This window comes from Pelophylax lessonae (genome assembly GCF_965119305.1).
Source record: "Pelophylax lessonae genome assembly, chromosome: 9".
Classification (NCBI taxonomy): Eukaryota; Metazoa; Chordata; class Amphibia; order Anura; family Ranidae; genus Pelophylax; species Pelophylax lessonae.
The window spans coordinates 147984610-148552395 of record NC_138776.1 but is presented as its reverse complement, the minus strand read 5'-3'; the positions used below and the strand labels follow the sequence as shown (position 1 = coordinate 148552395).

Below are 567786 nucleotides of genomic sequence, written 5' to 3'. Positions count from 1 at the left end.
CTTCCCCTTGTCCTTAACGTCCTTTCAAGATCTAGTTTGTCGGACTCCATTAGAGATCTTACCATTTAAAACAGCCTTTTTAGTAGCAATCACTTCAGCTAAAAGAGTTTCTGAGATCAGTTCTCTTGGTCATAAAGAACCTTTTCTCACGTTCTTCCCGGACCGAGTAGTCCTAATTCCGATGCTCAATTCCAATCCGAAGGTATCATCGGTTTTTCATGAGAACCAGGAGATTGTACTTCCTACCTTTCGTTCTTCAGAGGATAATGAACCTCATCCCTTGGATGTAGGGAAAACTCTTATGGAATATCTCCAGTCAACGTCTTCTTTCAGACAATCGGATAATCTCTTCGTCCTTTTCTCAGGCAAGAATAGAGGGAAACGGGCCTCGTCAAGGTCCATTGCGGCCTGGATTGTGTCTGCCATTCAGCGAGCTTACTGTGTAGAGGGTTTGGCTCCTCCGGAGGTGGTGACAGCCCACTCGACGAGAAGCATCTCAACGTCCTGGGCGGCTTCACATCATGTTGCACCAGAAGTAGTCTGCAGAGCAGCTTCCTGGTCTTCTGTAAATACGTTTATGACACATTATTGTGTGGAGCCAGCCTCCTTATCTTCAGTTAATTTTGGCTTGACTGTTTTGTCTGCTAATAATTTGAAGTAAAATTTGATTTGAAACATTCCCACCCGTGTGGTTTGGGCTAGTTATTTCCCACACGTAGGCTGCCATGGAGACTGCCAGGAAAACGGAAAATTCCTATCATACTTACCGTAATTTTCCTTTCCTGGTGGTCTCCATGGCAGCCGGAGTTCCCACCCTCTGGTCTTGGATTCAGCTAAGATATGGAACACTGGCTGTGCCTGCAAGCTGAAATTTATAGAGGGGGGTCCTATACCATTGGAGAGGAGGCGGGGTTAACCCACACGTAGGCTGCCATGGAGACCACCAGGAAAGGAAAATTACGGTAAGTATGATAGGAATTTTCCGTTTTACAGACATTTTTTTGTAAAATGTGAAAGATGATGTTACACCAAGTAAATCAATACCTAACAAGTCACGCTTTAAAATTGCAGACTCTCGTGGAATGATGACAAACTATGGTTCTTAAAAATCTCCATTGGCGACCCTTTAAATGCCTTCTATCCAGGTTACACGTTTAGAGTTACAGAGGAAGTCTAGTACTGTATATACTCGAGTATAAGCTGACTTTTTTAGCACGTTGTTTTTTATGCTGAAAAAGCCCCCCCTCGGCTTAAACTCGAGTCAGGATCCCCACTTACCTTTCTCCGGTGCAGTACGCATGCGCCGCCGCTCGGGAAAGCCCGTACACGTTCGGCTATTCCCGGGCAGACGCCGCATTCGTGGTGACGCTATGGTGGTGCCATTTTTAAATGTAAGGTGCCTCACCGAAAAGGTAAGTGAGACTCCTCCGCAGCCCCTGCATCTCCTCAGGAGAGGCAGTGCTGCAGGCATGGTACAGGAGATTCTCCTGTACTATGCCCGCAGCACTGCATCTCCTGTACTATGCCCGCAGCCCTGCATCTCCTGTACCATCTCCTGTTCCATGCCTGTACCATCTCCTGTTCCATGCCATTACCATCTCCTGTACCATGCCTGTACCATCTCCTGTACCATGCCTGTACCATCTCCTGTACTATGCCTGCACCATCTCCTGTACCATGCCCTCAGCCCTTCATCTCCTGTACCATGTCCGCAGCCCCTGCACCATGCCCGCAGCCCCTGTTTGGGGTCTCGTGGTGGTCCAGTCAGGTCCAGTAGCTTCTGCATTTCCCACCCTAGGCTTATACTTGAGTCAATACGTTTTCCCAGTTTTTTGTGGTAAAATTTGGTGCCTCGGCTTATATTTAGGTTGGCTTATACTCAAGTATATACGGTTCTAGAATTATTGCTCTCGCTCTAACGTTCACGGTGATACCTCACCTGTAGTGATAATACCAGTTACATATGCGTACACAAGTTATGTAAGCATTTGCTTCGGCGTGCGAGCACGGTGGGACTTTTTATTTATTTTTTTATCTTTTTTATAAAACTGTGCCTTGAATTTATTTATTTTTTTTATCACTTTTATTCCTGTTACAAGGAATGTAAACATCCCTTGTAATATTAATAAGTATGAAAGGTCCGCTTTAAGGAGAGATCTGGGGTCAAAAAGTCCCCATATCTCTCCTTTACCTTTAAAAACAAAAGATCAAAAACAAAAATTGTTTACTTCCAGCCTGAACCGGAATTGACGTCATGACGTTGTTCCGGTCCTCCAAGGCCCTAGAGGTGATCAAAGCGGATCTACTCTTTGACTGCCTGTGTGACCAGCCAGCGGTACCGTCGGATCGTTTTTCAGGCGAATGTAAAGCAGAAAAGGCTCATGAGCCGCTCGGAACGCTTTCATTAAAAATCCAGCCACCGGCTGTAAACAACATTACTGGCAAAGGAACCTAGGGGAAAGCAGGTTTACATAAGAGAGTGGGAGAGAGACCTGCAGCATGAGTTCACAGAGACCCAACTTGACCACCTGTATCGTTCCACCCTCTCCTGTTCAGTGGACAGGAAGATGCAAGAAAATAGTTTAGGATTACACCCATTAGCTAGCCAGAATTTATCCGGCTTTGCCAGATGCTTGTTGCAGGGACTGTTGGCACCGCGGCACATTTCTACATATTTGGTGGGAAAACGCCCCAAGCTGCAACCCTACTGGCAGGATATTAGGAACCAAATAAAAGTTATCTCAGATATTGAGCTACCTAAAACTCCCTTAGAGCATTTGATTCATGTACCCTCCATCCCCCTCAGACATTACCTCAAGTCAGTCCTGCCTCATCTTTTGAATGTAGCAAGGCGACTGATACCAGCTTATTGGAAGACCACCCAAGTTCCTAACCGAACGGACTGGATTTGCCTTGTAAAACCCCCATTAGACTTACCAGGAATGGTATTTCCATGAATCTTCCAGGACAGCTACTTGGAGAGATGATTGGCTCCACCTTCTACAGGAAACACAAATCAGACATAATTTAAAAGGCCCTCCCTTTCCTCTGACCCTCAGTTGTTATGAAGATCAAGTAAACCTCCACCAATGTGTACCAGGCAGAGGAATAACAGAACCACTCTCAAATCACCACCACCAAGGTAAATCGGGAGACCAGTGCATAAAAGAATAGGTTGGGAATCTAGACGCTGTCCTGGAAGATTCATGGAAATGTAGTTACCGGTAAATCTAACTGGGAGTTTCCTCCTTCATCTTCCAGGACAGCTACTTGGAGAGGATAAGCAAGACTCTATACCTTAGGGAGGGACGACAACCTGTAAAACTTTCCTTCCAAAGGAGAGTTCCTGGCTGGAGAGCATCTGGACTCTGTAATGCTTGATAAATGCATGAGAGGAGGAACAGACAGCAGCCTTGGATAATTCTTCCCACGATGCTCCTGCTCTTTCTGCCCATGATGTGGCTAAAGATGTTGTAGAATGAGCCCAAACCCTGGTAGGAGGGGCCTGATCTGAAGACCTGTAAGCCTCGCAAATAGCTTCTCTGATCCATCTGGAGAATCAGCCCTCTGGAGGCCTTGGTCCCATTTTTGGGGCCACTAAAGGAAACAATAGCTTAGATGATTTCCTAAAACTACTAGAAGACATCTTCTCATATCCAAAAAGCTAAACCTCTCCTCCCTTGAATTTCTGGGGGAGGAAAAAAAACTAGGAAGGATTACCTCCTGAGATCTGTGAAAACCGGAAGAGACCTTGGATAAGCACAAAGGGTCAAGTCTAATCACCACCCTATCATCTAAAATTCCAGGGAAAGGATGTTTACAAGAAAGGGATTCTAAATTCGAAATCCTTGTCCCCGAAGTGATAGCTAAAAGAAAGGTAGTCTTTAAAGAAACCAATCTTAATGAAGCTGCATCCAATGGTTCAAAAGGAGCTCTGGTAAAAGCATTCACAACTAAAGACAGGTCCCAAGGGGGAATCTACTTAATCAATCTGGGAGTTTGTCTAGCTCTTGCTAAGTATAATCTCTTAATCAATGGCCCCTAGCTAGCCTGATCTCCAAGAAAATCGACAGGGCGGCTACCTGTACTAACAGAAAGGTATTTTTGTACTCCCTCCTGTAAAAATTCCAGTTTGCAAAGGAATGGAAAAGGAATCAAACCCGGCTTGCCAGGAGACAAAAGTCTTCCACACCTTACTGTAAGTTTTTCTGGTGACCAATTTATGGCTGTCCAGAATTGTAGAAATAAATGTTTCTGAACACCCCTTTAGTTGTAAAAGGCCTGCTCAGTCTCTAAGCTGCCAAACGGTAAATACTGTAGGAGGGTTTGGATGGAAAACGGCCCTTGACGGAGATCCGGCAGGGACCAGGGGGACTGTTGAAAGTTTTTTCAGAGCAGAAAACCAACTCCTCCTGGGCCACCAAGGAGCAATTCGGATTGCCTCTGCGTGTTCCTGGGCAATATTCCAGACCACCAGAGGTAACAAACGGAAGGGTGGGAAGGCATATGCCAGACTGGATTTCCATGGGTAAGGCAGCACATCTGTCCCTAAAGCTTCTGCCTCCCTTTCTAGTGAAAAGAAAGCCGGAAAGTTCCTGTTTAGACTGAATGCAAAGAGATCCACCACGGGAATACCCCATTTTAGAGAGATCTCTTGAAAGATCTCTTGGTTCAGCTCCCAGTTGCTGCAACTGATACTCACTCAGCTCAAATAGTCCGCTAGAGTATTTGCTATGCCACTGATATGAACCACCCTGATGGAGACAACATTGTTCTCGGCCCAGTCTAGAATCTGCTGACATAGGGATAGAAGACTGTGTGAGCGGGTACCCCCCTGCTTGTTGAGGTATGCCATGACCGTGGCATTGCCCGAAAAGACCAAAACCCCCCTTTCTTGGATCCTTGTCTCTAGCGCAACTAAAGCCTTTCTCACTGCAAGAAGCTCCCTGAAATTAGATGACTGGGCTGCCTCCTCTGGGAGCCAGGCCCCCTGAGCCTGCCAGTCCTCTGAGTGAGCTCCCCAACCCCACAAACTGTTGTCCGTGGTAACCTTTATAGGGAAGCGCTGCGCCCAAGGTCTTCCTCTCTGCAGATGTTCCAGCTGCTTCCACCAGGACAGACTGAGAGAATCTCTGCCCGGAAGATGAATGAGTTGACTCAAAGAGCTCTTCCTGCGATCCCAATGAGAGAGAAGAAAAACTTGAAGAGGCCTGAAATGTAAATGGGCCCATGGCACCCCTGGGATTTCTGCGGTCATTAAGCCTAATAACTGCATTATCTGGCGGAAGGAGGCTTGTGGGAGCAACCTGAAATTCTGCACAGAGAGAGAATGAGCTTTGAGATCTTCTCTACTGGAAGAAAGATCTTTTGGCTTACTGTGTGTCAGGAACGTGCTGGCCACAGTATTGTTACTTGCCAAAGGTGGACGCAATTGCGCATGTGCGATCTCGCAAGTGCCCAACTTTTTAGATGTGCTAATGTGTGCATACGCACAAATATTTAGGAATGCGCAAACACGCACGCCAATAGACGTTGGCGCCAAAACACCATATATAAGTGCAGCAGTTGCACTAAGGCTTTGCTGTCTTAACTACAGCTGTACCTGAGTTCCTGAAATCTGATCCTGCTTCTTCTGTGTTTGATCCGGCTTGCCTTTGACTCCTCTTGCATCTCTCCCACGTTGACCTTGGCCTGTATCTGGACTTTCCTTTTGTCTTTGCCCACCTGCCTGCATCTACGTTGCTGATCTCTGCCTGAACCCTGGATACTCTCTGCCTTCTGTCTTTGCCTGCTATTGATCGTCTGTCACCGACCCAGCTTGTCTGACCACGCTTCCTGTGTCTCTTGCTCTGAATGCACCTGCCTGCTGCCAGCTGCCATCTGTCTGGAGTCTGTCAGTTCTGCCTACCTGCCATTACCTTCTGGTCCACCCTGGTGACACACCCGCCATTTGGAAGACGATCCTGGCACCCTTACACCACCACGCTCTCGTGGCCCCTGTCACAACATCGGTGGTCCCGGAGTCGGGTTTGTACGAGAGGCCTTCCCGCTGTACAACAGGCTCAGCCATCAGGTACATGACACTGTGTCTATCAAGTAACCTAAAAAGAAAAGAGTTTGGGAAGGAACAAGTCAAGATTTTTACCAATTGATCTTCCAGTCCAATCTCTGGAAGGTCTGCAAAACCAACTCTAGATCTCTTAGAAGGTCCTTTTTCTGCAATTGAGATCTTTTGAATTCAAAAATAGGCCATGACCTCGACCATAATATTTGTGAAAATTCTCGGGGCAGCCGAGAGGCCAAAAGGAAGAGCCCTGAACTGCCAATGGCGTGGCCCATTCTCCGTGAGGACTGCAAATCTCAGAAATTTCTGGTGATTCTCACAAAAAAAAATATGGGAGTAGAAACCCTGAAATTTTTGATTCTCCGGAACAGGAAAAATATTTTACTCCATTTCCTAAAGGGAGATCAGATCTAACATGGCCTGTTTGCTTTCCTGATCCCTGGGCAGACAGGTGGGAAAAAATCTCCGGGGAGGGGGCTGTCTGAATTCCAACCTGTAACCCTCTCTTTCCCGCAGCTTTCCCACCATTTCTCCACAACTAAGCTTACCCTGGTCAGATGCGCTCCAGAAACAGGCACACTGGGATGTGGAAGTCGCCTACAAAGCAAAAAAAGGCAAGTAATCCACAATAGAAAAAAAAGGAACCCCTTTTTTAGGCAAAAAAACAGAAATACAGCAGACATAGCCACAACTAGTCTGACCATATAAACAAAAAATGGGGGTCCGCCAACCACAGTTACCAGACCTAAAGAAAAAAACAAACGTTTTGATGTGGTGGAGGGTCTGGAAACACATAACAACTGAGGTTCAGAGGAAAGAGAGGGCCCTTTAAATTGTGTCTGATTTGTGTTTCCTGTAGAGGGTGGAGCCAATCATCTCTCCAAGTAGCTGTCCTGGAAGATGATGGGGGGAATAATATTATGGCCGTGGAGGAATGGATGGCGACATGTAAGGTCAGACATGACTAGATTTAAAGTGTTTGGGCTACTTGGATTCATTACATCTCTACTTCCCTGCTGAGTTCCCAATCAACCATGTCCACTCCAACCCCTACCCCGGGATAGCCAGGTTTATCATATGCCCATGGTCTGCCCCTCCACTACCTTACCAGTGTGGGGTTCAGAGACATTAGGTCTTCCCTTAAAAAGAATGTCATGCAGGTTCTAGTGACCGTTCCATGTTTCCTATGCCTAATTTTTACCTATTTTTTGTTTTAGACAGTTCAGTCCTGATCCTTTGTATGAGATCCTATTTGACGATCTGACACCGTGTTACGTTTGAGTGGTTTCTATGTTACCCTTTTGATCTACCCCCCTCCCTATATCCCTTTCCATGTCCTTCCCTCTTCCCCTCTTTTTTTCTACTTCGATTCAGTATGTTCTGTTTGGCCTTATCTGTTTCAGTTCCTCTAATGGGCCAAGAGCTGTCATCTGCCCTGGAAAGTGATGGTTTTGACCGGGGTAGTTTATAGTTGTTATATTTCATCTGCTGTCATACTGAATATGTTGATCCTCCTGCCCTGCCTTTCCAAATGCAGAACAGAAGCTGGGTCCTAGTCATATACTGCTGGCAGTAGTTCTTGCTCACTGTAATTGTGACCTATATGGACATACCGTGTTCACCTGTTTCTTATATCTTCTTTTCAGTATTGGGGTAGTTACTCAAAAAATTTAACTAGTTACTAGTTCTGTAAATTGTAATGAGATTACTTTACTAGTTACTGCATTTGAAAAGTAACTTCACTACTTATTACTTTCCTCTTTCTTAATTGACCGTGTAGAAGAAGATACATGACAGTCTTTCTGCATAGAGTTTATTGTATAAACACAGGCTTTAGGAAACATGAGAACAAAACCTGAAAAAACAGAATAAAACATAAAGTGCAACAAAAAGTCATAAACTTCATCCCTCTCTATTCTTCGAAATAACGATTGTATCGCACGGCTTGGGTAACGCAGGAAAGCGCGTTCCTATAGCCTAGTAAAGTAGTGTAGTTACCTCCTATAGCCTAGTAAAGTAGTGTAGTTACCAATATTAGTATTGTAACTAGTTACGTTACTTCGTTACCAAAAAAAGTAATGTAGTTACTGTAATCCGTTACTTTGTAACTCGTTACCCCCAACACTGCTTCTTTTATACACTTTTGTATGTTATTTGTTTAGAAAAATATAAATAAAGATTATATAAAAAAATAAAAAAATAATACAGGTGTTATGGCTGATATCCTCTAGCCATAATCCCGGGAAAATCACTTGCAAAGCACAACACACAGCTTTTTCTTCAGAGCAGAAACAGGTAGAACCTTGTGAAAATCGTTGCAATGTACATAGATCACCCAGAGGGGATTGTTTTTTTTTTTTCAACAAAAGTGAAGTTACTCTTTAAGCCAGTTTCTATGCCAGGGCCCACAGTGAAAAGTCTAATCAGAGATGCCGAATTACAGGTGCCCAGTAAAGCCCCTTTGATACCAGTGGACCTAATAGATCTGGCTATCCAAATTTTAGGCAGACCAGATCGGACCAACCATTGTTGTCTATGGAGTAGCATCGCCGGCATCTGATCCGGTCTGCTAAAAGCAGATGGATTGGAAAACGTTCACCATTCGTTCAGTGGATTGGTTCGGATGGAAACAAACAGGCATTCCGTTTCCATCCGACCGCCACATAGAGAACAGCGGGCTGTGTCAGAGCGGACCTGCTGGCTCAGCGGGCATCAGCGGAGAGAACCCCCGCTGAGTAGGCGGATCTCCTTGACCTATTCCGCTCAGTCTGAAAGGGGTCTAATCATCTCTACTTTTCAATCTCTCCTGTGTTCCTGTTATCTGTGGCTCTAGGTCAATATCTGGAAACACTCAGGCTGGGTTCACATATACTATGCAAATTGGATTCGTTTTACATCGCATCCAATTTGCATAACATGTGAGTGTGACCGGCTTTCAATGGAGCCAGTTCACATGTCCGGGACGGCTGCACCACCGGTCAAGCAAGCTGTGCTCTCATCTGATCTTGTTGCCCCTACAGGTAATGACGGTCAAATCTCACTTTTAGTCATATATATATATACGGTATATTCTCCTATTAAGATTGGCGAATCCAATTTTTGATCTCTTGCGCTTTGAACAGTTTCTTCACGCTATCCACAGTTGCTCAATTTTACATGTAAAATGATAAAAACCACATAGTGTCTTACCCTAAAGTAAACTTTGTGGTCATTTATATATTCTACTTACATAAAAAAAGGTGCACCGTACCATTAAAATTATACTATATGTGTCATCTTCACCAGATGTTCCTTCACCTGGTCCCTCATAGGGATCAATCATAAAGATAATGTCCTCAGGTAGAAATCATCACTCAATTTTAGTGGCCTTGCGCTCTTTTCCAGAAAATTGGTTTAGTCCCTTTAAATTCTGCTCTCACTCTCACCTCCTCTCATTTCATGTGCAGAAAAAGAAAATGTACACAGTGCCTTATCCTTGATTTATAGATTATACTTCTACAGACTACTACTCACAATCAACATGAATCATGTGCATTATTGTTACCTAATCCGAGGTGTCCAACTAGGGTTTACATAGTTAGTCTGGCTGAAAAAAGTCCATCTAGTTCAACCAATAGAGGAAAAAAAATACATATATATATATATATATATATATATATATATGTGTGTATATATATATTGTGACAGGAAGTCAGGTAAATCTGTGGGTGTTGTCACAGACGGGTTTAGACAATTCACCAATTACTATCAGGTGTCGGCAGCAGAGGTAGCCAGAAAGGTTTAAGGACGTTGGAAAGCTTCAGCTATTCAGAATGAGGCAATTAAGGCCTCTATAAGTTATCCAGAGGATGACTACTGATTGCTGCATCCTGAGGCTTTGTGCGTTAAGGAGAGCAGTGAGCTGAGAGACTTCTGGGGGTGAGGTGGTGTTGACTTTTTCTGTGTGAAAAGAAAACAAATAGACTATTGGTTTTCTACTGTATGACCAGCAGTGTCTGCCCAGCAGTAGGTTGGGACAGACACCATAGGTAGGTTCCTGTGTTGTGAAGGTAGACGCCCCAAGTGGCCAGGGTTTATTTTATGTTTGTTTGATTTATGCAGTTTGGATGCTTGCACTTGTTTCCAGCAAATTGGAAGAATAAACCATAGACCGTTGTTTTCAACCACTCCTCGGCTGTCTCTCTGTGTAATGAACCCACCCAAGGGGTCACCCACACCTGCTACTGAGCCAACCCCTTACACATGGTGGTGTGCCGTGGGCAGTTAAAGTAAACCCAAAATCAACAGCAGGCAAATGCAAATCAACAGCAGACAAATGCGGGGTTTTCAGCAGAGCCCTGCAGCTCAACAACAGGCTCACCAAGAGAGCATTGCAGGCCTGGAACAGAGACACCAGCAGCAAATGGAGGCCATCGTGAAATAGCTTCAGAGACAGCAGACCGAGGCTGGGAGTCAGGCCAGTAACATACCGACTTTTCGGGTAAGCCATTTATTGCCAAAGATGACTGCAGATGATGACCCTGAGATGTTTCTGACCACGTTTGAAAGAACAGCGGAGAAAGAGCGTTGGCCTAAAGAACAGTGGGCTGGACTAGTGGCCCCCCTATTATCTGGAGAAGCCCAATATGCATATTTTGATTTGGAGCTTGCAGATGCAAAAAATTATGATTGATAAAAAGAGGAAATATTGGCACATTTTGGGGTAACCTTGGATGTCCGTGCTCAGTGGGTCCACAATTGGAGTTATCAGCTGAGGAAGCCACCTCGGCTGCAGATGTATGACCTCATCCGTTTGGCTAAGAAATGGCTGCAGCCAGAAATTCTGTCCGGACCAAAAATTTTCATGGACAAATTTCTTAGGTCTCTTTCTAACACCCTGCAGAAATGGGTGAGCCATGGTGGTCCGGAAACCGCAGACAAACTAGTAGACGTGGTCGAAAGGTACCTAACAACAGAGAATTTTACCTCTTTCCCCAGAGACGCACAGGCTTTTCACCCCAAGACCTGACCCTCCCCACCTATGGGTAAGACTGCATCAAGGGATGGGGGTGGAGAGAGGGACCAAAGAGCAACTAGAGGTATTATCGGGACTACTGTTAATGTTTGGTGAGAGCGGCCTGGAAGACCCATCCCACAGGAGAGGACCAGAAGGTTGATTTGTTACCGTTGCCGGGAAGAGGGACATGTAGCAGCGGTTTGCCCAGCGGGTGATGAACCCATGCAGTGTGACATTCTGACAGAGAGACGACAGTCCCTTTTTGCAACCACATGCACTGCAGTAAAGGGGAATGAGAAACCTTTGTATAGAATGTGCTTAGATGGTAAAGATGTTGTGGTATTGTTGGATTCAGGTTGCCTGGTCGCCTTAGTGAAAAGTGATCTAGTGGTGGGAAAAACCTTACATCCTAGGAAAATGGCTGTAGTTTGTGTACATGGGGACACTCGAGAATATTCGATGACTACGGTTTCCTTTGAAACCTCCCTCTGTAACTTGTTTCACCAAGTGGGTTTAGTTCCCAAACTGCCACATGACGCCATTATGGGAAGGGATTCCCAAAGTTCTGGGAACTCTGGGATTGCCCAGATTCCCCAGTAGGTGGTTCTTCTGAGCCTGAAATATCTACTCCAGAATCCTCTAACTGGGAGGATTCTCCTGACTTTCCGTTCTCAGTCTTAGCAGGGGAAACACCAGTCCCTAGGGAGGAGCCTGCTACCTCAGAAGAGGAACAGCGGCCGATAGGGTTTGATGACCTCGAGGTGCACCGAGAAAATTTTATCACTAAACAATTGAGGGACCCCACATTGCTAAGAGCCCGGGAGAATGTAGTGAAGATAATAGGGAGTTAGTTAACCCTGACGAGAGAATTGCCCTCCCTTACTTCATTATTGAAAGGGACCTGTTATATTGAGTGTCACAGAGGATAGAGGACACCCTTGAGCAACTGGTAGTGCCTAAACCGTACCGCAAGATGGTTTTGGAACTGGCCCATGGGCACATTCTTGGGGGACATTTGGGAGCAGGAAAAACCCGGGAGAGAATCACCCAGAGGTTTTATTGGCCTGGGATCACTAAGGAAGTGGAATTGTACTGCTCTTCCTGTCCAGTGTGTCAGATTACTGCACCCACGCCACATTTCCGCAGTCCGTTGGTACCCCTGCCCATTGTCGAGGTCCCTTTTGAGAGGATCGCCATGGACTTGGTTGGCCCCTTACTGAAGTCCACTAGAGGGCACCAGCACATCTTGGTAATAATGGACTATGCCACCCGTTACCCAGAAGCGATTCCTCTCCGAAATACCTCTGCTAAAACCATTGCCAAGGAGTTATTTCAGGTTTTCAGCCGTGTGGGTCTTCATAAGGAAGTCCTAACTGACCAAGGGTTATTGACATATTCCTCTCTCGGGGTCGGCCAGGGAAAATACAGCATTTGTAACTCCAGACGGATCTTTCCAATATCGGAGGATGCCTTTTGGGTTACAGAATGTTCCCGCACATTTCAACGCACCATGGATAAGACCCTTCGGCCTCATCTAGCCTATGCTGCTGCATACCTCGATGATGTGGTCATCCACAGTGAGGATTGGGACTCACACTTACCTAAAGTTCAGGCTGTGTTGGATTCCATCTGGAAAGCCGGGTTTACAGCCAATCCAAAAAAATGTACCATTGGGCTAGAAGAGGCGAAGTATTTTGGGTATACCATTGGAAACGGTCTAATCAAGCCCCAAATAAACAAAGTTGAGGCTATTCAGGATTGGCCACGTCCCACCAACAAGAAACAGGTTCGTGCATTTTTGGGGATCGCAGGTTATTATCGCCGTTTTATTCCCCATTTTGCCTCACAGGCTGCTTCCCTGACCAATTTGACCAAAGGGAAGGAGTCTGTCATGATCCAATGGACTCCCGAAGCAGAGACAGCTTTTCAGGCTTTAAAACAGGCCTTATGTAGTCAGCCAGTTTTAAATGCGCCTGATTTTTCACGGGACTTTGTGGTTAAGACAGATGCGTCAAATGTGGGAGCTGTACTGTCCCAGATTATCAAGGGGGAAGAACACCCTGTTATGTACCTCAGCCGAAAGTTGAAGGCCCATGAGTAGAATTATGCCACCATTGAGAGAGTGTTTGGCAGGGAAATGGGCTTTGGATTCTCTCCGATACCACCTCCTGGGTAGACAGTTTGAACTGGTGACGGATCATGCCCCATTGAAGTGGATGTTACAGAACAAGGAGACCAATAGGAGAATAAATAGGTGGTTCCTGCCCCTTCCGGAATTTAGTTTTGTGGTAATGCATCGCCCCGGTGTTAAAATGGGGAATGCAGATGGTTTGTCCCAAGTGTAAGTGTCACGGAACCATGAACCAGACGTACAACAACAGATAAGTGAAAATAAGAAGGCTTTATTGAAAATCAAGCTGTAAAGCAAAAGTCCAAACGGATGGCGAAACCGAGGCAGAGTCCTTGCAAAGCCAGAGGTCAGGAACCAGGAGGGTAGTCAGACGAAGCCGGAATCAGGAACCAGCAGGGTAGTCAGACAAAGCCAGGATCAGGAACCAGCAGGGTAGTCAGACGAAGCCAGGATCAGGAACCAGCAGGGTAGTCAGACGAAGCCAGGATCAGGAACCAGCAGGGTAGTCAGACGAAGCCAGGATCAGGAACCAGCAGGGTAGTCAGACGAAGCCAGGATCAGGGACCAGAAGCAGCAGCAGTCTTAGAAGCATGTGAACACAGGAGGACCAAGCAAGGAACTGAAGCCACAGACCTCCTATATATATGAGCTAGGCATCCAGCTCCTCCCAGTGGGAAGGAGGAGCCGCAGGGTGGGAGGCTACAAGGAACCCAGAAACCAAGATGGCCGCCAGCACATGTCAAACGAAGGAGAACAGCAAGAAGGTAAGACCATGACAGTACCTCCCCCTCAAGGGCCCCTCCTCCGCGGAGTAAAGAACGGTTTCTGAGGGAAGCGTGCGTGGAAGGCTCGGAGCAAGGCAGGAGCATGGACATCTGCGGAGGGAACCCAGGAACGCTCCTCTGGACCATAACCACGCCAATGAACCAAAAACTGCACCCGGCTGCGGACCAGGCGTGAGTCCAGGATATTGCTCACCTCATACTCCTCACGATTGCCCACTTGGACCGGACGGGGCCGAGGAACCAAGGAAGTGAAACGATTACACACCAGTGGCTTCAACAGGGAGACATGAAACACGTTGGAGATCCGCATGCCAGGAGGAAGCGCAAGGGCATAGGCTACCGGGTTCACCCTGCGAAGCACTCGGAAGGGACCAACAAAGCGAGGCGCCAGCTTGGGAGTGGGCACTCGAAGGTTGAGGTTGCGGGTGGACAACCATACACGGTCTCCGGCCTGGTAGGAAGGAGCAGGCGCTCGTCTGCGATCAGCCTGGAGTCTCTGGCGCTGCGCAGAGACCTCAAGGGACTTCTGGATCTGTACCCAAGAAGCACGTAGGACGGAAAGGTGATCCTCCACAGCCGGAATATCCTGGGGAGAGAATACCTCCGGTAACACGGCAGGTTGGAACCCATAATTGGCCATGAAGGGAGACGTCCCAGAGGAAGAGTTCACCGCCGTGTTCCTGGCAAACTCAGCCCAAGGCAGGAGGTCAACCCAATTGTCTTGGTGATCGGAGACATAGCAACGAAGGAATTGCTCCAAGGCCTGATTGGATCGTTCTGCGGCCCCATTGGACTGAGGGTGGTAGGCCGAGGAGAAGGAGAGATGAATCCCCAACTGGGAGCAAAAGGCGCGCCAGAACCTGGACACAAACTGACTCCCCCGATCCGACACAATCTCCTTGGGCAGACCGTGCAACCGGAAGACCTCCCTGGCAAAAATCGTGGCCAACTCCTGTGCAGAGGGTAACTTCTTGAGAGGAATACAGTGGCACATTTTGGAAAATCGATCCACAATCATGAGAATGACCGTATGGCCTCGGGATGCAGGGAGGTCCACAATGAAATCCATCCCCAGGTGTGACCATGGGCGCTCCCCGGTGGCTATGGGTTGCAGATGGCCCAACGGAAGGTGCCGAGGGGACTTACTCTGGGCACAAACGGAGCATGCCGCTACATATGCGGCGATGTCGGAACGTAGGGAAGGCCACCAGAACAGACGTGAAACAGCCCAGGACAGCTGATTCTTTCCAGGATGCCCCCCGGTCTTGGAGTTATGGTAGGTTCGCAACAACCGAGTGCGCAACTCCTCAGGCACAAAACATCTGCCGTTGGGTCTCCCAGAGGGAGCACCAGATTGAGCCGCCAAAATCTGCTCACCCAGGGGAGAGGTCAGGCTGGTGCGAATGGCGGCCAGGATCTGATTCGGAGGTATGACCGAAGTCGGAATCGACTCCTCCCTGGACAGGTCGGAGTACTGCCGTGATAAGGCATCCGCCCTGATGTTCTTGGAACCGGGTAGGTAGGAGACCACGTAATTAAAACGTGACAAGAACAGAGCCCATCTGGCCTGACGTGGTGTCAATCTCTTGGCCTCAGAAAGGTAGGTCAGATTCTTGTGGTCCGTCAGGATGAGGACCGGAACCACCGAACCCTCGAGCAAGTGCCTCCATTCTTTAAGGGCCTGCACGATGGCCAATAACTCCCTGTCACCAATCTGATAGTTGCACTCCGCGGAAGACAGTTTCCGGGAGTAAAACCCACAAGGAAGCAGAGGACCCTCTGGTGTTCTACGCTGAGACAGAAGGGCGCCTACTCCCGTCTCAGACGCGTCCACCTCGAGGACAAAGGGCAACCCAGGGTTGGGATGCGACAGAATCGGAGCCGACACAAAGGCGGACTTTAGAGCCTCAAAAGCTCGGATGGCCTCGAGCGGCCAGACCTGGGAATTACTGCCCTTCCTGGTCAGATCCGTGAGAGGCTTGGCTAGCATGGAAAAGTCCCTGATGAACTTCCGATAATAATTGGCGAAGCCCAAAAAGCACTGCAGGGAGCGAAGACCACTGGGCTGGGGCCACTGTAAGACAGCCGAAACCTTCTCAGGATCCATGGAGAACCCCTCAGCGGAAATGATGTAACCTAAGAAGGTTACCTGGGATCGGTGAAATTCGCATTTCTCAAGCTTACCGAACAGCTTGTTCTCTCGTAACCGTTGCAACACTCGTCTGACATCCAGAATGTGGGTCTCCATGGATTCAGAATATACCAAGATGTCATCCAAATAGACCACCACACACTGCTGCAACAGGTCACGGAAAACATCATTAATGAATTCCTGAAAGACTGCGGGCGCATTGCACAACCCAAAGGGCATAACCAAGGATTCATAATGACCGGTCCTGGTGTTAAACGCGGTCTTCCACTCATCGCCCGCCTTGATCCTTACGAGGTTATATGCCGCCCTCAGGTCGAGTTTGGTAAAGACCGTGGCCCCTTTAAGGCGATCGAACAGCTCGGAAATCAAGGGTATCGGGTAAGCGTTCTTGATCGTGATGCGATTGAGACCCCTGTAATCGATGCAAGGCCTCAACTCACCGCCCTTCTTTTTCACAAAGAAAAATCCAGCCCCTGCCGGGGACGAGGATTTGCGAATGTGTCCGCGTGAAAGCGCCTCCTTCACGTACTCCTCCATGGCCTCATTCTCCGCTACCGACAGTGGATAGACCTTGCCACGAGGAGGAACGGCACCAGGTTGTAACTCGATGGCACAATCGTATGGGCGGTGCGGAGGTAGGGCAACCGCGCGCACCTTATCGAATACATCCCGGTACTCCTCGTATTCAGGAGGCAACAGAGAGTCCGAGGAAGTACACAGCAACTTGACAGGCCCATGGATGCAACTAGCCCCACACTGCGGTGACCACGAGAGGATCTCGGCCGATCTCCAATCGAAAGTCGGATTATGCTTCTGGAGCCAGGGGTACCCCAAGACCACCGAGTAGTGTGGAGACGAAATAACCTGGAAGCAGACCGACTCTCTGTGAACGGCACCAATGGCTATCCCCACTGGAAGGGTCTCATGAGTCACGTGTGGCGGCAGAAGGGGTCTGCCGTCTATCGCCTCAAGAGCCAGTGGAGAACCTCGGGCCTGCAGAGGAATGGAATTGGCGGCAGCGAACACACTATCAATGAACAAACCACCAGCACCAGAGTCCACCAACGCCTGGGTCATCACTGAGCCCCCGACCCAGGAGAGGACAACAGTGATCAGTGGTTTGTCAACACGGGAAACCGGGGACAAGGAGACTCCACCCAAGATCTGCCCCCGACAGGATCTCAGGTGCGAGCGTTTCCCGGACGGTTCGGACATGCCAACCGAAAATGCCCACCGAGACCACAGTACATGCATCGGCCCTCGCGTCTTCGGAGTAACCTCTCCCCCTCGGACAGGCGAGCAAAGCCCAGCTGCATGGGTTCACCCCCAGCCAAGTCATCCCCAGGAGGCGTGGGAGGAGAGGGAGGCACGGGTGGGACAGCAAAGGTAGGCGCCAATCTGTTAGGAGGCCTCCGCAGACTCTCCTTAAAGGAAGGTCTCTCCCTGAGTCTGGTGTCAATCAAAATCAAGAAAGAAATAAGAGACTCGAGCTCCACTGGTAGGTCCTTAGCTGCAACCTCATCCTTCAAGGCATCCGAGAGACCATGAGAGAAAGCAGCGACCAGAGCCTCATTATTCCAGCCCACCTCTGCTGCCAGGGTACGAAACTCAATGGCGTATTCAGCTACGGATCGTGAACCCTGTCTGATGGACATAAGGAGCTTCGCAGCAGAGGCAGCACGAGCCGGCACATCGAATACCCTCCGAAGAGAAGCAACAAAACCGGAAAACTCGGCAACCACCGGGCTGGCCCAGGCCAACAAGGGCTGGCCCAGGCCAAGGCCTTGTCCGAGAGCAGCGAAATTAAGAAGCCCACCTTTGATCTCTCAGTAGGAAAGGCATGTGGCAGCATCTCGAAATAAATGCCCACCTGGTTAAGGAAACCTCGGTACTGAGTTGGCTCTCCCCCAAAGCGCTGTGGAAGGGGGGCAGAACCGGTCATACCCCGAAACACCGCAGGCGCAACAACAGGTGTCGGGGTAGACTCTGGCGCAACAACCGGAGCGGCAGTAGGAGCGGGCCCAGGAGCGACAACCGACCCATCGGCAACGGGAGCGAAATGAGCCGTGCGTTCAAGCAGGGTTTGCAACGCCACGGCGAACCGACCCAACAGGTGATCCTGCTGATCAAGTCTGGCAACCAGCGTGGGTAGCGAGGATGGCCCTGTACCGTCAGAATTCATGGCTTGGTCCTAATGTCACGGAACCATGAACCAGACGTACAACAACAGATAAGTGAAAATAAGAAGGCTTTATTGAAAATCAAGCTGTAAAGCAAAAGTCCAAACGGATGGCGAAACCGAGGCAGAGTCCTTGCGAAGCCAGAGGTCAGGAACCAGGAGGGTAGTCAGACGAAGCCGGAATCAGGAACCAGCAGGGTAGTCAGACGAAGCCAGGATCAGGAACCAGCAGGGTAGTCAGACGAAGCCAGGATCAGGAACCAGCAGGGTAGTCAGACGAAGCCAGGATCAGGGACCAGAAGCAGCAGCAGTCTTAGAAGCATGTGAACACAGGAGGACCAAGCAAGGAACTGAAGCCACAGACCTCCTATATATATATATGAGCTAGGCATCCAGCTCCTCCCAGTGGGAAGGAGGAGCCGCAGGGTGGGAGGCTACAAGGAACCCAGAAACCAAGATGGCCGCCAGCACATGTCAAACGAAGGAGAACAGCAACAAGGTAAGACCATGACAGTAAGCGTGCCTGGCAACCTGTGTCCCAACCCTGACAGGAAGTCAGGTAAATCTGTGGGTGTTGTCACAGACGGGAGATACATTTCTGCCTTGTTTAGACAATTCACCAATTACTATCAGGTGTCGGCTGCCGAGGTAGCCAGAAAGGTTTAAGGACGTTGGAAAGCTTCAGCTATTCAGAATGAGGCAATTAAGGCCTCTATAAGTTATCCAGAGGATGACTACTGATTGCTGCATCCTGAGGCTTTGTGCGTTAAGGAGAGCAGTGAGCTGAGAGACTTCTGAAGGTGAGGTGGTGTTGACTTTTTCTGTGTGAAAAAAAAACAAATAGACTATTGGTTTTCTGCTGTATGACCAGCAGTGTCTGCCCAGCAGTAGGTTGGGGCAGACACCATAGGTAGGTTACGCCCCAAGTGGCCAGGGTTTATTTTATGCTTGTTTGATTTATGCTGTTTGGATGCTTGCACTTGTTTCCAGCAAATTGGAAGAATAAACCATAGACTGTTGTTTTCAACCACTCCTCGGCTGTCTCTCTGTGTAACGAACCCACCCAAGGGGTCACCCACACCCGCTACCGAGCCAACCCCTTACAATATATACATACATACACACACATACATACAATCCTATATATACACAATCCTATACCCACAGTTGATCAAGAGGAAGGCAAAAATAAAAACAACAATAAAACGTGATCCCTGCTCAAGTAGGGGAAAGAAATCCTTCCTAATCTCAAGAGGCAATCGGATATTCCCTGGATCAACTTTACCTATAAATATTAGTACCCAGTTAAATTATGTATATCTAGGAAAGAGTCTAGGCCTTTCTTAAAATAATCTACCGAGCTGGCTACAACCACCTCTTGAGGGAGTCTTTTTTTTGTTCAATACATTTTTATTGAGATATGCAGAGTATAACAACAATACAACAGTGTATATTCAGTAGGAAAACAACTCAAGAAGTGCTTGAGGGAGTCTATTCCACATTTTCACAGCTCTTACTGTGAATAAGCCTTTCCGTATTTGGGGATGAAATCCCTTCTCCTGCAGATGTAAAGTGTGCCTTGTCCTCTGTGATGACCTTAAAGTGAATAACTCAACACTGAGTTCACCAAGTTAAGACCCCCTAGTTGTCCCCTCACCTCTATAGGCAAATCTACAGCCACCAATAATCAGCAGAAGTAATTCTCTCCTTCAGATGTTTCCCAGTCCTCTTTCCCACTCAGCCACATGCAAAGAAGTAAGAAAAGTGCAATAGCTCTTTATCCCTTTAAAAACTTTTATTCAGCACACCACCAAATAAAAATTCACATTAGCATCTGTAAACCATTGTCTTTCAACATATGCAAAAAATCGCCATCTTACAGCATACACTCCTGTATACACTCCCCTTGAATAGTTCTCCCAGCGTCATTGTTTTCTGTCTTCTACAAAAAACCTGGTTGATCCTGCTGCTCTCTATCTTCACCTTCTGTTCATGTCAAACTATGTGTTTCGTCATCGATCACATGACTTCCTCAGCAGGAACTCTTTCCTGTCATGAGAACTCTCAGTGGAAGTCACGTGATCGGAGATGAAACGTGTAGTTGGACATGAACAAAAGGTGGAGATAGAGAGCAGCAGGATCAACCATGTTTTTTGCAGAATACAGAAAAAAATGTCATAGTGACTAAGTATGAACACCATGTAATACACCACTTAATGATAGTTTTTTACGATGTGGCTTTAGTGACACTATAAGGAACCCATACTTATCACTGCAGGGAGCCCTTCTTTACCAGACCACCGTACATTCCCAACAGGGATGAGCTCAGGTGTGTCTGGATCCTAGTTCTATCCCACTTAAAATATCTCCCCAGGAAGCTGTCACTGCAGCCGCCAAGGTATTCCCTGCAGCCACATGTATACATGCCCCTTGCAGTGTGGGGGATGCCTCGGCCACTTGTGATTGGAGGTTCACAGTGACAGCTTCCTGGGGGGATAACACAGGCAGGTTAGGACCTGCATTCAAACATGCCCAAGCTCATCCACAATTTCCAACCTGAACTGACTGTCATGTTCACGCTCCCCATGTATTGGCTGTGTAAACTCATCTTTCTGAAAATATAATATTTGCCCTGTGTATTCGGCACGATTACGGTACACACTAGCATGCTATTAGGTCATATTACAATATGCTCTATGGTATCCTTCTCCTATATACTCTGTACTAATGTGGCACCTTGACACGCCTGTGGGGCATACATTTCATTACTCACCACGGGCTCATGTCCTTAGTCCATATGCATGCTCTATGCTCCTTCTCAGCAAGCACTTCTTTCCTTGTCTCTTAACCACCACGTTATCTTTCCCTAGACACGGTTTGAATATGGCACTATAATCATCTTCTTTGCTATGTGGTTTCTTGTGCTTGTCTATGCCTTATACAAACTATTTTGGATCCGCACTCTATTTGATTTGGATTTTTACTTACATTAAGCTCTTTTGGGCTATATACATCTATATGATACATAAAGATATGCAATGTGCATTTCAGCACTCTCCATATCACTATTTATATTGGAGACATCATTAAGACAAGCCTTTATACCATGTCTAGCTTACCCTTATACAAGGAAATGTTATTTCCTGCCTTTTTCATATTAGTGGGGATTTCATAATGGTCTTTACATCTTGCCTGTACCCACACATTTGCATGATACCATTTCATCTCTTCTTGGTATATTCACATCACTTTATCTTTCAACTCCTTCACTCGGATGGCTCTTGTCCCCTTTCGGACAACTTACCCCCATTTCAATTCCCCTTAACGGTTTATATACAATCACATGTATTTCCTTTCAGGATAATATCCACGTCTGACAAACGTCCTACTCACACACTTTATCTACCTCTTGCCACGAACAAAGCGTACTTATATGAGGTATGCCAAGAAAAACCTTCCTTTTACCCAACCATTGTGCCCCTTTCACACAATATGTCTTTGAAAAGTTTTTTTTATATATACATCTCCTTGCTTTACTATTCTAGTGATCTTTGAATCATTTGAGTGACCTCAACCACTCATGGAAAATTTGGACCAATGATGAGTCATTGTGGTGCCCACATTTTGGTCGGCTTCCGCCCACTTTGTTCTACTCTCTTCTTTTCCAATGAGTAATGTTCTCCTCGATACCAGACATCCTTCTCTCGGTTGACACCGATTTTAACTGACAGTCCAGTTGCCCCTACTAAGAAAACTGTCTTGGGTAGGTATTGACCTCTAAAGATGAAAAATACTAATTGATTTTCATATATATTTTTCACAATGAACTGTTTGGTCTATGTTCTGTACAGTCTATGAATTTTGAAATACTAATATACAATTTATGCCCATATATAGGTAAATATTGTGTATTGAACTTTGGGTGACCCCTGATGAAGGGTTTCTAAACCCGAAACGCGTAGGGTCTGTTCCGGTTCTTCCTACCAATGTTACCCAAGGGTCTTCTGTACGGATACTGGTCTGTCTACACTTGCAAGTCTTTTAAAATTGTCGTGTCCAGTTCATTCTAGACATACATGTTTGTGTAATTAATTTTTCTTGTTTTGTTTTCAATAAATTTGATTTTATACGCATACCAATCGTATTCTTATTCAGTGTGTGAGTGGCATTTAAAATCCCACACCAATGGGGGTACTCTTCCTTTTTCTGAAAATATAAGAACTTTCCAGCATTAGTTCCATCAGCAGTGTTCTCACATCACTGGGCTGCTGATCGCTAGCTACCAAACTGAGCCTAATTTCACACGCTGTTAATCTTCATTCAACATATCAACAAGAAACGACTTAGTTGTAGAACTTTTACTTAATGTATTGTCTACTGACTTAACAGAACACAGTTTGGATCTTTAAAAATCACAGTCCATATAGATGGTAGTAAGGGCCTCATATTTAGTGATATCTTTATGAATGGAAATAATTATATCGTTATATCTTTTGGATGAAAATTATGATATGGTGGTATCTTTTTGAATTAACTTTCTAAACAAAGGGCCAGTGTATTGTCCTTCAGTTTTTAAGGGTGCCAGACTGTGGCCAGTGGACGTAGAAAATGATAATTCATTTTTATAATTCATTTTTTATTTATTTATTAATATTTTTAATTGCTTTATTAATATTTTTGTATGTATATTATTCTCATGTGGAATGTTTTAACATTCTGGCCGTCAGGGGTTGCCCAGTTAGTGTAATGCTAAACATAAGTTGGTATAATGAACCCTCCAGAGAGCATTGTTTTTTAGTGAAGTGTGGGATAGATGACTCCCACTGCGATCTTTCTATCTGCTGGGTGTGGGCTTGATATCTCACGCATATATAGTAATGAAGTTTAGGGTTTAATTTCCTAAGTATGGGTTCTTTTACTTTTTCCAAACTGGCTGAGATTGAGATGGACTGCCTGAGGCTCAGACTGGGGGCGTGGTTATTGTGGCTTTCAGTATTCAATGCGGTGAATCAGCACATCACCCAAGCCCCAGGACGTTGTCAGATTGTGACGAAATGCGTAGGGATCTGTGATTGCGCAAGAACGAGCGTTTATGTACAGCTGGCCGGCTATTTGTTCCTACATGTGGTTTATGCTATTTTCACTGTAAGTGCAACCTTTTATATTACTATTAAAGTTACGTACAATATTACACCATGGTGATTTTTTATATTTTTCGGGGAATGGCAATGAGTGTGACATCCTGAGTTTTGATTTGACTTCTGAGAAGGTCTACATCTGTGATTGCAAACTGCTTGCTTATAGTGGAGGATATAATACACTTCGGGTAATATTATCACAGGACAGAGCCTGACCTATCACTTTTGGATTTTCATATATATATTTTTTTATTTTCACTTTTTTGCACTGGTGTATTTATTTGGATGGACTTTATTTTTAGAACATCCTTTTTTGATTTTATGCGAGGTTCATGGATGTATTCAATGTATACTAGCACAACTCTAAAACTCTAAAGCTAAATTGATGAGTTGTTTAGTTCCACTTAAACACATGACTTTCTTCTTCCCACACAGAAGCTCACAAAAGTGTACAATTGCAGTTTAAATAAAAGCTACTTTTACAGGCATTTAAGCTTTTATTTCAGCTTGAAGAAGCTTGTACTCTTTTGTGGTCTTTTGCGTGTTTTTATCAAGCTTCTTGGAGCATAAGCGGTTTTTTTTTTTCACAAATCCTCCTCTGCTTATTTTTCCTTTTTTTGTGTGTTTTCAATCTTTTTTTGCGATTTTTGTTCACTTAGGCATCTTTTCTCCTTGAAAGCTCCTCTCCAAAACGCGAGTTTCGTGGGCGTTTTTTTTCTGCCTGTAAACTCCTGAAAAAGCCATAGTGTGCATGGACATATTAACTAACATGGAAGGGAGTTTCCAGGAAGAATACATAAGAGGTTTAAAAAGCCTGTTGAAGCAGTTTCTTTGAGCCTCTTGGGATGCAGTGTGCATGAGCCCCAATAGTTTGTACTAAGCCTAACTGAAATGTAAAGCACTAATAATTGGTTACGTACAGTATGCCTAAACACCCACAACTGGTCAAACAAATACAGTAATGAATTAGTGCATGCTAAGAATGTAATAAGTAATAACGCCCATTAAGGCGGGCGAAACGCGTCGACGCACTTCCGGGCAGCGGAACATCAACACTACGTCATTTACTGTAACCACTGTGGAACGCACGCCGGCAGTGTACACGGAAGCGGAGGAACACAGAGTGTATTTGCTTTATCCATGCCGATTATTAACCTACGTTTGTGAGTAATATTTTTTGCTTAATATTCAATAAACACCTTACAGGCTTCACTATGGTCGCCTCCTTCCTTTTCATTTGAGATACATACAGGGGAGAGAAAGGCAAGGCATTACGAAGGAAGCCCATATTAAGAGGTCCCAATCCAACCATCCGGCTAAGGAAAGCTATGCTTGCTTAAGGCTCTCTGATATCCTAATTGTGGTGAGTGCATCCCCATAGGGGGACCCTTCTTGAAGAGCACCTGGGCACTTATATGTACATGAGCACCTTTCCAGCACTTTAGTTTCTTTTGGAAGAAACCTTCCTTTGGACTGTATTTATTTTGCACTTTGCATATGGTTGCACAAAGGACATTTGATATATCATATTTTTGCACTTGAAATTATTGATTCTTGTATTGTTGATCACCAATGCACTTTATATTTATTTAAGTATTTTAATATTTTGATCACAAATCATGTAGTTATAATATATAGATATTTTTTTGCACCTTATTTACACTTCATATACCTGTTAGCGCCGCCTTATTTAATCTTTTAATCTTTCTGGTATTTTACCTAGTGAGCAGCAGCTTCAGGTTTTATTCCTAATTTTTATCACTAATTTTACCCCTCACTTATTTATTCATCACAGCGCGGGTATTAATTTATTGGTTTTACAAATATCTAAAACAGAAGAATGTATATGGTAGATGTGAAAGTGTCACATTATGAAGAGTATATTCCACAGTCACTAGTAAGAAAAACAACATAACCACGAATGAGGTATTACAAGGAATCCTAAACTCTCATAAAGTTGCCTAGCAAAAGCTAACATGCCAAAATTCAGGCTTAGACGTATGAATGTCTAACGTCCATAAGTGGCTAATGGTCATTTTGCAAAAGTTTATTGATGCCAAGAATGTTTGATAATGAATATAATCAATATTTGTACACATGAATCGTATATTCCTTTATTTGGCTTTCTCTTTAAAGCTGTTCAATATGTTATTTATTTTTTCATTGTAATAATGTTCTGATTTAGGCGGTGTAAACCACTGAATGCCATATTTGGCTTTTACTAAGAAAAAAAAAGGTTTTCTCAACATTGATTTCTAAAAGGGTATATTAAAAAAAAAAAAAAAAACAGCCTTGTGCATTAGTCCAGGTGTTAGGATAATTGATGAAAATGACCATTTTTCAAACAAATGGCAATGTGTAATGGGAAATAGGATCAATACTACATAAGGATCATCTAATAGCTTACTCTGTTGTGTAAATTGCATTTGTTACATCACCATCAATATTAAGGCTAATACCTAGACTCCATTTAGACTTTGTATTTCTTGGCAGTTTGGCAGTGATTATAAAATAGAAATGAGAGGAAAATGGGTAATTCCCGATTATTGTTATTATTCAAATGTAATAACCCAATATATTATCCTAAACAAGATCAATATTAGTATTAACAGCTTCTATAGCAAGCCTCATTATATGAAATGTTACTGTTGAAGTTAGGGTAACTTTATATCAGTTATTCTCAAAAGCGCTAACACATAATGTATTCATAATGATCTCCATAACTTTTTTTTTTAATATCTAAAGCCATTAAAGATTATGTATCATTAAATTCCATTCCGTGCTTATTGTTGTTTTAATAGATGCATTCATTATTTGCGTATTAGCTTATCTAAAATAGTTATGGCCAACATAAATTTACAGGTATTTTCTTTTTCATATTGTATCTTCTAAGTTTTTTTTTTTCCATTTGCTTTTTGCTCCATGTGATTGTATCATTTGAAGTTAAATATTTTCATAGAAACCCCAAGGCAGTATCCTTACAACTTCATTATTCTTGATAATATTATATTATACAGCAAGTACAGGCTTTCCTCTACCAAACAGTCAATACAGGATGGCACAGAAACAACTGCGGGAAAATTCAGGCTTGATGATGAGCGAATCAGTTCAAAATAAGCATGCAAAACTGCAATTCTTCATCTACTCTCCAGTGTTAATTTCGTCAACTAAAACCGACTAAAACGTTTTCGTCGACTAACACAATTCAGATGACTAAAATACGACTAAAACTAAAATGGCATTTTAGTCTTAAGACTAAAATATGACTAAAACTAAAATGGCATTTTAGTCAAAAGACTATAACTAAAACTAAATCGAAATTTGCTGCCAAAAATTAACACTGGTGCATGCTCAAAGCATAAATAATAACATATTCGATTTTTCACTCCAGGACCAGCAGTAGTATATAATGAGTTTGGAAATTGTAGAGAAATGCTTAAATAATGCATTTCAAATTACAATTGAACTACACCCATTTGATTATAGATGACTAAAATGAGTTTTAGTCGACTAAAATGTAGGGCGTTTTAGTCGACTAAAATATACTGGAGTTTTAGTAGACTAAATACGACTAAAACGAAAACACTTGCAGAAGACTAAAATAGGACTAAAACTAAAATGCCATTTTAGTCCTAAGACTAAGACTAAAACTAAATTGAAATTTGCTGCCAAAATTAACACTGCTACTCTCCATAAAATCATATATTTCATAAGTGTCAGTTGCCTATATTTCTAAAATGTGTGAATATCTGTAGATCAGACAGATCATGTAAATGTGAAAATTCAGTAGAATTAAAAACACATTAAGCTGTGGTTAGATTTGGGACCTCCCTCTCTACAGATTTCAGATTTAGTTTCAGCTGCATACAAATTTTTTATTCAACCATCTGACTCTTATACATCCCCATTTTTATAAAAATGTGAAAGAGAGTTGGGACTACTTTATCCCCAGTACAAAGAGAGAAAATAATGTATTTTGCCCATAACTCTTCTATAGCCTGTATATCAAGAACTAGGGCAGGGATCTTTAAACTACGGCCCTCCAGCTGTTGCGGAACTACACGTCCCATGAGGCCTTGTAAAACTCTGACATGCAGAGACATGACTAGGTATGATGGGAATTGTATTTCCTGAACAACTGGAGGGCCATAGTTTGAAGACCCCTGAACTAGGGTATAAGATTTTGACCCAATGGTTTGTACGGAACTGCATAAGATATTCCCTCAAGCATCTGAAATTTGCTGGCACTGTAGAGAACATGAGGGTATGCTTCTACATACATTTTAAACCTGTGGTATATTCAGGGGCTTTTGGTCTCAGCTAAGAAAGATGATCAAACAATTGACAGATTTTAATATGGGAGACGATCCAGCTGGTTACCTTCTCCACCATTTCTCCCTTTCTAGACATAGATATAAAAAAATCAATAGTGACTCAAAATACAGCTAAGGTGTGCATCCCTACTCAATGAAAACAAGAGTTCCCCCTATACCTTCTATGTGATTCTCTAGGGTTATTGATATTATCCATACAGAAAATATTTTGGTTCAAGCAAACCTGGTTCTATTGGACAATGCTCTCTTATTCTTGGGATTGCAAAACGATTTTGGAAAGAATAAACTCTAGGTCTAGTTTTCTTCTCCCTAGTCCTGTTTTATGGCAGCACAGGGTGATCAACAAGAATCCTTGTCTTAAAGGGCATAAAGTCAATACCTGCTGCTTAAAGTTTCATTAAACTCAAAATCTTTAAAAATGTATTTTACATGTGGGGTTTACGCGGCAAACAGGTGGCAGTGTATCCTGCCAACTACTCCAACTTTTAGACCCACAGGGGTTCTTGGGCTATGCCAGGCGTGGGCGGGCTTAGCTCACCCTTCACACAGGGGTACCTTTTATCCTTTCCTGGGACTAGGTGGAAACTGTGATCATGTGAACAATCTAACAGTAAGGCAGTTCCTCGACTTACAGCAGAGCCTTCACATTGTGTACCGTAAAAATACATACAGTTCCTCCGTGAAGTGTTTTATGCTGGCTATACACTAGCCAAAAAATCGTTCAAAAATCTGTCATTTGGTCCGATTGTTCGTTTTTTGTCCAGTTAATGGGCACGAATAGAAAATCGTTTTGAACTTTTCAGAGACGAAAAATTGAAGGAACAGTTTGGAAAATTCTGCTGAACGAATGATAAATTGAAAGGTTAATGTGTTTCTCGGCCGAACTGTTTGCAGTAGGCATACTGTATGTGAGAAACTAAACAAAAAACGTCCATTAAACGATTTATTGTTCGAAATTCGGTCATTACATGGTGGCACGATCGTCTGCTCTCATGGCCGATTATTCGTTTTTCGAAAATGTGTTTGAACGATTTTTCGACTAGTGTATGGCCAGCTTTACTCCACGTCATGACACACTGTAACTGATGTATGTTGCATTAGGAGGGACGTGCTGAGCCTACGTCCACTCCACCAGTTCAGCGTACATCTGCTTCCTTACTCCCAGTAACAGAATGGGGCCCTGCTATGCACATAGCGGGGACCACATGCGCACACTTGTTAACTCTTCAAGACCAGGCCATGGTTCTCCATAACGTGGGTACAGATCTGGTTGCTATTGGGTACCAACCGTTAGGGATGGAGCCAGAACATCAACTCCCTTGCTACCAAAGGACCTGTTACCTTAACAGGTACCACACCTCATGACTGGTTGCCAGGTGTCTTGAACTTGTATTTGGTTACTCTTAGCAACTACACTTTGAATAACTTCAGACCAGGCTTAGAACGGTTAATGTAGTTTTACTGAAAATGATGCGGCATACAGTTCAATATGAACAACATCTTTCCCCTGTCTCTAACTAAAGTGGTATGGCTTCCCAGGCATACCTGTGAGATGAGAGTCTATTATGGCATTTTCCATGGCTTGGCTGTCCCTTGAAAGTCCCGGTGTCTTCGATCCATGCACAGACAGCTAGGAAGATCCAATCATAGCAGAACGATCCCCAGAAGAACCAACCATTGGCAGCTCTTGGACCTCAGTCTTTTCCCTTTTTATGTCTCAGGTAGGCTGGCCAGAACAGAATTTCTACAACCCCTTCCCCCAGCCTGGGTCAGCCGCTAGCTTACTAAAAGCAAACACACTTCAACCTCCCTACATACATAATGGTTTAAGAATTATCACACTTGGTTTGTGTATAGAAATAAAAACCTGGTTTATCCTTCTATTCTCTGGTGCTACCTCCCTGCCTGTGTCCACTACTAAAGACTGAGATCCTATGAATCAACCCTTGCCACCTTCATTGTGAATGCCATATTGCAGCCTTCACAATTTCCACTCGTCTACACGCATTTGGCGTGTGGAAATTAATGGAGGGCAAGTCTGGAGCAACGGCGGACTGGCTGGGCTGACAGTTTCCTGGCTGATCGCTTCTGGCAGAAGCGGTGTGGCCATCAGAGTGGCCCAGGGAGGGGTTCCCTGCCCCCTCAAGCCACTTTAAAGTCTTGTAAGAAAGACCCCACAGCTTATGCCAGAAGCCTTCTGGCATAAGGGCAGAAGCGATCAGCCAGGAAACTGTCAGAAGGATCTGGCGTCTGGATCACAAAAAGTGGGGATCTTTGGCTGATACACAGCTTCTATATGAATGCCCGGCCACTGTCAAACGAAGTCCCGCCTCCTAGACTGGCATTGGACCAGTGTGCTGTCTTTTAGAGTAGCCGGTCTAGGAGGCGGGACTTTGTTTGACAGCGGCTGGCTATTCATATAGAAAATGTGTAACAGCGGGAGATCCCCGCTCTGTGTGTTCTGGCCGCTAGATCCTCCAGACAGTTTCCTCCCGATCCTCCCGATTCCTCCCAGCTGTACTGATGGGCAATAATAGGCTGCATTGATGGGCACTGATATGCTGCACTTATGGGCACTGATATGCTGCACTGATGTGCAATGTTATGCTGTACTGATGGGCACTGATATACTGCATTTATGGGCACTGATATGCAATGAAAGGCTGCATTGATGGGCACTGACAGGCTGCACTGATGGGCAATGATATGCTGCACTGATGGTCAATGTTAGGCTGCAATGATGGGCAAAGTTAGGCTGCATTGATGGGCAGTAATAGGCTGCATTGATGGGCAATGATAGGCTGCTCCGATAGGCAATGATAGGCTGCACTGATGGTCAATGATATACTGCACTGATGGGCAATGATATGCTGCACTGATGGGCAATGATAGGCTGCACCGATAGGCACTGATATGCTGCAACTATGGGCACTGATAGGCTGCACTGATGGGAAATGATAGACTGCACTGATGGGCAATGATAAGCTGCACTAATGAGCAATGATAGGCTGCATTGATGGGCACTGATGAGGCTGCACTGAATGGCCACTGATAGGCTGAACTGATGGGCACCGATAGGCTGCACCGATGGACACTGATAAGGCTGGGCTGATGCCCACTGTTAGGGTGCACTGATGGCCACTGATAGGCTGCACTGATGGCCACTGATGAGGCAGCACTGATGGCCACTGATGAGGTCGAACTGATAAACTGCACTGATAAGGCATCACTGATATGCTGCACTGATGGGCAATAATTGGCTGCACTAATGGACAATGATAGACTGCACTGGTGGCCATTGATGAGGCAACACTGATGGCCACTGATGAGGAGGCACTGAAAAGCTGCACTGATGGGGCTGCACTGATAAGGCATCACTGATATGCTGCACTGATATGCTGCACTGGTGGTTAATAATCGGCTGCACTGATGGGCACTAATTGGCTGCCCTGGTAGCCACTTATGAGGCTGCACTGATGGCCACTGATAAGGTTGCATACCTCCCAACTTTTGAACTTCGCAATGAGGGACATTGAAAGAGAAACAAAATTGTGGGTGTGGCCAATTGCTTAGCAGTGGGAGGGGCTTAAGGGATAGGGTAAACAAAACCCAGACTTCCTAGTACTTATAAAATATGCTTTGATTGCTCAGCCTACCTTAAAGAAGAACTTCATTAAAATAGTCAGAGACTGCATAGCAACCAGCAACTGTTGAGGCAATGAAGATTTTGGTGAGAAGTATATAATGTACAGTATTGTGTATATAGTGCAGGAGAGTGAAATGTACAAAATGCAGGAGACAGGAGTATGTAATGTACAAAATACAGAATTATGTAATGTACAGAATGCAGGAGACAGGAGTATGTAATGTACAGAATGCAGGGGTCGGACTCTGCGCCATCCACCCCCCCAGCTCTATACACCCCCCCCCCCCCAATCCACCCCAAATGCCCCCAGCAGCTCTATCCACCTCAAATGCCCACCCTAGCTCCATCCACCCCAAATGCCCACCCTAGCACTATCTATCCCAAACACCCATCCACCAAACCTCCAAACACTCCAAATGCCCACCACAGCTCCATCCACCCCCCCCATCCAGCTCCATTCACCCCATATGCTCACTCCAGCTCCATCCACCCCAAATGCCCCCAGATCCATCCAACCCAAATGCCCCCTTTTGGGGGACGCAAACAGAAAAATGTAATAGGCATTACTTTGCGGCAAAAAACGCGTGACTTTGAGGTCACAAAAGTGTGAAAGGGGCCTTCAGTAATCAAGGTAGAGTATGCCCCCTTCAATGCAGAATGACCAGCATGTCGTGCCCCCCTTCAATGCAGAGAGACCAGCGTGCCCCCTTTCAATGCAGAATGGCCAGCGTGCCCCCTTCAATGCAGAATGACCAGTGTGCCCCCTTTCAATGCAGAATAACCAGAATGATCCCTTTCAATGCAGAATGACCAGTGTGCCCCCTTTCAATGCAGAATGGCCAGCGTGCCCCCTTCAATGCAGAATGACCTGTGTGCCCCCTTTCAGTGCAGAGAGACCAGTGTGCCCCTTTCAATGCACAGTGACCAGCGTGCCCCCTTCAATGCAGAGTAACCAGCGTGACCCCTTTAATGCAGAATAACCAGCATGACCCCTTTAATACAGAATAACCAGTGTGACCCCTTTCAATGCAGAATGACCAGCGTGACCCCTTTCAATGCAGAATAACCAGCGTGACCCCTTTCAATGCAGAATAACCAGTGTGACCCCTTTCAATGCAGAATGACCAGCCTAAACCCTTTAATGCAGAATGGCCAGCGTGACCCCTTTAATGGAGAATAACCAGCGTGACCCCTTTAATGCAGAATGGCCATTAAGGTTACACACACATATACTGTATACACAGACACAGTCACACACACAACACATATATACACAGTCACACACACATATATACACAGTCACACACACAACATATATATACACAGTCACACACACATATATACACAGTCACACACACATATATACACAGTCACACACACAACACATATATACACAGTCACACACACATATATACACAGTCACACACACATATATACACAGTCACACACACACACAACACATATATACACAGACACACACACAACACATATATACACAGACACACACACAACACATATATACACAGACACACACACATATATACACAGTCACACACAACACATATATACACAGTCACACACACATATATACACAGTCACACACACACACAACACATATATACACTGTCACACACACACACAACACATATATACACAGTCTCACACACATATATACACAGTCACACACACAACACATATATACACAGACACACACACACACATATACACACACACACACACGTATACACAGTCACACACACACACACACATGTATACATAGTCACACACACACACACACACACATGTATACACAGTCACACACACACACACACACATTTATACACAGTCACACACACACACACACACATGTATACACAGTCATGCACACACATGTATACACAGTCACACACACACACACACATGTATACACAGTCACACACACATGTATACACAGTCACACACACACACGTATACACAGTCACACACACACACACACACACATGTATACACAGTCACACACACACGTATACACAGTCACACACACACACACGTATACACAGTCACACACATGTATACACAGTCACACACACACACACACACACACATGTATACACAGTCACACACACAAACACGTATACACAGTCACGCACACACATGTATACACAGTCATTCCCACACATGTATACAGTCACACACACACACACGTATACACAGTCACACACACACGTATACACAGTCACACACACATGTATACACAGTCACACACACACATGTATACACAGTCACACACACACATGTATACACAGCCACACACACACATGTATACACAGTCACACACATGTATGCACAGTCACACACACATGTATACACAGTCACACACACACACACACACACACACACATGTATACACAGTCACACACACACACACACACATGTATACACAGTCACACACACACACACACGTATACACAGTCACACACACACACATGTATACACAGTCACACACATGTATACACAGTCACACACACACACACATGTATACACAGTCACACACATGTATACACAGTCACACACACACATGTATACACAGTCACACACACACATGTATACACAGCCACACACACACATGTATACACAGTCACACACATGTATGCACAGTCACACACACATGTATACACAGTCACACACACACACACACACACATGTATACACAGTCACACACACACACACATGTATACACAGTCTCACACACACACACACACGTATACACAGTCACACACACACACATGTATACACAGTCACACACATGTATACACAGTCACACACACACACACATGTATACACAGTCACACACATGTATACACAGTCACACACACACATGTATACACAGTCACACACACACATGTATACACAGTCACACATTTACCTGAGGAGGTCACACAGGGCTGGAGCCAGGACACCTCTGGGAAAGCTCAATAACATTCTGACATGCTGTGCAGCCTCAGCAGGCATCTCTTCTCGCCGGCTGCTTGTAAAACCTGAAAGCCCCTATGAAAGCTTGAAAATAAATTAGCAGCCCTCTTACCAGAGGAGAGATGCAGGGCTGCAGGAAGTGGGAGTCGGTGAGTGAAGCCTAAGTTGGGGGTGGAGCTGGGCGGGGGGCGGAGCTGATCCTGAGTCGGCTTACACACATTAGCAGTTTCTCTCCACTATGAGCACCTGCACAGCACGTCATTAGTTGCTAGGACACCAGCGGTCCTAGCAACTAATGACTGAAAGGAAAAGAAAAGTGGATGGAGGTTGGGGAGAGGAGCAGAGGGCACAGCCATGCTGGAATCTTCAGTGGGCACAGTCAGTGTGAGAGAAGATATCTGTTCTGAGCATATCCCCATTGAGTGGAGCCCACTGCTGTTCCGGGACTTCAGCCCACATCAGCGGGACTGCGGGACTTACTTGAAATATCAGGACAGTCCCGCGGAATCCGGGACAATTGGGAGGTATGAGGTCGTGTTTAGGCGGGGCAACTGGTGGCGAGTAACTCTTAAGGCCTGGTTAGTGGCTCAAGACTTGAAATTTTGAGCTCTATCCTATTGGAAGTAAACACAAACAAGCTGTTCACTTTCTCCTTTGTCCCGTTTAGGGCAGCCCACTTAACTATATAGTCATACTGGTAGTCATATACAGTAAATAGTGCTAATTGATCCCTCCCTCCCTCCTCCTGCATGCTGATGTGTTCCTAGCCACTAGGGGGGCGGAACTAATAGGCACTGTGATTCTTCCCTCCCTCCTCCTTAATGCAGACATGTTCCTAGCCACTAGTGGGGGCAGAACTAACAGAGACTGCTAGAGGCTCCACCAACTGATCTTTCCCTGCAGATGGGAGCCAGCAGGGAAAGATCATGTAACCTCTTCACAGCATAGCTGTAATGAGGTATTTAGCAGCTTTTGCCCTGGGCACATTAGCCACGATAAAGACATAAGGAGAGCCCCACCTACCTACCAGCCCTAGAATCCTGCACTCTCAATTTGCAGCATGAGCTAGACCAGGGCTTCACAAACTTTTTTGGGCCGAGACCCACTTCTGAATCCAGTTTTTTTTTTTCGGGACCCACTTGCTTGTTATTGAATATTGTAAAGTGTTACAGAATTTGTTGGCACTATATAAATGCAAATAATAACAATGCATACTTTAAAGGGAGGGGGATATTAAATTAAAAATATTAATTTACTTCTTTTCAATTTATTATTGAAAACACTTGCCAGATGTTCTAAGTGAGTATTCAGAAACCTGTGGCATATAAGCGGAGTTGTAAGTAATCAGCCCCCTCATAGACAGTATAAGGCAGGCAGAGGACAGAAATCAACAACCCCAGGACAGTGATCAGCAGGCTATATGACACTCACCCTCCTTCCTCTCCCAGCGGTCCACAGTGAAGGTGAAGCCCCTGTTTTCCCTCTCCAGGGCCCAGCACGTCACCCAGAGTCTCCATGATGAGGAGCTCTATGCTGGTCTTGGTGTCCTGGCTCTTCTCCTTCACATCCTCTACTGGGGTCACAGAAGCCGCCATGAACTCCTGACACCACCGGGCCACCGGGCTGAGAGAATCTCGCCACCAGTCTAGCCACCACTGCTGCCACCAGCAGGACCGAGGAGCTGGCTCTGCACCCCATGAACATATCCTACATAACAGCCCGCATACGTACTCACTGATGCAAGTATCCTCCTCGTGGGAAATGCAGACCAGCCTCCGTAAACTGCGTGGGCGGGGTCCTGAATACATCGCGATTTGACTGCTTTGGCTCTCTGTAATTTGTGAGGGCTCGCACAGCTCAATTTAAGCGGGCCCGCTATCAGTGATTTCTGGCTCAGCTCGACCGACTCAAGCGCAGCTCGCGACCCACCAGTGGGTCGCGACCCACAGTTTGGGAACTCCTGAGCTAGACAATACAGCTGTCCATGGCCCAAGCACCAGGCACATAGGCACAGCTCAGGGTGGGGCCTACCTTCCTGACAGAACACACAAAGGCTTGATAGCAGAGCTCTACCAGTCGAGGACAATGTGGGCTATGTGGGACTTTAAGCGAGACACCGGCAGGTATGCCCAGCGTCTCCATCCCTGTATTGGAAAAAAAATTTTTAAAAGGATTAAAAGAGGTGCATGGAAGCCAGCCAGCCCCCAGTCTGAGGTACTCACCCTCCAGTCTGCCACCAACCAAGTAGACCTGTCTCGATATAAATAAAGAACAGGGGTTTAGTTGACACACATTTGCAAACGCATGTGTAAGCTGCAGAGCCACGACACGGCACCCTGTTTTATCTGCAGTCCCTAACACTTTTTTAAATTTGAGTGTCTCCACTCTGGGAGCACATGGCTGCTAATGGGTGGATAGGAGGCAGGTGGGAGGGAGCAGCCCAAACTTCCCCCAACCCACCTCCATCCATGACTGGTCTAGTATCTCAATGCTCTAATAGCAATGTTCTTAAGATGGTACAAACTGAAAACGACCAGCTGAGAAGCATACACCTCCAATCCCTTGGCGGATGCAGTGTAAAACACAGATTGGGACTTTATATGAGGCAATTTGCCTGTATAGCTCAGTGCCTCCATCCCTAATTTCATAATTGTCTCATGTAAAGTCCCAAATATTTTATGAAATTAGGGATGGAGGCACTGAGCTATAACTGCCACCCACCACAGGGTGCCAGCCAGCCACCCACAGACAGGGTGCCAGACAGCCAGCCACCCACCCACCACAGGGTGCCAGCCAGCCAGCCATCCACCACAGGGTGCCAGTCAGTCAGCCACCCACCCACCCACCACAGGGTGCCAGCCAGCCAGCCAGCCATCCACCACAGGGTGCCAGCCAGCCAGCCATCCACCACAGGGTGCCAGCAAGCCAGACACCCACCACAGGGTGCCAGCAAGCCAGCCATTAAGCATTAAACAAAAATTAACATGTTCAGTACCAGATTTGTGTCAAAAATTGTCTTTAATTTTCAAAACTTTATATGTACAAAATATCAGCCGATACCGATACGTTTTGACCAAAATATCGGTATTGGCCCTGAAAAAACCATATCGGTCTATCCCTAATATATATATATATATATATATTTATATATATATATATATATCTATACATATATACATTTTTTTAATTCCCCCACCAGGATCCTGTACATGTATAGACCACACTAGGGCACCTATACCTTGCTGATTGTGTGCATTTCAAAGTCTTTTGCTTATGTTTATCACTAGTGATATGAGATTTGTAGCCTCTTGGGGGCAGTCGGGTGGCCCTATGAAGCAGCTCTAAATTCCTTTTCCAGGTGCACAATACGAGAATGCTGCTCTTACGGTGGGTCGGCTTCTAGTCACTTATGGATTCAACATGTAATGCCTAGTCTTGTCTTGTCTTCCAGTTCCCCTGAGATGGGTTCCCAGCAGTTGGTATTTCTGTCCGGTCTGGGTCTGTTGTTTTGTTCTTTTTGTCTAACTGGAACCTTGTATTTCCCTGCCCAGTTTCCTTTAGTGCACCTGCACTCAAGGTCTCTAGCTGGGGTCCTTCATTTCCTTTTGTGTCCCTCCCCCCCCATTCCCATGTTCCCTTTTTTAGCCTCAAACCTCTCGCCTTTTTTCCCTATTCTTCTTCACACCTCTTCGCTCCCTCCCACTTCCTCTATTTCCCCCCCCCTTCTCTCTCCTTCCCTGCCTCTCCGCCCATTCTTCATATGTAAGTGTAGCACAATTCCCAGCCGTTTTGCTCTAAATGGGTCCCCCTGGGTTACCGCTAGCAACAACAGCACATTTAAGCATGTTCTCCAAGTGTGAGCACTGAGAGGATGAACAGTCCAGTATCTTTGGGTTTTTTGTATTTATTTGGTAACTTGGATGGGAGAAGGGATGAGTGGGATACTCTTGGAACTAAACTAGGCACATTTGGCGGAGACACTTGAATATCACTGTTTCTGACTTGACGCTGGCTGAATGCCTATCAACGCTGACTTGATGCTGGTTAACGCTGGCCAGATGCCTGTTAATGCTGAATTGACTTGGGACTGCTTTCTGACTAAAAAAGTCCTCTTCAAGCTCCCCTAAGCACTCCTGCTGAGGTAGCCACTTGAATACACTGCTGCACTGCTGAACACTCCAGGGACCGCACCGGTGCCCCCTTTTCTCTCTCTAATCTTCAGGACTTATATACTGGCACCCCTTTTTCTAAGCCACACTACTGGCTAGCTGGCTCACGGATCCCTCTGACCTTCCGGAGTGGTCTCCTCTCTCAGGCAGACCCCTGGGCAGTTTCAAGTACTCACAACACTGTTTTTCCAGGAAACTTCTGCCCAGCAGCTCCACTCGGTCCACAGCATTCTGGATCCTTCCTGCAGCCCAGTCTAGCCTCGGGTCCTCTAGGCTGACCGCCCAGGACACCCTCGCTTGTTTTGTTTTGACAGGTGGAAAGACAGCCGTTAGCCTCCTCCTGGGACTCTGCTTCCTGCCAAAGACCCCCTGTCACATGCTCCCCTCAGTCTTATATCCGATCCCAGGGTGCATTGCGGCAAACTCTGCCCACTGAGAGAGCTATAAGCCCTGGTGAGCTGTTGGCCAGGTTTCCTCCGCTGTCCAATAAGAGCCCTCATTGGATACAGTGGGGAGACTCCCCAGACTCAACAGACCACACCTAGAAAGACATGACAGCCTCACTAACTGAATCAGGCCCCCCTGATAAGCAGACAGGGCCACTATATACTTTTCCTAGCACCTACCTAGGAGGGTGCTACATCAGCAACCATGTTACCGGGGGAGCAGCTCACCCACAGAAATGTCCTTTTTAATGGATACATTTTGCGCTGTGAGTGTTTCATGCCAGAGCTTTTTCCCCTTTATGCTTTATTCTTTTTTTTTTTTTCATTTCTTTTACCCTCTCCCCTTCCCTCCCCTACCAACTGGGGTCCTGCCTATTGCTCCTACTCCGAGAGCTGTTTAGGTTTCTTTATGATTCTCAGGTGCTTGATTCTCCCTCATTAACATGATGGCACAACCTCTGATATTTTATTCGCAAAACATCCAGGGCTTCATTTTCCCTGTAAAAAGAGAACCAAGATTTTCACTACCTCAAATCCTGACAAGTGGATGTGGTTTGTTTGCAGAAGAGTTAGTTTTCTGCTTCATCTGCTCCAGCGTTCTCAAATTGGAACCACCCCTCCTTATACACTGCATCTGCTCCAGAAAAACATAGGGGGGTACTGATTGCTTATCGGCAAAACATTCTGTTTGCATGCTCTCTGGTGATTGCAGATACAACCATTTGGTACTTACTTTCACGGGGTAAGCTTTTTGACTTAGAGGTCACCTTAGTTACTGGTACTTTTATTTTTTCCCACCTTTTAAAAGTGGTTTCACAACACAGCAAGGGAACACAGCTTCCTATGGGGGTATTAAATATAGCCCAGGACTCCTCCTTAGATCGTAAGAATACTCTGGGATTAACCATTTCACATAATATCTTGCTGTAATCTCAAATGTGCTCCATCCTTCAGGACACCTGGCGGAATCCGCATCACAGATCCATAGATCTGTGATGTAGAGGTTTTTGCAGAATTGACCTCATACTTCTACCGTTACAGCTTTTATCTCTGGTGCATACCAATAAAATACTGGCTACTTCGTTTTTGGCTGTCCTGTAGAATATCCCACCCTGTTTGTTTATTCTTTCATTGGCATTTGAATAAGTTGCTCACTACTTATTTTCTCCAACTTCAAGAACACAATTGTGAGCTCACAGTGGTGACTTCACCTCTGATCTCCTTAAGATCCTCTCTGTTTGCTGACTTCTTAGCCTGTACACAAAGCCCATCCCCTTTTTGACTTACAAAGCTGACACATTTTTCCATGATCTTACCTTTCCCTCCCTTCCCTCCTTTCCACCTAGCCCAAAAATTTGATATCACTGAACTGGACGTTGGCACAACCATTAAAGCGCTTTAGCCCCCCAAAACCCGGGGGCCCAGATGGTTTTGCTGCCCTTTATTACAAAAAGTGTTCCTGTCTTCTATTCCCCCAATCTTACCTGCTTTTTTATTGCCCTTAAATGGGACACACTTCTCTCCTCAGTATCCCTTCAAATTCAAATTGCTATAAAAACCTCAACATTTTGGGCCAATTTATCCTTTAAATATTGAAATTATTCTCTTAATTCTGGCCATAGAACCACTAGCTATGGAAATCAGAGATGGTAACCCTAACATAAAAGGAATCCTGAATGCTGGGCTCCACTATAAGCTTAATCACTTTGCTGATGATGCTCTCCTGGTCCTCACCAACCCCCTTACAATGCTTCGAGATCTTTAGCAGGTCCTTGCTCAATTTGTGGATACCTTGGGCCTCTGAGTAAAGCCATCTAAGTCCAGAGCCCTCAACATTTCACTTGCGCCGAAAATAGTTATACATATCCAATCCTATTTTCTGTATCACTGAGCACCCCCATATTAGATTACATGGAAGTTAAGCTTACCTCCAACTATGCATCCCTGTATGCATTTCGAACAGGTGTTTTTGGTGCGCTTTTTGAAAGTGCACCAAAAGTCCTGCATGCTGCATCTTTGGTGCATTTTCAGAAAATACACCAAAAACACCCAATCTAATACAAACCCGATTCCAAAAAAGTTGAGACACTGTACAAATTGTAAATAAAAACAGAATGCAATGATGTGGAAGTTTCAAATTTCAATATTTTATTCAGAATACAACATAGATGACATATCAAATGTTTAAACTGAGAAAATGTATAATTTTAAGGGAAAAATAAAATGATTTTAAATTTCATGGCATCTTTTTATAACAGTCTGCAAACGTCTGGGGACTGAGGAGACAAGTTGCTGAAGTTTAGGAATAGGAATTGTGTCCCATTCTTGTCTAATACAGGCTTCTAGTTGCTCAACTGTCTTAGGTCTTCTTTATCACATCTTCCTCTTTATGATGCGCCAAATGTTTTCTATGGGTAAAAGATCTGGACTGCAGGCTGGCCATTTCTGTACCCGGATCATTCTTCTACTCAGCCATGATGTTATAATTGATGCAGTATGTGGTCTGGCATTGTCATGTTGGAAAATGCAAGGTCTTCCCTGAAAGAGATGACGTCTGGATGGGAGCATATGTTGTTCTAGAACTTGGATATACCTTTCAGCATTGATGGTGCCTTTCCAGATGTGTAAGCTGCCCATGCCACACGCACTCATGCAACCCCATACCATCAAAGATGCAGGCTTCTGAACTGAGCGCTGAGAACAACTTGGGTTGTCCTTGTCCTCTTTAGTCCGGATGACATGGCGTCCCAGTTTTCCAAAAAGAACTTCAAATTTTGATTCGCCTGACCACAGAACAGTTTTCCACTTTGCCACAGTCCATTTTTAATGAGCCTTGGACCAGAGAAAACAGCTGCGCTTCTGGATCATGTTTAGATTTGGCTTCTTTTTTGGCCTATAGAGTTTTAGCTGGCAACACCGAATGGCACGGTGGATTGTGTTCACCGACAATGTTTTCTGGAAGTATTCCTGAGCCCATGTTGTAATTTCCATTACAGTAGCATTCCTGTATGTGATGCAGTGCCGTCTAAGGGCTCGAAGATCACGGGCATCCAGTATGGTTTTCCAGCCTTAACCCTTACGCACAGAGATTGTTCCAGATTCTCTGAATCTTTGGATGATATTATGCACTGTAGATGATGATAACTTCAAACTCTTTGCAATTTTTCTCTGAGAAACTCCTTTCTGATATTGCTCCACTATTTTTCGCCGCATCATTGGGGGAATTGGTGATCCTCTGCCCATCTTGACTTCTGAGAGACACTGCCACTCTGAGAGGCTCTTTTTATACCCAATCACGTTGCCAATTGACCCAATAAGTTGCAAAATGGTCCTCCAGCTTTTCATTATATGTACATTTAACTTTGCTGGCCTTTTATTGCTACCTGTCCCAACTTTTTTGGCATGTGTAGCTCTCATGAAATCCGAAATGAGCCAATATTTGGCATGACATTTCAAAATGTCTCACTTTCAACATTTGATATGTCATCTATATTATATTGTGAATAAAATACTGTATACGTTTATGAGATTTGTAAATTAGTCCATTCCTTTTTTACTCACAATTTGTACAGTGTCCCAACTTTTTTGGAATCGGGTTTGTAGAATTATATGGGAAAACACGGGTAACCAAAAAGAAAACTGCTGATACTGACTGTACTGCACCCACGCTGTGGGGAAACTGTAGGAGGGCAATGTGAATAGGACCTATCTATGGAACAATTACATCCAGAAGTAATATTAAAACCATACAAATGGGGGACAATATGCCTTAGTAAATAAATACCATCTGAATCATTTGTAGTCAGTGGTAATAAGATACTACCTTTAACAGTATCTGTGACAATTCGATTTTCCCCAAAGCTTTGGTAGTCATTGTATCCTCCCCAAAGCATTAATAGTTTGTTTATTCTCCCCATCACCTCCAAAACATCTAAAACTATTACTCCCAAACCATTAGTGGTCGGTTTATTGTTATCCCCAGTTTCTTTGTAAGCAGGTGCTTCCAAGGGGTTTACTCTATTGTGTGTTTTCCATTTTTTTTTAATGTTTTGACTTGAGTGTGGTTCTGATTACCCTGCTTGCATTCTCTGTATACCTGTATATTGCAATGTACGTTAAATGCACTAATTAGTTATGTTACCCTACTGAGCTGGTCAGGTTTTCCAGGGCTTTTTGGGAAGTACCTCTCTCTGCTGGGGCAAACCTATAAATACACTAGAAAGAAACTTCCTCCATAAGAGGTCAATTGTTCCATGTATGGGAAAGGAGAGTTTGTTTTACTATGCAATTGTTCCTGTGCCTTATGATCATTTTTTGGCAGCAATCTGGTGGGGATTCCAGTGTATGGACATATGGACTCTATTCTTGAGGACATTCTTCACATTCTAAAAGGTTTGTCTACCTCAATGGACAGGGGCATCAGAAGACACTGGGGAAGCACTTTGTACTAGGAAAAGATGTACTGTATATGAAGAATTGCCTGTAATATTCTGTTATCCTTAAATAACTTTCAGTAAAAGAACGTTGTTCTTATATATTTATGCCTGGTCTGAAGGTTCTTTAGGACAACCGTAAAGGGGTGCATGAATGCATTGTGTATCACAGAACATGGTTTACACCAGGGGACAAGATACTAAATAGAAGTACAGAGGTCTAATCTGCAGTGGAGTGATCCAGAGAAAGCTATATTGCTGTTGCCAATGACTACAGTACTAGTGTCTATGTGCATAGGCGGTCAACAGGTCAGGAAGCCGAGGTGACTTAGCATAACGGTGACAGAACGGGAAGGCATTATATATATAAAAAACCCCCCAAGTGATGAGAGGTACCAATACCAGGAGGACCTGAACTTTAAGGATTTCCAATTAGTCCTTTGAGGGCAGAGAATTTACCTGGCCTTGCTACCATAAGAGCTTAAACCTTGAGGCTTAAAGTGGTTGTGGGCAGCTTTATGTAATTTGTGGTTTGATAGATTAGCATTGTTTAAAATGGATATTCTTTCTCGGTTTTTGTGTACATTATTTTTCAAACATTACTTATAGAACTTCCGAAAAAGTTTTTTCCAAGTGCTTTAGTCTGTTCTATTGAGATATATTTGGGCAAGTTCTAAACCATATTTAAGATCTGATGTGTTTACTAGGAAAAAACAAAATAGGGGCTTGGGTTTACTAAATTTAGTCTTGTATTTAAGGCCCCGTTCACACCTGAACAATTTTTTGCTTGAAGATTTAGCTTTAAAACGCTCAACAAGCCAAATCCCATTCATTTCTATGGCCCCTGTTCACATTTGAGTGTTCTGTCACCTAAAGCAAAATGCCTGTCACTCAAAAAAGTATATGAGCTTCTTTTTGGCAGACTGCAAGTGTTTTTGGCCCCATAGACTTCCATAGAAAGAACTGATTTGAGCTTTTTACAAGCATTTTCTGTTCAAATAGCAGCTCTACACTCCTAATTTCCTCTCCCTCTTCTCCCTCTAGTGCTTTTTATTGGCTAAACAAAAATGCCTGAAGCTGTAAAATGCTTGTAATACACTTTTTTAATGTTTTAAAAATGCTTGTAAAAAATCTGCAAAAATGCTTTAAAAAAATGCCCGAAAAACGCTAGCAAATTGTTACGCCCATGTATGAATGGAGACTTACGTAAGTCCTCCTAACAGGACTCTTATATTTCATTTTTTTTTTCACATAAACAATGGGTCCAGATTGAATCTTTATTAACCCTTATTCCGTTTACTTCTTTGCCACGAATATCACTTTCAGTACACCCAGTTAAGGCATCTCTACTGTTCTTTGTTCCACCTTTTTTGAAAGCATGGGACTATTTATGCAAATCGGCAGAAATATCATTTTATGTGGGTCTGACTAATTTTGGGCCATTGCAATTTTCCACCAAGACTGTTTGGATATGGCTTTCTAAGGTGGATTCTTACATACATTTTGCCAATTATGGATGCTCTTTCTAGGGATAACATAAAACCATTATCAACATTGGTTGAGGACAGGGATTGTCCACAGGGACATTGGCTATCTTATTTCAAGGTTAGAGCTTTTTATAAGACTCTCTCAAAGATAGGTTCTCTGCATAGAACCCTTACTCCATTCAAGCAGTTATGTAGAAGAATGCAAAGGCCAAAACGTCCTATCTCAACAATTTATGCAATTGTATTATCTGATGTATCCTTAAATTTACCAAACTACATAGTAGAATATATATAATAGTACTAATATATAGTAGATTGGAAAAAGAATTACCGTGTACAATTTCTCAGAATGAGGCTATTAAAGCATTTATTCTAGCTCAAAAAGATGTCCATAGCGAGTAGGATGCAAGATAAGAAAACTTAAGTTGTTCTCTAGGTGGTATCAATAACCAGTAAGGTTACATAAGATATTCCCTCAGCAATATGATATATGCTGGAGTTTCCAATATCATACATGCACTGTAACATCTATGGTGGTCCTGCCCAAAGATTGTATCATTGTGATAAGTCATATTTGACATATATGACCACTTAGTTGGGTTACAAATAGCCTGAGAGCTCCAAAGGCATTGCTGTCTATTATCCCTGGTTCTATGAAGAATGCTAAGGAGGGCCTCCTAAGTTTTTTTCTTGATAGCTGCAAGAGCAATCATAGCATAACACTGGAAGTCATCTTTCCCATCTACATTGAGGGAGTGGGTGGATGAAATGCAATGTCTACAGAGACATTGAGTTATCAGCCACCCTACATGATAATTATGCCAAATTGTTAGTAGTGTGGGCTCCCTGGAAATTATTTTGTTCTTCTACTACATTTAGAGAGCTGTGTTGAGTGTGGAATTTAAAGAGTTCAGGGGATGTCATGGTGGGACTGGGGGGGCTTCTCTTTGTACAGAGGAACCATTTTTTTTCTTGTTTCTTTCATTTTTTGCATTTTCTTTTATTCCTCAGGGAAGTAACAGTTAGAGGGTTTCCCTTGTTGGATGATGGATGAGTATAAGTGTATAGCTTAAAGTGATACTAAACTCTTTTTTTTTTTTTTTTTTTTTTATTGTTTAAAAAATAACAAATATGTCATACTTACCTGCTCTGTGTAATAGTTTTGCATAGAGCAGCCCTGATCCTCCTCCTTCTTGTGTCCCTCGTAGGAGCTCCTGGCCCCTCCTTCCTGCCGAGTGCCCCCAGAGCAAGCAGCTTGCAATGGGGGCACCCGAGCCGAGCTGAGCAGCTGCTCTGTGTTTCCATTCAGACATGGAGGCACCACCACGCCCCCTCTCTTTCTTCATTGGCTCACTGAATTTGATCGATAGCAGAGGGAGCCAATGGTGCCCCCTGTGTGTCTTAGCCAATCAGGAGGGAGAGTTCCAGACAAACAAGTCTCTCGTGCACATTGCTGGGTTGAGATGGGGCTCAGGTAAGTATTAGGGGGCTGAGGGGGGGTGCTGCACACAGAATTTTTTTTTCCATCTTAGGTTCCATTCACACTTGTGCGACTTGTCCTGCGACTTGGGACTGCAAAGTCGCATTACAGGTCATAATCCATGACTTCCAATGAGTATCGTTCATATCAGTGTGACTTTAAGTTGCAGCAATTTCAAAGTAGTCCCTGCACTACTTTGGTCCGACTTTGATGTGACTCGAGGTCCATAGACCTCAAGATAACACTGGCATTGCTTCAAGACACGTTAATGTCGTGTCAAAGTCAAGCCAAAGTTGCATGAATTTCAGTTCCTACAAGTGTGAAAGGGGCTTTAATGCATAGACTGCATTAAGATAAAATTTCTGCCATTAGAACCACTTTAAAGTGTTACTAAACCCAGGAGCATGCCTTCACTGTATCTGTTCTCCCACAGTACACAGAACATGGAAATGCAATTATTTTGGTAACTATAAACTGCTAAATACCTTTTCTCTTCAGCAGTATATAGCAGTCTTGTGACTTCTATCAGTGTCTGGCCAAGCACTGGTAAAGCTTGTAGGAGGAGTTTTCATTCTCATCTGACTGTCCTAGGAGGTTGCATGAACCCTGACCCTCTGTCTGGAGGCCCCTGCTGATTGGCCCTGTGCTAATCACATACACCCTCCCCCAAAAAACTCTCTAGCAATACACACCAAACTGAGCATGTGCAGAGTGCCTCCTAGGGCCCTGTGCTATCAGTGGGTGGATTGGGGACAGTAAAAGAAGGGGAGGATCAGAGAAGACAGGATCAAACAGCCTTTTTACACAATACAGGGGATTAACGCCTTAGGTTCCACCGTGAGTATAACAAGCATGCTTTACTGCAATTATACAGACTGATTTTACTGTTGTAGGTTAAGTAAAACTTTAAGGATGGTAAAAGTGATAACTAATATTGAATAAATATATTGTACAGGGGATGAATTGTAATTTTGTGAAGCACTACGGGGAGAGATTGTATAAAATATTTGTCTTTTCTTGTTGTTCTTAAAATGTAATAAAAATTAGAAAGTTCACAGAGTATTATTCCTCTTGTATGTAGTGGTAAAAACATCACCCCAGGTGACAGCATTGTAAAATGCTACAGAGAAAAATGTCGTACCTCCCCTAGTGCTTCCGTTTATCTTCTGTCTCATCATAGTAGCTATTACACCAGTGTCAATACTATGTGCCTTCCATAACCATAAGGTGACATGTTTATGATCTAATACCTTCTATACCCTCTGATTCCCTGACCTGGAACAACGATTCAGCAACCAAGGACAGAGTGAAGTGAAGAATCCTCCTTGGCCTGCTTCTTCAGGGTCAATGGCTGACATAATATTGAAGGGTTAGCAGGATAGCCAGGCAATTATTATTATATGAAGAGTATGTTTCCTTTAAAGCTGAACTACAGGCACGTAGATACAAGATAATGCAGCTCATTAACACATTGTTAAATGTTAAATGGCACTAGTGTAAGTGCCTGAATTGATATTGGCACCTGGCAATGCCCTCTATAGCCACACTCAGACTAGAGGGGTCTGGGACACAAGAAACTTCCCCATTGGAAAATGTCTCTGCTACTCCTGTTCTGGTAGCAGCTCAAATTTTTTTCTCACTTTTAGTCCCAGTGAAATTGGTTAATAGGACAAAAAGAGAAAGTAAATTTCCCCAGCAAGAAATATGCACCTTGGCTGTTTCTTGTCCAGCCCTCTTAGCTAACTATTCACTGTCGAGAGGGAGATTACACATTCTCTAATCATGTGGCAAGAACCACGAGAAGCCTACTATAATGTTTTAATGTTTCGTTTTCAGTGATCAGATTGATTGAATTCCTGTATAACAATATATTGGTGTTTTAAACATTTGCTTTCTATATAGCATTTGTAATGATATACAGGATGTATAATGCATACCTCGCAACAGACCCGGATATGCCGGGACCGTCCCGGGAGTTCAAGTAAATCTGGGCTTAATCCCGCAGCAGAGCCCAGTGTTCTGGCACTTGACTCCACCTGTCAGTGTGTGCCGCGCGGCAGCTGTCAAAGCTGAGACTGACACGCTCAGTCCCCAGCCAGCACAGTCCCCCCGCCTCCCCTGCCCACTCTACAGCCTGCAGAATGAAAGATGAGGGAGGCAAGGTCCGATCCACCTCCTCCCCATGTCCCCCAGTGTCCGCCCACAACCCCCCGGCATGCAGCCAATCCTATGCCTGTGAAGGGATTGAGTGGGCGGGAATTTTTAAACAGTGTCACTGCTTGAGCCTCTGGCGGCCAGCCAGCCTTGGGTGAGTGAACACAATCTTTTTTGAACTCACCCCTCTCTCTCTCTTCCTTCCTTCCATATAACACAGTGATCCTTCTTGCCTTCCATGTACTATAGTGATCCTTCCTTCCTGCCTTCCATGTGCCATAGTGATCCTTCCTGCCTTTCACTGGCTATAGTGACCCTTCATTCCTGCCTTCCATGTGCTATGTTGATCCTTTCTTTCTGCCTTCCATGTACCATACTGATCCTGCCTTCCATGTGCCATAGTGATCCTTCCTTCCTGCCTTCCATGTGCCATAGTGATCCTTCCTTCCTGCCTTTCATGTGCCATAGTGATTCTTCCTGCCTTCTATGTGCCATAGTAATTCTTCCTGCCTTCAATGTGCCATAGTGATCCTTCCTGCCTTCCATGTGCCATAGTGATCTTTCCTGTCATCCATGTGCCATAGTGATCCTTCCTGCCTTCCATATAACTTGGCAATCCTTCCTGCCTTCCATGTACTGTAGTGATCATTCCCGCCTTCCATGTTTCATAGTGATCCTTTCTGCTTTCCATGTGCCATAGTGATCCTTCATGCCTTCCATATAACTTGGCAATCCTTCCTGCCTTCCATGTTTCATAGTGATCCTTCCTGCTTTCCATGTGCCATAGTGATCCTTCCTGCCTTCCATGTGTCATATTGATCCTTCCTGCCTTCTGTCTGCCATAGTGATCCTTCCTTCCTTTCTTCCATGTACCATAGTGAACCTTCCTGCCTTCCATGTACCATAGTAATCCTTCCTGCCTTCCATGTACCATAGTGATCCTGCCTTCCATGTACCATAGTGAACCTTCCTGCCTTCCATGTACCATAGTGAACCTTCCTGCCTTTCATGTACCATAGTAATCCTTCCTGCCTTCCATGTACCATAGTGATCCTTCTTGTCTTCCATTTGTCATAGTGATCCTTCCTGTCTTCTCTTTGTCATAGTGATCCTTCCTGCCATCCATGTGCCATGGTGATCCTTCCTGCCTTTCATCTACCATAGTGATCCTGCCTTCTATGTACCATAGTGATACTTCCTTTCTTTCTTTCATGTACAATAGCGATCCTTTCTTCCTGCCGTCCATGTACGATAGTGATCCTTCCTGCCTCATAGGTGCCATAAGGATCCTTCCTACTTTCCATGTGCCATTGTGATCCTTTTTGTCTTCCATGTGCCTTAGTGATCCTTCCTGCCTTCTATGTGCCATATTGATCCTTCCTGCTTTCCATGTTCCATAGTGATTCTTCCCACCTTCCATGTGCCATAGTGATCTTTCCTGTCTTCCATGTGCCCTAGTGATCCTTCCTGCCTTCCATGTGTCATAGTGATCCTTCCTGCCTTCCTTGTGCCATAGTGATCTTTCCTGCCATCAATATGCCATAGTGATCCTTCCTGCCTTCCATATACCATAGTGATCCTTCCTGCCTTTCATGTGTCATAGTGATCCTTCCTGCCTTTCATGTGCCATAGTGATCCTTCCTTCCATGTGACAGTGATCCTTCCCTCTCTCCAACCTCTCTCCCTCAGGGTTTGCTCACACTGGAACACAGTGCAGGAAAGGTGTGTTCTGTGTGCATTTCCCACATGGCATGCAACCATGCTGGCCTGGTGAGACACACGCGGGTGCCATTAATTTGTTTGTGGCCACCAAACCGCATTGTACTGCTGTACTATGCGGTTTGGTGTGGTACAATTTGAAAAAGTAGTGCTTTGCAGAGCGCTCCTATTAACTTCTATGAATGACAGTCGTGGGCAGTAGTCCCCACCAATGCATCAGGGGATATACTGTAACTCCTGCCACAAAGCAAAGCATCACGGCTGCAGAAAATGTACACCCCTGCTGCTGCCTCTGCAGCTAAAGGGAGAGCACTTGAAGAGGTGGTAAAACCCTGTGGTTGAGCCACAGTTTTAACCTCCCCCCCCCCACACACACACACACACACACACTCAATAATATAAATGAGCCCTAATTGTTATGTTGCATATTTCTGACATTTGAGATAAGATTTCCTTATGATGTGCATTTGTTCAAGCAATGCTGCACTGTATACAGCAACAAGGCTCAGGTTCTGTTTAATCAACCCGGTTTAAGCCACTCCCACTCTTAGGCGCAACTTGACTATGACCATCATTTATTACTATGTGCATGCAGCACATGCATTACTGCAGTACTTATTCTTTAGCTCCATCCCAGGGTTCCTCAGGCCCCTAATAATCCTCTATTTTAGGCTCTCTGTCTATTTTTAGTATATACAAAGCTAAATGTATTAGAAGTTTTTTTTAATAATTGTGTTGAGGCTTATATGTCTCCCTGAGACTCCAGCTTGTGGCACAGCAATCAAAGCATATTTTATAGGTATCAGGAAGCCCAGGTTTTGTTTAACTACGGCCTTCTCATGTTTTGGCCACTTGCGCGCCACAGGTGACAAAATCCCTGAATTGTACCTCATGCTCAAGTTCAAAAGTTGAAAAGTATGATATTGGAACATACATGTTCGCTGATTACATACCCAGGCTCCGCTTCCTGCCTTGCTGTTCTTCTTCACAATGATTCTGCTGCTTTGCTTTTTCCCACAGTGCAGTTCTGTGCGCCATTGAAAACAGTGCAATCCCTGTGAGACTGTTATTTTATCTAGTGCTGGTCCTAAACCGATCAAAGTTTGGCTAAATCCTGCTTAATCAGCTGAAATTCGAATCGTGGGTGTCCCTATTGGCACAAACCAGCTTGACAAAAGTTAATTTTAAAATTGAAGGTACTGGTGAAATTTTGGCTATTTGGGTGTAAGTCCTGCAGCTGTCTAAATACAATAGCCAGCATTGTAAATAGAGGAACTGATAGATTTCTGTGGTTCAGCTCAGGTATGGAAGCAAGGGCTTTAGAGAGAAGTTTGGGGTGTGTAAAAAAATAAAGCTTCATACACTTTATGCTGCAGCTCTCCCACGTCGGCTCTAAGCCTGAGAACTGAGCTGTCAGATTGGAGTGAAGAGCTGTAGCTGTCAGTCACCGCTCTCCACTCGCTGAACTGCTAGACAGGTGGGGGGTAGGGGATGGGCACAACTGGCTCTGGCTCTCACCTGTGCGCCATGAAAGCCATTACGAAAGAGAACCATGTCTGTCAGCAAAACCCTTATGTGTTAGGTGGAGGGGAATAAGAGCAGCAGTTACACATTCGCTCTCCTCGCTGTGATGCAGAAAGCGACATGTGTGATGTCACTTCTGGGTGAGGCTCACAGTGTTCCCGGCTAGCATAGATCCCCGTGACTAAGCTCCAAGGGGAACAGTGAAACGCGATGGGGGCGTGTCCTGGTCAGAGTCTAGGCTGAGGTTGCCATTCATGCATCGAGTTTGGAGACAGTGTGGATGTGCGGCTCCAGGGAGTCCTTTCTTTACTCCCCCGCTAGCATAGCCAGGAAGGGATGTATTGCAATGTGATCTGCATTGCAATACATTCAGTGGAGCCCAGAGGAGACACGCAGGGTCTTTTAGACATACAGATCAATATTGAATGTATACATCTGTACGACCTTAAACGCATACGTCAGGGGCAATATACAGAAAGTGATATCTGCGCTGTGTGAAATATTTCCAGTAAGGCTGCTTACACCAAAAAGCAGTATAATGTCTTCAGTGAATATATACAAAATAAAGTGAAGCGCCTCAAAAAGCATAAAAAGCATAAAAAGCAAAAAAACATAAAGCACAAATGAATAATGCAACTACTAGATATCAAGGCAACTCGGGTACCCTTATGGCAGCGTGTAGACTCCACCCAATGCGTTTCATGCAACAGCATATCTGCTGGAAAATTCAACCATATTTGTGTAGGCAAAAAACAAACCTAGCTTGTGTAATCTAAACTATTTACAGTATGTATACCACAGACAGATAACAACGAAAAGGAATCTATAAATTAAAAAAATAACTGATCTCAAACTATGCTGTATTTTGTCCAGCTATGTCACCATATACTTACAGTATACAGAGGGAAAAACTGACCTGGGGGGTTAAATTGTACTGGGGGAGAGACTGATCTTGTTTGATTTAACCATGCCTCTGAAACCCCTCCCACCATTAATGCAATTTGGGAACACCCACTTTTCACTGCAGTGCATTATGAATTCCGCATTACTCTTATACTCAGGGAGGCTGAAGATTAAACTGTTTATTTCCCAAGTATAGTGGCAGTAACAGTCACTCTTTCTGGCTTAATGAACAGTCTAGGGGTTGCCTTTTTTTATATTTAATGCTGAACAAACTTGGATAGGGCACGGGGATACTCCATTAGCGCTGCACAATAACGAAAGGACCTGTTGCTACTCCTTAGAACAGTACCTTTAGTAATGGCCCAGAAAATGGGCTACACTGAGACACCATCAGAAATATCCCAGGCCAGGCAAGCTCTAGTACTGATGCACAAGGGATAGCAGCAGCAACAGTCACCAGGATCCTGCACTCAGGTTTGTACAATGTCCCTGGATACTTGGATGCTTCCTTCCAATATCAGCCAGAATTTTCTCCAGTGAATTCTCCAGACCAGCTCCTCAGTAAATTCCCTTATTTAGTTCCAGTGATTTTCAGCAAACAAGCACATGTAGAACTTTAGCTAAACTGTCTATAAGGGCACCAGCCCTTTCGGCTGGGAACATCCTTCTTTGGACAAGAACAGGAAGCTCCAGACCCCCCAGACTATTTATGCACTCCCCAAGCCACCACCTGGGCACTCTCCCCCAGGGATTGGCTGAGACAACATAAACACTCATGTTGCTGATTTGCCTTTCCTGCCCACTACATTCTAGAATTCTCTAGAAAGCAGAGGGAAACAATCACACCTGCAATCAAGGGAGCCCAAAACAGCCCAAAGCATTTACAAGCTGCTCCACTATTTACATAGGAACCAAAAACTCCATTTACCTAACCATCCTAACAACCTGTCTGGGAGGGTGCTACAGTACGGACATCACCAAATCTCACACCAGATCTCCTAGACTAGCAATCAGAGGCAGCAGTGTCTTAGATCTCACTCCTAATCACCCTCATGTATCTGACATTAAACTTCTATTTTTCAGAAACTATTCAAGACAAATTGTGATATTTTAGGGGTATTGTTTAGGCACAATTAACATTTCTAAATGTTTCCTATAACATAGTAACTCTTCACTTCAGGTCCACTTTATGATTTGCCTGGCAAAAATGTAGAAATAAGTGTAGGACTCTACCTGCTGACTGGAAATCAGAAATATTAATGCAGCACCGCTCTCATCCCAAAAGACATGGTGGTACCTCCAGAGGCCCAGTGCTAGGTCCATGGCTAAAGTGGGAGACCAAGATAGAATAATGGGCTTCAGTCACTTTAGAAGATTTGTTGAACAACACACAAGGAGGCTAAGGTTATTCAGAACTCAGAATACTTTAACAATCCCAAAGAGAAATGATTAAGATAGTTACATTCAACAAAGACAACACAAGATCACAATAAAAAATGGAACAAGACACAATGGAACAGTAAAATTAGTAACAGCAATTAGTAGTACCAAATAAAACTAAATTAAAACTACATAGTTCTTTATAAACCATCCATACTAATAACATACAATGTAGAATAAATAACACAGATTGAAAAAAAGAGAAATTTAAACTACCAAAATGCAAATATTAGACCACTTTCTCTAGCATTACACAAATAATAACAGAATGCCAACATACTATAAAACTACATAAAAATCTGGATCATAAACCAGATTATTTCCTCACATCCAGCACTCACAGAGAACCGTTATTTAAATTGATGTCCAAATTAGGGATCCCAGCTACTATAGTAGAACACTTACAGGCTTCCTACATGTCTAACTTCACAGTGTCCTTTAAGCCAGCCGGTAACATTGAAAGTAGTATCCTAGCTGGTCCACAGACTTCTTTTCTGTTTCCTAGGCTTCAGTGTGTCCTTTTTTGGGTCTCCATCTTGGCACAGCTTCCCCATCTCCAACTTCAGCACATCGGAGATTCCGCACAGACTATAGCCCCCACAGGCCTCAGCCTCAGAGAGATCACAAGGCCTGCCCAAATATGTATATTCTCCCCCAGCAAGCACCAGTGGTCTTAAACCTCCTACTGGTCCGGCTGTGGGAAATATAAATAGTCAGAACTCAATCTTATTATAAATCTTATACTCTTGTTAGTGGTGTCAGTGACACCTACTGGCAGGAGTGAGAAATCACAACCCAATTGAGCTTAAAGAAAGACCAAGTGAAAAAACTATACAATCAGTCTGGGCTAACTACCATCCACCCAAAAACTACATTTAGACAATAGCCCCTGTTTATGCTACATGAAAAATATACATATGCAATAATTAATACATATTTTTGCATTTTTTGATGAGTAAATATATATTGTAAAAATCTCTATACATTCCCTTTTATTGTGTATCACAGGTTTTCAACACACAAAATAAAATAAAATATGGAAAATAATATATAACAATACAATCAATGCACAGCTAATATAACAGTTGCATTATGTAGTGTAAATGGCTGCAAACACATTGTAAATGGTAATTACTGGAATATTAAAGCAACTGTTGGAACTAAAACTCTGAGTTATATTGATCATTTAAAATACAGTGGTGGCCTTCCAAAAACAACTTGTAAGGTATGGTAGATTAAACAACAGATATAAGCTAGACATGTTGAATGAAGTGAAACATGAAAAACTGCCGTAAAATTAAAGCAGATGTATTTGCAGTTTGAAAATCAATAATAAATGTGCTGAGCGGATGAAAATCAATTGGGACCGATCTGTCTATAGAAAAATGGGAGAATCAGCTGTGTTCAACTCAGCAGAAAATATTTAGTATGATTGTTGTAGAAATGAATGAGAAATTGTCATGCAGATCTCCTTATTGCAATATTCAATGCCAGGTGAGTGAGTATAAGACTATGAGTAAGTCATTAGGAAGTCAAGGTGGATAAACACATATTTCGATAACAATGCCTACTATGAGATGTTTCCAAATTGTGTATAGATTATTTCCAATGCCTCATTTTTCTATCCCTTTCCTATATCCTGTATGCATTAAACCATAGTATGAAAAATATGTATTCTAGATAACTGGAGAGAGTGGATGGCTCTAGGTCTGGGTCAGTGATCTGGTCAAAGTGCTAAAAAAAAGGCTAAACCATACTGTAATATATATTACAAATATTATACATTTGCATGTACATAGGACTCTTATGTTCATCCTTCTGAACTGGCATATTGTGTAACTATGGAAAATATTAGCCTAGCTAACATGAATAATTGTCTGCTTGGAGACTCCACAGTTGTAACGGCTCTGCAAATATACATTCTACACAATAGGAAGTATTTAGCTTTTCTATAAAGAATTGTAGACACATGAAATGCTGTGATAATACTAATTTCACACTCAGGGCCGGGACAAGGGGTGGGCAGGAGGGACGGTTGCCCTGGGGGCCATGGTTTATTGCAGGGATGGGGGCGCCTTGACCCTAGCCTTAAGGGAAGGGGGGTGCAGTTTGGCATCTTTGCCCTGGGAGCTGGATGACCTTGTCTCGGCACTGTTCACACTTGTCACTCTCTGAAAAGCAATCCGTGGTGGATCGCTTGAGGTCTCTTTCGCATGGGTGGCTGGGAGGCGATAAAAACAAGCTGTGGTCTTACTGCCCCACTAAAGCCTACAATACAGGCGGTGGGGGTTGTTCACATGCTGCAACTGAGATGCTTTGCGTTGCTGCAATTTTGAAGTGGAGTTCCAGCTGCTTCTGTGTTTATTAAAATTCAGCAGCTACAAAAAGTGTAGCTGCTAACTTTTAATAAATACACACTCACCTGTCTCACGATCCAGTGATGCGGCCGCCCGAAGCCTTGGTTCTCTCCCTCAGCTCCTCCCCGGCGCTGGCATCACTAGTGTGGGTACCCAGCTGTGACAGCTTGCGGCTTCACAGCCGGGTGCGTACTGCGCATGCGGGAATCGCTCTGTGCATCCTGAATGGCCGGGCAATCTTCTGGGACTGGTGACGTGTCCCAGATGATTGCAGGGAGGGAGAAGGAGAGGAGAACTTCCGCTCAAGCTGCCTAGGCAGCCCGAGCGGAAGTGGGAGCGGGTACCTGTCAAAACTAGTGTAGCACCCTTGTCCTAAATAGGTTGGTAATAAATTTAGCTGTGCTAGGTGGAAACTAGCCTGGCTAATTTGTAGTCTTTGTGATTATTGGATTTTCCTCCTAAACCTGTTTTAGCTGTGGTTTCTCCCTTTTGTCAATAGGTGGCACTGTTACCTTTGGCTTTAGTGTGATGAATTACAGTAATGGCTGCAATACACGATAAGAAAATCGGCCGAAAATTTCCGTTCAGCGAGCGATCAGCCGATATTCTACTCGTTAATTCCCAGGCATCAATAAGCGATATCGATATTGTGAACGAAAAATACTGTTTGAAAAATCCAAAAAATTCTGTTGTCTCGTTTGCGTATGAACGATATTCTATACGTTGGTGTTGAGGTCGTTCAGTTTAAATCTGTATAACCTCATCACACATGAGGACCGAGGAACACTGTTTCGATGGTCGGCGGGCAACGGTCGGGCGATATTCGGACCGTGTATGTTGGCAACGTTTTCAACCAACAAATACTTTTTCAAAAGTTGGTGGTTGAATGATCGGGCGATATTCTAATCGTGTATTCACACCATAAGTCTAGGTTATGAATATGTATGCTTCTCTCGGCCAATAACATTGGTCGCTGAGCATGCTGGGAGAAGGTGTTTATTTGGAGGAGGTTGGGTGATCTTTGTCCTTTTCCACCCAGACGGTGTGTGAGGAACAGCTCCTGCTGGGTAGGCCTGAAGTCTGAGGCCTAGCCATGTGCTCAGGGCTCTGGAAAGGATGGAGACCTGAGATGAAGTACCAGAGGTGACTCTGCCATGAACCCGGGAATCCTGGAGAGCCTGAGAAAGCATCAAGATGGAATCATTCAGAGAGTTCCTGCACCTTCCATGAGTTGAATATTGTTGCTTTAGGAGACAGCTTATGCTACAAAGTACAAATTGCAGGTTCCAGCTTAAAGGTTCTTTTTCTGTACTGCTGTCCTTTTCTACATTTTGTCTAAGGAGTCTGCCAATCTGCTCTATTTGACTAAGGGTGTCGTGTGCCCCACCTCTCTCTCCCACCTATTTCCTGTTGTGAGAAATAAACTTCTCTTTGTTCCAGCATAAAAGTGACTGGCGTCCATCTTTCTATCTTGTACACCAATCACCATGCCTAGTAACCTGCACCCTGAGGAGGAATGTCAGCCCTCCCTGTCTCGGGGGGGGTCACCACCAGGCCTCTGGAGGTTGGGGGGGGGGGGGGCGCTACACTAGGTACCCGCTCCCAGGGCCGGTGCTTCCACTAGGCAAACTAGGCAGCCACCTAGGGCGCATTGCAACCTAGGGGCGCAGCCATGAGTCGGCACTCTCTGTCCATCGTGAATGATCCTTGTGAGCTGAGGGGAGGGGGCAGCAGTGGGGGAGGAAGAATGGACAGAGGAAGATGCCAGGTGTCTGGGGCAGTGGCTGAACTACCAGGCCCTGGCTTTCCACCACTGTTGGGGGGGGGGGGGGGCAAGAGGCAGGAAGGGAGCCCACCAGAGTGCTGCCTGCATGATGATCCTCTTTGGCTGGAGCTGAGTGGTGTAAACCCTGGGCAGGAAGTGACTCTCTGCACTGAGCTGGTGGGCAGCTGTTCATTTCCCTGGGTCAGTATTAAGCAGGGAGCGGAGGAGAGCTGAACCTGACCCTAAGCTTGGCACTGGAGGGCGGCACCTTTACTGGAGCAGAAACAACGAGGCACCTGAATGGTCTGAGGAGGTTGGGGATTAGGGACGTGCAGAGTTCTCTGACTGCTGCTTCCCCCTTCACCAGTAGCCGGTTGGAGCTGTGGTGAGCACTGTGGTCCAGAAGAGGAGCATCCTAGGAGAAGGAATCAGCAGGATCACGGTGAAGGTGGGCAGACTGTGGGCCACTCTCTTCATACCGCCCAGTGAGTGTCCCCAGAACAGGGGATCAGGGTCCCTGGGTGTGACATGGAGGTTCCCTGGTGTGAAAGGGAATCAGGGTCACCAGGTGTGCCATGGGGGATAGGGGTCACCGGGTGTAACTGGGTTTCGGGGTCACCAGGTGTGCCATGAGGAATTGGGGTCCCTGGGTGTGCCATGGGGGACTGAGGTCCCCAGGTGTGCAATGGAGGAACATCAGGGTCCCCAGGTGTGACATGGAAAAACATCAGGGTCTCTAGGTATGACATGGAGGAACATCAGGTGCCCCTGGTGTGACATGGAGGATCATCGGGGTCCCTTGGTGTGGCATAGAGGGACATTAGGGTCCCCAGGTGTGACATGGAGTAATATGGGGGTCACTGGGTATGACATAGGGGAGTTTTTAACCCCTTCCCTTTTTATTTTATTTGTTGGGGGGCGGGGGAGGGGGGGGGGCGCAAGTAGCTGGTCTTGCCTAGGGAGTAAAATAGTCTAGCACCGGCCCTGCCCGCTCCCCCTCAAAAAAATGACATGCCAAATGTGGCATGTCAGGGGGTCAAGAGTCCTTAAACTTCCACTTTTGGGTGGAACTCTGCTTTAGCATGGCATGTCAAGTTGACAGACGGCATTGCCTTGGCCATTGAAGTCAATGGGGCCGCATAGCAACCAAATGCTTGGCCCATGATTGTGGTGCAAAAAAAAAAAAAAGGCACTCAGTAGGGGGCAGTATCTGACTCTGAGCTATCTCACATACAAGCCTCTGTAATGTCATGGGGAGCCAGATGTACCTCTCCTGCACAAGTCCTGAAGGTAAATGAACATTTACAAGTAAATGCAAAGAAGGCACACCTCTCATTTTAAAACGGCTGTGCTTCAAAAATATTAAAGAAAAACTAAACTCTGAAAATAAAAAATGGCCAGGAAGTGGCTTTTTTTTTTTTTTGGCAGAGCAGACGTGCAAAGTTGTGCAAAGACATGAGACGTGCAAAGTCTCCTCTGCCAAGAAAACGTCTTCCTCTGAACTGTGGACATTTTTTTTCTATGTACACTGTACATCGCACGTACGCTCCTGGCTCATTCTTCTGTAATATGCATTGAGTTACAGCAACTGCTGACCAATGGCCAAAGAGGAAGATAGAGGACTTGTAAGAAGCGGTGCAGGAGATGGGAACAACGAGGGACAAAGCAGTGATTGGACAGAGCTGGGGAGAAGGGCGTGTATTGCAGGTGGTTGTGAATGGTTATTGTGAGTCAGATGTTACCTGCGGTTAGAGAGAGATGATTGATCCTATAGGCAGTTTGTTTCCAGGACGGATCATCTGAAAAAGGATATATCACCAGCACACAAAGAGCTTTATTTAACCACTTAAGCCCCGGAAGATTTTACCCCCTTCCTGACCAGGGCCTATTTTGCGATTCGGCACTGTGTGACTTTAACGGACAATTGCACGGTGGTGCGACACTGTACCCCAAATGAAATTGACGTCCTTTTTTCCCCACAAACAGAGCTTTCTTTTGGTGGTATTTGATCACCTGTGCGATTTTTACTTTTTGCCCTATAAACAAAAAAAGAGCGAAAATTTTGATAAAATAACAATATTTTTCACATTTTTTTATATAAAATTCCCCCCAAAATAAAATGTAAAAATCTACATTTTTTAACATTTTAGGCCAATTTGTTTTCTGCTACCTATGTTTGGTGAAAAAAAAATCGCAATAAGCGTATTTTGATTGGTTTGCTTAAAAGTTATTGCGTTTACTAACTAAGGGAAAGATTTTTGTCATTTTTATTGTTTTTTTTTTTAACGAGCAATGGCGGCGATCTGCGATTTTTTTTTTTTGCGGGACTGCGACATTGCGGCGGACAGATCGGACCCTTGACTGACATTTTTGACATTTTTGGGGGTACCAGTGACATTACTACAGTAATCAGTGCTATACATATGCACTGTTACTGTAATAATGACACTGGCAGGGAAGGGGTTAACTTTATTAGAGATGCAGGGGTTAAATGTGTCCCTAGGGGCGTGCTTCTAACTGTAAAGGGGCGTGGCTTTTGATGTAACCACAGAGACATACGATCCTACATAGCAGGATCGTATGATCTCTGCAGTTACACCAGGGAGAATGACAGGCGGCTTTGTTTACATTAGCCGCCTGCCCTTCTCCCTCTCTAGTGGTAGATCGCGAGTGACCGGCGGACATCGGTGCCGCCGGTCACTCGCGCTGCAATGTCCGTGAACGAGAGGGGGCGGGAGCGCGCCTCCGGCGGCGCACGCTCGCCTCTGGAGGTGCACGCTCGCCCCCTAGAGGCTCGCAGGCGAGCAACGTAATACTATGTCACTTTGCCTGTGCGGGGCTGACTGCCGCCGTAAATAGTCATGCGGCGGTCGGCAAGTGGTTAATAAAACTGCCCTTATTGACATTAGAATGGCATGTCACAAACAAAGGCGCAATGTTTCAGAGCCACACAGGTTCTCCTAATCAGGAAACGTGACATGAAAATAGTCTGTTGTGCAATGGAGATATACGTACAGTACACTCACCGGCCACTTTATTAGGTACACCTGTTCAATTGCTTGGTAACACATTATGCTAATCAGCCAATCACATGGCAGCAAAATGTGGTGAAGACGACTTGCTGAAGTTCAAACAGAACATCAGAATGGGGAAGAAAGGGCATTTAAGTGACTTTGAACGTGGTATGGTTGTTGGTGGCAGACTGGCTGGTTGGAGGATTTTAAAAACTGCTGATCTACTGGGATTTTCACGCACAACCATCTCTAGGGTTGACAGAGAATGGCCCAAAAAATATCCAGTGAGCGGGAGTTGTGTGGATGAAAAGGTCAGAGGAGAATGGGCAGACTGGTTCAAGATGATAGAAAGGCAACAGCAACTCCAATAACCACTTGTTTCAACCATGGTATGCAGAATACCATCTCTGAATGCACAACATTATGAACCTTGAAGCGGATGGGCTACAGCAGCAGAAGACCACAGCGGGTGCCACTCCTGTCATCTAAGAACAGGGAACTGAGGCTAAAATTTGCACAGGCTCACCAAAATTGGACAATAGTAGATTGGAAAAACGTTGCCTGATCTGATGGGTCTCGATTTCAGCTGCGACATTCAGATGGTAGGTTCGGAATTTGGCGTAAGCAACATGAAAGCATGGATCCATCCTGCCTTGTATCAATGATTCAGGCTGGTAGTGGTAATGGTTTGGGAGATATTTTTATGATATACTTTTGGGCCCCTTAGTACCAATTGAGCATTGTTTAAACACCATGCCTACCTGAGTATTGGTGCTGACCATGTCCATCCCTTTATGACTACAGTGCACCCAGCAGGATAATGCACCATGTCACAAAGCTCAAAACATCTCAAATTGGTTTCTTGAACATGACAATGGCCTCCACAGTCACCAGATCTCAATCCAATAGAGCACCTTTGGGATGTGGTGGAATGGGAGATTCGCATCATGGATGTGTAGCTGACAAATCTGCAGCAACTGTATGATGCTATCATGTCATTATGGACTAAAATCTCTGAGGAATGTTTCCAACACCTTGTTGAATCCATGCCACGAAGAATTAAGGCAGTTCTGAAGGCAAAAGGTGGTCCAACCCAGTGTAGCACCCTTTTTCGGTAGTTGCTAGGCACATTATAAAGGAGGCCCTGTCTGCTTATCAGAGGGGTCTAATTGTTCAGATAGGCTGTCATGTGTTCCCAGGTGTGTCTGTTGACCTTGGGGAGTCTCCCCACTGTGTCCAATGAGGGCTCTTATTGGACAGTGGAGGAAACCTGACCAATAGCACACCAGGGCTTGTATCTATCCCAGAGGGCAGAATCTGCCGCAATGCATCCTGGGAGGGGGTATAATTCTGAGGGGAGCATGTGACAAGGTGTCTTTGGCAGGAAGCAGAGTCCCAGAAGGAGGGTGACGGCTGTTTCTCCTCCTGTCAGCGATAGTGATGGTGTCCTCGGCAGTCGGCTTGAAGGACAGAAGGTTGAGCTGAGCTGCAGAGAAGGATCCAGAGTGCTGTGGACCGTGTGGAGCTTCTGGGAATGAGTTTTCAGAAAAGCAGTGTCGTGAGTACTGGAAACTACCCAAGGGTCTGCCTAGGAGAGGGGGCCACTCCATGAGGTCTGAGGGATCCAGAGCCAGCTAACCAGTAGAGAAGGCTTAGAAAGGGGGTGCCAGTGTCTGAGCCTTGAAGATAAGTGTAAGAAAGGGGGTGCCGGTGCGGGCCCTGAACTGTTACAGCAGATCAACAAGTAGCTACCTCAGCCAGGAGGGCTAAAGGGAGCAGTACAGAGGACTTTGTGCCACAAAGGAGTGTCAGAAGTCACCTCAGAGTTAACCAACAGCAAGTCAGCGTTAACCAGCGCCAACGCGGCATCCAGCTAGCTTCAAGTCAGCATCAATAAGCATTTTTCCACTCATCCCTTCTCCCAGCCAAGTTCTCAATAAACCTAAAAAACCCAAAGATGCTGGACTGTTTCTTGTCTCAGTACTCGCGTGCAGCAGCAAACGCATACGTAAGTCGCACGCATATAAAAACGTTTTTCAAACCACACATGTGAGGTATCGCCGCAATCGTAAGAGCAAGCGCAATAGTTTTAGCACAAGATCTCCTCTGTAACTCTAAAACAATAAACCTGTAAAAAAATGTAAACGCCGCCTATGGAGATTTTTAAGTACCCTAGTTTGTCGCCATTCCACGAGCGTGCACAAATTTACTCCTCGTGGAGACAGAATGGTGGTCTGCTGTAGACACGGCAGATCGCTGTTCTGTCAGTAATGAACACAAGGATCCTGTGTTCCTCTTATTAAAGAACACAGGTCCCTGTGTTCATTCAGCAAGCCCACTCCCACACAGTTAGAAAGCACCCCCTAGGGACACATTTTAACCTTTGATCACCCCTGGTGTTAACCCCTTCCCTGCCATTGTCATTAGTACAGTAACAGTGCATGTTTTTAGCACTGATTACTGTAGGAATGTCACTGGTCCCCCCAAAAGTGTCAAAAATGTCAGTTAGGTGTCCGATCTGTCTGCCGCAATGTCGCAGTCCCGCAAAAAAAATCACTCATCACCGTCATTACTAGTAAAAAAAAAAAATAAATAAATAAAAATGATATAAATCTTTCCCCTAGTTTGTAGACATGATAACTTTTGTGCAAACCAATCAAATTACACTTATTGGGGTTTTTTTTTTTTTTTTTTTTTTTTACCAAAAATATGTAGCAGAATACAAATTGGCCTAAAAGGATGAAAATATTTGATTTCTAAATTTTTTTTGTTGGGAATGTTTTAGAGCCGGTTCACATTAGCGCGACACGACTCCTTACTACTTCGGGGGCGACTTGTGCATTACATTGCACCACGACATCGGAGCGACTTGCAGGGACTTCACATAATAGAAGTCTATGCAAGTCGCTCCGAGGTCGCTCCGAAATAGTACAGGACCCTTTTTCTAAGTCGGAGCGACTTGTGTCGCTCCTATTAGAAGGGGTCCTGTAGCTGTCAATGGACCGCGAGGGAGCGCGACTTGTCAGGGTGACAAGTCGCCTGACAAGTCGCACTAATGTGAACCGACTCTTATAGCAGAAAGTAAACTTTTTTTTTTATTTCAGAATAGTCTCTATTTTTAATTAATCGCAAAGGTGATCAAATACGCAAATAAGAAAGCTCTATCTTTGGGAAAAAAAGGCTCAGTTTTATTAGGGTGCAACATTGCATGACTGCGCAATTGCCAGTTAAAGTAACGCAGTGCCATATCGCAAAAAATTGCCTTGTCATTAATGGGGTGAATCCTGCCGGTTCAGAATTAGTTAAAGCATGACATGTTAGGTATCTATTTACTCGGCGAAACATTATATTTCATGTAACACAAAAGAATTGGGGTACATATTGTGTTTTTTTTTTTTTTTAATCATTAAAGTGTATTTTTTTCAAAAACATTATGTTTGAAAGACTGCTGCGTAAATACAGTGGGACATAAAATATTGCAACGACCGCCATTTTATTCTGCTAAATGAAATATATAGACTGGGGATTATAAGTAATTTTCTAGACACAAATACTGATTTTAACCTGTAAGCAACAAGTGTCAGAAAATGGCTTAGTCAGCAAGTGCTTAACCAATCATTTTTTGTTGTTGCTGTACAATTCTCCTGTACAGGGGGCGTGGCAGGAGGTGTGTCCTATGCCTTCATACTTTTGCTATTAGGTGTCTCTCATTCCTATCAGGAGAAGTTGGGAGACTTTTGAATTGTGTACATTTCATGTGATATTTGGAACACTCAGTAAAACAGCCGCCTATGTTTTCAGCACAGAGTGGGAATTCTATTTCCTATCTTTATTATGCTCTGTGTGGTGTAAAGCTCAGATCACTCAGTTTGTAGTCGTAGTGCGCACGCTGACGTGAATCATTTTGACCTCGCACGGCTCCCATACTCTACGTTCGGACGTGCTTCCTCAGCTGCGCATGCGCAGTGCTGGTGGCCGAACTAGTAGACATGGCGGCGTTCAGGGCCAGCTTGTTGGCTGCTATGGCCCGCAGCGCTTCCCGGGTACCCATCGCCGGGCGGAGGGTCGGACCTGGCTGGTTGGTGCCCTATGCCAGTGTGAGAGCAGGTGGGTGGAAATGTGAAGTGTGGACTGTCTGAGACCGGGGGAGTCTGGAGACCTTCATCTTGGTAGGAGTCACCTTCACCGTGTACATGACAGCCTATGGATCGCTGGATAGTCACCCCCACAGGAATCTCCGGGATATACAGGAGATAGATGGAAGGACTATATTACATGGGAGGTTTTGGTGCCATGCACATGGCATGTGTGTATTTTCTGCAGCTTCTTGCTGGAAGATCTGTAGAAAAGACTCATCATAGTACTTGCATTGCACTCATTCACATGGGCAGAACAAAATGCAGAGCATGTGCCAGCGTGCGTAGTCTGGGGCCACTTTCTCCTCCAGGTTCTGGCAGAGCCTCCTGATGATGCCCATGTACCAGCGTGCACTGTCTCGTTCTGGCAGAGTCCCCTGATGATGCCCATTTACCAGCGTGCACTGTCTCATTCTGGTTCTTGCAGAGCCTCCTGATGATGCCCATGTACCAGCGTGCGCTGTCTCATCCTGGTTCTTGCAGAGCCCCCTGATGATGCCCATGTACCAGCGTGCGCTGTCTCATTCTGGTTCTTGCAGAGCCTCCTGATGATGCCCATGTACCAGCGTGCGCTGTCTCATCCTGGTTCTTGCAGAGCCCCCTGATGATGCCCATGTACCAGCGTGCGCTGTCTCATCCTGGTTCTTGCAGAGCCCCCTGATGATGCCCATGTACCAGCGTGCGCTGTCTCATCCTGGTTCTTGCAGAGCCCCCTGATGATGCCCATGCGTCAGCAGTGACCGCTGTCTCTTCCTGGTTCTTGCAGAGCCCCCTGAAGATGCCCATGTGCCAGCGTGCATCATCAGGGGCCGCTGTCTCTAGCTGGTTCTTGAAGAGCCCCTTGATGATGCCCATGTGCCAGCGTGCATCATCAGGGGCTGCTGTCTCTAGCTTGTTCTTGCAGAGCCCCCTGATGATGCCCATGCGCCAGCGTGCATCATCAGGGGCCGCTGTCTCTAGCTTGTTCTTGCAGAGCCTCCTGATGATGCCCGTGTGCTGTCTCTTCCTGATTCTTGCAGAGCCCCCTGATGATGCCCATGCACCAGCGTGCATCATCAGGGGCTGCTGTCTCTAGCTGGTTGTTGAAGAGCCCCTTGATGATGCCCATGCACCAGTGTGCATCATCAGGGGCTGCTGTCTCTAGCTTGTTCTTGCAGAGCCTCCTGATGATGCCTGTGCGCTGTCTCTTCCTGATTCTTGCAGAGCCCCCTGATGATGCTCATGCGCTAGCCTGTGTCATCAGGGGTTGCTGTCTCTTCCTGGTTCTTGCGGAGCCTGCTGACGATGCCCATGCGCCAGCCTGCGTCATTGTCTCTTCCTGATTCTTGCAGAGCCCCCTGATGATGCACGCTGGCGCTATCTCTTCCTGGTTCTTGCAGCCACCCCTCAGTTGTGGTGTGGCGCATGAGCATCATAAAGGGGGCGCTGAAAGAACCAGAAAGAGGCAGTGGCCTCTGATGACATAAGTGGATGGTGGCACAGGACCGGGAGTATGGCGGCAGATTTGCAGTTTCCAGTTGAAAGCAAATGCAGTTATTTTCATATTAAAGTAGAACTATGGGCAATCTGTTTTCCTATTTTGAATAGAACAAGGGATGGTTATAACCCCCATCAGAATTTTTTTTCTCGCTTTGTCTTATTGCGGAGGTTTCCCTTCCCTCCCTGTTATGGATATAGCGGTGCAGATACCAATGCTTCCGAAACCGATACTTTAAAGTGAGATTTGCATCAATACAATGAATGGGCGCAAATCGCACTGCAAAGAATCGCATGTGATTTTCCCCAGCTGCACCTGTGTGTGTGTGTGTGTATAGAAATGGAAAAGGGCCATCTAGTGGACAATTTAAAAAATGCTAACTCCCAGTACATATCTGGCCACATGCAAAATAATCTATATAGGTGTCCGCTGATGATAGCAATTCACAGCCACTGAAGGAGATATTGAGGTGGCCTGCCTCCAAGCTGACATAACTTCTGCCCTATACCTACGGAGTCCTGGAATCTCTCCTCTAGCACCACTGATTTGCTATAATCAGCGGGACGGAACGCCTATGTAGATTATTTTGCATGTGGCCAGATATGTAGTTCTAACAATTTTTAAACTGCCCACTAGATGGCGCTTTTCTCTTTCTATACACACAGGAGCAGTGTAGCAAATTGCATGCAATCCTGAAAGAAATCGCACTTAATTCCTGTTCAAGCCGCATGCGGTTCTTTGTAGTGTGATTTGCGCCAATTTTTTTTTTTTGCATTGACGAAAATCGCAAAGTATCGGTATTCGATATCGGCGCATACTTGACCGAAAGTGTTGGTACTTGTACTCGCGGCTAAACTAGTATCGGTGCAACCCTACTTGCTGTCCCGTAGCCAGACAGGAAATTCCTTGAGGGCCACCAGAACTAGTAAACCCTTTGGAAGATTTCCCTTCTATTACTTTTCTGGGGACAACCCAAATTTTGTGATTTTTCTTTTTTTTTTTTTTTCCAGTGATAATGGTAAACAGGACCCCCCCCCCCCCCCCCCCGTGCCTAAGCATTTACCTGGCTCCTGCTACTGATCCAGCCTTGCCCCCCTCCCTTCTGCTTTCACAGGAGAAGCTGAGGGCAGTGAAGCCATGGGCTCCTGCTGCTGTCATTCAAACCCAAGTGAGGAGGGAGCGGGACATGGCTAATCACCGCTGTGTGCGTCTATAGACAGTCAAGTGTGAGCATGCATGGGTACCAACTTAGCAAGCAACTTGCTACAGGAGGCACCCAAAGGACGGAGGAGTGGGCATTGATAACTGGGGACTGCCAGAAGAGAAGGTAAGTGACCTTTCTGTGCAATATTATTGCACAGAGCAGGTAAGTATAACTTAAAAAAAAAAAAAAAGTATCACGTTAAATACTAAACAGATGCCACATTGCTACAACCTCCCTAATTTCCACAGCTCCAGGTTCCTTGGTGCTAAGGCAAAGCAGCCTCTGATAGACTCCAGTGTTATGTAATCCACAGGAAAAAATCAGCACTCTGGTATATCAGCACAAATGAATATCCTTTATTTAAAAATAGGGGTACAGCTGATAAACACCCCAATGCATTTCAGCCATCTAGCCTTAACCATTCCCCCATTTTTTATTAAAGGATATCAATTTGTGCTGATACTGTATATCCGATCAGAGTGCCAGCTTTTTCTTGTGGATTACACTTTAAGTACACTACTCTTCACTGTGCAAAGTGTAGACCCCAAAATCATTCAGTTACTAGAAGTGGTTACGACGGCATCAAAATGCTGCCATGATTTTGGTTGGGCTTGCCTTTTTTGTGATCAGATAGGCAGCATCTCTGTGAAAACACGAATACCTTTTGTTAATACTGGTTCTGCTTTTTCGTTCAGCTCATGATATCCCCCATCATCTCATGCCTGGACCCTATCCCAAAACAGCAGAAGAAAGGGCGGCTGCAGCTAAGAAATATAATTTGCCATTGGAGGACTACAAACCATACCCAGATGACGGAATGGGGTGAGCTTTAAAGTTGTGCGTTAAAGTCTTTATTGCTCAGAGAACATGTCCTGGTTTTAGCTAAGCTATTCCGGTCTCATGGTATTAACATCAAACGTGTGGGCATGGATACAGAGCCTAAATGACAGCCCAGTTCCTCCCTCCTCCTCCATGCCCAGTAACTAAAAAATAACACAGTGGGTGGGATGTCACATCTTGATTGATGGATGATTTTTTTTTTTTTCTTGGGAGGGTACATGTGATCAGCACAGGGCCAATCAGCACTGCCCAGACATGTTCAGACAGAGAATTAAGGGTCTTGATGCCTGATAGGACAATTGTAGTAGAAATGAAAACTCTACCTACAAACTACAGGCACTCACTCATACAAGTCACAGGATTGCTCTATTTGCTATATACAGCTGATGAGAAAAGGTATTTATCAGATTATATTTACTAAAATAATTGCATGTCCATGTTCTGTGTACTGTAGGAGACCAGATATAGTGAATACAGGATCTGGGTTTAGTAACACTTTTAAGGCTGGGTTCACACTGGATTGCGGAGCGGCTCGCAGCAGGAGGTCCGGTGCTTCCCATTCGCCATTTCAGGTCCCAATTCATCCAAACATTCGGACCTGAAAACAGACCAGAAGACGCACATGAATTTCCTGCAAACCGCTCCGCAGCTGTTCTGGAGGCTGGTCACAGTCTTCTGACATGCGAATTGGATCCGGAAACCGCATCCAATTCGCACCAGTGTGAACCCAGCCTAAAGCTGATTGGAAGGAAGGGACACGCCCTCATTCACACAGCACACAGGAACAGAGCTGAAGCTGTCAATCAGCTGGAGGTCCCTCTTCTGTCACCTTTTTTCTCTTGGTGTCAAGAAAACTTGTCAGAAGTGATTCAAACTGATAGCAGAGGAACGAAGCAGCAGACAGAAATGACATTTAGTGCACTTAATTGAGACACACTGTAGAGAGAGAGATGCTTTGTTCAAATTTCATGTTTGAGGTTTACAACAATTTTAAGGACAACACCTCTCAAATCACCTCCAAGGATACCTGACTACACACTGTTCTAGTGCTGTCACACATACACTGGATCTTCTTTTTTTATTGACAGCCTATACTATTGGTTTGTTTAGTCCCTCCTCAGCGTTCAATTGTACCCATAGCTAATATTTCCTTCTTTTTTTGGGTAGAATGGGTAAAAGTTGGAACATGTCAGGTTTTAGTGCTATCTATGTTCCATCTTTTCTGTATGTCCTAGTGACCATTGTCACCAAAACAGAAAGAGATGGTAAGCCAAACTTTTGGTGACACAGAAGAGGAGGTAGGGGGTATATCTTTCAATGGTGACACCTGTGGATTTCCTCTAAATTCTCTTGTTGAGCAGGAAGGGAAAATCTCCAACAGGGCAATTAAGTATGTGTAAAGCCAAAAGTTTTTCTAGGGCTTGTTCACACTATGAATATATAATAAGTGCAGCGCTAAAATGATATATACATACAATGAAGTATACATGTAGAGATGAAAAACATTTTTAAATGTTATATAACTGACAAGAGTGTATGGAAAAATCAATAAGAGAGTCCATAATTCCCAAAATAAGTGGAGAAGACTGGAAACCATGTATGAAGCCATAGTGCCCTGATTCCAATTATCATAAGTGAGATAGAACCCAACACCAGGGTTAGGGAATCTTCCATCAGGCTGTTTCATCACACATCTGGATATAATAGAAGCAACTGCAGGTAACGCATTGAGCATGTAGAGTGGTTACAGGCAGGAACAAACGACCTGACGCATTCCGTCATATGTGACCTATTCATTTATTGGTTTCCAGTCTTCTCCACTTATTTTGGGAATTATGGACTATTTTTTTTTCCCATACTCTTGTCAGTTATACAGAAGACATTTATAACTGTTTTTCATCTCTACATGTACACTTCATTGTGTGTGTGTATATATATCATTTTAGCGCTGCACTTTTATTATATATACGTGCACAATTTTTTTATGTCATTTGTAGTGCTGGCAGCTTGCGTCCAATTGTGTATATATAGCGCAGTGTTTTTTCACTTATCTATTCTTGTTCACACTATGTCTGCATAGATCCTCGCAGGCTCAACACAAAAGCACATAGAAAACAATTGATTTTTATGTGCCCTGTGCACATCATAAGGTGCAGCGAATAGGTTTGAAGGAAGTGACACTTCAGTAAAGTTAATTCCTTGGCACCAGCTTCTGCCAGTCTTTTAAGGGGTTCTGAAAGTTGATGGGTGGAGTTATGATCATATGACCACTGTAATTTGCTGTTGCAGCACTCGCATGATAAGGAGCTCTGCTCGCCGGCTCCTGATCATAAACCATGACCAAGATGTCGATGACAGAACAGTGGAGTTGGCTGACACACATAGGTGTACAGTCGGTCTTCAGGCCCACCTGCAATGCTGGCAGATATGTGCATTTCCCCAGCGGGAAGAAAAGGTTAATCATCAAGTAAAACATTGTTGTAACAATACACAGTGTACACCAATGCTCATGTGTTTTATTGTATGGGCTAGTGTGAACAAACCCTTGGTTTTAGATTGGAGAAGGGTTAAAACCCTCTATCAGGATTTCCCCCAGTCGTCTTCCAGGACAGCCCTTGAGAGATAGAGCTTCTCCCACCAGACAGGACGCACATTGCCATTAGCACTTTAAAGGGCGGTCCCTAGGCACCTCCGTCAGTTGTTTGTGTTTCCTCATTCTGGAAGAGACATGTTGCTGAGTTCCCCTCACCTTATTTCCTTGGAGCAACTTTTGGCCTCAGGTTCCCTTCCGCAGGTGTATGGAGTTTCCCGTCTCCCCGATGCCTGGCCAGGGAGAGGACAGTAATGGATGAGCATCGGCGGAATCGACAGTGGGGAACGCCTAGGCATCCTCGCTGCAACACGCCGAAAACTGGAAGACGCCGGGTGTAATTTATGGCGGATGTGAGGTCATCACTGCACGCCGGAGGTTGTGGTTCTGGCCTCCAGGTGCAGAGAGCAAGGGGAGGGCTTAAACAGTTTCTTAAAGGCGCGACAGCACCGGCTTAAGGCGCCAGCGAACCCGGGAGCAGAGGGACATCATAAGGAACTCAATGCTGGCAGGCCTTATGGTGGTGGAGAAACCAAGCCAATCTACGGGAGGGATTGCTGTTGGCTTTTCCAATCTCCCGCATACTGACTACAGATGTCAGCAACCGGGAATGGGGGGCCCATCTGGAGGGACAATGGGCGCAAGGAATCTGGACTCCGAGAGACCCAGCTCTTCCAACTGTAAGGAACTCAAGGCTGTAGCGAGAGGAATCTCAGCATTTCAAGATCAATTCAGGGGCCAGCATGTGCAAGTCAAATCGGACAGATCTGTAGCATACCTAAACAAGCAAGGAAGGACCAGGAGCCCTATCCTGATGAATATAGCACAGAAAATCTTTTCCTGGGCAGAAGAGATTTGGAATCCCTCTCTGCAATACATCTCAAAGGGATACAAAACAACGTAGCCGACTTTCTGAGCAGGCAGATAATCTCACAAGGGGATTGGTCTCTAGATCCAGTAGTTTCTACAGAGATGGCATCCAAATGGGGCCTTCCAGAGATCAACATGATTGCCAACAAGTCAAACACTACAGAGAGTTTTCTTGGTAAATCCAAGGGATCTTCCATTGGCAGTTGATGCGCTACAGACTGCATGAACTTTCAGTCTATGTTGCACTTTCCCGCCCCTATACTTCTGTCCTGAATTTTGACAGGACTTTTGGAATGAACATACATCTCTAATCCCGATTGTCCCATTTTAGCCTAAAAGGGCATGGTTTTCACTTCTACTATCTTTATCAGATCGACAACCCTGGATGTTACCCTCCAGTCGGAACCTACTATCTCAGGGCCCAATACTCCATACCAGGCCACCCATGCTAAACTTGGCAGCTTGGTATCTGAGTCAGAGATCCTAAAGTATTAAGGGTCTCTCAGAGTGATAAACTTTTGTTACAGAGCCATAAACCAGTTACGAGAGCTATTTACCAAAAAGTCTGGAGAAAGTTTATTCTTTGGTTGACAGTCAGGCAAAGAAGAGTCTGACTCTCCGATTCTAGAGTTTCTACAGGAAGGTATTGATAAGGCCCTGTCCTTAAGCACAATTAAGGTACAGATTGCAGCCCTATCCGTTTACTTACAGCATTCCCTACAGCAGGACTTCCTCATAAACAGATTCTGTAAAGCAGTTTCAAGATTGTCATAGGATTCCAACATGGAACTTGTCTATTGTATTAAAAGCAGTCATTAGAGAACCTTTTGAGCCGTTATCAGAGGCCTCCTTAAGGCTTATTACCCTCAAGACTGTTTTTCTCATTGCAATGACATCTGCTTGCAGGGTCAGCGAACTACAAGCTTTATCAATCCGAGAACCCTTCCTACAGATATTAGAGTATAGGGTTATTCTCAAGAACGATCAAGCATTTATTCCCAAGGTCGCCTCTACCTTTCATTGGAGTCAGGATATAGTACTACCCTCTTTCTGCAATATACCATCTAATAGCAAAGAGGAGAAGCTACATTTGTTAGATGTCAGAAGGTGTCTTTAGCTTATTTGGAGGCCACAAAGAACTTTACATCATCAGAGGCCCTATTTATCCTCTTCTCAGGAAAGAGTAAAGTGAGGCAAGCCTCAAAAAGGACTGTAGCTAGGTGGATAAAGATGGCCTTCTCAGAGGGATACAAGACTAAACTTAGACCCTTCCCAGGGCCTGAATGCACATTCCACCATAGCATTAGCCACATCTTGGGTAGAGGGAGTCGGTGCTACCCAGGAACAAATATGTAAAGCTGCTACGTGGTCAAGTATGTCAACGTTCATTCAACACTATTGATTTGGGTAGACAGGATCAAGCGTTTGGGAGGAAAGTCCTCCAAGCAGTGGTCCCTTTTTTCCGATCTTTCTGAGATACTGAATTTTCAATAGTTGTAAGCCATAATCAACGAAGAAAAAAAAAAAATAGCTTGCTGTGTGTGTGTGTGTGTGTGTGTGTGTGTGTGTGTGTGTGTGTGTGTGTAATATGAGTTTCACTTCTTGAATTGTATTACTCAAAGAAATTAACTTTTTGGTAATCTAATTTTTTTTAGATGCGCCTGTAAGTGGTTGAGGGATTGCTCTTACAAAAGTGCCTGCCACCTTTTCATGTGTGGGAAAATCGACAGATTCTTTAGGAGAAGTGGGCAGTTACTGTTGGGTTCTACACTTTGCTCTCTGTGCCTACATGCAAGAGGCCTCTGAATGGATGCATCACAAACACAACACTGTTCAATTGTGACAAGATTGTTAAAAAAGAAACTTTATGGAATATTTTTTTTTTTCATTTGAAGTGTGATAATTTTAGGCTATAACCTAATGTTCTAATGTTGATAATATAGTTTTGTGTGTGTTGTATCCTGTCACACACATTTGATGCTTTTATAATTTGGCAAAATGTCAAATGCATCCTTGTAAGGAGTATTCTTTTTGTATTTTTCAGTTATGGAGATTATCCAATGCTTCCTGAAAAGTCACAGGAAGAAAGAGATCCATGGTATACGTGGGACCATTCTGATTTTAGGAGAAATTGTGGAGAAACGGTAAGAAGTTGGTTATTAGATTTGATAAAGAAACATATTTTTTTCACAATGCCATAACGGCAAAAAAAGAAAAACTGTTCTATTGCAGCAGTTCGAGGCTAAGGAGACTTCCAACCTAGGCTAACTCATGCTGCTGTGTTAAAGGTTGATCCTCCTGCCCACAGATTTCTGCTATCACTATTTTGTCAGTATGTCTGGAAGTCACTCTAAAAAAACAGTATTAAAATTTGGGAGGATGGAGTAGACCAGCCAGAGATGGATGGTAATAGAACTGCCTGGGGACCTCAGGACACTTGAGCAGCTCTTAGGATATGTGCCGGTACCTGTTTTTTATGTACCTGGCAATCTGATTGGAGACCTGATCGGTTTGCAGTATAAGATAGGTGTGACATTTACACTACCGTTGAAAAGTTTGGGGTCACCCAGACAATTTCATTTTTTCCATGAAAACGCACACTTTTTTTTTTCATCAAATGCGTTACATAATGAATAGAAAATATAGTCAAGACATTGACGAGGTTAGAAATAATGATTTTTATTTGAAATAATAATTTTGTCCTTCAAACTTTTACTTTCATCAAAGAATTCTCAATTTGCAGCAATAACACCCTTGCAGACCTTTGGCATTCCAGCTGTCAAATTGTTGGGGTAATCTGAAGAAATTTCACCCCACACTTCCTAAAGCACCTCCCACAAGTTGAATTGGCTTGATGGGCATTTCTTACAGAGCAATATAGTGTTACAAAGAGTGAACCCATCATTCATCAGTTGGTTTTCCTGCACGTATCACCTTGGGAACACTTTTCTCTGGATAAAAAATACTTTATTTCAAATGTTTGATTCATTTGATTTTACACATATGGACATTTTGTTATTGTTCTCTTTTCATATTAGCGCACTTTTGTAACTTATTTCATATGTTACATATTCTTTTCCAATATAGTGTTACAGTAACACTATGGGGAAGGTGAAAAGGATTTTGTTTTCTTTTTCTTTACACACACTATGGTTCTAAGCAACCTTTTTTTCTGAATGAAAAGTACTCATTCAGTGTTTTTTTTTAGCTAATCACATGGTACAGATGGTACTGGGATTGGCCCTGTTTGTATCATGTGGTGCAGTTTCATTTTATTTTTTTTTAAATTTGTGTAGTGTTCTATATCTGTTTTATATATGCACAATTATTTGTTTCTCAAACTTTTTAATAACCAAGTATTCCCAGCAGACCCTGCCTGCGTTAAATGTCTCACGTAGCTATCTAGTTAGAGATGAGTCATTGCTCTGACTAATTCACTTGTGTTTTTGTGCATTTTAGTATTACCTATTAAAGAGGAAGTAAACCCTCCTCTGACACTTTTACCTATAGGTAAGCCTATGATAAGGCTTACCTATAGGTACTGTAAATATCTCCTAAACATGTACCGTTTAGGAGATATTTACCTTACATGCAGCCAGTGACGTCACTGGCGCATGCGCTCTGAAGGAACGGCCGCTGGTGCCATTTCTTCAGAGACCCGTGCCGTGACTGTCGGCTCCCGCGCGCGTGCGCGGGAGTGACGTCACCGCGGCTCCGGCCAATCAGATGGCCGGATGCCACGATCCCGGAAGATGGGCGACTGGACATGTCGCCCGTCATACAGGTAAGCGGGCTGCACGGCGGGGGCTCGTTCTAAGGTAAGTATTGCATAATGAGCTAGTATGCGATGCATACTAGCTCATTATGTGTGTCCCTTACAGGTTGCCAAAGAAAAAAAAAAAAAAAAGTTGTACGGGTTTACAACCTCTTTAAGTCTCTAAACAGGCTTTATATTAAAAAGCAAATTGAGAGCCTGAAAAATCAGTGTAACTGTGCCCAAATTTCTACCTGTTAGGTAAAAAAGAGAATGCAAACTATAAATAAGCCTTAAATATTATTTTTACCCGACCTAGAGACAAAGCACAAGATTGCTTTGAGGGTGGTTCCTTTTTTTAAAGTTTGTTTACCAGTTGAGGGCACTGGGCATGCTACACAGTGCCAAAAAAAGTCATCAAAGTACACAGGTTGAAAATGAAGTTGGGAATTGAGTACATACAGCAGCTGTCAAAAAAAGAACCGGCTGATTCAGGGCCAGTTCACACCAGAGCTCGGTGCAGGAAACCTGCATTCCTTGCACGTATCCTGCACCTCGTTCAAAACTCATTGAAATTGTGATCTGCAGCGGGTGTCAAGTTATTGTTACGCATTTGCCCGAACCTCCTCACATAGTACAGAAGTACCATGCGATTATGTTGCAGTAATTTCCAAAAGTAGTGCAAGTAGTTAAAAATGAATAGGCTGAAATCACACTGCACAGAACTGCATGTGAATCGCACAGGAATGCATAGTGTGCTCCTGTGGTGAACCAGCTCTATGTTTATCAACTCAATTTAAGCGGAGTTCCACCCAGTGAACGTTTTTTTTAATAAAAATACCCCCGGGACAGTCAGGGCTAGTGCATTCCACAATGGCTAGCCTCTGATCTGTCCCGGGTCTCACTTACCTGAAAGAAGAAATACTTACCTTTTGAAAATGTATTCTCCAGCGCTGCCATCTCAGGTGTGGGCAGCTTGAAGCCAGCGCGATCCTCTTCTGTGTCCTCTTCCGTCTTCTTCGGTCCCACGATGCACTGCACCGGCCCCGCCGTCACTTCCGGTGCCGCAGCGTCATCCCTGCACAGCTTCTGGGCATGCCCAGAAGCTGTTTTGCAAGGTATGACGGCGCCTGCACCTGAACTGACGTCGGGGTCGGTGCAGGCGCATTGATTCCTGGGAGCGATGACGTTCAGCTCCCAGGAATCATTGCATGCCAGGAAGTGACGAATCGCCGTGGCCGCCGAGGGGAGGAAGAGGAAGTAAGGCAAGTATATTTCTCTTAAACGAGGTAAGTAAAAAAAAAAAAAAAAAAAATTTGCGATTATCCATATGTTTTTCAGGTGACCCGGAGCGAGAAGATGGAGGCAAGTATAATTTTAGGGTGGAACTCCACTTTAAGACCTAAAATATAACGATACTTAGTAGCATTGTTACTTTGTATCTACTCTCTCCTTTGTGTCGATCAAAAGAGACAAACTTTGATCTGTAGTTGTCAGTTAAAGCAAAAAACAAATATGCAGTCCAGCGTTGTGCACAGGTAAGACAGGGTCACCCTGTATCTATGACCGTTAGTATAAAAGGGGCTGTGTTTGGAATGTATGCAAAACTTGGTGATACAATTTAACCACTTGGAGCTCTGTCTCAGGTTAATAACTAGGTGTTACATCATGCCACTTCTGCCCTTTCTCTTAGAAGGTACTCAGGCTCTTCTCCCACCCTTTCGCCACAAGGATTTGTTGCAGGATGGTCAATACCTGGGCTATCACCTATTTATCCCATACACTCACCCTGTCTTCCACATTCTACTCTGTGATTTCCATACAGTAGAATACCCTCATTTGTATCTGTTACAGAAACCAGGCGAAAGGGAGCCAATTCTAAACTGCAGACGATCATTCGCTCTGCCATAGGCCCACACATCCCTTAGGGTGAAGATGCGTCCCTTTCACCCAGAGCAGGATTCTGTTTTAACATCAGTCTACGCATCTGATTCTAGCTCCATTTTAGGCACCTAATGAGTGACCTACTTGACAAAAGCAGAATTTTCTGCATCTTTATCACTATTTCTTGGACAGATTATGGTCTTAACAGAGGCATCTTTGTCCAGGGCTCAGAAAAGCCTAGGATTTCTTTCTGCTCCCGTTTCCCAACCAGAGTCACTCTGATGTGCCAGTCTTAGAGGACACTAAATCAGAAGGGAATGAAGACGCTATTGAGGCAGTGTTGGAGGAAACTGTGGAAAATTTCTCTCCCTTGTATTGCCGCCACTTTGAAGAGGGAGCTTCATGCAACGTGCTTACTAACATTAAACATATTGTTGCCTCTGTTGGCAAAAGCCTTGACATTGTACAACTGGACTCTGCTACCTCTCACCATGCTTCTTTGGGCACAAAGAGACAAAAAATACTTCCAAAACATTCCAATGAACAGATAGAATGTGCAGGCTATGATGATTGGGTCACTCCCTAAAAAGGATTTTCACTCTCCCCAAAAATCTTTGCTGAAATCGGTCCAGTGGAAAAAGAGTTTGCAAGAAGTGGGTTATTCCTGTGGTCAGTCCTGCTGTCTGCACCCTAAACAAACATTTTACTGTACCTATTGAAGATGTTCCTTCTTTTAAAGACTCTGCTGATGGAGTCTTTTGGATGCCCTTAAGTAACTGAAATCTTCACATTCTAACACAGCAGTGCCTTAAACTGTGACGTAGCAGAGCTCCAGGCTCTGGAAGGATCCCAACGATATTGTCGGGATCCACCTGGCTGCTTAATTGCCTGGCTTCACCTCTGTGTCTGGCTAAGAGTCAGGGCCAGCTACACCCGTCCACTCCCAAGCTCAACACTCTAGTACAGGGGTGCATACCCTTTTGACCTTCCTGGGCCACATTGGAAAAAGAGGAATTGTCTTGGGCCACACAGAAAAAATTGTAACAATAAGGATAGCTGATAAGTCGTTCTTCCTGCAGCACCCAGCGGATAGGTGTGGCCACCAGGCCATTCACTAGGACAGCTCACTGGACAGCCGCACCAATTCGGGGCTCTCAGCACAGCAAGTGATAACCTTTGGTGATTTCTGCTGGACACAGACAAAGTGCACCCAGAAATAACTACTGCAGGTAATGGCGGGCCATGTAGAGAGTCACGAATAGGTGCAGCTGCGAGCGAACTGCCATTATAGTGAATGGTGCTGGCAAGTGCGCCCACCCGCTGAGTCCCAAGAGCAACTGCTTCTACAATTTCGCACCAGCCCTAATCGCCTGTGTGAATGTAGCATATGCATGTGCTGTTAGGGGGAGGGGGGAGCAATTGAAATAATGCAACACCCCCCTAGATGTAGCTATGCAGCTTTTACTTACCTGGCACCCCTGTTTTCCCTGCTTCCAGTGCTGTTGCAAACATGGCAACCCCAGCGTTCTTCTGGATGTGCATTTGCCTGGCTTGTCAATGTAGGCTGCTGCGACTACTATTTTTGCATGGCACCCGCAGCGTTGCTACATACAGGCATGGGCTGGACTTGTCTCTGTCGGCCACTGTGGCTGCTATGCTTGCGCAGCACCCCCAGTGTCTCCCCAGACAGGCCTGGGCCGCATGCTAAGCTCTCTGGGACTGCGGGTTGCACACCCCTGCTCTAGTGAGTGCTGGAGGAGCAGAGAGCAGTGACTGACAGTCACTACCCTTCGCTCCTAGCAGACCAAGAACTGAGTGATCAGCGGTTATGTGAACACTCAATTCTCTGCCTTCGAGTCAATGTGGGGTAGCTGTAAATTCTGCATAATACTGATGCTGCTGCAGAGGTGAGTATGTTTATTTTTTTTAATAAACCCATACTACTCCTTTTTAAATTCTTGGTAAACTGATGTAAAACTTTCTACTGCTAATACACTGGTATATAATTTTGTGTATTTTTTTTTTTTTTTTATAGCTGCACTGGGACTTTGATAAGTACCTCCGGCATCGAGTTGATACTTCACCAACCCCTGAACCATTTGATTGGATGCTTAAAGTGTTCCTTGGGTTCTTCGCCTTTATGGCACTTATGTTCTACCTTGGAGAAAAGTTTCCATCTTATGCTCCAGTTGTAAGTTTTGCAAATTTTTTACATTGTTCAATCTGCTGTTTGGAGATATTGTATTCGGTGATTTGATGTATGCAGGGTAAACCAAAACTATTGGAGCCACCCAATATTTAAAATGAAAAGCTGCTAGTCTGTAAATGCCTTCAGACCCATGCAGTCCATGCCTGCTGCCGCCACCAAATCCCTGGAACATTCTGGCAAAGGTCCAGCAATTCTAATCTTTTGTTCTACATTTGCAAAAAAATATACTAGTGTAAAGAAAACCTACATTGAGGCTTTTGAAATTTTATAAAATGCATAGTTACTACAATACAATTATTTTTATAATGGTTATCCTTTAAGATACCAGTAATCAAGAGATGACCTGTTTAGCTCAGATGATTATTTTATGTATGGCCAGCTATGGTCAGTGGTAATTGGTGAATGCTGTTGTTTCCCGCCAATAAGTTAGTGCTGACCTCTGCTCCCCTCCACTTGGCATAAATGTTTAATGTTAGCAAAGTTGCTGTCCTCTAAAGTCTATGGACAGCTTAAAGCCAGGTTAAAATCTCTGCAATGCTATATAGTATACAAATGAAGGGGCTTCTTTAATGTAACACACATTACCATGCAACATGACATGTGACGCTGCACCAAACCAGAAAGGTGTGAGTGGGGGTTTTAGTGTTTTCTACCACAACAGTAATGCTAGTGGGTATTTGCCAACTCAAAGGATTTCTGTTTTTCCGGGACTTCAGCTTTATTCTCATATCGTAGTTTTCTTTTCACTGATTTTAGATCAAAACATTGTGTGATATTTTAGGTTGACTTTAAAGCAGAGCTAAACTCTCTCAGTTGGGTTTCTCCATACGTTCTGCGATTGTCCCACAATTTGTAACCTATTGGTCAGCGGTATTTTTGGAGATTTAATCTTAGGTTGCAGCTGTCCTTGCCTTTTATCACTAGAGCTAGCCTTTTTAGATATTCATGGCAATGCCCAATTGTCATGAAATGGGCCTCACGACTGGCTGACGGGCTGGGTAATCTAGATCCAGTTGTTGCCTCACTCTGGCCAGCGAGCGCGTGCAGACCTCAGCTCCGCGCTAGGTCGGCCGTGACATAGCCCCACCAGATGGGGCCTGGCCTGCGAGATAAATGCCTCGCGAGGTCGCATATGACCAGGTCTCGGCCCGAGTCGCAGTGGCTGACAGCCCCCCATTTCGATCACAGAGGTGGATCTGTTGGCGTTTCGGCTCAACAGAAAGGTGCAGAGGTTTGTGGTTCGGCCACGGGATCCTCTGGCAGATGCCACAGATGCACTGGTGGCCCTGTGGGGTCATTATTGTCTGATTTACGCCTTCCCACCTCTCAAGCTTCTACACAGGATTGAGGCAGAATGGATTTCGGTCATCTTAGTGGCTCCCGACTGGCCTCGCCGGGCTTGGTATGCCTACCTGGTGCCGCTGGTCGCCAACGTTCCTTGGAAGCTTCCTTTTGAGGAGAATCTGCTGTACCAAGGACCTATCTTGCTTTATAGTTGCTGTCTTTGACGGCTTGGGTGTTGAACGCCAGGAGCTGAAGGATAGAGGTTTATCTGAATCGGTGATTCCTATGCTGTTAAAAGCTAGGAAATCTACTTCTAGGAAGATCTACCATTGTACTTGGAAGACGTACAGTGTGTGGTGTGAGTCTCTTGAGGTTCATCCTCACTCCTTCTCGGTGGCTCGGATCTTGACTTTCCTTCAATGGGGGTTTGAACAGAAATTGGCCTTGAGGGTGTCGGGAAATGGCGGCGTTATCCTGTCATTTACCTTACCTGGTGATTCAGAGATAAGGTGGTTCTTCGCCCCTCTGTCGTTCCTCTCAAAGGTTGTCTCTGATTTTTATTTGAATGAAGTAGGGCTGGGCGATATGGCTGAAAACTGTATCACGATATCAGTGTTTCATATCGGTCGATATCGATAATTATTGATATTTTTTATTACCCATTTAAAATAAAGACCCTAGGGTGAGAATGCGGGCATGGTGCAGGAGAATGCAGGGTACTGGCATGGTGCAGGAGAATGCAGGGCACTGGCATGGTGCAGGAGAATGCAGGGCACTGGCATGGTGCAGGAGAATGCAGGGCACTGGCATGGTGCAGGAGAATGCAGGGTACTGGCATGGTACAAGAGGATCCGGGGTTGTGGGCATACTACAGGAGATGCAGTGCTGTGGGCATGGTACAGGTAGACCATGCCCGCAGCACTGCATCCCTTGTAGTGTGCCCGCAGCCCTTCATAATGGCAGGTAGTGAAGCTGTTTCACTTACCTGTTCCAGAGGTGCCTTCATTTTAAAAATGGTGCCGCCCGGCGCCGACACGTCATTGCGCACGCGCCGCCACCGCTCGTATAATTTCGGCTATTTCCGGCCTCTCCCGAGCGGCGGCGGCGCATGCGCGATGACATGTATGCGACGGACGGCGCCATTTTTAAAGCTTAAACCCGTCGGAGCAGACTTTTCGTTTTATCGTTCAATTTTGTTTATTGCTATCGATGACGAGACTATCGCGATACATATCGGTATCGTTTTATCGCCCAGCCCTAGAATGAAGACATTGTGTTGCCTTTCCTGTGTCCCAGGCCTAAACATCTGAAGGAAATGGCCTTGCGTACTTTGGATGTGATCCGGGCAATTAGGGTGTACCTGGCAGCTATGGAGTCTTTCAGGAAGTCAGACTCACTATTTGTACTCACAGATGGGCCTTGGAAAGGGTTGTCCGCTTCCTCTGCGACCATTTCTAGATGGATCAGACACGGTGATTCAGGCCTATTCCATCAAGGGTCAGGTTCCTCCTTTCCCTCCTCCTTTCCCTGTTAAGGCACGCTCTGCTCCGGCGCTTAGTACCTCCTGGGCCTTCCATCAGGCATCAGTGATGCAGGTTTGCAAGGCAGCCACCTGGTCGTCGGTGCACACTTTCACAAAGTTTTATAAAGTGGATGTGTTGGCATCTGCGGATGCTTCTTTTGGCAAGATTTTGCAGGCTGCTGTTTAGAGGACCTGATCCTCTTTGAGGGTGTATTGTTTTTTTCTGTTGGGCTCCAGTTGTTTTGGTTGAGCTCCTGGTGCCCGATTGGCTACTGTTTATCCTTGGGAATTTGTATGCTGTTCCCACCCCTCATGTTGAAAACTGCTTTGGAATGTCCCAATGGTTATGAAGATCAGGAGCTGTGAACGAAAGAGAAAATGGGATTTTTGTCTTAGTGTACAATCCATTTCTCTGATGTTCACTGATGGACACAGCACCCTCTTTGAAGTTGTAATTTTTCTGACACTAATAACTAAACTGAGTACCTATAGCAGGGAGTATACCCCCTGGGACTGCCCATAGGTGTAGCCAGATTCTTTTTCTGCCTAGTGCTTTCCTCCTGTAGGGGGCAGTATGACCCAATGGTTATGAAATGAAGATCAGGTACTGTGTCCGTCAATGAACATCAGATAATGGATTTTTCGGGAAGCCAAAAATCCAATTTTTTTTCAAAGATGGATTGGAGATTGTTTTTTTATTATTATTATTTCAGGTACTTGTATAGCGATGTCAATTTACGCAGCGCTTTACTATTACATTGTACATTCAGCATCAGTCCCTGCCCTCAAGGAGCTTACAATCTAATGTCCCTAACTCACATACATGCACAGTAGGGCCAATTTTTTTTTTATACAGGATCCAATTAACCTACCAGCATGTCTTTGGAGTGTGGGAGGAAACCGGAGTACCCGGAGGAAACCTAGCAGGCACAGGGAGAACATGCAAACTCCAAGCAGGTAGTGTCGTGGTTGGGATTCGAACCAGCGACCCGCTTGCTGCTAGGTGACAGTGCTAACCACTACACCACTTTTAGTATTAAAAATTACCTAAATGGCGTATATAGATTCAATTTAGGTCCCCTTTAAAGAGCAAAGCTTCAATTTATCCTTTTTTTTTAATTATTATTTATTTTTTTGCATGTAGACCTAAAACTATTGATTTCAGGTCAGATAGGATAAGTGTAGACGGGATTGTGGTAAACTTGCTGCTGCCTGAACTACACTGCATATGAGCACCACAAACCAGAAACGATATTTATTTCATTTTTAATATTCAAAGCAAACTTGCCCATCCTTTCATGTCTGCATGCTTTTTTTGGCTGACAAATCACATTGAAAGACACTCCCCTGCATCTCTGCCCATTGCAATCTTGATTAAGGGCAGATGATTGATGTAGCATTTACTTCCTGGAATCCATCTGCACTTAGCTAAGGCAATCATGCAAAAGAGTGTGCTTGGCTGAGAACCCTCCCTTCCCGAAAGACATTTGCCAAAACCAGGAAGTAACTGCAGAAATGTAAAAACGACGTTTAAATCAAGTAAATATGAAAAACGTTCTATTTACTAATGCTAGCGGCAAAAGGAATAAAAATGATTGAGATAGTGAAGATTCACTTTTAACCACTTGTTGAGTTGTTGAAGCCAGCAGCTCTAAGGCTAGATTGATACTTATATTGTAAACTCGTGTTTTTTTTTATTTTAATGTTTTCACACTACTTGCATTGGGCAGCCCATTCATTTAAATGGGCTGCCCTACATGTGACAAACACTCATGTACCTTTTTTTAGATGTTGAGCTTCACTTGTTTTGTTTTCTTTAACTGCGCATTTGTCGCGTGTCTACTTGCTGCGTTTGGAGTGTCATTAACAATGAATGGCATTGCAAGTGCAATGTGCATTCTGGAACGCATGCTTTTGTGCACGTTTTCCAGAATGCTCAGGTGTGAAATCGGCCTCAGAGTAGCTAAGAGCCACTATGCCCTAGGCTTCATTTTTCTAATTCTTTCTAAAACGGTAATAAACCCTTAAAAACAAAACCAAAAAAGAAAAACAAGCCGAGCCCCCGGGTGGGTAATTCCTTATTGTGCGAGGATGCACTGCTATTTTTAAACATGTTGCCTGTAGATAGGCAACTATAGGCTGTCATTGGAGAACCATGGTGGCTACCATTGCTAAGCTCTTTTCTTGAAAATGCTAGCTGTCATCCTGAACCCTTTGTCTTAGTATTGTTAATCATTGCGCTGGAAAAAGAAAACATGCTGAAATGGCTTTCTGACACTTGTTCTAGATCTGTAGAAAAGCTGAGTGGGTCAGCATACAGTCACATGTTAAGGCGGAAGGCCGCAGTGTCGGCTCCCTCATTGCTTAGAACTGGTTTACATTAAAAGTCTTCTAACTTAAACTGTTATGTAAAATGGTATCTTATCATTTCTCATTTTAAAAACTAAACTGATTGTCATTTTGTCCCATTTTAGGCTCCCAAACAATATCCATACAACAACCTGTACTTGGAGTATGGTGGAGATCCTTCTAAAGCACCTCCTGAAGCCAAAAATTATGGATTCAAATAGATTGGTGGAATCTAATTTCTGCTGTATGCCTGATCTTATTAATACAATAAAGTGGCACTCTAACAAGTATTTATTAAATATATATGAATGTCTGTATTCTTATGGCATTGGGGAATGTGCGGCATAGTAAAACATGAAAAGACAACAGTTCAGTCAGTCAAGTCAGTATACAAGAGATGACTGTAATGGGTTGTGCATGGACTTCATCATTTTAGAGGATTTACTCACCTGCTTGGTATTATCAGGAGGTTATTTGAAGTGTGCGTGTGTGTATGTGTATATGTATGTATGTGTGTATGTATGTGTGTATGTATGTATGTATATGTATATATATATATATATATATATATATATATATATATATATGTGTGTATGTGTATATATATATATGTGTGTGTGTGTGTGTGTATGTGTGTATATATATATATATATATATGTGTGTGTGTATGTGTGTGTATATATATATATATATATATATATATATATATATATATATATATATATATATATATATATGTGTGTGTGTGTGTGTATGGTCAAAATGTAAAATCATATATTTCCACGAATGTATATTTCAAATATTTCTAGCCTACTCCTATTAATCAGAACGATCTTGAAATTTGTAAATTTACTTTGACTTCTTTGAAATCTGTGACATGAGTAGGAACTGCTGTGTCACACATTTTACAGAGCTTGCATTCTGAACTACAGAGGTGCTGAGAAGAGAAGTTTCAGGAGGCGGAGTTAAGGGAATCACTGCTTGTAAGACCGCAAGGCATCGTGGGATATTTAGTCCTTAGAAAGTAAATAGGGAAAAAGCTGCAAAGCATGCATGGATTTGTGAAAAATTATAGCCAGCAGACAGGCAGCACTCACAACATGAAATGGGATTTCTGGATTGGATTGACAAATACTGATTGTATTGCGATGCTGCTGATCTAAATCAGTGGTCTCCAAACTGTGGCCCAAGGGCCAGACGTGGCCCTTTGCTAACCTTTACCTGGCCATTGGGGCACTAATCCTCCTAATGATATGGGGTACTATTCTTCCCACTGACACCAAAATTAGGGCACTATTTCTTCCACTGACACCAACGATAGGCTACTTATTCTCCTACTAAAGGGTACTACACCTTTTTCTCCTCCCACTGACCACCAACCCTGAGGCCATATTTATTCTTACTGATGCTGGGCATGGGACATTTTCTACCCCAGTTGGCCACAGTCAGGCCCTCCTAAAGTCAAGGACAGTAAACTGACCCTTTTAAAAAGTTGTGAGATCCCAGTTATAATTGATAGTGCATATTGTGACCATAGATATGTATCAAGAAACACCTCAAAATCGAACTGTGTGGGTTGTACCTTGGAAGAATATACATCTATGATGAAAAATGCACAAAAAACTTAAATTATTTCTGGGGTGGTATAATAGGATATACCTTGGGGAATATAGGAGGTAGTTGAGTTTTAGTAAGCATAGCTAGTAAGTGTTCGTGTTCTCTCCCTCCTCAAAGTACTGTTGTTTTAAGAAGAAACGTTTATTCTTAGCCAAAGTGTAATGCCTATTGTTGTGAGAGGGATTGTGATGTTATCTGAGCTATTGGCAATATAGTTAGCTTCTGTCCTTTGTACCTCTGTTAATAGAAAGTTTTCCCAGGACTTTGAGTTTTGATCTAAATAATATATTTCATAAACTGCCCTCTAAGCTATGCCTTGGATGCATTCCACAGTACTTCCAGCTCAGCCGTACCCACATTGTGCTCAGAAAATGCAGTCAACGAGTCCACGATTGGGTCAGGGGTCTAGGAATATTGATAGCCAAAAAGGATGAAGCTTCTAAGATGACTTTCTAGTATTGTCAGGGACCAAAAATTATTTTCCAAAATGGGGAGTGGTTCGAGATGCTCCTAGCCTCATGGTTCAGGGAATGATGCTAGGTTATCATGACTGAGAAACTCAGATCAATCCTGGAGAGCCCTCTGTGGGAGGCAGGGTAGCAAGTACTTGCATACATAAATTAGGACATTCTATTGTACACACAACCTGAAGACTGAGCTCTTGGAGTAATCGTGCAAAAGTAGTAGGGCATTTAGTCAAAGAGGGCATAGTAGTAGTAGGGCCCACTGTCCTTGACAATGTGTAAAAAAAAAAAAAATGTTATTCTCCTACCGCTAAGAGCAGCGGGTCAGGGAAAGGAGACATATAATTTGCCAGGGTCCTCAGGATTTTAGCCGACAATGGTGTAGGAATATACATACCCGCTATAATACATTTAAACCCATAAAGCGAACATAATAAGACAAAACTTCCATCGGGATCAATAGGCACGTTTGTAGGGGAGAATGGAGTCCCTTTCCAGTATAAGGACACTGGCTGCTCTGGAGTATGATGAAAAATGAGTAATGAGTGAAATTGGTGACCAAATAGACGTAGGAAGAATTGGGTTGTGTTTCCAAAGGTAAAGTGTGTTTAGTGCAGGCATAGAACAGAAGAGTCCTGGCGTTTGACAGTTTTGAGGACTGCCAATCGTTTAACTGGATTACTCATTCCTCTAACATACAGTGGGGATCGAAAGTTTGGGCACCCCAGGTAAAAATTTGTATTAATGTGCATGAAGAAGCCAAGGCAAGATGGAAAAATCTCCAAAAAGCATCAAATTACAGATTAGACATTCTTATAATATGTCACCAAAAGTTAGATTTTATTTCCATCATTGACACTTTCAAAATTACAGAAAACAAAAAATGGTGTCTGCCAAAGTTTGGGCACCCTGCAGAATTTATAGCATGCACTGCCCCCTTTGCAAGGCTGAGACCTGCCAGTGTCATGGATTGTTCTCAATCATCCTCTGGGAAGATCAGGTGACCAATCTCAAAGGTTTTAAATGCCCAGACTCCTCTGACCTTGTCCCAACAATCAGCACCATGGGATCTTCTAAGCAGTTGTATAGAACACTGAAAATAGTTGACGCTCACAAAGCTGGAGAAGGCTATAAGAAGATAGCAAAGCGTTTTCAGATGTCAATATCCTCTGTTTGGAATGTAATTAAGAAATGGCAGTCATCAGGAACAGTGGAAGTTAAAGCAAGATCTGGAAGACCAAGAAAAATATCAGACAGAACAGCTCGCAGGATTGTGAGAAAAAAAATTCAAAACCCACGTTTGACTGCACGATTACTCCAGAAAGATCTGGCAGATGCTGGAGTTGTGGTACACTATTCCACTATAAAGAGATACTTGTACAAATATGGTCTTCATGGTAGAGTCATCAGAAGAAAACCTCTTCTATGTCCTCACCACAAAAATCAGCGTTTGAACTTTGCAAATGAACATATAGACATGCCTGATGCATTTTGGAAACAAGTTCTGTGCACCAATGAGGTTAAAATTGAACTTTTTGGCAGGAATGAGCAAAGGTACGTTTGGAGAAGAAGAGGCACAGAATTTAATGAAAAGAACCTCCGTCCAACTGTTAAGCATGGGGGTGGATCAATCATGCTTTGGGGTTGTATTGCAGCCAGTGGCACAGGGAACATTTCACGAGTAGTAGGAAAAATGGATTCAATAAAATTTCAGCAAATTTTGGAAGATTAACTTGATGCCATCTGTGAAAAAGCTGAAGTTAAAGAGAGGATGGCTTCTACAAATGGATAATGATCCTAAACACACCTCGAAATCCACAGGGGATTACATTGAGGCGTAAACTGAAGGTTTTGCCATGGCCTTCACAATCTCCTGACCTCAACATAATTGAAAATCTATGGATAGACCTTAAAAGAGCAGTGCGTGACAGACAGCCCAGAAATCTCAAAGAACTGGAAGACTTGTAAGGAAGAATGGGCAAAGATACCTCAAACAAGAATTGAAAGACTCTTGGCTTTCTAAAAAAAGCATTTAAAAGCTGTGATACATGCCAAAGCGGGCAGTACAAGATATTAACTCTGCAGGGTGCCCAAACTTTTGCAGACACCATTTTTTTTTTTGTTTTCTGTTATTTTGAAATTGTAAATGATGGAAATAAAATCTAACTTTTTTGACATATTATAAGAATGTCTAATCTGTAATTTGATGCCTTGTGGAGATTTTTCCATCTTTCCTTGGCTTCTTTATGCACATTAATACAAATTTTTACCCGGGGTGCCCATCTTTCGATTCCCACTGTATCTCTAATTTTTCTCATCATTTATCCTTTGATGGGTATATTCAGCCCTTATATGTACAGAGCTTTGGTTCACATAGTGTAGCATACAGATCAAATTTATCAGGGGACTGTCCTGGATGTTTTGCGTGTGTCTAACAACCAGCCATATATGTGTACAGACCATAAAGTCATATAAAGAGAACCACTTTGAGCCAACCAGGCTCCCAAACTTAAAGGTGGGCAACTTTGCAGTCCACATAAGACCATGTGGGGGGTGGGCAACAGTGGACGATCACACAGATGAATTATAGAGCTTCTCTGCAACAGTAAAGTCGGGAGCAACCAGAAGAAGTCTTCAGCAGTAGCAATAGTAGACCTCTGCCTATGACAAAAAAAACAAAAAAAAAACCTGGGCATTTGAAGAATATAGTGGACATGCATGAGGATGAAGACACACCTCTCAAGTAGGTGCTGGCTGGCGGTCCACTGCATCTCTTAGGGATGTTTACTTTCTATCCAGCCACTGCACTGCCAGTGTAGGCTTTTCAAAAAAATGCACCTCGCCTTTAGCCTCGACCCGTAGCCGGGCTGGGTAGATCATGCTATATATTAACTCCAGAGATCGCAGGTGTCTTTTCACATCATTTAAACTGCGCTCTCAGTTTCTGCAGCTCGGCTAAGAAATCAAGGAAACTGAGATGTTGGCATTATCATTAGCCAATGCCCTGGACATGGTGCGGGATTTGGAGAGGTATGGCATCCCGGTCCTTGTAGTTAAGGAGTTTAAATACACTGAACAAAATTCTAAACGCAACACTTTTGTTTTTGCACCCATTTTTTAAGAGCTGAACTTAAAGATCTAAGACCGTTTCTATGTACACAAAAGGCCTATTTCTCTAAAATATTCACAAATCTGTTTTAGTGAGCACTTCTCCTTTTCCGAGATAATCCATCCACCTAACAGGTGTGGCATATCAAGATGCTGATTAGACAGCATGATTATTGCACAGGTGTGCCTTAGGCTGGCCACAATAAAAGGCCACTCTAAAATGTGCAGTTTTACTGTATTGGGGGGGATCTGAAAACCAGTTAGTATCTGGTGTGACCTCACGCAGTGCAACACCTTTTCTTCCCATAGAGTTGATCAGGTTGTTGATTGTGGCCTGTGGATTGTTGGTCCATTCCTCTTTAATGGCTGTATGAAGATCTCGTCACGGTATCTCTGTGCACTCAAAATGCCATCAATAAAATGCACCTGTGTTCGTTGTCCAAACCATATACTAGACACAATGTCAAAAAAGTGTAGGAGGATGCACCTGGTGGAGTAAACTGTATAAGACACTAGTGCACAATAGGCGTACCAGCTTCAGATGACGCCCTATGGGAGGGGCGAAACGCATCAAGCGAGGTACTAGCTAATGGCGTAAGATCCGGCCGGTGGAACACACTCTGCATTAACCATTGTGCAGTAGAGGCTCGTTTTGTTTTTCAATGTAAGTGGATATTATTTCTCATATAAAGTGTATTAAGTACTTCTCCATGGAGAGTCTTTCCCTTTTATGTGCCACTGTGGATATGAGAGACAGAGGCATAATGATCCGACAAGGCCATGTAATAATTATAGCTCATACCAGCATTGGAGTGTATTATCCAGGATAAAGCTCTTAGTAAAGTTGTTTCGGTGAGTGGGGACACAAAGGGAGCACGGATTACACAGCGAGTGAGCACTACTTATTGGAGCACTACAATAGAACTTTATGAACTAATTATATTTATATGGACATTCATTTACATACATGAATTGTTGCAGCACTTGGTTCCTTTTTCGTTGCACTTCATGAACTGGTTATATTTATATAGACATTTATTTACAGTTATGAATTTTTGAAGCACGTGGTCACTTTTTCGTTGCACTTTATGCACCATGATATAAGTGTATAGAGTCAGATATTATATAATGGAAGGTCTACAAAGCAGCGCTGACACCCACAATTTTTCCTTCTCCTAGAGTAACTGCCTGTCTCCTGGAATCTCCTCCATGCTTTTGAGACTGTTGGTAGACACAGCAAACCTTCTGGCAATGGCACGTATTGATGTGCCATCCTGGAGGAGTTGGACTGCCTGTACAACCTCTATAGAGTCCAGGTATCGCCTCATGCTACCAGTAGTGACACTAACCCTAGCCAAATGCAAAACTAGTGAAAAACAGTCAGAAAAGACGAGTAGAGAAAAAAAATGTGGTAAAGCGTGGTAAAACCATTCCCATCTTTGGTGGTCATCTCATTGTTGCACATCTAGTGTACCTCTTAATTTCATTAACATCAAAGCAGCTGAAACTGAATAACAACCCCCTCTGCTACTTAACTGAGCAGATTAATATCCCAGAAGTTTAATTGACTTGATGCTATACTCTGATTAAAAAGCGTTCCTGTAAGTTTTTTTTTTGAGTGGTGTAGATTGCTATGAGACTGAAGACTTTGACCACTAGCTGTAGACCCGGGTTTCATGTCTTTCCTAGTGTTTCTGCTTTAGTTCAATTTCCATAGAACATTTTAGACAAACAACAAAGATGGAATGGTGCTTATGATGCAGGGATGAAAAAGAGCCTGATGGTTTAGCCTGAGTTCACGCTGCCGCATGGAGTGGCTCACAGCAGGGGGCCGGTGCATCCCTTTTTCACTGTTTCAGGTCCGATTTCAGTCCAAATTTTTGGCTGCATTCAGACTTGAAATGGAACAGAAGACGCACAGGACTCCTGTGAAGTTTGCATGGGAGTCGCTCTAGAGATATGTGAACCTGCGCCATAAAGAGCCGGTCAGAATCTTCTGACATGCGACTTGGATGTGGGAAAACACGCATCCAATTTGCAATAGTGTGCACCCAACCTAAAACTTTTAGGGAAGGAAGAATTAAATCTGATTCGTGTTACAAGTAAAGTGGCTCCATTTCTTGGTAATTGATGCACCAGGCTTCATGATTACATCATAAGTCAGGGAAATAGTATATTTGTAAGCATAATACATCAGCCAATGATTCACTGAGCTGCTGTAAGCAGTATAGTCCTCAAACTGATCCCACACATAACTGGAATTCTGCCTACAGCTAATGTTACTAAGGGAAGGACTATACCGGAGTTTATATGTAAAGTGCATTGTCCACACATTGCAAACACCAGAACAGGGTCTCTCCATGAGATTTAGACAAAGAAAAAGGAGTTCAAAATAGAAATGAACACACCTAATAAATAGTCAAAATATTTATGAAGAGGGGCATAAAGACTGAAACAAGAATGCACAAAAAGGACCCTTTCATGTGGGGGTTCTGTTTGTCAGTTTTTCCTCTGGTCCTTGACGGAGGAAAAACTGACCCCCGTGTATTTCTAAGGGCAAGCGAATAATCACCCATTGACATCTGCTTTTTGCTAACATCCATTTTTTGAAACGGAAAACGACCTATTTTTCTTCTGTTTAAAAAAACAGAAGTAAACCCAAATGAATGTCAACGGACAATCTGTCTGTTTTTAGGAGCCAGCGCCCACTGGCGTCCTAACAACCGATGACTCATCAGCTGTCAGCGGCTCACCCACGCTGTTTTCACAATTTTAGTGCCAGCAATGTTTTTTTTTTTTAACATTCGCCTGTCAGCGGGGAACCCCTCTGATAACTCATCGGTTGGTTCTTAAAGCGGAGTTCCAGCCATTTACTCACCTGTCCAACGGTCCAGCGATGCGGCCGCCCGAAGCCTCGATCCTCTCCCTCGGCGCCGGCATCACTGCTGTGGGCACCCGGCGGTTACAGTTTGCGGCTTCACAGCCGGGTACCCACTGCGCATGCGCGAGTCGCGCTGCGCGCCGTGATTGGCCGGCAATCTTCTGGGACCTCTGACGATTGCAGGGAGGGAGGGGGAGAGGAGAACTTCCGCTCAGGGCGCCGCGGCGCTCCGAGCGGAAGTGGGAGCGGGTACCTGTCAAAACTAGGTACCCGCTCCCCCCCCCCAAAAAATGGCATGCCAAATGTGGCATGTCGGGGGGGTCAGGACTCCCTAAAGCGGAAGTTCCACTTTTGGGTGGAACTCCGCTTTAAGGATGTAGAAGCTGGCTTGACAGCCCACTCCTTAGCAACCAGCTATTCAAATAGAATTCGGATCAGTGGATCAGTTTTTGACTGATTCAAACTCTAGTCATTCAAAAAATTAGAAATGGATGTACAAACTGGATCTAAAAACTTAAGTCCAGATTTGTTTTTCATGCAATTTTCTAACCAAAAAATGTGACGGAATGCCCTTCTAAAAGGGGATTTTTAGTCCCTAATTTACATCCTCTCCCTGTAGTCAAAAGGAAAGTGTGAGAAGAGCCTCTCATTTGACTGAACAGCAGTGTCCTGTGGTGATAACTTTAGTTTGTAAGTTATGACCTGATAGGTATTGGACAATAAAGTAGCACTAAAGTCTGCACTCAAAACAAAACTGCGAGCAGGCAGGCAATTTTTTGCAGACAAGAATTCAAAGTACTTTCTTACAGGCAGTGGAAACGCAAGATGTACCGTTCCGAACCGTACCGTACTGAACTGAACTGTACCGTACCACTCAGTGGAAACGAGGCATAAAAGTGAACACAGATTCACCCAGTTGAGGTCAAAGCTAATAGGTGAACGGCCTCTTCTTTAGTCACCCCACTGTGTCTTCTCTGACATGCTCTTCAGGCAAGCTTGGCCATGCAGTGCACTGTAATAAACAACAACTGAAACACTGGTTTTGAGCAGTTTTATGGCTTTAGGCACACTGGCTGCCTTTTATGTAGTAAATTAATTGGTACAAATAGGAGGAGCATTAATATTGTTTCATGTTAAAAGCAGCAATGTTTTCAGTTCCTAAGACTTTGCTCATCAATACTTTTTAAATACTTCAGTAGATTTATATTTATATGCCAACCATGCCTCTTTTCACTACATCATCATTTCTGCTTTATAAAACCAAAGTATTTAGCAAAGATTAATTTGCTTCTTCAAGGCTGCAGGAAAGAATATGCAAAACTTTTTAGAAAGCTCCACAAATGGTAAATGGAAATGTGTGCTAATGCTGCCAGTATTTTAGAGGTTCTGGACAAGGTTTAAATTTTAAACGAGGTCTTTGCTGGGTTTACATAGGTGGTTGACCTTTGTTTTAACCGCCCACCTACAATGTGGCATAGCTGCTTTTTGGGTCTGTTTCGCACCTGTGATACTTTACTTCGCAGTACGTTCATTTTAACTCTTGAGTTTGGCAAGTGGTCTTACTTGCCAAACTCTCCCATTGAATCAATGGGACTGTGCCACAACAAAGCACTAAACACTTGCCAATGTAAAATCCACCTTGACAATAGTTAATGCCACCTCCTGAATGCCTGTTTCTTTTTTTTTTTTAATCACCTTCTTAACACCTGAAAACCACTTCTGAAGAAGTGATTCACTGTGGATCGCTTTGCAGAGGGGCAGTAGAGGCTACTGTTCTTGTGAAAGAGAACTTGGTGTGTATGAAACAGAAAGGATGGCACACTTGCCTGATTAAACATCTTTAGGTCTGAAATATGACAAGGTGTTGACTTACACCTGTTGTGTTTGTACAATTTATCCTAAAAATAAAATCTCCATTACTAAAAATGGCTGCACAAACCCGCTTCCCTTCGCTTAAAGCTGGATACACACTATACGATTTTCTGAAGACTTTTTCCTTCAGATTTACCTTTTCTATGTAGTGCAAGGGCCTGCCAGATTGCATACAAATTGAAAGTGTTTAGGTTTGACCTCCTATTATATGGTTTTGGTAAGTCTAAAGGAAAAAGTCTTCAGAAAATCTTATAGTGTGTATGGCCCATTAGTGTGCATTGCAGCCTGGGCAAAGCTGAGCTGCTGTGGAGTAATAACTGGGAGATAATATCCGCTTTGCTTAGCAGCAACAGTCCTTTCTTTAAGGTCTTGTTTTACACTAACCGCAAGGAATGTCACATTTCTGAAAATCGATCCATGGTTGGTTCGCTTTGTAGAGGTCTTTGACAGGTGATGAGAAGGTGATATGTTGCCTCCTCACCACCTGTTTTAAACCCCCCCCCCCCTGGTTGCAGCATGGTCCTTCGCACTCTGAGTCATATTTGGCAGGCGACAGTGTTTCCTGAATGCAACAAACTCGCTCATCCATGTCTTTATGGACCTTGCTTTGTGCACTTTTGCGCAGTCATGCTGGAACAGGAAGGGGCCATCCCAAACTGTTCCCACAAAGTTGGGAGCATGACATTTTCCAAATTGTCTTGATATGTTAACGCCCTAGGAGTTCCCTTTACTGGAACTAAAGCCTCGTACACAGGCGTCGAAAATTGGCAGGAAATTTCGTCCGACGACCGATCTGCCGATTTTCGGCTTCTTAGTATGCTGCTTCTGACAACCAACTCCGACTTTTCGGCCGAAAAAAATCTGGTGTGCAGACTATAACATTTTTGTTGGCCGTCAACACAACGGCCGGTTTTCGTGCAGTCAGTACAGATTTCAAGTCAAACATTCCCATACACACACTCCTAAACCTTGTGGTCCGCCTTCCCAGAAGAGTTGAAGCTGTTATAGCTGTAAAGAGTGGGACAACTCAATATTGAACCCTACGGACTAAAGCCCCGTACACACGTACCGATCGTCGGCCGAACGATCGGCCGTCTTTTGTCCGAGGGCTGTCTTGTCTGTTGAAAAGTGCAAAAGACTGCACACGAATTTTGTCGGCCAACAACAGCCGACTGCAGAAGTGATGTCATGTGATGGTTAACTTTCCTTGTCTTTTTTCTTTTCTGAGCATGCCCAGTCTTGCAAATCTGCTGTCTGTCGGCCGAAATCTGTACTGACTGGCGAACAATCGGCCGTTCTGGTGTTGGCCAACAAAAATTTTAATGCTTGCATTAAAGAAGATTCTGTTCGGCCGAAAATGCGCTGTCGGCTGTCGGAAGCATCATACTAACAAGCCTACAATCGGTCGATCGGTCGTCGGCCGAATCTTTACGGCCGACAATCGGTACGTGTGTACGGGGCATAAGACTGGGGTGCCATTATAGTTCATGTGAGTGTAAAGGCAGGTGTCCCAATATGTTTGACAATATAGTGTATGTAAATGCTTTATTAGCCTATCTTTAGATGATTCTGATACTGGGGAGACATCCATAAGCACATTTCACTTGGACATTTGTTCCATTTGAGGATTTTGTAGACCGATCTGTGAATAAATGTGATGTACAGCCGCTCTGAATGAAGAAAAAGGAACATAAACCTGCAGCAAGAGGAACACAGTGATTCAGGTAAGCGGGGCGGGGGAGCAGAACAGCACCATGTTTTATGTTACACCCTAAATCTGGGTGTATCAAATAATGTCAGAGCAGTGGAATTAACCTTTGATAGATATTAATGAAATATGTCTGTGCTCAAATCAAAATATTTTACATATAAATTACACATAGGGCGTGATCACATGCTATCACTAAATTATGAATTAACCCTTAAATATTACTTGCAAGCTTTTGCACTAAAACGGAATTACGGGTTTGTATTTATTTCAATACTAAAAAAATGAAAATACCAGTGTCACAGCCACCAATAAGACTGGTGCAACCCACTCTATTTGAATACAGGATATATCCCATAATGTAAACCTTATAAAGTGCTAATGTGCATTAAAAACTTAATTCATAATTATTGTACATCTCTCGTGTCAATGTCACCTTATTGGCATAAATGGACAAAGCCAAATTGTGACGTCATTGTGCATGCTGCAGTTGGGCGGCGATGCTGCTTTTAATGCTTTGATGTGTGACAGTTTGTGAGTACTGCAAATTTTGAACCCCATCTATTTCAAAGGTGACTGTTAACATAGTGCAACGTCTGATGCTCCAAAAGCCACATCAGTTACTTATCGCAGAACATAATGCATTGGTTGCATAGACTGGAATGGGAATGGCTGAAATGTGTAAATCAAGCATCCTGGTGTGCTTTTTTAAACACCCAAACACCCAAAGCGTGAACACCCATGTACTCATGCAAATGCTCTGATACCTGAAACCAATACCTTTGCGATGCAATTTGGGCCCATACAAAATGAATGGGCTCAAATCGCACTGCAAGAAATGACATGCGATCTGAACAGGAATGAACATTCCTCTCTGAATCGTATGTGGTTTTCTGCACCGCTCCTGTGTAAATCCAAGCTGGAATCACTATGACAAGCTTGGGTTCATACCTGAAACTGATACCTTTGCAATGCAATTTGAGCCCATACAAAATGAATGGGCTCAAATTGCACTGCAAGGAATCGCATGTGATCAGAACAGGAATGAACATTCCTCTGAATCGTATGTGGTTTCCCGCACCGCTCCTGTGTAAACCCAAGCTGGAATCACAATGACAAGCTTGGGTTCATACAGGAGTGATGCGGGAAACGGCATGTGATTCATTGCAGTGCGATTTGAGCCCATTCGTTTTGTATGGGCTTAAATCACACCGCAACAATATCAGTACTCGGTATCAGTGAGTACTTGACCAAACGTACTCATAGTCCCTGGTGAAAAACTGGTATCGGTGCATAGATGTGAATGCAGCTCGTTATTTCTAGGGTTGGAATGAAGTGAAATACCTTATTCTGAGTTTCAGTGGTGTAACCAGGGCTGTCTTTAATGCAGGGAAAAAAGGGGCAATTGCCCAGGGCCCAGTCACTGTTGTGGGGCCCAAAGCAGCTGACCATTGAGCCCCTTGTCATGGAGCGTTTCTGTCTGGTGGCGGTGGGAGCAGGGAGAAGATGAGCAGTGAGGGCTGTTAGGACCAAGAGCCTGGGATGGAGAATACCTTCAGCTCCTCCCAGACCCCCCCCCCCCAGAAAGGCAAGCAGCAGCGGGTGCAGCATCCCTGGATCCTCCCAGAGCCTGGACTCCTCCAATCTCCTCTCCTAGCTCCGACAGCAACAGCAGCCCAGAGGACAAGGACGGGCAGGAGGTACAGGCAGCCAGGGACCACTACTCGGGACAGTCAGCTTAACACAACAAAATGGATCCGCTAGAAGGAGCAGAGCTCCCCTATTGTCACCCAGAAGGAAAATAGGCCCTGCCCACTTCTAGCCATCATGAAAATTCTGCTGGCATGCAAGGTACCGGGCATCACTCTCACCTACCCACAGACAGGGACTAGGACGGGGGGCAGAGGAGGAACTGCAGACAGGGCTAAGGGTCTCTCTCACCCCCTCTCTCTCTCTTACCCCCCCCCTCTCACTTGTCCTCTCTCTCTCACCCCCTCTCTCTCTCTTACCCCCCCTCTCACTTGTCCTCTCTCTCTCACCCCCTCTCTCTCTCTCACCCCCTCTCTCTCTCTTACCCCCCCCCTCTCACTTGTCCTCTCTCTCTCACCCCCTCTCTGTCTCACTCACCCCCCCTCTATCTCAGTACTCTCTCTCAACCCCCCTCTATCTCATTCTCTCATCCCTCTCTCTCTCTCTCATTCCCCCTCTCTCTAACCTTAGACCATTCAGAGTAAGAATCTTTACCCACTATTCTCTGAATTCTATCTTTTATCCAGTTTTCTATCCATTTACAAACTGATCTTTCCAAGTCCATAGACTTTACCTTACACAATAACTGTGTGTGGGGAACTGCGTCAAACACTTTTGCAAAATCTAAGTATACTACGTCCACAGCCACCCCTCTGTCCAAGGTTTTATTTACCTCCTCATGGAAGATAACTTGCTTTATTTATTTTACCTACAAGTAAGCTTATAATAAAGTTTACCTGTAGGTAAAATGAATATTTCCTAAACATGCACCGTTTAAGAGATATTTGAAGTCTCTGCAGTCGGTGACATCACCGCCGCATGCGCTCTGAAGGAACAGCCTATCCGTTCTGTTCCTTCAGAGCTATGTACTGCGGCAGAAACTCCTGTGTCTATGCATGCGAGTGATGTCAGTCAAGAGGCCCCAGTGCGCGAACCCGGAAGGAAGACCGGGTATAGATGGAAGCCTCTGCAGTGCTGACAGCGCACCACTGGAGGGCTTAGTTTTTTTTTTTATAATGTGCTAGTAAGTGATGCATATGCATACTAGCACATTATAACATTACTTTGTAGGAGAATTCTTTTTTTTTTAACCACTTGCCGACCGCCAGCAGTACAAATACTGTGGCAAGTCAACTTTGTCCCGTAAAACAACGTAACTGTACGTCGTTTCGTGGGACCACTAGTGGGGGCACACACGTGCCAATTGGCTACCGGGGGAGCCAATCAGCGAGTCCGGCAGCCGCGATGTCCGCCAGGCACCCGCGATTGCCCCCCGTGGAGACAGAATGGTAGTCTGCCATTGTAAACACAGCAGACCGCTGTTCTGTCAGTAATGAACACAGGGATTCTGTGTTCCTCCTGTTTAGGAACACAGGTCTCTGTATTTATTCAGCAAGCCCATCCTCCACACAGGTAGACAGCACCCCCTAGGGTCACATTTAACCATTTGATCGCCCCTAGTGTTAACCCCTTCCCTGCCAGTGTCATTAGTACAGTTACAGTACATATTGGGATTTTTTTTACCAAAAATATGTGTCAGAATACAAATTGGCCTAAAATAATGAAAATTTTGATTTCTTAATATTTTTTATTGGGAATGTTTTATAGCAGAAAGTAAAAAGTATTGTTATTCTTTCAGAATTGTCGCTTTTTTTGTTTATAGTGCAAAAAATAAAAATCGCAGAGGTGATCGAGTACCACCAAAAGAAAGCTCTATTTGTGGGAAAAATAAGGACACTTTTATTTGGGTACAGCGTCGCATGACCATGCAATTGTCAGTTAAAATAACACAGTGCCGTATCGCAAAAACTGGCCTGGTCATTAAGGGGGTAAAACCTTCCAGTCCAGAAGTGGTTAAAGAAGAGTTTGCTACCTCTTTAAAGGATATTTTCACCTTTGGTAACATGTTACATGTTCCACCCATTTTTAGGTTGGAATATGTATAATGTTCCCACTCCTGCAGTGTCTCTCCGATCCGCTGCCACTAGTTGACAGAAAGCCAGGAATCTTCTCTCCCTGCACGCTGTCATTTACAAAAACAAGTAGCTGTGTGGGGCTCTGCCCACCTGGCGGCATCATTCATTCACAGAGTTCTGGGAATGGGAAACTACAACTACTGAGCCTTTGCGGATGCCGACTTGTAGTTCTCAATTAACTACTATGGCGCTGTTGAGCACTGTGGTAGTTCATTCTGTCTTCCTAAATAAAATAAAATAATAGTAAAGCGCTTTCAGCTAAACACTCTAAAGAGGGACCATATAGTGTATTATTGTGATTCGGTTGTCAGTGTAGAGTATTTGTTTAGTGTGAATGTAGTGTGACTATTCATTTTTCCTCTAGTGTCAGTTTAATGTGAATCTAGTGATAGTTCAGTGTGAGTGTAGTGACCATTAATTTTTTCTTTACTGTCAGTTAATTTTTTTCAGGGCAGGTTTACTGCAGTACATTTCAGTGCATTAGTGTACATTTAACAAAGTATATTTCAATGCGTTAATGCAGGTTTAACGCAGTACATTTCAGTGCGTTACTGCACATTTAACACAGTACATATCAGTGCGTTACTGCACGTTTAACGCAGTATATTTCAGTGTGTGTCAAGGAATTCCTGTGAGATGTTTGGCTAACAGAAAAGCGCATGGGGGCACAAATCTCTGCAGAATGCGCATGTGTACAGGAATGTGCGCATGTGAACAGGCGTGCACACGATGTATGTTGGTGCCTAACGGACTATTTAAGGATGCCTTTGTCTGTGCTCTAATGCTGGCTGGTCTTCAGCTGTTTCCTGTGTTCTGTGTACTTCCAGTGTACTTGTCAGGGTTACCTGATCCGAGGCGGAGGTGCTGAGAGGGCTCCCCTTGCAGCTCAGTGCGGCACACCCCTGGAGATGGTACAAAGGGTGTGGCGCCCCAAGTGGCACGGGTTACCAGCTGCAAGCAGGTAGGTAGAACCAGGAGCAATCCGAGAGCGAACTGGAACAGGTTGGAAACACAGCAGGGCATGAGTCTTCAAAGGCTCTGAAGCAGCTGGGCTACCTTGTGCCAAGGAATAGTCTCTAGTAGCGGAAACCGTGGTACAAGCCGAGTTCATGCACAGGAGAACACCAGAATAGCCGAGGTCTTGAAGTTGATGTTTTTTCATCCGATCCGTTTTTTTTGACGGATGAAAAATAGTGCATTCATCCGTTCCAAAAAACGGACATTGACAGAAGCGGATGAAAACAGATGTTAACGAATGATCATCCGTTGTCATCCGTTTTTTCATTGAGATGCATTGATGTCCGTTTTTCATCTGTCAACAGATGGATGAAAAACGGATAAACAGACCGTATGTGTGAAAGGGGCCTTACTCCTGACCTTGTTTTCGAATCTTGATTGTTTTGTCACTAGTTCCTGACCTGGCTCATTCCTGACCCGGCTCATTCCTTACTTTGGCTCTGCTCCTGATTCAGTACCTCGCTGCCCACCTATTGATTACCCTGGCTAATCCTGTGACCACGCTCCATTCTTTGATCCTGGCTTCCCAACTGCCCTGCATCCAGTGTGCTTTCCAAATGGGCATTCAGTGCTGCCAGAGGTTTTGTTAAAAATAATAGAGCGCGTCTGTCCACAGACTCAGTGGACCGGCTGACATTTATCAAAATTAATCAATCCTGAATTAGCAGCAGCTGTTAAGCCCCTGATCCCGAGGTCACTGATTGTTTTTGGGAAGTGGAATCTCTGCAAGACTTCTAGGTTGCCTAGCTTTGTGGATGTTGATTTCACCTGGAAGAAATATTTTGGTGTAGGTTTCATGGGCACAATTAACACCCAAAGACCAATTTTTTTCACACCTGTTTGACAGGTGCATATCATTTCAATTTTTGATAGCAATGCCAATTCTTGCTTTCGTCAAGTGTACCTCTACAGGGTTACGGTGTGAAGGCATCACCAACACCCGAAGCACAATTTTTCTGCACCTGTTTTTTCTATCCAAAGTCTGCAAAAGAGACCCCAGAATTTATCCAAAAAGATCTCTAATCTTTTTCTCAGTCCACTACATTGTGGCCTCATCATACAAACTGGCTCCCCAAACCAGTATTTCCAAAATAAAGAAAGCTGGCAGGGTAAATGTTATTTTTTTTTGGCTTTATAAATGTCATTATTGTTGCAGCAGGTTCTATACACAGTACACATATACAGATATGCCACTTTTTAGGCAGACTAAGTGGACCCTCCCAGGCACTATATTGAAAGGAATTTTTCATCACGGGTATAATGCTTTTCAGGCAAAAAACAAAATAAATAAATGCACATTTTTTTACCTGCAAAAAGATGTGCATTTATTTATTTTTTAAATTTGAACTTCTTCTTTACCCACTTCAGCTCCAGATGGTTTTACCCCCTTAATGACTAGGCCATTTTTTGTGATATGGCACTGCGTTGCTTTAGCTGACAATTGCACACCGGTGCAGTTGTCGTGCAATGCTGTACCCAAATAAAATTGATGTCCTTTTTTTCCCACAAATAGAGCTTTCTTTTGGTGGTGTTTAATCACCTCTGTGGTTTCTATTTTTTTCGCTATAAACGAAAAAAGAACCACAATTTTGGAAAAAAAAAAAAAAACAATATTTTTTACTTTCTGCTATAATACATTCCCAATAAGAAAATTAAAAAAAAATATAATTGTTTCATCAATTTAGGCCAATACGTATTTTTAATAAAAAAATCCTAATAAGTGTATATTAATTGGTTTGTGCAAAAGTTATAGCGTCTACAAACTATGGGATGCATTTATGGACTTTTAATTCTTTTACCAGTGTTTTTTACTAGTTTTTACTAGTAATGGTGGCGATCAACGATTTTTAGCGGGACTGTGACTTTGCGGCGGCCAAATCTAACACTAAGTGACACTTTTTGGGGGACCAGTGACACCAATACAGTGATCAGTGCTAAAAAAAAAAATGCACTGCTACTGTATAAATGATACTGGCAGGGAAGGGGTTAACAATGGGGGTGATGAAGGGGTTAAAAACGCTCCTAGGGAGTGATTTCTAACTGTAGGGGGAGTGGATGCACTAGATGCAGGGGTCTTCAAACTATGGCCCTCCAGTTGTTCAGGAACTACAATTCCCATCATGCCTAGTCATGTCTGTAAATGTCAGAGTTTTACAATGCTTCATGGGATGTGTAGTTCTGCAACAGCTGGAGGGCCGTAGTTTGAGGATCCCTGCTAGAGGAAAAGAGAGATCTGTCTTTCAGCTTAGCTGAAAGACAGATCTCTCTCTTCCTCTGTGACAGAACGGTGGTGTGTCTTGTTTACATAAGAACGATTGGCGGGTTCTGGGGCCATCGCGGCCCCTGGACCCGCCGATTGGCTCCCGCTGTGTCCAATCACAGTGGGAGCGGTGCGTGTGCACCCCCGATTATTTGTGCACAAAATCACATGCATGTAAGTTTTGTGCAGCCCGGCTGGCCTGCGGTCCAGTGGTCGGTCCGGAACTGGTTAAAGTAGAACAAAAGGCAAACTTTTTTTTTTTTAGTTTTGGATATATTGGACAGAGAATAGAACCCCTTTTAGTATTTATTGCTGTCTGTGCCCCTGTTAGGGAGATTATCCCTCTCTATTTGTCCTGTTTACCATTATTATCAATAGTGAAAGTAAAAGAAAATCCCATATTTTGAGTTGTCACTAAAACAGTAATAGAGTCGAAATCTTCCAATGGGGACACTAGTTCTGGTGACACCCCAGGATTCCCTCACTTTGCAGGGATTTTCTCTGATTTCCTGTTGTGACTAGGGGACATGAAGTGAAGAGAAATCTCCCCAGTGGGACACAGATGGCAAAAAAAAAAAACTGACAGAGGTTATAACTCTCCCCTATTCTATCCAAAATGAAGAAACATGTTTTGCCTTTTCCATGTTACACTTTAAGTAGTTGCATAAGACAATAAAACATAAACCAGTGTAGACGACCCCCACTATAAAATATATCCTTCTTTTATAAGGGGGGGGGGGGACACAGACAGAGGGGAATCAGTGGCAGGAGTCAGTCCATGCATGTAGTGATCCCCTGAGATTAATGAGACATGGCTCCCAGGTGTCAGCACTCCGGCGGCCAGCAGATGGCAGCACCGGCAGCTCCTCCTCCCACTCCATTGGCCTTGACCCGCCAGCCCCGGCACACTGCACAGGCTGGGCTGCGGCTGGGAAGCTCCAACGCGTTTTCCTCGGTACGTCCCGCTCCGGCCGCCGTATACACAGCAACCCGGACTACGCGATCCCCGAGACTGGTAAATGGGAGCGGCGGGGCTCGGGGAATGGTGGGAGTGACGGGAGGGAGGCTTCACCTGTCTGCTCAGGAGTTCTCTGACTGACCTGTGACGTAGCTGTGGCCTGTCAGTGTAATGGGGGAGAGGAGTGTACGGGGGAGGGGGTGTACACAGTGTACGGGGGGGACTGACACATTGTTCTCCTTACATGGGAGGCTTGGAGCTTTCCCTGCAACACTCTTCCCATAGGCTGAGCCTGGGGACATGTGGGGGCTGTGTGTACAGCAACTCCACTCTCACTTCTCAATCATATATCACTCATACTCTACTACTACCACCGCCGGTGTACAGGTACTGTGCTATTACCACCCGGTGTACAGGTAGTCTACTACTACTACTACTACTACTACCGCCGGTGTACAGGTACTGTGCTATTACCTCCCGGTGTACAGGTACCCGACTACTTCTACCACTACTGCCCGGTGTACAGGTACCCCACTACTTCTACCGCCCGGTGTACAGGTACCCGACTACTACTACCACCTGGTGTACAGGTACCCGACTACTACTACCACCTGGTGTACAGGTACCCCACTACTTCTACCGCCCGGTGTACAGGTACCCGACTACTACTACCACCTGGTGTACAGGTACCCGACTACTTCTACCACTACTGCCTGGTGTACAGGTACCCCACTACTTCTACCGCCCGGTGTACAGGTACCCCACTACTACTACCACCTGGTGTACAGGTACCCGACTACTACTACCACCTGGTGTACAGGTACCCCACTACTACTACCACCCGGTGTACAGGTACTCTACTAGTACTACTACTACCACTACTACTACCGCCCGGTGTTCAGGTACTCTACTATTACCGCCCGTTGTACAGGTACCCGACTACTACTACCACTACTACTACCGCCCGGTGTACAGGTACTCTACTAGTACTACTACTACTACCGCCCGGTGTTCAGGTACCCGACTACTACTACCGCCCGGTGTACAGGTACCTGACTACTACTACCACTACTACTACTACCGCCCGGTGTTCAGGTACCCGACTACTACTACCACTACTACTACCGCCCGGTGTACAGGTACCCGACTACTACTACTACTACCGCCCGGTGTACAGGTACCCGATTACTACTACCGCCCGGTGTACAGGTACCCGACTACTACTACCACCCGGTGTACAGGTACCCGACTACTACTACCACTACTACTACCGCCGGTGTACAGGAATTCTGCTACTACCGCTGTTGTACAGGTACTCTACTACTTCTACTGCCCAGTGTACAGGTACTCTACTACTACTGCCCGGTGTACAGGTACCCGACTACTACTACCACTACCGCCGGTGTACAGGTAGGTACTCTGCTACTACTTCTACCGCCCGGTGTACAGGTACTCTACTACTACCGCCCGGTGTACAGGTACTCTACTACTACCGCCCGGTGTACAGGTACTCTACTACTACCGCCCGGTGTACAGGTACTCTACTACTACCGCCCGGTTTACAGGTACTCTACTACTATGCCCGGTTTACAGGTACTCTACTACTACCGCCCGGTGTACAGGTACTCTACTACTACTACTACCGCCCGGTTTACAGGTACCCGACTACTACTACTACCGCCCGGTGTACAGGTACCCGACTACTACTACTACCGCTCGGTGTACAGGTACCCGACTACTACTACTACCGCTCGGTGTACAGGTACCCGACTACTACTACTACCGCTCGGTGTACAGGTACCCGATTACTACTACTACCGCCCGGTGTACAGGTACCTGACTACTACTACTACCGCCCGGTGTACAGGTACCCGATTACTACTACCGCCCTGTGTACAGGTACCCGACTACTACTACTACCGCCCGGTGTACAGGTACCCGACTACTACTACCACTACTACTACCGCCTGTGTACAGGAATTCTGCTACTACCGCTGGTGTACAGGTACTCTACTACTTCTACTGCCCGGTGTACAGGTACTCTACTACTACTACTACTGCCCGGTGTACAGGTACCCGACTACTACTACCACTACCGCCGGTGTACAGGTAGGTACTCTGCTACTACTTCTACCGCCCGGTGTACAGGTACTCTACTACTAGCGCCCGGTGTACAGGTACTCTACTACTACTGCCCGGTGTACAGGTACTCTACTACTACTACCGCCCGGTGTACAGGTACTCTACTACTACTACCGCCCGGTGTACAGGTACTCTACTATTGCCGCCCGGTGTACAGGTACTCTACTATTGCCGCCCGGTGTACAGGTACTCTACTATTGCCGCCCGGTGTACAGGTACTCTACTATTGCCGCCCGGTGTACAGGTACTCTACTACTACCGCCCAGTGTACAGATACTCTACTACTACCGCCCGGTGTACAGGTACTCTACTACTTCAACCGCCCGGTGTACAGGTACTCTGCTACTACTTCTACCGCCGGTGTACAGGTACTCTACTACTACCGCCCAGTGTACAGGTACTCTACTACTACCGCCTGGTGTACAGGTACTCTACTACTACCGCCCGGTGTACAGGTACCCCACTACTACTACTGCCCGGTGTACAGGTACTCTACTTCTACCGCCCGGTGTACAGGTACTCTACTTCTACCGCCCGCTGTATAGGTACTCTACTTCTACCGCCCGGTGTACAGGTACACTACTACTACTACCGCCCGGTGTACAGGTACTCTGCTACTACTACCGCCCGGTGTACAGGTACTCTGCTACTACTACGACCGCCCGGTGTACAGGTACTCTGCTACTACTACGACCGCCCGGTGCACAGGTACTCTACTTCTACTTCTACCGCCCGGTGCACAGGTACTCTACTTCTACCGCCCGGTGTATAGGTACTCTACTTCTACCGCCCGGTGTACAGGTACTCTACTACCGCCCGGTGTACAGGTACCCCCACTACTACTACCGCCCGGTGTACAGGTACTCTGCTACTACTACGACCGCCCGGTGTACAGGTACTCTACTACCGCCCGGTGTACAGGTACCCCCACTACTACTACCGCCCGGTGTACAGGTACTCTGCTACTACTACGACCGCCCGGTGTACAGGTACTCTGCTACTACTTCTACCGCCGGTGTACAGGTACTCTACTTCTACTTCTCCCGCCCGGTGCACAGGTACTCTACTTCTACCGCCCGGTGTACAGGTACACTACTACTTCTACCGCCCGGTGTACAGGTACACTACTACTTCTACCGCCCGGTGTACAGGTACTCTACTTCTACTTCTACCGCCCGGTGTACAGGTACTCTACTACTACTACTACTACTACCGCCCGGTGTACAGGTACCCCACTACTACTATCGCCCGGTGTACAGGTACTCTGCTACTACTATGACTGCCCGGTGTACAGGTACTCTGCTACTACTTCTACCGCCGGTGTACAGGTACTCTACTTCTACCGCCCGGTGTACAGGTACTCTACTTCTACCGCCCGGTGTACAGGTACTCTACTTCTACTACCGCCCGGTGTACAGGTACCTAGCGCTGAAACAACTAATCGATTAATCGATTATGAAAATAGTTGTCAACTATTTTTGCAATCGATTAATCGGTCAGCCAGTTAGTTGTTCTGCATACAAAATGCATTATTTGTTTACATATCAGAAAATACAGCGCAACGCACATACAGCTCAATACACCGTCCATACATGTATGTAGATGGCAGAGAACTTGTGGATGTGTGAGGAGCAATGCCTCATGGGAAATGTAGTCCCGGCAAGAGAAGGAACCAAGTGAAGGCAGAGGTTTTTTTTACCTTGCTATAGGGACACATTGTACAGTACTATATTTTGCTGCTTCCTTTTGGGGCACTTTAAGGGCAGGAGGGGCCAGAAGTTCCGTAGGGGGGCAGAGGCCGATAGACTAAAGGTTATATAAGGCATTACAATTACATTTTAAAGTAAAAGTTTACCAGTATTGTGCGTTATATTTAAAATTATTATATCCATAATAAAGTCTCAGCTTTTAGTACTACTTTAATATAACATCGTTATTTCCCCCCCTCCACCCTTCATATAGCTTCATGTCTGACTCCCAGTTAAAATATCCTGCATATCCGACTTCTGGGCATTTTATTTTTATATACATACACATCATGATACAAGATAAACTTTCACTGTTTCACAGTAGAAATTATAATTATGTTACAATAGCGATATCTGCGGTTAGGGCTATTTTTTTTTTTTTTAACCCCCATCATGACAGGTGATAAAATAAAAAAAAAAAAAAAAGCATGCCGCTGCTCCTAAATGTCTTCTGCATCTATATTTGTACAAAACTTATTTGTATATTCGTTGAATGGACGAGTGTTGTTTGAAAATTCCACTTGCATTTAACATTCAATTTTAAAATGAATATAACTTCTGAGCAAAACCACATACACTATATGAAGATTCGTTTGATCGAGAAATTTTCCATTCTGCTCCTTCATATTTTCCTGTCACTGTGGTTGACAACGAACACCAACTAGACCCCACTAATGGTTAGAAAATCGGATGAATGTTTTTAAAAACTTTCTAAAAAAATGTAGTTTGTGTATGACCAGCATAAGTGACAGCAGGCGCAGGGAGCTTGTATCCAGCTACCTGCCTATTAATAAGGGAGTCTATCATAAATATTATTTACCAATCCGGCCTGAAAATTTGCAAAACAGTGTTTTAGGTCTTTTAAAAATATTGATCTCTGAGTTTGATATGTACCACATTTAAACCTGCAATAATACATATATCTGTCTCAGAGTGGATTAAATATCCAACTATATAGCTGGATATTTATATTTACCACTACATATAGATATTCAAGAATATTGACCACTTTACCACCGGAGGATTTTGCTGTCTTACGTCCAGGCCACTTTTTGAGATTCGGCACTGTGCGACTTTAACTGACAATTGCGCGGTCATGCGACACCATACCCAAACGAAATTTACGTCCTTTTTTTCCCCACAAACAGAGCTTTCTTTTGGTGGTATTTGATCACCTGTGCGATTTTTTTTTTTTTTTTTTTTTTTTTTTTTTTTTTTTTTTTTTTTTTTTTTTTGCTTTATAAACAAAAAAAAGAGCGTACATTTTGAAAAAATAACATTTTTCACATTTTTTTTATATGAAATCCCCCCCCCCCCAAAAAAAATGTAAAAATCAAATTTTTTTTAAATTTTTGGCCAATTTGTTTTCTGCTACCTATGTTTGGTAAAAAAAATCACAATAAGCGTATTTTGATTGGTTTGCGCAAAAGTTATTGCATTTACTAACTAAGGGAAAGATTTGTCATTTTTGTGTTGTTTGGTTTTTTTTTTTTTTTTTTTTTGAGTAATGGCGGCGATCTGCTATTTATTTTTATTTTTTTCTGGACTGCGACATTGCGGCGGACAGATCGGACCCTTGACTGACATTTTTGACACTTTTGGGGGTACCAGTGACATTACTACAGTAATCAATGCAATAAATATGCACTGTTACTGTAAAAATGACACTGGCAGGGAAGGGGTTAATTTTTATTGGAGAGGGAGGGGTTAATGTATGCCTGGTGCTTACTGACGTGTGTGGGGGGAGGTGATTGAGTGACACAGGCACAGATCGCAGGTTCAGCTATGCTGAATTCTGCAATCTGACCCTGCCTGTCACTTAGGAGATCCGCCCGCTTTGTTTACACAAGCGGGCGGATCTCCAGACTCGATTCCCAGTGATCACCGCCGCTCCTCCCCTGGCCCGACTCCCGCTGTGACTGAAAACAGCGGGAGCGTGCCTCCAGCGGCGCCCGCGCGCCGCCCATGAGGGGAGGAGTCCAGCGATGTAGGTCTACGTCGCTGGATGGGAACGAGCCACTTTGCCGCAGTCTGTTGGTGTATAATTTAGTTAACCACTTGGACTGGTCGGCAAGTGGTTAACTAAATTATACACCAACCTTCTTTTTTTTTTTTTTTTTTTTTTTTTTTTTCAGGGGTTTTTATCCGATTAGTCCATTAATCGAAACAATAATCGGCCAACGAATCGATTATGAAAATAATCATTAGTTGCAGCCCTACTGTCTATAAAATTCTGGCACCTTCCCTAGGAATTTAAAAATCAGTAAATATACCAAGTCTGACAGGGAAAAAGGGAACAATGGGAAAAGAAGGTGAAATCCCAGCAGATGAGTAAAATGGGGATTTTAAATGTGCCCAGAAACCTCAACAAAAACTTTTTTTTTTTTTTGTTGTTGTTAAAAGCAAACACTTAAGTCGAGCACGTCACAAGTGTTACACATTAGATTACCACATCATACAGTTGGATTTATTGACTTGTTTCGCTCACAAAGCGAGCTTCTTCAGTATCTGGATGTGTTTTGAATGTCTTGAATGACTGTAGATGACTGTAGATGGCTGTCAGATATGGGCAAGAAGAGAAGATATGGAATCCCCCATAAACAGACAAAAGGATTAGTCCATCTAATACAAATGAGGGGTATAGTAACCCCCCCCCCCCCCCAAACCAAAAGTCTGATTTAAATAATACAGGGACCAAAAGTTCAAATCCTGAGTAGAGACATGCCAGAGTGTAGTAGTCCAAGGGAAGCGCCACTTTTTTGTTGATGTTTCTGGGCACATTTAAAATCCCCCCCCCATATTTTCCTCATCTGCTGGGATTTCCCCTTCTTTTCCCATTGTTCCCTTTTTCCCACATTCCCTGTCAGACTTGGTATATTTACGGAGCCTTCTACCATCTGATAAGATATAACAGTGAAATCTCCTTTCCGCAGAGTAACAAGCAAACAAGTCCTTCCCACCCCTTTCCTGTGATTTCTGTTCCGTCATATTAGGACTGGGTGAGCCCACTCTGAAACTAAGTAAGGACATGGGTATGGGGAACTCCTGATAAGACCTATACTCAAGAAGTAAACTTGACTGCACAAGGAATATCTATTATCCAAATGGTCAGAGCTAGAGCAGACTGAACATAATGAATAAGGCTCCATGTACACTGGACGTTGTTAAAAGTCCCTTTGCTGGAATTTTTAGGACGTTTGAAACGTCCGTTCAGTCGCGTTTGTACCCGCGTTTAGCGGGCGTTTAGCAGCGTTTGCGGGCGTTTGCGTTTAGAAGCGTTCCTAGAGGTCAAAAAAATTATTCCCCTTTAAAATGGAAAAACGCGAACGCTAAACGCGGGTCATCGCGTTCAGACGCGTTTAGACGCGTTCGGACGCGTTTGTGCGTTTGAAACGCCGGGAAACACACGTTCGAACGCAAATAATTGCGTTCTAAAAACAGTCCCTGAACGCAACTGCCTGCAAATGACTGTAAACGACCCTGTGTACATGGACAGATAAGATAAAATGTAGATGGGTTCAGGGGCTTCTGAAAAAAACGCCCAACTGCTCCTAAGCGGCCATTTCCAGCGTCCCGTGTACATGGAGCCTAAAAGATGAAGAATCCAGGATAAGCCTGGGAGATGTGCCTCCCCCAATAAAAAGCAGCAGGAGGATACAGACAGCTGTATTGAAAAAACCTTTGTGCCCACCTGAAGCATAAGTCAGCACCTTCCCCAGGTCGCCCAGTGACCATGTACACAACCACGCCAAGCAGAAGGTGAGCTTCTCACCTTCTCTAGCCAGAGCCGCCTAGGAAAGAACTGGAGCTAATGTACATGTGTGCCCCTAACCAGGAAACACATGAGCTGGCAAGGTGGCAGCCAACCCATAACCCAATATTTGCAGATGAGGAATTTATAAGGAACACCTGAGCCAAAACAGTGTAAGCTATAGACATTGCCTTGGCACAGTCAAGACACCCTACCTCATTTGGTGGCTTTACTGACAGGGGGGTCTTGCAGCTCAGCTGTGAGTGTGTATGGCAGCTTTTATTAAACTTTGTTTGCTTTTACAAAATGTAATGACACAGAAAATGATAAAACCAAGTACATAGCACATCCAAAACCATTGCACAGGAAGAGCATGGTAAGAAGTAGTATATGAGGTATCTTACAAAACGTTGGTAACACCAACAAAGAAACTGATTACCATACAGGTCAGTATAATCCGAAATTATTTGAATAGCTGAGGAGACATTGGATAATTAGGTAATAGATCTTCCTATCCATCACCCCCCTTCCTATTTTTTTTCCTTGTCTGTGCTGGCCAGCAAAACTTCTTCATTCCTTCCATCTGCCATTCTTCTTGCAGTGATACTGCACAGAGGGATAGCTTCTGAGTACCCAGATAAGTAGTCACATACAACCACTATATATATATATATGTATTACCTTTGCTGCTTTTTTTTTTTTCTAAAAGAGCCACAATATCCATAGCAACTTTTTCAGATGCCCTGACAACCATGAAGATAGGTTTAAAGTAGGGATGCACCGAAATGAAATTCTTGGCCGAAGCCGAATAATAATGAAATGTTTGGCCGAAGGCCGAATACTGAACGCGGTGTTTCGCATTTTTTCCATTTATTTTGCCAATTTTTTGTCCTCTCTCTTGTCCTCTCGTGTCTCTCTCTCTCTCTTGTCCTCTCGTGTCTCTCTCTCTCTCTTGTCCTCTCGTGTCTCTCTCTCTCTCTTGTCCTCTCGTGTCTCTCTCTCTCTCTTGTCCTCTCATGTCTCTCTCTCTCTCTTGTCCTCTCATGTCTCTCTCCCTAAATGTTACTGTAGGGAATGGGATTCAGTGCACACTGCAGCCTTGTACCATAGGGTTAATGTTAGTGACACTGTAGGGATTGGGAAGGATGCTGGGAATGGAAATCAGGAAGCATGCAGGCAGCCATGTAAATTTTAATTGCAGATACAGGGCACTGGGCAGGTCAGGGTTAATATGGTAGCATCAATTACTCAGTGACAGTCAGTCAGTGTCAGTGTGGACTCGATCAGATTATACCGTGACAGACAGTCTCTCATAGTGGTGGTAGTAGGAGGCTGGAGGTGGACTAGTAGGAGCCTGGAAAGGAGCACAGCCGCATACATACATTACTCACTCGTGCACTGCAGCCCGCCCCACACATTCAGTGAGTCTTACTCTCCTCCCTAGTTTTTTCAATGGCGCATTCAGGAAGCCAATCACGCCGTGAGTAGCGGCACAGCGGAACCAATCAGGTGTGCAGGCACGCGTGATTGGTTCGCTGTGCAGCTAATCATGGCATGATTGGCTTCCTGAATGTGCCATTGAAAAAACTAGGGAGGAGAGTAAGACTCACTGAATGTGTGGGGCGGGCTGCAGTGCATGAGTGAGTAATGTATGTATGCTCACCGCTGAAGTGTCCCGGCTTCCCCTGCCTAACACGGAAGTCTGTGAGTCCTCCTGTCCTCCTCCGAGTCCCTTCCCCCTGTAAATATCGTGACCTCGGCGATATGAATATCGCCTATGGCCACAGAACGATAGTCTATATCATATCGACTATCGTTCAGCCCTATTGTTCGGCACAAAATTATTCGGCCTTTTGACTTATTCGGCCGAACACCGAAAGTGCTATTTTTTCTATTTTCGGCCGAATAATGTTCGGCCGCCGAATATTCGGTGCATCCCTAGTTTAAAGCAGAACTTTATTCATAACTTAATAAAAAATGTTCTTCAGCAAGGAACATAATTCCCACATTAATAATTATGCTACCAAATTTAGTGTGTGCTGTAAATTTCTTCAAGCATTACTCCCGTCTCTTATTGCCTGAGGCTGCCATCTTGCTGAAGCCCAGAGCCCCTGAACAGCAGTAAATCATAAAGCGGAACTAATCGTATTGATTTAACAACTTCAAAAAACAGGTTACTAGAATTGCTAACTGTCACATTTTGCTTGCATCCTTAACCAAACTGTCAAACCATCAAATGGCTGGAGTCATAACTGATCACATGTGCAGCACCATGGCAGTTGCAGGTCAAACAGAAGCAGCTTCCTTGGCTGAAAAGGCTTGGAGGGTTTAATTCCCCCTTTAAGGTGGTCAGCAGATCGGCTTCTACAAACTTGGCAGTGCCTACAAATGGAGAGCAACTGAACATGTGCAGAGAAGGGTGAGGAAATGTATTCTTACTGGATTTTAAACAGTGCAGGCACTTCTTTTTAATGTTTCACATAGCTATACCGGCAAAAGGGGTCAACCTGAAGTGATCTAGCAGGACTTTAGTGAAAAAATAAAGTTCCACTTTAAGTGGTGCACTGTCCCTTGTCAAATGGGTGCAGCCATTTGGTAGCTGTCACAAGTGTCCCAGAATTGAATATCTTCATATACCCCACTGTAAAGAAATCGGTGAAATATTTGGAATAGTGCTTTATCGCTACCCATATGAACTGCTATAGGATTCTGATTAGCAGATTTACTCACAATACTTTCTTGGCACCATCCGTTGCTAAACTTTTTAATACGTTCTGAGTCCTTGTATTCCGTTCCCCTTTTCCAGGTCAGTGAGCCAGGCTTCTTGCCCATTTAAAGTTTTGAGATGGTGTTGCCCCAGGACCTCTAATCATTCACTTTATTGGATAAAGCTCAGTTGTGGAGAGCCAAATATCCTAAGAGATACTAAAGGGGAATCCGTTTCTAGATGGTTCAGTTTTGTTTTTGTGCCCCATTTCCCGGCCCTGACGACTAATTTGCACTTCGGAAATGGCACCGTCCTCTCTAAGCACCTTTGAGCCAAGGTCGTATGCTCGCCACCTTGCATGCCTCTGACCCTGCACTGCACGTCATGATGCCGAGAGTCCACTCACAGCTCTGGAGCTTGGGAACAGAGCAGGAGCCAGCTGGCACTAGGGACAAGAAAAGTAATACACCTTATCCATGCACCCATAAACAAGAAAAGCATTTGACCCCCACAGTAGGAGCCCCCACTGCAAGGCTACAGTTTCTCAATACCGGAATTCAGCCACAAAGCGGTGTTTCAGTTGGGGAAAATAAGTCAGCAGCTACAAATACTGTAGCTGCTGACTTTTAATATTTAGACACTTATCTGTCCAGGGAGCCTGCAATGTCAGCACCCCAGCCGATTTTTGGATTGGCTGCCGGGTGCTGCCACAGCCATTCTTTCTAAGGGAATCCGGCAATGAAGCCTTTTCAGCTTCATAGCCGGTTTCCTACTGCGCATGCGTGAAGTGCGCTGTGCATTTTAATTGGCTCGGCGGCAGGGGACGGAATTTCCGAGGGACTGTGCCGCAACGCTGTCTCCCGGAAGTGGGGAAGGATACCTGTCAAAAACAGGTACCCGTTCCCCTACCCCCCCCCGAAAGGTGTCAAATGTGCCCCCGGAGGGGGGGGGGGAGATGAGCGGGAGTTCCATTTTTGGGTGTTTATGGCTGAAGCAACTTGGTGTGTTTATGGCTGAAATCACAAAATGTAATCAGCGGCAGATAGGGGGAAATGTGGGATTGGCTCCTGTAAGTGAAGACTAATTACAGGGAGTCCTGAGGTTAGATGAGTTTGATCTGGTGGAATATAATTATAAGTGGGTGATGTCCAGTTTCTGCACAACAGGTCAGCTAGATTAATCTGGGATGAAAGCCCCCTAGGGGGAGTGATATGTTCAAGAACAGTGGAAGAGGAAAAGAACAAAGCGAGTAAAGGGAGAAAGGGGGGGAGAGATGAGGGGGGTTGCCAGGGGAAAGGGGTGGTGGGGTGGGGGGGAGCAGATCTGATACCTATGAGCGATCAGTGCTGGAGAAAAGGCGATTTAGGGGAGAAGTAGGGAGTCAAAGGTGTGTGTTTTTTTTTTTTTTTTTTTTTGTAACACTTACTGGGGACTATGCTATTTTACACAAATGCGTTCGCTGTTGGAGTTTAAAATATGGTGTCGGTGTAAGTAAGCTCATGAGTTAAGATAGGATCATTTTTCTGATGACAAGGGAAATGTTTGGCTAATAACTGTTCTGGGCAAAGTCTCCTCTTTGCCTTTTCTTTGCCTTTTCTATCAGTTGGCACATACCTGCTTTGCGTAATGATAAATTCTGCCCTGGTCATATCTGAATGGTGTTACCTAGTAAATAAATTCAGGGATTAAACTTTTCAGTCAAGTAGGTGCAGCTTTTGGCCATGCACATTTTCCAGGCTTTCCTTACTCTCTCTGTTGAAAAAGCCAATTGTGTACAGAGCTCATTAGCTCACTCTGACATTTACACACCGCTAAGCAAGGCAGAGTAATTCATCCCATTCAGGACAGACAGATCTATACAAGGGGTCAGTCGGAGACCTTGGGGTTGATTTACTAAACCTAGAGAGTGCAAAATCTGGTGCAGCTCTGCATAGAAAACCAATGGGAGTCTCGTTTCTTTTTTCTATTTGTCAAAGCTTAATTGAACAAGCTGAAGTTAACCCTCGTTCACATTGAACGCGGCTTTGAAATCTTTCAACTTCATCTGAACTCGCATGATTTCAAAGCCGTCTTTCAGTCGGACTTCAGGGGCGACTTGAAATACATCTGTGCGGGTTCATGCACCCATATCTATTGAAGTCGCTCCCGAAGTCGCCAAAAGTAGTGCAGGAACTACTTTTGGAATTCGGCGCCGCAAAGCCAGCGTCGCTTTGATTGGGATGCTCCCATTGCCGGCAATAGGCTGCGATTTTGACCTGTCAAATTGCGCCAATGTGAACTGGGGCTTAAAAGCTGATTGGCTACCATGCACAGCTGTACCAGATTTTGCACTTCAGTTTTAGTAAATCCACCCCAATGTCTGAAAGAGAGTAGATGCTGCTTAGTTTTCTCTTTAGGAAAAGCCATAGTGCTCTGGATATTCTATGAATGGGTAATACATTCCATTGTTTGTGTATTCAATTAATATATTTTATACAATTTCTGTGTTTTGAGCCTTTTGATTACTCTTTGATATACCTTATTGTACATGTCCTGTGCTACACTGGTAATGATCTTAGTCTGTTTTCTGGTTGTTGGTGCCAGTTTCTCAATGGGTTATACATCTACCTGTTCAATTTTATGCAGGCATTAACCACTTACCGCACTACGTCGGCGAACTTTGCGGTGTTATACCGGGGTGATGCCTCTAGCTAAAAAACCATACCCCGTGAAAATTCCATACCCACGTCACTTCCTGTCATAAACGTAATGGAACAGCTGAGCAGCTTAGCAGTGCGCATGCTCACAGCTCCGGATACGTCATTGAACAGCTGAGGAGCTTAGCATTGCTCATGCTCGGAGAGTAGGGAATTTTCACGGTAGTGTGTTGTAACGTTACACCGCCTCAGCTGTTGCCGTGGTTACATTAAAACATCTCGGCTGCAACATGAATCATCTCCGCTCCTAGCCCTGTCACTTCCCTGATCTAGGCTACTAAATGTAAAAGCGGCGGGTGTATGAAATCTAAATCATGGACATCTCGGCTCCGTGATTTATATGTTCATACACCCGCCGCTGCTTTTACATTTAGTAGCCAAGATCAGGAAAGTGACAGGGCTAGGAGCGGAGATGATTCATGTTGCAGCCGAGATGTTTTAATGTAACCGCCGCAACAGCTGATGCGGTGTAACGTTACAACACACTACCGTGAAAATTCCCTACTCTCCGAGCATGCGCACGAATAAGCTCCTCAGCTGTTCAATGACTTAGGTGCACCGGAAGTGACGAGGGTAGGGAATTTTCACGGGTATGGTTTTTTTCACGGAACATTGGCGGTTGTCTTTCCGTCGGTAATGACCGATGCAGCTCGGGAGCCAGTCGATCGTTACCCGGGTGAGCGGGAGTGGACGTCCCACGTCCCCGGGAGACCTGAGCAACCAGCCGACTCGTCCGCCGGCTGGATGGAGTCCCGATCTAACCCGGAAGCGGCTTTGATCGGGTCTCTGATGAAGTAACCCGAAGGCGGCGTCCATGACGTCACGTCCGAGTTACTCTGCTGCAAAAGGCGGCAGATTTAAAAAACGAGTTTATTAAAAAAGGACGTTTTCGGCGTTTTGAATACATGGAAGTGTAGTGGAGGGGTTTGGGGTCTTTTAGACCCTCGATCCCTCCATAAAGAGTACCTGTCACTGCATATTGCTGTCACAAGGGATGTTTACATTGCTTGTGACAGCAATAAAAGTGATCAGATTTTTTTTTTTTTTTTTTAAAACTTGTGATAAAGTTAAAAAAAATAAAATAAATAGAAAAAAAAAAATAAATTTTAGCCGCCCCCGTTAGCTTGCGCACGAAAGAAAACGTATATGGAAGTGGAGCCGCAAATTAAATCACTGTTCAAACCACACATGTGAGGTATCGCCGTGATCGCCAGAGTGTGGGCAATAATTAAAAAAAAAAGAGCTACACTCCAACTCTAAACTGGTAACCATTAAAAAATTTTAAATCGTCGCCTATTGAGATTTCTATTGACCGTAGTTTGTCGCCATTCCACGGGTGTGCGCAGTTTTAAACCATAACATGTTGGGTATCTATTTACTCGGCGTGACATCATCTTTCACAATATACAAAAAAAATGTGCTAACTTTACTGTTTAGTTTTTTTAAATGCAGTGAAATGTGATTTTTCGTAATTTTTTCCCAAAAAATGGCGTTTTAAAGACTGCTACGCAAATACCGCGTGACAAAAAATATTGCAATGACCGACATTTTATTCTCCAGAGTCTTTGCTAAAAAATATATATAATGTTTGGGGATTCTAAGTAGTTTTCTAGCAAAAAATACTTATTTTAACTTTGTAAACAAAAAGTGTCCGAAATAGGGCTGGGGCTTTAGTGGTTAAGGCTGAACTCTAGGCAACCCCCTCCTACTAATTGCTGATTCATTAAAAAAAATCCTAATATAAAGTGGTACTAAAGGCTCAAGGTTTTTTACCTTCATGCATTATATGGACCTCCTCTGTGCGGCAGCCCCCCCCCCCCCATACTTACCTGAGCCCTATCTCAATCCAGCGTTGTTCACTCGCCTCTCCCAGGACTCTCCTTTCTCATTGGCTGAGACCGCAGTGGGATCCACTGTCAATCACAGGCATTGAGAGAGAGAGAGAGGGGTCGACGCTGAGCCGCGGGCTCTGTGTGTAAATGGATACGCAGAGCCGCAGCTCGGGAACCCTCATTGCAAGCTTCTTTCTCTCAGCAGAAGGGGAGGGGCTAAGAGAGCTGTGGAGGTTCGGGCTTCTCTGTGCAAAACTACTACTCAGAGCAGGTACGTATGACCGGTTTGTTATTAAAAAAAGAAAAAAGCCTTTAATATCACTTTAAATAGCCAAAAATGATAACCTTGATGGTCATGTAATGTGCCAGGTCTTAAGTATTCAATCGTCTTCACTGCAGAAGGAAGGGTCCTTCTTGGGGGCGTCCATGTTACTGCCTTGGTGATGTCGACACTTCTTGGCTGTCCAGTGGTTGGGTGGTCTCGAGCTGCACATCATGATGCATAGATTGGGGTACTGAATTCAGTGTTTATTTTTTTTGTCTGTTTCTCAGTAATGGATATTTCAGGAGTGCAACCCAGAAGTATCTCTGAGAAAACAATCCTATTGAGGCATCTCTGGCTATGGCACTTTGACATGGCCCGGGCCTACAACCTGTGAAACGGAGGGATCCTGCCTGTTTTCAAACACTACTCCTTTTTGTCTGTGTATGGTATTATGATCCAGGTGTCGTCTTTCTTGGAGTTAATAAATCTCTTCATTGTGGCCAATAGTCCTTTATGACCTGACACTTTGCTCCCCGTCTGTGGCTTTACAACCTCATTTAATGTCATCCTTCCTAGGCAGGCTTGCAGGTGTTATTTCTTTAAAAGTCAGTCAACAGCAAAGCCCAAACACTTCCATCTCTGACTCAGTCAAGTGACAACATTTTACTAAATCACAATTTTCCACAAAGTAAAAAAAAGTGATAAGCCACAAACTACTTGTCAGTTCTCAGATGTGGCTTCCAGTAGAAAAGCCTTTCTGAGTGCAGTATGTTTCTCAAATCTGTCATTACGTTAGATAAACAAATCTTCAGAGGGTTAGACTTTAATTTATTTATACCAGCCAAAAAAGTACATTTCCTGCAGTAAGATTGTTTTTGCCTTTAGGTCAGCGCATGACAAGTGTGATTTATTTGAACAATTCCCATCTTTGATGCCCGTGGCTTATTGATTCCCTGTGAGTACTGTGTCCCTGTCCCAGGTATGAATGGTATCTGTCGTCTAAAATGTAGATTTTCAGGAGACGCTGAAAGCAAATGCCAAGTTCAATCTGTTCTTTCCTGGCAGTCAAATAGGGATGGCAGTGACAGATGTATATAAAGTGACATGTTTCCACTTACCTTTTGATACATTGGAGGAAAGGCAATAGGAAAATGTGTTTAGAATTGTAAAACAAGTGTACAGCAGTAAAACGCAATTTAGTTTCCAGCTGAACAGACACAGCTAAATGTTTTTTTTTTTTTTATGAGCATCCAATGCATATCTGAGACTGAAGGCGGTACAAGACACAGAAGACACCAACTTCTGTGTGTACATGGGTGTAGTTACTGACAAGGAACTTTTTGTCCTTCCTTTTATCAGCCAATCCTACTTTGTTCTTGTCCTCAGCCTACAATTTTGTAATTTTTAATAGAAGTCATGATCCAAGAATAACCAGATGCATTTCTAAGGTGAGTATGCCCTTCACACCACACTTTCCTGAAATATGCAAAAGCATTGCACAGAGCACACGAGTATAATATGTCAGGTGTGTGTGTTTTTTTTTTTTTTTGAGGCGAATGATTAGGGGTTGGGTGAACCGTTGCAGAAATGGTTAAGGTTTTGAGATTGAGTTCAGCCTTTAGCTTAACCACTTGCGGACCAAGCTTTTTCTGGCAATTTTTGTTTACAAGTTTAAATCAGTAATTTTTGCTATAACATAGCTTAGAACACACAAACCTTAGGGCCCTTTCACACGGGCGCTCCGTATGTCCGCAAATCATCCTATTTTTTTGCGGATGATTTGCGGACATAATGTAAGTCTATGGCATTGCGGATGTCAGCGGAATACCATCCGCTGACATCCGATTTTCTTCCTTTCAGTTCTGTTCCGTTTTTTTTGGAACGGAACAGAACCCTATTTTTCCTCCGTTCAAAAAACGGAAAGGAAGCAAAATCGGATGTCAGCGGTGTCATCCGCTGACATCCGCAATGCCATAAACTTACATTATGCCCGTATATCATCTGCAAACGGATTGGATGATATGCGGACATACGGAGCGGATGACACAAGTGTCATCCGCTCCGTGAAAAAAAAAAAAAGTCCCGCAGCTGAGCAAAAAACCGGAGCGGCCGTGGAAAGAGGCCTTATACTTTTTTTTTTTTTTTGCAGAGAACCTAGGGGGAAAAAAATAGTGATTGTTGCACTTTTTTATGTCACATGGTTAGGCATGTGACGGGTCAGATTTCCATGCTGTGATTAATTGAGGTTTTACCACGGTATACGGTATTATCAGGGTATTAAAAAAATGCAGTGGCTGTGAAATCCATCCTGCTTTTGCACCATGCGATTTACCTGCAGTTACTGCACTAGCAAGCTTTTTGCGTTGTTATATACGTGGGCCCAGCATTTAAAAACACAGTTTGCATGTGCAGGAACTGCAGGTAAGTCGCATGGTGCAAAAGCAGGATGGAGTTCACGGCCTCTGCATTTTTTTTTTAATTCCGCATGCACCTTTTTTCAACCAAAAATGCAGGCATAGCAGCCCATTCAAATCAGTGGGCTGCTATGCCTGTGCAAATGTGGGTCGCCAACCCGCATACATGTGAACCAGGCCTGGCCAAGTTATTTAAATCTCCAGGGTCTCTGCTGGAAAAAAAAAAAGAATATTTATGTACTTTTCTAGCAAAAGAAAATATGCATAATTTTACATATTTATTGTGAGAAAAGTCAGAACCGGGCGGGTCTTGAGGCGGATATAGAATGTATGAGAAGATGATACAATGTATTGGTGTTGATATATTCAGTAATAATAGGAATACAATGAGTAGTGACATCATGAATGGTAGAAGGAATACAATGTATTACTATCTGTGTCCAGTGCCTCTCCCCAGTGCCAGTTGTTGACGTTGGTGGCGTCCGCCCTCTGCTGCATAATCCAGTGCGGGTCTCCCTCTCCCCACTTGGCCATGTCTGTGCCGGTCCCGGTGTGTCCCCTCCGCAGAGCCCCGCCATCACTTTATCTGCCGTAGAAGTTACTAGAAGAGCCTGGAAAGCCGGTGTTGTAAAATCTTCCTGGACCCATGAAAATCCTGGACCTCGTCACTTCCAGGGCGGCTGTGTCATGAAACAGCTGGTGCGAGTCACCAGTGCGCATGGGCAGAAGACCTTCTTGAGGGTCAAGGAAACTTTTAATACGGAGCAGACAGCTGACTGAGAGGAGGTGGGGCTGAGGCGGGACAGAGTTGCCGGTGTTCTGACAGATTGCTATACCCTGTCAGAATGCTATATCCTCATCACTTCCGGTGTGGCCGCATCATCCCACAGCTGGTGCTGCATCATTGCGCATGCCCAGAAGATGCTCTCGATCCATCGGAGAGCTAACTGAGAGGAGGCGGGGTGGAGCGCTGAATGAAAGCAGTACATCCCTGAGCACAGCTCGTGCCGCGTCATTGCGCATGCCCAGAAAATGCTCTCGATCTATCGGAGAGCTTACTGATCGGAGAGTTCACCGAGAGGAGGTGGGGCAGAGCGCTGACTGAAAGCAATACATCCCTGTGCATCATATACAGTTACACCACTGACTGAAAGCAATACATCCCTGTGCATCATATACAGTTACACCACTGACTGAAAGCAATACATCCCTGTGTATCATATACAGTTACACCACTGACTGAAAGCAATACATCCCTGTGCATATACTATTCTACCAATGGAAGGCTGTTCTGATTAAAAAAAAAAAAGAATACACACACACACTTTTTTTTTTTTAATCAGGAAAACATCCCTCTATTGGTATAACAGTATATGCACAGGGATGCATTGCTTTGTCCGCGCTCCGCCCCACCTCCTCTCAGTGAGCTCTCCGATCAGTATGCTTTCTGATGGATCAAGAGCAGCTTCTGGGCATGCGCTGTGGAATGACACGGCTGCACTGGAAGTGATGAAGGTATAGCAATCTGTCAGAACACCCGCCATGTCATCGGGTCCTTAAAGGGGGCGGGGAGGATGGGAGAGCTGAGAGGAGGCTGGACAGGGGGCTAGGAAAATTGTAAGAGCGTAGAGCTGACTGAGAGGAGGTGGGACGGAGGTGCGGCCGTGACAGTAATGCAGTGTATGGAGCGAAAAATAAGGTATTTTAAACTGCCCACAATAACAATACTGTGCTCATGCATTACGGCGATTTATAGCATTATCGAAAACCGGGCACATCTCTACACATGGTATTTGTGCAGCGGTTTTTCAAACAGTTTTTATTTGGACTTTGCACTTTGAATTAAAAAAACAAAACCCAGTATATAACCCAATTTTTTTTGTAAAATGTGAAAGATGATGTTACACCGAATAGATGCCTAACATGTCATGCTTTAAGTTTTAAAATGCTTACAGGTTACCTGTTTAAAGTTACAGAGGAGGTCTATCACTAGAATTATTGCTCTCGCTCTAATGTTCGCGGTGATGCCTCACATGTTGTACGAAAACCATTTACATATGTGTGTGTGACTTAAGTATGCTTTTATTTCTGCTTTTTCATTTTTTTTTTTTTCTTTTAACTTTTTGGTTTTTTACACGGTCTCCTTTTTTTTTTTTTTTTTATCACTTTTATTCCTATTACAAGGAATGATAACATCCCTTGTAATAGAATTTAAGGCATAGAATTAAGGAATAATAGGACAAGGCCATAGAAGGTCCTTAGCCCATTAGCAGAGCCGGTATCTGCCCCTTTGTGCAAGGAGGAACAGGATGATCACTGCCAGAGGCCTACAAAATGACCTTCAGCAGACCATTGGTGTAAATGTCTCTGACTAAACAATCAGAAGCAGACTTCATGGGAGTGGCCTGAGGGCCCAACGTCCTCTAGTGGGCCCATTGCTCACTGCCTGGCACCATGGAGCTCAATTGGCATTTGCCATTGAACACCAGAATTGGTAGGTGCGCCGTTGGATGAGAGCAGGTTTACCCTGAGCACATGTGACAGACGTGAAAGGGTGTGGAAGAGCCACAGAGAACATTAAGCTGCCTGTTACATTGTTCAGCATGACCAGTTTGGTGGTGGGTCAGTGATGATCTGGGGAGGCATATCCATTGAGGGCCGCACAGACCTCCTATAGGCTGGACAATGGCACCCTGACTGCCATTGGGTATCGGGTTGAACTCCTTGGACCCATTGTCAGACCCTACGCTGGTGCAGTGGGTCCTGGGCTCCTCCTGGTGCAGGAAAATGCTCCGCCTCATGTGGTGACGGTATGCAGCCAGTTCCTGGAGGATGAAAGGATTGACACCATTGAAATGGCCCTCGTGCTCGCCTGACCTAAATCCAATATAAAACCTCTGGGACATTATGTTCCAGTCCATCCAATGCCGCCAGAGTGTGCTTCCCAGTCTGTTCAGGAGCTCAGTGACGCGCAGGTCCAGATCTGGGAGGAAATTCCCCCAATACACCATCCGTCCTCTCATTAGGAGCATGCCCTGACATTGTCAAGCATACATACAAGCAGGTGGGAGACATACAAACGGAGTACCATTTGGAGTTGCTGCAACGAACTTTCAGAAAAATGGACTAGCCTGCTGCATAATTTTTGCACTTTGATTTTCGCGGTGTCTTTGAATTCAGCCCTCTGTAGGTTGATCATTTTAATTTCCCATCAAACAATTCGGTATGCTTTCGTTCCTAACACATTACTAGTCCATATCAGTATAGATATCCACCATATTTTTCTCCAGGTCTGATGTGTTCCTTTAACCTTTTTGAGGTGTGTGTGTGTGTGTGTGTGTGTGTGTATGTATGTATGTATGTATGTATGTATGTATATTTATTAGTATCTCACAAAAGTGAGTACACCCCTCACATTTTGTACATTGTAGCAAAGTGTCATTTCTTCTGTGTTGTCACATAAAAAGATATAATAAAATATTTACAAAAATGTGAGGGGTGTACTCACTTTTGTGAAATACTGTATATGTATGTATGACCCTCCCGTACTCTATCCAAAATGGGGGTGGAACATTTTTTTTTTTTTTTACTTTTATGTTTAACCCTTTTTACTGCGATGAAGTGCCTGCAAAAGGTTAAATCAGTAACCCTGAAGTCCAGTTGTTTTTCAAAGAATGGAAACTCATGCTCACTGTAAAGTTAATGCCCTTGCACCCAACTACTTACAGCTGCATGATTCTGGATAAAATGAGAATCGCAATTTGTTTTGCTTAGAATAAAGATCCCGATTCTCGGTGTAACATCATCTTTTATAATCTCCAAAAAAAATTGGGCTAACTTTACTGTTTTCTAGTTGTTTGTGTTTTTTTTTTTTTTTTTTTTTTATCATTTATAAAGTGTATTTTTTCCCAAAAAAATTGTGTTTCGAAAGACCACTTCATGAATACAGTGTGACATAAAATATTGCAACAATTGCCATTTTACTCTCTAGGTTCTCTGTTAAAAAAGTATATAGAACGTTTGTCGGTTCTAAGTATTTTTCTAGCAAAAAAATCTGATTTTATCTTTATAAGCAACAAGTGTCAGAAAAAGGCTTAGTCTTAAGTGATTAAACTGACCTCATTTACACACCGAAGTTCAAGCCTTTGATCTAAAAGAACAAAATAATACCGGTTCATTGTAAAACATGTTTATAGTTATCTCTCAGCTCTGAGCAATGCTGATTAAACATTTGCTGAAGGCTCTGCACTATATGGGCCGTGGAAATCTCAAATTAGGATCATGATGGGGGGTTGAATCAAGATCGCGATTTTATTAACGATTAATCATGCAGCTCTACAAGTACCTGGAATAAATCCTAAAAATCCTTGATTTAAGCATTTACAATTGTTCTTATTGAAGTCTAGATAGCCAAATTTGCCTCAAAAGTCGCTCAACTAGCTTTTGGCTCTTCAGGCATCTAACGCTCAAATATGAACAGCGATTTTTAATTTTATTTATTTTTTTTTTTAATTTGGCTGCCTGGCAGAAGTGGCAGTTAGAGGGCTTTTATAACCTTTATCCCAAAAAAAGGGGGGGGGGGGACACTATTGCTGTGATTGCCTAAAAAGTGTTTAGTAGGAAATCCACTATAATTTTGTGAAATTATCACTCAAGGTGTGTGTGTATATATATATATATATGTGTGTGTGTGTGTGTGTGTGTGTATATATATATATATATATATATATATATATATATATATATATATATATATATATATATATATATATATATATATATATATATATATATATGTGTGTGTGTGTGTATATATATATATATATATATATATATATATATATATATATATATATATATATATATATATATATATATATATATATATATATATATATATATATGTCTGAATTTTGCCTAAATTCGGACCTAAAATGGAGCCAAAGACACACAGGACCTGTTTCCATTGCAGACTGCTGCCATCCTGGAGATGAGTAAATAGACTCCATTGAGAGCCGGTCACATTCTCCTGTCATGCGAATTGGAATGCGGGTAATGTTTAGGAGATATTTAGAGTGCATACTGCCGATGACGTCATCGGCGCATGTGCTCTGAAGGAACGGCCACCCGTGCCGTTCCTCCAGAGTCCTATGCCGTGAACGGCGGCTCCCGCGCGGGAGTGATGTAATTGCGCCTCCGCGCAATCAGATAACCGGAGGACGCGAACCTGGAAGCAGGACTGCCGGACATGTCGGCCTTCCTGTCGCTGAGGGGGGCGGCATGACGGGGGCTTTGTTTTAAGGTAAGTACTTCATAATTAGCTAGTATGCGATGCATACTAGCTCATTATGCCTTTCTCTTTACAGGGCTTTTTTTTCCTCGATTTTTTTGGAGTGACTTTACTTCCTCTTTAAAGCGGAGTTCCAGCCTTTACACTCACCTGTCCCACGGTCCAGCGATGCATCCGCCCAAAGCCTCGATCCTCTTCCCTCTGGTCCCGGCGGCGCGGGCATTACTGGTGTGGGCACCCGGCTGTGACAGTTCACGGCTTCACAGCCGGGTATGCACTGTGCATGCGCGAGTTGCGCTGCGCATCGTGATTGGCCGGCAATCTTTTGGGACCTCTGACATGTCACAGAAGATCGCAGGAAGGGAGGGGGGAGAGGAGAACTTCCGTTCAGGGTGCCGCGGCGCTCCGAGTGGGAGCGGGTACCTGTCAAAACTAGGTACCTTCTACCCCCCCCAAAAAAAAATGACATGCCAAATGTGGCATGTCAGGGGGTTATTACTACCTAAAACAGAAGTTCCACTTTTGGGTGGAACTCCGCTTTAAGATTACATAAGAATTGCTTCAAGTCCAGTCAAATTCGCGTCACTGTCAGGTCGTATAAGTGTAAAAGGGGCCTTCTGGAAATGTAATTTATTGTCTCCGAAGACTCAGGTCTGCACATATCCCCATCTTCTGTTTGACAGTTGTGATGTCTATCCCCCACCATTCCCCTTACCCCATGTATAAAGTAGAGTCAATGCTTTATTTAGGTTGGAGAGTATAAAAGTATCTTTCATCTCTTGTTTGAGGTGATTGTAGCCATATTAGTGCACTTGGGCCAGAAACAATTGCGTATGTGTCCGTGATACTTTTTTTATTTGCACCAAATATCATTTTTTCAGGACATGCTTTTATGGTATGTCCCCTACTGCAGTACTGCTGGGTCCTTCAAAGGGGCATACCCCAAAAGCTTGTCCTCAAAAGTTTTGTTGGTGCAAATATAGGATCATGGACATATTCTCAGTTTTTTGTCTCAGAATACAAAGTAAAAGCTAAAATCAGTAGTAGCGGTAATTATTGGATTGATTACAGTACACAGTTCAGCCAAGGTCTGAGGGTATTTCCCAGTGTAGTCACCAATCCCATTCTGTGCCCCTGGCCAAAGGTCAGACCATGCCCAATTATAAATCCAGCTCTTATCCTTTTGATATTTTTCTTTGTATAGTCTAACTGCCATATCTGCTGTCCCTGTTAAATGGCATTTAACTGAAAAGCGCACACTGTGATCTCTGCAAGCAGCCTAATGATAATACAACTGACAGTCAAATGTATTCTGTTATCAATAGAAAAGTGATTTTGCTTTTATACTACATGATGTATTTTAGAAAAGCGGACTGTAAATTTTGAGAATCAGACCAACTAAATCAGATACAAAACATTTGTATTCACAAAGGCAAAGTACAGGCATCCATAGCAACTAATCTGAGTTTACATATTGGTAATAATAAAAGGTTACAGCGCGGGTTTGTATGTTCTTGTATTCTTACAGCTTCACTGTTTGTTCTCCATGTCTTGTGCTTGGGATCTGCATACGTTGCGCTGGACAGCTTTGTGTTATAGCTATTTGCATATTTTATGCATTCATGAACACTCAGCATCATCTTGTTGCCAGAGATTCTAAACTGCTCAGTGTCCATTAGAACTTCTTATATAAGCTGCTGGGTTTGGCTTTACATCATTCCGAGACATATGGGTGGTGGCTTTGTATTTTTTTAATGCGCTACATAGTTTTTGTTGCTGTTCGCATGCGATGAGTCATCTAACAAGCCTTGATTTGTGTTTTCCTCGTCCTTTAATCGTACAGGAAAGGAAAGACCCAGCAATATCTGCAGGCTTGAACACAGAATGACACTGACACTGGCTACGCGTGTTATTTTCGTGTGGATGAAGTGTCAGATTCTGTGCTGAGCCTTTCAGAAAATTCTTTGGAGGGTCTTGACCTTGAAGTAAGGTTTCATAAAGGAAACCACTTCTTCAGCTGAAGTTCTGGCATGTCAGGGCACCCCCCACCATTATGCTTGCATTACCATGGGCCATTGAGGTGCGTGCATTAAACTGTGGAAGAAGGCTTCCAGAGCCCCAACTTTGCATATGATTTATGTCTGAATTTTAGGTGCCAAGACAAGAGTTGGGAAAAGAGGAACATGCATGCACTTTCCCTGTTATCAGCGTCTCATGTTGGCTTGCTTTTTTTAAGTGTGCACTGAAATATTTGACACTGGTAAAATATAGAAGTTTCTATTTTAATGCATTCTAATAACTCTTCAAGGAATATATCCACTTCAGCTCAGGAAGATTTGACTGCCTTCATGACCAGGCCATATTTTGCTATTTAGTACTGCATTGCTTCAACTGGTATTTGCGGCGCAGTCGTGCAGTGCTGTACCTAAACAAACAAAATTTTATATATTTTTTTTTCACACAAATCGAGCTTTCTTTTGGTATTAATTGATCACCAACTGGGTTTTTTTTATTTTATGCGATATAAACAAAAAAATTGAAAAACACACTTTTTACTTTTTGCTATAAGACATATCCATAAAAGTAAAAAAAAAAAATGTTTTCATAATTTTTTGGCCAAAATGTACGCTACATAAAAAAAAAAAAAATCCCTATAAGTTTGTGCGAAAGTTACAGCGTCTACAAACTATGGTGTGTATATTCTGGAATTTTCTTTCTTTCTTCTTTTTTTTTTTATACTACTATTGGAGGTGATCAGCGACTTCTAATGGGAATGTGGTGGACAATCTGACACTAACTGACTCTGGGGGCGGGCGGTGTAACTAACTGGCACTGACATCGCCAGCGACATGAATACCACGATCAGTGATAATACCATACACTGTCACTGTACTAATGACACTGGCTTGGTAGGGGTTAGCTTCTAGGGCGATCAAGGGGTGTGCCTAACTATGCGTAACGTGCTGCTTCTTCTAACAGTTTTTTTTTGGGGTTTCTTATCCCTGCTTTGCAAGGATAAGAACCAGAGATTGTTCCCTCTGTATAGAGCCCTATGTTGATTGTCAACACAGGGCTCTGGGCTGTGATTGGACACAGCCAATGAGCAGGTCCTGGCAATGAATCATTGGCCGGGACTTGCCAAGACTCCTGATGTGTACAATCATCGTGGGTGTCGGCGGGGAGGGGGGTGAGCATGAACATGCCCTAAACCTGGAAGCAGGCAGCGACATACCATTATGTAATTTTTGCCTGCAGGGGCCGCCCGTCCGCAGTACATTTTGTTGGCATATGGTGGTCTTTTGTGCTGTGACTTGTGGACAACCAGCCTGTCGAGTTTTCCCTGGATTAGTCCTGCTAGCTGTAGCTGGCAATACCAATAGTGTTCTACCATCGGGTAAGGCTCCTTGCCAGCAGAACACAATAACACTGTAGGACGGATTATCTCATTACACTAACTGTTGATGGGGAAATCTAGCAATTTTCTTTCTCTCAACCCATGGTTGATGGAAAGACAATTGCATAATGTGGGCCTGCCTTATGTATGTTCATTTTCAGGATTTTGTGGTTCATTTTCATGGTTAAATTAAAGCTGAACTCCAGGCAAAACATATATTGTCTGAATGCTAGTATCGTGTTTAGAGTGGAATTCCAGGTGCAACCTAAATAATCTTAGAACTTTCCCCTCCCCCTTCTAACACCTATTCTGACTATCTGGTCAAAGAAAGACCTGTTTACTTATACTAAACAAAATTATAAATGCATTTTTGCCCCCATTTTTCGTGAGCTGAACTCCAAGATCTAAGAAAACCGGGATCCATCCGTGAAGAGATAACCTATCCAAAGTGTCATACGCAATTGAATGTCAGCATTTGCCCACTCAAGTCGGTTAAGACGACGAACTGCAGTCAGGTCGAAACCCAGATGAGGATGACGAGCATGCAGATGAGCTTCCCTGAGATGGTTTCTGATAGTTTGTGCAAAAATTCTTTGGTTGTGCAAAGCGTTTGTTGCAGTAGCTGTCCGGGTGGCTGGTCTCATACGATCTTGGAGGTGAAGATGCTGGATGTGGAGGTCCTGGGCTGGTGTGGTTACATGAGGCTGGTTGGATGTACTGCCAAATTCTCTGAAACGCCTTTGGAGATGGCTTATGGTAGAGAAATGAACATTCATTTCACAGGCAACAGCTCTGATGGACATTCCTGCAGTCAGCATGCCAATTGCATGCTCCCTCAAAACTTGTGATATCTGTGGCATTGTGCTGTGTGATAAAACTGTACATTTTAGAGTTGCTTTTTATTGCGACCAGCCTACGGCACACCTGTGCAATAATCATGCTGTCCAATCAGCATCTTGATATGCCACACCTGTGAGGTGGATGGATTATCTTGGCAAAGGAGAAGTGCTCACTAACACAGATTTAGACAGATTTGTGAACGATATTTGAGAGAAATAGGCCTTTTTATGTACATAGAAAAAGTCTTAGATCTTTGAGTTCAGCTCATGAAAAATGTAGGCAAAAACAAAAGTGTTACGTTTTATAATTTTGTTCAAGTTAATTTCAGGCTGCTTCGGTCTGGTCACATGATCTCCCGTGTTAGCCAGGAGTGGCTACAAGGAGAGGAAAGAGTACTCCCAACAGGTGGTAATGCCTGGGAGCGTGACATCACCAGTAGGCTTTAATGGCCCATCCATTATTGCCACTCTCCCTTCCCTTTAGCTGTGCTGGCTGACAAAGGGAAGCTGGATCATGTGACCGGACTGGAGAGGCCTGAAATTTGGTAAGTATACAGATCAATCTTGGCAGCTTCTTCTACTTGTAGCCTTCTGATCTTCACTGAAAAGTAGGTTTTTGTGAGGTAAACAGTTAGCTCTTGAGGATCCAATTAGTGAAATAGTACATCATGTTTGGAAAGTTTGCTGTACCTGCAAGAATTAAAGTTTTAATACTTCCCACCGGGAGGACGTCCATAGACGTCCTTGGGTTTCAGTGGTTATACCAGGATAATGCCTACACCTGTACCCAGATACAGAGAGGGGAAAGCCAGCCCTAAGTGAAGTGAAAGAGCCAATGACTGTCCAGAAGCAAGAGAATGTTGCTCATAGTTACAAGTGAAGTGCAGAGAAAAATGGTAAATGTAGAAACTGGCAAGTCATGACAAAAGGGTTATCAACGATTACATAATTGCATAGTTTGTGACATTGAAAAAAGACATCAGTCCATCCAGTTCAACCTATAATGTGTGTGAATGTTTGCTGTGGTCTTTAAGGTGACTGTCTAATAGTTTTTTGAAACTATTGATGATCCCCGCTGATACTACTGCTTGTGGACTAGAATTCCACATCCTTACTGCTCTGACAGTAAAGAACCCCTTACATATTTTAAGGTAAACTGTTTTCCCTCTAGTTTTAGTGAGTGACCACGTGTCTTATTGTATTCCCTTTCTCTGAAAAGTTTGTTCCTTTTGCAATGGTCATCCCCAGTACAGTATTTGTACATGGATATCATATCCCCCCTCAAGCGTCTCTTCTCCAGAGAGAATAAGTACAATGCTTGTAGTCTTTCCTCATAGCTGATGTCCTCCATTCTTCTAATTATTTTTGTTGCCCTTCTCTGGACTCTCTCCAGTTCCAACACATCCTTTCTGAGGACCGGTGCCCAGAACTGGACGGAATACTCCAGATGTGGCCGGACCAGAGTCTTGTAGAGTGGGAGTATAATCTCTTTATTTCTTGAGCCAATCCCCTTTTTTATACATGCCAGTATTTTGTTGGCTTTTCTTGCAGCGGCTTGGCATTGCATGCCACTGCCAAGCCTGTTGTACACTAGTACCCCAAGGTCCTTTTCCATCTTAGATTCACCCAGAGGTTCCGGAACCCCCCTAGTGAGTAGCTTGCTTTCGTGTTTGAGGCCCAAGTGCATTACCTTACATTTTTCAACATTAAACCTCATCTGCCATGTAGTTGCCCTCCCCATTAAATTGTTCAGATCTGCTTGTAATGTTTCCACATCCTGCTTCGAAGATATTGGCATAACCACAATATGTATGATAAAGCCAATCACACATTAGCAGCGCTTCTAAATAAACATACATTAATACAATCTTATAAGATATATATCTCTGTAATAAAGTCCACTGAAAAATAAAATAGAGTCTTTAAAATCAATCTCAGTGGCCGTGATGAAACAGAAGGAGAGATCAGTGTGGTCAAAAGCCAATCAAATCAATCACCCCCCTCAAGTATTGCACTCACCACAAGCATAAATGTTTGGGGTCAAAGAAGCTCACTAAGCCTCCCTGGATAATCTCCACAGCTTCAATCGATCCTCACATCACCTCTCCTCAAGGATGGATCACAGGAGTGCAGACCAGCCAGCATAGCAGGAGAAAAGGGACAGACTAGTGAAGCCCGTTTGAACTTGTTTATTAAATAAAGATCCCCCCCCCCCCAAACAATATGCACTCACAATGATTCAAAAAACAATAAGCAGTTCGTGTAAAAACATCACAGCCGATATGTAGGCTGTTTTTAGTTTAGCTCCCTTTGTTTAGTATGCTCTTGAAGCACTCCTATTTTTCCTCCGTGTTCTTTGTTCCCAGGGTTCTATCCCATTTGATATTTTCTAGCAAAGAGCGCCGTTTTGGGAAATTGGCTCTTTTGAAATTCCGGGTCCTTATATTACCCTTGTGTTTCCTATTACTATGGTTAATACTGAAACTTATTGACCTATGGTCACTGTTTTCCTAAGTTGCCCCGTATTTCTATATCCGTGAGCAGGTCTGTATTGTTGGTAATCAGTAGGTCTGGTACCGCATTGTTTCTTGTCGGAGCGTTCACCATCTGACCCATGAAATTGTCCTGCAAAACATTTAGGAACTGCCGAGCCTTGGCTGAATGCGCGGTTCCTTCTGCCCCGTCTATATCTGGATAATTAAAGTCCCCCATTATAATGACATTTCCTATCCTTGCTGCCAATCCAATCTGTGAAAGTAGGTCCGCCTCCCCCTCCTCCCTCTGGTTGGGGGGCCTATAGCATACGCCCAATATTACTTTCTCCATAGTGCCTTCCCTGCGAAGTGTTACCCATAGGGATTCTACCTCGTACATAGCTCCATTATTAATATCATCCCTCATATTTACCTGTTCACTGTTCTTAATATACAGACATACCCCTCCCCCTTTTTTAACCTTATCTATCTCTGCGATAAAGGTAATACCCCTGAATGGTCGCCAGCCAATCATGAGAGCTGTCGAACCAAGTCTCTGTAATCCCCACAAAGTCTAAGTCCTCCTCAGACATCAGCAGCTCCAGCTCTCCCATCTTGTTGGGCAGGCTTCTAGCATTGGTATACAAACCTCGTAATTTTGTCCGGTTGCATACTATATCCTCATTCAATGTTGTTTTTCGGCTGCTCTTGTGATTTTTTTTTTTTTTTTTTCCCCGTACCCACCTTGGATTTAGGAACTCTGAACACACTACCGCTAATGTCCCCATTTGTGCCTGCTGAACCTTTCTCCCTGCTGGCTAATTCTACAACTGTTTCCTCCCACCACCCCCCCCCCCCATCAACTGGTTTAAAAGCCCCTGTAACTTGTTGGCCATCTTCTCACCCAGTACGCTTGCACCCTCCCCATTTGGTGCAATCCGTCCCTACTAAAGAGCCAGTAGCTGACTGAGAAGTCGGCCCAGTTCTCCAGGAACCCAAAACCCTCCTTACTACACCAGCTCCTCAGCCACTTGTTAACTTCCCTAATCTCCCGATGCCTCTCTGGTGTGGCTCGAGGTACAGGTAGTATTTCTGAAAATACTACCTTGGAGGTCCTACTCCTCAACTTAGCGCCTAAGTCCCTGAAATAGTTTTTTAGGACTCTCCATCTCCCTCTGCCTATGTCATTGGTACCCATGTGTACCATGACAGCTGGGTCTTCCCCAGCCCCATCCAGTAATCTGTCCTCCCGATCCTTGATGTGCCGAACCCGAGCGCCTGGTAAACAGACAGTTCAGCACATACAGTCTTTGTGACAGATTGCCCTGTCTGTCCTTCTAATAGAGTCCCCTACCACCAGAACCTGTCTTTCCTTTCCATTACTCCCGTCGTCACTATAGGAGTTCTTCCCCTGGCAGCTAGGAGCATCGCTCTGCTCCAGCAATGCTGGTCCCTGACAGGTTTCCCCAACATCACGCAACAGGGCATATTTATTGGGGTGCTCCAGCCCAGGACCGGCCTCCTTGGGCAATGGTATTGATAGAGACCTGGTTGCTTTTGGTAAATGTCAAGATATTTGCCTGCAGTGTGTCAGATAACAGGCGAGTTGGTGTTTTCTGAAGTTGTGGGGTGTGCATGTATTCTGTCTGCAGTTGCTTCCCTACTTAAATGTGAGTTAGAAAAGCAAATGATCATAATTTCTGACAAAAGGAAAAATGGAACCGATTTACTGAGCTCCAATGATCAGTTACCTTGGGAGAAAACAAAGGGGCTTATGATCCTGTGTATTCTATCTGTGATGACGGAGGGGGCTGACAGTTATTGTAAACTTGATGATTGCTCTTTAGAAAAGGGGGAGATTCCACGTGAAACTGTTCCATGTATAGTGTGGTAGGCCCTTCAGTGTAGTACAAGATATTTGGGGGTATTTGTGGTTTTGGGTGTACAGTGCATTGAAAAACTATTCACACCCCTTGAAATTTTCCACGTTTTTGTACTATTACAACTAAAAACATGTATTTTTGATTTGGATTTTATGTGATAGACCAACACAAAGTGGCACATAACTGTGAAGTGGAAGGAAAATGATAAATGGTTTTCAAAAGTTTTTACAAATAATTGTGTGAAAAGTTTGGAGTGAAGTGAAATTTTTGCCCATTTTTCTTTGTAAAATTGCTCAAACGCTGTCAGATTGGATGGAGAGTGACTGTGAACAGCAAATTTCAAGTAAATAAACATAGGAAATGCCACGCAATATAAAGTGCTTAATAAAACTAATATGTGGAAATATGATGTAAATATGTGCAAAATCTATGCGTTAAATAAATACCATAGATATAAATATATAAATTGCATCCGATATTAATGTGATATTGTGATAAATCTAAAGTGCATTCAATATATTTAAACATACAATGAAAAAGGTGACTTCAATATTTTAGTGCTCAGTGTAATTAATGTTCTTACTGTGATAATAAATATTGTACAAAAGTAAATACTAAATAATTAATCAGCAATAAAGTGCATATCGTGCCCCAATATTATATTAAGTAAATAAACCTATGCTGTTTACAACTAAATGCCAAAAAAAATATCAAAATTCAATAATAGTGCAAAAAGTTATTTTTCCAGTGCTAAATATTGCACTTCCCATTAAAATCTGGGGAATAGTTGATTAGAGTGTGTGTCCGATATTGATCTAGAGTAACCTCCACCGAAACACCCTGTGAGTCTTGGTTCTCGCCTCCACTCGTGCGACTCAGCGGCTAAGCTGGGTCATAAAGCGCAGTTTGCCCTGTTTAGGGTCGTCTTTCACGAAACCGTTGGTCTGCTGGTCTCCTCGGGGGCTATTTCTCCTTAGTGGGTGTCCCTCTTATTCTCATAGGTTGTTACATGTAAAAGATTTGGGGGGACTCCAATAGTGCTTATAACTTTCAGATAAAATTTTATTAAATAAACAGAACAATAAATGTTCTCACATTTTGTAGGTGCTTAAAGTGCACCAATCATAAAGGCATCTTCAATAGCAATAATAAAGTGATGGTGATCTGGTGGGAATGGGGATCCTCTTAAAGCTGCTTCCTTTCTAGCTGGAATTGGCTGTGCTACCGTCTGGGCCCCTCCCCTACGTGCTCGACACCGAGTCACCATGTCTTCAAAGGGGGATATAGTACGGTTACTATATCCCCCTTTGAAGACATGGTGACCCTGTGTCGAGCGTGTAGGGGAGGGGCCCGGACGGTTTTGCAGCCAAATCCAGCTAGAATGGAAGCAGCTTGAAGAGGATCCCCATTCCCACCAGATCGCAATCACTTTTTTAATGCTATTGAAGATGCCTTTATGATTGTTAAAGTGCACCAAAGGGCTTGATCCCTTGCACCAGGTCGCAATTGCGTCTAGAAATTGCATCCTGTTGCCTGGGCTTTAGTCAGCCCATTCACTGTTAGCACCAATCACTGGCAATCTCCAGTCAAGTCCCTCCTCCTTCTACCCTATTGTCCGGCTCCTTGTGGTCTTTTTCTTTTTTTGCCCCTACTCTCACAGGCAAGGCCCATCCATATATTCCTAACACTGGTTGGATGGACCGCGGGATTCTCGTATGATTGACAGCTGCCGAGGCCAATCACAGGCAAGGCATCAGGTGGCTGAGCTACCCGTGTCTCTCGCTTTTAGCTAGGCAGGCTGTTGCTGGCTTGGAAGGCCATGGGGGGCTCAGAGCCCTGTCTGCCGGTGGTGGCAGCGTTCGTGTCTTCCTGGGCCTGTTATGTGGTGCTGTGTGAGAGACTCCATCCCAGGTAGAGGTGTCAGCTCCATTCAGTGCTCCCCTAATCTACACTCACCTGACCCCCTTCTCCCCCAGGCTCCTCAATGTTGTCAGGGTGAGGAGAGAGACCTGTTCTGGACAGCTGTCAGAGCTCCTCTCCATCCTCCTCCATGCTACTGTAGTTCCTGCTGGCCCCACCGTGTGTAAATGTCCCTCCTGGGAGCCTGGCCTTTAGCTGGTCTCTCCCGCGCTGATACTGGCTACAGCTAGAGTTGCCACCTCATCCCTATAAACTTAAACACACAGGTTCTGTGGCTTATTTATTATAATTGTCTGGTGTATTTTTAATGTGTTTGGGTTTAAAGGGACTAGTTGGCACCCCTAGCTATGGCGGGATTTTGTCAGCTAGTCCTGGCCAATGATTCATGGTTGAGACCTGATTGGCTGTAGCCAATCATAGCACAGAATCATGTGTTTACAAACGCACAGGGCTCTGTACACAGGACAGCGATCTTTTGTAAGTAAGAAGAAAAAAAGGCTCCTAATCTTTTTTAGCTGGGACCTAGATTCACAGCAAGTTTGTCAAGCCCTGCTCTAAAAGGTTTTCTTCTGAAATTGTCCTGCATTTGGCTCCATCTATCTTCCCATCAATTCTGGCCAGCTTCCCTATCCCTGCTGAAGAAAAGCATCCCCACATGATGCTGCCACCACCGTGTTTCACGGTGGGGATGGTGTGTTCAGGGTTATGTGCAGTGTTCGTTTTCAGTCTTTCTGCTTCTTCCACATGTTTGCAGTGTCCCCCATATGGCTTCTCGCAAACTGCAAATGGGACTTCTTATGGCTTTCTTTCAACAATGGCTTTCTTGCCATTCTTCCATAAATGCCAGATTTTTGGAGTGCACGACTAATAATTGTCCTGTGGACTGATTCTACCACCTGACGTGTGGATCTCTGCAGCTCCACCAGAGTTACCATGGGCCTCTTGGCTGCTTCTCTGATTTAATGCTCTCCTTGCCCAGCCTGTCAGTTTAGGTGGACAGACATGTCTTGGTAGGTTTTGCAGTTGTGCCATACGCTTGCCATTTTTGGATGATTGATTGAACAGTGCTCTGTTAGATGTTCAAAACTTGGAATATTTATATTTTTTATAACCTAACCCTGCTTTAAACTTCTCAGCAACTTTATCCCTGACCTGTCTTCCTTGGCCTTCGTGATGCTGTTTGTTTACTAAGCTTCTCTAACAAACCTCTGAGGGCTTCACAGAACAGCTGTACTTATACAGTGATTAAATTACACACAGACTATTTATGAATTGGGTAACTTCTGAAGGCAATTGGTTGCACTAGATTTTAGTTAGGGGTATCAGAGTAAAGGGGGCTGAAAACAAATGCATGCCACACTTTTCAGAACTTTTTTCGGAAAACATTTATAATTTTCCTTCTACTTCACAATTATGTGCCACTTTATGTCAGTCTATCACATAAAAATCCCAATAAAAATACATTTTAGGTCTTTTGTTTGTAAGGTGACAAAATGTGGGACATTTCAAAGGGTATGAATACTTTTTCAAGGCACTGTATGTGGTTGAACGACCCCAAACACAGGCACGTTCTCTCAGGTTAAGGGGTGCTGTATCCTTATAGACTTGAACGGGTTGCCTGCATGCAGCACCTGCTGGCTAGGGATGCAGGAAAATCAATGGCTGTTGATGGTATATAGGCCTCAGCACCCATGTGAGACGCCTTCTGAGGTATATAAAAAAAAAAAAGTAGCTTGCAGGCGTAGTATTTTCCTATATAGTGGAAAACTGGACATGCTGTTCTAAGCTCTGTAAGTCCTGTTACAGTAGTTAGGACCTCCATGTAACACCCAAACTCAGCAGCCTAAAAAGTTTGAGCAATGTTCGTAGCCTATTATTATGTCCCCTTTGGCATGACTGTCAATGATTGGAAAATAGGAGGGAGGCAAATAGGAAATCAAGCTGTGGGTGAGAGGGGGAGATAGGAGTGTATCCAAAAGGTAAATCATGGTTGCAGGGGTAAAAGAAGGAATAAAGAAGTGGGTAGGCAATAATCAGAAAACCGTAACAATATTTTGTTAAAAAAAAAAGGGGGCGGGGTTTATGGGTTGGCACTCCCAGTATGCAGAAATGTTGAAAGGTACATTTTAGAGGTGTGAATGTGTCACCAGTATACCTATGTAATAGATCACTTTGTGCTTTGAAGACTGTGGTCATCAGGGTGAGAGAATTGCAAACAAAAGAATGTGAAAAATGTGCTATGTTATCCTGTACGTTTTTAGTTGTGCGCAATTTTTAAAGCGTAACTCCACTTTTGTTGAGGAAAAAAACATTCCCCTCTGGGTGATCTCTGTACATTGCAGGGATTTTAACGAACTTTGTTGCAGATTGCTTCCTTGTTATTCTGAAGAAATCATTGTTTGTTCCTCTGTGCTGAGTGGGTCTAATGGGAGTGGTTTCATAATTATCTATCAGCTGTGGCAGCTGCAGAACTCTAATAGGGAAATCTGCTGGGTCTGCATCCCTTTAGACATGTTCCTATTGGGAGTATCTCACCAAAAAATGTCAATTTTGTTGCAGGGGATGCCAGAAATCTGACTTGTATTTTATGCAGACTTCTGGGAAAATTGGTGAGCCAATCCCACAAGCAGGAAATGTTTCTGGGGTGTGGTCAGTATACATTCTATGTACAGAATACCTCCAGGTAGCCATATTGCATTTTCAGAAAATTACAACAGCTGCAGATTAAAAAGGAAAGGTCATTTTTAATAACATTCAATTAGATTTGATTTGTGTCGCAGTTGTATACGCTATATATTATTTTTTCTTTCTTTTTTTTTTTTTCTCCACGAAAGTGGAGTTACCCTTTAAACATACTCAAAACTGTTTTGAGGAAAGCAAAGTAACAATATTGTCAACTCAGTTTCCTTGAATCATGGCCAAATTAAAATGATTTCTTGCTCTGAAATGAGCGATGTGATCTGGAAAACCTTTGAAATATATTCTTAGAAGACTGCTTGTAGTGCGGTATAGTGCCAGCATCCCTTTTCAAATGGATAACTTGGCAGTTCTTTCAAATTCCTAGCCATAGGGCAATCTAGTGGCTCTACATATCTAGGTTACAGGCTTATTAATTGCTAGGCCAGACAAGCGTCTGTGTCCCTGAAGCTTTGCTGTGTCGTTAGGGTCTGTCACTGTAGACATGTTAAAAGAAAATAGATCTTTAGGGTACAGTATGCTATGAAATATAATTGGAATGATCATTTCTTGCATCTTGATTTTGATTACATCGTCTATCTTCTTTTTAGTATGTTACCTTGTCAGGTCTCAAACACAAAAAAGGGTTTGTGTTTCAATGGGCACTGTAAATAATTTTTCTCTTACGTCCTCCGACAGTCGCCGCCTCTTCATATTCGTCACATATGGGGTATTAGACTTTGCTCCGAAGGAGTAGCTAGGCAACAGAATATGTTAACATTAAAGCTTTTAACATATCCCACCCTCAAGGGGTGGTCCCCTCAGTCAATACCCTCCTACTTCCTGCAACCATATCTCAGTTTTAATGTCTAGCTTGTCAGGAGTGGCTGGCTTTTCCTGTGCTGGGGCTTTCTGCCCCAGACTCTTTCTTCTTTTTGAAATTTTGTTTGAGTTTTCTCTCTACCTTTACTTAGCTGTTATTTTTGTCAGCGTTAGTTAGTTCTTCTGATGAAGAGGATCATGCGGGCTGGGTCTCGGGCTGATTCCCCTGGTCGCAGGTCGTGGGTCAGTGGCTTCCCAGCCTGCCATCGAGCGTTCAGCCAGGTAACGCTCCTGGCACAGTGAACGACCCATCCCTGTTCGGTGCAGGGATGATTGGTGAGGTGGCTACCTCACTGGACGCCGTGCGGTTTCTTAACCCCCATTTTGTGCGTCTTGAATTGCGACTCTCCCTGCCTCATGTGCAGCGGCTTGTTCGCCTGTGCGGGTCCCCCACGCCATTAAGAGGTAAGTGTATCTATGTGGGGACCTGTCTGTCTGGGGGGGTGTCAGTCTGGGACTGTGTAACCTGCCTCTATTCACACTGCTTGTCTCCCTGTCTCTCGGCTGCATGCTGTGGGCTGCAAGGGGGGGGGGAGCTGTGTGACACTGTGTGTGTCAGTCTGGTCAGTGTGAAAAGCTGTGTGCTGTGTGTGTCAGTCTGGTCAGTGTGAAAAGCTGTGTGCTGTGGGGCATGTTTTTTTTTTTTTTTTGGCATGTTTGGGCATTTACAGCGATCGCTGCGGCGATCTGACATGTGTTCTTATACATGGATGACATGTGTGCATTACTACACTGTGGAGCGGCGGTTTCGGCGCCAAACGGCGCCATTTTGCCTACACTCGCTCCGGCCGCATGTTTTACATGCATGGCGGCCATTTTCTTGTAGCCTCCATAGGCTTTCATAGAGCGCCCTGGCAGCATCACTTCCTCTTTCCAGGAACACCGATCGAGGCAGCAGCAGCGGCGAGGGTCTCCTCAGGTTTTATCCTTCTGTTCTTGCTATCCATTGCCTGTGTTCAGTTTGCATATTCCCTGTGGGGGTCTCATTGTGCTTGAGTGTGGTGCGGTGGGCTGCGCTTGCCGCGCTTGCTTAAAGGGGCAGTTAACCCTTTATTGTCTGGTATTACAGGGGCAATGGATTCTCAGGAGGGCAAATTTCCTACCGCCTTGGTGGAAAGCCAGGGGACCGCTGTTTCCCCCCCAGGGGGGGATTTAGCCACTATTGTGGCTGGCCTTGCTGCTCAGGTGCGGATGCTGGTGGCTGCTCAATCTACTAAAAGACCCAGAATTGCTCTTTCCTCTGATTCTGAGGGTGAAGGTGATGGGGTTGTTATGGCGGGGGCCTCCTTATCGGGGTCCCGCTCCTCCCTAGATCTAGTGGGGTCCGAAGTGGAGGCTGAAGTTGAGGGGGTTGATAATTCTCCCCCTGGCTCGCCTGAAGAGCTTGCAATCATGGATGAATTGATTGCTTCCATAAAGCAAACATTGCGATTGCAGGATGAAGTGTGTCCCCCCGCTGCCTTGGCGGCTTATGGGACGCAGAGAAAACGCAGGACACCGCAGGTTTTTCCCTGCAATGATGATTTTCAGCGCGCTGTTAAGGAACAATGGCGCAATCTGCGCAAACCTTTTGCTGTACCAAGTAGGTTCAAGCTGCGTTATCCTTTCTCGCCTTCCACTGATGAAAGGTGGTGTGTACCTCCCCCAGTGGATCACGCAAATGCGGTTTTGAACAAGGCCACTGCGATTCCTGCAGAGGATTCCCCTGTGTTCCGTGATGCCACGGATAGGAGATTGGAGTCTCTTGCCCGTCATATTTATTCTGTTACGGGTTCTATGCTTAAAAGCTCTGTTTGCTTCTCTCATGGCGGCCCAGGCGATCGCAAGTTGGACGCAGATGCTTAGGCGCGTCCTAGTGGCCGACTCGGCCTCGCCGGCGACCCTGGATATGGTGGATCAAATCCACCAGGGTGTCGTGTATCTGTGTGATGCGGACCTGGACCTGGTTCCATTGGCTGCACGTGTGCACAGCTTGGCGGTGTTGTCTCGCCGCCTGGTTTGGTTAAAATGTTGGTCGGTGGACCAATCTTCGCGTAAGACCTTAGCCAATCTGCCTTATGATGGGTCTCGCCTTTTTGGGGAGTCTTTGGATGTGTTGATTAAGGGGATCACCGGGGGTAAGAGCACTCTCTTGCCCCATTTCCCCAAGGCTAAGGGGGCTTCTGGGAAGAAGCATGCTAATTTTCGGCCCCCTCAGGGGTCCTTTCGTGCCTTTCGGCCGCACTACAAGGGCAAGCCGTTCAAAGGTCGAGGCTCTCAGAAGAAGCCCTGGTCTGGGAAACAGAAGTCCGGCCAATCCGGATCTGCAGCCCATAACAGTTCGGCCTGAAGGGGCGCCCTCACCCAGTTTTGGGGTGGGGGGACGCTTGCTCGGTTTTCTTCAACCCTGGTTGGCCCGTGTGCGGGACAGGTGGGTTCAGGAGATCGTTCGATCTGGTTACAAGATCGAGTTTCTCTCTCGGCCGGAGAGCAGATTTTTTCCCTCTAATCTTCAACTGTCTCCAGAGCGTTTGCGGGACCTGCACCTGGCGGTGCGGGACCTGAGGGCTCAGGGAGTGGTGGTTCCGGTGCCTCATCAGGACAGATTTCGGGGGTTTTATTCCAATCTGTTCACCGTGCCCAGAAAGGAGGGCAAGGTTCGTCCAATTCTGGACTTGAAGGCTCTGAACCGCTCTGTGCGGGTTCGCAAGTTCCGCATGGAATCCCTGCGGTCGGTGGTGGCTGCCCTGGTTCCGGGGGAATTCATGGCCTCCATCGATTTGAAGGATGCGTATCTTCACATCCCCATTTTCGAGGGTCACCAGAGGTTCCTTCGATTTGCCATTGCGGAGGATCACTACCAGTTCGTGGCGTTGCCTTTTGGTCTCGCCTCGGCTCCGCGGGTCTTCACCAAGGTGCTTGCACCGGTTCTGGCATTATTGAGGGCCCAGGGCATTTCTGTCCTGGGGTATCTGGACGACATTCTGGTTCGGTCTGCGACCAGCCAGGGTCTGGAGAAGGACCTGTCTGTCACGATGCAAACTCTGCAGGAGTTTGGTTGGACGATAAATTTTCCAAAGTCGACACTGAGTCCGTCGGTTCGTCTTCCCTACCTGGGAATGATTCTGGACTCGGTGCAGGCGAAGGTCTTCCTGCCGGAAGACAAACTCAGAACTCTTCAGGAGGAAGTCAGGTCCCTCAGGGACGTTCCGCACTCGTCTCTGCGGACGTGCATGAGATGTCTGGGATTGATGGTCTCGGCTTTCGAGGCGATTCCCTTCGCCCAGTTTCACACGCGGGGTCTCCAAGCGGAGATCCTGTCCAGGTGGGACGGGCGACCTCAATCTCTGGATCTTCAAATCTCGCTGAGTCATCGCACCAGAAGAAACCTTCTGTGGTGGCTCCAGTCCCCGATGGTGTCCGGGGGCAAGTCGTTTCGTCCTGTCTCGTGGACGGTGATCACCACGGATGCCAGCCTGTCGGGCTGGGGTGGTGTTCTGGGCGTTCTATCCGCCCAGGGAACTTGGTCGGAGGGGGAGTCTTCCCTTCCGATCAACATTCTGGAATTGCGTGCGATAAAGCTCTGTCTTCATCGCTGGACGGACCGGCTGCAGGGCTGCCCGGTTCGGGTGCAGACGGACAATGCCACGGCGGTGGCCTACATCAACCACCAAGGGGGCACCAGGAGTGCCCGAGCGGCTCGAGAAGTGGCCGACATTCTCTCTTGGGCCGAGACTCATGTCCCGGCGATAACGGCGGTTCACATTCCGGGAGTGGAGAATTGGCAGGCGGACTATCTGAGTCGCCAGACCCTGGATCAGGGGGAATGGTCTCTCCACCCGGCTGTCTTCCAGATGTTGTGCGCGAAGTGGGGTCTTCCAGATGTGGACCTGTTCGCGTCTCGTCTCAACAACAAGGTGAAAAGGTTTGTGGCAAGGACGCGCGACCCTCGGGCAGACGCGTCGGACGCGTTAGTGGCCCCGTGGCATCAGTACAGGCTGATGTACGCGTTTCCACCGATTCAGTTGCTGTCCAGGTTCCTTCGCAGGTTACACTCGGAACGCAGCACGGTGATTCTTGTGGCACCGGACTGGCCTCGCCGGTCCTGGTACGCAGACCTCGTGAATCTGGCGGTCGACGCTCCGTGGCGTCTGCCTCTTCGAGACGATCTACTGTCTCAAGGACCAATATACCATCCTGCTTTACAGTCGCTGGCTTTGACGGCCTGGCTGTTGAGACCGAGGTCCTGAAGGAGAGGGGTCTCTCTCCAGAGGTCGTTCATACTTTGATCAACGCGAGGAAGTCTTCCTCGGGGAAGGTTTATTACCGTACTTGGAAGGCCTATTTTGCCTGGTGTGATTCCAGGGGGTTTTCACCCCGCACGTACTCGGTTTCCCGTGTGCTGTCTTTTCTTCAAACGGGTGTCCATCAGCGTTTGGCGCTGGCTACGATAAAGGGTCAGGTGTCTGCACTGGCCGTTCTGTTTCAACGTCCCGTGGCTTCCAACTCCTTGGTTGGCACTTTTGTTCAGGGTGTGCGGCATCTGGTTCCTCCTAGGAGGGATCCTTTGCCCCCTTGGGACTTGAATCTCGTTCTGTCTGTGTTGCAACGTGCTCCTTTTGAACAGATCAGGGAGATCTCGTTGTCTATGTTGTCCAAAAAGGTCGCCTTTTTGGTGGCGATCACTTCGGCTCGCAGAGTGTCGGAGATGGCAGCTTTGTCCTGCAAGTCTCCGTACCTGGTTGTTCATTTGGATAAGGTGGTCTTACGATCTAATCCTTCTTTTCTCCCGAAACGAGTTTCGGAATTCCATCTTAATGAGGATATTGTCTTTGTGCGCGAAGCCTAAACATCCAAAGGAGGTGAGATTGCATTCTCTGGATGTTGTTCGGGCGATAAGGGTTTACCTTAAATCGACTGAGTCTTTTCGAAAGACGGACTCCTTGTTTGTTCTTCCAGAGGGTCCTCGGAAGGGCATGGTGGCTTCGGCCTCTACCATCGCAAAATAGATCAGGCAGACCATTGAACAGGCCTATGCTTTGCAGGGGAAGGTTCCCCCTGTGCCTGTGAAGGCGCACTCTACTAGATCTTTGAGTACGTCTTGGGCCTGTCGTCATGGGGCTTCTGTAGCCCAGGTGTGTAAGGCGGCGACCTGGTCGACCGTACACACGTTCACAAGATTCTACAAAGTAGATGTTCAGGCATCGGCGGATGCTTCCTTTGGCCGCAAGGTTCTTAGTGCGGCAGTTCCCTAGGGTCCCTTGTTAGGGACCTCTGGCTGTTGGGATAAGTTTTTTATCCCCTGGTTATTTGTCTTTTCCTGGGTTGTTGCTCCTGTTGAGCACTTGTTTTTTTCTATTGCCCAGCTGGTTTCCTTCCTTTGGTAAGGTTCCTTTCTTTGATGCGGGGACTGTGTTGCCTTTCGGCGCGGATGCGTTTCCCACCCCTCATGTTTGCACTGCTTTGGGACGTCCCCATATGTGACGAATATGAAGAGGCGGCGACTGTTGGAGGACGTAAGAGAAAACGGAATTTTTGTAAAATCTTACCTGTAAAATTCCTTTCTCTGAGTCCTCCGACAGTCGCCGCCCCCGCCCCTCTTTTGGGGTTTGGTTGTATACTCTACTGCTATTCCACTAAAACTGAGATATGGTTGCAGGAAGTAGGAGGGTATTGACTGAGGGGACCACCCCTTGAGGGTGGGATATGTTAAAAGCTTTAATGTTAACATATTCTGTTGCCTAGCTACTCCTTCGGAGCAAAGTCTAATACCCCATATGTGATGAATATGAAGAGGCGGCGACTGTCGGAGGACTCAGAGAAAGGAATTTTACAGGTAAGATTTTACAAAAATTCAGTTTTTCCAATTCCACACTGTTTTGCTTACTCGGGGCTGGAAAGTCAATTTATCTGATATATTTTGGGACAATATGGCTTGCAGACCCCATCAAGTTGTGCTTCCTCCTTGATTAACCACTTTAAGACCGGGCCTATTTTTGACACTTGGTGTTTACAAGCTAAAATCATTTTTTTTTTTTGCTAGAACACTACTTTGAACCCCCAAACATTATATATATTTTTTTAAGAGACCCTAAAGAATAAAATGGAGATCGTTGCAATATTTTTTATGACGCCCGTATTTGCGCAGCGGTCTTCCAAATGCAATTTTTAGGGGAAAAATTCCCTTTTTTAAATTAAAAGATAAGAAAACAGTAAAGTTAGCCCAGCATGTCATGCTTCAAAATTGCGCACGCTTGTGGAATGGCGACAAACTTTGGTACTTAAAAATCCCATAGGCAACATTTAAAAAGTGTCTACAGGTTACCAGCTTAGAGTTACAGAGGAGGTCTCGGGCTCAAATTATTGCTCTCGCTCTAACGATCGCAGCGATACCTCACATGTGTGCTTTGAACACAGTTTACATATGTGGGCGGTACTTCCGTATGCGTTCGCTTCTGTGTGCGAGCTAAAGGGGACAGGGTTAATTTTTTTTTTTTTTTTTTTTGTCCTATTTATTTTATTTTTTATTTTTACACCATGTAAACATCCATGGTAATTGAAATAGGCATGACTGCTCCTCTTTATTGTGAGATCTGGGGTCAAAAAGACCTCAGACCTCACAACTACACTAAAAAAAAAAAATAAAAAGTTGAAAAAAATCATCCCTGTAAACCTTTTGCTAGGCAACGATGTTTGCCGTAGCTTCGGTCCTCCAAGAACATAGTCGACTGAGGGCCATCTTGCCCTCACTCGACTTCCTGTCTCAGAGGAACCGGGACCGGATTGTTTTTCCTGCTGCCGGCGGGTTCAGTAAGCAGCGTAAATGGCCGGGATGTGGCGGGGGGGGGGGGGGCACCTCTTCCGCTGCACCGTAAGGGTGATCCTGCAACGAATCCACCACTGGGACCACCCTTATGTGAAAGCCGATCGCCTGCCATTTTTAAAAATATTGGGGTTATGACAGCTATCTGCTGCCATAACCCCGGTATTTAGCATCAAAGTATCAGCTTAAATCGGCGGGCGGTCGGTAAGTAGTTAATCAATGCTAGAGGTGTTTAAAAGCTGTTTCACCTTCTGCCTCCTTAGCAATAAAAAACATTGTTGCCCAAGGCAAGCATGCATGTTTATAAAGTTTTATGCAAAGAATGAATCAGCGCTAATGGAAAAATCTCAAAGGCTCTAGGAGAGCTAACCTTGCATCATGCCATAAAAATCCTGAATAAAACGTATAGATAAAATATAAACAATAAAACTTTGACTTGTGTTAACACTGGTGGGCCTGGGACATATCAGACCAAAATACTCCCTTCAACAATTGGAGTGAAATTATATAAAATCAGCCAAACTATCGCATCATGTAGTCAAAATTGCAAAATCAAGTGTATATCTGTCTTCAATCTAAAACCGATATTCATAAAAACGACCAAACTCTCACAATATGTGATCAAAGTCGCAATTAAAACCTGTGTATGTCTGCCTTCAATCCAAAAGCCAAATGATCGCTGAACGCATCCAACAAGCAGATGTTATCATAAGGTGATGAATAAATTATGTATGAGTGATAAGTCCACGTGTGCATAAACTAATATATAAAATCATACAATATTACGATAATTAGATATCCATAAAAAACAAAAATTCAATAATTCATATATAAAAGTGCAGATAGGTGTTAAAAATCAGTGATCGTGAAATTGTTATCTTCTCTCTCAATGGGAATAAATATATTAATTATGAATACATAAATAGATGATGAATAAATATATATATATATATATATGATGTCCTTGTGCAAATAGTTGAAGTGACTGTTAGTGATCAAATAAAGTTTATAGTGCTTAAATAAATAAAGTGACAATGGGTGATTTCTCTTTAAGATAATTTGGTGAAGTTCTAGTGATGTGATCCGAAGTGAGCAGAAATCTTCACGATCTACGGTCTCTGCTAAAATCTATCTAGCTATATATATATATATATATATATATATATATATATATATATATATATATATATATATATATATATATATATATAATATAATATAATATAGCCATTTTTCCGAGAATATGAATAACACAAAAACTTTTCTTTCACTCATGTTTAGTATTTGGCTGAAGCTATTTATTATCAATCATCTGTGCTTATTCTTTTTAAATAATAATGACAACAGAAACTAACCTAAACAAAAGTTTACATACCCTGGTGATTTTCTAGCAAAAATACGGATTTTAACTTGTAAGCAACAAGTGTCAGAAAAAAGGCCTGGTCTTTCAGAGGTTATACTGCCCTCACTTCCAGACAGAGGTTCATTCCTTTGATCTAAAAGAACTAAATGATACATTGTAAAACATTGTGTTTACAGTTATCTCCCAGCCATGGAAATGTTGATAAACATTTGCCGGAGACTTCTTTTTTTTTTTTTTTTTTTAGACAGCTGTGAGTGAGCAGAGAACAGCTCTGCTTTGTATGAATTGAGGAAATGTCGTTTTAAGATCATTGGGGGGTTGAATCCAGATCTCTCTCTCTCTCTCTCTCTCTCTCTCTCTCTCTCTGTCTCTCTGTCTCTCTGTCTCTCTGTCTGTCTCTCTGTCTCTCTGTCTCTCTCTGTCTCTCTCTCTCTGTCTCTCTGTCTCTGTCTCTCTGTCTCTGTCTCTCTCTCTCTGTCTCTCTCTCTCTGTCTCTCTCTCTCTCTGTCTCTCTCTCTCTGTCTCTCTCTCTCTCTCTCTCTTCACATTTTTTGTGAGAAATTAAATGCAGAGAAAAAGTGCATTTATTATTTTTTCTGCAGATCAGGGGTGCAATGCAAGGCTCCTGCAGACTCTCAGTATAGCTGTCTGTCAGTACCTTCCATACTATATTTGCTCAAGAGCAGGAAGATCCATGAACTAAAAGAGCGCTCACCAGTGCCCTCGCAGTTTATTGAGCACTAGAAACTGTCTGCTGCAAAGGAAGACAATACTTGTAGTCCATTTATTAACAGATTGCTTTGAATGAATGAATGACATGATGGAGTGGGTGGAGCCCCACATGACCGTGTTATTATTAAATTGTGACAGTGGGTGCGGGGAAAAGAACCGTACCTGCTGTCACGTTGGAGACACGAGCATGCTAAATATGGGTTTAACGTCTAACATGCTCCCAATGGTAAACTTATCCTTTTCGAGTGCTCGGACAGTAGATGCTGGCTCTATACTGTTATCTATAGTTTAACATTATATACAGTACCGTGCAAAAGTATTAGGCAGGTGTGAAAAAATGCTGTGGCATAAGAATGCTTTAAAAAAATATATATTTTTGTTTATTTTTAATCAATTTATAAAATGCAAAGTGAGCGGACAGAAGAAAAATAGAAATCAAATCCACATTTGGTGTGACTAACCTTTGGCTTCAAACCAGCATCAAGTCTTACACTTGCACACATTGTACGTTTGCACAAAGTCAGGAAATTTGTAGGCTTAGGCTGGCCATACACTATACAATTTTCTTGTTCAACTTTCCTTTAGATTTACCAAAACCATGTAATATAGGGTCAAACCTAAACACTTTCAATTTGTATGCAGTCAGGCAGGCCCTTGCACTACATAGTTTAAGGTAAATCTAAAGGAAATTGAATAAGAAAATTGTATAGTGTATGGCCAGCCTTAGAGTCAGATTTATAATTAACCATTTATATCAAGCAGGTGCCAATGATCATCAACTTCATATGTAGGCTGAAACGGTCATTATCTGAAAGAGAAACAGCTGGAGACTTAGTAGGAGAGCTTGGCTGTTCCTCACCCAGTTCTAAGGTGAGGTTGTGGAAGACCGTTTTATGTCACAGGTCATACACCATGGCAAGATTGAGCACAGCAACAAGACACATGGTAGTTATACTGCATCAGTAGGGTTTCTCCCAGGCAAAGATTTCAATGCAGACTGAGGTTTCAAGATAAGCTTTTCAAGCTCTTTTGAAGAAGCACAAAGAAACGGGCAACTCTGAGGACCGTAGACACAGCGGTCGACCAAGAAAACTTAAAGCATTAAACTCAAAAGCAAACCTTTTATTATATTGCAGTTTACCAATTCTTAGATGTGATGGCTGCATTCATTTTCTTTTTTAGGCTTTCTTTCTGCTGTTTTTCATTTGGTAATCCAGCCAGCAAATCTGTTTTTCACAGCAGAATTTATCAGTTTACATGAATAAGGCAAACCACTTAGCACTGACCGGGGTGATTACATTAATCTGCTTTTATTTATTCATGTAAAACTTTTATTCTAAAAGGGGAAAAAAACTGCTGTAACTGATTATAAAATGTGAGTTGGAGTTTGGCTTCAATTTGTTAGTGGTTCTAAATCTGATATACATTGATATACATTGAACACTACCCCCCCACTGACGATGCTGTTGTGCCTCTGGTTTTCATTCCTCCACAGCGATGTCTCACTAATGGCACTTTTCCAAGTACCGGCTCGGCTCCACTCGGCACTGCTTGGCTCAGTTTGCTTTTCCACTGCGTGGTAAGAGTCGGCACGTTTCAGCACTGTATAGGCTCTACTCGGCTCGGTTTGCTTTTCCACTAAAGTAGTAAGTGGGTGGGATTACAACGATTCTCTGACCAATCAGTGGCTAGTAGTGACAAAAAATCAACGCTGCATGCAAAGGATTGTGGGATATGGTATAGGTACAGCCCGCTTGGAACCCCAACCGAGGTGGTACTATTTAAGCGAGCCATACCATGTAGTGGAAAAGCGCCACTGTACCAAACCGAACCGTTCTAACACGTACCATGCGGTATCATGCAGTGGAAAAGCGCCAAACTGAGCCAAGCCGAGCCGTACCATGCAGTGGAAAAGCGCCTTAATACAGGAGGTGTTTTACCGGCCAGATCACCAGGTGAAAAAGAAGAAAAAAGAGATGAAGCCACCACAACTAATGATTGTTAACCTGCAAAATAATATATTTTGGGTTTATTACCGCTTTAATACAGCAAATGAAAGAAACCTCATTTTTGCTTCTTTGGACATCAGAAGATGTCCAGCAGTGCCACCAGCACAGAACGGACGGAAACCAGTTGGACCCAGGTACACTCATCTACTGTCCAGAGAAGTCTGGCCAGAAGAGTTTTTATGAAAGAATTTTGGCCAAAAAGCCATACCTCCAACATGGAAACAAGGCTAAGCAACTGAACTATGCATGAAAATATAGGAACTGGGATGCAGAAAAATGGCAGAAGGTGCTCTGGACCGATGAGTCAAAATTTGAAATATTTGGCTATAGCAGGAGACAATTTGTTCATTGAAGGGCTGGAGAGTGCTACAATAATGAGTATCTGCCGGCAACAGGGGAGCATGGTGGAGGTTCTTTGCAAGTTTGGGATTGAATTTCTGCAAATGAAGTTGGAGATTTGGTCAGGATCAATGGTGTCCTCAATGCTGAGAAATATAGGCAGATGCTTATACATCATGCCATTCCATTAGGGACGCGTGTGATTGGCCCCAAATGTATAATGTGGCAGGGCAATAACCCCAAACATATAGTCATATCCATTAAGAACTACACTGATCAACCATAACATTATAACCACCCTCCTAATATTGAGTATGGCCCCCTTTTGCTAAAACAGCCCTGAGCCATTGAGGCACGGACACCAAAGTAGCATCCACATGAATGGCAGGACCCAAGGTTTCCCAGCAGAACATTGCCCAAAGCATCACACTGCCTCTGCCAACTTGCCTTCTTATGCTGCATCCTGGTAACATCTATTTCCCAGATAAGTGATGCACACGCACCCAGCCATCCACATGATGTAAAAGAAAGCGTGATTCATCAGACCATGTATCCTTCTTCCATTGCTCCATAGTCCAGTTCTAATAATCATGTGACAATTGTTGGAGCTTTGGCTGTGGACATGGGTCATTATGGGCTTTACAGCTCCATACACAGCAAACTACAATGCCCATTTTTTTCTGCTTTCACCACATGCACTTCATGGACAACATGTTCACTTGATGTCTGATATATCCCACCAATTTTCAGATGCTGTTGTAACACGATATTCCCTTTACCTGTCATTGGTCATAATGTTATGGCTGATTGGTGTATCTTCAGTGTAAAAAGAACAAGAAGTCCTGGTAGTGATTGTTTGGCCCCCACATAGCCTTGATCTCAACATCAAGTCAAAGCCAAAGGGTGGTCACACTAAATTTTGATTTCTCTTTGAACTTTTGCACAGTACGGTTTGTCAAGGTTTCCCAAAATGCAAAGCTCATTTCGGAGCAGGAAATCATTTTGATTTTGATGTAATTTGGGGAAACTGAATTCACATTGTTTAGTTTATTCAGAACATAGTGTGTTCAAAGTAACTCCACCAAAAAAAGTACTCTACTACATAGCAGTTATATGGAATTGAAGAGACCCACAGACGATGGAATCGAAACTGGAGATTCGTCATGTCCATGACGTCTAACTCAATAAGGACACACTATGTGCTGTGCCATATACCCCTCTTGGACTTAATGACAACCATCAAGCTTGTATAAAATCGGAAGTTTTATTGAAGAATGACAAAACAAAAATGAGTGTATATGTATAAAATCACTGTATAAATCCTACAATATACTGAATGGGAACAGCATAACAGCACAACCACATTGGTATATATAGAATAATCAGTAAAAAAAAACAATTGGCTGGTGGAGCCAATACAGAGAGTAGTCACTTGGGGAGTAGGTGGCACCTGACATGTTTCGAACTATTGAGATTATATGTCCTTCAGAGGTGACACCGAATGACCACAAACTCTCAATGACCACAAACTCTCAATACAAGTATATCTATTGATAGAAAACATTTTTAAGAAAGATAGTATCACATATGTAACAATATCATATACAGTGGGTACGGAAAGTATTCAGACCCCCTTAAATTTTTCACTCTTTGTTATATTGCAGCCATTTGCTAAAATCATTTAAGTTCATTCTTCTTCCTCATGAATGTACACATAGCACCCCATACTGACAGAAAAACACAGAATTGTTGACATTGTTGCAGATTTATTAAAAAAGAAAAACTGAAATTTCTCTAGCGCTCATTGACAGACGTAGTCCTCGGTGATACACCACCTTCGGGTTATGTTGCCTCCACAGGAGCAGGACTAGACAGGAAATTAAAAAGCTCTGGCCACACCCCAGGGGCAGTCCCAGAGGGTATATCCTCTCTCTCTCTGCCTCAGCAAATCAGTTATTTTCTGTCTAGTTAGGAGTAAGGACCTAGATACCTTGCTGGGATCTTAGGTCCTGGCAAGAATTTTTTCTTAAAGGATTTTTTAGACAGCTTTTTTTCTCCAGTGTTCCTGTGAGATCTTCAAGCAAGAAAGCTGAACTGGGCGACGGGCTGGATGTTGAGATCCGGTGGTCACCCCAGTTCAGCCTACGAGCGCGTGCAGGCCATAGCTCCGCGCTGGGTCGGCCGCGACAAAGTCCCATTAAAGGACTGTCCACGCGTGTTAAACGTCTCGCTGAAACGCCAAAGACCATGAGTCACGGCGTCCGTATCGGTCGACAGCCCTCCCGCCCCGGTGGAGAGGGGTACTGTCAGGAGTTGGTGCCCGCCTGGTTCCGGTATGGTGAGTAGTATGTTCCCCCTTTCCCCCTGACGGGTTTTGTGGTGAACGCGGGCCCCTCTCTGTATGGTAAGATAGAGTCCCTTTCTATCCTACAACATGACACAGATCCTCCTACTTTGAGTGTGATTTTATGTGTGCAAAAAGCCAGGAGGCTTGGTTTGGGAGCTAACAATCTAATTGTATACATGTTTTAAAGATGTAATCTGTGGCATTCTGGGAATCTTATGGGTTAAGAATAAGCTACCTACCAGTCAGAAGCCACGGACATGTAGACTGCCTTCCTAATCAGATCTCCAGCTATTAGCAGGCCTCCCGAACGGCCATGCGGTCCGCCAGGGCCGGTACCGCCAACCACGCCATATCCCCATGCAGAGAGAGTGTTGTGTGCCCTGCAGCACACCGCTATTCAGTACGGGCCGCCGCCATTTTTTTTGCTGGATCGCACGAGCCGCCATTTTGGCGTAGCCTCCTGTCTCCAGCATGGGGGCGGCCATGTTTGAGGTGATCCAAACACCTCGTGGAGCTTGGGGGAGGCGCCGGAAGGCGTACAGAGGGGCGGAGCCGCCTCCTTTTTTCCTGGGCAGCCAGCCAAAAGACTTCCTGTTTGTCAAGACAGCGCTGTAACCTGTTGCAGTTAAACTCTGAGCATCAAGTGGTGAGCCTGGGGGTCTATCTCTCTCTCTCTCTCGATCGATAGGGATCCCTAGCAGGTAACACTAAGGGGCTTTTGTGGCGCTGGGGGTCGAAAAAAAAAAAAAAAAAAAAGTTTTATTTTTGAATTATATTATCCAGGAAGTAACTGGAATTATCATGGACCCTGCCACACATATTCCCCCACCTGTTTCCCTCGAGGGGGCCACGGGACCCGCCGGTGCACAGAGTATAGAGTCATTTACAGCAATTTTGGAGTCTATGGTGGCTCGGGTGGAGGCGGCCTGTCAGGGGCGGGGGTCAAGGAAGCGACCCCCGCCTACCCCTATACCATATGACACCTCTGACTCAGATTCAGAGGTGGTCACGGCAATTGCAGGTTCCTCTGCAAGGGCTGTTATCCCAGGTAAAGCCCCCTCAGACAGTGAGGAGGACGCCTCTTCTCCTGCTATTATTCAGGAAGAAGCATTGGTGGACGCACTAGTTGTGGCAGTGCAGGAAACCTTAAAACTTGAGGCTTTACCGGCAGAGGCAACTGAAACAGAGAGGCCTTTTGGGACTAATAAGCCCATCAAGACGATGAAGGCTTTTCCTGTACCTAAATGTTTCGGTAATCAGATTAAAGGAGAATGGGAGCATTCTAAACGTACCTTTACTATTTCCAAGCGTATTGCTAGACGCTATCCGTTTGAGGAATCCATCATTAAGAAATGGACGGTACCACCAGTCGTGGATCCGCCTATTTCCAGGCTGAATAAAGCCACGGTTATTCCAGTGGAGGACACTTCGTCCTTTAAGGATCCGGTGGATCGAAAGATGGAAGCAGAGTCCCGCACCATCTTCTCTCTGATAGGGTCAGCTTTTAGACCAGTAATTGTTATTGGTCTAGTTTCCCAGACACTTACGGAATGGGCGAAAATGGTACGCCAAGAACTTAGGGGAAAAGATATTCCCCAGGAGACATCTGATTTGATGGAACAGATTATACAAGGGCTACAGTTTATCTGTGACGCAGCCTTGGACACTACTCCCTTATTAGGGCATGCATCTAAGACAGCGGTGATCCTCAGACGTGTGCTGTGGTTAAAATGCTGGTCAGCTGACCTAGGTTCCAAAAAGACCTTGACAAATCTCCCCTTTCAGGGGAATCGTCTATTTGGGGCCAACCTAGATGAAATCATTAAGGATGCCACTGGGGGCAAGAGCACTTTTTTGCCACAGGCTGCTAAAGCTAAGGGACCTCGCAACAAGCGAGGACCTTTCTTTACCGCCCATAAAGGGCGCCCGGCTGGTACTAGCGGGAAAGGCAAGACTCCTCCAGGAGGGTTCAAGAAGGGGACCAACCCAGCCAAACCCGAAGCAAAGGAGTACACAGCCTGAAGGTGCGCCCCCACCCGGTTTCAGGGTGGGGGGATGTTTTCACCGGTATTCAGGACATTAGATCGAGCATCAACCACTACTACCGGTGCGATTCTTCCCTTCCAACATTTAAGTACTACAGGAAGCGGTAGTTACCGTTCCCTGAATAGATCTTTTCCTTTACCTTTTCCCAAGATTAGTCCCGATACCTCACAGGAATTGGATCTGGTTGACCAGATAGGCCAAGTAGCCTCTAGTCGGGTGACTTCGGTCCCTGAGGTTCAACCAGAAAAGATCACCTTTCCTGATAACTATCAGGTATCTGATAAATGTGTGGGAACAGAAAACGACCAGACTTTCTCGGATGGTCGGGGCCAGATACCTCTAGGGACGCCTGGTTCAGATTCAATCAGCGCCAGTGGTCCTAGAAATTCTAGGCTGGCCTCCTCAAGCCGGCCTGGCCGACTTGGACATGTTAGTCGTACACGTTCCGTGGGAACTTCGTCTCAGGGAGTGTCTGTGGTCTCAAGGACCAATTTACCATCATGCTTTACAGTCGCTGGGTTTAATGGCCTGGCTATTGAGACCCAAGTACTGAAGGACAGAGGTTTGTCAGCTTCAGTCATTCCTACCCTTATTAAAGCAAGGAAAGCGACTTCCAGCAAAGTCTATTATCACACATGGAAAACTTATATATATTATGGTGCGAATCTTTAGGATTTCCTCCATGTACCTATTTGGTGTCTCGAATATTGGCCTTTTTGCAACAAGGGGTTGAGCAGAAGCTAGCCTTGAGCACCATCAAGGGTCAAGTTTCAGCATTAGCAATCTTCTTTCAGAAGCCTTTAGCTACCAAATCCTTGGTGCGGAATTTCATCCAGGGGGTGCGGCACCTGGCTCCTCCAGTCCGCGCGCCCTTACCGCCCTGGGATCTTAATTTGGTTTTGTCGGTTCTACAGAAACCTCCCTTTGAAAACATCAGGGAGATTCCCTTGCTTACTTTATCCCAGAAGGTGGCCTTCTTGGTGGCTATTACTTCTGCTCGCAGGGTGTCAGAACTGGCTGCATTATCATGCCAGTCACCATACCTAGTGATTCATAGGGATAAGGTAGTACTTCATCCTAAGCCATCTTTTCTTCCCAAGGTGGTTTCAGATTTTCATCTGAATGAAGATATTGTACTACCTTCCTTGTGTCCTCAGCCCAAGCATCATCGGGAATATGCGTTGCATTCCTTAGATGTGGTTCGGGCAATCAGGGTATACCTGAAAGCTACGGAATCATTCCGTAAGACGGATTCACTTTTTGTGATCACGGATGGCCCCAGAAAGGGTTTGCCTGCATCTGCCGCGACCATTGCCAAATGGATTAGACAAACGGTGGTACAGGCTTATTCTATTAAGGGTCAGAGTCCTCCGTTCCCTGTTAGGGCGCACTCCACTCGAGCGCTCAGTACTTCCTGGGCCTTTCGCCATCAGGCGTCAGTGGTCCAGGTATGTAAGGCGGCCACCTGGTCGTCGGTACATACCTTTACAAAATTCTATAAAATTGATGTGACGGCATCGGCGGATGCCTCATTTGGCCGCAAGGTTTTGCAGGCCGCAATTTGAGGAGACCGGTGGTCTACCTCGAGGGTTTTTTCTGTTTGAAAAAAAAAAAAAATAATAATTTTATTCTCTTTTTTTGTTGAGTCTCATCATTAAGGATGAGCATTGTAAACTTCTAGTTGGCACCGGTTGGGCCTTCTAGATTGGGATTTGATTTCCATTTTCCCACCCCTCAGTTGTGATACTGCTCTGGGACGTCCCGAAGGTGGTGTATCACCGAGGACTACGTCTGTCAATGAGCGCTAGAGAAAAATGGATTTTTGTAAAATCTTACCGTAAAATCCTTTTCTCTTAGCTCATTGACAGACGTAGTCCCCGCCCCTCTGTTTTTTGAGTTGGGTTAAAATCTCTAAAGACTGCTTTTTCACATAACTGATTTGCTGAGGCAGAGAGAGAGGGGATATACCCTCTGGGACTGCCCCTGGGGTGTGGCCAGAGCTTTTTAATTTCCTGTCTAGTCCTGCTCCTGTGGAGGCAACATAACCCGAAGGTGGTGTATCACCGAGGACTACGTCTGTCAATGAGCTAAGAGAAAAGGATTTTACGGTAAGATTTTACAAAAATCCATTTATCACATGGTCCTAAGTATTCAGACCCTTTGCTGTGACACTCATATATTTAACTCAGGTGCTTTCCATTTCTTCTGATCATCCTTGAGATGGTTCTACACCTTCATTTGAGTCCAGCTTTGTTTGATTATACTGATTGGACTTGATTAGGAAAGCCACACACCTGTCTATATAAGACCTTCCAGATCACAATGCATGTCAGAGCAAATGAGTATCATGAGGTCAAAGGAACTGCCTGAAGAGCTCAGAGACAGAATTGTGGCAAGGCACAGATCTGGCCAAGGTTACAAAAAGATTTCTGCTGCACTTAAGGTTCCTAAGAGCACATTGGCCTCCATAATCCTCAAATGGAAGACGTTTGGGACGACCAGAACCCTTCCTAGAGCTGGCTGTCCGGCCAAACTGAGCTATCGGGGGAGAAGAGCCTTGGTGAGAGAGGTAAAGTAGAACCCAAAGATCACTGTGGCTTAGCTCCAGAGATGCAGTCAGGAGATGGGAGAAAGTTGTAAAAGTCAACCATCACTGCAGCCCTCCACCAGTCGGGGCTTTATGGCAGAGTGGCCAGACGGAAGCCTCTCCTCAGTGTAAGACACATGAAAGCCTGCATGGAGTTTGCTAAAAAACACCCGAAGGACTCCAAGATGGTGAGAAATAAGATTCTCTGGTCTGATGAGACCAAAATAGAACTTTTTGGCCTTAATTCTAAGCGGTATGTGTGGAGAAAACCAGGCACTGCTCATTACCTGTCCAATACAGTCCCAACAGTGAAGCATGGTGGTGGCAGCATCATGCTGTGGGGGTGTTTTTCAGCTGCAGGGACAAGACGACTGGTTGCAATCGAGGGAAAGATGAATGCGGCCAAGTACAGGGATATCCTGGACAAAAACCTTCTCCAGAGTGCTCTGGACCTCAGACTGGGCAGAAGGTTTACCTTCCAACAAGACAATGACCCTAAGCACACAGCTAAAATAACGAAGGACTGGCTTCACAACAACTCCGTGACTGTTCTTGAATGGCCCAGCCAGAGCCCTGACTTAAACCCAATTGAGCATCTCTGGAGAGACCTAAAAATGGCTGTCCACCAACGTTTACCATCCAACCTGACAGAACTGGAGAGGATCTGCAAGGAGGAATGGCAGAGGATTCCCAAATCCAGGTGTGAAAGACTTGTTGCATCTTTCCCAAAAAGACTCCTGGCTGTATTAGATCAAAAGGGGGCTTCTACTAAATACTGAGCAAAGGGTCTGAATACTTAGGACCATGTGATATTTCAGTTTTTCTTTTTTAATAAATCTGCAACAATGTCAACAATTATGTGTTTGTCTGTCAGTATGGGGTGCTATGTGTACATTCATGAGGAAGAAGAATGAACTTAAATGATTTTAGCAAATGGCTGCAATATAACAAAGAGTGAAAAATTTAAGGGGGTCTGAATACTTTCCGTACCCACTGTACATTTACAATAATATATATACTGTGCTATATATAACAAAAATTAGCACAGCACTTACATGCAGATAGGACTTTAAATAAGTTTCCCCACATAAAAGGTGCACAGAAATGCAAAGAACCCTGGAATTTTCTGACCAGTGTGTTATATAGGTGTATACAAGACACTCCAAGACAGGTGCAAATGTTGGCAGAGAGGCCTTCCCATCAGCTCAGAGTCGCAAGGATTCTGGACAGATATAAAATATCCAATTGTCCAAAATGCCCACTGTAACATCTAAAAGTAAAAAAAACAAAAAAAATAACTCCTCTCCTGTTCATTTTTTATTTATTTATTTTTTTTTTCCATTGTATTTTTGTTACGTTTTTACAAAAACTAAGGCTTCATGCACATTAGCTTAGAAAAAAAACCTAGCAGCAGCTTTAAGCATGTGGTGTATTTATTTATACTGCCTCTAAAGGCAAATAGTGTTATCCTATGTGACCATGCATGCTATTTTAGTCTAGAGGTGTTTTTTTACGCTTCAGCATTAAGGAGCAGAAAAAAAACTCTGGTTTGCCTTTTTGGGAGCAGTTTGCTGGCAGAAAATAAAAAAAATAATAAAAGTTCCTAAATGCTCCTAAACTCTAAGCACCGATGCCCAGCATTTTTTTTCTTCTTTTATTAGCGGGCGTCCATAACCAGTGCATAGCTGGCTACCGGCTGCTGCGTCCTTTACAACAGCTGAATGTAAACAAAGAATTCGGGCAAATAAAACTTGAGAAAAAAATCAGCGCCGGAAACCCCCCCCCCCCCAAGCCATACCAGACCCTTACCCCAGCATGCAGCCTTGCAGACCAGGAAAGGGTGGGGAACGAGCGAGCGTCCCCCTGAACCATACTAGGCCACATGCCCTCAATATGGGGCAGTACTTTGGAGGTAATGGGGCTCCCCCCTTTAAGCACCTTGTCCCCATGTTGAGAAGGACAAGGGCCTCTTCCCCACAACCCTGACCCATTGGTTGTGGGGGAGGGGGGGTGACTTAAGAGAATCTGGATGCCCACTTTAACAAGGAAGCCCTCAGATTCCCCCCCCCCATGTGAATGAGTAGGGGTAATACCCCTACTCAATTCACTGTAAAAGTGAGTAAAAACACAGAGCCAGTTTTTGACAAGTATTTTATTATATAAATGGAAAAAAAAATTGTCCCTCAGTGTAGATCCAACGTCAATCACGATGAACACCGGCCGCCGACCTGAAAAAAATATACCAAGGCGCAGGGTCACCCGAAATCACCGGGTGACCTCCCATCCCTTGTGACATCATCCACCCCCCCCGCATGCCCCCATTGTTAAAGGGGGCTTCCAGATTATAAGACCCCTGCCCGCAGACCCCCTCAACCACTGGCCAGGGTTGTGGGGAACAGGCCATTTCCCCCCTGCCCCAAAGCACCCCCACATGTTGGGCATGTGGCCTGGTATGGTTGGGGGATCGCTTGTCCCCCCCCCCCCTTTCCTCTGCTGCATGCTTTGAATAAGGGTCTGGTATGGATTTTGGGGGGGACCCCATGCTGGGTCCTTTTATGATATTTAAATGGAATTCCTTTTTAAAATCCGTTACTGACCCAAAAGGATGCATTTATCGAATTTACATATATTCTCATCCAAAAATCAATCTGCGTATGGCCAGCATAAAACGGTTAGTAGCAGCAGCATGCTTTTTTAATCCCCTGTCATCAGGGTTAAAAAAAATCGTAAGTGATCCCTTTTATAGTACAAAAACAACAGATAATCACTACTATAAGGTAGAGCTGCACGATTAATCGTTAAATTACGATCTCGATTCAACCTCCCCTCACGATCTTAATCGGGCGTATGATTCATGTAAGTGCAGAGCAGTTCTGTGCTCACAACATTGCGCAGTGCTGAGAGATAGAAATATTGTATCATTTCGCACTTTTAGATCAAAGGGATGTGCCTGCAGCACCCCCCATTCCAAGATGGGGAGGTGATCTGCCTGGAGTGGTGCCCGCCCGGTTCCGAAGGTGTGGTGAGTAGAGTCCCTCCTCTCCTGGGAAATTTCGGGGTGGACGCGGGCCCCTCCCCGGGTTGGTCAGTCCCTCCTGTGCCCTTCCTACCCTAATGGCACCCCCTCTTCCCTAGTGGGTTCACCTGTGCTAGCTACCCCCCACTCAATCCCCCTAGCCTCCCTGGCTGAGGTGGCTGTACTGATGGGTGTGGGAGCTGTGGCTGGAGGGTGGGAGCATGCTGCGGGCACTCCATTTGCTGGTACTATGTGCCATATTGCCCTGGAAGGGGGTCCCTAGCTAGCCCCCCTTGCTGGATGAGATACCTGATGGCTCCCTAGGCACCAGTGAGCCACGCGCCCACCGCATAGCACTGCCATTTTCCCATAGCTGACTGCATGGGAACTCGGCAGCCATGTTTTTGCAGTTTCCCATTGAAGTCTATGGGCGGCCATTTTCTTGTAGCCTATAGGAACAGTGTTCGGCGGTGGGCCTCTTGCGGTGGTACAGCCGTTTTCCTCTTCCTCACTGACCTCCGTGGAGCAAGCAGTTTGGCGCTTTCTCTCTCCCTACTAAAGCAGTCGTGGCGAGTCCCTGGGGCTGTATACATTTTCTCCTCCTGCTATAGCAATGCTGCCTGGTGCACTGGGACCTGTAGTTCCATTGGTACAGCAGTGGTTGATTTTTACAGCGTTTTCCCAGTTTTATGTGCAAACGCTACTGGTGGTCCCCAGGTTACTATGGAGTCCCCAGAGCAAGTGTCACCACCTAAACCAACCTGAGACTGTGGGACCCTTTGAATCTCAGTCCGCTCTGGCGGCCATGACAGCGGTCCTACAGTCACTGGTGTCAAAAGTGGATATGGCCATTCAGCAGAGACATGGTAAATGGTGCCCTCCGCCTTCACCTGCTTCTTCTGCATCCTCAGTTTCTGAGGCTGATTTGGCTGCTGCGGACACGAGTTGCCCCACAGGGTCTGCGTCTACGCACTTCAGGTGCTTAGACAGCGAGGAGGAGTCCTCTTCCACTACATCTGCACAAGAAAAAGTGTTTGTGGAGGCAAAAATATCGGTGCTGGAAACATTAGAAATGGAAGACACAGCTAATGCTGCGTCGACCTTGTCGGTGCAATTTGGTACCCGCAGACCTTTCAAGGCGACTAAGATGTTCCCCTTTCCCGCCTATTTCAATGAAGTTGTCGCTAGTCAGTGGGGTTCCCTGAAACATATGGTTGGGATACCTAAGCGTTTTGCTAAGAGGTATCCCTTTGAGGAGTCCCTCTTAAAAAAACTGACAATCCCACCGGTGGTGGATTCTCAGGTTTCCAGGCTAAATTGGGTCACTCTGCTACCAGTGGAGGATGTTCAGTCTTTTTAAAGACCCTGTAGACAGGAAGGCTGAGTCTTTGGTTCGCTATGTTTTTACTGTGGCAGGTTACATTTTGAGGCCGTTGTTCGCCATTACCTTGGTCTCTCAGACCTTAACAGAATAGGCATAACTTCTGCACCAGAATTTGGAAGGGCGTCAACATCCCCCTAAGCTGGCTGAATTGGCTGATACAGGGGTTGCAGAATATCTGTGATTCCTCCCTGAACGTGGCCCTGTTAGCCTGCAGGGTGTCTGTGACTGCGGTGACCCTTCGTCGCATGATTTGGCTGAAATGCTGGTCTGCAGACCAGGCTTCCAAAAAGGTGCTGACGGATCTTCCCTTCGTGAGGGATCGTTTGTTCGGAGCTTTGATGGAAGGGATCATAAAAGGTCTCACACGAGGTAAGAGCAGAGAGCCTCGCTGAAAACGTGGTCCTGTCTTCTCAGTCCACAAGTGGCCCTTTCGCCCCGTGGGGGTGCAGGATAAGGGTTCAAAACCCTCCCGTGCCTTCTTGGGATGTTCCAAGAGACCCTGGGTTGGTAAGTCAAAAGGTTCTGCTGGCCCTAAAGCCAAGTTCTCCTCTGCCTGAAAGGGGGCCCTCACCCGTACATGGGGTGGGGAGATGTCCTGCGCTTCTTTCCGGACCCGTGGACCTCTTTCATGCAAGACAAATGGGTCCACGAGTTAATCTGGTCCGGTTGCAAGATCAAGTTTTGGTCCTTGCCCCCGGCAAGGTTCTTTCCTTCCAACCTGCATCTGTTCTCAGATCAGTCGAAGGGCCTTTTTCGGGGCAGTACAGGGTTTGCTCTCACAAGGGGTCATTGTACCAGTTCCAGAGTCTGAATGTTTTCAGGGGTTTTACTCAAACCTTTTTACCTGTTCCCTGGAAGGAGGGCAAGGCCGTCCAATCTTAGACCTCCAGGCCTTGAACCGCTTTTGTGCGGGTTCAGAAATTCAGAATGGAGTCCATTCGTACCGTAGTGGCTTCCCTTTATCAAGAGGATTTTCTAGCCTCTATCGATATCAAGGATGCTTAACCTTCATATCCCAATCTATGTCGGACATAAGCATTTTCTTAGGTTTGCCGTGGGCAAGGACCACTATTAATTTTTGGCATTACCCTTTGGTTTGCAGCATTTGATTTGGCTCCTGTTGTCAAACCGCTGGTCATCCCTCAAGACTTGCATGCAAGTGCTGGGTTTGATGGACTCCACCTTTCAAGGTGGTTCTATTTGCTCAGTTTCACACTAGACCTCTGCAAAGGGAGATTCTGGCCAAATGGGACAAGAATCCTTTGTCCCTGGACAATCTGATACGGTTGAACCGGAGTACAAGGAGGGCCTTGCTGTGTTCGCTCCTGTCCCTGGCGCTTCAGCAGGGGAAATATTTTCTTCACATGTACTGGACGGTGATCTACATGGATGCCAGCTTGTCCAGATAGGGAAATTCGGGCGATCAGGCTTTGCCTGTCACAGTGGACAGATCGTCTACAGGGGTGTCCGGTAGGGATTCAATCGGACAACGCAACAGCTGTGGCATATGTCAATCATCAAGGGGGCACTAAGAGTGCCCTTGCGGCCAAAGAAGTGGCCAGCATTCTAAGGTGGGCAGAACAATATGTTCCAGCCCTCTCTGCTGTCAACAGGCACTGTGTCTGGGCGAATGGTCCCTTCAGCAGGAAGTGTTTCAACAACTCTGTCTCTGGTGGGGGACCCCCGATGTGGACCTATTGGCCTCTCTTCTCAACCGGAAGGTTCTGAGGTTTGTTGCAAGGTCTTGGAATCCTCTGGCAGACGCCGCAGGCACTCTGTTGGCCCCTTGGGGTCGTAATTGTCTAATTTATGCCTTTTCTCCACTGCAACTTCTGCCGAGACTTTTGTGCAGAATCCAGGCAGAAGGGATTCCAGTGGTCCAGGATTCTGGTGGCCCCGGACTGGTAGCCGATGCCGCTTGGTGGCTTCCTCTCAGAGAAGATCTTCTCTCTCAAGGACCAATCTTCCATCCTGCTTTACGGTCCCTGGTTTAACGGCCTGGCTATTGAAAGCCAGGTATTGAAGAATAGGGGGTTGTCCGATTCGGTGATTCCTACTCTGCTAAAAGCTAGGAAATCTACTTCTCGGAAGATTTACCATTGAGTTTGGAAGTCGTATATTACTTGGTGTGAGTCTCAGGGGTTTCCCCCATTTCTTTTTGGTATCACTTCTGCTGGAGTTTCGACAAAGGGGTGTGGATCAGCATTTGGCCTTGGGCACCATAAGGGCCAGATTTAAGCCTTGGTGATTTTCTTCCAAAGACCGTTGGCCATGAATTCCTTGGTTCTTACCTTCGCGCAGGGAGTTTGCCATCTGGCCACTCTGGTACGGTCCCTGGTGCCTCCGTGGAATCTTAATCTGGTACTGTCAGTTATTCACAAACAGCCTTTTTGAGAATATTCGTGAAATTCCTCTGCTTGTCACAGAAAGTGGCTTTCTTGGTGGCTATCACTTCTGCATGCAGGGTCTTGGAGCTGGCTGCGTTGTCCTATCGGCCACCTTACCTGGTGGTTCCCAGGGACAAAGTGGTGCTTCGTTCCTGTCAGTCGTTCCTTAATAAGGTCGTTTTGGGGTTCCACATAAATGAAGACATTGTGTAACCTTCATTTTGTCCTAAGCCAAAGCATCCAAAAGAAGTTGCTTTGCATTCTTTGGATGTAGTCCGGGCCATCAGAGTATGCTTGATGGCGACTCAGCCTATTCGAAAATCGGATTCTTTGTTTTTTCTTACAGATTGTTTTCGTAAAGGGCAGGCTGCATCTGCTGCGACCATTTCCAGATGGATCAGGCAAACGGTGGTGCAAGCTGATTCAATTAATGGTCAGGTTCCTCCTTTCCCTGTTAAGGTACATTCCACGAGGGCGCTTAGTGCCTCCTGGGCCTTCCGTCATCAGGCATCAGTGGTCCAGTTTTGCAAATCGGCCACCTGGGCATCTGTACACGCGTTCTGCAAGTTGTATATGTTCGCATCTGCAGATGCTGCCTTTGGCCACAGAATTTTGCAGGCCGCTGTGACAGAGGCTTCTGCCTCTTTAGGGCTTTTTTTTTGTCTGGTAGGTGAGCTCCAGTTGTTTTTGGTTGAGCTCCTGGTTTACCTGGTTGGCTAAGTTTAGCCCCTTTTTGGGAATTTTGTTTATTGCTGTTTTTTCCCACCCCTCATGCTGATACTGCTTTGGGACATCCCATCTGTCAAAGAAGATATGAAGTTGTTTCCGTCAATGAACGAAAGAGAACTGGATTTTTGTCTTACCGTAAAATCCTTTTCTCTGATGTTCATTAACGGACACAGCACCCACCCCTCTGTGGTGTTGGGTTATGTATTTTTCGAACACTGCTTGTTAGAAAACGGAGATCCTAGAGCAGGAAGTGGGAGTATACCACCTGGGACCGCCCTATAGGCATAGTTAGGCTTTGTTTACCCTCTTCCGCCTAGTGTCCTACTCCTAAGAAGAGCAGCATAACCCACCTGTCAAAGAAGATATGAAGCTGTGTCCGTCAATGAACATCAGAGAAAAGGATTTTACGGTAAGACAAAAACCCAGTTTTTACGCATTTTTCAAAGACTTGTGGCAATAAAATACCTCAGGGTGTTTGCTCTCTCCAAAATGTTGTCATCTTGTAGGCGTTTCCACTGCACTGGTGCTCCAGGGCCTCCAAAAATGTAATGATGTGGAAATCAGATGTGTAATTTATGTACCTAGAACGCCTGAAGGTACTTCTTTAAATTTTGGGCCCTCTATATGGCTAGGCTGTGAAGAAAAAGTCCAACACCTTATATCACCATACTCTGGAGTAGTAGCAGGATATGTTTTGGAGTGTAAGGCTATTTTCTTACTGATCCAACAAGTCGGACGACTTCCGATCCAACTTTGCCCTACGACTCCCAAGCATCTTCAAGGAATGTGATCCGACTTTGAGATTAATGCAACTTGTCATTGACCATTTAAAACAGGGGCCTTCAAACTATGGCCCTCCAGATGTTCAGGAACTATAATTCCCATCATGCCTAGTCATGTCTGTGAATGTCAGAGTTTTACAATGCCTCATGGGATGTGTAGTTTTTGCAACAGCTGGAGGGCCGTAGTTTGAGGATCCCTGATTTAAAACAATTCCTTTGCTTTTGGTATGGAGGAAACCTCACGCCAAATTTTTATATATATATATATATATATATATATATATATATATATATATATATATTAGGACACCTCCCAGATATGGATTTTGAGGGAAAATCCCACCAAAATTCATTCCAGACCCTTATCTGAAGTGAGCGTGCCCCCCCCTCCTAAACCATACCAGGACATGCCCTCAGCATGGGGGTTGGTCTCCATGTTGATGGGGACAAGGGACTCTTCCTCACAACCCTGGGCTGTGGTTGTGGGGGTCTGTGGGCAGGGGGCTTATTGAAATCTGGAAGCCCCCCTTTAACAAGGGGGCCCCCAGATCCTTGCCCCCCCATGTCAATGAGTATGGGGGTACATTGTACCATTACCCATTCACCCAAAAAAAGAAGTGTAGTGTTCCAAAAAACAGACGATTTTTGACAAGTCCTCTTTTAAAAATTAAGAATGTCCCCCTTCGTAGCTCCCAAGGTGTCTTCTTCCTCCAGTCTTCTATCTTCGCTGATGACTTCTTTTTTTTTTTTTTTCTTTTTCCTCCTGTTGTAGCCAACCCGCTCAATATGAAAAAAAGGATCCTGCTGACGCTGACTCCTGTGGTTATGTCAGCTATGGTGTCTGCCAGTTCTTATATAGTTATGGGGCATAGTCATCCGGTGACGTCAGCCGGAAACCCCACCCCGTGACATCACTGCCCAGGCGGAGGAAGAAGAAAATAAGTCATCGGTGGAGGGAGAAGACACCTTGGAGTCACGACGGGGAGGGGGGGGGGAGCATTCTTCATTCTTATTAATGGACTTAACCGTCCTTGTTTTTTTGTAAGACTACACTTCCAATTGGTGAAAGGTCTGGACTGCAGGCAGGCCAGTTAAGCAACCGGACTCTTCTACTACAAATCTTTGCTGTTGTCATACATGCAGTATTTGGTTTAGCATTGTCCAGCTAAAACATGCAAGGCCCTTCCTGAAAAAGACATTGTCTGGATGGGAGCAAATGCTGATCTAAAACCTGGATATATCTTTCAGCATTAATGCTGCCTTTGCCGATGTGCAACCTGCCCATTCTATATGCAAACTATTAACATTTCTATTTGTGAAAGCATTCTAAATTTACAGAAATTTACATCTGCCTAAAGACTGTTTTACAGTACTGTATTTATAAAGTATTAGCTGGAGTGCATCTCTGGTTAGTGTATTTAAATCTGCTAGTACATCAAACACCCCCCCCCCCCCCCAGACTGACAATGCTGCTGTCCAAATGTGCCTGCTGTACTTGTTATCCAGAGTGGTGTCTTTCTTATACATGAGGTGTGTTACCGGCAGGATTCCCTGGTGACAACAGGGGAAAAAAAGCTTAAAGAAATCTTATGCAGCCATCACATCTAATGATTGGTAAGCTGCAATATATTACATTTTTGGGTTTATAACCACTTTAACTTTGGTTTCTCTTTGTAAACTAGGCTGCACTGCAATCCCCACACTATCCCATGTGGTCACAGGCAGCTGTCCCCTTCTCCTCAGATCACTGCTGTTCTCAGAGGAAAAAATGTCTCTCTTCTGAGAATAGATATACTTGGCTTCATAAACAGGCCCACAGAGGAGATGTTTTTTCCTCTGGGAACTCCCAAGAACTAAGTCGAGGTAAATTACCTCAGTTTCTCATATACACGGACACCTCAGTGTTTCGATCAGAAATCGAAAGACGCAAAGTAAAAAAGTAATAATTTTAATAAAATGTTCCTCTGTTTTAACCTCTTATTAACCATTAATATGTAAACTGTTTGTTTTGTCAGTTAATATTTTTACGCATTTCAAAAAGCGCAACATTTGAAAAAAAATACAATTTAATTTATAAATAACCTTTAATGCTTTGTACCGGAACCATCATTTTAGTAACCTTTTCAACAGGACAAATTACAGAATAAAATATACATATCTGCAGTAACACTATTTTTGTAAACTGCAATGATAATTTGATAATTTTTTTTTTTTTTTAAACCAGCTGAATGAACAAGAAGAAATGATCTGACTTGAATATGTGGATGGGGGAATCCTTTCCACTGTAGTATTGTATTCTGACAAAAGGGAACCCTCCCCTCCATCAGAATACAATGGTCAGTGTTACCAGCTATAGCTGGCGGCGCTGACCATTTGAGACATGCAAAGTTTCTTCGTCTAAAAATTTTTCTTCTACAAAATACTTCTTCTAACAATTATTTTTATTTTTCATTAAAATTCGAATGAGTAATTTGCCCTGGCAATTTTTTTTTCCTTTTGTTGCTCCCCTTTCCCTTATCCTTTCCTGCCTATGTTCCTTGCTTTGCCAGTTTGCTTCAAGCTCATGCCCCGTTCACACATCGTAATTTGGAAATGTTGGCGGAATTCCAAATCGCGCAGCAATTGTTAAAGGTAAAACACGCATTTGGGTGCCATTAACTCATTCTAAATGGCGACACCCCATTGCACTGAGATTTTTGCAGTGATTGTCATGCGACAAAATCGCTCGGCAACACGCACCTTTAAAAAACATGTGAAGCTTGTTGCCCGAAAAGGAGCAGGAGTTTGTCTTTGAGGACAAATGCACATAGGGCAGCCCATTTAAGGGAATGAACTGACCTATGTAACATGAAGAATCACATAGGAATTGAATTTTGAAGCTCATGATTGTGAACGCTCGATTGTGAATGCTGCCTCATTTAGCGCTTGTTTCACTGCACATTGCACCTAATGTTAAAACACAGTACATGGATTATTATATATTACACTTTACCTAGTATCGAAGCTCTAATTATGAGTACATATGTTAATTCAGTGATAAGCACAAGTTACACCTTACCTTTTTTGCCTAATGTAATTCTTCAACTTGTTTCTATATTACAGAAAATGAAGCTGAAAGAAATTGAACGGTCGGCAGTTCAGGCATGGAGCCCAGCAAACCAGCACCCAGTTTACTTGGCGACAGGTAGAATTTAGCATTTTCCCAAGCTATTTCAGCTTTGTGACAGCATTGTACTATGGCTTTGTTCACCTCTTTACAGAAAATACTTGTATGCAAGACTTTTTTGTGTTCTAAAGGAATTATTTTATATTCTCATGTTTTGTGCAAAATTTCCCTTTTAGCCACACTGTACCCAAATAAATTGTATGTTCTTTTTTCCCTCACAAATCGAGCTTTCTTTTGGTGGTATTTGATCACCTCTGCTTTTTTTTTTTTTTTTTTTTGCGCTATAAACCAAGACAATTTTTGAAAAAAAAAATCTTTTTAACTTTCTGCTATAAGACCTATCCAGTATAAAAATGTAAAAAATCTAATTTCTCTATCGCTCATTGACAGACGTAGTCTTCTTGATTCTCAAGAGCTGGGTTATGTTGTCTCCGCAGGAGTAGGACTAGGCAGAAAGACAAAACGTTCTGGCTCCACCTTAGGGGCAGTCCCTGAGGCTATATCCTCCCTCTGTGCTACAGGGAATCAGTTTTTTTCTGTCTAGTCAGGAGTAAGGACCCAAGTTCCTTGCTGGGATCTTTTGGTCCTGGCAAGACTTTTTTTCTTTAAGAAAAAGACATTTTTTAGGTAGTTTTCTCCAGTGTTTTTTCCTGTGAGATCTTCAAGCAAAAAATGCCGGACTGGGCGACACTTGTGGTCACCCCAGCCGGCCTAAGAGCGCGCACAGACCATGGCATTGCGCTTGGTCGGCCGCGACATATTCAAGTAAGTATGCGGGGCCGGGCGACGGGCTGGATGTTGAGATCCAGTGGTCACCCCGGTTTCTGCCTACGAGCGCGTGCAGACCAGAGCTCCGCGCTGGGTCGGCCGTGACGGAGTCCCAGTGAAGGGACTGACTTTGCGAGTTAAAAGTCTCGCTTGGACGCCAGGTACCAGAGAGTCGAGGCGTCCGGAGTGGTCCACAAACCCCCACCCCGGTGGAGAGGGTATTGTGAAGAGAGGGTGCCTGTCGGTTCGGTATGGTGAGTAAACGTTCCCTTTTTTCCTCGTTATGAGGCAGTATGTATTATGGGCCCCTCCATATATGGTCAGTATATATCTGATACTTACAAGTCCCCCTTGTAATACAGCATGTGTTTGTGGGAAGTGGACTTGGTTTAAGAGCTAACACTCTACCCAGCAGACTGTAACATTACAGCAGACATAGGAGGTATAATCCTACCTTATGTGTAGTGTATCTTCTGTAGATCCATATATCGCCTCTTAGCAGAGATGCAGGTGGATGTGCTGGGAAAACGATTTCGGCGGTCCGCCGCCATTTTGCCGTAGACCGAATGCATGTATGTCCTCAGGTCACGCCGGCCGCCATGTTTTTGGAGTCTTATGTCTCTTCTATGGGGGCGGCCATGTTTTGTGAGCCCAGCTACCTCGTGGAGAGCTGGGAACGCCGGACGGCGTACACAGGGGGCGGAGCCACGCCTTCTACCCGGGAAAAAGCAAACAGCTCCTTCCAGTCTGTGTAAGACAGACGCTGACTGCAGTTGGTTGGAAACTGCACTGCATCGGTTGGTGAGCCTTGGGGGTCCCTCTCTCTCTCTGTGGGATCGAGAAGCAGGTACTCTGAGGGGCGCTATTGCGATAGGGGGAGACACACAAAAAAAAAAAAAAAAAAGTTTTTTGTTTTGCTGGCAAAGGTGTCCTGTATTAACATGGACCCTGCCACTCATGTATCTCCTCCGGATCCCCTCGAGGGGTCTGCGGGATCCTCCAGCACCCCATTGACAATTGAATCATTGTCAGCTATTATGGAAACTTTTGTGTCCCGGGTGGAAGTGGCTTGTCAGGGACAGGGCGCAAGAAAGCGACCCCCGCCTAACCCCTTATTATCTGAAACCTCGGATTCAGACTCTGAGCCTATTTCTGCAGTTGCAGGTACTTCATCTGGGATTGGTGTCTCGGGTCCTGTCTCTTCAGACAGTGAGGAGGATGTTTCGGCATCCGCCATAGCCCGAGAGGAAGCGTTGGTAAACGCACTCATTGTATCTGTTCAAGAGACCTTAAGGTTACAGGGTATTCCATCGGAAATAGCTGAAACTGAAATCCCTTTTGGGACTAAAAAACGCATCAAAGTGGCGAAGGTTTTTCCATTGCCCAAATGTTTTGGCAATCCAATCGAAGAAGAATGGCGTCTGCCAAAACGCACTTTTACTATTTCTAAATGCATTGACAGGCGTTATCCGTTTGAGGAAACCCTTATTAAGAAATGGACAGAACCACCTGTGGTGGATTCACCAATTGCTAGATTGAATAAAGCCACGGTTATTCCTTTAGAAGACGCTCCGTCTTTTAAAGATCCAGTGGATCGCAAGATAGAAGCTATGTCTCGCACCATGTTTTCCTTGATTGGATCAGCTTTCAGACCTATAATAGCTATTGGTCTGGTTTCGCAGGCTGTAACTGAATGGACCAAGTGGTTACGCCGGGACTTAGAAGAGGTGCCTCAGGCGGTATCAGATTTGTTGGAACAAATGATACAGGGGTTACAGTTTGTGTGTGATGCGGCGTTAGACGCCACTCCATTATTGGCGCGAGCATCAGTCTCAGCAGTGGTTCTCAGGCGTACACTGTGGCTAAAAGGTTGGTTAGCCGACCAAGGTTCCAAAAAAGCATTGGCTAATATCCCCTTTTCAGGAGAGCGTCTATTTGGAGCCAACTTAGATGAGATCATTAAAGATCTCACGGGTGGAAAGAGCACCTTTTTACCGCAAATTTTTAAGGTAGAGGAACTCGTCAAAGACGAGGGCCTTCTTTTTCTGCTCACAAGAGGTTTTTTCGTCCCGTGGGTGAAAAAACTAAGTCCTCCAAAGCTCCTGCAGGAGGCGTCAGGGGTCGTTGGTCGGGCAAGCAAAAGCCCGCCCCCTCCAGACCTGAAGGGGTGGGGGGACGTCTTCGCCGGTTCCCGGATCCATGGCTTTCCAGAATCCCGGACAAATGGGTTTGCGAAGTCATAAGGTCAGGGTACAAGATCGAGTTTCGATCTCTCCCACCGGCGCGATTCTTCCCTTCCAATATCCGACTATCCTCAGATCGTTTAGAAGATCTGCGGAGAGCAGTCACAGATTTACTACAACAAGGAGTGGTAGTCCACGTTCCTTGGACAGAACGGTTTCAAGGGTTTTATTCAAACCTGTTTACAATACCCAGGAAAGAGGGCAAAGTGCGTCCAATTCTGGACTTAAGAGCACTCAATTCTTTCGTCAACATAAGAAGATTCAGAATGGAGTCCATTCGCACGGTAGCAGCCTTCCTGCATCCAGGGGATGTCCTAGCGTCCATAGACATCAAGGACGCCTATCTTCACATTCCCATTTTCACAGGACATCAGCGGTTTCTACGCTTTTCCGTAGAGGAGAACCACTATCAGTTTGTGGCGTTACCTTTCGGTCTCGCCACGGCTCCGCGGGTCTTCACAAAGGTGTTGGCCCCAATGTTGGCACTTCTGCGCCAAAGAGGTATATCGATCCTTGGTTACCTAGACGATCTTCTGCTTCATGCAGAGTCTCCTCAGACCTTGCTACAAAACATAGAAATTACTATGATTTCTTTACAGGAATTCGGGTGGCTGGTGAACCAGCAAAAGTCATTTCTGGTTCCCACCCAGAGGCTCGAATATCTGGGTCTAATTCTAGACACAGTCAGGACAAGAGTTTTTCTTCCGGTAGGGAAACTCCGAAAGATTCAATCAGCAGTCCAGTTGTTACTGTCCAACAGCTGGTCTTCCCTTCGGACTTGCATGAGGGTTCTGGGGTTGATGGTGGCTTCGTTCGAAGCAGTCCCATTTGCCCAGTCCCATACCCGAATTCTTCAGCAAGAGATTCTTCTCAGATGGAATCGGAATCCGGAATCCCTGGACAATCAGATCCGATTGAGCAAACAGACCAGAGAGTCTCTGGTCTGGTGGCTTCGGTCTCCGATGCTCAGCCAGGGAAAGTCATTTCTGCCAATATATTGGACGATAGTGACCACGGATGCCAGTCTATCCGGATGGGGAGGAATTCTCGGTCAGTTATCTGTCCAGGGACTTTGGTCCCCGGAAGAATCCAGGTTACCGATAAATGTATTGGAACTGAGAGCGATCAGACTTTGTCTGATTCACTGGACCGAGCAGCTCCAGGGCAGCCCGGTTCGGATCCAGTCGGACAATGCCACGGCCGTGGCTTATGTCAATCACCAGGGGGGCACCAAGAGTGTCCGAGCGGCCAAAGAAGTGGCTTGCATTCTTCGCTGGGCGGAACGATTTGTTCCAGCAATCTCTGCGGTGTTCATTCCGGGGGTGGAGAATTGGCAGGCAGATTATCTCAGCCGTCAGACCCTGGATCAGGGGGAATGGTCCCTCCATCCAGACGTTTTCCACCAGTTGTGCCTACGGTGGGGCACCCCGGATGTGGATCTGTTGGCATCACGATTCAACAGGAAAGTTCAGAGATTCGTGGCTCGCTCCCGCGATCCTCTAGCAGAAACCGCAGACGCACTGATCGCCCCGTGGGGGCAATACCAGCTAATATATGCCTTCCCTCCTCTCGCGTTACTGCCAAGACTTCTTCGCAGGATAGAGGAGGAAGGAATCCCAGTAATCCTGGTAGCGCCGGACTGGCCTCGTCGAGCTTGGTACGCCGACATGGTCAGACTGGTGGCGGACGTCCCGTGGAGACTTCCTCTCAGGGAGGATCTACTGTCTCAGGGACCGATCTTCCATCCTGCTTTACGATCGCTGGCTTTAACGGCCTGGCTATTGAGACCCAGGTGCTGAAGGACAAAGGTTTGTCAGCTTCAGTTATTCCTACTCTAGTTGAAGCAAGGAAAGCGACTTCCAGAAAGATTTATCATCGTACATGGAAGTCCTACATTGCATGGTGTGAACCTTTGGGGTTCCGTCCTCGGTCTTATTCGATTAGTCGAATATTGGCTTTTCTGCAACAAGGGGTTGAGCAGAAACTGGCCTTGAGTACTATCAAGGGTCAGGTCTCAGCATTAGCCATCTTCTTTCAGAAGCCTTTGGCTACTCATTCCTTGGTGCGGAACTTCATCCAGGGGGTGCGACATCTGGCTCCGCCAGTGCACGCGCCGTTACCCCCCTGGGATCTTAATTTAGTGTTGTCGGTTCTTCAGAAACCTCCCTTTGAAGATATTAGGGAGATTCCTCTACCCACGTTGTCCCAGAAGGTGGCCTTCTTGGTGGCTATTACTTCTGCACGCAGGGTGTCAGAACTGGCCGCATGATCTTGTCGTTCACCATATCTGGTGGTTCATAGAGATAAGGTGGTTCTTCGTCCGAATCCATCCTTCCTACCAAAAGTGGTTTCAGAATTTCATCTGAATGAAGAAATTGTATTACCTTCCCTGTGTCCTAAGCCCAGTCATCCTCGGGAGTTTGCTTTACACTCCTTGGATGTGGTCCGGGCGATCAGGGTATACTTGAAAACGACAGACTCGTTTCGCAAGACGGATTCACTTTTTGTGATCCCAGATGGACCCAAAAAGGGGTTGCCTGCATCTGCCGCGACCATTTCCAGATGGATCAGACAGACGGTAGTACAGGCTTATTCTATTAAGGGTCGGGAGCCCCCGTTCCCTGTTAAGGCGCACTCCACTCGGGCTTAGTGCGTCATGGGCCTTTCGCCATCAGGGGTCAGTGGTCCAGGTGTGCAAGGCGGCTACCTGGTCGTCGGTGCATACCTTTACTAAACATTATAAAGTTGATGTAATGGCATCGTCTGATGCCTCGTTTGGCCGCAAGGTTTTGCAGGCCGCAATTTGAGGAGACCAGTGGTCTACCTCGAGGGTTTTTTCCGTTGGAAAATTTTTCTTTAGTCTCATTCTTTGTTTATAATGAGCCTTTAAAACTTCTAGTTTGGCACCGGTTGGGCCTTCTAGATTGGATTTGATTTTGTCAATCCCACCCCTCATTTGTGGCACTGCTTCTGGATGTCCCAGCTCTTGAGAATCAAGAAGACTACGTCTGTCAATGAGCGATAGAGAAAAATGGATTTTTGTAAGATCTTACCGTAAAATCCTTTTCTCTTAAGCTCATTGACAGACGTAGTACCCGCCCCTCTATCATTGAGTTGGGTTGGGTTAAATTCTCTGTACTGCTTTAAAACAGAACTGATTCCCTGTAGCACAGAGAGGGAGGATATACCCTCAGGGACTGCCCCTAAGGTGGAGCCAGAACGTTTTGTCTTTCTGCCTAGTCCTACTCCTGCGGAGACAACATAACCCAGCTCTTGAGAATCAAGAAGACTACGTCTGTCAATGAGCTTAAGAGAAAAGGATTTTACGGTAAGATCTTACAAAAATCCATTTTTCTTCATCAACTTAGGCTAATATGTATTCTGCTACATTTTTTTGGTTAAGAAAATCCCAATAATGTATATTGATTGGTTTGCGCAAACGTTGTAGCATCTGCAAACAATGAAACTATGGGATATATGTATGGAATTTTCATTTATCCTATAGCGGGACTGCAATATTGCGGCAAACAAACCAGACAGTAACTAACCCTTTCTGCCATATTTACATAGGCAAACTGCCGTTCTGCCTCTGTACCGAATGATTGGCAGGTGCAGTCGGACATCGAGTCCGCGGTACCCACTAATTGTGTATAATCCCAGCGGAAACAAGCCGCCATGGCGCACATTTGCGCTCGCTACCCGGAAATGCAGGATCATGTAATTATATGTCATCCTGTGCACAGCGCCTGACCTGTAGCAGTATATCTGCTATAGGGTGGTCGGCAAGTGGTTTTGGAATCCTGATGCACTAGGGCAGCGTATCTAGTGCACCTGCTGTGCTTTGCATTCCCAAAAAAGGGTCAGGTTGGGTTTTTGCTGCAATTTGATGTGTTGACAGCTCACTCTAATTGAATAGGCTACTTTAACATAGCATGTGTGCTTTATCCACCACATAAGTCTTAACCTGGCTTTAGGTGTCTAGGGGGCTGTTGAGGCCCATTTACAGCTTGTGATTATATTGTGAGGAGGCTTCCCAAGAAAACTGGTATTGATTTGAAAACCAAATGCAAGTATTTATAGGCATTGTCAAAGGAAACTTGCATTTCAACACTGTTTCCTTTAGAAGTACTTTAGGATAGGTTAGGAACATTAACTTTAGGGCCAATATAAAGTATTAAAATTTAGTTTTTTAACAGTTTGTGCAGGCATTACAAGCAGTACGTGAGAAGCTGGGTCATTACTTGTCTGGAATTCTGCTTTAAATTGTTTGCGCAATGTGTATGTATTTTCATGTGACAACACTGAAAAAAAGACGATTTGCTACAGTGTAAAGTAGTGAGTGTACAGGTTGTAAATTTTTCTGTCCCCACAAAATAACTCAACACACAGCCATTAATGTCTAAACTGCTGGAAACAAAATTGAATACACCACTAAGTAAAAATGTCCAAATTGGGCCCAAAGTATCAATATTTTGTGTGGCCACCATTATTTTCCATCACTGCCTTAACCCTCTTGGGCATGGAGTTCACCAGAGCGTCACAGGTTGCCACTGGAGTCCTCTTCCACTCCTCCATAATGACATCACGGAGCTGGTGGATGTTAGAGACCTTGCTCTCCTCCACCTTCTGTTTGAGGATACTCAATAGGGTTTAGGTTTGGAGACATGCTTGGCCATTCCATCACCTTTATCTTCACTTTCTTTAGCAAGGCAGTGGTCCTCTTGGAGGTATGTATGGGGTCGTTGTCATGTTGGAATACTGGGTTGCAACCAAGTCTCTGAAGGGAGAGGGGATCATGCTCTGCTTCAGTATGTCACAGTACATGTTGGCATTCATGGTTCCCTCAATGAACTGTAGTTCCCTTGTGCTGGCAGCACTTATGCAGCCCCTGACCGTGACACTCCCACCACCATGCTTGACCACAGGCAAGACACACTTATCTTTGTACTCCTCACCTGGTTACCGCCACACATGCTGGAAAACAACATTTTAACAGCGGGTACTTGCATTTGTGGTAGAAGACCAGAAGAGGAAATTCTTTACATCAATTTGAAGAAGCTAAATAAGGTGGTGAGGTACAGGAAATTTTAGACTGAGAGCATCTACGCTGTTCATCATCTTTCCAAGAGCTGCTTCACGACAACTCTAGTTTTCAAGAATACCTATCTATATGTTCTGATTCATAATCGAAGACTCAAAAGACGCACATACTTTTAATTTTCAGGCCCTCCCTTTGGGGTTAGCCTCAGCGCTGAGGATTTTATTTACCAAAATGATGGCAGTTCTAAAGAACCAGGGAGTAAGTATTCTCCCTTACTTGGACAATTTTGTATGCAGAGGAGGTGAATAGAAACCTGAAAATGACTCAACTCAGATTGCTACCTTTGATTTCAGACTGGGATTCTTTCACTCCAGGGAAAGAATCCCTAGTATGGTGGACTAAAGAACAACACTTGAGACAAGAGTCCGCTATGGGGTTACCTAGTCTGAGCAAAAATGGCTACAGATGTCAGCACCCGGGAGTGGGAGAAACTCCTGGGGACTCACCATTCTCTACGCTTTCGAACATGAGACGACTGACGAACCACCAATAATCCTTCCCATCAGGAGGGACTTTTTTCCACAATTCTCCACCCTCCACTCCAGGAACTATACCTGGCAGCACAGGCCCTTTTCAGTACCGGAAAAGTGACCCAGGTGGTGGTGGTGAAGCCATCCAGATCACTTTTACAAGTCAGCTGATCTCTAGCTAAAAAAAAGTAAAATGGTACCAAGATCAAGACTGCACATATGACCTTGTAAGAACCACATTGCTGAAGGAGGGACAATGTTGAGACAGGCTGCTGTTTCCTATTAACCACTTACTGTCTGGAGGAAAGGAAGAACCCAGGAACCACCCTTTGGAGGGAAAAGTGACCCTTCTCGGTACCATAAAAGTGAACCATGATTTTTAATAACTACTTGCTAATAGGACATTTTTAAAAGTACAGATTTCTGAAAAGAGCAAGTAAAAATTGAAGCATCAGTTTTTAAACTGGAATTTTAGTTATTAAAAATCCTGCCTGTTCACCCGTTTTTATTTTTTTAAGGAAAAAAATACCTGCTTTGTCTGATTTGCATTACCGTTGCTTACATCCCTGTCCAGTGAGCTGCACATGTGCAGGGGGTGAACATGGAGGCTTCCTCCCACATAAAGACTCCGGGAGAGACCCGCACCAGCGGGACACAGGTAGGCAGGCGGGAGCTGCCCTATTCATGGTGTATATTTGGTGGTTGGTTATAGGCTGAGAATCTGAGGTGGTGGGTCCCAAGCGGACCAGGGCACCTGTAGACTGGTTATTGGAGTGCACAAGGTGATGTGGGCTGAGTACGTATTTCTTGGGATGAGCTTCCCCACTGTGTACCTTTTTGACTTTTTCAAACTAAGGACACAACAAAGGAAGGAAAGCCTGGCCCTATAAGTCCTCTGGGTGTGGCTCCAAGCTGTCTTCTAACTATTCTAAACTGCTTTGGTGCCCAAGACCTTTTGGGTGCCATTTAAATCCTGCTAGGCATTCAGGAGGCCAACTCTCTAGACCCAATCAAATGTACCTGGATTTGCAGCAAAAGAAATTCAAAATATTCCCTGCTTACTAAGTAATGTCAGATGCTATCCTAAAGGAATGGTCAGAACCTGAGAAAAGGCATGGTGACATGCCACCAAAAAGTTGCCCAGGGATCCCGAAAAAGCTCCTGCCTTACCACTCCCCTTGGAAGAATTGGTAAACCAAAAGGTTCTACTTCTCGTACCAGAGTGAGAAAAGGGATCTGGCTCTATTATCAAGTGCTCATTATGAGAAGACCTTCAGTGAAGTATCCGTTAATCCAGATTCTCAAGCCCCTAAAGTAATAATCAAGTACTGAAAGTTTTACATGAAGTCCATATACTCAGGAACATACCACAAAAGGATGTCTTCATGATCATCATGGACCTCAAGGATTCCCATATATATTCCTATGCCTAAAATCTCACAAAAGTTCCTACGGTTAGTAGGAAGGGATAAAAACGTATCACTTTCAGAGCATAGCCTTACCCTTTGGTCTCTTGTCAGCTCTGAGAATCTTTATGAAGATTCTAGCGGAAGCTCTTGCTACGCTAAGACTATAGGCCATATTGAGAATTCTGTGCCTATGACCACCTAATTATGGCTCCTTCAAAAAAAGGTACTGCAGGAAGATTTGTCAAAAGCCCAGCCCAAGTCTGGGATATGGATATTAAACTTACTAAAGTCAAAACTGGCTCCCTCTCAGATTGTCCACTTCCTGGGGTATTATCTGCATTCCCTAGAACAAAAGATATTTCTCTCAGAGGAAAAGATTTTGAAAATCGTTCAAAAAGTGGCTCACCTCCAGAACAATCAGTCAGTCTCTGTAAGAGAGTTCATGACTGTCTTTGTTCTAATTAATTCCATAATCCCAGCCGTTCAGTGGCCCAGGTTTCACCAAAGGCTGCTTCAGTTCTTTTCTTCTTTAGGGTTACATTGGGGGGGGTGGTTGAGAAGAAAGTGCCAACAAGGATAAAACAGACACTATGGTGGTAGAGAGACCGGGCACACTTACAGGAGGGATTAATGCTGGAATTATCCGATCCTGCTAAGATTAACCATGGTTGCAAGCAGATGGGGCTGGGAAGCCCATCTAGAGTTCCACGGAAGAGACAGAAGCTTTAACCAGATGTTGAACCTGGAATGCAAGATGTCCATTTTCCATTCAGGCTGATATGGTGATCTATGCTGCTCTCTTGCTATATATGCTTAGTACTTTACTACTTTAATGATCGCGGCATAGCCCATGATTTTTATTTTAAGTGTCCCTGCCAATAACAACATTTAACATTAATACAGGTTTAATCTTGACCCCTTATATATAGGTCCAATCTCTGCCCGCTACTGAGCATTGCAGTGGCCTGTGCAATGACCTTCCGTATGTAGGCAGTGACTGTTCTTTTGATCCCTGGTGATATAATGGATGTTACTTTCTGGTTTTAATTGTCAGCTGCTGTATGAGTTGCTTGTTGACTCTAAACACTGTGAGTGTAATCTAACAATTTGAAGTGCTCTATGTGACACAGTGTGAGCTTTGCATGCATTTACTTATTATATATTGTACTTGTTTCTAGTGTGGTGCTGTTAAGCATATCCTTCACCACTGAGAAAAGAAATTCATTTCTGGAATGTATTGGGTGTTTTCCGTTTGATTGGTCAACAAGAGACTGCCATATCATCGACAGATACTGTGAAATACAATCCCATGCTGATTCAAGTTATTCTGGTGTGAAACTATATTACATTCGCAGTTCTTCTCATAATTCGATATGGATTGTTTCAATAAAGTGTGTACAGATTTTTTAAATGTGAAAAAAATCTTTAGATATTGTCACTTTGTTTACTGTGGCCTATAAAGTCCACTGGGGGTTCATTTTGTAGCTACAGTGGGTACGGAAAGTATTCAGACCCCCTTAAATTTTTCACTCTTTGTTATATTGCAGCCATTTGCTAAAATCATTTAGGTTCATTCTTCTTCCTCATGAATGTACACATAGCACCCCATACTGACAGAAAAACACAGAATTGTTGACATTGTTGCAGATTTATTAAAAAAGAAAAACTGAAATATCACATGGTCCTAAGTATTCAGATCCTTGGCTGTGACACTCATATATTAAACTCAGGTGCTTTCCATTTCTTCTGATCATCCTTGAGATGGTTCTACACCTTCATTTGAGTCCAGCTGTGTTTGATTATACTGATTGGACTTGATTAGGAAAGCCACACACCTGTCTATATAAGACCTTCCAGATCACAATGCATGTCAGAGCAAATGAGAATCATGAGGTCAAAGGAACTGCCTGAAGAGCTCAGAGACAGAATTGTGGCAAGGCACAGATCTGGCCAAGGTTACAAAAAGATTTCTGCTGCACTTAAGGTTCCTAAGAGCACAGTGGCCTCCATAATCCTCAAATGGAAGACGTTTGGGATGACCAGAACCCTTCCTAGAGCTGGCCGTCCGGCCAAACTGACTAATCGGGGGAGAAGAGCCTTGGTGAGAGAGGTAAAGAAGAACCCAAAGATCACTGTGGCTGAACTCCAGAGATGCAGTCAGGAGATGGGAGAAAGTTGTAGAACGTCAACCATCACTGCAGCCCTCCACCAGTCGGGGCTTTATGGCAGAGTGGCCCGACGGAAGCCTCTCCTCAGTGTAAGACACATGAAAGCCCGCATGGAGTTTGCTAAAAAAACACCTGAAGGACTCCAAGATGGTGAGAAATAAGATTCTCTGGTCTGATGAGACCAAAATAGAACTTTTTGGCCTTAATTCTAAGCGGTATGTGTGGAGAAAACCAGGCACTGCTCATCACCTGTCTAATACAGTCCCAACAAGGAAGCATGGTGGTGGCAGCATCATGCTGTGGGGGTGTTTTTCAGCTGCAGGGACAGGACGACTGGTTGCAATCGAGGGAAAGATGAATGCGGCCAAGTACAGGGATATCCTGGACAAAAACCTTCTCCAGAGTGCTCTGGACCTCAGACTGGGCCGAAGGTGTACCTTCCAACAAGACAATGACCCTAAGCACACAGCTAAAATAACGAAGGAGTGGCTTCACAACAACTCCGTGACTGTTCTTGAATGGCCCAGCCAGAGCCCTGACTTAAACCCAATTGAGCATCTCTGGAGAGACCTAAAAATGGCTGTCCACCAACGTTTACCATCCAACCTGACAGAACTGGAGAGGATCTGCAAGGAGGAATGGCAGAGGATCCCCAAATCCAGGTGTGAAAGACTTGTTGCATCTTTCCCAAAAAGTCTCCTGGCTGTATTAGATCAAAAGGGGGCTTCTACTAAATACTGAGCAAAGGGTCTGAATACTTAGGACCATGTGATATTTCAGTTTTTCTTTTTTAATAAATCTGCAACAATGTCAACAATTCTGTGTTTTTCTGTCAGTATGGGGTGCTATGTGTACATTCATGAGGAAGAAGAATGAACTTAAATGATTTTAGCAAATGGCTGCAATATAACAAAGAGTGAAAAATTTAAGGGGGTCTGAATACTTTCCGTACCCACTGTATATATTCAGGCTGATAGATGCCTTCCCTCTGATGAAGATTCTCCCTCAACTGGGGTGTCAGAGGTAAAAAGGGTTCTGGTTTTCCTTATAACACTGACTTGGTAAACAGACATACTCAAACTCCTGGAAGACTAACCTTGGCCTTTTCCAAATAGGCCAGACCTACTGGCACAAGGGCCTCCTATTCCATCCTGCTTTAATAGCATGACTGTTAAAACCCAGGTCCTGAAGAATAAGGGGTATCTCTGACTTGGTTTTCTCCACCTTATTCAGAACGAGAAAATATACCATCTGTAAGATCATCTTGGGATCTCAACCTTGCGTTCTCTGTACTTCAGAAACCGATTTTGAGTTAATTGGGAGACCTCCGATGTAAGGTTGCCTTTTTGGTGGAGATTATGACTGTTAGGTATATTTCTAAGTTGGCATCCCTTTCTTGCAAATAACCATTTTTTTGTATTGCACAGGGACAAGATGGTCTTGAGACCAAGACCTTCTTGTACCCAAGATGAAATCTCTTAAACCACCACGAGGATATTGTTCTCCCTTTAATCTGTCATGTTTTCAACAAGTTATGTTAATTTCCCCCCACTGCTTGGATGTTGTCATGGCTGACAAGGGTATATTTGGCAGCCATGGGTTCTGTTCCCTAAACTGTTACTTTTTATCCTACCTACAGGCATCCTGCCTCCTGCTCCCGCATTACCATGTGGATCAGACAGCATATTTCCATGGCCTATGCCCTTTTAATGGGTTCCTCTTTCCCTATCAGAGCTCATTCCACCAGATCTGTTGGTGTCTCTTGGGCTTTCCAGCATCAAACATCTGTATCTCAGTTTTGTAAGGCTGCCACCTAGTCCTCTATTCACACTCTCTACACGTTTTTTACTAGGTGAATGTTCAGGCTTCGGCTGATTGGAGCGTCAGCTGCAAGATGCTATAAGCTGTCATTTGATTGTTTTCGGGTTCTTTAACCCTTGTTTTTTTTGCAGACCAGTTGGTAATTCTCTTTGTCTATCTCGTTGGCCACCCCTCAGTTTGTTGCTTTGGGATGTCCCTTAGTCTATGAATACAACCCCTTCGTCCTGTACTGTACGATTTTAAGATGAGAATTTTAACTTGGCTGAAAAATTCCTTATTTTTGAGTACAGTACAGGACAAAGGCCCCTTTCCCTTTGTCGTCTGTGGTAAAAAAAAATTGGTTGGTGCTATGAGCTTGCACTAGGGGCTGCCCTAGCAAGTTTTTCCAGTGTCCAACCTTCTGAAAATAGCCTGCATTTAACTAATTCAAGCCTCGTGTTCTGTACTGTATTTCAAAATAAGGAATTTGCCGGTAAGCCAAAAATTCTATTTATTTTCTTGATGGCTAGGGAGGAAAGAAGTTATTTTCATGTCCCTGCAACTTGATATAGAGGGTTGTGCTGTGGTAACAGTGAGGGTGAAGACTAGGTGGTTAGGGAGTAATAGATGAACCACTGAGGACAGAGGTGGGTGTATTTTGCATATTTAGATCAGAGTTGCTGGCAACACCCTGATTATAGTATAGTACAGCCCTTAAAATTTCCACTCGCTAAATGCGAGTTATTGGAAATTAAGGGCGAGTGTTGAGCCGCATCAGAGGGGAGAGGTGAACGCTGCTGGTAGCTGGCAGTGCTGGGTGTACTGACAGGTTCTGCTCCACTCACTTCCTTGCATCCTGCTCACTTTCTCCACAGCACATAAAATGTAACACGTACCCGCCCATTGATCGGACAGGCTCCGCTAAATCCTAGCCCCCGATCCTAGACTTCACAGCAGGCTTTTCTATGGTGGGCGTAGCCTTCCCTTGCCCCACCTGTCCAGCCGTTGACACAGTTGGAGCTGGCAATTGGGGAGGTGTGCTAGAAATGTGCTGGAAGGGGCAGGCGGAGGAGCATTGCTATGGGTGGTAGGCTCTGAACTTTATCAGTCAAGAACCAGGCTTCCTGCATGCCATTTTCGACCAGTCCTGGGACCACTGCTGTGAACCAGTGCTAGGTTTATGGGAATGTGTCTTGGCAACCTCCTAAATTGTAAAGAAGAGTATTGGGTGAGGAGTCTGTGGGATGCTGTCTGTAATTTTGTTAATGCTATATTTATTATAGCATTCAAATATTTACTTAAGACAGTAATGATGTGTACAGTGCCTATAGTAGTAAATACATATTTTATCCTTATTTCATTACAGTCAGATCAATGAAATATGATTGCTGAATGCTGGTATTGGTTATTTATTTATTTTTTTTTCTTATTCAGTGTAATTATTACACTGAATAAGGCAAATAGAAATAACCAAAACCAGCAATCTGCAACCCTATTTTATTGATCTGACTGTAATAAATAAAATATGATAATTAAAAGGGCGTGTTTAGGGGTGGCATTAGGGGCAGGGTAGAGGTTGGGTGGGGCAACTGGTGGCGAGTAACTCCTAAGGCCTGGCTAGTAGCTGAGGACTTGAAATTTTGAGCCCTCGTATAGTATGTCCGCACAGACTTTGCAGTCTAATTAACAGGGCCGTCCTGGAATAGGTAAAGGGGGTTTTCTCTTGAAATGTGAATTTTAGTGTTTAGAATTTTTTATGTTTAATAACTCTATTTAGTAAATGGTCAACTACAACATATTTATTGTATCAGTGTTTTTTCTTCCTAGGTACATCTGCGCAGCAGCTAGATGCTTCATTCAACACCAATGCGGCTCTAGAGATCTTTGAGGTTGACTTTGGAGATCCTTTTCCGGACCTGAAACGAAAAGGTGTCTACCTAGCATCCAGCAGGTATGAGCTATAACTTCTAGAAGGTTTTTCCTGGTGAAAGCTTTCTCTATTAGATTAAGGCTGGGTTCACACTGCTGCACGGAGAGGCTCCCAGCTGGGGTCCTGTGCGGCTCCCAGCTGGGGTCCTGTGCGGCTCCCAGCTGGGGTCCTGTGCGGCTCCCAGCTGGGGTCCTGTGCGGCTCCCAGCAGGGGTCCTGTGCGGCTCCCAGCAGGGGTCCTGTGCGGCTCCCAGCAGGGGTCCAGTGCGTCCCTGTTCACCGTTTCAAGTCCGATTTCAGTCCAAATTTTTGGCTGAATTCAGACCTGAAACGGACCAGAAGATGCACAGGACTCCTGTGCAATTCCCACCGGAGCCACTTCGGAGATATGTGAACCAGCTCCATAGAGAGACGGTCACAATCTCCTGAGATGCGAATTGGATGGGGGGAAACCTGCTTCCAATTCCCAATAGTATGAATCCAGCCTAAAGGTTTTTTTGGATGTTTTGTAATAGCGAACAGCTATCTTACAATTGAAGCTATAAGTTATGCTTTATTGATTTACTAAAACTGGAGAGTGCAAAGTCTTGTGCAGCTCTGCCCTGAAACCACTCCGCTTCTAGTGTTTTTTTTTTTTTTTTTCCAAGGCTTTTTTTTTTATTCAAAGCTTAATTGAACAAGCTGAAGTTAGAAGCTGATTGGCTATCATGCACAGCTGCACCAGATTTTGCACTCTCCAGTTTTAGTAAATCAACCCTATGTGTTATGAACCCTTGGGAATTTTCTTGGTTGCTGTATAGATAGTCCTGTTAAAATAATAAATACACCCAACAGACATTGGTGACTTTTTCAACATATATACACAAGTCAAACATTAGATCTTCGTTTAAAGTGCCTACAGATAAAGGTGATATAGTGTTAATTAAAAACACAAGGAAAATCTGCTTTCAATAGTTTTAACAAAATGATCAATTGCTGTACTATGGAAAAGAAGTATACCCTTGGCCTCATAAGCTGGTATTTCCCCCACTTAGCAGAAATTACTTATTGTAAGTGTTTTGTGTAATTATTTGATCACTCGGCACGCAGTGTTAGAGCCTGGCTGATGACAGATGCAGCATCGGTGAGTATGATTCTGCAAAAAAAAAGTGTATGTAAATCTGACAAGCCAGCTTTCAGACAGAAGTGATCTGGTGATTGTCCAGCCACTGGATTGCTTCCACACACCCTGGTAAGGGGATCCCCCCGCCATATTTTCTGGGATCCACACACCCATGACAGACCGGAATCAGCATGGTGGGTGCCGCTGTGTAGAGGAGAGGTTGACCAGCTCCCTCCGTTCACTGGTTCTCTTTATTTTACTGACATGGAAGTACTTGTAAAACCTCATGTCTGGGCCCCTGCATCACTTTAATGCTGGTTGACAAAGAAACAAATGCAGTGCAATTTGCACTGCATTTGTTTAATTGTAGGGCTTTTTAGACTCCTGATGTTTTGTTAAAGGGAACCTGTTGCATAAAGAAACCCTCACATAGGGGACTTCTTTCCGGTATGTGATAGGGGGGTAAAAAAAGGTTGGTAGAAAAAATGTAATGTATCAACAACAGCAAAAAAAATTTAATCCCCATCCCAGACACACACACAGAAGCTTAAATGTATGCGTTGGAGGACTCTACGTACAAATACAGTAATTACACTCTAAAGGCTACATTTCACCGTGCACGCCGGAGTGATAGCCTTTCCTACTTACCTAGGTGGATGCAGCATCGATGCGATGTTGCATCTGTCCCCTGCCGTCTCTAAGACTGGTAGCGGAGTTCTCCCCACCGGCTCGCTCTCTGCCCCCCGCACATGTTGGAGCGCTGGGCTGTGGAGGCGGCTGCTCGCTCAGAGGCTGAGCCATGTGCTGGTCCAGGCTCCTGGGTGGATCTCGACCATATAGTCACTATCTTTCCCCAGCCTGGAAGGGCTCTGGCCCCTGCTCCCCACTCACCACTAGTACTTGTAAATTCAGAAGTCCCTCCTAAACCCTGCCCTCTGTATGTCGCACACTCCTCAATCCTGCATTCTGTACACAGCGCACGCCTGAATTATGCAATCTGTATGTACAGTAGTGCACTTCTGAACTTTGCACTCTGTACATAGCATATCCCTGAACTCTTCACTCTGTTCATAGGGCACCCCTAATAAAAAGCAGTGGTATCCGTGCTGTGAAAGAATAATTGTGTAGGCTGCTAGCACTTAAAGGTAGTATATCAGTGCTTCTGTTAAATGTGCAAAATAAAAGTGCAGAGCCTCAAAATCATATACAGAATCACATACAGCATTGAAGTCCAGTCCCCGAGGGAGGAGAATTTGGTGCTCATCTCATGCTGCTGTTTCGATTCCGGGTCAACAGCGCGTTTTAGATGTGAGTGATTTGATCCATTGTCCTACATCTACATGTGCTGTCTATATGCTTTTTACATTAAAAGTACTACACTATTGGAATCTTCTCTTGGCTCCTGGTGAGCTTTATTTATTCAATGTTGGAGATTTTAAAGGAGAAGTCTTGGGAATCCCTATATTCCAATGATCCGTGTCTGAGCAACATGCTGATTGAGGCAGTTATGGTGCTGTAGTGGCAGTCACTCATTTAGGTGGGTTTGCAACTCCGTTCATGGGTGATGGGAGATCACTGAAGCATTCTTGAGAAGATTTTTGTCACTAATATAGGTGACACCAGTTTGCACTTTATTTTTACTTTGGACTTTTTTTCTTCTCTCTTTATTTTTGGACTTCAGTGCTATATAAATGTGATTCTGTATATGATTCAGCATGTCACGACCGACGCGTTTCATCACAAATGACGTCGTTCTGGGGCACGGGCAGCGTGCTGACTAACCACATTTTATATTAGAGCATTAACCACGCCTCGGTCTGAGCCGCGGGACCTCTAAACTAAAGCGCCATCTTGAATCAGGGAAATCCCTGTCCCCTAAAGGGCGAGCTATAGGACGTATTACGTCCTCTAGTCATTGTATGTCCCCTAGGGGTATTTAAATAAAGAGACCCATTAGTATCCACTTGGTGGTGGACTTTATTAATTCACTTATTTCTCTATCGTCCATCTTCATGAGCTGTGTGGGTTATGCTGCCACCAGCAGGAGTAGTCTAGGCAGTACGTTAGTACAAAGTTTTTACATATACACGCCCACCGGGCTGTCCCTCCAGACATAACCCTGCTGGGACTCCGGTCTCAGTTTTTTGTATTCTTTTCAGAATATTTTCTTTTATTTCTCTTTACTCACTTGCTAGCTAGTGTTCAGGGAAGAATTTCCTGGTGATCTACAAGCAACGATGCTGGCTGGGGCTTCGCACTGGATAATCTAGATCCTTATGCTCCCCGAAGCCTGGCCTACGAGCGTGAGCAGGTTATAGTCCCGCACTAGGCCTAGCCACTATGGTGCCCCTTTTCCGGATGGGGACAAGCCTGCGAGATGATGCCTCGCCGGAACACGTCGACCTGGAAAGCCCTGAGTTGCAGCTTACCCCTCGGCTGGCAGCACCCCCACTTCGGGTGGGAGGCAGTCTGCCCGGAGCAGAGCCCACCCGGTCCATGGTATGGTAAGTAAATGTGGCCTCCTTGCCCCTGCTGACCTTGGGGGATGTGGGCCCTCTCCTGGGGATAATGGGATTTGTGCCTCCTGAAAGATCCCCCCGGCCCGCCTGGTGCCCGGTCTGTGTGTCTTATCCCCCTGCCTTTCCCTGTTCCTGCGGGGGGCTATGTGGCTGGAGCGCCTGGCACCCTGGAGGGGGGGTGGCATGGTACCTTGGGCTTGCTGGTTCCTGTTGTCGATCCTGAAGCCTTCATAGTGTTGGTCCCTGGCCGCATGTCTCGCCGTGGGCGCCACCATCTTAAGCATGGGCATTGTTATTTTTTTTCCCCCTAGACTTGTGCTGCACTGAGCAGCCTGACCTTTCATTCAGGCGAGATCACTTCCTGTGCTCTGTTCCCTGCTCCTGGCCGAGGTAATTTCCTATCTTTCTGCATGCTGCTGGAAGGATCAGGAGGACGTTTTCTTTGAGGTGGTATAGTACTGGGGTCCCTGCGTACATATCCCTGCACGCTCTGCTGTTAGTTTATTTTAAAGGGGATCTCTGCAGACCGCTGTGATTGTTGGTGGGAACCGCGATCGGCGCTCCGTTTTTTGCAACTTGCAATATGGAGTCCCAAACTGTGAATTGACCCTCACTCTGTGAGACTCCCGGACAGTCCGGATCGCAGTCGCTGGCCGCAATTTCAGCAGCTCTGGAAAGCCTAGCAAAAAAAGTTGATTTAGTCATGAAAATGGTTGATAGCCAAAAATGGCCGCTGCTTTGTCCGTCTATGGAGGTGTCCTCTGATTTAGAGAATGATGAGGTTGCCCCGAATGCTCCCCTTCCTGAGGGGTCGCTGTCCTCGCAATTCAATGGTGAAGAGAACCTGTTCTCTTTTTAAATGGCCCCTGTTCACATCTGAGCGTTTTGCAAAACGCCTGTAGCTGAAAAAAGTACATGAGCTTCTTTTTGGGCAGATTACCAGCGTTTTTGATAGATGTCAATGCCTGCCTCCAAAAACGCCTGAAAAAAAATGCCTGAAAATCGCGGTAAAAATTGCGGTAAAATCGCTGTAAAAAAACGCTACGCTCAAGTGTGAATGCAGCCTAAGTCACGACAATAGAAAATCACAGTCTGCTTAAACTAATAACACACAAAGAATGAAATGTTGCCATGTTTTTATTGAACACACCATGTAAACATTCACAGTGCAGGTGGAAAAAGTATGTGAACACCTAGACTAATGACCTCTCCAAGAGCTAATTGGAGTGAGATGTCAGCCAACTGGAGTCCAATCAATGAGATGAGATGGGAGCTGTTGGTTATAGCTGCCCTGCCCTATAAAAAACACACGCCAGTTCTGGGTTTGCTTTTCACAAGAAGCATTGCCTGATGTGAATGATGCCTCGCACAAAGGAGCTCTCAGAAGACCTACGATTAAGAATTGTTGACTTTGCATAAAGCTGGAAAGGGTTATAAAAGTATCTCCAAAAGCCTTGCTGTTCATCAGTCCACGGTAAGACAAATTGTCTATAAATGGAGAATGTTCAGCACTGCTGCTACTCTCCCTAGGAGTGGCCGTCCTGTAAAGATGACTGCAAGAGCACAGTGCAGACTGCTCAATGAGGTGAAGAAGAATCCTAGAGTGTCAGCTAAAGACTTACAAAAGTCACTGGCAAATGCTAGCATCCCTGTTAGCGAATCTACAATAAACAGTAAAACCCTAAACAAGAATGGATTTCATGGGAGGATACGACAGAGGAAGCCACTGCTGTCCAAACAAAACATTGCTGCACGTTTACAGTTTGCACAAGAGCACCTGGATGTTCCACAGCAGTACTGGAAAAATATTCCGTGGACAGATGAAACCAAAGTTGAGTTGTTTGGAAGAAACACACAACACTGTGTGGCGAAAAAGAGGCACAGCACACCAACATCAAAACCTCATCCCAACTGTGAAGTATGGTGGTGGGGGCATCATGGTTTGGGGCTGCTTTGCTGCGTCAGGGTCTGGACAGATTGCTATCATCGAAGGAAAAATTAATTCCCAAGTTTATCAAGACATTTTGCAGGAGAACTTAAGGCCATCTGTCTACCAGCTGAAGCTCAAAAGAAGATTGGTGTTGCAACAGGACAATGACCCAAAGCATAGAAGTAAATCAATAACAGAATGGCTTAAACAGAAGTAAATACGCCTTCTGAAATGGCCCAGTCAGAGTCCTGACCTCAACCTGATTGAGATGCTGTGGCATGACCTCAAGAAAGCGATTCACACCAGACATCCCAAGAATATTGCTGAACTGAAACAGTTCTGTAAAGAGGAATGGTCAAGAATTACTCCTGACCGTTGTGCACGTCTGATCTGCAACTACAGGAAACATTTGGTTGAAGTTATTGCTGCCAAAGGAGGTTCAACCAGGTATTAAATCCAAGGGTTCACATACTTCTTCCACCTGCACTGTGAATGTTTACATGGTGTGTTCAATAAAAACATGGCAACATTTCATTCTTTGTGTGTTATTAGTTTACTTTAAGCAGACTGTGATTGTCTATTGTTGTGACTTAGCTGATGATGATCAGATAACATTTTATGACCAATTTGTGCAGAAATCCATATCATTCCAAAGGGTTCACATACTTTTTCTTGCAGCTGTGTGTGTGTGTATATATATATATATATATATATATATATATATATATATATGTATGTATATATATAATTATTTATCACATAATACAGCCCAGCAGATTTCCTCATTAGTGCCCTGCAGGTGCCACAGCTGAAAGATAATTATGAAACCACTCCCCTTAGACTCACTCAGCACAGAGGAACAAACGGGGATTTCTTCAGAATAACAAAAGGTAGGAATTTGCATCAAAGTTTGTTAAAATCCCTGCAATGTACATAGGTCACCCAGAGGGGAATTTCCAAAAACCTTTATCTTGGTCTCATCACCCCAGAATACAGAGTCCCAGTAGTCTTCTTTTTCAGCATGCTCCCTGGCAAATTCTAAGGAAGCTTTTTTTTTTTTTGCATGTATATAAAGATAAACCTATGCGCTACCAAATAGAGAAAAGGAGACGGAAATGAGGAGGAAGCAGAAGGTCAATGGAGCACCAGAAATCTGCAGCTAATTGCATACTGAAGAGCTGCATTGGTTCACCCTTCATAGGGCACTCTAGCAATTTTGGTTATTCCCCTTCTTTCTCCCCTTTTTAACACTTATCATTTCATGTGATGAGGACCACTTTTGGCACTACTTATTGATTTAAGGGGAAAATAACCCAAAAAGCTAAACATAAGAGCCGTTAACCTTTAAAGAAAAAACACCCTCGGATCTTAACCTTTCTTCAACAGGGCGTTGATCAAAGTTGACCTTGAGTACCATCAAGGGCCAGGTGTCTGCCTTGGCAATCTTCTTTCAGCGACCCCATGCCATGCACTCTTTAGTTTGTACCTTCATTCAGGGGGTTTGACATGGGGCTCCACCTGTACGGTCTGTTTTACTGCCATGGGATTCCAATTTAGTACTTTCAGTTCTCCAGAAACCCCCATTTGAGAATATTCGGGAGATTCCCTTGCCTACCTTATCCCAGAAGGTGACATTCTTGGTGGCTATTACCTCGTTCTACAGGGTGTCGGAATTGGCAGAATTATCCCGTTGCTGTCTTTATTTAGTGGTCCATAGGGATAAAGTGGTTCTTCATCCCTGTCCATCATTCCTGCCCAAAGTTGTCTCTGACTTCCATTTGAATGAGGACATTGTGTTGCCTTCCTTGTGTCCCAAGCTGGCTCATCCCAAGGAGTTTGCCTTGCATACCTTGGATGTGGTTTTTGCAATTTGGGTGTATCTGGCAGCTACTGGGTCTTTTCAGGAGTCAGACTTGCTTTTTGTGGTTACGTATGGACCAAGAAAAGGGCTGGTCACTTCTTCATCTACAATCTCCAGATGGATCAGACGATGACTCAGACCTATTCCATTAAAGGTCAGGTTCCACCTTTCCCTGTCACGGCACATTCTACTTGGGCGCTGAGTGCTTTTCGGGCCTTTCGTCACCAGGCTTTAATATTGCAAGTTTGCAAGGCAGGGCTTGGTCTTCCGTGCATACCCTTACAAAATGATATAAAGTAGGTACTTTGGCATCTGTGGATGCTTCTTTTGACTGCAAAGTTTTGCAAGCTGCTGTTTAAAAGGGTCTGTTCCCTCTTGAGGGGTGTTTTTTCTTTAAAGGTTAAAGGCTCTTATGTTTAGCCTTTTGGGTTATTTTCCCCACCCCTCCTTTTCCTTTTGGCACTGCTTTTGGACATCCCACTAGTTATGATTTATGGAGCACTGTGTCCGTCGATGAACGAAAGAGAAAATGTGACTTTTGTACCTACCGTAAAATCCATTTCTCGGAGTTCGATGGACACAGCACCCATCCCTCTATGGAGTTCTGATACTTCTAATTCTGCTTCCTACTAAACTGATTACCTAGAGCAGAGAGGGAGGTTATATACAGCTGTGCTCATAAGTTTACGTACCCTTGCAGAATTTATGATTTCTTGTCCATTTTTCCAAGAATATGAACACAAAAACTTTTCTTTGTCTCATGGTTAGTGTTTGGCTGAAGCCATTAAATTTAATCAACTGAGTTTACTCTTTTTTAAATCATAATGACAACAGAAACTATCTAAATTACCCTGATCAAAAGTTTTCATACCCTGGTGATTTTGGCCTGATAACATGCACACAAGTTGACACAAAGGGGTTTAAATGGCTAATAAAGGTAACCATCCTCACCTGTGATCTGTTTGCTTGTAATTAGTGTGTGTGTGTGTGTGTATAAAAGGTCAATGAGTTTCTGGACTCCTGACAGACCCTTGTATCTTTCATCCAGTGCTGCACTGACCTTTCTGGATTCGGAGCCATGGGGAAAGCAAAAGAATTGTCAAATGATCTGCAGGAAAAGGTAGTTCAACTGTATAAAACAGGAAAGGGATATAAAAAGATATCCAAGGAATTGAGAATGCCAATCAGCAATGTTCAAACTCTAATCAAGAAGTGGAAAATGAGGGGTTCTGTTGAAACCAAAACACGGTCTGATAGACCAACGAAAATTTCAGCCACAACTGCCAGGAAAATTGTTCAGAATGCAAATAAACACCCACAAATCACTTCAGGTGAAATATAGGACTCTCTGAAAACATGTGGTGTGGCTGTTTCATGATGCACAATAAGGAGGCACTTGAAAGATGGGCTGCATGGTCGAGTCGCCAGAAGAAAGCCATTACTACGCAAATGCCACAAAGTATCCCGCTTACAATACGCCAAACAGCACAGAGACCAGCCTCAAACCTTCTGGCACAAAGTAATTTGGAGTGATGAGACCAAAATTTAGCTTTATGGCCACAACCATTAACTCTACAATTGGAGATAAGTCAACAAGGCCTATGATGAAAGAAACACTATTCCTACTGTGAAACACGGAGGTGGATCGCTGATGTTTTGGGGATGTGTGAGCTACAAAGGCACAGGAAATTTGGTCAGAATTGATGGCAAGACGAATGCAGTATGTTATCAAAAAATACTGGAGGAAAATTTGCATTCATCAGCCCGGAAGCTGCACATGGGACGTACTTGGACATTCCAACATTACAATGATCCTAAACACAAGGCCAAGTCGACCTGTCATTGGCTACAGCAGAATAAAGTGAAGGTTTGGGAGTGGCCATCTTAGTCTCCTGACAATATCATTGAGCTACTCTAGGGAGATCTCAAACGTGCAGTTCATGTTAGACAGCCCAAGAATTTACAGGAACTGGAGGCTTTTTGCCAGGAAGAATGGGCAGCTTTCCCACCTGAGAAGATATTGAGCCTCATCCACAAATACCACAAAATACTCCAAGCTGTCATTGATGTTAAAGGGGGCAATACATGGTATTAAGAACTGGGGTATGTAAACTTTTGATCAGGGTCATTTGGGTAGTTTCTGTTGTCATTACGATTTATTAAGAGTAAGCACAGTTGATTGATAATAAATGTGTCATGGACTTGCAATAGTGTTTGGTAGCCATTTACAATGGTGTCTGACTCTGGATTTAGGCAGTTGATGTCCGTAGCTTAGCCAAGGTACACACTGAAGACTGAAAAGTATTATCGAACCAAAATGCTAGGAAAGATTCACCAAAAGGTAGTTGAGAAAGTAAAGACTATGCTGCAACCAGAGAATGCTGGCAACTCACTCTCATTCACAACTGACTGCTGGTCAGGACAAACAATCACTGAGTCTTGCATGCCACTTCATTGACAGCGGATGGACAAAAAGACAATTGGCGTTGTATACAAAAGTGATGCAAGGATCCCACACTGGGGAGTACATTAGAGAAATGTTTCTAGGCATGCTTGAAGACTGGGGAATAAACAAATACAGAGTGATGTTTGTGCGTCGAGACAGAGGAGCAAACGTGAAAGGAATGAGGCTTTCTGAAGTGTCAGACCTCAGTTGCATGGCACACACCCTGCAACTTGTGGTAAATGATGGTCTGTTCAAGCCTGAGAGCTTTGATTGATATAATTGGCATGCTGAAGAGGTGTGCAGGCTATTTCCACCATTCAGTCCCTGCCAAGCAGCGCCTAAGGTGCATTCAAGAAGACCTTGGCCTACCCAAAAACCACTTGATTCAGGCTGTTCCAACACGATGGAACTCAACACTTAACATGCTGCAAAGAATGCTGGAACAGAAGCGACCTCTTACCATCTATTCAGGGGAATATGGAGGATATTTTTGTCCTACTGCTGATCAGTGGGACATTGTTGCCAGTGTCATTGAAATAAAACTTTAAATGTACAGAATATCGGCTATTGGCCTGAAGGGTGTTCGAAAAATCTATGTTGGCCCAGAAAAAACGATATTGGTCGATCCCTACTAATGTGCTTCTTCTTGAGCCACTCCTTTTGTTGCCTTGGCGGTATGTTTTGGGTCATTGTCATGATGGAAGACCTATCCACAAACCATCTTCAGCGTTGTGGCACTAAGAAGAACTAAGAGAGGTAAGAAGGTCCTCATCAAAGATTTTCCAATACATCCCTGCCCATTGGCCCCTAAATGTGGCAAATTCGGCCTGTACCTTTAGCAGAGAAACCGACTTAAAGCATAGTGTTTTCACCTCTGTGCTTGACTGTAGGGATGGTGTTCTTAGGATCATAATCAGCATTTTTCTTCCTCCAAACACAGGGAGTCGCGTTAATTCCAGGGAGCTCAATTTTTGTTGGTGTGTAGGGAATCAAATACTTATTTTACTCACTAAACTGCAACTCCCTTTTTAAGATTTGTATCGTGGGTTTTTTTCTGGATTTTTGCTTGATATTCTGTCTCTATCATTATAAAACACCTATGATGACCATTATAGACCCTTAATTTCTTTGTAAGTGGGCAAGCTTACAAAATCTGCAGAGGATCAAATCCTTTTTTTCCCATTGTATATCACCTAAGGCTGGTCACTTCAGTAAGGGTTTACAGCCATTTTCAGGGCTGCTGTTAGTCGCAAGGCCCATACAGCCTACCTGATAAAGCCCCCGAAAATAGCAAAACAATATTTTCACAAAAAATACACCAAAATCACTATTCGCAGATGCAAACCTAATACATTTCCTGCTAAATCGAAAATGGTACTGAATAATAAAGTTCTGTGTGAGAATGTGGGCCTTAGGCTAACTCACATGGGCGCTGTGGCCTGCACAGTGTGAATCAGCAGTTTATGTGGCTGGAGCATGTGCAAGCAGCCTCTGTTACCGTATGTGCAAGCACCCTCTGTTACCGTATGATTATGCAGCAGCTGTATGAACCCAAAAGTAAAAGGTGTGTCAGTGCAGGTTTTAAGCTCCAAACACAAGACAGTGTGCATTTGGAGCCAGTGACCCACAAATTTAGGACCTGCGACTGTTTGTCAAGCAATTTTCTCCCCATAGAGTAGCAGGCGGCCCCAGCTGGATGAACAAATCACTGATTCACATAGCACCTGTGTGTCCTTGAGGCTCATTTACTTGTGAGGTTGAGTGGTAAATCCCACAGTTGAGCTGCACCTTTCAGCCCCCCCCCCCCCCCCAACCATTTTCCCTTTCACCTGCAGAGGCAGGGCCTGGGTGTGTGAACATGCCACGGCTACAAAGTTTTTGCCCGTCAAAGTGAATGGCGCTGCTCTGCAAGTTTTTTTTTTTTTTTTAAACAGCCCTGTTGGGGGTTTTGGTAAAATGTCATCAGGGGCCTAAACAGACCCCTAATATCTCACTTTTGAGACAAAGAGGATGCAGATTCCTCAGTCCCTTTTCTCTACAGGCTCAACTGCACTGCAGAGGAATGAGCAAAAAGCGTTCTGTACAGAGGCTTCCTGTTCACTCATAAACTGAAGACTAGTAAAACACTATTTACTAGGCTTGAGTTATGAATAAGCATAGGAGTGATCAGTACTGATTGCTGATGGTTTTCATTCAGGACAGGAAGGGGCAAATAAACATGCTCTCCACCCTGAACCCGATCTTCCTGTGCCCTGTAAAAGCTGGCAGCGCTGTGGAGAAGTTGGGGGGGGGGGGGGGGGGGGGAAGAGAGGCACACAGGGATCTTTTTCAGCGATGGGGCAGTACAACTGCTTGTGCCCAGGACCCCCCTTCTGAACTAATCAAGCCAACTGTATTGCCTTTCGGTGGCCCTGACCACTTTACACAGTCATAGTTGCTGTTCAAGTATGTGAACCCTGATAATAAAGCCTTGTTGGACCTCCTTTGATGACAATACCTCATCCAAACTCTAAATGTATTAGATCATCGGACCTTTGCAGCAAATAAAAGGGTAAGTTGGATACTTTTTGTATGCAAAGCTCCCTCAGCCCGTGTATTTAGGATGCCTTTGTTGAAAGTTTTGTTTCAGATCACCTCACAGTACCTCCGCTAGATAGAGATCAGTACTCTGACTTTGCCATCCTTACATGGAATTTGTTGGTCCACACAGATGTTAATATATTCCATAGTTTTGTATCATTATTATGTTGCATGACCTTATTTATGAGTTTTAGAACACAAACATTCTGATATTTTGAAGTAGAATTTCCCAATAAAACTTGAAATTTGTGAGTGATTGCAAGCTGGTGCTATGTACAGTTTTGATTTTCTAAACAGGGCTGTGCACATTTATTAAAATGTTTAAAAACCCTGTAGTGTAGTGTAACATTAACATAAAGAGAAGCAGTATCTACAACTTTGTAAAATTCAAAACCAAACTAAATGTTTTTCTCCTTCTCATTTTCTTTTAGTCAGCCGTCATTAAACAATGTAATATTAATTCTGAGGTTATCAACCACCTAGTAATTAGGATTTATTATATTATTCAGTTTGAAGACACCCCATTAGCCTTTTAATGTAGCTTTGTGCTTGTGAAATTGGTTTTGCTTTGATTTCAGACTCCTATCATTAAATGTTTCAGGTTTCATAAAATAGTCTGGGGCAGTTTTGAAGGGACCTCACCTGGCTCTTCTGGAGTTATTGTAGGTGGTGGAGACAATGGAGAGATAACGCTATATAGCGCTTCACAGATTTTGACATCTGGAAAAGAACCAATCATTGGAAAGAGTGGCAAGCACACGGGTCCTGTTCGTGCACTGGACCTAAATCCATTTCAGGTATTACTGTTGATAACTTTGTTACAACACAAATCTATTATTAAAATGTTTAATGTAAATTTAACTGCTCTCCTTTTTTCATCTTCTTGTAACCATTTTGAGGCTGAACGCCAATTTAAAAAAAATAAAAAAACAAAATTTTTCTCTATGTATTTGTATCAAAAGACAATTTTTTAATGTAACTAGCATATATACTGCTCAAAAAAATTAAAGGAAGACTTTGAAAACAGATCAGATCTCAATGGGGAAAAATATCATACTGGATATCTATACTGATATGGACTGGGTAATGTGTTAGGAACGAAAGGATGCCACATGGCTTGATGGAAATAAAAATGATCAACCTACAGTGGGCTGAATTCAGAGACACCCCAACAATCAAAGTGAAAAAATGATGCAACAGACTAGTCCATTTTGATGAAATTTCATTGTGGCAATTTAAAATGGTACTCGGTAGTTTGTATGGCCCCCATGCGTTTTTATGCATGCCTGACAACATAGGGGCATGCTCCTTATGAGACAAAAGATGGTGTCCTGGGGTATTTCCTCCCAGATCTGGACCAGGGCATCACTGAGCTCCTGAACAGACTGAGTTAAGACATGGAGGCGTTGGATAGACTGAAACGTAATGTCCCAGAGGTGTTCTATTGGATTTAGGTCAGGCGAGAGTGGGGGGGGGGCATTCAATGGTATCAATTCCTTCATCCTCCAAAAACTGGCCACATACTCTTACCACATGAGCCGGGCATTGTTGTGCACCAAGAGGGACCCAGGACCCACTGCGCCAGCGTAAGGTCTTACAGTGGGTCCAAGGATTTCGCCCCGATACCCAATTACAGTCAGGGTGCCATTATCTAGCCTGTAGAGGTCTGTGCATCCCTCCATGGATATGTCTTCCCAGACCATCAATGACCCACCACCAAAGTTCTGGGCAGTGAGCACAGGCCCCACTAGAAGACGTTGGGCCCTCAGGCCACCCTTGTGAAGTCTGTTTCTGATGGTTTGATCAGAGGCATTCACACCAGTGGCCTGCTGGAGGTCATTTTGTATTTCTGACATTACACATCCTGTTCCTCCTTGCTCAAAGGAGCAGATACCTGTCCAACGAATGGGTTAAGGACCTTCTACGGCCCTGTCCAGCTCTCCTAGAGTAACTGCCTGTCTCCTGGAATCTTCTCCATGCTCTTGAGACTGTGCTGGGAGACACCGCAAACCTTCTGGCAGTGGCACATATTGATGTGCCATCCTGGAGGAGTTGGACTGCCTGTGCAACCTCTATAGGGTCCAGGTATCGCCCCATGCTACTAGTAGTGACACTGACCTTAGCTAAATGCAAAACTAGTGAAAAACAGTCAGAAAAGAGGAGTAGTAAACAAAAGTGGTCTCCACCTGTAAAGCTATCCTTTTTTGGGGGTCTTCTCAATGTTACATATCTAGCGCACTTGTTAATTTCATTAACAAAGCAGCTGAAACTGATTAACAACCCCCTCTGCTACTTACAAGGTGGAGAGCATGACATCGCTGCCCTGCGCCTCCACCTTGTCCAATTGGAGAATGCATTGCTTTTAATTCAGATTCATTCTCTGATTATTGCCTATGCCAATATGCCAAGCTGCTGACCTCCTGTGTTCACAATGCAGGAGAGCAGCTGCTTGGAACAGGACCTGGAAGCTAAGTGGAGATCATTGGAGTCTGCTTCAATGATTTCCAGCTTCCAGTATCATTGGCCAGGTATGGTGTTTATACACAATAGCATACAATTATTGCCGCACATCGTATTCAACTCTGGTGTGAGGTAAATGAATCGCAGGCTTCAGCTCAGATCCCTACCCATAGGTCCATGGCCCTGTGCTTCATCAACATTGGGCTTAATCTGCAGGCTTGCAGAAGTGGCAATCAGTTATGGTATTTATGGTGTATACTTGAAGTGCACTGAATGGAAATGTTGGTGTTGAATCTGAAAATTCAGGGTGCACTTGGCTAAAACCAAAAATTACAGTTTAAAAAAAAAATGTTTTTATATATAATTGTATTATATTTGACTCTTTAATTCATATCATGAATTAAAATGAATATGAATTTGTCGGCCATTATCGGCACCTTTTAGCACTAGAAAAGCTTAAGCAAAATGCATCCCTTTAAATTCTATGTATGTCTTCACACTGGTCTACTGCGCTTCCTTTGTGTTAAAAATCTTGCTTGCTGCATTTTTGGTCAGTTAAAAAAAAAATGCATTGAAAACGCAGCAAGAACGCATCAATAACAGACCTTTGTTACGTTTCTTGATGCAGTTTTTGAGTTAAATGACATATGTAGTTTCCCATTGAATACAGCGGCGGCCATGTTTTTGGAGCCTAATGGGGTGCTGATTTGGCAGTGAGCCTCTAGTGTTAACTCCTGAACTTCCTCTTTTTCTCTCCGATCATCATACGGCGTGCAGCATTGGTGCTCTGCTCGGTGGTGGTGAGTCCCTGTTGGTGCAAAACAGCTCTCCCTCTTTCTGCTATAGCAGCATCTGGGTGGGACCTGTGGTGGCGCTTGTACAGGAGTGGGGGTTATTTTAGAGGGGTTTTCCCTTCTGCTGGTGTGGTCCCCAGGTTAACCCATGCAGTCCCTGGCGCATGTTTCACCACTTGATCCCCTCTGAGTCCACGTTGTCTGCAATGACGGCAGTCCTGGAGTCACTAGCAAAACAGTATGGGCAAAAAGTGTCCCCTGCCTTCACCTGCATCCTCTGTCTCCCCAAATTCCGAGGTGGATTTGGCCGCGTATGCAAGTCCCCCTACTGGGTCTGCGTCCACGCACCCTGAGTGCTCGGATAGTGACGATGACTCCTCTTCCACTACAGCCACGCATCAAAATGCGCTAGCGAAAGCACTGATTGTATCCATGCGAGAAACTATAAAACTGGAGGACGCAGCTGCTGTGTCTGGGAAGCCGATGCATTTCGGTACCTGCAGATCCTCAAAGGCGACAAAGGTCTGCCCTTTTCCCACCTATTTTGACAAAATTGTTGCTGGTCAGTGGGGTTTCCCTTAACGCACTGTCGGGGTGCCTAAGCGTTGTGCTAGAAGGTATCCTTTTGAAGAGTTCCTGTTAAAAATGCTAACAGTACCTCCTGTGGTGGACTCTCAGGTGTCCAGGTTAAATAAAGCCACCCTTCTCCCGGTGGTGGACTCTCCAGCTTTTAAAGACCCTTTTGACAGGAGACCTGAAATTCTGGTCTGACGCCTACGTTTACCATAACTTTGGTATCCCAGTCCTTAGCGGAACGGGCAAAACTTTTGCGCCAGGATCTGGAAGGGGAACAGACCCCCCCTTAACCTTGTAGAGCTGGCGGACCAGTTGGTCCAGGGGTTGCAGTTATCTGTGATGCCTCTCTGGATGTGGCTCCCTTAAGCCCCGTACACACGTACCGATTGTCGGGCGTAAATATTCGGCCGGCGACAGATCGGCCGATTGTAGGCTTGTTAGTATGATGCTTCCGACAGCCGACAGCGCATTTTCGGCCGAACAGAATCTGTCGTGCAGGCATTAAAATTTTTGTTGGCCAACACCAGAACGGCCGATTGTTCGCCAGTCAGTACAGATTTCGGCCGACAGACAGCAGATTAGTAAGACTGGGCATGCTCAGAAAAGAAAAAAGACAAGGAAAGTTAACCATCACATGACATCACTTCTGCAGTCGGCTGTTGTTGGCCGACAAAATTAGTGTGCAGTCTTTTGCAGTTTTCAACAGACACGACAGCCCTGGACAAAAGACGGCCGATCGGTCGGCCGACGATCAGTACGTGTGTACGGGGCTTTAGTCTGCAGGGTATCTGTGACAGCAGTGATCCTTCGGCGCATGATATTGCTCAAATACTAGTCTGCGGACCAGGCTTCCAAGAAGGTCCTGTCTGATCTTCACTTTGTAGGAGATCGCCTTTTTGGGTCTTCCATGGATGAGATCATTAAGGGTCTTACAGGGGAAAGAGTACTCTTCTCCCGCAGGCTACCAGGAGCAAGGAGTCTCGTTGCAAACGTGGCCCTTTCTTCTCAGCTCACAAGCGACCCTTTCTTTCCTCCTCAGGATCTCAGGACAAGGGATCAAAATCCAGTCGAACCCCCTCAGGAGATTCCAAGAGGCCCTGGTCTGGTAAGCCGAGATCAGGTCCTTCCAGAGCCGCAGACAAGCCCTCTTCTGCCTTAAGAGGCGCCTTCACCCGTGTCTGGGATGGGGGGGGGGGGGCGTCTTCGCTTCTTTCTGGACCCATGGACCTCCATAATTCAAGATTGTGGGTCCACAAGCTGATGGGGTACCTGGATGATCTTCTGCGAGCAGAGTCTTCAACTGCCTTGAAGGACAACATAGACATTACTGTTCGAACCTTACATGAGTTTGGATGGAAACTGAACTTCCAAAAATCTGATCTGGTTCTGTCCACCAAGCTGGATTATCTGGGCCTGACCCTGGACTCTGCCTCAGCCCTGGTGTTTCTTCAGAGGGAAAAACTCCAGAAATTGCAGGATGCGATAAGGATCCTGTTGTCCAACAGGTGGTCATCTCTCAGGGCTTGTGTGCAAGTGCTGGGCCTGATGGTCTCCACCTTGGAGGTGATTCCGTTTGCACAGAGACCTCTGCAAAGAGAGATTCTTGCCAAGTGGGACAAGAATCCACAGTCTCTAGACAATGTGATCCTGTTGAACCGGGGTATGAGAGGGTCCCTGATCTGGTGGCTTCGCTCACCGGCTCTTCGACAGGGAAAATCCTTTCTTCCCCTGTACTGGACGGTGGTCACCACGGAAGCCAGCTTGTCCGGGTGGGGAGGCATCTTGGGCATGGATTGTGCTCAGCGGGTTTGAACACTGGAGGAGTCCAGACTGCCTATCAATATCCTGGAAATTTGGGCAATCAGGCTTTGTCTGACCCATTTGACCGTCTGCAGGGGCACCCGGTAAGGATTCTTTTGGACAATGCCAATGCCACGGCCGTGGCATATGTCAGTCACCAAGGGGGCACAAAAAGGGTCCTAGCGGCTCAGGAAGTGGCCGGCATTCTAAGGTGGGCAGAACGCTTTGTCCCAGCCCTCTCTAGTGTGCATTTTCCAGGGGTGGCAAATTGGCAGGCAGACTACCTCAGTTGGTAGGCGTTGGACCGGAGGTGTTTCATCAGCTGTGTCTCTGGTGGGGAACTCCCGAAGTGGACCTGTTGGCCTCTTGTCTCAATAGGAAGGTACAGAGTTACATGGCAAGGTCTTTGGATCCTCTAGCCGATGCCACAGACGCTCTGGTGGCCCCTTGGGCCCAGTATCGTCTGATATATGCATTTCCCCCTCTAAAACTTGAGCCGAGACTTCTACGAAAAATCGAGGCAGAAGACATTTTGGTCATCCTAGTGGCCCCACACTGGCCTCGCCAGTCTTGGTACTCAGATCTAGTACGGCTGGTTGCCGATGTCCCTTGGAGACTCCCTCTCAGAGAAGATCTATTGGCTCAAGAGCCGATCTTGCATCCTGCTTTACAGTCGCTGGCTTTAAAGGCTTAGCTATTGAAAACCAGGTGCTGAAGGATAGAAGGGTGTCGGAATCGTGATTCCCACACTGCTTAAAGCTAGAAAATCTACTTCCAGGAAGATTTATCATTGGGTCTGGAGGGCGTACATTGCATGGTGTGAGTCTCAGGGGGTTTCTCCCAATTCCTTTTGAGTGACTCGAATTTTGGAGTTTCTCCAAAGGGGTGTGGATCAGCTTTTGGCTTTGGGTACCATCAAGGCCTAGTTGTCGGCCTTGTCGATTTTCTTTCAACACCCATTAAGTGGGCATTCTTTGGTTCACACCTTTTGTCCAGGGGGTCCGCCTCTTGGCTCCCCTGGTGCGGTCTCTTTTGCCTCCATGGGAACTCAATTTGGTGCTGTCGGTCCTTCAGAAACCATCTTTTCGAAAACATTTGCGAGATTCCTCTGCTTACTTTGTCCCAGAAGGTAGCCTTCTTGGTGGCTATTACTTCTTCATGCAGGGTGTTGAATTTGGCTTTAATGTCTTGTCATTCAAATTATTTGGTGGTTCACAGAGACAAAGTGGTGCTTTGTCCCTGCCAGTCGTTCCTTCCTAAGGTCATCTCTGGTTTCCACTTAAATGAAGACATTGTGTTGCCTTCCTTATGGCCTAAGCATCCTAAGGAGATTGCCCTGCATTCTCTGGATGTGGTTGGGGCAATCAGGGTTTTTACCTGGCGGTGACGGAGTAGTTTCGGAAATCAGACTCGCTATTTGTCCTTATGGATGGACCTCGTAAAGGGCTGGCCGAGTCCATTTCCTGATGGATCAGGCAGACAGTGATGCAGGCCTATTCCATTAAGGGTCAGGATCCTCCTTTCCTTGTTAAGGCGCATTCTATGAGGGCGCTTAGTGCCTCTTGGGTTTTTCGCCATCAGGCGTTAGTGACGCATGTTTGCAAGGCGGCCACCTTGTTGTCTGTGCACACTTTCACAAAAATTTTACAAAGTGGATGTGTTGGCTTCTGCAGGTGCTGCTTTTGGCCGCAAGGTTTTGCAGGCTGCTGTTTGAGAGGACTAGTCCTCTTTTGAGGATGTATTTTTTTCAGGTGAGCTCTAGTTGTTCCTGGTTGAGACCCTGGTTACCACGTTAGCTAAGTTTAACCTTTGGGAATAAGGTTTATTCCTGCTGTGTTTTTCCCACCCCTCATGTTGTCACTGCTTTGGGATGTCCCATCGGTCAAGAAGATCTGGAGCGGTGTCCGTCAATGAACGAAAGAGAAATTTTTTTGTTTTACTGTAAAATCCTTTTTTCTGATGTTCATTGACAGACACAGCACCCACCCCTCATTTGAATTGGATTATATTTCTTCTAACACTGCTTTCAACAAAACTGAGTGCCTATAGCAGGAAGTGGGAGTATATTCCCTGGGACTGCACCATAGGCATGGTAAAGATTTTTCTTCCCTAGTGTCCTACTCCTGTAGGGGGCAGTATAACCCATCGGTCAAGAAGATCTGGTGCTGTGTCCGTCAATGAACGTCGGAGAAAAGGATTTTACTGTAAGACAAAAATCCAGTTTTTGGGCCAATATGTTTCGGTGCATCTCTAGTGTATACACAGTTACATTAGTCCAAACTGAACTAATGTAATTATGTATATTGTGCTGAAGCCTAAGAAGTATTCTTTAAAATGTTGGTATGCTGGCTTCTCACAATCCTATGCACAGCAAGCCCCAAAATTGAAAGAGAGAGGTTTGTTTTTTGTGTTTTATTGAAGGTTCTTTCATTACAGCAATCATCTGGTGTAAGTATAATGAAACTGAGAACACAATCTGATGTCTGTGGGGGCCTTGTTGTTGAAGACACTTGTAACGACAACTTACAGCTTCTTACCGCCCCCCCCCAAATTACATGTTTCTATATAAATATTAACCACATATGCAGTTTTTCTTTCAGACAAATCATCCAAGTACTTACAATAACCTTTTGCTGTGAATTTTAAAGCAAATTACATTTTCTTTGCATTTAAAGGATAACCAAAATTCAACTTGAGATCAAAATGTAATAAATTGCAGCTGACCAATCCTTGGAAGGGTTGTCTGCTTTAGTTACTTTGACCACCGTGGCTGCCTCCATAAATACAGTGGAGGAGTGAACATAGCCACCCAGGGACAGGAAGGTGTTCTCTGTGATTACTAGGTGAAAAAAATAGAAAAGATGCAGCCACCACATCGAAGCGCTCGAATGCTGCACTATGTATTATGTTTTTAGGTTTACATGCTTTTAAGTATTTGAAGTGTTTGGTTTCTATTGCTAATTCTACACTGATGCTTTGTTTATTACATTTTGTTAGATAATTGTCTGGACATTATTTAGTTCCACCTATTCCATATAATTGTGACTACCAAGAGAGAATTGTTTATATTGTTTAGCTACAATAAATATAAATAAATCACAATTTATCTTAATATCTTAATGTAAGCAGTTCTGCTCATGTTTTTGTAACTATCCTTATATTTATCTTTTCCAGAGTAATCTCTTGGCTTCTGGTGCCAATGATTCGGAGGTTTTTATATGGGACCTCAATAATTTCAGTGTGCCAATGACGCCAGGAGCAAAATCCCAGGTAAACAGCTGATGAGCATGTAGGGGACAAAATCTCAACCACTTGCTGACCAGTCCCTGTAGTTTCACTGCAGCAGGTTGGCTCTATTGCGCGGAATGACGTACGTGAACGTCACTTCGTTCAGCAGTCAGTGGGGGTGCACACGTGCAGATTGGTCAGAGGGGTAGTCAATCAGCAGGTACGGCAGACGGGATGTCCGCCGGCCACCCATGATCGCTTCCCATTGAGACAGAAAAGTAGTCTGCCTATGTAAACATGGGAGACGGCCGTTCTGTCACAGATGAACGCAGGGATCCTGTGTGCCTGCTATTCCCTAGGGACACAACCTATTGATCGCCCCTGGTGTTAACCCCTTCCCTGCCAGTGTAATTAGTACAGTATCAGTGCATATTTTTAGCACTGTTTACTGTAGTAATGTCACTGGTCCCCTTTAAAAGTGTCAGGTTTCCAATCTGTCTGCCGCAATGTCGCAGTCCCGATAAAAATAGCTGATTACCGCCATTACTAGTAAAAAAAAAAAAGAAATAAAAATTCCATAAATCTATCCCCTAGTTTGTAGTTGTGAGAACATTTGCGCAAACCAATCAATATACCCTTATTGGGATTTTTTTTTTACCAAAAATATGTGGCAGAAAACATATGGCCTAAAATGTTAAAAAAAATTGATGTTTTAATTATTTTTATTGGCTGTGTTTTATAACAGAAAGTAAAAAAATAAAAAGAAAGCTCTATTTGTGAGAAAAAAAGGACATCAATTTTATTTGGGTGCAGCGTCGCAAGCCACGCAACTGTCAGTTAAAGTAATGCAGTGCTGTATTGCAAAAAATGGCCCGGTCATTAAGGGGGGGAAATCTGCTGGTCCACAAGTGGCTAAATAAAGAGAATATAGGTTCTTCCGGGTAAGCAGCTAATAAGATGAGATCAAATAGGGGTAAAAAATCAGAGGTGAACAGAGACCTAGATGACAGAATATAGAAGCTTAGAAAGATATTTCTCTTTCGTTCATCGACTGACACAGCGCTTCATAAAGCATAACTAGTGGATTATATTGCCTCCTCCGGGAGTAGGACTAGGCAGAACAAAAAACACCTGGCTATGCCCATGGGCCGTCCTAAGCTGGTATATAACCCCCTCCTCTGCTCTAGGTAATCATTTTTTTATCTGTCTAGTCTGGAGTAAGGAACTAGGCTCCTGGCTAAGATCTCTGGTCCTAGCAATTTTCTCCTTCCTTACATCTTTTTTTGTTTTTTTTTCTCTCGGAAGATCTACAATTAACTGCCGGGCTGGGCGACGGGCTGGATAATCTAGATCCAGTGGTCTCCCCAGCCAGCGAGTGCATGCAGACCGCAGCTACGCACTAGGTCAGTCGCAACATAGCCTCACGGACAGAGGCTGGCCCTCGAGTTAAATGTCTCGCACGGTCGCTTTCGACCGGGCTTGGGTCTGAGTCGCAGTGGTCCCTTGGCCGTCAGCTTCCCTACTTCAGTGGCGAGGAGTTCTTTCTGGAGCATTGCCCGCGCCATGGAAGGGTAAGTACAGTCCCCCCTCTCCCCTCTTGGTGGTTTTCTTTGAGGTGGACGTGGGTAACCTCCAGAGACGGTCGGACCTGCCTGCAGGTTCCCTCCTCCCATCCTTAAATCCCTCAGTGAGCTGGGTTTCCCCCCACTACCATTCCCCCCTGTCTGGACCTAAAGTCTGGTGGGGGTCCCAGGGCAGAGAATGCAGCAGAGACCCCTAGGGTCTCCCCCGCTTTCCCCACTCTGTAAGGGTCCTGGGATAGTGTGTGTCTCGCCCTGGTAGTCTGGAGGGGTCCCAGTGTAGGAGACCCCCAGATGCATGCCCTGCTGTTTGCATGTTGGTGTAGTGCACGGGGGTCCCTGTGTAGAGACCGGTGAAAAGTGCACAACAGAGTCTCCCCTAAACGTTGTGTGTCCTACCTTCAGGGAGGGTCCCCTTGCAGAAGGTGCAGTGTTGCAGAGGGTGGAAGCATGCTTCAATGTTTGTAGCTGATAGCAGGGGCCATTTTCCCTTAGTCTGCCTTGTCTCCGGTTGGCGGCCATGTTTGTGTAGCCGGATGATGGCACGGGGGCCATTTTCCCTTAGTCTGGGAGATGCTGGAGACAACTGAAGCCTCGTGGGGATGCCCAAGCTACTTCTAGTCCTCTTCCTCCTTAGTTCCTCTTCCTGTGCCTGGGACATATGAATAGGGATAGCGTCCATGATGATGCTGGGTTTGAATTCTCAGTGCTCCTCCGGTCGGTAGGGTGAGTCTTTGGGGGTCCCTGTTATCTCTTTCTCTCTCCCTCTCTCTGCTGCTAGGTACCCTGAGCCTTGAGGGGATCCTTTTAGTGGTGCCAAAAGATTGTTATTGTACTGCAAGGTCTTCCTTTCCTTTATGGAGGTTCAGGGTCACATCTCCCCCACAGACCCCCTCATGGAGGTGGCAGGTTCCTCGGAACCCCAGCTTCCCATGTTTGTACTGATGGCGGTCCTGCAGTCCTTAGTGTCTTGGGTGGAAGTGGCGTGTGAGCAAAGGCTCAGGATTAAGTGTCCCTCGCCTTCCCCTGCTCGGTCTGTATCATCCGATTCTGAGCCTGATCCTGCCATAGACGCGGCCTGTCCAGGGGGATTTTATATCACACCCCCCTGATCCATCCGATAGTGGGGATGATTCTTCCATGGTCGGAGCAGCGAATGAAAAAGCGCTGGTAGACGCACTTATCACTGCAGTGCGCGAGACTTTAAAATGGAGGATGCGGCTGATGTAGCCACAAACATGGCTGTGTCATTTGGTATGCACAAGTCGCATCGTACTCCAAAAATGTTTCCTTCCTTATGTACCTTATTTTGACAGGTTTTCCTGTAAGGAATAGGAACAACCAAAATTATCCTTTGTGGTCCCCAAACCTTTTGCTGTACGTTACATTTTTGAGGAGTCACTTCTAAAAAAAAGTAGGCTAGTCCACCAGTGGTGGGCCCTCCTGTTTTTAGGTTGGATAAAGCAACCATGATTCCAGCAGAGGAATCCCCACCTTTAAGGACCCGGCTGACAAAGCAGAGACTGTGGCACGTAGCATTTTTCTATGGCTGGTTCGGCATTGTGGCCAGTCTGTGCCTCAGCCCTGGTGTCTCAGACCCCAACTGAATGGGCCTAGCTTTTGCACCAGGGCCTTGGGGGAGAGCAGCTCCCCACTGCTTATGTTGATTTAGCAGACGAGTTTGTCCATGAGCTGCAGTTTATTTGTGATGAAGCTTTGGATACAGCTCCTGTGCTGTCCAAATTTTCTGTTTCAGTGGAGGTGATTAGGCGCGTGCTGTGGCTTAAGAATTGGTCTGCAGACCAAGCTGCTAAGAAAGCTCTCATTGATCTTCCCTTTCAAGGCGATCGCTTGTTTGGGGATACCCTGGATGACATCAATAAGGGTATCACAGGAGGGAAGAGTACCTTCCTGCCACAGTCAAGGAAAGGGAAGGAGCCTCGCCTCAGACGGGGGTTCCTTCTTCTCAGACCATAGAAAAGTGTTTTGTGCTTCTTGGGTGGAGAATAAGGGAAATAGATCTTTTAAATTAAATTTTCCCTGGGAGGTTCCAAGCAACCTTGGTCTGGTAAGCCTAGAGCTAGCTTCCCTGGACCAGCGGACAAGACTCCTTCAGCATGAAGGTCTAGGTCCATTATTGGGGTGGGGGACATTTTCGCTGGTTTCCAGTCCCGTGGACTTCTTTGGTGAGCGTCAAGGAGATCTGTGAAATGTTTCTTTTGGGGGTACCCAGAAAGAGGACAAAGCTTTTCCTTTCCAGGTTTTTTAGGTCTGGAGTCTCCTTGTGCAGATTTAATTACTGCAAAGGTTCAGGTGATGTCTGAACTACCAAAGGTCCTCCTTATCCCTATCCAGGGAATTGATTTACTTAGGTCTGATTCTATTTCTGACCAGGGTGGTCCTTCCTCTGCACAAACTTCAGGGAGCACAGGTCGTTATTCACAGGATACTGTCACACGGATAGATAGTTCTCTCTCCCCTTTTGCATACAGGTTCTGAGTCTGTTGGTAGCCACCTTCAAGACAGTTCTGTTTGCATATTCTTATATGCAGTTACTTTAGCAGGTTCGGCTCCACAGAAGGATACCGAAGTTCATGATGAGGTAACGGGGTCCTCTGACAGAAATCACAGGAGTACAAGGGCCACAGTAAGGCCAGTATCATCCTTGGCTGAGGCTTCTTCCGCAGTTCCTGTGAGGAATCAAGAGCGATGATCTTCCAATGATCCTGGTAGCTGTAAACGTCCCTTGGGGGCTTCCTCTCAGAGAAGACCAGTTGTCCCAAGGGCTGATCTACCATCCTGCTTTACAGTCACTGGTTTTAATGGCTTCGCTATTGAAAGCCAGGTACTGAGCAATAGAGGTCTGTCTGGATTAGTTATCCCTACTATGGTGAAGGCGAGGAAGTCGTCTTCCAGCAAGATATACCATTGTACATGGAAAGCGTGCAACTTTTGGTGTGAGTCGATTTGCGCTCTTTCTCAATCCTTTTCTGTGGCTCGGATCTTAACCTTTCTTCAACAGGGCATTGATCAGAAGTTGGCCTTGGGTACCATCAAGGGCCAGGTGTCTGCCTTGACAATCTTCTTTCAGCGACCCCTAGCCATGCTCTCTTTAGTTTGTACCTTTATTCAGGGGGTTCGACATGGGGCTCCACCTGTACGGTCTCTTTTGTCGCCATGGGATTTAAATTTAGAACTTTTGGTTCTCCAGAAACCTTAATTTGAGAATATTCGGGAGATTCCCTTGCCTACATTATCCCAGAAGGTGACATTCTTGGTGGCTATTACCTTGGCCCGCAGTTTATCGGAATTGGTGGCATTATCCTGTCGCAGTTCCTATTTAGTGGTCCATAGGAATAAAGTGTTTCTTCGTCCCTGTCTATAATTCCTGCTCAAAGTTGTCTCTGACTTCGATTTGAATGAGGACATTGTGTTGCCTTCCTTGTGTCCCAAGCTGGCTCTTCCCAAGGAAAATGCCTTGCATACCTTGGATGTGGTTTGTGCAATTCACGTGTATCTAGTCTTTTCGGAGGTCAGACTCACTTTTTGTGGCTAGGTACAGACCTTGAAAAGTGCTGGCTGTTTCTTTGGCTACCATCTCCAGATGGATCAGACGGTGACTCAGGCCTATTCCAGGTTCCACCTTTCCCTGTCACGGCACATTCTATTTAGGCGCTGAGTGCTTCTTGGGCCTTCCGTCATCAGACTTCAATTTCGCAGGTTTTCAAGGCGGCCACTTGGTCATCTGTGCATACCTTCACAAAATTCTATAAGGTAGACACTTTGGCATCTGCGGATGCTTCTTTTGACCGCAAAGTTTCGCAGGCTGCTGTTTAGGAGGGGCTGTTCCCTCTTGAGGGGTATTTTTTCTTTAAACCTATATTTCTCAGACGGGGCTTCTGTGAGCCGGTTAAGGCTTCTGCGTCCTTGTTAAGGGCTCTTATGTTTAGTCTTGGGTTATTTTCCCCACCCCTCATTTTCCTTTTGCCACTGCTTATGCACATTCCACTAGTTATGATTTATAGAGTGCTGTGTTCGTTGATGAACAAAAGCGAAAATGGGATTTTTGTACTTACTGTAAAATACATTTCTCTGGGTTCATCGACGAACACAGCACCCACCCCTCTATGTAGTTTTGATACTTCTAATACTGCTTGCTAGTAAACTGTTTACCTAGAGCAGAGAGGGGGGGTTATATACCAGCCGAGGACTGCCCATGGGTGTAGCCAGGTGTTTTTTGTTCTGCCTAGTCCTACTCCTGGAGGAGGCAATATAACCCACTATTTATGATTTATGGAGCGTTGTGTCCGTCGATGAACTCAGAGAAATGGATTTTACTGTAAGTACAGAAATCCCATTTTTCTAAAACACAGATTCTCAACAAGTGCTGCAAGTACCCTGCATCACACAACCATTACGTTTTAGCATTTTGAGCATGACAAATTTTTCTTTTGAAACTTGGAACAGAAAATAGGGATGCCATGTATACACTATTAAAGTATAACTAAAGGCAAAACTTTTTTTAGTAGTTTTAGATTGATTGGAGAGGGATTAGGACACTTGGCAGTTTTTATTGCTGTCTGTGCCTCTCTCTCCTTTTTGTCTGGTTTACAATTATCATTGAGAGTGAAAGTAAAAGAAAATCCAAATTTTGGGTTTTCCCCAGAAAAGTAATAGAGGGGAAATCTTCCAATGGGGGACACTAGTTCTGGTGACTTGGGGGTCCTCAAGGAACGCCCTCAATTTGCAGGGATTTCCTCTCACTTCCTGTTTGACTATGGACAGGAAGTGATGGGAAATTTCCCCATTGGTACACAGATGATGATAAAAAAAATCTGACCTTTCCATACTCTATCCAAAATGGGGAAAACAAATATTTGCCTATAACTGTACTTTAAAGAGTTCTGGTAATAAGTGTTCACATATGGGATAACCAGATCCACACTAAGGGGGTACTTTAAAAAAAAAAAAAAAAAACATACTTAAGGGGTACATTCTCCCAGCTGAACACGTTTCTGTATACTGTATGAAGCTGAAGCTACATAAAGTTTATATAGCAGGCTCAGCGGGCGCATGTTAGTGAAGGAAATAGTTTGTTTGGGTCAGCTTGGCCCAAACAAACTATTTAAAGTAAAGGCCCGTACACACGTACCGATCGTCGGCATACAAACGTCGGTGGACGAAGGATCTGCCGATTGTACGCGTGTTAGTATGGTGCCTCCGACAGATGTCTGCGCACAATCCGCGGACAAAAGTCTTTCTTGCAAACATGAAAATTTTTGTATGCCGACACCAGAACGGACGATTGTTCGCCTGTCAGTACACAATTCGGCCGACAGACCGCAGATTTGCAAGACTGGGCATGCTCAGAAAATAGAAAACACAGGGAAAGTTAACCATTACATGACATCACTTCTGCAGTCGGCGGACAAAATTCTTGTGCTGTCCTTGTGCTGTCTTTGCACTTTTCAGCAGACACCGACATCCCGGGGAGAAAAGAGGAACATTTGTATGCCGACCATCGGTACGTGTGTACGGGGCTTAAAAGTAAACCTGGACATCAGCTTTTAAATTATCTTTCAGACCCCATTCCAGGCAACTTCTATAGGTACCTGCATTATTAGTGTTGGTTTAGACTAATGTTGGCTGGGTTTTTACCCACAATGTTTTTATGCAAAGTGGGGTGATTTTTTGTTCCAGCATTGGCAGCACTCTTCATATCATAACATTGTCTGTGTAGCCTGGATGGCAGTCTGCATGTGGGATAGTTTATTTTTGTTACAACACATATTGTGAATAAGGTATTACTTATACTTTCAGCCTGTTGAAGATATTAGTGCTGTATCTTGGAATCAACAAGTTCAGCACATCTTATCCTCTTCACATCCCAGTGGTAAAGCCGTGGTGTGGGATCTCCGCAAGAATGAGCCTGTAATTAAAGTCAGCGACCACAGCAACAGAGTGAGTACATGATGTGCACAATTTCAACAACAGCTGTAGCCCATGAATGAGTGCAGTTTTAAAGAGTTAAATAGTGCCCAGAGGCATTATCCCTAGAGATATATGAGCTTTACAATCATACTGCTAAAGTTGACCATAAATGGATCAAAGTTCAGCCGGTTCAGCAGGGTCTGGCTGTATTTTGATTTATGTAAGGGCAGGCTGATTATATCTGAGTCAATCCGTCGATTACCGTGGGTATAACCAGCCTGTCATATTTTTGACATGCGATTACTGCCAGAGGCTATAGCCGCTGCAGTAATCATTGTGTTGTGCCAGCCGGTAACGGGGGAATTAAGTGATTTTCTTTCCTTCCACCACAGGTGGAAGGAAAGAAAATCAAATCATCTATTGCCTGCATAAGTCTTTGAACCATGACACATTTTTTTCTCTGATGTGAGAATATTTAGTTTTTCAAGCTGTGGCTACATTTGCAGATCCCTCCAAGAGTAGGGACACCATAAAATACGTTAAAAGTTGCTAGCACAGAGGCTTTTGTCCCCAGTCTCTTAGTTTTAGTTAGAATATATATATATATATATATATATATATATATATATATATATATATATATATATATATTGTGCTCCCACATTTGTGCAAGTTGTACATATTTTAAGTATATTTTAATGCTTCTTGTGTCCCTCTGTTACTCTGAAGTTTAGCCCAGTACACACGTACCGATTGTCGGCCGTAAATATTCGGCTGACGACCGATCGGCCGATTGTAGGCTTGTTAGTATGATGCTTCCGACAGCCGACAGCGCATTTTCAGCCGAACAGAATCTGTCGTGCAGGCATTAAAATTTTTGTTGGCCAACACCAGAACGGCCGATTGTTCGCCAGTCAGTACAGATTTCGGCCGACAGACAGCAGATTTGCAAGACTGGGCATGCTCAGAAAAGAAAAAAGACAAGGAAAGTTAACCATCACATGACATCCTGCAGTCGGCTGTTGTTGGCCGACAAAATTTGTGTGCAGTCTTTTGCAGTTTTCAACAGACAGGACAGCCCTGGACAAAAGATGGCCGATCGTTCGGCCGACGATCGGTACGTGTGTACGGGGCTTTACACTGACATGATTTTGTTTCCTTCATTGTTTTTGTTTTCAGATGCACTGCTCAGGTATGTTGTGGCACCCTGAGATTGCTACACAGCTTGTTCTGTCTTCTGAAGATGACCGTCTCCCAGTGATTCAATTGTGGGATCTACGATTTGCAAGTTCTCCACTGAAAATGCTGGAAAATCATACAAGGTAGAGATTTAAGGTGAACCACAAGGGTGTGACATCTTTTTAGCTCAATAAATTGTTTAATTAGGTGCAGGCTTTGGGTATGCTGGACATGCTCAAAACAACTTAACCACTCTCCAGCCGATTGAGAAGTCACCACTTTCTGCCCACTGAAGACCTTGAACTGAGCGATCGTCAGTCTGTGATTTCTTGGTTCTCGGTCTTGTAAAAAACAGTGAATCAGTGTTTATTAACAGTGAATATAGAAAGTACAAAGTAACATAATGTTACTTTTGTATCATTTTGTTCATCCATCTGCAGATCAAAAGAATGAACTTTAATGTGCAGGGGTTGTTGGTTAAAGGATAAGTTGACATTTGTTTAAAAAATAAATGCATGGTTTTTTTTTTTTTGCAGAAAAGCACATTTAATATTTTATTTTTTAGGAGCCTGTCAGGCTCTAGCAGACTCTTAGCAAAGCTGTCTGCCTGTACCTTGTATGGGAAGGCAGTTTTCTGAGAGCAGAATGATTAAATGGACTATGAGACTGCTCCCCAGCGCCCTCGCAGCTCATTGAAAACGACAAGCCGTCAGCTGCAAAGGTTGATGGTGCTTGTAGGCATTCATTCACAATAAACTCTGCATGAATGACGCTTCCTTGTGGGTGGAATCCTGCATGGCCATGCTGTTTTCAAATAGTGAGAGTGGGTGCGGAAAGAAGATACCTAGCCCGCTGTCCCAGAGAGAGGGTTAGCAGAGGGGGAGCTACAGATGCTGGAACATGTTACCACCCTAAGAGCACATATAACCTGTTCCAAAGTGAACTTCTCCTTTTTTTTTTTTTTTTAATGTTCCTCTGTTTAAGCCCTTGTTAACTCTTAGTTTACTCCAATCAGCCGCAATTTACTTTTTATTCTCCTAATCCATTTAATTTAATTTTTTTCCAGAGATTTTTTTTTGTTTGTTTGTATTTTTTTCATCATTAATATTTAATGTGTTTTTCTCTAGCGCTCATCGACAGACGTAGTCCTCGGTGATACACCACCTTCGGGTTATGTTACCTCCGCAGGAGCAGGACTAGACAGGAAATTAAAAAGCTCTGGCCACACCCTAGGGGCAGTCCCAGAGGGTATATCCTCTCTCTCTCTGCCTCAGCAAATCAGTTATTTTCTGTCTAGTTAGGAGTAAGGACCTAGATACCTTGCTGGGATCTTAGGTCCTGGCAAGAATTTTTTTCTAAAAGGATTTTTGGACAGCTTTTTTTCTCCAGTGTTCCTGTGAGATCTTCAAGCAAGAAAGCTGAACTGGGCGACGGGCTGGATGTTGAGATCCGGTGGTCACCCCAGTTCAGCCTACCTAAGGTGGTTTCAGATTTTCATCTGAATGAAGATATTGTACTACCTTCCTTGTGTCCTCAGCCCAAGCATCATCGGGAACATGCGTTGCATTCCTTGGATGTGGTTCGGGCAATCAGGGTATACCTGAAAGCTACGGAATCATTCCGTAAGACGGATTCACTTTTTGTGATCACGGATGGCCCCAGAAAGGGTTTGCCTGCATCTGCCGCGACCATTGCCAAATGGATTAGACTAACGGTGGTACAGGCTTATTCTATTAAGGGTCAGAGTCCTCCGTTCCCTGTTAGGGCGCACTCCACTCGAGCGCTCAGCACTTCCTGGGCCTTTCGCCATCAGGCGTCAGTGGTCCAGGTATGTAAGGCGGCCACTTGGTCGTCGGTACATACCTTTACTAAATTCTAGAGGAGACCGGTGGTCTACCTCGAGGGTTTTTTTCTGTTTGAAAATTTTTTTGTTGAGTCTCATCATTAAGGATGAGCATTGTAAACTTCTAGTTGGCACCGGTTGGGCCTTCTAGATTGGGATTTGATTTCCATTTTCCCACCCCTCAGTTGTGATACTGCTCTGGGACGTCCCGAAGGTGGTGTATCACCGAGGACTACGTCTGTCGATGAGCGCTAGAGAAAAATGGATTTTTGTAAAATCTTACCGTAAAATCCTTTTCTCTTAGCTCATCGACAGACGTAGTCCCCGCCCCTCTGTTTGGAGTTGGGTTGGGTTAAATTCTCTAAGCACTGCTTTTTCACATAACTGATTTGCTGAGGCAGAGAGAGAGAGGATATACCCTCTGGGACTGCCCCTAGGGTGTGGCCAGAGCTTTTTAATTTCCTGTCTAGTCCTGCTCCTGCGGAGGTAACATAACCCGAAGGTGGTGTATCACCGAGGACTACGTCTGTCGATGAGCTAAGAGAAAAGGATTTTACGGTAAGATTTTACAAAAATCCATTTTTTTTTTTTTTTGCTTTTTTTTTTTATACATTTAACATTCTATACACACACCAGGAGTGAAGAATATGTTTGACAGGGAGGACCAATGACATATATCCACTCACCCTGCGCTCAGAGCATATTAAGAAGGCAACTTGGGCTAGAAAATCTGACACAAAGTCTAAGCAGCTGCTATAAAACAACAGATATGCAAAAAAGGTGTTATAGAATATTTAAAACCATAAAAATATGTCTAAAACACTAGCAGCGCTAAATATAGGACTAAAGATTACTTTCACCCACTGTCTGGTGAGTTTTAAGAATAGGGGGGAGCACCGGTTGATGGTGGAAGTCTGGTGGATAAGCCAAGATCCCTCACTCCCTTACCTTTCTGATGGACTTTATGTGACACACGTTGTTTCAGACTGGATTGTATATATACATTTCTTGAAGGACTCTTGCTGAAGTATCTTTAGTCCTATATTTAGCGCTGCTAGTGTTTTAGACCTATTTTTATGGTTTTAAATATTCTATAACACCTTTTTTGCATTTAACATTCTATGTACACATTTACCATTTAAAAAAGGAAACGAAAAAACAAACAAAAAAGAAAAAAAGTATTTTCTTTTGTAAATAACATTGTAATGTTTTGATGCTTTGTACCAGAATACAAATTTAAGTCCCTTTCAACCTCCTGGGTTACTAATTGTTTTCTTGGTGACAGTGGTCACAGCTGCCTTGAGATCATTAACAAGATTCTCCCGTGTAGTTCTGGGCTGATTTCTCACTGTTCTTGTGATCATTGAAATTAAACGAAGTGAGATCTTGCATGAAGTCCCAGACCGAGGGAGAGTGACAGTTATTTTTTGTTTTTTCTATATGCGATTAATCGTATCAACTGTTTTACCCTCTCACTAAGCTGCCTGGCGGTGGTCTTGTAGCCCATTCCAGCCTTATGTAGGTCTACAATTTTTTGTCCCTGACATCCTTGGACAGCTCTTTGGTCTTGGCCACGGTGGAGAGATTGGAATCTGATTGATTACTTCTGTGGACAGGTGTCTATACAAGTAACAAGCTGAGATTAGGAGCACTCCCTTTTAGGGTCCTTTCACACGAGCTTTCCGCCCAGCGGACTCCAATTTGCTCAGCGGGGGATCGACCGACTGACCCCCGCTGAGCAGGCAGATGACAGGTCCGTCTCCGCTCACTGTGCTGAGATGAACCTGTCGGAGCCCTGCTCTACTCTACGGGCAATCGGATGAAAAAGTGACCGTCTGTCCATTTTCATCCATTCCAATCCTCTAGACGGGTGGAATATAGGGTTACCATCCGTCTGGATTTCACTGACCGGACCAGATCGGATAACAGCGGGTGTCAGTGGACATGTCAGTGCTGACATCCGCTGCTCCATAGAGGTGCATGGAGCGTCTGATCAGGTCCGCCTCAAAAACTGACAGGCGAACCGGATCGGAAAGCCTGTGTGAAAGGGGCCTATAGCCAGTGCTCCTAATCTCAGCTCATTACCTGTAAAAGACACCTGGGAGCCAGAAATCTTGCTGATTGATAGGGGATCAAATACTTATTTCACTTATTAAAATGCAAATAAATTTATAACTTTTTTGAAATGCGTTTTTCTGGATATTTTTGTTATTCTGTCGCTCACTATTAAAAAAAAAAAAATTAAAATTATAGACTGATTATTTCTTTGTCAGTGGGAAAACGTACAAAATTATCAGGGAATCAAATACTTTTTTAGTTTACTGTAAAGTGGAAAAGATTGCCACTACTCCCAAGCAGCCTAGGTGAATAAATGATAAAGAGCGACCTCAGCCTACGTATCTTCCAAAACAACACATCCTAATGCATTTCTAAGCGCTGGCAGGTGGGGCATCAGGATGGTGTGGTTTGGTGGAGACATGTACAGCCGTGACCAAAATTTTTGAGAATGACACAATATTAATTTCTCTATCGTTCATTGACGGATGCAATCTTTTTTGTTCTACATAACAGTAGGGTTATACTGTCCCCTACAGGAGTAGGACACTAGGCAGAAAAAAAGTTCTGGGGGTTATACCCTCTCTCCCTGCTATAGGATGTCCAGTTTTAATCTGCCTAGTCAGGAGTGAGGACCTAGTTCCTTGCTGGGATCTCTGGCCCTGGCAAAAGTTTTCTTTCTAGCTAGTTTCACCTGATTTCTTTCCTGTGAGATCTACAAGCAACTATGCCGGATCAGGGAGACGGGCTGGATATATATCCAGTGGTCACCCCAGGCAGCCAGCGAGCACGATCCGCGCTAGGTCGGCTGCGACATAGTTCCACCGGACGGGGGACTGGCCCTGCGAGTTAAACGCCTCTCCAGGACGCATACCACAGGGTCTAGGCCCGAGTCGCAGCGTTCCTATTGGCCGATAGCCCCCCCACTTCGGCGGAGAGGGGTTCTGTCAGGAGATGGTGCCCGCCTGTTCCAGGTTTGGTAAGTAAACTGTTCCCCCCTCTCCCTCTGTCGGATTTTGGGGTGAACGCGGGCCCCTCCTTGGGACGGTTGGACCCTCACTCTCCCGGGTTCCCCTCTGTCCTGTCACGCAACCCCCCCTTCCTCCCCCACCTGTCCCCCCTCTGTGTCCCCCTCCACCTGTCCCCTCTCCTCTCTACTGGGGCTATGGGGCGATTGGAGCTACTTCTGGGGGCTGGGACCAGGCACAGGACGACGGTGGGGCGGAGGGGTGGGGGGGCGGTGCGCCACCGGCGACTGGACAATTGATTGTGTGTGTGTGTGTGTGGGGGGGGGAGGTTTACCTGTCACTCCAGTGCCCCTTTTCCTGTCGATCCCGTCCAGGAGGTCCCCACGAGGGCCCCTAGAAGCTCTGTAGGCCACGTAGGTCTGCCATTTTCTTGTAGCCCATGTGCTGAGGAAGATTGGCGGCTATCTTGGTACACCTTAATGGCTATTTTGCAGGGGATCCCCATTGAATTCAATAGCGGCCATGTTCTTGGAGTCCCTAGAGGCGTTTTTTAGTATATGCAAATTGCCATCATAAAGGCAGCAGACTTTGTGAAAATTTAATATTTGTGTCATTCTCAAAAAATATTTTTGGCCACGGCTGTAGGTTGAGGCTGCTGTCTATCGTTTATTCACCTGGTCTGGTCAGGAGTAGTCTTGATCCTTTCCTCTTTACATTTATTAACCCCTTGGATTAGTATTCGGACAAGCCTGTTCTTGGATATAGGGATATGCTTTCACCTCTACTTTGAGCGATGCCAAAAGCAATCAAACAGATCACAGTAAAGGAGAAGTATAGCCAGTTATTTCAGATAGATCTACTACTCCTGGGGAATCACAGGAGTGCAGTTTGCTCTGCACTCCTGTGGCCGTTTTTCCATTTTCACTCAGCACTCCTGTGACCCATTTTCCATTTTCATTTGTCTGGTCCAGGTTCTTGAAAGATTCTGAATTTAAAGTTGGGATCCATTCAGAAGCTCACCTGGCCACTCCCACCCCCTCCACAGCCCAGCGTTCCACTGACTGAGTGGGGGGGGGGGGGGGGCAGAGCAGAGAGCTGGTGACTCTCTGCTCAGAGCACAGGGGAGAAATGAGCAGTCAAATCAATTTTTAGTGCAGAACTTTCAGGGGAGAGATGCAGCATTGGATTGATGCTGCATCCAACTAGGGGAGTATAAATCTTTATTTCTCTTACGTCCTCTGACAGTCGCCGCCCACTCATACAGTCTGCACTTCTGGGTATTGGTCCTATCCACAGGAGTAAGCTAGGCATAAGATTTTGTTAGAAAACATTCACAAAACCTTTGTATAGACACACCTACAGGGGGCTGTCCCTCTGGTCCAATACCCCCAGCTAGCAGCATTCCCAAATCAGTTTGTCTTTGCCTAGCATAGGAAGGCTGGCTTTTCCTGGGCTGGGGCTGCAATCTCAGTCTTTTTACTTATTATTTTTTCTCTCTGAGAAAGTGATTTTTCTTTACAATGATAGCTTTTTATTTGTTCCTGCGCTTAGTCGGCTTCGGAAGACTACAGCATTTGCGGAGCTGGGAATCGCACTGGCTATCCTAGGGCCTTATGTAATCCCAGCCTGCCATCAGGCATTAGCAGGCTATGCGTACGCCCAGGCCTCGCAAACGACCATGTCCCTGTCCTCAGGGACAAGCCTGCAAAGTGGCTACTTCGCTGGGATGTCTCAACTGCGGTACGCCGCGTGTTGCTAGCGTCCTTTTCGGCTGACGGCATCACCACCCAGAGTGGGAGGCTTCCTGTCACAGAGCGGTACCCAGGTTTCGCTGGACCGGTGAGTACCATGCTACCCCTCTGTCTATGGCATTGTCTGTCGGGGTGTGTATGTGGGCCCTCTGTTTATGGAGATGGCAGTGCACATGGATCTGTAATATCCCCCTCAGGTCTGTCATTGCGGTCCCTGTGTGTTCCTTCCTGGTCCCTGCGGGGGCGCTGTGGCGGTTCTACCACTGTGTGGGGGGTTGCGGGGGTCCCTGATGTCCGCTGGTCACTCGCGATCGTCGGGTGGAGAAGGAGAAAGGCAGGCGGCTAATGTAAACAAAGCCGCCGGTCATTCTTCCCTGTGTAAAAGCACAGATCATACGGTCCTGCTATGTAGGACCGTTGATCTGTGCTGTTACACACACAGCCGCATCCAATGACAGTTGGAATCACGCCCCTAGGGACACACTTAACCCCTCCCTCTCCAATAAAGTTAACCCCTTCCCTGCCAGTGTCATTTTGACAGTAACAGTGCATATTTATAGCACTGATTACTGTAGTAATGTCACTGGTACCCCCTAAAGTGTCAAAAATGTCAGTCAAGGGTCCAATCTGTCCGCCGCTATGTCGCAGTCCCGCAAAAAAAAACGCAGATCGCCGCCATTACTCGTTAAAAAAAAAAAACAATAAAAATGACATAAATCTTTCCCTTAGTTAGTAAACGCAATAACTTTTGCGCAAACCAATCAAAATACGCTTTTTGTGTTTTTTTTTTTTTTTTACCAAACACATGTAGCATTTGTCTGGTCCAGGTTCTTGAAAGATTCTGAATTTAAAGTTGGGATCCATTCAGAAGCTCACCTGGCCACTCCCACCCCCTCCACAGCCCAGCGTTCCACTGACTGAGTGGGTGGGGGGGGGGCAGAGCAGAGAGCTGGTGACTCTCTGCTCAGAGCACAGGGGAGAAATGAGCAGTCAAATCAATTTTTAGTGCAGAACTTTCAGGGGAGAGATGCAGCATTGGATTGATGCTGCATCCAACTAGGGGAGTATAAATCTTTATTTCTCTTACGTCCTCTGACAGTCGCCGCCCACTCATACAGTCTGCACTTCTGGGTATTGGTCCTATCCACAGGAGTAAGCTAGGCATAAGATTTTGTTAGAAAACATTCACAAAACCTTTGTATAGACACACCTACAGGGGGCTGTCCCTCTGGTCCAATACCCCCAGCTAGCAGCATTCCCAAATCAGTTTGTCTTTGCCTAGCATAGGAAGGCTGGCTTTTCCTGGGCTGGGGCTGCAATCTCAGTCTTTTTACTTCTTATTATTTTTTCTCTCTGAGAAAGTGATTTTTCTTTACAATGATAGCTTTTTATTTGTTCCTGCGCTTAGTCGGCTTCGGAAGACTACAGCATTTGCGGAGCTGGGAATCGCACTGGCTATCCTAGGGCCTTATGTAATCCCAGCCTGCCATCAGGCATTAGCAGGCTATGCGTACGCCCAGGCCTCGCAAACGACCATGTCCCTGTCCTCAGGGACAAGCCTGCAAAGTGGCTACTTCGCTGGGATGTCTCAACTGCGGTACGCCGCGTGTTGCTAGCGTCCTTTTCGGCTGACGGCACCACCACCCAGAGTGGGAGGCTTCCTGTCACAGAGCGGTACCCAGGTTTCGCTGGACCGGTGAGTACCATGCTACCCCTCTGTCTATGGCATTGTCTGTCGGGGTGTGTATGTGGGCCCTCTGTTTATGGAGATGGCAGTGCACATGGATCTGTAATATCCCCCTCAGGTCTGTCATTGCGGTCCCTGTGTGTTCCTTCCTGGTCCCTGCGGGGGCGCTGTGGCGGTTCTACCACTGTGTGGGGGGTTGCGGGGGTCCCTGATGTCCGCTGGTCACTCGCGATCGTCGGGTGGAGAAGGAGAAAGGCAGGCGGCTAATGTAAACAAAGCCGCCGGTCATTCTTCCCTGTGTAAAAGCACAGATCATACGGTCCTGCTATGTAGGACCGTTGATCTGTGCTGTTACACACACAGCCGCATCCAATGACAGTTGGAATCACGCCCCTAGGGACACACTTAACCCCTCCCTCTCCAATAAAGTTAACCCCTTCCCTGCCAGTGTCATTTTGACAGTAACAGTGCATATTTATAGCACTGATTACTGTAGTAATGTCACTGGTACCCCCTAAAGTGTCAAAAATGTCAGTCAAGGGTCCAATCTGTCCGCCGCTATGTCGCAGTCCCGCAAAAAAAAACGCAGATCGCCGCCATTACTCGTTAAAAAAAAAAAACAATAAAAATGACATAAATCTTTCCCTTAGTTAGTAAACGCAATAACTTTTGCGCAAACCAATCAAAATACGCTTTTTGTGTTTTTTTTTTTTTTTACCAAACACATGTAGCAGAAAACAAATTGGCCTAAAATGTTAAAAAATTTTGATTTTTACATTTTTTGGGGGGAATTTCATATAAAAAAATGTGAAAAATATTGTTATTTTTGCAAAATTGTCGCTCTTTTTTTGTTTGTAGCGCATGATCAAAAAATCGCACAGTTGATCAAATACCACCAAAAGAAAGCTCTGTTTGTGGGGAAAAAAAGAACGTCAATTTAGTTTAGGTACAGCGTCGCACGTCCGCGCAATTGTCCGTTAAAGTTACGCAGTGCCGAATCGCAAAATAGGCCCTGGTCAGGAAGGGGGTAAAATCTTCCGGGGCTTAAGTGGTTAAAGGGCCAGCGCCATTTAAATTCTGAAGTGCTATGATGGAGTCCCAGGATAGCAAATTCCCCCCTGCTCTGGTGGAGGGTTCAGGTACCCCTGACTCCTCTGCTATAGTCTCACTTACTGCTGCGCTTGCGACTTCAGCGTCCAAAGTGGATTTGTTAATGTCTGACAGGGCTTCTAGGAAAAGGCCCAGGCTTTCTCTGATTCAGAGCCAGATATGGTTGCCACGGACAGTGTACCCCCTGAGGGGTCTCAATCCTCTCGGTCGGATGTGGAGGAGGAGGATTCCACCTCCGGTTCAGCAAGAGAACGCGCTGCAATGTCTGCGCTTATTAGCTCTGTGAAAGACACGCTAAATTTAGATGATGAGCCCCACCTGTCAGGTAAGCGGTCTTTCTTTGGGACCCGCAAAGCCCAGAAGTCGGGTCAGGTTTTCCCTGCCCCGCTGAGTTTCACAAGACCGTGAATGACCAATGGCGCAATTTAAAGCGCAATTTTGTGGTGCCCAAGCGATTTCAGTACCGTTATCCCTTTGCGGCTCCGGTGGATTCGCGCTGGACTGTGGCTCCTTAGGTGGACCACTTTGTCCAGGTTAAATAAAGCCACTTTAATGCCCGCGGAGGATTCTCCGGTGTTTAAAGACCCGGCGGATAGGCGGGTGGAAACTCTTACACGCCCACATCTACATGGTAGCGGGTTCCTTATTGAAACCCGTGTTCGCTTCCGTAATGGTCTCTCAGGCTGTTGTGGAGTGGGCCAAGGTGCTTAAACGCACCCTTATTGCTGACTCTGCCCCTCCTGCTACTCTGGAGATGGTGGATCAAATTATTCAGGCTGTTTTATACCTGTGTGACGTGGCCTTGGATAAGGCCCCTTTAGTCTCACACCTGTCTCCAAGAAGACGGCATCTTTTTGGAGACTCTCTGGATGAACTGGTGAAGGGGGTCACTGGGGGTAAGAGCACTCTGCTGCCCCAGGTGTCCAGGGGGAGATCCTTCCGCGGTAAGCGGGGCCCTTCATTAAACCTAACCAGGGGTCCTTTCGTGCCTTCAAGGCACAAGACAAGGGTAAGTCCTTCCAAGGCCTCTGGTGGCCAGAAGAAGCCTTGGGCGGGCAAGTCTAAAGCCGCCCACACGGGCACGGCGGCCCAGTCCGCCTCAACCTGAAGGGGCGCCCTCACCCATTTCAGGATTCAGGACAGGTGGGTTCAAGAACTCATTCGGTCAGGGTACAAGATCGAGTTTCGAACACGCCCAGCAGACAGATTCTTTCCCTCAAATCTTCATTTGACCCCAGATAGTTTCCGAGATCACCATCGGGCGGTTCAGGATCTCCTCACCCAGGGGGTGGTTGTCCCGGTGCCACATTGGGACAGGTTTCGGGGTTTTTACTCAAATCTGTTAACAGTGCCCAGAAAAGAGGGCAAGGTGCGTCCGATTCTGGACTTAAAGTTTCTGAACCGCTTTGTGTGGGTCCAGAAATTCCGGATTGAGTCCCTCCGGTCAGTGGTGGCATCCCTGAGTCCAGGGGATTTCCTGGCTTACATCGACCTCAAGGATGTGTATCTACACATCCCTATATACGAGGGTCATCAGAGGTACCTCCGATTCGCAATTGCGAAGGAGCACTATCAGTTTGTGGCGTTGCCTTTCGGCCTCGCTTCGGCTCCAAGGGTTTTTACCAAAGTGTTGGCTCATGTTCTAGCCTTGTTGCGGGTACAGGGGATTGCCATCCTGGGGTACCTGGACGATCTCCTTTTAGGGTCGAGTTCCAGTGCAACTCTGTTTCGCGTTCTGTCAACCACGGTTCAGACGTTCCAGGAGTTTGGGTGGACCACCAATTTTCAGAAGTCGACATTGTCCCCTTCTGTTCGTCTCCCTTACCTGGGGATGATTCATTCCTCCCCCTCCCCCCCCCCCCCCCCCCCAGGCGAAGGTCTTTCTTCTGGAGGAAAAACTCCGGACTCTGCAGGACGAGGTCAAGTCCCTCAGGGACAACAAGTTCTCTTCGGTCCGGACCTGCATGCGGTCCCTGGGCTTGATGGTGTCGGCTTTCGAGGCAGTACCATTTGCACAATTCCACACACGATCTTTGCAAGCGGAGATTCTGACCAGGTGGGACAGACATTCTCGCTCCTTGGAAAGGAGGATCTCTTTGAGCCCCCAAGTCAGATCGGATCTTCTGTGGTGGCTCCAGTCTACGGCTCTGAAGGAAAGAAAATCCTTTCGACCGTTGCAATGGACTGTGGTAACCACGGACGCCAGCCTGTCGGGCTGGGGTGGCGTTCTGGGCAATTTGTCTGCCCAGGGCACTTGGTCGGAGGGGGGAGTCCTCCCTTCCGATAAATGTCTTGGAACTGCGAGCAATCAGGCTCTGTTTGCTCCGTTGGTCAGATTGTCTTCAGGGCCGCCCTGTGCGTGTGCAGACGGACAACGCAACTGCGGTGGCTTACATCATTTACCAAGGGGGCACCAGGAGTGGCCGAGATTCTGTCTTGGGCAGAGACGCAGGTCCCGGCGATTTCGGCAGTTCACATTCAAGGTGTGGAGAACTGGCAGGCGGACTATCTGAGTCGCCAGACCCTGGACCAGGGGGAATGGTCCCTACACCCGGAGGTGTTTCAGATGCTGTGTGCGTGGTGGGGATCCCCGGATGTGGATCTGTTTGCATCTCGGCTAAACCACAAGGTGGGAAGGTTCGTGGCAAGAACACTCGACCCTCTGGCAGACGCATCGGACGCGTTGGTAGTCCCTTGGAATCGGTATCGCCTGATTTATGCCTTTCCCCTGATCCAGTTGTTGTCCAGGTTCCTTCGCAGGTTGGTCTCGTAACCGAGGTTGGTGATTCTAGTGGCCCCAGACTGACCGCGCCGGTCTTGGTACGCGGACATCATGCAACTGGTCTTCGAGCCTCCCTGGCGGCTCCCACTACGAGAAGATCTTCTGTCTCAGGGTTCTATCTTCCATCCTGCTTTACAGTCGGTGGCTTTGACGGCGTGGCTGTTGAAAGCCAGGTCTTGAGAGACAGGGGTCTCTCGTCGGCGGTCATTCCTACCTTATTCAAGGCTAGAAAGGCCTTTTCCGGTAAGATTTATTATTGTACCTGGAAGGCTTATTTCGCCTGGTGTGAATCCCAGGGGTTCCATCCCCACTCCTTTTCGGTGGCGAGGGTGTTTGCTTTCCTGCAATCTGGTGTGGAGCAGCGTCTGGTGCTGACCACTATTAAGGGCCAGTCATCTGCGCTGGCCATTCTTTTTCAACTCCCTCTGGCGTCAAATTCCTTGATCCGCACTTTCATTCAAGGGGTGCGTCATCTGGCTCCCCCTAGGGGGGCACCCTTGCCTCCTTGGGACCTGAATTTGGTTTTGTCCGTTTTGCAACGTCCTCCCTTTGAGAACATCCAAAAGATTCCTCTGCCGGTGCTGTCACGGAAAGTTGCCTTTCTGGTGGCGATCACATCTGCTTGCAGAGTGTCTGAGTTGGCCGCCCTATCGTGCCGCTCCCCCTATCTGGTTATTTATAGGGACAAAGTGGTCTTGCGACCTCATCAGTCCTTTCTTCCGAAAGTGGTTTCAACAAGGACATTGTCTTGCCTTCGCTGTGTGCGAAGCCTAACCATCCTAAGGAGTTTGCCTTGCATTCCTTGGATGCGGTGAGTGCGATCAGGGTTTACCTGTCTACTGAATCCTTCAGAAAGTCGGATTCTCTTTTTGTCCTTCCTGAGGGACCTCGGAAGGGTACGGCTGCGTCTGCGGCAACCATTTCCAAATGGATCAGACAGACGATTGTACAGGCCTATTCACTTAGGGATCAGGTTCCACCTTTCCCTGTCACGGCGCACTCTACCAGAGCGGTTAGTGCATCTTTGGCCTTCCGCCATCAGGCGTCGGTGTCCCAGGTGTGCAAAGCGGCGACCTGGTCGTCCGTGCATACCTTTACAAAATTTTACAGACTTGATGTTCTGGCATCGGCAGATGCCTCTTTTGGCCGCAAAGTTCTGAGTGCGGCAGTGCCTTAGGGGAGACATGGCGGTTTTTAGCCTGTCTCCTGTTGGGGTTTTTTCGCCCTTGGTTATTTTGCTTTCCTGGGTTTGTTCACTCCTGTTGAGCTTTCCTGTTACCCAGTGTTTACCTTTCTGGTTCAGAAAAGGTCCATTTCTCTGACCTGTGTCCTGCGTTGCCTTTTTGACGGTTACGTTTCCCACCCCTCACATTCACACTGCTTTGGGACGTCCCAGAAGTGCAGACTGTATGAGTGGGCGGTGACTGTCAGAGGACGTAAGCGAAAATATAATTTTTTGTAAGAACTTACCGTAAAATTATTTTCTCTGAGTCTTCTGACAGTCGCCGCCCCCCACCCCTCTTTTGGGGTTCATGGATCTCTATACTGCTTGCTACCAAACTGATTTGGGAATGCTGCTAGCTGGGGGTATTGGACCAGAGGGACAGCCCCCTGTCGGTGTGTCTATACAAAGGTTTTGTGAATGTTTTCTAACAAAATCTACTGCCTAGCTTACTCCTGTGGATAAGACCAATACCCAGAAGTGCAGACTGTATGAGTGGGCGGCGACTGTCAGAGGACTCAGAGAAAATAATTTTACGGTAAGTTCTTACAAAAAAATCTATTTTTCTCTATCATTCATTGACAGACGCAGCTCCATATCTTCTTGACCATTGGGTTATGCTTCCTCCTACAGGAGTAGGACACTAGGCAGGAAAAAGCTTTACCACGCCTATGGGGCAGTCCCTGCAGGCATACACCCATTCACTCTGCTATAGCTCTGTTTGTTTCTGCCTAGTTTAGGTGTAGGACCTATATTCTGGCTGGGACTTTGGTCTTAGCTTGTCTTTTTTATTTTAAAGGGAACCTTTGTTAAAAATTTAATTTTTTAGCTAGTTATGTTCCTGAGAGAACTGCAATCAACAGCCGGTCTGGGCTTTGGGCTGGATATGCTATCGATATGCTAGATCCTTAAGTCTCCTAGCCCGGCCAGCGAGTGTGTGCAGGTTATAGCCCAGCGCTAGGCATCGCCACGAAAGAGCCCCAATGGATCAGGGCTGGCCCGCGAGTGAAACACCTCGCCGGGACGCACACAACCTGGTTTGTACCTCCCAGCGTACCTCCTTGGCCATCAGCACCCCCACCTCGAGTGTAGAGGTAGTCTGTCCGGAGTAGTGCCCACCCAATGTCGTTGGTATGATGAGTTATGTCCCCCCCCATAGCTCTTGCGTTCTCGGGGTGGATGTGGGCCCCTCCTTGGGATGGTTGGACCCCGGGTTCCCTTCCATTCCCCCAGCCCCTTTAACAGTCACGGTGGTCTTTTGGCCCCAGCCTACCTCCACGCGGTTGCTGCTGACCAGGCTGTCCGAATTGCACACAGGACTCTTTGAGCAAGTTGCTGTCCCCCTGTGGATTAGTGACTGGGGCAAGGAGGTTTTTTTCAGCTCCCTGCGGCAGTTAAAGGCTAGAGGGGGAGCAGATGTTTCTTCATCCACGGGTCTGCGCCTCACATGGCTGGATCGGGCTGAAAATTGAGGCCGCGGCTTGTGGCCTACTCACGGCTGTCCGGATACCATGTCATGCTCTCCGGATCACCTCACGCGGCTGGATCTGGCCAAAGATTGGAGCAAAAGCTTACGTCCAACTCGCGGCTGACGGAGCTGGCTGTCTGAGTGACTGACCAAGCTGTCCAGGCGACTGACCAGGCTGTCCAAGCTGTCTGAACTGCTGATCAAGCTGACGGCGGACCTGCAACTGGATCGGGCCCCAAATTTAGGCCGCAGCTTTGGGGCCTACTCGAGGCTGGCTGACCGAGCTGCTGACCAGGCGGTTTGAGCTGCTGACTGGGGTGATAGAGCAGTAGATGGGCATCCGCCCCCCCTCCTCAAAGGGGGTGGACATATGGACTGCCTGGCGCCCCCCTTGAATCTGGGGATGCCATGGGGTCATTGTTGTGTGGGGGTACTCTGCCTGTATGTCTGCGTCATGGCTGGCCCTCTCTTCCCCTTTATAAGGGGCTATATCCTCTTATGTCATTTATGGTCTTTAGCCAGTGTCTGCTTGCCGGACTGCGGTCGGCGACCTCCCCTGCTTGTTATGCTCTCAGGGTGAGCTTAGCATATAGCGACTCTATTGGTCTGTTTCCATGCACTTCGGGTGCTCTCCAGTAAGGATGATTCCTTTTTTACTGCACATGCAAGGGCGCTGGTAGAGACACTGATTGTATTGGTGCAGAAAATGTTTACATGGGGGTTGTCGGTCCCCTCGGGGACCATAGATCCCCTAAAGGCGGCAAAGGTACTCCCTTTTCCCGCCTACTGTGACAAAATTGTTGCGCGTCAGTGGCGTTGTTCTAAACGCAATAATGGTAACCACACATGGTGTGGCTAAAAAGCTGGTCTGCGGTTAAGGCTTCTAAAAAGATCTCCCCTTTTATGGTGGGGGCCGCCTATTTGGATCTTTGTTGGAATCCGCTATGGGCAAGTCACTGCGTAATAGACGGGGCCCTTATTTTTCAGCACACAGCGGCCCCTTTGTGCTTTCGGCATGCAGGAACAAGGGGTGATTGTGATGGTTCCCTCTCGGGAACGCTTTCATGGATTCTATTCAAACCGGTTTACTGTACCCTGAAAAGAAGGCAAAGTACATCCAATTCTGGACCTCAAGGCTCTGAACCGCTTTGTGCGGGTACAGAAGTTTCGAATGGAATCCATTCAAACGGTAGTTGCGTCTCTACACCAAAGAGACCTTTTGGCTTCTATAGATATCAAGGATGCATATCTACTCATCCCTATCTACACTGGACACCAGCGTTTTCCCAACTTAACTGTAGGAGAGGAGCATTATCAATTTGTAGCGTTACCCTTTGGTCTTGCCTCCACCTCCAGGGTTTTTACCAAGATGCTGGCTCCGGTGTTGGCATTACTTCACCAACGGGAGATTTCGGTACTGGGATACCTGGACAGTCTCCTATTGAGGGCCGACTCTCATTCAGCCCTGTTGGGTAACTTGACAATCACTGTACGGACTCTGCATGAGTTCAGTTGGAACATTCATTTAAAAAAATCTGCCCTGATACCTTCATTAAGACTGGATTATCTGGGCCTGACTCTGGATTCCCCTTTAGCGAGGGTCTTTCTTCCTCTGGACAAGCTGTACAGGTTGCTGGGGGCGATCCGTTTGCTATTGGCTAACAATCTGTCCTCTCTGCGGACTTGCATGCGGGCCTTGGGTCTGATGGTGTCAACCTTCAAGGCAGTTCCATTTGCTCAGTTCCACACGAGACCCTTACAAAGGGAGATTCTCGTCAAATGGAACAAAGATCCAAAGTCCTAGGGCGTTTTGATTCGGTTGAGTCACAACACAGAGGGCTCTACTGTGGTGGCTTTACTTGTTAGCACTACGCCAGGGCAAGTCCTTCCTTCCATTGTATTGGATGGTGGTAACCACAGACGCCAGCCTGTCAGGCTGGGAAAGTTCTGCGCCCAGGGGTCCTGGACAGTAGAAGAGTCCAAAGTCCATAAATATTTTGGAGCTCAAAGCGATAAAGCTTTGCCTGAGCCACTGTCCGGATTCAATCGGACAATGCCACTGCCGTGGCTTACATCAATCAAGGGGGCACCAAGAGTGTCTTGGCGGCCTGGGAGGTGGCTGAGATCCTGGATTGGGCTGAAAAGTTTGTTCCAGACCTCTCTGCTGTGCACATCCCAGGTGTGGAGAACTGGCAGGCATCAGGTGTTCGATCAGGGGGAGTGGTCCCTACACTCGGAGGTGTTTCATCCCCTGTGTGTCCGGTGGGGGACACCCGACGTCGACCTGTTTGCTTCTTGACTCAACAAGAAGGTTCAGAGGTTCATAGCCAGGTCTCGGGATTCTCTGGCCGATGCCACAGACCTACTGGTATTCCCTGTGCTAAAACTTCTGCTGAGGCTTCTTTGCATGATAGTAGTGGAAGGGGTTCCAGTCATTCTGGTGGCCCCAGACTAGCCTTTGCCGGTCTTGGTACGCAGACCTGATAAGGTTGGTCGCCGATGCTCCCCGGAGACTTCCTCTCAGGGAAGATCTGCTGTCTCAAGGACCGATCTTCCATCCTGCTTTACAGTCATTGGCTTTGACGGCGTGGCTGATGAAAGCTAGGTATTGAGGGAAAACCTGTGGCTGATGAAAGCTAGGTATTGAGGGATATAGGTCTTTCTGATTCAGTGATTCCTACACTACTGAAGGCCAGGAAGTCTACTCCCAGGAAGATCTATCATCGTATATGTAACTCGTACATTTCATGGTGTGAATCATTGAAGGTGCACCCTTGCATGTTTTTGTTGGCTAGGGTTTTGACTTCTCTTCAAAAAGGTGTTGAACAGCGGTTGGCTTTGGGCACTATCAAAGGCCAAGTGTTGGCTCTGGCTGTGTTTGTCCAACGCCCTTTAGCTACGCATGCCCTAACTCGCACTTTTATTCAGAGGGTTTGCCGTATGGCTCCCCCGAGGCGATCCCCGCTACCTCCGTGGGATCTGAATTTGGTATTCTCTTATTATTATATTATTATCCCTTTGAGAACATTAGGTAGATTCCTCTGCTTACTTTGTCTCAGAAGGTTGCATTTTGCTTGCTTTTACTTCTGCCCCCAGAGTATCTGAATTGGCGGCGTTGTCCTGCCGCTCACCTTATATGGTGGTCCACAGAGATAAAGTGGTTGTCCGACCTAATCAGTCGTTTCTTCCCAAGGTGGTTTCTGATTTTCTTTTAAATGAGGACATTGTGCTGCCTTCACTTTGTCCTAAGCCCAAGCATTCCAAGGAAATGGCATTACATTCTTTGGTTGTGGTGCGGACAATTGGAGTTAACCTGGCGGCTACTGAGTCGTTCAGAAAATAAGATGCTCTTTGTCCTTCCCAAAGGATCTCGTAGAGGATTGGCTGTGTCTGCCGCTACTATATCCAGATGGATCAGACAGACTGTAGTTCAGGCTTATTCGCTGAAGGGTCAGGTTCCTTCTTTCCCTGTGTAGGCACACTCTCCTAGGGTGCTGAGTGCTTCCTGGGCTTTTCGCTATCAGGCGTCAGTGATGCAAGTTTGCAAGGCGGCAACTTGGTCCTCAGTGCACACGTTCACCAAATTCTACAAAGTAGATGTGTTGCCATCTTCGGATGCCTCTTTTGGCCGCAAGGTTTTGCAGGCTGCTGTCTTAAAGAGAAAACTTTTTCTCTTTTGAGGGTGTATTTTTTTTTCTGGGTGAGCTCCAGTTGTTCTTGGTTGAGCTCCATGTTACCTGGTTGGCTAAGTTTAGCCTTGGGGAATTACATTATTTTTTGCGTTGTTTTACCCACTCCTCATGCAAATACTGCTTTGGGACATCCCAATGGTCAAGAAGATATGAAGCTGCGTCTGTCAATGAACAATAGAGAAAACTATATTTTTGACTTTCTGTAAAATCCTTTTCTCTGAAGTTCATTGACAGATGCCACACCCGCCCCCTCTAACTATGAGTGGGATGGGGTTTTTTCCTTCTAAACTCTGCTTGCAACAAAATTGAGGGCTATAGCAGAGTGATTGGGTGTATGCCTGCAGGGACTGCCCCATAGGGCGTGGTAAAGCTTGTTCCTGCCTAGTGTCCTACTCCTGTAGGGGGGCAGCATAACCCAATGGTCAGGATGATATGGAGCTGCGTCTGTCAATGAACTTCAGAGAAAAGGATTTTACGGTAAGTCATACTTCTCTTTTAAGCAGGGTAAAGTATACTTCTATCAGTACAAGAAACACTGAAATAATTATTGCAGCAGGGCAGAGCTGGGAAAACCAGCAACCATAGCTTCCTCAAGACTTGAGTGCACGATTTAATGTGATTCTACCTGAACTACCAGTATGGAGCGGGCTTAGCGTTTATGCTTTACAATTTTATACAATTTTTTTAAAGAGTTGTTTAAATTAAATTAATGTTATTCCTGTGTCCAGGGGCATTCTGTCGATATCGTGGAGCAAAGATGACCCAGAATTACTTCTTAGTAGTTCTAAAGATAATCGTATACTATGTTGGAATCCAAGCACAAGTGAGGTATTTCCCTGCTTTCCAATTTAATGTGCCATATTCTTTATTCTCTGTTATGTTATATGCCTTTATAAACGCAATTTGATCCCAACATGCAATTATAGGTGTTTTAAAAACCCATGTGGTCCCTCCCCAACCTGGCCTAAAGATCACACCACACATTACAAACTAACTGTATAATATCTTTTAGATCCATCAACGTTATGGAGTGCAAGGGCCTGCCTGACTGGATATTAATTGATATTGAATGCTATAGTTAGGTTGTTGTATTATATAGTTTGGTAAATATAAAAAAGATTGTGCAAAAGGTTGTATGGTAAATTGTAACAATATATACATTTATTGGTTGAACAAGATGGACTTGTGTCTTTTTTCAGCCAGACTATATATGTAAAATGTATGGGGAGCTTAAAATGGAACTGATCTGCTGAATGAATGGTCTCCTGTCTCTTTTCCGCAACGCCATTTTGAATACCTTTGTGCACCTGTGGGTATCTGGGACCTGGCAGAGGCAGGCAGTTGATTTCCTTACATTTACACAAATGCTGCCACCTTCTGGCAGATTGCCACTATACTGTATATGTGCATGTGTATATGTGAAGAAATCCAAATTGCATGCGCATATGCGCTGCACAGTTTCAGCTTAGTGACATACGGTCTCCTGGGATAACAATGATCTAGCAGTTTCAGGAGAACACTGCCTAGCCTAGATCGGGAACCAAAAAAGACCTGAAAAATAAAAATTTTATTAATGTTTCTCAAACTATTTGTGTAGCAGGGTTTTGTTTTTTTGTGGAGCTGCCCAATATATGGAGATAATGGAAACATGCTGTCATTTCTTTAAACTATTATAGCTGCAACTTTCCATTGTTTGAGGTGCATGTAAACCCTAACAACGACATTTTGTTTGCTCCCATTTGGCTTTTTAAAATGTTTTGTTATACTGGATAAGTGCAAAAAATACACCGAACCTGCCAAAAATCTTGTGAGCAGTCAGCAAAAAGTGTTGCTCCTCTGTTTTCACGTAATTTAATTATTTTTTATGTATTTACCTAATTTCTCTTTAAATTTCAGGTAGTTTACGAGCTGCCCGTGAAAAACCAATGGTGCTTTGATGTGGAGTGGTGCCCACGGAATCCATCAGTGTTTTCTGCAGCTTCATTTGATGGTTGGGTCAGCGTGTATTCTGTTATGGGTGGAAGCTTGGAAGCTCAGCACAAGAGCCAAGCTGACAGGGTATGTCTTGTCATTAACAATAAAACGGTGATAGACGTGTTCTTCTAAATGAAAATAATTCAAGCTGTAGTGCTTTTGAGCTGGATTGAGCAAGGCTGGAGAAAATCCAAGAGCCACTGAAGGGTTGTCTATATGTATTGCCTAACTGTAAAGTTGTTAAATGTCTCAATACAAATTATAAAACCAAATCACTGCAGCTCTTAAGGTGAGGCAAAAGGACTTTACCTTCATGAACTGAAAGATTAAACTTAACTGTCAACCTGGGATGCAAACCGTAACTTGCCAAATAGTTTAACCTCAGAGATACAAAGGTCATTGTATGCTTATTATAATACACCCAGGTAATTTCCATCTAGCGTCATGCATAGCACTTCCAACTTTTATTAAAGCAGTAGTAAACTGCTCTGTTTTTCTTTTTTGGAACCTGCAAGGTAAAGCCTCAATGTGCTCCTATGCATCTCATACTAGCACATTATGTGAAACTTGCCTTAGAATGAAGCCTTCCAACAGCGAGCTGTCACTGCTGATGAGGCTTTCATCTTCACCCCGTCTTCCTTCCGGGTTCACGGGCCCTGGCTGTGTAAGTGGCCGGAGACGCAATGACGTCACTCCCGTGCATGCGCGCAGGTGTTACCGTTTATGGCACAGGACTCTGAAAGAAAGGCCCGGGTGGCCGTTCCTTCGGCTGCATGTACATTAAATATCTCCTAAACGGTGCATGTTTAGGAGATCTTTACAGTACCTTTAGGTAAACCTTATTAAAGGCTTACCTATAGGTACACCTTATGCATGAGAGTTTACTCCCACTTTAAAAGTACCATCAAATTGTAAAATTCTCGTCTTCATGTAAGATTTACTAGCACTTTTGATAAAAAGTTAAAGTGGTTGTTAACCCGCTACAGATTAGCCATACAATACCCTCTGTAAAATAACATTGTGTCCCAGTGTCGGTGTTATATAAAAAGATGCCGATTTCTACCTTATGTCAGAGCATCCCCTGGCGCTCACTTGACTCAGCTCTCTCCTTTTCCCAGCTGACAGCTATAGTGGGAGGGGCTGAGAACTCCCGCTGATGTCAGCTGGGGAGGCGAGGGAGCCGAGCGGTCACGTGAGTGCCGGGAGACACTCTGATATAAGGTAGATCCTCATCTTTTCCCATATTGCCTTTCAGGACAGCACCTGGAGAAAGCGCAGCTCCACCCAATATTCCCAGGAAACACTGCAGCCTTTAAAATCCCTCCTCTTCCACCATGCCTGTTACTGTTTCCTCTCCCATGATGGAAGCGCTGCAGGGAACCAGTTATGGAGATTGCGCTCTCTCCAGGTGGAGAAGGGTTAGGTTTACCTCCTAGAATTCTGCATTTTTTTGATCATCTCAGGACCCCCCTAGCTGTACTGGAGGTGGGTGTTCTGGAGCCTCTGGTTCTTCCAGCTCAGGGAAGCATAGCTTCGCCAGGATGTGTAGCCTGTGTGCCCAGGAGCCACGGGTTATGGGCTGGTAGGTTGTCCTGGGCAGGGAACCGTGTCTTGCGGCAGTCCCTGTATGTCAGTCCCAGGTTCCGGCCAGCGAGTGACGTTGTTCTGGTAGGTGGGACTTCTGGCGGGGGAGTAGCGGCATTAGTTCCGGCTGCTGAAATGCAAGGGTCAGTGGACTGGTCATTGCTTCTGGTCCGCAGCGTGGGGACGCCGGGGAAGCATCAATTTAAAGCGCATGCGTTTCCTTTACATGCTGCTGCGCACTCTACATGAAACGGAGGAGAGGGCTGCAGCATCGGCGGAAGCAGGCGCTGCAAGCACTGGCCAGTCCAAGGTAAGAGGGGTACAGTGGTGCCTCTTCTGTACTATTGGCCTTACTTGTGTTTTTTTCCTGTACTTCCTCCAGTGAGAGCCTGCTCTGTAAGTGTTGTGATAAACTGTCCTCAGCCTTACAGTTTGAGCTAGGATTCTGTCTTTTGGTGTTGGCTGGTTTAACGCACAGGGGGCTTTGCTTTTTCTCTGTGGGTCAGTATCTGTTCACTTTGGGTGTTATTTAGTCCCAGCTGTTAGGTAATTGGTGGCCTTTCTTTTTTATGTTTGGTTCCAGGTAAAGCCACAGTTAAATCTAAAGGCTCAGGATGAGGAGATGGAGGGAGCTCTGGATAGTGGATTTTAGCCAGAGTCGATGTCCGCAATAGATTGGGTACAGAACGGGCAAGCAGGTGTCTCAGCATCACTAGGGCAGCAAGTCCAAAAGGGAAGCAAACTCTGGTACAAAGAAAACAAACAGAAGGCGCCTCTAAGTGCAGAAAACAAGACTTTTATTGCCGAAGGATAAAAATGCACTTACTAGCATTAAAAAAAAAACAGGCTCATCATAGGATGTGGCAAGGAATCACAGGTGGTCCCAGGGGTGGTCTAATGTGCAGCTTGATGGTGGAGATCCCAACCGACCAGCAGAGGGGGGCTGCAGGAGAAAGAACCAGTAAGGACGGCCGTGCTGCTTGGACTAGCGTGGAACACAAATGACAGGAACTGTCAAAAGGGCAGTACGCGTTTCAGAGCGTCGATTGGCTCCTTCTTCATGCTGATAATTCAGACACGTGGCCATGTCTTTATATACCCACTGGGGGCGAGGTCAGATTCGAGACTATGGGCGGGAAACTGGGATAACCGCAGCCCGTAATGTAGATTTATACATAAAAGGCATAGGTAAAAGGCGATAAATACAGATACTAAACAATACTAAATAAAATTTATGTGTGAAAAAATACATATTGAGGGGAATGGTACAGTGAAATGGAAATATTGAAAATTTGAAAGAACGTCAGGTAAGTGGCACAAAAGAATGAAGGGGATCAGTGGAACTACGGATGCCAGTAAGGCACATACGGAACAATGGGGAGGGGGGAAATCCATCAAGCTGCTCATTGGACCACGCCTAGGACCACCTGTCACTGGATTCCTTGCCACATCCTAGTATGAGCCTGGTTTATTTTAATGCTAGCAAATCTAAAGGCTCTCCCTCAGTTTCAAGGAAGTGTCCTCCTTGCAGAAATCCCCTGAGAAATTAATGGCCGAAACCTCTGTGCAAAACCTGCATAGCAGACCTTGTAAAAGCGGAATCTTCACAGCAATGTAAAGATTTGTTTTCATCCGTGAAAGAGGTAATGGATACATTAAGCTCAGTCTGTTCCTTGTTAGGCAAAGTCCCAGCAACACAGACAGATTCTCAGCAAAGTACTTTCTCTGTCGCTCATTGACAGACGTAGTCCTCGTTGATTAATAACAACTCGGGTTATACTGCCCTCTACAGGAGTAGGACTAGACAGGAAAGAAAACGTTCTGGCCACACCCTAGGGGCAGTCCCAGAGGGTATATCCTCCCACTTCCTGCTACAGCAAATCCGTTTTTTTCTGTCCAGTTAGGAGTAAGGACCTAGATGCCTTGCTAGGATCTTCGGTCCTGGCAGGAATTTTTTCTTAGATTTTTTTTAGACAGCTCTTTTCTCCAGTTTCCTGTGAGATCTTCAAGCAAGTAAGCTGGAACTGGGCGACGGGCTGGATGTTGAGATCCAGTGGTCACCCCAGTTCAGCCTACGAGCGTGTTCAGGCCATAGCTCCGCGCTGGGTCGGCCGCGACATAGTCCCACTGGACAGGGACTGACCCTGCGAGTTAAACGTCTCGCCTGGACGCCAATGACCAACAGAGTCACGGCATCCATATTGGTCGACAGCCCCCCCACCCCGGTGGAGAGGGGTTCTGTCAGGAGTTGGCGCCCGCCTGGTTCCGGTATGGTGAGTAGTATGTTCCCCCTCTCCCCCTGTCGGGTTTGTGGTGGACGCGGGCCCCTCTCTGGGATGGTGGGATGGATCTCCCCTCTATCCTATAATAAGTCACAGATCCCCCAATTTGAGTGTGATTTTTGTGAAAAATAACCAGGAGGCTTGGTTTGGGAGCGGACGATCTAAAGTCATTGTAAGACTGTAAGGATGACTGAAGTCAGTGGCAGCACTAAAAGGGCGTTACTATTGAGGTAAAAAGTATCCTACCTGTCAGAGGTACACAGGCTGATGCCTATGCCTGAGTACTGCAGTCCAGATCGCCATTCCTCCAGCTTCCACGGGCTGCACAGCACTGTTTTGTGGCATCTCCCGACGACCCACGGACCGCATGCGGCCCGCCAGGGTCCTGTACCGCCGGCCAGGCTTATCACCATTCAGGGTGAAGTTTGTGGGGCCGATGTACTCCCGCAGGCCACTAGGCCGAATACAGACATCCCGCAGGCCGCTGCTAGCCGCCGCTATCCTAACAGGCCGCCGCCATTGTCTTGCAGATCGCACGAGGCCGCCATATTGGCGTAGCCTCGTGTCTCCAGCATAGGAGCGGCCATGTTTGAGGTGACCAAACATCTCGTGGAGCCAGGGGGAGGCACCGGAAGGCGTGTTAAGGGGCGGAGCCGCCTCCTTTACCCAGGAAAAAGGGCCAAAGACTTCCTGTCTGTAACAGGACAGCACTGAGCAGGTTGATAGAAAACTTCTGTGCATCAGGGATGAGCCTTGGGGTCTCTCTCTCTCTCTCTCTGTGGGGTCCAAAAAGGCAGGTAACACTGAGGGGCGCTGTTGCGCTGGGGGATTACAAAAAAAAAAAGTTTTTTACTTTGTCATTTTTTTTTTTTTCCGCTGGCAAATGTCTTGTATAATCATTGACCCTGCCGCATATGTATCCCCACCTGATCCCCTCAAGGTGGCCGCAGGACCCTCCAGTACCCCACTTGTTTTTAATGCATTATCGGCAGTTTTGGAGTCTTTGGTATCCCGGGTGGAGGTGGCCTGTCAGGACGGGGGTCAAGAAGCGACCCCCGCCTACCCCTATTTTTCATCTGATACTTCAGATACGGATTCGGAGCTGGTCAATGCAGCTGCAGGTCCCTCTTATGGGGCTGTTGTCTCATGTAATGTCTCCTCATCAGTGAGGAGAACGTTTCTGCCTCCGCCATAGCACAAGAGTGGTGGATGCACTAGTTGTGTCCGTCTGGGAAACCTTTAGTCTTGAGGTTACACCGGCAGAGGTAGCTGAGACTGAAATTCCTTTTTGGTACTTGTTAGCCTACCAAAAGAGCGAAGGATTTTCCTTTACCCAAATGGGGTCGTTTTAAACGAACCCCTGCTATTTCCAAACGCATGGCTAGGCGCTATCCGTTTGAGGAATCCCTCTTCAAAGGATAGACGTACCACCAGTAGTGGACTCACCAATTTCCAAATAAAGCCACCGTTATCCCGTTGGAGGACGCTGCGTCCTTTAGGGATCCGGTGGATCGAAAAAGTGGAAGCGGAATCCCGCGTAATTTTTTCCCTGATAGGGTCAACCCTTAGGCCAGTGGTTGCCATTTAGTTTGGTTTCAATAATGGGTTGGCTAAACTCCCCTTTCAAGGGGATCGCTTGTTTGGTTGAGATTATAAAGGATCTCACTGGGGGCAAGAGCACTGTCTCGCCACAGACTGCTAGGATAAAGTACCTCGTAACTAACGAGGACCTTCCTTTTCTGCTCATAAAGAGTTTGTTCGTTCCGCGAGGGCGGGCGATAAGGCGAAACCCTCCAAAGCCCCTTCAGAGGGTTTTCAAAGGGCGCTGGTCGGCTAAACAAAAAGTCCGGCTCAGCCAAGCCTGAAGAATACAGCCTGATGCGCCCCTACCCATCTCTGGGGTGGGAGGATGTCTTCACCGGTTTCCGGATCCATGGCTTGCCAGAACCCCGGACTAAGGGGTTCGCGAGGTCATACGGTCAGGATACAGGATCGAGTTTCGATCACTTCCACCGGTGCGATTCTTCCCTTCTAACATTGAACGGTTTCAGGGGTTCTATTCGAACCTGTTCACAATGCCCAGGAAAGAGGGCAAGGTGCGTCCAATTTCTGGACTTGGGGAAAAATGGAGTCCATCCGAACAGTGGTGGCCTCCCTGCATCAGGGGGATTTCCTGGCGTCCATAGACATTTAGGATGCCTATCTTTATATCCCCATCATCGCAGGACATCAGCGTTTTCTTCGCTTTCCCAAAGATCATCCCTGGTTCCCACCAGGAGACTGAACTATCTGGGCCTAATGTTGGATACATCCTGGGCAAGAGGGTTTCTCCTTGCGGAGAAACTCCAGAAGGTTCAGTCAACGATTCGGATGTTGCTGTCCGTCTATTGGCTGGGACTGATGGTGGCCTTCTTAGAGGCAGTACCGTATACCCAGTCTCATACCCGAATTCTCCTGAGGGAGATTCTTTTCTATGGAATCAGAATTCTGATTCCCTGGACAATCGGATCCGGTTGAGCGAGCGGACCAGGGAGTCTCCGATGCTCAACCAGGGGAAGTCATTCCTTCCGATAGTATCCAGGTTACCAATAAGGGTATCGGAACTGAGAGCGATCAGATTTTGTCTGATTTACTGGACCGAGCAGCTCTAGAGCAGCCCGATTCGGATCCAATCGCACAATGCCACGGTCGTGACTTATGTCAAGAAAGGGGCACTTAGAGTGTCCTGGTGGCCATCGAAACGACTAGCAGCTTTCGTTGGACGGAACGGTTTGTTCCGGATCTCCCCGCAGTGTTCACTCCGGGGGTGGGAAATCGGCAGGCAGATTATTTCAGCCGTCAGATTCTGGATCAAGGGGTATGGCCTCTTCATCCAGAGGTATTTCACTAGCTGTCCCTTCATTGGGGCACCCCGGATGTGGATCTGTTGGCACCTTTGCTCAACAGGAAGGTGCGGAGGTTTGTAGCTCGCACCCGCGATCCTCTAGCGGACGCAGCAGAAACGCTGATCGCCCCGTGGGGGCAGTATCAGCTACGGCATGCCTTCCATCCTCTCAAGTTTCTGCGGGAACTTCTTCGCAGGATAGAGGTGGAGGGAATTCCAGTTATTCTGGAAATTCCGGACTGATCTCGTCGAGCCTGGTACGCCGACTTGGTGAGGCTAGTCGCGGACGCTCCTTGGAGACTTCCTCTCAGGGAGGATTTGCGGTCTCGGGGACCGATCTTCCATCTTGCTTTACAATCGCTCGCTTAATGGCCTGGCCATTGAGACTCGGGTACTGAAGGACAAGGGAGTGTCAGCTTCAATTATTCCTACCTCTAGTTAAAGCAAGGAAAGCGACTTCCAGCGCATGGAAGTCTTATATTGCGTGGTGTGAATCTCTTGGATTTCCCCCACATACCTATTTGGTGACCCGAATCTTGGTCTTTCTGCAACAAGGGGTTGAGCAGAAACTGTCCTTGAGCACTATCAAGGGTCAGGTTTCAGCGTTAGCAATCTTCTTTCAGAAACCTTTGGCTAATCATTCAATCAGGGGTTGGATGGGGTTCAGACAATCAGGGTACACTTGACTACTACGAACTTGTTTCGTAAGACGGACTCGCTTTTTGTGATCACGGATAGCCCTAGAAGGGGGTTGCCTGTGTCTGCCGCGACCATCTCTAGATGGACCAGTCAGACGGTGGTACAGGCTTATTCTATTAAGGGTCGGAATCCTCCGTTCCCTGTTAAGGCGCACTCTATTCGGGCGCCTAGTGTTTCCTGGGTCTTCCGCCACCAGGCGTCAGCGATCCAGGTTTTCAAGGCGATGACTTGATCGTCGGTTCATACCTTTACATCATTTTATAAAGTTGATGTGATGGCATCGTCAGATGCCTCTTTTGGCCGCAAGGTTCTGCAGGCCGCAATCTGAGGAGACTGTTGGTCTACCTCAAGGGTTTGTTGGGTTTTTCACTTAGGTCTCATCTTGGCATCCACCTCAAAGTTGGCAGAGGCCAGTGACTCGGATGGAAAAAGGGGAAAGTACACTTCATTCCCTCAGGGATACGGATGAGAAGTAAGAAAATATCAGTAGAACATCCAGATACAAGTTGTCTTTTAGAGGAAGTAGATGATTTGCTCAAAGCAAGCTATACTACTCGAGATCCAGGAAGAGAAGGTTCAACTCTCCGTACATGACAGAATGTATCAGGGACTGGATGAATCCACACACAGGGTATTCCCGGTTCATAAGGTTCTATCGGAAACCCTTAGGAGAAGGTTCCCTTTTGGTATCCACTATTTAAAATACTATATAAATTATTATTAAGAATCATCCACCATTTAAAATCATATTTAAATATTATTAATAATTCATTAACAATTTAACAGATATTGCGCCTAATATATTTTCTTCACTTTTCACATAGCCTGCTATGGATTAACGGCTGCATCTGTTTTATGTATTTAAAAAAAAAAAAAAATGTTTACAATTTTTTTGTACACAAGTGTCCTGGGCGCTGGGTCTTTTATTGATTACTACAGGCTTGTCCTATTGTCTGTTTTGAGATGGAATGTGGATTGTGCCTCTCCCATTGTTAAATGTTAATGACCTCACATTGTTCTGTCCACATGGCCAGCTAATTAGTTCAGTGTAATTCTGTTTCTATATACAAATTCATCTGCATATGATAAAGTAATCATTCAACCCCTGACCTGTATGTTGTAATTTGGTCAGGAGGGGGATGTGCTCATGTGTGTATAAATTGAGTGTGTGTCTGTTCAATAAACAGTCTGTTTTTACCCCTTCATGAAGTCTCGACTTATGTTTAGGGGAATATGCTACAAGGGATTGCTATGCTCTTCATACTCCCTTGGATATCACTAAGCTCTTGTAAGAGCTTGTTCCTGTTCTTGCGGCACCCTCTGGGGAAAGAGAGGTTCACCCACTGGAACCTGGAGCCTTGTCGTAGGTCCAGGGTGGGTAGAAGACGGCGAGACCCCAACCAAGCTGCGGCGGTTCGTGGAGCATCTAGGAGCATCTGTCAATGGAGGTACCCAGTCGGGGTGCCGGTTGATCCTTTACATTGGGTGATCCGTTACAGGGCCTATCTTGATCTTTTCCTCTAAACAAACGGCTGACCATGGATGAAAGTGTGTGGGGGTGGGGGGCCCATCCAGACGAACGTACTGTTCAAGGTTTGTGGTCCAAGATAGAGGCCAGGAAGTCATCCAACTGGCGAGAGTTGAAGGCCATCTTTTTGGGCCTCTTGTCTTTTCAGCAAGCTGTCAAAGATCAACGTGTTCAGGTCCTGTCGGACAACATGACCGTATTGGCTTATGTGTCAAAACAAAGGGGTCCCAAAATCTCCTGGCAGATCTCCTAAGCAGAAAAAGATAGAAGCAGAATGGAGCCTAAACCAGGAAGTCTTCCTGATGGTTGCGGGAGCCTGGGGCCATTCTCAGGTCGATCTATTTGCAAACCAGCAAAATGCAAATGAGCCAATATTCTTCTCTCTTCACAGAGAGGATCAGGCCTGGGGTCTAGATGCTCTTGCTCATTCGTAGGACTTCCCCTTGTGCTACGCGTTCCCCCCTCTTCCAGCTGATACCTCTAGTCCTCAGGAAGTTCAAGAAAGAATGCACAGATTTGATCTTGATCGCTGCCTTTTGGCCAAAGACAGCATGGTTTGAAACACTTCTAAATCTAGCCACGAAACCTCCCTGGAATCTTCCGCTCAGGGGGGCTCTACTAACGCAGGGAACCCTTAAATCACCCGGTGTCGGATCTTCTACAAATGACAGCTTGGTTTCTGAGGAAGACCGCTTAAAGACCAGGCGTCTTTTAGAGAAGCTTATTAGCACCCTTCTTTCTAGTCGAAAAAAAGGTGACCAGAGCTATCTACATGAAGGTGTGGAAGAAATACAATTCCTGGTGTTCTTTCAAGGGACTTCAAGTTAAGTAAAGTTTTAGTTTTAGAATTCCTCCATGAAGGAATGAAGAAGGGGCTGGCAGCCAGCACCCTAAAAACCCAAGTGGAGGCTCTTTCAGTTTTTTTTTTTTGAGAAAACATCGCCAGAAGCTTAATTAGGTTTTTTCAGGGCTTTAGCGTGAAATAGGCCAGTAGCCCTTAAAGTTTTTCCCAAATGGGATTTGTCTCTTGTGTTACAAAGATTCACCAAAACTCTGTTTGAACCTTTAGAGGAAGCATCTCTGAAGAATTTAGTTCTTAAGACAATTTTTCTGGTAGCGATCACATTGGCCTTGTCAGTTGCAGATCCCTTTGGTTATTTTTCCAGACCGAGTAAAACAGATCCAGCCTTTCTTCCTAAGATTTCTACATCTTTTCATCATACTCAGGAAATAGTTCTACCTACTTTTTCTTCAGCTCCAGCTAACGCGAAGGAGGAGGCCTTCCGTACTTTAGATGTTTAATACAATATCTATCCTTAACCAAAGAATTAAGGAAATTTAAATGCTCTCGTCATAATCTTTTTGGCATCCCGCAAAGGAAAAAAGGCCCCCAAGAGTACTTTAGGAAGGTGGCCTAAATGGGCAATCAAATAAGCCTACATAGCCCAGGGGGAAGAACCTCCTGAGGGTATTGCTGCCCACTCTACAAGGTCAGCTGGTGCCCGTGCTTCATCTGAACATATCTGCAAGGCAGCTATCTGGTCCAGCTTTTCTTCGGCACTATAGGCTAGACTTCCTGTCCGCTGCAGATAAGGCCTTTGGTAGGAAGGTGCTGCAGGCAGGTTCCGTCCTAGGGTAAGTTTCTCGGTTATCCTCTCCAGATGCTGTCCTGAAAGGCGATTTGGGAAAACCTTACTTGGACTTACCAGTGACAGTATTTCTAAGAGCCTTTCAGAGCCTTTCAGGACAGCAGCTGCTCCCCTGGGTTTTTTTTTCCTAAAATATGACTTTGTGGTCTGTTATGGTTGTTTTCCAGTATGTCGGAGACTACTCTATAACTGAAGGCATGGTGGAAAAGGAGGGATTTTAAAGGCTGCAGGTGCTGTCCTGAAAGGCTCTTGGAAAAACCATCACTGGTAAGTCTAAGGTTTTATTTTTATATTTGACACTGGGACACACAATGTTTTCCGTTTCATTCATTGATGGACACAGCTCCTTAGGATCTAGCCGCGCATTAAACTCCTTGCGAGGTTGAATACGACCTGGTCTTGGCCCGCGTCGCCAAGTTCGTCCTGGCCGACAGCCCCCCATTTCGGTGGCGCAAGGTTCTGTCCGGAGCAGTGCCTGCCTGGTTCTTAGTATGGTGAGTAGCTTCTCCCCCCCCCCCCCCAAGGGTTTTGGGGTGAATGCAGGCCCCTCCCTGGGACAGTCTGACCCCCGGGTTTCCCTCCTTGCGATTAGGCCTCCCCCCTGTGCCTTGGTGGTCCCTGTGGGTCATCTAGTTCCCCATCCATCCCCCTCCTCCCCTCTTAACATGGGGAAGTTTGGCGGTCTGGGCTGCTTCTGGGGCTGGGCGCTGTACTGGCAATGGGGTGTGGGTTTGCACTGTCGGTGACTGAGCGATTGGCTGGGAGGGGGAGGGGGGGGACTGTACTTGGTGGGGGCTCCTGCCCGGTTTCCCTCTTTGCTTTTTGTGCCTTGCCTGGGCCCCAGGCATCCCTCCTGGGAGCCTTGTGGAGCCGCCATTTTGTTGTAGCCTATATTCTGTATAGGGCGGCAGCCATGTTTGTGTAGTCCAGTGGCCATTTTGCAGAGGAGCCTTCTGGGGGGCAATTTCGGCTGTGGGAGCCCCTCCTTATACCCTGGTGCTGACTCCTGGGTCTCTTTCCTTCCTGGATGCCTGGTGCTGCCGGTGACTATCTGGTGGGGTGGCGAGTCTGGTGAGGTCCTCCCTCTTTGTTGCAGGATGGGGGGTGCTCTCTTGCTGGCGACTGGGTGGTGCTACCAGCACGGTGGGGGTGTCCCTGAGCAGTGTGTTTTTTTTTAAACATTTTTGTGGGGTGCCCTTTTTCTTCATGGAGTCTTTGGAGCACATTTCCCCATCTGACCCCCTCTCAGAGCCTGCGGGGCTCTCAAGGTCACAACTATCCATTGATGCACTGACAACGGTCCTGGAGTCCTTTGTGACCCGGGTGGGGGTGGCTTTTGGGCGGCAGGCTAGTAAAAAGCACCCCTGCCTTCCCCTGCCTCCTCAGTCTCCTCAGATCCTGAATCTGATTTAACCGCCACGGATGGGGCCCGCCCTTAGGGGTCTGCGGACATGCAAATCTGATTTCTCTGATAGTGAGGATGATTCCTCTTCTCCTGTAGCCACGCATGAAAAGGCGTTGGTGGACGCACTGATTGTGTCTGTGTGTGAGACTTCAAAAATAGAGGAAGCAGTTGAAGCTGCAGCGGAGGCACTGGTTCTCTTTGGCACTCACAAGCTGTCTAGAGCGGCGAAGGTGTTTCCCTTCCTCTCCTGTTTTGACAGATTTGTCGCAAAAGAGTGGGAACGTCAGAAACGTCATTTTGTGATCCCCAAGCGATTTACAATTAGGGTACCCCTTTGAAGAGTCCCTCATTAAAAAGTGGACTGTTCCACTAGGGGGGGATCGGCCAGTTTCCAGGTTGAATAAGGCAACCATGATTCCGGTGGAATAATTGACGGCATTTAAAGATCCAGCTGACAGAAAAGTGGAGGCTGTGGCCCGCAATATGTTCACTGTGGCTGTCTCTGCATTTAGGCCGATCTTCACCATTGCTCCGGTGTCACAAACTCTGACCGAGTGGGCTAAGCTTTTACACTAATCTGGAAGGTGAGCAGCTCCCCCCTGCCTTTGTGGAGCTGGCAGACCAGTTGGTCCTGGTTCTGCAGTTTATCTGTGGTGCCTCTTTGGATGCTGCTCCCCTGATTTCTAGGCTGTCTGTTTCGGCAGTAGTCCTCCGGCGTATTTAGTGGCTCAAGTGTTGGTCTGCGGATCAAACCTCTAGAAAAGCCTGAACTGATCTTCCTTTTCAGAGAGAGCTACCCTGGATTACAGAATTAAGAGTCTCACAGGTGGGAAAAGTATTATTCTTCCACAGGCTGGTAAGGGTAAGGAACCTCGTCCTAGACATGGCCCGTCCTCGGCTCACATGAAGTTTTTTCGTCCCCCAGGGTCGGCCAAGGGTTCAAAGCCTTTCAAGGCCTTTTCGGGAGGATCCAAGCGACCTTGGTCTGTCAAGCTCAGAGTGTGATTCTCAAGTCCCGCTTACAAGGCTCCTTCTGCATGACGGTGCGCCCTCACCTGTGCCTGGGGTGAGGGGACGCTTTCGCTGGTTTCTGGGCCCATGGACCTCCTTGATGCAAGACAAGTGGGTCCACAAAGGGATACGGTCCGGCTACATGACCGTGTTTCATTCTTACCCTCCAAGAAGGTTCTTTCCTTCCAATGTGCAGCTGTCTCCGGACCAATTGCAAGCTCTCTTTGGGGGCAGTGCAAGACCTGTTACTTTTGGGGGGTGATTGTTCCGGGTCCAACCTTGGAACGTTTTCAGGGGTTTTATTCTAACCTGTTCACGGTCCCGAAGAAAGAAGGCAAGGTTCATCCAATTCTAGATCTCAAGGCCCTGAACTGCTTTGTGTGGGTACAGAAGTTCAGAATGGAGTCTATTCGCACGGTGGTGGCATCCCTGCATCAGGGGGATTTCCTTGACATCAAGGACGCCTACTTACATATTCTAATATATGTCTGTCACCAGCCCTTCCTCTGCTTTGCCGTGGGAGAGGAGCATTATTAGTTTGTGGCGTTACCTTTTGGTCTCACCTCCGCTCCGCGGGTCTTCACAAAAGTGTTGGCCCCCGGTGCTGGCGTTGTTACGTCAGCGAGGGATCGCAGTGCTGGGCTACTTGGATGACCTCCTGCAAGCAGAGTCCCCTACTGCTCTGGTGGACAATGTGGAAATCACTATTGAACTCTGAAGGAGTTTGGCTGGCTTCTGGGTCCACAGAGTGATTCTGTCTGGTTACAAGATAGTTTCGTTCTTTCCCTCTGGAAAGGTTCTTCCCTTCCAATGTATGCCTGTCCCCAGACTGATTGCAAGCTCTATTTGGGGTGGTGCAGGACCTGTTGCTATAGGGAGTGACCCTCCCGGTTCTGGTCTTGCAACGGTTTCAAGGCTTTTATTCAAACCACTTTACGGTCCCGAAAAAAAAGAAGGGCAAGTTCTGTCCAATTCTGGACTTCAAGGCTCTGAACTGCTTTATGTGGGTACAGAAATTCAGAAAGTAGTCCATTCGCACGGTGGTGGCATCCCTACATCAGGGGAATTTTCTAGCCTCTGTCAACATCAAGAATGTTTACTTGCACATTCCAATATGCGCTCCACCTCAGCGTTTACTCCGCTTTGCTGTGGGAGTAGAATACTATCCTTTCGTGGTGTTACCCTTTGGTGTCGCCTCGGCTCGGCTCCTTGGGTCTTCACAAAAGTGTTGGCCCCGGTGCTGGTGTTGCTACTTCAGCAGGGGGTTGCAGTACTGGGCTACCTGGACAACCTCCTCTTGCGAGCGAGTCCTCTTCTGCCTTGGACAACATGGAGATCACTTTACAGACCCTGAAGGAGTTTGATTCGCATCTAAATCACCAGAAGTCTGCTCTGGTTCCTTCCAGGAAGCTGGACTATCTGGGTCTGACTCTGCCTTAGCCAGAGCGTTCCTTCCTCTGAATAAACGCCAGAAATGGCATGCTGCGATTCATCGCCTACTGAACAGCAGGTGGTCGTCTCTCAGGACTTGCATTCGGGTGCTGGGCCTGATGGTTTCTACCTTAGAGGCGGTTCTATTTGCTAAGTTCCATGCGAGGTCCCTGCAAATGGAGATCCTGGCCAAATAGGACAAGTGTCCGAAGTCTCTGGACAATCCGATCCGGCTGAGCCGGGAAGCAAAAGGGTCTTTGGTCTGGTGGCTTCGCTCTCCAGCTCTTCAGCAGGGCAAATCCTTTCTCCCCTTGTATTGGACAGTGGTCACCATGGATGCCAGTCTGTCCGGGTGGGGAGGTTTCCTGGTCCGTAGCTCCGCTCAGGGTGTTAGGACACTGGAAGAGTCAAGTCTACCGATCAATGTTCTGGAACTCAGAGTGACTGTGCCTTAATCACTGGACAAATCGCCTTCAGGAGTGTCCTGTGTGAATCCAATCGAACAGCGCCACGGCTGTGGCTTATGTCGATCACTAGGGTGGAGCAAAAAGTGTGTAGGCAGCTCAGAAGGTAGCCAGCATTCTCTGGTGGGCAGAACACTTTGTTCTGGCCCTTTCTGCCGTACACATTTCAGGGATGGAAAATTGTCAGGCGGCATATCTCAGTCGGCAGGACTTGGATCAATGGGAGTGGTCCCATTCAGATGTGTTTCATCAGCTGTGTCCCTGGTGGGGCACCCCCTGGGTTTGGATCTGCTGGCATCTCGGCGCAACAGGAAGGTGCAAAGGTTTGTGGCATGGTCACGGGATCCGCTAGGGAACGCCACAGACACGCTGGCGGCCCCGCAGGACCAGTATTGTCTGATTTCACACCTTCCTTCCTCTCAAGCTTCTGCCGAGATTCTTGTGCAGGATCGAGGCAGAAGGTATTCCGGTAATTCTAGTTGCCCCGGACTGGCCTCGCTGGTCTTGGTACGCCGACCTAGTGCAGCTGGTCGCTGACGTCCCTTGGAGTCTGCTTCTCAGGAAGGATCAGTTATCCCAGGGACCGATCTTCCATCCTGCTTTACAGTCGCTGGCTTTGACGGCTTGTTTGTTAAAAGCCAGGTGCTGAAGGATAGAGGTTTGTCTGGGTCGGTGATTCTAACACTGTTAAAAGCTAGGAAGTTTACCTCTAGGAAGATCTACAATTGTACATGGAAAGCGCATATTTTGTGGTGTTCACCCTCGCTCTTTCTCGGTGGCTCTGGTCTTGACCTTTCTTCAATGGGGGGTTGAGCAGAAATTTGCTTTGAGTACCATCAATGGCCAGGTTTCGGCCTTGGCGTTTTTCTTTCAACGACCCTTGGCCCTGCACTCCTGGTGCGTACCTTTTTTTATTTAGGGGGTTCAACGTTTGGCTCCACCAGTGCGGTCTCCACTACCACCTTGGGAATCCTAACTTGGTGCTTTCAGTCCTCCAGAAACCTCCCTTTGAGAATATTGGGGAGATTCCCATGCTTGCATTGTCCCAGAAGGTGGCTTTTTTGGTGGCTATCACCTCTGCGCGCAGGGTATCGGAATTGGCGGCGTCTTGCCGCACCCATACTTGGTACTTCGTTCTTTGTCCCTGTTCATTATTGCTTCCAAAAGTTGTCTCTGATTTCCATTTGAATGAGGACATTGTGTGGCCTTCCCTGTGTCCCAGGCCGAAACATCCCAAGGAAATTGCTTTGCATGCCCTAGATGTGGTTCGGGCACTTCGGTGTACCTGGCAGCTACAGAGTTTTTTTTTTAGGAAGTCAGACTTAGTATTTGTACTCACGGATGGGCTTCGAAAAGGACTATCTGCTTTGTCTGCGACCATTTCTAGATGGATTAAACAGAGACAGGCCTATTCGGTTAAAGGTCAGGTTCCTCCTGTTCGTGTGACGGCGCACTCTACACAGGCCCTCAGTGCTTCTTGGGCCTTCCTTCATCAGGCATCTGTGACGCAGGTGTGCAAGGTGGCTACCTAGTCATCGGCACAAACTTTTATAAAGTTTTTTAAAGTAGATTTGTGGGCATCTGCAGATGTCTCTTTTGACCGCAAAGTTTTGCAGGCTGCTGTTTAGAGGGTCTGTTCCCTCTTTGGGGGGGGAGTTATTTTCAGGTAGGCTCCAGTTGTTTTTGGTTGAGCTCCTGTTACCTGGTTGGCTAGGGTTTAGCCTTGAAGAAGTTTATGCAGTAACCACCCCTCATGTTTTGACACTGCTTTGGGATGTCCCACTGGTCAAGATTGCTGATGGAGCTGTGTCCGTCAATGAATGAAAGAGAAAATGGGATTTTTGACTTACCGTAAAATCCATTACTCTAATGTTCATTGACGGACACAGCACCCCCCTCTATGGAGTTGTGATACTTCTGACACTGCTTTTAACAAAACTGAGTACCTATAGCAGCGAGGGGGAGTATACCTCCTGGGACTGCCCATAGGCATAGTCCAGCCTTTTTTTCTGCCTAGTGTCCTACACCTATAGGGGGCAGTATAACCTACTGGTCAAGATTCTCAGGATCTGTGTCTGTCAATGAACATCAGAGAAATGGATTAGTTGGTAAGTCAAAAATCTCATCATTTTACAGAGGGGATTGTATGGTTGTGATCACAGCAGGAGGGGAGGGCTGGGGAGTGGACAGAGCTGACAGGCAGGGAGGGGTAGGGGGAGAGTAGAGAGGTGAGCTGTGAATGATGGGCACGTAAACTGACCACAATGTTAGGGCTCAGCAGCCACGATAAACCTGCATAGCCAGACAGGATCAGCCAGGTAATTTAGGTGATAGAAGGGGCCAAATTACGCAGCACAAACACTGTGCAATTATTCATGCTTTAAGAGAAACGGAAGCTATTTTATTTATTTTTTTCTTTCAGGGTAACAAATCCTTCAAATATACTAGGATGCTAGTGAAATGACATGGGTATTTTTACAGGTATATACTGGCCTCAAATTCCTCAGGGTCATACTATTTCACAAGTTACCAATACTACCTCCGGGTGATGGTCATGTTTGATCTTTGAACTCACAAGGATGAAATCCTGTCCCCTAAGGACTTATAGATTGATTGATCAGCCATAACTTTACGACCACCAACCTAATTTTGAGTAGGACCCTCTTTTGTTGCCAAAATTGCCCTTATCCTTTGAGGTATGGATGCTACTAGACCTCAGAAGGTATGCTGTGATGTCTGGCACCAAACCATCAGTAGCTGATCCTTTAGGATATGCATACTGTGGCTCTCCATATGTTGCAGACCTAGAAGTCCAATGAGGCTTAGCAAGACTTTGAGCGCCACAAGCATAACACCCAGGGGCAGAGGCATGATGGGACTTGTAGTTTTGCAACAGCTGGAGGGCCACGGTTTGCATGTCCCTGCTTTAGGTCCTAGATGGGTCCTCCATAGTTCAGACTTTTTCCAGCACATCTCACAGATGTTCAACTGGATTGAGTTCTGAAAATTTTGGAGGCCAAGTCAACACCTTAAACTCGTTGTTCCTCAAACCATTTTTGAACTATTTTTGCAATGTATCAGGATGGATTATCCTGCTGAAAGAAGCCGCTGCCATCAGGGAATACCTTTTACATTAAGGGGTGTGCTTGGTCATAAACAATGTTTAAGTAGGTGTGATGAATCGAGCAACATTCACACGAAGGGAAGGACCCAAGGTTTCCCAGCAGAACATTGCCCAAAGCATCATACTGTGTTCACTGGCTTGCCTTCTTCCTATAGCACACCCTGGTGTCATCTCTTTCCCTGGTAAGCAAAGCACATGCATCAAACCAGGGCACTTTTTGATTGCTCCATGGTCCAGTTCTGCCATTGTAGGCACTTTTGGCTGTGGACATGACCGTCTGGGACTATGCGTTGCCATACACCACAAACTGCAGTGCCCATTTTTTCTGCTTTCAACGTATCAAGTTTAGGGACTACATGTTTACTTGCTGCCCAATATATCCCACCAACTTTAAGATGCCATTGTAACAAGATTAGTGTTATTCACTTAACCTGTCAGTGGTCATAGTTATGGCTGATCAGTGTGTGTGCTTGTCTATGGTAGTTTTTGTATGTATGGATATTTATGTGTATGCATATATACAAGGGTTCTTCAAAACGCTTCTGCACTTATTTTTAACTCTATTAAATATAAAATAGTGCAGAAACTTTTTGAAGACTCCCCGTGTGTGTGTTTGTATATTATATATATTTTTTTTGCATACTTTTTTTTAGTTTGTTCTAAAGACCAGCCTGCATAAATTAGGTAAAAATTATTAAAACATGTAAATTCTGCAGTGTAATTACATGGCACAATTGGACCCTAAAGTCCTTACAATTACAAATGGACGGTAGTGCACAATCACCTAATGTTTGGGAAAATTGCTCTGATCTTATTTAAAGTGGTAGTAAACTCAGAATCTTTCAAATCCGCTGATAGACAGGTTTTTTATAACAAGAGACCCTAGAGGTCTCTTCGATGATACATGTCTGTCAGCGGGTAATGTAATCTGAACCGCACATGTGCAGCTTAGATCACATTTATGGCCCCCTCTGCATGCTGCAGCGATGTGACTCCCACGCGCCCAGAGATGCAAAATCTGGAATGAAGACTGGGTGAAAATGGAAGCACCGGGGAGAGCCCTGACGGTGCATTGCTAGAGGTTTGTAGCTAATGTATAATGTGGTGCATACTAGTACCCTATGGCTTATACCTGCAGGTAGGGCACATTATTTATTACTACCGCTTTAAGAAAATGTGTGAAATTCTGAATAGGAATAGTTTTTAATAAAATACAGTGACTAGCGAAAGTATTCGGCCCCATTGAACTTTGCAACCTTTTGCCACATTTCAGGCTTCAAACATAAAGATATAAAACTAATTTTTTGTGAAGAATCAACAACAAAAGGGACACAATCATGAAGTGGAACAAAATTTATTGGATATTTCAAACTTTAACAAATAAACTGAAAAATTGGGCGTGCAAAATTTTTCAGCCCCTTTACTTTCAGTGCAGCAAACTCTCTCCAGAAGTTCAGTGAGGTTCTCTGAATGATCCAATGTTTACCTAAATGACTAATGATGATAAATAGAATCCACCTGTGTGTAATCAAGTCTCCGTATAAATGCACCTGCACTGTTATAGTCTCAGAGGTCCGTTTAAAGTGCAGAGAGCATCATGAAGAACAAGGAACACACCAGGCAGGTCCGAGATACTGTTGTGGAGAAGTTTAAAGCCGGATTTGAATACAAAAAGATTTCTCAAGCTTTAAACATCCAAAGGAGCACTGTGCAAGCGATAATATTGAAATGAAAGGAGTATCAGACCACTGCAAATCTACGAAGACCTGGCCGTCCCTCTAAGGTGGGAGACTCTGTTCATAGGACAACAATCAGTCGTATACTGCAAAAATCTGGCCTTTATGGAAGAGTGGCAAGAAGAAAGCCATTTCTTATAGATATCCATAAAAAGTGTTGTTTAAAGTTTGCCACAAGCCACATGGGAGACATACCAAACATGTGGAAGAAGGTGCTCTGGTCAGATGAAACCAAAATCGAACTTTTTGGCAACAATGCAAAACGTTATGTTTGGCATAAAAGCAACACAGCTCATCTCCCTGAACACACCATCCCCACTGTCAAACATGGGGGTGGCAGCATCATGGTTTGGGCCTGCTTTTCTTCAGCAGGGACAGGGAAGATGGTTAAAATTGATGGGAAGATGGATGGAGCCAAATACAGGAACATTCTGGAAGAAAGCCTGATGGAGTCTGCAAAAGACCTGAGACTGGGACGGAGATTTGTCTTCCAACAAGACAATGATCCAAAACATAAAGCAAAATCTACAATGGATTGGTTCACAAATAAACATATCCAGGTGTTAGAATGGCCAAGTCCATATCCAGACCTGAATCCAATGGAGAATCTGTGGGAAGAACTGAAAACTGCTGTTCACAAACGCTCTCCATCCAACCTCACTGAGCTCGAGCTGTTTTGCAAGGAGGAATGGGCAAAAATTTCAGTCTCTCGATGTGCAAAACTGATAGAGACATACCCCAAGCGACTTACAGCTGTAATCGCAGCAAAAGGTGGCGCTACAAAGTATCAACTTTAGGGGGATGAATAATTTTGTACGCCCAATTTTTCAGTTTTTTATTTGTTAAAAAAGTTTGAAATATCAAATAAATTTCGTTCCACTTCATGATTGTGTCCCACTTGTTGATTGTTCACAAAAAAATACAGTTTTATATCTTTGTTTGAAGCCTGAAATGTGGCAAAAGGTTGCAAAGTTCAAGGGGGCCGAATACTTTTGCAAGGCACTGTATCTTTGTCATTTTTTTAGAACTTTAAGGGGTTATAGATAGTTTGTATTGAAAGTATTGTTGCTGTATTAAGCATTTGTAGTTCTTTCTTTTATGATGTACAACTTGTGTGTGACTTGTGTTTCAGATTTCGTCCTCCTTTAACAATTTAGATCCTTTTGGGACAGGGCAACCTCTACCTCCTCTACAAGTGCCACAGCAGTCCACACAGACCACCATTATTCCACCTCTAAAGAAGCCACCCCGCTGGATCAGAAGGCCTGTTGGAGCATCCTTTGCGGTAAGCCATCGGCATTACACAGCTTGAGGAAAGAAAGGCCTGTTATTTGGCTTTAGTATCAGTACTATATTTCCAGCAGGAGAATTTAGTGATAGAAATCTATTCTTCTGTTGCTGCTTTCTGATAAAATCGAACCTTTGTCTTCAAATGGTTTGTAATTCTCAATAATGACCATGCATTTCCCTTATTTTTCTGTATTGCTCATAATTATTTATTGGGTTTTTCATGAAACAAAATAAAAATATCAAATGTGTGAAGAAACAGGACAATGTAGGAGGATGTAGAAATATGTACAGAGGTGCACATAAGCCACACATGTTGGCAGATTTATGGTCATTAGGTCTAAATCTTGTACTACTTCAGCACATGTGGAAGGCTTATTCCACATTTGGGTGCTGTGACTTTAAAAGATATATTGAATACAGCTCCAACTTCGATCACGGTGCCCGCCATCGCAGCTGGTGATCCCCGTTGCCTTGCAGCTATCTGACAGCCATCCTCAGTCTGGCTTGGTCTGTACTGAATCTGTGTTCTGCTGGACTGGACATTCTGCAGTGGAGCCTGGAAGTGACCCTTAGGCAATGGACTCGGCATGAAAGTTTTAGTTTAGTTAACTCTGGTTTAGTTAACTTTGCAGGTTCAGAGTTGCTGGTATTGCCTCTTATGTTTGCTCTGTCTTTGAAGACTCCTTTACTGACTACACTATTCTAGCCGGGCAGTGGGAGTTCTTATTTTTTATTGGTTGCTACCAGCAGTCCTGGTTTCAATGATACTTGAGGCCTTCTCTTTGTCCTTGAGCCCGTACATTGCTTACTGCACTGCGGTTGTAACCTATCTGATTTTAGGCAAGTGGGGGACAGTCCCACTGTTTTGGCTACCCCAGTATGCTCTTCACTAAGAGGATGGGGACTGCTTGCAGTGCTCCCCCCATAGCAGCAATGTCTGTACCCTGGAAACCTACTAACCCTTGGTATTGAAGTCTTCCTTCTCATATGAGGCTCCATCAGATGTGGTTGTATCCTCTGCCCTCTCAGCTGAGGTTTTTATTACGGTCATGCAGAACTTCATGACCCAAATTACTTTTTCTGACTAAGAACACAAGCGCAATACTGCACTGTCTCCAGTAGATTTTATGTCTGATTTACCTGCAGCCTTGATAGCTTCATAGCCATTGGGTGCTGAGACTGATTCAGCAGCTCTATAGCAGGTTAAAGCCTCATTTTGGTTCTCCTTCCCCCAGAGTTTGACGTCCGGTCTGGGTCCCCTTCCCTGTCGGAGCTCATCGTGGGTGATCGGAGTGGCCACAGACAGCGATCCTCCTTGCCTCCTATACCGGGCAGCGTGACCCTTTTTCCACCCTTCCCTGTCCAGGATTGAGGCATTCAGTTATCATCTCCTCACAGCCCGAGCAAGGCACAACTGTCCACACTGCTGCATTGTTCTTGGCTGGTTTTATGCCTTCACACACACATTGAATGGTCACCAAGCTGTGAGTTTTTAACCCCTTATTTTGACTTCACCATTGCAGATCCAGCCGGGGTCATTGTACAAGGTGTTCTGCTGTTATATACATACATACATGGAACTGATTTTGAATAAAACTTTTCAATGTTCTATTTACTACATTGGCATCATTCATGACTATTATTGCTGCCATCATTAATCATCATCGGTGGGTTCATATAGCGCTTGTATGTGGTTAACCCTTGTGTGACTGATTAGGGAGCACGCATGCTCCAAATTGAGATGAATACATTGTAAAATATCAGTTAATGTAATTTGGTCTAAATCAGTTATAAATATATTTGGACACAACATGTATACTTAAAAGTTGACAGACAACCTTTATTGCCAATAATATGTAATGTACTTTACAATGTTCCTGACATATATTTCAGCTTCCTGCATTTTTTCCATCTGGCCTTTTAGATATGAAAGGCAGAGTGATTTAACACCTGTTGAGATTTGTCATCCATGTGATGAAATGAAAAGTATGCCGTTTGCATAAAATAGTTAATTTGCATTTAATATTAATGGTCCAAATAATGTCAGGCAAAACGGTTTGCCCTCATGCATCACTTCATCAAATCTGGCCCTCTTTGAAAAGTTTAGACACCCCTGCCCTAGGTGTTTGTTGTTTCTGTACTTCCATAGTATGGATTTTTGTTCAGATGTTGTCCTATCCCACTGTGGATCCAGCCTTAACAAGGTGACTACCATACCTGCTAAGGATGTTCCAGGCCTTTAAGGGACCTAACCAATAAATCGCTGAAGGCCATTTGTACAGCTATGTTCTCTTTGTGGGTTCTGCCTCACACCTGATTTTAGCTTTAATTTTTCTCTGCCGGTCTCATTGTCAAAATCCCTTACAAGGGACATGACTTCTGCTGCCATTGACCCTCAGATCAATGAATATGTGGAAAACATGTTTGTAGCATTGAACTTTAGCTGCTGTGGCCTGTCAGAAGCCAACTTAATTTTTCTCAGTGCATACATGCAGGGCTCTTTGGCTAAAGTGTTGGACTCTTGTGTAAGAAGCATTTGACCCAAGTGGCCTTTGAGGGACGTCACTTTGGACCGGCTGTGAATGTTATCATTGGTGATGCTACTGGGAGGTAAAGCACTCCTCTTTCCCAGCAGAAGTCTTCTAAGGAGCGGACTGCTAAGTCCTCTCAATCTATCCCTGCTAAGAAGCATTTTTTTAAATTTCTGCTAACCCTAAGTTTCAACATTGTGGTCCCCAAGGGTTGCTCCCTATCCAACCTCAATGTCTGGTGTACCAAGACTCCTCCTTACCTTGAAGATGTACCCCTGCTTTCCAGAGGAGTGGACATCTGTTAAACTTTGTGGCCACCTGAATGCCCTGTATCCCTGATGCCTGGGTGCACGAGATGGTGTTTTTTTTTTTTTTTTTTTTGTATAATCTTTGTTTATTTACAAGCCAAGTGATCCAGAGCGCATATTCTTCATTTCTCAAAAGGAGAAAACATTTTCAAAACATATACACTCTATAAATCAACGAAATAGTACAAAGAGGTGTATGAAATTGTGAAGCATAATATGGAACAATTATATAGTAAAGTAACAACAATGGGATAGATACACAAAAGATGAGGAGGAGAAGAAAGGGAAAAGAAAAGGGAATATAGCTGTTCTTATCCCAGGTGGGTGCATAGAGCCTTGTCCGAGCGGAGCAAAATTAAGGTCTCCTCGGTCACGGGCATTCGCCCCCAGTAGACGCGACTCCCACCCCAGCTGGGGGAGGAGGAGAGAGCCAATATAACTGGATATTTTCTCGCCCGGGTGAACAGTTCAGAGTACAAACAAAGCTCCAACAATATTAGAACATTCAGTGATGAGGCCCATGTCACTGAAGGCCTTGGTCATGGTGAACACACCTGGTTCACAGCTAGTTTGGTTCTGCAACAGAGATTGTCAACAGTAAGATTTCGATCTGCTTGGACCAACTGTTTAAAGGTAGAGTCTGCCAGGGCTAGTAGAGCTATGTCTACGCAAGATATCGGGGCCAAGTCTGATGTGTGGTTTTTCCATTGAGCCCAAGTGGATTCAGATCTTTTTCGGGTATTCCTGCAAGTGGCAAGCCAATCTTCAGCTTCCATAATCTCACCCACCTTCCGGAGCCACTCCCCCTCACTCAGGATATGGGAGCTTTTCCAGTGGATAGGTATAAGACGCTTGGCAGCACTAAGAAGATGGGGGGAGGGCACTACGTTTATAGTGGGAGTTAGGTATATGGGGAACGTGGAGGAGAGAATGCTCTGGAGAGTTAGGAAGGTCTATCCCAAGGCCATCCAGCACATCCAATAAGGCTAAACTAATGGGCAATCCCTAGAACACAAGAGAAGAGCGCACGACCTAGTGCAGTATCACAAGACATTTATTGGTAAATTAAGACATGCCATACAATATACTTACAAATGTATGCTGAAAGTATGCATGTAAAAATTCCTTTTGCAATAAGGACAAGGATGCTTTTTGGTAAAGCAGGAGGACTGGAAGGCGTCTGTGGTGATGGGGCTGACACGTTTCAAGGGAGAACCCTCTTCATCAGAGCCATGATCACAAATGACTTGCTAGACATATATATATATAGCATAGCAGAGTAGACAGGCCCTCCCACATAGGTCAGCCCTGCCCCTTTAACACCATAACACACAAATAGTAGCTTATAGTACATTGTAATTGAATAAAATGCATTATATACTTAAAATTCAAATCAAAATTAGAATTATATCGGGGACCCATAAAAAAAACAACAAAAATCAGTCACAGCTGAAAATACATACATATACTGGTTGGTAATAGCACTCATAGAAGATGTATATAAAAATATTAATACATTATATTTACAAATGTATGTGTGTTTGTGTGTGTGTGTGTGTGTGTGTGTATGTATGTATATATATATATATATATATATATATATATATAATGTTCACCTACTAGGTCCCTAACCAGCAGGGATCACCAGGAGCACTCCTCAGTGGACTCTAAGGTAAATTACATATTACATCCAAATTGTGTATATACCTACCAGTTCCCTTACACAGCAGGGGTCGCCAGGGGGACTCCTCAGTGGGCCTAAAGATGGGTCACATATTGAAAACAGGGGACCTTAACTGACAGCCCCATCTTGGAGGGGTGGCAGAGGCTTGAGCCGCTCACTAGGGCTGCGCCGAAGCCTCCTTGGAACGCACGCTCGCATCGGAAATCAGGAAGTCCCGATGCGCCTGCGTTCCACCAGTAACCACGTCACTTGCGGTCTTGACCGACGTCCGATACGGCTCGGTCAGGAACCCGGTAGTGGCGGACCCCAGCGGCCGGAAGAGGAGCCAAACTGCACGGCGCTGTGGCTGCTCAAAAGGGCCCTGTGTAAGTAAACAACAAAGACTATAATTATGTCATAGATTATCTCCAGAGGAAACAACAAAACAAATTGTGTGTGTGTGTGTGTGTGTGTGTGTGTGTGTGTATATATATATATATAATTTATTTTTATTTTGTTTGATAATGCATGCCATATAAAAAAAGTTAATAAAGGAGCTAAGCCAAAGGAATTAGTTGTATCACTTATAAAAACCAACTGTAATGATGTTTGTGGGCAGTTGCAGAGACCATGCAGCTGCTAGAGACCCCATAGAAACACCCCTTTTAAAACAGACGTGGGGAAACAACCCATGTCTGTTTCAACAGGGGTGGTTCTACGGGGTCTCCTGCAGCTGTATGGTATCTGCAAGTGACTGCCCACATCATTACAGTTGGTTTTTATAAGTGATACAACAAATTCATTAATTTGGTTTAGCTCTTTTATTATTTTTTTTTATATGGCTTGATCAAAAAATACATATACACATTTTTTTTTGTTGTTTATGTTCCACAGAGCCCACAAAGGACCACTCCAATATTCTGATTAGCTCGTATCCTTGTGAGCAAAGGTTCCATGACCAACGCAAACAAGAGTGGCGAGAGAGGCCATCCCTGCCTCTTGCCATTCCAGATAGGGAAACTGAGGACAGGCAACCATTTACCTTAACCTGAGCCTTCGGGAATGTACAGTTGTATTCAAAATTATTCAACCCCCACTGAAATTGATTGTTTTGGCCAGTTTGACATTGATTTTGATCATTCAGTCATCCTGCTTACAATTAAATCAAAGAGGCACGTGTAGGTCAGACAAATATAACATAACCTTTATAATGAAATAACCACAAATGTCTTTTCTGTGCTCACATCATTATCAGTTTTATTCAACCCCCAAGTGACATTCAATCTTAGTACTTAGTACAACATCCTTTTACAGTTATAACAGCTTTTAAACGTGAAGCATAGCTTGACACAAGTGTCTTGCAGCGATCTACGGGTATCTTCGCCCATTCGTCATGGGCAAAAGCCTCCAGTTCAGTCACATTCTTAGGCTTGTGCACTGCAACTGCTTTCTTTAAGTCCCACCAGAGGTTCTCAATCGGATTTAAGTCTGGTGACTGTGATGGCCACTGCAAAATGTTCCAGCCTTTAATCTGCAACCATGCTCTAGTGGACTTGGAGGTATGCTTGGGATCATTGTCCTGTTGAAAAGTCCAACGTCTCCCAAGCCTCAGGTTTGTGACGGACTGCATCACATTGTCATCCAATATCTCCTGGTACTGAAGAGAATTCATGGTACCTTGCACGCGCTGAAGCTTCCCTGTACCTGCAGAAGCAAAACAGCCCCAAAGCATGATTGACCCCCCCGCCATGCTTCACAGTAGGCAAAGTGTTCTTTTCTTCATAGGCCTTGTTCTTCCTCCTCCAAACATAGTGTTGATCCATGGGCCCAAACAGTTCTAATTTTGTTTCATCAGTCCACAGAACACTATCCCAAAACTTCTGTGGTTTGTCCACATGACTTTTGGCATACTGCAGTCGACTCCTTATTCTTTGGAGACAGCAAGGGGGTGCGCCTGGGAGTTCTGGCATGGGGGTCTTCATTACGCAGTGTGCGCCGTATTGTCTGAGCAGAAACTTCAGTACCCACATCTGACAAATCTTTTCTCAGTTCCTCAGCAGTCACACGGGGACTTTTCTCCACTCTACGCTTCAGGTAGCGCACAGCAGTCGAAGTCAGCATCTTCTTTCTGCCACGACCAGGTAGCGTTTCAACAGTGCCCTTTGCCTTGAATTTGCGAATGATGCTTCCTATGGTGTCTCTTGCTATGTTTAACATATTTGCAATCTTTTTATAGCCATTGCCCTTCCTGTGAAGAGTAATCACCTCTTCTCTTGTCTTCCTGGACCATTCTCTTGACTTCACCATGTTTGTAACCACACCAGTAAATGTCTAGAAGGAGCTGAGTATCACAGTCATTTTAAAGCTGCCTAATTGGTGCTTATTAGGCTTTATTGCTGCTCCCTGACATCCACAGGTGTTTTCAATACCTGATTGAAAACACTTCAATGAACCTCTGTTCTTCAGAGTGGTAGTCTTTAAGGGGTTGAATAATTGTGTCAATGAAGAATTCACAAAAGAAACATTTACTACTGTATTACAAAACCAATTTATGTCATTTTAGTTGCATATGGTTCTTTAAGAAGTCCTTGTAGGATTTCATTCTGAATACAATTACAAATGTACACTAAATTCCCTAAAACCCTTTACAGCATTGGGGGTTGAATAATTTTGAACATAACTGTATATATATTTTTGTATCATTACTTTTACACCTTATTTGTTTTTTTGTAACCCTCTTTTGATTGTTAAACAATGATAAGAACATAGTATTGAATTGGTTAATTAACCTGCTGACACCCCCCCCCCCCCCCCCCGTTGGGGGGCTGGGCTGGCTAGGTATAAATTACCAGTTCATAGAGGAAATAAATGAGCTTTGATAAAGCACAATTCCTGTGTGAAACATGTAGACCGATCCTCCCTTGCTTGTACATGTAGTGCTCTTCTTGTTCTTCATGGTTTTTTGCGAATAAAGGTATTTGGATCTCAGTTTGGTGTGCAGCCATCCGGACTTTCCTGTCATTACTGTTTCAGCTGCAACTGGGAGAATACCATGCAGTAAGGAGATCATGCCATTGGAGCCGGCTCACCTGTGAGCAGCGTAGACCATTGTGTGTTTAGCTGTTTAGTGGGCATGGAGAAGGAGGAAGCGAGTGGGCTGTAATTTACCATTGTTTGTAAGCCTACATTTGTGACTCTATAGTCACATGAGCTGCTCAGATGTAATAGGGAGGAAATGCTCAGAATAGAAACCTAGTGAAAACTGAGCATGTGCAGAGTTGCCTTAACAGCTGCAAAATCCCTAGCTGAATTGGGGACATGAACAGAAGGTGGAGATAGGAAGCAGAAGAATCAATCGGGTTTGTTGCAGAATTCAGAAAAAGAATCGCCTAGTGACTTAGTATGAACAGCACTTAATACAACATTTATTGATAGTTTTTATGATGTGGGTTTAATGACACTTTAACTCTATGAAACCTGAAAACATGAAACTAGTTTTGGTAATGAGTAAACATGAAATAAAAAGGAAGAATAGCAAGAAGGGAGAAAGATTCAGCTGTAATTGAAAGGGAAGAAATGGAAGGAATTAAATGGGTTAGAGTCCATTCGAGGTGCGTTATCTGATCCATTCACTAGCATCATATACAAGTGCATCTCATAAGATTACAATATCAGCAAAAGGTTAATTTATTGCAGTAATTTATTTCAAAAAGTGTAACTCCTATATTTTTTATATAGATGTGTTACACAGAGTGATATATTTCAAGCATTTCTTACTTTTAGTTTTGATGATTTTGGCTTACAGCTAGTGAAAGCCCAAAATTCAGTATCTCAGAATATTACATAAGACCAAAAAAAGTAATTTTTAATACAAAAATGTTGTCTTACTGAAAAGTTTGTCCATGTACAGTATAGTATGCACTCAATACTTGGGTCAGGGCTCCTTTTTGCAGGAATTACTGCAACAATGCGGTCTGGCATGGAGGCGATCAGCCTGCGGCACTGCTGAGGTGTTATGGAAGCCCAGGTTGCTTTGATAGTGGCTTTTAGCTCATGTGCATTGTTGGGTCTGGTGTCTCATTTTCCTGTTGACAGTACCTCCGTTTCTCTATAGGGTTTAGGTCAGACAAATTTGATGGCCAATCAAGCACAGTGATACCATGATTACTAAACCAGGTATTGGTTATTTTTGCAGTGTTGGCAGGTGCCAAGTCCTGCTGGAAAATGAAATCAGCATCTCCAAAAAGCTGGTCAGCAGAGGAAAGCATTAAGTGCTCTAGAATTTCCTGGTTGAGGGCTGCGCTGACTTTGGACTTGATAAAACACCGTGGACCAACACTAGCAGATGACATGGCCCCCCAAATCATCATGGACTGTGGAAAATTTTGCATTTCATTTGGAAATCAAGGTCCCAGAGTCTGGAGGATGAGTGGAGAGGCACAGAATCCAAGTTGCATGTGGCCCAGTGTGAAGTTTCCACAGTCAGTGATGATTTAGGGAGCCATATCATCTGCTGGTGTTGGTCCACTGTAGCTTGTAGCTGTAAAGGTGACTCTGCACATGCCCATACTATACTGTACATGGACATACTTTTCAGTAAGCCAACTTTCTGTATTAAAAATCCTTTTTTTTTTTTTATTGGTCTTGTGTAATATTCTCATTTTCTGAGATACTGAATTTTGGGTTTTCACTAGCTGTAAGCCGTAATCGTCAAAATTAAAAGAAAGAAATGCTTGAAATATATCACTCTGTGTGTAACGCATCTACATAAAATTTTCACTTTTTTAAATTGAATTACTGTAATTAACTTTTTGCTGATGTTCCAATTTTATGAGATGCACCTGTATATGTAATATGGTATTGCTCTGTGGTATGTAGATGGGTAGGAAAAAGTGTGTTAAATGTGTCTATTAGGGCTCCGTTTTCTATTGTCTGCCAGGGTCCCTAGACAGAGTTGTATGTGGAAGTGTTAGCAATTAGATATTTTAGGTTCTGTACTTCCTTTGTACATTTGTATAGGTCTGCATTAAACTGAGATATTTGTTAAGGCTACCAAACATCTTGCCGCTATAAGAATGTAATATATGATTGATTCATTCCTTAGCAAATTTTACCCAAGATTAGAAAGGAAGACCTAGCAAATGATACGGGTGCTTAAGCAGTAAGTCTTTGCTCATTTAGGCTGGGTTCACACTAGCTGTGGCCGCAGCTCACAGCAGGGGGTGAGGTGCGTCCCTGTTTTCTGTTTCAGATGCGAATCAGGTCTGAATTCGGACCTGAAATGGACCTGAAGACGCACAGAACCCTTTTCCAGTGTGGACTGCGGCCGCCCCAGAAGTGCAGAAGTATGTGAACAGGCTTCATTAAGATCTGGTCACACTCTCCTGTCATGCTAATTGGATGCGGGGACAGTCGGACCTGTGTGTTCTCCTCCCCCCCCCCAGTCCCCCCTTTGTGTTGTTGGTCCCTAAGTGGTCCATCTTTGTACCCCCCTCCCCCCTGGGCAGAATGGTCTTTCTGGTTAGGGTGGGCGCTGAATTTTATGGTGGTCCTGTGCCCGGATCCTTCCACCTCCCTGGAAGCCTCATGGATGCCATGTGTGGCAGCCATTTTGCCGTGGTCAGAGACATTGTATTGGGGCCTGTGTAACGCTTTATGGCTAGCGGCCATGTTTGTGTGGTCCGGCGGCCATATTTGGTTGGTCCAGCGTGCAATAGGAGTGACCAACATGAAAGTGGAGCCTCTGGGCGGCGAATATGGCTGCAGGGGCTCCTCCCTTTCCCCTAGTGCTGACTCCTGGGTTTCCTTTTCCCCTGGATGCTGCACGTGGATACAGGCTATCTCTGATGCTACTCTGGTGGGGTGATGAGTTCTGGTGGGGTCCCTCTCTCTCTGCGGCTAGTTGTGGGGTGCTCTGCTATCGGCTGACCCTGTGGTGATACAGGTGCGGTGCCTTAGGTGGGTGAGTCCTCTAGCAGGGTGAGACGCTTTTTGCTGGTGGGTTCCCCCTTTATCTTATGGAGTCTCAGGAGCATGTTTACCCACCTAACCCCCCTCTCGGAGGCAGAAGGTCCCTCAGGGTCCCAGCCCTCTATAGATGCACTGACGGCGGTCCTTTGTTTCTTGGGTGGAGGTGGCTTTTGGGCAGCTGGCTAGAAAAAAAGCAGCCCCCTGCCTCATCGGTCTTGTCAGATCTTGAAGTTGCCTTGACCACTGCGGACATGGACCACCCTGCGAGGCCTGTAGCCATGCTCCCTGATCTTTCAGATAGTGAGGATGATTCCTCTACTCCTGTAGCTGCGCACGAGAAGGCGCTGGTTAACGCACTGATTACATCTGTGCGGGAAACTTTGAAGATGGAGGATGCACCTGAAGCTGCTGCGGAGGTGCCCGTTCTCTTTGGCACCCACAAGTCGTGTTGCGTGGCAAAGGTGTTGCCTTATCCCTCCTATTTTGACAGGTTTGACACAATTCCGTTTGCACAGTTCCATACGAGGTCCCTCCAAAGGGAGATCCTGGTAAAATTGGACAAGTGTCCAAAGTCTCAGGATAATCAGATTCAGCTGAGCTGAGAAACCAGGGTGTAACGGATCAACCCGCACCCCGACTGGGTACCTCCGTTGACGGATGCTCCAAGTGCTTCCTGAGGGCTCCAAGCACTCCACCAGACACCATAACCACCTCAGACCCCGCGAACCGCCGCAGCTTGGTTCGGGTCTCGCCGCCCCCTACCCACCCTGGACCTACGTCAAGGCTCCAGGTTCCAGTGGGTGAAGCTCTCTTTCCCCAGAGGTGAAGCAGGCACAGGAACAAGCTCTTACAAGAGCTTAGTGATTGTCCAAGGGAGTATGAAGAGCATAGCAATCCCTTGTAGAAGATTCCCCCAATGAGAGATTGGGGAGATTGAGGGTGAAGTATAACTCAAAGTTTAATGGTACAGCTGCTCTTTTATACAGTTTTCCCCCAGACTTCATGGCAATGGTCTACAACAGTCTGTCTCCCAGTGTAAATTAGGATAAAATCTTCATATTTCTATATGAACATATTGCTGACAAATATTACTGTCCCACTTGAAGAAATCCAAACCATTAAAGAGGTTGTAAACCCACCTCACAAACTTTTACCTATAGGTAAGCCTATATTAAGGCTTACCTATAGGTGCTATAAATATCTCCCAAACTTGCACCGTTTAGGAGATATTTAGAGTGCATACTGCCGATGACGTCATCGGTGCAGGCGCTCTGAAGGAACGGCCACCCGTGCCGTTCCTTCAGAACTCAGTGCCGTGAACGGCGGCTGGCGCGGGAGTGATGTAATCGCGCCTCCGGCCAATCAGATGGCCGGAGGACGCGAACCCGGAAGCAGGACGGCCGGACTTGTCGCCGTCCTGTCGCTGAGGTGGCGGCATGGCGGGGGCTTTGTTTTAAGGTAAGTACTACATAATGAGCTAGTATGCGATGCATACTAGCTCATTATGCCTTTCTCTTTACAGGGCTTTTTTTTTCTCTGTTTTTTTGGGGGACTTTACTTCCTCTTTAAGTATCTGTTTTTCACTTCCAGTGACGGTGAGTACCACAGAGGTTCCCTGGTCTGGTGGCTTCACTCTCCGGGTCTTTGGCAGGGCAAATCCTTTCTCCCCTTGCATTGGACAGTGGTCACTACGGATGCCAGTCTGTCCAGGTGGGGAGGTATCCTTGGACTTATCTCCGCTCAGGGTTGTTGGACACTGGAGGAATCCAGGCTACCAAACAATGTCTTAGAACTTCGGGCGATCAGGCTGTGCCTGGATCATTGGACAGATCGGCTCTGGGTGCTGTGGATGTAGCTGGCATTATCCCTCTCTGCTGTACATATACCTGAATTGGAAAACAGGCCGGCGGACTATCTGTCGACAGGCGTTAGACCAAGGGGAGTAAGGGATTTCATCTGATATGTCTGCGGTAGGGCACCCCCGAGGTGGATCTGTTGGCGTCTTGGCTCAACAGAAAGGTACAGAAGTTTGTGGCAAGGTCACAGGATCCTCTAGCGGACGCCACAGATGTTCTGGCAGTCACAGAGTCTTTTCGGAGGTCAGACTCACTGTTTGTGATCACGGACAGGCCAAGAAGAGGGCTGTCCGCTTCTTCTGCGACCATTTCCAGATGAATCAGACCAACAGTGACTCAGGCCTATTCTATCAGGGGTCCGGTTCCTCCTTTCCCTGTAACTCTACTTGGGTACTAAGTCGTCCTTGGGCCTTCCGTCATCCGGTGTCAGTGACGCAGGTTTGCAAGGTGGCCACTTGGTTGTCGGTGCACACTTTCCACAAAGTGGATGTGTTGGCACCTGTGGATGCTTCCTTTGGCCGCAAGGTTTTGCAGGCTGCTGTTAGGGGGTCTGTTCCCTCTTTGGGGGTGTATTGTTCAGGTTGGGCTCCAGTTTTTTTGTTGAGCTCCTGTTACCTGTTTGAGTCTGTATTTAGCCTTGGAATTTTTTGTCCCACCCCTCATGTTTGGCACTGCTTGGGGATGTCCATATGGTTCCGAATATGGAGCGCTGTGTCCATCAATAAACAAAAAAGAAAATAGGATTTTTGTACTTAACGTAAAATCCATTTCTCTAAATTCATTAATGGACAAAGCACTCAACCCTCTAAGGAGTTTTAATACTTTTGACACTGCTTGTTACTAAACTGAAGGCTATAGCAGAGAGGGGGATGTATACCAGCTAGGACTGCCCATAGACATAGCCAAGTCTTTTTTTCTACATAGTGTCCTACTCCTTTAGGGAGTGATATAAACCTATGGTTCTGAAAATGGAGCACTGTGTCCGTCAATGAACTCGGAGAAATGGATTTTACGGTAAAAACAGAAATCCTATTTTCCGCATTTAATATGAGTTTTATTAATGATTGAGTAAAATGGTTTATTTGTAGTCTTATAAAGTTTTAGACAGTAGCTTAAATTTCAATTCTAAAACCAAGAATGGAAGTAGTTTTGCTCCTCAGTTCTTAAATCAAACTTTCTTGTATCCCCTCAGCAGCTTGCCTATTTTCATCAGGCATTCTCTGGATCTGGGCCAAGGGGTCATAGCCCCCAGTCCTGCTGCAGAAAGGTTACAGGGGTTTCACACCAGCCTGCTCTATTTAAAAGCCCACAGGGGACATTTGCCCTCATCTTGGACCTCAAGGACCTGAATGTGTGTGTTTTTTTTTTTTTTTTTTTTCATTTTAAGATGTTTTTATTCAAGAAGAAAACAGTACAGTACATAAAAAAAAAAAAAAAAGAAAAACAATCCTATAGTTTCTGACATCTCTCCACAGTGTTGCTCTAGTCGAATGTTCAGGCACCAGGGTGAAACAGCAGGACAATAATCAAATTATCCTGGATTCAGAGAGGTCAAGGAGAGGAAAAGGACTAGAGATCCAGTGGTGCCAAATCTTATCAAACTAATTTTTTTTTTTTTGCAAGTTCAAAAGTTATGAATTTCATTCAGAAGTATGAATTCTATCTTGATCCAGGGCTGTGCCGTCTTCAGCGGCTCTTTCCTCTCTCTCTCTCTCTCTCTTTCTCTGCTTACAGAGGCAGCAACAGGAGCCATTGGCTCCTACTGCTCTCAATCAAATCTTGTGAACAGAGAGCGGGTGCAAGGTTGAGTTGCGCTGTATGTCAATGGCTTTACACAGCCTGGCTCAGGATCAAGCCTGCAGGTGTGCCACCAAATGAAGCAACTAACTATGGTGGCACACTAGGAAGAGGAGGAGCCTGGAGCGCAGGTGGGGGGGATCCCAGAAGAGGAGGTTCAGTTTGTTCTGGCTTTCCACCTTGATCGGGAATGGTTTCTCCATGCCTCTTTCTGGTTCCAGTTCATCAAAAGGAAATTTCCTTCCATTGTTTTGATGTGGTTTGTTTGAGTCTATCTTTCAGCCAATGCTTCTTTCATGAAGGCTGATTCCCTTTTTGTCATCCTAGATGGTTCCAGGACAGGCTCCCCAATTTCTCATTCCATAATTGTTAGGTAGCGAAGACAGATCATGGTTTAAGCTTAGGGCCTTAAAGTGGAGTTCCACCCTAAAATTGAAGTTCAGTCGATCTTGCTCCGGGTCACCTGAAACACAAATGGATAATCGCAATTTTTTTTTTTTTTTTTTTTTTTACTTATCATGTTTTAGAAGAAAGTTATACTCCCCTTACTGCCTCTTCCTCCCCTCAGTGGCCACGGCCCGTCGTCACTTCCTGGCTTGCAATGATTCCTGGAAGCTGAACGTCATCGCTCCTAGGAATCAGTGCGCCTGCACTGGCCCCGACGTCAGTTCCGGTGCAGGCGCCGTCATACCTTGCTAAACAGCTTCTGGGCATGCAGGGATGACGCTGCAGCCCCGGAAGTGACGGCGGGGCCGGTGCAGTGCATCGTGGGACCGAAGAGGATGGAAGAGGACGCAGAAGAGGATCGCGCTGGCTTCAAGCTGCCCACACCTGAGATGGCAGCGCTGGACAAGACATTTTCAAGGTAAGTATTTCTTCTTAAAGGTAAGTGCAACCCGGGACAGTTCAGAGGCTATCCATTGTGGAATGCACTAGCCCTGACTGTCCCGGGGGTATTTTTATGTATTTTTTTTTTTTTTTAGGTGGAACTCCGCTTTAAGTAAACTGCTGCTAATAAACAGACATTTAGGAGCAGTTGGACATTTTTTTCAGCAGCCCCTGAACTCTCCTCTGTTATCTTATCTGTCCATTTACAGTGAGTCATTTATAGTCATTTGGAGGCAGTTGAGTTTAGTGGCGTTTTTTTTTTTTTTTTTTTTAAAGCAAAAAAATGCGTTCAGACGGAGGTTTATTGGCATTTGAAACGCTAAATGCTTGTAACAGCGTGCAAACGCATCTAAACGCGGTAACTCGCGCTTATAAGCATTTTGTTTTTAGGTGTTATAATCCCCTAATTGTCATTCAAACTGCGACAGTGCTAAAAAGCCGAAAATTGGCCCTGGCAGAAAAAGGGGAAAAGTGTCCGGAATTGAAGTGGCTAACCACTTGCTAACTGCGCTATAGCTGAATGCCGGGTACAATTTTAGGAAGACTTCTATTGACGTCCCCTCAGAGCCACGCACCCCCGGTGCGCTCTGTGATCGCTGTGTCCTTCAGACACAGCTGATCACAGATCAGGGTAAAGGGCCAATCACAGTGGTTCTTTACCATGTGTTCGGCTGTGTCAAATCACAACTGATCACTATGTACACACACTTGCTGGTTATTGGCTTTCCTCTCCTCATTCTTTCACTGTGAGGAGAGGAGAGCCGGTAACCGGCAAGTGTGAAAAGGAGCATCTACACTAATTACAAATACCTGTTTGCAAAATTTTATAACCAAAACGAAGAAAAACTTTTTTTTTTTTTTCTGTGTTTTTACATTTGTTTAGAAACCAAATAAACCCAGTGGTGATTAAATACCACCAAAAGAAAGCTCTATTTGTGTGGAATAAAAGGTAAAAATGTCATATGATTACAGTGTTGCATGATTGCGCAATTGTCATTAAAAGTGCGCCAGCACTACTAACTGAAAATTGGCCTGGGCAGGAAGGGGGTAAAAGCACCTGGTAGGCAAGTGGTTAAGGAACACACTAAAGAATCATGGTTTTTAAAAATCTGTCCATCCAAATCCAAACCTGATTTCTCTTACGTCCTCCGACAGTCGCCGCCACCTCTAAGTCATCACTATTGGGTATTGTCCACCTATCCGTAGGAATAGCTAGGCATATAGACTTAGTAAAAAGACAAAAGGCATTAGCATATACACACCCACGGGGGCTGTCCCATCTGGTCAATACCCCCCTGCATCACCACTCCCAACTCAGTTTTAGTTTGCCTAGCTTAGGAATAGTCAGGCTACCTTGTGCTGGGGCTTCAGTCTAAATCTTTCATTTGATTTTTCTTTTGTCAGTTTTTTTCTCTCACTTTACTAGCTGTTTATTTTACCAGCTCTAGTGTTAGTTTATTCTTCAGATGAAGATGGATCATGCGGTGCTGGGATTCGGACTGGCCGCCCTGGTTCTCCAGGGAACAGAGGGCCAGATGGACCCCCAGCCCGCCATCGAGCGTTCAGCTATGGTTTCGCCCTGGCATTAAGAACGACCCATCCCTGTTCGCTGCAGGGATGCAGCCGTGAGGTGGCTACCTCACAGGACTTGTCTGCGATTCTGCAGCGTCATGTCCCTGGCTCACAGCACTCCCTGTCAGATGAGGACAGAGGTTTATCCGTGCATAGAGGCTCCCCCACGCCATCGGGTACAGGTAAGTACTTTCTGTGTGGGACCTCTGTCTGGGGTGACAGTCTGTGTTGCTGTGTGTCCCCATGTCTGTGCCTGTGTGACTCCCTGTGCGATCCCTGCGGGGTTCGCTGTGTGCACTGTATGTTTTGCCGGGGGTCCCTGTCCCAGTGTCACCTTAGGTGCATGTTTGGGGGTACAGACTTGTGTGTTGTGCGGCGACCGCTGCGGGGGAAAAATCGTGAGGTCCGCCATGTTTTTTAATATGCACACGTGTATAGCCCCTCTGGGGCGAGTTTACAGCTCATTTTGGCGCCATCCGCCGCCATTCTGTGGGCGGTGGAACGATCGGTTCGGCGGCCATCTTGGTGTAGCCTCCTATGCATCCCTATGGGGCAGCCATTTTCCCTGGGGTCTGGCTTATAGCCAGCCCCCTCCAGCAGCATTTCCTCTTCCTCTCAGACAGCACAGGCACAGGTAGCAACGATCTGTGGGCTCTGCAGTGTATCTCTCTGTCTTCTTCTGTATACTGCTTCTGGCTCAGTTTTCTTTCTCCTTTTGGGGGTCTTCATAGATGTGACAGTAGCGGTGGGCTGCGCACTCCGCAGCGCTATTTAAGGGGACAGTACATTACTTTTTTGCACTGTAGTTTTTTTATTATCTTGAGCCATGGATTCTCAGGAAAGCAAGTTTCCTCAAGCTTTAGTGGGGGGCCCCAGTTCTCCTGTGGCCCCGCTGTGACCTGATCTGGCTGCTGAGGTTGCGACTTTAGTGGAAAATATGGAAATGCTGATGTCTGAACGGGCTGCGAGAAAACGGCCAAGCCTGTCTCTCTTCTGATTCAGATGGGGATATGGCTGCTGCTGCTGCTGCAAGCGTGCCCTATTCAGGGTCCCGCTCATCCTTGGACCCCCCGGGGTCTGAGGGGGAGGCTGAGGTGGAGGGTGTTGATACATCCTCCCCAGGGTCACCCGAAGAACGGGCGACCATGGATGAGTTGATCGTTTCTGTTAAGGAAACCTTACATTTAGAGGATGAGCCCTGTCCTCCGGGCGTTGTGTCCTCATTTGGGACTCACAGGACCCTCAAGTCCGCGCAGGTTTTTCCCTGCCCAGCGGAATTCTATTACACTGTTAATGAAATGTGGCGCACATTGAAACGTCCATTCCTGGTACCTAGTCGGTTCAAATTGCCTTCCCTGTTAAGGCGCATTCTACCAGGTCTTTGAGTACTTCCTGGGCCTGTTGGCATCGGGCCTCGGTGACCCAGGTGTGCAAGGCGGCGACTTGGTCGTCGGTGCACACTTTTTCCAAGTTCTACAAAGTAGACGTTCTGGCATCAGCTGATGCTTCTTTTGGCCGCAAAGTTCTCAGTGCGGCAGTGCCATGATGGACCCTTGGATTTTTCTCTGGGTCCCTGGCTGTTGGCATTTGCTTTCCTGGGCTGTTGCTCCTGTTGAGCATTGTTTTTTTCTGTTGCCCGGTTGGTTCTTATGGTGCATGTAAGATTCCTTTCTCTGATGTGGGTACTGCGTTGCCTTTTCTACGGTTGCGTCTCCCACCCCTCATGTCTATACTGCTTTGGGACATCCCAATAGTGATGACTTAGAGGTGGCGGCGACTGTCGGAGGACGTAAGAGAAAACTGAATTTTTGTAAAATCTGACCTGTAAAATTCCTTTCTCTGAGTCCTCCGACAGTCGCTGCCCCGCCCCTCTTTTGGGGTTCTTATTACCTACTGCTATGCTACCAAACTGAGTTGGGAGTGGTGATGCAGGGGGGGTATTGACCAGATGGGACAGCCCCCGTGGGTGTGTATATGCTAATGCCTTTTGTCTTTTGACTAAGTCTATATGCCTAGCTATTCCTACGGATAGGTGGACAATACCCAATAGTGATGATTTAGAGGTGGCGGCGACTGTCGGAGGACTCACAGAAAGGAATTTTACAGGTAAGATTTTACAAAAATTCAGTTTTTTCAGTTTTTGAGAGGTGGTGAAGATTTAACCGCTTGCCGACCGCCACACGACTATTTACTGGTCAGCCCCTCACAGGCAAAGTGATGTAGTACTAAGTCGCTCGCCGGTGAGGCTCTAGAGGGCAAGCGCGCGCCGCCGGAGGCGCGCTCCCGCACGTTCCCTAAGTAGTCCACGCGAGTGACCGGCGGACCCGATGTCCGCCGGTCACTCGCAATCTCCCCATGGAGAGGGAGAAAGGCAGGCTGCTAATGTAAACCAAGCCGCCTGTCATTCTCCCCTGTGTAAGAACAGAGATCATACGGTCCTGCTATGTAGGATCGTATGTCTCTGTTGTTGCACCACTAGCCACACCCCTTTACAGTTAGAAGCTCGCCTCTAGGGACACACTTAACCCCTTGCTCTCTAATGAAGTTAACCCCTTCCCTGCCAGTGTCATTTTTACAGTAACAGTGCATATGTATAGCACTGATTACTGTAGTAATGTCACTGGTAACCCCAAAAGTGTCAAAAATGTCAGTCAAGGGTCCGATCTGTCCGCCGCAATGTCGCAGTCCCACAAAAAAAAAAATCGCAGATTGTCTCCATTACTCGTTAAAAAAAACACACCAAAAATGACAGAAATCTTTCCCTTAGTTAGTAAACGCAATAACTTTTGCGCAAACCAATCAAAATACGCTTATTGCAATTTTTTTTTTTTTACCAAACATATGTAACAAATTGGCCAAAAATGTTAAAAAAAATTAGATTTTTACATTTTTTTTGGAAATTTCATATAAAAAAAATGTGAAAAATATTGTTATTTTTTCAACATTTACGCTCTTTTTTTGTTTATAGCGCAAAAAATAAAAATCGCACAGGTGATCAAATACCACCAAAAGAAATCTCTGTTTGTGGGAAAAAAAAGGACGTCCATTTCATTTGGGTACAGCGTCGAACGACCGCGCAATTGTCCGTTAAAATCAAGCAGTGCCGAATCGCAAAATAGGGCCTGGTCAGGAAGGGAGTAAAATCTTCCGGGGCTTAAGTGGTTAAAGCCCAATTACATTTTTAGATTTTGTTACTTGAATGCAGTCAGGCTGCATATGCAGTAATAGGCTTCATTTTAACTTATCTGGTAAACTTGGCAGAACTAGAAATGTTGGACTGCTGTTCCCACACACAAGCTTCAGTCCAGCTCTCCTTGAACATTGCTCCATTCAATGGCACTGCTCAGAGGTCGACAGTGATGTTGATTAGAGCAGTAATCAGTGGGGCATATTGGAACAAAGGAGAGATGGGAGTGTAAGAGCCGCTGTCTAATCTCCTGTGTACTGCCAGCACATTTTCAACACTTAGCACATGCTTATCATTTGCTTCAGCGCAAATAAAAAAAAAAAAAAAAAAGGCATATATATTTCTATATTTGCAGCTTGACTGCATTCAAATAATAAATTGGCTTCTGTTGGGCTTAAAGATGTGTTTGCCATACTTTGAGCACACTCTGCACTTGAGCTCCATGTCTGCATACCTACTGTGGCCATTATAAGGTTGCTCCACTGTGGGAAGATCCGTGGTATTTTTAATTAGTGCATACAGCAAGAAGAGTGGAAAGATCCAGAATTCCAACGTGAATAGGAGCAGAGCTTAGATCACGTCAGAGGGGAGGCCCCAAGAGTTATTGGAAAGAAATATAATTAATTTGTTCTCCTGGACATGTTCTGTAACTGAAATATGATTTTGGCAGACTCATCCTGTAAACTGTGTTTATAAAACAGTTAGTAAATATTTTTTTGTGTCTGTGTTCTTTTCCAGTTTGGAGGAAAAATGGTTTCATTTGACAACCCTAAAGTAAGTGTGCAACCAACTCAAGAACCCAGTACTCGCCAGGTCTACATCAGTCAGGTGACTACTGAAAGGGAGTTCTTGGCACGATCAAGTGAGCTTCAAGCAGCTTTGCTGTCTGGTAACCTCCTGGGCTATTGCCAAAATAAAGTGCAGACCTCTTCCCATGCAATTGAGAAGAATATCTGGAACTTCCTCAAGGTACTTACTGTATTTCTATTTTCAATATTATTATAGTTTACTATTTTATGATTGCAGAACTACTGAGTATTTCCTCTTAGCACATGACAAGGCACACAGTGGGTAGACTGCATAACTATGGCACAACATTTCCTTTGCAATTTTAAATACAAGACCCCACAGAACAATAGAAAGACTTTTAATCTTCAGATCCTATGATGGACAGCTCTGTGACTGAATTACAAATAAATAAAATCACTGAACTTTCTAGCACTGCACTCCGAATTAGCTTTGAACAGCTACTTAAGGATGATCCCGGTTCTTTCTGTTTATCTACAGTGAGAGGAAAACAGCAAATCATGACTTTCTCAATATTTACAAACCCTATGATCTCTAGCTCTGACATATATTCAGTAACATAAAATTACTTACATCTACATGATTAAGTGCTTTTCTTAATTGTACAGTGCAGGACACTGCACAGGCATTGTTTTAGATAACTGGGTTTATCTGCTGGTACCTTCAGGTGATTGGACACTGGCAAGCAGAGCCATTTGACAGATTATCTACTCTTTGCATGGGATTTTGTGGGCAATTAAACAACAGTAGGTATTTAAAAAAGAATATAATTATTTTCACATTTAAAAGAATAAAGCTATGAAGCTATACATTTCATGAGATTCATACAGAAAGACCAATGACAGCATAACATTCTATGTTGCAGACAGAGGTTATGATATCCCTGAAGAAGATGTTTGTAATTATTCGAAATGCGTTGGATACCCCCACCTACTGGGAACCATCTCTGTTTGTTATCCAACTATGATGGAACCTATTCAGAAGTAGCTTGGAAACACCACCATCTGTACAATTTCAATAATTTATGTGCTCAATGTTATCCTGTCATTGGTCTCTCTATATAAATGTCATGGAATGATTTATAGCTTCACAGCTTTATTCTTATAGCTTTAATATTTATCTTTAATTTTAAAGTTTGCAAAGGTACACATAGTCTATGACTATATAGCAGAAGAACAAGATCTTTTCAAAACAATTGACATGGTACTCGGGTCAATAAAACAGTGACATAGACATCCGCAAATGGTGTAGCCCCTCATTGTAAACTGATGCTGTGCTGGCCGGCCCGGGCCCCGCCACTCCCCCTCCGGCGCTCCGATGGGAACATACTGCATCCGGAGGGAGTGAGAGTGACCCGCCCAATCCCCAGCCCACAATACTAAGGCAAGCTGTGAAGGTGCCCACCATCTGCAGTCCAAGCAAGGGTGCTACCTGTCTGCCAAGTATAGGCAGTGACTGCGGGACACAGTAGCCAAGGACATACATTGGTCTATTAACTTCCATGTCAGTAGTAGAGCATTTGAAAGAGAAGATGAAGAGAGGAAAAGGGATTTTGAGAAGGAAGGAAGGATAGAAGAAGGAAAGAAAGAAAGTGGATAGTAAAGTATCAGCGTCTAGATCCAGAGCCCAGAGAGGCATTTTGTCTTGAAGCATGGCCACCATCCTCTCATTCATCATGATCCAGGTCAGCTTAGCCTTTAGTAGCTCGATCGGCACCACCAGTGTCCGCCAGGAACGGGCTATCGCTATTTTTGCTGCTGTGTATATAAACCCTATTAGGCGTTTGGTATGTTTGTGTCCCCTCAATAGGTTTGCCCAAAAGCGCCTGCTGAGGAGATTTTACTAGGTTAATTTGTGTGAGGGGGTAAAATTGTATGTGCGGATCCAGAACTGCCGGACTTTCTTGCAAGTCCACCAGGGCTTTATTCTTTTAAATGTGAAAATAAATTATATTCTTTTTTAAATACATACTGTTTAATTGCCCACAATATCCCATTCAAAGAGGAGATAATCCATCAAAAATCGATTAGGGATGATGTCAATTACACCCTCAGCCATTTGAGGTTTCTTGAATTTCTTTTCAATAAGTTTTTATTAAAGATTTTCAACATACAATAACATATTTCGTTAGCATTGCATAGAACAGGATAATACAACATGAGAAAATATAGCTCATATCACAACTTGTACATACATTACACAGAGCCCCTCAGAGTTCTAGCCAATTCCCTAGGGAACCTCAAGCCCGTGCCAGGCGACATAGCCGGGTTGCCCCAAAGGGCACAGGTGAGAAACCCAAGGAGCTCGGCACCCCTTCGGGAGCATACTGTGCCCATGCCCCCCGGGCTCCCACCCCCCCCCCAGCCAAATCTCCAGCAAGCGTCCATGGGTCCCCAGTACACTAGTCCTATATCCCATATCTCTTCCTCCCGGCTAACCGGGAGCATGGGATAGAACCGGTCTCCGAAGACTCTGCTGTGATAGGATACATAACAAGAATGGAGTAGATAACACTCAAATGTTGAAAACCAGTAGACTATCAACTGGACAGTCCAAACAAACAAAACCTCCTGTATTCAGTAAACAATCAGCAATACCAATTCACAAGCAAGTGAATAGCAAACGTGCTCAATTAGGGTATTTATCTAGCCACCCCCTCCATTGCTGCTGGAATGTCTGGAAATTATTTCCCGAGCTAAAAAAAAATTTTTCATATGAGTGAATTATTTTCACTCGGTTGATGACTTCATAGACCGTAGGGATTTTGGTAGACTTCCATGCCGCCGCTACATTAGTTCTAGCCGCCGTTAAAATATGTGAGATAATACATCTATGTTCATTCGGGACGGACTGAATGCCTAAATTCAGTAGGGCCAATGACGGCGTCATAGGTATTTTTAGTCCTGTAACCGTGGCCACCAAAGCGTAGATGGCCACCCAGTAGCTCCGTAGTTTCCTACATTCCCAAAAAGTATGGAGTACAGTGCCCCTCGCTCCACATTCTCTCCAGCAAGCATCTGAAGAGTCCTCGTACATATGGACCAGTCTGGATGGAGTAAGGTAGCTCCTATGCAATATTTTAAGAGCCCCTTCCCAGTGGTTAGTGCAGTGCGTATATTTAAAAGAGGATTGTACAGCTGCCTGCCAATCCCCAATGGAATATTCTGCATCAAGGTCCCTTTCCCATGATAACATACACTTCAGTTTGGACTGGGCCTTAGGTTGCCTCAATACTTTATAGAACCAAGACAACCCGCCAGCTCTCGGTTTCCCCGAAGTGAGGTACTCCCACACCTCCTGAGGTACCTGAACTCGCAGTTCCGGGAACTTCAGGTGGTAATGTCGCAGTTGTGCCAGAAAAAAAAAATCATAGGGGGTGGAGGAGGACAGGACCTGGGAATAGGTAAGGGAGCGCTGGGCACCAGGGCTGGGACACCTCAGCGAGGGAATGAGAAATTCGTAGGAAGCCAGTGTGAGGTCTTTAGGCAAGGTAGGAATTCCAGACACCTGTCGCAGAGCCCCCCATCCATGAACTGTAGACTGAATGGCCGGAACTCCAGGAAGTTGGAGACTCCGCCCAGTTTGAGCCGCTATTAGTAGGGAGGGAAGGTCTCTATTAGCTACCAGGGCCCTCTCAATGATAACCCACAACTTATCGGAGTGGGGAGTACACCATTCCTTAGCCTGATCCAGGAGGGCTGCTGCCTGATAACTTCTAAGATCCGGCATTCCCACTCCCCCCCCAGCTCCTAGGTCTGCGCAGGGTAGAGTAGGAAAGCTTGGGTACTTTGCCGTTCCACAAAAACTTCCTAAGCTGCTTGTCCATGTCATTAAAGAAATGTTGCGGAACGATTATAGGTATCGTTCTAAAGTAGTACAATACTTTGGGTAGTACCAGCATTTTGAACGCCGCCACTTTGCCCACCCACGACAGTTCGTGTTGGGCAATGTGAGACAGATCCCTATGCACTATCTTAGTTAATTCAGAGTAATTAATCAAGTATGTAGAGGCTGTTGGAAATGATAACTGTATACCCAGATATAACAAGGACTTAGAAGCCCATTGAAAGGGATGTTCTGTTCTCAACGCCTCTAGATCTCTAGAGGGGACATACATCGGGAGGCACTGGGACTTGGTAGTATTCAATTTATAATACGAGACCGCCCCGTACTCCTCCAGCACCCTAGCCAGGTTGCGCAAGGACGAGGGCGGGGAGGTCAGAGTGAGTATGACGTCATCTGCAAATAACCCTATTTTATGTTCCCTGTCTCCCACCCTAACACCCAATATGGATGGGTCACACCGAATGGCCTCCGCCAGTGGCTCCATAACTAGGGAGAAGATCAGGGGAGACAGAGGACACCCCTGGCGGGTGCCATTTGTGATCGTAAAGGTGTCCGACATAGCTGTGCTAGTAAAGACCCTAGCTGAGGGAGTAGTGTACAAGGCCGAAATGGCCGAGCAGACAGGACCCCGAAGCCCAAATTTCGTTAACGTCGCCTTTAGGTACCCCCAGTGAACCCTATCAAACGCTTTTTCCGCATCGAGCGTCAGGAACACTGAGGGCACCCTGCGACTTTCCACCACAGACAGAAGATCAAACGTCCGTCTAGTTCCATCGGGGGCCTGCCTGCCCGTAACAAATCCAACCTGATCACTCCGCACTAGTAAGGGTGTGACCTTCGCTAGTCTTTGCGCCCATATCTTTGCATAAAGCTTCAGATCAGAATTCAGCAAGGATATGGGGCGGAAATTCTGTGGAGCATCAGGCGGCTTCCCCGGTTTCGGCAGCGCCACTATGACAGCCTGGAGCATCTCTGCAGGGAAAAACGATCTGGTCATAGCGGCATTAAACACCCGGCCTAAGTATGGCGTTACGATAGAGCCGAAGATCTTAAAATATTCAGCTGAAAAGCCATCCGCCCCCGGTGACTTACCAGGAGGCAGAGAGCCAATAGCCATCTCAATCTCCTGGTCCGTAATAGGGGCATTTAAGCTCGCCAACATCTCTTCCGAGACCGTGGGCAGGCTCAATCTTGCCAAGAACCTCTGTATGCCCTCCGCCGACGGTTGCGGCGAAGTCGCATCGTCCTTTAGATTATAAAGATCAGTATAGTACTTGGCAAAGGCATTAGCTATCTCAGACGGGTGGTAGACAGTGCGAGAGGTGTGAGGATCCTTTAAAGAGGATAATTTAGCCTGTTGTTGCCTCTTCCGAAGATAGTTGGCCAACATCTTACCCGCGCGATTTCCAGAAGCATAAAACCGCGCTTTAGATTGAAACAGCAAAGATTGGTGTTCCTCCAGCAACTTAGTTCTCACCTGCGCTCTACAATAATTAAGTTCCAGCAGCAATGTAGGTGTAGGAGTGGCCTTATGTCTCGTCTCTAGGTCCTTAAGTTTAGACATGAGAGAGGACATAGCCTTTGCACGTTCCCTTTTAACTCTAGAGGCCAGCTGTAGGAGCAGGCCCCGAACATACGCTTTATGTGCACACCACAAGGTAAAAATGTCCGTGTCAGACCTATCATTATGTTGGAAAAAGTCCTCAATCTGACCCCGCAACCGCTCCCCGTGGCCGGGGTCCCGGAGAATAGAAACGTTGTTCCGCCACAAGTGTACAGGCACCTCATTGTGCTTCTCCGCGACCACCACAGAGACCGGGGCGTGATCAGACCAGGAAATGGTATGAATAGTGGCAGACTCCACCAGACGCAGTACAGACAGGTCTGCCACAAAAAGATCCAGTCTGGAGTACGACTGATGGGGTGCCGAAAAATACGTGTAGTCCCTCTCAGTGGAATTGACACATCGCCACAGGTCATAGAGATCAGAAGAGTGCAAGAACCTCTGTAGCGTGGTTCGTGCATGCCTCTGAGGGAGGGTACAGTCCAAGGAAGCGTCAGTTATACAATTGAAGTCCCCACAATATAGCAGGAGACCCTTCTTGACTCGATCCACTTTCTTAACCAGTGATCGTAGAAATTTGATTTGGCGTTGGTTAGGCGCATATACATTAACGATAGTATATGTGACATTGTTAATGTCACATATGAGTACTAAATAACGACCTGCGTCATCCACAATCGTGTCATGCAGCTGAAACGCCACAGATTGAGATACCGCTATTAGAACCCCTTTTCGCTTGGTCGCCCCAGAGGCCGTGAAAATGTGGGGGTATCGCTTATCTGAGCATTTAGGCTGTTTAGATTTCGCAAAATGGGTCTCCTGCACACACAGAACATCCCCCCTAAGACTGCGAGCCTCCCTCCAAAGAGACCGCCGCTTAAAGGGGCTGTTCAACCCATGGGCATTTAAAGTAACAAACTTTAGTGGCATGAGAATTTAAAATATAAACGAGTAAGGGTCATCCCAAGGATGAGGCCAACGTCATAAAAGAGAAAATGGTCATCAAAAAAAAGCAGGGAGTCACTGAGTATACTCTCACCATACCCAGCAAATCCGTCCACTGGAGCAGAGCCATGAAACCTCCCTACTGCGGGAGTGTACTGAGCACATGAGGAAAGTCCAAAGTCCACGTTCAAGTCGGTGCTTGTAAGGAGGCTGAAAAAACAAAGGAAAACAAAAACACAAGTCCAAAAAACATCACAAAACATGACACAGGTAGAGTATGGGGTAAACCCCATCATGCGAACTCAATCGCAAGTAGTGGGTAGGGGGGAAACAGCTCCCACCCTCCAGTTCCCTCCTGTACACCAGCCCACAGAAAAAGCGAGGATTATCACCCCCTTCTATGCCACAGAACCCCTGTCGTAGGGGTAGTGCAGGATCACTTTACCAAGGACCATTCCGGATCCAAGTGTGAGGGAGAGTTGGACACTTGCATAGAAGCCTCCGGATCAGGCAACAGGCCCCAAGTCTTAGCCAGGCGAAATCCCTCCTCCTCTGTACGGATAGCATAAGTGCGGCCTTCTCGTACGATAAGCAATTTCGTGGGGTACCCCCACGAGTAGACTACCTTGTTGTTCCTGAACAGTTTCGTCAATGAAATCAGTTTCTTGCGGGCAGCCATCGTGTACTGAGAGAGATCCGCATACACAGTGATCCCTTGGTATGGGTCAGGGAGAGGGGATGTCTTCCTAGCCATTCTCATGAGGTCATCCTTCACATGAAAAAAATGGATCCTCGCTATGACATCCCTGGGCACTTTTTCAGGCAGATGCTGGGGCTTGGGCAGGCGATGAGCTCTATCCACAATAACCTCACCAGTTAAGGTGTCAGGCAGCAGGGCCATTATGAAAGCCTGTACATAGGAGCGCAGTTCAGTAGGAGGAACAGTTTCCGCCACTCCCCGCAGCTTAATGTTGTTGCGCCGATTTCTGTCCTCCAAGTCGGCCAATTTAGCTTTAAGTGTCTCCACCTCATCCGATGTGTCGTTGTGAGCGTCCACCAGCTCGTTATGAGCCACCGAGAAATCGGCCATCTTCACCTCCACATGATCTACTCGGTCTCCCAGGCCTGTCACATCGGTTCTGAGATGTGTAACACAGGACATAAGATCTCTGTATAGCGAGCCAGTGAATGTTAGGAGCATTTCCTTCATCCTGGTATCGTTGAGAGGCTGCCCCGTGGTAGGAAAGTCTCTGATATGCTCATAAAATTCCAGAGTGCTGTCCTGGGAAATGTCTCCCGCCCTGCTATCCCCCACATAATGATGTTCGGAAGAGCGCCGTGGAGCTGCCTTCTTCGGGCTGTCAGATGGAGAGGGACCCGGGGGAGACCTATGTCCAGAGCCCGGGGATTGAGGAGCCTGGGAAGGAGAGCCCGCCAAGCCACCTCCCCGGGGCTCGTTAGCCCCGCTGCGCTGTGAGCAGGCCGCGGCGCCATTTTGAGAGCGCGGCGTGCTGGTGGAGGCAAAAAAGTCTGTAAGTTTGCGGGGCTTCCCGTGGTTTTTTCGCTTCCCCATGGCCAGCGGGTGTGGAGAGAGGGTTCAGGTGGGTAACCAGGCTGGTGTCGCTTACCCTCGTCGCTTATGCACGCTGGAGAAGAACCGAAGGATACGGAGCTCTACTCTCATGCGGCCATCGTCCTCGGCTGCCGGCCACGCCCCCCGGTTTCTTGAATTTCAGCAGAGCTGTTTGAAACCCTAATATAACCCCTCCCACTCCAGAAATCCTGTTTTCTCTAGCGCTCATCGACAGACGTAGTCCTCGGTGATACACCACCTTCGGGTTATGTTACCTCCGCAGGAGCAGGACTAGACAGGAAATTAAAAAGCTCTGGCCACACCCTAGGGGCAGTCCCAGAGGGTATATCCTCTCTCTCTCTGCCTCAGCAAATCAGTTATTTTCTGTCTAGTTAGGAGTAAGGACCTAGACACCTTGCTGGGATCTTAGGTCCTGGCAAGAATTTTTTCTTAAAGGATTTTTTTAGACAGCTTTTTCTCCAGTGTTCCTGTGAGATCTTCAAGCAAGAAAGCTGAACTGGGCGACGGGCTGGATGTTGAGATCTGGTGGTCACCCCAGTTCAGCCTACGAGCGCGTGCAGGCCATAGCTCCGCGCTGGGTCGGCCGCGACAAAGTCCCATTAAAAGGACTGAACCCGCGAGTTAAACGTCTCGCTGAAACGCCAAAGACCATGAGTCACGGCGTTCGTATCGGTCGACAGCCCTCCCGCCCCGGTGGAGAGGGGTACTGTCAGGAGTTGGTGCCCGCCTGGTTCCGGTATGGTGAGTAGTATGTTCCCCCTTTCCCTCTGACGGGTTTTGTGGTGAACGCGGGCCCCTCTCGGTATGGTAAGAAAGAGTCCTTTCTATCCTATAACATGTCACAGATCCTCCTACTTTGAGTGTGATTTTTTGTGTACAAAAAGCCAGGAGGCTTGGTTTGGGAGCTAACAATCTATTGTATACATGTTTAAAAGATGTAATCTGTGGCATTCTGGGAATCTTATGGGTTAAGTATAAGCTACCTACCAGTCAGAAGCCACGGACATGTAGACTGCCTTCCAAATCAGATCTCCAGCTATTAGCAGGCCTCCCGAACGGCCATGCGGTCCGCCAGGGGCCGATACCGCCAACCACGCCATATCCCCAGGCAGAGACAGTGTTGTGTGCAGCACACAGACATTCAGCAGGCCGCCGCCATTTTTTCTTGCAGGATCGCACGAGCCGCCATTTTGGCGTAGCCTCGTGTCTCCAGCATGGGGGCGGCCATGTTTGAGGTGATCCTACACCTCGTGGAGCTTGGGGGAGGCGCCGGAAGGCGTGCAGAGGGGCGGAGCCGCCTCCTTTCTTCCTGGGCAGCCAGCCAAAAGACTTCCTGTTTGTCAAGACAGCGCTGTAAGCTGTTGCAGTTTAACTCTGAGCATCAAGTGGTGAGCCTGGGGGTCTATCTCTCTCTCTCTCGATCGATAGGGATCCCTAAGCAGGTAACACTAAGGGGCTTTTTGTGGCGCTGGGGGTCAGAAAAGAAAAAAAAAAAAAAAAAAAAAAGTTTTTTTCTTTACTTTTGAATTATATTATCCAGGAAGTAACTGGAGTTATTATGGACCCTGCCACACATATTCCCCCACCTGTTTCCCTCGAGGGGGCCTCGGGACCCGCCGGTGCACAGAGTATAGAGTCATTTACAGCAATTTTGGAGTCTATGGTGGCTCGGGTGGAGGCGGCCTGTCAGGGACGGGGGTCAAGGAAGCGACCCCCGCCTACCCCTATACCATCTGACACCTCTGACTCAGATTCAGAGATGGTCACGGCAGTTGCAGGTTCCTCTGCAAGGGCTGTTATCCCAGGTAAAGCCCCCTCAGACAGTGAGGAGGACGCTTCTTCTCTTGCTATAATTCAGGAAGAAGCATTGGTGGACGCACTAGTTGTGGCAGTGCAAGAAACCTTAAAACTTGAGGCTTTACCGGCAGAGGCAACTGAAACAGAGAGGCCTTTTGGGACTAATAAGCCCATCAAGACTGCGAAGGCTTTTCCTGTACCTAAATGTTTTGGTAATCAGATTAAAGGAGAATGGGAGCATTCTAAACGTACCTTTACTATTTCCAAGCGTATTGCTAGACGCTATCCGTTTGAGGAATCCATCATTAAGAAATGGACGGTACCACCAGTCGTGGATCCGCCTATTTCCAGGCTGAATAAAGCCACGGTTATTCCAGTGGAGGACACTTCGTCCTTTAAGGATCCGGTGGATCGAAAGATAGAAGCAGAGTCCCGCACTATCTTTTCTCTGATAGGGTCAGCATTTAGACCAGTAATCGTTATTGGTCTAGTTTCCCAGACACTTACGGAATGGGCGAAGATGGTACGCCAAGATCTTAGGGGAAAAGATATTCCCCAGGAGACATCTGATTTGATGGAACAGATCATACAAGGGCTACGGTTTATCTGTGACGCAGCCTTGGACACTACTCCCCTATTAGGGCATGCATCTAAGTTAGCAGTGATCCTCAGACGTGTGCTGTGGTTAAAATGCTGGTCAGCTGACCTAGGTTCCAAAAAGACCTTGACCAATCTCCCCTTTCAGGGGAATCGTCTATTTGGAGCCAACCTAGATGAAATCACTAAGGATGCCACTGGGGGCAAGAGCACTTTTTTGCCACAGGCTGCAAAAACTAAGGGACCTCGCAACAAGCGAGGACCTTTCTTTACCGCCCATAAAGGGCGCCCGGCTGGTACTAGCGGGAAAGGCAAGACTCCGCCAGGAGGGTTCAAGAAGGGGACCAACCCAGCCAAACCCGAAGCAAAGGAGTACACAGCCTGAAGGTGCGCCCCCACCCGGTTTCAGGGTGGGGGGACGTTTTCACCGGTATTCAGGACATTAGATCGAGCATCAACCACTACTACCGGTGCGATTCTTCCCTTCCAACATTTAAGTACCACAGGAAGCGGTAGTTACCGTTCCCTGAAAAGATCTTTTCCTTTACCTTTTCCTAAGATTAGTCCCGATACCTCACAGGAATCGGATCTGGTTGACCAGATAGGCCAAGTGGCCTCTAGTCGGGTGACTTCGGTCCCTGAGGTTCAACCAGAAAAGATCACTTTTCCTGATAACTATCAGGTATCTGATAAATGTGTGGGAACAGAAAACGACCAGACTTTCTCGGATGGTCGGGGCCAGATAGCTCTAGGGACGCCTGGTTCAGATCCAATCAGCGCCAGTGGTCCTAGAAATTCTAGGCTGGCCTCCTCAAGCCGGCCTGGCCGACTTGGACATGTTAGTCGCAGACGTTCCGTGGGAACTTCGTCTCAGGGAGTGTCTGTGGTCTCAAGGACCAATTTACCTTCGTGCTTTACAGTCGCTGGTTTTAATGGCCTGGCCATTGAGACCCAAGTACTGAAGGACAGAGGTTTGTCTACTTCAGTCATTCCTACCCTTATTAAAGCAAGGAAAGCGACTTCCAGCAAAGTCTATTATCACACATGGAAGACTTATATTGCGTGGTGCGAATCTTTAGGATTTCCTCCACGTACCTATTCGGTGACTCGAATATTGGCTTTTTTGCAACAAGGGGTTGAGCAGAAGCTAGCCTTGAGCACCATCAAGGGTCAAGCTTCAGCATTAGCAATCTTCTTTCAGAAGCCTTTAGCTACCAAATCCTTGGTGCGGAATTTCATCCAGGGGGTGCGGCACCTGGCTCCTCCAGTCCGCGCGCCCTTACCGCCCTGGGATCTTAATTTGGTTTTGTCGGTTCTACAGAAACCTCCTTTTGAAAACATCAGGGAGATTCCCTTGCTTACTCTATCCCAGAAGGTGGCCTTCTTGGTGGCTATTACTTCTGCTCGCAGGGTGTCAGAACTGGCTGCATTATCATGCCAGTCACCATACCTAGTGATTCATAGGGATAAGGTAGTACTTCATCCTAAGCCATCTTTTCTTCCCAAGGTGGTTTCAGATTTTCATCTGAATGAAGATATTGTACTACCTTCCTTGTGTCCTCAGCCCAAGCATCATTGGGAACATGCGTTGCATTCCTTAGATGTGGTTCGGGCAATCAGGGTATACCTGAAAGCTACGGAATCATTCCGTAAGACGGATTCACTTTTTGTGATCACGGATGGCCCCAGAAAGGGTTTGCCTGCATCTGCCGCGACCATTGCCAAATGGATTAGACAAACGGTGGTACAGGCTTATTCTATTAAGGGTCAGAGTCCTCCGTTCCCTGTTAGGGCGCACTCCACTCGAGCGCTCAGTACTTCCTGGGCCTTTCGCCATCAGGCGTCAGTGGTCCAGGTATGTAAGGCGGCCACCTGGTCGTCGGTACATACCTTTACAAAATTCTATAAAATTGATGTGACGGCATCGGCGGATGCCTCATTTGGCCGCAAGGTTTTGCAGGCCGCAATTTGAGGAGACCGGTGGTCTACCTCGAGGGTTTTTTTCTGTTTGAAAAAAAAAAAAAAAAATTGTTTTCTCTTTTTTTTTGGTTGAGTCTCATCATTAAGGATGAGCATTGTAAACTTCTAGTTGGCACCGGTTGGGCCTTCTAGATTGGGATTTGATTTCCATTTTCCCACCCCTCAGTTGTGATACTGCTCTGGGACGTCCCGAAGGTGGTGTATCACCGAGGACTACGTCTGTCGATGAGCGCTAGAGAAAAATGGATTTTTGTAAAATCTTAACCGTAAAATCCTTTTCTCTTAGCTCATCGACAGACGTAGTCCCCGCCCCTCTGTTTTGGAGTTGGGTTGGGTTAAATTCTCTAAGCACTGCTTTTTCACATAACTGATTTGCTGAGGCAGAGAGAGAGAGGATATACCCTCTGGGACTGCCCCTAGGGTGTGGCCAGAGCTTTTTAATTTCCTGTCTAGTCCTGCTCCTGCGGAGGTAACATAACCCGAAGGTGGTGTATCACCGAGGACTACGTCTGTCGATGAGCTAAGAGAAAAGGATTTTACGGTAAGATTTTACAAAAATCCATTTTTTGCTAGTGTCTTTGACTGCGGCTCTGGAGATGTGTTACAGCCCTGGAAGCAAGCTGAACTAGTTTTAAAAATTTGTTACAGCCATAAAGGCCACCCTGACTTTGTTTTTTGAAAATTGAACGACCACCACTCTCATTGTCTTTAGGTGGGACTTTTCATACGTCCGTGTGCCTTCCATGCAGGAGGTGGGCTCAGGTGGTCATTCTGAGCTGTAGTTCTTGGTAGGCAAAATGCTTCCTCTGTGGCTTCAGCTCTTCACCCTACAACACTGGATAGTCTACAGACAATTTTAGATACCTGCAGCCTGGGGTTGGCGTAACTGGGGGAGCGTTATCCCCTTTCACCGCAGCTGCTCGTGAATACCCCATTTCTGGCGACCTCACTGCTATATGGCCAAAAATAAACGGTTAGGGAATAAGGTAAAAGCATACTATCTGCCAATTGTCAAGGAGCTCTAAATGCATTCCCTTGGGAGTTTATATTAGCATTGGTATTTGTTCCCCATCTGTGTCCCCTCCTTTCTCTGATCCCTTCTCAGTCCCCCAACGTGCCCCCTCCCCACTCCTCCTGCTTAAGCAGGGAGTAATTTCTCACCTGTATGGTGAAGTTTAAGACAGATTACCATCCTGTGGATAACGTTAAGATGAAAAAGGACCCCCCACCCCCTTTCTATATCTTCCCTCTAGGTCAGTTTCTGGTTTCTGTTTGGCCACTGCCTTTTTTACAGAGCAGGAAGGGGCGGAAAAGGAGGATAAAGCCCTCTTTGACGTCTGAGGATTCGGCTCGAAAGGGAGGCTACATTTTCCAATTCCAAGGGCAACATTTTGTCCTGATTTATGATGTGTTTGGAGCTAGAGTCACCTCTGTCTGTTCTACCAAAGGTCTCTGGTATGAGATCAATAAAAAGTCTCTTATATGGTTACTGGCTGCATCCTGAACAAGTTAACATTCCCCTAGGCGGTTTGCTCAGCAGAACTAGATAAAGCAGGGGGTTTTGCAAGAAGTGGAAGGTGTTGTCTGGATCCTACTATTTCCTGCCATAACAAGTGCTTGATGGTCCCAGTAGACGATATTCCAATATTTAAAGACTTAAATGTCTCTTAAGACTTCTTATGCACTTAAAGGCCATTCCATGCAACCTGCTTCGCTTCATGGATCCTTCTGTCTTGCATTGTTTAGAATTCCTTTCTATAATTTTGGGGTTTGTGTAGATGATCTAGGCGACCCCTGCTTTAAGTCCTGGACTCCCAAGCAACTAAGACCAGGCTCCAAGCCCCCTTGCACTGAGGGGGGTGCCTCAACTTCAAGTGAAGGACTGTCTGTCAGCCTTCATAGCTGCCTGTGTCTGGGGTGTCATCTCCAGGGGGTACAAGCTGGGGTTTCATAGAGGACCGGTTTTATGGTTACTACTCCAGCCTGTTAATTGGTATGAAGGCCAAGGGTGGCCTAATTGTTCTGAAGTCCCTAAACCTCTTCTTCTCAGTTCTGCATAGTCAGTCCATCGCCTCCTTTAGCAGAGGGATCTCTTGGCTTCTGTGGACATCCAGGATTCCTTTTTACACATCCCCATCTTTCCCCGTACCAGCACTTTTTGTATTTTGTGGTAGACTAGTGATACCTCTGTTTGACCTGTCTACTCTCCAAGTGTTTTCACGAAGGTTCTGGCCTCCGCCCTGGCTCTGCTTTGCTTTTAGGGTGTCCATATTGTAGGCAATCAATGTTGCAAACTTTGCAGAGCTTCTGGGGGATCTTCAGATTTCAGAAGTCGGCGTTAGATCTGATTCACCACCTCCTCACCATCTGAACCTAGACATGCTCCAAGCTCATGTCAAGATCCTGTCCCTCTGCTCTTGGGCGCAGGTCTTACGGTCTTGAAGGCAATCCTCAGATCATTTTTGTGCATGGGGGTGATGGGGCTGATGGTAACCTCTTTCAACGCAGTGCCTTATGCCCAGTTTCACTCCAACTAAGCACTCTAAGGTCCAACTAAGGTTCTGCTTGTTCTATGCAACCAATCTCTGTGAGGCTGGAGGGGAGTCCTCAGGGCATTGACGGCACAGGAAACCTGTTCAGAGAGGAAATCCAAGCTTCTTATGAATGTTCTGGAACTTGAGATAATTCGCCTATCCTTTCAGCATCGGCTCCAGACTAAGGTTTATTCTGACAGTGCCATGACAGAGCATGGACAAGAGTGTGGTAATTGGACATGTTCAGGCTCCTGTCATATGCTTAATAACTGCTCAGACCTTTTGTTCCATGGACCGGTCCTCCATTCTCCTTGTCAGTTGCTGGCTTTAACAGCTTGGCTGTTGAAGACCAGGTCCTGAGGGAATGAGGTTTATCCAATTTGGTCATTACTAAGGAAGTCTCGCAAGGTCTACAAGCTTACCTTGAAATTGTAGAACGTTCTGAGATGGTACTCCATGGGCTATATCCTGGACATTCTCCACTTGGGTCTTTTAGAATGTGCTTTTTGGGATGCCTTTAATGAAGGACTACTGAATCTTAAAATAAGGACTGAGTGTATGTACAATTGCATATACAAATGGGGATATACATATATTACAAAAAGGTGAATGAAAAAGGAGATTGAGTGGTAGGAAGATGGAGAACGGGGATCTTCATTAAGGCTAAACATGCAATCATCCTGTCTTGTCAGGTATTTCACACCAGGGCTTCTTGTCCAAGTTTGGGACTCACCCTCAGTTGGGTCTCTGCGAATCGCTTCTTTTATCATTAAAGAAGTCTTGCACCAGAGGTCAAAAAGATAATTCCTGTCCCAGCCTAAAAGGTGAGTTTTTGAAAAAATGATTAAACAGGATGATCATAATGACTTGGTCTCCAGAAAGTATGCTGCTATACTAAACCTTTATGGACAGTAAACACCCCCAGGGAACCTACTGGTCAGTGTGCTGATGATCTCAAGCATTCATCCAGTTCTTTTGCTGACGAGCTAGCAGCCTTGTCATTCTGTGTTTTAAACAAGGATAAGGTTGTGTTATAACCTAAGTCCTAAGGCTTCCTTTTTGGCTAAGGTGGTCTCTTCTTTCCTCCTTTAACCAGGACATTGTCCTACTGCCTTTTGTCCGCCTCCAAAACTTCCTACGAAGACATTTGGATGTGGTCTGTGCTGTACACATGTCATACGTCGTCCTTGAGATAATCCGATTGCCTCTTTCTTTCTCACAGGGGATTTCCTTTTTCTCAGTTTTAGACAGCTCATAGTTCGTCTATTTGTAGGATAGGTCCTTTCCCGTTAAAGCTTAGTACACACGGGCTGAATGTCAAGCAGCATTGGCCAGTTCAGTAGAAACTGGCCAATATTCGGCTTGTGTGTACAGCACCCGGTCTGACAGAAGCCGGACGTTTGGCTAGCTTCTCTCGAAGGGTCATAATCGAAAAAGGTCTGTAGAGCGGTTTCCGGGCCTTGCTCTCAGGCAATGGCTGAGCGCACTGGCTGGAGTGTTCTGTTGGGGGGGGGGGGGGACGTCCCACAAAAGCACAGCAGGAGAGATCACTGTACTAATATCAGATTGTTAGTACAGCGGCTCCGACCTGAGCTGTCTTTTTTTTTCTTTTCATATGAGACTTAAGGCATACTCACCCAAAGGTGTGGTTGCCTCTTGGACTTTTTAGCATCGGCCATCTGTTGCAAGGCTGCCATCTGATACCCTGTTCATGCTTTTGCAGAGTTTCACCAGGTGGCTATTCAGGCCTCTGCTGATGCCAGTTTCACCTGCAAAAAATGCTCCAGGCAGTTGTCTCAGTTGGTGTCTTTGACCTTCTGGTATCTGGGTCTGTTGGTGTTTTGCTTGCTGTGCTGCCCATGACTGGTTTTGTATTGGTTTCAATATCCCAGTCGTCCAAGACGACTATACCTGTGTCCTGTACTGTAGGATTAAAAAAGCAGGATTTCTTTTGTTCATTCACTGACACAGCTCCTTATATTCATAACCATTGGGTTATACTGCCCCCTACAGGAGTAGGACACTAGGCAGAAAAGAATTCTGGCTACACCCATGGACAGTCCCAGAGGGTATACTTCCTCTCTCTGCTATAGCCACTCAGTTTTTTCTGCCTAGTCAGGAGTAAGGACCTATTTCCTTGCTTGGATATTTGGTCCTGGCAACATTTTTTAGTTGGAAATATTTTTTTTTCCTCCTGGGCTTTTTTCCTGTGAGATCTACAATCAACTGCCGGACTGGGTGACGGGCTGGATCTTTCAGATACAGTGGTCACCCCAGTCTGTCCAGCGAGTGCGCACAGACCTCAGACCTCAGCTCTGTGCTCGGTCGGCCCATTGGACAGGGGCTGGCCCGCGAGTTAAATGCCTTGCAAAGTCGCATATGACTGAGTCTCGGCCCGAGTTGCAGTGTTCCTCCTGGCCGACAGCCCCCCATTTCGATGAAGAGGGGTACTGTCTGGAGCGGTGCCTCCTTGGTTCCTGGTATGGTGAGTAGCTGTCTCAACCTGGATGTTTTTGGGATAGCTGTGGGCCCCTCCTTTGGACGGTCAGACCTCCGGGTTCCCCTCCTTTCAGCAGGCACCCCCCACCTTGCCAAGTCCCTCATCCTGCCCCCCCCCCCCATGCTGGGGCTGTTTGGGTGGTCTGGCCACAATGCTGGGATGGGAGAAGGGCTCTAATGGAGATGGGGGGCCGGGGGGTGCGCTGCCAGTGACCAGAAGATCGACTGTGTGGGGGGTTGAACCTGGTGGGGGCTCCTGCCAGGGCCTCCCGTCCTGCCTGGATCTGTCCTTGAGGCCTGGCCTTCCTCCTGGGTCCCTGTAAGCCTTGTGGGGCCGCCATTTTGTTGTAGCCTGTGTGCTTCTATACACTACGGCTATGTTTGTGTAGTCTGGTGGCTATTTTGTTGTGGTTTGCCAATGGAAATAGTGGCGGCCAAGACAGTGGAGCCCTGTGGGCAGCGATTTCGGTGGTGGGAGACGCTCCACATCCCCTGGTGCTGACTCCTGGATCATTTTACTTCCTGATCGCCCCCCGTGGGTTCCCTAGGCGTTATGCCTATGAGGATTCCCTTCTTATAAAGTGGACTGTGCCACCGGTGGTGGACCCCCCAGTTTCCAGATTAAACAAGGCAACCATGATTCCAGTTGAAGAGTCCCTAGCCTTAAAGGATCCGGAAGGCGGAGGTTGTGGCCCACACTATGTACACTCTGGCTGGTTCGGCGATGAGGCAGGTATTCACTATTGTCCTAGTGTTGCAAACTCTGACCGAGTGGGCTAAGCTCCTACACCATGACCTGAAGGGAGAACAGCTTCCCCTGCCTTTGGTGAGCTGGCGGACCAGCTGGTCAAGGGGCTGAAGTTTCTGTGATACCTCTTTGGATGCAGCCCCCCTGATTGCTCGCCTATCTGTTTTTGGCATTGGTCCTTCAGTGTGCCTTTTGATTCAAGTGCTGGTCTGTGGATCAGACTTCAAAAAACGCTTTGACTGATCTTTTTTAAGAAGATCACCTGTTTGGAGCTACTCTGGATGACATCATTAAAGGTCTCACAGTGGGGGAAGAGTACTTTTTCTTTCACAGGCTACTAAGGGCAAGGAACCTCGTCATAGACGTGGGCCTTCCTTCTCAGCTCATAAGCAGTTTTTTCGTCCCTCAGGGTAGACTGACAAGAGTTTGAAGCCTTTCAGGGCCTCTTCTGGAGGATCCAAACAAACCTGGTCTGACAAGCCAAGATCGGGCTTCTCCAGACCCGTGGACAAGGCTCCTTAAGCATGGAAGTGCACCCTCACCCATATCGGGGGTGGGTTGTCTTTGCTGGTTTCCGGACCCATGGACTTCCTTAGTACAAGACAAGTGGGTCCACAAAATCACTCAGTCCGGCTACAATATTGATTTTCGCTCTTGTCCCCCAGCAAGGTTTTTTTCTTCCAACTTGCGCCTGTCCCCAGACTGCTTACATGGCCTGTTTGGGGCGGTACAAGATCTGTTCCTTCAAGGTGTGATTGTCCCGGTTCCGACCTTGGAACGTTTTCAGGGTGTTTACTCAAACCTGTTTCCAGGAAGGAAGGCAAAGTGCGTCCAGTCCTGGACCTCAAGGCACTAACCTGCTTTGTGCGGGTACAGAAGTTCAGAATGGAGGCCATCCGAACAGTGGTGGCATCCCGGCTTCTGGGATTTCCTCACCTCTATCAATATCAGGGATGCCTACTTTCACGTTCCAATATGTGCTAGTCACTAGCATTTTCTCCGCTTTGCTGTGGGAGAGGAGCATTATCAGTTTGTGGCATTACCCTTTGGTCTTGCATCTGCTCCTCGGGTCTTCACAGAAGTGTTAGCCCTGGTGCTAGCTTTGCTATGCCAATGGGCTACTTGGATGATCTCCTTCTGCGAGTGGAGTCTCCCTCTGCTCTGGTGGAGAACCTGGAGATCACAATACAAACTCTGCGGGAGTTCAGCTGGATTGTGAATTTTTAGAAGTCTCCTCTGGTTCCGTCCACAAAGCTGGACTATCTGGGCCTGACTCTGGACTCTGCCTTATCCAGAGTGCTCCTTCCTCTGACAATCTCCAGAAATTGCAGGCTGGCTGCATGGTGTCTACCTTTTGAGGCGTTCCCGTTTGCACAGTTCCATACGAGGTCCCTGCAAAGGGAAATTCTGATCAAGTAGCACAAGACTCCGCAGTCTCTGAACAATCAGATCCTGCTGAGTCGGGGCACGAAGAAGTCCCTGATATTGTGGCTTTGTTCGCCGACATTTTCGGCTGAGAAAATCCTTCCTACCCTTGTATTGGACAGTGGTCACAATGGATGCCAGCCTGTCCGGCTGGGGAGGCGTCTTCGGCAAACATTCTGCTCAGGGGATCAGGACGCTGGAAGAATCCTGACTCCCGATCAATGTCTTGGAACTCCCAGCGATCAGACTGTGTCTAGATCATTGGGCGGTGCGTCTTCAGGGTTGTCCAGTGCGCATTCAATCGGACAATGGCACGGCAGTGACCTATGTCAATCACCAATGGGGGCACAAGAAGTGTCCTGGCACCTCTGAAGGTAGCTGCCATTCTAAGGTGGGCAGAACTAATCGATCCAGCCCTCTCTGCCATACACATTCCTGGGGTGTAAAATTGACAGGCGGATTACCTCAGTCGGCAGGCTTTGGACCACGAGGAGTGGTCCCTTCATCTGGAGGTGTTTCATCAGCTTTGTCTCTGGTGGGGGGACCCCCGAGGTTGATCTGTTGGTGTCTTAGCTCAACAGAAAGGTGCAGAGGTTTGTGGCTCGGTCAAGGGATACTCTGGCGGATGCCACAGATACGCTAGTGGCCCCGTGGGGTCAGTATCGTCTGATTTACGCCTTCCCTCATCTCAAGCTTTTGCCCAGACTTCTACGCAGGATTGAGACAGAAGGGATTCCGTTCATCTTAGTGGCGCTGGACTGGCCTCGCCGGGCTTGGTACACTGATCTGGTGCGGCTGGTTGCCGACGTTCCTTGGCAGCTTCCTCTCAGGGAGGATCTGCTGTCCCAAGGACTGATCTTCCATCCTGCTTTAAAGTTGCTGGCTTTGACAGCTTGGATGTTGAACTCCAGGTGCTGAAGAATAGGGGTTAATCTGAGTCACTGATTCCTACACTGTTGAAAGCTAGGAAATCTACCTCTAGGAAGATATACCATCCTATATAGAAGACGTACATTGCATGGCGTGAGTCTCTTGGGGTTTTTCAGAAATATGCCTCGAATACCATCAAGGGCCAGGTGTCGGCTTTGGCGGTCTTCTTCCATTGAACCTTGGCCAAACTCTCCCAGGTGCATACCTTTCAGGGTGTCTGACATTTGGTCCCTCCAGTGCAGGCTCAGTTGGTGCTTTGGGATCCTAATTTGGTTCTTTCAGCTCTACAGAAACCCTCTTTGAAAATATTCGTGAGATTCTCCTGCCTATGCTGTCCCAGAAGGTGGCCTTTTTAGTGGCTATCAGCTCTGCGCGCAGGGTGTTGGAACTGGCGGCGTTATCCTTTTGTTCACCTTACCTGGTGATTAATAGCGATAAGGTCGTTTTTCATCCCTATCCGTTGTTCCTTCCAAAAGTTGTCTGATTTTCATTCGAATTAAGACATTGTGTTGCCTTCCCTGTGTCCCAGGCCTAAACATCCGAAGGAAATGGTCTTGCATGCCTTGGATGTGGTCCGGGCAATTAGAGTGTACCTGGCAGCTATAGAGTCTTTCAGGAAGTCACACTCTTTGTGCCCACGGATGGACCTCGAAAAGGGTTGTCCTCTAGGACCATTTCCAGATGGATCAGACAGATGGGGGTTCAGGTTCCTCCTTTCCCTATCAAGGCGCATTCTACTAGGGGGCTTAGTGCTTCCTGGGCTTTCCGTCATCAGGCATCAGTGACGCAAGTTTGCAAGGCTGGCCACCTGGTCGTCGCTGCACACTTTCACAAAGTTATAAAGTTGATGTGTTGGCATCTGTGGTTGATTCTTTTGGCCGCAAGGTTTTGTAGGCTGCTATTAACGCGGGCCTGATCCTCTTTGCGGGTGTTTTTTTTTTTTTTTTTTTCAGGTGGGCTCATTGTTTGGTTGACTAATGTTTAGCCTTGGGAAGTTGTTCCCACCCCTCATGTTTAACGCTGCTTTGGGACGTCCCAATGATTAAGACGATCAGGAGCCGTGTCCATCAATGAACGAAAGAGAAAATGAGACTTTTGATTTACTGACAAATCCGTTTCTCTGATGTTCATTGAAGGACTCGGCACTCACCCCTCTGTGGAGTTATAATTCTCCTGACACTGGTTTTAACAAAACTGGGTGGCTATAGCAGAAATGGGGAGTATACCCCCTGGGACTGCCCATGGGTGTAGCCAGAATTATTTTCTTGGAGTACAGTACAGGACACTGCTCTGTGAATCCTACAAAACAAAGGATTGCTTGGAGTGGAAGGCTTTGTATGGGGATCCTAACCTTTCTGCTTGCCATTCACTTGAAGGTAGCTGCATATAACCCAATCTTCCAAGACTGTGCCTGAGTCCTGTGCTGCAATAAAAGGCTTTTACAGGTTAGTCAATAATCCTGTTCTTCACACCAGACATGATGCTCTTTAGTTTGCTGCATTTCTAAAGCATGAAAAATGCAAGTACATGAGAAGTCATTGTTTTCCATGGACCTATTCCAACCACTGTGCTGCATGGCTTTTTGCTGTATCTGATTTTAGATGACCAGATGTCGGCTGTTAGGTGTTTAGGATTGTACCTTTTTGTATATGTCATGTTCTTGAAAACATGGTGGCTAGTCATTTTTTTTCTTTGCTGGTCTTGGCGTGCTTCCTCTATGATCTCTTCTTTTGACACGTTCAGTCTTTTTATCATCTTAGGTTAACTTTGAACAAGATGCAAGAGAAAAATTCCTCAAGCTGCTAGGATTCAGCAAGGAAGAGCTGGATAAAAAGGTGTGTTTTTATAGGATTTTTAGATCGCATTGTAACCAACTGTTTACTTTAATCCCTCCCCCCCTCCTCCCTTTTCCAGCAGCATACAAATTTTCTGTGACTCTTATCACCCCTGTTCATTTGTTTAAAATGTACTTCATGGTTTCTTAAAATGTACTAGGGTCTCTTCTGTTCTAAAAAAAAAAAAAAATCCTACCTGTTAGTGGTTTTTGAAGTTTGGACTTTATTACCACTTTACCCCCTTTTTAAAAGGGAAATTTTTTAAAGTGGTTGTAAAGGTAAAACTTTACCTAATTGGTCTATGTGTCACGTACGAGTGCCCCCCGTAGAAAGCCGCTTCCTGTGGGGGCACTCAGCGGGGTGAGAAGCCAGGAGCACTGCCAGGGGACCCCAGAAGAGGGGAATTGAGCCTGCTGTGTGTAAAACCATTTCACAGAGCAGGTGTGATGGGGAAAACAAAGATCACTTTTCACATTTTTTGCACACGTTAAAAATCTGCATCTTTTTTTTCACATGATATTTGTATAACTGTGTCAAATGCACATATTCAGAAAAAAAAACAAAACACTACATTAATATATACAGTGGCAAGAAAAAGTATGTGAACTCATTGGAATTAACTGTTTTTCTGCTGTAATTTGATATAAAATGTGATCTCATACTCATCTAAGTCACAAAAATGGACAAACCCAATGTGCTTTAGCTGATAAAACACAAACCATTTTAATGTCTTCTTTCTTTATTAAAAACACCCATTAAATATTCACAGTCCCATAGGAAAATGTAAGTGAACCCTCTGGGTTATTAGTCGAAACTGCTTTGGCAGCAATAACTTCAAGCAAACGCTTTCATTAGCTCTGGATCCAACCCGCACAACATTCAGGAGGAAATTTTAACCATCTTCTCTTTAACCACTTCAACCCCGGAAGGTTTTACCCCCTTAATGACCAGGCCGTTTTTTGCGATTCGGCACTGCGTTGTTTTAACAATTGCGCGGTTGTGCGACGCTGTACTCAAATACAATTGATGTACTTTTTTCCCACAGATAGAGCTTTCTTTTGGTGGTATTTTGACCACCTCTGCGGGTTTTAGACTTTGCGCTATAAAAAAAAAAAAGAAAAGGAGCGACAATTTTGATACAAAAAAAACAATATTTTTTACTTTCTGCTATAAAACATTCCCAATAAAAATTTTTTTTAAATCAAATTTTTTTTATCAGTTTAGGCCAATTTGTATTCTGCTACATATTTTTTGTAAAAAAAAAAAAAAAAAAAAAAAATCCCAAAAAGCGTATATTAACCACTTGCCGACCGCCGCAAGTACATATACTGCGGCGGTCAGCCCCTCACAGGCAAAGTGACGTAGGGGTACGTCACTAGCCTGTGAGGCTCTGGGGAGCGAACGCGCGCTGCCGGATGCGCGCTCCCGCTCGGTCACAGACCCCCGAGCGTGTGCCCGGCGGACCCGATGTCCGCCGGTCACTCGCGATCGTCCGTTAGAGCGGGAGAAAGGCAGGCGGCTAATGTAAACAAGCCACTGTCATTCTCTCCTGTGTAAGAATAGTGATCATACGGTTCTACTATGTAGGACCGTTGATCACTGTTCCTACACCTCAAGCCACAGCCAATCACAGTAAGAAGCACGCCCCTAGGGACACACTTAACCCCTCCCTCTCAAAAAAGTTAACCCCTTCACTGCCAGTGTCATTTTACAGTAACAGTGCATATGTATAGCACTGATTACTGTAGTAATGTCACTGGTAACCCCAAAAGTGTCAAAAATGTCAGTCAAGGGTCCGATCTGTCCGCCGCAATGTCGCAGTACCGCAAAAAAAAATCGCAGATCGCCGCCATTACGCGGTAAAAAAAAAACAACAAAAAATGACAATCTTTCCCATAGTTAGTAAACGCAATAACTTTTGCGAATGTGGGGAAAAGGGAGGTAAAATGGCGCTGTCAGGCTAATAAATAGGAAATATAAATATATCTTATAAGTGCACTGGTGATAAAGTGAATAAAAAATCAAGGTATATAAAACTTAATATGGTGAATCCTTAAAAAGTGTAAATATGTTTAAAAGAAATTAGTAAAAAAATATATATATATATATATATTATCGTGGTAAATAGGTGAATAAGAAAATTAAGATATAAGTAATAAATTGTTGAAAATCAATTCAGTGTGTGATCTTAAAGGTGTATATATGATTTCATACAAAATACATTAAATAAATAAAGTGATGTTTTAAATATCCTCCATAAATAATTAAGGTGCTAATTAATCAAATATATATTGTGCTAGTGAGCCAAACAATAAATAGCTTTGTATAAATCTGTACACAATCAATTCATAAATAATGTCCCAGAAATTTAAATAACATAAATAAATAAATAAATGTAAAAAGAATATATAGAAAAATTGTCCATATAAATAGCCAAATATTAAATGGTGCTGCAAATGTAATTGAGTCCCAAGATGGGAAACGAAGCAGGGATTTAACAGGAAAAAATGGATTCCAGGAGTTCCAGACTGATGGGGGTGCTCAATACAGGAATAAGTGCTCCCCTCCTATTACTCCCGCACTCACCAGATGGTGGTACCCCCACAGGGGTAATCAGCGTTTGGGGTGACTCTCAAAGGTCCCTCCGCAGGCTGGCTAGTAATCCACTTAATCCCGACTTCATATGCTGTATTTTTCTCCAGGGGAAAATTGATGAGAAATCCCTCCTCTTAAAGTACTCCAATATATTTGAGAGATCCGGATGAGGAAAGAAAAAAGGGGCTCCAATAGTGAAGTATTGCAAAAAATAGGTGCTTTATTCATATAAATTTACAATACTCACATTCATTAACAGAAAAACGGTGCATGTATGTCCTAGGGACCGCAACACCCTCGTGTAGCGGTAGTTCCGGGACGCGGTGCGTTCCACCGGCCGGATGTGCGTCTCAGTCAACAGGAAGCGGAACTGACGTAACCACGCTCAATAACTTTTGCGCAATCCAATCAAAATACGCTTTTTGCGTTTTTTTTTTTTCTTTTTAAACGTTTTTTTATTGAAGGCAAAAGAAACATGGTACAGCAATATGCAGTGAAAACAGTAGGTACATGCCTAGATAAAACAAGGCACATTGAGATGCAAAACTGCTGTATATAACATACAAACAACATGTAGCAAATGCAATGCATATATGGGATCGACCCGACGTACCGTCTGGGATGTAATGAGGGTACGCTCAAACTGTAGGTGTGGCCGAGGCCACGCTGCGTGGATGGACCCCACACAGAAGGGGTCTCAACCAAAACCAAGATATAGCTCTCGAGTGGGTACGCCAGGGGCTGAGTGGGGGGGGGGGCTGGGTTGGCAGGTCTGGAAGAAAGTTGGGTAAGTAGGGGAGGGTCGTGGGGGGGGAGGTAGCAGCAGGTGCCCGGAGGTTTTTTTTTTTTTTTTTACCAAAAATATGTAGCATAAAACAAATTGGCCTAAAATGTTAAAAAATTTTGATTTTTACATTTTTTGGGGGGGAATTTCATATAAAAAAATGTAAAAAATATTGTTATTTTTGCAAAATTGACGCTCTTTTTTTGTTTATAGCACATGATCAAAAAATCGCACAGGTGATCAAATACCACCAATCGCCGAATCGCAAAATAGGCCCTGGTCAGGAAGGGGGTAAAATCTTCCGGGGCTTAAGTGGTTAATAGGTTTGCGCAAAAGTTATAGCATTTACATACTATGGGATAGATTTTTGCGGTGGACAAATCTGACACGAAGTGACACTTTTGGGGACCAGTGACACCAAGGGATTAGTACTAAATAATATGCAATGTTACTGTATAAATGATACTGGCAGGGAAGGGGTTAATACTGGGGGGGGGGGGTGATCAAGGGGTAAGAGTGCTCCTAAATTGTGCTTACTAACTGTGGGGGGGAAGGCTCTGTGACAGGCACACAGAGATCGATGTTTCAGCTTAGCTGAGACACATGATCTCATTGTGCCTGTCTGACAGGAGAGCCGCCTGCCTTGTTTACATAGGCAGGTGGCTTCCCTGTCAGTTTGCCTGATGATCACAGGAGGCCGGCAGCAATAGCGCCCGCTGCTCCCACATTCTGGCTCTTGCTGTGTCTAATCCACAGCTGGAGTGCTGCTCCGGCGGGTGCGCGTGCCGCCGAGACCACATGCACATAATCGCATAAATCTACGTGACTGCTGCAGTAAATCAGTGTGGGGTGGTCGGCAAGTGGTTAAAAAACTGCTTCAGCTCAGATACATTTGTGAGATGTCTGGTGTGAACCTCTCTTGATGTCATTCCACAGCATTTCCATGGGGTTAAGGTCTGAGCTCTGACTGGGCCACTCTAAAAGGTGCATTTTCATTTCTAAAGCCAGTCTTTGGTGGACTTACTTTGATGCTTAGGGTCATTGTCCTGCTGCATCACCCAACTTCTACTAAGGTTCAACTGGTGGACAGCCTCCCCTGACATTATCCTGTAGGATTTTTTGGTAAACGTGGGAATTCATTTTACCCTCAATGATTACAGGTGGCCCTGAGGCAGTTTAGCAAGCTCGTATCATGAGGTTTCCTCCACCATACTTTACCGTTGGGATGATGTTGGCCCATACAAAGTGCTGAGTATTCTTCCTGAGCAATTCAACTTTTGTGTCATCAGTCCACAAACATTTTCCCACTAGCATTGCAGTTTGCCAAATGTCTGCCATAACTTTCTTTGGCAAATTTCAGGGGCACAACAATGTTTTTTTTATTTTTTGTTTGAAGAGCAGTGGCTTTCTTCGTGGTGTTCTGTCATATACACCCTGCCTGTTCAAAGACTTACATATGGTAAACTCCTGAACAGGAATGTTTGACAGTTGCAGTGTTGTCTTCAAGTCTTTAGCTGTCACTCGTGGGTTGTTCTTTAACTCATTGAAGATTCTGTGGTGTGCCTTGAGAGCTGGGCACTCCCACTTCTAAACTGTTTCCATTTATAGACAATGTATTTATTTATTCTTGAAAATTGACTATTTTTTATTGATTTTCAAGAATAAGAACAAAGGAACATAAGAGAAGAAAAAGTTGTCAACTTGCAGGACATTCAAAGGCCAGTTAAAGAGGCCAAATCCTGAGGGAAAAACACGTATCACTCATCAATATCAAGCGTAATGATTATTGCTCAAGACCGTTGTAAGTCAACCAACTTCCGGCTACACTGCTCCATGTAACCCATCAGAAATTTGCACTATATGAGGCACACAACAGAAGAAGACAAGAAAAAGAAGAATGAATTATAATCCTAAAAAAAAAAAGGAAGGGGAGAGAAACTAAGAGGCAAGAAGAAGGTAGAGGAAGGGGAGAGGGCAGTAGAGAGCATTCACCTGTGTCAAAATCCAACCGAAGTCTCCAGCAACCACCCAATCATAGCCCCATTAAGTCGGGGAGACGGAGGTCAGGGGTGTTTCCAGTATATCCTATAACTCCCATACCCGAGTATGAGCTTCAAGAGAGTCAGTTAGTGAACCAGTCAGGTGCTCCATTCTCTTCACATCCCAGATCCTGGAGTGCAGTTCAAACAGCAAGGGAGGTTCCCGCTTTTTCCACTAGAGAGCAGGTTTTTTTCTTTTAGGAAATTTGGAAAAGGAAGCGGTTGGGAGACCTAGGAGGAAAGTTTTTTGGGATGAAAAGGCACCCAGGATCCAAAGAAAGAGTGGAGGAGGGAGTTGACCATTTGCCAATAAGGGATCATCATTGGGCAGGACCAATAGATGTGATACAATGTACCTATATCTGTACTACAGTGCCAGCGGCGGTCGGCAGATGGGTATATGGAATGGAGCACATCTGGAGTTTGGTACCAACAAAAGAGGATCTTATATTGATTCTCTTTATACAAGGCGCAAATCGAGCTCTTTGATGCCTGCGACCAAATAGGTTGCCATGTTTTCAAAGGAAGCACCTGCTTCCATTTTCACATATAGGCGTGTTAAGGCCCGGTCGGTGACATATCTGTAATTAAAAGCTGGTAAATATGAGAGATCAGGGAGATCATACCCTTGGAGGCACGACCCTCCAGGCAAATTTTTCAAACTCTATTAGAGGGGAAAATTGGAGGTTAGTTGTAAAGGATTGTGCAAAATGTCGTATTTGTAAGTAGCTATTAAGAGGCTGTTTAGGTAGATCATAGGTATTCTGCAGGTCTTGAAAGGATCATAATGTTCTAGCTCTGAAGTCCACCAACTGTCCAAAATGGAACAAAGCCCTTTCCTTCCAAGGATGAGACATTTGCAAGATCAGACTCCGGGACTTTGGGCGTAAACAGGAATGAGGTTGCCAATGAGGCTGTGGAAGTAAGGGGATATGACACTCTGATGCGCCGCTAAAGGGTACGCAAGAGTAACGTAGGTCCCAATAGTTGTTCTGTACTAAGTGGAGCATCAGCACTCCATAGCATTGAATTTGGGTGGACCGGGGCCAGCCACAATTTCTCAATCTGCGCCCAACGGTTGTAGGCATGGAGTGTATACTAAGAGGTAATTGGGTTGCCAAATAATATTTAGCCACAATCAGGAATGCGAGACCACTTGGGCCACTGGGGGGGGGGGGGGGGGGGGGCGTACAAGACGGACCTAGCGACCCTATGCCTTTTGTAGTTCCAAAAGAAGTTTAGAAGATCCCCTTGAAGATTCTGAAGATGTGAAGTTGGGATAGGAATGGGTAGTGTCTCGAAAAGCTAAATAAATTTGGGCAAGATTGCCATCTTGATGGTTGCCATGCGGCCATAGAGAGATAATTTTTGGGATTTCCACCTAGCAAAAGAGGCTTTAATTGAGGCATATAATAAAGGAAGTTAGCCTTTTAACCTCCCTGGCGGTATTCCCGAGTGTGACTCTGGGTTAACTCTCAGTACCAAAAGCGGTAACCCCGAGCCACACTCAAAATTACCCCAGAATGTTACCTTCCCTGCGATCCCCGGCGTCCTCACACTCTCTCCCCGCTCTGTGCACGGTCGATTGCCGGCACTTGCCTTTCGGTCCCCTTCCCTGCGAGCGTTGTGATGCAGGGAGGTAGAACCGGCGGCAAATTCAAAAGTGTAAATACACAAATGACATGATACAAAGCTGTGATCATAACGGATTACACTGTATTATGCCATTGTATCATCCAAATTTGTGCTTTATCTGAGTAGTTCTGAAACCGAATGATGACATCTCTAGGTGCGTCGGCCATAATATTTCCTGGATGTCTTTCGGTGCACTCTTTCAATCCCCAGTGACTCAAGGTCTGGTCTGTTCAATATCGGCAAAAAGATTTTTGTCATTTTCTCCTTAATATCTTCACCATGTTGCAATGGTAATCCGCAGATCCTTAAGTTTTACCTCCTACTCCTGTTTTCCTGATAGTTATCAACTTTGAAACCTGAGAGAGAGCTATAGCAATCCAGCTCCCTATGGAGATTAGGGAAAGAGAAATGTAGTTGCTAAAGCGTGAGTGGTACATTGTGTGTAAAAAGACACTTTAAAATCTCTAGTACGCACCGGTATACCATGTTTATTTGGGTTTTATCAAATATGGGCTGCCAGGGGTTCAATACACAGGGCGAAGAGAAGGGGTGACAGACTGCATCCCTGTCACATTCCATTGGAGATGGGGAAGGAGGGGGAGGCAGCAAACAAAGTTTTAACTAAGGCAGAGGGAGATGAGTACAAATGGTGTGTGGCTTGCAGAAAAGGGCCCCGAATACCTACGTGGCAAAGGGTAGCAAACAAGAAGGGCCAGCCAAGCCTGTCGAAGGCCTTTTCTGCATCCAGACTAAGGGGCAACACCTCAGAGTTATTCCTATTCGCCACCTCTATAAGATCGATAACTTTCCTGGTGTTATCTCCCGCCTGGCGAAGAGGGACAAAACTGACCTGTTCCTTATGAAGTAATGACGGTAGTAGAACATTCAGTCTATTTGCTAAGATTTTTGTAAAGATTTTGAGGTCGCGGTTCAGAAGTGATATCGGTCTATAAATGGAACACACCGTGTGCTCTTTTCCCAGTTTGGGAATCAGTGTGAGGAAAAGATGTCTGCATGTCTCTTGGAATAGGGGAGTCTGCTAAAATAGAGTTAAACAGAGGGGTAATATATGGGAGGAGGAGGGGAAGGAAAGTCTTATAGTAAAGATAGGGTAGACCATCAGATCCCGGAGCCTTGTTGGCCGGTAGTGACTTAATCGTGTCAGATATTTCCTCCATCCTTGATGGGAGAATTAGCACAAGCTAAGTCCGATGAAGAGATGGTGGGGAGATCGCTATCCGATAGATAGGAGTGAATAGACTGAAGGAGGTCAGGAGATGGGAGGGTTGTGTGGCACAGTGGGATAATTATAGAGGGTCAAATAGTAGTTGTGTAAAATTTGTGCAATTTTGGTGGGATGAGAATAGAGGGTGCCTGTCGTATCCTTAAGAAAAGGGGGTGATGCATTAGCCATGCGCTCGCTGAGTTGCCTAGCCAGTAATGTGTGTGGTTTGTTGGCCTTATCATAATAGGTTTGTCGAAGCTGAAGAAGGGCTTTCTCAACCCTCCCGAGGGTAAAATCCCGTAGACCCGCTCTGGTGCTGATTAAAAAACTGCTCGAAAAAATTAAAGGATCACTTTTAAAACACATTAAATCTAAATGGGAAAAATTTAATGCTGGATATCTATACTATACTATCTATACTGATATAGACTGAGTATTACGTTAGGAACCAAAGGATGCCACATCGTTTGATGGAAATGAAAGAAAAAGATCAACCTACAGAGGGCTGAATTCAAAGACACCCCAAAATTCAAAATCCAAAAATCAAAATGGAAAAAAAAAAAACACGATACAGTAGGCTAGTCCATTTTGCTGAAATTTAACTGCAGCAACTCAAAATGGTACTCAGTTGTTTGTATGGCTCCCACGTGCTTGTATGCATGCTTGACTATATCAGGGCATGCTCGTAATGAAGCGAAGGATGGTGTCCTGGGGTGTTTCCTCCCAGATCTGGACCAGGGCATCACTGAGCTCCTGAACAGACTGAGGTGCATCCTGGTGGCGTCGGATGGACCAAAACATATTGTCCCAGAGATGTTCTTTTGGATTTAGCATGTTACAGGCAGCATAACCTTCTTCTAGGCTTCTCCAGACCCTTTCATGTCTGTCACGTGCTCAGGGTAAACCTACTCTCACATGTGAAAAGCACAGGGTGCCAGTGGTGGACCTGCCAATCCTGGTGTTCAATGGCAAATGCCAATCAAGCAATCTATGCGACGTCCGGCCCTCTGGCTACCCTCATGAAGTCTGTTTCTGATTGTTTGGTCAGAGACATTCACACCAGTGACCTGCTGGAGGTCATTTTGTAGGGCTCTGGCAGTGCTCCTCCTTTCCCTCCATGCACAAAGGAGCAGATACAGGTCCTGCTGATGGGTTAAGGACCTTCTACGACCCTGTCCAGCTCTCATAGAGTTAACTACCTGTGTCCTTAAATCTCCTCCATGCTCTTGAGACTGTGCTGAGAGACACAGCAAACCTTCTGGCAATGACATGTATTGATGTGCCATCCTGGAGGAGTTGGACTGCCTGTGCAACCTCTATAAGGTCCAGGTATCGCCTCATGCTACCAGTAGTGATACCGACCCTAGCCAAATGCAAAACTAGTGAAAAATAAAAAAGAGGAGTACAGAAAAAAATGTCAGTGCCTCCACCTGTAAAACCATTCCTGTTTTGGAGGTCATCTCATTGTTGCCCATGTAGTGCACGTGTTGTTAATTTCATTAACGCCATAGCAGCTGAAACTGATTAACAACCCAATCTGCTACTTAACTGACCAGATCATTATCCCAAGAGTTTAATTGACTTAATGCTATACTCTGATTAAAAAGTGTTCCTTTAAATTTTTTTGACAAAAAAAAAAAATATATATATATATATATACACACAGTGCCTTGCGAAAGTATTCGGCCCCCTTGAACTTTGCGACCTTTTGCCACATTTCAGGCTTTAAACATAAAAATATAAAACTATTTTTTTGTGAAGGTTGGATGGAGAGCGTTTGTGAACGGCAGTTTTCAGTTCTTTCCACAAATTCTCGATTGGATTCAGGTCTGGACTTTGACTAGGCCATTCTAACACCTGGATATGTTTATTTGTGAACCATTCCATTGTAGATTTTGCTTTATGTTTTGGATCATTGTCTTGTTGGAAGACTAATCTCCGTCTCAGTCATAGTTCTTTTGCAGACTCCATCAGGTTTTCTTCCAGAATGGTCCTGTATTTGGCTCCATCCATTTTACCATCAATTTTAACCATCTTCCCTGTCCCTGCTGAAGAAAAGCAGGCCCAAACCATGATGCTGCCACCCCCATGTTTGACAGTGGGGATGGTGTGTTCAGGGTGATGAGCTGTGTTGCTTTTACGCCAAACATAACGTTTTGCATTGTTGCCAAAAAGTTTGATTTTGGTTTCATCTGACCAGAGCACCTTCTTCCACATGTTTGGTGTGTCTCCCAGGTGGCTTGTGGCAAACTTTAAACGACACTTTTTATGGATAGCTTCTTGCCACTCTTCCATAAAGGCCAGATTTGTGCAGTATACGACTGATTGTTGCCCTATGGACAGAGTCTCCCACCTCAGCTGTAGATCTCTGCAGTTAATCCAGAGTGATCATGGGCCTCTTGGCTGCATCTCTGATCAGTCTTCTCCTTGTATGAGCTGAAAGTTTAGAGGGACGGCCAGGTCTTCGTAGATTTGCAGTGGTCTGATTTCCATTTCAATATTATCGCTTGCACAGTGGTCCTTGGGATGTTTAAAGCTTGGGAAATCTTTTTGTATCCAAATCCAGCTTGAAACTTCTCTACAACAGTATCTCGGACCTGCCTGGTGTTTTCCTTGTTCTTCATTAAGCTCTCTGAGCTTTAAACGGACCTCTGAGACTATCACAGTGCAGGTGCATTTATGCGGAGACTTGATTACACATAGGGGGATTCTATTTATCATCATTAGTCATTTAGGTCAACATTGGATCATTCAGAGATCCTCACTGAACTTCTGGAGAGAGTTTGCTGCACTGAAAGTAAAGGGGCTGAATAATCTTGCACGCCCAATTAAGTTTTTTATTTGTTAACAAAGTTTGAAATATCCAATAAATTTCGTTCCACTTCATGATTGTGTCCCACTTGTTGTTGATTCTTCACAAAACAATTACAGTTCTATATCTTTATGTTTGAAGCCTGAACTGTGGCAAAAGGTTGCAAAGTTCAAGGGGGCCGAATACTTTCGCAAGGCACTGTGTGTGTGTGTGTGTGTGTGTATATATATATATATATATATATATATATATATATATATAATTTCTCTATTGTTCATTGACAGACGCAGCTCCATATTATTTTTGACCATTGGGTTATGCTGCCCCCTACAGGAGTAGGACATTAGGCAGGAAAAGACTACCATGCCTTTTGGGCAGTCCCTGCAGGCATACACCCACACACTCTGCTATAGCCGGCCTGGGTTTCGGACTGGATATCCTAGGTCATTAGCGTCTCCCAGCCCAGGCCAGCGAGTGTGCACAGGTTATAGCACAGTGCTAGGCCTCACCACAACAGAGCCCCAATGGCCGGGGGCAGGCCCGCAAGTGAAACACCTCACCGCGACGCACACGACCTGGTTCGGCCTTAGTCGCAGTATACACCTTGGCCATCAGCACCCCCATCCCGAGTGGAGAGGCAGTCTGTCCTGAGTGGTGCCCATCCGATATCATTGGTATGGTAAGTGTCCCCCCCCCCCCCATAACTCTGGCAGTCTCGGGGTGAACGTGGGCCCCTCCCTGGGAAACTTGGACCCTCGGGTACCCCTCATTTCTCCTGGCCTCTCGGTAGGTGTCAGGCTCCCCCAAGGCCTCCCTCCCCACCAGCCATAGAGGTACCTACCTCAGTCAGTGACGGGGGTCCTCGGGGGTTGGACACGCTGAGACCGCAATGTGGATCCGCTGCGGGGGTTAATCCTGGTGGGGGTCTCTGCCCGGCTGCCATTTACATGCATGGGCGCCCATATTTTTGTGGTTTACCCATAGAAATGCATTGGGCGGCCATTTTCTTGGAGTCCGCAATTGCTGGTCAGCAGGGAGCAGCTAGGCCTTTACACTAGTGATGACCCTGGTATTTTCTCTTCCTGTGAAGATAATTTTTTTACTATAGCAGTACGATCCTGTCTTCCTCCATATTGATTGCTGGTATGTCTATTGGGGTCCCTGTATGTATTCCTCACTCATCCTGCTATCTGCAGTGCTAGTGGCTGGTGCAGCGGTGCGCTCCTTTTTTTTGCTGTTTCTTAAAGTGACACTGCGTTATTCCAGGGTTCATAATGGAGTCCCAGGAACAAATTTCACCTACTGATCCCCTCCTTGCGGTTGCGGGACCCTCCGGGTCACAACCCCTGCCTGCTTTAACGACCGTTTTGGAAAACCTGGTGTCAAAAGTGGAATTATCAAAAATATTACTAGTAAAAAGCACCCTATGCCCTCCCCTGCCTCCCCTGTATCCTCAAATTCTGAGGTAGATCTGGCTGCTGCGGATGCATGTCACCCTGAAGGATCTGCGTCATCGCACTTGGATGGCGAGGACGATATATCCTCGTCTGCATCTGCAGAGGAAAGTGTGCTTATATTATCAGTGCGGCAAACTTTAAAAATAGGGGATGATTCTGCTGTGTCAGGGACGCAGGTGTCTTTTGGCACCCACAAATCCCAGAAGTCGGCAAGGTTTTCCCTTGTCCTAATATTTTTTACAGAATTGTCAACGAACAGTGGGGGAGCATCAAACAGATGTTAGTGGTGCCAAAGCGTTTTAAAAGGCGCTACCCCTTCGCTGATGCGGTGTCCGCAAGATGGACCGTACCACGAAAGGTGGATAATCTGGTTTCCAGGCTGAACAAATCTACTGTGGTCCCAATCGAAGAGTCCCAAGTCTTTACAGACCCTGTGGATATACTGATTGAGTCTTTGTCCCGCCACTTACACACGATAGCGGGCTCAATACTTAAACCGATCTTTGTGATCACTTTGCCCATTCCGTTATGGTCTGGGAGACCAAAGTTACTAAAAAGTGACTTGGAAACAGAACAGCTCTTTCCAAGTCTGATGGAGCTAACAGACCAAATGGTCCAAGCCCTATTAATTATATGTAATGCGTCGCTAGATGCGGCCCTCCTGGTAGCCAGAGTGTCCAAGGTGGGGGTAGCTATTAGACGCATTGTATGGCTAAAAGGCTGGTCTGCAGATCAGGCTTCAAAAAGGCTCTATCAGATCCCCCCTTTTCAGGAGACCGTTTATCTGATTTCCTTATTGAATGAGTTAATCAAAGGGCTCAGAGGCAGGAAGAGTACTCGTCTTCCTCCATCCGCCAAGGGCAAGTCATCGCGTAATAGACGGGGGTCTTATTTCGTGCCTCCGGCATGCAGGAGAAAGGATCTAAGCCATTTAGGTCTTCTGCAGGCTCCAAGAAGACATGGTCAGGTAAGCCGAGAACAGGCCAATCCAGACCTCTAGACCTCCATTTGCATAAAGGGACGCCCTCGCTTCTTTCCGGGAACCATTGACTTCCTTGTTTCAGGTCAAATGGGTCCACGAACTGATCCAATCGGGTTACAAGATTGAATTCCGGTTTCGACTGTTGGACAGGTTCTTCCTGTCCAATCTACACCTATCACCAGAGCGGTTAAGGGATCTACGAGAGGAGGTAAAGTGTGATTGTGCCGGTTCCTTCTCTGGAGCGCTTTCAGGGGTTCTATTCAAACCTGTTCACAATGCCCAGGAAAGACGGCAAAGTATGTCCAATCCTGGACCTCAAGGCTCTGAACCGCTTTGTGCGGGTACAGAAGTTTCGAATGGGGTCCATTCGCACGGTAATGGCGTCTCTACACCAAGCAGACTTTTTGGCCTCCATAGATATCGAGAACGCTTATCTACACATCCCTATCTACACTGGACACCAGCGTTTTCTTCGCTTTGCTGTAGGAGAGGAGCATTCTAAATTTGTTGCTTTACCCTTTGGTCTCACTCCCTCCCCCCCCCCCTCCTCAGGGTCCTCACCAAAGTGTTGGCTCCGGCTCCGGTATTGGCATTACTGCGACAACTGGGGATTACGGTACTGGGGTACCTTGATGATCTCCTCTTAAGAGCAGACTCACATTCAGCCCTATTGGGTGACTTGACATTCACTATATGGACTCTGCCAGAGTTCAGTTGGAACATCAATTTCAAAAAATCTGCCTGGTACCATCTTTAAAACTGGATTATCTGGGCCTGACTCTTGACTCCGCTTCAGTGACAGTTTTTCTTCCCTCGGACAAACTGCAAAAGTTGCAGGGGGCGATTCGTCTGCTGTTATTCAGCAATCTGTCTTCTCTGCGGACTTGAATGCGGACCTTGGGTCTGATGGTGTCAACCTTCATGGCATTTGCTCAGTTCCACACGAGAACCTTACAAAGGGAGATTCTTGTCAAATGGAACAAAGATCCACAATCTTTGGACACTATGATTCGGTTAAGTCATAACACAGACTGCTCTACTATGGTGGCTTCACTCTGTAGCACTACGCCAGGGCAAGTCCTTCCTCCCACTGCATTGGACTGTGGTAACCACAGACGCCAGCCTGTCTGACTGGGGCGGAGTGCTGGGGAAGCTGTGTGTCTAGGGGTCCTGGACAGTATGAGAGTCCAGACTTCTGATCACTATTCTGGAATAAAGCTTTGCTTGAGTCACTGCACTGAACGTTTAGAGGGTTGTCCAGTCCGGATTCAATCGGACAATCAATTATCAAGGGGGGCACTAAGTGTTTTGGCAGCCCAGGTGGTGGCAGAGATTCTGAAATGGGCAGAAAAGTTTGTTCTAGCTCTTTCTGCAGTGCACATCCCAGGTGTGGAAAACTGGCAGGCGTTGGATCAGGGGGAATGGTTTCTGCACCCGGAGGGGTTTCATCTCCTGTGTGTCTGGTGGGGGACTCCCAACATCAACACTGGTTGCTCTTTTGGGTCCATATCGGCTGATCTATGCATTCCCTCCGCTGAAACTCCTGCCGCGGCTTCTGTGCAGAATAGAGGTGGAAGGGATTTCAGTCATTTTGGTTGCCCCAGACTGCCCTCGCCGGTCTTGGTATGCAGATCTGGTAAGGTTGGTCGCCGATGCTCCTTGGAGACTTCCTGTCAGGGAATATCTGCTGTCTCAAGGATCAATCTTCCATGCTGCTTTACTGTCGCTGGCTTTAACGGCTTGGCTGTTAAAAGCCAGGTATTGTAGGATAGAGGTCTTTCTGACTCGGTGATTCCGACACTGTTGAAGGCCAGAAAGTCTACTTCTAGGAAGATCTATCATCGTACATGGAAATCATACATCTCATGGTGCGAATCGCTGAAGGTGCATCCTTGCCTTTTTCCGGTGGCAAAGACTTTGACCTTTCTTGAAAAAGGGGTCGAACAGCGGTTGGCTTTGGGCACTATCAAAGGCCAAGTGTCAGCTTTGGCTGTGTTTTTCCAACGACCTTTGGTTATGAATTCCTTGATTCGTACTTTTTATACAAGGCGTTCTCCGAGGCAATCCCTGTTACCTCCTTGGGATCTTAATTTGGTATTGTCTGTTCTTCAAAAACCTCCTTTTGAGAACATTGGGGACATTCCTCTGCTTACACTGTCTCAGAAGGTTGCCTTTTTGGTGGCTATTCTGCCCGCAGAGTATCTGAATTGGCGGCGCTGTCCTGCCGTTCACCTTATCTGGTGGTCCACATAGATAAAGTGGTACTTCGACCTAACCAGTCGTTTCTTCCTAAGGTGGTTTCTGATTTCCATCTGAATGAAAACATTGTGCTGCCTTCACTCTGTCCTAGGCCCAAGCATCTGAAGGAATTTGCTTTGCATTCTTTGGATGTGGTTCGGGCAATTGGAGTTTACCCGGCAGCTACTGAATCTTTGAGGAAATCAGACTCTCGTTTTGTCCTCCCCGAAGGACCTCGAAAGGGATTGGTTGCGTCTACTGCAACCATATCCAGGTGGATCAGACAACGGGGGTACAGGCTTATTCATTGAAGGGTCAGGTTCCTCCTTTCCCTGTGAAGACGCATTCTACTAGGGCGCTTTTTGCCATCAGGCGTCAGTGATGCAAGTTTGCAAGGAGGCAACCTGGTCGTCAGTGCACACGTTCACTGAATTCTACAAAGTAAATACGTTGGCATCTTCGGATGCTTCTTTTGGCCGCAAGGTTTTGCAGGCTGCTGTTTAAAAGAAAAAATATTCTCTATGAGGGTGTATGTTTTCTAGGTGAGCTCCAGTTGTTCCTGGTTAAGCTCCATGTTCACTGGTTGGCTAAGTTTAGTCTTTGGGGAATTATGTTCTTTTCTGCGTGTTTTTCCCACCCCTCATGCAAAGACTGCTTTGGGACTTCCCAATGGTCAAGAAGAATATGGAGCTGCGTCTGTCAATGAACGATAGAGAAAACTGGATATTTGACTTAACGTAAAATCCTTTTCTCTTAAGCTCATTGACAGACGCAGCACCAGACCCTCTAATTATGAGTGGGGTGGGTTTTTTTTCCTTCTAAACACTTCCTGCAACAAAACTGAAGGCTATAGCAGTGTGTGGGTGTATGCCTGCAGGAACTGTCCCATTTTTCCTGCCTAGTGTCCTACTCCTGTAGGGGGCAGAATAACCCAATGGTCAAGAAGAATATGGTGTTGCGTCTGTCAATGAACTTCAGAGAAAATGATTTTATGGGAAGTCAAAAATCCAGTTCTATATATTATAGAATTTATCTTTTTTTTTTTTTTCTTTATTGCTATTACAAGGGGGATAACAATAAAAGGTGATAGCATGAGCAGGTGACCGGCCTTCCTTATGGATGGAAAAGGGGTTTATTAGACCTCCATTCTCTCCCCTTTCCATCGCTGCATTTAATCAAGCATAGAGTGTGCTTGATTACTTGCTTCCCCAGCTTCTGGAAATGACCGCTCTGAAACAGGAAACCGGATTGACAAAATCCTTATCCCTTCCGGATGCTTTGGTTGCAGAGGAGATCAGGTAACAGATGTTCCTGAATCTCCTCCTACTCTGACTGCACTGGAGCTATTTATATCCAATGGTCTGCCTTTGGTGCATATGCGGAGCACCCTTTTGTCTATAATGTTGGTTTTCGGAGCTTTGGTGTGAGAAGTGTCTTCCACCAGAAAATGCTTCACGTTGATCTAGGAATTCATCAAGAAAGAGACCTTTTTGTCCTGTACCTGTAAAAAGAAGGCAAATTTCTAGTGGCTAAAGCCTCTGCTCCTGAAACCTGAACACCTTTCATTTGTTCTAAGCTTCTAAGGCTAAGTCTGAAATCCATTTCAACTTTAAGCCCAGGACCCCCAAATTCACCAAGTCAAGGAAGCAAGTCCTCAAAATGAGGTGCCCCACTTAAAGTGAGGGGGGGGGGGTTACTTTTGGCCTTCATGGTCATCTGGTCCCAGGATATTTTCTGACACTTCAGTCCAGAACATTGTCTCCAAAGGCTACAACCTCGAATTTCAGCCCTGCTTCACATTGTCAAACCTCAAATATTAGCAGACCTCCACATGGCTCTGGAGCAGCTCCTTTCCTAGGGGGCCATAACCATGGTGCCACAAGTAGAGAGATTCCAACATATCTATTACAACCTATTCACTGCCCCCAAAGTGAAGGGAGGAATTTGCACCATACTGTGTATAAGGATTTTCACATTTCTTTGGGTTCAAAGGTTCCGTATGAAATCTGTCCAGTTGGTCTTTGCTTTTCACTGGAAGACAGTGCTAGGTCCATCTCAAAGCTGACTTACAACAGATAATTCAGAAGCCTATGTGCAGCTGAAATTGACATCTACACCCCAGAACAACAACTAAGCCATTTAAGACTGTGACCAGGATCACACTAAAACTGTTTATTGCTCAGCACATGTTAATGGTACATGAATATGTTGTATGTGTGCGCCTGGTAAAATCATGATTGACATTAAAGAAATAAAAAACCCTCAGTGTTTTTAGCTTAACAAATTGAGCGCAAAAAAAAAAAAAAAACATTCCCTAGTACTAACTGTAATTACCTATTGGTTAAAATTATCACTTAGTCGCTAGGGTAAGAATTTTAACCAATGCTGCTGGTTCCTCCTTTCTCAGTGCTTCTTCCCTGAACGTCTGATGTTCACATGAAAGGTTTAACAATAAACAGTGCAGTCTGGGGTCAGTCTGTTAGTATGGAAAAGGTGGTCAACCCCTGAACTAGCCTGAGATTTTGCTTGTATGAACTTACTTGTTAACGTCTTACATTTCCTGTCACTATTCTTTATCTTAAACGAATGTAGAGTGCTTTATTTCTGTCATCTCAATGGGTAGTAATTAGTAATGTTGTATACAACAGTCTGTGATTATACAGACTCTAAAAATAAAAAAATATTGATTTAGCTAGTTTGCAGTCCATGATATCCAAAATACAGCATGTATGGTAATGCCACTGTTAGTTTTGCTAGCTTTTTCAATGTACTGTTAAGAACAGTTGTGCGATTTCCTTGCAGAACAATTGTATTGACGATAAATGTGTTTCCCAAGTCATCCTCCAGGACGGTCACATGAGAGATTGGCTCCTCCTTCTACAGGAAACACAAGCACAGTTAAGTTTAAAAGGCCTCCTCCAAGGCTGCCCCTCAGTTTTCTTGGGTTTCCTGTCCTGCTTACACGAGCATGGTATACATTCTTCCCCTGTTTATTTTTCTTCGCCTGTCCTGGGCAGGCATCCCAGGACACCTCTTCCCTCCACCTGTACTCTGCTGGTGAGTCCACCATGCCCCAGATACTAAGAGGACGAGGGAGGAGGACTCCTTGGGGGGGGGGGGGTTCCATGGGAGGACCCCCCCCTCTCATTTTTTCCATCAGGACCTGACGCTGGCTATCCCAGGTACCTACGGGGGACTAGCGGTGGAGAAACTGTGGTGCGGTCCACTAGGTTCTGGTTTTACTTACCCCCACCTGGGGGGGTCCGAGGTTAAGCCAGCCATGGAGGGATCCTTGCTGCCAGCCGGAGGCCGCGCTGAGCTGCACATCACTTCCCTCTTCATGGTTCCTGCACGCGGGGCTCCAGGGAGAGCTTCCAGCGTCGGGTACAGCAGCCAGCGACGCCGCTGGCGCGGCGGAAGTGACATCGTCAAGATGGCGCCGCCACCGGAAGTAGGGCGGTGGCCATCTTGGAATGGGGCACCGCTGTGTGGTTTAATGGCAAATCGTTTCCAGCTGAGTTCTGGCGGGCTTTTCAAAATATAAACGCCCCTTCTTCCCCAGAATAAGAGCACTTTCTTCACTGATGGCTGCTGTATCTCCCTTCCCTCCAGGTGGTCCTTATGGCGGAGGACCTGGCCCCCATTCCAGAGGCTGTTGAAACTGGCCCCAGCCCTACTATGGTGAGTGGAGGGAGGATGTCGCTGGGTCACATCCCCCCCCCCCCCCATCCCTCGGGGCAGAGGGAGGGAGGGGGCTTTGGAAAAAAGTTTTCTCCTTTTTAGGGGGGGGTCTTTTTGTGAGCAATACCCTCCCCCGGTACTGATTTTGGCATCCCGGTTTCTCTCTCTTCTTTGCAGCGCAAGTCTTCAGAAGTCGCAGAACCAACGGTCAAGACCAAAAATAAATACTGCAGCACCTGCGGCACTAAAATGGCTACGGATTTGGAAAAATTGTTGTGCCATAAATGCATTAAGAAGATCATCAATGAGGAATCCAAACCCCTGGCCAAAGACTTCTTGGAGTTCAAAGAGGAAGTCACATCTACATTAAAATTTCTACAATCCTCTATCTCGGAGATAAATAACGCAGACCAACCCTCCACCTCTACCGCAGGCACGCCTCGTACAAAAGTAACCAGACCACTGACAGTCCCTATGGTTCGAGTAGATTTATCAGATTCAGATTCCCAGGAAGAGGAAGGAGGGGTCCAATTCCAGGACAGCTCGGACTCCAAGGATCCGGACAGAGTCTTACCAACTAAAATAATGAAACCTCTGTTTCCGGCCGAAGAAACGGAGGAACTCCTGAAAGCGATTTATATTACGGAGGATTCGTTTGTACAGAGGTTTATAAGTACCCAAAACTAGGACCTACCCGGTACACCAATCCCTGAAAGGGATCATCGGCAAAGAATGGGAGTGCCGCGAGAACAAGCTTTTCTTCCCCAAAGCACTTAAGAGGAGATTCCCCTTTGATAAATCAGAGGGTATCTCACCCAAATGCCCCAAGCTCGACGCGTCTCAGGCCAAAGTTTCAAACAAATCGGACTTGTCCTTCGAGGATATGGGGCTGCTCAAAGACCCCATGGACAAAAAAAGATTGATGTGACGCTCAGAAGAGCATACCAGGCAGGGGCAGCGTCATTTTAACAAAACATGGCCAACACTTGTGTGGCCAGGAACGTATCCTTCAGGTTGGAACAATTGAGGGGGCACTTGGAGATGGTCCCGGGCATAGAAGAAGCTCAGGACTCCCTTCTCCTGATCGAAAAAGGGGTCGCCTACATGGCTGATGCAGCCGAAGAATCAGTAAGAATATCAGCCCGCACCACAGGCCTGATAAACTCGGCCAGAAGAGTCCTCTGGCTCAAAACCTGGGACGGAGATTACGCCTCCAGGAACAAACTTTGCAGTATTCCTTTCAATAAAAGCCTCCTATTCGGCCAAGAACTGGATAGTCTTGGAGCGGTCGGCAGACAAATCTAAAGGGTTCCCTTCCAAAAGAAAGGAAAATCACAGAAAATGTTTTCGTCGGCCGAGGGGAGAAGCCCAATCCAAAGGCGAAAAACCAAACGCACAAAGGAAGTGGGTGTTCAACAGAAACAAAGGTAAATCAAACATCCTTTTTCCCAACGCCAGCAGCAACAACGGCAAACCCCAGTGATGCCAGTCTTCCTGTGGGGGGAAAGCTGAGACATTTCTTTCCCCAATGGGAAATTTTGTCCAAACCCCTTTATTCTACAAATTATCAGGGACGGTTACAAAATAGTTTACAGCAAGTCCTCATCACAGATTCTGGACGACATCTCTTCCAGAACCACCCCCGGCAAGGGAAGCTTGGGAATCGTCCATCTTGAACCTCCTACGAGAAGGTGATAAGAGATTCCATTTTCTCACCACTCGTCAGGGTTCTTCTCCCGAATATTCCTCAGACAGAAACCATCATGCAAACACCGCCTCATTTTAAACCTCAAAGATCTCAACCGCCGGGTGAGGTACAGGAAGTTCAAAATGGAATCCATCTTTTCAGTAAGAACCCTGCTCCCAGAAGGAGCATTTCTAGTGACGTTAGATCTGCAAGATGCGTATCTTCATGTGCTGATTCACCTGAGACCTCAAGAGTTTCTAAGATTTGCCGTTTGCTCATCGACCCAGACACGCCTGTTCCAATTTCAGGTGCTCCCGTCGGAATCGCCTCGGCTCCCCGAATTTTCACAAAGATAATGGAGGTAATTCAGGATCTCCGAGTGAGAGGGATCCGTATAATCCCCTACCTAGATGACTTCCTGATTTACGGCCAATCAAAATCGGAGGTGCTGGGAAACTTCCTCACCTCCTTGGGGTGGGTGATAAACACTCAGAAGTCCAACAAAATTCCATCACAGAGGGCTGTGTTTCTGGGATATCTAATAGATACGGTGTCACAACGTATTTTACTTCCGGAGAGCAAAAGGTCAAAACTCAGGGAGACAACGAAACGCCTAATAGCACTACCTAGAGTCACAAGAAGGGACACCATGGTGCTGTTAAGCCTCATGTCAGCGGCCATCCCAGCAGTACAGTGGGCTCAGCTGCACATGAGACCTCTCCAGTGCCATCTCCTGAGCCACTGGAATGGGAAAACATCCTCGCTAGATGGTCTAATCACGATTACCCCAATCATAAAGAAATCTCTCTCTAGGAAGACTCTGGCTGCCCCCCCATCCAGGTCAGGGTAACGATAGACGCATGTGCCCTATGTGCTGGGGAGCGCACATAGGGCACCAGGTGAGGCAGGGCACCTGGTGCCACTCTGGGGAGGAGGTCTCGTCAAACATGAGAGAACTGGCGGCCATCCGGGAAGCCCTGCAAGCTTTTTGGAAAGAATCGGTAGGAAAACACGGATACTCTTGGACAACATCACGACGGTCTCCTACATCAACCACCAGGGTGGGACACACTTAAAACACCTGATGAGGAAAGCGCACGACACTCTCTCAAAAGCAGAAGTGGACCTACTATCCCTCTCAGCCATCCATATAAAAAGGGTCAGCAAACATGCTGGCAGATCTCTTGAGCCGGAAACATCTGGACCCGGCAGAGTAGGAGCTGGATCATCAGATTTTCAACTTAATTGTGCAGAGGTGGGGATCTCCAGAAGTAGATCTCTTTGCCACGAGAGCAACAAGAAAGTGACAAATTTCTTCTTGTTACACAAAGGAAAGAACGCTCTGGGCATAGATGCCTTGGGGTTCCCTTGGAGGTTCAACCTCGCCTATGCCTTCCCACCTATCCAACTGATCCCCAGAGCGATCAGGAAAATCTGAGAGAGCAAGGGTAATCCTGATAGCTCCTTTTTTGGCCAAAGCTGGCATGGTTCACCCCATAAAAGAAAATGGGCGAGGAAGACACCTGGATTCTTCCGACCCATAGCAACCTCCTGGTGCCAGGGGGGGCACATCCCCCGCACATTCAGACTCTAAACTTAGCAGCCTGGATTCTGCATGGAGCCTTCTTTTAAGCAAAGGGTTCTCCACCAGAGTCACGGATGTCCTGCTTCAAAGCAGGAAATTAGTAACTAGGAAGATCTACAGCAAAGTGTGGAAAATATACAGGTCCAAAAAGGAACCCAGCAACAGGAACCTGGGTGACATCAGCACAGTTTTGGATTTCTTACTAGATGGAGCAGACAAAGGGCTGTCGGTAAGTACTCTCAAAGTACAGGCAGCTTCCCTGTCAATTTTTTTGGAAAGCCGGTCGGCGTCGATCCACTGGTGAAACAGCTCTTTAGATGGTTTTAAAAGATCTCGCCCCAGCAAAAACCTCAGCGTGGCCCCCTGGGATCTGTCTTTGGTATTACAGGCCCTCACCAAGGCCCCGTTAAGAATCTTACTTTGAAAACCGCGTTTCTCGTCGCTATCACTTCCGCCAGATGGGTGAGTGATCTACAGGCCCTCTCCATTAAGGAGCCCTTCCTACTGGTCTTCCCGGACAAAGTGATACTCAGGATGGACCCTCTTTTTCTCCTGAAAGTGTCCTCCGCATTCATCATTCACAGGAAGTGGTCCTTCCATCTTTCTGCCACTTTGGACGTTAGAAGGTGCATCCTACACTACCTAGATGCCACTAAATCAGTTAGGTCGCCGCCCAGCCTATTCATCCGTTTGGAGGCACTCACAGAGGTAATGCCGCCTCCAAAGCCTTCATAGCCAGATGGATTAGGTTGGCCATTGGTGCAGCATACTCTGCTCAGAACCAATATTTAACAGCGAACGTCAAAGCACACTCCACTCGGGCCATATCCACGTCTTGGGCAGAAAAGGCTGGGGCCTCGGCCGATAAAATCTGCAGAGCAGCCACATGGTCCAGCGATTTGACCTTCGCTAAACACTACAGGGTTGATCTGGTCTCCGCCCAGGATCTATCTTTTGGTCGCAAAGTTCTCCAAGCAGTAGTCCCACCCTAGGTATGCATCATTGGGGTCTCATGTGACTGTCCTGCAGGATGACTTGGGAAAGTCTGAGTTATTACCTGATAACTCCCTTTCCAGAAATCCTCCAGGACGGTGGACCCCCGCCCTACTGGTTGGTTTAATTATTGTTTTGAAATGTCATGCTTTTCGCCTCAGCTGTCCAGTTGATCTTTTTACAACTGAGGGGCAGCCTTGAAGGCGGCCTTTTAAACTTAACTGTGCTTGTGTTTCCTGTAGGAGGAGGAGCCAATCTCTCATGTGACTGTCCTGGAGGATTCCTGGAAAGGGAGTTAACAGGTAATAGGGAGTTATCTTGTGTACCATGTGTCACAAAACTGTGTTCAAATGTACAGTCTCTGTTTTACAGATCTCTTCCGCTTTGGGCGATGGTTGGCAAAACAAAAACAGCCCTTCAGATGGTGAAGATTTGGTTAAGAGCATCCAGTCTGTATCTAGTCAGGTAAAACGTGCTCTTTAGTCATTAGCTGTTGAATGGTATTAAATGGATTGCAGCAGGATGAATTCCTAATTTTAATTTGTGAGTTAATTTGGCAAATAACTCTACAAAACAACAAATATGGCTGTAGCTATACTTAATCACTTAATACAGTAGATGTTTAACTTAATTAAATTCTAGCCATAGCAGTGTAATAATGGTTTTATCCTCTGATCTCTCTTTGCAGCATTTTTCTTTCTACTAAAGGCCTGGTTTGATTTACTTAAAATGGAGAGTGCAAAAGCTGGTGAAGCTCTGCATGGTAGCCAATCAGCTTCTAACTTCAGCTTGTTCAATTAGGCATTGACCAAAACTGGAAGCTGGTTGATTTCTATGCAGAGCTGCACCAGATTGTGCACTCTCCAGTTTCAGTAAATCAACCCGATGCTAGTATAGCATCTTCCAAACACTTTGCTGTATATAGATTTTTCAGATTGTCAGTTATCTGTTGCATGCTAAAAAATATCTCTCTTTTTAGTAGATGGACAATTAAATGGAGACTTAAGACTTTTTCTTTTGTTGGTACTTTAAATTTGTGATGATATGTTGTCAGTGTACCATTTCGTATTGGTCTTGGGTTTTTTGAAATGTCAGTAGTAGCGTTATGAATGTGCTTAAAATGGACTGGTATTCTGCATGTAATATCTTTTTGATATTTGCATAGGCTTCCAGCAGCTTCACTGGGCAAACTGCTTCATCCTCTTCATCTATGGAGTTTTGTAATCTACCTCCTCATGACTCAGCTAAGTTTGAGATCCCAGTATCATCTGGTATGGAAATGCTAGTGTTTTATTTTATTGTTCACTCCATAAACTTTAAGTTAAGTGTTAGATGCTACTAGCTATTTATTTCTTGTTTTAGACACCGATGGATTGATAAGTCAGGCTCTGTTGATGGGAAACTTTGAGGCAGCTGTGGACCTGTGCCTAAAGGATGGTCGTTATGCTGATGCCATCATATTGGCCAATGCCGGAGGGGAGGACCTTCTAAGAGAGACACAGCAATGGTATTTCACCCGCCAAAAAAATAAGATCACTTCAGTAAGTAACTCAGAATTTATGATCATTGTTTTCTAATGGCATTAAGGATCTATTTATCAATGTTTTTACTAAATATTCACACACCTTGTACACAAGATTCAATTAGAAAAATGTGTGAACCATAGTTTTTAACCTAATATTTAGGTAGCTTGTCTAAAACTGGAAAACCGGACCTTGACGTCTTAGGACATTACCAACTGTACTGTTGAACACCACATCAATAAGTACAGCTGGGAAATTGCACTTTGTTGTTGTTTTTTTTTTTTTTTTATGTGGTTGTGCAAAGCAGCTGCCGTACTTGGTTATAAAAAAAAAAAAAAAAAAAAAAACTTCCCTCATATTGTACAGCACTATTGTCATTCAAAACCAAATCAAAGAATCTAACAAAATAAACTTATGTGCAAAAAAACATGCATAATACACACACAAATAGTAAAAAATCCACATACATAGAGCAAAGTGATAATTAATGTCTATGTAACCCTATAAAAAAAGAAACACCAGGGGGTGCAGACATAAGTGTATCTTTAAATTACATTTATTAAAAAGGAAAAAAGACAACTCACAAACTGAATAGTGAAAAGCACATGTCATCAAACACCAAGACTAGTACTGCCATCTCCACAAAATCATTTTTGGTAATCAAGGACGGATCTGTGTGATAACCAGGAAGTGAGCGGAACACTATGGAGCGAAGAAGACAGCCGGGACCGACATCACGCTTTACTATTACTTTGTGTCCAGGTAACACACCTAGGAATAATAATAATTAAAAAAAGTCCAAGTGAAAAATCAAGATAATAAGTGACCAACATACTATAAAAAACTGTTCATTCTTTGAATCTTCATATTGACAAGGTTAGTGATCCCTCCACCTTATAAGGGGTTGTAGTGCGCTCCAGGGGTTGCTAACCGGAACCTCAAACCTTAGCGATGTTGTGTTCACTTCCCTCTAGTCACAAATATTAATCTTGTATATAAAAAATTCTTCCTGCATCAATATTTCATGCACAGTGAACAGTAGAATAAATAAAAAAAAACTTTGTATATTTAAAGTGCTGTTGTGACCATTTACACACCAACGGTGAAGAAGGTTAATAATGTGCTTAAAATATTTTTTACTTCCAAGGTGCTGCTGTGCTTCAAATTATATCCGTGTCTTTATACCATTAAAATTTTATATAGTGCTTGTGTTCCAATTAAAATTAAATAGAAAGTGCTTATCTCATTTAAAGTGAACTCGTGCAAACGTAAATAAATATAACCAGTGTATTCCGTAGTGCTGATGTGACAATGCAAAATTAAATAATTTTCTTCTCAATAATAATTATAATAATTTCAACATATTCTCTTCAAAAATTATAATAAGTGTCCAATCCAAATTAGTACAAAATCAAATGTAGTCTAAGTGATCCGTGCTGTTTATTTTCTTCACCTTTTTTCTCTGTGTCCCGGATGTTTTCAGTGCTCTTACTTCTATGTGCTCTAAATGCTCACCTCAGTGAGCGGGACAGAGTTCCCCGAACACTACACAGGACACAGAAATTTTAGATTTTAAATGTGAGTTTGCTATTTTTTTATTTAATAAAAGTCTCGATATACTGCACCATGATGGCCCCATTGTTTGTGTGAGCTTAAAGGAAAAGTGAGAGTAAATAAAGATACGAATACGGAAGGACCCTAGGAAAGCCCCCCATAGAAAATCGGTGCACACCACCCAGGAAAAAGGACCGAACAATATCAGGAGATACAGGGATCACCCCAGAAGGAAGTGAATGGCGCTGGTACAAAGGAACCATATCTAAAGAGGGTCAAGTGATACAGGCGCATTACTGGCCTCACTGAGGTGAGCATTTAGAGCACATAGAAGTGAGAGCACTGAAAACATCCGGGACACAGAGACAAATGGTGGAGGAAGAAAATAAACACCACGGATCACTTAGACTACATTTGATTTTGCACTAATTTGGATTGGACACTTATTATAATTTTTGAACAGAATATGTTGAAATTATTATAATCATTACTGAGAAGAAAATTATTTAATTTTGTATTGTCACATCAGCACTATGGAATACACTGGTTATATTTATTTACGTTTGCACGAGTTCACTTTAAATGAGATAAGCACTTTCTATTTAATTTTAATTGGAACACAAGCACTATATAAAATGTTAATGGTATAAAGACACGGCTATAATTTGAAGCACAGCAGCACCTTGGAAGTAAAAAATATTTTAAGCACATTATTAACCCTCTTCACCGTTAAAGTGTGTATATGGTCACAACAGCACTTTAAATATACAAAGTTTTTTTTAATTTATTCTACTGTTCACTGTGCATGAAATATTGATGCAGGAAGAATTTTTTATATACAAGATTAATATTTGTGACTAGAGGGAAGTGAACACAACATCGCTAAGGTTTGAGGTTCCGGTTAGCAACCCCTGGAGCGCAGTACAACCCCCCTTCTAGTGTATATTGAAACTGTTTTATTTGGTATCAGTTAACGTATATGCAGCATTAGGGTGATTAGCTTGACCGTTCCAAGATAGCGCAGGAACCACATTCTATAAAGATCCCTCCACCTTACAATCAGGATTGCACTTACCAAAAGAACATGTCTGTTTTTACTCAATATAGGCAAGCTCTGCTGGTATTATTAAGCTGATAGGATCACTAAGGAAGGAAGGTAGTGTTAATTTTATGATGATGATTCACTGGGTGAACAGTTTTTGAATGATTTGATATGAGGAAGCATTTCATTATACTTTGTATTATGTTGGGCACTTTTCTTTTTTTTTTTTTACTGACTGATAGTTTGAGGTTTTTAAATCTTTAGCTGGTTTGCAAAATGTTAACTGGCTGCCAAAAGTAACTATGTAAATGTTTTTTCAAGAAAAATCTTTATATTTTGCCAATGTTGCACAATGCTCAGATGCTCATGTTTTCTTCATCTAGCTTCTGTCTTCTGTAGTCCAGCAGAAGTGGAAAGATGTGGTCCTGGGCTGTAACCTGCAGAATTGGAAAGAAGCGCTAGCTCTGCTGTTGACTTATTCCAAACCTGAGGAATATGCAGAGCTATGTGGTAAGCATTTTTTGGGGATCTAAAACTGGATTGGGAGCGTTTAAGAGGACAGAAAGATATTTCAGTTTCTTTGTCTGTTGAGGGACACATAAATTTAGTTACAGAGGGGTTAAACTGCTGCCTACAGGATTGGACAATGGCAAACAGAAAAATAGTAGGTCAGCCCTATAAACCTCTTCTTCTTAGGACATTTAGGACATTTTTTCTTCAGTATGGCTGAGAAAGATGTAACCCAATTTTTGTCTTTCTTCCCTTGATTTTTTCTTTGATTCATCTTCCATTCACCTCAATCAAGATTCCTCATTACACTGCTGTTTGACCTGGTCCCTGTATATAGCAGCTTTTAAGATTGGCCTTTTCAAAATCTGACTTTGGAGTGCTGCACCCATACCCTACTGGACTAGACATGCAGAGCTAGTCTGGAATGGAACCTTCAGGAACTGGGATGTACATTGCACTTTTCAGACCTATATGCACTGGTAAAGGTTAGCAACCAGGGGCTTTCCATATTCAAATTTGTGGCAAAACGCGCTTTGTATGCGCTTGTTTTGTGTGCCATGCCCCCTGTATACGGTTTAGCTCAAGTTGTACCCGGAATTAAGCATCTCTGCATAAAAAGCAAGCACCGCTTTCACAATAAATACTGTAGCTACGTTTTAATATTGCAATTAAAAAAAAAATGTGTTGCGCTGTGAATATACTCAAACAAACATGTATTCAAATAATCAAAAACATGTAGTGCTCATACACTGATGAGACTAAAGTGCAAAAAAGAAAATTCATTCATATATACATGTAAAGCTCTAAACAGGTGCATTCATAAATTATATTATTCAATAACCCAGATCGCAAGGATAACTTGGCACAAATTTGTGGCAGTGTTGAATTGTAAGTCTTGTTAACTTGCTTCTCATTTTCACTGGCAAGTTGTACACTTGCAGAGCACTTGAAGCAAAAGTTGTAGTTGACGCTTTTCCAATTTGTAGCAAATTTGCGTGGCAAGTCCCTAGCAAGAGCAAAGTTCCAGTAGTAAGTATACAGCATGGAAATTCAGCCATAGTGACCCCTGTGGTGGGATAACTATTGCACAACATAACTGAACCAGAACTTGCAGCAGACTTGCAGAATGTTTGTGTAGCAGGTTTTCCAGGCATTGGGCCTAATGTGGGTCTGCCATTGTTACCGGTAATACTCCCAGCACTTTTGAGCTGTAACCCCAGGTGTGAGAACTGAGACAATGACAATTCTGGCATCTTGGTTTGTTTTCTTTTATTGAGTTTAGGGGATGGGAGAAGGGAATGAGTGGGATACTCCTCTGGCTCAACTAGGTACAATTTTGGGACTTTGTTTTTGTAGAAAAATGCCTGTTAGCGCTGTCTTGGCACCAGCTGAATGCCAGCCAAAGCTTCCTGATGCTTGAAGATACTGTAACACTGAAAACTGTGCTGGAACCTCGACTTTGATTCAGAAGATCCAGGACTGTAGCATACTTGACTTCTGACACTGCGTTGCTCAAAAGTCACTGAACAGCTCCCTTCAGCCTTGTGCCAGCTTGAGGTAGCTCTGTGTAAAATCCTGTGCTGCTTAAACTCTCAACCTGTACACTCCACACTGTACACTAACTTTTCAGGGCCCAAACTTCAGGCGCCCCCTTTACACTTCAGGGTCCTCAACCTAGGTACCCCCTCTGATACTTCAGGGTCCTCTGTGCCAATTATTCTGTGAAAAGCATAACAAACCTCAAATAATGTTCATTCAAAATGACAAATCTTCAAATATGCCATAAAGTTGGTAAATTATTTAGCTAGAGGAATCCCAATTCCAAATACTGGTGGTGACACAGGTGCTCCACATGTTTTTTTAATTACAGTCCAAAAGTTCTCCAAGTTATCTCTTGTCCATGTTCCACCATATATAATAATGAATGGATGCTTATCTGGTGAGAAGACCCCAATCGAGGTCTAGCCACTGTGGTAACACTCCCTTCACAGAACCTGTATGTTAGATGTGTCATCAAAAAGATTACCCGATAGTGCCGGTTAGTTGTCGTTAGAAAAGGCACAAGTTGGGACTTTAAATGGAGCACCGAATATAGTGCCCCCATCCCTGGTTACATGAATAAAGGAAAGGTTTGGGACTTTGAATGAGGTGGAGACCAGAAGGCTGGGAGACATGGGTAATAAAAACATTTTATTACTGTACAACATCAATAGACAAAGTACAACATGTAAAATAGCAATTCATGTATAAACAGCATATTACAAACATATAGGTCAGTCTGATGCATTTGCAGGTACACAAAATATGCTTAAAGAGTATAAGGACTATGGCACTTCGTATTGGCCACACAGTCCAAAGTTGCTACATTATAGCCATACTGTATGCGGTCTGCAGGGTGCACCATGGTAATGAATGTTGAATCAAAAACTTACTGCAGCAGTCATGGACCTAAAATATATCATGTGTTGAATCACACAGAATTGCAATAAACGTTCAATAGGTAAGTAACTGTTTAAAATTGATTGAGTAGTGATTAATTTCTGTATAGTAGAAAAATTGATGACATCCTTGTAGCTCTACGCGTTTCATGGCTAAATTAAATACCACTCTTCAGGAGCGGATGCCAAAAACTCTGTAAAAAAGTATAAATGTAAAAAAGTATAAATGTAACTGTTGATCGACTAAAATCGCATATATGAAAATGAGGAGGGAGGAAAGGGTTATCCAATCTTATGGTTACTTACAAGATGGCTGTCATTAACAAAGTGCGGCTCTGTGGGCTCAGGGCATCGCATGCGCCTCCCACGGGAGCTGTGGTGGTCATCCCCGCAGTCCCGCACAACGCACCACACATATCACCATAAAAACGAAGTGCAGAGTAATGAAAAAATGTGGGTTGCGGCTGTGTTGCTGTGAAAAAGCAAAAAAACTACTAAGAGTCTTAAATAACAAAAGTGTGGGATAAATGGCATGTGTAGAAGCGATGGACCAAAAAAGAACTTTCCACAGCCCAAAAGAAATAAAAAATTATAAAATAAATAAAATATAGGTAGCGATAGGAAATACTCCAAGAGAATCAGTCAGAATAACCAAGTAGTAAGTAGGTGCAGTATATCCAAGAATAAAAAGTATACAGCAAAATATTAAAAATGTGGTTACCTTAAATTACATCAAGTGTTATAGTAGTATACATGTGTTGTCTCTCAAATCCTGGGTCTGAATGACCTGTAGCAAACTAGGGGATATATATGTGCATCAGTTCAACCACGGGTGCCTCCCAGCGTCACGTTGATTGCTAATTGTCTAAAGTCTCCCAATTAAGGCAAACCTATTGCCAGAAGAGGGAGTGATACACCTCAGACACAAAGCAATTATAGATGTGAACTAATGGTATCTGATGCTAAAACGCCAAGTCGTTATTCATTACTCACTACTCATTACTCACTTGGTGCTGCGCTCCTATACACATGCAGCTTCACACAGTATGCTTGCTAATGTAGATATGCTCACTTCTTCCTGTCTATTATATTTCTAAACCTCTGACTTTTTTTTACACCTTGTCAAAACCTTTTATTCAAGGTGTGGTTTGCATCATGCCTCCCTTGCAGCACCGTGTGCTTTCTGGAGACCTTAACTTGGGTTCACAAGGTGGTTTCTGCAGGGCATGGAGAACCATTAGGGATGTCCCCTTAGATGATCTCTCCACAAAATACCTTTTTTGGTTTCTGTCATTTCTGTCAGACGTGTCGGTGGGTTGGCAGCTGTCTTCAAGAGAGCCATTCCTTATATGACAAGATAGTCCTTCGCCTACGACCATCCTTTATTTCTTAGGTAGTCTCATTCTTTCACCTCAGTGAAGACCTAATCCAGCCAACGTAATTTTCTGCTTCAAAGCACCCATAGAAAATTGTTCTTCATTACCTGTACATAGTGAGAGCCCAAAGTCTACCTCAAAGAAAAAGCTTCAATAGGGAAGACAGATTCCCTACTCATGCTATCCTCAGGACCTCGCAAAGGACATCCTGCTTCTAAGTCCACCAGCGCCTGATGGATAAGAACGGATTGCTAGAACTTACACTCTCAAGGACAAATCTCTTCCAGTGCTTTTACACACCCACTTAACTAGGTCTGTAGGCATTTCCTGGGCATAACAGCACTGGGCTTCTGTAGCTTAGCTTTGTAAGGTTGCCACCTGGTACTCAGTTCCTACCATTTCAAAGTTTTACCAGGTGGACATCCATGCTTCTGCTGATGCAGAATTTCAGCTGCCAGGGTCTTGCAACGGCACACTCAAGTTGAGTCTGTTGACCCTTGTTGCTGGGCCTGTTGGCACAGTTCTGTTTGTTTAGTTGTTACCTAGCTTTCTCATTTAGTTATTGAAGACATCCCAGGGTCTATGAATACTCACCATGTGTCCTGTACGTATGTTTATGATTAACATTCATGTGTGCCTGTTTTTTTTCTCAATTTGAGTGTTCGTGCAGTGTACATTTTTCTTTCTTGCTCTGTAAAGGACATGGGATTAGAAGTAATTTGGAGACAATTGCGTTATACCGCTGCCTTTAGGGAGGAATCTAAGAGGCACATGGAAATGTTAAAATAACAATAAAGAAATAAAAATTAAAATTTCATAGTTCCCTTTATTAACTGCAGCTCCCCAATGCTGGCATCACTCATACAGTCCCAGACCATGACACTCCCACCACTATGCTTGACTGTAGGCAAGACACACTCGTCCTACACTTGTACTCCTCACCTGGTTGCCGCCACACACGCTTGACACTATCTAAACCAAATAAGTTTATCTTGGTTTTATTAGACCACAGTACATGGTTCTAGTAATCCATGTCCTTAGTCTGCTTATCTTCAGCAAACTGTTTGCGGGTTTTCTTGTGCATCATCTTTAGAAGAGGATTCCTTCTTAAAAGACAGCCATGGAGACCAATTTGAGGCAGTGTGCGGCGTATGGTCTGACAGCACTGACAGGCTGACCCAACACCCCTTCAACCTCTGCAGCAATGCTGGCAGCACTCATATGTCTATTTCCCGAAGAAAACCTCTGGATATGATGCTGAGCATGTGCACTCAACTTCTTTGGTCGACTATGGCGAGGCCTGTTCTGAGTGGAACCTGTCTTGTTAAACCGCTGTATAATCTTGGCCACCATGCTGCAGCTCAGTTTCAGGATCTTGGCAATCTTCTTAAAGCCTAGGCCAACTTTATGTAGAGCAACACCTCTTTTTTTCACATTCTCAGAGAGTTCTTTGCCATGAGGTGCCATGTTGAACTTCCAGTGACTAGTACGAGAGAATGAGAGCGATAACACCAAATTTAACACACCTGCTCCCCTTTCACACCTGAGACCTTGTAACGCTAACGAGTTACATGACACCGGGGAGGGAAAATTGCTAATTGGACTAAATTTTGACATTTTCACTTTAGGGGTGTACTCACTTTTGTTGCCAGCAGTTTAGACATTAATGTCTGTGTTGTTATTTTGAGCGTACATCAAATATTCACTGTTATACAAGCTGTACACTCACTACTTTACATTGTAGCAAAGTGTCATTTCTTCAGTGTTGTCACATGAAAAGATATAACTAAATATTTACAAAGATGTAAGGGGTGTCCTCATTTTTGTGAGATACTGTATGTGGGTTGCTTTTCTTTTTTTTTTTTTTTTTTTGTATTTTTTTCTGTGCTGCCCACCCCTCAGCTGGACTGCTTTTTGTCATCCCAGTTGTTTCTGATTTATGTCTAACCCTGCTTCCCTTAACCACTTCTGGACCGGAAGGATTTGCCCTCTTAATGACCAGGCCATTTTTTGCGATTCGACACTGCGTTACTTTAATGGACAATTGCACGGTCGTGCGACGCTGTACCTAAATAAAATCAATGTCTTTTTTTTCCCACAAGTTGAGCTTTCTTTTGGTGGTATTTGATCACCTGTGCGATTTTTATTTTTTGGCGCTATAAACAAAAAAAGAGCGACATTTCTGAAAAAAAAAAACAATATTTCTCACATTCTGCTATATAACATTCCCCCCCGCCAAAAAAAATTAACAAACCAAATTCTTTCATCCTTTTAGACCAATTTGTATTTTGCTACATATTTTTGGTAAAAAAAAAAAATCAAAATAAGCGCATTTCGATTGGTTTGCGCAAAAGTTATCGCATCTACAAACTAGGGGAAAGAATGTCTTTTTTTTTTTTTTTATCTTATGTTTTTTTTTATACTAGTAACGGCAGCAATTTTTAGCGGGATTGCGGCTGACAGATCGGACCCCTAAGTGACATTTTTGACACTTTTGGGGGGACTAGTGACATTAGTACAGTGATCAGTGCTAAAAATATGCAGTTACTGTAATAATGACACTGGCAGGGAAGCGGTTAACCCAGTGGTGATCAAAGGGTTAAGTATGAGCCTAGGGGAGCGTTTTCTAACTGTATGGGGGAGGGACTTGTGAAATGAACATGGAGACCTGTGATCATTTCAGAGAAAACGGTCTACTGTGTTTACAACAGCTGACCGTTCTCTCTCAGCAGGGAGCGATCGGGGGTGGCCGGCGGCAACCCATACGTCGATTCGTGCAGCCTAGCCAGCCTGCAGCAGTATATCTGCGGCGGGCCGTCGGCAAGCAATAAATGAACGATAGTGACAACAGGATTTTTTGTATTTACCATAAAAAAAATTTATTGGAGTTCATTAAGGGACACAGGTCGCACCCCTCTGTGTCTACTGCTCATACTACAAAACTGAAATATTATTGGAGTGGAAGGGGTTATATCTGGCTAGCCAATGGCTTTTTTGTTTGCCAGTGTCCAATTTGGCCTGAAGACAGCAGACCCTGTTACCAGATTTTACAGTACAAAATAATTGAGGCTTTTTCTTATATTTGTGAGCATTGTAAATTGTAGTCATATTAAAGTTGAAATCTTTGAGCTCTGTGAGCTGTGCTTGGCACACAATGTGCTGAATCATAAAAATCAAAGTGTTTTTCCTCTAGATGCCCTTGGAAATCGTTTAGAGTCAGAAGGAGAGGGAAATCTATCTGCCCAAGCCTGCTTGTGTTACATATCTTCGGGGAATGTGGACAGGTTGGCAGAGTGCTGGGTCAGAACTTATGAAACCTCAACACCACTTGCCCTGCAGGTAACACAGAAATCTCCCGAGAAATTGTATGTTTTTAAATAGATATCTAGAAAAGAGATGTAGGTGCTGAAGGCTTAGCTACCAGCTGATGCTTTCATATCACAAACCAGGGATTTTCTGCTTTTATTTTATTTAATACCTAGTGTGTTCTGATGACCATATTCTTTTATAGGAGCTGGTGGAGAAAACAATGGTATTGCGAAAGTCGATTGAATTACTTCGAGGGGCAAGACAGTCTCCACAATGCCCTGTGCTTGCAGAGAAGGTAGCACAATATGCCAGTTTGCTGGCATCTCAGGGGAACCCAACTGCTGCCATGAGCTACTTACCTGAAGACTCTGAGGAGGTAATATAATAATAAGATTTGGAGAGCAAAACTAAAATAATATTTATTTCACCTGGTTAAACTGTTCAATATTTTATCTTCTTAATAAGCAGTTTGTTTTAATAGATCAGAAATGATTGGATAATTAACATGTTGAATATATTTTTAGACTATTAAATATGGTAGCGTTGGTGTGAATATGGTGGGATTGATGTGAATCTGGCAAATAGATGGCAATTTATCCTTGAAAGTATATTCTCATCTAATGTTATATAATAGCAAGTTACCTTCCTATAATTGTAACATTTCCCATTCTGTATTGAAGAGATCCATACATGAGCTGCGGAATCGTCTGCTGAATGCTCAGGGACAGGCTGTGAATGGTCAGCCCTATGCCTCTAAGGCATCCAGTAACTATCCTTCACCTGTAGCCAAACCAAGCAAAGTATCAGAAATCCCTGCATACAAAGAGGGAAGTATACAGGTGAGTGACTATTTCTGTCCATTTTATGCCACAAATGAAGATCGCTGTACATCAGTGCTTTCTTGCACTAGTATGCTTCCAACTCTGGGTGGCAGTACTGTTCCAGATCCGTTTTTATACTGTCTGCTTTCCTTCATCTCTAGTGTTCTGTGTTTTTTTCCCCAATGCGGTTTATTTTTGACATAAGTAGTTATACTGCATTGCTTTATTTATGTAATTCATCTAGGTGCAATTAGGTGCAGTAGCTGTTTAAGAGTCATTTTGTAAAATGGGTACAGATGATGTTTACAATAAAATGTCATAAAAAAGCAAATCTTTTCTATACGTTTATTTTTTTAACTATTCACAATTCCAAAATACCATGGTGCTGCAATAGTTTTTATCCTAGGGCTACGTGTATAGTTGGGGAACAGGAGCAGGATTGTTAAATTAAGCTGTTGTCTTAGTGTTCATAAAGCCTAAATATGTTTTACCTTTATGCGTTCCTTTCCTTGCATTAAGGTAAAGAATGTTTAGGCATCAGTATTGTCCCCTCCCTTTTTACTTACCTGAGCCCTCATTCTATCCTGCGCGGTGCTCATCTGCAGCTCTTCTCTCCCCTCATTTCATGGTCTCACAGCCTTTGTTGAGGCATCGAGAACCATTGGCAGGTCTCATTGGCAGGTCTTGGTACCAAGCCCACAGGAGTGCCTCCTTAGAAGTGCTTTCTATGTGGGCTCTCACCAGAGAGGAAGGGCCAGGAGCGCCGACAGGGTACCTGAAAAGAGGAGATCCGGGCCATTCTGTGCAATTCCATTGCACAGAGCAGATATGTATAATAATCTGGTTACAAAAATATTAATTGAAAAAAAAAAAAAACTAGAAATGTTTTTCTTTATCATTTGATGGGCACAAGAATTCATAGACTGTTGGGTTATAATGCCGCCTACAAATAAGATTTGGACACTGGCAAACAAAAAAAAACATGCCAGCCCGGTATACCCTATTCTACTCCCACTAAGCCTACACTTTTTTTTTTGCTAGTTTAACGAGGATGGACGTGGAAAATCTAACCTTTTTGCTAGCTATATTTTTGCTTCAGTCAAGTTGCCTTTTTTTTCCCAAAAACTGTGGCCCATGGAGCCCTCTGATGTGGCCTGTGACCTCAAACCAGGGAAGCATATGCCCAGGGTCAACAACCTGTTGATTACAATCTAGGCTTGTCGACAGGCCATCCTAGAACTGTGAGCCGGCGCTGGCCACTAAGAAAGCAGGAGCCGCATAACCCGAAGCTTCCTCTGTAGCGCCGCGTCATGTCACAGTATGAGCGATACCAAGTGCACTCCACCTCTAATCCTTACTAGCACCCTTGAGAGCAATGCCAGCAGCAGCTGCAAGAGGAAAAGTTCAGTGTATTAAACAACACAAACACTTGACATAATGGCTTTTGTAATGTGAAATTAGCTCCTATAAAAGGGTTAACAACTGTTAGGTTTCTTTCACACTGATCCGTGGGTGCAGAGCACCCAAACCAAAAGGGGCAGATCTCAAGGCCCTAAATGTTTTCATTTGGGCCCATATATTCAGCAAAGAATACACAAGGTCTGTCACAGACTCTCTCCATCTGGCCTCTGTGGACATCAAGGATGCATTCTTGCGTATCCCTATTTTTCCAGCACATCAGCTATTCATTCCTTTTGATGTGGGTCCATCAGCACTTCAGTCTGTGGTCTACCATTTGGCCTGGCTTCTGCACCATGAATATTCCCCAAGGTGCTAGCCTTACTGTTCTCCCAGGGCAACTGGATTGTGGTATATCTGGACAACCTCCCTTTAAGGCAGAAGTCTGCACAGGTAGGTTATGGCTGACAGCATAGACTGAACCACCCAGACCTAGCAAAAGTTTGGTTCTTGAACCTTTAGAAGTCAGCATTAAAACAAACCCATTGCTTGCAGTATCTGGGTCTTATTCTAGACACTGCTCAGGAGTTTTTCTTACCCAGGAGAAGCTTTAAACTTCCAGCTCACAGAATTTGACTTTTCAGTTCAGGAGCCGTCCAGCTTTGACCGATTTGGTTTCCCCTGCAACACTGGACACCTCAACAGTAGGGTCATCCTATTTGAACTTAGCTGGACAATGCCACAGCAGTGGGTTGCATCAACCATTAGGGAGGAACCAGATGTCTCACCCAGGGAAGAGGTAGAAGAGCTCCTGTTATTGTTGTAACTTCGTATCCCAACCTTGTTAACCATCTACGTCCCAGGTGTGAACGATTGGCAGGCAGGCTACCTCAGTCAGCAGCTTCTAGATCAAGAGGTATTTAAGAACCTGTGTCAAAGATGGAGGAAACTGAATATAGACCTCCAGGTTTAATAGCAAACCGGACAGGTTTTGTATAGGGATTGCTGGGTAAGATGTAAAGGTGCGCTGATTGAATAATTGGGAAGCTGCAACCTTAGAGCCAATTGTGGTGAACTGTGAATATTGAATGTATATATTAAGTGCGCTAACCAATGATAATGAGTGCTATAAAATAACACAAATATAATAAATGGTGATCAGCTGTATATAGAGTGCACAACTTAAGAGGGTCCTAATAATCACAAAAATCCAAATAAATAACCCAATGCTGTGCTATATAAACATAGTTTCACATAATCAATTTGCCTGTTGATATAAATATCCGACAAAACAATCCTGACAATACAGTGCAACCACAAGTGTATGAGAAAACTGAGTTGCAAAACAATCACAAAGGTACAAACAAAGTCCAAATGAAAATGTCCGTGATAGAAGCAAATAAATGCAGGTGTCATTCAAGAGGATATATGAAAGCCAGATGAACTGTGAAGTATCCCACCACCTGTGAAGATGAGCTTCTTACCAGAAAATTATTTAAAAGGGCATATGAATGATAGGATCCCCATCAGAAATCGCATGCCAAGGAAAAGATACTGATCCACCCATACCTCCCTATCAGGAGGGGTGGGGAGAGGATAATCCTCTTACCAGATTCGCATATATCAGAAGCTGTAAGACTAATCCGACCGGATGGAATTCTCTTCCCTCCTCAGAAGCGATAATGGATTGATTCCTGGTGGTCAGTGGCTGCTCTTAATGCTCAGAGTAAATGGGGAAAAGTGGGACCGCCAATAGTGTATTATCTTTTATACCATTTTATTAAGCAAGTAGAGATACACTTACATGGATAAAAAAGAAGGCTATCTGTCACCGCCACGGGATTACTTATAGCCGCGGCCGCCTGCAGTGCGAACCGCTGTGCTGTGTTGTGAGTGATGATGCGGCGCCTCCTCACCTCCTCTCAGAGAGGAGGCGCCGCATCATCACTCACAACACAGCAAAAAAATAGCCAGAATCCTTGTGAAAAAAGCTCCACACGAGTGCTCTGTGACCTCTACCTTTCAGACATTGACTCACCAAATATCCACACCCCTCCTATTACAGATCAACATTCCAAGCATGAGGTTAATATTGATTCCTTCTGGCAGACTCTCTCCCTCTGGCTGCACTTTTCTCTCCTCATATAAGCCACAGACAGAGTAAAGAATGAGAAATGACTCATTGGTGAAGTTCTGTATGTAAAGGAACGTTCCTAAAAAAAAAAACAAATAAAAAACCACACAAGGACAAAGGCACATAAAAGGCGCTTCAGCAGTAACCGCTGGTTTCCCTTCCTGAAGTCACATCCAGAGCTAAAAGCCAGCCTCTCTGCACACCACTTGTATTGCATCAAGCCCAGACAAGATCACAGCTACCTCAACCTACCGCAAAGTGACGTGTTTCGTCAGCAAAAGACTTTGTCAAAGGGATTGCTGAGTGGTGCATTCTCTTAGCATTTATTCCATGATCTCCTTATTTTAACAGTTTTAACTGCAACTTCGCCAATTCCGTAGGAAAGCTGCAAAATTAATAGATTACAGTAACTATCTCACGTCTCATAAATTAAAAGGACAATGATATGTATAAATATCAAGACGTATATAAATAAAATGCAGCGCTAAAAAGCAATTCTCATCATACTTGATGATATTTGTAAAAATAATAAAATGAAAAAAAAATATTAAAATATAAAAGCTTCTCTTACGTCCTCTGACAGACACAGCCCTTCCAAGTATTCTTCACCATTGGGTAATGGCGCCATCTGCAGGAGCAGGCTAGGTAGTGAAAAGTTTATTTAAAGCTTTTACTTAGACACACCTTAGGGGCTGTCCCTCTAGACATTACCCTCAGACACTCAGAGCTACTATTCAGTTTCTTGCTGCCTAGCTCAGGAGTAGGACTAGTAACCCGGCTGGGACTCCGGTCTCAGTCTTTTTTATTTTTTCTTTGAAAAATGTTTATTTTATTTTCCTCACTCACTATCACTAGCTAGTCAGGGGGATCCTCCTGGAGAACTACAAGCGACAGCCGGGATGGGCTTCGCACTGGATAATATAGCTCCTTATGGTACCCCAGCCTGGCTTACAAGCGTGCGCAGGTTGTGGTCCGCCCAGGCCTCGCAACGACGGTGCCCCGACAATTTCTTTGCCGGGACTCATCAACGGAAGGTCCTGTGTTGCAGCTTCCCCTCTTGGCGGACGGTACCCCCAATTCAGGGTGGGAAGTGACCCGTATCGGAGCGAAGCCCGCGGTCCGTGATATGGTGAGTGATGTTACCCCCCGTGTCCCCTGGGACAGTCACCGGGGGGGGGGGGGGATGTTGTCCCACTCCATGGGGATATCAGAGCTGCAATCTCTGTGGTGTCCACCCTGGCAGGTCAGGACGGTCCCTAGCTCCCTGCTCCTCCTGGCGGCGCCGCTGTGTGGGGGGGCTATTACCTTGTCCTGGGGGGGGGGGGGCTTCCTAGTGGATTCCCGCGGTGGCCAGGTTTCCTGGTCTCCTTACTGTTGGCACAGTTTTTTGCCCCCCTTTTGGCTGTGGGCAAGCCTGGCTGCTTCAAAGTGAGGGCAGCAGCCATTTTTTTCTAAAGTGCTTTTGGCGCCGTTTCCAGCACCATCTTGGACGTGGGCAGCCGCATAGTAAGGGCGGCGGCCATTTTCCCTGTGATTTTCCTCATTTACTTCTATTGGCATCCATGTTTGTGTGGCTCAGGGCGCTTTTGGCCTCTAGTGGATTATGTCACTTCCTCCGTGCATCTTTCAGTTGCTGCAGAGGAGTCGAGGAAAGCGGTCTTTTTTTATCTATCTCTTTAGCACTATAAGGGGACTTTATTGCTTTTGGACATTATCCTTAAGACACTTCATTGCACAGTGGTTTTTATCAATATAAAGGAGTCTCCAGCGGTAGTGCGGGTTCGCGGTGCGAAACGCAATCGCCAATTTAAAGGGCCATTGTAATTTTTTTGAAAATCTGCCAAAAGGGAGTCCCAAGGTGACATGGTTGCCACAAACATTGCTCTCCCTGAGGGATCCCTGTCCGCACACTCAGACGGGGAAGAGGAACTTGCTTTGGTAGAAGCACTTGTTTGCTCCGTTAGGGAGATTTTGAACATTGATAAGTCCACCTTGTCAGGAAAGCGGGTTTCCTTCGGGGCCCACAAAGCCCAGAAGTTGGGTCATGCTTTCCTCTGCCCCAAGGAGTTTCACGATATTGTGAAAGAACAGTGGCGTCGTGTTAAGCACGTGCTGTCGGTGCCTAAGCATTTTCAACGCTGTTACCCCTTTGCAGATCCTGTTTACAATCGCTGGACAGTGTCACCTAGGGTGGACCACACTGGTTCCGGGTTGAATATATCCACGGTGGTACCCGTGGAGGACTCCCCGGTGTTTAAAGACCCGATGGATAGGCACGTGGAGTCACTGTCCCGCCACATGTACTTGGTGGCGGGCTGACTTCTCAAGCTGGTGTTCTCTTCCGTGCTGGTCTCTCAGACGGTTAAGGAATGGTTCAAGGTGCTTAGGCGCAACTTGGTGGCTGAGTCGGTTCCTCCGAATCTCATTGACCTCACGGACCAAATGGCCCAGGCCATGGTGTATCTGTGTGAAGTGGCCCTGGACGAGGCTCCTCTGGTCACAAGATTGTCTGCGGATGGGATTGCACTCCGCCACATGGTGAGCCTGAAGAGCTGGTCGGCGGACCATGCCTCTAAGAAGACCGTGTCTGATATCCCTTATTTGGGGGGGACGCCTTTTTGGGGACTCCTTGGATTAGACGGTCAAGGGTCTCACAGGGGGTAACAGTACCCTCCTGCCCCAATACACTAAGGGGAAATTTCCCCACACGCGGCAGGGTCCTTCCTTCAAGGCTCATCGGGGGCCCTTTCGTGCCTCAGTGACGCAGGAAAATGGAAAATCCTTCAAGGCCTCCGGCGGTAACAAGAAGCCCTGGTCTGGGAAGCCCAAGGCCGGACAGTCCAGTACTGTGGCCCAGTCCTCTTCCGCATGAAGGGACGCCCTCACCCATTTCACGGGTGGGGGGACGTCTGCGTTACTTTCAGGAACCCTGGTTGTTCCTAATTCAGGACAGATGGGTTTATGAACTGATTCGTTCGGGGTACAAGATCGAATTTCGATCTCGCGTCGCAGATAGGTTTTTTCCATCAAATCTCCATCTGTCTCTCGATCGCCTGATGGCTCTCAAGGGGGCAGTGCAAGATCTTCTTGCTCGTGGCATTATTGTCCCGGTTCCACAGCGGGAGATATTTTGCAGGTTTTATTCAAACCTGTTCACAGCGCCCAGGAAGGAGGGCAAGGTTCGTCCAAGTGCAGGTGCAGAAGTTCCGGATGGAATCCAATCCGGCCGGAGGTGGCGTCTTTAAGTCAAGGGGATTTTATGGCCTCCATCGATTTATAGGACGCGTATCTGCACATCCCTATCTACGCAGATCATCAGTGGTATCTCCGTTTCACAGTGGCAGAGGAGCATTTTTGTGGCATTATCCTTTGGTCTAGCTTCGGCTCCCAGGGTCTTCAGCAAGTTGCTGGCCCCGGTGCTGGCTCTGCTGCACAATAGGGGGATTGCGGTCCTCGGTTATCTGGACGATCTCTTGTTGAGGGCGAGATCGTGTGCCAATCTGACAGGCGATCTGGCGGTCGCGGTTCAGACACTCCAGTAGTTCGGGTGGACCACCAACTTCCAGAATTCGGCGCTGACTCCGTCAGTATTTCTGCAGTATCTGGGAATGGTCCTGGACTCCGCTCAAGGGAAGGTTTTTCTCCCGGAGGAAAAACTCCAGACTTTGCAGGGCGAGATCAGGTCCCTCGGGGACAACGATCTCTCCTCCTTGCGGACCTGCATGAGGTCCCTGGGGCTGATGGTTTCAGCTTTCGAGGCAATCCTATTTGCCCAGTTTAACACAAGGACAAACTCTGCCTGCTCCATTGGGCGACTCGGTTGCGCAGTCGCCCGGTTCGGGTTCAAACCGACAATGCCAGGGTTTACCTGTCAGCCACAGAATCCTTTAGGAAGTCTGATTCCCTGTTTGTCCTTCTCCTCGGACAGGATGGTGTGTTTGAGCGTCTCACGGGGACGGAGCTTTCGTGGTGACTTCTGTCACCCACTCTGAACCAGGGCAGGTCCTTTCTGCCCCTGTTGTGGACAGTGATCACCACGGATGCCAGCCTGATGGGCTGTGGTGGAGTACTGGATACTCTTTGTGCCCAGGAAACGTGGTCGTTGGCGGAATCCTCCTTGCCGATAAATGTTCTGGAGCTCAGGGCGATCAAACTCTGCCTGCTCCATTGGGCGACTCGGTTGCGCGGTCGCCCGGTTCGGGTTCAAACCGACAATGCCACGGCTGTGGCTTACATCAATCACCAAGGGGGCACCAAGAGTGCCCGGGTGGCCAAGGGAGTGGCCGAGATTCTGTCTTGGGCCGAGGCGCACGTTCCAGCTATCTGCTGTTAATATTCCGGGAGTGGAGAACTGACAGGCAGACTATCTGAGTTGTTAGTCCTTGGATCAGGGAGAATGGTCACTGCATCCGGAGGTGTTTGGGCTCTTGTGGGGGAATCCGGACGTGGATCTGTTCGCGTCTCGTCTCAAGAAGAAGGTGGAAAGGTTCATGGCCAGAGCTCGAGATCTGATCATGGCCAGAGCTCTGGCAGACGCCACAGACGCGTTGGTGGTGCCTTGGCACCAGTATCAGCTGATTTATGCCTTTCCCCCGATTCAACTGTTGTCCAGGTTCCTCCGCAGGTTAGCGTTGGAACCGGTACAGGTTATTCTGGTGGCCCCAGACTGGCCTCGTCGGCCTTGGTACGCAGACCTCGTCAAGATGGTCGTCGAGCCTCCCTGGTGGCCACCTCTGAGAGAAGATCTGCTGTCTTAAGGGCCGATCTTCCATCCTGCTTTACGGTCTCTGGCTTTAACGGCATGGCGGTTGAAGGACAGGTGTTGAGAGACAGAGGTCTCTCTGATGCTGTTATTCCTACCATGCTGAAAGCTTGGAAGGCTACCTCCCAGGAAGATTTATCATCATACCTGGAAGGCGTACATTGCCTGATGGGAGTCGCAAAGGGTTGCATCCTCGCTCCTTCTCGGTGGTGAGGGTCCATGCTTTCTTGCAGAAAGGTGTGGAACAGCGTTTGGCTTTGGTCACGATTTAAAGGTCAGATGTCGGCCCTGACCATCTTCTTCCAGCGCCCCTTGGTGACTAATTCCTTGATTCGCACCTTTATTTAAGGAGTGCGTCATCTGGCTTCCCCATGGAAGGCCCTTTTGCCTCCGTGGAATTTGAATTTGGTTTTGTCCGTTTTGCAACGACCTCCCTTTGAAAATATCAGGGAAATACCTCTGCCTGTGTTGTCCCAGAAAGTTGCTTTTCTGGTGGCTATCACCTCTGCTCGCAGAGTGTCTGAATTGGCGGCTCTGTCCTGCCATTCGCCTTATCTGGTCGTTCATAGGTATAAGGTTGTTTTACGACCCAACCAGTCTTTTCTCCCTAAGGTGTTGTCTACCTTCCACCTCAATGAGGATATTGTTTTGCCTTCGCTTTGTGCGCAGCCTAAGCATCCCAAGGAATTTGCTTTGCATTAGTTGGATGTGGTTCGGGCAATCAGGGTTTACCTGTCAGCCACAGAATCCTTTAGGAAGTCTGATTCCCTGTTTGTCCTTCCTGAGGGATCTCAGAAGGGTTCACCTGCGTCCTCTGCAACCATTGCGAAATGGATCAGACAGACTATTGTTCAGGCCTATTTACTCAAGGGTCAGGTGCCTCCTTTCCCTGTGAGGGCACATTCTACTAGAGCCGTGAGTGCCTCTTGGGCTTTTCGCTATTAGGCTGCTGTGGCTCAGGTGTGTAAAGCAGCGACCTGGTCATCTGTGCACACTTTTACATAATTCTACAAGATTTACATGATGGCATCCTCGGATGCTTCCTTTGGCCGCAGAGTTTTGAGCACTACGGTTTGTTGAAGAGACAGGTTTTCTCTTCTTGGGGTGAATTTGTTGTTCTGGGGTTAGCTCCTGTTGGTTGAGATTTTGTTGCCCTGTTGGCCACGTTTTTTTTCTTGCCTTGTTGGTGCGTTACCGTTCTGTTGGTTGCGTCTTTTTCCCACCCCTCACACCTGCACTGCTTTGGGACATCCCAATAGTGAAGAATACTTGGGAGGGCTGCGTCTGTCAGAGGACGTAAGAGAAAATAGAATTTTTGTAAGAACTTACCGTAAGTAAGTCCTCTGACAGATGCAGCCCCGCCCCTCTATCTTGGGGTTGGTTGTCTTTCTGTACTGCTTGCTACAAAACTGAATAGTAGCTTTGAGTGTCTGAGGGTAATTTCTAGAGGGACAGCCCCTACGGTGTGTCTAAGTAAAAGCTTTTAATGAAGTTTTCAATACCTAGCCAGACTGCCTAAAGTTCTAGGCACCCCTAAGGGGAACTAACTGTGCCGGGAGACTCGTGGATTGTTCATCCTAATGTCCGTTAATGTTGAGAAGTTCCGTGATGGGCAAACATATACCAAAACCGTAAAGTAACCAGAAGACTTATGAGAGGAGAAAAACCGGGAGCACCTCAATGATACAATATGATCATTATGATACAATATGAAAAAGAGGAGCCTAGACATATGTTTAGGGGCTTTGTCAATCCTAAAATTGAGAAGAGCAATCTTGGGACCCTGGGGGATAGCTAAGCCCGAGATTTTGCGTAACATGTGGTAAATCTTCCAGAAAGATCTAATTCTTGGACAGGACCACCATGTATGAACAATGGAGGCCACCAAACCACAGTTTCGTAAGCATAAGGGGGACGTATTGTGAAACATGGTAGCCAGCCTGGCCGGGACCCTGTACTATGTAAGAAACACTTTCACATTGGCTTCAATCAGGGAGACATTGAGGACGCCCTTAAAGGAACGTCAGAAGTTTTGGGACCATATGTCCTGAGGGACCTCCTTTCCCAGATCATATTCCCATGTGCGAACATAGGAAGGTTTGTCTGTGGCTTCCGCCAAGCAAGCATAAATGGTGGAGATCCCACCTCTCTGATCCAGTATATTAGAGCACCAAGTTTCCTAGGATATCAGGCTGGGGGAACACTTTTGTCTTGCCATAGAGAGTGTAGGAAATGGGATGTTTGTGAATGGCGAAATATTTCTGAAGGAGGCATTTTCAGTAGTTTAGTGCAGAGACCCTGTGTGAGGGGGCCTAATCTGTTGAAAAAGTGCCCAATTCTGAAGAGACCCTTATTGAGCCACCATTTGAAAGCTCCAATATCCATGCCAGGGGGAAAATTCGGATTATGGAATAAATGGGTCAAAGGTTTCAGTTTAGAGACCAGGGAGGATTGCTTATGGAGTGTATCGCATAGGTGGAGAGAGTGGGAGAGCGTCAGGGTGAGAACGGGAGGTCTGCTTTTAGGATTGCGCCAAATGAGATGATGTCAATGGTGTTATGTGGAACCGCCTGCCGTTCAATCTGCATCCAGTCCGGTTTCGGGCCCTTAGAGTAAACCATAGAGAATTGGGAGAGAAAATTATTTTACGGTAAGTTCTTGCAAAAATTATGTTTTCTCTATAGGGTACTAACGTATAAATATACAATATATAAACCAGAGGGAAAATATTATTAGCACTAATTGACATCACAGGATTAATAGATGTCTTCAAAGCTGAAATAAATACCTAAAACTAAAGAGAATCCAGAACAAAGTAAACTCAAAACTGCTAAAACTAAAAAAACGAATAAAGCAGTTACGGTCAAGCTCAGTATTGAGACCATTAGGACTCACAAACTGAGCATATAGATCCATTGTGCTTTCCTCTTGATGATCTTTCTTTATTCTATTGGATCCCCTCCAATGCTGGAAAACCTTATCGGCACCCAAAGATTGTAGCAGGATAGGATCTGTATTGTGAGTTTTCCTAAAGCGGGAAGGGCACACTATGTTTATGCCCCTTCTCTTTATTATTATATGTTCTGCCAGTCTTTTCTTAAGAGGCTATTTCGTGCAGCCAACATATTGCAGCCCACACGGGCACTGTTGTATATCTACAACACATGTACAACATACAAGAATTGCCAACAAGGGCGCGTAATCATAGGATGGAAGATTTTAGAAGGGCACAGGGCCAGGCTACAAGACCTACCTGGGAAAACCTAGAAGAGATAAACCACGCTTGCATAAAATGATCAACGTAAATTTTCCCTGACATGGGAAATTGGGGAGAGTCTATTTTATGTATTGGTTCACAATAGATATGAACCTTCCTTGGATTATATCACCCATATAATCTGCCTGTAGGAGGGTGATTCCTGGTGACAATGGGCAGTGCATTTTGAATTTTTATGTTAAATAGTGCTCCGAAGAGACCAGTTAATAGATTTGAAGTGTATATTGATACCTAGAAATGTATCAGGAAATTAAATCTTAAGAAATATTTTTTGTCTAATCCTTTGGATCCTAGAGTGAGGGAGAGTTATCTGTTGTGGAAGGTATTGATAGTGGATTGAGAAATAAATTCCCCACTTATTATATTGTGAAAAGCATCCGCCCAGCTAATATAGGAGTTAGTGTGTATATTGTTGCTATTATCTGTACTTTGGATGTTCACCAAGGTACTGGCCCCAGTATTAGCTATTCTGTGCTCTCAAGGCATCCCTGTTGTGGGTTTTTTGGATGATTAGCTGTTGAGGAAACAGGTTGTGCTAGCTTTGTCAAACAATGTGGCTTTGACTACTGATTTGTTACAGCAATTCAGATTAATACTGAAACATACAGTAAATCGTCACTGGAACCCAACTTATCATTTGTAGCATTTTGGTCTAGCCCTGGATACAGCTTAGGTCAGAATGTTTATTCCACAGTAGACATTTCAGACTCTAATGTGAGATTTAAGCTCTCCAGTCCAGGAATCCTCTGATTCTCCGCTTCTGTATGAAAGTTCTTGCCCTGAATTCAGGGCAGTTAGATTTGCACAATTTTACTCAAGGCCTCTACATCACAACATTCTGTTGTGAGACAAGTCAAATCGGGTCCCTGGACAGAACAATTTGTTTGACACCTAAGAGCTGGTTGTCCCTCATTTGATGGCTCAGGCATCTGGCTCTGGAATCTGAGAAGTTTTCCTTCCTTTTCTTTGGAGGATCCTTACAACAAATGCCAGCTTCTCTGGCTGGGGAGGAGTCCAGAGTACTCTCTTGGTGCAGAGGACTTGGTAATCAGAGAAGTCTTGTCTCCTGATCAACATTCTGGTGCTTCATTTGATTTGGCTGCCTCTACAGCATGGGACTATTCAGTTGGAAGATCATCCATGTAATGACATAAGTGGCATACATAAACCATTTCTGAAGAAACAAAAGTATGTCTGTAGCAAGAAAGCTAGATTGGATCCTGTCCATGGCAGAACAATTGGCAGGAAGTCTTCTGCAGCTGGCAGTGCCTGGACTTGGGGTAGTGGTGCCTACTAACAGAGGTATTCCAGGACCTATGTCACAGGTGGGAGGCACTAGACGTGGACCTTCCTGGGTTTCACAGCAAACTAGACAAGTTTGTTTTCAGGTATAGGGATCCTTTAACAGATGCAGTGGTTGCTCTGGTGGCTCAATGGGATCAGTACAACCTGTTAAGACCCCTGGCAAAATGCTCTGTGGACTCTGCCAGATCATTATCTTTTGTTTCAAGGATTCATTTACAATCCTGCTTCACAGTAGCATGGCGGTTTAAGTCCAGGTTCTGACACGTGCATCTCAGAATCTGATTCCTATAATGCTGAGAAAGACTTCTTTTGACTTCTTTTCACAAGGTCTATCGTGGGACATGAAATTAATTTGCTTAATCAGCAGCCTGGTGTCTGCCCTGTCTGTTCAAGAGACCTTTGGCCTCTCACTTTTGGTTAGGACCTTTTGTACAAGGGTCTCTCATGTAGCTCTTCCTGTCTGTTCCCATGTGAATCCATAAGATCTGATTCTGGTTCTCTGTACTTCAGAAACCCAAATACCATTTGAACCTATTAGAGATTTTCTTCTCTACTATCACCAAAAAGGTGGTTTTCTTGTAGCCATTACTTATGCAAGATGTGTACCTGCAAGGAAGCCTTTGTTACTTTGCAAAAGGGCAAGGTGGTGCTTAGGCCCAGAACTTAGTTTCTGCCTTTTGCTATCCTACTCTGTCCCGTCCCCCTGTCTGGCTCCAATCCGCCAAACAGGAATTTTTGGTCCATTTTTGGAATGTGGATCAGGTTCCACTCTCTGTCAAGGAGGACTCTGCTAGCTCTGTGAGTTCTTGTGCTTTCCTACATCAAGTATGTTTTCCAGATTTACAGGGCTACCACCTGGTCTTCTAATCACATGTTCTCTTAGGTCTTACCATGTGATATTTCAGCCTTATCTGATGCCAGCTTCAGGCGTAAGGTCCTTTTAGACTGCTCTTTGAGCTGCAGGCAATTACAAGTATTTATATGGTTTCTTCTTGGGCCTGTTAGGATTTGTGTGTCCTTTTGCCCACCCCTCAGTGGAATTGTTTTTGGATGTCTCAAAGGCAATAGACTTCTGTTGTCCCTTAATTGACCAGAAAAATCTTTTTTCTTGGAGCCCATTTTGAGATACCGGTCCCAATCCTCTGTGTTTATGATCATGCTTTCGGTACTGCTTTGTTACAAAACCAAGGCATAAATAATGGTAGTAGAAGGGGTTATCCTGGGGAGGGTTTTTTGGTTTGCCAGTGACCAATACGATTGTAGGCAGCAGTATAACCTGAAGGCTAAAGCTTTCTTTGTCCCTCAGTCAATTTCGAGAAAAGGATTTTATGTAGAGTACAAAAATCCTTTTTTAATCTTATAAAGCAGTGGTCTTTAAACTATGGCCCTCCAGTTGTTCAGGAACCACAATTCCCATCATGCCTAGTCATGTCTGTGAAAGTCAGAGTTTTACAATGCCTCATGGGATGTGTAGTTCCACAACAGCTGGAGGGCCTTAGTTTGAGGATCCCTGTTCTAAAGGGACTTTGTTGCAGGTTTTTGTTTGCATCAGATGGCTTTGCATTTCTATATAAGCCTATAGGATGCTTAAAGCATCAAATTCAACTTAGGTAGGAGATCAACTGCAGGTGAAATAGCACCTGTCTCTGAATTGAATAATCTCATAAGCCTAAAGTCTGTCGACATAGGCCCTGATGGTGTTTTGAGAGCATATAAATCATATTTAACATACTGTATCTCATATAGTTTTGAAACTGGGTAGACAATTGTTGGAACTCCATTTTTTTTTTTCTTTTCTTAATTTTGTAGGCTTTATCCAAACCTCCAGCTAGCACTGGAATTCCACCTCAGCCCCCAGTGCCTTCAGTATTTATGCCTCAACCAATGCACACAACAGTGGGTCCCCCTCCATCCGTCCCGTTTCAACCTTCCTCTGTGCCACATTCGAATGCCTACCCAAGGGCTGGAGCCTGGCCGCCTTATGCAGCACAACAGTCACAACCAGTTGTACCAGGTAAGAATATTCAAATGGTGTTGGTAAGTAGGAGAAAATAGGTAAAAATGAAATTTTGAAACCAAGACCATTGTGTTATTGACAGTGATGAGATGGTTTGATCTAGGATACTTACAGGAAGCTGAGTGCACACTTTGGTGCTCATTTTTTCAGAAGTCATATGCTGACTTGCTCCTTTCACACGCTGCGCTGCGTGCTGCGGTCCGTTCTCTGCTCAGCGGGGATCGATCCGCCGATCTCCGCTGAGCAGGCGGATGACCGCTCCGTCTCCGCACTATGTACGGACAGGGAGGTGTCAGAGCCTCCCTGCTCTCTATGGGGAATCGCCTGTCCGCTCTCATCCGATCCCCTGGACGGATGGAAAATAGGGTTTCCATCCAGATTTCATGGACAGGATCGGATGCGGATGGCAGTGGGTGTCAGCGGAGATGTCTCCGCTAACATCCGCTGCTCCATAGGGATGCATGGAGGATCCGATCAGATCCGCCTAAAAAACTGACAGGCGGATCTGATCGGATCGTTCGTGTGAAAGGAGCCTAACTGTTCTTAAAATGTAAAAACCTGCATGAACCCACATTTATTACATGGCTCGGCAGAGGAAGATTTATTTGAGTGCACAGATGTGTTGTCATTTAGGTTCAGGGTATCAAGTGGTGTTTTTGTGAATTCTGTTATGGCCGCCACTTTCTTCTGGTCCATCCTCAGGCAGAGAACACAGTGGTGTTGGTGATCAGAAACATCCTTAGACGTTGGTGTGATTTCCCCTTGTTTTTATATCTAGTGAGTGCCCTGTTTTGTTTATATTGATGTGAGATTGTTTTTCATAAGCCCTGTGTAAGGTTCTCGTATATTTTCAAGAATGTGCATGTGATGTATTCTATGTATTATGCAATCTATTTAATATCTTTGTAGGTTTTCTTTTCAGATCGTAATATGCTGTTGGTAATGGGGATCTATTGCCCATTGTTAGCTGGCCCAAGCAAAGGGTCTAGTCTCTAGTGGGTGTAAAGGATTTATTGCTGCCACTAGATGTCCTCGTATTTATGAAGATGTCCAGCTGACAGCTAATGACTCATCTGTTGTTAAATGATAAGTTCACCTTTCAGAAAAAAACAATAAATGCACATTTTTCTGCAGGTAAAAAAATGTGCGTTTTATTTTTCTTTTGGAGCCTGTAAAGCATTTCACCACCATCTGCACATCCCCCTGATTATGTTCCTGTGAGACGCCAGTCCCAGCCATCCAATGTGGAGAGCTGCACTTTTGGAACCACAGGAACTCTTTTGTCCTTCCTTTCTTTACCACTTGTACTTCCTGGCTAGTGAACATGGCATTCCTGGAGGCAGCAACGTACCAGTAGGCTAGGCTTGCTTGGCTTATAGGAACTGTGACTTCTATAGGTAACACTGCACTAAGCTACCGTATATTCCCTGATCACTTGTACAGAGGCAACCATTACAGTGCATTTGGTTTTGACACATTTATTGATTTGTGTGATACACAAGATACAATGTCTGGTACATAATGAGTCTAGACACTGAAAGAGTCTTATACATGGTATTTTGATACTCAGGAGGAGTAGTAGAATGTGTTTTGGGGTGTGATTCTAAGTATGCCCAAGCTGTGTGTGAGAAATATCTTATTAAATTGCAAACTTTGTGTAAAAGAAAAAAAAAAAAAATATATATATATATATATATATATATATATATATATATATTTCTCCTTCGTTCATTGATGGACACCGCTCCTTATCTACTTGACAGTTGGGTTTTACTGCCCCCTACAGGAGTAGGACACTAGGCAGGAAAAAACTTGACTACGCCTATGGGGCAGTCCCAAGGGGTATACTCCCACTCTCCGCTATAGGCATTTTAGTTTTTTTCTGCCTAGTCAGGAGTAAGGACCTAGTTCCTTGCTGGGATCTCTGGTCCTGGCAATTTTTTACTTTTAAATGGATTTTTTTTTCTTATCTTTGTTATTTTTGTTCCTGTGAGAATCTACTATCAACTGCCGGATTGGGAAACGGACTGGATAATCTAGATCCAGAAGGTCCCCTCAGTCTGGCCAGCGAGCGCATGCATACCTCAGCTCCACGCTAGGTCGGGCCACGACATAGTGCCACTGGACAGGGGCTGGCCTGCAAATTAAACGTCTCGTGAGGGCGCATACGACCTGGTCTCGGCCTGAGTCCGATGGAGCAGTGGTCTGTCCGATGGAGCGGTGTTCTGTCTGTAGCAATGCCCACCCTGTTCCTGGTATGGTAGGTAGCTGTCCCCCCATCCAACCCTGAAGGTTTTTGGGGTGGATGTGAGCCCCTCTCTGGGACGGTCAGACCCCCCGGTTCCCCTCATTCCCATGCTTCCCCCCATTCTTTGGAACTAGTATTGTCTGATTTACGCCTTCCCCCTTCTCAAACTTCTGCCAAGACCCCTGAGCAGGATCTAGGCAGAAGGGAATTCCGGTCATTCTAGTTGCTCCAGACTGGCCTCGCCGGTCTTGTTACGGTTATCTGGTACGCCGATCTAGTACAGCTGGTCGCCGATGCTCCTTGGAGACTTCCTCTCAGGGAAGACCTGCTGTCCCAAGGGCCAATCTTCCACCTCTAGGAAGATCTACCATCATACTTGGAAGACATACATTGCGTGGTGTGAGTCTCTTGGGGCTCACCCTCGCTCCTTTTCGGTGTCTTGGATATTGGCTTTCCTCCAACGAGGAGGGGGTTAAGCAGCGCCCTGCCTTGAGTACCATCAAGGGCCAGGTTTTGACCTTAGCGGTTTTCTTTCTCTGTCTATTGGCCACACACTCCTTGGTGCGCACCTTTATCTAGGAAGTTTGACACTTGGCTCCTCCAGTGCGGTCTCCATTGCTGCCGTCGGACCTCAATTTGGTGCTGTCCATTCTTCAGAAGCCTCCCTTTGAAAGTCTTCGAGAGGTTCCCCTGCTTACGTTGTCTCAGAAGGTGGCCTTTTTGGTGGCTATTACTTCTGTACACAGGGTGTCTAAGCTGGCGGCTTCACAGAGATAAGGTGGTTCTTCATCCCTGTCCTTCGTTCCTTCCAAAGGTCATCTCTGATTTCTATTTGAATGAAGACATTGTGTTGTCTTCCCTATGTCCCAGGCCTAAACATCCTAATGAAATTGCCTTGCATTCCTTGGATGTTGTTCAGGCAATCAGCGTGTACCTGGCAGCTAGGGAGTCTTTTGTACTCACGGCTGGACCTCAAAGGGTTGGCTGCTTCTGCTGCGACCATTTCCAGATGGATCAGACAGACGGCGATTCAGGCCTATTCAATTAGGGTCAGTTTCCTCCTTTCCCTGTTAAGGCGCACTCTACTCTGGCGATTAGTGCCTCCTGGGCTTTCCGTCATCGGCATCAGTGCTGCAGGTTTGCAAGGCGGCCACCTAGTCATCTGTGCACACTTTCGCAAAGTGTTATAAGGTGGATGTGTTTTCATCTGCGAATACTTCCTTTGGCCGCAAGGTTTTGCAGGCTGCTGTTTAGAGGACCTGGTCCTCTTTAAAGGTGTATTGTTTTTTTCAGATGAGCTCCAGTTGTTAATAGTTGAGCTCCATGTTACCTGGTTGGCTGCGGTTTAGCTTTGGGATATTATTCTTGCTGTTCCCACCCCTCCTGTTAGCACTGCTTTGGGATGCCCCAACTGTCAAGAAGATAAGGAGCTGTGTACGTCAGTGAACGAAAGAGAAAATTCGATTTTTGACATACCGTAAAATCCATTTCTTTGATGTTCATTGACGGACAGAGCAACCACCTCTCTGTAGAGTTGGTTTTCTTCTGACACTGCTTGTAACAAAACTGAATGCCTATAGCTGAGAGTGGGAGTATACCCCCTGGGACTGCCCCATAGGCGTAGTCAAGTTTTTTTCCTGCCTAGTGTCCTACTATACCCCAACTGTCAAGAAGATAAGGAGCTATGTCTGTTTCAATGAACATCAGAGAAATTGATTTTACGGTAATTCAAAAATCCAATTTTTCATTTTCTTTCTGCATTGTCTAAAAACTTTTGGAAAAAAAAAAATGAAGTCTTCAAAAGAACAACCATGCCTTTTAAAGAATACTTTGGGGTGTTTACTTTCCAAAATGGGGTCATTTTATGGATGTTTACACTGTTCTGATGCTCCGAGACCTCCAAAAATGTGATAGGTAGTCAGGAAGTTAGATGTAAAATGTATGCATGTGGTATTGCCACAGTCGGGAGGATTAGCAGAATGTGTTTTGGGGTGTATTTCTCAGTATGTCTATGATAGAAATATCCTTTTAAATGACATCTTTCTTTAAAAAAAAATTAATAATTTTCTTTCCTTCATTTTTCAAAAATGTGTAGCAAAAAATAAAATTTTCAAAAGACTTGCTCTGCATTACAGAAAATACCTTGAACTGTTTGCTTCTTCTTCAAATTGGGATCATTTCGTGGGTGTTTCCACTGTCCTGATTCTCCTGGGCTTCCAAAAACATGATGGGTAGTCAGGAAATGAAAAGCCCTTGTAACGCCTGAAGGTGCTCCCTGGTTTTTTGGCCCCTGTGTGTATCTATGTTGTGAAACTATCATACATTTGGTATCCCTATACTAAGGAGGCATAGCATAATGTGTTTTGGGGTGTAATTGTAGGAATGCCCTTGCTGTATATGTGAAATAACTTAACTGCTTAGTGACCGCTCCACGCAGATATACAGCTGCAAGAAAAAGTATATAAACCCTTTGGAATGATTTGGATCTCTGCACAAATTGAATGAAATATTGCCATGTTTTTATTGAACACACCATGTAAACATTCACAGTGCAGGTGGAAAAAGTATGGAGTAAAGCGCTAATTGGAGTGAGAGATCAGCCAACTGGTGTCCAATCGATGAGCTTCCGATGTCATTACAGTGACGAAACGCATCAAGCTGCAACGCACGCTGCCTCGCTCTGGGCCCCACTGTGAAGCGCACGCCGACTGCCACACTTTCGGGAACGGCGCGGCTTCCACGATAGTTGTGACAGACTATCGCAAGGTACCGGGTTCACATGGGAGCAAAGCAAGGGCACCAGTCTTTTTTTGTTTTTACAATACCGCACTATGAGGAGCCCTCTTCATTTTTTTGTCCTCCATGAGCTTAAACAGGAGAAGCCTAAGGACATCCATCCACCCATCCCTTGGGATTTTGGTCTGCCAGTGAGAGGAGACCCCTAAGCTTACTTTGATCCTTAGCAGGCATATGCCAGCTTGGATCAACCTCATCTGGTAAGTGTGCAATCTTGCCACATTTTGGCGGTGAAGTGGAGGGTGCCACCATCACTGTTCACGTTTATGCACCGTCACCTGATCCGGCTGTTCCAGTTTTATTGCACCAAGGACTCACGTTTTTATGCACTAATTTATGTCTCCACTGCCACAGACTTTATTTGAAATGTATATGATTTGAACTTTTATTTAGTGGCATCTATTGTTGCTACACATTGCACTTTACATATTGTTATTTTTTGCACATGGTACATTGCACATAATAAGCACGATTCAAATTGGTTGTTAGAACTATTATACGCATTTTAAATTATTTACTACTTAATTGAAGCATTGTTTAGTTAAAGCTATTTTGCACAGATACAAATTTGATGATTTACACAGTTAAACAGTGATATACAGTGATATGTGTATATTAAGTGGGAGGATCTAGCGCTGTTTATATCTTTTTATTCTCCTGATGTGAATGATGCCTCGCATAAAAGAGCTCTCAGAAGACCTACGATTAAGAATTGTTGACTTGCATAAAGCTGGAAAGGGTTATAAAAGTATCTCCAAAGGCCTTGCTGTTCATCAGTCCATGGTAAGACAAATTGTCTATAAATGGAGAAAGTTCAGCACTGCTGCTACTCTCCCTAGGAGTGGCCGTCCTATAAAGATGACTGCAAAAGCACAGCGCAGACTGCTCAATGAGGTGAAGAAGAATCCTAGAGTGTCAGCTAAAGACTTACAAAAGTCACTGGCAATTGCTAACATCCCTGTTAGTGAATCTACAATACATAAAACACTAAACAAGAATGGATTTCATGGGAGGACACCACAGAGGAAGCCACTGCTGTCCAAACAAAACATTGCTGCACGTTTACAGTTTGCACAAGAGCACCTGGATGTTCCACAGCAGTACTGGCAAAATATTCTGTGGACAGATGAAACCAAAGTTGAGTTGTTTGGAAGAAACACACAACACTATGTGTGGCGAAAAAGAGGCACAGCACACCAAAATCAAAACCTCATCCCAACTGTGAAGTATGGTGGTGGGGGCATCATGGTTTGGGGCTGCTTTGCTGCATCAGGGCCTGGATGGATTGCTATTATCGAAGGAAAAATGAATTCCCAAGTTTATCAAGACATTTTGCAGGAGAACTTAAGGCCATCTGTCTACCAGCTGAAGCTCAACAGAAGATGGGTGTTGCAACAGGACAATGACCCAAAGCATAGAAATAAATCAACAACAGAATGTCTTAAACAGAAGAAAATACGCCTTCTGAAGTGGCCCAGTCAGAGTCCTGACCTCAACCCGATTGAGATGCTGTGGCATGACCTCAAGAAAGCGATTCACACCAGACATCCCAAGAATATTGCTGAACTGAAACAGTTCTGTAAAGAGGAATGGTCAAGAATTACTGCTGACCGTTGTGCACATCTGCTCTGCAACTACAGGGAACGTTTGGTTGAAGTTATTGCTGCCAAAGGAGGTTCAACCAGTTAATAAATCCAAGGGTTCACATACTTTTTCCACCTGCACTGTGAATGTTTACATGGTGTGTTCAATAAAAACATGGCAACATTTCATTCTTTGTGTGTTATTAGTTTAAGCAGACTGTGATTGTCTATTGTGACTTAGATGATGATGATCAGATCACATTTTATGACCAATTTGTGCAGAAATCCATATCATTCCAAAGGGTTTACATACTTTTTCTTGCAGCTGTACTGTGGCAGGTCGGCCGCTCTGTGCCTGTACCTAGTACGTGATCTGACACTTCCGGGTCTGGGGCACGCGCCGCTGGGGACCCGATCCAGCTGTGATTGGACACAGCGGGAGCCAATCAGTGGGTCCAATGGATGCGATGTCCACCGGGATTAATTTGCCCATGATGCTAAACCCTTCCCTGCTAGTGTCATTAGTACAGTAACAGTGACTATATTTAGCACTGATCACTGTATTGGTGTCACTGGTCCCCAAAAAGTGTCAGAAGTGTCATTAAGGTGTCTGATTTGTCTGCCACATTATCACAGTCTCACTATAAGTTATAAGTTGCTGTTCGCCGCCATTACTAGTAAAAAAAGAAATAAATAATATACCATCGTTTGTAGCCGCTATAACTTATACACCTATTGGGATTTTTTTTACCAAAAATATGTAGCTGGATACATATTGGCCCAAATTGATGACAAAATTTGTTTTTGTTTTTTTAAGTTTTATTTTTTTAAACGTGTTATAGCAGAAAGTAAATAGTGTTTTTTTTTTTTTCAAAATGGTCTGTCTTATTTTATTATATATAGCACAAAACCAAGGTATGAAGAGGCATGGTGATTTGTTTAAATTTGTAATTTGTTTGTCCAAATTTTTTTGAAAATGAAGAAATTTCCACTTCAGCTCCGAAGGGTTTACCCCCCTTCATGACCAGGCCATTCTTTGCAATACGGCACTGCATTAACTGACAAGCAATTATGCGACACTGTACCCAAATAAAATGTACCGTATCTCTTTTTCTTTCTACAAATAGAGCTTTCTTTTGGTGGTATTTGATCACCTCTGCGGTTTTCATATTGAATAATTTCCAAAAAGGGGACACTTGGGGGTATTTTACTAGCCTGGCATTTTTGGGCCTCAGGAAACGAGATGGGCAGTCAGTGAATTGGACTGATCAATTTTAAAAATATATTTCATAGTTTGTAGATTTTATAACTTTCACATAGGCCAGTGGTCTTCAAACTACGGCCCTGGGGCTAGATGCTGCCCTTTGCTTGCCTTTATAAGGCCCTTGATGCATTATTCCAGCCTCTGACACCAACCATGAGGCATAATTCCTTCCACTGACACCAACAATTGGACACCGACGATTTCTCCCCCTAATACCAAAGATCGGGCATTGTTTACTCCCACTGGTCACAGTCTGGCCCCCCTAAAGCCTAAAGGACAGTAAACTGGCCCTTTAGAAAGTTTATAGCCCCCTGACTTAGACTAATCTACACTGATTTGGCCCACAATAAATGCTTAAGGGCCCCCATTCAGGCTATCAAGGTCTGATGAGTTGCATGTCGCTGACCAGCGACGGTGCAGGGTGAAGAGAGGTCCTTCTGAGTGGTTAGTAGGTAAAAGCAGCTTCTGCACAATTCATCCAGGCCAGGTCGCCGACCTGTTTTGCCCCCACCATCTGGCTGAATTGAGCTGAGGCTGATTTTAACTGCTAACCACACGGGCTGGATGAGGTGTGCAGCAGTTGGGGTATCTCTTTCAGCAATACACTGATTTGGGTTATTTTAACCAAAGAAATGTAACAGAATATATTTTGTCCTAAAATTATGAAAAAATATTTTTTTTTTTTTTGTTGCAAATTTTTAAAATTAAAACTAAGAAAAACATTATGAGGGGGGGGGGTTTGTGTCCAAGATGGCGATGTGAGCTTCTGCATGAGCTCCGTTAGGTCTCTGGATAATATCCTGCTTACATAGGCTTTCTGTGCACTACTTACCTCCTGGATACCTTGATAAGATGCAGATCCTCAGGCTCGAACACTGGTAAGGGGAAATGGCTGCATTTTTCGCCGATCGCAGAGGAACAGCTGTAGACTCACACGTGGAGACCCACGCCACGCGGCGCTCGCACATGGCCTCCCAGACTGACCCTATGGAGTTGGAGAACTCCGGCAACCTGGCCTAGAAGTTGTAATGGCGGCCATAATATCCTGCCAAGTCACGCTCATGGCCAAAATTGTGGCAGTCCAGCTGGATGTGGGCCACCTGCGACAGGACATTAATAAACTCCGTTCCAGGGTGATGGAGGCGGAGCAGAGAGTAAGTCAGACTGAGGACACTGTCATAGTACATAGTACCGGCATACGTTCCTTGCAGACCAGGGTGTAGGTATTGGCCTTATCATTGGCCTAACGGAGGGTGCGGAGGGAGTGAACCCGACGGTTTTTGTGGAGGACATGTTGTGCAATTTGTTACCTGACGCGCGCCTTTCTCCATATTACACTGTGGAAAGGGTGCACCGTGTTCCACCTAAGCCCGGACCTCCCCAACGCACCCTTGTATTCTGGCTGCTTCATTTTTGGGATTGGGATGAGATTCATAGAGCCTCCTGAGCCTTTGAGGAGCTGCGCCTTCACAATGCTAAGCGCCTCGTATTCCGGGATTATTCGGTAGAGACGTAGAAGCTCAGGAAATTGTTTGATCAGATGAAAGCAATGCGGGCTCGCAACATCCGCTACAGTGTTCTATACCCGGCTTGATTGAGGGTCCAGGACGGAGAGACCACCGCCTCCTTCATATCCCTGAGAGAAGCTTCAACCTGGCTTGAATCCCTGCCTCCTAACCACTGAAGTCCAGCCCTGTGAGTTACCATTCTAAGCTGACAAGCTGTTTTCCCCCTTTTGTTATGTGGGCATGAGCTTAAGACCATGCCTGCTGGATGTGCCTGCCCTTGGCACTATGGATGACTGTTTCGCACATGTTGTGCAGCACCTTTTAACTGTAACCAAGCATGTGCCCCTGACTCAGGAGAAACTCTGCAAGAGCCCTACGTATCTTAGAGATTCCATGGAATCTGTAATCTGGAATGCCCTATTTTCCCAAGGAACACTATGGAGGGAACCTCCCTTCATTCTCTCTCCATACTTCCTCAGCACCTTTATTGGCTCAGTGGAAGCCTATACTACAGAGAGCTGGTGCGCTAGTTCTATATCCCTCAGTGACTGGTTTCGTTTGAGGGGTGAGACTCACCTGTTGCACATTAGCTCCCCATTTGAAGCTAGAGTGCTGATCCAGTTTTGGGGTTGGAGACCCTCCTCAGTTCTAGGGGGGTGGGGGGGATTGTTGCCCTACTTAGGCATGTTGCTTTATATGTTTGTTTGATTCCTTCCCTGTGCACGACTCTGTCTCTATATGACACAATGCTCGCTGTATTCCTATTCACTTGCTTTTTTGTGTGCCTTAACCGGGTTCCGGGGCCTTGTCTGGGGGCCAATGGATCCTATGATCCTACTTACCATTTATTGTGTGGACGCTGTGTGTACGCTTGACATTTTATCTTGGAACACTAGGGGATTGAACTCTCCTTTTTAAGAGATCGCTGGTGTTCCAGTTCATGAAAGCATACAACCCCCACATATGTATCCTCCAAGAGACCCATTTGGTGGGAGGTCGCACCTTTAGTCTTAAGAAGCCCAGGGTTGGATACCATTATCACTCCACTTATTCCAACTTAGCGAGAGGTGTGAGTGTGCTGTGCTCAAGACACTTCTATTTCGACTCCTGGACCTGGCCCTGGATCCGGATGGACGATACGTTATAATTCATGCAAAAATCCAGAGTTTGACATGGATTATTGTTGGCCTGTACTTAACCTCCTCCGGCCTCTCTATCTCTGTTAAACCGGATCACTGCCAGGATAGCTGATTTCGCAACTGATAATGTTGTCCTTATGGGTGATTTTAACCTGGTCCCTGACTCGGACATGGATAGAATAAAGGCGGATAGGTTCCAGTGCTCAGGGCTGGAGACCTGGGCGGACACATATGGCCTGACAGACATATGGAGGTGGAATTATCCACAATCTCGGGCTTACACGTGCCGCTCTGCATCATACAAAACTTTTTCCTGCATAGATCTGGCCCACGCCAGGAGGTCTGTCCTGCCTAGAGTCAGGGACTTTAGGATTTTGCCAAGGGGTATCTCAGATCATGCTCCGTTGCTCCTGAGACTTGTGCAGACAGATGCCCCCTCAAACAATCTCTGGAGGCTTTCCAGATTCTGGGTCTCAGACACAATGCTGGAGTCGCTTTTTCCGGAGGTGATGAACGGCTACTCAGCTGTCAATCCTGGCTCTGCCGGGGTGATGACTGTTTGGGACACTTGCAAGGCATTTGCTCGGGGGCAGTACCAGACCATCATTGCCACAATACATACAGAAAGGAGAGCTGATTTAACTAGGGCTGAAGAGGCGGTAAGCACGCAGGAAGCGTTATATTGTAGGACCCAGGATCCCCTGCAGTATGCCTGACTACAGGCCTTGACTGGGAAGGTGCTTCACCTCTGTACTTCCCTCACGCAAAAGAAGCTACTTTTTTAAGCCCAACGTATCTTTGAACAAGGGGCGAGGACTGGGAAACTGTTAGCATGGCTGTCCAAAGAGCAGACGGGAGGGACTACTGTCCCTCATATTCTTGGTCCTGACGGCTCTCTTCTGTCTACCCCTGATGAGATAAATCATTGTTTCGTCTCGTTCTACCAAACCCTCTATAGCTCTCGGGGGATGTATGGGAAAAATGTATTGACCTTCTCCCTTGAACCATAAACATTCCAGTTCTCACCTCAACTTACCGGGACAATTTAGACGCACCCTTTCTCAGAGGAGGAGATACTGAAGGCCTTGAAGACGCTCCAATCCGGTAAACCCCTGAGCCCGATAGCTTCCTGGTTGAATTCTACAGAACGTATGCAGAGGTCTTGGTCCCAAGGCTGCATATGATGTTGGCCGGGTCGATGGAGGGGGGATCGCTTCCAGGCTCTATGGGGAAGGTGGTGATAGTGATGATCCCTAAACCGGGGAAGGACCCTTCCCTGTGCTCTTCCTACCGCCCCATTTCCCTTCTGAATGTAGACGAAAAATTGCTTTCTAAGATTATAGCTCTTAGACTGAACACGGTTATAGCTGCTCTTATCCACCCCGATCAGACAGGGTTTATGCCGGGTCGAGGGATGGACATTAACATTCGAAGACTCTACACTCACATAGCCATGGCAGCTCCTGGTGGAGCGGGCCTGCTGGCCTCACTCGACGCCGAGAAGGCTTTCAATTTCGTCGAGTGGGGTTACCTATGTGCAGTCCTGTCCAAATTCGGCTTCAGTCCCCAGTTTCTATCCTGGATACAAATGCTTTATGCCAACCCAACAGCGCGAATCCGAACTAATAACACCCTTTGGAATGCTTTCCCCAGGGATGTGGGACGCGTCAGGGCTGTCTGCTTTCTCTGGGCTTTTTTGCTCTGGCCCTGGAACCTCTTGCTATCCTGCTGAGGGCATACCCAGGGATGAGGGGTATTGTGGTGGGACCCATAGAGGAAAAACTATCTCTCTACGCAGATGACACCCTGCTCTACCTAGCGGATGCTTCTACATTCTTCACTCTGCATTGGCATTATTTGATCAAATTAGCCGCTATTCTGGCATTCGTATTAACTGGGACAAATCGGTCCTGTTCCCGCTGCATATCTCTGTCCCTCGGGTTGACTCTCACTCTTCAGTGGTTAGATGAATTTGTCTATCTGGGGATTAGGGTGAGTGGTGGCGTGATTATCTGGCGAAGAATGTGGATCCCCTGTTACAACCGCTTACCTGTAAATGTGTGACATGGCACTCCCTTCCACTGACACCGGTGGGAAGAGTTAATTTATTGAAAATTATATACTTACACAAGTTTTTATATATTTTTTTCAAATACCCCGACCTGCATCCCTAAATTAGGTGGTTGCAGGGTGTGGTGGTATCTTTTGTCTGGGCTGGGAGACCTCCAAGAGTGGAAAGCGTATACTGTGCCTACCGCTGTCTGGTGGCGGCTTGGCACTTCTGAATTTCCAGCTGTACTACTGGACAGCTGTCCTTGTCACTGTACAATGGTGGTTCTCCCAGCCTAGACAGAACCATACTGTGGCTCTGGAGGCAGTGATACTGGGATCGTATGCTGAGTTGAGCAACCTGGTGTCCCGGAGACACAGAGCTCATCCAGCAGTGACTGCTCCGATGAAAACCACTATATGGGTCTGGCAATGTGCCAGAGTGATATACAGAAAGCCCTTTCATGTCATGTCTCCCTGCATACCCCCTTGTGGGGCAGTCCTTTGCTTCCTCATTGAAACACTGTCCCGGACCCCTCGGTTTGGGCAAGAAGGGGGATCACCACATTAAAACATGTGATGAAGGATGGTAGACTTATGCCCTTTCAGGAGTTTAGGCGACTGTACTTTAGATTCTGGCAGTTGAGGCATGCCAATTCACAGAACCTTTTCTTGAATCGGACGCAGTGGAGCGTCTTCTCACTTCCAGTGTGATGGAAAAACCTCTTTCTTCCCTCTATTTGTATCTGACTGTGGCTCATGACACTAAACTGACTAGGTCATTTGACAGGTGGAAGGACACATGAGGGGTGGAAGGATTGTGTCTCTTCCTTTGTTCATTTTATGATAGCAGCGAGAAACCGATTCATAAAACTCAAGTTTCTTCATAGAGGCGTACTCCACTCCACAGTGGCTGTCCCACATATACCCCCAGCTGGACCCTAAATGTACCAGATGTAATCTGGAGACTGGATCCTTTTAGTATATGGTCTGGTCGTGCCCTGAACTTTGTTCATATTGGGAGGCAGTAGCTGCCACATTGAGCAACATATGTGATACTAAGGTGCCTCTAGAGATCTTCTCGCATTTCTGCTGAGCCATTTGGAAGACATAGAAGGAGACAGATACACCAATCTCAGTCTCCCCTTCACCCTGTTTTATGCTAGAAGGGAAATCCTGCTGAGATGGAAGTCGAGAGATCCCCCTACTCAAAGCTCCTGGCAGAAAGCAGTGAACTCAGCCCTATCTCTGTATAAATTCCCATATGAGAGCAGACAGTGCCCGAGGAAGTTTGATAAAATCTGGTACGACGCACATGGTTATGCAGCGGGTTCACCAGGTGTTTCCTTCCCCATTCTTTTGCCCATGCTCTCCCCCCTTCCTTGCCCCCCTCCCATCTTTCCTCTCGACCCTTTCCCGGTGCCCTGCCCCCCCCCTCGTGCCCATCCCCCTTTCCACCTCCCTTTTCCCCTTTTGTCCATCCTCAGACATGAACGGGTTATCGTTCGGGGATATAGGATGTTTAAGAAGGTTCAATGACAATACACTTCTTATTAAGTTGGAAATGGTTAGGATCCTACTAAGTGTGGTGTAACCTGGGGCTAGCCCCAATTCAGGATTTGCCCTTCTTTCTTGTCAATGATTACATTGTCGTGCATTGTGTTGACTGTCTTTATGCACTTGAGTTGTAGGATTTTCTGTTAAAAAAAAAAAAAAAAAAAAACTTTTTTTTTTTTTTTTTTTTTTTAGTTTTCGGTCTTTTTTGCAAGCTTACTTCTGAGCATACCCTGGTCCCAGACCTACAGTGCAGTACTCTTTGACCTAGGGCACACTCTAAACCTGCTAATTAGCAAATAAAGAAACAGCAGCTCACTACTGTCTGCCTTTCAAAAAGTTATTTCTCTCCTGCTCTCAAAAAGCTTCTAGGCCACTTGAAATTACATTGAATGGTTTTAACAAAAAAATATTGCATGAATAGGTTTTATGTCTGCCTCTTCAATTCAAAACATTCATCTTTAGGCCCCCTTAGAGTTGGTTCACACTATGGCGACACGACTTCGGGGGCGACTAGTGAAGTCGTCGTGCACCGTGACTTCAGCGCGACTTGCACGGACTTCACATAATGGAAGTCAATGCAAGTCGCTCCGACTTTGGTCAAAAGTAGCGCAGGAACCTTTTTCTAAGTCGGAGCGACTTAAGTCGCTCCTATTAGAACGGTTCCCATAGCACAGAATGGAGCACGACTTGTCAGGCGACCAAGTCGCCTGACAAGTCGTGGTAGTGTGAACCCGGCAGTTAGACATGCAGTAAAGATAACATGTAACACAAATTTGTTATGGTAGATGGAACAGCTTGTTTTGTTATGCAGCCCAGAAAAAAAGATAGGCGAGATCTGGGTTTCTGTAATCCCAATTTAGCTGTAGGCTGTGTGGGGGCGGGGGGGAGGGGGGTCTAATAAGGTGGCTGTTAGGTATGTATGTAGTTTCAGTTTATTTAATCTAGCATTCTGGCAGAACCTTCAAGAATCATGTGATTTAGCTTTTTATTAATATAAGATTAGCAAACTACTTATGTTGCAGGTGTCACTTCTTTTATGTTCAATGTAACTTTGAAAGAATATTTTAAAACATGTATTACTGTCTGATTTAAGAGAATGTAGGATTTAATCCCTTAAAATTCTTCTACTTGAGCAAGCTGTGCCCCTTTTACCATTTAATTCTCCCATAATTGCTTTTACTTGCTCGATGTAGGCGCTTAGTAGCATCATTTCTGCATGAGGTCTGTCATTCTTTGTCTGCTATGCATTTAGATCGCTGAAAGACTGGTGGCAGGTGGGTGGGGAACTGGTCACATCTCAAGTGCTTAATCTGCCAACTGTTGCCAAACACTCCAGTGGCTGTGGGAGATTTTTGCAGGTCCTTGATGTGGTTTTGTTTGAACACAATTCCCCTGTGTTGGCTCTTTGTGCCCACTCTTTACAAGGAGATGGAGTTATAATAGCAGTAGGGAAATAAGTTTCTCCTGGCCTGTGACTTCCAGGCTGCAGATAAGTGTATTAATGAGAGAACTTCTCTGTCCTTGTCTGCTTGACTTTCTGAAAGATGGGTTCTGATTTGTTGGGGTTTTTTTTTTTATCAAGCAGTCTGAATGGAATGCTGACAGACATCATTTATACCAATTTTAGCTATTACAAAATGTTTTTGTTAAACAAGATTTTGCCTTAAATATTAAACATAACAATAACATAAATTATGACATTACCATGTTCTATAACTCCCATCTTGCTTATGGCATTGGCTTTGCCAGACAGTATAAAGCTGGATACAGCATGTTGCCAGCTGTAGGCATTCTCTGCAAAGGCCTAGATTACAGGTTAAACCCTCGTGACTCATCATTGTTGTTATTTGAATAATCTTTGTACAGAGTTTAAAAAAATGTGATGCTTTTTCTGGTTTACCTGAGCCCAGACCACATCCATGCAACTGTTCTATGGCTAATAGCATCACTCTAAAGCCTAGTACACACACATTCAGCCCCTGTCTATGGCAGCTGGTCTGATGGCTTCTGTAGAATGGTCGTGACCAAAAAAGGTCTGCCGACCAGCTCCTGGTCAGCACTCCCAGCCAATGGCGAGGGGGCTGCCCCCTGTCAGAACACAATAGCACAGCAGGGAAGATCGCTGTACTAACATCAGATTGTTAGTACGGCGGCTTCGACCTGAGCTGTCAGTTTTTTTCTAGTAGTGTGTAACGCTAGTAGCGCTCTCAACCATTTGATGAGAACACTGACCAGGAGACAGTTGGCAGACCTTTTTTCAGTCATGACCCTTTGACAGAAGGTGTTAAAGAAAAAAAAAATTGTTTTTTCCATTCTGAGTGGACGTCATATAACGTCCTCTCTGAAAGCGGACACAGCCGATGACTGATTAGTGTACTGGCTCTCTGCTGATACCATGTGACTGCTGTGACCAATTACAGCAGGTCACCTGAAAGTTGTAAACAATGGATGGCTTCCTTCCATGCCATCAATTGTGTACAATTGTGTTTCTAGCTGTTATTGGTCAATTTGATCATATGGTACAGACAGAACCAATCACAGCCCATCTGTACAATGTGATTTAGCTTTGACTAATCACAATAAAACAAACTGAATTAATCAGTTTCATTTAGTAAAATGCTTGCTTATAGCTATGTAATTCACAGCTATTAGCAATCACTGTCGCCAGTCAGTGTCCCTGATCAACGCCACACCAGTTTTGAGGATGCTGTACTGCAATGGTGGCAGTATGGGACAAAAAAAATTGAAAAAAAAAAATGTCTCTTTTGTTCATCGAGGGACACAGCGCTCCATAAATCATAACTACTGGATTATATTGCCTCCTCCAGGAGTAGGACTAGGCAGAACAAAAAACACCTTGCTACGCCCATGGGCTGTCCTCAGCTGGTATTTAAGCCCCCTCTCTGCTCTATGTAATAAGTTTTAATCTGTCTAGTCAGGAGTAAGGACCTAGGCTACCAGCTGGAATCTCTGGTCCTAGCAATTTTTTTTCCTTCCTTACATCTTTTTTGTTTTTTCTCTCTTGAAATCTACAATCAACTGCCGGGCTGGGCTGAATAATCTAGATCCATTGGTCCCCCCAGCCCAGCCAGCGAGCATGTGCAGACCGCAGCTACGTGCTAGGTCGGCCACGACATAGCCTCATGGACAGAGGCTGGCCCGCAAGGTAAACGTCTCATAAGGCTGCGTACGACCGGGCTTGGGTCTAAGTCGCAGCAGTCCCTTGGCCGACAGCTCCCCTACTTCGGTGGTGAGAATTCTGTCTGGAGCGTTACTCACACCATGGAAGGTTAAGTACCTTTCCCCTTTTGCTGGTTTTCTTTGCGGTGGATGCGGGTAACCTCCAGGGATAGTCGAACCTGCCTGCAGGTTCCCTCCTCCCATCCTTAAAAATCCCTCAGTGAGCTGGGCTTACCCCACTCCCTTCCCCCCCCCTCTCTCTGGACCTGGAGTCTGGTGGGGGTCCCAGGGCAGAGGATGCAGCTGAGACCCCTGGAGTCTCCCCCCACTATCCCCACTCTGTAAGGGTCCTGGGATAGTGTGTCCTGCCCTGGTAGTCTGGAGGTATCCAAGTGTAGGAGACCCCTAGGTGCATGCCCCACTGTGTTTGCAGTGTGGGTATAGTGCAGGGGGGTCCCAGTGCAGAGTGAGCAGCAGAGTCTCTCCTAATGTGTGTCCTACCTTCAGGAGGGGGTCCCCTTGAAGAGGGTGCAGCTTTGCAGAGGGCACAGGGAAGATCCTGACAGCATGCTCTAGTTGATTGCGGCCATTTTCCCCTAGTCTGGCTGGTCTCCAGTTAGCAGCCATGTTTATGTAGCCCGATGAGGGCATGGGGGCCATTTTCCCTTAGTCTGGCTGGTCTCCAGCTGGCGGCCAGGTCTGTGTAGCCTGATGATGTCACAGGGCCATTTTCCTGAACAAAGCTACCATGATCCCAGTAGAGGAATACCCATCCTTTAAGAACCCGGCTGACAGGAAAGCAGAGACTGTGGCACGCAGCATGTTTACTATGGCTGGTTTGACATTGCGGCCAGTCTTTGCTTCAGCCCTGGTGTCTCAGACCCTAACTGAATGGGTCAAGCTTTTGCGCCAGGGCCTGGGGGGTGAGCAGGTTCCCGCTGCTTATAGTGATTTAGCAGACCAGTTGGTCCATGGGCTGCAGTATATTTGTGATGCAGCTTTGGATACAGCTCCTGTGCTGTCCAAACTTTGTTTCTCTGTCGCTCATTGACAGACGTAGTCCTCCTTGATTAATATCAACTCGGGTTATACTGCCCTCTACAGGAGTAGGACTAGACAGGAAAGAAAACGTTCTGGCCACACCCTAGGGGCAGTCCCAGAGGGTATATCCTCTCACTTCCTGCTACAGCAAATCAGTTTTTTCTGTCTAGTTAGGAGTAAGGACCTAGATTCCTTGCTAGGATCTTCGGTCCTGACAAGATTTTTTTTTTAGAAATACTTTTTTAGACAGCTTTTTTTCTCCAGTGTTCCTGTGAGATCTTCAAGCAAGTACGCTGAAACTGGGCGACGGGCTGGATGTTGAGATCCAGTGGTCACCCCAGTTCAGCCTACGAGCGCGTGCAGGCCATAGCTCCGCGCTGGGTCGGCCGCGACATAGTCCCACTGGACGGGGACTGACCCTGCGAGTTAAACGTCTCGCCTGGACGCCAATGACCAACAGAGTCACGGCGTCCGTATTGGTCGACAGCCCCCCCACCCCGGTGGAGAGGGGTTCTGTCAGGAGTTGGCGCCCACCTGGTTCCGGTATGGTGAGTAGAATGTTCCCCCTCTCCCCCTGTCGGGTTTGTTGGTGGACGCGGGCCCCTCTCTGGGATGGTCGGACACTCGGTTTTCTGGGTCTCCCCTCTATCCTATAACAGGTCACAGATCCCCCAATTTGAGTGTGATTTTTGTGAATCGAAACCAGGAGGCTTGGTTTGGGAGCTGACTATCTAAAAGTCACTATATGACTGTAAGGGTGACTGAAGTCAGTGGCAGACTACTAAGAGGCATTACTATTGAGGTATAGAGGTATCCTACCTGTCTAGTGTGGACACAGGCCGATGCCTATGCCTGAGTTACTGCAGCCACAGATCGCTATCCCTCCAGAAAGCCGGTCAGTTCCACAGGCCACACAGCCTCCCGCAGGCCAAAGACACCTCCCGCAGGCCGAGACACTTCCGCAGGCCCCGCAGGCCGCACAGGCCGAATGCACACATCCCGCAGGCCGCTGCTAGCTTTCAAGCCGCCGCTATCCTACACAGGCCGCCGCCATTTTCCTGCAGATCGCACGAGGCCGCCATATTGGCGTAGCCTCGTGTCTCCAGCATGGGGGCGGCCATGTTTGAGGTGACCAAACGCCTCGTGGAGTAATTGGGAGGCGCCGGAAGGCGTGTAAAGGGGCGGAGCCGCCTCCTTGGCCCAGGGAAAGCAAGCCAAAGACTTCCTGTCTGTAACAGACAGTGATGGAAGCAGTTTGATAAGAAACTTCTGTGCATCAGGTGAGCCTTGGGGTCTCTCTCTCTCTTTCTGAGGGGTCCAAGCAGGTAGACTGAGGGGCGCTACTGCGCTGGGGGACGAAGTTAAAAAAAAAAAAATAATTTTTTTTTCTTGCAATTAATTTTTTTGTGTTTGCTGGCAAGTGTCTTGTTACATGAACTCTGCCACTCATGTATCCCCACCTGATCCCCTCGGGGTGGCCGCAGGACCCTCCAGTACCCCACTTGTGATGATGCATTATCAGCAGTTTTGGAGTCTTTGGTATCCCGGGTGGAGGTAGCCTGTCAGGGACGGGGGTCAAGAAGAGCGACCCCCGCCTACCCCTATGTCATCTGATACTTCAGATACGGATTCTGAGCTTGTCATTGCCGGGAAACCTTAAATCTTGAGGTTACACCGGCAGAGGTAGCTGAGACTCATATTCCTTTTTTGGTACTAGCAAGCCTACCAAAATGGTGAAGGGTTTCCCTTGCCCAAATGGGGTCTTCTGTAAACGAGCCCCTGCTATTTCCAAACGCATTGCTAGGCGCTATCATTTTGAGGAATCCCTCATTACAAAGATGGACGGTACCACCAATAGTGGACTCACCGATTTCCAGACTAAATAAAGCCACTGTTATCTCGTTGGATTGACAGAATGGGCCCCACCCATCTCTAGGGTGGGGGGACGTCTTCACCGGTTTCCGGATCCAGGGCTTTCCAGAATCCCGGATAAAGGGGTTCGCAAGGTCATATGGTCGGGATACAAGATCGAGTTTCGATCACTTCCACCAGTGCGATTCTTCCCTTCCAATATTCGACATCCCCGGGTCGCTTAAAAAGCTTTGCGGGGAACAGCTTGATGCAACAAGCAGTGGTAGTTCCCATTCCTTGGAGGAGTTCTAGTCGAACCTGTTCACAATGCCCAGGAGAAAGGGCTAGGTGCGTCCAATTCTGGTCTTGGAAGAGATGGAGTCCATCCATACAGTGGTGGCCTCCCTGCATCAGGGGGATTTCCTGGCGTCCATAGACATTTAGGATGCCTATCTTCATATCCCCATCTTCGCAGGACATCAGCGTTTTCTTTGCTTTTCCCAAAGATCATCCCTGGTTCCCACCAGGAGACTGAACTATCTGGTCCTAATTTTGGATACATCCTTGGCAAGAGTGTTTTTCCAGGCGGAGAAACTCCAGAAGATTCAGTCAATGATTCGGATTTTGCTGTTCGTCAACTGGCTGGGATTGATGGTCGCCTCCTTAGAGGCAGTACCGTTTGCCCAGTCTCATACCCGAATTCTCCAAAGAGGAGATTCTTCTCATATGGAATCGGAATCCCGATTCCCTGGACAATCGGATCCGATTGAGCGAGCAGACCAGGGAGGCTCTGGTCTGGTGGCTTCGGTCTCCGATGCTCAGCCAGGGGAAGTCATTTCTTCTGATAAATTCCAGGTTACCGATAAAGGTGTTGGAACTGAGGGCGATCAGACTTTGTCTGATTTACTGGACCGAGCAGCTCCAGGGCAGTCCGGTTCGGATCCAATCGGACTATGCCACGGTCATGACTTATGTCAATCACCAAGGGGCACCAAGAGTGCCCTGGCGGCCATAGAAATGGCCAACATTCTTTATTGGGGGAACAGTTGTTCCAGTTCTCTCTGCGATATTTATCACGGGGGTGGAAAGGCAGATTATTTCAGCCGTCAGATTCTGGATCAAGAGGAATAGTCTCTTCATCCAGAGGTATTTCACCAGCTGTCCCTTCATTGGGGCACCCCGGATATGGATCTGTTGCCAGGTTGGCTCAACAGGGCTCGCGCCTGCGATCCTCTAGCGGACGCAGCAGACGCGCTGAGCGCCCCGTAGGGGCAGTATCAGCTACTGTATGTCTTCCCCCTTCTCAAGTTACTGCTGAGATTTCTCCGCAGGATAGAGGTGGAGGGAACTCCAGTTATCCTGGTAATTCCGGGCTGGCCTCGTCAAGCCGGGTACGCCGACTTGGGCAGGCTAGTCGCAGACGCTCCTTAGAGACTTCTTCTCAGGGAGGATCTGCGGTCTCAAGGACCGATCTTCCATCGTGCTTTACAGTCGCTGGTTTTAACGGCCTGGCCATTGAGACCCAGGTACTGAAGGACAGGGGATTGTCAGCTTCAGTTATTCCTACTCTAATTAAAGCAAGGAAAGCGACTTCTAGCAAAGTCTATTATCGCACATGGAAGACTTATATTGCGTGGTGTGAAACGTTGGGATTTCCCCCACGTACCTATTTGGTGACCCGAATTTTGGCTTTTCTGCAAAAGGGGGTTGAGCAGAAACTATCCTTGAGCACTATCAAGGGTCAGGTTTCCAGCGTTAGCAATCTTCTTTCAGAAGCCGCTGGCTACTCATTCCTTGGTGCGGAATTTCATCCAGGGGGTGCGGCACTTGGCTCCGCCAGTGCGCGCGCCCTTACCGCCCTGGGATCTTAATTTGGTTTTGTCGGTTCTGCAGAAACCTCCCTTTTAAAATATCAGGGAGATTCCCTTGCTTACATTATCCCAGAAGGTGGCCTTCTTGGTGGCTATCACTTCTGCACGCAGGGTGTCAGAACTGGCTGCATTATCATACCATTCCCCATATCTTGTGGTTCATAGGGATAAGGTAGTTCTTCATCCGAAGCCATCCTTTCTTCCTAAGGTGGTTTCAGACTTTCATCTGAATGAAGATATTGTGCTACCTTCCTTGTGTCCTCAGCCCAATCATCCTCGGGAATATGCGTTGCATTCCTTGGATGTGGTTCGGGCAATCAGGGTATACCTGAAGGCTATGGAATCGTTCCGTAAGACGGATTCACTTTTTGTGATCACGGATGGCCCCAGAAAGGGGTTGCCTGCATCTGCCGCGACTATCTCCAAATGGATCAGACAGACGGTGGTACAGGCTTATTCGATTAGGGGTCGGAATCCTCCGTTCCCTGTTAAGGCGCACTCCACTCGAGCGCTCAGTACTTCCTGGGCCTACCGCCATCAGGCATCAGTGGTCCAGGTGTGCAAGGCGGCTACCTGGTCGTCGGTTCATACCTTTACAAAATTTTATAAAGTTGATGTGATGGCATCGGCAGATGCCTCATTTGGCCGCAAGGTTTTGCAGGCCGCAATTTGAGGAGACCGGTGGTCTACCTCGAGGGTTTTTTTCAGTTGGAATTTAAGTTGAGTCTCATCGTGTGATTGATGAGCCTTTAAAACTTCTAGTTGGCACTGATTGGCCTTCTAGATTGGATTTTGATTTCCATTATCCCACCCCTCATTTGTGGCACTGCTTTGGGACGTCCCGAGTTGATGTTAATCAAGGAGGACTACGTCTGTCAATGAGCGAAAGAGAAAAATGGATTTTTGTAAAATCTTACCGTAAAATCCTTTTCTCTTAAGCTCATTGACAGACGTAGTACCCGCCCCTCTGTTTTTGAGTTGGGTTGGGTTAAATTCTCTAAACACTGCTTTGTGACATAACTGATTTGCTGTAGCAGGAAGTGAGAGGATATACCCTCTGGGACTGCCCCTAGGGTGTGGCCAGAACGTTTTCTTTCCTGTCTAGTCCTACTCCTGTAGAGGGCAGTATAACCCGAGTTGATATTAATCAAGGAGGACTACGTCTGTCAATGAGCTTAAGAGAAAAGGATTTTACGGTAAGATTTTACAAAAATCCATTTTTCATCGGCGGTGATTAGGCGCATGCAGTGGCTTAAGAATTGGTCTGCAGACCAAGCCTCTAGGAAAGCTCTCATTGACCTGCCCTTTTAAGGTGCTCGCCTGTTTGGGGCTACCCTGAATAACATCATTATGGGTATCATGGCGGGGAGGGAAGAGTACCTTCCTGCCATAGTCTTGGAAAGGGAAGGAGCCTCGTCACAGACTTGGCCCTCCTTCTCAGCATATAGAAAATTATTTTGTGCTTCTGGAACAGAGAATAAGGGAAATAGATCTTTCAAATCTTCCCAGGGAGGTTCCAAGCATCCTTGGTCTGGTAAGGCTAGAGCTAGCTTCTCCAGACCCGCAGACAAGACCCCTTCAGCATGAAGACCTGCCCCCACCCATTATTTGGGTGGGAGGACATCTTCGCTGGTTTCCAGCCTTGTGGACCTCCTTTATGAGCGTCAAGGGGATCCACAAAATGATTCTTTTGGTGTACCCAGAAAGGGGGACAAAGCTTGTCCTTTTCAGGTTTTTTAGGTCTTGAGTCTCCTTGTGCGGATTTAATTCCTGAAAAGGTTCAGGTGATGTCGGAACTACCTAAGGTTCCCCTATTCCTGTCCATGGAATTGATTTACCTAGGTCTGATTCTAATTCTGACCCGGGTGGTTGTTCCGCTGGACAAACTTCAGAAACCACAAGCCGTGATTCATCAGGTGCTGTCACACAGATAGTTCTCTCTCCCATTTTGCATATAGGTTCTGAGTCTGTTGGTATCCACCTTCAAGACAGTTCTGTTTGCACAGTCCTACATGCAGCTCATTTAGCAGGTTCGGCTCCACAGGAGGCTACCGAGGTTCGTGGCGAGATCATGAGTTCCTCTGGTAGACTCCGAGGCATCCAAGGGCCACGGAAAAGCCAGTGTCATCCTCGGCTCAGGCTTCTTCCGCAATTCCTGTGAGGAATCAAGGAGGATCTTCCAATCAGTTTGGTGCCCATAAATGTCCCTTGGGGGCTTCCTTTCAGAGAATACCAGTTGTCCCAAGGGCTGATCTACCATCCTGCTTTACATTCGCTGGTTTGAGTGGCTTAGCTATTAAAAGCCAGTTACTGAGAGATAGAGGCCTGTCTGGATCAGTGATCCCTACTATGGTAAAGGCGAGGAAGTCATCTTCCAGCAAGATATACCATAGTACTTGGAAAGCTTACATTTCTTGGTGCAAGTCCATTGGTGCTTATCCTCGATCCTTTTATGTGGCTCGGATCTTAACCTTTCTTCAACAGGGCATTGGTCTGTCCTGGCAATCTTCTTTCAGCGACCCCTAGCCATGCACTCTTTAGTTCGTACCTTCATTTAGGGGGTTTGACATGTGGTTCCACCTGTACGGTCTCTTTTTCCGCCATGGGATTAAAATTGAGTACTTTTGGTTCTCCAGAATCCTCCATTTGAGAATATTCAGGAGATTCCCTTGCCTACATCATCCCAGAAGGTGACATTCTTGGTGGCTATTACCTCGGGCCGCAAGGTATCGGAATTGGCGGCATTATCCTGTCGCAGTCCCTATTTAGTGGTCAATAGGGATAAAGTGATTCTTCGTCCATGTCCATCATTCCTGCCCAAAGTTGTCTCGGACTTCCATTTGAATGTGGACATTGTGTTGCTTTCCTTGTGTCCCAAGCCGGTTCATCCCAAGGAATTTGCTTTGCATACCTTGGATTTGGTTTGTGCGATTCGGGTGTATCTGGCAGCTACTGAGTCCTTTCGAAGGTCAGACTCCCTTTTTGTGGTTACAAACCAAGAAAAGGGCTGGTCACTTCTTCAGCTGCTATCTCCAGATGGATCAGACAGATGGTGACTCAGGCCTATTAAAGGTCAGGTTCCACCTTTCCCTGTCACGGTGCATTCTACTCAAGCGCTGAGTGCTTCTTGGGCCTTCCGTCATCAGGCATCAATATCACAAGTTTGCAAGGTGGCCACTTGGTCATCAATGCATACCTTCATAAATTCTATAAGGTAGATACCTTGGCATGTGCGGATGCTTTTTTTTGACAAAGTTTTGCAGGCTGCTGTTCAAGAGGGGCTGTTCCCTCTTGAGGGATGTTTAACCACTAAAGCCCCGGAGGATTTTCCTGCTCAAAGACCAGGGCCTATTTTGCGATTCGGCACTGCGTGACTTTAACGGACAATTGCACGGTCGTGCGACGCTGTACCCAAATTAAATGTCCTTTTTTTTCCACAAACAGAGCTTTCTTTTGGTGGTATTTGATCATCTGTACGATTTTTTATTTTTTGCGCTATAAACAAAAAAGTGCGTCAATTTTGAAAAAATATTTTTCACATTTTTTTATATGAAATTCCCCCCCCCAAAAAAATGTAAAAATCAAAATGTTTTAACATTTTAGGCCAATTTGTTTTCTGCTACATATGTTTGGTAAAAAATTCACAATAAGCTTATTTTGATTGGTTTGCGCAAAAGTTATTGTGTTTACTAACTAAGGGAAAGATTTATGTCATTTTTATTGTTTTTTTGTTTTTAACTAGTAATAGCGGCTATCTGCGATTTTTTTTTTTTTTTTGCCGGACTGCGACAGATCGGACCCCTGACTAACATTTTTGACACTTTTGGGGGTTCCAGTGACATTACTACAGTAATCAGTGCTATACATATGCACTGTTACTGTAAAAATGACACAGGCAGGGAAGGGGTTAACTTAATTAGTGATCAAGGGGTTAAGTGTGTCCCTAGGGGCGTGATTCTAACTGTAAAGGGGCGTGGCTTGTGATGTAACCACAGAGACCTACGATCCTACATAGCAGGATCGTATGATCTCTGCAGTTACACCAGGGAGAATCACAGGCGGCTTTGTTTACATCAGCCGCCTTCCTTTCTCCCTCTCCAGCGGGAGATCGCGAGTGGCCGGGGGACATCGGAGCCGCCGGTCACATGCGCGGGGATGGCCATGAACGAGCGGGGCGGTAGCGCACCCCCGGCGGCGCGCACTCGCCCCCTGCAGGCTCCTGGGCGAGCAACGTAGTACTACGTCGCTTTGCCCAGGAGGGGCTGACTGCCGCAGTAAATATACTGTGGGCGGTCGGCAAGTGGTTTAACTTTTATTTTTTGGACGGCGCTCCTGTGACCCGGTTAAGGTTCCTGTGTCCTGGTAAAGGGCTCTTCTGTTTAGCCTTTGGTCATTTTCCCTACCCCCTCATTTTCTCTTTGGCACTGTTTTTGGACGTCCCAGTAGTTATGATTTATGGAGCACTGTGTCCGTTGATGAATGAAAGAGAAAATGGGATTTTTGTACTTACTGTAAAATCCATTTCGCAGTTCATCGACGTACTCAGCAACCCACCCCTCTATGGAGTTCTGATACTTCAAATACTGCTTGCTACTAAACTGATTGCCTAGAGCAGAAAGGGGGGATATATAACAAGCTGAGGACAGCCCATGGGCGTCCAGTGGGGTCCAGGATCCTGGTGCCGCCATTTCTGTTTTCACGGCTTCAGCGGCCATGTTTGTGTAGTCCTGCAGGCCATGTTTTCGGTTTCCCCATAGAGTTTAACGGCGGCCATTTTCTTGTAGTCTGATGCAGTGCAGGGCTGCGAGGGCCTCTAGTGTCAGGTCGGCATTTCCTGTTCCTCTCTCCAGCAGTGTGGCAGACCGTTTTTGTGCTCTCCAGCTCGGGTGGTGAGTCTTTGGGGGTACACTATCCTTCCTCTGCTGTATACAGCCCTGCTGGTGCGCTGATTCTTGTGGTGCCCCAGCAGTGCACGGGGTCTCCTGTTATTTTCTGCAAAAATTTAAAAAAAATTCTGAGCAGCGCACTTCTGATTAACCCCTTATGGTCTTGTAGCCTCTAGAGCGCATTTTCAACACTTGATCCGCTCCTGGAAGCTGCAGGACCCTCTTGGTCTCAGTCTGCCCTGGAGGCCATGACAGCATCACTGCAGTTGCTAGTAGCCAAAGTAGATATGGCCCTGCAGAGGAGGCCTGGCAAGAAGCACTCCCCTCCTTCACCTGTACCCGTAGGAATGAAAGGATGCCATATTGTTTGATGGAAATGATCAACCTACAGAAGGCAGAAATCAAAGACACCCCAAAAATCAAAGTGAAAAAATGATGCCGCAGGCTAGTCCATTTTGCTAAAATTTCATTGCAGCAATTAAAAATGTTACTCGGTAGTTTGGCCCCCACGTGCTTGTATGCATGCCTGACAACATCGGGACATGCTCCTAATGAGATGACGGATGGTGTCCTGGGGTAATCCTCCCAGATCTGGACCAAGGCATCACTAAGCTCCTGAACGGACTGAGGTGCAACCTGGTGGCGTCCGAAGGGCCGAAACGTAATGTCCCAGAGGTGTTTTATTGGATTTAGGTCAGGCAGGCGTGGGGGCCATTCAATGGAATCAATTCCTTCATCCTCCAGGAATTGGCTGCATACTCTCGCCACATGAAGCCGAGCTTTGTCGTGCACCAGGAGGAACCCACTGCACCAGCGTAGGGTCTGACAATGGGTCCAAGGATTTCATCCTGATACCTAATGGCAGTCAGGGTGCCATTGTCTAGCCTGTAGAGGTCTTGTGCGTCCCTTCATGGATATTCCTCCCCAGACCATCACTGACCCACCATCAAACTGGTCAAGCTGAATGATGTTACAGGCAGAATAACATTCTCAAGACCCTTTTCACGTCTGTCACGTTCTCTGGGTGAACCTGCTCTCATCTGTGAAAAGCACAGGGTACCAGTGGCGAGCCTGCCATTTCTGGTGTTCAGTGGCAAATGCCAATCAAGCTTCACGGTGCCGGGCAGTGGGCACAGGGCCCACTAGAGGACATTGGACCCTCAGGCCACCCTCATGAAGTCTGTTTCTGATTGTTTGGTGAGACATTTACACCAGTGGCCTGCTGGAGGTAATTTTGTAGGGCTCTGGCAGCACTTATCCTGTTCTTTCTTGCACAAAAGAGCAGGTACTGGTCCTGCTAATGGTTGTGGGACCTTCTATGTCCATGTCCACCTCTCCTAGAACAGCTGCCCGTCTCCTGGAATCTCCTCCATGCTTTTGAGACTGTGCAGCAAACCTTTTGGCAATGGCACGTATTGATGTGCCATCCTGGAGGAGTTGGACTGCCTGTGCAACCTTTACAAGGTCCAGGTATCGCTTCATGCTACCAGCAGTGACAATGACCCTAGCCAAATTCAAAACTAGTGAAAAACAGTCAGAAAAGATTAGTAGTGAACAAAATTGTCAGTGGCCTCCACCTGTAAAACCAATCCTGTTTTGGAGGTTGTCTCATTTCTTTGCCCATCTAGTGCACTTGTTAATTTCATTAACCCCAAAGCAGCTGAAACTGATTACCAAACCCCTCTGCTACTTAACAAACAGATCAATATCCCAGGAGTTTCCTTGACTTGATGATATACTCTGATTAAAAAGTGTTCCTTTTAGTTTTTTTGAACAGTGTATATACCATAGTTTGTGGACTGTATAACCTACAAACTAAATAAACACTGATTTGGGTTATTTTAAGCAATGAAATGTAGCCAAATACAGTTCAGTCTAAATGCATGAAGAAAGAATACTTATTTGCAAAATCTTACAACAGAAACCTAGAAAAACACCTTTCTTTCTTTTTTTTTTTCAAAATATTCAATCTTTTTTAATTTTGGCAAAAAATAAAAAACCCGGTGGTGATTAAATACCACCGAAATCTCTGTATGATAAAAATGTCATATGAGTACAGTTTTGCATGACCGCACAATTGTCATTCAAAGTGTGACAGCCAGGGGTGTTGCTAGGTGGCGAAAAAGAGCAGGGGTTTCAGCCTGAAGGTAAATTTGTTAACCCCTCCCACATTTTAAAGGCCAGCCCAACTCCACCCAATGCTCCCCCTCATCCCCTGCCCAATGCGGGCTGGGCTGCAGCCTCTTCCAGTGCAAGTCCCCTCCCAATAAATTATTTATTTGGTTTCTGCCCTTGTTGTTCTGGAAACTTGTATATTAAAAAAGAATAGCGCGCAAATGCAAAAGAAATTACTACCAAATCTGAAGAGTCCATAAATAAAAATGGGGGTTTGGTCCCACCATATGGCCATATCGTGCTCAAGCCCACTACTGCGTCAAAGTACCCCATTATCAGTGGGTCCTACATTATCCATGAAAAAGAGATGAATCCAGCCTTTCTAACCCTTGGAGATAATACTCCTTGCTGGGAGAGATGTGCAAATGCACTACAGGGGACTCCTCCTATATCCACTTGATGGTGGACACTGATTGAGTACAGGTGTGTGTGGGGGGTGGGGAGGGCTGCTCAACCCCGATAGTCTGGTCAGACCGAATACATAATAAACAGGCAAAAAATTTGGGGGAGCATACCCATGTATTTCCAAAGCTGCTGCAGCTATGAACCAAAAGACATGTATATTAAAAAAGAATAGCGCGCAAATGCAAAAGAAATTACTACCAAATCTGAAGAGAGTCCATAAATAAAAATGGGGGTTTGGTCCCACCATATGGCCATATCGTGCTCAAGCCCACTACTGCGTCAAAGTACCCCATTATCAGCAGCAGCTTTAGAAATACATGGGTATGCTCCCCCAAATTTTTTGCCTGTTTATTATGTATTCGGTCTGACCAGACTATCGTGGTTGAGCAACCCTCCCCACCCCCCCACACACACCTGTACTCAATCAGTGTCCACCATCAAGTGGATATAGGAGGAGTCCCCTGTAGTGCATTTGCACATCCTTCCCAGCAAGGAGTATTATCTCCAAGGGTTAGAAAGTCTGGATTCATCTCTTTTTCATGGATAGTGTAGGACCCACTGATAATGGGGTACTTTGACGCAGTAGTGGGCTTGAGCACGATATGGCCATATGGTGGGACCAGACCCCCATTTTTATTTATGGATTGTCTTCAGATTTGGTAGTTATTTCTTTTGCATTTGCGCGCTATTCTTTTTTAATATACAGTGGGTACGGAAAGTATTCAGACCCCCTTAAATTTTTCACTCTTTGTTATATTGCAGCCATTTGCTAAAATCATTTAAGTTCATTCTTCTTCCTCATGAATGTACACATAGCACCCCATACTGACAGAAAAACACAGAATTGTTGACATTTTTGCAGATTTATTAAAAAAGAAAAACTGAAATATCACATGGTCCTAAGTATTCAGACCCTTTGCTCAGTATTTAGTAGAAGCCCCCTTTTGATCTAATACAGCCAGGAGTCTTTTTGGGAAAGATGCAACAAGTCTTTCACACCTGGATTTGGGGATCCTCTGCCATTCCTCCTTGCAGATCCTCTCCAGTTCTGTCAGGTTGGATGGTAAACGTTGGTGGACAGCCATTTTTAGGTCTCTCCAGAGATGCTCAATTGGGTTTAAGTCAGGGCTCTGGCTGGGCCATTCGAGAACAGTCACCGAGTTGTTGTGAAGCCACTCCTTCGTTATTTTAGCTGTGTGCTTAGGGTCATTGTCTTGTTGGAAGGTAAACCTTCGGCCCATTCTAAAGGTCCAGAGCACTCTGGAGAAGGTTTTTGTCCAGGATATCCCTGTACTTGGCCGCATTCATCTTTCCCTCGATTGCAACCAGTCGTCCTGTCCCTGCAGCTGAAAAACACCCCCACAGCATGATGCTGCCACCACCATGCTTCACTGTTGGGACTGTATTGGACAGGTGATGAGCAGTGCCTGGTTTTCTCCACACATACCGCTTAGAATTAAGGCCAAAAAGTTCTATTTTGGTCTCATCAGACCAGAGAATCTTATTTCTCACCATCTTGGAGTCCTTCAGGTGTTTTTTAGCAAACTCCATGTGGGCTTTCATGTGTCTTACACTAAGGAGAGGCTTCCTTTGAGCCACTCTGCCATAAAGCCCCGACTGGTGGAGGGCTGCAGTGATGGTTGACTTTCTACAACTTTCTCCCATCTCCTGACTGCATCTCTGGAGCACAGCCACAGTGATCTTTGGGTTCTTCTTTACCTCTCTCACCATAGCTCTTCTCCCCCGATAGCTCAGTTTGGCCGGACGGCCAGCTCTAGGAAGGGTTCTGGTCATCCCAAACATCTTCCATTTGAGGATTATGGAGGCCACTGTGCTCTTAGGAACCTTAAGTGCAGCAGAAATCTTTTTGTAACCTTGGCCAGATCTGTGCCTTGCCACAATTCTGTCTCTGAGCTCTTCAGGCAGTTCCTTTGACCTCATGATTCTCATTTGCTCTGACATGCATTGTGATCTGGAAGGTCTTATATAGACAGGTGTGTGGCTTTCCTAATCAAGTCCAATCAGTATAATCAAACACAGCTGGACTCAAATGAAGGTGTAGAACCATCTCAAGGATGATCAGAAGAAATGGAAAGCACCTGAGTTAAATATATGAGTGTCACAGCAAAGGGTCTGAATACTTAGGACCATGTGATATTTCAGTTTTTCTTTTTTAATAAATCTGCAACAATGTCAACAATTCTGTGTTTTTCCATCAATATGGGGAGCTGTGTGTACATTCATGAGGAAGAAGAATGAACTTAAATGATTTTAGCAAATGGCTGCAATATAACAAAGAGTGAAACATTTAAGGGGGTCTGAATACTTTCCGTACCCACTGTACTTGTTCTGGAAACTGCCTGGTGGTGGAGTGAGCAGTGATGTGTGCAGGGCCGAACTTTGGAATAAAAACCAGCCCTGAAAAAAAATTCTTACCAGCCCCATAGCATTATTATACCAGCCCAACAGCATAAAGTCATTTTCTTGTTCATAAAAGGGAAAACCGTGCATTTTAACTACTTCGATACAGTGCACTTTCACCCCCTTCCTGCCCAGGCCAATTTTCAGCTTTCAGCGCCGTCACATTTTAAATGTCATGCTACACTGTACCCATATGAAATTTTTATAATTTCTTTCACACAAATAGAGCTTTCTTTTGGTGGTATTTATTAACCGCTGGGTTTTTTATTTCTTACAAAAAAAAAAAAATTAAAAAAGACAGACAATTTTGGAAAAAAAAAAGTTTTTCTTATTTTCTGTGAGTAAATTTTGAAAATAAGTAATTTTTCTCCTTCACTGATGAGGTGGCACTTATGGGCACTGATGAGGTGGCACTGATAGACATTGATGGGCAGCACAGATGAGCAGGCACTGACTGGCAACACTATGGGCACTGATGATGGGCACTGTTTGAGTTTTTCTACTAATTTCTGTAATCGGGGTATTGATGATCAGTGCCCTGATTACCTTTTCTTGGTTCCCTTTTGAGGAGCCGCTGATTGGCTCTCCTCGCCACACACTCTGACAGTGTGAGACGAGGAGAGACGGTAAACGGCACTTTCTTATTTACATGTGATTGGACACAGCCGATCACATGGGTAAAGAGCCAAGTCATTGGCTTTTTACCAAGATAGGGGTCGCACCATGTCCTAGCAACATGGTGCTGCCATGATCGCCGCACTGCGCGCCCCAGTAGGCGCGAAAGAGGCTGTTCTGGTGCGCCGTCGGTGGGCGGGAAGTAGTTAAAGCACGTTTGAAGAATGTATTCTTTATAGATAAGGCAGCTATGGAAGCACATAGGACTTTCTATCATAATCTAGGGGGACCCCAGGAACCCTGGGAATGTGGGGGGGGGACTCTCTTTACCAGAGACCAACTTCCGCAGAAAGAATACACTAAAATAAGAGGGGGGGAGGTTACTGATATAAGAGGGAACCTTTATATTAATGTCCCCTTACATTATTGTATTCACTCCCCCCCTTACATCAGTGACCCCCCCCCCCCCCCCCCAGACTGGCCTGGCGGCACTGTCACTGACCTCCCCTCAGGTGCAGTCAGACGGCTTCAGGTTGGAGGCTCTGGTTTTATCTTATAGTCTCCTCCACACAGTATACACACTGACTTCTCCCAAGACCCCCATCCTGGCGGCACTCCCATTCTTGACTCCTCTCTCCTCTCCAGACTCCCCCTCAGAGACTGCAGACATGATAAAAGACAAGAGAAAGTCATAGGTTGCAGACAAGATACATGAGATGGTCAGAGACTCTGGACATGATATAGAGTTGTTCAGAGACTGCTGACATGATACAAGAGGTCAATGCAGCCTCACCAGTGCCCATCAAATGCAGCCTCATCATTGCCCATCAAATGCAGCCTACCAGTGCCCACCATTGCAGCCTACCAGGGCCCATCAATGCAGCTTACAAATGTCCATTAATGCAGCCTAAAAATGCCCAACAATTCAGCCTACCAGAGCCTGGATAGATAACACAAAGAGCGGCAATCTCCCGCTGTGCCATGGTCGAAGCTTGGATTTGAATATCCTAGCTGCCACTGTAACAAAGTCCCTCCTCCTAGACCGGCTCATATGATACACATCACACTGCTTTAATTGGATCAGTGTCCCATCTATCATAGGAGGCGGGACTTTGTTACAGAGGCCGCTGAACATTTCAGACATGAGTTCTGTGACACAGCGAGAGATTGCCGCTATGTGCAATGTGACGAAAACAAGGAAAGGAGGGAGGGGAGGACTCTGGCACTTGAGCTTCAGCGCCCGGGCCTCCCCGCCCAGGATTGGCCCAGCTGCAACCACAGCTCAAAACGGCCCAGGGCATGCGTCCAACTGCGAGATTTCCCACTATCCTGGTAGGCCAGTCCGACCCTGGATGTGTGCAAACTGCATACTATAGCCCCGAGTTCCTGGCCAACTTCAGGCCTTTAGACTCTGGGTGTTGCGTCACATGACTTCTTCCGGGAAGAAGTCACGTGACGCAAGGCTTAGGACACGGAGACCCGGAAGTGACGTATCAGGAAGAGACGCACGCTACCCACACACACAATACTGTGCTGCTGACTGCTATCTTTTAAGTGAGTCATTACTATTTAATCTTAATAAATACTTGAAATACTACACCATGAGGGGCTTTATATTTGTACCCCACCTCTGAGATTACTGCCAGGAGTAGCGGAGCATCCCTACAGAACCCCCATTCCTAAGACTTTAGGAGAACCCCATTTAAAGGATGCCAGGACCCCTGGAGTGACACCCTCCTTTCCAGAGGACAGACCAGTACCAGGAACAAGGAGAGGGACCCATCCCTGGAACCCTGCAACCATTATCTACCTTAAGGCTTTATACACGAAAGTGACAGGTGAGAGGCCAACCACACCGATAGGAGGCCCCCCACTACCCATGGAACAAAAAGATAAAAAACTGAATCGCAGGTAGATGTTCTCAAGCCAAACTGGATCAGTGGGCGAGAAACTGGTTAAAGACATACTTCACGGTCTGTGATGACCGGGAACCCCAAACAACCAGGGGTGCAAATGACAAACAAGTTGTGGAGGAGAGGGGAAGAAGGGTTCCCCCCTAGAATGGTAGCAATAAAGGGGCTCACAGGAATATACGTGCAGACAAAAAACTTTATTGGTGATAATGCACACAAGAACATGAAAAATTTACTGGTGACTTTGTCTTCACACACAGTAATCTACCAGTCAGTTTTTTCACTGACACAGACGGGCATGCCCAGTCAGTTACTTCATGGGCCCCTAGTTTGTTAACTGATTGGCCAACAGCACAGTTGTCCAGGCGCTTGAGAGTGATTAGAGGTCTGATTCAGACAAATCACACCAAGCCTGCTACAACAGTGCCCTTGAGTGGGACAAGGTGGGTGGGGACAGAAGCGTGTGTCTTTGCTGTCTATGTACATCCTGACACCCCTAGGGGTCTTCAGGGTCATTCAGTCTACATTTGACAAGTCTTCACACATTTTGAATTTTACATTTGGAGTTTTTCATGTTCTTGTGTGCGTTATCACCAATAAAGTTTTTTGTCTGCACGTATATTCCTGTGAGCCCCTTTATTGCTACCATTCTAGGGGGGAACCCTTCTTCCCCTCTCCCCCACTATCCATCACCTGCACTTTCTTTTGGAGATACCTGGTAACGCTTATCTGCATGCGTATCTCGGATTAATCATCACTACCAGTACCCAGCATTTGGTTTAGCACAAAGTACTATCATTACAAAGATCACAAGTGAAGAGACCTGTGTGTTTTCTTCATTCCCAAGATCCCAGCACCATGCACTTTATTTAAACAAGTTTACTTACCACCACTGCCTTTATTGTATCAAGGTGGATTTGTTATCTTTGGGACTATGTGTATTTATATATAATTAATTTATAACCAAGATCCATTTTCTGATATATTTGTATCAGCACTACCACTTTTTGCACACGTATTTACCAGCACCAATATTTGAGCTTTACATATTTATTTTATATCATTTATTTATTGCTTATCAACATTAGATTAATTTACCTTCCCTATTTATTTATAAGATGGTCCATATTTGATTTGTCTACATATTGCTTATTTAACCTATAAAGATTTACTTTGGTTGCTTCTGATTTGCTAGACCTATTTCCACACAAGAGGTAGCGCAGCACTACCCCACACCTCCTATTTGCTTGTAGTTTAAGGATATAAGTATCAGTGCTAGCTGCAACCTCCCTCTTTTTTCATTCCTCCATCCCAGACATTCCTTTCCATAATAGCGCGAGAGTCTTCTTTGTTTACAGTTTTTTTTATAGACCAGGTCAACCCCCCCCCCACCCCCTCCTGACGCCACTGGTGACAGTTCCAAAAGGTGAAATTTGGCCTGGTCAGGAAGGGGGTTAAAGTTCTCAAAACTGAAGTGGTTTGTTTGCCCTAAAAAAAAAAAAAAAAAAATTAAGCTTATTTACGGGAGCCAGAAGATACTCCCCCTTTATCATGGATTGGTTTGATTTATGTAATAATACATCAGGATATTGTGTTTAGTGCTGATGAAGGGGGGGGGGGGGGGGTGTTTTTAACTCCAGACCATAAAACGAATTTGGACCTCCTATTTCTTTTGGTGCTCCTTCCATTGGTGAAGGGTAGCCCTGTCTGTTGTGAGCAGTCTGACCTGAGTCAGCCAGTGAGCTCTCAATATGTTTTTTTCTAACTCTTTGTATGAACTCCTATTCAAGTCTCAGAACCTCTTGGATGCTTTTTTTCTTCACTGCATATTGTCTGAATGTCAATTACTTAAGTATTTTTAGTCCCTAATTTGAAAAATGAATGGCATATGATATCAGAGTGAATTCAAAACTATTTTTCCAGTACAATGACTCAAAAAATACTGAAACCAGAGGTTCAGTGGTTGCCTTTTTTTAAAATAAACTTTTTGCAGTGACTACCTTCATACTTCTGTCAGTACAAGTACACTTTTAAAATGAGCAAGATCTGGTCTTTAAAGGAGGTCTTTCAGAAATTGGATTGTGTGCCTAGCATCCAACTGCCCTTTAATGCCTGAGGTCAACCATGAGGTTCCCATATATGTTACATATCTCACTGTATTTAAGGCCATTAAAACAAATGTGAATTCTCGTGCCTTCTTTCTGTAGTCTGTTTTATAAATAGAAAATAAAAAACATATTTTAACATCCTTTGCTATAGAAAATAAATGCAATCTTGCAGAGCAGGATTGCCAAAAGAAAGCCTAGTTTGTCCCCAAGATAAAAATGTATGTAGTGCCGAGTTTGGCATTGAAGTATGTGTGGTTTATGCGTGTCTGTATATGTTAGTCAACAGGAACACTTAAACAGGTTGTAAACCCTCTCTTATAACTTATACCTATAGGTAAGCCTTTAATAAGGCTTACCTATAGGTACCTATAAATATCTCCTAAACTTGCACCGTTTAGGAGACATTTACTTTTATTGCAGCCAATGATGTCATCGGTGCATGCATACTGAAGGAACGGCTACCCCTGCCGTTCCTTCAGAGCCCTGTCTCATAAATGGCGGCTCCCACGCGCATGCGCGGGAGTAATGTCATCGCGCCTCCGGCCAATCAGATGGCCAGAGGACGCAATCCAGGAAGCAGGACGGTCAAACATATCGGCCGTCCTGTCGCTGAGCGGGCGGCACTGCAGGGGCTTCGTAAGGTAGGTATTTCATAATGAGCTAATATGCGATGCCTTTTTCTTGCAGGGTTTTTTTTCTTTTTTTTTTGGTGGGTTTACTTCCTCTTTAACCACTTTACCCCCGCTCACATTGCTGCTACTGCGGCAATGTGGCTCGTTATCGTCCTGCGACGTAGACCTACGTCGCTGGACTCCTCCCCTTGTGGGCGGCGCGCGCCGCTGCTCTTCCCCGATCGTCGGGGATCTAGTGTGGAAATCCGCCCGCTTGTATAAACAAAGCGGGCGGATCTCCTAAGTGACAGGCAGGGTCAGATTGCAGGGTTCAGCATAGCAATGTCCGCCGCAATGTCGGAGTCCCGCAAAAAAATCACAGATCGCCGCCATTACTCGTTAAAAAAAAAAAAAAAACACCAAAAATTACAGAAATCTTTCCCTTAGTTAGTAAACACAATAACTTTTGCGCAAACCAATCAAAATACGCTTATTGCAATTTTTCTTTACCAAAAATATGTAGCAGAAAACAAATTGGCCTAAAATGATTAAAAATTTTGATTTTTACATTTTTTGGGGGGGAATTTCATATAAAAAAATGTGAAAAATATTATTTTTTCAAAATTGTCGCTCTTTTTTTGTTTATAGCGCAAAAAGTAAAAATCACACAGGTGTTTCAAATACCACCAAAATAAATACATTTTGGCCTAAATATATGACAAAAATTTAATATATTGGATATTTATTAACTGTCAAAGTAGAAAAATATTGTTATTTTTTCAAAATTGTCGCTTTTTTTAATTAATATCACAAAAAATGAAAATCGCACAGGTGATCAAATACAGCCAAAAGAAAGCTCTGTTTGTAGGAAAAAAGGACGTAAATTTCGTTTTTGGGTACGACGTTGCATGACCGCGCAATTGTCAGTTAAAGTCGCACAGTGCCGAATCGCAAAAAGTGGCCTGGACGTAAGACAGCAAAATCCTCCGGTGGTAAAGTGGTTAAATGGGAAAATTGCAAGGGGTACATTGAATTGAATTTTGCTAGGGTTGTTTTTGAAATTCACAGTATTGAGTGATGCCATCCAAAGTTTGAGCAGTTAAAGTTACTGATACCAAAAAGGTTCAGAACAATTTGTAGTTAAATTACAATAATTCCACATAAGGACTGAAGCTTTTCAGAAAATGAGTTGTTTATGGTGTAACTATTATGCAGGGTAATATATATATATATATATATATATATATATATATATATATATATATATATATATATATATATATATATATATATATATATATATATATATACACACACTAAGATTACATGTTTATTTTGTCATCTCCTTGCAGGATTTGTACATTGTCAACCATTAAAGCAGACTGCCCAGATCTCAACGGCTACTAGTTTACCTCCATCACCAGTTATAGGACATATACCACCTTCTATTCCTATGAATGTACCAAGTGTTTCTGCTCCTTCTGGAACCACGTTCTTCCCTCCATCCTCCCACCATTCCCTACATGGATCTACTACTTATTCAGCTTCAGGGTCATCTATGTTAATGGGTCAACCTCCAACACCTCCCACCATGACTGCCTCCCATACTCCTTTTAACTACCCAGTGGGGTTAGGATTTCACCATGGTGGACCAGGAGCTCCTTCTAATCTACCACCACCTCCAACAGGTATGTTTTTTTGATTGAAAGCAAGAAAATAAAACCAGTCCTCTATTACTCTATAATCAAAGGTAAAGTATTAAAACAAACAGGACAACTCTCCTTTCTTTGTTACATCACGAGACACAAAGCATCTTTTTATCCATTACAATAAGATTATGCTGTTACCTTAAGTTGATTGGACACTGGCAAAAAAGACAGGAAGTTCCCTCTAAAGATCCTGTATGAAAAAAAAAAAAAAAAATTGGCCCTATTGTGTATGTATGTGAGTTAGGGACCTTAGATTGTAAGCTCCTTGAGAGCAGGGACTGATGTGAATGTACAATGTATATGTAAAGCGTTGCGTAAATTGACAGCACTATATAAGTACCTGAAATAAATAAATAAATAAGTATAACTCTTCCTCCATTAGGCAAGGCTTCAGGTTTTTTTTGTTTGTTAGTGTCCTAGGTGCTGGTTATGTATGTTCATATACTGCACAAAAGAATAGCTAGCTTCTCAATGATTCCATCTGGAATTAGGAGACTGGCTTTTCCGCATCAATTACTTATAGTTTTTCAAAGCTCAGGGAAATGCTACCCAGACCCTGCACTGGACATTAGGCAGTCTCTAAGGTTGAAAAAAATAGTCCTAAAATTAGGGCTATCTACAGCGCTTGCTAAAAAATGTTATATAATATTATGTGAATATAAATATATATAAAGGAGCTAATGTGCAAAATAAATTTTCAAATCAATTTCTCAATGTGCAAATAGTGCCAATGTGCTAATAGATATACAAATCAATCAATATTCCAAGTCCATACGTAGATAAAACTTATAAAAAACGTTTTCTTATTTTTCTAGTATACAATGTAGGTTGTAGAATTACAAATACAAATTCCAAAGTGCAAATGCTTGTGCTAATCAATAACTCAATATTATAGGTTCATGCATAAATCAATACATTTTCTTTTGTGCAATAACTATATATCAAAAAATGTCCAAGGTATAAATAAAATTAAAATATATAATCCGTGAAAAATCCTTTTCTTAGGAAATGTGCCAGTGCTCTTTCAAGACAAAATTTAGTGACTGGTAAAAGGTGCAAAAAGTGCTTAAAGCTTTCTTTCTATTGATTTATGCATGAACCTATAATATTGAGTTATTGATTAGCACAAGCATTTGCACTTTGGAATTTGTATTTGTAATTCTACAACCTACATTGTATACTAGAAAAATAAGAAAACGTTTTTTATAAGTTTTATCTACGTATGGACTTGGAATATTGATTAATTGATTTGTATATCTATTAGCACATTGGCACTATTTGCACATTGAGAAATTGATTTGAAAATTTGTTTTGCACATTAGCTCCTTGATATATATTTATATTCACATAATATTATATAAAAATTTTTAGCAAGCGCTGTAGATAGCCCTAATTTTAGGACAATTTTTTTCAATCTCCATTTTTTACTACTGCTGCTGCTACTCCTTACACACATTCAAATTTATTATTATTACAGTTTATATTATTTTATACACACATTTAAAGGTAATTTATATTTAATAACTCCTAGGCGCGGGGAGTATAACTTTTTTAGAAAAGGGATACTTACCTTCATACAGTCTCTAAGGTTGCCGGTCAGCATTGGACCCTACAAAAGTGGACCCTGTGCAATGCTGTATTGCCTTGAAGACTGGTAAGGTGCTATATAGGTTGAGGGCAGTGATCCCCCAGCTGTGGAATCAAGTCTCTGACGGTCCATAGTGACAGAGCCCACTGTGATGGGTTAAGATTCGATGACTTCTGTGGCATGGGATAGTCAGTGCAAAGGCAATAGCCCTGCTCAGTACAATTGGGGCCGTACACTTAGTGCAGCCACAATGTCACAAGTGGGGCAGAGCACCAGGCCCGTATAATCAACAGTACCCAGGGAAAGTGGGTTCACTAAGAAATGGCGTATGCCTTTGGTAGGTCTGTCAGTTTCTTATCCCAACAAGACACTCACCTGCCCCGTGGGCAAGATCCTGGTGTTTAAGGATGCCTTGAATAAACGTCAGGGTCTTTTTTTAAGGCCTCATTTGCAGTGGTGGGAGCAGCTTTATGACCATCAAATGGGGATTTTGATGTATGTCAAAGCCTTAAAGAGGTAATCCAGTTTTTTCTTTTTTTAAACTAAGCAAGTAGCTTTTTAGGTAGCTTTTTTGCAAAAGAGACATAGCATGTCTCTTTTGCAATAATACAAACTTACCTGCCTGCCCGCAGTTTTCTACCAAACGTACACTGAGTTGCACATGCACAGCTCAGTGTGCATTCCCAGCACACTTCAGCTGTGCCAGAATGGCTGACTCCCATGTGCATTCACAGAAATATATCAACCCAATCAAGAGAATAAAAAAGGCATATAGGAGAAGATGTTTTTCTCTTAGGTTATGTAGGTGGAGATTTCAGATTAGTGGGTCTGCAAAATAGTGGCTTTTGGCTACAAGCTGAAATGTCAGAGCTTTTTGCTTTCAAATGTTTATTTGCGCAAAAAAGATTTAATCTGCAGCAACCTCTCGATCATCTTCTATCCAAAGAAGTAATTATTCCGGTTCTAGGGGATTAAAGGTTTCCCAGTTTCTACTCTCACCTTTTAATGGTTCCAAAACCAAATCGCAATATTCGCCTGATCTTGAATCTCATGAGACTCAAAAAGTGCATGCAGAATGCATTCAAATGCAGTCAGTGGTGGCCTCTTTCCAGCAGAGTTTTCCTGTCATCCGTGAATATCAAAGATGCTTACCTGCAGTTTCAGAAAATTTCACCTCACCACAGGTTTCACGCGGTTTGCGGTGGAGGGCTGCCACTTCCAGTTGTAGTCCTGCCGCTTAGTCTGTCCACATCTCCCAGAGTGTTCTCTAAGGTTCTAGCGCAGGTTCTGGGGTTCCTGCATACCCGGGGGGGGGGGGCGGTATCCATGTTATAGAAAACCTGGACAACTTACTCCTGAGGGAGCAATTGGCTTCTCTGCTGGAGACCGTGTCTTTCGATGCTGGAGAAGTTCAGATGGGTTTTGAATTTACAGTAGTCGGCCTGGGCCCCAACCCAGAGCCTGGAATATTTTTGTCTGACCATGGATACCATCCACATGAGAGTGATAGATCCTCTGGACAAATATCTTGCTCTGAGCGCTCAGGTGGACTTGCTCAAGACTCTGACAAATCCATAAATTGGTTTTTGCATGAAGATTCAGGGACAGATGGTAGATTCCTTCAAAGCTGTGCACTTTGCCCAGTTTCATTTGAGGCCCCTCTATCAGATTATCTTAACTGCGTGAAACAGGAGGATACAGTTGTTGGGTTCACCAGTGTTGTCAGACCCCCAACACAAGATTATCTTTGAGCTGGTGGATCTACTCAGATGTTGGAAATGGAAAAAGGCCTTCCCACCATTACAGGTTCAACCTGGCCTGAGACACAGCATTTGAATGGGAGGAACTCCAGTAATTATCACTCTGGAGCACTAGATACTCTGATATTGTGTACTTGTCATCAGATGACCCTTGGATCCCCCGGATCTACCCAACCTTATGTCCAATCTTCCATCCTTCTTAGCTGGCTTTAATGGCATCGCTGTTAATGCCAGTGTCTTCAGAGACAGGAAAGCCTCTGATTTGGTTATTCCTACCTTACTGAAGGTTCAGAAGGCGACTTCAAAGAAGATTTAACTTGGCTAGGGGATTTCATCCAGACAAGTATGTCATGAGTCGCAACCTGGCTTTTCTCCAATCTGGAGTTAATCTCAACTAGCTTTGAGTATTTGGCAGTCCTTTCTTTTTTTTTTTTTTTTTCCAGAGATCGATTGCTTTACATTCCTTGGTGTGGTCCTATGTGCAAGGCATTTTGTGTATTGTTCCACCAATCAGGACTCGGTTGATTCATTGGGGCCTCAGTTGTGTACTTTGTTTTGCAGAAATCTCTATTTGAACCCCTCGGGCATCTTCATTTAGTCCTTTTGACACACAAGGTTGTTTTTCTGATATTTTTGGACATGGCTGCTCTTTCTATTAAGGAACCATTTCTGGAGATCCACTGTGTAAAAGTGGTTCTATGGACTTAGCCAGTTTCCTTATCCACCTCACCAGGACATTGTGTCGCTGTCTTTTTATCCTAAGTCGCAGATGTCCAGGGACAAGGCTCTTAAACTTTAAAGCGGTTCATGCTATCAGGTGTTACCTGAAATCGACTGCGGCCATTCATCAGTTGGATTCCATCTTTCTGCTTCTTGAAGGTCCAAGGAGGGAGTCATGCAGCTTCCAAGTCTACCATTTCTACATGGATGCATCACCTTATTTCTCCGACTTACAGGTCAAAGTGAAAAGTTTTGTTGTTTCCAATGTCACCTTCTATTAGGAATGAGGGTGCTTCCTGGGCTTATTTGACATCAGGTTTTGGTAGCTCAAGTCTGTAAAGTTGTTACCTGTGGCTTTTGAGCCGCTGAAGGTGCCGTCTTTTATTTGTGAATTTTGCAGGCTGCTGCATGAGGTTCTATATTGTTATCCTTTAGTTATTTGGGGCCTTTTGGCATGTTGCTATGTTTCTATCACCTCATGATCAGTGCTTTGGGAAATCACTATCCTAGTTGATGTAAAGATTGTGGGGTTGATCTACTAAAACTGGAGAGTGCAAAATCGGGTGCAGGTGTGCAAGGTAGCCAATCAGCTTCTAACTTCAGCTTGTTCAATTACTGCCCGGAGTGGTGTGGTAAGTAGTGTCCCCCCTTATTGTCCCTCGGGGTGGATGTGGGCCCCTCCTTGGGATGGTCGGACCCCAGGGTTCACTTGTTCACTTCCATTCCTCCCAGCCCCTCGAACAGTTCCGTTGATCTTTTGTCCCTATATTTAGGACACAGCTTTGCGGCTTACTCTCGCTTGGCTGTCCGAGCTGCTGGCCAGGCTGTCCGAGCTGCTGATCAGGCTGTTCGGGCTGCTGACCGGATTGATGGACGGTTGTTCGCCTTCCCCCTCCCTCCCCCCAGGGGGGTGGACACGTGGTCTGCCTGATGCCTCTTGAATGCTGCATTTTTTAGCGAAGTGAAGCAGCCAATATTGTGTGAGGGTACTCTGTCTGCGTTACGGCAGGCCCCCTCTTCCCCTTTCTAGTGGGATATGTCCTATTATGTCCCCTATGGTGGGCGACCCTTAGGTCTAATAGGTGGTCCTTCTGTGGACCTTTAGCCGGCATCTCCTTGCGGGACTGTGGTCGGAGACCTCCCCTGCTTGTTATGTTTTCAGGGTGAGCTTAGCATATAGCGACTCTACTGGGTCTGCGTCCACGCACTTCGGGTGCTCTGAGGTTGAGGATGATTCCTCTTTTACTGCACATGCAAGGGCGCTGGTGGATGCACTGATTGTATCGGTGTATGAAAACTTTAAACATGGGTGATGCAGCTGCTGCTGCGTCAGAGGCGCCGGTCCCCTTGGGGCCTGCAGATCCCCTAAAGCGGCAAAGGTATTTCCCTTTTCCCCCCTACTGTGACAAAATTGTCGCAAGTCAGTGGAGTTGTTATAAACGCAATATGGCGATGCCTAAGCACTTCGATAGCAAGATTGCGTTTTGCATAGCAAGGTGTCCCGTGAAGAATCTCTGAGTACGTGGGCAGTTACACCTGTGGCTCAGGTCTCCCAGGCTGAATAATTCTGCCCTATTTCTGGTGGCGAAGTCTCTGGTTTTTAAAAGATCCTTTTGACGGGACAGCCAAGACTTTGGTCCGTCACATTTTCTGTGGTCGGTTCTGGCCGGTGTTTACCATAGCATGATGTCCCTGATTTTCCCGAGTGGGCAAAGCATTTGCACCAGGATCTGGAGGGGGAACAGATTCCTCCTGTTTTTGCGGAGCTGGTAGACTAGTTGGTCCAGGGGTTGCAGTTAAGTCTGTGATGCCTCTCTGGATGCGGCTCCCTTTAGTCTCTGGGCTGTCTGTGACAGCAGTGATCCTTCGGCGCATGATATGGCTAAAATGCTGGTCTGCGGACCAGACTTTCCAGATGGCCTTATGTGATCTTCCGTTTTTTTGTGGGGAATCGTCTGTTCGGAGCCTCGTTGCAAAGACCTCCTCCGGAGGTTCCATGAGGACGAGGACCTTGTCTGGTATGCCGAGAGCGGGTCCTTCCAGAACTGCAGACAAGCAAACACCACTTCTGCCTGAAGGGGCGCTCTAATCCGTATCTAGGGTAGGGGATGACGTCTTCATTTCTTTCCGCACCCGTGGATCTCCCTGATTCAAGACAATTGGGTCCACAAGCTGATTTGGTCTGGCTACAATATCACGTTTTCGGTCTTCTCCCCTAGAGAGGTTCTTTCATTCCAACCTGCGTTTATCTCCAGACCGCCTGTGAGGTCTCTTCTGGGCGGTGCAAGACTTGCTAGAACAAGGGGGGATAGTTTCGGTCTCGAGGTTGGTCCAATCTTCGACCTCAAGCTCTGAACCACTTCGTGCAGGTACAGATGTTTCATATGGAGTCCATTCGTACGGTAGTGGCATCCCTACATCAGGGGGATATTCTGGCCTCTATCGATAGTAAGGACGCTTGCCTTCATATTTCGATATGTCGGTCATCCACTCTTCCTTCGCTTGCTGTGGGCAAGGAGCATTATCAAGAGGTCTCACCTCAACTCCTCTGGTTTTTGCAAGTGTTGGCATTGTTGTGCCAGTGGGGAATTGCGATACTGGAGTACCTGGATGATCTTCTTCTGCGAGCAGAGTGTCCAACTGCTCTGAAGGAAAACCTGGAGTATTGGCTCTGGTTCCGTCCATCTAGTTGGACTATCTGGGTCTGTTCTGTCATCAGCCAGGGTGTTTCTCCCATGGGACGTGTTTCAAAAATCTGTCCACACAAGACCTCTGTAAAGAGAGATTCTTGCCATGTGAGGCAAGAATCCACAGTCTCTATACAATCTGATCCTGTTGAGCCGGGGTACGAGAGGGTCCCTGATTCGGTGGCTTCCTTCTTGACAGGGTAAATCTTCCTTCCCCTGTACTGGACAGTGGTCACCATGGATGCCAGCCTGTCCGAGTGAGGCAGCGTTTTTTTCTTGGGCACGGAATGTGCTCAGGGGGTCTGGAAGAATTCCGACTACCGATCGATACTGGATATTTCCTCCGGAGGTGTTTTGGCCTCTCATCTCAACAGGAAGGTGCTTGAGTTTATGGCACGTTCTCGGGATCCTCTGGCCGATGCCAGATGCACTGGGTCTAGTGTTTTCTGATATACATCTTTCCTCTTCTAGAACTTCTGCCAATATTCCTGCATAGGTCTTGAGGCAGAAGGGATTATGGCCATTCTAGTGGCTGGTCTTGGTACGCGGATCTGATATGGTTGGTCGCCAATGCTCCTTGGAGACTTGCTCTTAGAGGAGATCTGTTGGCTCAAGGGCCAATCTTCCATCTTGCTCTACAGTCACTGTCTTTAACGGCTTGGCTGTCAGAAGCCAAGTGCTGAAGGCTAGGGGGTGGTCTGAATCGGTTATTCCCACATTGCTATAAACTAGTAAATCTACTTCCAGGTAGATTTACCATTGTGTTTGAAGAGCATACTTTGCTGATGTCAATCTCTTGGGGTTCACCCCTGCTTCTTTTTGGCTTTCCTCCAACGAGGTGTGGAGCAGCGTCTGGCCTCGGGTACCCCTGAGGGCCAGGTTCGACCTTGGTGGTTTTCTTTCATCGTCCTTTGGCTACATTTTCTGTGGTTCGCACCTCTGTTTGGAGGGTTCACCACTTGGCTCCCCCAGTGCAGTCTCCATTGCCCTTGTGGGATCTCCACTTGGTGCTGTCAGTTCTTCAGTAACTGCTGTTGGAAAAAATTCACAAGATTCCATTGCTTACATGTCCCAGAAGGTCTTCTTGGAGGCTTTTTCTTCTGCACTTAGGGTGTCGGAGCTTGCAGCTTGTCTTTTCGTTCACCTTACTTGGTGGTTCACAGAAAGAAAGTGGTGCTTCGGCTCTGCCAGCCGCTCCTTCCTAAAGTCGTTTCTGGTTTCCATTTACATAAAAGCCTAAGCACCCTAAAGAGCTTGGCTTACATTCTTTCGATGTGGCTCGGGCAATCAGGGTGTACATGGCGACGACTGCGTCATTCCAAAACTCGGATTCCCTATTTGTCCTTACGGATGGACCCTGTTAAGCGCTGGCCGCGTCCGCTGTGACCATTTCCAGATGGATAGGCAGGCACTGGTGCAGGCCTATTCCATTAAGGGTCAGGATCCTCCTTTCCCTGTTATGGCGCATTTTGCATGGGCGCTTAGTGCCTTTTGGGACTTCCGTCCTCAGGCGTCAGTGGTGCAGGTTTGCAAGGCGGCCACCTGGTAGTCCATGTACACTTACTTTCTCAAAATTTTATAAGGTGGATTTGTTGGCATCTGCGGATGCCTCCTTTTGGCTACAAGGGTTTGCAGGCTGCTGTTGGAGAGGATTAGTCCTCTTTGAGGGTTTTCTTTTTTGTCAGGTGACCTATAGTTGTTCCTGGTTGAGCTCCTGTTTTACCTGGTTGGCTACGTTTAACCTTTGGGAGGTATATTTATTGCTGTGTTCTTCAAACCCCCCCATGTTGACACTGCTTTGGGACATCCCACAGGTCAAAGAAGATATGGAGCTGTGTCTGTCAATGAACGAAAGAGAAAACTGGATTTTTATCTTACCATAAAATCCTTTTCTCTGATGTTCATTGACCGACAGAGCACTTACCCCTCTGTGGAGTTATGTTATGTATTCTTCTGACACTGCTTGTTACAAAACCGAGATCCTAGAGCAGGAAGTGGGAGTATACCTCCTGGAACTGCCCTATAGGCATAGTTAAGCTTTGTTAACTTTTGTTAACCCTTTTTCCACCTAGGCACCTAGGCAGATAACCCACCGATCAAAGAAGATATGGAGCTGTGTCTGTCAATGAACATCAGAGAAAAGGATTTTACGGTAAGACAAAAATCCAGTTTTTTGGAGTACATTACAGGACACCTAGATCCTGCAACCTCTTCCTTTGTGGTTCATGGCTTGCTACAAAAACTGAAGCCTTGCCTAACGGAGGGGTTATGCCTGGGAGGGGAGTTCCTGTCTTTTTTGTGTTTAATCACCTGAAGGTGGCAGCATAACCCTATCATAATGGATATGAAGCTGCTCTGTGTCCAGAGATCTACTCCCAAGAAAATAATTTTACAGGTAAACCAAAAATCCCCCCCTTTTTTTCCTCCTCACGTTGCGTCTACTGATCATTTTGTTGAGCTGTTTTACCAAACATAAACTTTGCTTCTGCATTTTGTAATCCTTTGTTCTGTAAGAATTGTGAAAGCTTGTAACAGATTTGCTTTAATGTATTCTATGATCGTAATTCTAAGTCTACTAATATAATTGGTGAATTAAAAATAATTTAGAGTGGATTTCCTATCTTGAATAAGCTGTAAGGGAAACATGGTGAAGATCGTTTTTTTCCAAAATTAGGCACAGGGACCACACACTGTGCATGTATTCCAGAATGACACTTGTAATAATTAGTTTACCTAACACATCCGTTTTCTCACATAGGAACTTGAAAACATACTCAATAAGAGATTCCTGCGGACAAGAGCTGCAGCATTACTTTTGTTCTTTTGTTTTAGCTAGATGTTTTGTATCCCATTATTTTACACATAGGCTTTGAGGATTGTTTAAAATAACCTGGGTAACTTTCTAGCAAAATGTGTACATTTGAGTTAGCAGTGGTCTCCAAACAAAAGATGTATTGCAGTTCATATATACAGTACAGACCAAAAGTTTGGACACACCTTCTCATTCAAAGAGTTTTCTTTATTTTCATGACTATGAAAATTGTAGAGTCACACTTCAAGAGGTAGTCACCTGAAATGGTTTTCACTTCTTCACAGGTGTGCCCTGTCAGGTTTAATAAGTGTGATTTATTGCCTTATAAATGGGGTTGGGACCATTAGTTGTGTTGTGCAGAAGTCAGGTGGATACACAGCTGATAGTCCTACTGAATAGACTGTTAGAATTTGTATTATGGCAAGAAAAAGCAGCTAAGTACAGGAAAACGAGTGGCCATCATTACTTTAAGAAATGAAGGTCAGTCAGTCCGAAAAATTGGGAAAACTTTGAAAGTGTCCCCAAATGCAGTCACAGAAACCATCAAGCGCTACAAAGAAACTGGCTCACATGCGGACCGCCCCAGGAAAGGAAGACCAAGAGTCACCTCTGCTGCGGTGGATAAGTTCATCCGAGTCACCAGCCTCAGAAATCGCAGGTTTACAGCAGCTCAGATTAGAGACCAGGTCGATGGCACACGGAGTTCTAGCAGCAGAAACATCTCTAGAACAACTGTTAAGAGGAGACTGTGTGAATCAGGCCTTCATGGTAGAATATCTGCTAGGAAACCACTGCTAAAGAAAGGCAACAAGCAGAAGAGACTTGTTTGGGCAAAAGAACACAAGGAATGGACATTAGACCAATGGAAATCTGTGCTTTGGTCTGATGAGTCCAAATTTGAGATCTTTGGTTCCAACCACTGTGTCTTTGTGCGACGCAGAAAAGGTGAACGGATGGACTCTACATGCCTGGTTCCCACCGTGAAGCATGGAGGAGGAGGGGTCCTTTGCTGGTGATAAACAATGAAAACAAGGGGTGCTTTGCTGGTGACACTGTTGGGGATTTATTCAAAACTGAAGGCATATTGAACCAGCATGGCTACCACAGCATCTTGCAACGGCATGCTATTCCATCCTGTTTGCGTTTAGTTGGACCATCATTTATTTTTCAACAGGACAATGACCCCAAACACACCTCCAGGCTGTGTAAGGGCTATTTGACCAAGAAGGAGAGTGATGGGGTGCTGCGCCAGATGACCTGGCCTCCACAGTCACCGGACCTGAACCCAATCGAGATGGTTTGGGTTGAGCTGGACCGCAGACTGAAGGCAAAAGGGCCAACAAGTGCTAAGCATCTCTGGGAACTCCTTCAAGACTGTTGGAAGACCATTTCAGGTGACTACCTCTTGAAGCTCATCAAGAGAATGCCAAGAGTGTGCAAATCAGTAATCAAAGCAAAAGGTGGCTACTTTGAAGAACCTAGAATATGATATATTTTCAGTTTCACACTTTTTTGTTATGTATATAATTCCACATGTGTTAATTCATAGTTTTGATGCCTTCAGTGTGAATCTACAATTTTCATAGTCATGAAAATAAAGAAAACTCTTTGAATGAGAAGGTGTGTCCAAACTTTTGGTCTGTACTGTGTATATATATATATAATTCGTATGCCTTTTTTTTTTTTATAGTCTACACCTATTAAAGGATAGGTTCACTTTTAGGAACATGTTTCCGATTCTGCAACTCATTCCCCTCGAATGACAGCAGGGTGGGGATCTTCTCCCCATACCTGCTGTCACCGTTTGAATAAAGCGCGACTGTGCGGGGCGCAGTGTATGTTGCGATTATAGAACTCCTTTAATTCAAGATGCATCCATGTTTTGTATTTAGACTAATTTAAACTCCAGAATGAATAGAACAGACAGGATGAGAAATGGAGAAAGCATTACACTGGCTATAACTATATAAATATTAAATGGTCATATGTAATATTTCATATTTACCTGACAAAAAACATTTGTAGAAATTGTGTGTTTTATTCTGGAAAGTAGAAAATGAGGAGGAACATTTACAAAACACTATAAAATACCCTTTGACTTCAAAATTAGGCATATCTGGTGTTAAAGTCTTGAATGATCTTTTAATTTCTAGGTTCGTTTTTCTGGCTGCAGGATAGGAAAGATGCAGCAGGTAAAGCTTTGCGGCTTGGATGTATTCCCCTTGTGCTGCTTGTTTTGAGTGATTGGCTTTTTGAACAAGCTCCTGGTCATTTATTCAGTGGATAAACCTATATTTCATTCTTCTGTATAGTACCATTGATGTGATGAGGATTATTGTCGATATTATCTATTAACTGATGAATTTGCCAGTTATTGACTGTCAGGCACATAACGTTTTGATGTAGCGTTTGATTACTTAATGTGACACTTCTGATTTTGTCCATGCAGACCAAAACAACAGGTTTACTTTAATAACAGCCTTACCTGCCACACATACTTATATTAACCACTTCTGGACCGGGAGGATTTAATGACCAATGACCTTCATGACCAAGCCATTTGTTGCGATTCGGCACTGCGTTACATTAACTGACAACTGCGCGGTCGTGCGACGCTGTACCCAAATAAAATTGATGTCCCTTTTTTTTACCCACAAACAGGGCTTTCTTTTGGTGGTATTTAATCACCTCTGCAGTTTTTTGATTATGCGCTCTAAACAAACAAACAAAAAAAATGTGACAATTTCTGCTATATAACATTCCCAACAAAAAAATTAAAAATCACATTTTTTTATAATTTTTGGCCAATTTGTATTTTGCCACATATTTTTGGTAAAAAGAAATCCCAATAAGTGTATTTTGGTTGGTTTGCGCAAAAGTTATTGCGTCTACAAACTAGAAAGATTTGTTATTTTTTTTTATTTTGTTTTTTAACTAGTAATGGCAGCAATCTGAGAGTTTTAGCGGGACTGCGACATTGCGGCGCACAGATCGGACCCCTAACTGACATTTTTGACACTTTTGGGGGGACCAGTGACTTTACTACAGTAATCAGAGCTAAAAATATGCACTGTTACTGTAATAATGACACTGGCAGGGAAGGGGTTAACACCAGGGGGTGATCAAAGGGTTAAATGTGTACCTAGGGGGTGATTCTAACTGTGTGGGGGCCAGACTTGGTGGATGGAAACAGGGCTCCTGTCTTCCGAAATAACAGGAACACAGGAGCCCTGTTTCAATCAGTGACAGATGAGCGGTCTTCTGTGTTTACAACGGCACACCAACTTCTGTCAGTCCCTGCAGCGATTGCCAGGTTCCCGGCGACCATCGCTGGACCCGTTGCTTAGCTCCAGGGCTAGAGAGCAGGAGTGCAATCACCCGAGACCCGCTCCTGTGAGCCGCTGTACAGGTACGGCGGTTTGCGTGGGAGAGCCAGCCTGCCGCAGTATATCTGCGGTGGCTGGTTTTTAAGTGGTTAATGTAACTCCCTAATCACTTCATTTGGCCACCAGGGGTAAGGATAAGGGGCCCCATGTAACCTCTCTCTTGCCTTCTTGTGACTGCACTGGGCGTCTGTGCAGGCAATCGCCAAGCACTAGCGCTGTCTTTATTGAAAAAGGAAAGAGAGTACCATGCTCCCCCTTATCTGAAAATACCAGCAGAGGAGTGAAGGGTAAGAATATTAAGCTTCTTGGCCCCAGCCTTAAAGTATCAGGTTTTTATTTAAATCGAGGTCTCCCCCAGATAGCAAGCAATGGTGCTGCAAGTTTGAAAATGACTTGATAAGCGCTTGCTAGACTTGCCAGGCTTCACAAGTTTGTTGCACAATTGCAGCAAGTCCACATTGAATGACTCCAGATCAACTTTCTTTGCAAAAATTCTTCAAGTCTGCTGCAAGTTTTGGTTCAGTTATGTTCTGCAATAGTCATCCCACCACAGGGGTCACTGTGGCTGAATTGTCATGCTGTATACTGGCAGAGCTCTTGCCGTAGAGTAGACTCACCACTGCAACTTTGCTCTTGCTAGAAACTTGCTATGCAAATTTGCTACATATTGGGAATGTGTCAACTAGAACTTGTGCTTCAAGTGCTCTGCAAGTGTACAACTTGCTAGTGAAAATGTGCAGCAAGTTACCAAGACTTACAGTTCAACACTGCCATAAATTTGTGGCAAGTTATCCTTGATATCGGGTCCATTAGAGAGATGTCATCCCCTCAAAGCAAAAACGGTTTAGTCAGACAGGAGGTGAGGGGAAATCTGCAAAAGTAACACAGACCTAAATAAATGTTTTTATTTGCAGAGGGGGGCAAAGCTAGAACCCCTGGTAGTATTTTTTTGCTGTCTAGATCTGTTGCAGGTTTTCCATCACACCCTGTCTTGGGATGACATCGTCATTCTGAGCTTTTTAAGTAAGGGGAAATCTCTCTAACAGAGCCCTGGATTTCCATAAAAACTTGACTGGTTTATAACCTTTCCAGCTCTGTTCAAATTTAGAAAAAAATTAGGCTTAAAGTGACACTAAACAATATCCTTATTTTTCAAAAATAATCCATACACTTTTTAAAGTGACATTAACCACTTGCCGACTGCTCACGTTTCTGCTACTGCAGCAGAGCAGCTCGGCTGGGTCTGGCGACGTAGACCTACGTCAGATACCTCCCTCTCTCGATGGCGCGCTAAACACAGTGGGAGTCGGGCCAGGGGAGGAGATGCGGTGATCACCGTCTCTCCTCCCCGATCATCGGGGAAAGACTGAGGAAATCCACCCGCTTGTGTAAACAAAGTGGACGGATCTCCTCTTTGACAGGCAGGGACAGATCACAGGATTCAGCATAGCTGAACCTGCGGTCTGTGTCACACAACCTCCTCCCCCCACACACGTCAGTAAGCATGAGGCATACACTTAACCCCTTGATCACCAACAGTGTTAACCCCTTCCCTGCCAGTGTCATTATTACAGTAACAGTGCATATTTATAGCACTGATTTACTGTAGTAATGTCACTCGTCCCCCCAAAAGTGTCAAAAATGTCAGGGGTCTGATCTGTCTGCCGCAATGTCGCAGTCCCACAAAAAAATCGCAGATCGCTGCCACTGCTAGTAAAAAAAAAAAATAAACCTAAAAATTACAAATCTTTCCCGTAGTTAGTAAACGCTTATTGTAATTTTTTTTTGTTATCAAAAATATGTAGCAGAAAACAAATTGGCCTAAATTGTTAAAAAAATTTGATTCGTAAAAATTTTTTTGGGGAATGTTGTATATCAAAATGTAAAAAAAATTGTTTTTTTTTTGTTTCAAAATTGTCGCTCTTTTTTTCAAAAATTAAAAATCGCACAGGTGCTCAAATACCACCAAAAGAAAGCTCTATTTGTGGGGAAAAAAAGGACGTACATTTTGTTTGGGTACAGCGTTGCATGACCGCGCAATTGTCAGTTAAATTCGCGCAGTGCCAAGTTGAAAAAAGTGGCCTGGACGTTAAGCAGGAAAAACCTCCGGTCTTAAAGTGGTTAAATGTTAATTTAAAAAAAAAAATAACAAACATGTTATATTTGCTTGCTTTGTGCAGTGTTTTTTCACAGAGCAACCCCAATCCTCCTCTTCTTGGGTTCCCTACCAGTGCTCCTGGCTACTCCTTTTCAGCCAATGCCCCCAATAGCAAGCTGCTTACTCTGGGGGCACTGGTGCGTGCTTGCTCCCGAGCCTTACTCTGTGTCCATAAGACACGCAGAGCCGAAACTTAGCCCTGCCTCCTGCTCTCTCCTCATTCTCTCACTGGCCATGATTGACAGTAGCAGGAGCCAGTGCTGTCTTAGCCAATAAGGAATGAGATACCCGGGAGAAGCCCAGCTCTTGTGCTCATTGCTTTATTGAGAGGGAGCTCAGCTGAGTATTGGTGGGGCTGCTGCACACAGAATGTTTTTTATAGAATGCATTAAAACCACTTTGATTGTCCTGTAATCTATTTTTCATGAAATTGTTTCTTACTGTGTTTTTCTATTTCCGTGTAACATCCTCCATGAGCTCCTGAATGTTTCCTTTTCCCCCTTATGTTTTTATGAAATTAGCAGTGCATGTTTGTTGCGGTCATGTGCAATGATCTATTTACACTACACGTTATATAGTCTGTTTTTCTGTGCTTAGTTTAGTCAGTTTTGAAGAGTAAATTAGAGGGACTGTAGGATCACCAGTAATGGGCCATACACACTATAAGATTTTCTGAAGACTTTTTCCTTACCAAAACCAGATAATATGAGGTCAAACCTAAACACTTTCAATTTGTATGCAATCTGGCAGGCCCTTGCACTACATAGAAAAGGTAAATCTGAAAGAAATCTAACCACAAAAGTTGGATAGTGTGTATCCAGCTTAAGGCTCAGTTCACATATATGCAAATTGGGTGCGTTTTGAACCGCATCTGATTCGCATGACATGTGAACCAAACCAGCTTTCTATGGAGCCAGTTCTCATATATGTGGGCTGGTCGCAGTGCGTTTTTAAAGAGTTCTGTATGCGTTTAGGCCCTGTTCAGGTGCGATTTCAATTTTGTTTTTATTTCAGGTACTTAAACAGCGCCCTCATTTTACGCAGTGCTTTACATATATATTGCACATTCAGATCAGTCCCTGCTCTCAACAAGCTTACAATCCAAGGTCCCTAACCTACGTTCCTATACAAGGACCAATTTAGACAGGATCCATCTAATTAACCTACCAGCATGTGTTTGGAGTGTGGGAGGAAACCCGTACAGAGAGAACATGCAATCTCCAGGCAGGTAGTGTCATGGTTGAGATTCGAACCAGCGACCCTAGTGCAGCTAGTGTCATACACTTAACAAGTTTGCACCTGAACCAGTGAACAAAACTGTCCTGGACTCTGACTTTGAAAATAGCCCTCAACCAAACCATGCCTGGACATATGTGAACCGAGAATTATATGTATGTGAAGCACACACTGAAACACAAGAGGCTACACTTTGTAGAAAAGACATACCCTCATAGACACATACGTGCTATAATAATTTTAGGGTTGACATACACTTTAGGAATACTTACTTGAAAATAATTTTAGACTAGAGTTTAGTGTCACTTTAATTCCATACACCATAACAAAGATCATTTCCAGCAAATGAAAGCTAAAAAAAAAAACAATCACAGGCTGCAAAAGAATGATTGTTATGGCAATTACCATATGTGTTGTGGATTTGTGTGCCTAAAAGATGGAATGCTAACTGAATCCTTAAACTCCACGTTCCTCATTCCTTAGTTGCCGAACCTCCTTAACCACTTTACAACCGGAGGATTTTGCTGTCTTACATCCAGGCCACTTTTTGCGATTCGGCGCTGTGCGACTTCAACTGACAATTGCGCGGTCGTGCGACGCCGTACCCAAACGAAATTTACGTCCTTTTTTTCCCACAAACAGAGCTTTCTTTTGGTGGTATTTGATCACCTGTGCGATTTTTACTTTTTGCGCTATAAACAAAAAAAGAGCGTTTATTTTGAAAAAATAACAATATTTTTCACATTTTTTTATATGAAATTCCCCCCAAAAAAGATGTAAAAACCAATTTTTTTAAAAAGTTTTTGGCCAATTTGTTTTATGCTACATATGTTTGGTAAAAAAAATCGCAATAAGCGTATTTTGATTGGTTTGCGCAAAAGTTATTGCGTTTACTAACAAAGGGAAAGATTTCTGTCATTTTTGGTGTTTTTTTTTTAACGCGTAATGGCGGCGATCTGCGATTTTTTTTTGCGGGACTGCGACATTGCGGCGGACAGACCGGACCCCTGACTGACATTTTTGACACTTTTGGGGGTACCAGTGACATTACTGCAGTAATCAGTGCTATATATATGCACGGTTACTGTAAAAATGACACTGGCAGGGAAGGGGTTAATTTTATTGGAGAGGGAGGGGTTAATGTATGCCTGGTGCTTACTGACGTGTAGGGGGGGAGGTGACTATGTGATTCATGGACAGATCGGATGTCCAGCTATGCTGAACAGTCCGATCTGTCACTCCCTGTCACTATGGAGATCCGCCCGCTGTGTTTACACACAGCGGGCGGATCTCCAGACTCGATCCCCGACGATCGGGTAAGAGCAGCGGCGATCGCCGCTGCTCCTCCCCTGGCCCGACTCCCGCTGTGAATGAAAACAGCGGGAGCGAGCCTCCGGCGGCGCGCAAGCGCCGCCCAGAAGGGGGAGTGTCCAGTCACGTTAATACTACGTGGCTGGACGATAACGAACCACTCTGCCGCAGTAGTATTACTGTGAGCGGTTGCAGAGTGGTTAAAAAATGAATCGCAAAGTAAAATCACAGGGAAAGACACAAGGCTTTATTCTTTTAGATTTGTATTGTAGCTCTCCGTTTACAATATAGCACAACTACAACACTTTTATCGATTCTAAGAAGTGTTCTGTAAATGCACAGGATACGCTTTACAGAAGTTTTGAACAGAGACATTGCAAAGTTGATTGCTTTTTTTATTGTGCTTACTGTTTGATAAAATCATTTGTTTTAGTTATTACACTAGCTTTTGTCTATATTTGAAAGTACTAATAACTGTAAATGGCAGTTAGATTAGACATTGGACACTGATGAAACATTTACGTTGTCTATTTTCTGTCACTGTAAAAAGGAAATCCAATATCTGCCATTAGATCACACAAATCGTGAAAATTATGGTTCTTTGAATATCCCCACTTTATTCATCTTTGAAGTCCAATATAAATGTTGCTTATGATTCAGTAATGCTGGCAGTGTGCACTACAAGCTTTGCATATAAATGTTTTGAATCATTACAAACATGTCTGGAGTATAAAAATCTGCTAAAGCTGTGGACAAAAAAAAGAAGGAATCTCAGTTGTCCAAAAGCCACAGGGTGGCCACACCTGGGCCGATCTGTCATTGGGATTGAACAGCAGCAAGAAGTCTGTCAGTCCTTAATTATGTTATACTCTGCAGAGACCTGCAACGATCTTCTCCAAAGAACAATTGACTGTTGCTAATGGATTTTTCAACATGTTTGGAAATCTCTCTGGATTGTCACAGACATTGTTTGAAATGATTTTTGTAGCTTGCTTTTATCAGAGCAGTGTATGGCCGCTCTTTTTAGGGAGTGTGAAATTCTGCACAAAAATGACTTTTAATCAAGTAACTGAAACAAACCTTCACTTCAATCACGTTGTTCACCATTTCGTTATTCAGACCTCTGTGTGTTGTATGCAAAGCGAGGTAAGCGCAGTTTTCAACATGGGCAATTTTTCTGCATTGCGTTACTTTGCAAACAAGAATTGTCCCTAACCCTAGCAGATAGTTGATCCATTTATTTCACTACTCTGAACACACAGATCGGCAATAGCTACAATTGATCACACAGTGCTGCAGCTGGGTCATAGATTCATTTCCGATTTTTAGTTCTCAATCACACATCATAAACCAGAATCCCACCTACTTTTGTACACATTATATACTACTGCATATTTGATATTTTCTATGTTTTCCATCAGCAGGAGAGCATGAAAGTTGGGCGGATTCATTGAAAGCCGGTATGCAACGGAAAAAGGTAATATAGCAGCTCCAGGTTTAAGTAGTGTATTTAAAATCCGGGGCTTCTCTTGGAAGGTTTGAAAATCTTTATAGGCCGTGTCCACTTTTCCAGAAAAAAATAAATAAATGCACATATTTTTGTATAAAAAATGTGCATTTATTATATCTTACCGGTGCCTATAAAGCATTGCAAACACGATCAGTAGATCATGGGTGCAATGTGGGCTCCTTCATACTTGTCCTCCGGGATTCGGCCCATACCTCTGTACGAAAGTTGTTGGACTATGAGAGCGCACATCAGCACCCCCACAGCCCATTAAAACTACAAGTGTGTCTGCTGTGGTGGAAAATGGTACTTGTAATTTACTCACTCACAGGAATCTGGAAATGAATGATGCAGCGGTGTGGGCAGAGCCCCACACAGCCACGCTGTTTTTGAAAAGTGACATTGGGTGCAGGGAGAAGATCCCTGCCGCTGTCACAGGGAGAGTGGGCAGGAGCTGGAACACGCTACATGTACATGTTCCACCCTAAATACAGGTGGGACATTGAACATGTTCCAAGAGTGAACTTGGCCTTTAACTGCAGAATATTTGTATCAACATTATTGACTGAAAGACAAAATTCATACCTCTTTGTATATTTGTCCTTTAGGCAAGTAAATATAATTTGCAGATTGCTCTTAAAGTGGTTGTAAATCCTTACATATACCCAGTGAAATCATTGCCCCCAGGTGATAAACAGAGATGAAACACATTCTCCTACATACAGTTGTGCTCATAAGTTTACATACCCGGGCAGAATTTGATTTCTTGGCCATTTTTCCGAGAATATGAATGATAACACAAAAACTTTACTTTTACTCATGGTTAGTGTTTGTCTGAAGTAATTTATTATCAATCACTCTAGAAGGGGTGTACTCACTTTTGTGAGATACTGTGTGTGTGTGTGTGTGTATATATATATATATATATATATATATATATATATATATATATATATATATATATATATATATATACACACATACCCCTCCCACTACTTGGCCATTCACAGTTTGAGAGAAGAGGTGGGGGCACAACACCACAACTATTACTGGCTCAGACATTGTTTTCTTGCAGAGGGAAACACGACTGCCACTGTATGTTCCTGCAGCTCCTCAGTGGATCTTATACAAAATTATTTTAGATTGATATTTCATATCTTTCACTGTGTCTGGTTTGGGTTTTAAGGCTGGCACTAATGTGAGGCAGTACATCAAGATAAAGATGTGTAAGTCGACAGCAGGACCCAAATGTTTAACTTAGATGTTTATTATTTTCAGTGCCCCAGATACCAATGTTCAATCTCAGAATTGACAGCGTTGCTACCCCACCTTCTAGCAATGCTTGTTGGTCAGAGTGTGGTATGGTGCTGTGTGAGCCCAGAATTTCCAACTAGAGGCTGTGAACGCTTCCTTTAAGATAAAACAGGTTTTGTACAGCAGTGTTAATTTAGTCGACTAAAACCGACTAAAACGTTTTCGTCGACTAACACAATTCAGATGACTAAAATACGACTAAAACTAAAATGGCATTTTAGTCTTAAGACTAAAATACGACTAAAACTAAACTGGCATTTTAGTCAAAAGACTATAACTAAAACTAAATCGAAATTTGCTGCCAAAAATTAACACTGGTGCATGCTCAAAGCATAAATAATAACATATTAGATTTTTCACTCCAGGACCAGCAGTAGTATATAATGAGTTTGGAAATTGTAGAGAAATGCTTAAATAATGCATTACAAATTACAATTGAACTACACCCATTTGATTATAGATGACTAAAATGAGTTTTAGTCGACTAAAATGTAGGGCGTTTTAGTCGACTAAAATATACTGGAGTTTTAGTCGACTAAATACGACTAAAACTAAAACACTTGCAGAAGACTAAAATAGGACTAAAACTAAAATGCCATTTTAGTCCTAAGACTAAGACTAAAACTAAATTGAAATTTGCTGCCAAAATTAACACTGTTGTACAGGCATCCTGAGGTCACCCAAATTAAGACTCCCTCACACATGGATCAGACTTGGTAATGCATTGTGCTCAGACTTGGATGCAAGTCAAGTGCAGTATGCCTTCAAGTACTTTCAGGAGGGAGTAAATGGCTAGCTGTAATTTGCCATAAACAGTGATCTGATTCCCATCTAAGTCACACTAATAAACCAACACAATGTACATAAGTGAATAACATACAAACCATCCTAATTTCTTGTCTTTATTGAACACGCCTATTAAGCATTCACAGTGCTGGAGAAAAAAAAAAGTTAGTGAAACCTTGGAGTGAATAGCTGATCGAACCTCCTTTGGCAGCAAATACTTCAAGTAAGTGCTTTTGTTAGCTCTGGATCAGACATGTACATTGTTTAGAAGGGTTTTCTATCCATTCCTCTTTACAAAACTGCTTCAAATCAGACACAGTTGTAGGGTGTCTGGTGTGAACGGCTCTCTTAATGTCATTTCACATCATCTTTATGGGGTTGAGGGTCTGGGCTCTGACTGGGCCTCTCCAAAAGACACATTTACTTTTTCTGAAGCCATTATCTAGTGAATTTACTTCAATGTTTGGGGTCATTGTCCAACTTCTAAGTTTCAGCTGGCAGATAGACACCCTGACATTATCCTGTAGGATGTTTTGATAAACTTGGGAATTCATTTTCCCCTCTATGATGGCAAGTGGTTCAGGCCCTAAGACAGTGAAACCAGTCCAAATCATGATGTTCCCTCCACCATGCTTCACTGTTAGGATAATGTTTTGATGATTGTAATCTGTTCCCTTTTTGTGCCATACATAGTGCTGAGTATTCATCCTAAACAATTCAACTTTTGTGTCGTCAGTCCACAACATTTTTCCCTGGAGTGTTGCTCTTTGGAAAACTTCAGGAGCACAGCAATGTTTTTTTGGGAGAACAACGGCTTCCTCCATGGTGTTCTGTCCTATACACCCTGCCTGTTCAAAGACTTTCGTATGGTAGGCTCATGAACAGGGATGTTTGACAGTTGCAGTGATGTCTTCTAGCCGTTAGCTGTTATTCATGGGTTGTTATTTACCTCATTGAGGATTATCCCTTGTGCCTTGGGTAGCCACATTACTAAGCGGTTTCCATTTATTTAACAATTATATTATAACAATTTGGCTACTGATGGATGACTAAACACTTTGATATTGCTTTGTATCCCTTTCCATCCTTATGCTGATCAACTAGTCTTGTCTTCAGAGAGCTCCTTTTTACAAGGCAAGGTTCACATCAGGCTGATGCTTCTTATGAACAGAAATCTTAAAATGTTTGAGTGTCTTTTAATAATCAAAGTAGCTGTAAGCCTACGTTCACATGGGTCCGATTTGACATGTCAAATCGGAGTCAATTGCTGGCAATGGCACCCTTCTGAATTGGTGTGATGTTGACTTTGCGGCACCACATTGATTCCTAAAAGTAGTTTCTGTACTACTTTTGGCAATTGGGGGGGGGGGCGGCGATCTCCATAAACATCTGTGCAGGAACCCATTCAGATGTCTGTGAAATCGCACCCAAAGTCGGACTGAAAGGCCGGCTGAACTCGCATGATTTCAAAATGGCCCCAGTGTGAACCTGGGCTGAAGCACACCTCCAAACTCATTTCATTAACTGGACTCCAGGTGTGCAAACGAATAACTGGAATTGGCTTTAGTTGAAGTAATTAGCATAAGCATTCACTTACTTTTACTCCCAGTTCTCTGAATGTTTAATGGATGCGTTCAATAAAGACATGAAAAATTAGAACTGTTTGTGTGTTATTAGATGAAGCACATTGTGTTTGCCTATTGTGACTATGATGATCAGATCACATGGCAAGTTCCTACAGAAAACCAGTTTAATTCTTTTTTCTTTTCTTTTTTTTCTGTGAAACATTTTAAATTTTGTTCAGCCATTCAACTGTTCTACACTGCATAGCCAGAATGATGATGCAACTCTCAATTATTGTAGCTTCTGGAGTTTGCCTGATCATTTTATTCATTGAAAGGGCAAAAAAAAAACACTGCCAAAGTCCTGCCTGTGTTTGTATCTTCCTATAAGCTGCTGGAGCAGCTCCAGTCCAGTACCCCTAAATAAAAAAACTGTTAGATTGGCAGCACTGTTCAGTAAAGCAGTATCTGGCTTTCTATATAACCCTTCGGTTTTATTATTCCCAGTCTGATTACTGTAGCGATGGGAACTATGTAAAATGTAAATAGCCTTTAGGACCTTACACAGGCAGTATTTAAAAACACAATGTATTTATTAATATATAGCTGCCCAGACATTTGATTTAATTTTTATTTTATTTTTTTCTAAATTTGTGCACAGGACCAGCACCTCTAAGACCTAGTATATAAAACTTTTTCTGGGATTCTATTTCAAAATATTTTTTTTCTATAAAGTTGTGATGTGACAATGTTTTGCACGTTAGGACAAACTGGAGGGGACCAGATATATAAGCAGGGGCCTCTTCAGCCAGGATCCTCCTGCATTATATCCTGCACAATGTGTAATTAGTTCATTTTGGCCCTGCAAAGATCATGACTGTTATTGCTTCCTGTGGAAAAAATCCCCAGTAAGCCACACTGTTGAAGATGCTCAGGGTATCCTTTCACTGTGGCCTTCATTTTCGCCTGTGCTCCCATACAATAAAGCTTTTGGCTTTCTTAGACGGCCTGGCTGGGAATCAGCTGCAGGCTGAGCTCACTACAACAGGATTAGCTCCTCGTTAAAACTTTCTCCTTTTGATGTGGCCTTGTTGGAAGGAATCTGTTCTGTCTATGTGGCTTAGCCAAAGCAGAATAAAGTGCTCATACCCCAATCTAACTCATGTCATAGGACTTTCTATTTCATCTTTCCTTAGCCCTTCTAAAGAACATCAGATCCACAAAGCAGTAAGAAAGTATTAAACAATCTTAAAGATGATTTTTAAACCATCCCAAAGATGCAGTCTAAAGTGCTGAATAAACTTATTTTCGGGGAATGCGGTTTATTTGAACAGGCAAGTTAAAAGCTTGTTTCAAAATGTATGCAACATCTCGCCTTGTAAAATAACCCATTCAGTTTATAATAGAAATTAAAGGTAAAACATTTGTGTGCAGTTATAAAAAGAAAAAAATTATAAACCATTTTTTTCCCCCTTTTTATAAGTGATAACATACCCTCCGTTCTCAGTTAGGGGGGGAGAAACCGCAGAACACTAAGCTTCCCAGTGAAAGTCTGTGCAGCTGGGGTGTGTCAGGAAAAGTCTGATCATTGGGGCATAGCTAGAGAACTGACCAGTGTGCTCTCCTGCTTGGTGTAGTCAGTATTTAATAGGAGAGCGAAGGGAGTGTCTGGAACTCCAAGGATTTCACGCAAAGGAAGCAATACAAAGAGAACAGGAGACTTTCTCATACAATTACATGGTACAGCAGGCACATATCAGGAATATGAAATGTTGAGTTTACGTATTCTTCAAGGCTATTGTGAGCACTCTAAATGAGAACTGTTCTCAGCACTTACTGACTGGAGTTGAAGCCCATTTTAGGGGCTTCAGAAAAGTTAGTTGAAGCTTGATAAAATATTTGTACCTGCTTTTTTGTTTTTTCTCTCCATCACAAATTAAGGTGCCTTTTGGCTTCCCCCATTAAAGCCTTAAAACTTGATTTATGTCTAAAATTCCAAACAAATGGCGCATGTTTAGGAGATATTTACTGTACCTATAGGTAAGCCTTATTATAGGCTTCTCTATAGGTAAAAATCATACAAGGGAGGTAAAAATCATACAAGGGAGTTTACCAGAAATAGCACTGCATTATCCTTGAACAGGCAGGCAGTAAGGGGAGGGTCAAGTCTGCATCGCTCTGTTATATTTAGGGAAGTTTATAGGGGAAGGGGAGTGATGGATTTGTAATGAAAGTGGATTGAGAATCTCTAGGTCCCCCTATTAGTATGCCTGTACCCTGCTACTTAGTCAGCCTGACATCCTCTTGGGTCCATCACATATTGTTTATCTTTAAAAGATTTTTACACCAATAAAATAGCAGTATTTTTATTTTTTTTTGTTGGCAAGTCACATCTAGCAAATAAAATGTAGTATGCCTATTATTATTTTCAGTTCACAGAAATTATTTTTACTGCTTTAAAATATTTTAATCAATGTATTTCTTAAACTTTTTTCCATGTAGCCAAGTGCTTTCGTTCCTCCGGCTCCTATCACTGCTCCAGTGATGAGCCTTCCCTCTGAGCCTGACTTCCTTCAACCTCACCTGAGCAGCAGTCACGATCCTGGGCAGACACCCCCTGGTGCTCCTAAAGAAGCAAGTGTGCAGGTAGAATCTAGACCCAGAGGACCCTCTACCTCTTGAGTTGCTTGCTCATTTATAAAGCACTAGGGATCTTATTTCCTTTAAATCCTCTTTCTGTATTTCAGAGTTTGCATCGGCTGCCTGTAGAAAAAATAGAGAAGAAAGAGTTACCCGCAGAACATCTACCTCTCCAAAGATCATTCAGTGGGCTTGTGCAACGGTGTTCTTCAGTGGCATCTGACCCAGTATGTTCTATTACTCTTTGAATTGTTTAAAAGCAATGTTTTTTTTTTTTCTTAAACGTGTTCATGTGTGTAAAAAGTAAAATGTACACACACTTACAGCTAGTGAAACCCCAAAATTCAATATCTCCAAAAATTAGAATATTACACAAGACCAATGAAAAAATTGTTTTTTAATACAGAAATGTTGGCTTACCGAAAAGTATGTCCATGTACAGTATAGTATGCTCTCAATACTTGGTTGGGGCTCCTTTTGCATGACTTACTGCATGCATCAATGTGGCGTTGCATGGAGGCGATCAGCCTGTGGCATTGCTGAGGTGTTATTGAAGCCCAGGTTTCTTTGATAGTGGCTTTCAGCTCATCTGCATTGTTGGGTCTGGTGTCTCTCATCTTCCTCTTGACAATACACCACAGATTCTCTATAGGGTTTAGGTCAGGCAAATTTGCTGGCAAAACTGCTAGGAAAAAAAGCTAGGCAACAGCTACACAGTGGATTGGACTGGAGTTAGTGGACTACCTCTGCAGTAGGGCACTCACTGTAACTACAGCAGTCAGTGCAAAACTGCTAGAAAAAAAGCTAGGCAACAGCTAGACTGTGGATTGGACTCTTTGCAGTAGGGCACTCACTGTAAATACTGCAGTCCATGCAAAACTGCTAGAAAAAAAAGCTAGGCAACAGCTAGACAGTGGATTGGATTGGAGTCACTCAGTGGACTACCTCTGCAGTAGGGCACTCATTGCAACTACAGCAGTCAGTGTAAAACTGCTAGAAAAAAAGCTAGGCAACAGCTAGGCATTGGATTGGATTGAATTGGACTCTTTGCAGTAGGGCACTCACTGCAACTACAGCAGTCCCTGAAAAACTGCTAGAAAGCTAGACAGTGGATTGGAGTGGACACTACTCTTTTAAATACTCCCAGTTAAGTAGAACAATATTATAATGCAGAAAGCAGAACATTTCAGCATGTCCATGGTCACCTGTTAAAGGTCTTCTCTTTTGTTCATACAATGCTGCCAATTTATAAACATGCTCAGGAGGAGTGGAGGACAGAGGAGCAGAGAGAGAGAGGTATCTTCTAGCATGGGAAGCAAGTCTTTTGTAGCATGTCTCATTTTCTTTCCACCACTGAAGAGGATGACAACTTCTGTCAATTACTGCTTCTTTCAAGTAGAGATGAAGTTCATCATCCAGGCTCATAGTTGCAGATTCAGAAGAAATAGAATCCTCCGCCTGAGGCCCCAATAAAACACTGAAAATGTCCTGATATATTCAACGACGATGAAGAAGGTTTTCTTCTGTTCGTTGATGTATTTTTGGACATTTTTCTGTTTTTGCAGCATGCTGCTCTTCATAAAAATAGTGTTCTGGACTTGTCTTTTCGGCAGGAACCCCCTGCAACCTCCTGTTGAATATCTTCTGTCAGCCATTGTTTCGCCTTAACCAATACATCATCGGAAGAGAAAGCTTGGTTCTTGTATCGTGGATTCAAAAGACTTGCAGGCACAACATTTTGAATCTCTTCATGCTTCTCAAAACATATATCAATCAAAGCTCTTTGGCTTGACAGACCATCATTTGAAAGTTGGAGGGTGTTGTGTGCCATGACACAGAGGTCTGACATATCAGCAAGCCTCATTCCTTTCTGCATATTTGCTCCACTGTCTCGAAGTTGCACAAGCATCACTCGGTCTTTGTGCATTCCCCATTCTTCAAGCATGCCTAGAAACATTTCTCTACTGTACTCAGTGTGAGATCCTTGCATCACTTTTGTATTCAACACCAATTGCCTTTTTGACCATCCACTGTCAATGAAGTGGCATGTAAGAATCATTAGTGTCTCTGACTCTGTTTGTGACTGGCAGTCCATCGTGAATGAGAGCGAGTTGCCAGCATTCTCTGGTTGCAGCATAGCCTTTACTTAGTCAACGACCTTTTGGTGAAGCTTTGCCAGCATTTTGGTTTGATAATACTGCTCACTCTTTAGTGTGTAGCTTGGCTCAAGTATGTACATCAACCGCTGAAATCCTGAGTCAGACACCATTGTAAATGGCTGGTTATCGGTGACAATCATCTCTGTGATTACTCTGTCCAGCAGTTGGGATCTTTCATCTGAATCTAGACAGTGACATGTTTTTTTCGTTTCACAAACATATCTGTTATTATTGCCTAGGATAGTGGAGGAGGTATTGAATCAAAATCACATTGATATTCATTTTGTTTTTTTCTGTGCTGCATGAAAATTCAATATGATGAACTCTTAGATGGGCCCAAAGATTTGACATATTTTTGTTTTTTGCAGTTACTGATCCCATGCTTATGTTGTTTGTACATGTTTTGCACACTACTGCTTTTCCTGGAGAAGATTGAGACGAGTAATAGTGCCAGACCACACTTGTACTTTTTCTCTCCTCATCCATCTCCATTTCAATTTGAAAGACACAAAAAAGATGAAAAAAATGGGTTGCTGAAGTTGCTGCTGCTGGCACCCTGTTGTGGGTTGGTGGCTGACGCCTGGCAGTGTGGGTTGCTTGCTGGCACCCTGTTATGGGTTGGTGCCTGGCAGTGTGGGTTGCTTGCTGGCACCCTGTTGTGGGTTGGTGGCTGATGCCTGGCAGTGTGGGTGGTTGCTTGCTGGCACCCTGTTGTAGGTTGGTGGCTGATGCCTGGCAGTGTGGGTGGTTGCTTGCTGGCACCCTGTTGTAGGTTGGTGGCTGATGCCTGGCAGTGTGGGTTGCTTGCTGGCACCCTGTTGTGGGTTGGTGGCTGATGCCTGGCAGTGTGGGTTGCTTGCTGGCACCCTGTTGTGGGTGGCTTGCTTGCCGGAACACTGTGGTGGCTGGCTGGCTTGGTGTCACCCTGTTATGGATGGCTGGCTTGCAGGAACACTGTGGTGGCTGGTTGGCTTGCAGGAACACTGTGGTGGCTGGCTGGCTTGGTGTCACCCTGTTCTGGGTGGTTGGTTTGCTTGCTCGCTGGAACCCTGTTGTGGGCTGGGTGGCTGGATGCTGGCCGGCTGGCAGAACGTGTGCGCGCAACATATGCAATGACATTACGAAAATATCGGCAATATCGGTAAATCCAAAGGCCAATTCCGATGTATCGGGGAAAGTGCATATCAGCCCCCAATATATCGGTGTTGGCGATAATCGGTCGATCTCTAATACATACATACATAATTGTACCTACTAAGATATATACAGTATTTCACAAGTGAGTACACCCCTCACATTTTTGTAAATATTTTATTATATCTCTTCATGTGACAACACTGAAGAAATTACACTTTGCTACAATGTAAAGTAATGTGTACAGCTTGTGTAACACAGCCATTAATGTCTAAACCGCTGGCAACAAAAGTGAGTACACCCTTAAGTTAAAATGTCCAAATTGGGCCCAAAGTGTCAATATTTGGTGTGGCCACCATTATTTTCCAGCACTGCCTTAACCCCCTTGGGCACGGAGTTCACCAAAGCTTCACAGGTTGCCACTGGAGTCTTCTTGCACTCCTCCATGAGGACATCACATAGCTGGTGGATGTTAGAGACCTTGCGCTCCTCCGCCTTCTTTTTAAGGAAGCCCCACAGATGCTCAATTGAGTTTAGGTCTAGAGACCTGCTTGGCCAGTCCATCAACTTTACCATCCGCTTCTTTAGCAAGGCAGTGCTCATCTTGGAGGTGTGTTTGGGGTTGTTATCATGTCCGAAGGGAGGGGATCATGTTCTGCTTCAGTATGTCACAGTACATGTTGGCATTCGTGGTTTCCTCAATGTTTAAATCCAGAGAGTGGTAGATGGCGCATGGGTGGATGAGACACAGGATCCAAAAGCGGCCGCCTAGAAGATGGAATATGTGGCATGAACAGCAGACAAATTTCAGCAGATGCAGGCACAAATAGAAGACAGCTCACAGGAGACAGAAGGAATCTCTAAACCGCATAAAAACAAAAGACAAGAGAGCGCCTCTCTAAGTGTAATATGTAAAAAGTTCCAGGGTTTTAGACAATTGGCAACTTACAAGAGATGAAATAATAACGTGCATGTCAGTCCCTGACAGGGACCAGAGCAGTTGTATAACCGAAGATAGGTCCACGGACAGAGGCATCCAAGCTAACACCAGATGAGGCAGAGGGAGCCTACAGCCCGGCATCCTATAGACCAGGAGACACAAGCCACCGAGTTCCCAGGGCGTGGCTACTTCCCACCCTCAGTGCCGACAGCCATGCAGACCAGTTTGATGCAGTGTGCAACGTATGGTCTGAGCACTGACTGGCTTACCCCCCACCCCTTCAATCTTTGCAGCAATGCTGGCAGCACTCATACATCTATTTCCCAAAGACAACCTCTGAATATGATGCTGAGCAACTTCTTTGGTCGACCATGGCGAGGCCTAGATAATATATAAATGCAGCGCTAATAATGAAAGCATAAAGTCCACAGTATGCGATAAGTCTACAATCATTAACACCTAGATGTGTGAGGATGGTACAACAGTAAGTAAACAGAAACAGCCTGCACCTCCACCACATAGAACGATTGGCCTCTTACCAGATTACATTGATCACTGCTCTCACAGTGATCAAGAATGCCTTGAGATACCAAAGTAGATCATACTGGGGGGCACTTTGCTGGATCTTGAATCCTCCAGGAAAAAGGTGTAGACTAGTCCCTGTAGGCTCTCATGAGGTTAATGGTACCAAAAAGAGATAAACGAGGACCAATGGCGCAGTACGTTTCAAAAAGTTGAATATTTATTAAGAGAATAACATTCACCATATACATGATAAAAAAGCGCAGATAACATACATCCGATCATGAGCCGTTGTGCAGCGGCAGACTCCTTCCGGCTTGTGACATCAGATAGCGGGCAGACTCCACCTACATGTTTTGCAGTAACCTGCGTCAGGGGGAAGTGGCCTGTTGCAAATAGACGCCACTTTTATTCGGACTGCGTCGGAAGCAGAGAGAAAACAACCAATGAGGCGACTTACTTAGAAGAGAAACTGGAACCCTGCTCCCTGGATCGCATAGCATAATAGGTGGAACGCAAGCCGGAACCATAGAACCGGAAATATATACCCCAATATATAAAAGAAAATGTTTATAATTAAAAAGTATGAGGAATTTAAAAATTATGGGGAATTATAAAACTTAGGAAAAAACAAAGGGACTTGTGCCGATCTACCGCAATTCCATACAGCTACAAAACAAATATACAAGGGGAACTCGCTGATATAGCAATATGATTTAATATAATAAATCATATACATAGACCAAAAACAGAGGATCTCTAACCCGCTTTCCTCATTTGCATAAATGTATGTAGCTTTAGACAACAATTATATAGTTAGTTGTAATAGATCATATAATGGCACTGCCCAAATGGGTGAATGGTGCAAATATTATATACCAGAACACCATATGGGTATAAAGAACGGTCAAATTCAATCCATATCTAAGCCCATCATCACCGACAGTCACAAGCCAGAAGTAAGTCACATAATACCTTTAAAATATTACCATATGACATAATAATCTAAAAAATAAAAAGTTACACAAATAAATAATATAAAACGTGTACCATACAAAATTAACTCTTATTAATGAAGGAGTTGACATCTAGGTCCACATTCAAACCAGATGGCCTAAAACACGTCAACTGGTATATCCACTTCGTTTCCAATTGTGAAATACCCCTAAGCAAGTGGCTACCCCTCCAATTTGCTTTAAACTGATCGATAACCATGAAAGATGTTCCAGATGGATTTCTTCCATGGTATCGATCGTAGTGTTTAGAGAGGTTATGCTTTGGAAAGCCCTTGCGGATGTTATTAATGTGTTCGTTCATCCTGACTCTAAATTTCCTAATGGTTCCTCCAACATAATGGAGGCCACAAGGGCAGGTAATCAAGTATACTACATTCTTAGTAGAGCAGGTGGCAAAACATTTGATATCATATGAAGCATTGGTGACATTTGAAGATAACTGAGTATATTTTCTATTTTTAAGGGTGTTGATGGAACACACCCCACACTTCCTACAGGGATAACCATTTCTGTCAAAAAAGAAAGAGGGTTTTTTTGGGGGCTCAATCACATTGGGAGCTATCCGTAATTTAAGGGGAGGGGCACCCCTGTATACAACAGAAGGGGTATCTGGTTATATGGACCCCAATACTCTATCACTTTTATGAATGTCCCAATGTTGGACAAGATCTTTTTAATAACATAATGTTGGGATGAATATGCTGTAAAAAACGGGGTGAAAATTTATCCAATGTGCCACCCTGCTGATTAGTTTGAAAAACTACATTAGTAGGGTTTAGAATTACACTCCTATCCATACCGGCCACTGTTCTAATAATGGAATCGAATTCATCAGAATTGTAACCCTTATCCAAGAACCGGCCCTTAAGGATTTCAGCTTCACTTAAGTAATCCCATACAAGGGTGCAATTCCTCCTCAGCCGTCGAAATTGGCTCTTAGGCACACCCTTGAGCCAAGGTCTGTGATGGCAACTATTGAGGCTGTATCTTTGAAGAAAGTGGAGGTCACAATCTGGTTATCTTGCATTCTGATTTTTAAATCCAAAAAATGGATTTCCTCACTACTTATGTCATACTTTAGTGATATGCCTCTGTTGTTGTTAAGAGTGGAGAAAAAGGACTCTAAAGAGTCCCTATCACCACCCCAAAGCAACAACACGTCGTCTATGTAGTGACCCCAATATAGCAACTCTGGAATATCCTGCATGTAGATTACCTGCTCCTCCCACTTGGCCATGAAGAGGTTTGCCATGGAGGGAGCAAATTTAGCCCCCATGGCCACACCTCTGCATTGGACGTAGTGGGAGCCCCTGAACCAAAAGAAATTGTGGCTCATAGCATAGTCAAGAAGGTCCAGAATATACTCCTGTTGTTTATTGGGTAGAGAGGCATCCTTGTGAAGAAAATATTTCACAGTTCTGAGTGGAACCTGTCCTGTTAAACCGCTGTATGGTCTTGGCCATTGTGCTGCAGCTCAGTTTCAGAGTCTTGGCAATCTTCTCATAGTCCAGGCCATCTTTATGTAGAGCAACAATTCTTTTTTTAAGATCCTCAGAAAGTTATTTGTCATGAGGTGCCATGTTGAACTTCCAGTGGCCAGTATGAGAGAGTGAGAGCGATGACACCAAATTTACCACACCTGAGACCTTGTAACACTAACGAGTCACATGACATCGGGGAGGGAAAATGGCTAATTGGGCCCAATTTGGACATTTCCACTTAGGGGTGTACTCACTTTTGTTGCCAGCGATTTATACAATAATGGCTGTGTGTTAAGTTATTTTGAGGGGACAGCAAATTTACACTGTACACTCACTACTTTATATTGTAGCAAAGTGTCATTTCTTCAGTGTTGTCACATGAAAAGATATAATAAAATATTTACAAAAATGTTAGGGGTGTGTATATATATATATATATATATATATATATATATATATATATATATATATACACACACAGGGCTCAAAATTTCAAGTCCTGAGCTACTAGCCAGGCCTTAAGGGTTATTCGCCACCAGTTGCGCCACCTATAGGAGACACCCCCCCCATCATGTGACCATAAATAAGACATGCTGTGCCTTGTAGTCCTATATGAGACCCCCCCCCCCAGCCATGTGACTAGAAATATGGAATGCTGAGCCTTGTAGTCCTATATGAGACCCCCCATCATGTGACCATAAGACATGCTGTACCTTGTAGTCCTATATGAGACCCCCCCTAGCCATGTGACTAGAAATATGGAATGCTGGGCCTTGTAGTCCTATAGGAGATGCCCTCCCCCCCCATCATTTGACCATAAATAAGACATGCTGTGCCTTGTCCTATATGAGAACCCCCCCCCCCCCCATCATGTGACCATAAGACATGCTGTGCCTTGTAGGCCTATACGAGACCCCCCCCCCCCCCCCCCTTAGCCATGTAACTGGAAATATGGAATGCTGAGCCTTGTAGTCCTATAGGAGATGCCCCCCCCATCATGTGACCATAAATAAGACATGCTGTGCCTTGTAGTCCTATATGAGACCCCCCCCCTTAGGTATGTGAATAGAAATATGAAATGCTGAGCCTTGTAGTCCTATAGGAGATGTCCCCCCGTTCCCCCCCCCCCCCAACTATGTGACCATAAATTAGACATGCTGAGCCTTGTAATCCTATATTAGACCCCCCAACCATGTGACCATAAATATGGATTGCAGCCTCTCACCTGTGCAGGAGAAGAGAGAGGAAGAGGAAAGGCAGCTGGATAATCAGAGCGGGGATCGCTGCACTGTAACATCTTTCATTTGAATTGCCGGGTGCTCAGCTTCACACGTAGTCCCGCCTCCTGGCTCGGCTCCTATAATAGACGTCACACGTACCGGCGGTGTTCTGTCTATCAAAGGAGCCGAGCCAGGAGGCGGGACTACGTGTGAAGCTGAGCGCCCAGCAATTCAAATGAAAGATGTTACAGTGCAGCGATCCCCGCTCTGATTATCTGGCCGCCTTTCCTCTTCCTCTACTCTCTCGTCCTCGCCCGCAGTCATTTTCCACTCGCAAAATGCAAGCAGGTGAGTGGAAAATTTGAGGTCTGTGTGTATGTGTATATATATATATATATATATATATATATATATATATATATATACACATACATATATAGATATAAAAAAGCTGTGTGATGTCCTGTCAGCTTCCTCTCTGCTCTAGGTGCTTTCGTTCTGTATAGGGGTCTGTGCTAACTGATTTATCTTAAAACTGAACTGCTGACATTTCTGTTTGTTCTTTGATGACATTTCGCAATCTAAATCTTGGAGAGCAGCTCCTTAGCCTTGGAATAATTACTTTCTTAAAATTAAGTGTTTAGTGTTATCTTTCCAGTATGTGCTTGTTGCTTACATTAAATGAAATCATACTACAGCCACTGCTGTTTTATATGAACTTTAGTAATAGGCGTTTCAGGTGTTAGCAGCCCCAGGGCAGGGGGGACTTGTCGGTATCCCGGTAGGCCAGCCCGGCCCTGTTATCAGGTCCATAAGAGCACTATTTCCTGTTGGGGCTTCTGTAAACTGTACAGTAAACTTGTCTTGTAAGAGATTTTTTTTTATGTATATCCTTTCACTGTTCTAGCAGTGCCGTTACTCCAGTCAATTTCAGGGTATGTAAAATCTCCCATTATTACTGCTGTTCCAGCCCTTTCTATCTGTGCAAGGAGCTAAAGCTCTACCTCCTCATTACCATTGGGTGACCTGTAACAAACTCCCATAATTAACTTTGAAGTACACACACCCATATGCAGCTCCACCCATAATGCTTCAGCATCATCACACTCTCCATCATCAAGGTCCTTTTTTCACACTCTTTTAGATCACACCTCACATAAACAGACACCACCATCTTTTGCTTTTACCCTGTCTCTTCAAAAGGGAGCATAGCAAGGAATATTAAAAGGCCAAACGTGAAGAATGAAGGCAAGAAGTATTAATAGCACTTAAATCATGGTTCTCTTCATGAAAAAAAATCTTCCAACTCTAACTTTTCTTTATAGATTTCTGGCATTAACGAACAAACACTTTAACCACTTTCCGACCATGCTAAAGCCGAATGACGGCTACTAGTTCTGGGAGGCCGTCATAGCGCCCGCTGCGTGGCATGCTCTTTGATCACTGTGTCCAAGGGGGAAGGAGAAAAATGACCTGTTTGCAACCTTTTATAACTAACTATAAAAACGTTTTTTTTTTTTTGTTTTGTTTGTTTATTTAGCAAAAAATAAAAAAACTAGTGGTGATTAAATACCACCAAAAGAAAGCTCTATTTGTGTGAAAAAAAATTATAAAAATGTTGTTTGGATATAGTGCTGCATGACCGCACAGTTGTCATTCAAAGTGTGACAAGCTAAAAATTGGCCTGGGCAGGAAGGGGATAAAAGTGTATTTTTGCAATTGTATTTTCCATATCTTTTTTTTTTTTTTATAGTACTATAATTGCCAGTGGTTGTTTGTAACATTGGAAATCTCCTTATCACCTACCACAACCCATAGCATACACCATAGCGAATAGGTTGTACCCCAATGAAAAGCCAGCCCAGTGCTTAAGAAACCCAAATCCGTCCCTCTCACAGCAGGTATTTATTTATGTATTTATTTCTCTCTGCTCAGTGGGAAGGGAGAGAGTTGTCAGCCCTGTGTAAGCTCGAAGTCAGAAATTGAAGCTTACAGAAGACTGCTTCTCCTTATTGCCAGGAGCCAAACCAAGCAACAGTGAGCTAAACGAAGAATGTGTAGCATGTGGGGATAACATTTAGCTGAACCCCTTGCTTTGCTGTTTCCAGTTCTTTCCATGCCTTGGTGTTCATCTGTCAGGTTTCTGCAGTTCTAATTGGGTTGACTTTGAAGAGTTTGTACTTAATGGTTTCTGAGATCTTCTTTCTGCTCCTCCCTGACATTTAAATACAACATTTAGGATGAAGATTATTTAGTGGTTTAGTGGCAGCTTTCAGCCTGTCTCAGCTCTCCAGAGCAAATACCAATTTAATAAATAGGTAGGGCATCAGATCACAATACATCGAATAAATGCTCCCGGGAATGCTTCTGCTTTTAGATTTGAAATAGAATGAAGTATAAGAGGAATATCATTAGGCTGGCTGTTCTATAGAGATGCCTGAGGGAAGGGTGCCTAGGTAAATCAGCAGGAAGGATGTGTCTTAGCAGGATGAATAATATCTCAGCACGGAGAATGGCTTGCAATAGATGGAGACAAAAGCTGGAAGTGAATATACATGTAAAATGGGCCCCTAAACTCAGCAGAATGTAATCATTGAAAAGTGTCTGCGCCTCATTTTATGTGTACAATATCTCCCATTCACAAGACACATCTGTTCCAGCACTGAGGTTGGGGAAGTCAGCAGAATAGTTTTTGTGAAAAGGTATTCTGCTCAAATGTTTTATATTAGCTTTTGTATTATCTGTTCAGTTTTAGAAGCGTTCAGCCCCTGGCTTCCTAAAGGAACTAGTTTCCTGTTATGAGCCATAGCCTAGCTGTTTATTTTATAGATTAGCCATTATTTAAATTTCTGGTCCAAGGTTTGTAATACTTTGTTCAAAATAACTACCATTTTTTTTTAAAGACTTTATATTTTCTTTTAAATAGTTGAGGACACTGGGCATACTATACACACCAAAAACGTCATCAAAGTACACAGGACGTATGTAGTCATCCAGTCCTTCTGCCCTTTTGCTGTGCTCCCCTTCCCACTCCCAGACAACTCTCAAGTCAAAGCTGTTTGTTACTGTGTGAACCACCTGTACGGCGGTCCGTGGGAGCCCACTCACTAACGGAGAAGCCAATCCACGGGGCCGACGACCACGATTGCCACCGGGCACCCGCGATCGCTCCTCATGAAGAGAGAAAGGCGATCTGCTGTTGTAAGCACAGCAGACTATTGTTCTCTCAGGAGTCAATGCAGAGCTCCTGTGTTCCTCCTATTTAGAAACACAGGTCTCTGTATTGATTTCACAAGCCCACGCCCTAGGCTCACATTTAACCCTTTGATCGCCCCTGGATTAACCCCCTTCCTTGCCAGTGTCATTATTACAGTTGCAATGCATATTTTATAGCACTGATTATTGTAGTAATGTAACTGGTCCCCCCCTAAAGTGTCAAAAATGTCAGTTAGTGGTCCAATCTGTCCGCAGTCCCGCTAAAGATCGCTGATATTACTAGTTAAAAAAAAAGAAAATGACATAAATCTTTTCCCTAGTTTGTAGACCTGATAATGCTTGCTTAAACCAATTAAAATACGCTTATTGGGGTTTTATTTTACCAAAAATTTGTAGAAGAATACAAATTAGCCTAAAATGATGAAAAAAAAAAAAAAAAACATTTTTTTTTTATTGGGAATGTTATATAGCAGAAAAATATATATTTTTTTTTTTTCAGAATTGTCACTTTTGTCACATTTGTTTATAGCGCAAAAATATAAAATTGCAGAGGTGATCAAATACCACCACAAGAAAGCTCTATTTGTGGGAAAAAAGGACATCAATTTTATTTGGGTACAGCATCGCACGGCCGTGTATTTGTCTGTTAAAGTAACACAGTGCCGAATCACAAAAAATGGCCTGGTCATTAAGGGGGAAAATCTTCCAGTCCAGTAGTGGTTAAAGAGGAGCAGCCATACAGTTTACTAGTGCAGCTTATTCCTTTATGCTCTTCAGTAGTTCAGGAGCAGGGCCTAGGCTGTAGTGAGCAGGAGTGAGTGCTGACTGTCTCCACCCACCTCTGCTTATCTGGTTTCTTTGACAGTTGCTACTGTGTCCTCAGTGTACACTTTCAACATAATCAGTGAGCATGCCCAGACTGCAGTTTAATTATCTGTGGATGTGATAAAAAAAAATTTTTAGCATTTTTTCATTTATTACAGCAAAGCATTATTACCATTATACTACCCCATTATTGCTAAACTATTTGTTTGCGAAAAGCAAAATCACTTGCCATGGAGTTTGATAAATTTAGACATAATAATCTATGCACCCTGTAAGTGCTGTAAGTGTTTTTTTTTTCTTCATAGAGAAAAGAATGTCACTTCTTATGGCCCTGTATATATAGTTTTTTCAGATGTGCATGTCAATGAAAAGAAAAAAAACTGATGTTGAACTGGTGTTCTAGTCCCTTTCCATTCTAGCTAACATTAAAACTCTAAAAGTTTTGCCATTTAGTTCTACTCTCTTATAACCTCTTTAACCCACAAACTGTCCAGTAACCCTGTTTACTTTCAATGGGCACATAGTAAGTTAGCCTTATTGTGGAGGGCAAGTCACAAACCACTATATCCAGGAAATTACTGTTTTTTTTTTTTTTTTTGGCACTTACAAACTAGGAATGGTATCAGATAGTATATCTTTACAAGGTAGTGATATTTGTTCTCAAACTGTAGTATTACCTTGGGGTTCCATAAGGCGCAGCTCTGTCCCATGTCGTAAGATTATGTCAATAATATTTTTCTTTATTTGATGACCCACTAGATCAGGGCTTGACAAATTTGCTTTGAATCTAGGAGCCAGCAAAAAAAATTAGGAGCCATTTTTTTTTTTTTTAACGAATCATGGGGGTTGAGAGGATGAGGCTCATTTATGTCTTGTACACAACAGTCCAGCGTTCCCACCTACAGCGTATTCTGTCAGTACAGTCCTATGGGTGGGAGGGGGAATGACAGACAACTAGGACCCCTGAGCGCTGTGCTCTACACTGTCCATCCAGACCTCTGTATTTCCATGGTGTGAATGAGCCCCAGCAGAGGATGGGAGCTCCCCGCACCCCATACACAGGGGGCTGGGCTGTCCTCGCCTCACACAGGAGCCCCGCACTGAACCGCCACCCATGTATCGGCAGATTGTGGCCTCCTCGCTCCGCTCTCTCCCTCTGCCGTTTTACCAGTACCCTCCTTCCTATCTCTGGTTGCCAGAAGGATGGGCCGGAAGTCTGGCTTCAGAACAGAAAAGCCTTGTTGGTTGTGCCTGGAACTGACGTCAGACAGAACCCGCCCAGATAAAAAAAAGTGGACGTGGGCTGCAATAACCCAGACTAAGAGAGGAGGAAATTCTGCGCTTTTGTCCTGTGGGCAGAGAGATAATGCGAGGGGCGTTCACGGTGCTGGCATGCAATAGGCTGAGGGATAGCAGCTTTAGGATTTGCCCATGCCTGGTGCTAACAGTGAAAGGTCTGACAAAAGCCCAGGCACCAGCACGATTTGTCGAACCCTGCACTAGACCCATAGTTATTATGAGGGGCTGTTGAGGTAAACCGCAGAATAGATTGAAAGTTCCATATGCAGCAAAATATTATGCAATCCAAATAGCTTTGCAGGGAATAAAATCCATCACTTCCCCCCGTTAGAATGAAGCTCTGCCTTGTTTACTCCGTTCTATGTCTGTGCCCGACAATCGGCGGGTGCCTATGGACATCCAGTGCCCATATACGTGATTCTGCACAGGAGGGCTGCCCTGTAGCATTATAGCTTATTCTTAATTGGTTAATGTGGAATGCATGTTCTTTTGTTGCAGAACATTAATTGTTATGGCTAAAGTTTCACTTTAAAAAACTTGGGAGAGCTCTAGACTTTTATCACTTGCATTCTTCCTGGGTTTCCCATCCAAGTTTTCAGTCCTTATAGCTTTAACCTTTCACTGCCAGGACCTTTTTTGGATTTTTTTTGCACAGGTTTAACCATTTTAGGCATGAAGATTACTTTAAATCCAAATCCCTAAATGTATATTTTGTGAAAGCAGATACCCTGGAAAATAAAATAGTAATAGTTACAATTTTTTTTTTCTTTTTTACAGTATTTGCGCATCAGTTTATCAGTTATGAATTTTCAGTCAAAACTGAAGTTATTTTAGAACAACCAGACACGATATATTGCCTCGTTTTTGGTAAATTAAAAAAGATGAGCTTACACCAAGTAAATAGATACCCAACATCTCAAGCTTAAAATTTAGGGTAACATGCTTCAGAAATAATTACGAACATAGGTACCCTATATTTTTCATGGGGAATGCTTTAAAAGCTCCTACAGGTCATCGGTTTAGAGTTAGACCACGAATAATGGCCCTGGACTTATCGCTCTCACTCCAGGGAGCATGGCATATTCAATGTGTAGTGCAAGCAGCGTTTTCATAGGATCCACAACAGGTGTTTGCATTCATATGTGCATGTATATGAGGATGGGCTCAACATTTTTAATGTTGGTTGGGGGGGGGTTTAAGGCATGCTTTAGGAGGGTCACTTAAATCGGACAAGCATCTGTGGAGCTGTCATCACTTTAATCAGAAAGCTGACTATAACGGAACCGTGACCCCACAATGCGTTGTGTGCTTTCGCCAGAATACTGCTTCCTTCAATCTTGTACATAGATATCAGATATCCTAGCCGCCCCATACAAAACTAGCCAAGAATAGCTTGCATAAGATCTGGAACATTTATTGAACAAACTCACACCGAACATATACCCACCAGGTCAGGTGCCTGATTACAATATCATATGCAGATGAAATTGTGTATAGAAATCTAATAACATATCTAAGGACAACCAACTCAAACAGTATTCTACTTTCCCACTAGCAACTAATAGATGACAGTGATTAATTTAACTAGCAGACTTGCCGTCATCTAGCTCATGAAGTACGATAAACATTATCAAAAGCGTAAACGCATCACACCCCAATACACAGACAAGCTACAGACTGTCCATCTCCCACACCGAAGAACATGGAACAGCGGCCAACGTGACCAGCTCTTTCAATGAACATGTTAAGAATCAAACAAACCAGGAATAGTCTTCATATATTTCCTGAGAGATATTGTTGATAAATATCACTGTCCCGTTTGAAGCAATCCAAACCATGCTGTTTTTAAATGTTGAAAGTTGAAAACTCTACAGGATTTTTTTCATGTGTATTTGTTAAAACAAATGTTACTGTGTATAATATATTGGCAACTTTTCTTTGTCAGAAAACGAAAAGAAAACTTGAAGACGCTTTGCAAAGGTTGGAGTTTTTATATGACAAGCTGAGAGAAAACTCTGTAAGTATTTAGTGCTGTGAAATTGAGATCTTGTACATCTTCCTCTGACTTGGGGATTTAAGGGGCGGCATTAAAAAAAAAAAAAAAAAGCACTTTGCCCTTTTTTTAAAATAAATCTTTTTATTAGAATTTTTGATGATAATACAAAAACACTGTAGCAGGTGGTGTGGCCCTCGCAGGGGTGTGCCAACCTGCACAAAATAAAAAATATAGGCACCAAGTGCCAAACAAAATCTCAGTCTAAACCGCTTAACAAGTACAGCTTGTGTGAGTATGTAGCTCTCACTGAGAAAAAACAGATGTATGCTATACCATATTCTTTTAATAACTCATGGACCAGACAGAGGTGGAGCTTTCACAAACCTAAGGTTATCCTCCAGGGCAGGCAAATGTCAGGAGGCAATAGAACAACATCAAAGTGAGTCAGGCATTGAAGCAGGGGTGGAGCTACCTATCCACTACCTATCCACATCCATACTTTATCAAAATTTTTTAAACAGCCCCTGTTAGCATAAGTATCTTTATACATAGGCAAGGTGGTATTTACCAATGGTTGCTGGAACTGGACTGTCGGGGGGAGGATTTCCATCAGTTCAAAGCAATTGCCTTTAGGAGCAAACCTAAAAGTGTCCTTTCCGCTATGGTTGGGACAATTTCTTCTGCTAGGACCAGCAAACAAAATCTTAGGGATAGGGGTAAAGGCGGTGCCTGCCACTGTATTGATAATACCTCCCAGTATTGAGATAGCTGGGCAATCTCAGAACATGTGTATAAAATCCCCCATCTGGTGAGAACATCTCCAGCAGCAGCAGCAGTTTGACTTTACCAAAGTTATACTGCTGCTTGAAAAAAAGATACCATGATTTATAATGGCACAGTGAAGTACTTCACAAATGTGCTTAGGTTATCTCTCCACAGAACTTTCATCAAATGGCTGGAGACATAGCTGTTCACGTGCAACTGCAGATTAGACAGAGGTTAAAATGGCAGCTTCCTTGGCTGTAAAGGATTTGAGAGTTTAGTTCCACTTTAAAAAAAACATGTAAGCCAAAGTCCAGATGGCAGCCTTGTAAATCTGAGCTACAGATGTCTGGTGCTGAAAAACCCACAAAGCCATAACATATCTGTTAGCGTTTGCCCTAACAGGGAAGGTAGGAACTCTATCCTTCACACTATAGACTTATTAATAACTTGTCTAATCCACCTACCAATGGTGGAGTGAGATATATGGACATCCTTCTGAGAACTCTCAAGATGCACATTACAGGGCATGCAATTTCCAAAATGAAGCAGTAGCAGAGAGGTGAATTGACATAGCATGCATCACATCCCCCCCTGATATGTTTTGCCCTACCTACTGTGGCTTGGTCTCACTTTCTGAATACCGGTAGGGACACCTGTTATCCTCCAGCTTTGAGCGGCGCTCCAAGTCTACACATGCACTATATCTAGTCAGTGCAGGGAAGTTTCCTTAGGATGCTTTGTAGCAGGACATAGGGAGGGACATTATTCTGGTTAAGCTGAAAGGCAGAGTCTGAAGCCTGATTCTCAATGACATGCCATGGTGCCCACATGTTTAGTTTAGAAAAAAAGCTTAAGACAAACTGACAGTCTTCCTTATAATGCTAAAATGTATGTTTGATGCTTTCCTTTCTCCCTTTCAGCTCTCTCCGCATATCCTGGCTGGACTGCATGAAATCGCCTATTGTGTGGAGAGCCAAAATTACCAGCAAGGTCTTGTTGTTCACGCACAGGTTGTCAGCAGCAGCAACTTCAGTGAAGTCTCCAGTTTTATGCCCAGTTTGAAAGTCCTTATGACTATTGCCAGCAAGTTGGGCATGTAGAATCAGAAAGTCTTACGGACATTACTATGATTGGGTTGTGGCACAGGTGCAGCTCTCGCTTTGTGTGCTCATATACATACATGTGAGCTGTGCACTGCATACCTCTGCAGCTTCATAAAGATATCTTTTTCTTTTCTTTTCCTTTTTTTTTTTTTTTTTCTAAAGCTGAACAAGGAACCAATGCAGAGCTATCTTAAATCAAGAATGGCCTTGTGTGTCAGCCATAACAGTTGGGCCATTAACCACACAAGGCTTTACACTGAATTGTAAAAAGGAACATAAATTAAAGGTCACCATCATCACAAGACAATCTTCATACCCATTTGCTCCGCTGTGTGGTGTAAAACTAAAGGATATTTGAATGCTAAAGAATGTTTGAAGAAGTAAATACTCAACAGCTGTTTTTTTTTTCCTAACACTATACAGGGCTTTTGTTTGGTTTTGGTTCTTGGTGTGGCTTCAGCTAGCTGTAAGCATTATTGCAGAACTCCACCTAAAACTGCTTAGCTAAGATGGGAAAGATGATAGGGGTGATCCCGATTTCTTAAAGCAAATTTTTTTCTGCAGTCCCTTTGTGTAGATCTGGAACTCTTAGGTTCTTCTTGTAGTCCATTTGCTTTTGTAACTCATCCTGGCATTGGCTGCCAGTACTATGCCAGCCCAATTCACTACAGTGTGTTATTTTTTTTATACAATAGGGAGTAGACTGCCAGGGAGCATCACAGAGGAGCTGCAGGGTTCAACAATATACACAGTGCCCCCTGAAATACATGTTTCCTTATTGAAGAGAATTCCAGCATCTGCTTACAATTTCATATTGGTGGGGAACGCTGTGCCTCAGCAGAAGCAGGGTCCTTGGATCTTTTTTAAATATTATTTGCTGCTTAAAAACTTATGACCAGCGGTGTGAAGAACTTTTTTTTTTTTTTTTTTTTTATATTCTGTCTTATTTAATAAGGTGTGGTTGTTCTATAAAAAAAAATGCTCAGGTAGCTACTATAGTGTTTGTTTAAATTATTTGTGTTATTTATCATATGTTTATAAAAGCACAATATACTGAATAAACAGACAATGAAAGGGGTGTGCAGTGGATATCAGGCTTGCAGTGTTTTGAGGCACCAAATAGTTCAGTTTGCATTTACTTACACCATTGCTGTGGGTTTGGTACTTGTTTAGGAGTAGACTACATTTAAATAGTGGGAAAATTGACACACATGAATTCTGTTTATTTACAATTTACTTTAGTTTGTATTTTTGAATGTTTGCATTAATGGTCCTAAAATAACAGAAACAAATAGCCAAGAACTGATCATTTTTAGTAATTGGAAACGAGACTTTAGGCTTTTTTCGATTATAGCAGACATTTGAACATTACACTAACCTTAATTCTTAAAATGATCAGTTGTTGGTGCAGTGGCAGGCTGAATCCCCCTTACGGCTTTTTCTTTTACCTTGGGGACATTAAGATATTGTTGCTATGGTTATTGGTTCTGCGCCCACCTGGAGGGTTTTTGAATTTGCTGCTGCGTTTTTTTAATGCAAAAGGGAGGGTGGGACTAATCCATTGTGGTCACAGCAGGTATGCCACCCAGGAACCCCAAGTTAGAGATCTCACCAAGAGAGATTAAACCATTTGGTGATTAACCTCTACAGTGGTTTTTAATATCAAGTTATTTGTCTTGGTTGGGCTGACACTTTAAGTAATCTGATGCCTGCTTTGCTGCCTTATTCTTTAATGTTTCCATTCTTCACTCTCCATGTCATTCAGATTAGTATTTTGAAGGTTTAGAGGATGGTCTTTATAGAGAATATGCTGGAAGGAATAACACCCCATTGCAAAATGCAGCCCATGAGTCAGAGAATTTGACCTTTTCCTGATTGTGAAAACCCAGAAAAGCAGACGTGCTTTTTGTTTCTATGTTTATCATTGCATATAAGATAATGATACTACTGGGAAACATGTCGGTTAAAGTAGGATTAAACTCCACCAAAGTAGTAAAAGTAGTAAAATGTCATAATGCTCTAGAATGCAACATATACTAGCAAAGTATGACAGACTTGCCTGTCAAAGGAAGCCCATCCAGTGCTGCACTGTCAGCGCTAGAGGCTTCCATGTTGTTGACTTGTATTATTGAAGACACTGCTCAGCCAAGGAGCTTCCCCAGCTCCAGTAAATTTCAAGAACACGCCTCAGCATTTATGATAGAGTATGTTCCTGACAATCATTACAACGGAAAGAGCTACTTGGTTGAGCAGCAAAAGTCTTCAACATTAAAGAGCAAGTCCACATGAACTTAACTACTGGAAGTTATCCTAGGAAGCTTAAAGCTTTTATAGAGGGGTTTCTTTTCAACAGAAGATAAATATACAAAGCTAGCTATGAGCTGATTATAGATCTCTACTTTTCTGCACCAACAAACTTCCTCTACTAATGCTTCAAAGCCTCAACTCAACTTTGAGGACTCAACTCCCCGTAGCACTGCTGGAGCAAGGTAAACTACTAAGTGGTTTCTAGTAGCATCCTTTCAGAGAGAATGAGTAAAGCTAAACTCCAACCTTACCAATGATTTTATACAGTTTTACAGGCTCTTCTCGTGTATTAGAATTGCTTTCTCTTATTTCACTGCATACTGTTAGGCTCTTACAGTGTGCATTAGAAGCTGGAGAAAATCAGATAGTCTGCCCCATTTCATGGCTGGAGGATGTTAAGCATCATCTATCTCTTTTCTCCCCAGCCTTCATCCACCACTTTCATTTATTGGATTTTGGTTCTTATGGCAAATGGAGCCTACCTAGGAATGTTTATATCCCCAGACTGACTTGCACTCATCAAGAAATTTTGATATTTGCATAATGCCTCCCAAGAGCCAGCGCACTGGTTACATCAGGGCTGAGCACTTATAGAGGAGTACTGATATGCTATGTACAGCACCCTGAACTCTGTCCCTCCTACCAGCCAATGATCTTCATGTATTGCATGGAGAAGCACAGAGGACATCACTGGGTCTAAAAGTATGTAATAAACATAGAAAGGTTTTTTTGAACAAATTAATTAAAATATTAAGTGGGGAAAGGAGAAACCAAGGAAGGCAAAATATGAGCAAATTTACCTTTGGATTTATCTCCTTATACAAGTGTTTAGATTTTGTTAAACCTGCTCCAATTTGTATAAACCAGTGTTAGTCTGTTAAACTGTTTTTTCTAGAGCAGCCTTTTTTAACCAGGGTGCCTAGGCACACTGGTGTGCCTTCAGAGGTCTTCAGGGGTGCCTTGGCAAAATGCCTAGAAACTGCCCAGAAACATGTATACAAGTAGGCGGGTGGATCAAGCCTACCTATTCATTACACAAAGCCACAGGTTTTCATTGTGCACCATTACAACCTTCTAGTCGCCAGTGTCCTATTATCATCAGTTGATAAGGACGTTGGACACCTGCACAAAACTCTTATTTGCCCTTCTCCTGCCCCTGTCCATCAGTGCTGGGGTAACATTAGCTGAGTGAGGAAGAGAAACTGAGGGAGAAGAGAAATACTAGTCAGTACCAGTGTGCAAAAGTGTTTGTTTTGGAAGAATAAATCACTACTAATGTTGGGTGTCCTACACATATGGGTGTCCTACACATATGGGTGTCCTGCATTATGTAAAATTTTTAATTTCGTTTTTTTTAATTTTAGAATGGGGTGCCTCGAGATTGTGCGGAATTGTAAAGGGTGCCTTAACTGAAAAAAAGGTTGAGAAACACTGTTCTAGAGCAATAAAACATCAATCATCAATTGTTGGCACCAATTGTTCACTGTTATTTAACAGGCTGCAGATTTATATAGACTGAAAGTAAGGCAATCCATAGATTTGATTTTCTTTCCTTCCACTACAGCTGGAAGGAAAGAAAATCACTTGATTCCTCCATCAACACAGTCATTGTTGATAAGATGAATCTCTCCTGAAACATTATTGTATTCTGCTAGTGGGGAGCCTTTCCTGCTGGCAGAACACAATGATTACTGCTAGCAGCTATAGCCGGCGGCAGTAATTGTATGTAAAAAATCCGACAGGCTGATTGTACCCAAGTCGATGGATTGACTTTGGTACAGCTAGCCTGCCCATAGTTGATTCGAATCCCGGCTAATCCCTGCTTTACTGGCCAAGTTATGACCCATCTATGACCGGCTTAATTTAAATGAATGTAAAAGCTTGTAAGATATTTTAGAAATTGGATATGGATCTGCCAAATTTGAAATTGAAATGTATCTGACCACATAAAGTAGAGAATGGGAACGATGATGTTCATTTTTGTATTCCTGCAGCTTCATTGTCTTGTTTTTCAGCTTGGTAAACTCTGGTTAATTGGAGTTGCTTCTCCTATTGCTCTTCTCATTTCCTCATGTTGACTCTATCGACATTTTTAATAACTTAAAAAGTACAGTAACTCACGGAAAATGTGAATTTTTATTAGGTTGACCATACACAAGTTGATCATACTGCCCAACACATCTTTCCTCAAAGGCTGGCAGCTTTATTTACAGCAAATTTCACTGTTTGCTGTTATGGCCATAGCTAACAGATGCATATGTTTGAGACATGGATTTTCCCAATCAGGAAAGGTACAATAGAAATGGTAAGTGGAAAACTGCATACATATACAGTATGTGGGGACACTGTCCTAGGATGGGTGTATCTTCTACTCTACCTTAGACATTAAATATATCAGCTGCAGTTGTCAGTCTTGATGATTAGAGTAGATTCTAACATTGAGCAGTTTTTGGCAAGTAGGATAAAAATATACGCTGTACATAAAACTGCTAAAATGTATGTGGTTGCCTCAGGCAACACTGCTATGCTATTAAAGTCCTCATTGTGCTTATGAATGGGTTTCCTGCTTAACTAATAAACTTAACCTGAACTACATGTATGCTTTTACTCTGTGCCCTTGTGGCTATGAAGGGATTAACTTCAGCAGGCTCGCAGTTAATGCAAATACTAGAAAATCCTTCTAACATGCTCATAAATGGGGATTACCTGGATTTGTCATGGTAGGTCAGTGCAGGCCATGGAACCATTTTCAGACCAGAGGCAATAAATCTTCCTCAGTGTATATTTCTATTAGATTGCATTTAACGTTCCAGTTAACCAATACTGGTTTACATCTGAATCTTCTCCCACCAAATCCTTGCCCCAGGTTTACCCACCTAGTTGCAAAACATGTATGTTTTATGTACCAGTAAAGATTGGTGCTATGGTGAGTTCAATTTTATTTATATATAGTTTAAGAAACCTGCTCTTAGAGAAAATCAGGAGGCTGTCATTGCCAACACCTCTAAAAATGCTGAGCTATCCTGCTAAAACAGTGGTTTTAATAATTTCGAAGACACAAGTACAGTGCCTTGAAAAAGTATTCATACCCCTTGACATTTTCATGTTACAACCAAAAACGTAAATGTATTTTATTGGGATTTTATGTGATAGACCCACACAAAGTGGCACATAATTGTGAAGTGGAAGGAAACTGATAATGGTTTTCAAAATATTTTTACAAATATGTGAAATAGTGTGGTGTGCATTTGTATTTAGCCCCCCTGATTCAATACTTTGTAGAACCACCTTTCCTTGCAATTACAGCTGCAAGTCTTTTTGGGTATGTCTCTACCAGCTTTGCACATCTTAAGAGTGACATTTTTGCCCCTTCTTAGAAAATAGCTCAAGCTCTGTCAGATTGGATGGAGAGCGTCTGTGAACAGCAATTTTCAAGTCTTGCCACAGATTCTCAATTGGATTTAAGTCTGGACTTTGACTGGGCCATTTTAACACACAAATATGTTTTGATCTAAACCATTAAAATTGTAGCTCTGGCTTTAAGTTTAGGGTTGTTGTCCTGCTGGAAGGTGAACCCGTGCCCCAATCTCAAGTCTTTTGCAGACTCAAACAGGTTTTCTTCTAAGATTGACCTGTATTTGGCTCCATCCATCTTCCCATGAACTCTGACCAGCTGCCTGTCCCCGCTGAAGAAAAGCATCCCCACAACATGATGCTGCCACCACATGTGGGCATTGTGTGCTCAGGGTTTTACGGTGGGGATGGTGTGTTCAGGGTGATGTGCAGTGTTAGTTTACCGCCACACACAGCATTTTGCTTTTAGACAACAAAGTTCAATTTTGGTCTCATCTGACCACAGCACCTTTTTCCACATGTTTGCTGTGTCCCCAACATGGCTTCCTGCAAATTGCAAATGGGACTTCTAATGGATTTCTTCTTGCCACTCTTCCACAAATTCCAGATTTGTTGAGTGCATGACTAATAGTTGTCCCTTGGACAGATTCTCCCATCCGAGTTGTAGATTTCTTAAGCTCCTCTAGAGCTACCATGGGACCTCTTGGCTGCTTCTGTGATTAATGCTCTTCTTGCCCAGCCTGTCAGTTTGTGGACATCCATGTCTTGGTAGGTTTGCCGTTGTGCCATACTCTTTCCATTTTCAGATGATGGATTGAACAGTGCTCCGTGAGATGGTCAAAGCTTGGGATATTTTTCATAACCTAACCCTGCTTTAAACTTTTCCACAACTTTATCCCTGACCTGTCTGGTGTGTTCCTTGGCCTTCATGATGCTGTTTGTTCACGAAGATTCTCTAACAAACCTCCAAGGGCTTCACAGAACAGCTGTATTTACACTGAGATATTAAATTACACACCGGTAAGGCTCTATTTACAAATTAGGTGACTTCTAAAAGCAATTGGTTCCACTAGATTCTAGTTAGGAGTATCGGAGTAAAGGGCGCTAAATACAAATGCACGCCACACTTTTCAGATAGATATATTTGTAAAAAATGTTGAAAACCATTTATCATTTTCCTTCCACTTCGCAATTATGTGCCACTTTATGTTGGCCTATCACATAAAATCCCAATAAAATAAATGTACGTTTTTGGTTGTAACATGACAAAATGTGGAAAATGTCAAGGGGTGTGAATGCTTTTTCAAGGCACTATGCCGATCAAGAGTTGTGACTTCACTCTGATTTGCTACTTTTCATCTTCTTTCAGGCCAATATCAAAACCTAAGACAGCCAGGTAACTGGTATTAGTAGGAGGAACTTGGCAATGGCAGTTCCTGCTTCTCGGTACAGGCTTCCTTTAATTTTCCTGAGCTAAGTGCCTCATTTGTGAACCTTTACTTATACTTCAAGCTTTTTTTGAGCAAGTGTTTATTAGTTCATTAAATATGGATTACTTTCATTTGGTAAATAAAGTTGCTTTGCCTAAATGTTTTATTATTTGCCTAAATGTATTATTTAGCTTGTGGAAACATGAGTATTCCTTACCACTCACTTAAGTGACCCACGTATACTGTAAACAGATCTGTTTTTGAAGCCTTTGGATAGGCAATAAAATCACCAGCAAAATTTTTCTAGAAGATTTTCTATTTTATGAAAGGGGCTGTTGAAATCTAATCATTGTCAGGTTAAATAAAATCTATTAGGTTGTCTTTGGTGAATTTAAAAGCTAAGTTCACCTTTTTTAATACATATATATATATATATAAAACGATAATGTACATTATTTTGCAGTTACACTGCCACCTGCTAAGCAATGCACCCCATGATCAGGGGATCACAGGAACAATGCCAAGCTCCTGCAGGCAATCATCAAAGCTGTCTGTCCATACCTCCTATACGAGCATCAAAGCTGTCTGTCCATACCTCCTATACGAGCAGACCGTTACTGAAGTGCAGGAAGCATCAATGAACTATGAGGACGCTCACCAGCGGTGGAAGATAGGGCTTGTAGTTAATTCATTCACGGATTATTGTGAATGAATGACGTGGCTGTGTGGGTGGAACCCTGCACAGCCAAACAGTTTTGAAATTGTGACAGCAAATGCGGGGGGGGGGGGGAGAATTGCAGGTGGGTGCTTTAAAAGATAAGTTCACCCTTTGTAACATGATTCTACACACACTAGAACACTACACACACAACACATTATGTTTTAGCAAAGTTAATGTTTCTCTAACATTGAAGAACTGACTTGGCTAAATAGTAAATAGATGGCAATTCTTCTAAATCGATTAGGAAGCCATGAGAGATTTGTGCTTTATATAGGTGTGGGATCTTTTGATTATTATGAGAATGAATTTTCTCACATTTATGTTTGATGTGAAGGCCCAGTGTATTTGATGGCTGGTGTCCAACTGCTACTCTCCCCGTGCAAGTCTATAAAAAACAAAAGCAGTTTAACCGGTTGCCGACCGCCGCACGACTATATACTGCGGCGGTCAGCCCCGGCCAGGCAGAGTGACGTAGGGGTACGTCACTCGCCTGTCACTGACTTGTGAGCCAATTGCGGGCGGGCGGGCGCGCGCCCGCCCCGACTCGCTCACTGACAAGTCAGTGCGTGTGACCGGCGGACCCGATCGTCACTCACGATCGCTCCGGTGAAGGGAGAAAGGCGGACGGCCTGCCATTCTTCCTGGTGTAAAAATGAAGATCAGACGGTTCTACTATGTAGGACCGTTGATCTCGGTTTTTACACCAATAGCCATGTCCCTTTACAGTTAGAAACATGCCCCTAGGACACACTTAACCCCTCCCTCTCCAATACAGTTAACCCCTTCCCTGCCAGTGTCATTTTTACAGTAACAGTGCATATGTATAGCACTGATTACTGCAGTAATGTCACTGGTAACCCCAAAAGTGTCAAAAATGTCAGTCAAGGGTCCGATCTGTCCGCCGCAATGTCGCAGTACCTCAAAAAAAATCGCAGATCGCCACCATTACGCGTTAAAAAAAACCCACCAAAAATGACAAATCTTTCCCTTTGTTAGTAAACGCGATAACTTTTGCGCAAACCAATCAAAATACGCTTTTTACGATTTTTATTTTTTACCAAACATATGTAGCATAAAACAAATTGGCCGAAAATGTTAAAAAATTTTGATTTTTACATTTTTTGGGGGGGGGAATTTCATATAAAAAAATGTGAAAAATATTGTTATTTTTGCAAAATTGACGCTCTTTTTTTGTTTATAGCGCATGATCAAAAAATCGCACAGGTGATCAAATACCACCAAAAGAAAGCTCTGTTTGTGGGAAAAAAGGACGTCAAATTCGTTTAGGTACAGCGTCGCACGACCGCGCAATTGTCCGTTAAAGTCACACAGTAAAAAATCGCAAAAAAAACCCTGGTCTTTTAGCAGCCAAATCCTCCGGGGCTTAAGTGGTTAACCGGTTGCCGACTGCGCACAGTATATTTACTGCGGCAGTCGGCCCCGGCCAGGCAGAGTGACGTAGGTCTACGTCGCTCGCCTGTCACTCCTTCTAGAGCCAATAGCGGGCGGGCGCGCGCCCGCTGAGGCGCGCGCCCGCCTCGGCTCGTTCACGGAGGAGTGCGGGAGTGTGACTGGCGGACCCGATGTCCGCCAGTCACACTACGATCGCCGGTACAGCGGGAGAAAGACAGAGCGGCTTATGTAAACAAGCCGCCTGTCAGTTCTCTCTGTGTAAAAGTGAAGATCAGACAGTTCTACTATGTAGAACTGTTGATCTTTGTTTTTACACTAGTAGACCTGTCCCTGCACAGTTAGAATCACGCCCCTAGGACACACTTAACCCCTCCCTGTCCAATACTGTTAACCCCTTCCCTGCCAGTGTCATTTTTGCAGTAACAGTGCATATATATAGCACTGATTACTGCAGTAATGTCACTGGTACCCCCAAAAGTGTCAAAAATGTCAGTCAAGGGTCCGATCTGTCCGCCGCAATGTCGCAGTACCGCAAAAAAAATCGCAGATCGCCGCCATTACTCATTAAAAAAAAAACACCAAAAATGACAGAAATCTTTCCCTTTGTTAGTAAACGCGATAACTTTTGCGCAAACCAATCAAAATACGCTTTTTGCGATTTTCTTTTACCAAACATAGGTAGCGTAAAACAAATTGGCCGAAAATTTTAAAAAATTTTGATTTTTACATTTTTTTGGGGGGGAATTTCATATAAAAAAAGTGAAAAATATTGTTGTTTTTGCAAAAATTACGCTCTTTTTTTGTTTATAGCGCGTGATCAAAAAATCGCACAGGTGATCAAATACCACCAAAAGAAAGCTCTGTTTGTGGGAAAAAAAGGACGTGAAATTCGTTTAGGTACAGCGCCGCACGACCGCGCAATTGTCCGTTAAAGTCACGCAGTAAAAAAGCGCAAAAAAATCCCTGGTCTTTTAGCAGGAAAATCCTCCGGTGGTAAAGTGGTTAAAGCAGGTCAACTTCAGGTCAAAATGCCACCGCAAATAATTCTGAAACTCAGAAACATTTCAAACTGATGTCAAAAGAACACATGCATATTTTTCCAAAATACACAGGCTTTAAAAGAGTTTGATTTTTTTTTTTTGTGTGTGGAATTGTGCAAACAGCTAAAATGCCCGAGACGAAACTCACATGAGAGGTTTGCATTACTGTCAACTGTATGCTGTCCCATGGAGTTCCTGAAGAGTTGAGAGGAATACTTTTACCTGTTAGTTGAAGAACCAATAAGAAAACAATGGCCTCCATCCCAGAAAACCAGGTCATGCCAGAACGTTCAAACATGAAGATCAAAGAATTCTTAGATTGGGAATGGGTTGTATCATATTCTTTCAGACTGGTCTGTTGTCACTTACAGTATACAAATTATACCAAAACTGTTTAGCAATTGTAAATGCAATAAAGCATGCTTGTTATACTCGCTGTGGAACTTAAGGGGTTAATCCTCCGCATTGTGAAAAAAAATTCTGTTTGATCCTGTCTTCCCCTTCTTTTACTTTCCCCAATCCATCTGCTGAGCCCTAGCAGGCACTCTACTCTGCACATACTCAGTTTGGTATGTATTGCTAGGGAGTTGTTTTTTTTTTTTTGGGAGGGTCATGTAATCTGAACAGAGACTGCGAGCCAGGCCCTTTTCTAATTCATCCCAAAGGTGTTCTATCAGGTTCAGGTCAGGACTTTGTGCAACTCGCTAATCCATTTCTTTATTGAACTTGCTTTGTACACTGGTCCAAATCATTTGGTGGAGGGGCGATAATAGTGTGGGGTTGTTTTTCAGGGGTTGGGCTTGGTCCCTTAGTTCAAGTGAAGGGAACTCTTAAGCTGACAGCATACCAAGACATTTTGGACAATTTCATGTCCAAAAGAGGATGGCCCCTTTCTGTTCCAACATCAATGCACACCAGTGCATAAAGCAAGGTCCATAAAGACAATCGATGAGCGACTTTGCGGTGGAGGAACTTGACTGGCCTGCACAGAATCCAGACCTCAACCTGATAGAGCACCTTTGGGATGAATTAGAGTGGAGACTGCAAGCCAGGCCTTCTCTCCAACATCAGTGCCTGACCTCACAAATGAACTTCTAGAAGAATGGTTAAACATTCATATAGACACACTCCTAAACCTTGTAGACAGTCTTCCCAGAAGAGTCAAAGCTGTTATAGCTGCAAAGAATAGGCCAACTCAATATTGAACCCTACAGATTAAGACTGGGATGCCATTAAAGTTCAAGTGCATGTAAAGGCAGGTGTCTTGTTAATATAGTGTATGTGCAAAGTGACATACAATAAATTAAGATGCTCAAAGTGCTCCACCCAAAAGGGGAAGCTCCACTTGTCTGCCTCCTCCTACCCTTGCCACATTCAGCACCATTTTGGAGGGAAGAGGGAGCGAGTACCAGGTTTTGACAGGCACCCCCTCCCACTTCTGGCTCCGTTTGCTGTCAGAAACAGAGCCAGAAGTTTGCCCCCCCCCTCCTTTCCCCGCAGCCTACTGGGACACTTCACAGGTCCCAGAAGTCTGCAGCCCATTCGCAAAGCACATGCACAGTGGGAAGCTGGCTGTGAAGCCGCAAGAATCGGCTCAAGTGAGAACACAGCTGGATGCCTGAACAGGTAAGTGTCCTAATATTGAAAGTCACCAGCTACAGTACTTGTAGCTGCTGACTTTTAGCATTTTCTCAAGGAGCCTGGCACTTCTCTTTAAAGTCCAACATACATCATATGTAAAATCATTCAGATATGTCCTTGTGACCATTTCAATCATTTTAGTGAAGGAACACAAAACACACTGAAAAGTTTCAAAGGTACACTTTGTGAAAGAGACACTTTCTCCAAATGCATCACCAAAATTGTACTCTTATCAATCTCACCCAAATGTAGACTCTTAGGTTAGAAGAGGCTCAGTGTAAAATGCTCGACAGCTGGCACCATACACTTCAAGTCTTGAAGAAATCTAGGATTTTGGTACTTATTTATTAATAGATCAAAAAAGAATTAACATATAAAACAGCAAACATACACAGAATGGGTCAACAATGGCGCTGAACAGGTTAAACCTAAATCACTCATGTACAACAGGATCCAGGTATAGAGTAACGGATCTGTGTAGCGTCAGTCACAATGTAAACGCCACCCTTACACTATACGTCCCAGGACGGGGGCTTCAGAGGGTCCCCTCAGTGTTTCTTCACATAGTGTACCTTTGAAGAGGAGTGTTTTGAGTGTGGTCTGTGTTCCTTCACTGAACTGATTAAAATTGTCACAAGGACACAGCTGAATGATTTTAGACATGATGCACATTGGAATTTTTTTTTCCTTAATTTTTTTTGTGTCACATACAGTACTGTACAAAAGTTTTAGGCAGGTGTAAACAAAATGCTGCACATTAAAAATGCCTTCAGAAATAGAAGTGTTAAAAGTGTTTTTATCAATCACCAAAATGGAAAGTAAATGAACAGAATAGAAATCCAAATCAAATCAATATTTGGTGTGACCACCCTTTGCCTTCAAAACTGCATCAATTCGTCCAAGTACACTTGCACACAGTTTTTGAAGGAACTCAACAGGTAGGTTGTTCCAAACATCTTGGAGAACATACCACAGATCTTCTGTGGATGTAGGCTACCTGAAACCATCACACATTTTTCTTCAACTCAGTTCCTATGTTTTTTGCAAAGTTAAGTTCCTTAGTTTTGTTTCCATGTCCTATGCATGAAAATATAGAAACGGGTGCAGAAAAATGGCAGCATGTGCTCTACACTGATGAGTCAAAATTTGAAATAGTTGGCTATAAAAAAAGGCAGTTTGTTCACAGAAGTCCTGGAGAGCACTACAATAATGAGTGTCTGCAGGCAACAGTGAAGCATGGTGGAGGTTCCTTGCAAGTTCAGGGCTACATTTCTGCAAATGGAGTTGGAGATTTGGTCAGGATCAGTGCTGTCCTCAATGCTGAGAAATACAGGCAGATACTTATCCATCATGTCAAACCATCAGGGAGGGGTGTGATTGGCCCCAAATTTATTCTACAGCAGGACAACAACCCCAAATGTCATTAGGAACCATCTTCAGCATAAAGAAAATCAAGGGGTCCTGGAAGTGATGGTTTTGCCCCTACTGAGCCCTGATCGCAACATTATCTGTCTGAGATTACATAAAGAGACATAAGGATTTGAGGCAGCCTATATCCACAGAAGATCTGTGGTTAGTTCTCGTAGATGTTTAGAACAACCTACCTGCTGAATTCCTTCAAAAACTGTGTGCAAATGTACCTAGAAGAATATATTCTGTTTTGAAGGCAAACGGTGATCACACCAACTATTGATTTGAATTCCATTTTGTTAATTGATAAAAATAAACTATGAACGCTTCTATTTCTGAAAGCATTCTTAATTTACAGCATTTTTCAAACCTGCTTAAGACTTTTGCACAGTACTGTATGGATAGATTACACTTCAGATTTTTTTTTTCACTACTGTAAAGGTTTAACTGTTGTATATTGATTGGTGCTAGGGTTTTTTTTTTGTGGGTGAAACTGTGTGCAAGCTTGAGAGTTTATATTTGTTGTTGCGCAGTGACATTTTTGCACATATTACTTATGCTATGCTGTAGAATAATTATTGTTATGCTGTACAAAAAAAAAAAATCTTATGTCCTGCAAATTGTTGCAACACATGAGTGAATTGAAGAGTAAAGAAGTAAATTGTTGTACATTGTGATGAGTCTCTTTTGTTTGGGTCAGTCAGCTTGTCAACCTAAGACAAAGACTAAACCAACTTTCTTTATCGTGCATCAGGGGACACAGAGCAGCCATAATTACTATGTGGGTTATGCGCCACCTATAGGTGAATGGACACTGGCAGATCACTCAAACAGGAAGTCCTCTATATAACCCCTCCTACACAGGAAGTACCTTAGTTTTTTTTGCCAGTGTCTGTAAGGTTGTGGTTTTGGAGCATACTTAGAGGTCTGGACAGTTCTGTTAAGAATCAGGGACTTCAATCGAATCCATTAGAAAAAAGCTGTCAGCCAAAATGGATGGTACCCGAGCCTCATTGGATAGAAGAGAAGATTTCTCGAGGTTTGCCTGTAATGCAGCCTTATGGCTCTGGACCCTGCATAAGGAACCCTGTGCAGTGTTTGTTCTGACCAAGGTGTTTTCCTGCAGGGTGCAATACAGGTCCGGTGGCGTGGACCCCAGATTAAGGGGGACCCAGTCTGTTATCACTGAGTCCGCTGTGATTGGTTAAGATTGGACTCCTGTTAGCTCGGGGTCCTGCAGCAGGAAGGGTAAGTCTGCATTTTACAGTTTCTCTTCTTTTTTCATGATGATCCAAATATTGGATTGCCAGAAGGCTCTGTTCCCGGGATGTTGCAGAGCTAAAAATTGTGGTTAATGGTTCGGAATCTGGAGAGGGCGAAATTCTTCCTTTCAGGAGTTTGGAAGATAATCTCTGAGGCAAGTCGCTCCAGTTGGTTTGAAGGTGGCTACAGTTCTGTGGACTTGGTTTCCACAGGAGAGAATACTGCCCATATCTTGAAACTTTTGGCCAGTACACCTTGGTCTAGATTATTGAACTAACCAGTTGTAAATTCAATCCAACAATGCCTCTACAGTGGCATATAATCAACCACCAGGAAACCACATTCTCTCGGGGGCAGAACAACAAGTGCTGTCTCTGTCGCCAGTACATATTCCAGGTATAGCAACTAAAGCCTGGACCATGCTGCTTCCTGAGACATTTTTCTTTTTGGCAATCTGTCAATATTGGGGAACTCTGCAGATGGATCTACTGGATTCCAAGTTCTACAACAAGTTGGGACAGGTGTCTGGGACAAAAGTCCCACTGGAAATAGGGGTAGATGCACTGGTAACACCTTAGGGACCAGTTTCTCCCTAGTTGACACCTTCCGTCTGTGTCGACTATTACTGCATCATTTGCGAAAAATCTGGGATGTGGTAACACTGATAATGGTGTTAGCCGAAATAGCCCAGGAGGGCTTGGTACTCTGACATAGCCTTGAACACTTCCAGTCCAGCTGGACCTAATGGTTTTGAGTTCTGTTATCTCCACTCTGTTGAGCGCCTGGAAGCTGGCTTTAGGGAGCTTCAATTACAGGACCTGGAAATATTTTATGCCTGGGCTCGAAACCAGGAAGTGGCACCCGCAGATATGTGAGTGGATGTTTTTGCCTTTCTCCAGTTGGGAAGGGAGGTAAGATTATCTTTAAATACCATTAAGGGTCAGAACTTTCCTCTACTGAGTTAGGGAGGCATTTGATGCTGCTGTGGTTTGAGAGTATCTCGAACCAGTGGATCGGACTCTGAGGTGGGATCTTTAGCCGGCAGAAATCTGCTGGGTTAAGTATGCCTCTTGGTACCTTCTGGGTCTGCCACAGAGTCGTTAGTCTTTTGCCTTGCATTGGCTCTTAGAGCAGAAGCTTTGGGCTAATTATTGTAAAACACTTGAATGGTGGCAGTTCCAAAACCAAATGGGGACATGAGTTCTATCTTAAGCCGCTGGGCATCCTTCTGTTTTTTAGATAGGCGCAGTCTGTTCAGTGATGACCTCTCTGCAAGAAGTAAATTTCGGGATCCATAGTCATTGATAACGCATATCTTCATGTGCCGTTTTTGTCCAGGCTCATCAAAGGTTTCTGCAATTGCAGTAGAAATCTTTTTTTTTTCATTTGTGACTCGGCATTTCGAGCTAGCCACCGCTCCCAAAGGTTCGCAAAGCTCCAAGCCCTTCAGCTGGACTTGCTGAAGTCACATGGGGTGTCATTCTCAGTATACCCTAATAATCTTTGCTCAGGAAGCAGTCAGTTTCAGGTTTTCTTTCAATACATTTCTGCAGGAGAAAATTGTAACTAGGTTAAAGCATGTCCCCTAAGGACAGTCCTGTGATGGGTACTCACTGTCACTGGGAGTGAAAGACAGATACTTAATGGTTTGGATTGCTTCAAATGGGTTCTGTGTTTACAATTATGATAATGTGTATTGAAACAGGCAGAGACAGGCTCTGTCTATTGAGGTGTGATGTGGATTCTGTTAAGCCTGTCTGTCCCATTGTAAATTGGTAATTAACCTACATATTGTTTCTGTCCAGATGGCTAGATAATTAGTTCAGGCTTATTCTATTTCTGTACACAATTTCATCTGCATATGATAATGTAATCAGGTGCCTGACCTGATGGGGTCATTTGATCAGGAGGGGGATGTGCTCATGTGTGTGTATAAATTGAATGTGAAACTGTTCAATAAAGGAAGGTTCCAAAACGTATACAAGCTAACTTGTCGGCTAGCTTTGAATGGGGACAACTGGAAAATCTGACATCTATGTTCTCGACTGGGAGGAAGCCGTATACTGTCGGAAGTCTACAAGTACAGTGTCCTACTCCAAGTTTTTTTTTAGAGAATTATTCCCTCTGTCTGGAACATGATGATCCAAATATTGGATTGCCAGAAGGCTCTGTTCCCGGGATGTTGCAGAGCTAAAAATTGTGGTTAATGGTTCGGAATCTGCAGAGGGCGAAATTCTTCCTTTCAGGAGTTTGGAAGATAATCTCTGAGGCAAGTCGCTCCAGTTGGTTTGAAGGTGGCTACAGTTCTGTGGACTTGGTTTCCACAGGAGAGAATACTGCCCATATCTTGAAACTTTTGGCCAGTACACCTTGGTCTAGATTATTGAACTAACCAGCTGTAAATTCAATCAAACAATGCCTCTACAGTGTCATATAATCAACCACCAGGAAACCACATTCTCTCGGGGGGCAGAACAACAAGTGCTGTCTCTGTCGCCAGTACATATTCCAGGTATAGCAACTAAAGCCTGGACCATGCTGCTTCCTGAGACATTTTTCTTTTTGGCAATCTATCAATATTGGGGAACTCTGCAGATGGATCTACTGGATTCCAAGTTCTACAACAAGTTGGACAGGTTGTGTCTGGGACAAAAGTCCCACTGGAAATAGGGGTAGATGCACTGGTAACACCTTAGGGACCAGTTTCTCCCTAGTTGACACCTTCCATCTGTGTCGACTATTACTGCATCATTTGCGAAAAATCTGGGATGTGGTAACACTGATAATGGTGTTAGCCGAAATAGCCCAGGAGGGCTTGGTACTCTGACATAGCCTTGAACACTTCCAGTCCAGCTGGACCTAATGGTTTTGAGTTCTGTTATCTCCACTCTGTTGAGCGCCTGGAAGCTGGCTTCAGGGAGCTTCAATTACAGGACCTGGAAATATTTTATGCCTGGGGTGAAACCAGGAAGTGGCACCCGCAGATATGTGAGTGGAAGTTTTTGCCTTTCTCCAGTTGGGAAGGGAGGTACGATTATCTTTAAATACCATTAAGGGTCAGATTTGTCCCTATCCATTTTTTTCTAGAGGCCATTGTTTCTCAATCCTTGATTCATACAGAGTGTTACACAGACAGTCCCGCCTGTCAGGCCACACTTGTGTCCTTGGGACTTGAATTTGCTCTTTGTCGTTTCAGAGGCCACCTTTTGAACCATCTTGAGAAACAGTTATTCCTTTGACTCAGAAGGTGGCTTCTTTGGTTGCTATCACTTCGGCAAGTGGAGTGTCAGAGATGACAGCGCTCTCCCTAATATGAGCTATTCTTGGCCTAACATCATAAGGGGATGTTGCGTCCTAATCCATCTTTTTTGCTTAGTGGTTTTTAGTTTTCACTTGAATCAGAACAGTGTCTGGCCTTTCTTTTCCAATCCTCAGTTGGCAGGAGTAAGATTGCTGCATACTCTAGAAGTAGTTCAGGCAGTCAGGATTTACTTGAATTGTTGGCGCAGGTCAGAAATCCTGGTTTTGCTGCCAGCAGAGCCCTGGAAGGGCAGGAGGCATTAAAATGATCTATTATTTTCTTTGGATCTGCCAGTTAATTATTCAAGCCTATGGCTGGAAAGGGCAAGGTCCCCACCCCTTTTTGGTGAGAGCACCTGCTACCAGGTGTGTGGGGGCATCTTGGGCCATCCACCATCAGGTGTCAATGGCTCAGACGTTTAAGGCCCCCATGTGGTCTTTCGTTCATACATTTGCATAATTTTACCAGATGCATATAAAAGCCACTGAGGATACTGCTGTGGCCACAGTATGTTACAGGCGGCAGAATGTCTTTCTCAGGTGGCAGTTTCTGTGATTGTGTGTGTCCCCCCCCCCCCCCAAGGCATTGCTTTAGCACATCCCACATATTAATTATTATGGCTGCTCTGTGTCCCGTGAAGTACGTTAAAGAAAAATTTGAATTTTTCCTGCAGCTTACCTGTAAAATCCTTTTTCTTGGAGTATATCACAGGACACAGAGGTCCCCTTTTTTGGGATATTCATTACTCTGCTACAAAACTGAGGTACTTCCTGTGTAGGAGGGGTTATATAGAGGACTTCCTGTTTGATTGATCTGTCAGTGTCCATTCACCTACAGGTAGCGCATAACCCACATAGTAATTATTATGGCTGCTCTGTGTCCCGTGATATACTCCAAGATAAGGAATTTACAGGTAAGCTGTAGGAAAAAGCTATTGGCTATTCTAAGATAAAATTCCTTAAATAATCAAGCATCTTTTTGATTTAATTATCAACAGAATATTTTAATTACTTAATAAAATGTTCTGAATTATCCAAACATTTATATCATTCCTGAAACTCAATACCAATTATTTTTTAATTTTACAGTCTGCACACTGTTGATTTTCACTTCTGACAATTTATTTGGGTGACTAGAATCCTTTTTGGACTATTTGCCTGAAGTAAAGTAATGTCACTGTAATGCAGACATTGCTTTTTTAAATAGTCACAGCAAGGTGTTTTAAGAACAGTGATAATGATGACCTATCTCATGCCTCATTTTCCAAGCACATTAAAGCGGTAGTATCCCGCTTTTTGACACTTATACCTACAGGTAAGCCTATAATAAGGCTTACCTGTAGGTACAAATAATATCTCCTAAACCGGCATGGTTTAGGAGATATTTACAGTGCATGCAGCCGCTCTCGCGAGCGGCACATGCGCTCTGAAGGTCCGGGGGGACCTTCAATTAATTTGCCGGGAGCTTGCCGGAAAATCACTCCCGCGCGCAAGTGCGGGAGTGACGTCATCGCGGCTCCGGCCAATCGCGCCGGAGCCGTCTCTTCCGGCCAATCACCGCGCCGGAGCCGCCGAACCCGGAAGAGACGGCGAGGGATCATGGCAGCGCCCGCAGCGATGTCCGGGGGTCCGTGTGGGGGCTTCGTTCTAAGGTAAGTTACACATAATGGGCTAGTATGCGATGCATACTAGACCATTATGCCTTTGTCTTGCAGGTTTTTTTTTTTCCCTAGGGTTTACAACCGCTTTAAGTATATTGGCTTGGCCTGGGTTTAATGCATCAGCAGGAGTGTGTTAAGATATATTTATTAAACATAACAGCTCTAAAAAGGTAATTACACACTACAGTAGTAGTTTATCCTAATGCTTATGCACCAACTTCATAAAATGGCTATTATAGCCCCTGGTCTATTGCAGCCAGTATGTACAGTAGTTTTCAGGTCGTGCCTCAGGTTGTGAGCAATCCACTCTTTAAAACGAAAAGATGTATACTTTTTTGCAAGTAGCAAAGCATTGAAAACATAAAGCTGGATACACACTATACAACTTTTGTTGATAGATTTCCTTTAGATTTACCCTGAACTACGTAGTGCAAGGGCCTGCCTGATTGCATACAAATTGAAAGTGTTTAGGTTTGACCTCCTATTATATATGGGTTTGGTAAACCTAAAGGAACAAATGTAAAGAAAATTGTATAGTGTGTATGGCCCATAAGTTTCTTAAGCCAATCGCAGCTATGCAGATCCTGTTTCTGTATGTGTGAGGTGCTGGCCCAATATACTGCATTACACAAAAATGAATCCACTTTTGCATTTCCTTCCACTTTATTTGCAAAGTATGAAAACATTCACATCTTTCCTGCTTCAAAAGATCTAACCATGTAATGTTCTCACCACAGTAATACTATTATCCCCAATTATACAAGCTGTAGACGGGTTGTTGAAAATCCAATTATGCTACATCTGTTTTTGGATAGCTAAAGTGGGTCACCTATTGCAAATGCAGGAAATTTTACAAAAATGTCCTGCTTAATAAGCAGATTGTCTTTTAATCCTTTGGTTTTTGTCACCATCAAAAGCGTAAACTGTCTGGCTACACAGTAACATTCTGTGTCCTTTCTACCCCCCAAACATCTGTGTAAAACATAGCTGGCCCAGCTCCTCACACATACAGGAATGGGATTTGTTATGACAAAAGGTACAGAGAGGTGACAGGGTGTTAGTTGGCAGCTCCACCGCATTGAGAGATCAAGCCTCTAATCCTGTTTTAGATAACATCGTGTCTGGGGACTAGAATGTTTTTGTGTCCATGTATGTGTTTGGGAGGGAAGTGGGGATTGTTAGGCAGTATTTGTTTGTAAAGCCACTTGCTCTGTGAATAATACTTGCACTAACTTCTATTGAGCGTGTTCTACGAAACCCTGCAAAGTCCTTTCCCAAAGTGTCTTTGAAGCAAGGAACTCATTGAAAGACATAAAGGAAGGGAGAGGGGATTAGTGTGTTCAGCAGCTGTGAATTTCGGTGGGAGGTTGATGAACTCTGAAGTCTTTGTTTAAATACTAGTTGAAAAAAAGATATCCTTCTCTGTTGGATTTAAACACACACAGGGGCCACAAACTTAACTCGAGAAGAAACACAACCTGCAGGGTGCTGCATGGGCTGGATGAAGATCTTGCCTTAACCATTCTGGAATGGGTGAAATCACTCAAAAACAAGACATGATATTTAAATGGATTAGCCAAAGTCATTGCCATGCTGCACTGACATATTTTGTCACTGTTGTGTTTTAGAGTTTTCTGTGTGCTAATCAAAAATCAGATAATAGCAAAAAAAAAAGGGAAAACAGCAGCTGCTAGGTCAGTATATAACTAGTAAAGAAAGAAGCATGGGAATAGGACATTTGGACATTAAAAAAAAAAAAAAAAAAAAATCCTCAGCATTCAATCCTTATAGCCAACCAGGAAAGCCTAATTAAAACATTCTGCCAGTTAGTTTCATAAAAAAAAAAAAAAAAGGATATCTCATCTGCATACATTTGCCAAAATATGTTGAAGCCATACTACTGCTTAAAGGTGCATCCATAAGTGTGGAACTGTTTGTTATCAGTGGAAGCAAAAGATTTGGACATATCCAGCAATATATGAATTAAAAGCTGGATTCTACTTTTCCCTTGGTGAAGGTACAGCAACATGTGATCAGGCTCACACAAAGCAAGTAAGTCATTGCCCCACATGCATACACCTTCTTTGCTAGATAAAAATTGGTTGGCTGGGTCTAATTTTCTCGTTACTGCTTATGATATACATACAGGAAGTTTTCGACTGATTTCTACAAGTCTGGATTGCACATGGGTTAACTCTAAAGCAGGCCATAGACGATTCGAATTTCGTTCGAAAATCGTAAATGGCAGTGTTATCGAACGATTTTCGTATCGTTAGTGTGGTATATAAAACGTTAGATTTTCGTACGACAGCAAAAATTCACATATCTAACATGTTGGGTTTTTTTGCGAAAATCGGCCGAATTTCGTATCATTAGTGGGGGAGTTGTATGATTTCGCCTAACAAAACACAGAACAGTAGGGAGTGTGTCCGGTAGAGATGTGGTTAAAAGGCACAAAAAATAGTGTTTTGTCGTACGATTTTCGGCTCACATTGATGGTACACTCGATGATGTGCACAAGTGCCGCTTTCGTTTATCGAACGATAAATCTTACGAAATTCGAATCGTCTATGGCCTGCTTTAGTAAGCTTACATTAAAATGTTTCATTGTCATGTATGTGTGTGTTTTATTCCACAAATTAGAGTAGGGGCACAGATTGCTAGGAGACAAACATATATACATCTTCTACAGCAGTATTTGCCAATCTTTCAGACTTCACGGACCACTAAACTCACAATTTTGAATCCTGCAGCCCACTAACATGAATTTTACATGCCTTATACACACAATGATCTGACTCTCTACCCACCCCCTGCCCTTTTCATCGCACTGCTGCCTTACAGACTCCTTTTTGGCTCACCTCTTTATCCAGCCATGTGCTCAAGTTCTGTGCTCCCTCCCACAGTCTGTGATCCAGCACTGCCATTGGCAGTCCCCTCCTTCACCTCCTGCTCATTGCCTTACTCCTGGTGCCTCCCTCTGAGTTCAAAGGAGTCGGAACTACAGAGGAGAGGCATCGGGTATCAGTGTGCACTGAAAGTATTGACCGTCAGCCTGCATTGAGAACAACACTGGAAACATTGCCATTTAGTGACACAATGTTGATTTGCGGCAAAACCCCTGGGGATCACAAAAATTTTCTCATGGACCATCAGTGGTCCACGGGCCACTGGTTGGCGACCGCTGTTCTACAGGATTCCTGCAACATGGCTGCAGCCCATGTACTATGTATGAGACTAAATTTTAAACATATTGTCCAAACTGAACACTTTTCTCTATCCCCTCAACTTGTGCTCATCTTCAGAGTGCTCCCTCTTTTTCAAGTGTTTATTCCTCTGGATCTCCACACCTTTTTTAAAAAGTCATTATCTGTCCCAAGGTTTTCTGCTTTTCATCCATTGCTTGGTGAGACCGGTTACTACATATACTCCCACCTCATAACTCTTGCATACTGTATATTCTGAGCAGTGGTGTATTTAGGTTTTGTGCTGCCCTAGGCCTGACTAAACTTGTGCACCCCCTAATTTAAATATGACACACCCCTTCCTGTAAAGGCCACAGCTCTTCCTGTTTATGACCCGCCCTGTCATCTTTAAACCACAGCCACAGTCTATCAGGGCCCATAAGTTCAGCCTCAGCAGTGCCCATCATCATACCATCATATCATACCAGGAGGTAGCAGTGTGACCGCTTTATGGGGGGTGCCAGACTGATTTGCCTCCTAGACCCTGCCCTCCAGCCCAGTTCGCCCTATAAGACTGGCACTATACTAAAAGTGTGTAGTGCAAGCCGTCAGTAACTCTTTTTAGTGGGGGAGGCGGGAGGAGGCTGCTTTTTTGCTGCCCCCCTGCAAAGTGCTGGCCTAGGCCAAGATACAGCACTGATTCTGAGGTGGGAGTATATTCTGTCTTGTCTGCTGGAATGCAGTGCTCCTGTTAGGTCTGAGTGTCTTACTTTTTGGACTTTTTTTTATTTGAGTGCACCCAGACCCTTTTCCCATGAACGTGTGCAGAGACAAAGATCGATATACAGTATCTCACAAAAGTGAGTACACCCCTCACATTTTTGTAAATATTTTATTATATCTTATAATATGACAACACTGAAGAAATTACACTTTCCTACAATGTAAAGTAGTGAGTGTACAGCTTGTATAACAGAGTCAATTTGCTGTCCCCTCAAAATAACTCAACACACAGCCATTAATGTCTAAACCGCTGGCAACAAAAGTCAGTACACCCCTGTTAAAATGTTCAAATTGGGCCCAAATAGCCATTTTCCCTCCCTGGTGTCATGTGACTTGTTAGTGTTACAAGGTCTCAGGTGTGAATGGGGAGCAGGTGTGTTAAATTTGGTGTTATCGCTCTCACTCTCTCATACTGGTCACTGGAAGTTCAACATGGCACCTCACAGCAAAGAACTCTCTGAGGATCTGAAAAAAAGCATTTTTTTCTCTAGATAAAGATAGCCTAGGCCAGTGATGGCGAACCTTTTTGAGCCTGAGTGCCCAAACTGCAACGGAAAACCAACTTCAATTAAACCTGAATATCAAGGTTTTTAGTTAGAAAATTCCATTTATAGTGCGATTTGCATAAATATCAATTACATATTTCACATATTTATGTTGGTAGATACACCAACCCACTTGATTCTTTAGCACTTCATCACTTTACTTTTTCCTTATTAATCCCTTTGTGGATTTACACCTTAGTAGATTTATCACTGCAGCACTTTTTGATATATGTTTCACCATACCACTGGAATTATTTAAATTTATTTTGAGTCACTAAGCACTATATATAATATATATATATTTTTTTTTTCATTGTTTGGAGAATATTTTACCTTCCACCTATTATATTGTGATTACCTTTGATAGATCTGTCGGATCTGATTCCTCCCATTTACTTTATCTTTTTCATCGTGGTATTTTGCATTCACTTTTTTATTGTGCATTCTAAGTGATAGAAAGAACATTGGATCCGATTCCCTCCACCTTACACATCTAGTCATTTATTTTACATTTTTTTGGCACTGCCATTTACCTCCACATTCCCATCAAGCAGCTTTAACCTTCTGGAGGCAGCAGGGACACATTACACATAAAGATTACACATTATGTTCACAAAAACTCACCTGGCACCAGTGTCCGCGTGTGTCTTCCAACCGCTCAGGCAGCTCTTTCCCGCCGCACTTCAACTCCTGGCCTCAGAGCTGCACGGGAGCCGCCTCTTCTTCTGCACGCCCGCCCGCCCCGGACACGTCACTCCCTGCCCTAGACTTGTAGGGAGATGTAGTTAGATGGGGAGCGAGTGCAGCTTGTATGGATGGACGCTCAGTCTTCCTCCTGGCGTGCTGGCAGAGAGAGCTCTGTGTGCCAGCTGTGGCACGCATGCCACGGGTTCGCCATCACTGGCCTAGGCTATAAAAAGATTGCCAAGACCCTGAAACTGAGCTGCAGCACGGTGGCCAAGACTATACAGGACAGGTTCCACTCAGAACCGCCCCACCATGGTCGACCAAAGAAGTTGAGTGCACGTGCTCAGCGTCAAATCCAGAGGTTGTCTTTGGGAAATAGACATATGAGTGCTGCCAGCATTGCGGCAGAGGTTGAAGGGGTGGGGGGGGCAGCCTGTCAGCGCTCAGACCACAAGCACACTGCCTCAAATTGGTCTGCATGCCTGTCGACCCAGAAGGAAGCCTCTTCTAAAGATGATGCACAAGAAAGCCCGCAAACAGTTTGTTGAAGACAAGTAGACTAAGGACATGTATATAACAAAAAGTGCAGCGCTATCAAATATGGATTATGAAGAAGATATCGAGGAGAGCAGTCCACAGGTGAAAATTATGGTGAAGCATGCACAAGATATAAACATTCAGTGCTCTTCAATGTGCTGGTAATCCTCCACCCAGTCTCATTAGCCTCTCACCTCACACTTAGCCCCTGTGTCACCAGACGGGCTAGTAAGACAAACTTTCTCCAAGGATATCACAAATATAGATCAAATCAGTATTCCTCTTCATCAGAAGATAAGGCTCACAGGTAACAGATCACAGGTCCATAAAGCGGGTCACAGGTCCATAGGAAAACAAAGGTCCGGACATAGTGCATTACCGCAATAAATTACTTTATTGAACATAGCATAAAATCATAAAAATTACCTTGTAAAGCACTATACAAGTGCATGTGATGAGCAGATTGTATTACACACAGCGGTCTCGACCGCAATGGATGGCGGGTGACGTCACCGGCCCCTCCCCCTTCGCACGCGTTACGTCCCACTGCACGGGACTTCCTCAGCTATTGGTAAGGGAGAAGGACAGGGCTACTTATAGTCACTCATAGCCATCAGACCCGGAAGTGCAACCAAGAGAACACCTCAGACAGGAAGTGAACACCTCACACAGGAAGTGAACCCCTCCACACAGGAAGTGAACCCTCCACACAGGAAGTGAACCCTTCACACAGGAAGGGATACTCTGTTGCCCCGGGGACAGCCAAATAAACAATAAAGACGCCAGGACTCTAAATGCAAGCTACAAAGCAGATATACAGGAATCAACTGGCGGTGATCACCTTCTATGAGCACATATAAACATATTAAAATAATGGCTAATTGCATATACATAACTGATCAGACCTGCTGAATCAGATATAATATTTTAAAATTTTAAAAGCGAATTACTTTTATAAAATAGGATTTCATGGGCTGATCTCAACTGAATAGTTTTAGAAACACAACCCAGAATCTGCGGGAAAAAAGGGGCCAGGACCTCAAAACCAGCCATCCATATAACACAAATAATACACCACATACAAATCGGTAATAATGAAAAAAATAATAAATAAAATAGGATTAATATATATAAAAATAAAACAAAAACAAAAATGCAAATACAGATACTAACGGTCAGAAATAAAACAGTTTAGATCGAACTCCACGTTAAGACCTCTGGGGGCAGACACCTTAGTTTCGTGAATCCAAAAAGATTCACGTCGGCTTAACTGGCGTATAAAATTCCCTCCTCGCCAGTGAGGTTTAACGTGTTCGATGCCCCAAAATTTAAGACTACGTGGATCACGGTTGTGGACATTCCGAAAATGTCTTGACACACTGTGTGTTTTTAAACCCTTTTTGATATTACTCACGTGTTCTCGGAGCCTAACTTGTAGTTGTCTGGAAGTCCGCCCTATATACTGCTTGCCACAGCCGCATTCTAACATGTATACGACTCCTACACTAGCACATGTTATGAGACCTCGGATGGTATATGATTTATTAGTGGCAGTCGCAGTAAAATCTTTGCGTTTTTTGCAATTGGTTTTAGAGTGCCTGCATGCCACACATCTACCACATGCATAAAATCCTGATAAAAACAGAAAAGATCTGTTTTCAACAGGAATCGGAGGATCCACCACACCAGGGGCTATACGGTCCCTTAAGGTGGGTGCCTTCCTATAAACAAATTTGGGTATCTCAGGGAGGGTAGGACCCAGTACTCTGTCTTGCTTTAAAATGGACCAGTTCTTTTTGACTATTTTTTCTAACTTCTTATGTTGTATATTATAATCAAATATGAGTCTGTATTGATTAATTTCAGGAAGATGGTCAGCACTGGGTTTAGGAGCCACCAGTGTATTTCTATCAAGCTCCTTTACTCTGACTACCTCATTGGCCAATATGTCCCTATCATAACCTTTTTGCGCAAAGCGTTCTACTAGTACCTCTGCTTGTGACAAATAGTCACCTTCAGTGGTACAGTTACGCCGTAATCTGACAAACTGGCCTTTTGGAATATTGCAGAGCCATGAATGATGATGGCAACTGTCGAGCGGAATATACGCGTTTCGATCAGTTGCTTTGAAATGGTTCTGCATCTTAAAATGGTCATTCTCAATAGAGATCTCTAAATCCAAGAAGACAATTTTCTCACTACTCATATTCCAGGTCAGAGAGATGTTTTTATTGTTGGCATTCATTTTGTTCATGAAGGAATTAAGGCCACTGGTATCTCCATCCCAAATAAGTATCAGGTCATCGATATACCTGTGGTAGCACAATAATTCAGGGGGGCGGCCACGGAACACCACCTCCGACTCCCAGTGGGCCATAAATAAGTTGGCCACACTGGGAGCGAAACGGGCTCCCATGGCAACCCCCCTCGTCTGAAGATAATACTGTCTATTGTACCAGAAATAATTTCTGGATAGACAGAAAGTAAGACTTCTACACAAGAACCTTTTATTCTTCCTGGGTAAATCAGAAGTTTCTAATGCCCAATTCACCGCTGCTAAAGCCTCTTTGTGACTGATGATAGTATACAGCGAACTTACGTCCGCTGTAACCATTATCGTTGATTGGGTACAAGATAAGGATTCCAAGATTTGAATTACATGTTTTGTATCCTTAAGATAGGCCTCTGTTTTAATTACCAAGGGCTGCAGGAAAACATCAATGTATTGCCCAAGCCTCGCCGTGACCGAGTCAATCCCATTTACAATGGGACGACCTGGAGGTCGTTCTGCGTTTTTGTGGATCTTGGGAAGACAATAGATAATAGGTGTCCTGCAAAAAAGTGGGTCTAGATACTGAGACTCCTTCTTGGTCAACACACCCCTTGCTCTCCCACCTTCCACTAGATCGTGAAGTTCATTCTTAAATGAGAAAAGCGGATCTTTACTTAACAAGGAATATGTGTCTCGGTCCGATAGCAATTTGCCCATCTCCTCACAGTAATATTCTTTACTGAGAATAACCAGGCCACCCCCTTTATCGGCAGGCCTGATAACAATGTTTTTGTTGTTCTCAAGGGATCGAATGCCCTTCTTGATATATTGGGGGTCATTAACCTTTTTCACATTCAATCCTTCAAGGTCCTTACATACCATATTCCTAAACACCTCAATGTGTTGGTTATCAGAAATGGCAGGGTTAAATGTGGATCTATTCCTAAGGTTGGAATCCACCACCACTGGTGCCGCGGTGTTCCCAACGATAGGCTTGGACAAAAAATATCGTTTAATATTCAGAGTCCTCACAAATCTATTGATGCTTATATATGCCTGGAATTTATTGAGATTTCTGACTGGGGCAAACTTAAGACCCCTATCAAGGGTCCTAAGTTCGTCATCATTGAGAGGTATTCCACTGAGGTTATAAATACCAGATCCTATTGGGATTTTGGCCTTTTGTAGCCTCCGCCCCCCTCGGTTTCCTCTCTGTCTTTTCTTTTGCGGAATGAGTCGTTGGCTCTCCCCTGTTGAACGCTCGGGGGGTCCCTCTTCCACCTTTCTACTTGAGGTCGGAATAGGGGTGGCCCCTCTGCATATCTCATGGGAGACCCTAAAAAATCATTCTGAAAGTTGCCAGTATTCCCTATGTGTTGTAAGGGTTCAAAAGCGTTTGGAGTGGAGTAGTTCGGATGGTCATAACCTCTACCCGAATAACTCCCTCTTGGATTGTGTTGAGGTCTAGGGTGATAATAGGGGGAGTGATGCCCATTATTCCGAAAGGGCACAGAGCCGCCATTCCCACCATTACCACTTGCTGGATGTTGATGATGCCAACCACCCCTCCCTCTCTTTTTCCCACCTCTTTTTCCTCCACCCCGAGGTCGGCCATTACCTCTCTGGGGAGTGGAAAACCTTACTTCCTGAGTAGCTGGTAAATACTGAGGTCTAACCCTTTCCAAAGGGGTTAAAGGGGCTGGGTCCAAGGATGGGCCAGCCTCATTAGTTTGAGGCATGGTCACTAGATTCTTTTGCCACTTAAAGATGTCATTATTGGCAAAATCACCTAGGTCCCTGGCATATTTTTTCTTCTTTTTATTCTGGCTGTCATTATCCCATTTAATCACTCGATTTTTTAGAATAGTCATAAGATTGGTGAACTCATCTTTATCTTTGTGTGGATCTAGGAGAGTTTGAATCTCCTTGATTTGACTCTCTATATCTTTCATCCTCTTTTGCTTGCGCTCCAGCAAAAACTCCTGTAAGTCAAGACCTTTTCTGATGAAAAATTCACCCCACCCTTGCGCGGACTCATCGTCTAGGAGGCCATCACAGGGGGGTATATCCCATCTGAGACGTCTAGGTACAAGTTTTGCTGAAAGATAGTGCTTAAAGGAAGTAATATCCCACGATATAGAGATCCCAAGATATAGAGAGTCAAATCAAGGAGATTCAAACTCTCCTAGATCCACACAAAGATAAAGATGAGTTCACCAATCTTATGACTATTCTAAAAAATCGAGTGATTAAATGGGATAATGACAGCCAGAATAAAAAGAAGAAAAAATATGCCAGGGACCTAGGTGATTTTGCCAATAATGACATCTTTAAGTGGCAAAAGAATCTAGTGACCATGCCTCAAACTAATGAGGCTGGCCCATCCTTGGACCCAGCCCCTTTAACCCCTTTGGAAAGGGTTAGACCTCAGTATTTACCAGCTACTCAGGAAGTAAGGTTTTCCACTCCCCAGAGAGGTAATGGCCGACCTCGGGGTGGAGGAAAAAGAGGTGGGAAAAAGAGAGGGAGGGGTGGTTGGCATCATCAACATCCAGCAAGTGGTAATGGTGGGAATGGCGGCTCTGTGCCCTTTCGGAATAATGGGCATCACTCCCCCTATTATCACCCTAGACCTCAACACAATCCAAGAGGGAGTTATTCGGGTAGAGGTTATGACCATCCGAACTACTCCACTCCAAACGCTTTTGAACCCTTACAACACATAGGGAATACTGGCAACTTTCAGAATGATTTTTTAGGGTCTCCCATGAGATATGCAGAGGGGCCACCCCTATTCCGACCTCAAGTAGAAAGGTGGAAGAGGGACCCCCCGAGCGTTCAACAGGGGAGAGCCAACGACTCATTCCGCAAAAGAAAAGACAGAGAGGAAACCGAGGGGGGCGGAGGCTACAAAAGGCCAAAATCCCAATAGGATCTGGTATTTATAACCTCAGTGGAATACCTCTCAATGATGACGAACTTAGGACCCTTGATAGGGGTCTTAAGTTTGCCCCAGTCAGAAATCTCAATAAATTCCAGGCATATATAAGCATCAATAGATTTGTGAGGACTCTGAATATTAAACGATATTTTTTGTCCAAGCCTATCGTTGGGAACACCGCGGCACCAGTGGTGGTGGATTCCAACCTTAGGAATAGATCCACATTTAACCCTGCCATTTCTGATAACCAACACATTGAGGTGTTGAGGTGTTTAGGAATATGGTATGTAAGGACCTTGAAGGATTGAATGTGAAAAAGGTTAATGACCCCCAATATATCAAGAAGGGCATTCGATCCCTTGAGAACAACAAAAACATTGTTATCAGGCCTGCCGATAAAGGGGGTGGCCTGGTTATTCTCAGTAAAGAATATTACTGTGAGGAGATGGGCAAATTGCTATCGGACCGAGACACATATTCCTTTTTAAGTAAAGATCCGCTTTTCTCATTTAAGAATGAACTTCACGACCTAGTGGAAGGTGGGAGAGCAAGGGGTGTGTTGACCAAGAAGGAGTCTCAGTATCTAGACCCACTTTTTTGCAGGACACCTATTATCTATTGTCTTCCCAAGATCCACAAAAACGCAGAACGACCTCCAGGTCGTCCCATTGTAAATGGGATTGACTCGGTCACGGCGAGGCTTGGGCAATACATTGATGTTTTCCTGCAGCCCTTGGTAATTAAAACAGAGGCCTATCTTAAGGATACAAAACATGTAATTCAAATCTTGGAATCCTTATCTTGTACCCAATCAACGATAATGGTTACAGCGGACGTAAGTTCGCTGTATACTATCATCAGTCACAAAGAGGCTTTAGCAGCGGTGAATTGGGCATTAGAAACTTCTGATTTACCCAGGAAGAATAAAAGGTTCTTGTGTAGAAGTCTTACTTTCTGTCTATCCAGAAATTATTTCTGGTACAATAGACAGTATTATCTTCAGACGAGGGGGGTTGCCATGGGAGCCCGTTTCGCTCCCAGTGTGGCCAACTTATTTATGGCCCACTGGGAGTCGGAGGTGGTGTTCCGTGGCCGCCCCCCTGAATTATTGTGCTACCACAGGTATATCGATGACCTGATACTTATTTGGGATGGAGATACCAGTGGCCTTAATTCCTTCATGAACAAAATGAATGCCAACAATAAAAACATCTCTCTGACCTGGAATATGAGTAGTGAGAAAATTGTCTTCTTGGATTTAGAGATCTCTATTGAGAATGACCATTTTAAGATGCAGAACCATTTCAAAGCAACTGATCGAAACGCGTATATTCCGCTCGACAGTTGCCATCATCATTCATGGCTCTGCAATATTCCAAAAGGCCAGTTTGTCAGATTACGGCGTAACTGTACCACTGAAGGTGACTATTTGTCACAAGCAGAGGTACTAGTAGAACGCTTTGCGCAAAAAGGTTATGATAGGGACATATTGGCCAATGAGGTAGTCAGAGTAAAGGAGCTTGAAATACACTGGTGGCTCCTAAACCCAGTGCTGACCATCTTCCTGAAATTAATCAATACAGACTCATATTTGATTATAATATACAACATAAGAAGTTAGAAAAAATAGTCAAAAAGAACTGGTCCATTTTAAAGCAAGACAGAGTACTGGGTCCTACCCTCCCTGAGATACCCAAATTTGTTTATAGGAAGGCACCCACCTTAAGGGACCGTATAGCCCCTGGTGTGGTGGATCCTCCGATTCCTGTTGAAAACAGATCTTTTCTGTTTTTATCAGGATTTTATGCATGTGGTAGATGTGTGGCATGCAGGCACTCTAAAACCAATTGCAAAAAACGCAAAGATTTTACTGCGACTGCCACTAATAAATCATATACCATCCGAGGTCTCATAACATGTGCTAGTGTAGGAGTCGTATACATGTTAGAATGCGGCTGTGGCAAGCAGTATATAGGGCGGACTTCCAGACAACTACAAGTTAGGCTCCGAGAACACGTGAGTAATATCAAAAAGGGTTTAAAAACACACAGTGTGTCAAGACATTTTCGGAATGTCCACAACCGTGATCCACGTAGTCTTAAATTTTGGGGCATCGAACACGTTAAACCTCACTGGCGAGGAGGGAATTTTATACGCCAGTTAAGCCGACGTGAATCTTTTTGGATTCACGAAACTAAGGTGTCTGCCCCCAGAGGTCTTAACGTGGAGTTCGATCTAAACTGTTTTATTTCTGACCGTTAGTATCTGTATTTGCATTTTTGTTTTTGTTTTATTTTTATATATATTAATCCTATTTTATTTATTATTTTTTTCATTATTACCGATTTGTATGTGGTGTATTATTTGTGTTATATGGATGGCTGGTTTTGAGGTCCTGGCCCCTTTTTTCCCGCAGATTCTGGGTTGTGTTTCTAAAACTATTCAGTTGAGATCAGCCCATGAAATCCTATTTTATAAAAGTAATTCGCTTTTAAAATTTTAAAATATTATATCTGATTCAGCAGGTCTGATCAGTTATGTATATGCAATTAGCCATTATTTTAATATGTTTATATGTGCTCATAGAAGGTGATCACCGCCAGTTGATTCCTGTATATCTGCTTTGTAGCTTGCATTTAGAGTCCTGGCGTCTTTATTGTTTATTTGGCTGTCCCCGGGGCAACAGAGTATCCCTTCCTGTGTGAAGGGTTCACTTCCTGTGTGGAGGGTTCACTTCCTGTGTGGAGGGTTCACTTCCTGTGTGAGGGGTTCACTTCCTGTGTGAGGTGTTCACTTCCTGTCTGAGGTGTTCTCTTGGTTGCACTTCCGGGTCTGATGGCTATGAGTGACTATAAGTAGCCCTGTCCTTCTCCCTTACCAATAGCTGAGGAAGTCCCGTGCAGTGGGACGTAACGCGTGCGAAGGGGGAGGGGCCGGTGACGTCACCCGCCATCCATTGCGGTCGAGACCGCTGTGTGTAATACAATCTGCTCATCACATGCACTTGTATAGTGCTTTACAAGGTAATTTTTATGATTTTATGCTATGTTCAATAAAGTAATTTATTGCGGTAATGCACTATGTCCGGACCTTTGTTTTCCTATGGACCTGTGACCCGCTTTATGGACCTGTGATCTGTTACCTGTGAGCCTTATCTTCTGATGAAGAGGAATACTGATTTGATCTATATTTGTGATATCCTTGGAGAAAGTTTGTCTTACTAGCCCGTCTGGTGACACAGGGGCTAAGTGTGAGGTGAGAGGCTAATGAGACTGGGTGGAGGATTACCAGCACATTGAAGAGCACTGAATGTTTATATCTTGTGCATGCTTCACCATAATTTTCACCTGTGGACTGCTCTCCTCGATATCTTCTTCATAATCCATATTTGATAGCGCTGCACTTTTTGTTATATATTTGTTATTGGGACTTTTGGTTTATTGATCCTTTAGTGCATAGCAGCTTTCTATTATATTATTTTATACAGTTGCGCTGAATTTTTATCTATTATTATTAGACTAAGGACATGGATTACTGGAACCATGTCCTGTGGTCTGATGAGACCGAGATAAACTTATTCGGTTCCGATGATGTCAAGTGTGTGTTACGGCAACCAGGTGAGGAGTACAAAGACAAGTGTGTCTTGCCTACAGTCAAGCAGGGCGGCGGGAGCATCGTGGTCTGGGACTGCATGAGTGTTGCTGGCACTGGGAAGCTACAGTTCCTTGAGGGAACCATGAATGCCAACATGTACTGTGACATACAGAAGCAGAGCATGATCCCCTTCCTTCGGAGACTGGGTCGCAGGGCAATATTCCAACATAACGACCCCAAACACACCTCCAAGAGGACCACTACCTTTCTAAAGAAGCTGAGGGTAAAGGTGATGGACTGGCCAAGCATGTCTCCAGACGTAAAACCCTATAGAGCATCTGTGGGGCATCCTCAAACGGAAGGTGGAGGAGCACAAGGTCTTTAACACCAGCTCCGTGATGTCGCCATGGAGGAGTGAAAGGGGACTCCAGTGGCAACCTGTGAAGCTCTGGTGAACTGCATGCCCAAGAGAGTTAAGGCAGTGCTGGAAAATAATGGTGGCCACACAAAATATTGATACATTGCGCCCAATTTGGACATTTTAACTTAGGTGTGTACTCACTTTTGTTGCCAGCGGTTTAGACATTAATGGCTGTGTGTTAAGTTATTTTGAGGGGACAGCAAATTTACACTGGTATTCAAGCTGTATACTCACTACTTTACAGTGTAGCAAAGTGCCATTTCTTCAGTGTTGTCACACGAAAAGGTATAATAACATATTTACAAAAATGTGAGGGGTGTACTCACTTTTGTGAGATACTGTATATAGCAATGAATGTAGCCTTTTTTTCCTGCACAACAATGTACTAGATTTCCAGTATTGCTCAAGATATTGGAGTTCTATTTTTTCTGCACCTATGATATCAAGAAATGTGTTATTTGAATCTGCTACTTGTACTCCTTATGCACATAGTCTTGGTTACTTTAACTGTGTGGAGTAACAAGGGCTAGACTAAATTGGCCAATAACACATTCACAGTTCAGTGAGAATTCAAATTCCATGTAGTACCACAATTGTTTTTAGAATCTTTATATATTGATGACATACAGTAGATCCTAGCTGCTTGCAGTGCTTATATGATAAACCTTGCATAGCGTGGCTAAGAAAGCGGGCTCTAACTAAATATGTCAGCACTCCAGGTTCTTCTACAATACCAGCTAGCTATGCTATCTAGTCGTCAAGGAGTTCTTCTAGATCTAGTGTGCTAGGGACCACCATAAAGGATTTAACCCTTCCTTTTCAGTCCTTCAATTTTATGCTTCATAATCCAATTTAAACCAAGAGCATCACTTAATCTAAAATGTTTATCGTGAAAGGTTGACTTTTTGGTAGCAACCTACTGGGCTATCTGTCTACTAACTAGGCCCTACTGTTAACCTGGCCCAACAGGGAAGGAATAAGATCATCTATTCCTATTTTATTTTACTCTAGATTTGCAGCTGCAACATTTTGTAAGCTCTTTATGACATGGCTTCTATAGAGGACTTGTCATGGAATAGTGTGGTCCTTTCTTCTCACTTTCTCTCTTTTACTAAAATGTATGCTTTTACTCAGTGAAGAATATATTTTGTAGGTATGTACTGCAAGTACAGTATATCTAAAATACTTTGTTTTGGTTTGTTTTTTGTATTTTGCAGACCATTGTTTTTTTTGGATAAATTTACATAAAAAAGGGGTCATCTAAGCTAGGTGGCAGTAGTGTATATACGTATTCTCATGGTATCAGGCACCATACTTATATGTGGTGATAGCACAGGTCTCCAAGAAAATGATTTACTAGTAAGCAGGACAGGAAGATCTTTTTATAAGATATACTTTTTATGAAATATACTTGGACTGTTTGTATTTTATATTTTTTCTTGGTGACCAATTCATATATTATAGCTTTCCATGGCATGTATTCTACCCCCCCCCCTCTTTTTTTTTTTTTTACCAAGGACACTAATACATAATGGTGTAGAAAAGACAACTTTTAGCTCTTGTTAAAGCTAGATTCAGACATGATTAGTCTTTTCTGTGATCTGGTAAAAATAATTTGGAAGTTGTGTGCAGTCATGTGTTAGAGCACATGATCTGATCCTTTTGAAATGCCAGGACCATAATTGCATATGTTATTTCTGTTTCTTCGGTTCACTTTCCTCTTTCTGGTTCTCTAATTTTCCTTTCTTCATTAATTTGCTTAAGAAGATATTGTATTTTTTTTTATTTATTTTAACTTGATTTCCATAGGTATAGCTGTAAGTTGTTAGGCTATATAATAGCAGCCCACCATAGGACAAGGTCCAATGAGAACTTTGCAGATTGGTCATGTTTTAGATGAAAATTATTTAAATAAATTCAGCTCAATGTGAAAATGAGCAAAGAAATGCTATAATTGTCAAACCAGTGGATTTATCCCCAAAACAGCACCACAAACAGAATTTTCTGGAAACATTATTATCATTTTGAGCATGTGAATTTAAATTAAGATAATTATCAGCATTCAAAATACATTGAATGTTTATAAAGCCACGAATGTGGCATTCACCAAAAACATTTTTCTGCAGTTTTTTTCCTGGTGCATTTTAAAATTAACAGTGATTCACGTCTAGTGAATATCATATTTACTGCTTTAAAAATAGGCCCTCAATGTCAGACAAAATATTTTTATATCAATAGATTGTATACTTTGTTGAAAAAAAAATGTAAAACTACCAATGCAATTTTAGCTCTTCTAATCAGACTTCAGAATGTATAGAAAGATGTTAACTAAAAATATTTTTACCATCTTTGCATTACCCAATAGGAGCTTATCCTACTTCAGCCATTTTCTTTAAAACACAAAACGTTTATTAGGGCTTTTAAAAAGGATAGATAGATAGATAGATAGATAGATAGATAGATAGATAGATAGATAGATAGATAGATAGATAGATAGATAGATACTGTAGATAGATAGATAGATAGATACTGTAGATAGATAGATAGATACTGTAGATAGATAGATAGATATTAAAGTTTAGGGGGTTCCTGGTCTTTTAAACTAAACATTTTGTATTTTTATTAGAAAAGGCTGTATATAATGATGTGTTGGGAGCAGGATAAGCTGCTATTGAAGGATGCAAAGTTGGTCTAAATAATCTATGAAGTATCCCGTAATGTGAATTTTTTTTTTTTAAATTCATGTTTGTGCACAGGCAACCACCCCCATAAAAGCTGTTATCAAAAAATATTATTTGTTAATCAGCTAAAATATTACAAACAAGTACAAATTCACCTCAAACAGGTCTCCTGATATAATTTCCTCTTAAAAATACAGGGTCAATGCCTCCTAGTTATTTGAATCAAATGAAAAGTGTGTAAAAACTTTGCTGAATAGACCCCTCCTTTTCAATAATTAATTAGTTTACTTTTGTGTATTTATTTTTAATTTTACTGTGGAAGTAGACTGGGGGCTATCCAAAGCTGATGTGGGCCTGTATTATGAAGGAGTGATGTAATTAGAGGACCTGTTGTTATGGGCATTTTGCATTTATTTTATTCGCCTACTGCTCTCCAACTCTGAGAATTTTAGAGAAAATATCATTTTTATCACTGTGGTAATACAGTTTTGCCTGTGATAAGAATGTAGGTTAGAATTGGTGGATACATTTACCCTAACGTTAGTATATTCCCAAGGTTAAATTTAGGGGTCAAGGGCTAAGGGGAAGTTTATGACTTAGACTTAGGTGCAGGGAGCAATATTCAGTTTAAGGTTCCATTAGTTAAGTACTAGGTCTTACAGGTTAGACTAGAAGTTAGGCTGACACATTTAGGGGCTGAAGTCTATAATGCCAAAACCTGCAAAACCTATATGGTAGTATGGCTATACAGAAGAGCATAATCACACTCTGGGTAAAAAGGTAGCTTACATGGAAAAAAAAAAAAAAACCTAATAGCTAATGAGTTTATTTATTTTTTTAGAAAAATTTTGCGGTTTGTCTTCGAATTCCAGGCACAATGGATATATTTTCAAATCTGGTTTGAATATGTTCATATTTATTTTTATATTTTGGGGTTATCAATTTCTTGAGTTTCACATCAACATTACTTGCAGTTTCTTTGTTGTTATTTTGGCTGCTTTGACCTGTCTCCCTTAAACTTCCCCCTCAGCCTGCCACATTGTCCATGGGAATTAAATAGCAGCACAACTGCATGACAAAGTTCGCAGCATAGCAATGGCTTGGTAAAACTACAGGAGGGCTTATAGAGTTTTGCTCTTGGCAGCAGGTGTCACTGTGGTGAATAGAAACCTCCATAGAAGGTTCACGTCACGCGAAAACATGACATAAAGAGATGTGCTACCAGCCATTGTATGAAAGGCATTGAGAGCTGCCTGCTGGCCAAGACAGGGAAACACAAACAGTGAATGTGCAGAATCATGAAAAGAGAATTTATGAGCATTGATATCTGGTTTGTTTCCCTCACCCTGGGCTTTGTGTTGTGTACTATCCAAATTCTTCCTCTCCTTCTATGAAAGGTGGAAGAAAAGATGAATATCCCTGCTAATGAGGAAGTTTCTGAAAGGCATAAATACTGACACATGCCTTGGGAAATAGAAAATGATTGTGTTTTTCTGTGTAAAACAGGAGTCTGTGTTATCTGTTAGAAGAAGTGCTTAATTATGCCCAGGCTCAAAACCACTAATTTGCTTTGTAGTCACTTTAAAAAAGTACATGATAATTATTTAGGCGGGATCTGCTTGCCTTTTAAGAATATGAAAATACTATTTTTAGTGGTTAGTGATGGAGTTGGAAATTCAGTACAAACATTTCACTCTGTCCTATACAAGGCAAAGCAGTGTCTTCCTAAAAGCACCTACATGTTCATTATCACAAATCCCAAAAAATTAGGGTTGTGTGCAACAGTTTAGGATAGTGGGTAGAACCATGCAAATTGCTCCCCTATATCCCATAGCCAAGGATACATCCAGAAGCATTAGCACAGGTACAGCCTAATATTAACGAGCCAATTTTTCCAAACTGCATACAGCTGTTTTAGGCATGTTGGCCACCATCAGTGTAGTCACAGTGCATGGATACTATGGCTTTTATTAAGCACATTGAACTATTGTCATCCAGAAAAGGCAGTGATCAGTGAAAAGCCAGGAACGTGTATCTTAAGAGGCAGCAAAGTATTTTTTTCTGGCACATTGGCTACGGGATATGTCTTATACTTTACAGTATATGTATGTACAGCTCATGGCAACATATTGTTTTACATAAATATTGTATTGTGCTAAATACACAGTGTAATACTGTTTGTTATGTATTCAGATTGTCAGCTAACCCCAAAGTAAGTAAGGAGTCATCCTTTCTTGGGTGACATACATATCTATCTTAGATTCATTCATACCTTAAAGACATAGCCCAGTCTTCTACTTTTAATTGCTAGGTATCTTCAGTTTGCAAGGCAAGCCTTTTATATAAAAAGCGGTAAATGTGTGTCATTTGGTGTTGGATACAATATTTGATTATTGATATTGCCTTTGTTATATGCTTTGGATATATTTCTCTACTTTTGTTCTTTGTACACAAAAGTAACAGAGTAATTCTCAGTATCTGTTTTTATTCTCTTTGTATAAATGCTGCACATTAGAACGTCTCTTGTCCTGCATGCTGGGTTTAGAAGTATCTGTTCTCAGTCCGTATGTATGGAGGCTGCCACTTCTTTTGTTTTTGTATGCTTTATCTCAGTATTGTTTCCACATAGACACTTGCCCTTGCATCTTGGAAGCGTATAAGCATTATAGAGCGTGCTCAAATGATCGGAGGTGTCTGGCAATGGATATTTGGAAACTTTCCCCATAAAAAATTACTTCTTACTTTTAAGCATGACTTAGCTTAATGCATATATAAAGCCAACATTTTATATTGGGGTTTTGAAAAGAGTATGGAAGGGAACTACCCTGTCATTTTTTTTTTTTATTTTTTTTTGCGGTGTCCCAGACAGGAGATTTCCCTTCACACCTGTCCTGTACATACATCAGTAAGTAAAAGGTAATTTGTCCATTGTGAGGGAAACTCTCTAACTCTCCATTCACACTTTTGCATCTGCATTTTTTAGTTTGTTTTTTTGTACTGTGTTTGTGTTAGAGATTTCGAGTTTAAATGATAAGACTCTGAAATATATATAATGTAATGATGTTCGTTTGAAGGTTGTTTGCTATGTCCATTTGTTAAAGACAGAAAAGCGATTTTGCTATGTATGTATTTCTATTCTGAGTTTCTAAGTTAGTATGTTTGGTGAAGTTATGTGTCTTACTATAGAGTAAAACCAGATATGCAAGAGTGGGTGTTACATTTATATTTAGAATTACTACCTTCTTGGGATACATACTTTTTGCTGAGATTGTCTTTACATACAGCATAAAAGACAGCTATATCTTTAGATTAAACAGAGAAGAGAAAAGAACATCTTACACTCTGATGACACATAACACCTCTCTTTCTCTCCTTTTAAAGCGTGAAAACTTTTCTGTTTTGTATCGAAAGTTTTGCTTTACTTTAAGAGAATAAACAACTTTCCTGAAGTATCGTGACAGCTGAGAAGTCTAGTTTGAACACTTTGTGCATGTTTATTCAGATTTTTTTGCAAGTTTATTGCAATTCATGTATTTCTCAAGTGTTTTTTTTTTCATTTACACCCATTGAGCCAAAATTGCACAATCCAAAGGAAGTACCTGCACCTTTTTCAAGGTTACACTGCAAAAAAAAGTTCCTGACAACTTAAAGGATAAGTTCAACTTTAGCAACATGTTACATTGCACCCATATTCAGGATGTAGTATGTTACTAATGCAGCAGCCTTGCACCCTCCTGATCCCCCTACTGTGACAACAGGTGGGGAATTCTATCACCGCATCCGCTGTCACAATGTAAAAATAGCCCGGCTGTGCAGGGCTCTGCACACTCAGCAATGTCATTTATTCACCGTGATCTGTGAAAAAATTAACTACAAGTCCAGTCTTCCACTGTGGCAGACGGCTTATAGTCCTCCAATGAACGACCAAGGTGCTCATCCGCACCCTTGTATTTCACTGACACTTCCTGCAGTTAAATAACTGTCTGTCAATATATAGAGATACAGGCAGACAGCTGTCAGGAGTGCCTGCAGAAGCCTGACGTTGCACCTGTGATCCCCTGATCGTGGGTGTAATGCTTTCCAGGCTCCATGGTAAAAACTACTAGTCAAAATGAAAAAAAAAAAAAGTTTTGGCTTTAGATACACTTTCAGGTTGTCTTTTCTTTTCCCACAAATCCTTCAGCATCCCTCACTTCTTGGTGTGTCAGATACCACAACCCCCCACCACTGGCCATGACTCTACTGTCTGCTGCTGTGCCACTTCTGTGTCCCTCCCTGTAACAGCCTGCAGGTTGGACCAAAGTGATGCAGCGGGGAGCAGGAACCTAACAAACCAGAAATAATTGTTCACAATTCTGCCAGTGTTTTGCTCTCCAAGAGCGCAAAGACTTGAGAAGTTGGCAGTGGGACAGGTAAGTATTTTTAGTCCTCTTCTTTCCAGCCCAAGCTGGAAGGGAAGGTCTACAACTTTTTGCAGGTTTTAAGTGCTGCCGGCCTCTTAATTTATTTGTGACACTAGGACAAGAATTGAGCATGAACCGGTTCCTTCGGGACAATAAGTAATGGTCAACAAAAAAGTAAGATCTCGTACATATCCACCAGATTTTTTTTTTTTTTGCTTACGCGGTCCTTCCTGGAAAGACTTCCTGTCACTTTCACTTCATCTGATCTCCTGTTACATTAATCTGACAAAAGTTCTAAACCTTCCCCAAATTGGCTGGAATTGAGCTTCAAATAAATATGAAAAATATGGCATTAGAAGTATCTGATCACCTAAGCCATGGTACACAGTAAGATTTGGGTAACTTTACTAGACAGATTACCAAAACATCTAAAGTTATGGCAACCTTGGGAAGATAATTTTTTGCCATCGGGTTTTGATGTCTTGCTGTAGCTTATATTGTTTGTGCTCCTGTCCTTCTTGGGTATGTACAGAAGTCCTGTTATCTCTTATTTCCCTTTTGTTTCGTCTCCCCTTTACTCTCTGACATAGTGCAATCTGTTTGGTTCTCATCACCTAATTGTACCTCTAATACCCAGTATGGCCATAAAAGTCGATTTCTGAGCCTTGTAAAAGAAATGTTGTTTTAGTCTTGGTTTGTTGGCCCCTAAATTAATTTGTATGTGCTGTTACCTGTTTATTTGGGTTTTCCTAATTTTTTTTTTGTCATTACGTGAGCTCTGTACAATGGAATGCACTTACTATGGGTGCAATTACCACATTATACTTACACTTTTTGTAGTAAAATGTAACTATAATGTGATTTGTCACTGTTTTAAAATACTGTATTAAACAAGAAAAATGTGGCATTCAAATACTTTCCTTAATTAGGACACCCAATTAGTTGAAATGATATTGAACAAAAAGTCTTTAGTGTCTTTGATCTATGTACACATTTTAATGTTGCAAACGCTAATTCATGGGTACGTTTAACAACTTGTTTTATTTGAAGAATTAATTTAAGCATGTTTACAAAAAAGTTCTTGGTCTTGAATTTATTACATTTTCTAAAAAACATAGAAAAGCGCAGTCATCTCTATTAAATCCTACAAAATTTTACAAGAATAAACAAACCTTTATCTACAGAGCTGACATAGGTAATCTGTCCAACTCCTACTTCCACATACAGCTAGCAAGAAACCATGTTTTCCTGCAGTCAAGGTGAGACTTATAAAGGTACTGATGATCTCAAATTCTCATAGTCTTCTTCCTTCATGTGCAATGAGCTAGCCAGTGCATATGAAGGTACTTCTCACAAGGGGTAATTAGTGTAATACAGTGGAAGAAATGGCCTTTTTCCAGACTCAAAACCTTCTGTCAGGGAATCACCACACTAGAATCCATAGGCAATGCTATCATTGGTTTAGGGGAAAGGAGCTGCAGCATCGACAATTTTGAACAGAGTCGGAGTGGGGTATACCTCCAATATCTGTGTGTCAACCATCACAGGTTTGGTTAAAAAGACCTGTCTATTATAAACTTAGAGGGTGTGTAGGATTTGCGTGCTCAGTAATGACTCTTCTCTTTTCATACCAAAGTCAGAATTACAGAGTAGAAATATCTCACTATGAGTGAAAGTCTTATAACAAGAGCTGGACAGATATACCTTTACACAGTGTTTTAATATGCTGTTTTCCAATTACATGACCATGTTAAACATCAACCAGAAAATCAAACTAGAAGTTTTCTGTTTTGTACATGATAGCAAACCATGCTGTGCAAAATTCAGTAAACTCTGCAGTTAGTGCTACAGCTATAACAGTCAATGGGTTTGATTTATTAAATGCAGTTAGGCTGTTCAATTTTTAAAGATAAGTTGCACTTTGCAAGGGATTTTGCCCTAGAGCTTAATGAATGTGGTGAAGCAGCACTTTTCAAAGAATACCCAACTACATGCAAGGAAAAGAAAAAAAAAATGCATCTTGCACATGATTGGATGATTAAAGTCAACGGAGCCTCACCACATTCACTAAGATCTATAGGCAATTCTTTTGCAAAGTGAACAGCGTAATTGCCTTTAGTAAATCAACCCCCAATGAATTTGAGATGGAATGACAAAAGATCATCCAGACACAAAAGATGAGACTGCTGCCTCAGTTATGCAATACTTTTCTGTTACAGGGTTATACATAAAAAGTTATTTCTAAACTTTGTGACTAAGTTGTACATTTCAAACATGCTGGAAAAGTTCTGAGACTAAATCTACAGCCTCTTTCTGCACTAAAATACATATATTGTCAAGCAAGCCAAAAATCAACAATTGTATGGCCAAAATGACACGCAATGTAAAGTTTGTACCAATAATTTTATTGTGGTTGAGCACTTGAGCTTCGTATACTGAATGTCCCCCTCTGTGTTATGCGTACACTTCAGTACCTGTGCAATAAATTAAAGTAAAAAGTGCTTCACTTTCTATATACAACTTCATTAAAACGTATCTCTAAATATTAATTGTTAGTAAAAAGAAACCTAGATTATATTCAGTGGCACAAATGATGAATTATTTACAATATCTCTCTATAACACAATTATTTTATAAAAATGAGGTGATTACTTTGTCATTAAAAATTATTCATACAAACAACATATTCAAATATATATAATTAAAAAAAGGAAGACAAATAGTTTGTTTACTTAAGAGAGACTTTGTTTCCCTCACATAATTTACAAAGAGGTGGCCCAATGAAAAACTCATATTGCAGTCTTGGCTCAAATTTTGTACCTGATTTCAATAAATTCTTATATCTCTTATAAGTACTTTGTACACCAAGCGCTCCACATCTGATTTCCTAAATCTTTCTGCTGTTTTTAAACCAATGGAAATCGTAATATCACTGTGGATTGTTTTATTGTTAAAGTATTGAGAATTATTGAAAAACACGTTGGACAATAAACTTCTATCTTAAAGAAAACCTGTAAGCAACAGACTTGATTTAACACTCCCTTCCCCAGTAGAGTCTGATCTTCCACAAGGCAATGTAGGCAGGAGCTTATGACCTGGTGGAAGTCCATGAGGCCCAGCTTACAGTAAACCAGGGAGATTGCACTATTGTTCAAACTGCGCACAATCCAGTCACTTCACAAGGGAGGGTGAATGTGTAGGCAGTTAGTGTCTGTAGAGAAAGGGTAAGGGGTGAATGCCAGTACAGAAAATGCAAATTACAGTTTCTTTGTGCCCCTTACAATCCTTATCAATGTTGTTGGAAGGGATTGGAGTAGAGAAAGCTGCTACTTTCCCTAAGACCCAATTCTTCTTTAATACATCTCTGATCCCCAGCAGCACACACCTTTACTTTCCTCATATGCTGTTTCAGTTAGCCCTCAGGCATTCGGAAAATACACAGTACTGTCAGGTATTGTGGAGTGTTGACTCTCTCCTCTTCCTCTCGTGGGACAGCACAAATGACCAATGACTTGATCTGGCACTGTCCCATTGGGGGAGTCTCCTCAACCCTATATAATCTCCAAATGCAGCAATTCAGAGCTTATACAGGGCTGTTTTCTTTGCTTTAAATGTATACTAAAACAGGGTTACTTAAAGTACAAAAGAAGTGACAGCACTATGACAGAACATCCAATATAGGTAGTCACACTGGGTCTGTCCCAGTGGTAGAGATTCCCATGTCTCTTAAAAAGTTCCAGTTAGGCTTTTTAAAAAGCAGCTCTTAATTCCACTGTGTTATCTCCTGAACAAAATTTCAAAGCCTCCTGTACAAAAAGATTTTTAATACTTACCTTTCTTACTGCTTGGGTCACTGGTCTTCACTGTCTTGAAGAGCTATCACTGTTGATGGGTCATCCTGTATCTGACACACTTTTGGATGTGTCAAGTCCTTGGTCTCCTACTGTGCACAATAGTTCCACTTATTAGTCCCTATCTGACCTGTAGTTGGAACCACAACATAGAGTTGGGAAACTTTGTTGGACGCTTTGGAAAACTTTTTGGCAGTTTTAAAACTAGTAAAAACAAGGTGAAAATGGTGGCATGGACAGTAGTTTTTTTTTTTTAATCCATTTTTCAAGGTAGCAACAGACTCCGTTAAAGCAAGGGCTATTATGACAAGACATAGAATCACAAATAAAATCAACTAATTTGCATGTGAAGAGCGTTACAAATTATATCCAAAGAAAACTCAGATATTAAAAAAACACCAGCACCAATGCATTTCAAACATGAATAGATGTCACCCTGCACTAGAGCTACAAAAACTAAAGAAATGGTGAATAAATAACATTCATTAAAAGTAGCAGTAATGCAGATTTTTTTTTATGCCCAAATTTTCTTTGGATATCATTTGTGGGGTTTTTGACATTCATGCTATTTAGCACAGTAGTTCACAAAGATAACAGACCAGATAAGGATACTTATTTTTTTGAAAACTTCAGTCGCTGAAATAATGGTCCTTATCCTGACATTAAAACTTCCTGAATTAAGTCTATTTTTTTTTTTTTTTAAGTTACTTTAATTCCATGGTTTGGAACAAGTCATCTTACCAAAATCTCACATATACTATGTGGAATAAAGCACAATCACTTCTCCTTTGCTTAAATCAGCAGTCAGGGGCTGAAGATTGCTCTTCAGGTATATTCACACTGGATGCGGTGGGACTGTGTTGGGGGGCTAATCCAGCATAGTCCCATTGCATAACACGGCGAAATGCCTTGCGTTGCAGTGGTGTGTACTATAAAAAAAAGCACTGCATGTGTACTTGAACCACACAACAGCCATTTGAACTTTATTAAATGTCTGAGTGATATTTCAATAAAGTTTGTTAAAAAAAAATAAAAATAATTAACAGTGCTGATCCCACAGGACCGAACCACACATCAGCCTCTAACTGTCCCTACTCTATAAACTGGTGGAGCACGGTTGAACCAAATGATCAACTATTTTTTTTACTGTCCACCAGGATAATTATTATTATGTGAAGTCATGAACCTGTCGCTAGGTTTGGTTTTTTTTCAGTATTCTATTGTTACTAGGAAAAAACATACATAGGCTAGAATTTCATAGTACCTCTATAAGCTTTAGGAGCCAATTTACCGGTAGGCACTCTATGTTCTTACATGCAGGAAACCGTTTAGGAAGCTGCATATTCCCTGATCACCAGAACTAATGTTCCCCTTTTTTCCTGTTTTGGAGACACCCCAAAATTTGAGATTTCTTTCAATTGTACTATACAAATAACTGTAAACATAAAAAGTAGGAAGGGTGAATCTCCCAGATGGGGACACCTGACAGGTGTTCTAATCCTTTTCCACTCTAACCAAAACTCAAAAACTTCTGTCTTTAGTTATACTTTAAAAATCAGATCAGTTACTATGAGCAGTTGCCAGTACAGAACTTGGTTCTGTATCTGCAGTGTCTCCTAGAAGAGCTTTAATAGTTGTACAGCATGAGAGTAACACTTAATGTCTACTAAAACCAGGGCTTTTTTTCAGCTGGAACGCGGGGGGGACGCAGTTCCGGCACCTCTAGCACTGAATGTATGCCATGACAAGGGGTGCTGGAGGGTCTACTGATGCTGGATCTATTGATGCTAGAGGGATCTATTTTTGGATGGCAATCTATTGTTGCTGGTGGAGGATCTTTTGATACTGTGGGTTAATTGTTGCTGGAAGGGATCTACTGTTTGGGGAGGGGTCTACTGTTGCTGGCTGCTAGAGAGACTATTGATGCTGGCTGCTGGGAGATCTTTTGCTGCTGCTGGGGGTCTATTGCTGCTGGGGGGGTATATTGCTGCTGGCTGTGGGGGATCAATTTTATTGCTTTTCTTGTTTTTAATAACCAAATTCCATACATTCCACTACAAAATGTTACTCTATATTCTCTAAAAGGGGCTGTACTGGAAGCTGGGTAGGGGGTGGATCCAAGTGTCGGTGCTCAGAGGTGGGTGGGGGTGGAACCAAGGGTTAGTGCTTAAAGGTGGGTAGGGGGCGGAGACACAAATCAACTTAGAAAGGGGAGTTCCTGCATCTTTTCTCTGAGAAAAAAAGCCCTGACTAAAACTAAGTGAAAAGCCCTTGTGTACTTTTTCCCACGTTGTGTATTGTTTTGCAAGATTAATTAATAGGAAAACTTTTTTTTTTTCAACTAACCCAAACTGCATATTTTCCTTAAAGGCAAAATGAAATAAAAAAAGGTTCCCCATACTGCATGATAACATTGTGTGTTTTATTAAATGGAGAGCACACAATCAAAAAGCATTTTACTGTAGTAGCTGGAAACCATTGCTTCCAAAAACTGGCCTCCAACACCCCTAATCATGCGTGTTTTACACCCCTCTACACAGAATCACAGTTCTTGTGGATTTATGCTATTTAAAGAGGACCATGTAGAAGGGTCATACTGTAAATATCCTATTTTAATGAAGTATAATCTGACACTTGTGGCCCATGCATCATTCGCTATTCCTTGTTTTTTACATGTTGATTATATTTTAAATACTTTGTATTTTAGCATGTGTGTATTCTCCTTGTTTTATGTCAGATAAAGAGTGACAGTCTGAAAGCAAGCAGTTTCTGTATTTCAGTGCTCTGTAAACATGTGTGCAGGTCACAGTAAATGTTAAACTGAAAATCAAAGATTTTAGATAAAAATTAGGTAAATCTATATAAGGCATTGATTTAAAAATGTAAAATGTTAAAAACTGTAAATAACTCCCAAACCACTATAGTTTCTCTTGAATGACTGTAAGTAGTTGGACTGGGCTCTTCTTTATCACTTAGTGTAGAGTATACTGTTTCTATTTTTGATTTTTGTTTTTTCTTGCAAGGTCCGTTTTATTACACCTCTGATCTTCTGTAGGAAAACATACACAATTATAGCGAAGAATGGTTTGGAAAATAATGCTGTAAACCATGAAGTTTAGTCTCATCAGATCCATTATGGATATCCGCCTGCACAGGCTGCAGTCTCACAAATGTTTTAATTACAGCTATGTAACCTTTTAAAATTTCTTTCTTAGTTTACTTTCTTTCTTGCGGGGGATTCCACCACCACTCCTCTCACGCTTCTCCTTTTTGACGCAGAAATATTTAGTGACCGTTTTCCTGCACTGTTCACATTTAACAGCACAGCACCAATGAAACTTGCAGTTGCAGCTGGAGACCATATCTGCTCTTCTCTCTTCCACCACTAATCCACAATCTCCGCACAAGCGTTTGCAGCTCCTCTTTTCCCACTTGCTAAGCGTCTTGCCTCTCTTAAGACACTCCCTGCCTTCTGTTCCCAGTAGGCCCAGAGTCTTGTTCTCAAGGCAGTAGTCTGGTGAGTCTTCTAGGTGGACAAGTTCTTTCTTTGAAATGGAGCTAAATGTTTCAGCTATAGCACCCCTGCTGGCTGCACTATTCCCCGCTCCTTGCAGCAAATCAACTTTCAGAGCTTTGTGGTATTTTTCCTTTAAATAGTAGCCCACTTCTCTAAATTCCGGCAACTGTAGCCAGCAGGTTTGAGTTGTACAGCTTCCAGAAACCCCATGACATTTACATGTCCTCTTCATTGTACTCTTTACTGCCTAAATAGAATGGAAGTAGTAAACAGGACATTGCAGTATTTTACTATATAATACACAGCATATATCATATCAGACAAGTTATCAACATGTACTTTTCGTTCTGCAATAAATAGAAGGTGTGTGTGTGTTTTTTCTGTGTTGGTTGAACCGGATGGACTTGTAACTTAAAGAGGTTGTAACCCTAAAAAAAAGGTAAACAAAAAAACAATCCTGTACCTTTAAAGCATGTTAAACCGCATAGTGCTTGTGCAGTAACATTTTTCCCATTCTATGTTGTAATATACCTTGTTGATCCTGCCTGTTCCTGTGTCCCCCCAGTTCCAATACTGTGCTGACCATCTTAGTCATGGCTGCTGATCCATGATACTGTGGTCAGTTTATGTGCCTTTATCATCCCGCTGCTCTCTGTCTCCCCCCTTTACTTCCTTGTGTGCAAGCTGATTAAAAAAAATCCAATTCCTGCCATCCCCTCTGTAATAATGAGATATACTACAAAGTGTGTGTGTTTTTTTTTAATTTTACAGCTAAATACCTTGTTTCACATCGCCGATGTGCTGTCATATGACTGCCCAGCTGATGTCAGGGGGAAATCTCAGCCCCTCCCGCTGTAGTCCTTAGATCAGGCAAGGAGAGGGGCTATGTGAAAAAAGATATTTCACTGCCAACGTTTAAAAAAACACACACACTGTGTAATATAACTTTTTATTACAGAGGGGCTGGCCGGAATTGGGATCACTGGCTTTACACCTACTATAGGTGTGGATCCTGAAGTGGCAATAACTGCACCTTTTATCATTAACGAGCTATCCTTGAGCTCCAGGTAACTGACTTTGTCTAGGCCAAGATTGTCTCATTAGTTTGCTGCAGGGAAGAGGAAGCATTTTGAAAGACTTCTAAGCCCAAGTGATCAGACTGCAACATTTCTACTTTGCAGCAAGCCAAAATGATCAACAGGATCTGATCTGTGTCAGACATTTGTGAACAAAAAGTCAGGATTGCCAGGATTGTATCATCTCTATACCAGGAAAAAATGCTGACTCTAAATAATTCCTAAACAAAGTTGGCTCTGTCTATCTGATGAGTAAGTGAATACATTATTAGGGAGAGTACTGTGATTTCTGTGAAAACTAATAAACAACTTGTAAGTGTTAAGTTGGCCATACGTGGCTCACAAATTCACAGAAATTGGTCAAAATTTAAGCCACGGGGGAACCTGCCAAAATCACCCGACTTGGCATTATGTGAGAAATGAAAGGAGACGGGAAGTCACTGTTCCATTAAGTAGTGGGAGATTTGTCCATCCAAATTGTTTATTGTTAATGGAGGAATCTGTCTATCTTTACATGTATGACCAGCTTTAGAGTTACACATCACATACATGCACTTAGCATAGAAACATATCTTATATTAGTACCATATTGTATTAGTAATAACCAGTGAAATAATAAAGCACACAAGAACAAAAAAATACACAGAGCTTATATGGCCATACCTTTCTTCCAGCCTCATTATTATGAAGATTCATGGCGGCTCTAGCATCTTGTCCAGTCTCCAGTGCATCCACAAACTGCTTAGATATTGCCTCTCCAAAACCAACGTTGTCACTGCAACCACCCCAAAGCCACCCTTGTCCTCCTGTGAGCAGACAAATGAAACATCTGATATGATTTGTGTAATACTTTTAATGTTACATGCAGGATGCTTAAAAGGTCAGACTACCCAAAACTGGTATTTCTGGACATTTAAACACCTGACAATCTCTTCTGATGTCCAGGGACTCTGTTCTTAGTATTTGTACACTTGTGTTCCTTAGTCTTGTGGCCATTGTAGGTGGTTAGTCCTTTTTTTAGTTGAATTTTCAGTTATTTTATACTACGGAAAATTCAACAGTAGGGACAAGCATTTGCAAAGATGGGCAGGAACACTGAACAGTCCCATGTGGACAGGAATAGGAGTTGAGAATTTTGTCAGGATGATCTACCGTTCAAGATAAATTAGAAGCCAGGGGTTTCAAAAATATCACTTAAGGTGGGCTGACCCTTTTAAAAAAAATGTATATAAACAACATAATACAGCAGATTGGACAACAGAAGCAAAATTGTCAGGCCAAAAAAAAAAAAAAAAGAATTAACATATTATCAGCAAATCTACAGTCCTGTCCAGCTCTCCTAGAGTAACTGCCTGTCTCCTGGAATCTCCTCCATGCTTTTGAGACTGTGCTGTTAGACACAGCAAACCTTCAGGAAATGGCACGTATTGATGTGCCATCCTGGAGGAGTTGGACTGCCTGTGAAACCTCTGTATGGTCCAATATCACCTCATGCTACAAGTAGTGACACTGACCCTAGCCAAATGAAAAAATAGTTAAAAACAGTCAGAAAGGGAAAACAAATGTCAGTGACCTCCCCCTGTAAAACCATTCCTGTTTTGGAGGTTGTCTCATTGTTGTCCATCTAGTACACCTGTTAATTTCATTAACACTAAAGCAGCTGAAACTGATTAACGACCCCCTCTGCTACTTAACTGACCAGATCAATATCCCAGGAGTTTAATTAACTTGATGCTTCACTCTGATTAAAAAGTGTTCCTTTAATTTTTTTTGAGCAGTGTATATGTAGAACCCTCCTAAGTGCTAGAAGAGAGAGTATAGTCTTTGGGTCTTTCTGCTTACCAGAAAGATCGCCAGGTAAATTTATATTGCTCTCTGCTTACCAGAGAGCAGGATCCATTGGTAGGGTCTGTGTTCATGGTGCTCAGGTGCAGCTCAGCTTGTCTGAAATGTTTCACACTGGTCCAATAGGGAGGCATATTGGGCAGTGGGAGAAAACCTGACAAGTGAGGGCACAGGCATTGTTACAACCCTGGTGATTGGCAGAGGACAGTACCTCTGTGCATGCTGGGTGGTGGTATAAATGTAAAGAGCAGGTGCTTGGGTTGTTCAGCTGGAGTGGCAGTATAGTTAAAGCAGTGTGTCTGCTTCCATAAATAACCTGGTGAGGCCAAGTGAGAGTTGTTATCTACTGTGAATAGTTCAGTTGGAGTATCCCACTATTCCCTTCTCCCATCCATGTTCCTTAATAAATATAAAACCAAATACCCTGGACTATTTATTGAGTAAAGAGCAAATGGGAGTAAGGACGGATGTGTGAAAAATCCCTTAGTGACTGTCCGCAGGTAAATATATATATATATATATATATATATATATATATATATATATATATATTTATATATATATATATATATATATATATATTTATATACACAGTATCTCACAAAAGTGAGTACACCCCTCACATTTTTGTAGATATTTTATTATATCTTTTCATGTGACAACACTGAAGAAATGACACTTTGCTACAATGTAAAGTAGTGAGTATACAGCTTGTCTAACAGTGTGAATTTTCTGTCCCCTCAAAATAACTCAACACACAGCCATTAATGTCTAAACCGCTGGCAACAAAAGTGAGTACACCACTAAGTGAAAATATCCAAATTTCCAAATTGGGCCCAATTAGCCATTTTCCCTCACCCAGTGTCATGTGACTCATTGGTGTTACAAGGTCTCAGGTGTGAATGGGGAGCGGGTATGTTAAATTTGGTGTTATTGCTCTCACTCTCTCATATTGGTCACTGGAAGTTCAACATGGAACTCTCTGAGGATCTAAAAAAAATGAATTGCTGCTCTACATAAAGATGGCCTAGGCTATAAGAAGGTTGTCAAGACCCTGAAACTGTGCTGCAGCACGGTGGCCGAGACCATACAGCGATTTAACAGGACAGGTTCCACTGAGAACCGGCCTCGCCATGGTCAACCAAAGAAGTTGAGTGCCCGTGCTCAGCGTCATATATATATATATATATATATATATATATATATATATAGTGGGTAAAATAAGTATTAAACATGTCACCATTTTCTAGGTAAACACATTATATATATAAATATATATATGTATACAGAGAGAGAGCGCGCAAGAGAATGCTTTCCTTGTATTTCTTACCAAGTTGTCCATTTCTGGAGTCATCGCAACCACAGTTATCAAAATCTCCAAGGCTACAGTTCCGTGTGAGTGTATACATTACTCCAGCTGAGCTGATGGCGTGCACAAAGGCAGTTTCTCGATTTGCTGGAAAAAAAAGAATAATGCATGTTTAGAATTTTTTTTTTTTTTTTACTTATGTTATAACTAAAAATAACACTAAGACTAGCATTGCTACTAGGTATTTATTAAAAAGTTAAATTACATATATTACTCCTTATTCAATCTTTTCTCACTTGCAAAAGCTTATAGGACCCATTGCATTTATCCAATGGTAGTCCAAGATGGCAGGTGTCTGTTTAGGTGGTTCTGTCTATCTCTAATATAGTTCTCAATGCAATTTGTCTTGGCAACACTATGTTTTGTGTACATGATGCATAAGTCCACAAACCCCTCCATAAATGGTGATACCTATACATTGTGCACCTACAACACCTACATTGCAGAAAGTATACAGCACTAAATAGCCTCTTGGGGTCTCCTTGACCTGGAGGCCCACATGCCTTGATTCTTGCATGTCCACATTCTCCACTTGTGGTGTTGGTTAAAGTGGACCTGTGACCCTTCCAGCTTGACTGATGTGGGGGATGTGGACATGGCCTCGGGGGACTCGGTGGATGGTGGGACCTCCCTGTTGTTGGAGTCGGGGCCTTCGGCCTACCCTGAGGCGGGCGCGGTTCTGCCGCTGCGGCCTACCTCCCCTACCCTGGCTTTTGACTCTGAGCCTACCTTGCGGGATATCCTTTCAGCGGTCACTACTGGCAATGCTAATATTGCTTGATTAGCTGGGGAAGTACAAGGCATGAAATTAGAATTAGAGTCTTTGGTACGCCAGGACATGCAGAAGCTGCGGGATCACACAGCTGCATTAGAGGGTCGTGTCAGTACCATAGAAGATGAGTGGCAGCCATTGCAGCGGGATGTTCAGTTTCTTCATACTATTACAATAGCTAATGTGGCTAGGCTGGAGGATATGGAGAATTGCCTGCGCAGGAATAATGTGAGGGCGGTGGGGGTCCCTGAAAAGACGAAGGGTAAACACCCTGTGGATTTCATTGAAGCGTGGCTTCTGAACACCTTTGGAAAATATACCTTCTCCCCCATCTTTGCAGTGGAGCGGGCCCATAGAGTTCCTGCCAGACCCTTTCTCTTCAAGCTGCTTAATTATAAAGACCGTGAAGTTATCCTGAATAAAGCTAGGACCACTGCTGATCTCTCTGTGGACAACGCCAGAGTCTCTCTGTATCCTGACTTTTCTGCCGAAGTGCAACGCAGGAGAGCTAAATTTTTGGATATCAAAAAAAGTGGACCGGTGAGGATAGAAATATAAAAACTGCTATTGCTCACTTTGTTTTTAAAGGTGCAATCTTAGGGACTGTCATGCTAATCCTTATTTCACTACCTAGTAACTGACCTGGAAAAAGCATGCAGCCAATAAAGTCTAAAAAATATGATCTCCTGCCCAACATGCTTGTATTAGGTCAGCGACTCACTAGGCAAAGATCAAGATGACAATCTTGGTATTTATTACACATATTCCAAGTCAACAATGAAAGCTGTCATATTTCTTTCCCTACAGATTCAAATTCTCAGACAGTCACTGTATGTCTATCTGCAACCCAAGGGATACACATTATCCATTTATCTTATAGCATTTATTGGTATTCCAGAAGATAGGTGCACAACTCTCTGCCATGACTTACTTATCAAGTTCCCATCAATAAATGTCACCAATAGTGTTGAGCGAACACGGACTGTATTATTCGTGTTCGTACCGAATAATTGGATTTTTTGTACCCGAACACGGACACGGACACTTTACTGTATGTTCGGGTAAAAATCCGTGTTCGGTCGTTTTATTTCCGGGTTTTGCATGCTTTGGCGCTCTTTTCATGGCGGGCTTTCAACAGCCAATCAACAATCGTTTAACTGGTGTGCCTTAAGCCATCCCAGCCATGCCTGCAAATGTCTCAGTAGCTGTGATTGGCCGTCTGAAGCATGTGACCAAGTCTTTATAAGTTCGAGGCAGCCGCAGCGGCGTCATTATGCTGCTTAGATTCAGGGACAGAGAGCACACATCAACGTGCTGGCTGCTGATTAGGGAAAGATAGGCAGGAAAAAACCATTTGTGTCCGGATAGAATTGAGGGACAGGTCGGAGTGTTTAGGCAGGGCGAGTTGTAGGCATTTTAGGGATAGAGTCTGCTGAATTATATAGGGTCAGTGTCTTCTACAAACTACAATCGATATTGCTGTGTGGGGGGTGGGGTGAATCTGCACTCAATCCTGATCTACGATCTCTTCTCAATCCTGTTAGGGACAGAGTCTGCTGAATTTTAGGGAAACTGTGTTCTACAAACTACAATCGATATTGCTGTGTGGGGGGTGGGGTGAATCTGCACTCAATCCTGATCTACGATCTCTTCTCAATCCTGTTAGGGACAGAGTCTGCTGAATTTTAGGGAAACTGTGTTCTACAAACTACAATCGATATTGCTGTGTGGGGGGTGGGGTGAATCTGCACTCAATCCTGATCTACGATCTCTTCTCAATCCTGTTAGGGACAGAGTCTGCTGAATTTTAGGGAAACTGTGTTCTACAAACTACAATCGATATTGCTGTGTGGTGTGGGATTGGAGATAGGCAGGTGTCAGTGATCCACATCCATTTTTCTGTGTGTGAGCTGCAGTGAACACAATCTTTTTGGGCTGCAGTGAACACAATCTTTTTGGGCTGCAGTGAACACAATCTTTTTGGGCTGCAGTGAACACAATCTTTTTGGGCTGCAGTGAACACAATCTTTTTGGGGTGCAGTGAACAAAATCTTTTTGGGGTGCAGTGAACACAATCCTTTTTGGTGTGCAGTGAACACAATCTTTGTGGGGTGCAGTGAACAAAATCCTTTGTGGGGTGCAGTGAACACAATCTTTTTGGGGTGCAGTGAACAAAATCCTTTTTGGGGTGCAGTGAACAACATCCTTTTTGGGGTGCAGTGAACACAATCTTTTTGGGGTGCAGTGAACAAAATCCTTTGTGGGGTGCAGTGAACACAATCTTTTTGGGGTGCAGTGAACACAATCTTTTTGGGGTGGAGTGAACAACATCCTTTTTGGGGTGCAGTGAACAAAATCCTTTTTGGGGTGCAGTGAACAAAATCATTTTTGGGGTGCAGTGAACACAATCTTTTTGGGGTGCAGTGAACACAATCTTTGTGGGGTGCAGTGAACACAATCTTTTTGGGGTGGAGTGAACAACATCCTTTTTGGGGTGCAGTGAACAACATCCTTTTTGGGGTGCAGTGAACACAATCTTTTTGGGGTGCAGTGAACACAATCTTTGTGGGGTACAGTGAACAGAATCTTTGTGGGGTGCAGTGAACAAAATCTTTGGGGGGTACAGTGAACACAATCTTTGTGAGGTGCAGTGAACACAATCTTTGTGGGGTGCAGTGAACACAATCATTGTGGGGTGCAGTGAACTCAATCTTTGTGGGGTACAGTGAACACAATCTCATACTGAAGGTTTGAGGGTGCTGCCTGTTCCATACTCCCCCTACTCCTCATCTAGCCTTTTAGGGGTACAAACAATAGTAATTGGGGCCTAGTGTGGTTGTGTACGTGTGATATACATACACTTTTTTGGGATCATATTTTCTATTCCGCTATTTAATCAAAAACCTTTGGGGATCAGTTAAATTGGGGGATAGTCTGTGTTGGTACGTGTGAGAGAGATCCACCTTTCCAAGTTGTTGGGGTTCATCTCATACTTCTGAAGGTTTGAGGGTGCTGCCTGTTCCATACTCCCCCCTACTCCTAGCCTTTTAGGGGTACAAACAATAGTAATTGGGGCCTAGTGTGGTTGTGTACGTGTGATATACATACACTTTTTTGGGATCATATTTTCTATTCCGCTATTTAATCAAAAACCTCTGGGGATCAGTTAAATTGGGGGATAGTCTGTGTTGGTACGTGTGAGAGAGATCCACCTTTCCAAGTTGTTGGGGTTCATCTCATACTTCTGAAGGTTTGAGGGTGCTGCCTGTTCCATACTCCCCCTACTCCTAGCCTTTTAGGGGTACAAACAATAGTAATTGGGGCCTAGTGTGGTTGTGTACGTGTGATATACATACACTTTTTTGGGATCATATTTTCTATTCCGCTATTTAATCAAAAACCTCTGGGGATCAGTTAAATTGGGGGATAGTCTGTGTTGGTACGTGTGAGAGAGATCCACCTTTCCAAGTTGTTGGGGTTCATCTCATACTTCTGAAGGTTTGAGGGTGCTGCCTGTTCCATACTCCCCCTACTCCTAGCCTTTTAGGGGTACAAACAATAGTAATTGGGGCCTAGTGTGGTTGTGTACGTGTGATATACATACACTTTTTTGGGATCATATTTTCTATTCCGCTATTTAATCAAAAACCTCTGGGGATCAGTTAAATTGGGGGATAGTCTGTGTTGGTACGTGTGAGAGAGATCCACCTTTCCAAGTTGTTGGGGTTCATCTCATACTTCTGAAGGTTTGAGGGTGCTGCCTGTTCCATACTCCCCCTACTCCTAGCCTTTTAGGGGTACAAACAATAGTAATTGGGGCCTAGTGTGGTTGTGTACGTGTGATATACATACACTTTTTTGGGATCATATTTTCTATTCCGCTATTTAATCAAAAACCTTTGGGGATCAGTTAAATTGGGGGATAGTCTGTGTTGGTACGTGTGAGAGAGATCCACCTTTCCAAGTTGTTGGGGTTCATCTCATACTTCTGAAGGTTTGAGGGTGCTGCCTGTTCCATACTCCCCCCTACTCCTAGCCTTTTAGGGGTACAAACAATAGTAATTGGGGCCTAGTGTGGTTGTGTACGTGTGATATACATACACTTTTTTGGGATCATATTTTCTATTCCGCTATTTAATCAAAAACCTCTGGGGATCAGTTAAATTGGGGGATAGTCTGTGTTGGTACGTGTGAGAGAGATCCACCTTTCCAAGTTGTTGGGGTTCATCTCATACTTCTGAAGGTTTGAGGGTGCTGCCTGTTCCATACTCCCCCTACTCCTAGCCTTTTAGGGGTACAAACAATAGTAATTGGGGCCTAGTGTGGTTGTGTACGTGTGATATACATACACTTTTTTGGGATCATATTTTCTATTCCGCTATTTAATCAAAAACCTCTGGGGATCAGTTAAATTGGGGGATAGTCTGTGTTGGTACGTGTGAGAGAGATCCACCTTTCCAAGTTGTTGGGGTTCATCTCATACTTCTGAAGGTTTGAGGGTGCTGCCTGTTCCATACTCCCCCTACTCCTAGCCTTTTAGGGGTACAAACAATAGTAATTGGGGCCTAGTGTGGTTGTGTACGTGTGATATACATACACTTTTTTGGGATCATATTTTCTATTCCGCTATTTAATCAAAAACCTCTGGGGATCAGTTAAATTGGGGGATAGTCTGTGTTGGTACGTGTGAGAGAGATCCACCTTTCCAAGTTGTTGGGGTTCATCTCATACTTCTGAAGGTTTGAGGGTGCTGCCTGTTCCATACTCCCCCTACTCCTAGCCTTTTAGGGGTACAAACAATAGTAATTGGGGCCTAGTGTGGTTGTGTACGTGTGATATACATACACTTTTTTGGGATCATATTTTCTATTCCGCTATTTAATCAAAAACCTTTGGGGATCAGTTAAATTGGGGGATAGTCTGTGTTGGTACGTGTGAGAGAGATCCACCTTTCCAAGTTGTTGGGGTTCATCTCATACTTCTGAAGGTTTGAGGGTGCTGCCTGTTCCATACTCCCCCTACTCCTAGCCTTTTAGGGGTACAAACAATAGTAATTGGGGCCTAGTGTGGTTGTGTACGTGTGATATACATACACTTTTTTGGGATCATATTTTCTATTCCGCTATTTAATCAAAAACCTCTGGGGATCAGTTAAATTGGGGGATAGTCTGTGTTGGTACGTGTGAGAGAGATCCACCTTTCCAAGTTGTTGGGGTTCATCTCATACTTCTGAAGGTTTGAGGGTGCTGCCTGTTCCATACTCCCCCCTACTCCTAGCCTTTTAGGGGTACAAACAATAGTAATTGGGGCCTAGTGTGGTTGTGTACGTGTGATATACATACACTTTTTTGGGATCATATTTTCTATTCCGCTATTTAATCAAAAACCTTTGGGGATCAGTTAAATTGGGGGATAGTCTGTGTTGGTACGTGTGAGAGAGATCCACCTTTCCAAGTTGTTGGGGTTCATCTCATACTTCTGAAGGTTTGAGGGTGCTGCCTGTTCCATACTCCCCCTACTCCTAGCCTTTTAGGGGTACAAACAATAGTAATTGGGGCCTAGTGTGGTTGTGTACGTGTGATATACATACACTTTTTTGGGATCATATTTTCTATTCCGCTATTTAATCAAAAACCTTTGGGGATCAGTTAAATTGGGGGATAGTCTGTGTTGGTACGTGTGAGAGAGATCCACCTTTCCAAGTTGTTGGGGTTCATCTCATACTTCTGAAGGTTTGAGGGTGCTGCCTGTTCCATACTCCCCCTACTCCTAGCCTTTTAGGGGTACAAACAATAGTAATTGGGGCCTAGTGTGGTTGTGTACGTGTGATATACATACACTTTTTTGGGATCATATTTTCTATTCCGCTATTTAATCAAAAACCTCTGGGGATCAGTTAAATTGGGGGATAGTCTGTGTTGGTACGTGTGAGAGAGATCCACCTTTCCAAGTTGTTGGGGTTCATCTCATACTTCTGAAGGTTTGAGGGTGCTGCCTGTTCCATACTCCCCCTACTCCTAGCCTTTTAGGGGTACAAACAATAGTAATTGGGGCCTAGTGTGGTTGTGTACGTGTGATATACATACACTTTTTTGGGATCATATTTTCTATTCCGCTATTTAATCAAAAACCTCTGGGGATCAGTTAAATTGGGGGATAGTCTGTGTTGGTACGTGTGAGAGAGATCCACCTTTCCAAGTTGTTGGGGTTCATCTCATACTTCTGAAGGTTTGAGGGTGCTGCCTGTTCCATACTCCCCCTACTCCTAGCCTTTTAGGGGTACAAACAATAGTAATTGGGGCCTAGTGTGGTTGTGTACGTGTGATATACATACACTTTTTTGGGATCATATTTTCTATTCCGCTATTTAATCAAAAACCTCTGGGGATCAGTTAAATTGGGGGATAGTCTGTGTTGGTACGTGTGAGAGAGATCCACCTTTCCAAGTTGTTGGGGTTCATCTCATACTTCTGAAGGTTTGAGGGTGCTGCCTGTTCCATACTCCCCCTACTCCTAGCCTTTTAGGGGTACAAACAATAGTAATTGGGGCCTAGTGTGGTTGTGTACGTGTGATATACATACACTTTTTTGGGATCATATTTTCTATTCCGCTATTTAATCAAAAACCTTTGGGGATCAGTTAAATTGGGGGATAGTCTGTGTTGGTACGTGTGAGAGAGATCCACCTTTCCAAGTTGTTGGGGTTCATCTCATACTTCTGAAGGTTTGAGGGTGCTGCCTGTTCCATACTCCCCCTACTCCTAGCCTTTTAGGGGTACAAACAATAGTAATTGGGGCCTAGTGTGGTTGTGTACGTGTGATATACATACACTTTTTTGGGATCATATTTTCTATTCCGCTATTTAATCAAAAACCTCTGGGGATCAGTTAAATTGGGGGATAGTCTGTGTTGGTACGTGTGAGAGAGATCCACCTTTCCAAGTTGTTGGGGTTCATCTCATACTTCTGAAGCTTTGAGGGTGCTGCCTGTTCCATACTCCTCCTCCTCCTCATCCATCCTTTTAGGTGTACAAACAATAGTAATTGGGGCCTAGTGTGTTTCTGTACGTGCGAGATACATACACTTTTTTTGATCATATTTCCTATTCCGCTATTCAATAAAAACCTTTGGGGATCAATTAAATTGCGGGATAGTCTGTGTCGGTACGTGTGAGATCCACCTTTCCAAGTTTTTGGGGTTCATCTCATACTTCTGAAGCTTTGAGGGTGCTGCCTGTTCCATACTCCTCCTCCTCCTCATCCATCCTTTTAGGTGTACAAACAATAGTAATTGGGGCCTAGTGTGCTTCTGTACGTGTGAGATACATACACATTTTTTGATCATATTTCCTATTCCGCTATTCAATAAAAACCTTTGGGGATCAATTAAATTGCGGAATAGTCTGTGTCGGTACGTGTGAGATCCACCTTTCCAAGTTTTTGGGGTTCATCTCATACTTCTGAAGCTTTGAGGGTGCTGCCTGTTCCATACTCCTCCTCCTCCTCATCCATCCTTTTAGGTGTACAAACAATAGTAATTGGGGCCTAGTGTGCTTCTGTACGTGTGAGATACATACACATTTTTTGATCATATTTCCTATTCCGCTATTCAATAAAAACCTTTGGGGATCAATTAAATTGCGGAATAGTCTGTGTCGGTACGTGTGAGATCCACCTTTCCAAGTTTTTGGGGTTCATCTCATACTTCTGAAGCTTTGAGGGTGCTGCCTGTTCCATACTCCTCCTCCTCCTCATCCATCCTTTTAGGTGTACAAACAATAGTAATTGGGGCCTAGTGTGTTTCTGTACGTGCGAGATACATACACTTTTTTTGATCATATTTCCTATTCCGCTATTCAATAAAAACCTTTGGGGATCAATTAAATTGCGGGATAGTCTGTGTCGGTACGTGTGAGATCCACCTTTCCAAGTTTTTGGGGTTCATCTCATACTTCTGAAGCTTTGAGGGTGCTGCCTGTTCCATACTCCTCCTCCTCCTCATCCATCCTTTTAGGTGTACAAACAATAGTAATTGGGGCCTAGTGTGCTTCTGTACGTGTGAGATACATACACATTTTTTGATCATATTTCCTATTCCGCTATTCAATAAAAACCTTTGGGGATCAATTAAATTGCGGGATAGTCTGTGTCGGTACGTGTGAGATCCACCTTTCCAAGTTTTTGGGGTTCATCTCATACTTCTGAAGCTTTGAGGGTGCTGCCTGTTCCATACTCCTCCTCCTCCTCATCCATCCTTTTAGGTGTACAAACAATAGTAATTGGGGCCTAGTGTGCTTCTGTACGTGTGAGATACATACACATTTTTTGATCATATTTCCTATTCCGCTATTCAATAAAAACCTTTGGGGATCAATTAAATTGCGGAATAGTCTGTGTCGGTACGTGTGAGATCCACCTTTCCAAGTTTTTGGGGTTCATCTCATACTTCTGAAGCTTTGAGGGTGCTGCCTGTTCCATACTCCTCCTCCTCCTCATCCATCCTTTTAGGTGTACAAACAATAGTAATTGGGGCCTAGTGTGCTTCTGTACGTGTGAGATACATACACATTTTTTGATCATATTTCCTATTCCGCTATTCAATAAAAACCTTTGGGGATCAATTAAATTGCGGAATAGTCTGTGTCGGTACGTGTGAGATCCACCTTTCCAAGTTTTTGGGGTTCATCTCATACTTCTGAAGCTTTGAGGGTGCTGCCTGTTCCATACTCCTCCTCCTCCTCATCCATCCTTTTAGGTGTACAAACAATAGTAATTGGGGCCTAGTGTGTTTCTGTACGTGCGAGATACATACACTTTTTTTGATCATATTTCCTATTCCGCTATTCAATAAAAACCTTTGGGGATCAATTGAATTGCGGGATAGTCTGTGTCGGTACGTGTGAGAGAGATCCACCTTTCCAAGTTGTTGGGGTTCATCTCATACTTCTGAAGGTTTGAGGGTGCTGCCTGTTCCATACCCCCCCTACTCCTCATCTAGCCTTTTAGGGGTACAAACAATAGTAATTGGGGCCTAGTGTGGTTGTGTACGTGCGAGATACATACACTTTTTTTGATCATATTTCCTATTCCGCTATTCAATAAAAACCTTTGAGGATCAATTGAATTGCGGGATAGTCTGTGTCGGTACGTGTGAGAGAGATCCACCTTTCCAAGTTGTTGGGGTTCATCTCATACTTCTGAAGGTTTGAGGGTGCTGCCTGTTCCATACTCCCCCTACTCCTCATCTAGCCTTTTAGGGGTACAAACAATAGTAATTGGGGCCTAGTGTGGTTGTGTACGTGTGATATACATACACTTTTTTTGGATCATATTTTCTATTCCGCTATTCAATAAAAACCTTTCTAGGGCAAGATCTTAAATTACAGAAATATGAGGAGACCGTCAAATAAGGGCCGTGGCCTGGGTCGTGGTGCTGCTGGTAGAGCTCCTGTTGCAAGGAGAGGACATGGTCGATCTGTGCCAGCTACACGCACAAGTGAAACACCTTCCTCAAGTGTGAGTAGGCGACAGAACCTGCATCAGTATTTGGTAGGGCATCAAACGCCCCTAGAAGTGATGAGGCCAGAACAAGTTGAGGCGATAGTAGATTGGTTTGCTGCTGACAGTGCCTCCAGTTCCTTCACATTGTCTCCCACCCAGTCTACTGCAGAAAGGTCAGAGTTGGCACCTGCAGCCAATGTCCAACCGTCTTTCACCTCACCCCCTTGCAAATCAGGCCAGCAGTCTGAGCCCCAAGCCATACAGCAGTCTCTTATTCTTTTTGAGGACTCTGTCAGCAGGGTTTCCCAGGGCCATCCACCTAGCCCTGCCCCAGAAGTGGAAGAGATTGAGTGCAGCGATGCCCAACCACTTATTCCTCAAGATGAGTACATGCAAGGATCATCGCAGCACGTCTCCGATGATGACGAAACGCAGGTGCCAACTGCTGCGGCGTTCAGCATTGTGGAGACCGACAAGGAGGGCAGGGGTGAAGACTGGGTGGAAGATGATGTGGAGGACGATGAGGTCCTCGACCCCACATGGAATGAACGTCATGCAGGTGAACTGAGTAGTTTGGAGGAAGAGGCGGTGGTCGCACAGAGCCACCAGCACAGCAGAAGAGGGAGCAGGGTGCAGAAGCGGAGCGGCCGTGCCCTAGACACTACGCCCGCTACTGCCCAACGCAGCAAGGGAACGAGCGCACCAAAGTCAGCTCAAAGGAGTTCTCTAGCGTGGAAGTTCTTTAGAAAATGTGCTGATGACAGGACACGAGTGGTTTGCACCCTGTGCAATCAGAGCTTGAAGCGAGGCATGAACCTTCTCAACCTGAGCACAACCTGCATGATCAGGCATCTAAGTGCAAAGCACGAGCTGCAGTGGAGTACACACCTTCAAAACCAAGAAACGTCTCTGGCTCATCCTGCTTCCTCTTCTGCTGCAGTCTCGGCCGCTCCAGCCACATCTGTAGTGATACCGGCACCTGCCACCCCGCAAACAGACGATCTGTCAGCAACACCACCACCTGGGTCACCAACAACCATCTCCACAATGTCCCGTGGAAGCGTTCAGCTTTCCATCTCCCAAACACTTGAGAGGAAGAGGAAGTACCCCCCTACCCACCCGCGATCCCTGGCCCTGAATGCCAGCATTTCAAAATTATTGGCCTTTGAAATGCTGTCATTCCGTCTGGTGGAGACGCACAGTTTTAAAAACCTTATGTCGGTGGCTGTCCCACAGTACGTCGTGCCCAGCCGCCACTACTTTTCCAGGCAAGCCATCCCTTCCCTGCACAACCAAGTGGGGGAAAAAATCAGGTGTGCACTGCGCAACGCCATCTGTGCCAAGGTCCACCTAACTACGGATACGTGGACCAGTAAGCACGGTCAGGGGCGTTATATCTCCCTAACGGCACACTGGGTAAATGCAGTGGCGGATGGGCCTGAGGCGGATAGCAATTTGGCGCATGTCCTTCCACCACCGAGGATTGCAGGGCGCTTCAGTTTGCCTCCTGTTCCTAACTCCTCCTACTCCGCTTCCTCATCCTCTACCGCCTCCTCATCCGGACAGCGTAACACCTTCACCACCAACTTCAGCACGGCCAGGGGTAAACGACAGCAGGCAGTTTTACAACTTGCCTGTTTGGGGGACAAACCACACACCGCGCAGGAGTTGTGGAGGAGCATGGAACAGCAGACAAATGAGTGGTTGCTGCCAGCGAGCCTCAAGCCCGGCCTGGTGGTGTGCGATAACGGGCGAAATCTCATAGCAGCTCTGGGCCTAGCCGGTTTGACGCACATCCCTTGCCTGGCGCATGTGCTGAATTTGGTGGTGCAGAGGTTCCTTAAAAACTACCCCGATATGTCAGAGCTGCTGCAGAAAGTGCGGGCCGTTTGTGCGCACTTTCGGCGTTCTCACCCTGCTGCTGCTCGCCTGGCAGCGCTGCAGCGTAACTTCGGCCTTCCCGCTCACCGCCTCATATGTGACGTGCCCACAAGGTGGAACTCCACCTTGCACATGCTGGAAAGACTGTGCGAGCAGCAGCAGGCCATAGTGGAGTTTCAGCTGCAGCACGCACGCGTGAGTCGCTCTGCGGAACAGCACCACTTCACCACCAATAACTGGGCCTCCATGCGAGACCTGTGTGCCTTGTTGCGCTGTTTTGAGTACTCCACCAACATGGCCAGTGGCAATGACGCCGTTCTCAGCTTAACTATCCCACTTCTATGCCTCCTTGAAAAAACAATTCGGGCGATGATGGAAGAGGATGTGGCACAGGATGAGGAGGAGGAGGAGGATGAAGAGGTAACATTTCCAAGGCTTTCAGGGCAGTCATTCGCAAGGGGCTCCGAGGGTGGGTTCCTGCACACGCAAACGCCAGGGACGCAATTGTCCAGCAGGGGCACAGTTCTGGAGGATGAGGAGGATGAGGAGGAGGAGGAGCTGGAGGAGGAGATGGAACCATGTTCACAGCAGGGTGGCACCCAGGCCAGCTCATGGCCATCACTGGTGCGTGGCTGGGGGGATACAGAGGACACGGACCATACACCTCCCACAGAGGACAGCCTTTCGTTGCCTCTGGGCAGCCTGGCACACATGAGCGATTACATGCTGCAGTGTCTCCACAACGACCGCCGAGTTGCCCACATTCTAACTTGTGCTGATTACTGGGTGGCCACGCTGCTGGATCCCCGTTACAAGGACAACGTACCGTCCTTAATTCACTCACTGGAGCGCGATCGCAAGATGCGCGAGTACAAGCGCACGCTGGTAGACGCCATGCTGCTGGCATTCCCATCTGACAGCGGGGCCACAGTGGAAGCACAAGGCAGAGGAGGAGGAGGAGGAGGTCGCCAACGCAACCAGGGCACCGCCAGCACCTCAGAAGGCAGGGTTAGCATGGCCGAAATGTGGAAAAGCTTTGTCAGCACGCCACAACAAACAGCAGCACCAGCAGCTCAGATGGAACGTCTTAGCAGGAGGCAGCATTTTACCAACATGGTGGAGCAGTATGTGTGCACACGCCTACATGTAGTGAATGACGGGTCTGCCCCCTTCAACTTCTGGGTCTCCAAATTGGGCACATGGCCTGAGCTTGCCCTTTACGCCTTGGAGGTGCTGGCGTGCCCTGCAGCCAGTGTATTATCTGAACGGGTATTTAGCACGGCTGGGGGCGTTATAACAGACAAGCGCAGCCGCCTGTCCAGAGACAATGTGGACAAGCTCACGTTCATTAAAATGAACCAGGCATGGATCCCACGGGACTTTTCCGTACCTTATGCAGAATAGCAATGGATACCGACCTTACCCACCCATTGTTCCATTTTTGCTCTTTCTCACTCTTTTGGGGTGTACCCTCATTTAAAATTTGTGAAAAGAAGCAGTGTTGGCTACCTCGTCCTCCTCCTCAGGGCCAGATTAATGTAGGGTCTATTGGAGCTGCAGCTCCAGGCCCCTACCTTTTATATAGGCCCCGGGTTGGCCATATTCACTGTTACCGCTCTTCTGTCACTTGTAAACACAGAAGTCTGGCTTCTATGCTCGCTTCCCCAGGCAGCACCCTCAGAACCTCCCCACACAGCGTGAAGGCCGGACAAGGAGGGACAGTTGGCGATGCATGGATGTGTTTATGGGCTTCAGAGACAGCATCCCATGTTGAATTAGGCATGCATGGCTGCACCCTTCCTCCTCTGGGTGCATGGCAAGGCACGGCCCTAAGGCCCTTCAAAATCCTCAGCACCAAGCCCATGATGCTGTTAATCCGGCCCTGGTCCTCCTCCACCGCCGCTTCCACCTACACCGCCCATAGGTGTGCGCAGCCTATTGCATTAAGGTGTGCACCCCAAAGTTGAAATACACATGCATGTGTTTGCCAGCAGGGAGAGTAATGTATCGGGGCCATGTACCTGTAGGCAAGGAGAAATAGAGCAGAGCAGGTCCCAGGGAGATCTTTCCCATCTCCTCACTGGCAATGCTATGTGCCCTAGGTGATTAGGGTGTGCCCAGGCACACCCAGCACACCCTGTGCGCACGCCTATGTCACCGCCACATCCACCACCACCTCAACCTCCCTCCTACTCCATATGGGCCTCGTCCTTCAGAGATGAAGAAGAACATTGTTTTATTTTTCTGTTTTTTTTTTTGTTTTAAGTTATTTCCCTATCCACATTTGTTTGCAGAGCACTTGCCATGCTCTTAATTACGTTTTGCTGCCATTTGCAGCACTCTAGCCCTTTCCTTTGGTGTTTTAGAGCCATTTTAGTGCCTTAAAGTTCGGGTCCCCATTGACTTCAATGGGGTTCGGTGTCCGGGAAAAGTTCGGTAAAAGTCCGGGACACGGACCCGGACTTTTTTTTAAAGTTCGGCCGAACCCGTCGAACACGGACATCTAGGTGTCCGCTCAACCCTAGTCACCAATCCTTTCAACTAAAGAAACAAGCCAATTCTTTATCACATGCCTAAATCTAACTGCAACCTGTTAAATGTATGTCATTTTTCACATTTCTTATGAATTCTATTCTTCTATTCTATTATGAATTTAGACAGATATGCCTAAATGTTGAGTTGGTTGAACTACATGTAAAATTTAGAAAATATTTTCCATGGAAAAAAAACACATCCATGATGCAGTGGTCTAGGACTACGATGTTAGAGAGGGAGCCGAAACACGAATATAATGGGAAAAAAGAAGCATTGTAATAATTTACACTTTTACATTCATGGATCTGACTTGTAGTAAGTCAATAAAGAGGAGAGCAACTATTAAGAAGGTTTCTACCTAGCTTTTTAAAAAAAAAAGTATGACTACAATTATTGCACGTGTACTGTACTTCTTCAACAACGAATACAGAGAAATAGTGAATAATTGTCATACTATATAGAGCACACATAGCGTATACCACACAGCACATAAGCAAGAAAATGTTTGTTAAACAAGCTACTTTGGCAAGAATCTGTAATTTATTTGCTATTCAGTAACCAAAAAATAATTTTCTATGCCTGTAATAACAGGCTGATTCCTAAAATACAATGTAAAGTTGTAATGATTAACTAGCAAAATGTAATTTACCATAATCATACCAAAATCATAATCCTCTGGATGTGTGACAGTTTGCTCTATTTTTCAGAATTTTGTTGTTTTGACCCACAACCCAAGACCTTCTTTTGCTACTGTTATCGCTTATATATCCTTTTTTTTCAGGTTGGTTTCTCTACCAGCTAGGCCACCCAGCCAGCTTATATATCCTATAAATTGGGAAGAAATGCTAAGGCATGTAATTCTTAGAAGGCTGGAGATTTTTTTCCTGGCCCCAGTTGTTTTGATGGGGAAGAGAGCAGCAGATATATATTTGACATTGGTGGTTGGGTGGAATCGTTTATTTAGAGAGATAATACAATTATTCCTTTACAGCGACCCTGTATATAGTGGTAATGTGACAATGGAAACCCTTAGTCATGTCTCCATACTTGTGGACAACACATTCATAATAAATTGATGCTCTCATGTGTACTGTGGTAGTCTCTGATAGAAGTAGCCATTTGTTGACTCAAGTGTTACATTCTAATTGCTTAACAATGATTCAGTGAAGTAATCCCAGGTAGTAAACAATTCAAGCAAAGGTGGAAACACTCTCCTATCTGTTCCAGATGAGAGATTCACCAATTGATGGCCACCTCCCCCCACCATTTCAGTTTACCAAAGAGGAATACAACATGTTATATATGCTCAATGTATTTATTTATTATTATTATATAGTATTTATATAGCGCCAACAGTTTACTATGAAATCCATAGGTCACAATTCACATTTCAGGAAACATTGCTGTTGAGATCAGTATCTGAAAATCCACCAAGTCACTCCAAGAAATAAAAAGTTTACGGTGATTGAAAATGACAGGTCATAAATTCAAAGACAGCTCCATCTTCTATCTTCTTTTTTTCTTCTGTAAGTATGTTCCACTTATCAGACGGAAGGCCTTCATGCATGTGACTTTTCTTTTACCATTTTTGCTGTTAAAGGGAAATGATGAAAATGGAAGTGTTCACTGACCAGTGATTTCCAGATTCTCTCAGAAAAAAGTCACAATCCTTTGTGGACCACAATGAACATCTGTGTAGGTGTAATGTGAGTTCCTAAATCACTCTATGTCTGAGGCTGCTTGTTCCATAAGATATGATGTGAGGATTGCTGATGTCACTACTCTCTTATTCACTGATCTCCTTGCAGAAGATGAAACTTTACCTTACTCTGCAGTGCAAGGATCTCTTTGCTTCTGCTTCATTCTTCCTCCATTAGTCATTATATAACCAGTCAGCAGGGGGCCACTCTGATGTGAGAAAGCAAAGCCCTATTCCTCTACCAAGATGGCACCTCCACACAGAGACACAGGCATGGTAGGCCAGTTGTGGAAAAAAATATTCCAGGGAGACCACAGGCAATACTGATGATGAGTCCTTTGGTCTCTGCTTGCCCTTTTTTTTGAGTACAGGTTTCCACAGTTCAGGTCCTCTTTGAGCCTTTATATTGCCAATGAACAATGTTGGAGTCCACAGTAAGGGTAAATTATAATTCTTGCCTTCAAAAATAATGGCAGTAGTTTTTTTTCCCAAAACATAACATATTCAAACTTATCATAAAGGTTTTTCTTAAAGTAAAAATAATATCAAATTAGAGACATTTTTTCAGTCTTCTTGAAAGCCCTTTGTAGTAGTGGTTGCCATCCACAACTCACTAATTACAGATGTTCTGAGGCCGTGCATGTAGATAGTGTTTAAATGTGGAAACTATTATTTTTTCTAAATGTATTTTCCACTACTTTCATTTCTGTTTAACTTCTTCCAGCCCGCGCTATAACTGAAAGACAGCTACAGCGTGGACCTTAATTGCCGGAAGGGTGTCCATGTACAGCCTCCTGTGCATGAGCTGCCTGTGGAGCGTGCGCGGCTCGCTCTATGATCAGCGAGTCCATGAGACTCGGCTGATCACAGATCGTGGTAATGGGCTTTTCCCTTCCCCTTACCACGTGATCAGCTGTCAGTCATTGACAGCTGATCAAGTGATGTAAACAGCAGCTGGGATCAGCTTTATTTTTTCTCCTTACACTGTCAGCTTGAGGAGAAAAAAAAAAGCCAATCGCTGGCTGCTGTCAGAGGGATATCGGTCCAGAAGAGGAAGAGAAACTGTGCCCACAAGTGCCATCTACCAGTGCCAATCAGTGCCACCTATCAGTGCCCACCAGTGTCACCTATCTGTGCCCCATCCTCAGTGCTGCCTATCAGTGTCACCCACCAGTGCCTATCATTGCCCATCAGTGCCACCTATTAGTGCCCTTCACTGCCACCCATCAGTGCCACCTTATCAGTGCCCACCAGTGCCACCTTATCATTGCCCATCCGTGTCGACTATCAGTGCCGCCTCATCAGCGCACATCAATGAAGGAGAAAAAACTGTTTGCAAAACTTTATAACGAACTATAATAACTTTTTTTTCAGCATTTTCAGTCTTTTTTTTGTTCAGCAAAAAATAAAAACCCCAGTAGTGATTAAATACCACCAAAAGAAAGCTCTATTTTAATTTGGGTACACTGTTGCATGACCTCGCAATTGTCATTCAAAGTGCGACAGTGCTGAAAGCTGAGAATTGGCCGGGGCAGGAAGGGGGTTTAAGTGCCCAGTAGGCAAGTGGTAAAACAATGTACTACAAGATCAAGACTTTTTCAGTTCAAGGTCTCAATATCATAAGCTCTAGGCGCTACACGGTACCTATGAGTGAGTTTTTTACTGAGCACAAATGTATATTAAACTATTTGATTCAATATAATCTTTGAGACCTAAGTATAAAGAAATGCCTGGTGGTGTAGACTCTTCAGATAGATGGGAGCTTGGTGCATGCTCTTTAGAAGAAGAAAAAAGATGTCTTTAACAGTCCTTGTTACCTCAAAGGATTGATCGATGACACAAAGAAGACTAAGTCCCATTTCACTATAGTACTAAACATCCATCAAGGAAAAAAGGAAAAAACTCAAGCTGAAATGATGGCGTAAACGCGGCGAGCTATGTGGCAAAGATTTGTTAATGATACAGAAGAATCAAATATTGATCTTATAATTAAACTCAAAAATGGAAATTTCTGAAGGACTGGGCAAATTATTTTGTAAAAATACAGAATCTGGAAAAAAAAAAATACTTGCACTGTAGCAATGGAGCCATGAAATAGAAGAAAGCTCTAACCTGGAGAAAGGAATCCCGCAGAAAGAGATACTCCAGGTGGTGGGTAATTCGGCGGAAATGGGATCTGGAGACGAGATAAGAATGTCCGGTTGTACTGAGATTCAAGTCTAGAGAAGAGGATCCTGTTGAAGTGAATGCTCCAGACTGGAGAAGAAGGCCCGGTGTCATAGAGGCTGCTGCCTGTGGTAGAAGATCCAGTAGAAGGGGGGGTCCAGTCTGGAAAAGAGGATACTTGGGAAATTGAGGGATTTTAACCCCAACCAACTTATCTTGGAATATATATCCTGAATTGACCGATAGAATGGAATCAAATTTGACTCCTGGAGGCATCCATTGGTAAAAGGTCAAGGGGTTAGGTGATAAATCTTGGGGAGAAATGGAAAAACACCACCACCAAGAAGAAGAACCAAAATACCCACATCACCGCAAAAACTTTTAGAAAAGTCACCCAGGAAATATTTCAATCTAAAGCCACATAAAACATGTTATAACTTAAGTAAATATATTCCTATAACAATTAAGGTAATTAACTTCTTCCTACCTAAATAGTTTATAGGGCATTCTTAAGCAGGGAAGAAGAGAATACAAAATATAACCATCAAGATATGATGAATAAATGAAAAAAGAATTACCACTGCGTAGACCACTATGGCTGGAAAGCTGTAACGTTCTCTCTGGGCAGTTCCACCGATCCCAAGCAAACTGGTATTTACACTCTTCAATACCACTCTGTGCCCCAGCTGCCACACTGCTTGAGTAAATAAGATAGGCCTACGAGAAAAATCAAAGTAGATGGTAAGTGCATCTACTTCCATGTAGTAGTAGAACAAGTATATATTATGGTGGTGGGGTAGGAGACAGGACTGTCTTGTTTTTTTTCAACTGATGTTAAGCTTTAGCTTCTATATTCAATATCCTAACAATGGGGGGCCCTATTTTTACCAATCAGTGAAGCAAATACTTTTCATTTTCTTACACTTCTTCAATGCTAATTTTCACCTGTTTTTACACCAATATACAGTATCTCACAAAAGTGAGTACACCCCTCACATTTCTGTAAATATTTTATTATATCTTTTCATGTGACAACACTGAAGAAATGACACTTTCCTACAATGTAATGTAGTGAGTGTACAGCTTGTATAACAGTGTAAATTTGCTGTCCCCTCAAAATAACTCAACACACAGCCATTAATGCCTAAACCGCTGGCAGCAAAAGTGAATACACCCCTAAGTGAACATATCCAAAGTGTCAATATTTTGTGTGGTCCCCATTATTTTCCAGCACTGCCCTAACCCTCCTGGGCATGGAGTTCACCAGAGCTTCACAGGTTGCCACTGGAGTTCTCTTCCACTCCTCCATGATGACATCACGGAGCTGGTGGATGTTAGAGACCTTGCGCTACACTCACTAATTTACATTGTAGCAAAGTGTAATTTCTTCAGTGTTGTCACATGAAAAGATATAATAAAATATTTACAAAATTGTGAGGGGTGTGCTCACTTTTTTTGAGATACTGTATATGAAAAAAATGTTAGGTCTGCAATCCCTTCATTACACCCTCCATGACCACTGACATCTTCTGCCAGTTATCCAGAGTTATATTGTCCCATCACCTGAGTCCATACTTAAAATTTTACAGATGCTGGGAATGAGCCAAGGTTTTTTGGAAAACACTTTGCCAAAACACCCTAGCTTACAGAATTGTTATTTGGGGAATTTTGTTCCACTTTAAAAAGAAGACATATTGCTAAAACAAGGCAAAATGCTTATTAAGTGCAGAAACACAACTATAGACCAAACTTAAGAAAGTAAGTAATATTGTGCACAGAATCAGTGTTCTGCCATGTTTTGCTTGGTTACTGCTAAACAAACCATGCCTATTTTGTTGAAGAGAGCCTTGAAAAAAGAGTTGTCACTGAAACAAGTCAGTCAGGGGGATGCATGCATTTTCTTGTGTCAGTAATACAGTTACACTGACAAATGTTTTGTGTGGACCCATGCAACTGAGATTTTTACATACGATAAGTCTAAATGACAATCTATTTCTGTGTAGGGCACAGCATGACGCACCTCTAAAGACCAACATTGGTATCACACAAGATGTAATCAGTTGTAAAGGTTTGCCCACTTTTTTGACACTCCTAGTGACAAAATGTGTAAACTGCAACTGCAAACCCTATCTTCTGAAAATCTGCCTAGCTGTCATGCTCATTCCTTTTTTCTCTGAGTTCCTATGTTACTGTTACCATTTCCTATACAGTTAGGAGAAATTGCTTTAAAGGGTGCTAAATATTAGATATTACCATGCAGTACCCATACAACTCAGTAAGATTGTTCAAGTTATTTCTGTGTTAATAGACTACCAACAATCATAACCTATGTGTGAGTTACAATTTTGGCAAGATGGAATCTTTGGTTTGCCTCTGCCCTTGCCTCTATTGAGGTATCCCCAAAATCGAGGTAAGGTAAGGAGCATTGAAGTTTCAGATACTGTACGATGCCGATCATAAGCTTCAAAGCGACATGAATGTGTAGCTTTAATATGTGATAGGCCTCCAACCCGGCAAACGAGACCTCATACAGGACAGAAATCACTCTGCAAAGTGTAAATATAGATCAAAGGAATGTCTCTTACCTTGGGACCAGTCATCAGAAAATTGTTCACTGACCTGCAAGAGACAGAGCAGACCATTAATTGAAAGAAACAAACTCCAGCTTCCTCATCCAGGACATGCCAGGAATTCTTCATTCATTTGTCTTAAGAGATGCATCCATTATAATACAGAAAATATAGAACATGTGGCCAAACATTATAAAGGGCATGTTGTGTGGGTCATTGTTGTGCTGGATTTGATTTTGAATTTTCAATCAAACAGACAACCGTACGCAACAGTTAGTCTATTTAGCTACATATGCTTTATTTGCATAGAACAATTTCCCTTGTACAAATGAAAACTCCAAGAAAAGGACAAATCATAATATAAACTTGTGCTAATGAGAACTCAAGTCACACCATGTTTAGGGCTTAAATATTATGCAAGAACCTTTTTCTGGGGTTAAAACATCTACCTCCAGTCACAGTAATGGGAATCAAGCAAAATCTCTAATCCATTAATGCACTAATGTGCAAATATTAAAAAACTGGTGTTAGGTATTAGCATTTGTTTTTCTTCCTTATGGTTGCTAATGGATGGCAGAAGTATTGGTGGTTTTTGGTCTAGGCAGGGTCAAACTAGTCTTCCAAATTAATAATGTAGGCTGTCTACAACACTTCCTCAACTGTGTACAAGCCTCCTGTTCCTCTTTCTTGCTAGAAATAAAGTGTAAAAGTAAATGTACATTAAGGCTGCATTCACACTTTCAGTGGGAATAGCGGGAGCAAGGCTTCCTGCTCATGATTTTGGTTGTGCTATTATTATACAGGATTTATATGCAACAGTTTGCGCAGTTCTTTATAATAAGCGCAATAAACCTGCTTGCGATTTTTCGTGTTTCATAGGGCCAGCACATTTACTTCAATGGGCTGCCCTATATGCATTTGATGCCCCAAAAGAAATTACAAGCTTCTCATCATTATTAAAGGCCCACTTTGCCGTGCAACAATCACAGCAGAATCACATTGCACTTGGAATGCCATTAAAGAATAATGGTACCCAAAAGCACATCACACCTTCAATCCCATGATTTGGGATTGTGGACAAAATTGCAGTGATTCTGCTGACAATCCGACAGGATGCGAATGGGCCTGAATGTCTATGCTTAGAAGATAACAACTACAAAAGCTCTGATGCCAAGGATCTAAGTAGGGATGAGCTTCAGGTTGGGGTTTTTGTCAGTGTGTGTGTGGTCCTGGAATAGATGGGGATAGGCGAGAGAGTATTTGCAGGTTAAGAACCTTTGCTATCTCACGCTAAATTATTACACTCAATTTCAGTGTTTACCCACCTCTGCGTTCACGGCGAATATACCCCACACTCATTTTTTAGTGTATGTGTCAGAAAGAACTTGAGTTGTTTTTAAGTTGTAATAACCCCCCCCCCCCCCAAAAAAAAATATATATACTGTATATACAGAATCTATCTATCTATATATATATACTAAAGGCGAAACAATATTCAGCGCAGATATACCTAACAATACGTATTAGTTGCCAGCTGAACACTTCAAGGTCAATAACATAAACTCTTAATGAACATAAAACACAAATAAGTGCAGTGCAAAAAAAGGAAACAGTAATAAAATCATTCCATTAACATCCGGAGAATAGCAGGATGACAACCACTGTGGGGTAGAATGTACTTCCATTAAACATGCAGGTGTCAGATGTGATTCCAGCTCATCCACCACAGACAAATACTGCCTCTCACTTCCTTGATTCGACCTGAAAGGTCACCCAGCATTATCCTATAGTAAGGGGTGTTATCTCCTGCATTCAGCTCCCAGTGTGGATCAAAGCATCTCCATGTGGAACCGTATGTATATAGGGACAAAAAAAAAGCACACTATCTATCTAGTGCTTTCTGTATCTCCACGATTTATTAAATGAAAGTAAAAATCCACTTACAAGTAAAGCACTTTCAACAAGTGGATGTGATCGGTGTTTGTATTGAGTAAACAAACCATAAAGACGGCCGCAGGTGACGTCATGCGTTGCTCCTCCTCCCGTATGCGTTACGTCCATGGGCGGGACTTCGCCAGCGGGATCAGAGCAACACACTCAACCCGCTCCTATATATACCCAGCGTCAAGACAACAGGACGCCAAAACATCAGTCTCCAGGGGGAGAGAGGCATTACCCCCACCCTAATGACAGACATAATGTGCCTCATATTTAACACTGGGAAATTTGTAGCTTATATAGCATAGAATATCCTGCACAGATCACAGATCTAATTCAATACCTACAGGCCGCTGTGATAAAATGGACAGTAGCAGGATAATTTAAAAGAGCACAGCTCACCTACAATAAATGGTTAATAAGGAACTGATTTCTAAAGAACACACACCACCGCCATCTTTTCAAGAAATGTTAGAATAACATATAAAAATGATATATATATATATATATACACACACATATACAGTATCTCACAAAACTGAGTACACCCCTCACATTTTAGTACATATTTTATTATACCTTTTCATGTGACAACACTGAAGAAATTACACTTTGCTTCAATGTAAAGTAATGAGTGTACAGCTTGTATAACAGTGTAAATTTGCTGTCCCCTCAAAATAACTCAACACGCAGTCATTAATGTCTAAACCGCTGGCAACAAAAGTGAGTACACCCCTAAGTGAAAATGTCCAAATTGGGCCCAACTAGCCATTTTCCCTCTCCGGTGTCAGGTGACTCGTTAGTGTTACAAGGTCTCAGGTGTGAATCAGGAGCCAGTGTGTCAAATTTGGTGTTATTGCTCTCACTCTCTCATACTGGTCACTGAAAGTTCAACATGGCACTTCATGGCAAAAAACTCTCTGAGGATCTGAAAAAAATAATTGTTGCTCTACATAAAGATGGTCTAGGCTATAAGAAGATTGCCAAGACCCTGAAACTGAGCTGCAGCACAGTGGCCAAGACTATACAGCGGTTTAACAGGACAGGTTCCGCTCAGAACAGGCCGCGCCATGGTCGATCAAAGAAGTTGAGTGCACAGCGTCATATCCAGAGGTTGATTTTGGCAAATTGACATACTGTATGAGTGCTGACAGCATTGTTAAAAAGGGGTGGAGGGTCAGCCTGTCAGTGCTCAGACCATATGCTGTACACTACATCAAACTGGTCTGCATGGCTGTCGTCCCAGAAGGAAGCCTCTTCTAAAGATGATGCAAAAGAAAGCCCGAAAACAGTTCGCTAAAGACAAGCAGACGAAGGACATGGATTACTGGTCTGATGAGACCAAGATAAACGTATCCGGTTCAGTTGGTGTCAAGCGTATGTGGCGGAAACCAGGTGAGGACTACAAAGACAAGTGTGTCCTGCCTACAGTCAAGCATGGTGATAAGAGTGTCATGGTCTGGGGCTGCAGGAGTGCTGCCAGCACTGGGGAGCTACAGTTCATTGAGAGAACCATGAATGCCAACATGTGACATACTGAAGCAGAGCATGTCCCCTCCCTTTGGAGACTGGGCCGCAGGGCAGTATTCCAACATGATAAAGACCCCAAACACACCTCCAAAACTACCACTGTCTTGCTAAAGAAGCTGAGGGTAAAGGTAATGGACTGGTCAAGCATATCTCCAGACCTTAAAGCTATTGAGCATCTGTGGGGCTATGAGTTGTTTTGAGGGGACATAAAATTTACACTGCTATACAAGCTGTACACTCACTACTTTAATACTTTGTAGCAAAATGTAATTTCTTCAGTGTTGTCACATGAAAAGGTACAATAAAATATTTACAAAAATGTGAGGGGTGTACTCCCTTTTATGGGATACTGTATATATATATAAAAAAAAAATACTTCTTTTAACCACATTTTTAAAACATCTGCATATAACCTCTATCAGAAATAAAATAATTGAGGTCAAAATTAACATTCAAGCCTGCAGGGGTCAAGACCTTTGTTTCATAAATCCAACATGACTCCCTGCGGCTTACTTGTCGTATAGAATTGCCCCCTCTCCAATGATGTGAGACTTTCTCAATGCACCAAAATGTGTGGCCTTTAGGGTTCTGATGATGAAAACTCTTAAAATGTCTCGACACACTGTGAGTAATACGGCCCTTCTTATTGTTGTTTATAAGACCTATCCGCACATGTAGGGTCCTAGACGTCCTCCTGACATACTGGAGCCCATACACACACTTGAGCATATAAACAACACAAGTTATTAAATCATTAATTTTGTACTGTTTCTTCGTAGTAGAGGACACAAACTCTTTCTGCTTCCTAATGTTTACCTTTGAACTTTTACAGGCCGCACATCTCCCACATGCATAGAATCCCGTCAAGAAAGCAAATAGCCTATTGTCAGGATTCTTAGGCGGGTCAACCATCACTGGGGCTATACAGTCTCGTAATGAGGGTGCTTTTCTATAGATAAATTGTGGGCATGCTGGAAGCAATGGGCAAAGCACTCAATCATGCTTGAGTATAGCCCAATGCTTGGTCACAGTTCTCTCAAATTTTTCATATTGAATATTACAGTGGTCCTCAACCCTGGCCTACAGGGCCCACTAACAGGCCAGATTTTAGGTATTACCTTGGGGAGATGCAGACTAGAGTACTGCAATCCCTGAGCAGCAAATGATATCACCTGGGATGTATTTCAGTTATCTTGCAAATCTGGCCTGTTAGTGGGCCCTGTAGGCCAGGGTTGAGGACCACTGGAATATTATAATCCAACATCATACGGTACTGTTATTCTCATTCCTCTGATTCTAAGTTCCAGCTATGCCATTGGCCGAGGAGGAGGCGGGACGCAGGAGGACTCGAGGAGACGCGGGGACTGAAGAGAAGAAGGCGCTACAGCAGGTAAGTCAAGTGCACTGGTCTGGGGGGCTTGGCAAGTTGGCACACTGTTCACTCTGCATTGAAGGGGGCATGATGATCTCTGCATTAAAGGGGGCACGCAGCACACTGGCCTGGTCTCTGCATTGAAAGGGGGCACGAATGATGATCTCTGCATTGAAACAGGCACGCAGCACGCTGGTCTCGGCATTGAAAGGGGGCACGAGCATGATGATCTCTGCATTGAAAGGGGGCACACAGCACACTGGCCTGGTCTCTACATTGAAAGGGGGCACGAATGATGATCTCTGCATTGAAAGGGGCACGCCGCACGCTGGTCTCTGCATTGAAAGGGGGCACGAGCACGATGATCTCTGCATTGAAAGGGGGCACGCTGGTCTCTGTGCATTGAAAGGGGGGCACGCTGGTCACTGTGCATTGAAAGGGGGCACGCTGGTCACTGTGCATTGAAAGGGAGCATGCTGGTCACTGTGCATTGAAAGGGGGGCACGCTGGTCACTGTGCATTGAAAGGGGGGAACGCTGGTCTCTCTGCATTGAAAGGGGGCACACTGGTCACTGTGCATTGAAAGGGGGCACGCTGGTCATTCTGCATTGAAAGTCAGAACTGGTCACTAAAATTTTTGAATCCCACTATTGTCTCTATCCAGAGCCTTGACTCTTTCTACCATAGAGACCACATGAAAGATAACCCAGATTTTATTAGATTATCAGGTGAGTTGAAGAATAAACTTATTAAATGGGATAAAGAGACACAGAATAAAAAGTTTTTAAGAGATGTTGGTGATTTTGGTAGTAATGCGGCTTATAAATGGCAACATGTTAATAACACATCAGCTAAACCTGTACCCCTTAACTGAGGGTTCCCATGAGATTCGAAATACTCAGCCCCAGACCTCTGAACTGTTTGAGTATGGGCAATCTTGAGAAGGCAACTACCCCTCATGTAGCTCTGCAGAGAGAAGTTTCACTCCCAAAAACAGAGGACGAAGGGTAAATAATAGAAGGAGTAAAGAGAACTATTATCAATTCCCCTATAGAAGCTATTTGGTCCAACATCCCCCTTATAAGGAGGTTTATCAGTAGCAAACAGTGTCCAACCCAAATACGGGTCATCCACCCCCCTGGAGGTCCGCAATACCCTCAGTGGGGGAATCAGACCCATAACAGGTTTTCCCCTTTACAAAACACCCGAGAGGACCATCATTTTTTAGGGGCACAGAGAACCCCCTGGAGGGGACCTCCTCCTCAGAATCCAATTCAGAATGGTGCCTGGAGAGGTCCCCCCCCCCCCCCCAACAGGGTTCAGGAAACAATGGTCACTCAAGTCAAAGAAAAAGAAAAGACAGAGAGGATGCAGAGGGAAAAGACTACAAAAGGCAAAGACCCCAAACGGTACAGGGGTTTACAATTTAGGTGTAACGCCCCTTTCTGAGGATGAGATAAGAGTTTTGGACAAAGATCCTAAGTTTGTCCCTATCCGTAATCTCAATACATTTCAAAACTATATTAATGTTCAGAAATTAATCTCGGGACTTAGAATTAAGAAACATTTTCTATCCAATCCAATTCAGAGGAACTCTGCCCCACCTGGGAATGGATGTTCAAATCTTAGGAATAAGTCCACGTTTAATCCTCCAGCAATAGATACTAAACATTTAGAAGTCTTTAAGAATATGGTATGCAGTGATTTAGATTCTCTCAAGTTTAAAAAAGTTCAGGACTCTGAGCAGATTAAGAGAGGTATTATCTCATTAGAAAAAAGGAATGACATAGTCATCCGGCGGTGGATGAAGGGGGGGGGGATTAGTGGTGCTTAGTGGAGCATATTATAGGGGGGAAATAAATAACCTCCTTGAGGATTGTGATACCTATCAGGTATTAGCGAGCGATCCCATATTGAAATATAAAGAAGAGTTTCACTCTCTAGTTGAAGAAGGTGAGAAATGGGGGATTCTGAAATACAAAGAGGCCTTCTATCTTGACCCTTTGTTTTGCAGAACCACAATCATTTGCTTCCTGCCTAAGATACATAAAGGCATTGATTGACCCCCCTGATCACCCGATTGTAAATGGGATAGATTCTGTTACTGCTAGGTTGGGTCAATATATTGACTATTTCCTCCAACCCTTAGTCACCAAAATGGATGCTTACTTCAAGGATACTAAACATATAATCCAAATTCTAAATTCTTTAACCAGTACCCCTTCTAGTATTATGATAATGGCAGATGTTGGGTCGTTATATACTACCATTGTTCATGAGGATGCTTTGGCATCAGTCAAATGGGCATTGACAGATTCTCAGTTACCTAGAAAACATAGAAAGTTCCTACTGAAAAGTCTTCATTTTTGTTTATTAAATAATTTTTGCTATGATCATTGGTATTTCCTACAGATCAGGGGAGTGGCGATGGGCGCTCACTTTGCCCCCAGTGTGGCCAATCTTTTTATAGCCCACTGGGAGGAGGAAATGGTGTTTAAAGAACGACAACTGCAGTTGGTCTGTTACAAGAGATATTTTGACAATCTGATTATGATCTGACAGGGAGATAAGGCTAGTCTCCAAGTATTTATTAATAAATTAAATGATGATACTAAAAACATCACTTTTACTTGGAATACTGACATGCATCAAATGGTCTTTCTAGATGTGGAAATTTATAAGGAGGGAGAAAAATTTAAGACCTGGAATTATTTCCAAAGACAACCTCTGGATATGGCGCTGAGCATGTGCACTCAACTTCTTTGGTCGACCATGGCGAGGCCTGTTCTGTGTAGAACCTGTCCTGTTAAACCACTGTATGGTATTGGCCACCGTGCTGCAGCTCAGTTTCAGGGTCTTGTCAATCTTCTTATCGCCTAGGCCATCTTTATGTAGAGCAACAATTCTTTTTTTCATATCCTCAGAGAGTTCTTTTCCATGAGGTGCCATGTTGAACTTCCACTGACCAGTATGAGAGAGTGAGAGCGATAACACCAAATTTAACACAACTGCTCCCCATTCACACCTGAGACCTTGTAACGCCCAATTTGGACAATTTCACTTAGGGGTGTACTCACTTGCCAGGGGTTTAGGCATTAATGGATGTGTGTTGAGTTATTTTGAGGGGAAAGCTGTACACTCACTACTTTACATTGCAGCAAAGTGTCATTTCTTCAGTGTTGTCACATGAAAAGGTATAATAAAATATTTACAAAAATGTGAGGGCTGTACTCACTTTTGTGAGAAGATACTGCAAATCTCCTTAGGCCACCCTGCTGTATCCAAAAGCATCCTTGACCAAGCAGGTGTTTCTTCTCCAGCTTCTGAAGCAGAAGAAATATGTCCATGCTCTTAATGCCAGCATGGGAAAAATGCTGACCTTACAGCTGCTCCCATTCCAGCTACAGTCTTATCCCTTTTGTCACTTTGTGGCCTGTGCTGCAATACAGCAGCAGACACCTAGCCACCAATTTCTCACACAGAAGGCTATCTTGTGCCAGACAAGGTTCTGGGTGACACTAGTACCAACCTGCTGTCCCCACTTTTAGGTGCCTTGTCTGAATCTGCCGATACAGTGGTTCCTTGGTTAGGCACCCTGGCTTCCAGGGTATTGTGTGGTAAGCCATACCAGTGTGCAATTACTTTAGGCAATCATACCCAGTGAGTATTCACCTGGCTGAAATGCTTCAGCTTCACAAGCTTCCCGATAGCCACCTGTTATGTGATACCCCCACATGTTGTAACTCCATGTTGGCCATGCTGCAGCAGCTGCAGCTGTTATTGAGTATTTATGTGAGTACAAAGTGAAGACAGGATCTGGGGTTCTTTTCACCACGACATTGGCTTCTGATTCAGGATTAGTATACCATCTTGTCTTTATTCAATAGTGAGCCTTAATAAGGCAGGGATTAGAGACACAATCTCTCTGGTGTTCCTGCTGGAGTACACCTTGAGTGGTGTAATAGACCAGACTCTGGAGGCACAGCAGCAGGAGGAAGGATGAGGGCTTCCTACTGTGTCAGGGCCAGCAGGGTCCTTTTGCAACTGACTCCATATCTGTGAGGTAGAGGCAGCAGCAGCCAGAGAACAAGTATGAAGAGGAGCGTTTGGATGTCAGCAGCAAAAAGGAGGAAGACGTGGTACAGACTTCCAGGTCTATGTTTATCCCTCCCAAGTCCTGGGATTGTATGTGAATGGGATAAGATAATTGAGGACACTGTTGTCCTTAGTGACAACAAAGCACTGTTCTGTGCTGCAGGCAGCTTGCGGCGCACAGGCTATAACGAGTTGAAGTGCCTGCCAGGATTTCGACCATGAAGGAGAGGGACTGGTTTGCCACCCTTCTAAATCCCTGACACAATAGGAACATTGTAGATCTCATGCTACCATCCCTGAGGGAGCAAAAAAAAGTGCCAATTGGAAGAGGTACTATAGAACAAACGATGCCCCCTTTTTAAAGAGTGACAGTATCTACTTTCATGGCCAACGTTCCTCTGATCCTCTAATTGCTGAAAAGGGGAGCAGCGGTGGGGGTGGCTTTCTCAGCATTACTTTGAAATCTTTTTCCAAATCATAGGGGACAGGCCTGGCTGCTGGCATGATCTCCGATTACTTGGGGTCCAGGACAGATGTGGACATATTTCGAACCCAGGATCCCATGGACATTTGAATGTCTAGGCTGGACCACTGGCCAGAGTTTGCGCAGTACATGATGGAGCTGTTGGCTTGCCCTGAATTCAGTGTGCTGTCTGAGAGGGCATTCTGTGCATCAGGTACTTTTGTGACCTAAAGACAAATCCGCCTGTCCCCTGACAAGCAGAGCATTCCTGCATACAACCGATTGTGCCAATTAGGCACTGTAAAGGTTCCACAGATGATGTTTCTGCAACTAGTTCCCAGCTGCAAAATGTATAGTGTTTGCTGCATTGTAAATCATGCTTTGTGTCTCCTAATTGACAGCCTATCCCACTGCTCAGGAAATCTAAAAGATTTGTGGATATTGTCTCTCTGAAAATCGTGGACACTGATTTTTGTATGACTACCTAATCTGTTTCTGTTACACTGCAGCCTAGAAAAAGCACTTACATACTGTGCGTGGAGTTATTTCACGATAAACCCTGCATTGTCTCTCCCTCTTCAATCATGGCGTCCTAAAAATGTTCAGCAAGTCTGGGCAATATTTCTGGCAGTTGTCTCTCAAACAATATACTCTAAATCTTCCTTTTACATTGCAGCTCAATCAAGAATCAAGGAGCTTACATATATCTCCAGCCACTGTACTATATGTGTGGCTATTTTCTCTGAAATATGGCACAATTTAGGATAAAGCTGCCTCACCTCTGGAATGGAGGGTCATGTTTTTGAAGTGTTTTCTTGTGTATCCTGTTTTGATATTTTAATAAACGTTCCACTACAGTGTGGCACTGCTAACAAAAGTAGATTACAAACTCTAACATGACATTGCTTGCTACAAGCCATTCGCTATAAAGTTGAGGGCTTTAACTTTATTTATTTTGTAAGAGTAAACTTTTCTGTAGCTTTTAGATCTGCTGTGGCTGCTACTTCAATTGAATAAAGACCTACTGCTGCTAGATAAACAAGTCTTTTTAGGCAGTGTTGGCTGTGACATTTTTTTTTTAAGTTGTCATTAATCAGATTGGGGTCCTGCTGCTGTACTTAAAGTATATGTAAACCCTCGCCTTGTAAAACAATCCATTCAGTATAAAATAGAATTGAAAGGCAAAACATTTGTGTGTGTATATATATATATATATATATATATATATATATATATATACCCAGTGATACCTCGGTTCACGAACAGAAAAGTTCATAAAAATATGCTCCGGTTCACAAACTCCGCTTCGGTTCACGAACAGGAGCCGCGGCCATTTTAATGCTATTTCCAGGCTGTCACATGGTCGTGACTTCCTGTAGGAAGATCGTGGAGAGAAGAAGAGACACAGAAAGAAGTACTGTGAGTACTGTGAAGACACTTTTTGCTTTTTGGTGTGCTTTTTAGCACATACAGTACTGTACTGTACTGTACAATACTGAACAGTACTTCTGTACAATACTGTACTCACTGTATTGTATTTCACAGCCTCCCACCTGCCTTCCTCCATGCCAGAAGTCATCTCAAGCAAGGTTAGTGTTCTCTCTTTATACATTACTATACTGTACTAATGTGTATTGTAATTTGTTTCATATTTTTGTGCTTCAAAAACCCCCCAAAAAAAGGTCAGAACGGATTAACCGGATTTACATTGAACCCTATGGGAAAATGTGCCTCGGTTCACGACCAATTCGGTTCGCGACCAGATTCAGTTCACGAATTAAGTTTGTGAACCGAGGTATCACTGTATATATATATATATATATATATATATATATATAAAATCACATACCCTCTGTTCTCTGCCACATAGGAGCTAAGGGAGGAGAAACAGCAACACACTGGTCTTCTGAGTGAATGGCTGTATGGGGGTATGTGTCAGCACAGGCCTTATCGTTGTATTAGCCCCCAGCACAGCCAGAAAACTGACCATGCTGGGCTCAGTTTTTGATAGGTATGCAGGGGGACTGGCCGAAACATCAGATATTGCACGCATAGGAAGCAATACAAAGAGAACAGGATACTTTTTCAAACAAGTACATGGTACGGCAGACACATACCAACAATATGAAATGTTGGGTTTACATATTCTTTAAGCCAAGCAATAATGTAGCTGTAAAAAAATAAATTACACATGCAAAGTACATGATGCCACTTATGCTGTCTGTGAGAATCCTTCTGTCCTGTATTACAACATATAAAGATTTCCTAAGCATGCATATGAAAAGAAATTGTGTTTTTCCCATGCCACATTTCTAGTTGCATAAAAAAAGAGGACCATTTCCCCTTTGAGCAGTATATTTTTATTTTTTAGCATTTGCACCTGTCCCCTATTGCAGTGCCCAGTTCTCTGTACACTTTGTTGTACAATCCCTTGCCTAGCCTTTAAAATGACCAGAATTGATTTTCAAGATTCACCCCTCTCCATAGACTTCAGTGGGGTTCAGATTAAAAGGCCTCATGATGGTTTTGACAAACTGCACATGAACTGAACCCAGACCGGTTTGCTCATCCCTAGAGGTATGTATAAAGCTCCTGAGCTGGGGGAACTTTCTTAAAGTTAACTTCTCCTCTGACTATGTTACATATTACACCCATAGTTGGAGTGTAACATGGTGCCAAGCTGACCCCCACCCCCAAATTGCCCTCTCCTCTGGCAAGAGTGGATCTTCTCCCCAGTAGCTCCTGTCGCCCACACAGCCAAGCAATTCATTTACAAAGATCTACAAATGAATACACCTATCCCGTTGGAGTTTTCTTACAAATTATGAACATTCTCTAATTGTTTTGGCACTTTATGAATTGGAAGCATATTTACTTTTTTACTTAATTTTTCAAGCACATTATGTTTGTAGACTTTTTTGTAATTTATTTATTTAGCGCCGCAATATTGTATTGATTTTTTTATAGATTTGGTATCACAGATTTTAGTGTTGGCTGTTTTTGTTTGCTATTTTATTTTACTCCAGTGCAGAATAATTCCTGTTTTAATAAACGACATGTCCTGTTTTCCACCTAGTCAAAGAGCCAAGGCTGGCTGCTCCAGATGATATCAGAGTGACGAAACGCGTAGGTTGGGGTCAAGCGTCATACCATCACTTCTGGTTTCGTCTGTGGAACGCATCGGCGTACCCGGACTTCCTGATTGCGAGAGGAGGAATTGTTTTAGCTCAAATGTAAGTGTCTACATTTTTTCAATAAAGTAAAGTTAACCTACTACTCTATGGAGGATTTTCCTTACCACTGAGGGATAAATACCATCATAAGGAAAAATAAGGAGAGCGGAGCCAAACAGCAGGGTTTGAGGAGGAATTCAAATAGGCATACCACTACCCATTCGTGAGCAGATATTACTTCCCCATAAAAGGCTGATTTCCCCTAATAGGGGGCCGTGATCTGGAGAGGGCATCCCCAGAAGGGACCACGTTTGAGACCACGGGGATCTGGTGACAAGCCCTAGTGAACCTTATCACAACTGCATGGCAGCACCTAATGAACTGCATGGCACTTTGAATTTTTTACAGCTACACAGGGTCATATATGAATGGATTTATTCTCCAGCATGGACAATTTTCACTACTCCCCTGAGTGGGGGTTTTTGCACGTTCATTCACAAAAATAGCTTGTAAATTTTTTTTTATTTATTCATTTTTGGTATTTGCATTTAGCACAGTGCACCAATATACTGCACATGAAATTTATGATTTGTATAGCAGCACAGCAGTCACTTTCACACTGTACTTTTGCACAAATAACCTAATATAGCACAATTGTATTGTTTTGATTGCACATTGTACTTTTTGCACATTGCAGCCTTTGTACATTGTATTTTTTGTATATCTACTGTATAAACTAACCCATGCAGCGCCATCACTCGCTTGTCTAAACAGCATAAACCCACAAAGATAACTGTAGTTATCAATGGAACCAAAGTGTGGCGATCAACGCACCAGTAGTCCACTCACATTTATTGTAGCCCTTTGACTTAAAGGTCTGTACCAAGGTAGGGACCAGCAGCTGCAGAGAGAGTCTGCAGGAGCCTGTGCATTGCACCTCCAATCCAATTATCACAGTTGCAAAGCTTTGCGGTTTCCTATGCAAAAAAATAATAAATGTAAATTTTTTATTCCTGCAAATATGGGTACATATTATTTATTTATTGCAAAAGGTGGACTTAGCCTTTATGAACGGTGATACAAAAATCATCTGCATTAGACGGTGGGGTTGATTCACTAAAGGCAAATAGACTGTGCACTTTGCAAAGTGCAGTTGCTCCAGAGCTTAGTAAATGTGCAGAAGCTCTGCTGACTTCCATCATCCAATCATGCTCATTTTTAAAATTTTCCTTGCACATGATTGGGTATTCTTTACAAAGTGAAGCTTTACCTCATTTACTAAACTCTGGAGCAACTGCACTTGCAAAGTGCACAGTCTGTTTGCTTTTAGTATATCAACCCCAGTGTGTTAGTTATGGAAAGCATGCAAATTTAAAAATATTGATAGCTTCCTTTTTTATCCCTATTTTGTTTCCTTAGTCTTTTCACCGCTGTAAACCACTGCATATTGCCTTTAATAATGCATTGTAGCAATAGATTATATCAAATTAATAAAATAAGGCAAGGTGGAATCTTGTATGAAAGTGAGTCATCAGTTGCTTAAGCCTAGGGCAGCATGCTATGTAATTACAGCTCTGGTCACAGTGTGAGCATAGCAATAACTGTGACTAATTTTCCTACCCCACATTTTTATTCATAATTCAGGAACTGCAGAAATATGTATACCTGTGCACAGAAGTTTGCACTATGTATGCAGATTCTAACTAACAAAAAACCTGTATGTTTTATATATGCCAAACCCTTTAAATGGCCTGTGTATGTTAAAAGGGCTACAATTTCTAGTATCTTTCAACAAGCAAAAAATATTTTCACCGTCATTGTTATAAAATGTATTCTAAAGCTGGCATTCAGTTACTGTGACTGCTTTACCAGTAAGTCAGGTATAGCTATTCATTGTGGCTCTTCACTGGACCACAAGGCTTGGCGCTGAACTTGCCGGCTTTGGATGAACCACAGATTACATCTTTCCATTTCAGCCTCAACACTTCCATTTCTATCAAACCCTTGTCTCAAACCAGGTTCCAAACATCATTTAATTACGAAGAGGCTTGAAATGAAGACTCGCACACCACGTGTTTTTGAGGTTACTTGGTAACCATTTCTATGGGGCTATTCTCAAACAGGATGTTGAAAGAAGGGGGAACAACCATTCTAGACTTGCATAATTCTACTTTTCCATGTGAATTCCCATTGTAAGACTTTTCTGAGGACTTCATGTGACCTCTTCAAACTAAATGCATTTAGGATGGGAAAAGCTAAAGGCTCTATTCCTGTTAAGTGTTTAGGACCAAACAGGATACCCGGGGATTAATTTGAAGAGGTAACCTCTGATACCATGGGACAAAAAAGGATAATGACCATGTGGAAAAACATTGAGATTGGTGGCTAGTCAATGTTATCTTAATCCTATTAACTCTAAACCCAGTCACACCTGGTATGGGGTGAATCTGAAGGGTGGGAGGCTGTGCTCCTTAACACTCATTTCACCTAATTTGCAGTTGGACTTTTCTGAAAAGAAAGGACAGTCTTAAAGAGACCAAATGTCCTAGTCTCCACATTGCCAATTATATGTACAAAATAATATTAACTACACTGGTGCTAAAAGTGACACCAAACTCTGGTTAAAAAAAAAGAAAAAAGGAGTGTATTCTGAACTAAAAAATGTTTTAGATTCCTCCAAATTTTGCTGCTGTGGTCCTACTTCCTATTAGAGGGTGGCTATGTTCATTCTCTATGGTCCCACTATGTGTGGGAATGCCCTCTTGATCTTGATGGACGCAGTGATGGCAAACCTTGGCACTCCAGATGTTTTGGAACTACATTTCCCATGATGCTCAACTACACTACAGAGTGCATGAGCATCATGGGAAATGTAGTTCCAAAACATCTGGGGTGCCAAGGTTTGCCATCACTGGACTAGGGACTATGGCATGTGTAACGTGCATAGAGCAGTGCACATGACCAAATGTACTGCTTATTCCAAATGAAGAGAAGTGAGGTGGGAAATTAGAGGTTTAGAAGCTAACGGAGGAGGTTACAAGAAGGCAGAAAAACACAGCAAGAAACAGTTTCAAGAGAGACAGATTACAGGGCTAATAGGTAGTGGGATGTGTATATATTAAAGTGGCTGTAAAGGCTGAAGGTTTTTTAACGTTCATTCATTCTATGAATGAAGGTAAAAAAAACCTTCGGTATGCAGCAGCCCCCCTAATACTTACCCATCTCGATCCAGCGATGTGCATGAGAGCCTCAGCTGTCCTGGGACTCCCTCTCCTTATTGGCTGACACAGCAGTGGGGGCCATTGGCTCCCACTGCTGTCAATCACAGCCAGTGAGCCAATGAGGAGAGAGTGGGGTGGCGAGCTGCGGCTCTATGTGTCTTATGGACGAATAGAGCAGGGCTTGGGACCGAGCATGCGCCAGTACACCCATAGCAAGCAGCTTGTTATTGGAGGCACTGATCAAGGGGGAGGAGCCAGGAGTGCAGGCGGGGGACCCAGGAAGAAGAGAATTGGGGCTTCTCTGTGTGCAAAACCATTGTACAGACCAGAAAAGTATAATGTGTTTATTTATTTTATTTTTTTTAAGCCGAACCTTTAAACCAATTTAATTCTGAGAAATAAGGAAAACGTTTTGCGTCACTTTAAGATACCCTGAGACGTGAAATGATCATCATTTTATTGGCCAGGTCAGGTAACAAACACCATGTTTAAAGTCATGACCTGATGGCAACAGATCCTCTCACTGCCTGCCTACATGTTATGTGGAGGTCTAAATATAAAATATCACTTTCGGTGGTATGTTATCCTACATGCATAATTTATTAATAGTCGGGTTTAGGATGGCCATGCACAGGAGGACAATGAAACGGATGTAATGAAATGCATATCATGCCTGGAATAATGAAAGTAGTTCTTACAAGCTGAACAAGCTCTGCCCAAACAACAAGTGTTCTATAAAATTTACCAGTAACAGCTTTTATATTGTTCATTATTCAGTAGACTACATGCCAAGATATACATGTGTGCTACTCAAAGTGCATGTCAAGGCAAAACATATTAAAAACACATATGCTGTACATCTCTGCAATACAGGCATATTCCCAGGTTTTATTACTTTAAGACCCTGTAGCTCGGACATACTGTAATGACAGTGAATGGTGTCAGCCCTACCCAGCAGCTTTTTGACTAAACTACTGAAACCCTCCCTAAAACCTATTCTCTGATTTTTAATCTATTAAATACATATAAAAAAATACTTTCAATTGTATATTTTCCAGACCAAATGGGAGAAAATAAGAGACGTTCATTGTGAGGGTTTCTGTACACTTTAATCACTTCAGAACTGGCGTGTTACACCCCATTCCCGTCCAGGCCATTTTTCAGTCTTCAGTGCTGTGATAGTTTGTCTGACAATCACTTTGTCATGCAATACTACACCAAAATCATTTTATATTTTTTAACCACTTCAACACCACAGAACGACGGGGGTACTTTCAATCATTATTATTATAATATTTTTAAAATTTAAACAAATATATTTGTACACTGTCTCTTTTGATATTTTTTATCAAGTTTACTGCTATCACAAAGATTGAACAACATCCCCTGTGATAGCATGGGCAGTGACAAGTACTCTTTACTGAGACATCTGGGGTCTATTACACCCCATATCTCTCCTCTGCCTTTAAAAACATCTAATCTGCTTTAGGAGGAAAAAGTGTGGGGGAAAAAAAAGTGTGGGGAAAAAAAAAAGTGTGGGGGGAAAAAAAAAGTGTGGGGAAAAAAAAAGCTTCCTTTATTTTCTAGTATACAATATATCAATGAACAATGCCAGAACAGTACCAACCCTTTTTTGAAAAGTGGACATCCCGAGGTGATCTCATTCTTTGTTAACATTTTTTGTAAATGAAGAAACATGATGGTGTTGGAGAAGGTAAATAAATAAAGATGAACTTATCCTTTCAAAGTCACCCACTGAAACCAAGCGCAAATCTTTTGTTATTAGTTAAGGTTCCCTGTCGGATGAAAATGAATTGTATGCAATAGCTAGATGTCATGGATAAACCCAAAACACTTCAAACACCCCCTACAAAACAAAAAGAGAATTGGTGGTCAGTGGCTATTGCCCTCTATCATTGGTGGTCAGTGGCAGTTTAAAACCCTGCAACCACCTCCCTCTACCATTGGTGGCAGCTGGCACTTTAATACCCCCCCTCCCCAAAAACAATCCTATATTCGTGGTTTTTGGACCATTAAACTCCCCTCTCTTTCCCCACCTATCACTGCTCTTTACTCCGCTGCAGCCAGGGATTTATTGAATGGATTTATTCATATTCTTCCTTTTCCCCTTCTTCTGTTTATGGTTTGGGAGTGATGACCAATATAAACAGTACTACACTGTTTACATTTGTGACTACTGTGATTGGTTATTACAGTAATCACATGATACAGAGCCACTCCAATTGGCTCTGTGCCTTTAGTTGATGCTCTTTGCTGCCTATTGACAGTTGGAGGGGAGAACTTGTGAGCATGATGAATATACTCCAAGTGTAAACATAAGAGTAAAAAGTATAGGTATATCCACCGACCCCAGTAAAGGCACCGTCCTGCCATTGCGTTACAATGGCCCGGCTCAAGGAGGTTACATTTTCAGTAACATTACAAGTCTGGCTTCCCACAATATACTGCAACAGTATAACTTTTCACCTTTTATTACTAAAAATATGCTCTTAAACTCCTGTCAGTGACACTCTGTTGCAGACAAGTGGAAGCATTTCCTTAGTCTCCTCTCCACCATTAATCCAATTTTTACACTATAATTTTGTAGCACATCACAAGGTGACAGGCTGCAGCATAGACTAATCTGTGTCAGACATTTGTGAACTGCACCGGCACCAAGAAAAATAGATAGTGACCTTGGATGAGGCCTGAGCAAAGATGGCTCCATCTCTGGAGAGAAAAGCATGTGAAATCTTTGCCAGAAAAATGCTGTGATCCCTGTGAGAGGTGTTGCACTAATTACTTAAAATGAGAATCCTATCCAATGCTGGTTCCTATTTATTATTTGGAAAGTGGCTTCTACTGCAAGTTGGACCATCCACTCTTCAACCGTATTGTAGCCTATGTTTGCTTACAGACTCTGCTTATTCCACAACTGTCATGGACTTGCAATAGAGTTTGGCAAGCTTACCTGTCCCTTCATGTCTGTATTAGAGGTCAGACTGCATTTCTGGTTCCTTTTTATCACCTCTCCTTCCTGTTCCTGCCCCGCCCAGGGAATCACAGGAAATCTATATTAACCAGTGCACTGCAGGTCTGCTTTGCTGTTTACCAGTGTTTGTTTCCTGTTTCCCGTGTGCTTGAGCTACTTTTCTGTGTACCGACTTTGGCTTGTCTCTGACTATTCCTGTTTGCCTGTTACCCTGACCTTTGGCCTGTCCCTTGGTTACCCTCGTCTGCCTGTTACCCCGACCTCAGCCTCCCCATCACCATTCTGTGTGTCCTGAGTGGCTGCTTCCCTTCTCTCTCTACAGAGCGTGACCTGGGGGACCCCAGGGGCCACGACCTGGGCCCAGCTGTAGCCAAGTCCATCCTCACCACTAGAGGCTCTGGTGAACACCTGCTGGGTCTTAGACTCCGCGCCCTGGGGAATCTTGGGCTCACATTCCGGTCCATCCGCAGAAGTCTGCTATCGGGTTCACTACCTTGCGCTGAACCCCTGCCTCCAACAGGATGCAGTCGTCACCTGGCAACAGGTGACCTGACAACAACACATTAGGTTATAAAATGGCCTTAAAGTTTTACTAAAGTCTGAATGTTTTCTTTTATTAAAATAACAAACATTGTTATTGCACAGAGCAGCCCCGATCCTCCTCTACTTGGGTCTCCAGTGGTGATCTTGGCTCTTCCTCTTCTTTGTGTCCCCATAGCAAGCCGTTTTGTTATGGGGACACATGGTGCGTGCTCGCTCCCCACCTGTGTGTCTATGGAGCCGCACTCTATAGACTTACACAGCGGGACTAAGGCCCACTTCCTCTTCACTGCTTTTGATTGACAGCAGCAAGAGCTAATGGCTCCTGCTGCTGCTTGAATATTGTGTGACGAGAGAGGAGAATAGATGCAGTGCACAGTGCTGATCTCTTCTCCCCCCTCTTCCCCTTCACACAGGGAAGGGGGGGGCACAGGGAAACTAAAAAAAATGGATTTTTGTAAAATCTTACCGTAAAATCCTTTTCTCTTAGCTCATTGACAGACGTAGTCCTCGGTGATACAGCACCTTCGGGTTATGTTGCCTCCACAGGAGTAGGACTAGACAGGAAATAAAATGCTCTGGCCACACCCTAGGGGCAGTCCCAGAGGGTATATCCTCTCTCTCTCTGCCTCAGCAAATCAGTTATGTCATAAAAGCAGTCTTTAGAGAATTTAACCCAACCCAACTCAAAAAAACAGAGGGGCGGGTACTACGTCTGTCAATGAGCTAAGAGAAAAGGATTTTACGGTAAGATTTTACAAAAATCCATTTTTCTCTATCGCTCATTGACAGACGTAGTCCTCGGTGATACAGCACCTTCGGGAAGTCCCAGAGCAGTATCACAAATGAGGGGTGGGAAAATGGAAATCAAATCCAAATCTAGAAGGCCCAACCGGTGCCAACTAGAAGTTTACAATGCTCATCCTTAATGATGAGACTCAACAAAAAAATTTTCAAACAGAAAAAACCCTCGAGGTAGACCACCGGTCTCCTCAAATTGCGGCCTGCAAAACCTTGCGGCCAAATGAGGCATCCGCCGATGCCATCACATCAATTTTATAAAATTTTGTAAAGGTATGTACCGACGACCAGGTGGCCGCTTTACATACCTGGACCACTGACGCCTGATGGCGAAAGGCCCAGGAAGTACTGAGCGCTCGAGTGAAGTGCGCCCTAACAGGGAACGGAGGATTCCGACCCTTAATAGAATAAGCCTGTACCACCGTCTGACTGATCCATGTAGATATGGTCGCGGCAGACACAGGCAACCCCCTTCAAGGGCTATCCGTGATCACAAAAAGTGAGTCCGTCTTACGAAAACCACTTTAGGAAGGAAGGATTCGGAAGAAGAACCACCTTATCCCTATGAACCACCAGATCTGGGGAACGACAGGATAATGCGGCCAGTTCTGACACCCCGCGTAGAGAAGTAATGGCCACCAAGAAGGCCACCTTCTGGGAATGTAAGCAAGGGAATCTCCCTAATATCTTCAAAGAGAAGTTTCTGAAGAACCGACCACACTAAATTAAGATACCAGGCGGTAAGGGTGCGCGCACTGGCGGAGCCAGATGTCGCACCCCCTGGATGAAATTCCGCACCAAGGAATGATTAGCCAAAGGTTTCTTGAAAGAAGATTGCTAACGCCGAAAACCTGACCCTTGATCGTGCTCAAGGATAGTTTCTGCTCAACCCCTTGTTGCAGACAGACCAAAATTCGGGTCACCGAATAGGTCTGTGGGGGAAATCCAATAGATTCACACCATGCAATATAAGACTTCCATGTGCTGGAAGTCGCTTTCCTTGCTTTAACTGGAGGTAGGAATAACTGAAGCTGACACTCCCTTGTCCTTCAGTACCTGGGTCTCAATGGCCAGGCCATTAAGCCAGCGACTGTAAAGCAAGATGGAAGATCGGTCCCTGAGACCGCAAATCCTCCCTGAGAGGAAGTCTCCAAGGAGCGTCCGCGACTAGCCTCGCCAAGTCGGCGTACCAGGCTTGACGAGGTCAATCCAGAATTTCCAGAATAACTGGAATTCCCTCCACCTCTATCCTGCGAAGAAGTTCCCGCAGCAACTTGAGAGGATGGAAGGCATGCCGTAGCTGATACTGCCCCCACGGGGCGATCAGCGTTTCTGCTGCGTCCGCTAGAGGATCGTGGCGCGAGCTACAAACCTCCGCACCTTCCTGTTAGGCCAAGGTGCCAACAGATCCACATCCGGGATGTCCCAATGAAGGGACAGCTAGGGAAAAAACCTCTGGATGAAGAGGCCATATGCGATTGGATCCGAATCTGGCTGCTCTAGAGCTGCTCCATCCAGTAAATCAGACAAAATCTGATCGCTCTCAGTTCCGATACCCTTATTGGTAATCTGGATACTATCGGAAGAAATGACTTCCCCTGGTTGAGCATCGGAGACTTCCTGGTCCGCTCGCTCAACCGGATCCGATTGTCCAGGGAATCGGAATTCTGATTCCATTAAAAAAAGAATCTCCTTCAGGAGAATTCGGGTATGAGACTGGGTATACGGTACTGCCTCTAAGGCCACCATCAGTCCCAGCCAATTGACGGACAGCAACATCCGAATCGTTGACTGAACCTTCTGGAGTTTCCCAGCAAGGAGAAACTCTCTTGCCCAGGATGTATCCAACCTTAGGCCCAGATAGTTCAGTCTCCTGGTGGGAACCAGGGATGATCTTTGGGAAAGTGAAAAAAACGCTGATGTCCTGCGATGATGGGGATATAAAGATAGGCATCCTATATGTCTATGGACGCCAGGAAATCTCTTTTATGCAGGGAGGCCACCACTGTACGGATGGACTCTATTTCTTCCCAAGTCCAGATTTGGACGCACCTTGCCCTCTTTCCTGGGCATTGTGAATAGGTTTGAATAGAACCCCTGAAACCGTTCAATGTTAGAAGGGCAGAATCGCACTGGTGGAAGTGATCGAAACTCGATCCTGTGTCCTCCAGAAACCGGTGAAGACATCCCCCCCCACCCCAGAGATGGGTAGGGGCGCATCAGGCTATATTCTTCAGGCTTGGCTGAGCCGGACTCTTTGTTTACCCGACCAGCGCCCTTTGAAACCCCTCTAAAGGGGCTTTGGAGGGTTTCGCCTTATCGCCCGCCCTCGCGGAACGAACAACTCTATATGAGCAGAAAAGGAAGGTCCTCGTTAGTTACGAGGTCTTTTTATCCTAACAGTCTGTGGCAAGACAGCAGGTGGTACCGTCTATCCTATAAAGAGGAATTCCTCAAACGGATAGCACCTAGCCATGCGTTTGGAAATAACAGGGGTTCGTTTCAAAACGACCCCATTTGGGTAAAGGAAAATCCTTCGCCCTTTTGGTAGGCTAACAAGTACCAAAAAGGAATCTCAGTCTCAGCTACCTCTGCCGGTGTAACCTCAAGACTAAAGGTTTCCCGGACGGACACAACTAGTGCATCCACCACTCTTGTGCTATGGCGGAGGCAGAAACGTGCTCCTCACTGCTGAGGAGATATTACCTGAGACAACAGCCCCCTAAGAGGGACCTGCAACTGCATTGACCAGTTCCGAATCCGTATCTGAAAAAACAATAGGGGTAGGCGGGGGTCGCTACTTGACCCCCGTCCCTGACAGGCCACCTCCACCCGGGATACCAAAGACTCCAAAATTGACGATAATGCATTAAAAACAAGTGGGGTACTGGAGGGTCCTGTGGCCACCTTGAGGGTATCAGGTGGGGATACCTATGCGGCAGGGTCAATGATTATACAAGACACTTGCAAGCGACAAAAAATGACAAAGTAAAAAAAAAAAAAACTTTTTTTTTTTTTTTTTGTGTCCCCCAGTCGCAACAGCGCCCCTCAGTGTTACCTGCCTTTTTGGACCCCACAGAGAGAGAGACAGACCCCAAGGCTCATCCCTGATGCACAGAAGTTTTCATCAGCTTGCTCAGTGCTTGTCTTGTTACAGACAGGAAGTCTTTGGCCCTATTTCCTGGGTAAAAGAGGCGGCTCCGCCCCTTAACACGCCTGCCAGCTCCTCCCCCTGGCTCCATGAGGTGTTTGAGTCACCTCAAACATGGCCGCCCCCATGCTGGAGACACGAGGCTACACCAAAATGGCGGCCTCGTGCGATCTACCAGACAATGGCGGCGGCCTGCACAGAATAGCGGCATGTCTGCAGAAGGATCTCGGCCTCACAACCCTTCACCCTCATGGTGGTCAGCGTGGTCGGAGGTACCGGACCCTAGCGGGCCGTATGCGGTCCGCTGCTTAGCTGGAGGAATGATCTGGAATGCAGTATACATGTATAGACATCGCCCTGTGGCTACTGACAGGTAGGATACCTTATACTATCACAGTAAAGTTCTAGTACTGCCACTGACTACAATCATTTACACATCTTTACAATTAGATTGTCAGCTCCCAAACCAAGCCTCCTGGCTTCTTGTACACAAAAATCACACTCAATTAGGGGGATCTGTGACAGGTTGTAGGATAGAGGGGAACCCATCCTTACCATTACAGAGAGGGGCCCGCGTTCACCACAAGACCCATCAGGGGGAAAGGGGGAACATACTACTCACCATACCGGAACCAGGCGGGCGCCAACTCCTGACAGTACCCCTCTCCACCGAGGTAGGAGGGCTGTCGACCAATACGGGCGCCGTGACTCATGGTCTTTGGCGTTTCAGCGAGACGTTTAACTCGCAGGGTCAGTCCCCGTCCAGTGGGACTATGTCGCGGCCGACCCAGCGCGGAGCTATGGCCTGCACGCGCTCGTAGGCTGAACTGGGGTGACCACTGGATCTCAACATCCAGCCCGTCGCCCAGTTCAGCTTTCTTGCTTGAAGATCTCACAGGAACACTGGAGAAAAAAAGCTGTCTTAAAAAATTATTTTCTAAGAAAAAAATCCTGCCAGGACCGAAGATCCCAGCAAGGTATCTAGGTCCTTACTCCTGACTAGACAGAAAAAAACTGATTTGCTGAGGCAGAGAGAGAGAGGATATACCCTCTGGGACTGCCCCTAGGGTGTGGCCAGAGCATTTTATTTCCTGTCTAGTCCTACTCCTGTGGAGGCAACATAACCCGAAGGTGCTGTATCACCGAGGACTACGTCTGTCAATGAGCGATAGAGAAACTTTTTTTAACCTTAAAGCAAACAATGCATTAACCGCTTGCCGACCGCCGCAAGTACATTGCCTGCGGCAGTCAGCCCCTCCTGGGCAAAGCGACGTAGTACTACGTCGCTCACCCAGGAGCCTGTAGGGGGCGAGCGCACGCCGCCGGAGGCACGCTCCCGCTCATTCACGCCTATCCCCGTGCGAGTGACCGGCGGCTCCGATGTCCGCTGGGCACTCGCGATCTCCCGCTGGAGAGGGAGAAAGGCAGGCGGCTGATGTAAACAAAGCCGCCTGTCATTCTCCCTGGTGTAACAGCAGAGATCATACGATCCTGCTATCCTACTTTAAAGTGGTTCTAAAAGGTACAAGATTTTTATTTTTTTTTAACCTTAATGCATTACAGTATATGCATTAAGGTAAAAAAAAAAAAAAAAACCTTTTGCATGCAGCTTCCCCCCCCCCACACTTATCTGAGCTTGATCTCAATCCAGCGTGGTTCACAAAAGCAGCGTATCTCTCTCCTCATTGGACAGAGAGAAAGCAGAGGGAGCCATTGGCTCCTGCTGCTGTCAATGATTGCCAGTGAGGCAAGAGCAGGGGGTGGGGCTGAGACATGCTCTGTGTGTCAATGGACACAGAGCTCGCTCAGGAGTAAGCACACATGAATGCCCCCAAAGCAACCACCTTGCAATGGGGGCACTCAACAGGGCGGGGGACCCCAGAAGAGGAGTTTGTCTTGTTTTTAAAAAAATGCCTTTAGAATCACTTTAATGCATGAATTAATAGTCAGGACTTTCCTTCCTTTTGCTTCTGGAATGCGAAGGGGCAATCTTGTAACTAGAAGTGCTCAGCGCTAAAGTAAGTTTTCTGTAATGGTGGACACACACGCTTCCTTTTTTTTTTTTTTCATCCAATGTGTGATTCAATCAAATGATCATACCCGTAAACAATCGAATAGCCATAACTTCCCTTCTGATCAATTTACAGTCAATATCGATCGAATTCAATCAAACTGAGTCAATCGCCCAGGGCAGGATATTATCAATCATTTTGTATAAATTCACAGCACTGAGATACTTTTTTTATGAATACAATGATATTTCAATCAGACAGACTATGGGATTACAAGGTGAAAACAGAGACATGATCAATAATGTACAATTGTATCTTAACTTTAAATCAATCACTTCCCATGTGTGTGGCATATTGATCAAATAGGTTGAAGAAAAGAAGTCACTCATTTGTCGAAGCACGTATGGCCACAACTAGTGTTTCTACCAATGTTACTTGGTTACCCATGTTTGTGTACTCGGTGTTTATTAATTCTTGCACTAATATGTATGTGACGCCATCACATTTTTGCCCACACAGATACCCTGGACTATGTTCTTTTGGGATTTTGGGTAGGGGTACCAGAACTCCCAAAATACATAAAACCAAAGGAATTAATCAAAGGAATTATGCTAACTTGCCTAATTTGAGAATGGTCTTGGTGGTCATATAAATGCACATCAAACATAAAAGTAGGTCAAAGCATAGGTGCCTAAACCAAAAAGAGACCACCTTCTAAAGAGCCACGTGGCCTGTACACAATACGAACTTTAAATAAAAATGACCAAAAATTTTCCTTTTATTATACTTGTAAACTTCAAATTTACCAAAATACAAAAATAAATATAAACACTCTTCACCATTACCCAAGTAAAAATAAAACGTTATCTTTGTCACACATAAGTCCAGACGTCACATTGGCTGCTGTGTGTAAATACCATGACCCCAAACTTTTCAATTTGGTGTATCAATTGGGCATATACAGTAAACAGGTGATCAGAATTTAACCACAGTGCCCATGAGGTCAAATACCACCAAAATGCACAATAGTTGTCATCAAAACATGCAAATTCTTAATTCAACCTTAATAAATTGCAAATTACTTTAGCTCCTTTTAGTCATATACACTATATTACCAAAAGTATTGGGACCCCTGTCTTTACACGCACATGAACTTTAATGACATCCCAGTCTTAGTCTGTAGGGTTTAATATTAAGTTGGCCCACCCTTTGCAGCTATAACAGCTTCAACTCCTCTGGGAAGGCTGTCCACAAGGCTTAGGAGTGTGTCTATCAGAAAGCTTTACCACTCTTCCAGAAGTGCATTTGAGGTCAGGCACTGATGTGGATGAGAATCCCTGGCTCGCATACTCCGCTCTAATTCATAAAAAGTGTTTTAATGGGTTGAGGTCAGGATGCTGTGCAGGCCAGTCAAGATCCTCTATCCCAAACTCGCTCATCCATGTCTTATTTGGACCTTGCTTTGTACACTGGCCCAAATCATTTGGTGGAGGGGGGATTATGGTGTGGGGTTGTTTTTCAGGGGTTGGACTTGGCCCCTTAGTTCCAGTGATGGGAACTCTTAAGGCGTCAGCATACCAAGACATTTTGGACAATTTCATGCTCCCAACTTTGTGGGAACAGTTTGGGGTTGGCCCTTCCTGTTCCAACACGATTGCGCACCAGTGCACAAAGCAAGGTCCATAAGGACATGGATGAGCAAGTTTGGGGTGGAGAAACTTGACTGGCCTGCACAGAGTCCTGACCTCAACCCCACTCAACAATTTTGGGAGGAATTAGAGCGCAGAGTGCGAGCCAGACCTTCTCATCCAACATCAGTGCCTGACCTCACAAATGCACTTCTGGAGGAATGGTCAAACATTCCCATAGACACACTCCTAAACCTTGTGGACAGCCTTCCTAGAAGAGTGGAAGCTGTTATAGCTGCAAAGGGTGGACCAACTCAATATTGAACCCTACGGACTAAGACAGGGATGCCATTGAAGTTCATGCGTGTGTAAAGGCAGGCGTACTTTTGGTAATATAGTGTAGATCAAGGTAAAGTATTGACCAGGCAGTCACGGCTCAAGCATTTGCCATAATTATGTCCAAATTCTGATAAAATCATTCAGCAGTAACCCCTCTGTACAGATCATCAGCATATAAATGAAAGAACAGAGGATAATAGTAAGCAAGCAATACAAACGATAGACCGGCACGAAAACTTTAAGCAACTCAAAGCATATTTCCCCAAAGGCAACTAAAGTATCAGATCATGCATAACTTGCTCCCAGATAGTTATCGGCCCTAATAAATGGATAGTTGCCACTTGATATTTACCCAAACCAGTCACCATTCATGAAAACGGCATATTTTCCAACTTACTCTCGTATATTAGAGATAGTGATAAATAAAAATCTATAAAGATTTCTTTATACAACAGCAGCAGTAATTTATATATATTTATATAACAGCAGCAGTCATTTATACGGTATATATATATATATATATATATATATATATATATATATATATATATATATATATATTCATATAACAGCAGCAGTAACCCAAAAACAGCAGCTAATTGTAGCAAGCAAACAGTGTATATGAAGGCTTGTAACTAGGCAAGTGACAGCGTAAAGCAGGTCCTTCAGATTAGACCGATTGGCCACTTTGTAGAGATAATTTGGCATCTGATTGGTGAGGTATTTTAAAATGATCCTCCAGCCATTAAGGCACTCATCTTCTTACCACTTTCCAAGGCCCCTGATGACATAGACGTATAAAAGTCCAAATCTTCCCATTATGCGGGGTCTGTATACACCAAATTTTTACACTGTTGCCTGTGGTATTCGCCATCCCATCTGTCCATCCAATTGGTTCACTAAGCCCTAGGACTGCAAGGGGCATGCAAAGTGTGATATCTGGCGTTAGACCCTATGATATCAACGCGCTTCGCCACACAGATGTAACTCAGCTTCGTCAGGACAAATTTTGAAATTTTTTGTTTAAAGTTCATATTGTGTACAAGCTACATGGGTCTTTATAAGGTGGTCTCTTTTTGGTTCAGAGCGCCTATGCCTTGACCTACCTTTATGTTTGAGGGGTGCCAGAATTGCCAGGTGCTTTGAAAAAGGGGTTTTGAACGTATTTTGTGTGAAGTACAAACATTCAGATAATTAAAGCACAGGAAGCCTGCTACAAAATTTTATCTGGGTCAGGAGCAGATCCTCAATGTGCACAGTTGAGGATTAAGTCAGAGGCGACCAATGGTCTTCACTTTTGACGTAAGCAGGGACTAAAGATGACTGATATAAGGGGGGGGGAATATGATGGGGACACTGATGGAAGAAGGACTCCTAAAGAAGACTTCAATGTAAGGGGGACTTTGATAAAGACACTGATGTAAGGGGGGACTCCTAATGCAGACTTTGATGTAAGCAAAGACATTGGTGAGGATGATGATGTAAGAAGGGGGGGCTCTGATGGGGACCCTGATGGAAGGGGGGGACTCCTTCCGCAAACTCTGATGTTAGGGGGAGTGTGATGGGGACCCTGATGAAAGGTGAACTCCAAGGAAAGACTAATGTAAGGAGGGCTCTGTTTGGACTCTAATGTAAGGGGGGAGGGGGGTAACCTAAGGCAGACTCCAATGTAAGGGGAGTTCTGATGGTGACCATAGTGTAAGGGGGGAATCTCATGGGGACCCTGATGTAAGAGGGAACTCCTAATGCAGACTGTGATATAAGCAAAGACATTCCCATGGACCCTGATGGAAGGGGGGACTCCTAAGGCAGACTTTGGTGTAGGGGGGTCTCTGATGGGGACCCTGATTGAATTTGGGACTCCTTATTTATTACAGGTACTTGTGTAGCGTGTCAATTTACGTAGCGCTTTACATATATATTATACGTCACATCAGTCCCTGCCCTCTAGGAGCTTACAATCTAAGGACCCTAACTCACATACTAGGGCCAATTTAGACATAAGCCAACCTACCAGAATGTCTTTGGAGTGTGGGAGAAAACTGAAGTACCCGGAGGAAACCCATGCAGGCACAGGTAGGGGGACTCTGAAGGGGACCCTGATGTAAGGGGGGCTCTGATGGGGTCCCTGATGTAAGGGGGGCTCTGATGGGGTCCCTGATGTAAGGGGGGCTCTGATGGGGTCCCTGATGTAAGGGGGGCTCTGATGGGGGCCATGATGGAAGGGGGGACTCTGATAGGGACCTGCTATTATTTCTGAAATATAAAATCCAGGCTTCAAACATTTGAAGAGCCTTGTTTTGGAGCAACATTAAGGGGATTCATGTGAGCTGACGCAGGCCTCTGCAGATGAGCCATGTTATGGGAACGCTCTGCTGGAAATGTATCTGTGAAATGATTACAGATTTATTAGGGTGGTATTTGCATCCCTTTGAGCCTTCTTTGTATGTAGAACTTAAACGTATATTACAATTAACACATCCTTTTGATAAAGGTATTGTAATCTTACATTGATCCGGTTTTTACAGAGCCAATTTCTCCAAAGCTATCCCTGTTCCCTAAACAAACTTCACTATCTCTTGTTTCCTTTGTGTTCCATCTCATTTCCAATTAACATAATTCCTACAAGGTTCTCCAGGGCTGGGCAAACACATTAGCACAGATGTGATCACAGATGCCTTACTCAACACCAGCCTCATCTAAATTGTTAATTTCCCAAAGTGAATTGTGTTTAAGTGACATTGGCTATTGGGTCACAAGAAAGGATGGCAGCCAGCCACTGAGAGCATGACTCTGTACCTTTGTAGTGAAAGGGGAGCAGTAACTGCATAATGTCCTTCTTATTAAAATGTGATGGAATTGTTAAGGAGTTGATATGGAAGGAAACACAAATCACACGTGTAATATAACTTTCTAGGTCTTCCATGGCTGTTAAAGTTCGGAGATGTTATCTTTGTTCTGTACAAGTAGGTATTGCTCATTTTGGGATCGTGAATTGAGCATTGCTAATCAATCTCTTTCCCTGCTGCCAGCTGTGCACCCAGAGCTGCTGTTTTACTGTATAATAATAATTCCAATCTGCATTCAGATGTTTCAACATGATTGGACGCCACGGGGATGATTTACTAAAGTCAAAAAGGTTATTCACTTTGCAAGGGAAGGAACACTTAGTGAATGCGGTGAAGTGGTAAAGTTTCACTTTGCAAAACATTCCCAATGACGTGCAAGAAAAATAAAAATGCTTTTTTTGCTTGCCTATGATTGGATGATGGAAGTAAGTAAAAGTCTTACCTTATTCTTTACCCATTTGTATTTAATTATATTGTAACTGTACTGTCTCTCTCTGTTTATATGGTAAAGTGCTGCATGAACTATTGGTGCTATATAAATCCTGTATAATAATAATAATAATAATAATTCAAAGTGAACAGCCTATTTGCCTTTATTAAAGCAGAGCTCCACCCAACAGGGGAAGAACTGCTTGTTTGCACCCTCCCTCTTCCACTGCCACATTTAGCACTCTTTGGGGGGGGGGGGGGAGCAGGTACCTGGTTTTGACAAGTACCCGCACCCACTTCCAGGTAAGATCGCCAATTGGCGATCCATGACATTTCTGGCATCTCCCCCCCCCCCCGCTGCCTTCTGGATGGGGGGGGGGGGTCCTAGAAGATGGCAGGACCCTTCAGAAAGGGCAGTGCGTCCGGAAACTGGGACAGACAGAGGTCCCAGAAGACTGCGGGACCATTCAGAAAGCGCAGTGCGACTGGAAACTGGGACAGACAGAGGTCCCAGAAGACTGCGGGACCATTCAGAAAGCGCAGTGCGACTGGAAACTGGGACAGACAGAGGTCCCAGAAGACTGGGGGACCATTCAGAAAGCGCAGTGCGACCGGAAACTGGGACACACAGAGGTCCCAGAAGACTGGGGGACCATTCAGAAAGCGCAACGTGACTCGCACAAGCGCAGTAGGAAACCAGCAATGAAGCCCAAATGCTTCAATGCCTGTTTCCCTTACTCACAATGCCTCTCCCCCCCCTTTGTGTCTTTATGCCCCAGGTTAGCATGGTGTCCAACGAAGCATTTGCTGTGGCAGAGCAGTGTAGGACTGGCCAGAAGAGGGATTACTTTGACACAGTTGGCTGGCTTAAGCATGTATTGCAATATGTGTGAACTAAATATCCCTGTTTTTCTTTGCATAGTCTGCTGGAAAGTGTATAGCAGTGTGCAGAGGGTTCATCCAGAATTTGTAGTGTTACTCACAATGTCGATGCCTGCACCTGAAGTTGATTGATGAATCAGTTTGGGGTGCTGACATTGCGGGATCCTTGGACAGGTAAGTGTCCTTATATTTAAAGTCAGCAGCTACAGTATTTGTAGCTGCTGACTTTTAATTTTTTTTTTTTCCCAGACTGGAGCTCTGCTTCAACCTCCATGATTTCTATGTAGTAAAGCTTGGCCATCCAGAAGGAATGAAGAATAGGCAGACAGGTTATGATGAGGTAGGGACTTTTTGGTTCTTTTAGGTTCACATCACCATAACCTGTCTGCGTACATTATCTTGTAAAAATGTAATCAAGCAATACAGTATATATATAATTTGTTCAGACAAAGTGCCTTTGGCACAGCCAGCACCGTATATACTATTTGATGAAGGTGTATGTTGGAGAAGATAGTGATTTGTACATTTAAAGTAGAACTCCAGGCAAACAACTAAACAATTAAATACTTACAGAATATGGGTGATGTTTTACCCACATAAAAGATTGTATTTGTTACTATCCAGTGTGGAGATTTCAGTTCTGACTGGCAGGGAGATCTGATCTTTCTCTGATGCAGTTGCACTTTCACTTTTAGATCTCCTCCCCATCCTCATACTGAGACTATAAGTAAGAAAAGAAGCAACATACAGATGAGCTCATCTCTCTGAGTCCAGCTGTCTGTGTCAATGGATGCAGCAGCATGGGTGCCCCCATGGAAAGCAGCTTTCTGTGGGGGCAACCGCCAAAGAGGAGAGGCCTGGAGCACAGGCAGGGGACAACAGAAGGAGAGGATCAGTGTTGCTTTATGCAAAAACATTGCACAGAAACGGTAAGCATGACATGTTTGTTATTTTAAGAACACAAAAATGAAAGTTTATTACCACTTTAAGGTACTTAAACAGCTTGTATTTAAAAAAATAAATGTTTTACTGTATTAATGATCCCAGAAGTGCATTTTTAGTGTCTCTTACATCTGCCTGGAGTTTGACTTTAACCCAATAGCTTTGTTTTCCTCCATGGGGTCTACAAGGCAGTTGGCTAAGTCCCATCACATTGTGCCAAAACCGGCTTCTAAAGCACCTCCTCAATTGTAATAGTTTGCCACACAACCCAAATGTTCCTATAGGTATTACCTGTAGTATTTCTTCTAAATGTATGGTCAGCGAAAACATTATCCTCTTGTGCCTAGATTCCTGATTTGCAGCTCTTTATAAAAAAGGGAATTTTAGGAAGTAATAGGCAATCCAGGCAGGTGCCAATTATCCATATCTGGAGACAACAGAAACAAACAGTGGTTCATGAACATGCACATATCCTGAGCAACTGTCTGTTCCATTCCATCCAAAGATCCAAACTGATGGCTACTAAAAAGGAAAGTTGGGTGTTGTCAGTTAGCTGCAGATAAAGTAAAAGAATTAGCCTTCTCTACAGATAATCTGTTTGTTAAGAAGCTAAAGGCCCATTCACACCTCAGCGGTTGGTAGCTTGAAGCTCCAACATGCTGGAAGAGAAAAAAGTTGGTTCACATCTCCACTCAGTCGCCTGCAGCCAAACGTCTGAAGCTCAAAAAAGATCTGGAGCTCTTTGTAGCTTAAATTTTGGCACATTTTTATTCCCATAGTAATGAATGGAAACGCACCATGTGCACGTTTTTATGCGTATTTGTGTTTTTTACCGTGCGTTTTTGCCCGATTTTCTGCCTAAATGAGAAAAAAATTTTTTAATAATAGATGAATGAATAAATGTAAAATAAAGACACAAATAACAAAAAATCCTCATAAATAAATAAATAAATAAAATAAATTAATAATATATAAATAATACATAAATAATAATTAACCCTTAACCTTAGAAAATCTTAAAAAAATAAATTATTATTATAAATATTAAAATAATAATAACTAACCACCCAAACCTGAACAAAAAAATACAATTAATATTAATAATAATAAACTTTGTATTTCTTTTGTTTTAGGGTGTTTAGTTATTTTCTATTTTTTTTTATTATTTTTTTAAGGGTTAGGGGTTAATTATTTATTTATTATTACATTACCAGAAGTGCGCGGCATTGTGGGACTGCCTTTTGCCCGCTGCGCTTGCCGTACCTTGCATTTGCGCCCGCACCGGAAGTGACGTCGGCGGGTGCCACGTCACTTCCGGTGATACCAGCTTTAAATGGAGAGTGCGGTGAGGACGCCGTTAGCGGCTCCTCCCGTCTCTTCACATTTGGGGATTATATTGTTGGTAAGACATGGGGTTTATCCCCAACACCACATAGGAAGCTTTTATCCTCTATCCTTTTTTGTCTTCGATATACATTTGGTAGGCTGGGCTGGATACCAGATGACTTTGCTCCTATTTCCCTCTCTTCTCTCTCTCCCCTCTGTCTATGGATGACCATTGTCTAATTTTTTACCAAACCCTATGTGTTTTGGTTAATTTTAACCTAATTCACCACCAATTCTTTTGTTCTATGGCATATTAATGTTGTAATATTCCTTTCCCCTGCCATTGTGTGGCCTCCCCCTTTTGGTGGGTTTCCTTAGAAATCGCTGCCCCTTTAGGATATTTAGTCACTAATTTATTATGACTAACCTGAGCTGTGAATCTATCAATTATGAAGTAAGCTAATGGGCATACAGGGGATATCTCACTCGTTTAGATATTCTTTGACTGAGATATGTAGAGGGGAGATTAGTAGTCTATTAAAATAGTCTTAGGAGCCAATCTTTACCTTATAACCTTCAGCACCCCTACATTTATAAAATCATTGCATACATTCTTTTTCTTTTAGAACATGGTTAACTTTTTGCCTGCTGTGGTGGGTCCCTCTAAGGCTGGTCCAACCTGCATAATATGACTGCCCCTATGGGAGGACCAACATGGCCCGGGGGGTCTTGAGATACCGGATACTGACCTGTGTGGTGCCTGTGGTCAAGTGCATGATTAAACTATCTTAAATAGTGAAGTGTGGTAAAAGCAATCTTTTTGTATATACTTCATGCCATAAAGGCTATGTATTTATTTATATTCACTGTTTGACCTATATATTATTGTGTATTTTTTCTTTTTCCCTTTTATTTGTGATACATTAGGGCGTGTATAAAACATAGCCTGTACTTAGGTGAACAAAGTTGTCCTCTTTCCTGATGAAGCTTGAACGAACTTGCGAAATGCATTGAATTGGCAACATCAACTACTAATGTTCATCTCTGACATGTTCTAACACTGCTATCATGCTGTAATGGTTATGCTGCTGATTTTTTGTAAAATTGTATTTAAAATATGTGTAATAAACTTTTGTCTTTTTTTGTCATACCCAACCTATTGGTGCTTACCTTGTACTGTGGACACTAGATCCGGCATAGTCCCATCCTTTTTACTCCCACTTTTGATCTAGGACTAGTGGGTTTATATATTTGTTCTTCTCTTATTACATAGCATTATTTATTATTTATTTATGAATATTTTTATTTATTTGTGAATAATTTTATAATGTATTATTATTATTATTAGTAGTAGTAGTTGTAACACCCTAACCCTAACAAAAGATAAAAAATAATAATAAATAATCCTAACCCTTAATCCCAACCCCAACCTTACCTTAACTCTAACCCCCTAACAAAAAAAATGAATTAATAATAATAATAATAATAATAATGATAATAATAAATAAAAGATGGTGGAAAAGCTATACAAACTGAAAAACCTAGCAACAAATGATGCAACAGATTATAGTTTTCTCTATTGCAGAGCTCAAAAACGCTGTAAAAAAAGCAAATCATGCATAAAAAATATGAGCCAAAATCATGCATAAAAATACACATAAAATGCTGGAAAAACGCTCAAAGGTGTGAATGCACCCTTAGGCTCCATTCTCACTCAAGCCTGGAATATTCAGGTGATTTTAAAGGGTAACTCCACTTTCGTGGGGAAAAGAAAAATAGCCAATAAGAAAAAACAATAAAGCGTATACAACTGCAACACAAGTCAAGTGTAATTGAATGCTATTAAAAATGAAGTTTCCTTTTCAATCTGCAGCCGCTGTAATTTTCTGAAACTGCAATGCAGTGAGACTACCTAGAGCTGTTCTGTACACAGAATGTGTACTGACCACACCCCAGAAACATAATTTCCTGCTTGTGTGGTTGGTTCACCAATTTTCCCAGAAATCTGCCTAAGATACAAGTCAGATTTCTGGCATCCCCTGCAACACAAATGTCATTTTTGGTGAGATACTCCCAATAGGAACACGTCTAAAGGGATGCAGGCCCAGCAGATTTCCTCATTAGTGCCCTGCAGCTGCACAGCTGACTGATAATTATGAAACCACTCCCATTAGACTCACTCGGCACAGAGAAATAAACAGGAATTCAGAATAACAAAAGGTAGGAATCTGCAGCAAAGGTTGATAAAATCCCTGCAATGTACAGAGATCACCCAGAGGAGAAATGTTTTTTTCCCAACAAAAGTAGAGTTACGCTTTAAAGACTTTCTTTGTGTGCTTTGGACAGGGTTTGCTCTAGGGGCAGGATTGACAGTTTTTGGCTTCATAATCTTTTATAATGTAAGCACCTGAAAGAGGCATGCAGCATATGTTTATGGAGTCTTTTATCTATGAAGCTTCTGGATTGAGTTCCTCTGGTTTTCACTTTATGGAAACACATGACTAATCAGTGCCCGAGCCATGGTAAACTATACCCAGAATCATAGGCGTGCGCAGGGGGTGTGCCAGGTGTGCCTGGGCACACCCTAATTACTAAGTGCGGATTCCCCCTACTGCCCGGGCTCCTGTGTTGTTATTATTATACAGGACTTAGCGCCAACAGTTTGCGCGGCGCTTTACAAAATGATGTTAGACATTACAGTTACAATACAATTTGGTACAAAAGGAATCAGAGGGCCCTGCTCGTTAGAGCTTACAATCTAAAAGCGTTGCACCTTTTCCCCCAGCAGTGTTGCTGGCTTCCCTCCTCTCCCCCCGTGGGGGGGGATGTTTCAGAATGGAGAGTGGGGGAAGGGGCTAGTAAATATGTAATTTACCTGACTCTCCCTTTTCTAAATTAACAGTGAACACACTCACTGTTTTCATTCATAACTGAAGCATAGTAAACTGTGTGTACTATGCTTCAGTTAGTGAATGAACAGGAAGCCACTCAGCACAGAGCACTTCCCATTCATTCACTGTCCAGTCCAGTGCAGCAGAGGCTACAGAGAAAGGTGTGTGTTTAAGCTTTGGGGTGCACCCCCTAATGAAATGGGCTGCGCCCCCTAATGAAATGGGATGCGCACACCTATGCCTAGCATTATGACCCTATAATTCCTTCCTTCTGGGTACAATCTTGCTACACTTTGATGTCATATTCCTTTGTCCACCAGTGATCGAAAATCATTATGTGTACAACATGGATTTCCAGACTCCTCCTATCTGTAAGAAGTTTGGACTTTGGACTGTATGCCCTAACTGAATGACATTTCATTTGGCATATTAAACAAATGAAATGTTTTTTTTTTTTTTTCTTGTGTACCCGTCTACATGCAAGCACTTAGGCTCCATTCACATACTGGCGTATCAGATCGGGGGCAGAATCGCCGCGATTCTTCCTGCAATTCCGAATCATTGCAAATCACGGGACGCCCGTGCGATTCCCGTGACTTGCAATGGCACCCCAAACAAGGCGCGATTTTGCCACGATTGTCGCCCGAGGAATTGTGGTAAAATTACGTGAACAGAATCGCAGGACGCCTGTCACCCAAAAAAAGTACAAGAGCTTCTTTTGGGCGACAGGCGTCCCACTATTCTGTTTGTGCCATTTTACTGCGATCTGTCAGGTGATAATCACGGCAAAATCGCGCCGCATTTGGGGTGCCATTGGAAGTAACGGGAATTGCATGGGTGTCCCGCGATTTGCAATGATTCAGGATCGCGGGCAGAATCCCATACACCTGAGTGTATCGTTTTCAGGTGTTTTTTTGGGTGATTTTTGCAGGTATTTGGAGACAGGCATTGACATCTAACAAAAATCTGCCAGAAAATAAGCTCATGTACTTTTTTGAGCTTCAGGCGACAAAACGCTCATATGTGAACAGGGGCCATTGAAATGGATGGGATTTTGCTTGTTGGGTGTTTTGAGACGTCATGAGCGTTTTACGAGCTGAAAAACGCTCAGGTGTGAGCAGGTCCTGAAACAATGGCTGCATGAGATCGCAGAGAGTGGGGCCCCCTAAGATTACAACCATGAGCATCAGCACAACCATGTGACAGTATCACAGCGCAGAGCATTGTCACTCTATATTATAAAAAGACAGTAATATTGCCTTAACATGTTAAAGATTGTATGAAATTTGATTGATTGGGTTTAGATCTAACTTAATGTTACAAACTAAGACCCTTATACACAAATGCACATGTTAATTCACAAATTTGTATATTTTAAATGCATTTTTAAATGCATGTCGAAACATTTAAGAATAATGATTTTTTATTGTGTATATAATAAAAATGTACTTTACATAAACTACTCATGCCACTGGAGCTGCCTAACATGTGATAACAAATAAAAATGCAAAATGTTTTACAAAAAAAAAAAAAAAACAAGGCACAAAGGTTTCTGTTTATCTAGTAATCAATTGAGTTTGTAGTACAGATACATGTTCATGTACAAATACACACATGCTTTTTACTGTTGATCATGTGAACTACATTTTAATGTATTCTAGATTGCCTTTCAAGCACTATAGGATTCTTTGAAGATGTGTGTGCCATGGTAACTGAACTGCTTTTTTTAAATCCAGCAATATCCCAAATGGCAACAGTCATGCACATGGAACCTTTATTAAAGGAGTTTTTTTTTTATTGTGATTTTACAAAAAGAGCAAAAAAAAAATGAAACCAAAAAACACAAATTAATATACTCCAAATAAAAACGAATATTTCACCGCTGTTTTTCCACACATAAGGACCCATATTTTCTATTTAAGATTTGGATGCAGGTTAGTCATTTTAATTTATCTTCCTAATTAAAATCTAAGAGAATCCAAATATATTAGACATTTGGACCCAGTTATTTAACAATGATATGAACAGTAGTAGAGCTTTGTGTCATGATAGCCAGTGATTAATACAGAAGGTTCAATGTCTGATGATCCCAAAAGCTTGCATCTTTAATAACTTATGTTAGCCAAAAAGGGTATCACTTAGCCTAGGTTCTCACTGAATGCGGGTTTGAAATTGTGCGAGTTCAGCTTAATTTCATACGCCATTTCAGTCCATTTGAGAGACATCTGTGCGGGTTCATGCACAGATGTTTATTGAAATCCCCCCCGAAGTCACCAAAAGTAGTGCAGGAACTTAGTTTGGGAATCAGTGTCGCACCGATTCGGACAGTGCCGTTGCTGGCAATAGGCTCCGATTTGACATGTCATATCGGCCCGATGTGAACGGGAGCTAAAACTCCAAACCTTTGGCAATAATACTTACATAGTTACATAGTTAGTCAGATTGAAAAAAGACACAAGTCCATCTAGTTCAACTAATAAAAGGGGGGCAAAAACTAAAAAAAAAAAGTCATACAATCCCATATACGCAATCCTATATCCACAGGTGATCCAGAGGAAGGCAAAACACCCAGCAAAGCATGATCCAATTTGCTACAACAGGGGAAAAGATTCCTTCCTGATCCCCTGAGAGGCAATGTTAGTACCCAGTTATACTATGTACATTTAGGAAAGAATCCAGGCCTTGTGAATATTATTTATTACATTAATACTATACATTCAAAACAAATTAAGATGTCATATATTAAAGTTTTGCATATACTGTATTTTCTGGCATATAAGATTACTTTTGAACCTCAAAAAAATCCCCCAAAAATGGGGGGTCGTCTTATACGCCGAGTATAATATCTCCAAGGTAACCTAAGTATAAGTATTACCGGTAGATGTAATCTCTCAAGACGCTGGCTGTGTGGAAATCCTGTACCGGTATACCGTATGTACCATAGCTTCGGCTCTATACAGTGTACCGCGCTTAGCCAATCAGGGAGAGCAATGTATTCTATTTATTGAATGCAAAGCCTGCTCGGATTGGCAGAGTAACATCAGCCTGCCTCTCTGACTCTGCCAATCCGAGCAGGCTTTGCATTCAATAATAGAATACATCGCTAACTGTGATTGGCTCAGCGCGGTATACTGTATGTAGCCGAAGCTACGGTACATACGGTATACCAATACAGGATTTCCGCACAGCCAGCGTCTTGAGATTACATCTACTGGTAATACTTAGGGTACCTTGGAGATATTATAAGAGATTACATGTATTACAGTACTAGGGTACCTTGGAGATCTATGAGAAATTTGATGTTTTTCAATGATGTTGCATTGCTTCGGAAGGGGGGTTGTCTTAACGGCGAGTATAGCCCAAAACCTTTGTTTTAACTTGAAAATTAGGGGGGTCGTCTTATACGCCAGAAAATACGGTATATATATATATACATATACTGTATATATATATATATATACCACATTAAATAAGCAACTTCTGCTGACAATTTTTCCTGCTGCTAAAATGACATCTGAAAGCAGAACAGGCAGTTTTGTGAGCTGCAGAGCAAGAGCAACATTAAAATCTCACTGCTAAAATAGATCTATAGTGTGCTGCTATTCATAGAGATGGCATCCAGGGCCTGAATTATGGACATATACACAGAGCCATTTCCCCAAATCTGATTTTAATTTGTGTTAGATGCTTGGTAGTTGAAACAGCAGCTGTCTTCTCTTAACTCTTGGAAACTCTGGTTTTGCGAGATCTGTATTGGAGTTTCACAGTTCTGTCTACTTCATTGTAGTCATTAAAAGAAGAAGCCACTCTACATTGTGGGGAATGCAATAGAATCAATGAAGTTCAACCCAGTAAGACTCTAAGGGCAGGTGAGTGAACACTGCTGGGAACTAACAGCACTTTACCAATCTCTTCATCTAAGTGCTCAAGAGTTTAGCAACCAACTGGTAATCAGCTCACTAAAATAGTTTTTAGACAACAGATTCTTTTTTTGATTTCTTTTAAGTGAATTTGACTTAAAAAATACTGTTTTTTAAAGCTGTAGTTGTAATTATAGTTGTAATTATAAACTAAAACTCTTGGAGAAGCTTCCTTTCACTGCCCATATATACAGTATAATGTAGGCACTGAAGCAATGGCCATGCTAACATAATCAACAAAGATGATCAGATATCTGGATCATCCTTTCTCAACCAGAATTCTATGGAGCTGTAAGGTTCCTCCATGGATATCTTGGATTATTTAACAATGAGCAATGCATGCCTCCACAATAGGTTACCAATGACACCAGTGACCTTTTCAGGTATTTGTAGAGAGGGCATTCCACTGACGTCAGGGAACTTCTTCCTACTGACCACGGATGTCAGGGACATTCTTCCCACTGACCACTGATGTCTGGGATATTCTTCCCACTGACCACTGATGTCAGGGACATTCTTCCCACTGATGACAGGGACATTCTTCCCACTGACCACTGATGTCTGGGACATTCTTCCCACTGACCACTGATGTCTGGGACATTCTTCCCACTGACCACTGATGTCTGGGACATTTTTCCCACTGACCACTGATGTCAGAGAACTTCTTCCCACTGACCACGGATGTCAGGGACATTCTTCCCACTGATGACGGGGACATTCTTCCCACTGACCACTGATGTCAGGAAACTTCTTCCCACTGACCACTGATGTCAGGGAACTTCTTCCCACTGACCAAGGATGTCAGGGACATTCTTCCCACTGATGATGGGGACATTCTTCCCACTGACCACTGATGTCAGGGAACTTCTTTCCACTAACCTCTAATGTCAGGGGCATTCTTCCCACAGCTCCTCAGTGTAACAAGGTTCCATCTAAGGGAGTCCTCCACTGACCAGCAATGTAAGGAGCACTACACTCCTTCAATGTAAGTGGGGACTACACCGATCATCACTGTTAGGTGGCATTTTTCACTGACCACCAATATAAGGGGGACACTGCTGTTTTTACAGTTTAAGTTGTTCTGCCCATTGTTATTTTTTGTTTCAGTACATTATTACTGAAAATAATGTTGTTTTACAGAACAACCCTGCATGTCAAATACACTAAATATGCCACATTCCTTATTCTTTATATCTGGAACTTATTGCTCGTGCTAATGTCTGATGTCAGATATAGTAATTATAGGCAGTGGTTCCCTGAGACTTGAATATTATTTCAATGGTACTGAGAAAAGGCTGATCTGGGTGAACATTTCTGATTAGCCTTATATCTAGCAATGCTAAGTCCCGGTTCACACTACCGCGACTTGTCAGCCTGACATGTCGCGGTCCATTCTGTGCTACGGGAACCATTCTAATAGGAGCGACTCAAGTCGCTCTGACTTAGAAAATAGTTCCTGTACTACTTTGGGGTGACATCGGAGCGACTTGCATTGACTTCAATTATGTGAAGTCCGTGCAAGTCGCGCCGAAGTCGCGGTGCATGCGACTTCACAGGTCGCCCCCGAAGTCGTTCCGCATTAGTGTGAACGGACACTTACACTTGTCTCCTGCATCAATTCAATGGCTTTTGCTCCACTTTAAATAGCAGTAGGGTTGATTTACTAAAACTGGAGAGTGCAAAATCTGGTGCAGCTGTGCATGGTAGCCAATCAGCTTCTGACTTCAGTTTGTTCAATTAAGCTATAACAAAAAACCTGGAAGCTGAGTTCTATGCAGAGCTGCACCAGATTTTACACGCTCCAGTTTGAGTAAATCAACCCCACTGTCTCATGTACAGTGCCTTAAAAAAGTATTCATACCCCTTGAAATTTTCCACATTTTGTCATGTTACAACCAAAAACGTAAATGTATGTTATTGTGAATGTATGTAATAGACCAAGACAAAGTGGCACTTAATTGTGAAGTGGAAGGAAAATTTTAAATGGGTTTAAATTTTTATTACGAATAAATTTCCTGAAAATGTGGGGTACATTTGTATTCAGCCCCCTTGAGTCAATACTTTGTAGAACCACCTTTCGCTGCAATTACAGCTGCAAGTATTTCTGGATATGTCTCTATCAGCTTTGCACATCTAGAGAAATGTTTGCCAATTCTTCTTTGCAAAATAACTCAAGCTCTGTCAGATCGGATGGGGAGCATCTGTGAACAGCAATTTTCAAGTCTTGTCACAAATTCTCAATTTGATTCAGGTCTGGACTTTCACTGGGCCATTCTAACACATAAATATGCTTTGATCTAAACCATTTGTAGCTGTGACTGTATGTTTAGGGTAGTTGCCCTGCTGAAAGGTGAACCTCTGCCCCAGTCTCAAGTCTTTTGCAGACTCTAACATGTTTTCTTCTAAGATTGCCCTGTATTTGGCTCCATCCATCTTCCCATCAACTCTGACCAGCTTCCCTGTCCCTGCTGAAGAAAAGCATCCCCACAACATGATGCTGCCACCACCATGTTTCACAGTCATGTGCAGAGTTAGATTTCCACCACACGTAGCGTTTTGCTTTTAGGCCAAAAAGTTCAACTTTGGTCTCCTCTGACCAGAGCACCTTCTTCCACATGTTTGCTGTGTCCCCCACATGGCTTCTGGCAAACAGGACTTCTTATGGCTTTCTTTCAACAATGGCTTTCTTCTTGGCACTCTTCCATAAAGACCAGATTTGTGGAGTGTGCGACTAATAGTTGTCCTGTGGAAAGATTCTCCTACCTGAGCTGTGGATCTCTGCAGCTCCTCCAGAGTTACCATGGGCCACTTGGCTGCTTCTCTGATTAATGCTCTCCTTGCCTAGCCTGTCAAGTTAGGCAAATGGCCATGTCGTGGTAGGTTTGCAGTTGTGCCATACTCTTTCCATTTTCTGATGATGGATTAAATAGTGCTCCGTTAGATGTTCAAAGCTTGGGATATTTATTTTATAACCTAACCCTGCTTTACACTTCTCCAGAACTGTATCCCTGAACTGTCTGGTGTGTTCCTTGGCCTTCTTGATGCTGTTTGTTCACTAAGGTTCTCTAACAAACCTCTGAGGGCTTCACAGAACATCTGTATTTATACCTAGATTAAATTACACACAGGAGCAATTAGGTGACTTCTTAAGGCAATTGGTTCCACTAGATTTTAGTTAGGGGTATCAGAGTACAGGGGGCTGAATACAAATGCACGCTACACTTTTCAGATCATTATTTGTAAAAAAAAAAATGTAGAAAACCATTTATCATTTTCGTTTCACTTCACAATTATGTGCCACTTTGTGTTGGTTTATCACATAAAATCCCAATAAAAGAAATTTACGTTTTTGGTTGTAACATGACAAAATGTGGAAAATGTCAAGGGGTATGAATACTTTTTCAAGGCACTGTATATTGAGTACAGTTTTGGTTAAACACCAATTAATGCAGTTGTGTATTCATGAAAACATAATGAGGCATGTTTTTAAACCTTTTCCGTTGAGAGCGCTCGTTGACAGCAAAACAACATGTCAGGCGGGGCCCAGCCAGTGCCATTTTCATGTCAGCTATACTTGGATAGTGTGGCTGCATTTTTGCTTACTCATCATCCTGGGTGTTTGCCTGTGCTTTGCTGAATAAACCTGTGTCGGATTTACACCATGTTGGCTCCTTTGGCTTCCTTTGAGTGTTTGGCTGGTTGGAACGGCAAAGGACCGCATTGGCTCGCAGGAGAGGCTCTTAAAGGCATACACACATTGAGCACTTTTTGATCTCCATAACTAGAGATCAACATCTATTGGTAAAAGGCAGAGTTTTTGTGTGGTGTAGGAACTATTGTGAGGAACTCTTTCTGCTCATTGTGTCCTGCAGCTTGGATTTGCACTCCCTGCTCACCGGGTTCATCTACTTCATGGAATTTTTTTTTTTTGTATTTCATCATTTTCATATGTTGTGTGACATGCATTTGCTTGCACATACATAATATATTATGGTTAGAGTATTTTTATTGTTGCACATTTTAGTACACATTTATTTAATATTAGTTCACAATAGGTGTATTGTGGTCACTGACATGCATCTTTTTTCATTTGTTTGCACACATACCTATATATGTTATGGTTTGAGTATTTTCATTGCTTCACATTTTTATATATGGTTATTTAATGTTTATTCACAATGTATTGTGGTCACTATTCACAGGTAATTATTTAAATAACATTTTAAAGGAAGCTCACCTGTGTGTATATAGGTATGTTTTTAAAAGTAGCCAGGTGTAAGTTCCTGAATTTGGCTTGCTATAATGCTAATAACATCACCATCCCGGATCATAAATCTCCAGAGCTACACACTTTTCATGACTGCATGTATTTGCATCTAAAATCTAAGATCATAAACCTCCATAGATACACATGTTTCATGACTACATTTATTTGCATTTATAATTTAAGATCATAAATCTCCATGGCCATACACTTTTCACGACTGCATTGTGTTGTACTACCACTCTAAACATTACTATACGGTTTTACTGTGTTGTACCCTCTGACCAAAATATTTTTAGGGGGAGGCACCCTCCACAATGCATATTGCTTTACCACTGCCCATTGATGATGTGGGCGGGCGCCTCTTGTACACGCCCCCAGGAGGAGGGCCTTACCCCCACCTGTGTCTTTTTTCAAATGTCATTGTATAGTATTTAAGTAAGGGCCTAGACATGCTTTTTTAGGCTCTGAGGAAGAGGCTAAGCCTCAAAACGCGTTAGCCTTCAAGAATTCAAGGGACAACTCACCCTCGGATCCCTTTACTGAGGACTGCGTTCCTTATGTGATATTCTTTTAACAAGAACTCGTTTGTGAGTATTTTTAATCCTTATTTTTAAATAAACCATCCAAATGATAATGCACTAGGCCGGTGCGCCCCTGTGTTTGTTTTAGGGATGCACCGATTCGACTTTTTTGATGCCGATCCCGATACCGATCTTTTGCTTTGTGAAATCGCCGATCCCGAGTCCGATCAAGTACTGTTTTGTGAGCTTATAACAAAATAATACTTCCGGATCGGTATCGGCAGATACCCTATAACAATTGTGCATTTAAGAGGTTAAACTTCCCTCCTCCGGCAGATGGAACGAAAAGATACATTGCAATCATTGTGTTTACTTAACTGGGAGACTGACAGGCATTTGCAGGAGGCTCTTTTTTTTTTCTCTTCTTTGACAGCTGTTCTCTGCTCCCTCACAGCTATGTAAAGAGCAAAACCGGATCGGCCCGTGGATCTGTTAATTTTACCGATCCAGCTATTATGGCCATATCGGCGCCAATATCCAATCCGAATATCGGACCGTTGCATCCCTAGTTTGTTTGTTGTTACAGTGTTTCCAGACTTCCCTGGTCGTGTAAGGGGCAGCAAGGCCGTAGCATTCTTCCTGGGTTGTCGTATCCACAGCTCCAGAAATAGTTGAAAGGCCCTAATAAGGTGGACTAAAGATTACACCACTCTGAGCGCAGGCAACGGGTGCTTTGCACCAAAAAACTTTATTTACAATATCAGGTTTGCTGCATGCACATAGGATAACAAGGAAGATGTTGATAAGATGAGAAAGCAAAGGGAGAGCCCATTAATCTGCTTCTACTCCTTCACTGTCCAAGCACAGGCTTTAGTTAGGGAGGAGACCAAGCAGTACTTCTCTAACTGCAGCATAGGACTGTGTAAAATTCAGAACTGGATGGACACAATAAAAATCCTTTAGAAGGAAAAACATCCCTCTAATTTCCACTGCATATTTACCGGTTTGCCTGAAGTTCAACCCTAAAGTGTAACTCCAGACAGATAGCTAAATGCACAGTTGAAAAACATATACTATATTGTCAAAAGTATTGGAACACCTGCCTTTACACGCACATGAACTTTAAGGACATCCCAGTCTTAGTCAGTAGGGTTCATAATTAAGTTTGCCCACCCTTTGCAGCTATAAAAGCTTCAAAGCTGTCTACAAATTTATGGGAATGTTTGACCATTCTTCCAGAAGCGTATTTGTGAGGTCAGGCACTGATATTTAACGAGAAGGCCTGGCTCGCAGTCTCCGCTCTAATTCATCCCAAAGGTGTTCTATTGAGTTGAGGTCAGGACTCTGTGCAGGCCAGTCCAGTTTCTCCACCCCAAACTCGCTCATCCATTTCTTTATGGACCTTGCTTTGTGTACAGGTCCAACTCATTTGGTGGAGGGGGATTATGGTGTGGGGTTGTTTTTCAGGGGTTGAGCTTGGCTTCTTAGTTCTAGTAAAGGAAACTCTTAAGGCATCAGCATACCAAGACATTTTGGACAATTTCATGCTCCCAGCTTTGTGGGAACAGTTTGGGGATGGCCCTTCCTGTTCCAACATGACTGCGCACCAGTGCACAAAGCAAGGTCTATAAAGACATTGATGAGCAAGTTTGATGTGGAGAAACTTGACTGGCCTGCACAGAGCCCTGACCTCAAACCAATAGAACACCTTTGGGATGAATTAGAGTGGAGACTGTGAGCCAGGCCTTGTCACCAACATCAGTGCCTGCCCTCACAAATGCGCTTCTGGAAGAATGGTCAAACATTTCCTTAGACACACTACTAAACCTTGTGAACAGCCTTCCCAGGAGAGTTAAATCTGTTATAGCTGCAAAGGGTGGGACAACTCAATATTGTCACATGATAGCTTCCTATGATTATGTCTGCTTAGAGGAAGCGCGTCAGTAACGTTATTCATGCCATCAGTTTCTGTATCACATGCCTTTGTCCATTGGATGTTTGTAAGTGTTTCTTTGGCTTTTATGTACTATTAAAGTTTTAGCAGTTTTACACTATGTCGGTTTTGTCTGGCTTCCTCCATGTATGACTGTGAGAGATCCACTGCTCCCATTTGTGACACTTTGGCTACCTTCCTGATCATCCGGTGTTCCAGCCTTATCGTGGAAGTATACAGCAATATCAGCCCGTATGGCCCATATACTATAAAGTATCTTGGGTCCATACCCTCCGTCAAGCGCAATCTTTTGATCCTTGGTGTGGGGTCCCTTGGCACGGTTCACTATTACCGTACCTTTGAATTTGGATGCACATTTAGTTTATACCACCACCACCACTTTCTTTATGAACTTTTTTCAGTTATTATATGTGGCAACACATTCGATCAATATTAGTCACGTTTGGTTATATATATGATTTATTTGATATATACAGTGGGTATGGAAAGTATTAAGACCCCCTTAAATTTTTCACTCTTTGTTATATTGCAGCCATTTGCTAAAATCATTTAAATTCATTCTTCTTCCTCATGAATGTACACATAGCACCCCATACTGACAGAAAAACACAGAATTGTTGACATTGTTGCAGATTTATTAAAAAAGAAAAACTGAAATATCACATGGTCCTAAGTATTCAGACCCTTTGCTCAGTATTTAGTAGAAGCCCCCTTTTGATCTAATACAGCCAGGAGTCTTTTTGGGAAAGATGCAACAAGTCTTTCACACCTGGATTTGGGGATCCTCTGCCATTCCTCCTTGCAGATCCTCTCCAGTTCTGTCAGGTTGGATGGTAAACGTTGGTGGACAGCCATTTTTAAGTCTCTCCAGAGATGCTCAATTGGGTTTAAGTCAGTGCTCTGGCTGGGCCATTCAAGAACAGTCACGGAGTTGTTGTGAAGCCACTCCTTCGTTATTTTAGCTGTGTGCTTAGGGTCATTGTCTTGTTGGAAGGTAAACCTTTGGCCCAGTCTGAGGTCCAGAGCACTCTGGAGAAGGTTTATGTCCAGGATATCCCTGTACTTGGCCGCATTCATCTTTCCCTCGATTACAACCAGTCGTCCTGTCCCTGCAGCTGAAAAACACCCCCACAGCATGATGCTGCCACCACCATGCTTCACTGTTGGGACTGTATTGGACAGGTGATGAGCAGTGCCTGGTTTTCTCCACACATACCGCTTAGAATTAAGGCCAAAAAGTTCTATTTTGGTCTCATCAGACCAGAGAATCTTATTTCTCACCATCTTGGAGTCCTTCAGGTGTTTTTTTAGCAAACTCCATGCGGGCTTTCATGTGTCTTACACTGAGGAGAGGCTTCCGTCGGGCCACTCTGCCATAAAGCCCCGTCTGGTGGAGGGCTGCAGTGATGGTTGACTTTCTACAACTTTCTCCCATCTCCTGACTGCATCTCTGGAGCTCAGCCACAGTGATCTTTGGGTTCTTCTTTACCTCTCTCACCAAGGCTCTTCTCCCCCGATAGCTCAGTTTGGCCGGACGGCCAGCTCTAGGAAGGGTTCTGGTCGTCCCAAACGTCTTCCATTTGAGGATTATGGAGGCCACTGTGCTCTTAGGAACCTTAAGTGCAGCAGAAATCTTTTTGTAACCTTGGCCAGATCTGTGCCTTGCCACAATTCTGTCTCTGAGCTCTTCAGGCAGTTCCTTTGACCTCATGATTCTCATTTGCTCTGACATGCATTGTGATCTGGAAGGTCTTATATAGACAGGTGTGTGGCTTTCCTAATCAAGTCCAATCAGTATAATCAAACACAGCTGGACTCAAATGAAGGTGTAGAACCATCTCAAGGATGATCAGAAGAAATGGAAAGCACCTGAGTTAAATATATGAGTGTCACAGCAAAGGGTCTGAATACTTAGGACCATGTGATATTTCAGTTTTTCTTTTTTAATAAATCTGCAACAATGTCAACAATTCTGTGTTTTTCTGTCAGTATGGGGTGCTATGTGTACATTCATGAGGAATGAACTTAAATGATTTTAGCAAATGGCTGCAATATAACAAAGAGTGAAAAATGTAAGGGGGTCTGAATACTTTCCGTACCCACTGTATATATATGTATGTTCATTTATTCACACATGGTCACGTTTAAATATTTTGATTTAGCGCTGCAATTTTTGTATTTTTTCCACTTCATTCACAACACACGTCAGTTGATTTGCTAGCAGTTTTTTTGTTTATTAAAACTTTGGTTAGCGCAGTTGATACACTTTATTTTAACTCAATATTGAACCCTATGGACTAAAATTGGGATGCTGTTATAGTTCATGTGCATGTAAAGGCAGGCGCCTTTACATGCACATGTTAGCTAGTTTCCTTCAAGAGCATTTATTTAGCCAGGAGATTTAGCTGTCCAATGAATAAATGAAGGTAAAGAGACACTGAAAGCCACAACTGCAACTGTGCAGTGTAACAGTTACATACAGTAAAAAAAAAAAAAGGAAAGCCCATCAAGTTTAATCATGGTAAAAGAAATGCATGGATCACAAGTTGGGTTGAAGAGAATTATAAATGATTGCATGCTCAATAAATTACAAATCTTTTGGAAATTAAAACAGTTCAGATACAGTACTGTGACAAAGTATAAGGCTGGTGTGAAGAAATGCTGTAAAGTAAGAATGCTTTCAAAAAATATATATTTCATTAGTTTATTTTTGTCAATTTACAAAATGCAAAGTGAGTAAACAGAAGAAAATTCTAAAATAAATCAATATTTGGTGTGACTACCCTTTGGCTTCAAACCAGCATCAATTCTTCTAGGTACACACAGTGCATGTGCACATCGTTTTTAAGAAATACAAGCAGATACTAACCCATCATGAGATTGGCCCCAAATGTATTCTGCACCAGGACAATGACCCCAAACATACAGCCAATGTCATTAAGAACGATCTTCAGCGTAAAGAAGAAAAAAGAGTCCTGGAAGTGGTGGTTTGACCACTACAGAGACCTGATCTCAACAGCATTGAGTCCTGTCTGAGATTACACGAAGAGACAGAATAATTTGAGGCAGCTTACATCCACAGAAGACTTGTGGTTAGTTCTCCAAGATGTTTGGAACAACCTACCTGCAGAGATGTATAGTAACGAAGTAGAACTACTTAAGTACTGTACTTAAGTACCGAAATGCAGTATCTGTACTTTCCTAGAGTAGAATTTTTTTCTCCTACTTCTACTTTTACTTCACTACATTTTTTCGATGATTTCGATACTTCTACTCAAGTATTTTTTTTTTGTGCGGCATAGTTACTCGTTACTTTTAAAAAAATTACCACTGCCAGAACAGTAGATGGCAGGTTGCATAAAGCTCAAAAAAATGTGTATAATGTCATTTGTAAATCAGCGCATACGAAAATAAAGGCTGTGTATAATAAAAGCTGCTATACCAAATCTTTCCAATAAAAAGAAAATATGAAACAAACAAATAAATGGTGCTACAGCGCTTAAAGTGCATCAAGAAACTACTAACAAACACAGGTTGATCATTTGAATAAATCATTTGAAATAATAAAAAACAATATGATGTTCAAACTTTTGACTTATTTCTTTAATAACTACATAACACAGTACTTGTACTTCTACTTTCAGTACTTGAGTAGAAATTTTTTTTCAAAACTACTGGTACTTTTTACTTTTAGTACTTAAGTAGCAAATTTTTTGAAAAAACTACTTGCAATACTTAAGTAAAAAAAATGTTGAATACTTTAGTACTTCCACTTAAGTAACTTTTTCTGCGAGCACTTCCACTTCTACTCAAGTAATTTTTTGATCGAGCACTTGTACTTTTACTCAAGTAGAAATTTCGAGTACTTTATACAAGTCTGCCTACCTGTCATGCTCTTTCAAAAACTGTGTGCACAAACAATGTGTGTACCTAGAAGAAGTGATACTGGTTTGAAGGTAAAGGGTGGTCATACCGAATATTAATTCGATTTGGATTTCTCTTCTGTTCATTTACTTTCTATTTTGTTAATTGATAAAAATAAACTATTAACACTTCTATTTCTGAAAGTATTCTTAATTTACAACATCTTTTCACACATGTCTAAACCTTTTGCACAGTACTGTACATGCATTTCAATTGTGTATCTATCAGCGTCCCTGAATCATGGTTATGTTACTTCTACTATATACTTAGTTTACTCATCATTTGTTCATGTTAAATAACACAGCTGGGTACTGTCAATTTTATTTTTATATTTGTGCTAACTGCTTGGTACCTGGACCTAGAAGAAGGGGGCAGAATCCTGACAGCTTGCACAAAAAAAAAAAAAAAAAGAAAAAAAAAATATATTATTATTTATTATTTTATTATACAGGATTGATATAGTGCCAACAGTTTGCGCAGCGCTTTACAATGTGAGGGAAGACAATACAGTTACAATACAATTCAAAACAGGAGGAACTAGAGGACCCTGCTCGTTAGAGCTTACAATCTAGAAATATATCTGTTGTATGTTATATATATATCTGTTAGTGTTATTACAAGTGCACTACTATGGCTATACCTGTCCTATGTATGATAAAATAAACAAAAACGTAAGTGTCTTTCCAGCTAATGTACAAAAAAACATCCCTTTGCATAGCATCTCAAATGTTTGCACCCTCCTAATATACCCATTTTTCCAAGCCTAAATAATTAAGTCTTGTGATCCTGCCATTTCACTCATAATAATTTGATTTTCGTTGTAGGACCAACAAAACTTGATCAGCCACTGCTGAGTTGGCTAGTCCACCAATAGTTAGCTCTGGGTATGTTGAAAGGCATCTTCTGGTGCGCATGCACACAGAAGCCTTCGGATATATCAAGAAATTATGCCTAACTGTGCATCAGGCCCTGCCTTTGTGTACGCAGTCCATGGTGGTGACATCAGTGCCAGTCCTGAGATCTATCCACTTACAAATCCCTGTCCACTGTTGGAAGAGGAAAGGACCGGCGCAGAGGTTTAGTGGTCATGTGGTCACAGAGTAAAACATTTATTAAAACATTTGTTTTGGAAATTATGATTTTTTTTTTAATCATTAGAATATAGGCAAGAATATAGAGACCATTTGGGCCATTGGTTATATATTACCTAAACTTCTACTTAACAAAAATTTAATCTATGTTTTTTTTTTCGTATCTTGGTGAAGTTTGTTATTTTTTTGGATCTATTTTTATGTTAGGATCTTCAAATTGAATCTAGTAAATTTAATTTGAGGGCAAGAATAACATTTCACTTCGTGCAGGAAACACAAAGGTCATGAAAACTCTTAGATCCTAATTGCCCTTTAACATATCCCAACACTATCTGATTTTTTTTTTTGTTTGCTACAAAAATCTCTTTTCTGTTTTTTCAAGGAGGTCTGGGTTTTATGGCAGTCATAAACTGATTAAAATCTTAGCTCTTATCAGAGGAAGAAACATAAATTATATCTCTGTAAACATAGGAATATAGGGTAAACAAGCATGCTTGTCAGCCATGCAAATCTGTTACATATGGGCCAAGATCATAGGGGTCTGTTTATAAAAACTGGGGAAAGAAATTTCTTTACAGGAATTTAATATTTACCTACAGGAACTAATTAGGTTGAATATATATATATATTTATTTTTATATATATATATATATATATATATATATGGACATTTTATTGTCCACTATGCGCAGCTTTCCTGATCTTTGTACTCTATAGTCTGTCATAAGCAGAAAGTTGCAAAGTTGCATAGTATTGGGAACTTCTGATACGGCTCTTCATCCAAAATATAGATAATTATTCAACATGGCTATTCCTAAATTGTATTCTCTATTATGTTGTATTATTGACATCAACACTAACAGACTACACCTGAAAGATGTTGCTTTAGCTAAATAGTGAATATGAACAGACAGCCGAAAAAACCCAGTCAGGCCAGGCAACTATGAGATGGAGGTGTCTGCAGTTGTCCAAAGTCAGAACAATCACAGTTCAATCTGAACCTTTTTTGGAAATGTGTAATAGGAGCATTGTTAAGATTTAATTACTTCTCAGGTTTTATTAACATATTTTTAGCCTTTTACTTTCATTATTCTAATGCATATTCGATATGCATTTTCATATTGTTTATAATTTTTCTGTCCCCAAGTCCAATGATATATTTGGAAGGGAATGCAATGAAACATTCTGGCTGCATTCTGCACAATACCAATACAGTGGAGTCATTTGTTGTGAATATTAAATATCTTTAATAATTAATTTACACAAATGTTGGCTACATATGTATTTAGTAATTCTAATCAGTAAATTTGTATTATTGTTTATTTAAAATAAAATCTTAAATTCTTAAATTTGTTCCTGACATTCCAATTATATATTTGGAAGGGAATGCAATGAAACATTCTGGCTGCATTCTGCACAATACCAATACAGTGGAGTAATGTTTTGTGAATATTAAATATCTTTAATAATTCATTTACACAAATGTTGGCTACATATGTATTTAGTAATTCTAATCAGTAAATTTCTATTATTGTTTATTTGAAATGGAATCTTGAATTCTTAATTTTGTTCCTGACATTCCAAACTGATAATAGGTTGGAAGCTTCTTGGAATTCCAAATCAGTGGGCTTTGGTATGTGGTGATCACTGTTATTACTGGGTCACATCATCTGAAATCCTTTACACGAGAAACAAGGTGATTCATGCACACAGATAAAGAAATTAGCCCGGGTGATTTACTAGCATCCTCTGTCTTCTGACCAAGATACAAGATAACTAGCTGAGGACCTAACAGGATAATGGCTCATATAGTTCCCATGAGATCTGACAGCATCTGCTGTTTTCTGATGTATCTGTAACGTGTAAAGTAACACATGACTTGTAATAATCCTAACCCTAATAATACAATCACAACTAGGACTAAAAAAAGGATATAAATGGAATGGAATCTGCCTTTGATTGTTTTTAATAAAGTTTAGTCACATCAAAAGGCTGGAAAAAAAGTTGTGCCGACTCTTTTTTTGGTGCATTGACCTGCATTTTGCTGTTCAAGTCAGCTCAAAAATGCAAAGGGGGTACATTTTATGAAAAGCGGCTTTTTTTTGTTTACAACAGCAAATTTGCTGATTCTTTTATTTTAAATAAAATTTGGGGAATGATTTATTTATTTATTTTTGCATGCATCTTTTTTAATAAATGATTTGCTTTAAAAATAAACAATTTTTGCACACATTTAAATAGTGCTTTTAGCATTTCTAAGTTCTGTAGCAGCTCTAAAGATAAATTTCATCCCTAAGTAAGTGTTCACAATTAAAAAACAGAAGCAGACAGTCTCTATTTGGCAGCATGATCAACCTAAAACGATTGCTCTGATCGCAAAATAGTTTCAAAAATTTTTGCGCACAAACTGCACATGTAAACTAATGACGCAAAAGCAATTGCGATGATAAATGTTCTCCAATGTATATAACATTTTGCCAACACAATGAACTGCACTGCATATATTCTGGTGTGAACAAGCAATTCCATTATGGAAGGACAAGACCCTCTTTGTAAGCACACATACATTTGGGGCAGATTTACTTAGTGAATGAAGTTCTTAATTTTTCAAGGAAATTTTTCCTTAGCTTAGTGTAAAGAATATCCAATTGCATGCAATTCAAATAACATGATTGAATGATGGCAGTCAGCAGTGCTTCACGTAATTTACTAAGTAAAGGGAAATTTCCCCTTGCAAAGTGAATAGGCTATTTGTCTTTAGTAAATCAACCCCATTGTCTTTCGTGGGTAAAGTAACATTTTCAGATTTATCAGTCTTCTAAATATTCAGAGTATACAGAAAACCAACAACAGTATATACCTAGAAAATAATATATCCACATTTACAATGGACAACACATAGCATGGAGTCATTCTGGGGCGCTCAGCAGAAGATAACATTTGAATTTTCTCCCTCCAACCACATTATTTTTAGAGAATATGTTCACTCTATATAGATTCTTCTGAGTAGTCCTTTTTTTAGGAACAGTACTTTGCTGTTAGAAATATGCCTGTGGTTTATATTACGTAAAATGAGCATGTGAGGGAGAGGTGAAAGTGTTCCATGTTGTGTTTGGTGCCTACAATCAGCTTTGCATGTCATTCCCTCTATTTACATGTATCAATTAGCTACATCAAATACACCTTTTAAGTTACAGTGCAGCTACAAGGATTAGACACAACTACTAGATTATTAAATAGATATTCATTTTCACTGCAAACCCAATAAAGACTTTTATCACAGCTTTATATTGCTGCTAGGTTACGTTTTCTTAGAATCGCATTTACCATACTTGGGCTAGAATGTGTTCTCTTTAATGCTGCAATTTACAATATGGAAAAAAATACCATATTTAACCAACTTCAGATAATTGAATGACATTACATTAATACCGGTATCAACACTTGGTATGGATAAGTGAAAACTATTTTAAAAAGAAATACCAAGCAAACATCAGAAAATATAGATTTGAAGATATTATACAGATATCATGTATATTTGTACAGGTGACTGACAACATGGAATAGTAAAAAAAATACCCTAATATAGTTAGCTAATGTAAAAATGAAACCCCTTAACTTGCTAGGATACCATATTTATTATTTCTATCCTAAGATATTATATATTATATGGTATTTATTTATTTTTTTTTTTTTTATTTCACACACTTTAAGCATTACTGCTAGAAACGTATTTATCAACCTTATCGAATTAAAATCTCATGCTTAAATGCTAAGTCATAAGTACAGTAACCCTATAGCAATGATTTAGAATTCATTTGGTCTTGCTCCAACTTCAGCAAAACTAATTGTGATAGCTTAATATGGATTACTGCATGAACAAATCTATTGACATTTTATAATTTCCAGTAAATTCATTTATTTTTATGTATTTTAAATAATAATGTAAATAATAGCTGTTCAGTGCAATGGTTCTATCTGTTGCCTACAAAAAAAAAATGTAATGATGGCAATGTATAACTGATATGATAATAAAGTGGCAGCATATACAGTTTTGTACATACACTTGTGGAATATTGAATAAGAGTATAGATCTGCATTTTAAGCATGTCATAATTTCAAAGAGCAGCCCTGCAATAAAAAAATGTATTTACTTAGGCACTGCTAATAATTAATAATGTGTATTTTTTTTTTTTTTTTTTTTTAGTGCTGCACTTATGTATACTATATAATCAAACATTTATAAAATGTTCAAGTGGACACTGATCCAAACATTCTTTTACATCATTTTTTTTAGTTTTAATATTTACAGTAAATTTCATTTTTAATTATTTTTTTTTAGTTATAGTGATATAATCTATAATGTCCAACCACATGAACTCTAAAAACACAGTAAATATCTAAATAAAAAATAATAATAATAGTAATATCTAAATAAAATAATGAAGACTGCAATTGTATTGCTCAAATACTATTTTGATATCTGAAGATTAACAAGTGCTGAGAGAGATGTAAGGTGGGTCATTCCCCAGAGTACAAATCCAGAGTTTTATTACTACTACTACTACAAATCTAGAGTATTATTTTCACCTAGGGGTTATTTCCTGTAAGGGTTTTACATAAGTAAATGACTAAATAAATTAAGTATTTTTTTTTATATTAAAAACATTTAATCTCTTTACATTGTGTGTTAGAAAATGTATATATGTATTATATGGGCTAACACGCCTTAGCCTTACCTCATATCTTCCTAGGCTTTAAGCCTTTCTGGTGCAACAGGGAACATTCAATAACATACTGTTTTATGCTACTATATAAATATCAGTTAAAAAAAATACACTATATGCATTTTTACCCCCGGTATGTGGTCATACATGTTTACAACAGAAAGCATCATGAGATGTCATATAATGCCCTACTACTACTTACCAACAATGGCCAAAATGGACTAGAAGTAGGAGGAAGATGATCAAGTGGGATCCAATAAACAACATAATCCAACACTGGAAAACCCTGAGCCACTACAAGTAAAGACTGTTCTTCTGCAAGTTTAAATCAGGACCAGTAGGAGATCCCAAGTGAGAGCCAAGGGGTAGAGAAATGGAGCTGCAAACCTACTAAGAAGAGATTATCTACTTAATTAAAGATTTTTTCTCTAAACCCTTTAGCCAATCAGGACTCAAGTGCCAGAGTGAGATTGACTTGATCAAAAGAACACCCCAGGCTCCAATAAAACAAACACCAAGACAGAGGAGAGAAGACAGAAGCTAAAAGGGAGGAGGGAGAGGTTCAACAAAAAGTGATCCTGTGTGTGTACTGTGCATAAAATTCACTTCTATCTTCTGCTTTTGTGGTTGTCCTTAAAATCAGTATATTATTAGGAAAAAATGTTATTTTAATAACATGAATAATATTTAGCTATATGACAGTTTAGAGACAGGTATGGTGGGTTTGCAGATCAGGACGCATGTCCATCAAACATTCATGTAGATCAAAGTGTTGAACATGGCCAAAGGTTTTTTTTACTAGACTAAAAAAAGTGTTATGACTTTGGCCCTCATTTTGACAATGCAATTAGCAATTCATGTTTTCTCATGTCATATCCAGGTATATATTTGTCCTTTACTGATGAAATGCTTTAGAAATAACAATATTTAATTGGTGGCCAGTGACAGGAGATTATTTATGACAGAGCTGGAACACATTTACTGCTCTCTTCTTTCTTGGTAGAGAAGCCTCCATGCCACGCTGCCTTCATATTTGCCTTGGGTACACAAAGGTGAGGGAGCCACAACAAATGAATGGAAAATGGAAGTGTATACTCTAAAACAATAGCTCATATAGATAGAGAAGTTGTGCATTATTTCAAAGAAGCCAATGTCTACACTTTGATGGTGATACTTCCA

General features: G+C 44.1%; 3 protein-coding genes across 4 annotated transcripts; 2 read left to right on the top strand and 1 right to left on the bottom strand.

Moving 5' to 3' along the window:
* The first annotated feature begins 65234 nt into the window (after positions 1-65234).
* On the top strand, positions 65235-85707 carry NDUFB8 (NADH:ubiquinone oxidoreductase subunit B8). The gene is made up of 5 exons (XM_082267973.1): positions 65235-65396; positions 68802-68928; positions 74451-74550; positions 80080-80235; positions 85534-85707. The coding sequence occupies exons 1-5, from the start codon at positions 65279-65281 to the stop codon at positions 85627-85629; spliced, it is 597 nt and encodes a 198-aa protein (XP_082124099.1). The 5' UTR covers positions 65235-65278; the 3' UTR covers positions 85630-85707.
* A 19157-nt stretch (positions 85708-104864) lies between these two features.
* On the top strand, positions 104865-436443 carry SEC31B (SEC31 homolog B, COPII coat complex component; the record flags this gene model as incomplete). The annotated part of the gene is given in 28 exon segments (XM_082267974.1): positions 104865-104969; positions 104974-105075; positions 171557-171638; positions 187407-187530; positions 200548-200743; positions 208751-208846; positions 216205-216345; positions 217495-217637; positions 236801-236900; positions 237969-238130; positions 258976-259128; positions 279644-279874; positions 301932-302006; positions 326092-326184; positions 326885-326990; positions 327082-327260; positions 330222-330348; positions 337356-337501; positions 337674-337847; positions 338152-338310; positions 352978-353182; positions 391759-392094; positions 403836-403874; positions 411198-411250; positions 417445-417588; positions 417690-417809; positions 433340-433411; positions 435076-436443. Coding segments are annotated over 28 exon segments (3843 nt in total). The 3' UTR covers positions 435256-436443.
* A 47389-nt stretch (positions 436444-483832) lies between these two features.
* On the bottom strand, positions 483833-566959 carry WNT8B (Wnt family member 8B). 2 transcript variants are annotated; one of them, XM_082266703.1, is made up of 7 exons: positions 566810-566959; positions 509645-509678; positions 507638-507776; positions 507006-507221; positions 488467-488592; positions 485955-486097; positions 483833-484462 (listed from the first exon to the last, which is right to left on the bottom strand). In XM_082266703.1, the coding sequence occupies exons 1-7, from the start codon at positions 566872-566874 to the stop codon at positions 483896-483898; spliced, it is 1290 nt and encodes a 429-aa protein (XP_082122829.1). In that variant the 5' UTR covers positions 566875-566959; the 3' UTR covers positions 483833-483895. The 2 variants fall into 2 exon arrangements, with proteins under 2 accessions (XP_082122829.1, XP_082122830.1); XM_082266704.1 differs by lacking the exon at positions 507006-507221.
* Between the last annotated feature and the right edge of the window lie 827 nt (positions 566960-567786).

What these genes read in the sequence shown, in the direction of transcription:
- NDUFB8 (XM_082267973.1), top strand. Translation starts at nt 65,279, where the DNA reads ATGGCGGCGTTCAGGGCCAGCTTGTTGGCTGCTATGGCCCGCAGCGCT. An exon ending in TACCCAGATGACGGAATGGG is followed by an intron (nt 68,929 to 74,450) that starts GTGAGCTTTAAA and finishes TGTATTTTTCAG; the next exon opens with TTATGGAGATTATCCAATGC. An exon ending in TTCCATCTTATGCTCCAGTT is followed by an intron (nt 80,236 to 85,533) that starts GTAAGTTTTGCA and finishes GTCCCATTTTAG; the next exon opens with GCTCCCAAACAATATCCATA.
- WNT8B (XM_082266703.1), bottom strand. Translation starts at nt 566,874, where the DNA reads ATGTTGTTTATTGGATCCCACTTGATCATCTTCCTCCTACTTCTAGTC. An exon ending in TTCTGATGACTGGTCCCAAG is followed by an intron (nt 507,777 to 509,644) that starts GTAAGAGACATT and finishes TTTTTCTCGTAG; the next exon opens with GCCTATCTTATTTACTCAAG. An exon ending in CTCCAGAAATGGACAACTTG is followed by an intron (nt 486,098 to 488,466) that starts GTAAGAAATACA and finishes GTCTGCTCACAG; the next exon opens with GAGGACAAGGGTGGCTTTGG.